The sequence below is a fragment of the Schistocerca nitens genome, chromosome 2, assembly GCF_023898315.1.
Source record: "Schistocerca nitens isolate TAMUIC-IGC-003100 chromosome 2, iqSchNite1.1, whole genome shotgun sequence".
In the NCBI taxonomy this organism is placed as follows: domain Eukaryota; kingdom Metazoa; phylum Arthropoda; class Insecta; order Orthoptera; family Acrididae; genus Schistocerca; species Schistocerca nitens.
The window spans coordinates 568674886-569251601 of NC_064615.1; the positions used below are offsets into that span (position 1 = coordinate 568674886).

A 576716-nucleotide genomic window follows, 5' to 3' on the forward strand; every position below is an offset into this window, starting at 1 on the left:
CACAAGAGCGGGAGTTTCAATTGCTTGTTTTTACCCTTGCCAACCCTTCCTTGGCAAGCAAAGTCGCCGGATGTCTACCTAATATTGGAGCATTACGGGTAGTACCTGCAACCAGATCATCATTTTGATTATCTATCTCGACAATCGGTCAGAGTCTGGCGCGATTTAAAAATTATATTTTTAAATGTAGTTGCTTGAGTAAGATTAAAATGGTAATGTGTTCATTAACGTTAACAATAATCATGTTTACATATCCTGTAATCTGACTCGTCCGACATCAGTTCGTTAAAAGAATTGCTCAAATGATCTATGGAACATGTAACTAACTAACTAACTAACTCAAGAGCACATCGATCAACTCTGTCAATCAACGCCTAGATAAATAACTGGTTTTACAAGGGCTAGAGATGGACCAATACGTTACTGATTGGCTCAATTTGTGAAGCTCTTTCTCTTAAATAAATAATCCAATTATTTAGAAAATGTAACAATTTATACCATATTCTATCACTTTATGTCCAGTTGAGGAATATTTTTCACGGTGAATCATTTTCTGTCTTAGAGTGTATTTCTGATGTTAATTTTACGGTAGGAAATTTAAAGTAATAACAGATCACACAGCAGTTTAACGGATATTAGGGTTGAAAGAACCATCAAGTAGATTAATATGTCAGGCATTGGACTGTAGCAAGTTGGATTATGAGGTAATGTGTTTATACGGCAAGAAACAGAGGAATGTAGATGGTCTCAGTAGATGTGTTATGAAGATGTTAGTACACTGCAGTGTGGCAGAAGTGCAAAAAACTGACAAAGACTGCATGTTGTTTGCAACAAATCCACATTTCATTTTACGTGCAGAGTGTTAGTGAAGAAAACAAGATTCATGTCATTTACAGCATACTTTTCAACGCTCCCCTGCCTAGAACCGCTCGGGCACAGCGCCCGGCCAAGATTTAGTGCTCGAATAACATTGCGCATGTTTTTTGGTGGGATGCCACAATTTAATAGATATATTCTACCGTGGTCAGCGAAATATAAGCCCGACATGCAAACGCTCACCTCCACCGTTCCTTCCCCCCTGCCGCTGTGTTCCCTTGCAACAGCGTAGGAAAGTGCTTCCTTGTATTTTTGGCCAATCTGAACACTCCGTTTTGTTGCCTATATATATGTTGCCATCTGAGGTCGACCAGTTGCTGTCCTCTTACGTGGGAGATCTAATGCGACGTCACCAGGAAGGCTACGCAGGGAGCTCTCTGTCCCGCAGTTTATTTACCCCTTTCTCTCACGATCCAGTGGTAACGTATTGCTGAAAATTGCTTAATCCCACGTATCACTCACTGAATACCATCTAACAGCATCCTCATTGTTACTTGTAGGATAAGGACAAGTGAAATACATCTGCAAGTGAATGCGAGAACATTGCGACTTGATCACACGAAATGGTTGATCATTATCTAAATAGTCATAATAAAGAAAGCGTTACAATGTTACAGTATACTGTTGCAGCATATATGATTCTAAGGCTCAGGAATGTATGGGTTTGACACCGTACGAGGTAGTATATAGCCAGTGGAGAAACGGTACGAAATTTTGCAGAACCATTTGGAAAATATAGAGTCAAGTAAAGGAGCAAATATAAAGGCACTGGAATGTCAGGAATGCACGGGGTGATGGAAATCTACGTTACCCGAATACTGGCTAGAATGATGGATGATGTTATCGAGCTTCTACACAACAAAGGAAAAGACAATGAAATTCATCCCTCGTTATTAAGGCCCATATCGAGTTATTTGAATGATCTCACTGGTAAACCTGAAGCCACTGCTCCCTACTCTTACAAGAGTCGTCCGATTGGATGTACGCCCCCCTTTCGGGACACGGCATACCTTTACCACTGTTACCAGCGTCTGTTTCAAAATAAGAGGGAGGAAGCAGGCAGAGGAAGGCAACACAGCAGGTGAAAGCAGACTACACCTGAAAAATCTATTTGAAGATTGCCTTATGTTTTAAGAGCTAAGGTTAATCTAATGTAGGAGTACGGCATAATTTATTAAGTATTTTAGGGTTTCTTTACTAGGAAAATTTTTTTATGAAGAGGCTTTGTTTCTATTTACACTTATATCTTGTTTTGATACGTAATTAGAAGTTATATAAGTCGGTGGATTTTATTCTCGTAACATGTTAACAGTTACTTCGGGATATTATGCGTGTTGTTTACCTGAATTGATTTGTTTTGTTAGTGTCCTATTTTTTATTGACCCCGAGATGGTGTTTATTTTGCTGCATGACTATAGTGTATGTATGGTTTGGACAATTTTTTGATTTGAGATTAATGGGAACATTGACCGAGGGAGTAAATTGCAGTTGACACATAGTATTGCATTAGAAATATCATTGTGGCTGAAACTGTCATGGAGAAATGGGAGATAGAGTTGTTAGTTGGAGGAAGGGGTGTGGAAGGGTGCCCATGGGATTTTTTCGTACAACAACCTTATTTTCAAAAGACAGAACCTCAGTCGATTTACTTAGCGTACGTCTCAGTTGTAGTGATCACCACTTGCAACGAGCGTTTAATGGAGAAAGAACATATAGAACTATGAGACAATGGGTACTTCTGAATGATATAAACTGTTGATATTTCGGGGACGATTTGTCAGCTTCTGCCGACAATAACAGGGGCTACAGCTCTGAGTCGAACGTATCCAGTGTTGTATTTTCCGATAAACCGTTAGAAATACTGCTAGCTAGGAACTTGACTTACCTGAAAGATATCGTGCACGGTTCACTTGATGAACCTATAGCCACATAGAAGGGGCACATTAGTGCGGAACAGATGTTACAACATATTTAGCAATACCACAGCAGGTACCACCACAAGTATTTCGTCTTCGGGTACCACCTTAATCCTGGTCCTCAGCTGTATGGACTACGTCTATCACTGACTTAGAACCATTCACCCAACTGAATTGATAGTCCATTACCTACTGACCGAGTGTGTCTCCCCTAAGATCAGAACAGTTATGAGTATACCAGTCTCCAAAGACAATGTGATAGATTAATAAAGAACGAAAGAGTGTGGAAACCGTAAAGAAGAATGTACGACAATATAAAAAGTACTATGTAATTTTAAGTGATTCATCGGTCTAGTATGAGCGTGGGATCCAGTCGACTGACTTTTCCTAAGAAGGTAGGAGTGTTGTGGTAACACTCTGTGTGCAAAACTGTGTGCCGGACCGAGACGCGAACTCTCGCAGGAGAGCTTCTGCAACGTTTGGAAGGTAGGAGACGAGTTACTGGCAGAAGTAAAGGTGTGAGGACGGGGCTTGAGTCGTGCTTGGGTAGCTCAGTTGTTACAGCACTTGCCCGTGAAAGGCAAAGGTCCCGAGTTGGAGTCTCGGTCCGGCGCACAGTTTTAATCTGCCAGGAAGTTTCATATCAGCGTCCACACCGCTGTAGAGTGAAAATTTCACTCTGTGTGCAGCTTGACAATCCATGCAAACTGCGTATTAAATTCTGTTCCCAGGTGCTGGACTATTGTCGCCAAAGTGTTGTACAAGAACCCAGCCCACCAAGGTGGTGCGCTGAAGTTCTACACACTGTGATCCAACGCTGCACAGCATTGGTCGCCTAGGCGACCTTAGATGGGACTCTGATACAACAGAACTGAGCTGACCAACTGTAAGTACTCGCCACTCAGACATTAGCAGCACGTTGTGTTCGAGTACTACCGACACTATGACACTCTCCTCGTCAGCCGTAGGTTCCACGTTGTCCAAGCGGCTTCAGATTTGATGATACTTGGCATCAAACCAGTGAGGACCTCTTATAGAGTGTCTTCAGCCAGCCTCAGGGCGTTTCCAAAGGGTCCTGGGATCCTGGGGTCGGCGCCAGCGCATCAGCATGACTGACAGGCTGCTGGGAGCGTATGCCACCGCCTCCCGAATGCCTGACTTTGGCCTTGGATCTGCTGGTTCAAAGCAGCTGCTGCTACTTCATTGAGGTAGCACTATTGCCTGGCAGATCCACGCTGCTCCAAGCCAAGCATGCTGCTGTGTGCTATGCTGACCTAACCACTGGTTGCTGGTAGACTGTGAAGGTCACGGAGACGCCATCACCAACTTTTGTACGAAACAAAAAAATACAAAAAAACAATGCTATTGCTAATTAACCTCTCCTGATTCCATATCCACTGTGGTGCTGGTATTATTCATCGTTCTGCACATACCATCCTGGGATTGAAACGACCTCCCTGCCATTTAATGAGTCCACTTCCCAGGAACCATTACACAGCCTATACAGGGTGTTACAAAAAGGTACGGCCAAATTTTCAGGAAACGTTCCTCACACACAAAGAAAGAAAATATGTTATGTGTACATGTATCCGGTTGGTTCAAATGGCTCTGAGCACTATGGGACTCAACTGCTGTGGTCATAAGTCCCCTAGAACTTAGAACTACTTAAACCTAACTAACCTAAGGACAGCACACACATCCATGCCCGAGGCAGGATTCGAACCTGCGACCGTAGCGATCGTGCGGTTCCAGACTGTAGCGCCTTTAACCGCTCGGCCACTCCGGCCGGCACATGTGTCCGGAAACGCTTACTTTCCATGTTAGAGCTCATTTTATTACTTCTCTTCAAATCACATTAATCATGGAATGGAAACACACAGCAACAGAACGTACCAGCGTGACTTCAAACACTTTGTTACAGGAAATGTTCAAAATGTCCTCCGTTAGCAAGGATACATGCATCCACCCTCCGTCGCATGGAATCCCTGATGCGCTGATGCAGCCCTGGAGAATGGCGTATTGTATCACAGCCGTCCACAATACGAGCACGAAGAGTCTCTACATTTGGTACCGGGGTTGCGTAGACAAGAGCTATCAAATGCCCCCATAAATGAAAGTCAAGAGGGTTGAGGTCAGGAGAGCTTGAAGGCCATGGAATTGGTCCGCCTCTACCAATCCATCGGTCACCGAATCTGTTGTTGAGAAGCGTACGAACACTTCGACTGAAATGTGCAGGAGCTTCATCGTGCATCAACTACATGTTGTGTCGTACTTGTAAAGGCACATGTTCTAGCAGCACAGGTAGAGTACCCCGTATGAAATCATGATAACGTGCTCCATTGAGCGTAGGTGGAGGAACATGGAGCCCAATCAAGACATCACCAACAATGCCTGCCCAAACGTTCACAGAAAATCTGTGTTGATGACGTGATTGCACAATTGCGTGCGGATTCTCGTCAGCCCACACATGTTGATTGTGAAAATTTACAATTTGATCATGTTGGAATGAAGCCTCATCCGTAAAGAGAACATTTGCAATGAAATGAGGATTGACACATTGTTGGATGAACCATTCGCAGAAGTGTACCTGTGGAGGCCAATCAGCTGCTGATAGTGCCTGCACACGCTGTACACGGCACGGAAACAACTGGTTCTCCCGTAGCACTCTCCATACAGTGACGTGGTCAACGTTACCTTGTACAGCAGCAACTTCTCTGACGCTGACATTAGGTTTATCGTCAACTGCACGAAGAATTGCCTCGTCCATTGCAGGTGTCCTCGTCGTTCTAGGTCATAGGCTGGAATGTTCCGTGCTCCCTAAGACGCCGATCAATTGCTTCGAACGTCTTCCTGTCGGGACACCTTCGTTCTGGAAATCTGTCTCGATACAAACGTACCGCGCCACGGCTATTGCCCCGTGCTAATCCATACATCAAATGGGCATCTGCCAACTCCGCATTTGTAAACATTGCACTGACTGCAAAACCACGTTCGTGATGAACACTAACCTGTTGATGCTACGCCGGCCGAAGTGGCCGTGCGGTTAAAGGCGCTGCAGTCTGGAACCGCAAGACCGCTACGGTCGCAGGTTCGAATCCTGCCTCGGGCATGGATGTTTGTGATGTCCTTAGGTTTAACTAGTTCTAAGTTCTAGGGGACTAATAACCTCAGCAGTTGAGTCCCATAGTGCTCAGAGCCATTTTTTTTGTTGATGCTACGTACTGATGTGCTTGATGCTAGTACTGTAGAGCAATGAGTCGCATGTCAACACAAGCAGCGAAGTCAACATTCCCTCCCTTCAATTGGGCCAACTGGCGGTGAATCGAGGAAGTGCAGTACATACTGACGAAACTGAAATGAGCTCTAACATGGAAATTTTCTTTATTTGTGTGTGAGGAATATTTCCTGCAAGTTTGACGTACCTTTTTGTAACACCCTGAATACAATAAATAACTGGAAAGGTGCATTATTACTTCCACGACGTGGGACGGGAGGCATAACTGAATTTAAAAACTATAAAGGGGTTTTCCTTCTTGCTGTCCCATACAAAATTCTATCTCATTGTCTCCTGAATCGAGAACAACAGTTCCCTGAATGGTAAACAGTCGAATATGAGACTGGTGTCAGACCAAACAGACATCGTCCAGAACAAATTTTACTTCTGGATCTAATTCTTAGACATCAAAATGTTTATAATTAGAAAGTAATTAGTAGCTTTGATATCTGAAAAAAAAGGCTTATGACCTTGTTGACCGCAAGGATATCTTCTGAATTCGGAAAGAACAGATCAGAACCTCAAAACTATTGCAGTTATTAGTGGAACAGTGAGTGGTAAAAATCTAAAGAAATAGTGAGCTGAGAAATTTTTGAATATTTTAAAATTATAATAGGAATGGCACAAAGTGATGGACTCTCTTCATTACTTCTCAACTGTGTCCTAGAAACAGTATTCCAAGAGCGTCGAAAATTAAAATCAGAGCTTAAAATAAAGAACCAGTGAAAATAGGACAACCAAATATTACGAGAGACTGCTCAGCTTTCATGAATAACTGAGGTGAAAGGCATGGACAGGAGACGCGACGAGAGAGAGAGAGTCAGAAACAAAATAATGACTTCCAGCGGCACAGAGCATTGTGGCAATGCATAAGTGAGAGTGGAAAATTTGTGCCAGATCACGACTTGAACACAGATGCTCCGCTTCTCTATAACAGTTGCCTTAACTGTCTCGGCCATCCGGACACACTTTCCATCCGACCATAATTCGCCACATTACAACGGCCCCCGCCCGTTAACCACCTACTTGCAGATTTCTGATTCCTGTAGGAGTATGGACGTTGGTTGTGCATCCGCACTGAAACTTTTCATCGAACAGCCGTCGCGTCCATAAAATAACAGACGTGGGTGGTAGCAGCGAAGAGAAAACGGCTGTTCGACGAAAGCGTTTCAGTGCGGATGCAAAACAAGCATCCGAACTCCTGTGGCAATCATAAATCTGCGATGTCCATTCCATTCACCCCAACTATTCATGTACGATGTCGCAGCTACTTTATCGCGAGGGGTGTCTTCGACAGAACGGACACCACTCATATATAGAATGCTCATGTTTCGTCCTGGCGATTTACGTCAGTATATTGAAAGAGCACTAAAACAAATAATTTCTAAAATAAAGAGCAGAAGGAGTAGATCCCAAATATTTGGGAAAAAGAATGAATACACGGATAATAACAACCAGGCACCCAAAATTCTAAAGACTGGATACGGAAGAATTGAAAGACTTTCTCAGTTCAATATATTACTACGCACCACGAAACTGGTCGCAAGCTGTTCAATATATTCTGAAAAAAAAAAAAAAACTATACACCACGAAACTGGTCGCAAGCTGTCATTCATGCAGGTATCGAGGGAGAATGTAGAAATTCAAAACTGAGGACGCTGGCGGCCGATGGATGAATATGTGACGCCGCAGCGCAATTTCACAGTGCAGATGGGAAGAATAGTAGACACGGGACATATCGATTACGGGGCATAGGGTCTTTGCGAATTTCATTCCGTGTGCTCAGATGGGCAGTAACTACGCCTCACAAACAGACGTGTGAGCAATATACGCTGATGTCAGCATTTGAGAGAGGGCATGCATTTGGGCGCAGAGAAGCTGGTTGGAGTAATTGTCGAAACGCTGGACATGTGATTAGGAGCGGTGTCACTATTCGATAATGTTGGTAGGAATGGGTGAAACATTTACCAAATTATATTGAAGAAGAAGAATACAAATGAAAAGCTAATAAAGAACCTGGGAATATACCAGCGTTCATTCAGATATGAAAAAAAAATTGGTGAGTGTATTAAAAGAATGGGTACATCCAGACTAACTAGACACAGTGTGGAATTCTACGAAAGTTCCAATAAAGCAACATCTGATACGTAAAATGGATTAGATCAGTAAAAGAAGACGTGATGGAAGCCAAAAAAAAACACAACGTGATGTATCAGACAGAAAAAATTGACACATTAAAGTAATGACTGGAGAGTTGGCCCGGGAGAGAAACCCAAGAAGACCAGAAGAACATGGTCTGACGAGCGGTAGAGGACTCATTGTGATGAACAGAACTACGATAATGTCCTTTGTTTATATTGCGTGGTCCAGTAAGGCCTAAAAGTGAATAACAGTGATAAAGTTGTTAATAAAGGGGTCAAAAGTGTACCAACAAGGTTGTAGCTGCAGCAACATAACGAGAGTGGAAAATATCAAAATAGCTCGGTATACAAATTTCAACCAAAATATTAAAAAAAAGTACATGACGAAAAGAAATAGTTCCTTAAAGGTAAAGCCATAGAAGTTTAGAAGGAAGGGAACTCGGACATTTAATACGATTATGAAAACTATTCACATCTACGAAGCAGTAGCAGCAGCTTTTATTTGTAATACTGATGTTATCAGTAATTTCAAATACCTACAGAACATCGATATCAATACAAATTTGTACAAACAAGAACGCAGCTGCCAGCGCTTCAAGTTGCTGGTATTCGCACAGGCTTGTGGCTTACTTGGAAATACTCAATACGTAAGTTTCAACTAAAATATTTAAAGCAGTACAAGGTACAATCAAAAATGGAGAGAGATCAAAAACAAAATTTTACTAATATGGACGTGATGGAGCAGGAACATCTATTACTATGAGTATGAACGATTGACATTTATGACCTAGTAGGAGGTTACACAGGTACAGGGTGTTTGTTTTAACTTGAGACACAAAATAACTTGAAAACGACGCATCATTTTGAAAAAAAAAGTGTTCTTGGTGAGTAGTTTATATTAGAAAAGGGCACATTGGTCTGTGCTACAATTGTCCACCTTCTCACTACCCCTCCTTCATGGGCGGAGTCAACTTTGTATTTTCAGACGGGCACCCTCATTTTTATTGCATAATCGGATTTAACGCAAAAACATAGTGCGCTCAAACCATTCTTCTCCATTCGTGGCAGATGGCGCTGTAATCGACAAATATCAAGTGTGCCTGTTTTTGCAATTAAGAACTGACGCATTTGATTTTACGATGTAAATTGAAGCCTTTGTGCTTTAACGGTTGATATGTATTTTCTAAGTTTACTTTAGTGCTGCGTGTTTGACTGTACCGTACAGGAAGTTAGCCATTTTAAAATCTGGTTAGAAACTACTTTTAGTGTGATTCAGGATCAACGACGTATATGTAATAATTTTCTGTTCCCGTCGCTATGCCTGATATGCCTGATATCGGTGAGTTCCCTTGCCTTTCACCACTGGAGTTCTTGATTTTGGTGAGTCCCCTTATCGCTCAGCATTGGGGTGCTTGATTTGGGTGAGTATCCACGGCAGGTGCGCCTTTCACTATATTGCCATGGTTGTGGTTCGTACTCGGCCGTTAGCCACGTAGCCGTCAGTTACAGCAGCTGGATGGAAACAACAACCGTAACACACCGAAATTAGTCACCCTGATGGCGAGCTTCGAGGGTGGCCGCGGAAATCAAGGATTGCTACGGTTTGGGGAGTCACCACAATCAACCCTGTAGGATACAGAAAATTACGTTACAGGTAGCTCGTTTGCCAGAAACGTCAATGTTTACCCACATTGCAACACTCAAGTAAAGCTTGAACATCAGAATGAACTTAAGAACACAAAGGTTTACATTTGCATTGTAAATGAAATGTAGAATTAAATGCGTCGGCTATTAATTGATATTTAGTGATTACTTGATATTTGTCGATTACTATGAGTGGGAAGTAATGCTTTGAGGAAACCGTAAGTATTTTTCGGTGTAGAATGCGAGTATGCAATAAAATAAAAGTCGACGCCGCCCACGCAGGGGGGATGGTTAGGAGGCGGCCACTTATGGCGCAGGCAGGTGTCTTCTTTACTAATACTGTCTTTACACCTAGAACATTTTTTTCGTAAGCTGACTTTTTCTCTGGATATTTAGTTATCGCAAGTTAAAAATAACACTGAGGCCATCAGTGATTGAAAACTCCACTAAAAAGATACGGGTCATCAATCATTGTAATTTCATTACTTGTGAAACATAGCAGAACCATAGGCGTGAGGAATGAACAAACATTTAAAAAAATCAAATAAAATTACTTTTCTATAATTTGAAGTGAGGTTAAAGAATAATATACAACCTGGATAACACGAAAGAAATTGTTCAAAATTTAGGCATGCTCCTGACATAAAACGAGTTAAATAAACAACACGTTTATCATTTGCAGTCATGGAATTATGACAAGCGAGTAATACAATACAGTACTGTTTAATTAAACTATAGGGGACTAAAGGTTGTCGAACATAAAGAGAAAAACTATTTATATTGAGGCGAAATTTTTCACATATAACCTAATCTGGTTCTTGTTTGTTCCGTGAAAAAATCTCTGTTTGGTCGAGGACATCAGTTGTAATGTCTGTCAGTGCTGAATCTAAAATATTCATACTTTCAGTATTAGATTGTGAGATGTGGCTATTATCTCTAGCCGGCCGTTGTGGCCGAGCGGTTCTAGGCGCTTCAGTTCGGAACCGCGTTGCTGCTACGGTCGTAGGTTCGAATCCTGCCTCGGACATGTGTGTGTGGAATTTCCTTAGGTAAGTTAGGTTTAAGTAGTTCTAAGTCTAGGGGACTGATGACTTCAGCTGTTAAGTCCCATAGTGCTCAGAGCCATTTGATTTTTGCTATCTCAAAGACGGCAGCCAAAAACAGTTGCTAGCATAAATCTGTTCTTTGAAACAGGTGTCGACATCACACCTCGGGCCCCAGTATAGTAGTCTGAGGAAGACCAACATTTCAACATGTAAGCGCCAACTGGATTACATTTATTAGTGTTTCTTTGCCAGACTGTGACAGAGACATGAACATTTTTTGTTAGTGCGGATACATGCCTTCACATTGGTTTCTTTAAAATCGTTTGTAATGTGCCTTAGTACGAAAGAGACACATATTTATCATTTTTTAACCACCTGTGGCTTTGTGTTGCTCTTGCCGGAAGAGCAGAATGAAACAACCCATACATATTTGTTGCCTTACAGCAAGTGGCCCGATCAACTTGCCTAATAGCACTATGATCGCAGGCATCGTGGCTAAGGTTTAAATTCGCTATACTATGTAGCACATCGCAAAAATACGATTATTTGTGGGTTAAGTGATGGCATGAATCTTGGCTAACGGTAAAATCACTCCGGCTGATTTGCGGTAAGCATTTTCAACTGCAAATTTATTATTATCTCCTTGATTGGAAGTTAAAGATCATAGTCGTCTATTTTTGTCAAAGTCATTGCTGGATTTTATACATGGATACTAGGTATTCAAGGTGTAAGCGAACTTATGGATTTGATCTTCATCACGTGTAAATAAAACCGTAATGTCGTTCACATATGTACAGCAAGAGACATGTTTTTGAAAAAACTTAGGATGAAAACAAAACGTTCGCTATTGTTTTAGGAGGGCTGATTGGGGAGGCCTTTGTTTGATGATATAAGTTCTCAGTAAAGGTAAAGTAATTAAAAGAAATGGAAAACTGGACTAATGTGATGAATTACACTACTGGTCCCGGTTCCATTTTCTGACTGAGAGGAAGCTGACAGTTGCACATTGCTACGATTTGGCTCTGCCCTCTAACGTGAAATGCGGTGCTCTCATTTTACCTTTTGTAGGACATACGAGAAATAGAAAGGAACCACGGAAGCTATGGAGCCGTTATCTTCCACTGTAGCTTATTCTTCGCCCATGTGCAGCCGTGTGTGTCTCACGCTGATAACTGTAAAAATTATGACAGTATGGAACAAGCCATATTCACAGGGACAATTAACTGTCTACGGAAGCGCTGTACATCACGACGAGGTAATAATCGACACGGAGTCCCGGACTTCTGATAACGATAGAGGCCATAAAGAAGGCTCTACTAGTGGGACTGAAATGAGTCCTTTTGCGCCCTAAGCTAAGCGTCTTTCTGAGCCATTTGTAACAAGAATTCCACTACTAGAGCGCCCTAAATGCTACATCGTAAAGGCTTTGGTGCAATAAATTCATCAGGCGTGTTTATCCACACAAAATTATAGGCCCACAAATGTGGCAGTTCCTTTTTGACGCATTAAGGAATTAAAAAAGAAAGGAATATCAATACTGTGGCTAACTCTCTCATCAGAGACTTGTCTTAATTAAATGTACTTCACCCACGTACTGCGGTTGTGTTTCCGACATGGTGTTGCAGATTCTTAATTAAACAGTTTTGTCCAAGCTCGCAATATGTTCCTCATGGTTAATTTTGCAGACATCGAGCTTGTAAATGAGTTCCGATTCCTTGGTTGCCCTGTGTGGTATTTATGAATTCGTAAAACACAAACACAAAAACCAAACCGGGAATGACAGACCAAGCCTCCCCTAGCAGCGTGCAGTTGCAGGGTGAGCCAGTTGCAGATTACCCAGTGCTTTCGTGGTCCGCAACATAAAGGGAAATAGAGTATAAAATTTTGTACTCTGATATCAGAAACACGTAAAACAAGTTCAGATCGGTTGGTGAAATGTCTAAGTATAATAGCATTTAATATAATGTACTGCGTATTATCTTTGGATCTATCTAACTTTGACGTCTCCTGGCAAGACATTTGCAAAACCGGTGTAATTTATGTGAAAAAGAAACATTTATCTGTATTGTTATTATTATGAACGGTTGTCTATTATGTAGAGTCTGTAAAAAAGGAAATAAGCATTTTTAATTTTTGTGTTTGTGCAATATTTATGTGTCTATATTTTGCAAATAATGTCTGTGGTCGGCGAGTGTGGAAATCGAAGCAGACAATGACAATAGAAAAAATTAACAAAGATATTTACTAGCGTACTGAATTGATTATAAGTAGTGGAGGCTTAAATATTACTCTCTCTGTCTTCTTGTAACCGTCAAAGTTGTAAGAGCCTCTGAAGCTTGCTTGAATGCTTGGTTTAGTTTCCTTTTGTTCTTTGTTCGAGAAAGACGCCATTGGAGGCTGATGTATAAAAAAGGTGTGTACTTTGAATTTATGTTGCTTTTTGAATATAGAAATTGTTGAAAATACTTGTAATAATTTATTGCTAGCTTGCCCAGTATTTCATTCCACATTTTTATCCGTTTTCAGCATATTTAGAATTTTTCATGAAGCAGAGCCGCGGCAAATTCAAATTATAATTGAATGAAAGCAGTTTTCCCGCAATTAAGCCAGCAGGTAATGGTAGATTAAAATTATTTCTTTCAGCCTCCCGGACACCTCAGAGGAGAATTGTGGATTTTATTATGTCATTTTCAGGTGGATATGGGCAACTGTTGTTACAATCTCAGTGACGTAAATCAAAGTGGTAAAACTTTGCTTTTGTGATATCAAAGACTGCTGTGTTGAAACCTGTTGTGGCTAATAATAACTTTAAATCAAATTTCATTTTTTGTTTCATGCTCTCGTGTTAGTCGTGGCAATCAATACTGTTCATATGTTAAAAAGCCACTGCAACTTTTACGTTTAGCGAACATAGCATACTGCAACTTCTGTACGTGTAAATAGGAGTAATTTTTAGTCAATTCCAATAGTTTGCAAATTAAATATCACACGTTCACAGCAGGAAATATTTTAGTGCTGTGCGTATCCCCAAATAATAGGTCGAGGTGCAGAAAGTTAAAGTTTTTCAACTACAGAAACTAATAGTGAGAATCGCATGTTATCTTTTGCCCTCGCAAAAATAAGCAATATACAGTTAATTAAAATGTTATACAACATAAACTGTATATAAAATGAAAAAATGCGCTGTGGGGAGACGCGACATGAGTTTGTTAAACTTTATCTTGGCAGTCGCCGCGCTGTAGTTTTTGCACGCACGTGCACCACACACACACACACACACATACACACACACACACACACACACACACACACACACACACACACACACGAGGTTGCCATAAACAGTCTGAAAGCTTGTAAGGATACAGCAGAGAAGGTTGTAAAAATGAAATGACAAGTTCAAGAGACTTAACTGGTCTCATACAAAACCACTGCGCCAAGGTGGCTTAGTGGCTAACAAACCTGCCTAGTCAGCAGGAAAACCCGGTTCGATTCCTGGCTTTGATACAAATTTTCGCTCGCCGCTTCACATCAAGTCCGTATGAGACTAGTAAAGTTTCTGAAATTGTGTTATTTCATTTGTGTAAGTACTTGCAGCTGGGTTTCAGGCTTGATCCCCCCTTGACGTTCGATGCTGAGGCACTATTCCAGAAAGTGGAGAGTCTGGGCACTTCTGTACGTGTGTAAAGGTGGGATTTAAAGTAAACTATGGCAGCAGTGAGAATTTGGATCAAGTAGGGAGGCGAGCCAGGATAATCTGCGAAATTCTGTGAACCACCGTGCAAATGTGGCACCTGTCTAGAAAGCAGGACACCTGGGTTCCATTCCCTGCCTCGGTACAAATTTTCACTCGCCGCTTCAGTCTATACACATAAGAGTAAGTTGTGTTGAGAAATATCTGATAATAAAACAATTCGATAAGTTCCGCCGTTTCCAAGTCAATTAGCATTGAAGTTAGCCAATCAGGCCGTTGCGCACGCAAATTCAAGCGGCCCACCAAAGACCGTGTCGCCCACGTGTTCTTCGTTTGGTTGCCTAAAACTGAAAAAGAAAGCGATACAAAAGTTTTGCATGGAACAGTAGTGAGAATTGGACCCGAGCCAAAAGCTGAGTAGTCTTGTGCGCTATCACCTATGCTATGAGAAAAACCAACACTAATCGTACATAGCGGGCCGCTTGAATGTGCGAATGCAGCGGCTTGATTGGCTAACTTCACTGCTAATTAACTGGTAAAAGGTGTAACTCACCGACTTTTTTTCGTAACACTTATTTCTCAGCACAACGTACCCTGCAACACTATTATAAGCTTTTCAGACCGTTTCTGATCACCCTGTATCCACATATAAATATATGCAATTCATTTGTTTATCAAACTTAAAATGACTAACTTCGTTCCCGGTTTTATAGCTTCTAACAGTTGGAAGCAGTAACATTTCTCCAGTCATTATTTGTTGACATCTTTCGTTGTTATGTTTGCCACAAAATCTATACCTTCACTGCTTTCTAACGATAAATTTACTACGTCTGTTTACGATATACAACTCATAAACTACTTACATCGAAAATAAGGACGGTTGTGCAGATTCCTGCCTCGATTTCTGGTTAGGAAAGCACTTTCATTCATTTAGGAAATGTGTAATTTCGCATATCCCGCTAAAGGATGAAAGATTCATACTGAAGACAGTTGCCTAGGTAATGCGTAATTTGTTTTATGCTCTATCATTTAATCCAAGAGTTCAAACCTATCCATATTACGCAAGATATCAGTAGAGTTAAGAAAATATGAAAGAGGAACTAGCATATTGAAGCGGAGAGCTGGGAAATGATTATTTTCACAGTTATTAAATATTCTTGTTTGGTCGTAATTTTCTCTTAATTAAAATCTGTACATGACAGGTTTCCGTAACTCCACCTTCAGAACTGTCATAAAACACACAGAAAAGTACATGAGGAGCAGTCACATTCGATTTGAGCCAGACAGTTTTTGTGCAGGCCTACTGAATATGAAAAACAAGACCTGCCCAGATAACTCAATAGCTAACATCATTTCTTGGGAAATGCAAAGATCTTGTGCGTGTCCCAAATCAAAAAATAGTTTGTGATCAGCCGTTACTTGTCATTCAAAACAAAACTTTCACTCCGTGACTCGAGTGTGCTGCTGGGAAACATTCTGACAAATTACATGTGTCATGTTTGCACTGGATAACAGAGCTTTCTCTTTTGTATCATATGTCGAATCACCTCTACAGCTTTCTTGAATAAGTTGCTAAGTTGTAGCTCCTTCAAAAAGAAATACAGCACAGGCTGGCTGTACCACAGGGATTATTCCAGAAAGAAGAGAGGACGTTTGATCTAATAAAATCATTCATCGCGAAAACTGAACATGAGGTTTCGAATGTCAGTGCAGAATACATAAGTAATTTAACTTTCATCTGTATTTCATTGCATGGGTTACAGAAAGAAAGATAGAAGTAAAACTATATTAAGCAGCTTCGTCATATGAGATGTTAAATGTGCGTCATATTAGGCACAGAAACACATTCGTCTCTTTGACAGACCGTCGCCGCCCTTAAAAGATGAACGTCCAGCACAGAAATCCAGCAAGCGCATCCGAAATTCACTCTCATCATTCCTCTTGTTCACATACGTCTGATCTCTTCAACACACAGGTGATCCCAAACCTCTGTTCCGATACCGACATGTGAAACGTACGTCAGCAGTATGACTATTGGCATTCTAGCCCAATATGACTTCATTTGGCCTACAAGGTAATCACATGTCATGGAAGTCATCCAGATGTAATTGATAATAGGTGGTGACACCACTTGAGCTCAGTGAACTTTAGTCTTGACCTTGACCTTGACACATACATACATGACATCATCAATGATCTATAACATGTATTGTCATCAAATGAAGGTAAATTTAAAATTTTAAAGACGGAGGGTAATTTCAAAAAGGGTGGGAAATGTAAAAAAAGGAATTTAAAAATTTGTATATTTTTTCAAGATGAAAGATAGTGAAGAATTTTTAGACAGTGCAGTACTTCTTTTTGCATTACATTCAGTTACACTGCAGTAGCTTCTTTGGCGCCATGTTCAAAAAAAATTATTGCCATTATATAATATTTCAAAACTTGCTCACCTTAAGTGTGTGTCGGACTGGTGCTCTTCAGCACATACGCACACACACACACACACACACACACACACACACACAGAGAGAGAGAGAGAGAGAGAGAGAGAGAGAGAGAGAGAGAGACACCTAGCGTTTTAGCAGCCATGAAAGTGAAAGAGCCAATATTGTCGTAACCAAAATAAATGAATTAGTTATTACAGAATTACATTTTTTTCAGTATTTCGATATCTAAAAAACGTAACCTTACCTGAATCGCGTAAAATAGCAGCAGATTAAAAAATATTATCAGCTATGTTTCCATTAATGACTACAAGAAATGGTTTATAAACTGACTCGCCAGTCACATCTGTCAATTTCATTGAAAGCTGTATGTCATTTGTATTGGAAAATTAGAACGAATGTGAAACATAGTCTCCATAAATATTTAAAGACCAATGTTTGCTTACAGATTGTAACTAATAAGTTATTAATATATATTTGTCGAAGATAAGTTTTACTATAAAAACTATTTTGCAGAACTTCAAAAACCTGTAACACAGTCAACTGCTGATTTGTGATCCTGCTACCCATCAACATATCGCTGCACCAGTTAGATGGCTGTACCATAGTGTAAGACATAACAGAGTCTCAAAGTAATTATTAACCACATTTATGATGCATCTCAAATGTCACAGTATTCTTTCCAAGCTTAGATTACCTGCAAAAATTAAGTAGGAAGAAAATGCAACAATTACATCAGGTATCATGATATTTACATTAAGTATCAGAAGCACACGTATACACACATACACACACACACTTCAAACTCATGTTTAAAACATGACTATGAACTCCGAAGTATGCTGTTTCCATGATTAAAAGCATGTGGTTAAAAGAAAGAGACAGCTGACATTTAAAGTTAGGCGTAAAATACCTAAACGGGGCTCAGCAGACTAAAATATTAGGCAAACGCTCAAACATATAGGCATTCTGAATGTAATTAACATTTCTCACCATCAGTTTAGGACGACGGTGAAGATAACGTATGGGTAAAAAAATGTAGTCGATGATATTGGTTGGCAAGCATTGCGAATGAGTGAGCGTAGTTGCAGTAAAGACAAAACATACTGCACAATCGGCAGTACGACTCTCTAAAACTTTTACCAATTGGAACTAAGTCTCTCAAAATATAACTTCAGCCTGTATTTCCTGTATTCAATCATACAATGACACCAATATGTAATTTAGATTCGGAAATCTATAGTCTGAAGTTTCATTTTAGTTGCAAATTGAGCGGAATTTTACGTATTTGCAGAAGTTATATAATTTTGTTTCACTGGACAGTGATCTTTTATTACACTTGCATTTTACGATAAGCATGCAAGCTATGTGAATTTTAAGATATTATGTATTGCAAAGTGAAAGAAATCGTACATATTTCGAGATATAATTTAATTTTATTTTGCTCAAATTTTCATACAGATCTGTAGTTTTACTTGCATATAACGCTAATAACCAGTTTGTGTGTGTGTGTGTGTGTGTGTGTGTGTGCGTGTTTGTGTGCGTGCGTGCGTGCGCGCGCGCGCGCGCGCGTGTGTGTGTGTGTGTGTGTTTGTATGTGTGTATGTGTGAGTGAGTGAGTGAGTGTGGTGTTCTACATCTCGTATATTTATTACTTGTTGGTCTTATTGAGTGATTAATTATAGGATATACAGCCTGTAAATGTTTTAGAAATCTTTAGTTCCACCTGGTAAATGTTTTAGTCATTTAGTGAGTAACAGATCTGAATGCAACAGTTTGTTTTTACTTTAGCTTGACTAGGCTCATCATTTGTAATACTTACTAGTCCGTATTACTGATTATATTTTTCGATCTTTTAGTCCTGACTTTAAATGACAATTGTTTGTTACTTTGTTAACCACTCATGCTCAGGCACTGAAATAGAGCAGTTTAGAGTTCACAATTACGTTTTAAACACCAGTTGGACAGATGTAAATGTGGGTGTGTGGGGTTGTGATTCTTGACATTGTGATACTCCTTGTAAGTATTGCCCTTTTTGTGTTGTTGATTCATTTTTGCAAATTAGATCAAATTATTTGCACTTTTAATCACAACTGATCCTTAGCGAGGAGATTCTACAGGATTTTGAACACCTCAGAAAGCAAGAATATACCATAAATGTTACAAAGAAAAACAAATATGCTAATTTGCTGGATGTACCATCATAAGTCAAAAAATTCTTAAAGGTAATTTTATTTAAATGGTGATAAATAACTTATCACAAAACACATAAATGTTCAATACACTGAGGTATATACGATAATAGGCATCTCCCTTCAAACAGACAAATTATTTTACAACACTTGTTTACATTGATCCCATTACTGCATTGAATTTGTACAGTAGTAAAATTGTACAAATATTCTACTTATTTGACGTTATTACTTACTTACATGTTTTCACATTAGTTGATCCTACTTACAAGTTACTCAGCTGAGTTGAAGGACTTGGCCACCAAGAAATCCTTTAGCTTCGTCTGAAACTAAATTTTATTAATGGCTAAACCTTTTACAGTTGCTAACAACTTATTGAAAATATGTGTTCCAGAATAATGGACACCTTTGTAGGCCACAGTAAGCTACTAAATCTTTGTGAAGATTATTCTTATTTTTAGTATTTATTTCGTTCATTGAGTTATTGATCTCAAGAAGAGGAATACTTTTAATGACTAATTTCTTTACGACACATATATATTGGGTAGTAAGAGTTAGTGTCCCTCATTCTCTAAACTGGACTCTGCAGGATGTTCTTGGGTTCACCCACAAACAATTATTTTTTCACTCTTTCTTATGCGGAAAACTAAGCTTGGCTTGGTGTTTTACCCAAAAAATAATCCCCTATGCCATTATGGAATGAAAGTATACATAGAATGTTAGCTTTTTTAAATTTTTATATCACTTATGTCTGACAACATTCACATTTTAAATGGAGATTTCCTTTGGCGCATCATTAGTTCTCCCCAGATGAATTTATTACTAAGCTGTAATTGCAAGAATTTAAGACAGTCAATCTGTTCTGTCTGTTTTTCGTAATATTTTAGTCATATACCAGATGGGAAACCTCTTACATGAAAGTTTCATATCAGCGCACACTCCGCTGCAGAGTGAAAATCTCATTCTGGGAACCTTTTACATGTTATAAAGTGCATGTGGATCCTTGATTTCTGATTTTTATTGTAGCCACTTCAACGTTTGGTGGACATTATTTCTGTTGGATTACTGAAAGTCATATTCATATTACTGAAGTTATTTCTAATGACTGGTCTCAGATATTCCTTGGCAGCATCTGCTGAACCTGGCCACACCAATTCAGTAACAGTTATGGAACGCTTGTTAAAAAGTACTTTAGACTTTTAAATAATATTGTGACATTTAACCTTGTGCTATTCTGCATTTTAGTGAGCAACACCGTCCTTAGTTTCAGCATGAGAAACAAAGATAGGCCAGAAAGGAATATGATTTAATTACTTATGTTTTGAATGTGATGTGTGTACTAAAATGTTTTGTTTTTCTGATAGTTTATGTTGCACGGGGAAGATCCTAGCAGATGATCCAGCGGTGTTCCACTATGGAGCAGTTGGCAGCGCGGGTCATTAATCACAAGAACGACGACGGTCTGCGACAGTGAGAACATCGTGTCGTCACTGCGAGCATTATCTCTGTGCAGTACTATAAAATTGATGTTTGAAATGAATCTGTATAAACGCATCAACCCACAAAAAGCCATGAGCTTGTAATAACTAATGTATTTTATTCCGATGTTTTTATACATAAAATGTGTGCTATTTTAAATGTGTGTTACTACATCTGTTGAGAAGTGTAATGTTTGTACCAACGAGCAAGGCAGAAACTATTTTAATGTTAGTTACTTCGGAATGACATAGAAAGACTTATGATTGGTGTCTATAACTGAAGGAAAAATACTTAAATTTTAACTTGTTGGTAATCATTCTACGCTGCTTTGAAAATATTAGTGAGCAAGTTATTTTTGGAATTGCGATGTATGTCGGAATATATACTGACGGAAAAAAATCACAACACCAAGAAGTTACGCGACGTAAAAGAAAGTTGATAGGCGTATTTCTACACTCCTGGAAATTGAAATAAGAACACCGTGAATTCATTGTCCCAGGAAGGGGAAACTTTATTGACACATTCCTGGGGTCATATACATCACATGATCACACTGACAGAACGACAGGCACATAGACACAGGCAACAGAGCATGCACAATGTCGGCACTAGTACAGTGTATATCCACCTTTCGCAGCAATGCAGGCTGCTATTCTCCCATGGAGACGATCGTAGAGATGCTGGATGTAGTCCTGTGGAACGGCTTGCCATGCCATTTCCACCTGGCGCCTCAGTTGGACCAGAGTGATGGAGAGTAGGTTGAAGTTTAAGGGATTAGTCAGAAAAGTCCAATACGCAAAGAAGTGAGATAAGGAAGTACTAAGGAATGATGAGATACGCTTGAAATTTTTTAAGGCTGCGCAGCTAGCGCCATTCGACGGCCAACACCGCGGTTCCTGGTGTGTCCGCTGTGCCGTGCGTGTGATCATTGCTTGTACAGCCCTCTCGCAGTGTCCGGAGCAAGTATGGTGGGTCTGACACACCGGTGTCAATGTGTTCTTTTTTCCATTTCCAGGAGTGTACATCTGAAAGATGGTGTCTATTGAAGTTTCAAGCCACTTGCATAGTAGTGGCACCAATGGCACCACTATGGGAACACAACTCATGTTTGCCATAAATTCATGCTGTAACGATTGTGAGCGTTAGTTACCTTTGAGATTGGACGTGGTGAGCTGGTGTTAGTCAAGAATGCCTGTAAGGCGACCATCACGCTATTGTTAACACCTCACTGAGTTTGAACGAGATTATGTAATAGCGCCACGGGAAGCTGCAATGTTCCTTCGGCGATATTGCAGAAAGACTTGGCAGCAATATAGCCACCGCACGTGCCTGCTGGCAGCGAGGGTCACGAGAATGTACGGTCGCAAGAAAACCGGGCTCTCGACGGCCTCGTGGCACTACCGAGAGGGGAGACCTTCGTGTTCGGCCTACGGCTGTGGCGCGTCGTACGGCATCTGCAGCATCTATTTGAGCATCAACTGTCACCACAGTGACGCAACGAACTCTTACAAATCGATTACTTCAAAGGCTGCTCTACTCGCCCACATATCACCGTTGTAGCCCAATGTACTCTACGTAGTGCCGACATGTTGCCGTGGCCTGCTCTGTCATCAGACCTCTCTCCAATTGAGCACATTTGGGACATTATTGGACGATAACTTCAGCGTTATCCAGAAACAGCAATAACCGTCCCTGTACTGTCTGGCCAAGTGTAACGGGCATGGAACTTCATCCTATAAACTGGCATCAGGCACCTGTACAACACAATACATGTTCGTTTGCATGCTTCGATTCGACATTCTGGCGGTTACACTAGTTATTAATGTACAGCATTTCACATTTGGAATAGATAATCTCGCCCTTACATTAACGTATGATGTTGAAATATTAATCATTTAAAGATATTACCTAGACAAATGTATTCCCGAAATTTCATTACTACATGTATTACGTTTTGGTGTTGCAATTTTTTTTCCGTCAGTGTGTACTGATAGTCATACCAATTTCTGAAAAAGTGTCAGAATTACAGTTCTGGACGGTGGAATAATTGCTGAAGGTAAAATTTGATTTCAGAGGTAATTGAAGAGTAATCTCCTTAGGCAAACTTTACACACATTCATAGAAGTTTACTTAATAACACTTTTAAGTTATAGATGTATTCGACATTAAAGTGGATATAGGAGTTCTAAAGAGTAACAAATTTTACCTTGTCATTGAAGTATTAAGTGACTTTTTAAGAGGAAACCAAATTAAAGTGACACATGTCAATGTAACACAGCAGAGCTGTCAATTAGTATCTGTGCCAAATCGTATTTCAAGTTGCGATTTGTCATTGCTTTTGGTGAAAAGAGGAAAGCAACACTATAACGTTGGTGACGATTTATATGAAATTTTAAGGGCAGTCCGTTCTCGGCTAGGCAGACTAAACAATCCCACTGTATATAAGGAGAAATTGGAATCCATTTTCCATTACGAAAGATGCACTGATCACTTAGGTCATTATGACCACCTACCTATTAGCCGCTACGTCCACCTTTGATACGGATAACATCGGCAACGTGTCGTAGCATGGAAACAACGGGGACTTTGTAGCTAGCTGGCGGGAGTTGGTACCATATCTGCATACACAGGTCACCTAATTCCCCTAAATTCCATGGAGGGGGCGATGAGCTCTGACGCCACGTTCAATCATATCCGACGTGTTTCCATCCGGTTCAGATCAGGTAGTTGAGGGCCCGACATGTCAATTGGAACTCGCCACTGTGTTCCTCGAACCACTCCATCACACTCCTGGCCTTGTGACATGGCGCATAATCTTGTTGAAAAATGACACTGCCGTCGGGAAACACGATCACCATGAAACGGTGTTCGTGGTCTGAAAGCAGTGTAAAATACTCCTTGGCCTCATAGTGCCTTTCAAGAGCTCCACTCGAGCCGCCTCCAGATGGCTCCGTCCGACAGTGTAGGAGTCAAGAAGCTGTTCCCCTGGTGGACAACGGATTCGCGCCCTGCTATCTGCACGATGAAGAAGATATCAGGATTCATCAGACTTTGCAACGTCCTACCACTACTTGAACGTCCAGTGCCAATGGTCACATGCCCATTTCAGCCGTAGTTGTCAATGTCATGGAGTTAACATTCTCCCGTGCATGGGTGATAAGCTTTGGGGGCCCATGGTGAGGAGTGTTCTTTGCATTTTGTGTTCAGACACACTAGTGCGCTGCCCAGCATTAAAGTGTGATGTTAGTCGCACGGCAGTTCGCCGTCTGGCCAGTTCTATCAGACTGCCCAGCCTACCATGTCTGACATCTCTAATGGAGGGGTCGCCGCCCAACCCCACGACGTCTGGACGTGGTTTCACCTTGGTTTCGCCATGTGTTGAAGACACTCGCCACAGCACTGCTCGAGCATCAGATAAGTCATGCAGTTTCCGAAATGCTCGTGCCGAGCCTCTGGCCTGTCACAGTCCTCCCTCGGTCAAACTCAGATAGATCGAGTGCCCTCCCCACTCTACCACAGACAGCACGCTCGCTGATAGTACGTGCATCGTGCGTGTGTCTGACTAGCAGTCATTCCCTGCCAGGTGACGCTGCTAGCGCCTGGACGGGTTTATGTCGACACTAAGTCGGTGATGACAATGTTCTGGCTGATCAGTGTATAAACTAATTTCGAAGAATTTTTCGTACGAAGCGTGGTCCCACGACTAGCACCGTCATTTATATCAAAGAAAGAAGCCATTTGAGGAATAATTAATTAATTTATGATACATCTGAATAAAGCAATACTACGTTTTACTGTATCCAGAATACATCGGCATGGGTACGTACATTATTAAAGACAGAAACGCACCGAATTGTCCATGCCATGTCAATCGGCAGAATACGAATTGTGTCTAGTACGGAATGGATCACCTCGAGAAACATCATGGAGCTGTTAAGTAATTAATTTGAGCCTTTGATGTGTCTTATGCTGTGGTATATCACTGAAACTTTGAAACATTTTCTCGGCAAAGTATACAACAGTTGCCTGAATCAGTGATTGATCTTATTACACGTCTATGAACTTTTTCAAAGTATCATTCACAGTAAACCTTAAATTTTGATACCTACGTATCACTGATTTGTTAATTACAATTTACAACCAAACACTGGTTTTTAACTATTTATGGACAGATTGTTTTATACTCGTTGTAGCATTTCAATACTAATGATATATGGCTTGTAATGAACTTTGCAAATGCGATTGGTGGACCAGTCCATAAACGATCTTTTGTAGCCAGTAATGAGAATATAGTTTTACAACAGTTTTTTCAGCCTGCAGACATTTTGCGCAATTCAGGAGGAGTTACCTGTTTTAGCTGTGGGAATACCGCATACATAAATTCTGACAAATAATTTGGAAACCCAGTTCTAAGCAAAGAAGGGAAGGCAGAAAGGTGGAAGGAGTATATAGAGGGTTTATACAAGGGCGATGTGCTTGAGGACAATATTATGGAAATGGAAGAGGATGTAGATGAAGACGAAATGGGAGATAAGATACTGCGTGAAGAGTTTGACAGAGCAATGAAAGACCTGAGTCGAAACAAGGCCCCGGGAGTAGACAACATTCCATTAGAACTACTGACGGCCTTGGGAGGGCCAGTCATGACAAAACTCTACCATCTGGTGAGCAAGATGTATGAGACAGGCGAAATACCCTCAGACTTCAAGATGAATATAATAATTCCAATCCCAAAGAAAGCAGTTGTTGACAGATGTGAAAATTACCGAACTATCAGTTTAATAAGTCACAGATGCAAAATACTAACGCGAATTCTTTACAGACGAATGGAAAAACTGGTATAAGCGGACCTCGGGGAAGATCAGTTTGGATTCCGTAGAAATGTTGGAACACGTGAGGCAATACTAACTTTACGACTTATCTTAGAAGAAAGATTAAGAAAAGGCAAACCTACGTTTCTAGCATTTGTAGACTTAGAGAAAGCTTTTGACAATGTTAACTGGAATACTCTCTTTCAAATTCTGAAGGTGGTAGGGGTAAAATACAGGGAGCGAAAGGCTATTTACAATTTGTACAGAAACCAGATGGCAGTTATAAGAGTCGAGGGGCATGCAAGGGAAGCAGTGGTTGGGAAAGGAGTGAGACAGGGTTGTAGCCTATCCCCAATGTTATTCAATCTGTATATTGAGCAAGCAGTGATGGAAACAAAAGAAAAATTCGGAGTAGGTATTAAAATCCGTGGAGAAGAAATAGAAACCTTCAGGTTTGCCGATGATATTGTAATTCTGTCAGAGACAGCAAAGGACTTGAAAGAGCAGTTGAACGGAATGGACAGTGTCTTGAAAGGAGGCTATAAGATGAACATCAACAAAAGCAAAACGAGGATAATGGAATGTAGTCAAATGAAATCGGGTGATGCTGAGGGAATTAGATTAGGAAATGAGACACTTAAAGTAGTAAAGGAGTTTTGCTATTTAGGGAGTAAAGTAACTGATGATGGTCGAAGCAGAGAGGATATAAAATGTAGACTGGCAATGGCAAGGAAAGCGTTTCTGAAGAAGAGAAATTTGTTAACGTCGAGTATAGACTTAAATGTCATGAAGTCGTTTCTGAAAGTATTTGTATGGAGTGTAGCCATGTATGGAAGTGAAACATGGACGATAACTAGTTTGGAAAAGAAGAGAATAGAAGCTTTCGAAATGTGGTGCTACAGAAGAATGCTGAAGATTAGATGGGTAGATCACATAACTAATGAGGAGGTGTTTAATAGGATTGGGGAGAAGAGAAGTTTGTGGCACAACTTGACTAGAAGATGGGATCGGTTGGTAGGACATGTTTTGAGGCATCAAGGGATCACAAATTTAGCATTGGAGGGCAGCGTGGAGGGTAAAAATCGTAGAGGGAGACCAAGAGATGAATACACTAAGCAGATTCAGAAGGATGTAGGTTACAGTAGGTACTAGGAGATGAAGAAGCTTGCACAGGATAGAGTAGCATGGAGAGCTGCATGAAACCAGTCTCAGGACTGAAGACCACAACAACAAGAACAACAATTTGGAACTTTGGTTACATCATATTTAGCTCATTCATTTTTATGGCTGCTAAAATACAGACTCTGACAGGAGGACAGGGGAGGGAGGCGATACATTATGCATGTGTGTGTGTGTGTGTGTGTGTGTGTGTGTGTGTGTGTGTGTGTATGTGTATGTGTGTGTGTGTGTGTGTGTGTGTGTGCTGAATAGCACCAGTTTACTCAATCAAATTTAAGAAGCATGGAAATCCTATAGTATTGTCAATACTTTTTTTACAATGGCGTCAGAGAATCTACTCTAGTATATTAAAATACATACTGCAGAAAAAAAGTAATACTGCGCAGTCCTCAATTTTTCGCCATCTTACCACGTCACTAGTTGAAAAGAAACATGTAATTTTTTTAATTTAGCACCCACCACAATTCTTAATTTTTGAAATTTCCTACACGTTTTCAAATTTACCGCCATGTTTAAAACTTTCAGACTACCTACATCTTGATGACCTCATATTGTCAATGCTACTGATGAGTTCATTCATGCATGTGCCAAGATCAAGGTCAAAGTTATCTGACCTCACGTGATGTCACCAGGATTAAGATTACTCATTATGTCATGCATGACCATAATCGCATGATGACCATGCGGGCCAAATGAAGTATACATTGGGCCAGAATTCTTATAGCCATACAAATTATGTCAGTTTCGAGCTGCCACCCATCAAGCACCAGCAGAGGAGCAAATTTCATATTTAGCTTTTTCTGTGTTTTTCGTAGTTTAATTCTTAAATTTCGTGCGTGTTCTTGGATTTAAGAGCTGTAATCTCGCGTTTTTGTATCTGTAAAGAGTAGAGTCGCACAGTAGAGCAGTTTTCATTCCTTTTTTACGGCCAGCTACACAACACACTAAGGCATCAGCCTCTACTGATGACACGTCAGGAAGGTAGCAACTTGGATATTTAGGTTTCTCTGTGTACTCTTATGGTTTACATCCTAAGTTAGTCGTACTAGGATGTGTGCATACTGTGGGCAGACACACACGAGAACAGCTGAAGACACTTTTAGCCATAATCAGGCTGCTGCCTCGAGCTGTAGTGCTGGCGGAGGATCTGGCACGCCGCATGAGACACCTCGTATGGCGCTTGTTTCGCTCACGTGTTTTGCTGCCGAAGCACTATGCAATGAACACGATGCTGTAGGTCTGCTCTCAATGCTGGGTAACTGGCAGGTGGTAACACGTTCATGTTGTAAAGGCGGAGGGTCAATTTCGAAGCTGGCTGTCTGGTCCCACCCATTCACCCTATCAGTGGACATGTGGCTCATCCTTCAGCAGGATCTGAACAGGCACATGAGGAAGGGGTTTGCTGGTTATTGGGAGGTCCAGTGTTAGGCGTGTCATGGAGACCCTTACGGAAATAGCGTTCAGGGCCGAAAATAAGTCCAATGGGAACTCCATTTGTCTGCCATGGGCCTCATCCGAGATGCAGAGTACGTTCTTATCGCGGCTGTAGAGTGTGCAGGGAGCAGTCTCCAGGTTGTGGCTCACGTCGGCACCAATGACGCCTGTCACTAGGTTTCTGAGGCCATCTTCACAAAGGCGGCTGGCAGAAGTGGTGAAGACTGCTGGCATCGCGCGTTGTTTCATGCAGAGCTTGCAGTTTGTACCATTGTTCCCAGTGTTGACTATGGTCATTTCGTCTGGATCCCATTGGAGTTTCTCAGTCAAAGGCTTCGTAGATTCTCTGACGATCTTGACTGCAGATTTCTGGAACTGTGTTATGAAGTGGAGAATTGTATGACTGCCTTTGGTAGGTCATAGATGCACAACATAAATGAAGCAGCTGCTGGCATAGCGGAGTACTTGTGGAGTGCACAAGGGGGGTTTTTAGGCTAGGCGGTAGTTTGAGGTCCTCTGATGAATTCTTGGTAATCGACGCAAAGACAGCGAAATGGGAACGTATTCAGAGTAAAGACACTTTTATTAGCAAATTGTCGAAGTATTCGTAACAAAATTCCTGAATTTACTGCACTCCAGGAAAGCTGTCAAGTTTTTGGTACCGAGAGCTGACGAAAACCAGAAGTATAACGCTGTAACATATTTAGCGAGTCATGGAACGTATATCGAAATGACAGGTTACACCCGATAGGAAGGGGGAGTGTTTATTGCAATCGACAAAAATATTGTCTCTATCGAGGTCGTAATTGGGTTTTATTGTGAAGTTATATGAACGATTATAATACGTTTAGGTGAAATTTAAGTTAATCGTTGGACGTCTTTACCGGCCGCCCGATTCTGACGTTACAGTTCCAGATCATTCAAAGAAAGTCTTCTCTCAGTAGAGCGATAATATCCAGATCACACAATATTAATTAGAGATGACGTTAAACTACCGAATTTGAACTGGGACGTCTGATTTCATCGCAGATAGTACAGACAGGCAGTGTTGTGAAGTACTTTTGAATGGGGTTTAATCAAACTATCTTAAGGAGCTAGTTCGACAGCCCATAAGGAATCTGGACCTTGGAGTCTCAGACAGGCTTGAGCTTATTGACGGTGTCAGTATAGTGAAAGGGATCATGATGTCATCATAGCGACAATGGATAAAAAAGTTAATAAATCTACCAAGAGGATAGAAGAGTGTTTTTCCGAGAAAGAGCAGATGAACAATTGGTACATGCCACTTAGTTCCATTATCCCATTTATTGTAGTACTATGAACGTAGAGGAATTATGGTTAAAGTTTAAATGGACTCTAAATCACGCTCTGAAGAAATATGTACAGAGTAAGCGGATTAAGGACGAAGAAGACCCATGGTGGTTTAACAAGAAAATTCGTCAAATGCTGAGGAAGCAGAGACTGTTGCACTCTCGATCAAAAAAGAAGATCACACAAACGACGACAGGCAAAATATATTAGAGATTCGTGAGTGTGCAAAACGCTCGATGCACAAAGCATAAAACTATCACCATCATACCTTAGTAAAAGAGAGCCCGAAAAAATTCTGTTCCAAAGTAAAATCGCTACGCTGGTCGAACGCTTCTATCCAGTCACTAGGTGACACGTCTGGTGTGGCAATAGAAGACATAAAAGGAAAGTTTAAGTTTTAAATTTATCTTTTAAGAAATCACTCATGCGGTAAAGTCGTACAAGCATACCGTCGTTTGACCGTCGCACAGACTCGCGTGTGCAGGGCGACCGTTATTGGCATTCCTGAAGTAGAGAAGTAACTGAGAGAGTTGAAAATAAATAAGTCGTCAGGTTCAGAAGGAATTTCAATTTTGTTTGGCAGAGAGTACTCTACGGTATTGGGCCCTTACTTAGCTTGCAGTTATCGCGAATCTCTAGCCTAGCGAAAAGTCCCAAGCGACTGGAAAAAATCGTCGGTGACTCTTGTATATAAGAAGGGTAAAAGAACGGAAGCGCAAAATTACATGCAATATCCTTAACAACGATTTGCTACTGAATTCTTGAACATGTTCTCAGTTCTAAAATACACTCCTGGAAATTGAAATAAGAACACCGTGAATTCATTGTCCCAGGAAGGGGAAACTTTATTGACACATTCCTGGGGTCAGATACATCACATGATCACACTGACAGAACCACAGGCACATAGACACAGGCAACAGAGCATGCACAATGTCGGCACTAGTACAGTGTATATCCACCTTTCGCAGCAATGCAGGCTGCTATTCTCCCATGGAGACGATCGTAGAGATGCTGGATGTAGTCCTGTGGAACGGCTTGCCATGCCATTTCCACCTGGCGCCTCAGTTGGACCAGCGTTCGTGCTGGACGTGCAGACCGCGTGAGACGACGCTTCATCCAGTCCCAAACATGCTCAATGGGGGACAGATCCGGAGATCTTGCTGGCCAGGGTAGTTGACTTACACCTTCTAGAACACGTTGGGTGGCACGGGTTACATGCGGACGTGCATTGTCCTGTTGGAACAGCAAGTTCCCTTGCCGGTCTAGGAATGGTAGAACGATGGGTTCGATGACGGTTTGGATGTACCGTGCACTATTCAGTGTCCCCTCGACGATCACCAGTGGTGTACGGCCAGTGTAGGAGATCGCTCCCCACACCATGATGCCGGGTGTTGGCCCTGTGTGCCTCGGTCGTATGCAGTCCTGATTGTGGCGCTCACCTGCACGGCGCCAAACACGCATACGACCATCATTGGCACCAAGGCAGAAGCGACTCTCATCGCTGAAGACGACACGTCTCCATTCGTCCCTCCATTCACGCCTGTAGCGACATCACTGGAGGCGGGCTGCACGATGTTGGGGCGTGAGCGGAAGACGGCCTAACGGTGTGCGGGACCGTAGCCCAGCTTCATGGAGACGGTTGCGAATGGTCCTCGCCGATACCCCAGGAGCAACAGTGTCCCTAATTTGCTGGGAAGTGGCGGTGCGGTCCCCTACGGCACTGCGTAGGATCCTACGGTCTTGGCGTGCATCCGTGCGTCGCTGCGGTCCGGTCCCAGGTCGACGGGCACGTGCACCTTCCGCCGACCACTGGCGACAACATCGATGTACTGTGGAGACCTCACGCCCCACGTGTTGAGCAATTCGGCGGTACGTCCACCCGGCCTCCCGCATGCCCACTATACGCCCTCGCTCAAAGTCCGTCAACTGCACATACGGTTCACGTCCACGCTGTCGCGGCATGCTACCAGTGTTAAAGACTGCGATGGAGCTCCGTATGCCACGGCAAAATGGCTGACACTGACGGCGGCGGTGCACAAATGCTGCGCAGCTAGCGCCATTCGACGGCCAACACCGCGGTTCCTGGTGTGTCCGCTGTGCCGTGCGTGTGATCATTGCTTGTACAGCCCTCTCGCAGTGTCCGGAGCAAGTATGGTGGGTCTGACACACCGGTGTCAATGTGTTCTTTTTTCCATTTCCAGGAGTGTATTAAATTTTCTTGAGATAGAAAAGCTCCTGTCCAAAAATCAAATCGGCTTAAGAAAGCATCGCTCGACCGAAGTCAGCTTGCCCTTTTCTGACATAATAGTCTGCGAACCATGGTTGAAGGACAACAGGCAGATTTATTATTGCTAGATCTCCGAAAATCTTCCGACACGGTGCCCCACGGTAGATTTAATGACAGTACTAGCATACGGGATGGTTTCCCAGTCATGTGACTGGCTCGAAGACTTCTTACGCAGTAGAACCCAGTGCTTTGTCCTCGACGGCGAGTGTTCATCAGAGACAGGTGTTGCGCCAGGAGTGTCCCAGGGAAGTGTGACAGGGCAGTTATTATTCTCTCAATACGGTATATTAAAAGATCTGATAGACAGGGTGCGCAACGGTCTGCGGCTGTTTGCTGATGATGTTGCTGTGTACGGGAATGTAGTATCGTTGAGTGACTTTGGGAGGATACAAGATGACTTGGACAGAATTTCTAGATGATGTAATGAATGACACAGACTCTCACATGGAGGACAACACTAGTGGGCCTCCCTAACGTATAGAACTAACTGGAAGAGTTGAAAATAAATAAGTCATCATATCAGGTTGTAATCGCAATGTTTTACAGAGAGGATTCTACGTCACTACCCCTTACTTGGCTTGGATTTGTCGTGAATCCCTCGCCCAGCGCAAAGCTCCAAGCGACTGTAAAAGAGGGCAAGAAAATGGCTAGTGTTACAACGTACCCCTCACGACTTAACATGCTGTGATTTGCGGAGTTTGTACGTTGATGCGCATTAAATGATACATAACGGTACTCATTATAGTGTTTCCCTCTGATGCACACGTGTGTCCATTTATATCTACCGGATGTAAATTACACGTGTTGGTGACAAGCAAAAGAAAGAAAAATTTTTGCATTCCTAACAAGATTTTCGTCACCATATCACCCTATTGTGTTACGAATGTGTTTTTCTATAGTCACAACTATATTTACAATTTAAAATTACGAAAATCAGCATATTTTGTCTTACACACTTTCCTCAAAATCGTATAATTTTTTTGATACGAATTCCTTGTAAGTCTATCGTTATTATGTGTTAAAGCGATGAGAAGTGGAGATAATACTGTTTTAGAAGTTCCTTATGGTGTCGTACACCCGAAAAAATACGGGCATGTGCAACACCACTAGACATTCCTCATCCTCATACCGTGCATCACTTTTCGTCTTTCTTGCTTTGTACACTACATAATTTCTGGAGTCTGTTTTCTTGATGAGATTGTAGCAGTTAACTTAACAAAACCTGAAAACGACTGCTTATAGCTCGCAAAATATGGAAATAAATAGATCGATTTCTCAGCTTTCCAGCTGTATATTACATTGTCATATCATCCGTTAACAGAGAAGAAGGAACACTAAGAATGAGCCATAGCTGCTCTGTCCATCTCACAGCCGGCTATGTAGTAACGGACTTGGAACATGCGGCCAGCTGTGAGTCGGTCGCGACATTAAAACCAATGTGAATAACCGAGGAACATTTGCACAGATGTCTTGGGCAACGCTCGTCCATAGCGTCACGTTGCACTTCGCAGTTCTGAGAGGACAGTGAACATTTAAAGTTGCCTAGGAAGTAGTGGCTCCCGTCAAGTATGGGTGTGTGCCGATAGATTTTGTTTCAATTCATCCATTTTCTTCTTCATGATATTCCCGGCCGCCCACTGCAAGGGAAGTGAAGACGCTCCTCAGTTGTTTTCGAAGGAAAGTCTTTGATCACCCACCATACAGCCCGGACGTGTCTCCCTCTACTTTTCGTTTCTGCACTCGTCAACCGCTGGCTAAGAAGACAACATTTTGCCACAGACAAAGAGCAGCAGACCAGCGAAGAGAACTGGCGGAAAGCACACTCGAAGGTACTGAAAAATTGACACAATGCTACAAGAAATGTCTAAGTCGGAGCGGCGACTGTGTAGAGAAGTAACTGAAGGTGTTGTAACTGTTCCAAATAAAAATTTCAAATTTTCACTGTAGTTTACATTTCGCGATCGATCAGAACGTACTTTCTGAACAGCCCTCGTATTTTAAGAATGCTTGGACATAGCTAGTCGAACATAATCATAGGTTCAGCGTGAAAAACCTTTCAAAAGAAGAGGTGCAAAGCTGGGCTCGTTGCTGAAAATAATCTTTCAGATCTCCTGTTATAAACAATGCGCTTCAAAACAACCTTGAATGTATGAAAGTATTAGTCACCTTTCTTTGTTTGTTTTGGTGCCACCTTTGTACAATCATGTCTTCATTATCACTGCAGTTCGACTATGTTCTTAGTTTTCCAACACTATAAAGCTGTCTCTTGCTTCTCAAGCGATAGTCTATTAAGCCGTTACTATCCAACACCGAATAGCCAAAGAACCTGGTACACCTGCCTAATATCGTGTAGGGTCCCCTTGAGCATGCAGAAGTGCCGCAACACGACGTGGCGTGGACTCGGCTAATGACCGAAGTAGTGCTGGAAGGAACTGACACCATGAATCCTGTAGGGCTGTCCATAAATCCGTAAGAGTAAGAGGGGTAGAGATCTCCAAACAACACATTGCGAGGCATCCTAAATATGCTCAATAATGTTCATGTTTGGAGGAGTTTCGCGGCCAGCGGAAGTATTTAAACTCAGATTAGTGTTCCTGGAGCCACTCTGTAGCAATTCTGGGCGTGTGGGATGTCGCATTGTACTGCTGGAATTTCCCAGTACCGTCGGAATGCACGATGGACATGAATGGATGCAGGTGATCAGACAGGATACTTCCATACGTGTCACCTGTCAGAGTCGTATCTAGACGTATCAGGGGTTCCATATCACTCCAACTACACAAGCTCCACACCATTACAGAGCCTCCACCAATTTGAGCAGTCCCATGCTGACATGCTGGGTCCATGTATTCCTAAGATTGTCTCCATAACCGTACAAGTCCATCCCCTCGATACAGTTCGAAACTAGACTTGTCCGACGAGGTTACATGTTTCCAGTCATCAACAGTCCTATGTCAGTGTTGACGGGTCCAGGCGAGGCGTCAAGCTTTGTGTCGTGCAGTCGTCAAAGATATACGAGTGGGCCTTCGGCTCCGAAAGCTCATATCGATGACGTTTCGTTAAATGGTTCGCACGCTGAAATTTGTTGATGGCCCAGCATTGAAATCTGTAGCAATTTGCGGAAGGGTTGAACTTCTGTCACGTTGAACGATTCTCTTCAGTCGTCGTTGGCCCCTTCTTGAAGGATCTTTTTGTGGCCGCACCGATATCGGAGATTTGATGTTTTACGGGGTTCTTGATATTCACGGTACCTTCGTGAAATGGTCGTACGGGAAAATCCCCACTTCATCGTTCCCTTGGAGATGCTGTGTCACCATCGCTCGTGCGCCGACTGTAACACCACATTCAAACTCACTTAAATGTTGATAACCTTGTCATTGTAGCAGCAGTAACCCGATGTAACAACTGCGCCAGACACTTGTTTTATATAGGCGTTGTCGACCGCAGCGCCATATTCTGCCTGTTAACATACCTCGGTATTTGAATACGCGTGCCTGTATCAGTTTCTATGGAGCTTTACTGCATAAACTGGTGTATTTCTGTCTCATTTCCAAAGATACTAAGTAAAAATTATCTATGGCATTGTATATAGAGTTTTTAGCTACGCGTGTATGACTGTCTTTGAAAGAATTGTTTTTATGAGCTGACTGATTCCAGTTATGACATTTCGATATTGTAGTCATAGGATACTATGTTTGTACACTTTGTTAGTACTTAATTCAACATGTATGATCATTCGGAATGAGTAGCACATCTTTGCACCACTTTGTAACCCTGTAAAGAACTGCGTGATAATTTGAGCAACTTTTATCAGATAGTACTTCTTCATAGATAATGGCATCATATGCAGAAATGCTGTGGGTGGTATAATATTGGTTAACAGGTCCATAATGTACAGTATAAACAAGAAGGGTCCCAACCAATTTTGCTGGAGCGCACCTGAAGTTATTTTGAAATAAAGGAAGGCAGAGTGGGGTTTATCATCCCTTCGACAAAGAGGTCATTAGTGACGGAGCACAAGATCGGATGGTGTCAGGGATGGAGAAGAGAATCAACAGTGCTCTTTCAAAGGGACCATCTAGGCATCTGCTTGGAGCGATTTAGGGTAAATCACGGTAAACCTAAATATGCATGGTCGTGTGCGGATTTGAACCGTCATCGTGTCGAATGCGAGTCCAGTGTGCCAACCACTGCGCCTTCTCACTCGGTAATTCTGGCGATGACTATCGATCCAAGGTAACATGCTGCGTACACCCTATGAAGAAATCCTCAGTCCAGTCACAAATTTTGTTTATTACCCTTCGTGATCGTAGTTTCGTTATTTAACGTTAGCGTGATACTGAGTCAAGATTATGGAGTGTCCAACCAAGTTCGTGAGGGGGTTGAGGATTTCTTGGTAGGCAGGAAGCTGCGTTTTAACTTGGTGATTCATCAAGAAAAATATAAGTAATTTCAGCCGTGATCCAGCGAAGCGTGTCGCGAGCCTTGTTGATCATACTGTACGTTAAGACCAGGCAGACGATACTGATAGTAAACTCAGAGTTTTTGCAGATGATTCAGTTATCTATAATGATGTACTATTTGAAAAAATCTGCAGAAGTAGACACTCAGGTCTTGATATGACTTCAGAACGGAGCAAAGGTTGGCAGTTTATTTTAAATATCCAGAAATTCCCACAGAGTAGTAAAGTACCATAGTACCCTATCACTGCATTGTCACTGCCTCCCAAATAGAATCTCTCGATTCGTACAAGTAGCTCAGTGTAATTATTTGTAGAGACATGAAGTGGAATGATCAGATAGACACAGTCATAAGTAAAGAAGGTGGCGGACTTCGGTTCATTGGCGAAAGAAAATGCAGTAAATAAAAGAGGGAGACTGTTTGCAAATATTTGTGTGTCTCATCTTAGAATATTGTTCAAGTGGCACCCATACCAAAGAGGTTTAACAGGGGATAGCGAACGTGTACAAAAAAGGACGGCACAAATGTCCACAGGTTAGTTTGACTCACCGGAGGGAGTCACGGAAATGTTGAAAAACCTGAACCGGTAGAACCTTGAAAGCAGACGACAGTTACACTCCTGGAAATGGAAAAAAGAACACATTGACACCGGTGTGTCAGACCCACCATACTTGCTCCGGACACTGCGAGAGGGCTGTACAAGCAATGATCACACGCACGGCACAGCGGACACACCAGGAACCGCGGTGTTGGCCGTCGAATGGCGCTAGCTGCGCAGCATTTGTGCACCGCCGCCGTCAGTGTCAGCCAGTTTGCCGTGGCATACGGAGCTCCATCGCAGTCTTTAACACTGGTAGCATGCCGCGACAGCGTGGACGTGAACCGTATGTGCAGTTGACGGAATTTGAGCGAGGGCGTATAGTGGGCATGCGGGAGGCCGGGTGGACGTACCGCCGAATTGCTCAACACGTGGGGCGTGAGGTCTCCACAGTACATCGATGTTGTCGCCAGTGGTCGGCGCAAGGTGCACGTGCCCGTCGACCTGGGACCGGACCGCAGCGACGCACGGATGCACGCCAAGACCGTAGGATCCTACGCAGTGCCGTAGGGGACCGCACCGCCACTTCCCAGCAAATTAGGGACACTGTTGCTCCTGGGGTATCGGCGAGGACCATTCGCAACCGTCTCCATGAAGCTGGGCTACGGTCCCGCACACCGTTAGGCCGTCTTCCGCTCACGCCCCAACATCGTGCAGCCCGCCTCCAGTGGTGTCGCGACAGGCGTGAATGGAGGGACGAATGGAGACGTATCGTCTTCAGCGGTGAGAGTCGCTTCTGCCTTGGTGCCAACGATGGCCGTATGCGTGTTTGGCGCCGTGCAGGTGAGCGCCACAATCAGGACTGCATACGACCGAGGCACACAGGGCCAACACCCGGCATCATGGTGTGGGGAGCGATCTCCTACACTGGCCGTACACCACTGGTGATCGTCGAGGGGACACTGAATAGTGCACGGTACATCCAAACCGTCATCGAACCCATCGTTCTACCATTCCTAGACCGGCAAGGGAACTTGCTGTTCCAACAGGACAATGCACGTCCGCATGTATCCCGTGCCACCCAACGTGCTCTAGAAGGTGTAAGTCAACCATCCTGGCCAGCAAGATCTCCGGATCTGTCCCCCATTGAGCATGTTTGGGACTGGATGAAGCGTCGTCTCACGCGGTCTGCACGTCCAGCACGAACGCTGGTCCAACTGAGGCGTCAGGTGGAAATGGCATGGCAAGCCGTTCCACAGGACTACATCCAGCATCTCTACGATCGTCTCCATGGGAGAATAGCAGCCTGCATTGCTGCGAAAGGTGGATATACACTGTACTAGTGCCGACATTGTGCATGCTCTGTTGCCTGTGTCTATGTGCCTGTGGTTCTGTCAGTGTGATCATGTGATGTATCTGACCCCAGGAATGTGTCAATAAAGTTTCCCCTTCCTGGGACAATGAATTCACGGTGTTCTTATTTCAATTTCCAGGAGTGTATGTTTTATAAGTAGGTTGTTTCGTTGTTGTGGTCTTCAGGCCGAGGACTGGTTTGATGCATCTCTCCATGTTACTCTATCCTGTGCAGGTTTCTCCATCTCCGAATGACTAATCCAACTTAATTCTTTCTTAATCTGCTTACTGTATTCATTTTTATGTCTCCCTCTGCGCTTTCCAACCCACTCCCTTCCCCCCTTCCCGACACTTCCCTTCAATACGAAACTGTTGAGCCCTTGACATTTGAGAATGTGTCCTATCAACCAATGCCTTCTTATAGTCAGGTTGTACCAACAATTTTTTTTGTCCCAACTTATGTTCAATACCTCCTCATTATTTACGTGATATACCTGTCTAATTTTCAGCATTCTTCTGTAGCACCTCATTTCAAAAGCTTCTATTCTCTTCGTGTCTAAATTGTTTATCGTCCATGTTTCTTTTCCAAACATGGTTACAATTTATACAAATACTTTCAGAAAAGACTTCCCAAAACTTAAATCTATATTCGATGTTAACAAATTTCTCTACCTTGAAAACGCTTTTCTTGCAATTGCGTTTACATTTTACATCCTCTCTACTTCGCCCATCATCAGTTATTTTGCTGCTCAAATAGCAAAACGTATATACCACTTAAGTATCTCGTTTCTTAATCTAATTTCCTCAGCATCGACAGGTTTAATTCGACTAGATTTCATTATTCTTATTTTGCTTCTGTTGATGCTCATCTTGGATCCTGCTTTCAAGACACCACACATCCATTCAACTGATCTTCCTAGTCCTCTCCTGTTTCTGACAGAATTAGAATGTCATCGGCAAAGCCCAAAGTTTTTATTTTTTCTCCCTGTACTTTAATTCCACTCCAGTTTTTTTTGTTTCCTTTACTACTCGCTCAGTATACAGATAGAATAACATGGGGGATAGGCTACAACCGTGTCTCACCCACTTTCAACCACTGCTCTTCTTTCATGCCCCTCGACTCTCGTAACTACCATCTGATGTCTGTACAGGTTGTTCGTATTTTTCCCTTGCTACCTTCAGAATTACAGAGAGAGCAATCCAGCCAGTAGATGCATTCCACATTCACGTAGTCGCTGGAGCAACGTAGAAAAATGTTGTCTTAATTTATTAACAAATTTGTTACGAAGTATTCACATGTAGGTTCCTTCTATGATGGTAGTTCTTGTAATTGGTTACGTACTTACTTTAAAAACACTGTATTCTGATATTACATAATAGTAATACATGTGCAGAATAAATTCTTGAATGTCTTGCATGTAAACCATGAACATAATATTGCACAAAAGAAAACCCCAATGTGTGACACGATCCAGTCTAGGTTTTGAAGCACCGTTCGGTACATGACTTTAATTAACAAGACGTTCAATGATAATACCGGCAAGTCTCAAGTCTTTGCAGTAGTGGAAGTTGTCATTAACATCACCATTGTAGCTATTCGTGTGTGATCAGTTAACACTGAAAATTTGAAGGGAATCTTTAACGCTGCAAGTCAGTCTGAATATTGCGGAACAAGAATACCTGCTCTGAAAACTACATTTCCATTGTATCTGAAGGAGGGTCACCCTTCAGCTCTCCTTTTGCTGACAGCGAAGTTGAGAAAGCCATAAGATGCCTAAAGTTAGGGATAGTAGCAGATCTAGATGGAGTGTGCCCAGAATTTATCATCCAGCTGCGCAAAAGTGGAAGGACATGGCTACAGAGATTGCTTACAGACTGCTTGTGCAAAGGTCAGGCACCGGCAGATTTTAAGACAGCAAAATCCCTTGCAATCCTCAAACCAGGAAAACCGAAAGACTATCCCTCAAGCTATCGTCGAATTGCCCTTCTCAGTGTCTGCTACAGACTACTGGACCGCATAATCTACGATAGGATCTACCAAACAGTTGACAGCAAAGTGCCTCCCTACCAAGCAGGCTTCAGGCAAAACCGCAGCTGCTGTGAGCAGATATTGGCGCTCACATTGTAATCCCTGACGCAGTACTCGCTAAAGCCTGTGCTATGGTAAGTGAGCGGGATTCACCTTATGAGAAAGGATTTTCGCATAGATATCGACCGCGTATACCTGAATGGTGGCAAATCAGACTTTCATCCACTCTGCAATAACAATGATCTGTCAAGCAAGTTCGAAATGCAGTCACACGTCAGGATTGACCAAAAGCAAACCAGAAGATGCTACCAATGTGACAATAATACGGTCGCCAGCCTAATTAGGCATTAACTGAGTTTCTTACCTGTATAAGTTGGTAAATATTCATTGAAACAACAAGTTGTAACACTGCATAATATAATAGAATTTTAGAACCAGAAAATTAAAATCGGGTATAGGTTAACTTAGAAATTGTACTTTCATGCCACACACAAAATGTCAATTTTGATAAAGATAAAACACTGATAAATTTTGATTTTATATTGACCTTAACTTTTGCTGGTCAGACCAATTTAGAACACTTCAAAATTCAAATGAATGAAGGGGGGACCCTGAAACTGTTATGATCGCTGTATTTAAAAATAATGATTACTGAATTTATTATTGATTCAAGATTTCCAGTATATAAATTACTAATCTATTCAACATATTTACTGCTCATTTAAATGCCTTTAAATCTGACTCGAAATAATAAACTTCATTACTATATCAATACTAAAGTTATCTTTCGATTTCGTCAGACCTTCGCTATTCATTTACTGGTTCATTAACAAAACATTTCTTTAAACTCTATTCTAATATAGATAGTTCTGCAAATAATTATTATTAACACAATTTTTAATTTTCATTTCGGAACACTCGGATTGCAAAACGTTTAGAAAGGACCCTGTCTAGGTTAGTTGTGAGGAAAATTAAATGATGGAAAAGTTCTGGTAAAATTTAGGTTATTATTGCACCACACAAACACAGTTCACTCTCTGATCAGTACGAATACAGTACTAAAATTTTCAACCTGCTAGTATCGATGCGGCGGTTGGTAAGATGGCGAGGCACAGAGCACATATACAACCACGTATCGGCACTTTAATTCTTCTTAGCGTCGCAATACTTTTCCATTTAGTGCCTATGGAATTTTGCCATGCTGTCTGGGCGTTGGAACGGCATACCCGAGGCTCAGTGAAGCTATGTCTTCCAGGAGAGCCTCCTCACTCCAGAAGGTGTTGCTCAAACAAGTGCCTAACTCTAACTACTGTGCCCGTAGTGCCGTGCAGTGTCCGTGCGCATTTTCCCGCGCTTGCCTGGCATCCGCCTTTCACCGCTCCCTGACAGACCGGGTATTCACCCGAGGTTTTGCATTCTACATATCCTAACACATTTCCTACGTACGGACCAGACGCACGGTTACAATTTTGAACATCTTACAACAGTTTCAACGTTTGTTACATTTCAAAAAATGGTTCAAATTGCTCTGAGCACTATGGGACTTAACATCTATGGTCATCAGTCCTCTAGAACTTAGAACTACTTAAACCTAACTAACCTAAGGACATCACACACATCCATGCCCGAGGCAGGATTCGAACCTGCGACCGTAGCGGTTAGAACCCCACGGCCACACCGGCTGGCTGTTACATTCAATTCTATTACAATATTACTTGACATTTGACATAAACATTAATATTCACATTGAAACTTATTTACAGTTTTCTTAACATAATGGCATGAAACAAAAATAAATGAAATCAGAACATCAATTACACAAGTTTATCGTAAAATCAGATGAAAAGAATTACTAATATGTACAATAGAACAGAGTCGTTGTTGTTACAAGCTGGTTTCCAGAAAGGGCTGAAAACTTCAGTAGCATTTGTAGATGTAACTGCTGCTTACGACACTGTATGGCTGGATGGACTAATGTTGAAGCTAAAGCGAACTGTTACATGCTTAAGACTAACAACACTGCTGTCCCAAACGCTGAAAAACAGATATTTCCAAGTCTGTCTTCATGACAAAACGAATAAGTCATACAAACTTAAGAACGGTCTACCACAAGGATCTGTCCAGGACCCACAATTTTTTAACCTGTACATACCTAACATACCAGAAACTATATCTAGAATGTTCTGCCACGCTGACGTTATCGCTATTGCATATCAAAGCAGGCACCTACAGGAGGGAGAAAATTTACTCACACAAGACCTTAGAGTACTTGGTGACTATTGCAGAAATTGCAGATTGTGCCCTAACCCCATAAAGACTGAATTGACAGCCTTCCACTTCAACAACCGATTAGCAAACCAGCCACTAAATGACACCTTCTGTAACAAATCAGTTAAAAACAACCATCATCCTAAGTACCTTGGAATCACACTGGATGGATCACTTACGTAAAGGACTCACCTCACATCACTAGCAGAAAAGTTAAAGACCAGGAACAACATTATCCGGAAACTAGCTGGAACTTCCTCTGGTGCGCGAACTGACACTCTCCGTACAGCAGCCTTATCTCTCGTATATCGTGTGGCTGATTATTGCGCACCTCTCTGGTACAGGAGTGTGCATGCCAGTAAGGTTGACGTATAACCCTGGGTTCGGTGTGGGGCACCGGTGGGGTCACTGGATTACTGTAGCCTATTGTGGGGTTGGGGTTGTGAACCACTGAGGGGTACGGCGGGGACGAAGTCTCTCCGTCGTTTCTAGGTCCCCAGTTCCATACAGTACAATACAATACAAAGGCTGACGTCAGCTGAATGACACCATGAGAATTGTAACGGGCACCCTGATATCAACCGCACTACCTTGACTTGCTGCTCTCAGTAGAATCGCCCCAACACATTTGAGACGACAAGAAGTAGCGACCCGCGAACAGGAAAAGATTAATAACGTAATGCTTTCCCAAAGGCTATCCGCCCAGGAAATACTGCTAAGTCCACCTTGCACGTGTCTCAAATCAAGAAAACCATTCTGGACAGTTTGAGAACCCGAAACATTCAAGATTGAAGATGTGTGAAAGGATACACGGAAAACCGACACCAGTATACTTCGCCGTGGCCTCGAATAACCTACATGCATACCAGGCTTCCAAGTACCTGGAAGAACCTGGTGTGTGCTCAACAGAATCCGATGTGGACATGGAAGAATTAAGTGCTTCACGTATAAATTGGGACTCTCAGACTCCCCAATGTGCGACTGTGGAGCAGCAGAACAGTCTGTTGAACACATTATAGAGGAATGTTCCAATATACGTTTTAATGGAGGCTGGAACGACATAATCAACGCCTCGTCAACAGCACTTGATTGGATAGACTCTTTGGATATGAGTTCGTGATATAACTAGAGACCATAAATCTTGTACATTCCTTCTGTTATGCATAAATATTTCTTTTGTATTGTGCAAATATCGCTGTAAATTGCATGTGTATTACCATACGATAAATAAAATAATAAATGAAATTGTTTTTATTCTCACAAAATCATCTCACGTGGCATGAAAGTGGTGTCGAAATAATCTTCTCTCATTTCACACATTATACAGCTTTAGACGATAACTTACTTTACTTTTTCGTGTCCGGAAACTACAATTTGTTTGCCCAGTATTGGGCAATGTCCAATGCTTCTTCTTTAGCCAGCCATAGATTGTCGAGGGTGCATCAGTGGGGGCAGGCAGGACATTGTAGAAGATGTTCCATGTCCTGTCGAGTGCCGCAGTCGCATTTGTCGTCATTTTCGTCCAACAAACCCCATTTGAGCAGGTTAGATTTCACACGAGCCACCCCAGTTTTGATGCGGTTAAGCATTCTCCAGGTTTTCCAATCACCAGAAACGCCGCTTGGTGGGTCCTCTCTTAGTGGATAGTAGATGGGGGGCTCATCTAAGGCGCAACTTAGGAAACGGCGTCTGGATTTGAGTCTGCTGGGACCACACTCTAGGCCAAATATTGAGTGACGGGCATCAAAGGTTTGTTTTAGCTTCTCGATATGTTCATGGGCTTTCCTACGTGAGTCAGGGTTTGTGAAACCTGCGGCCCTGTGAAGATTTTCTGTGGGGGTTGGTTTCATGCAGCCTGTCATTATCCTGCATGTTTCATTCAAGCTAATATCTACCTTTTTTGCGTGGGCGGATCTGCACCATACCGGGCAGGCATGTTCGGCAGTTGAGAAGCACAAAGCTTGGGGTGAAGTTCCGACCACGGTAGGTTTGGCACCCCATTAGCTATTGGACAGCTTTCTTATTAGGGAATTTCGTGCTTCTACTTTTTTGCGTGTTTTTTCGCAATGATATTTGTATGTCAATGTTCTGTCCTACACGACGCCAAGGTAAGTGGGAGTATCTGTGTGTTCTAGTAATGTCCCATCCCAGGTAACATTGAGCCTGTACTTTGCCTGCCTCGAGTTCAGATGGAATGTACTCACTTGAGTTTTAGAGAATTGTTTTTGTAGCAGGTTGATATTGTAGAAAGGGCGGTTTCTAGTTTCTCCTCGATGGCTTCAAACCTGTTGCCTTGAACTGTTATTGCCAGGTCGTCTGCATATACAAAAGTTTTGGTTTTGTCAAGAGTTGGTTGGTCATTTGTATATGTGTTGAATAGGATTGGCGCCAACGCGCTCCCTTGGGCGAGCCCATTTTTCTGATTCCGCCATAGACTCTTTTTCCCCTCAAGCATTACGAAGAACTTTCTATTTTGGAGCAGGGGTTCGATTATCTTGACTAGGTGGTGGTCTTTCAGAGTCTTCAAATGGTTCAAATGGCTCTGAGCACTATGGGACTTAACTTCTGAGGTCATCAGTCCCCTAGAACTTAGAACTACTTAAACCTAACTAACCTAATGACATCACACAACACCCAGCCATCACGAGGCAGAGAAAATCCCTGACCCCGCCGGGAATCGAACCCGGGAGCCCGGGCGTGGGAAGCGAGAACGCTACCGCACGACCACGAGATGCGGGCAATTTCAGAGTCTCGTAGGTTTTATGCAGTAGTAACTATAATTTTAAGACCTGGTAATGCGGAAAATATAATTCAATTACTCTTTTGAACGCGTGCGCAACCGTGTGTGTGTGTGTGTGTGTGTGTGTGTGTGTGTGTGTGTGTGTGTGTGTGTGTGTGTTTGTGTGTGGGTGTGGGTGTGTGTGTCACTTTTTTGTTCAGTTGCACATGTCATCTTTCCACGATTAATTACGAAAACTGCAGTCCTGCCATTGTATTGCCGGTGGTCTAGATTACTCACGTGGAACTGTATTGCATGACTCGCTCCCTGCCATCTATCCTCCAAGGGATCGCCCCCTCCCCCCTTCTCATCTTATCTGGCCATCAGCTTTCGTGGAAGCCTGAGCGTATAATGCGTAATCAACCTCCTATGTAATGAAACCCTGGTATATCAGTCGAAATTTACAGCAGCTCATTAAGGGCGTCATAAAGTGATGTCACTTGTCAATAACAGGTAGTAACAGGGTGAGGCTGTCGCAGTTACCCATCTTTGCAAGCTATTGGCTACCCGTGATAAATGTAGTTTTCTGTCTGTGCAGTCATATGCCCAGTTGTGGAAACCTTATGATGTTCCCGCCGTTTATTACCAGAAATTGTATTCACTTTCTCAATGTTTCCTTTACACCAATCACCCCGTATGGAAAACGTCAATGCAAATTGTTGCAGCCAGAACCCTATATAGTTAATGGCTGTCGGTGCTTTACAACAGATGTATGTGCATCGAGAAAGCTGAACATAGGGCACCATACTGTTCCTGGTGGGGCCAGGGATTTTCTCTGCCTCGTGATGACTGGGTGTTGTGTGCTGTCCTTAGGTTAGTTAGGTTTAAGTAGTTCTAAGTTCTAGGGGACTGATGACCATAGATGTTAAGTCCCATAGTGCTCAGAGCCATTTGAACCATTTTTGGACCGTATTGATACGTGACGACAGACTGCACATCACCGCCGGAGCCACCAGGTGACAGCTGCTGGTCCCATTAACTGAGGTACTACGTCTTTCTGACTTCCCAAAGTCCCTATATAGAACGGTCAATCCGACTTTGTCTATCTCAGAACTCGCTGTTTCATAAAATCTCGTTTTTGTACGCAAATAAGTTCTTGTCATTTTGTATCTTCTACTGTCACTATTGCTGCCATTATCATTAGCAGCAATAACAGTATCCCTCGTATTTTTGCTCTTAGGTCTAAGTCAGTACCGTTACTCCCGTTTTCATAAGATAAATTGATGTCATATATTTATAATTTTTAACTCTATTACTACCATTTCATTGCTATGTCGTCTGTTAAAATCATTGTCATTCTTTAACCATGATGTAAGAAGTATTGTATTTGTAAAACGCTGGCCCCATGTATGAGAGGACCTGAAGGCTCTAATCTGAACAATAAATAAATATCATAGTGAGGGATGGTGCCGAATGACTCGAAAGCCTACAGAAACAAAGTTATTCATGATCAAAGGAAGCTTTACATACTACAAGGCACAAGCGTTCAGTATATTGCTAAGTCCGTGTTGTTGAGGTAACAATAGAAGAAAACACGAGAAGGTGGGACAGAGTTGACTAATGATTCAGGTATTTACATTAGACAGCGATTTTTGCAGTGCTCATTGAGTGTGACTTCTATTACGTCGTACTCAAATGGCATATCTGATTTTCCTGTGAAACGGCAGCCACTGTTAATTTGCCACCTGAAAAGCACCCCCATACCAGTTGCGGCTATGTACACAGGGACATACAGTAGCGCTGGTGAGGCACCTGCAATTCACGTCAGAAATAATTGAGCTTAGCGATCATTCAGTTAACGTAGACCAATAACAAGACTACACGATTTCCTAGTGCAAAGGAGGACATTCAAACAGTTAGACTCGCTTTGGGACTGAATAGATGGGATTATGGTCTGTAATTATTAAGGGACAAGAGCAAATAGACGGTTCTTTATACGTGAGAGAGCCAAAGGAATTGACTTGTGAATCAAGCCAACAACACTGTTTTATAGGGATTGCACACTATTGGTCGTTCTGAGTACTCAATGAGCCCATAATTTATCTGCTGTCAATGAGAAGACCACAAAGTTCGTTACAGCTTCAGCTTTGCTCCCTTCAAATCCATCACCCCTTTGGTCTGCTAATTTTCTTCTTCCTTCCACCTGATAGTGCAGAGTTATTCTATATGACATTTGGCTGGGCACCGTCTCTACGTGGATTCACCACTTCTTTGAGAAACTTTACTTTTATCTAACCGCAGTATGCTTAGCTTCTCCCACATACACACGTCTCTCTTTCTCGCCCTTTCTCCGGTACATTACCTGTGAAACCACACTGCCGTAACATGGCTTTCAGTTTAACAATTTTCATTTTTACAATGTTTGCTGGTATATTCTCATTCGCAACGTCAGTATTAATAACTCTCTGCAAGTACTAAATTAAATATTGCATTCGATAAATATTTCAGGACTTCCCTCTTGTAATTAATATTTAGCTGCAGGTATTTTGTTATGATGGAAGATTCTGCCTCAACACTTTCCGTGTGTAGAATTTTCGTTTATTTCAAAGTACTTTATCATTCCCTCTGCTCCCATATTTACTAGAGGAACTGTTTCGTTTGCTTTCTCCTGTGGCGCAATCACAGCGAAATGCTTGGTTGTTCACTATTTTGGTTAACGCCTCTTTATGAAAAGCGCAGGAGTAAACAGCGCAGTGCGACGTTTTGCTGTGGTAATGTCGGCGCTACCTCCAGCGACTGACATCATGCTGGTACAGCCACTAGGTTGATTAACGGGATGGGGCAGCGTAGGGTGCATTAGTCACGTTTTTAGCGCTACCGTTCGAACAAGAAAACACACACGGCACCGATTCCCTCATGTCGACGGGTAATTCGTTGAGAACACACAGCTGCCAAGTATGTGGCAGCGCGCAGACACGGTTCGTTCTCTGGCTATCTTATGATGTACAAAGCTTCTTTGCGGCGAATCACGAAGTTCTATTTGTTCTCATATTCTACCAACTTACTCAGTATAGTCTCCAATTTCCGTTTCAGATTATACTGCGTGAGATGACTACGATTTATTGACAGTATTGGTAAAGAATAACTGTGCCAAACAACGCATTGAAACAGCGATGTAGGGGTACTTTGAAATAAATTTACTTTTTTTTATTTTGATAAAAACTTTTGACATTCGCAGAACGTTATTTCATGAAATGAAAATGTTTTACGGTAATACAATGTACAGATATACAACATACACTGTCCTTGTGCATTTAAGAATATCCTAAGGAAACTATGAGATGCAATTAAAGTTGCTGTGGATGCCGCGAGCGTTACGGAAGACACTGAAATGGAATAGTTTTATCCATACTGTTAGTGAGAGCTGTGGTCAAAACTGCTTTCAGGACTGTGACTCTAGCCGGGACGCGTACCTTCACCGTGTGTGCTTTTCTCGTTGCTCTAGTCGGACTCGCGTCATATCTGACATTCATTTTTCCATTGGTTCCTTTACAACTGTATCAAATCCCACAGCACTATGGGTGTAGAGTTTGGCAGTACTGGAGACTAACCAATGGCAAGATGAGTTGGACAAAAAGACGTGCTGTTATAGTTCAGTTCGCAAAGAATTAGCTGTAGAGTGCGGTTGACGATATTGTCATTGAATTTTTAATGCTTATTACGTCTTTAGAGTCACAACTTGAGTTACAACTTTGAGGCAATCTGATATTGTCTCTAAATAATAATTAACCGCTGAGCTAAATCGTCGTTATGTTTCCTGATGACCGCTTTTCTAGCATTTAATTTTGTATATCAGTCTCAGTTAAAATATGAAATTACTTCTTTCAGTCCTTCCCACACTATATCAGCCAAGTTATGTCTAAAAGTGTTCATTTTGATATTAGTCTCACTGTCGACCAGAAATTGCATCTGTGAATCTTTCTTTCATAGAGAAGATACATTACAAGCACAAAAGTTTCTAATACACGTTGTGAGGCAGGCAGTTTTCACTTTCCATACGTTTCGTACGTATACAGAAGAATGGAAAGAAAATTGAAGATCTATTAGATGACGATCAGTTTGCCTTTTGGAACCGTAAGGCACCAGAGAGGCAGTTGATTATGGAAGCAAGACTGAAGACAAATCAAGGCACATTGTTCGAAATTCTGAGAAAAATAGGGATAAGCTATAGGGAAAGATGGGTAATAGAAAACATGCACGAGAACCAAGAGTGAACAATAACAGCGAAAGTCCAAGAAAGAAGTGCTCGTATTAAAAACGATATAAGTTAGGGACGTAGTCTTGCCCCTACTGTTCAATTTACACATCAAAAAGCAATGAAGCAAATAAACAAAAGTTTCAAGAGTGGAATTAAAATTCATGGTGAAAGGGTATTAACACTGCGATTCGCTTACGACATTGCTATCCTGAGTGTAAGAAGAATAACAGGATCTATTAAGTGGAATGAACAGTGCAACGAGTATAGAATATGAATTGAAAGTAAATCAAGGAAAGACGAAAGTAATGAGAAGTAGGAGAAATGAGAACAGCGGGAAACTTAACATAGGAGGTGATGATTACGAAGTAGACGAAGTTAAGGAATTCTGCTACCTAGGCAGCAAAATAATCTATGATGGACGAAGAAAGGAAGACATAGAAAGCGGAAGAGCACTGCAAAATTGGCATTCCTGGCCAAGGAAAGTCTGTTAATATAACAAGTAGTCCTTAATTTTAGGAAACATTTTCTGAGAATGTACATTTAGAGAACAGCAGGGGGTGATTGTGAAACATGGACTGTGCCGAAACCGGAACAGAAGAGAATATAAATATTTGCGACGTGGTGCTACAGAAGAATGTTGAAAATTAGATGAACTGATAAGATAAGGAATGAGAATATTCTCCGCAGAATCGGTGAGGAAAGGAATATATGGAAAACACAAACAAAAAGAAGGAACACAACGATATAACATGTGCTAAGACATGGGGGAGTAACTTCCATCATACTAGAGCGGGCTGTACAGGGTAAAATCTGTGGAGGAAGACAGAGACTGCAATACATTCAGCAAATAATTGAAGACATAGGGTGAAGCTGCTACACTTAAATAAAAAGATTGGCACAGGAGAGGAATTCGAGGCGGGCCGCATATTTCAAGCTATAATAATGAAAACGATGTTTATGCTCAGTATAAATGGACATGTCTCCTCCTTAACACTCCGTCATACGGAAATGAGAGACAAATAAAACAATAATCGATAGAAATAATACATGATTAAGACATTTTAGGGAAACTTAAATGATTTACTGATGACACTGTGTGAAGTCAACAAGCAATAATGACAGTAAATGTGAGGGCGTTGTCCATACTTTAGACTAATAAACTCATGGTTTGCCTTTTTGTGAAACGAATACAAGTAACAGTACAAGTACTAAAAAGCGTCTCGCAATGCAGTATATAGAACATCCCAACACCAGAACTTAACCTGACCAGTCACGTAATGATGTTGTGCCGTTTGACATCATATGTGCACAAAGAGAGATGGTAAAAAACACTGGCAATAGCGTTTTTTTTGTTTTTTTTTTAAGGATTGATGGCACAGACTAGCCTGTAGCGTAGTCCGAGCTCTAGGTTAAGTTGGAAGGTAACGCTTTGATGGTGCAGTGGCGAAGGCAACTAATGTCATATCACAAGAGTAATTTTACTTCTTGTTATTAGACTATTTTAAGCATTTTCAATTTCGATCAGTAACGGATGGCTATAATTAAAAGTGCAGCTACTCACGGACGTCCATTGTCGGTAGTAATTATCGTATGATAGATATGTTAATGCGTTAACGTGGAACGGACTGATACTGGAAAAAAATTAGTTTCATTTTTCACCACCAGGTACGAATCTTGCGCTGTACAGCATCTAGTAAAAGTCTCTGGTGCTCATATTGAATAAATAGTACAAACGACAGATAATAGTAAAATCGATATTATGCCTTTCTCATTTGGTTGATCTTTTCTGCCTACGTCCCTTTCCTAATCCATTACATATGGAAACATTTCTATACGCCTTTTTGCGTTCGCAGAGCCACATTTGCACCTGGTGGAACAAATGCTTTTCCCAACGTAAATGGATTTCGAATTAATGCGTTAGGATATCTACCAGCTTTCGCTGGCATGCACTGGACCTTTGTGAGTAGCTGCACTTTAATTATAGCCACCCAGTGCTTTATGCCTGGCATTGTAATGACGTCATGAGTCAGCGCAGATGACATGTCGGTGGATTCAATATGTCCACTGTCGTTCGGCCTTACGCATGTAGTAGATACACGATATTTTTAATCTACGCTTTTTCATGGGAACGTAATGTAGTTTTGTATCAGTGTTGATATAATTAAATTTGCACGAGGCAGGATAAATTATATTACAAAATAACACGACACATGAATTTACGGCGTCATCAACGTCACAACTCTGATAGTGGGTAGGTATTTCACCCGGAACCCACGACCCAGTCAGAAAGACGGAAACTGGTCTACATAAAAGTTTCATGATAACGGCATAGTAGATGAAGACTATGTTTTCTTAAAAGTTTAACACAGTGCTAAAGCCTCTGTTGTTAAAAGCTTCTCAAACAACAACGATAGCAACAAAATTGGTTCCGACAGTATAGAGGTTCACTCAATGTGTCTGTTTTCTTGTTCGCAAAGCCACATGCACAGTTCTGTTCTGTGGATGAAATTAGTTGTGACATCCGTAAGTCTTTAGCTTAAACAACAAATAACACGCTCATGGAACGAAGACATAACGATAATAGGACTGCGGGACTGTTGAAGATTGGATATTGAGAAACACATAGCCTCAGAGGCATGTACTACACCACCTCTACCTTCACATTTATAAATACTACGATTGGGGAGGATTCGACGCTGCAGTTTATGGCTTGTTTGAAAGGAAGAGGAGAAGGCTATGCTAGCTGAAACTTCAAGGTAGGAATAATATTTTACCGTTGTGTCTCACTGAGATCGAAGCGAAGGGCAAGATAAAAGGTCATTCTAAACAAAACCACACAATATATCATCATGGTTCCCTATATTGAACGAACGGAAACGCCATCATCCATCACATACACGGCATCTCTATTGCATTCATTATATTCTCATCCTAGAGGACGTAATGTTATCTGTGTTGTTTACTAGCAACCAGCACAAGTATTCTGATTTACTGAGCAGGAATGAAGTTGAACCCTTCGACAGACCTACGAAGGCCTCATACAGAGTGCCCGGGTGAAATAAATGATCTCAATAAAGACAAGTGATCATTTCATATCTCAGTGCTAGGATACTCTGTGCTTGGGAGGCGTTACCTCTAAATTGTATATATACCAATATTCAAATGTACCGAAAGACTAAAATTCAAGGGACATGAATTTCTCAGTGAACTCTTAATGCTATTTGACTCACACAGGCGAGGAGCTCATTAACTACGGTGAATCACGCTCATGACTAAGGTGAGATCGAAGGCTGAGAACTTCATATATCCATGGACTTACGCCGCCTTTATTATTTTATAGTGGAAAGAAGATCAGGAGAATAACACGCAGCTGGTGGACAATAGGTACGGAAATCGCATGCCTTCAGTGATTTGAGAAAACCGCAGGAAACCTAATGCGCGACTTGTTAATGAGGACCTAACAGTTTCCTTCACGAAAGCTGATTCAGGGACCTCATCACCGTGACAGCTGGCTCAGTATTACAGGTTTTAAACTCTTAACAGAATTTCAGATATTAATTGTAATTCCTTGTGCGCGTAAAATATATATCTCCAGTATTATAGAAACAGAGTTTTGGTTGATAACTGTACACAAATAAAATTTACTTAATTCATGAAATACAATTGAAACCTTGATTAAAATACAACTCTGTGTTGAATACAAAGTAAAAATACTATATTTCTCAAAAGATACTGGCTAAAGAGTACCAGCAGAGAAAATCTCGTATCGGAGAGCCAAGAATGCGAATATGTGCCTGTTCATTTGAAAGACACTGACTGAAAAGTGGTGTACCACCTGCCTCATTCTACATTCATCAGCACCTTTAAAAATTTTCCCTTATTCGCGCTTTTATCAACATGCAACTCACCTCAAACTTCCACAAGCTCCCCTAATTGTAACACACTCACACCCACCAGTCCATTGCTGTAAGTCGCTCAGCTGCCCTTTCTCACTCACTCTTTCAGCCCAACTCATTGTCATGATCTCTTTTCGTTTCCCAGCCATTATCTGCTAAGTCACAGCCACAGTCCCCTTCATTTTGTCCTACTACTACTGTTTCCTCACACTGTCGCTGTCTCCCTCTTGCTCTCTCTTACTGCTGACATGTCATTCCTTCCTTCCTACTGCTGCTGTCTCGTCTCATTGTCACTGTCTCTCTCTTCCTCTTGTCATTGTCATATACTCTGTCTCTCATTCTTTCTATCCCTCTTTCTTCCCCATTGGCACTGTCTCCATAACACTTTTCCTGCCACTGTTCTGTCACTATCAACTACGTTCCACTGCCACTGTGTCCCTGTCTTTGTCTCACACTGCCATTGTCTCCTTCGCTCTTTGTATAACACAACTACTGTCTACTACCTTCCGTATTTATTACTTTTTCGTCTCTTTGCCACTGCCATTGTCCTCTCTCAGAATAAAAAAGCACAAATATGTTGGCGTACCAAAATTTTTGGGAACATTTTTAAAGGTGATGAGGAACATAGAATGAGGCTACTGGTGGCTCACTTTTCAGTTAGTGTCTTTTAAATAAACAAGAACGTATTAGCGTTTTTCTGCTCCATTAGGAACATTTTTCCGCTGGTTCCATTCATGCGAAAACAAATGTACTGGTCAGTAAAATTTATATAGTTCACTTACATGAAACTGACATAACGAAAAACTAATTTCACATATTAGACTGGATTTTACGCAAAAAGAAATATTTGCATGTTGTTCAGTACTACAACATGGGTTTCCGAGATAATAAGGAAGACACTTTACGGTATATTTCCCTGTGCTATGTCACTTCATAAACTACGGTACGCTTTCGTCTCACACCGAATTTTAGGTGTGTATTTGACCTCTATCTCGGAAACGGATAAAGATATGAAGAAAATTTTCAAGGTTGTTCGATATCAGGATCTTAGGAATACATTGTAACAATTACAGGCATTTGCTGTACATAACTGTCTTGGGATCCTCGGCTGGATTTTGGTTCGCCAGTGACGGAGAAAATATATTAAAGAATCTGTTTTTGTGGGGTTTTTCGAGGATCACGAAAGAACTAAAGGTGCCTCCTTAAGTCCCAACTAGCTCGCCGTACACCACATCAAATGCAAAAAGAACCAACCGATTTGCTCCATTTGACCCTGTACTGTTGTCTCTATACAACCTACTACATCCAAAAACTTCTGTAACCTCTCTGAATATTCTAATATAGCTACCAATATTTTTTCCCTATTGCTTCTGCCTGGTTCAGCTTAACCTTTACTAATAGCGAATTGCTCAGCAGATACTCCATTAGTCTGTCCCTTCTTCTGTTAAGGATTTTCCATGAACTTCTTCCTCCCTCTAATATTTAGAACTTGTCAATTTCATATTTCACCTGCACACTTAATATTTGAACGTTCTTCCACAGCACCACGTCTTAAATGCTTACAGTTTCCTATTCTCAGGATTTTCCGAAGATACACTTTTCACTTCTGTAAAATGTTGAGTTCGAGGCATTCACAAATTTCTTTTTGAGTTTCATATCAGAATACGGTACCAACAGTGTTTCTTATATTATTATACTTATTTATTGTTGAAGAAGGCTTTCTTCGCCTGTGAAGTTTGCTTCTGTTATGTTTCTTACTTTGGCCATCCCTTGTAATTTTGCTTCCTACATAGGAAAATTGTCGCATTTTTTCCGCTACGTATCGTTCCCAATTTTGATGTTGAGCAAGTAATTATTCGCCATTCTGCTACTCTACAGCCTGTAAAATGTTGACCTCGAGGCATTCATAAACTTCTTCTTGAGTTTCATATCAATATCCGGTACCAACAGTGTTGTTTATATTAGTTTATTTATTATTTATTTTTTTAATATTGAAGGCTTTTTTCACCTGTGAAATTTGCTTCTGTTATCTTTCTTACTTTCGCCATTCCTTTTAATTTTGGTTCCTAGATAAGGAGAATTGATGCATTTCTTCCGATAATGTATCGCTCCCAATTCTGATGTTAAACAAGCAGTTATTCTCCATTATGCAACGCTACATCACCCTCGTCTTTATCTCATCCCATTTACAGTGGATAGACACATTGTCCACTTCACTCAACTGGTTTTCTAAGTGTCCTTCACATCCAATCAGAAGGGCTGTATAATTTACAACCCATAACATCGCTGTATGTCCCCACTGAACTTTTTCCAGATTCCGAAATTTTCTTTTACTCCTTTTTGGGTTCCCCATTGTACAAGTTGAACAACAGTGCTCATAAACCCTGTCTTAAATCCTTCGTGGCATGGATTTGTATTTCTTGGCTGCTAGCTTCATTAAACCAACTTGTAAATTATTCCTCTCTGCACTTAAGCTCCAACCTTCTAAGGCTTGTGTACATTTTCTTCAGTTTGTTTTCCATTACGAATAACGACGTTAGATGTACTACTCTGGTATCTTGGTTGGTGAAATAAAAACTGATCATCGTCTACACAGTGATTCTACATTTCTCATTTGCTCTGTAATATTCTGGTTAGCAATATACGAGCACGAATTGTCAGACTAACAGCCCAACAATTTTCACGTTCATCCGGATTTCCTTCTTCGTTAAACAAATGACACTGCTTTTTGTGGTGTCACCGCCAGACACCACACTTGCTAGGTGGTAGCTTTTAAATCGGCCGCGGTCCTGTAGTATACGTCGGACCCGCGTGTCGCCACTGTCAGTAACTGCAGACCGAGCGCCACTACACGGCAGGTCTAGAGAGACGTCCTGGCACTCGCCCCAGTTGTACAGCCGACGTTCATAGCAATGGTTCACTTACAAATACGCTCTCATTTGCCGAGACGATAGTTAGCATAGCCTTCAGCTACATTTGCTACGACCTAGCAAGCCGCCGTATTCAATTGATATTGAGATTCTATTAATGTATCATCAAGAGCGATGTTCTACAAATGTGGATTAAAGTTAAGTATTCCAGAAGCTACGTACTTTTCTTTATAGCATTCATTACGTATCCTGTTTCAGACCTCACGCCAGCCTGTGTGAGTTTAAGCGCGTGCCTTTCGGCTTCCTCTCATTGTGTCTAGGCTGTCTTGTCTAGACACAACACTTTTCTTAAAATATAATGGTATCTTACGCGTTTCATAGATTTTTGACGCTGTCTCGAATAGCCGTCTCTTTCCTCACCTCCTAATTTAACCGACTCCTATGGTATGTAATCGACTCCAGCTGCTTTGTTTGACCTTTTGTTGTTCAGTATCCTGTAAAACTCTGACTGCTTTACTACGGTATGCAAACAATGTTGTTGTTGTTGTTGTGGTCTTCAGTCCTGAGACTGGTTTGATGCAGCTCTCCATGCTATTCTAACCTGTGCAAGCTTCTTCATCTCCCAGTACCTACTGCAAGCTACATCCTTCTGAATCTGCTTAGTGTATTCATCTCTTGGTCTCACTCTACGATTTTTACCCTCCACGCTGCCCACCAATACTAAACTGGTGATCCCTTGATGCCTCAACACATGTCCTACCAACTGATCCCTTCTTCTAGTCAAGTTGTGCCACAAACTCCTCTCCCCTATTCTATTCAATACCTCCTCATTAGTGATATGATCTACCCATCTAATCTTCAGCATTCTTCTGTAGCACCACATTTCGAAAGCTTCTATTCACTTCTTGTCCAAAATATTTATCGTCCACGTTTCACTTCCATACATGGCTACACTCCATACAAATACTTTCAGAAACGACTTCCTGACACTTAAATTTTTCTTCAGAAACGCTTTCCTTGCCATTGCCAGTCTACATTTTATATCCTCTCTACTTCGACCATCATCAGTTATTTTGCTCCCCAAATAGCAAAACTCCTTTACTACTTTAAGTGCCTCATTTCCTGATCTAATTCCCTCAGCATCACCCGACTTAATTCGACTACATTCCATTATCCTTGTTTTGCTTTTGTTGATGGTCATCTTATATCCTCCTTTCAAGACACTATCCATTCCGTTCAACTGCTCTTCCAAGTCCTTTACTGTCTCTGACAGAATTACAATATCATCGGCAAACCTCAAGGTTTCTATTTCTTCTCCACGGATTTTAATACCTACTCCGAATTTTTCTTTTGTTTCCTTCACTGCTTGCTCAATATACAGATTGAATAACATTGGGAATAGGCTACAACCCTGTCTCACTCCTTTGCCAACCACTCCTTCCCTTTCATGCCCCTCGACTCTTATAACTGCCATCTGGTTTCTGTACAAATTGTAAATGGCCTTTCGCTACCTGTATTTTACCCCTGCCACCTTTAGAATTTCAAAGAGAGTATTCCAGTCAACATTGTCAAAAGCTTTCTCTAAGTCTACAAATGCTAGAAACGTAGGTTTGCCTTTCCTTAATCTTTCTTCTAAGATAAGTCGTAAGGTCAGTACTGCCTCACGTGTTCCTATATTTCTACGGAATCCAAACTGATCTTCCCCAAGGTCGGCTTCTACTAGTTTTTACATTCGTCTGTAAAGAATTGCAAACCATACAGGGCTTATATTCAGCCATTCCGAGTCGACTGGAATGCTAACGGTTTCCCTACGTCGTATTAGGCATGGTAATGTGCGTTTTGTATTACCGTATTGTTGTTGAGTCACAAGAGTCACAGGGCGCGCTCTGTTAGTGCGCTGAAAGGTGAGAGTAGCTGGAAATGGGAGGGTGGTACGTTGAGCGAGCCTCCGTGTCCTTGGCAGAGGCCGTAAGGAGAGGCCGCAGTGTCGTGGCGCTTACGGCAGGGCAGAGGCTGCGCCCGCGTCGCGGCGGGCCCCTGCAGTCTGCTACCTGGCCGGGCACGTGATGGGTCGCCCACGAGCGCCGCTGCTGCTGGCGGCTGCCCTCTGCGTCTGCGCCGCGCTCTGCTCGCAAGGTCAGTCACCCTCGAGATAGGCCAACCTGTACGCATGTAACTCACAAGGCGGACACAACACTGAATCCATGTTCTGTCGCCAGCAACAGCAAGAGTCTATCGACTGGAACGATGTTGTCGACTTGTCTCCTTACACAGAGTGAATCACCTAAAACTTGCACCGTGAAAAGGAAAGTGCTATTGATGTGCGGTTCTCACAGAATCGATTGGTAGTCAGGAGCTCGTACTGTTAGCTAATAAACGAATTGTAATACCACATTTTTTTGTGCGAACATGCACTTCTTTAAATGGAACGTTGACTATTAACGTTAACAATCGAAAAGAAGGTTAAATTAGAGTGTCAGCGGTGATTCGAGCAGGATTCTAATGGGAGTCGTTTATCATGGGTCTCCAAACTACGGCCTGCGGGCCGAAACCGGCCCGCGAGGGACGGCAAACCGGCCCGCGTTAGCTGGCCGGACATCCCCTGTTACCGGCCCGCCAAATATTTGAGGTGCTACCTGTACTGCCATCAATTGAGTTTCGAGGCCTATCGCGACCAATACACCGCGATATTGGCTCTGCTACTCGCTACAAGACTACATACAGGGTGTTTCAAAAATGACCGGTATATTTGAAACGGCAATAAAAACTAAACGAGCAGCGATAGAAATACACCGTTTGTTGCAATATGCTTGGGACAACAGTACATTTTCAGGCGGACAAACTTTCGAAATTACAGTACTTACAATTTTCAACAACAGATGGCGCTGCTCGTGATGTGAAAGATATAGAAGACAACGCAGTCTGTGGGTGCGCCATTCTGTACGTCGTCTTTCTGCTGTAAGCGTGTGCTGTTCACAACGTGCAAGTGTGCTGTAGACAACATGGTTTATTCCTTAGAACAGAGGATTTTTCTGGTGTTGGAATTCCACCGCCTAGAACACAGTGTTGTTGCAACAAGACGAAGTTTTCAACGGAGGTTTAATGTAACCAAAGGACCGAAAAGCGATACAATAAAGGATCTGTTTGAAAAATTTCAACGGACTGGGAACGTGACGGATGAACGTGCTGGAAAGGTAGGGCGACCGCGTACGGCAACCACAGAGGGCAACGCGCAGCTAGTGCAGCAGGTGATCCAACAGCGGCCTCGGGTTTCCGTTCGCCGTGTTGCAGCTGCGGTCCAAATGACGCCAACGTCCACGTATTGTCTCATGCGCCAGAGTTTACACCTCTATCCATACAAAATTCAAACGCGGCAACCCCTCAGCGCCGCTACCATTGCTGCACGAGAGACATTCGCTAACGATATAGTGCACAGGATTGATGACGGCGATATGCATGTGGGCAGCATTTGGTTTACTGACGAAGCTTATTTTTACCTGGACGGCTTCGTCAATAAACAGAACTGGCGCATATGGGGAACCGAAAAGCCCCATGTTGCAGTCCCATCGTCCCTGCATCCTCAAAAAGTACTGGTCTGGGCCGCCATTTCTTCCAAAGGAATCATTGGCCCATTTTTCAGATCCGAAACGATTACTGCATCACGCTATCTGGACATTCTTCGTGAATTTGTGGCGGTACAAACTGCCTTAGAAGACACTGCGAACACCTCGTGGTTTATGCAAGATGGTGCCCGGCCACATCGCACGGCCGACGTCTTTAATTTCCTGAATGAATACTTCGATGATCGTGTGATTGCTTTGGGCTATCCGAAACATACAGGAGGCGGCGTGGATTGGCCTCCCTATTCGCCAGACATGAACCCCTGTGACTTCTTTCTGTGGGGACACTTGAAAGACCAGGTGTACCGCCAGAATCCAGAAACAATTGAACAGCTGAAGCAGTACATCTCATCTGCATGTGAAGCCATTCCGCCAGACACGTTGTCAAAGGTTTCGGGTAATTTCATTCAGAGACTACTCCATATTATTGCTACGCATGGTGGATATGTGGAAAATATCGTACTATAGATTTTCTGAGACCGCACCGCCATCTGTTGTTGAAAATTGTAACTACTGTAATTTCGAAAGTTTGTCTGCCTGAAAATGTACTGTTGTCCCAAGCATATTGCAACAAACGGTGCATTTCTATCGCTGCTCGTTTAGTTTTTATTGCCGTTTCAAATATACCGGTCATTTTTGAAACACCCTGTAACTAAACTTATTGTTGCACCGCTTGAAATAACAATGCGTTGGCATACTCTACCTCTGTTACGTCTTGCAGTAATAGTGTTGCTAACAATCATTTTGAGATTTGGTTAACTTTGCAGGACGCTTCCGTGAAGAATGTGCAGTAACATAGTTCTTTGTCGGTGAAATTCGCCAGAATAAAATACGCCAGAATTTCGGTCAGGTACGTCCACCAATCAAAATTATGTAATTAAATAAAAGTCGTAGTTCGTTTTCGATTTCATCTTTCCTTTAGCCTTACATTACGGTGATCGTGGAGTGGTAGGGTGCTTTAATCCCACTAGGTAGATCTTGGCCCTTATGACTTCGTGGAGGAGTCAATGTGGCCCGCGGGCTAAAAAGTTTGGAGACCCCTGGTTTACGAGATAGCGTATTTTAAAGAAATACCCACACCGCCACTTGTACGATATCTGTTGTAGCAAATATTAAAGTACAACAGTAGTGTATCCACAAGTTAGGTGAATTCTGGCCGGCAACGAGACAATTGACCAACACAGGTTGTGTTCAAAACGACAATCGGTAGCTGCTTCCAGTCTGGTAAGGAGCGACTGCTGCACATGTGCTAGCATTTCAGCTGAGATGTCCGAGCACGCTGCAGTAATGCGCCGTTGAATATCATTGGGTATAGTTGGTACGATCTTGTAGACAGCATCTTTCAGCTTTCCAAACAGAAAAAAATTTACAGGTGACAAATCCGGGTAAAGGACCAGTCCATGTGAATGTCCTCTGCGTCCAGTCCAACGATTTGAAAATAATTCTTGAAAACATGATGTAGTCTTTCTTTCTTCGTATCAGAGGTACACTAAAATGAACACATATACAATACATACAAAGAAAACTATTCACTCAGGATTTGGGCAACTTTGATAGCATTGGGTGCTGCAGACGTTAAGTCCTTCGTGCTACAGCTGACTGAGCACGAGTTACATTTGAAGAGATGCCGGGTCTCTGCAATTCACCGCAGTTGGAAGTTCCATTTGAGGAGATTGTCCCTCGATCTTGCGACTTCGGTCCGTAGTCTGTTCAAGGACTTCCTCCAGATGACCCACTTCTCCATGTGTCCTGGCGGCAGGGATTCTTTGTGTGTTGGCATCTTTCTTTCCACTTGGTGAGTCGGGTAGCCGCAGCTGATCCTTCTAAGGGCTGTGAAGTTGTTAGGAAACTCTTCCTGGACTTCAGTCTTGGCTTGGCAGTTAATGTCCAAAGAGTGAATGTGAGGTCACTGTACTTGATTACGCCTCTCGTTGTTAGCTGCGACCTCTCTTCTGATGTCCCGTGGAGCAATCCCAGCGAGACATTGAACTTTGTCCATGCAGGTTGGCCTTAGGCAGCCCGTGACAATCGTACAACTGTCATTTAAGGCTACATCAATCTTCTTTGCATGTACTGAATTGTACCACACTGAGCTAGCATACTCTCCTGCAGAATAGCATAAGGCAAGAGTTGTAGTTCTTAATGTTTGTGGATGTATACCCCAGTTCGAAAATGGTTCAAATGGCTCTGAGCACTATGGGACTTAACATCTGATCTGTGGTCATCAGTCCCCTAGAACTTAGAACTACTTAAACCTAACTAACCTAAGGACATCACACACATCCATGCCCGAGGCAGGATTCGAACCTGCGACCGTAGCGGTCAGGCGGTTCCAGACTGAAGCGCCTTTAACCGCACGGCCACACCGGCCGGCATACCCCAGCTCGATCCCACCAGTTTCCGAAGAAGGCAGTTCCTGGAGGATACTTTCTGCTTCAGCTTCAGACAGTATTCCTTGTAGGTCAGTACACGATGTAGTACTTTCTAGGGGGGGGGGGGGGGGGGCACAGCCATCATATTGATAACGCAGGCTCCTCGCAGTCTGCAGAGGAACGCCTTCTAGCATTCGTGGAAGATGGTCTGTTACAGGGCTGAGATACTTGTGCGCGTTCAGTGTTCTGTCTATAAAACACGGAACTATGAGCTGATGCTTCGCTATCCCACACAACACGCTTACACTCATGGACGCAGATTTTCTCCTGACGAAGCCAATGGAGAGAGAGATGTGATAGCGATGCAACCTGTGTCGATGGGGAATACGTGGGACACTTACCTGACTCATGTCACATTCTCGTGCGATTTTACTCGCACTAATGTGAGGATTAACTACAACAGCAGGAAGAACATTAATATCCTCTTTCTGTCGTCACTTGGCTGAAGAAGCTGATACATAATTACTAATCTGGTTAACGTCTATTGGGATATCTCAACGCATGCACCGTACAACAGCGAACTGCATTCTTCCTATACTCTCAATACACCATGAGCATGTCGGCTGTTTCGGCATTGCTAAATACCATCGTCCACTCACGACCTATGCTTGCACTGCCTATCAAGTCGCAGTGAGTTCAAGGAACAAGCAAACATACTGTAATCAAATGGCGCCACCGCTACGGTCGCAGGTTCGAATCCTGCCTCGGGCATGGAAGTGTGTGATGTCCTTAGGTTAGTTAGGTTTAAGTAGTTCTAAGTTCTAGGGGACTGATGACCTCAGACGTTAAGTCCCATAGTGCTCAGAGCAATTTTTTTTTTTTTGTAATCAAATGTAACAACATCGTAACTAACAACTACACAGGTGAATGGCACAACGACGTGTCGTGTGGGAGCTTTGCGCAATACGATATCTTGCAAACGGATCGTACTAGACTCCTGCAACAAACACCACTTACGTTCTATTGTAATTTACCCTACATTTAGTTTCCTAATGTCAATAGGCATTATTCCATTAAAAAGTGTATTTTTGCACAGAAAATACATTTTCTGAGTATTATTACAATTTTTGTACTGGGTAACAATACGAACCCAATCCATTATGCGAAAACTGCATATGAAGAGCACTTTCCATTTTCGCAATATTCGCGTTGCAAGTTTGAGGTGATTCACCCAGTACACCGGAAGTCTTTTTATCTCTACGTAACTACTACACAGACCTCGCCGAGACTCTGTTTTGCATACTCCAGTTTTTTTCCGCTCTACTGCTCCTTCAAGCGCCGAATTATCTACTCCAGCGTGGAGTAGCAGATCTCCGTCTCAGCTGCACGTTGGTCTCGTAAAGGCTTCCGACGAATGTCTTGCCCCGTCTGTTTCTTATAACACATATATCCGTTGCTCAGCAATTGTTATTATAGTGAGAAAGCACATTTTTGGGTCGATTGTCTGAGTTGCCAGTATGTGATAACGAAACCAGAACGTCTACTGGTAGCTGTTGACCGTTAGTGGCCACCTCCAGGACTTTGTATGTAATATTTGACGTTTTCCTCCTATTATGGCTCTTTAGTTATCGCTGCAGCTTATAAACAGCGTCTGCTCTGCTGTCGTTAATTTGTTTCTTGTTTGATGGCTGCAAAGTTCAAAGAACATCAGGGTTTATTTATTCAGGTGTTGATGCCTCTTACGAACTACGTTTTGTGCCGAAAGTAATTACTGCGCTTCAGCCGTCGTACTAAACAAGAGAATCAACAGTGTTTTCAGTCTATAAGGATTGGCGTATAAAAGTCCAGTTATCTCCTCTTATCAATTACGGAATCATGGTACCTGCTAGTCGTTGAACTTACCAGGGAAGTGCAATACAAGCCACTGGATGAATTATCAAGTGATCAAAAATGGTTCAAATGGCTCTGAGCACTATGGGACTCAACTACTGTGGTCATTAGTCCCCTAGAACTTAGAACTACTTAAACCTAACTAACCTAAGGACATCACACACATCCATGCCCGAGGCAGGATTCGAACCTGCGACCGTAGCATTCGCACGGTTCCGGACTGCGCGCCTAGAACCGCGAGACCACCGCGGCCGGCATCAAGTGATCAGAAGTCAGTAACGACCGGCAGTGATAATGGTTCAGATGGCTCTGAACACTATGGGACTTAACATCTGAGGTCATCAGTCCCCTAGACGTAGAACTACTTAAACCTAACTAACCTAAGGACATCACACACATCCATGCCCGAGGCAGGATTCAGACTGAAGCACCTAGAACCGCTCGGCCACAACGGCCGGCACAGTGATAATGAAATGAGTCTGTAATCAGTGAGTCTGTAATCAATGGCGGTAACTATTCAGTGAAATTACTGCAGGGAATTTAGAATTTCTGTCATTAAAGAACTTACTGGGACATCAATGAGTCAAGAGTTTCAGTTGCCATAATTCCTCCGTTGCACGAGTAAATGAAGTTTCAGGTACTAATTACCGTACCGAATGGATGAGCGAGACATGTAATGTTGAACTCTGCATGGTGGCTGATAGGATGTGTTTCCCAGGGTACCGGTACCGGTTCACCAGCCTTTTTATTCTGAAACCACATATAACAAAAATGCTATAAAACACATTTTATGAAAATACTTGTACATATGTTAATTTGACATGTATACGATGGTACCTACACTATCTGATCAAAACTATCGGAATACCTATCAGTGGACCTTCTTACGGGGTGTGTCAACCCTTCGCCTTCACGACAGTTTGAACTCTACTGGGGACACTTCCTGTGACGTGCCTGAATGCCTGTGAAGGAATGGCGGCCTACTCTTCGTCAAGAACCGAACCAGTGAAGGCGGTGGTTGCACGCTGGTGTCTGGAGCTAAGTCGACGTTCTGACCCATCCCATAGGTGTCCCATTGGGTTCGGGTCGCCACCCTGAACAAGGCAGCCCATTTCAGGAATATGATTGCCCATAAACCATAGCCTTGCAGATGCTACTTGATGAGAGGGTGCATTGTCGTTCTGAAACAACGTCAACGTCTCCAGAATGTTGCTCTACTGTAGGCAGTATGCAATGCTGTAAAACGATTTCATATGCTTCGGCCTTTAGCATTTACTTAAGCACAATAAGGGGACTACACCCTAACACGGGAAACATCACCGTACCACAACACACCTCCTCCACACATTATTGTGGGAATTACACGAGGTGGCAGGTAAGATTCTCTATGCATTCGTCAAACCTAAACACTTCCATCCGACTTCCATGGGGTATAGCGTGATTCATCACACCAAATCACTTTTTTCCAGTCATCCACTGTCCAGTGGCATTGCTCTTTACGCCACCCTTAGCGTTTACTACAGAAATGTGTGTCTTATGGGAAGCTGTTCGGTCACTGTAACCTATTCTTTTAACTCCCTATGCACAGTCTCTGGTAGTAATTTGAAACTCACAAGTGAATCCTTGTTCCCAGAATAAGATTTTCACTCTGCAGCGGAGTGTGCGCTGATATGAAACTTCCTGGCAGATTAAAAACGTGTGCCGGACCGAGACTCGAACTCGGGACCTTTGCCTTTCGCGGGCAAGTGCTCTACCATCATTGTTATTATCTACAACCAGCCTCCGCAAAGATCGACGATCACCATGAGATCTGTGTTTTTTTTGGTTTATATGTAGTTATTCCTTCGCGTTTCTATTTCACATTCACCCTCGATGGATCTGTCACTCAGGTGTCATCCAATGACAACTCCACGTTCAAATGGCTCTGAGCAGTATGGGACTTAACATCTGAGGTCATCAGTCCCCTACAACTTAGAACTACCTAAACCTAACTAACCTAAGGACATCACACACATCCATGCCCGAGGCAGGATTCGAACCTGCGACCTTAGCGGTTGCGCGGTTCTATACCGAAGCCCCTAGAACCGCTCTGACACCGCGGCCGGCCTACTCCACGTTCAAAGTTACTGACCTCTCCTGACCAACCCCTTCCGAAGTTATTGTTTGGAAATTTGTGGTAAGGTCTCGTGGGACCAAACTGTTTACGTCATCGGTCCCTAAGCTTACACGCTACTTAATCTAACTTCACCTAACTTACGCTAAGGGCAACACACACGCCCATGCCCGAGGGAGGACTGGAACCTCTGACGGGTGGAGCCGCGCTGACCGTGACAAGGCGCCTCAGGCCGCTGGGCTACCCCTGTTATTCTTTCTCTAAAAAAAATACTGCACGCCTGGTAGGTACTCCTCTTTTCAAATACAGTGGTCGACTCTAGAAACAGTTGAAAAGGTAGTGTATGCTAGTTAATTAATTTTTGTAACAGAGGTTTAATTGCTGGTAAATGGAGAACCATTGCTTAACACTATTCGATAGGACAACATTTTATTTATCAAACTACTGTAGCACCATCTGGTCTTGTGATATGGACAAGACTCCTACTGCAAGATGACATTGCTGTAGGGGAAGATGGCACGCAAGAAGGAATACAGGTGATTGGCAATAACTATCACACAGGGCTCACGGATGCAGAGGTGAATGTCACCTAGAACGTAATATTTCCTCCATCGACCTGCTTCCATGGTGCGGTGCGTGTGTCGAATAGCCGTTCTCTTGGATGACAGCGTATCCGAATACGAACGTCGAACTAATGTAACGTGAAATATCATTCATCCGACCAGGCGACACTTACCACTGGTACGCAGTTCAATCACGATAATTCCATGCTCACATATTGACGATGCCGTTGGGCCAATATCGGAATACGTGCAAGTCGTCAGCTGCGGATGTTCATCAATGTACACTGAAGGGTAAGCTTCGAAACACTTGTGCCTGAACCGGCACTGTACTCTGCCGTCGGCTCAACTTCAGATCGCCGCTGCTTTGTAGATCGGCCTACCTCAACATTATGTGTTGAGTCATTGACGTCCAGCACCTTGTCAGCTACGTGTTATTACCTCAGCTTTCTGTAGTTTGCTCACGACAGCAGCCATTGAACAGCCGACCAGCTTCGCCGGGTCTGAGGGGTTCGCTCCTAGGCGCTGGGCCACATAAATCTCCTTTTCATGAGAGTCGCTCTTGTCACTTGATGTCCCCATTTGCTGTCTGTATCGTCGCTAGAATAATTCCAGATTCGTCTCTGGCCCGCTCATATATTTATATATCACTACGTCACTTCTCCGCAACGTCATGAGACGTTATTCAATCCTACTGTGGGCGTTGATCACAATCCCTTGGCCCATCAGTGTACTGTGGATGCTGTATGCCATTGTGCGGAGTTTAGCGGAGGGTGCATTGTGCACTAGTATCATTTCATCCCTTTCTTATTTGCTCCACAAGTAGTGCACTACCAGATTTACTTTCGCGAAACCCTAAATTAAGCCCAAATATTTCAGTCCATCATCAATTTGATCAAAAATGAGTCGCCGGTTGATAGCACTGCCCTGAGGTCTCAAGGAATCGTTAATTTTCTGCGGGAAGGAAATGACAGAGGTAAACTTTCTAGTATGAGATCAATGTTTGACTACAGTAAGCCATTTCAGATGCATACAAGTTGTAGTAGGTACGCATATATGAGGAGGCTTGCACAGGATAGACTTGCATGGAGGGCTGCAACAAGCCAATCTTCAAACTGAAGACAAAACCACAACACATGATCATTACGTGTTTTGTCTCAGAGAAAATAACATATCTCTTAATTAGTTCTCTAATATATGTTCCCAGGAATTTGGTCAAGAGGCTTTGCGTTTCTTCTATCACATTATGTCCTCTATTGCAGATTGTTAAAAACTCCTGTAGCACTTGTCATCACCGAACAAACACTCACGAATCACATCGCTGAATTCTGTTTATTGTTACCGTTAGTCCATCTTGGTGGATGTCGTATGGTGATAAAAAAATCTGAGAGCGATCAGACGTGTGTTTCCTAGGCGACTTCATTCATTAATTATTCATACCTGGTCTCCTTGTAGTGGTTCTCAGTGCGGCAGGTGACAGTAGTTGCAAATAAAGTAAAGTATTTTCGCATATTAAAAGACACGAGTACGTAACATTACATGTAGTTGTCGGGCATCATGTTTTGCGTATCTTTACTTATTTCCTGAAATAGACCACGGCTGTTTCCTTCGCCAGGGTTTTTAAAAACCGTGCGCCGTCTCAAACGACTACGCTCTCGTCGAGACGTTAACGTCTAACTTTTCTTCCTTGTAAGTAGCCCATTTCTAGAGATCACATTTCGGTATATCTGCCACATTCTTAAATTACACCTACGTCTGTACTTTTTATAAACAAATTTGCATTCTCACGGGATCCTTCTGTGACAACGAGCATGTAAAATTTAGTTTGGAAAAAAATATAAATCTTTAATCAAGATAAGTGAGAATTCTCTATGTCTCTGTGAAATGTGGTTTTTCCTTCTGCACCCACTGTTCTCGCTGTTTCCGTGTTCTAGGGGATGGTATTTGGTTGTAAACTGCTTATTGGTCTATTACGTTATAGCTTCTTGTGCAAACTATATGTTACAGGGTTTCCTTATTTAGCTCTTCTTGAAACAGTTTTCACAACGTTCAGCACTGTCTATTTCACACATTTTTATTTACACACGTTTATTTCTCATATGTGACCTATTCTGCGGAGTCCAGAAAGGAAGCGCCGCGAAAAATTTACGAATGGCGAGAGATCACGAGAGGTGCTCTCAGTTATTAGTGTTTTATAACAAAATTTTTGATATAACGACTTTCGTTCGTAATTGTTAAATTGCTTTGATCTACACAAAGTATTGTTACTCTTTTCACAATCAGATAATTTTAATATAAATAACATTAAACTAATAACAAACAATTTATGTAAGGTGGCACTACAGCGAACATTCTCTCCAGTGAATTTTAATTACGTAGTATTAATAAAAGTGACTAGTTTTAGTTTCTTCTATTATCAATAAAAAGACAATAAAAATCTTATACGTCACAATTTTAGGAAGGATCTCTTATTCTAAAGTGCATATAATACTTAAACATAATGCCGAGCTCATTTTATAATAATACGAAACTCTAAATACAACTTATTGATAAAATCTGCTCACTAAAAACATCATTTGTTAGCTAATTGGGGTAAGCGTGCTATCTAACTTTGCAGGGAATGTTAGTTTTCCAATAAAGGACATATAAAGTATTTATGAGTAACACATTATGTATGCGTTGCAAATGAAGCTATTGATAGTTTTCGTGAGTCAGTTACCTTATCGGATTCAAGAAGAACATGTGAAAGCACTCAGAAATGGCACATACATATAAATATAGCTGCAGTAGCAATGATCTGCTATTACTTCTATCAAAAATCTCTCTCGAGACAGATCCTGTAAGACAAAATAAATGCAAGCAATCTCCATTTTCATTACAACTGACAGGCAACTTTAATGAATAGATTTCTTTTTCATTCCATCGTGAGACTACATCTACATACATACTTCGCAATCCACCATACGGTGCGTGGCGGAGGGTACCTCGTACCACAAATATCATCTTCTCTCCCTGTTCCACTCCCAAACAGAACGAGGGAAAAATGACTGCCCATATGCCTCTGTGCGAGCCCTAATCTCTCTTATCTTATCTTTGTGGTCTTTCCGCGAAATGTAAGTTGGCAGCAGTAAAATTGTACTGCAGTCAGTCTCAAATGCTGGTTCTCTGAATTTCCTCAGTTCACGAAAAGAACGCGTCCTTTCCTTTACAGACTCCCACCCGAGTTCCTGAAGCATTTCCGTAACACTAGCGTGATGATCAAACTTACCAGTAACAAATCTAACAGCCCGCCTCTGAATTGCTTCTATGACCTCCCTCAATGCGACCTGATATGGATCCCAAACGCTCGAGCAGTACTCAAGAATAGGTCGTATTAGTGTTTTATAAGCGGTCTCCTTTACAGATGAACCACATCTTCCCAAAATTCTACCAATGAACCGAAGACGTCTATTCGCCTTCCCCACAACAGCCATTACATGCTTGTCCCACTTCATATCGCTCTGCAATGTTACTCCCAAATATTTCATCGACGTGACTGTGTCAAGCGCTACACTACTGATGGAGTATTCAAACATTACAGGATTCTTTTTCCTATTCATCTGAATTAATTTACATTTATCTATATTTAGAGTTAGCTGCCATTATTTACACCAATCACAAATCCTGTCCAAATCATCTTGTATCCACCTACAGTCACTCAACGACGACACCTTCCCGTACACTACAGGATCATCAGCAAACAGCCGCACATTGCTATCCACCCTATCCAAAAGATCATTTATGTAGCCAGAAAACAACAGCGGACCTACCACACTTCCCTGGGGCACTCCAGATGATACCCTCACCTCTGATGAACACTCACCATCGAGGACAACGTACTGGGTTCTATTACTAGATGGCGGCTTTCCCATATGAGACATATTTTGGACGAGATGTCTGAATTTGTCAGACGTTAGATATAAAACGTTCACACAAATTGTGTTCTATGATATTGCCATGGAACAGTAATTTTGTGTTTAGTTCCTGGGCTGTAATTACATGACAGAAGAAGACCTCAGTGATGTGCGTGAAGCCAACACAAGAAACTGACATGCATATATATATATATATATATATATATATATATATATATATATATATACTCCTGGAAATTGAAATAAGAACACCGAGAATTCATTGTCCCAGGAAGGGGAAACTTTATTGACACATTCCTGGGGTCAGATACATCAGATGATCACACTGACAGAACCACAGACACATAGACACAGGCAACAGAGCATGCACAATGTCGGCACTAGTACAGTGTATATCCACCTTTCGCAGCAATGCAGGCTGCTATTCTCCCATGGAGACGATCGTAGAGATGCTGGATGTAGTCCTGTGGAACGGCTTGCCATGCCATTTCCACCTGGCGGCTCAGTTGGACCAGCGTTCGTGCTGGACGTGCAGACCGCGTGAGACGACGCTTCATCCAGTGCCAAACACGCTCAATGGGGGACAGATCCGGAGATCTTGCTGGCCAGGGTAGTTGACTTACACCTTCTAGAGCACGTTGGGTGGCACGGGATACATGCGGACGTGCATTGTCCTGTTGGAACAGCAAGTTCCCTTGCCGGTCTAGGAATGGTAGAACGATGGGTTCGATGACGGTTTGGATGTACCGTGCACTATTCAGTGTCCCCTCGACGATCACCAGTGGTGTACGGCCAGTGTAGGAGATCGCTCCCCACACCATGATGCCGGGTGTTGGCCCTGTGTGCCTCGGTCGTATGCAGTCCTGATTGTGGCGCTCACCTGCACGGCACCAAACACGCATACGACCATCATTGGCACCAAGGCAGAAGCGACTCTCATCGCTGAAGACGACACGTCTCCATTCGTCCCTCCATTCACGCCTGTCGCGACACCACTGGAGGCGGGCTGCACGATGTTGGGGCGTGAGCGGAAGACGGCCTAACGGTGTGCGGGACCGTAGCCCAGCTTCATGGAGACGGTTGCGAATGGTCCTCGCCGATACCCCAGGAGCAACAGTGTCCCTAATTTGCTGGGAAGTGGCGGTGCGGTCCCCTACGGCACTGCGTAGGATCCTACGGTCTTGGCGTGCATCCGTGCGTCGCTGCGGTCCGGTCCCAGGTCGACGGGCACGTGCACCTTGCGCCGACCACTGGCGACAACATCGATGTACTGTGGAGACCTCACGCCCCACGTGTTGAGCAATTCGGCGGTACGTCCACCCGGCCTCCCGCATGCCCACTATACGCCCTCGCTCATAGTCTGTCAACTGCACATACGGTTCACGTCCACGCTGTCGTGGCATGCTACCAGTGTTAAAGACTGCGATGGAGCTCCGTATGCCACGGCAAACTGGCTGACACTGACGGCGGCGGTGCACAAATGCTGCGCAGCTAGCGCCATTCGACGGCCAACACCGCGGTTCCTGGTGTGTCCGCTGTGCCGTGCGTGTGATCATTGCTTGTACAGCCCTCTCGCAGTGTCTGGAGCAAGTATGGTGGGTCTGACACACCGGTGTCAATGTGTTCTTTTTTCCATTTCCAGGAGTATATATATATATATATATATATATATATATATATATATATATATATATATATATATATATATATATATTAAGCAATTTTTTAGAGTTGATGGCATCGATTCTTGTTAAACACTCGAGTTTTTTATAACCGAATTTGCACATAGACCACGTAAATACGTTTGAGTAAAATAATTTTTTATATTTTATCTATGGGAAGAACATCACCACAGTCCAGCAGTTAGTCACCTTGAGGAGATACGCTGCAAAGATGGTCGAAGCTTCAGTACTTTTGTTGTTTTTAATGTTTCAAAATTAGACAGACTAATATGCAAAGCAATTTTATTCAAATTAACACTTACCATGGAAGCCTACAAACTTCTGTAAATACGTTATCCGCATTTTCAATAGATTCAATGCTAACGATCACGGCGGTAGTACTAGTTTATACGCAAACTAGCTAAGCAGGTGACTAAGAGATTGAAGGAATCTATGATGAGATGAATATCGAGAGCTCCGGTGGCAAGCAGACGAGACGTGGCTTAAGGTGGAAGGGAAACATAGAGAGTCTATAGACAGGAGTTATCCTTGAAGACAATGTTATTGAAAGGTTGGAGGAAAATGATGACGATGAGATGTGAGGTATAATATTGCGCTAAATATTTGATAGAGTGCTGAAAGACGTAATTTGAAACGAAGCGCTGCTCTAGACGACTGTCCCACAAAATTGAGATCCTTGGTGCAACTACTCATGACAAAAGATTTCCACCTGTTATATAAGATACATGAAACAGCCGAAATACCCTGTTTCCAAGAAGACTAATAATTCTAATTTCAAAGAAGGCAATTGCTGACCGGTGTTAATATTACCGGACCATATGTTTAATAACTCATGGTTGCAAAATATTGATTCGAATTTTTTACAGACGAGTGTGAAAACTGGAAGACGCTGATCTCGGGAAATATCAGTTTGGCTTTTTTAGGGAGATGTAGGAACACATAAGACAAGCCTGACACTTTGACGTATCTTAGAAGATAGGTTGAAGAAAGACAAACATATATTTATAGTACGTGCAAATTTAGAGAATGTCTTGGAAAGTGTTGACTATAACGCACTCTTTGAAATTCTGAAGGTAGTGGGGAGAGCGAACGCAAAGCTAATTACAATTTGTACAGAAACCACACTGCAGTTATTAGAACCGACGGTCATGAAAAGAGTTCAGAAGTGAGAGAGGTTGCAACCTATTTCTGATGTTATTCAGTCCGTACATTGAGCACGGTGCGAAGGAGGGGGAGTTAATGTCCAGAGAGAATAGACAAAAAGTTTTAGGTTATCCCATTACACTGTAATTCTGTAAGTGACAGCAAAGGGCTTCTTGAAGACGCATTATAGGATGAACATAAAAAAATGGTTCAAATGGCTCTGAGCACTATGGGGCTTTACTTCTGAGGTCATCAGTCCCCTAGAACTACTTAAACCTAATTAACCTAAGGACAGCACACACAACCATGCCCGAGGCAGGATTCGAACCTGCGACCGTAGCGGTCGAGCGGTTGCAGACTGTAGCGCCTAGAACCGAGGATGAACATCAACAAAAGTAAAACAAGGGTAGCGGGATTTGTCAAATGAAATCAGGAATAGCTAAGGGAGCTAGATTAGGAAATGAGACATTAGAAGATGAGTTTTGCTGTTTGGACAGGAAGATACCTGATGATGGCCGAAGTAGAGCGCACATAAGATGCATAATGAGCACGGGAAGAAAATCATTTCAAAAACAGAAAAATTTATTAGCATCAAATATAAATTTAAGTATTGGGGAATTCTTTTCTAAAAGCATTTTCTTGGACTGTAGCCTTGTACAGTAATCAAACGTGAACGAGAAGCAGTTCAGACAGGAAGATAGCTGAAGCGTTAGAAATGCAGTGCTATAGAAGACTGCAGAGAACTAGACGGATAGCTCGACTAACAGATGAGGAGTTACTGAATCGAACTTAGAGAGAAAGAAATAGAAAGAAACTGATTTCATAACTGTCTGTCGTGCAGAGATGAACGGGCTAACACAGGGTAGGCTAGCATGGAAAGCTGCATCAAACCAGCTTTCGGACAGGAGACGACAACAATAACAAAATTATTTTCCATTGACGTACGAAGTATGATTTTTCTGTTAGAGGACACAGCTCAGAATTTCAATACCTCTTACAAACCTAATGGTCCTTGTTTGGTTATTCAGGTAGTTAATGACTAGAGGGAAGTTGTCATTTGCTGCAGTTATTATCCGCTCTATCACGATGTCTAGAACGTAGTTACATCTTGATTAGCATGATGTTGGCACACTTATTATTAAATATACGTCACGGCGTCTCATTTCCTTGGTAATATCAGTCAGGTAACAATAAAAACGCTGTTAACAGAATCTTCCGTCGGTTCTTGGTAGAACAATATTGTACAACAAAAGCAAACTGGTACTTTTCATTTATTATAAAAACGCTGTGTAACCAGTGCCCAAATCAAGAGGATTCACTGACTTCAGCACCAAGCACCGAAAATATTACTAATTTTATAACTTGCACGTAGACTGTGGACTACGCATTCCGATGTGAACACGTACATGCTAAAATTTTTGTGTATCTGCTCGTAGAACTTACATAAACTGTGAATATACTTCACGTAAACTGCCGTCGGAGAAGCAGAAAAGGCAGTGGAAAGAAAAAGGTTCGGTGAAATGTACGTTGATTTACTTAACGTAATTTCGCTGTGCTAAACCTGGTTGTGTTGTTGCATTTCAATAAGCGATGCACTGCGTTTCTGACTTGCTAACTGTCGAAGTACATTTGCAGACTGCGGAGATATCGTTAATTAATATCTCATCTGTGTGCACTATAGCCAGATTTACTCAAGCCGTTAGCTTACGTGTTAACATCTGTTAGGATGTTTAGTGGACCAGGTGCACACTATGCGTAGGTCATGCGGAATGTCCGCCCTGTTCAAGGCTATTGCTAACGTATTCAGTGTGGAGACGTAACGCTCTTTTCACCTCTTGTATATGGTAGGTCTGGTGGGCTGCCAACGCAAGCAGATACGTTGCCTATCAGATATTTAATACGTTCTCTAACTAAGGAAATACCTTACAGTCATGGAACAAATTACTGTAATTGAGTAGAACAAACAGTCATCACTGTTGCCTCAGAATCTGTTTCAGTGTGTGACCAACCTTTAGCCATTTTTGCCGTTAGTTTTTTTTTCATCTCTGTTTATCTGTCGCAGCAAATGACCTCCAAACCTATTTTAAATGTTCCGATATTATCTGTTCTGTTCCTCCTTGAACTATCACGTTTTCACTTCTCGGGTGGCTTAGCGGATTCCCAACTTAAGCTGTCTCACCTTGTAGTGAGGGAGATCCGTAGACTTACGTTACCCTCTATTATGGTCAAAAACGCTAAGCCACAAACGTACGATGTTAGTAACGTCTTCCACAATCCCATACTACTATTTAATACCTTCAAGGCTCTTTTGAGCACAGAATATATCTATCGCCTTATAACAAATGGTTCAAATGGCTCTAAGCACTACGGGACTTAACATGTGAGATCATCAGTACCCCCGACTTAGAACTACTTAAAGCTAACTAACCTAAGGACATTACACCCACCTATGCCCGAAGCAGGATTCGAACCTCCGACCGTAGCAGCAGCGCGGTTCCGAACTGAAGCGCCTAGAACCGCTCGGTCACAGCGGCTGACGCCTGATTACATGTTTTCTGTTAGAAGTCGGAGAAATACATAAATCATAGATACTGTTGCAAGGGGCTGTCAAACATTTTCACACATTATCTCTTTATTTAAAATGCTTACTTAAGGAAATATTGCTGCCGCCGTCCTTGATGGGATACACATAAGTGGGATTATGCCGTTCTTTCTCTTTCATTCACCTTATAATTATGAAGGCGTGCTGAAAACTAATACCTCCGATTTTTCTAAATAAAACAGAAGTTATCAACATTTTAAATCTTTATTCTTCGCATCTACACATTTGTAGCCCTTTGCAGCTAGAGGTCTCCGATGTAGCGTATAACATGGCGGTATACAACGTAACTATGTCGGTGCGTGAGGAACAGCTTGCTGTAATAGAATTCAGAATTCGCAGAGTTCGTCCACACATGGAGGACCCTCTCTTTCAATTCCACGCCACATAAGAGAGCTGCAACATCTGCAACAGTCCGACGCCTTGGGTTCACTGTCATCGACCATCCTGCGTAGAGTCCCGACTTGGTCCCATCCGATTTCAACCTGTATCCAGATCTTAAAGAATAGCATTGAAGACTTCACTTTCATAGCCATGAAGTGTTGCAAGCAGAGATCTGATTGTGACTACGTCAACAAAATCAAACATTCTGCCGGCCGGTGTGGCCGAGCGGTTCTAGGCGCTTCAGTCTGGAACCGCGCGACCGCTACGGTCGCAGGTTCGAATCCTGCCTCGGGCATGGATGTGTGTGATGTCCTTAGGTTAGTTAGGTTTAATTAGTTCTAAGTTCTAGGGGACTGATGACCTCAGCAGTTAAGTCCCATAGTGCTCAGAGCCATTTTTCAAACATTCTACAGTGACGGTGGCAACAAACTGGACTCTCATTGGGAGAAATGTGTTCGTCGCGGGGGTGACTATGATGAGAAATAAATATATAGACATGAAGAATGAAGATTTAGAATATTACTGACGTTTGTGTTATTTAAAAAGTCTTTTTTCTTGAGGTCATCAGTCTTCTGAATGGTTTGATGCGGCCCGCCTTGAATTCCTCCCCTGTGCCAAACTCCTCATTTCAGAGTAACACCTGCAACCTACGCCCTCAACTATTTGCTTGACGTATTCCAATCTCCGTCTTCCTCTACAGTTTTTGCCCTCTACAGCTCCCTCTAATACCATGGAAGTCATTCCCTCGTTTCTTAACAGTTGTCCTATCATCCTGTCACTTCTCCTTACCAGTGTTTTCCACATGTTCCTTTCCTCTCCGATTATGCGCGGAACCTCCTCATTCCTTACCTTATCAGTCCACCTAATATTCAACATTCGTGTATCGCACCACATCTCAAATGCTTCAGTTCTCTTCTGTTCTGGTTTTCCCACAATCCGTATTTCACTACCACACAATGCTGTGCCCCAGACGTACATTCTCAGAAATTTTTTCCTCAAAGTAAGGCTTATGTTTGATACTAGTAGACTTCTCTTGGCCAGGAATGCCCTTTTTGCCATTTCTGCTTTTGATGTTATCCTTTCCCCGTCCGTCTTTGGTTATTTTACTGCATAGGTAGCAGGATTCGTTAACTTCTACTACTTCGTGACCATCAACCCTGATGTTAAGTTTCTCACTGTTCTCATTTCTGCTACTTCTCATTACTTTCGTCTTTCCTCGATTTACTCTCAATTCATATTCTGTACTCATTAGACTGTTACTTACATTCAGAAAACCATGTAATTCTTCTTCACTTTCACTCATGATAGCAGTCTCATCAGCGAATCGTATCACTGATATCCCTTCACCTTGGGTTTTAGCTCCGCTCTTAATGCTTTCTTTTACTTCTATCATTGCTTCTTCGATGTACAGATTGAACATTAGGGGTGAAAGACTACATCCCTATTTTACACCCTTTTTAATACGAGCACTTCGTTCTTGGCCGTCCACTCTTATTATTCCCTGTTGGCTCTTGTACATACTGTATCATACCCGTCTCTCCCTATAGCTTACCCCTATTTTCTCAGAATCTTGCAAGATTTTACATTGTCGAACGCTTTTTCCAGGTTGACAGATCCTATGAACATGTCTTGATTATTCTTTAGTCTTGCATCCATTATCAACCACAACGTCAGAATTGGCTCTCTGATGTCTTTACCTTTTCTAAAGCCTAACTGATCGTCATCTAGCACATCCTCAATTTTCTTTTGCGTTCTTCTCCGTATTATTCTTATCAGCAACTTGGATTCATGAGCTGTTAAGCTGATTGTGCGATAATACTCGCACTTGTCAGCTCTTGCAGTCTTCGGAATTGTGTGGATGATATTTTCCGAAAGTCGGATTCTTTGTCGCTGGACTGATAAATTCTGCACACCAATGGGGGTAGTCGTTATGCTGCCATTTCTCCCAATGATTTTAGAAATTCTAATGGAATGTTATCTATCCCTCCTGCCTTATTTGATCTTAAGTACTCCAAAGCTTTCTTAAATTCTGATACTGATACTGGATCCCTATCTCTTCTAAATCGACTCCAGTTTCTTCTTCTATCACATCAGACAAATATTCCCCCTTATAGAGGCTCTCAATGTATTCTTTCTACCTATCCGCTCTCTCGTCTGCATTTAACAGTGGAATTACCGTTGCACTCTTAATGTTAACACCTTTGCTTTTAATGTCACCAAAGGTTGTTTTGACTTTCCTGTATGTTGAGTCTGTGATAATCATTTATTTTTCGATTTCTTCATATTTTTCATGCAGCCATTTCGTCTTAGCTTCCCTGGACTTCCTATTTAATTCATTCCTCAGCGACTTGCATTTCTGAATTCCTGAGTTCTCGGAACACTTTTGTATTTCCTCCTTTCATCGATCAACAAAAGTATTTCTCCTACAACCCATGGTTTCTTCGTAGTTATCTTCCTTGTACGTATGTTCTTCTTTCCAACTTCAGTTATGGCTCTTTTTAGAGGTGTTAATTCCTCTTTAAGTGTACTGCCTACTGAGCTGTTCCTTATCCCTGTATCTATAGCCTTAAAAAATTTCCAGCGTATCTCATCATTCCTTAGTACTTAGTACTTAGTATTGGACTTTTCTGACTAATCTCTTAAACTTCAACCTACTCTCCATCACTACTGTATTGTGATCTGAGTCTAAATCTGCTCCTGGGTATGCCGTACACTTCAATATCTGAATTTGGGATCTCTGTCTGACCATGATATAATCTAGCTGAAATCTTCCCATATCACCCTGCCTTTTCCAAGTATACTTCCTCCTTTTGTGATTCTTGAACAGAGTGTTTGCTATTAGTAGCTGAATTTTTTTTGCAGAACTCTATTAGTCTTTCTCCTCTCTCATTACATGTCCCAAGCCCATATTCTCATGTAACATTTTGTTCTACTCCCTCACCTATAACTGAATTCCAGTCCCCCATGACTTCTCCCTTCACGTATTGTATTACCCTTTCAGTATACTCATATACTTTCTCTATTTCTTCATCTTCAGCTTGCGATGTCGACATCTATACCTGAACTATCGTTGTATGTGTTGGTTTGATGCTGAATCTGATAATAATAACCCTATCACTGAACTGTTCCCAGTAACACATTATTTGCCCTACCTTCCTATTCAAAAAGAAATCCTACTTACGTTAGAGCATTTTCTGCTGGTGTTTTGACTTTTTCATCCGACCAGAAATCCTTGTCTTCTTTCCATTTCACTTCACTGACCCTTACTGTATCTACAGGGTGTTTCAAAAATGACCGGTATATTTGAAACGGCAATAAAAACTAAACGAGCAGCGATAGAAATACACCGTTTGTTGCAATATGCTTGGGACAACAGTACATTTTCAGGCGGACAAACTTTCGAAATTACAGTAGTTACAATTTTCAACAACAGATGGCGCTGCAAGTGATGTGAAAGATATAGAAGACAACGCAGTCTGTGGGTGCGCCATTCTGTACGTCGTCGTCTTTCTGCTGTAAGTGTGTGCTGTTCACAACGTGCAAGTGTGCTGTAGACAACATGGTTTATTCCTTAGAACAGAGGATTTTTCTGGTGTTGGAATTCCACCGACTAGAACACAGTGTTGTTGCAACAAGACGAAGTTTTCTACGGAGGTTTAATGTAACCAAAGGACCGAAAAGCGATACAATAAAGGATCTGTTTGAAAAATTTCAACGGACTGGGAACGTGACGGATGAACGTGCTGGGGAGGTAGGGCGATCGCGTACGGCAACCACAGAGGGCAACGCGCAGCTAGTGCAGCAGGTGATCCAACAGCGGCCTCGGGTTTCCGTTCGCCGTGTTGCAGCTGCGGTCCAAATGACGCCAACGCCCACGTATCGTGTCATGCGCCAGAGTTTACACCTCTATCCATACAAAATTCAAACGCGGCAACCCCTCAGCGCCGCTACCATTGCTGCACGAGAGACATTCGCTAACGATATAGTGCACAGGATTGATGACGGCGATATGCATGTGGGCAGCATTTGATTTACTGACGAAGCTTATTTTTACCTGGACGGCTTCGTCAATAAACAGAACTAGCGCATATGGGGAACCGAAAAGCCCCATGTTGCAGTCCCATCGTCCCTGCATCCTCAAAAAGTACTGGTCTGGGCCGCCATTTCTTCCAAAGGAATCATTGGCCCATTTTTCAGATCCGAAACGATTACTGCATCACGCTATCTGGACATTCTTCGTGAATTTGTGGCGGTACAAACTGCCTTAGACGACACTGCGAACACCTCGTGGTTTATGCAAGATGGTGCCCGGCCACATCGCACAGCCGACGTCTTTAATTTCCTGAATGAATATTTCGATGATCGTGTGATTGCTTTGGGCTATCCGAAGCATACAGGAGGCGGCGTGGATTGGCCTCCCTATTCGCCAGACATGAACCCCTGTGACTTCTTTCTGTGGGGACACTTGAAAGACCAGGTGCACCGCTAGAATCCAGAAACAATTGAACAGCTGAAGCAGTACATCTCATCTGCATGTGAAGCCATTCCGCCAGACACGTTGTCAAAGGTTTCGGGTAATTTCATTCAGAGACTACGCCATATTATTGCTACGCATGGTGGATATGTGGAAAATATCGTACTATAGAGTTTCCAAGACCGCAGCGCCAACTGTTGTTGAAAATTGTAACTACTGTAATTTCGAAAGTTTGTCTGCCTGAAAATGTACTGTTGTCCCAAGCATATTGCAACAAACGGTGTATTTCTATCGCTGCTCGTTTAGTTTTTATTGCCGTTTCAAATATACCGGTCATTTTTGAAACACCCTGTAGATAGAGTCTATGCTTTTCCCTTTTCAAATTTTTTAATTTCCCTGCCACTTTAAAGCTTCTGACATTCCACGCCCCGACCTGCCGAACGTTATCCTTTCGCTGAATATTCAGACTTTTCCTCATGCTGACCTCCCCCTTGGCAGTCCCATCCCCGAGGTCCCAATTGCGGACTGTTCCGGAATCTTTTGCCAATGGAGAGATCAACATGACACTTTTTCAATTACAGGCCAAATGTTCTGTGGATCCACGTTACGTGTCTTTAATGCAGTGGTTTTCATTGCCTTCTGCATCCTCATTCCGTTGATCATTGCTGATTCGTCCGCCTTTAGGGGCGGTTTCCCAACCCTGGGACAAGAGAGTGCCCTGAACCTCTGTCCGCTCCTCCACCCTCCTGACAAGGCCGTTGGCAGAATGAGGCTGACTTCTTATGCCGGAAGTCTACAGCCGTCAACGCTGTTTATTAACCAAAATTTAAGCAGTGGCGAGATTCGAACCTAGGAGCGAGGACGTTTTGATTACTAATCAAAGACGCTGCCTCTTAAAAACCCATAAGAGTTAAAAAAAAAAAACAATTCTGAAGCATTACATTTCAGCACGCCCTTGCACAAATAAACAATGTATCGCTGATAGATCTCAATAACCAGATAGTGATTGAGCCAGAAGAAAATATTCCACATATGGTTGTGAAATTAGCAGATCTTTCTGTGTTTAATTATGATTTACTACAATTAAACTGAACTGAGATGTTTAAGCTTTTTTCCTACGGAGGCCGGTGATTACGTGCATTGTTTGCAAAGCCTGATAAGAGTGATAAAAGTATAAGAATGATGTAAGTTAGAATTTTACTTCATCGCCAATGTTGTTTGAATTGGAAGTTTGAAACTAATTAATAAGCTGGAAGAAGATTTTGAAAATCTTATAAAAGTATAATGGAGAACAAAATTAAAAAAAAACTGATAAAAGGAGGTGGAAAACTATAGAATATCGATCTGGTACACATCGTAACTGTTGAGTAGTTCTGCAAGAAGTGAAATAAAAATTAAGTGTGTAAATGAAATACGAGATGCAGAGGTGCTGGGAAGTACAGGGACCAAAAGAAAAAGTGATATGGATAAAGAGGTATCAGCTAAATCTCGCAGGATTAATTAGCTTAACTCTAGAAGGCGCAGTGGAGTGGCAAAACTAAAAAGATACGGACTGGATTATGTAAAACAAATATCGATAATGGCAGAATCAATGCTGAAATGATTAGTTCGAAATAGGAATAATAGGTGATGGTGTCAAGGGTACAGAAGTAAGGGTGGCTACGAAGAAAATAAGTTGTATGCTGTTGTTACAAAGGGGTTAGTCCACAAATGAATGGTTTGTTGAAAGGGGGGTGGAGGAGGGAGGGGGGATAAATCTATTCTAGCATTTTTGTTTCAGGAGAGACATTAAACTTATTAATGTATTTGATATGGCTTGAATAGTTCGGAGAGATATATTCTCGAAGTGCCTACTTTATGACGGTAATGGGTGGGTGCAATATGAAAGTTCAGACCGATTTGTATTATTTACATCAATATAAATTTAAAGTGGAGTTACGTCTGTCTTCAACCAAAATTTTAAAAATATGCTTAAATATTTGAGAATTTTTCTTTATTTAAGTCATTAACGTGGAAAATGACAAAGCGAATATATAATAAAGAGTTGTGCTCTTTGAATCGAAATACACAATGAAAATAAAAGAAAAATGTTCACTACAGCAAGTGGAATGGTCAATGTTTAAGCTTTGTCTTCGTCTTCTGTATGAGAGTCAGCACAGTTTTCACTTCCCTCATGTAGGGTACACTTCAGTGCTTCGTAGTGCCACATGTCATTACGTGGTACGTACTGCTCCGCGAATGCCGTCTTGTCGTTTACATTCGGGAGTTTTAATGGTAACTTTCCTTGGTATGCACATGGAGCAGTGAGGATAACATTCTGCGATTGCTGCAGCAGCCTGAACTTGCAGAAGATAGGCACGCTTGCAGATACACTACATTCAACCACATCATAATTGTGAATGTAATGAAATACTCAATAAATAGACTTTAGAAACCTATCTTTGGTATCAATTGTAAATTTTTAGGAAGTAAGGCTTTGGATGACTCACGAAGTCTCTTATAATAGCAGTGTTCACATTGATTACATGGAACTTCGATGGTGACGTCTTTTTCGCACATTTCTTTAGCAGTAAAATGCTCTCTTCGCTAGGCGTTTTCTTCTCGATTAGACCGAAACACCTATCGTGGGACATTAAACTATAGCACTGAGCCTGGTTTCATGTTTTCCTCTCTTCTCCTATGGAGGTGTAATGTTTGCTGCTATGTAACTTACAGCGTGTTCTACACGCTTACCGCTGATACCATACATTAGATTTAATCCTCTCTTGAACAGCTTAACGGATGGTCCCGGCGGAGGTTCGAGTCCTCCCTCGGGCATGGATGTGTGTGTGTTTGTCCTTACGATAATTTAGGTTAAGTAGTGTGTAAGATTATGTACTGATGACCTTAGCAGTTAAGTCCCATAAGATTTCACACACATTTGAACAATCTTTTGAATAGCTTAAATTCATTTGGTCTACACAGCAACATATAAACAGACATTTGATAATTAATTGAAACCATCAGCTGCCGACAGGTGTTGTTGATATACCTCGATGGGGACAGCTGAAAATGTGTGCCCCGACCGGGACTTGAAACCGGGATTTTCTGCTTACATGGCAGACGCTCTATCCATCGGAGCCAACGAGGACGCAGATGAATAGCGCGACTGCAGGGACTTATCCCTTGCACGCTTCCCGTGAGGCCCACATTCCCAACTGTCCACAATCTACATACGTAATGTACCTAATAGATATTTTCCCATCCACTCATTACTAGCGCACACTAAGGTGACGATTCCCGTAAGAGTTCAGGCAGCCTGTGCGCATTCGCACAGACGAAGATCAATGGCTGGGTAGCCTTTAACTATATATAAAAGGATAGTAGCTGTTCTCGAAAGAAGAGATACCAATATTCTAGAGAAGCTGCACGGCCATCAATGGCATCTGTTCTTTCGAGAACAGTTACTATCTTCATATAAACAGACATATATTTCTGAAAGTGTTGCATTTCACACGCACCTTATTCTAGAAACTTCAGGTTCGACAAGTCCTTGTTCATGCTGTTGCTTTGTGTATCACGACGCTACCTGCCGTTATTATACCACTTAAGTATGAACCTTGTTGTTCTCGATTTTCTATTTCAAAGAAATGTGTCAAGATATTACATTTCTCATCATCTGTAGGTGTCGACAAGCAGTTTCCCTTGCATTTGCCGTCTTTAGCAGGCTTTCTGCTTGGTACAATTGTTCCAGTAACAACTGTATCTCTTTGTCCCTAATTCGTTTCAACTTCCTCAGATTCCTTTTCCACTTCACTGGATTCCTAAATCGCTTTCGACCGCTTTGACGACTTACATTTATACCCATATTCTCGTGAAGATTCACTTCCTGTGTCATTACTGGTGTTACTGTCGTTTGCCATTTCTCCAACTAACAGCTGGAGAAAGCAGAGCAACATGCACAAGAGTGAGAATATGCTTCTCCCTACCGAGCTATTGATGAACCACTTTGGCGCAAGAGAAAGGTGTATCCTGGTCATGCCTCTCTCTTTCCCCAGATGCAGGAGGGAGTTAAGTCTTAACCATATGTATTACCGTCAGTTTCCAGCGGAGCTACCTCATTCTTGCATCAAAGATGAAACTAAGTTTACATGAAGCAAGAATGAGGTAGATCTGCTGGAAACTAACGGTAATACATATGGTTAAGACGTATCTCCCTCCTGCATCTGGAGAAAGAGAGAGACAGCACCAGGATATATCTTTCTCTTCCGCCAATATGGTTCATCAATAGCTCGGTATGGAGATGAACAGTTTCAGTTTTTCGTGAATTTTGGAGTTACCCCCCTGTTGCGCCAAACCCTCTAGTTGTAAGGTAATGTTCGTGGAAAAACACGTCACCCAGAAATAAATGCAACCTAGCTCTCCTTTCTTGTGAGAAAGATCAGTGTTAGGTAAACCTAATTCTGAAAATAACTGTCAATGTAAATATACGTTACTGTCATCAAGAGGTACAATATTAACACATGAGATCAAACAGGATAAAATTATTGCTCTCCATCCATTGCTTGTCTTCTGTGTTCCAATGAGATTTCATCTGTGCAACAGTTTTGTAACTAATACTTCCACGCTAAAGTCATACCACTGCATCTAACTGCATCAAGCGACATCCATGAGAACATTTTTAGTGTAATATCAAACACAGTGACTGAAGACCTTCGACCAGTATCACTATGGGCACAAGTCTGTGCGAATAAGAGAAATGCTTTTAGCATCTGTAAACCTCTTATGCACATCCACGTCCACGTCTCTTTTACCCGCATCTGTGGATATTAATCTTTTTGTAGAGGAAACCCACTTGAACATATTATATGCACCGGAGCTACGACAGGTTTGCGCTGGCTGTGAATTTTTATTGTCAACGCTTACAATGCTTTACTCATACCTGTCTGTTTATGTTTTCTTTGTTTCTCGTTTTTTGTTAACCTCCTATTATCTCTTGCTCTTCTCTGGACGTAAACGTTTTGTACAGTTTCGATTCCATCTATACTGCTACCATAAATTTCTGTTGGAAATTACATTCAACAAAAAGGCAGTGAAGAAAAAAGGGCCATGTACAGCGGCAAACGAGTGACTGATAGCGCAATGTGATTATAGCAGTGTGGCCGGCCACATTGTCTCCTCAGTCATATCGGACTGTACTGCGTCGTACGCAAGGTTGGTCCAGCAATGGAACTCTGCAATGAGTGTGATACTGTCTGCGGTGAAAGAATGCTGTCCATTGGTGCAGGTTGGCCTGGCAGCACAGATGCTGAGTTAGCTATTATTGTGGAGAAACCTAATAAGTTTCACACTGTAATCAACGTATGGATACTGCAGCTGGTATTCTTGAGTGGGAAAGATGTAACGTTTTCCGGTGCAAAGTGGGTCAGTGCTCGAAGTGGCATCAGATACAACATGCGATCTCATCTGTGACATATTGATCCCAATGCAAACAACAACCACCACATGTGAGAAGTTTCCAAAGCCGAGAAACTGTACGTTTCCCAGGTATCTCCACACTACATATTTCAGGATGACAATGCAAGGCCGCAAATAGCGAGTAATGTACAGTACCTCTTCACAGTATGACGTGTAGCTCTGAGTAGTGTAATTACAGCGGTGTCACCCCACTGACGTCATCCAAGTTGGCGGCCGTGACGTCAGCTGGTAACGCAAGTACCGTTATCCAAAATGATGGCAGTGACGTCGGCTGATGATGCAAGTACCGTTATCCAAGATGGCGGACGATGGCGGCCATGACGTCAGCTGATGACATGAGAACTGTTGTCCAAGATGACTTCTGTGACGTCAGCTGATGACACGAGTACAATTATCCAAGATGGCGGCTTCGGGAGGGAAAATTCCACGCCCCTCCCTGCCACTCCCCCTGGTTGGAAGTTTGAATTTTGGCGGGAAATTGAATTATGTACATCTACGAGTCACCCACTCCTCCTTCCCGACTTTTTTGCATGATGGTGCGTCATCCTGTTGGAAAATTGCCGGGAATTTCGAATTTTGGAGGAAATTTTGCTCTAAGAGCTTACTCCTGCAGCTGAGGGGAGGTAGTATGGCGGGAATTTCGAATTTTGGAGGGAATTTTGCACTAAAAGCTTACTGATGCAGCAGAGGGGAGGTAGTACTGCAGGAATTTGGAATTTTGGAGGGAATTTTGCTCTAAGAGCTTACTCCTGCAGCTGAGGGGAGGTAGTACGGCGGGAATTTGGAATTTTGGAGGGAATTTTGCTCTAAAAGTTTATTCCTGCAGCTGAGAGGAGTTAGTATGGGGGATTTCGAATTCTGGAGGAAATATTGCACTAAAAGCTTACTCCTGCAGCAGAGGGGAGGTGGTACGGCGGGAATTTCGAATTTTGGAGGGAATTTTGCTCTAAGAGCTTACTCCAGCAGCTAAGGGGACTTAGTATGGCAGGAATTTCAAATTTGCTTATATTTATTATCTACCTACAGCATTATTGGTTTAGTTTAGTGTTACCACCAAAAGAGGCTGAGATATCAGTGCTTGCTCAGCTGTTGCTGTGGAAGGAGCATGAGGAAATGCTGACGCCAGACAGGGCAAGTTTTAATAGCTGTATTACATGCACTCATTCATCTGAGGAGTGCATCCACAGCTCACTGCATGAATACGGTCCAGAAAATAAATACTTTGTATTAAAAATGCATCACACAATGCATGGAACCATTTACCTCTGCTGGAATTGTCTGTCATTTCTGAAACCTGCATATAAGCTCCCACCACACAAGAGACAACTGCCTCCGATGCACCAGACCAAAGAACTGACCTAGTTCGCGAGCTCATCGCTAGAGGGCGCCACGATAGGTCACGTGATCATGCAGTTCAGTCCATAGGAGCACAGCATCGTGGTGTCGTCACTTGTTTTTCTCAGCTGCACGTGTGCTCCTGCCTTTTCAGAGGGAAATTGACAGGAAAAGGAATCAACCTCTACTGGGCTGCTGAAGAGAGGGTGGAGTGTACTTTATTTATTTTTGGAACAATTCATTTAGGGACCGATTTCATGTAGTTTATTTATTACACTGAAACAAAACACTCACCCTACTCACCCTAACATGCTTATCACAATATACAGTTTACAGGTCCGGAAACTACTCGTAAATAATGCAGTACACTGATGTACAGAGACGGAGACAACTCGTAAATTACTGAAACAACCCAGTAATCAGCATACAGACGTGCACACTACTCTTATATCACCAAACTAATGCATGCAAACATGCTCACCACGCTTAAACACCCGAAAATAATGCAGTGACAAACCCTCGGGCGAGTGCACCTAAAAAAAAAAACGCAACCTATCAGCGACTCGAACCCTGATTCTACTGGATGGAAAAACCTAAGTGCACCTCCTAACACATGGAAATTGTCTAGATGCAGGAGAGGAAGGTTAACTTAGTGCACTTTATTTATTTTGCCATTGAAACTGACTCAAATATCTATCCTAATTACGTAAGATCGGTCCTAATTATACAACTATACATAGAGCTGCACAAGGATGGCTTAAAATCACAAAAACTAACTATACCATACAACTGGTCTTATCCTGCTTGGAAAAAGTTTCGCAATACCACCCGAAACCAGTGACAGAAACATTCAAACTCTACCCCACACCTATAAGCTACAGGAGAAAAAGGCTGGGGTGTAAAGTACAATTTTTTTTTCTATTTGGTGGGAAATATGTTCAACTGACTAGATGCTGGTGTTGGACATAGAGGAGTTTAAAAAGTATATTACCTGCAAGCATACAGCATCTATCCCTGATTTACATCAGAGTTCACTACACACGCCACTAAAAATCACCCTACAGCCCAACCAACCGAAGCCAATAGACGCTTACACAGCTGATCGAAAGAATACGTCACAGTTTTAATTACACCTTGAAATTGTCGTGAAAAAAAAACACTATCACTTGTATTGAATGGGTCATAATACAACACATGTAGTGGGGAAAATCGTCGTCCTAACAGACTTTATTTGAACTTGTGTTTTCCTCATTATACAATCACAAACTGCCGAAAATTCACCTACGGGATGGAAGGACCGAGGGAGCTACTACACCAGGAGCCTCGCGACGTGTGGAGATAGATCGTAAATTAATCACTATGCCCAAGCTGTTAGAAATATGTAGAGCGCTGTCTGGTATACTTTCATGATGAATGTGTTCGAGAATTAACAATGAATGGACGTACTGCACAGTCATCTATCAACATTTGTAATGACACTCGCTAAGTGGAGAAGGGTTTGTTTAGCCATGATAGTAAAATTGGGAAACATGCAGTGGCATCATTGGTCGGTGTTGAAATTTCTGTAAACTTGCTAAAATTGTTCTCATTATCAACTGTGACGCCTATTATTTCAGTACATCGGAGGTGTCTTTTCCCTTCCCATCTATCCAGACAGGGTCACAGGGAGTGTGACGTATGGTTTTCAGCGAGAGGCCACGGATCAGAACGTGTTAATGTCAGTTTAGAACCTGACACAGACATCGAAACCGTGGCAGAAAAACAAAATGTATGGCAGTGAACAAAGCCTGTTACAGCAGAATCAATGTTTCAAACAACGAGACAGGGTCACAGGGAGTGTCTGTTGCGATTGACAGTATAGTCTGTGGGGTACAATCATCCTCTTACAGTACAGGTGACAACACTTTAAACTGGTCTGTGCAGTTGATCAATACCTGTATTTTAACATGATCGTCACATGTGATCGATGCTGGCATGCATGTGGTATTGATTCGACATATGGGAGGAGAGAGATGCGGTAAAAATCTTATTGAGTTCTATATCGGATGACGTTAGTGGACCTTTTACAGTTCGTAATTTTTCTCTGTTGGATGGTACAGAATAACGAAGGTAGCAGGTTGGGCTGATAGATGTGAATGGGCCCTGATGGATGCGGATCTGTAGTACTTGTATGTAGTTTTGGGATGCACCACAGTGCAGTAACAAAAATCCTCGTCTTTCTCCCAATTCCCGTTTCCACTGAATGGTCAAAACACAGTCCTGTCACAGTATCGCAGCTTAGCCTGTATCTGCATGGGTTGCAGAAGGTGGTACATACAGTTTTCTCAAACTTCTACTCAGTTCTGACATAAATTGGAAGATCACATGCTTAAAGCTGCAGAAAATGCAGCAGTTGCGAGATGCATAGGGACTACCTAAAATGACGTTGGAATTTTACTGTAGCTGTTCGGTTCGAGAAAGGTGACTTGATTCGAGACATGACAGTGCCAGAAATATGATTCACTAATAGCTGCAATCATTAAAGGACTTCTCCATAGGATCCAATGCATTTATATGCCTGAATGGCGAGACTTGATTCCAAATCCCAGGCAGCATTTCTAGCAGATAGTGTAGCTCTAGAGATCTGAAAAGCTAGTGTACACTTATTACAACCTCAATCAGCGCATCATCTACTGTTTGTGTTCCTTCTCAATCAACCATCACCTATAAATCAGTCGGTATATCACCAAATCTCTGGCCTGGCATCGAGATAGAACGTGTTACAAATACTTGAAAAATATCTAGCGGCGGCGGTTTGAGGGAGTTGCAAATACCGGTTTCGTACCACGATCCTTGGCCGAATTACTTTCTATATTCGGTAATTTTATTACGAGTTTGCACCGTCAGCGACGTATAACAGCACTGTTGGTCTGATACTATAGTCTCTGGCCATCACCATCTATATTCAGTGTCATGGTACTGGTCTGGAAAAAAAACACTTCATTCAGAGGTAATGCCATACCTCGATTTATAAAGCCAGTATAGCTTTTAACATGGATACTTGAATGCACCTGTAGAACCAAGACCGCTTATGATGGTAATATGGTTGTGTTTTGTAACATCTGACGGTTTGTAAGACGATTATGTCTCTCTAAGACACAGTGGTACCACTCACCAGAAAACTTATGAGACATGTCCACCCATCGTTGATTTTCGGTCAGTATTATTTTGTATCGCCAGCAATCAGCTTTTGACGAAGTATTATCCTTACTGGTAGGTGATGCGTGATAGGTCCACCATGAGCATCCGGCTTGTAAAGTATGTGTATGCGTTCTGATATGTGCAAAGGAAATGACTGTGGAATACTGTGATATCAAAGGGAAGAGTATGTGAAGTCATAAGAATGGTACAGATATTTCTGTTTCCAGAGTCACAGCTGTCAGCAGGATGTATTTTTGATACTTGGCTCACTGTCGAATGTCGTTCAACTGAGACTGCAATCGTAATATTTCATTGTAAGTACAGCGATCAAATACATGTGAGACCGCTTTCATAGGATGATGATTCTACCTATGCATGCTTGGTGTGCAGAACCGGTGACCTGTGGCGGGAATGTAGATGGCTTAACCGTGTAGTCCTTTAGAGGGCTGAATTGCGAACTGATACTTAGTATGTGTTGGACAGCTTTCGTGATCAAGTGGAAATTTGAGAAGATTCAATATGGACATGTGTTTGTGCTGGGCCTTCATTCCCTCCAATGCAAATTGTTCCAGTGACTGCTTGTTCACATTTCACGTCTTGATTTAGTTGAGAGAACATCGACTGTGGTGTGTGCATCTAGCAGGTGGAAGAAACTTTTGATGGTTCTCTAGATATGAGAAACACCTTGTTTGACTTTGTAAATTATAGGGGTGATTTGAAATCTGTTGTGTCACCGACATGGGTATTCGCGAATGGAAATATGAGTTTGCTCTATATACTTTTTCGGGTTTCCACATAAAGGTCTTCGAAGAATAGATAAGCTTCTCAGTTGAATGTAAAAAACTATACCGATTCTGATCATAAAACTAAATGAAACTGTACTACGTCTATTTTCATGGAAAGAGGACAACTATTATCGTCACGAGTGTTTTTTTTTTCCTTTTTGTTAATAGTAGCTTTATGATAAGACCAATGCTGATGTTAAATAATAAATCGCCGAACGGCTTGTGAGTTCTCTACGAGTCTGTGGCTCTCATCAGGTCCCTGCTAGAGAGTCCTACGTGACGTTAAACAAGAGTGTTTTCCATCCCAGAACGAGAGGCATTGGAGACCTGTCTAGTCTGTGACAGCGGCGTCTCCTAGCCAGTAGGGACGGCTGCGCCACCATACTTTAGACGACCAAAATGCATTTGGGAAAGGCGTCTTTTATTTCTTAGTTGACTATACCTGATTTTGTGTTTGCGAAGGGCGATCGTATCACGGTGGGCGGCGGCCGGCACGTGTCGTGAGGCTGCTCGTGTAGTAGCTCCCTCGGTCCTTCCATCCTACGGGTGAATTTTCGGCAGTTTGTGATTGTACATTGAGGAGACATACGTTCAACTCCAGTCTTTTGGACGACGAATTTCCCCAATACATGTGTTGTATTATACCCGTTCAATACAAGTGATAAGCCGTCCGAAGTGGCCGTGCGGTTAAAGGCGCTGCAGTCTGGAACCGCAAGACCGCTACGGTCGCAGGTTCGAATCCTGCCTCGGGCATGGATGTTTGTGGTGTCCTTAGGTTAGTTAGGTTTAACTAGTTCTAAGTTCTAGGGGACTAATGACCTCAGCAGTTGAGTCCCATAGTGCTCAGAGCCATTTAATACAAGTGATAGTGTTTTTTTTTTCGCGACAATTTCAAGGTGTAATTAAAACTGTGACGTATTCTTTCGATCAGCTGTGATAGCGTCTATTGGCTTCGGTTAGCTGGGCTGTAGGGTAATTTTTAGTAGGCGTGTGTAGTGAACTCTGATGTCAGGGATAGATGCTGTGTGCTGGCAGGTAACATACTTTTTAAACTCCTCTATGTCCAACACCAGCATCTAGTCAGTTGAACATACACTCCTGGAAATTGAAATAAGAACACCGCGAATTCATTGTCCCAGGAAGGGGAAACTTTATTGACACATTCCTGGGGTCAGATACATCACATGATCACACTGACAGAACCACAGGCACATAGACACAGGCAACAGAGCATGCACAATGTCGGCACCAGTACAATGTATATCCACCTTTCGCAGCAATGCAGGCTGCTATTCTCCCATGGAGACGATCGTAGAGATGCTGGATGTAGTCCTGTGGAACGGCTTGCCATGCCATTTCCACCTGGCGCCTCAGTTGGACCAGCGTTCGTGCTGGACGTGCAGACCGCGTGAGACGACGCTTCATCCAGTCCCAAACATGCTCAATGGGGGACAGATCCGGAGATCTTGCTGGCCAGGGTAGTTGACTTACACCTTCTAGAGCACGTTGGGTGGCACGGGATACATGCGGACGTGCATTGTCCTGTTGGAACAGCAAGTTTCCTTGCCGGTCTAGGAATGGTAGAACGATGGGTTCGATGACGGTTTGGATGTACCGTGCACTATTCAGTGTCCCCTCGACGATCACCAGTGGTGTACGGCCAGTGTAGGAGACCGCTCCCCACACCATGATGCCGGGTGTTGGCCCTGTGTGCCTCGGTCGTATGCAGGCCTGATTGTGGCGCTCACCTGCACGGCGCCAAACACGCATACGACCATCATTGGCACCAAGGCAGAAGCGACTCTCATCGCTGAAGACGACACGTCTCCATTCGTCCCTCCATTCACGCCTGTCGCGACACCACTGGAGGCGGGCTGCACGATGTTGGGGCGTGAGCGGAAGACGGCCTCACGGTGTGCGGGACCGTAGCCCAGCTTCATGGAGACGGTTGCGAATGGTCCTCGTCGATACCCCAGGAGCAACAGTGTCCTTAATTTGCTGGGAAGTGGCGGTGCGGTCCCCTACGGCACTGCGTAGGATCCTACGGTCTTGGCGTGCATCCGTGCGTCGCTGCGGGCCGGTCCCAGGTCGACGGGCACGTGCACCTTCCGCCGACCACTGGCGACAATATCGATGTACTGTGGAGACCTCACGCCCTACGTGTTGAGCAATTCGGCGGTACGTCCACCCGGCCTCCCGCATGCCCACTATACGCCCTCGCTCAAAGTCCGTCAACTGCACATACGGTTCACGTCCACGCTGTCGCGGCATGCTACCAGTGTTAAAGACTGCGATGGAGCTCCGTATGCCACGGCAAACTGGCTGACACTGACGGCGGCGGTGCACAAATGCTGCGCAGCTAGCGCCATTCGACGGCCAACACCGCGGTTCCTGGTGTGTCCGCTGTGCCGTGCGTGTGATCATTGCTTGTACAGCCCTCTCGCAGTGTCCGGAGCAAGTATGGTGGGTCTGACACACCGGTGTCAATGTGTTCTTTTTTCCATTTCCAGGAGTGTATTTCCCACCAAAAAGAATAAAGATTGTACCTTACACCCCAGCCTTTTCCCCCCTAGCTTATAGGTGTAGGGTAGAGTTTGAGTGTTTCTGTCACTGGTTTCGAGCTGTATTGCGAAATGTTTTCCTAACAGGATAATACCAGTTGTACGGTATTGTCAGTTTTTGTGGAGTATTGCCATTCTTATGTAGCACTATGCGTATAGTTGTAAAATTAGGACCGATCTTTGTGATTAATTACGTAATTAGGATAGATATTTGCATATGTCTGGAGTGGTATTGCGAAATTTTTTCCCAGCCAGTTAAGACCAGTTGTATGGTATCATCAGTTTTTTCGCTATATTGCGGTTCTAACCCATCCTTGTGTAGCTGTGTGATTAGGACCGATCTTTGTGATTAATTAGGTAATTAGGAGCGATATTTTTGTCAGTTTCAGGTGGTATTGCGAAACTTCTTCCAAGCAGGATAAGACCAGTTGTATGGTATCGTTAGGTTTAGCGATTTTAAGCCATCCTTGTGCAGCGCTATGTATATTTTAGGTGCACTCGCCCAAGTGTATGTGCATTACATTATTTTCGGGTTTTTAAGCACGGTAAGCATGTTTGCATATATTATTTCGGCGATCTAAAAGTAGTTTGCACGTCTGTATGCTGCTTACTGGATTATTTCGGTAATTTACGCGTTGTCTCCGTCTCTCTACATCAGTGTATTTCATTATTTATGAGTAGTTTCCATGTTTGTAAACTGTATATTGTGTTCTCAGGCATGTCAGGGTGAGTGTTTTATATCAGCGTAGTAAATAAACTACTTGAAATCCGTCCCTAACTAAATTTTTTCAAAAATAAATAAAGTACACTCCTTCCTCTCTGCCGGCCTGCATGGTCGAGCCGTTCTAGGCGCTACAGTCTGGAACCGCGCGACTGCTACGGTCGCAGGTTCGAATCCTGCCTCGGTCCTGGATGTGTGTGATGTCCTTAGGTTAGTTAGGTTTAAGTAGTTCTAAGTTCTAGGGGACTGATGACCTCATAAGTTATGTCCCATAGTGCTCAGAGCCATTTGAACCTTCCTCTCTCCAGCAGCCCAGAAGAGGCTGATTCCTTTTTCCGCCAATTTCTCTCTCCAGTCCGCCGGGGCGGGGAGGGGGGTGGGGATTGGAGGGGAGGGGGGGGGGCGGGAAGATGAGGAAGCTGGGGTACACTTGCAGCTGAGAAAAATGCCTGATGTCATAATGATGCTGTGTTACTATGGACTGAACTGCTCGATCATGTGACCTATCGCAGCTCCCTCTAGCGTTGAACTCTCGAACTAGGTCAGTTGGGTTGGGTTGTTTGGGGGAAGAGACCAAACTGCGAGGTCATCGGTCTCATCGGATTAGGGAAGGAAGTCGGACGTGCCCTTTAAAAGGAACGATCCCGGCATTCGCCTGGAGCGATTTAGCGAAATCACGAACTAGGTCAGTTATTTGGTGTGGCGGATCAGAGGCAGTAGTCTCTTGTGTCGTGAGAGCTTATATGAAAAGTGGCTCTGAGCACTATGGGACTTAACTTCTGAGGTCATCAGTTCCCTAGAACTTAGAACTACTTAAACCTAACTAACCTAAGGAGATCACACACATCCATGCCCGAGGCAAGATTCGAACCTGCGACTATAGCGGTCGCGCGGTTCCAGACTGTAGCGCCTAAAACCACTTGACCACTCCGGCCGGCTGGGAGCTTATACCTAGGTTTCAAAAATGATAGGCAATTTCAGCAGAGGCTGATGTTTCCATGCACTGTGTAATGCATCTTCAATGCAAAGCAAAGAATTTATTTGCGGGACCGTATTCTTGCTCTTCATATGTTCAAGCACTAATGCTCTCTTCCAGGCGTCATGAAGTGAGCTGTGGATGTACTCCTCAAAAGGATGAGTGCATGTAGTACAGCTATTAAAACTCTCTCTGTCTGCCATCAGCATATCCTCATGCTCCTTCCACACCGACAACTCAACAAGCACTTATATCTCAACCTCTTGTGGTGGTAACACTGAAGTAAGCGAATAATGCTGTAGGTAGATAATAAATTTAAACAAATTATATTGGAATTGATAGACATCATGAGCAGTCTCTAGTGGGGGAAACACCATACTAACTCCCCTCTGCTGCAGCGAAATTCCCTCCAAAATTCGAGAGTCACACGATACTACCTCCCCTCAGCTGCAGGAGTAAGCTCTTGGATCAAAATTCCCTCCAAAATTCGAAATTCCCACCATAACACCTCACGTCAGCTGCAGGAGTAAGCTCTAAGAGAAAAATTGCCTCGAAAAATCGATATTACCGCCTATTTTCCAACATGATGACGTTCCATCATTCAAAAAAGTTGGAAATTTGGGTTGGTGATCCATAGAAACACATAATTTTATTTACTGAAAAATTCAAGCTTCCCTGTAGGGGGGCATGTCAGGTGACATGGCACCTTCCCGCCAAATGCCGCCATCTTGGGTAACGGTACTCGCATCATCAGCTGATGTCATGGCCGCCAGCTTGGATATCTGCTCTGCTATGAGATCTACATTTTGCACATATGTCGCCTGTCAGTCTCATTTGGGACATGACTGATCGGCAACATCTTTGTCACGGTCTACTGCCCACCACTGTTGATGTTTTGTGGATTTGTACATAGACCGTGGGGATGGGCGATCCCAAGCAACATACCTAGGTTTTCTTCGATCCATGCTATGCATTTAGGTTCTCCGAATGAGGCACGTGAGGTGGCATACCTTACTGAATCCTTAGAGTATGTGCAGCTGTACAGTTATATAACCCTAACTATTATCGGTCTTTCCCTAATCTGTGATGTAGAGCCAGTCGTTTAAGTTTCAGCACAGTGTTTGTTAGATCAGAGTGCTTGTAGTAATCTTTCACCTTGCACCTGTTCTTTCAGTTTTCCACCTATTGCACTGTAGGCCCTTATAACCTCATTTAACGTAATTGTGGCAGTAAAATGGTGCTCAATGAGTAGCAGCGCGGTTTTCTTGAAGCCCATCGACGCTTTTGTACTGACATAAATATTACGCATGACTCCCCCCCCTCCCCCTCCTTTCCTATTCCCCCCCCCCCCCCCATGGGGCCAATACCATGTCATGTGCGGAGATGGTCCTCGGCTTGCTGCCAATGTCTATGGGGCTATGGTAGCACAATATATGGCAGCGTCAGTGCTGTCATCCATTACAGAAATGATGCCTCACGACCCTCGTGTCCTTTGTCCCTTATCGCTGAGTACTTGTGGTGGAGCGACGAGCTCAGAGGCCCCAGTGCTTTATTTCCTAAACCTTTTCTCTCAAGAAGTGGAACACAGTATTTGTGTCGAGAAAAAGTCAGTTCATTTACAAAATAAAATACCTGCTGCTGCTCAATTATGCTTTTTCTTTGTGTAAATTAGGAAACAGGAATGAAGGTAAATACTGGTACTACTTTCGAGAAGCGCCAAGTAGCTAGAATTCCATAGTGCTACAAACTGAAGGGATGATAGCTAAGTCGTCCTTAACGGAATTCTATTACTGCATTATATTACGTTAAAATTTTTTGCCTGTAAACTAATATTGTCGTAATATCGAAGGTTGTTACTTATGCTTCACGCCGGTTCAGTCAGAGGAGTTTTTGGCTGTATGTGGACTTTATTACAGTACTGATCGTTAGAGACAAACTCAGGGGAATTTCTGTGGACTTTGGAGTATCGAAATGCATAACATTTCACGAATTGATTTGATTTTAGTATGTATGTGATTAAAGTCATAGAGAAAGCTTCAAATTAAAATGAAGATCTTGCGTTATACGAGTACAAAGCAATCCAATTCCGAGAATATTGTGTACAATATGTGACATAACTCGAGAAGGAATAAGGCAACACTCACCTGAAAAGCACGACAGCTTTCTCTGGTAGTTCTGTATCTTTCTGAAATGTTACACGACCCTATTTCCAGTTGAACACTACGAGTTGTTTCTAGGATGGTGGCTTCAAAAACCGTCCGTCACTAATGACCTCGATGTCGATGGGTCGTGAACCCCTAATCTACCTTCTTTCTTTCAAAAACAATCACCATATCCGTAGTATACCCTTAGAAGTTTTCTCATTCCTTCAGCTCATACTACTTGAATTTAGATTTCTATATAAGCAATTGTTTGGTTTCAGAACGTTGGTTCCACAATTATTGTACACACTGTAGTTATAATCCTAGCTACACCTCTGATGATAGGCGTAATAATTCTCTCTCCTTCACTTCTCCTGCACTGAAGTACACGAGCTGGCGCAGTAGTTGAGACCTTGGACTCGCATTCAGCAGGAGGGATGAAACCCCCGTCGGGACACAGTATTTCACGACTTCCGTTTTTTGCCAAAATCGTTAAAGGTAAATGTGCTGGTGAATCTTTTGAAGAGAAAGCATCATATTTAGTTTCAAATTCTTGTCCAGTCGTTGCCGTGTCTAACAATCTCGTCGTCGACAGTAACTTAGATCTTGACTTTTCTTCCTTCCTTCCAGCAGCATTAAAACAAAAGGCTCTTCCACGATACGTTCAACCTAAACGTCTGAATTTGTACGGAGTTTTGGCTGTCTTATCTGATGAAACAGAAACATTTGACATCAAGCAGTGAAGGGGAAAATAGTTTCTTTATTAAAGGCTACATATCAGCCCACAATCTTCCGCAATTTGAATGACATCAAATTTTAAAACATTCTTGTAGCTGAGCAATAATTCTGACATTGTACTGAAATTTTTATTTTTCCCCCACCAGAAGCAAACATAGTGAAAAGCAGTTTTAATGAAGAACTTATTCATCACTTTATTTTCTGTGTTGTGCACCTGATCCATGTTCTTAAGAAGCATTAGTATTTTGTCTGGCTTCTGGAAACTGTAACATTCACATTGTTTTTTAGAAGTACCTAACGAAAAATCTGCCTTCCCACTTACGACTTGTAACTCAGTTCAGACCTTTACAGACCAAGCTACTACAAAGATTGTTACGGTACACTGCCACTGCTGACAAAGGAACTTCACAAATGGTACGCAACACTTGTAACAGCTGTTGGTATGCCTCTGCCGGATGCAACCTATTCTGCCCTCGCACGCGTGACTGCTTACGTTTTTGCATGCCAGCCGGTGAGCAGCTGTTGATAACTTTCAGCCCGCGACTTAAATTTCTTCCCGTAGGACAATAGCGTCTCTCGACGGTCTGTTTCTTTTTTTCTCGAAGACGATTAGGTCTCTCGTGTAAAACGGGTGGAGAAGGCAAGGCAGGATCACTATTCGCTTTAAGGCTCCTAAAAATCCTAACGCTAACTACTGTCATCACAATCATGAACTTACTTATATCATTCACTTTTACATTTACTCTATCGTTTTCTTGGTCTGCCTACGTTTCTTATCGTATTGGTTGCATCGCTTTACGCAGTCTTCTTTTCTCCAAATGTCTGCGCAGATTACAGCCAACAAGGCTCGAATCGTCAAACGTAGTTCAGCACTGACTTAATTTACACCACTCCTTACATTGTTGTTTGAGATATAATGGGTCAAAACATTAAAGGTTTTTAGGTGCTAGGATTTTTGTTCTCCTTAACTTTCGGAATGATTTTTGGAAGCAACTTGTAATGTCCCCTCTCGCTCCGGTTAAATCACTTGAACGTGTGACCGTGTACCAGCGGATTTCGGAAGCATGGCTATCTGCTCCGAATACCGCCGAATCCAAATGTAAAACGCATACAACTCACTGCCGAGAGTTACTTAAGTACTATGTTTTCGATACGGAATTACTAACCAATAAAAGGATTAAAGTTGGTGCTGATCTTTTACGGAAATAAATGTTTACACTGGGTGAATAATCTAGTTGCCTAAACATCGACAATTTAGAAATAAAACGATGGCCACTCCAACTTGACAAAGCTCACAGCTAAATCAATTGGTTAAGCAGTAGGATATGTAATCATGTAATATACGATTACATGTACAACGCTATTACTTAATTTAGTATCATGCCTGCTGATGCAAATATTCCCTGCGGTTACTGAATTCAGCATGTTTGTTATCTTGAGAGAACATTTTTCATACGGTAAAACGTACTGAGATCACTGTAACTTTCAAATGACCGTCAAGACGACTATACAGAAACGTCTCACTGCACTAGCACTTACTTTCCCAAATTTGCTTTTAGATGAATTAACCACATCATAAAATTAAATCTTTCAAAATCCTGTAACTCATTATGAAATAGCGACAGTTGATATAACTCTGGAATACTGTACACACGCAATCAACACTGTAATAATAGGGAAATAGAAGCAAATTTCTTTCAATATTTCCTTATTGACATCATTCAAGTTAAATTAAGTAAAATAATTACTTTAAAATAAATGAATACTAGGCTGAAGGCCTGTTATTATGAAAAAATTAGGTCGATAATTTTTCGAAGCTACAGAATTTGACAAAACTCTATTAAAGTCTGTCATATGCTTATGATACTCGGGCATGCAAATAGGAATCTTGGAATGAGGAACATATCCCAAGTAATAATGACATAGGTCAATAATGCCACACATAATCTATACTGATACGAAATACTATAACAGTTCTTAAAAGGATCACTGAGATTTACAGTTTAAGTTACTGATGACTGTGTCACTCTTACAGTCTCGTGATGCTGACGTCGTCGAACGTCATCGTCTTGTGGAGCGGTTCGTTGACAGCGAAATTGGAGGAGAACGGATCCACATCCGAAGTTTGCGACAACTCATGAATATTGTGGAACAGCATAAACTATCGAGGCTCTCTTCGCTGCTCACTGTAACTCACAGACCAATGGGCAACGAATACCAGAATCCAAACCTAACTTGACAGGATGCAAGAGCAGAACAATAAGTTCCAGTCAGAACACAACATTCAACAAAACTGCAAATATATACTTAGAAGACTCTGTCCAACTATAAATTTCAATTAGAACTAGTCACTATTTAAGACAACAGTATTTTCACTTATTTGCAGCAAAATTTCAGCAATATAGAAAACATAACATCAAGAAAAAGGCTAACATATTTGGTATAAAATTTCCTACACATAATTCAGTCTCACTTGCACTACTCATCAATCCATTAAAACGCTCACTTACGGTCTAAAAGTTCCAGAACACACGAAAGCGAAAGTCATCATCCTGTATCATCCCACTACAATACACAATGTTCAAATAACTCAATAGTACTGCAGTAAAAATATTGGTCAAAATATCATGTGAGAAAACAACTCTTTGGAAAATCCTCAAAATATGAATCTCTGTATGAAAAAGCACTACCAATTCGTGATATCAGAACAATAGTAAGAAAGAAAAATTGCAAAGAACATACTTAGCTGAGCCGTTATGTATATATACAGAAGATAAATACATTAAAGAACGTATAGAGAAGCATATCATGACAAGATGGTAACAGGTGACGAATGGAAAACGGTTATTCACATTCCTCATCAAATATCATATCTAAGAACGCTGAACACTTCCTCGTCAATCATAGTATGTTAAAATGTAGCAGATACTCCAACCTCATATATCCAGCATCTACCTAGAGAAGACTCATACACAACAATGAATATTGTTTCTCCAAGGTAAAAGAAATATCACTGTACATAAAAGATGTATAAACATTTCATGTGAAATATGCAGTACACGTAGAAGAAAAATTACATAAAACCTATGACAAATGTCCCATCAAACAGAGAATCCTGACACAAGGACAATTATCCCGAAGACAATATAGGATAACTGCCTGCCTACACAAGACATGTCAACTAATCCACAGATAAAAACACTGAACACTACACACTGAATACAGCAAGAGGGCGGTAGCTCTACATTTTGGAACTGAAACATCCTTACAAGTTAATCGAAAAGTGCTGCCTGTAAAATCACCCACTTACAACCCGTCAACATCCAAATGGATTGCAACATCACTCTGAATCTGGGCCGGCTCTAGATAACCGGTATTTGACCCTTCAGCCAAGCTTTTTATTGAAAACTTTCATTCCTGGGGTAACGTCAGAAAATTATAATGCAGAAAACCAAACAGCGCCTTTTTTAAAGATTTTCTTTAATTCTCGCAGTTTACATGAACTGCATCTTATTATTATACTTTCATTCTTGCATTCTTTTGGATGCGACTACTTTTATAAACTTCGTATAAGTAATGAGCGGGCTATGTGTGACTTATTGCAGTCATAAGTAATCTAACAAGCCGCTCTTGTCACATTGTAGTTCTCAAACATTTCTTAACTTTTGGAAGAAGGCTGAATGACGGCTCTGCTTATGAGACCAAAGAACAGAAAAAGCCATAGAACTGCCATCATTTTTGGAAATATGTTATTAAAATTGCACTTATGAAGAGCATTGACAATATACGGAGGAAGGCAGTTGCTCAGACCATTAATTAGATGCAAGGATCTTTTTAATTCCAAAAGTTCTTCCATGTTTTCCACGCGCTCTGATAGTGTAGAATCGTATTCGCTCATATAGTTTCCTAAGAAATCACATGTGTCCATGTTATCTATGGCACCACAACTTATGTACTGCCGAAAAAAGCACAGTATCACCAAGAAAGTGATGTGTGACATAAGCGGAAGATGGTAGACGTCTTTCTACAACTGAAAGGTAATGTGTATTCAGGTTTCGAGCCAGTCGCATAAGAGAGACAGGCGCCAGGAACGTCGCTATGATGATGAGAATCAGGTTTTCTTTAGATACACTCTGTAACGGTCATGAACCATAGTTACCTTTGAGATTGGACATGGTGAGTTGATGTTAGTCAACAATGCCTTTAAGGCAACAATGACGACATTATCTACACCTCACTGGGTTTGAACGAGATTGTTTAATATGGCTACAAGAAGCTGGGTGTTCCTTCTGCGATACTGGAGCCACTGTAAATGTTTGCTGGCGGCAGTGGTCACGAGAATATGGAGTTGCAAAAGGACCGTACTCTGAACGGCCACGTGACACTACCGAGAGGGAAGAACACAGGATTATGGTCCTGGCGCAACTTACTGCATCTGCAGCAGCAATCTGAGCAGCAGTTTGGACGACAGTGGCTCAACGAACTGTTGCGAATCTGCTATTTCGAGGACAGTCTCGAGACAGATGTCCTGTAGCGAGCATTCCACTGACCACAAACACCACCATTTGTGACTTCAGTGGTGTCAAGTGAGAGCTCGTCGGAAGGGAGGATGGATGCTTGTTGTGTGATGAAAGCTGACTCTGCCTCGGTGCCAATGATGTCCGTGTGTTGGTTAGAAGGAGGCCAGTTGAGGTCTTGCAACTAACGTTTCTGCGTGGTAGACACACTAACCTACACCTGGAGTTATGGTCTGGGGTTCTTTTTGCACGGCGGCAGGGGCACTTTCATGATTATTCCACGCAACCCGAGAGCACATTTGTACCTCAATCTGGTGTTTCGACCTTTTGCGCTACCATTCACGAACAGCATTGAAGGGGGTGTTTTCCGACAGGATAACGCTCTCCCACATAACGCTGTAGGAATCAAACATGCTCTACAGAGTTTCCTTCCCCTGCTTGATCACCAATCTGTCTCCAGTTGAGCACATATGGGACATCATCGGACGACAGTTCCAGAGTCATCCACGAACAGCATTAACCGTCCCTGTATTGACCGACCAAATGCAACTGGCATGGAATTCCATCCTACAAATTGACATCCGACACCTGTACGACAAAAAGCATGTACGTTTTCATGCTTGCATGCAACATTCTGACAATTACATCAGGTATTAATGTACCAGCATTTCACGTTTGCAATGGCTCACGCCTCCATAAATCTGTGATCTTACAATTTAATAACTTAAATATGTTACCTACACAAAAGTATTCACGAAATTTCATTGCTCTACAACAATTGTTTTTTGGTGCTACAATTCCTTTCCGTCAGTGTGGTTGAAATGGTTCAAATTTCTCTGAGCACTATGGGACTTAACTGCTGAGGTCATCAGTCCCCTAGAACTTAGAATTACTTAAACCTAACTAAGCTAAGGACATCACACACATCCATGCCCGAGGGAGGATTCGAACCTGCTACCGTAGCGGTCGCGTGGTTCCAAACTGTAGGGCCTAGAACCGCTCGGCCACTCCGGCCGGCAGTGTAGTTGAGTTTTATGCAACTGTATCTAGACTCACATTGATAACAATTAGTTTCAAACCGTCCTTTGCGTGCAGGATCAATTCTTCTGTTGCAAAACGTTTTCTTTTGTTTTTCGGTTCGCCTGTGCCGCCAATCGTTACATTCAAGCGACGTGATATTCCAATATTTTCTTTTGGTTCGCAACTGTCTGCCTAAGTAGAATCCAAACCATTTTTCAATTTATTTAGTTCTTCCAGTGGAATCTTATTATTGGCACTTCTTCTACTTTCCTCGCTTGAAGCATAATGTAATGTGTGTTTATCGCAGCTAATGCTTACGGTAAATGGAAGACATAAAGACACAATGAAATGATTTCAAATACTTCTCAATGTCCATTAGTTGAATAGAAGCCTCCTCAGTCAAAGCCAAAAGCCTTCTGTAATCCTGGTAAATGCTTAGCAAATGGACACCAGCATCTGTCCACGCAGACTATCCCTTATTCCGATAGCCCTTGAAGGGACGATCCACTATTTTGTTTTAAAACATCTCTCTTTGGGGACTAGAATTAAAAAAAATTTAAAAATGGCAATATTTTTTAAAAAAGCGGGTCGTTCTTAAGGACCTACACCACAACAGCCATAATCAGTTATAAGTGGACCTATCTAATTAACGACGTATCTCGTCTCTGTGAATCCTCATCCTTCTATCAATTAGGGATCCTCAGCGTCATCTCCATGTCCATCTGAGACCCCCCACAGTACTGGTTTCGCGAGTGACGCAGAGGGAGCAATATATGTCCCTTTTTCGCAGTACTCAGTTTTTCGGTCGTATCTTATCGTTATTGATAGATAACCCGATGAAGCAGTGTAACGCTTTTTTTCCATAAGGGAATTTGTTTCCCTTATAAGAAACTCTTAAAACTGTGTGATGCAGCGATACAAAGACGTAACGTGCTACACAACCACAGAATAACGGAGAGCGTGCAGCAGGCTATTCAGCTCGACTCACCTCTGAGTACTACTTATGACTAATGAGTAATGATAAACCGCAATACAAAAGAAAACAGAAAAATAAGTTTTGCATGTAAACATTTCCACGAAGACGGCAAATTCGTTGCTGTAATCTCGGCTTCACAAAACTTGTGACTCGTAACAGACGTCGACCGAAGTAGCTCAACTGGCCGACAACCTTTTCAAGTAAATGAACGTGAGTGCATAAACCGTTTTAAAATGAACGAAACCTAAATATTTTTGTCTACGATGTGGTCCTAATTCTGTAAAAGGCGAGCACCATTTTGAAATGAAAAGAAGATATGAAATAGAAAAACTGTAGATGTCAATTATTTAAATTTTTATACGTGTAACACTTTTATCCGGAAGTAAATCGAAAGCTAAATTTAACCTAAATTCCGTCGGAACAGTCCCTGAAGGCCCAACGACACCGACCGACCGCTCAAACCACAGGCGTCACCGGATGCGTATGCGGTGGGGCATGTGGTCAAGAGACCTCTCTCCCGGCCGTTGTCAGTTTTCGTGACAGGAGACGTTACTTCCTCATCTAGTAACTCCACTGTCAGTTTTCGTGACAGGAGACGTTACTTCCTCATCTAGTAACTCCACAATTGGCCTCACAAAGGTTGAGTGTACACCATTTGCCAATAGCGTTCGGCTGCCCGGACGGACACTCATCCAAGTGCTAGCCAAGCCCGACAGCCCTTAACATCTGTGATTTGACGGGACCCGGTGTTACCATTGCGGAAAGTTACCCGACTCAAAATTCGTTTTAAGACACTTAAATCTCTCACTAATGAATCTGCTTTAATACTTACATTATTCTAATATGAGAGTAGTAAAAAAATTTTTAGACTTTTCAAAACAAGCGCCTTAGCTAAGTCACTATGCGAAACCTGAACTTGGCAAGGGGCGTGGTTTTTAAGATCAGTAAATAAATACTTGAACATATTATATAACACAGATGTTCGATATGGCTAGAAATAAACTTCTTTGATAATTATAACATTTTACTCTATTTGATTTTAAAAAACCCTTATACTTCGATTAAAATCTGATATCAGTTACGGAAATTAAAATTCGTTTATAATTTTACAACACTTGCGTGTATGTGAAAATAATATTTTTGTTCTACGGTGACTGATGGATTGGTCGTGACATATATGCACAGTCGTACTATTTTGCATTAATTTAACCGCTAGTTACATATCCCGCGGATGCAGTGAGGGCCTGCAGCGCTCACGTTTTGTTCAAAATCATACGTGCAGATTTTGAAACTTGCGTTAGATTTCTATTTACACGGAAGAGTCACGCCACAGAAACTGGTATGGGGGTGAAGATCTCTTCTAAACAGCACGTTGCAAGCCGTCCCAGATATGCTCATTAATATTCATGTCTGGGGAATTTCTGTAGCCAGTGGAAGTGTTTAAACTCATAAGACTGTACCTGGAGCCACACAGTGGCAATTCTACCGTATAGGGTGTCGTATTGTACTGCTGGAATTGCCCAAGTCCGTCGGAAAGCACAATGGACATGTAGGGATTCAGGTGATCAGACAGGACCCTTACGTACGTGTCACCTGTCAGAGTCGTATCTAGACGTATCAGGGGTTCACATATCACTCCAACTGCACACGCCCCACACATTTACAGAGCCTCCACCAGCTTCAACAGTCCCCTGCTGACATGGAGGGTCCATGCATTCATGAGGTTGTCTCCATACCCGTAAGCGTCCATCCGCTCGACTGAATTTGAAACGAGACTCCTCCGACCAGGCAACATATTTCCAGTCGTCAACAGTCCAATGGTGATGACGGGTCCAGGCAAGGCGTAAAGCTTTGTGTTGTGCAGCCGTCAAGGGTATACTAGTCGACCTTAGGCTCCGAAAGCCCATATCGATTATGTTTCGTTGAATCCTTCGCATCCTGACACTTGTTGATGGCTCAGCACTGAAATCTGCAGCAATTTGCGAAAGGGTTGCACTTCTGTCATGTTGTAAGATTGTTGTCAGTCGTCGTTGGTCCCGTTCTTGCAGGATCCTTTATCCGGCTGCTGCGATGTAGGAGATTTGATGTTTTACCGGATTCGGGATATTCATCGTACAGTCGTGAAACGATTGTACGCGAAAATCCCCACTTCTCCGTTCCTTCGGAGATTCTGTGTCCCACCGCCGATTGTAACACCACATTCAAACTCACTTAAATCTCGAAAACCTGCCATTATAGTAGCACTAACCGATGTAACAAGTGTGTCAGACACTTGTTGTCTTATATAGGTGTTATCGACCGCAGCGCCATATTCTGCCTGTTGACGTATCTCTGTGTTTGAATAAGCATACCTGTACCAGTTTCTTTGGCGCTTCAGTGTAGTAGGCACGCCCCAGCCCAGGGCACTTGCACCCGGCTTAGCCACCACTAACACCGACCCTGCACTAAAACTTAACATTCAGTAAATCACTGAGTAAGACACATGGGCAGCTGAACTGTTGCAAATCTTCCTCGAACACTGTCTGTCAAGATTTAGTCAATAATGTTTCGCAAGAAAAACGTCATCTGTTTTTCATTATAATGTCAAGATAGGGATCAAGTGGTTAGTTTCGGCTGTTGACATCAGCAGATCAATCTTTACGTACGTTTCTTCGAACACTTTGTATCGTTTAAATTTACGTATGGTATACGAGGGTTTTCCTATGAGTAAAATCCGACTGGTCGCGAAATGGAAACCAGAAATGCTTTGTTTGCAACAGTTAGGTACACTAAACACCGTTAGCTGCTTACAGGCGTTGACATACGTCAACGGGGACAGATGCAAATGTGTGCCCCGACCGGGACTCGAACCCGTGATCTCCTGCTTACATGGCAGACGCTCTATCCATCTGAGCCACCGACGACACAGAGGATAGCGCGACTGGAGGGATTTATCTCTGGGACGCCTCCCATGAAATCCACGTTCTCAACGTATTGTCCCGCACTACATTCGTAGTGCCCCCGCCCATTATACTCATTACTCGCGGCGCGTTGCCGATTCCCGTAAGAGTTCGGGCGCTGTTTGTGCATTCGCACAGAAGAAGAAGGTGGTCAAGTGGTCAGTGAGCCTTAACTATTATATACTAAGATGGTATCTGCTCTTTCGGACATGTCCGAAAGAGCAGATGCCATCTTAGTATATAATAGTTAGGTACACTTTCTAGAAACCTCTCGGCATAGTCGCCACTCCAGTTTACACATTCGTCATAGCGTTCTACCAGAGTTCCAATACCCTCGGCATACCAAGCGAGATGGCGCAATGGTTAGCACACTGGACTCGCATTCGGGAGGAGGACGGTTCAAAGCCGCTTCCGGCCATCCTGATGTAGGTTTTCTATGATTTCCGTAAATCACTTCAGGCAAATTCCGGGATGGTGCCTTTGAAATGGTACAGCCTACTTCCTTTCCCATCCTTCCCTAATGCAACGCGACCAATGATCTCGCTGTTTGGCCAACTCCCCCGAATCAACCAACCAATCCTCGGCCTAAAAGGCTGCGACTTGTGCTTTCTTCCAATTATCTACGCTGACTTGCATCTCGCTGACTGAGCAGTCTTCATAGCCAGCGGTTCATGTGATGAAAGAGGAAAATCAGAGGGAGCCACGTCCGGAATGTATGGTGGGCGATAAAACGGTTCCCATTGGAAACGCTGCAGGAGCAGTTTTATTCCGCTGCAGAGTGCGGCCAAGGATTGTCACGAGGCAGTAAATGCATGCCATTTACTCGTATGTTATGTGGGCTGCATGAAATAGGTGAAACGACTCAGCAGGAACTCGTAGTTGGTGGGAGACAATTCTTTCTAGGCATCCTTACGTCCTCGCAGTGGGCTCAGAACTGAAAAGAGCGAAGAGCGAGATGAAGCGGTCGATGGACGTGCTAGAGACACTGTGGAACACAACTGTGCAAAGCGCCATCGAATTTTCACCGTGGTTTCCAATTAGCGACCGATCGGACCTTAATAAACGAATAGCGTTCGTACTTCGATCGCAACGCACTACGGCCGCAAATAGAGCTTTAATAAGATGATGATTTAATTACAAAAATACACTAACTCACAGAACAAAATTCACGATTTACAGATGGCGCACTGAACTTCCCTCCCTTATATTCGCTGATGCCCGTGTCTGCCTCAAGGACATTAATCCCACAGTAGGTGGAAGAGCCTACATGGAATTGGAAGGGATAGAAAGGAAATAATGGCAAGCTGGAGGTAAAATAGGAAGTAATCTGATGAAAAAAATTGTTCAAATGGCTGTGAGCACTATGGAACGTAACATCTGAGGTTATCAGTCGCCTAGAACGTAGAACTACTTAAACCTAACTAATCTAATGACATCACACACATCCATGCCCGAGGCAGGATTCGAACCTGCGACGGTAGCGGTCGTGCGGTTCCAGACTGAAGCGCCTAGAACCGCATCTGATGAAAACGTGAAACTTTTAAAGACTTAATCAGATTAGAGAAGAACTATGCTTTAGTTTTCTTTATTTGAAAGTTTTTGCGCCTAGAGCATCGCAGAAATGAAACCAGTTTTTATTTTGTTCGTAAAAATACAAAATAAATTGCTATCCGTATAATAAGACCTGCAGAATAAATGATTGTTCTATTGTCTGCCGTAGCTTGCTTCTGTAGCTGCATGAGCAGCATAGATGGCTACTTCGCAAGGGACCTGAGCTAGATTCCAGAATCTGTCAAGGATTTTTACTTGTTTCGGGGGTGTTACGAAGACCAGTCTACGTCGTGAGGTCAAATGAGGGGCTGCTTCATAGAGCAGTAGCAGCTCCATGGTCTGGAAAGTCGGCATACGGCCGGAAGTACGGTGTTCTGACCACCGCATCCGCAAGGCGCTTGGTCGACATCCCTTGGCCTTAACAGCCTGGAAGAGGAACTCTTTTAAAAAATTGTCTGACGTGAAGATTGTGATCACCTCCGTCTGCCGGTCGTAAACGGTTCGCTACAGACTTCTCAGGCCGTAGCAAATGAATCAGCCTCTTGGGGCGAAAATTTGCAAATTGCCAGGAATTTAATAGAGATATAACTCACTCCCGACCGTGGAACGCAACCTACATCACAACAGGTTTCAGGGTATCCCAGTTAATAAGGAGACTAGGAAAATTGGACGGGGTATAATCCTATAGTCAAAACAGATTAATGTTTAATGTGATATATCATACGAGTTCTCTCCCGGAATTTGCAGTTATACAGGCAAGACCATGCTTCACTGGAATTATAAACTACAGACATAAAGACACAGTAACCAGTGAACGCAGAAGTCGACATATAAAATTAACCAAAGACCTTAAACAAACTATTGATTTTAATGTGCTACAGAATGCTGAATTCTTGTGAGGAGAAGTTTAACACATTACAGAGAGAGATGAACCCATGAGGCAGCGGCTGAGGCAACAAAATAGGGTGGTTCAGATGACGGCTTACCAAAGGGAGAACGCTGTCGTCTCAGTGCAAACAGCAGAATGTAGTTACACTCGCCGTTTTCAAACGGTGATGCCCATGATCGACCGACATTTCTGTCTCAAATTTCTATCTGTTACTCAAGATAATAAACAGACGAACTTTCATCTGACTCGAAGTGGTAAATGGGGAGAGAATATCGCGGGCTCGTCGGAGTCGTCTTGCTGCGACCGTTGGTCCCAAAAGCAGCTGACAAACTGAGGATGGAGCGGCTACACTCTGAATTCTTCTGAGTAGTACTCCACGCGCAAACCCAGTTGACACTCGGCGTAGTGGCTGATGGGAGCGACTGTGAATGGTAAATATCTTTACGGTCGCTCCCATCAGCAGCCGCGCCGAGTGGTAACTTAGTTTGCTTGTATAGTGCCATGTTGGTTGGGAGGGGGGAGGGGGGGGGGGGGCAGGCGCTAAGTGATGGCAATAGTCCAGGTTTGCAGGCCGGGATTTGCAGTACATACAAGATCTTTCGTCCACAGAGGTTTCTCATTCTTTCTTAACTGCAACAGTGTTTCTAGCTCTGTGCCTCCTCTACGAAGAGGAAGAGCGGTTTGAATTTCTTGCTGAATTTAACAGTCGTTGCCGTCTTAAGCAAATAGTCAAATCATTTAAGAATGATTGCATCAACATTTGGATTTACCCATACTGTTCCTCACTATTTCAGAAACCTGTTACGGTCTCAGCCATCTGAGTTTTCAATCAGTGGCAAATTTGCATTTGAAGTTTGGAGAACTTGAAATAAACTTGGTAACGCAGTAACGAGTTCTCCAATCATTAAAAATGTGTCCGGAATCTTTAATGATATTTTTAACTGTCTAGGGTTTTTTCTGTCTGTTTGTCACCTCTCGAGAACAAACATATCTGCGTTCCGATGCGTGACTGGCCTTGCTAAGATTGTGGCGTTACAAGACGCATTACAGCACTACCTTACAAATCCTACATTGCCAGGGTATTCTTTTTGCCAGTTTTCAGTTAGAAACGAGAACAAGAAATGAACTTCGTTTGTAGTGAAGACTTGAAAAAATTTCATTCCAATGTGTTTGTGGAAACACGTTTTAAGTTATGAAACATTTGCGGAAAGAAATATGCATAATGTACAAATGTGTAAGCACAGTGTCAACATTAAGATACGTGACGTTAGGCAGTGTCTGTACGCTGGGTGAAACGATTTTGTGAACGTCACTGGCAACGCCTCTCCAGAGTTCTATAGACGGCTACTGTTTTCGCCAATAGGTGTTCGCGCTTTGCGGTTCTAAGCTGTCAAAAGCACTACAAAGTGTCAGTGATTTTCTTAATTTGACTCAACTGTACGAGTTTCTTGGGAGTAAATAATAAATATATTAATAACACATGCAATTTTTCACCCATCATGGTGTTTATGACGTCATATCTCTTTAATTATGTGCCGTACAGTGATCTATTGGAGTAGGTACATTCAGCGGCATATGTGAATATTGCCTGCGAAATGTGTTGAAAACAGAATTAGTAGAAAAGAAGTAATAAATTTAAGCATCAAACATGATGCGACAGTTTTTACGTCATATCTCCTGATCCATGCGCCACACAGTGATATAATTTTGCAGGTAAGTTCAGCGGCATATGTGGATAGTGTCCGTGAAACGGGATGAAAACAGAATTAGTAGAAAAATAGTAATAAATTTATACGTCATGGACAATGTGGCAGTTTTATCACGCCTCTCAGCGTTTATGACGTAAGATCTCCTGAAGTATGTTAGGTGATTCTTACCTCAACAATGGCTGTTGCCTATGAATAAAGGATAAGTGTACCAAGTCTGGTTGAATCGCTCCAGTGGTTTAGGAGGAGATGTGGAAAACACACACACAAACATCTATATTAATAGCATGTATGGATTACTGGGGCTAGAGAGAAGGCAAATTTTCTTGGATTCACTGAAGTTAAGTGCCTATTGCTGTAGCCATTTTAATTGAAATTGTTGGTTGGGAGCTGCTTTAAAATGTATCAAACTGCGTGTCAGCTGGTTGTTGGGCACAAGCTGTCGTTGCGGTGTTGCAGGATGGGCGCTGCGCTGCTACTACTGCAACTCCAAGGGTAACGCCAGCTGCGGGGACCCGTTCTCTCCTGAGCTGGCCAATCTCGTCAACTGCTCGCGCCCTGAGCAGCTCTGCGGCAAGATCACACACGTCGGTGAGTCGACATGCCAGCTCTTCAGATTACACGTATCTTTACGCCAAAATGCAATGTTATAGTTAATTTGGGAGTGTCGCTCCACCTTCTCCATGTGCTCCTTCGATGATGTCACGGTTGTTGAAAGCTGATCCGTGGTACTACCCAATTCTTTAGAAAATCAAAAGTACAATCTCATCAGAGTTATTAAAAGGAAATAGGAAGCCCGGGATCATTGGTTATGGGAAAGTTTGCGATTGTTTCATAATTTTAATTTGACTCAAAAGAGACTTTTTTATAAACTTAAATCCGACATTTGTCCTCTTACGGATGCATTATACAAAACTTCACTTTGATTGAATTACATAAACACGAATAAGAATCATATTATTTTGCGTCCGCAGCCAAAATCATTGATAATAGGCACGGCGAATAATCAATCACAAACAATCGTTTTTGTTTAACCATGTCTGAAGAGACTAATAACAGTATACACATCCAACCAAAGTTACACAGTCACATAATACCACAACTTCATAAAGAACAAAGAGATCTTAAAGCTTAATAAAACTGAACTGCCCATATAAAACTGCCCATATAAAGGTCCACAGTGAAACATGCTTATACTGAAAATGAAAAGTGGGCCAACCAAGGTTGCAAAACTTGCACACAGGAATAATAACAAGTTGCACGTTCATTAAAGATACACAAATGATTAACATAAGTGTTAAATAAGAAGGGCTAGTAATAACTCAACAAATAAAACGGCTTATAGAAACCCCAGTATTAACAAGGTGGCCTCAATTAACGGACATAATGACTCAGAATGATTCTCAAATTGCACTTAACTTTAGAGAACAGCGTTAAGGCCCATAGCAGTGTTTGGAAGCAATAACGCTACGACCGGCAGGCAATACGAGCGGTCACTCCCCAAGGCTTGTGCACAGTGTTATATAGCAGGCGATATATATATTTATATATAACCCGACCGGCCCCACAATGAGCGGTCCTGACAATAATCCATAACCGTGCTGACGCCAGGGAACGAGCAGTCTTAACAAATGGCCTGCAGCACAAATAGATTGCAATGGAAACAAGATCAAATTACAGTCACACTGGAATATATAATAAGCACGCCCCCAAATTCTTAACGAACAATACTCTAACATTACCCGTCTCTCAGTAAATTAGCAGGAAACTTAGAGATCACTTGCAATTGCCTTAAAGCACATTAAATAAACATACCAAAAGCTGCCGTGACAAATGATTAAACCATTAACTCTACGGCTGCCGGGCACGTACACAACCGCAGCCAGTCCCAAAGCGGACAATGTGTCCTAAAACAAGCTAAAATTTGCATGAAAACTACTTAAAACACCCATTCCACGGATGACCAGAAACGGAATGAGGAACATCAGCCTCCTTAAAATAGTCACTGTGGAACCAATTTCAGAATCATCTCCGGCAGCTACCCATGCCACAATAAATTTCAACAATCTTCTTAGTTCAACACAGAAGAAGATTCATACGTAAGTTGGAGCTTGCAAATTACGAGTTTGGAAGCTGTTCAGCGTGAGACGACGAACCCACCACAATTATGCACGTCAACGCGCCCAATAATGGGCACCCTATATCTTGCGCACGCCAAACGACTAGGGCGGCGAGCACGGTGAGGCCCATGCACCACAGTTTGGGACGCGGGCTTGTTTTCAACCAAGTTGACTCGTTGAACGCCGACCGGCGACTCACTCGTCACACGTTCACCCGGAAAATCCGCTGGTGGAGCAATCAAAGCTAGCAGGACAGCCGAATATCGATATCAGCGATGCAAGTCGAACACGCTAGCGCCAGCCGCCACTGCTCAAAAGTTAATTTTAAGCAATTCCGTTAATGATAGACTCATATGAGCACATCAGCCAAAAGAATTAGTCACCCACAGGAGAAATCAAGCATTGATAGCGGCTGTAATTCGACGAGACAGTCCACACATTACTTCAGGTGTACCAAATTGCGGAGATGTTGACTGATACGCTTCGCCGATATTCCTAATAGTCCCAGCTTTTTCCTATGTGGTAAAGGTCGGATAATGTAGCGGTCCAGTAGGAGTGCGATACAGTCTTCGCCTCGGTACCAACGATTACGTGTAGCCTGGTCGACATGGCTGTTTCCATCTTAAAAGGCAGGACTGTCCAGATCGTATTCTCCGTGAATATGATGGAAACAGCGCCCCTTAGTCACCGAGAATGTTGAAATAAACATCCTGCCTGATGTTCGTAGTAATCTGAATAGCCGGACGCAAGCCATATTAATAAAAACACGTCAAAAACATCAGAAAACCACCTATCGCATGGACTACACCCTCTTCACGCTGCAGTTCAAACGTCTAATTAGGGTGCAGGTGCAGTCGAGGCCTTTGCAGCAACTGAAAAGATGCAAGATCTCGGTTTTTCGGACTCACTGCATGCCTCCAGTCTGCTACATTTTAGTTTGTGTGTTGGTTGCCGCTATGAAGATGTATAGCTTAATATGGTGCTGTTACCAGTGGCGTTTTGCTTGGTTTCTGACCCTGTTCCTTGCATGCGGTTCCTTTTTTCCGGAAACTGTTTGATTCTGGCTTGTATTCAAAGACAACAACAATTTCTGTCGCTTTTGAAACCGATTGTCATTGACAAGGAGCGTTACTCGTCTCCGGTCTCTATCAGTTAGGATTTTTGTACGATCACTGCTCTTACATGGCTGCGGATGGTGCACCATTCCTTGAAGACACGATGGACACAGCGAGCTGGCCAGCATATCGGGAAACTTTTTAACGCTGCTGTCATACGCCCGTCCATACACGATAGCGCCACCCTCTCACGCCTCCTTGTCGGCGCTGCTTCCACATAACCGAGCCGGCCGCGGTGGTCTAGCGGTTCTGGCGCTGCAGTCCGGAACCGCGGGACTGCTACGGTCGCAGGTTCGAATCCTGCCTCGGGCATGGGTGTGTGTGATGTCCTTAGGTTAGTTCGGTTTAAGTAGTTCTAAGTTCTAGGGGACTTATGACCTAAGATGTTGAGTCCCATAGTGCTCAGAGCCAACCATAACCGACTCGCACATAAACAACACGACCCATCCATGAAATACGTCAGCGGTGGAAGGCCACAGGACAGTCTGGTAGAAATACTACACGACCTACAGCGCTTAAAACCGACCAGTAAGTTCTTAAAGGTTCCAGTGGCCGTTCATCTACGGAAGACTCAAATTTTCAGGTGAAACAAATCTTATACGATCATTAATTGATGAATGATGGAAATGCTGCGTTCACTAGTAACTTTTCATGGCAGAGTACTCCTCGTTCTGCTCAGGAACACACTACTTGCCACAAGAATTCCAATTTACTTGCCAATGAACCCACTTTTTTCCTGCAATTGATAATGACGAAGACAACTGAAATGCACCCTGTAGGAAATACATGGGATAATACACAGCTTGATTGTCCAGTTTCACTTTTTCGGTCACAACTCATTTAATAACAGAAGCCTTAACGTTTACAAGTTTTAGGAGATTGGTTTGTTTACATAGATATATTTGCTATTCACGATAAGTCAGTAGCTGTTCTTCTAAATTCTCTCACTTCGAAGTGTGCAGTGAATAGAAGTAAGGGAAATGATCTGGCCAGCAGACCGCGAAAAATCGTACGATATCCAGAGTTACTGTCGGGGCGCGCTTTAGTGTCACAGCTTGGTAGTGGTGTGAAAGTTTTTTACTGTTCGTCACTGTGTTGTTTCCACGGTGAAGTCGCTGCTACCACTGTTGTGTGTTACTTAGGACTCCGATTCGGACTGTACTTTGGTTTACGATACTGGTTACCTATCATGTCACGGGTACGCATATGGATTCGGCTGCATACATTTCCAGAACTGTGTGCAGTGCTTAAACAGCACAACTTTGCTGCTATTGTGGACTGAACTCTGGGACGGAGAATTGGTGAGACCACTACGGATCTCCACTACGACGCCTTAGTCTTCACATTGAGAACTGTCGTCAGAGATACGAAAATCCGTGATTTTGTCCTTCAAGTAAAAGTGGTTTCTGGATACGTAAAACACATAAAAGGCTACTTTAGTTGAGGATACTGTAAAATTCCGTCTCTCGTTAACAAAGTCCAAATGAACGCCGACGATGTAGAATGTGTGCATGACACGTATGCCTAAAATACGTAAACTGTTGTGTCATGCTCTTTATTTGTGGCATCTTTCTAAAATGGCTGAGACTAATAGTTTTCATGGATGCATGAAATGGTGGGGCAGGATTTTAGTACCATAGTCAGACAGCGTCTCTTTATCACAAACTCGTTGTTGCAGTCCAGTACATTCGTCAGATTTCATTCTTTATTAATTTTCCTTACTTTTGTGTTTCGTCTGATATTTGTCCATATAAACCTATGACAATATTATTTAGATAGAAAATTCATACAAGATTTATATTCAGCAGGACGGGTACTGGCAGCAGTTTCGCGAAGAATAGACTGACAATCAGAATTTCAGAAGCTGACACTCTTTCATAATATTTTGTTTTAAGAGATCTTTTTCCACCCTCATTATTTTGGTGTTGAATTGAGTTTCTTACTATTATTATTATATTTGTGTAGTACAAGTCCCTGATACTTCTCATTTCAGTTGTAAACGATGATATTACTTATCTTTTGTTAATTTATTTTTGATACACAGCCGCGCGGTCTAGGGCACGTTGCCACGCTCCGCGCGGCTCCGCCCGTCGGAGGTTCGAGTCCTCCCTCGGGCATGGATATGTGTGTTGTCTTTAGCGTAAGTTAGTTTACGTTAGATTAAGTAGTGTGTAAGTCTATGGACCGATGACCTCAGTAGTTTGGTCCCATAGGAACTTACCACAAATTTCCGATTTTTTTATACTCATTCGCTTAATATGTATTTGTAGCTTTATTAGAAAATACTGTAATAGAACGTTTTCTCAATTGTCCATGAAGCTGTAAATTAGCGTGGCTTTCAATAAAGGACACCGGAAAGCAAATGGTTCATTAGTTGTAGGTTTCCGTCTTGGGACTTTTGACTGAGGTAAGTTCAAAGATTTTCATGATGTTTCATCAGCACTAGTTACTAGTATTGGTAAAGATATATCCTCCATTGCTGGTGACGGAAAATATGTGACTATTCCAGCAACTAGTGCTGAGTAAATGTCAGAAAAATCATTTAAAAACGTCCGCCGAGACCCGGAGGTGATATGAGGACAAGTGGTCACGAACGCCTAATTAATTTTGCGGTAGACTTTGTTTTTTCGTCTTCTCACCAAGAGCGCTCAAGTGACATTAAATACATGAACACTTCTTTACAGCTTTTGAAACACCGCAGTTATTCTAAGTTGCTGTGTAAAATTTTCAACTCTACCATCTGTGAATTTACATTGGTAACGTTAATTCACACCTTTCCGTGTGTTCGCCAATTACATCTCATCTCGAATTCCGAGCTATCTGATGTTTCCACATACATATTTTCTTCCAGCTTGGCAGTTCTTCCGTACTGTTCCACAGTGATCGATACTGTTCTGCCATTTAAAAGATATTTCACTGCAGCTAAATGTATTGTAGACTTCCTTTTCCTTAATTAAGGAGTCCTTACGAAATAAACACTTGTTTCACAGTTTTTTTGTATTTCACACAGTCAGGAGAAGCTTGGACGATATCAAGGACTGTGTTTTGAGACTGAGAACGTTGTAAATTTAAGTGGAGGATCAAGAAGAAGCCAGAAACTTCTGGGAAACGATTGCTTCATTACGTGTTCCTCTAATTTACTAGTATTACAGTTAGACGATGTCCCGACCTACCAACTAATATTTTGTGTGTGGTAGAGCGTTTGGTAAACAGTGACAAACTGGATGTATTGGATTGTTTTATACATAGAAGTGTGTCATGTTTGTTGGAAGTGAATGGAGAAAAATGGTGCTGCTTCATGAGGATAATTTCAGCACCAATGAGGTGGTTTCGGCAAAAGGGCTATTAGTTGCCAATTTTTACTTCCTCAACACAAAAATACTTGAGAAGGATGAAGTGTGCAACCCTACTATATACAAAATGGCAGTACATCTGCATTATGTGAGAAAGTACTGCATTTGAAGCGAAAAGACAGAATAGTTATGTAGAAGCTACTCACAAGGTTCAAATATTTGTTCAATCCTAGTGGACCATTGCCAGTGACAGCCAAAACACGATAAAGAATCATTATGTGGGACCAGTCTACTGTTTATAGGGAACTATATGGAATACTTCACCATTCAGAGTCAATAATGGACGAATTTATCAATCAGCAGTTGAATGATGGCATTATTGAAGAGAGTAATGAATAGTAGTTGTCATTTTAATCAAAATATTGTCAGATGGGACGAAAAAATACGTGCCCTGTTGCAGTTACCGTTATTTAAATGCTAGAACAGTTTTGGGTGCATATACTATACTTAATATGGCAGAAACAATAGTCAATGCAAGTGCATTTTCACAATGCATTTAAAATGTGGTTACTAGAAGTTGGAAGTAGTACTGGACGTCTGGTGGAAGACTGTATTTACCATTCTCTGAGGACACTAAAAATATCAACAGATTTCACTTGTGTTTAAGAATGTTCTGACAACATTCCAAAAATTGTTACATAGAGTATTGAAAGTATTGAAGGTATGCAAGTGTATGGTCAGCTTAGAAAACATGCTTTTTTTCCAAAGATCTGGGAGAGATTTTGTAATGGATATATCAAGTGTTTAACATGCATCATGAGATAGACGTTACGTTGATTATCAGGTAGTGCCTTTTTCCCAAAATGCATACGTGCACTGTGTGAACTTCAGCCATTGTAGACTATAAAACGATTACAGTCAGCCGGCCGCGGTGGTCGTGCGGTTCTAGGCGCTTTAGCCTGTAACCACGGGACTGCTACGGTCGCAGTTTCGAATCCTGCGTCGGGCATGGATGTGTGTGATGTCCTTAGGTTAGCTAGGTTTAAGTAGTTCTGAGTTCTAGGGGACTGATGACCTAAGATGTTAAGTCCCATATTGCTCAGAGCCATGTTTGAACGATTACAGTCAGCATTAGGATTACTGAATTATTATTTAAACTTTGTGAGCGATTTGTTGACATTCCCAGACCATGGACACATTAAGGAATTGTGTAAAATTCCAGTAGTCAGTTGATTGTCAACCCACATTCGAGAAGCAGAAGGCGACACTAACAACTAGTCCTTTAATATTTCCAAATTACAAAGAATAATTTATTCTGTCCTGTGGCACGAGAAACCAGACTATAAGATGCATTTAGATTCGTGCGTCTCTGAAAAGATCTGCTCACTAAGCATACAACAGCGAGCACCGTCATACCTTAGCAAAAGATAAGGCAGACAATACGAGAAAATTATGGTTCCAGTAAAATCGCTAAGCGGGTCTTAGGCTTCCATCCAGTCGCTTATTGACCAGTCTGATATGGCAGTGAAAGGTAGAAAAAAGAAAGCTGAAGTTGTTAATTTCACGGTTAACTAATCTTTCACAAAGAAGAATGGTAAAAACGTACCATCCTTTGAACATCGAATAGAGTCCCGTATGGACGACATAGTAATTGGCATCCCTAGCATAGAAAAACAACTGAATGAGCTGAAAAGAAACTAGTGATGAGCTTGGGATGGGTTCCCAAGTTGGTTTTACAGAGAGGCACTGGCCACTTACCTAGCTTGAATTTATCACGGATATCTCACCCAGGGCAAAGTTCCAAGCAAGAGAAGGAAATTGCAGGTGACTCCTGTACATTAAAAGGGCATAAGAAAGAACCTGCTAAACTACTGACCAATATCCCTAACATCAGTCTGCTGCAGTATCCTTGAACGTCTTCTCAGTTCAAATACAAGTTTCCTTGGGATCGTGGAGCTCAGAGCCACGGATCAGCATACTTTTAGAAGGCATCACTCTTGCGAAACTCGGCTTGCCCTTTTCTGACGTGATATACTGCGAACTATGGGTGAAGGGCAACAGGCAGATTCCATATTTCTAGATTTCCGATTAGCATTTGACACAGTGCCCCAACGCAGACTATTAATGATGGCACTATCATATGAAAGACTTTCCTAGGCTCGAAGATTTCTTAAGTAATAGAAAAGTGTAAGTCATCATCGAAGGCGAGTGTTCATCAGACAGGGTCATCATCTGGAGTGCCCCTTAGATGTGTGACAGGACTACTTTTATTTACTACATACATAAGTTATCTGGAGGACAGGGTGGGCAGCAACGTGCTGTGGATCCTACTCTAGGGTACTGCTCGAGTGTTTGGTATCCGTATCAGGTCGGATTAAAGAAAAACATCGAAGCAATTCGAAGGCTGCTATATTCGTTACTGGTAGATCTGAACAATACGCAAGTATTACGGGGATCCTTCGGAAACTTAAGTGGCAATTCCTGGAGAGGGAGCGAAGCTCTTTTCGGGGAACAATACTGAGAAAACTTAGAGGACCAGCGTTTGAAGCTCATTGCCATACGAGTCTACTGCTGCCAACAAACATTTCGCATAAGCACACGGAAATAAGATACCAGAAATCCGGGCTAATATGAAGGTATATAGACGGTCTTTTTTCCCTAACTCTGTTTGCGAGTGGAACAGGAAAGGAAATTATTAGTCGTGGTAGAGTGTACCCTCTGCCACGTACCGTATGTTGGCTTGAGAAATATACACTACTGGCCATTAAAATTGCTACACCAAGCAGAATTGCAGATGATAAACGGTTATTCATTGGACAAATATATTATACTAGAACTGACATGTGATTACATTTTCACGCAATTGGGCTGCATAGATCCTGAGAAATCAGTACCCAGAACAACCACCTCTGGCCGTAATAACGGCCATCGTAAACCTGGGCATTGAGTCAAACAGAGCTTGTATGGCGTGTACAGGTACAGCTGCCCATGTATCTTCAACACGATACCACAGTTCATCAAGAGTAGTGACTGGCGCCTTGTGACGAGCCAGTTGCTCGGCCACCATTGATCAGCGTTTTCAATTGGTGAGATATCTGGAGAATGTGCTAGCCAGGGTAGCAGTCGAACATTTTCTATATCCAGAAAGGCCCGTACAGGACCTACTACAAGCGGTCGTGCATTATCCTGCTGAAACGTAGGGTTTCGCAGGGATCGAATGAAGGATAGAGCCACGGGTCGTAACACATCTGAAATGTAACGTCCACTGTTCAGAGTGCCGTCAATTCGAACAAGAGGTGACCGAGACGTGTAACCAATGGCACCCCATACCATCACGCCAGGTGATACGCCAGTATGGCGATGACGAATACACGCTTCCAATGTGCATTCACCGCGATGACTCCAAACACGGGTGCGACCATCATGATGCTCTAAACAGAACCTGGATTCATCCGAAAAATGACGTTTTGCCAACCGTGCACCCAGGTTCGTCGTTGAGTACACCATCGCAGGGGCTCCTGTCTCTGATGCAGCGTCAAGGGTAACTGGAGTCATAGTCTCCGAGCTGATAGTCCATGCTGCTGCAAACGTCATCGAACTGTTCATGCAGATGGTTGTTGTCTTGCCAACGTTCCAACATGTTGACTCAGGGATCGAGACGTGGCTGCACGATCCGTTACAGCCATGCGGATAAGATGCCTCTCATCTCGACTGCTAGTGATACGAGGCCGTTGGGATCCAGTACGGCGTTCCGTATTACCCTCCTGAACCTGCCGATTCCATATTCTGCTAACAGTCATTGAATCTCGACCAACGCGAACAGCAATGTCGCGATACGATAAACCGCAATCGCGATAGGCTTCAATCCGACCTTTATCAAACGTGGTGGTACGCATTTCTCCTCCTTACATGAGGCATCACAACAACGTTTCACCAGGCAACGCCGGTCAACTGCTGTTTGTGTATGAGAAATCGGTTGGAAACTTTCCTCATGTCAACACGTTGTAGGTGTCGCCACCGGCGCCAACCTTGTGTGAATGCTCTGTAAAGCTAATCATTTGCATATCACAGCATCTTCTTCCTGTCGGTTAAATTTCGCGTCTGTAGCACGTCATCTTCGTGGTGTAGCAATTTTAATGGCCAGTAGTGTATATGCAGATGAAGATGTTCCAAGCGATTGGAAAAAAAAGAAAAAAAGAACCATGGTCATTCTTGCTTTAGAAAGGTCGTCGAACTGATGTACGTAATTATGCAAGGCGCGCTTGCAAAGTTCGTTGATTGGTCTAAGAAAATAAAGGAAACACCAGTTACAAACAAAATATCCTTACTAGATCTCCATTAGATACAACAAACTTCTGACATCGGTCGTTCAGCAGTTGGAAACTGTCAGAAAACGCTCATTGTGGAATTGCTGGAAGCACCGTTGTCACCAGCAATGTCTGCGAAGCGTAAACGCTTCAGGTGAGAAAGCAGGAAGTAGTCTGCTGGCGATAAATCGTGAGAATAAGGAGCCTGCTAAGCGTCAGTTAGCTTGTGCTGAACGAGGAAGCTGAGCACACAGACCTTGCGGGTACCCAACAATGCTTGCGTGACCACAGTTATTCGAGCAATTCAGCAATAAATTTTTCCAACAGTTTTACCAGTGTCAGATGTGTGTTCAAGCTAATGGGAATACTTTGAAGGCTAGTAATGGTATTGTAACTCTTGTTTCCTTTATTTTATGAGACTACTGACCAAGCCATTTAGACGCACCTTGAACGTCAATATCGCTATTGTAGAATTACGGAGCATGTTCCATGCTCACGCATTATGACGTTTTTGGAGAACGAAACCTTCTCCGTAAGGACCAACATAGATTCCCTAACGAGAAATATCGGTGTGGGACCATTACCAAGTAGGATTAGCAGGAGAGACAGAAAAGGAGCCCCGAAGAGCGGCACTTATTCTACAGGGGTCTGTACAGCAAACATTCCAGCTTTATGGGACACTCAAGATACTCCAATTGTAGTCGCTACAAAGGAGGCGATGCGTATCGCGGAATGGTTACTGTCGAAATTCCTGGAATATGTGTTCGAAAAAGAGTTGGGATGCATATTATTTCATCCCACGTATGTCTCCGAAAATACGACAGTGAGAAAGAATTAGAGAAATCGGAGCTCATAAGGAATTTTAGCGCCATTCGTTCTTCCTGCACATCACTGACAAGTGGGAGAGAGAATGGTGAAAATAATAAAGCTAATAGAAGTGTCCTCCGCCATACACCACACTGGGGCTTCCGCAGTTTAAATATACACTGGAGCGCCAAAGAAACTGGTATACGCATGCGTATTCAAATACAGAGTTATGTAAACCGGCAGAATACGGCGTTGCTGTTTGCAGCGCTTACGTTAGATAACAAGTGTCTGGCACAGTTGTTAGATCGGTTACTGCTGCTACAATGGCAGATTATCAAGATACAAGCACGTTTCAACGTGATGTTATAGTCGGCGCACGTGCGATGGGACACAGTATCTCCAAGGCAACAACGAAGTGGGGATTTTCCCGTACGACTCCTTCACGAGTGTACCGTGAACATCAGGAATCCGGTAAAACATCAGATCTTGCACATCGCTACGGCCGGACAAAGATCATGCAAGTATGGGATCAACGACGACTGAAGAGAATCGTTCAACGTTACAGAAGTCCAACCCTTCCTTAAATTGCTGCAGATTTCGATGCTCGGGCATCACTAAGAGTCAGCGTGGGAACCAATCAACGAAACATCATCGATATGGGCTTTCGGAGACGAAGGCCCAAACGTGTTCCATTGATCATTCACGACACAAAGTTTTACGCCTCGCATGGGCCGTCAGCACCGACATTTGACTGTTGGCCACTGGAAACATGTTGCCTGGTCGGACGAGTCTCGTTTGAAATTGTATCGAGCGGATGGACGAGTAAGGGTATGAAGACAACCTCATGAATCCATGGACCCTGCAAGCTAGCATGGGACTGTTCAAGGTGCTAGAGGCTATGTAGCGGTGTCGAGCTTGTGCAGTTCAATGGTATGAGATCCATGATACGTATAGATACGACTTTGACAGGTGACAAGTACGTAAGCATCCTGTCTGATCACATGCATCCATTCATGTCCATTGTGCATTCTGACGGACTTGTGCAATTCCAGCAGGACAATGCGACACCGCACACATGGTCCAGGAACACTCTTCTGGGATTAAACTCTTCCGCTGGCCACCAAACTCCCCAGACATGAACATTATTGAGAACATCTGCGATGCCTCGCAACGTGCTGTTCAGAAGAGGTCTCCACCCCGTCGTACTCTTACGGATTTATCGACAGCCCTGCAGGATTCATGGTGTCAGTTCCCTCCAGAACAACTTCAGTCATTAGTCTAGTATATGCCACGACGTGTTGCGGCACTCTGCGTGCTCGTGAGGACCATACACAATATTAGGCAGGTGTTATAGCATTTTTGGCTCTTCAGTTCAAAAAAATGGCTCTGAGCACTATGGGACTCAACTGCTGTGGTCATCAGTCCCCTAGAACTTAGAACTACTTAAACCTAACTAACCTAAGGACATCACACACAGCCATGCCCGAGGCAGGATTCGAACCTGCGACCGTAGCAGTCGCACGGTTCCGGACTGCGCGCCTAGAACCGCGAGACCACCGCGGTCGGCCTCTTCAGTTCAGAACTGCCCACTAATCTGTCTGACGTCTTCTGCTTATGTGTTACTGGCTAAATAAGATTTGGTACATAGGACATCCTCAACTGAGAGGCATGAGAATTAATTTAAGGAGAGCCTCTTCAACTGCACTAATATTTATTCAAACCTCGACAGGTTTCGAGATATTAAAATCCCGTTTTAGAAGGTGTATGAAATTATTGTATTTGGTAACACATAACAGACGGTCCTACAGTCACTGCAAGAGCTCCAGTCCGCCGCCGGGCAGCCGTACGGTGGGAACGCCAACCACTACCAAATACAATCATTTCATACACCTGAAGATGGGATTTTAATATCCCGAAACTTGCCTTGGTTTGAATAAATATTAGTACAAAGTGAAGCGGTTCTCTGTAAATTAATTAACTGGCTAGAACAATTTTTTAAAAAAAGTAAAATAAATTAGACTAGGAGAAACAGAATAACAATAATATTGATTTAGGTTGGATAAATGTACAGTAAGAACAACGCTGGCCTTAGTGCTGGAGCGAAAAACTTAGGAAAATTTGAATACCAATGTAGCATTTGTTGACCTAGATTAATCTTTCGACAGCGTAGCGCGAAACGTCTGGTAGGGATCAAGAACGAGGATGAACTACTAAATTAGCTAATGAAGTCCAGTGTCTAAAGGAGATATGGGAGAAATTTTAGGTTTTAATGTCCTGTCGACGACAACGTCATTAGACATGGAATAGAAACTCAAATAGGACAACTATGTGGAACATAACAGATTTCAGTGTTGCTCAACTGATAAGTAAAAGTCAAGGAAAACCTAAAGCACGGTACCTGGATGTGTATGTGAATCCCCTCATTCCAAGTATCAGATACAATGGAGATCATAAGAGAGATTGTTGCTCCAGATGTTTGTTACTTAATTGAACTATATCTTCGTTCGAGCTATTTTAAATACAATGGTGAATTCTATGAACAGGCTGACGGCTTTGCTATGGGCTCGCCATTTCGCCAGTTGCAGCTGACGTTTTTATGGAACATTTTGAGCAACAGGCGTTAAGTAGTGCTCCTTTGAAGCCTTCTTGCTGGATCCGCTATGTGGACGATACATTTGTTATATGGCCACACGGCGAAGAAGAACTTCATGCGTTCCACAATTTCTTAAATGGAATTCACCCCAAAATAAAATTCACCTTGGAGGTTGAGAGTGAGGTCGGTCTCCCGTTCCTAGATGTGTTGATATACAGAAGATCTGATAACACTGTAGATCACAGAGTGGACAGAAAGCCGACTAACACAAACAGGTATTTAGATGCCACTTCGCACCACCACCCAGCCCAGAAGCAAGCAGTAGTCAACACTCTGTCTTCACGTGCCTTCAAAATGGTTCAAATGGCTCTGAGCACTGTGGGACTCAACTGCTGAGGTCAGGAGTCCCCTAGAACTTAGAACTACTTAAACCTAACTAACCTAAGGACATCACACACATCAATGCCCGAGGCAGGATTCGAACCTGCGACCGTAGCGGTCGCGCGGTTCCAGACTGTAGCGCCTAGAACCGCTCCGCCACACTTGCCGGCTTTCTTTAGTCAAAGCAAAATAAAAGACTTTTTCCGACGGAAAACAGATGCACCTGATTACCTACACAATGCAGGCGTCTATCAAGTGTCATGTGGCTGCGGCAGAGTGTATACAGGCGAAACGGGAAGAACTGTTAAAGAACGCATTAAGGAACACGAACGGCACATGCAGCTAAAACAAAGTGCAAAACAGCGCGAGAACTGTGACTCTGACATCGATTTTAATAACGTGCGTACACTGGCTAAAGAAACAAACATCTATAGAAGAAAGGTCCTAGAAGCGGTTGAAATTTCTAGAAATGCATCTATTTTCAATAGAGAGGACGGCTATAGGCTTCCGGCATCGTGGCTCCCCGCCATCAAGGAAGTAAATACGCGGCCGGCGTGTAAACAACGCGCTGCAAGTCACCTCGGCGGACAATAATATTTTGGGTAAACATTCCCCCTCTCTTGCTCTGTCCGTTTCGAATCTAGCCACTGATGACGACCAACCAATAGCGGTAGCAGGAATTCCAACCAATAACCCTTGTCCAACATAAGTGTGGAATAGTGCCTTTCTGTCCAATGACGATGACCGCTAATGGTATCCACAGGAGATGGATCTGCATTAGCCTATGACTATGGCCCACCAATGGTAGCCATTGGTGGGCCATACTATCTCTACTCTAGCACGAACGGTTTTTTTTCTTTATTGTTATTTTAATCACATATACAGGCGGGCTGCCAGCAGCATTTTTTACGCTGCTCTTCAGCCTTAAGTGGAACAATAACATGACAAATAGGTGATACAGACAATACAAAAAAAAAACGGCGGGCAAAAAATAGACATACAAAAAACAATAAACACGAAGCCGTTCACGCTGGACGATAAAAACAATAACACTTGTTGACACGGCGCACAAAACACGGAGGACGGCGACGGCACATGTGAACAGTGGAGTTGTAACTGCGAAAGAACGCGAAACACAAAACGAAGCACACACACGAAACACTGATGGCGATGATCTCCGGCGCGCGAAAGTTCACTATGCGTGTGCGAGTCCGGGGACCTGCCAAGAGAGGAGGAGGAGGAAGGGGAGTGGGAGAGCCAGAGGGGAGATCAGAGATGCCACGGGCAGGGGAGATAGGGGGAGGGAGGAAGGGGGAGGGGAAGCCCGGGGGATGAGGGGTGGAGGGAGGGGACGGGGGAAAAGGAAAGAGAAGGGAAGGGAAGGGAAGGGAGGGAGGGTGCCAAAAGGAAAGGACACCGGAAGTGGGGGGTGGAGGGGAGGAGGACATCATCAGGGAGGGGGAGCTGGCGGAAGCCACCTTGGGAGAGGGTAAGGAGGGTGGAGAGATGGAGACCGGGTGGGACGTGGGAAAACAGGCGCGGCAGTGGGCGGGGGTGAGAGAGGATCGGGGAGATGAGCAGGTGTGGAGGATCGAGTTTACGGGAGGTGTACAGGATCCATATCCTTTCAAGGAAAAGAAGGAGGTGGGGGATGGGGATGAGATCGTACAGGAGCCGCGTAGGGGAGGGGAGACGGATGCGATAGGCGAGGCGGAGAGCATGGCGTTCAAGGATTTGGAGGGATTTATAAAAGGTAGGGGGGGCGGAGATCCAAGCCGGATGGGCATAACAAAGGATAGGGCGGATGAGGGATTTATAGGTGTGGAGGATGGTGGAGGGGTCAAGACCCCACGTACGGCCGGAGAGGAGCTTGAGGAGACTGAGTCGGGAGCGTGCCTTGGCTTGGATTGTCCGGAGGTGGGGAGTCCAGTAGAGGCGACGGTCGAGGGTGACGCCAAGGTACTTAAGGGTGGGAGTGAGGGCGATAGGACGGCCAGAGATGGTGATGTAGAAATCAAGGAGGCGGAAGGAAGGGGTGGTTTTGCCTACAATGATCGCCTGGGTTTTGGAGGGATTGACCTTGAGCAACCACTGGTTGCACCAAGCGGTGAACCGGTCAAGATGGGATTGGAGAAGGTGTTGGGAGCGCTGCAGGGTGGGGGCAAGGGCAAGGAAGGTGGTGGCATCGGCAAACTGGAGAAGGTGGACGGGGGGTGACGGCGGCGGCATGTCCGCCGTGTACAAAAGATACAGAAGGGGGGAGAGGACGGAGCCTTGGGGCACACCGGCGGAGGGGAAGAAGGTGTAGGAATCTGTGTCATGGATGGTGACATAGGAAGGACGGCGGGAGAGAAAGGAGCCGATCAGACGGACGTAGTTAATGGGAAAGGCGAAGGTTTGTAGCTTGAAGAGGAGACCGGAATGCCATACACAGTCATAGGCACGTTCGAGGTCCAGGGAGAGGAAGATTGCGGAGCGACGGGAATTAAGCTGTTCGGAGAGGAGATGAGTGAGCTGAAGGAGAAGGTCGTCGGAAGAGAAGGACGGCCGAAAGCCACACTGAGTAACAGGAAGGAGGCGGTGCTGGCGGAGATGCTGGTGGATGCGTCGGGTGAGGATAGATTCCAGGACCTTGCTGAAGACCGAGGTAAGGCTGATGGGACGGTAGGAGGAGACGGCGGACGGCGGTTTGCCGGGTTTAAGGAACATGAGGATACGGGAGGTTTTCCACAGGTCAGGGTAGTAACCGGTGGACAGGACTACATTGTAGAGCCTGGCCAGGGTGGAGAGGAAAAGGACAGGAGCTTCACGAAGGTGACGGTAGGTGACACGATCGTGACCAGGAGCGGTGTTGCGTTTTGTGCGGAGTGTATCAATGAGATCCTGTGTAGTGATAGGGGCATTGAGTTCCGTGGGTGCAATGTTGTCCAAGTACTGGAAACCAGGAGCGAGGGGAGGGACAGAGGTGTCAGTTCGATCGCGGATATCCGGGAAGAGGGAGTAATCGAACTGGGGATCATCGGGGATGGAAAATACATCGGAGAGGTAGGAGGCAAAGTGATTGGCCTTATTAAGGGAGTCAGGGAAAGGGTGATCATCATGGAGAAGAGGATAATAGGGGGAGGGTTTAGTTCCGGTAAGGCGACGGAAGGCCGACCAGAACTTGGACGAGTTGATTGGTAGGGTAGCATTTAAACGGGTGCATGTCTGTCGCCAGTCCCGGCGTTTCTTAGCCGCGAGCAAATTACGAATGTGTCGCTGGAGTTGCCGGTGGCGTCGTAGTGTGTCCGGGTCACGCATGCGGAGGAAGGCACGGTAGAGACGACGGGATTCACGGAGGAGGAGGACGGCCTGTGGGGGTAAGGTAGGACGGTGAGGGTGGACGGCGACAGTAGGGACGTGGGCCTCCACGGCCTCAGACAAGGTCTGCTGGAGAAAGGAGGCGGCATGGGTGACATCGTCAGGGTGGTGGTAGGTGAAGGGGTGGCCATCGAACCGGGCGGAGAGGGTATCCCGGTAGCCATTCCAGTTGGCACGGGAATAATCATGGACGTACTTAGGGGGAGGGTCATGACGGGGCTCGGGGCGGGGGCGACGACCGTCTGAAAGGGTGAGGAGGACAGGGAGATGGTCGCTGCCAACAGGCTCCAGGACATCCACCGTTATGCGGCCAGCACGAACGCCAGGAAACTCCCCCTTTATAAGTGGACGCGACACTCGTCTCTGACAGTGTTCTAGCAGTAGTGGACACCAAAAGATCCTGTGGAAGATCCCAGCAGAGGGGTGGAACCTCGAACTTTTTTGAAGAAACATGACGCGACCTAATAACCCAGAAGATTTTAACTTCAGTGACAACGGCCACGAAAGCCTGCAGACTTACATAACCAATACGGATAATCAACACAAGAAGGAGGATTGCGCAGGATAGTTTAGGAAAGAAACAAAGAAATGGTTCAAATGGCTCTGAGCACTATGGGCCTTAACTTCTGAGGTCATCAGTCCCCAAGAACTTAAAACTAGTTAAACCTAACTAACCTAACGACATCACACACATCCATGCTCGAGGCAGGATTCGAACCTGCGACCGTAGCTGTCGCGCGGTTCCAGACTGAAGCGACTAGAACCGCTCGGCCACTCCGGCCGGCCCAGAAAGAAACACATGGAAGCGTACTGTTGGGGCTGCGAATAGTTTTAGTGAATCATCCTACTTGTATTAGTATTGGCATGGAACGTAGGAGGAAGTTTCTGAAATTTCTCCTTTAAAGTATAGCATTCTGTCGAGATGAAAGATGAACTAGTGGAAAACTAGCGAAAAATGAACTTGAAACATTTGAAATGCGGTGGGAGACAATGATGTAGTTAATAACATTTATGTGGAGACATATCGTTTAGAAGTCTGGAGATACTGAGAATATTAGTTTAAGAGAGCGGAAAGAATGTTCTAGACAAAGGCATTGATTATCTCGGTGAAGAGCACAGCATCAGTGTTCAGTTAATGTGCTTACCGAAAGTGGGAGATGACGAACAGAATGTATAAAACAGGTTTCGAGGTCACTCAGTGTAGTACACGTAGTTGAGAAACATTAACACAAAAGAAAATAAGATCAAAGCAGGTGATCGCCTCATTAATACCTGCATAACAAAGATGGATTCATTAAAAAAAAAAAAAAAAGATCATGCCAGAAGAAAAGGGTCCAAGATACATATTGTGGATAAAGTCTGTCTTTGTTGCAACGACGCATTGTCACATCGCACAATCTGAATTCTGACTACGGAGATGGGCCTCTGTCTTTGCAGTGCTGTAGGTTTGCTCTGGTTTCCGTGCGATTGACGTCTGTTTGCCGAGCGGAATGGATACTGCGTAGGCGGCTGTCTATGGAGACATCTGCCGGTGCCCGAGAGAACAACATGCCGAATAGGAACACGCTGTCGCTGTGACGTCAGCATGGCCTTCTCGCACCACTTAGCGCCTCACGGCCGACGCTCCATGGCAGCGTCGTAAACACAGCAGACGTCCAGCTGAGGATCTGTTTTGCAGGACACGAGAACTTCGTTTGACGCTGGTATTTTTGCACCCACTGAATTCTGCGCTACTTGTAGTTCGATAGTAAAGTTCAACACCAAAGCCACTATTCGTTCACAGTATTCTCTTTGCTATATGGGTGCATACGGCATGATAGCATCAGGCCAGGCGGCGAAATTCGCGTATCGTAGACACAGAATGCATCGTGGACTATTAGCTATTCGATGAAGCAAGGACGTGGCTACCGTCACAGTTCTTAGAATTCGTTTTAATACCCTATTTTGAGTATCACTTGTGGCATAGAGATTGAGAAACTGCACTCGCTTTTCAACAGAGCGGAAAATACTCCATTTGGTGGTTCAGTTTTACTGCGCTTTTCCTAACTAGTAAAGGTGAATTGTGGGACAGTATGATTGAAATTTCTTTCCCACCGTCTCAAATTATTTTGACGACGTTAAGTCGTAATGTGTCTTCCGTCATAGCTTGATTTACCTGTCACCTGCATTTTCTTTTTCTTTTTTTTTTTGTACTACAGACTTACAGCAACATTTTTCGGTGTTCATATAATTCTTTCTCTATATGTTGATTTTTGTCTCATTGGAATGTATCTACTATACTGGCCCAACTTTTTGACCCAAGTTATGAATAATAACGATGATGGCGACGGCTACGACTATAGTATTGATGGTGTTGGTGTTGTTATTGGTGGTTGTGGTGGTGGTGGTGGTGGTGACATATTCTGCCTATTACGTAGGTCCATCACTGCAAGTTCCCCATCCTCCAACACACTCAGTTTTCGGCGATCCCTTTCCCAGCTGCAGATGATGCTTTCATGTTGATCTCGTCAATGCCGGTCGGAGTGGCCGTGCGGTTCTGGGCGCTACAGTCTGGAGCCGGGCGACCGCTGCGGTCGCAGGTTCGAATCCTGCCTCGGGCATGGATGTATGTGATGTCCTTAGGTTAGTTAGGTTTAATTAGTTCTAAGTTCCAGGCGACTGATGACCTCAGCAGTTAAGTCGCATAGTGCTCAGAGCCATTTGAACCATTTGATCTCGTCAATTAGTGGGTACCTTCTTTTCCTCTGAGCCTATTCCCAGTCGTCAGTCCTTCTAGCGGATCTTCTTCTCAGAGAGTGTTCTAGCGAATTCCCTTTCCCCATCTTGTCTCTAGTATTTATCCTTTCCAATTCACCTTGTGTAACGCAACCTAATTACTTATTTCGTATGGCCATTTCACGTCTTCCACTCTCTCTCTAAGTATACCTCCTCTTTCTATCACAGTTCCCATGTTACACCGCCATATAGGACAGCGCTCCATCCAAATTGATTTGCTCATAAATTGTTTATTTTATGGGCCAATGAAGACACTCCTCGTTTTGTAAAATATTTTTCAGTAGCTTTCCTTGTCCTGGCTTTGTATCGGAACCGAGCAACACAGCTGCTTGGGTCTTCTGCAGTCCTGATAGGTCATCTATGGGTCAAGATCAGGATACTTTCGTGCGCGAAACTCAGCTGTTCTGTTACAGCTACTTCAGCACTCTCCGTAAGTTAATGAAGTAACCTAATTTCTCTTGGATGTTTTCTTTCTTAGTAACTTATAATCGAAATACGTCAATGACATACAGAGAATTAAAGCTGCACTTCTACTTTTCCATTATTTGGACAACCACCATGGTTGCGCATCATATTCTTTCCTCCTCATCTATCGTGGAGTATTTCTTATTTGAATATGAAATCATAAATTTTATCAGAAGATGGCTACTGGTTTGGTGTTCAAAACAGATAAACCCTGAGTTTTAAATAATATAATTTTACTCGAATCTGCATTCCGTTTTTGGTGTGTGGAACCTATTTCAGTTCCTGACTTTCAGATGCACTGTTGATACCACTTACGGCGACATCGATTCTAACGACGTATTGCCTGTAACAGCGAAATCTTACGGTCCCGTCTAAAGCCCATATGACGCTGTATTTAAAAAAATCGCGTAGTACGGCATCACATATAGCGACTTACCATATAAAACGACATTTTTTAATATGTTATCGGAGAAATATGTGGGATATACTCCCAATGTTGATTACACATTTGGGTATAAGTAACAACAATCTTACGCTTATTTTCAAGCTCTTGTTTTCTGCGGATTGTTGGTTTCAAATCAGGCGTTAAAACGAATATGTCGTCAAATGCAAGATACGTACGCATATCTTAGATCCTAAAAACGGACAAATGTAACTGATTATCGTAAATGGGACAGAACTACTGTGTGTTACTGCATTGAATTTTAAAGTTAACCCTGCTGTTCTGTTCGGGTCTATATGACCCGAAACGAATATGAACGTTATTTTACATTATGTAAATACCAATATATATTTATGAAACTTTGTGACTTTGTCTGAAAATGGATGAGCAGCATGTGTTTTAAAAGGTTTTAAAAAAGTTTAAGAAGTTTGGGCTTCAACTGTAATAGTTGCATATGTAATGTTCGGGTCATAATGACCCGACACAAATATGTTTAGTGTAACTCGTATTTATTTCTAAAATCTGGAAATGGCGAAAATTATTTTTGTTGTGTTGTGTGGGAATAGTGACTGCATCATTCCAACTTACTCTCAACAATCACCTAAAGCTCCATGCGTTCACAACAATGGGCTTGTTTGTTGCTTTCCCCAGGAAATAATAATTGGCAGTTCTCAATAATTGGAATGCTTTGTTTCTGCCCAGTTTGACTTGTGACACCATGGCGATGAGACCATTGAATGATCGTGAGTTGGAAGAAATAGTAAATGCCTCACCAGATGAAGGATCACTTTCTGAGTTTGAAGATCACATCAGCAATGCATCTGAAAGCGAGTGTTCCGATGACAGTTACGACAGTCCACAGCCCATACAAAATAGTGTAGAGACTTTTCTTTCTAAAAATGGGAATATAGAATGGCAGTTGCATCCACCAGCACAACATGGTCGCCTACCAGCTTCGAACATCATCAAGAGTACCCCAGGAGTTACCAGGTATGCAGTCAGCAGAATATCTGATGTAAAATGTTCATTTGAAGCAGTATTTCACACAGCGCTTCAAAATGAAATAATAGAGATGACAAATATTGAAGGGCAGCGAGTTTATGGTGAACAGTGGACAGATATTGATGGTTCTGTTTTCCATGCATACTTAGGACTCTTACTCCTAGCGGGTGTATATCGATCTCATGGGGAGTCTACAAAAAGTTTGTGGGATAAAGATACTGGGCGAAACATATTTCGAGCAACCATGTCTCATGAAACATTCTGTAAGATATCACGTGTCCTGCGATTTGACAAGAAATCTACTAGAGAGGAAAGACGACGTACTGACAAACTTGCCGCAATTCGTAGTATTTGGGAGAAGTGGGTAGAGGTCCTTCCTAAACTGTATAATCCAGGAGAAAATGTTACTGTTGACGAGCAGTTAGTAGCATTTAGAGGTCGCTGTCCATTCAAGCAGTATATCCCAAGTAAACCGGCAAAATATGGGATCAAAATATGGACCATGTGTGACAGCAAAACTTCATACGTACTGAAAGCCCAAATTTATACAGGAAAGGTGAGTGGAGCGGCACCAGAAAGAAATCAGGGAATGAGGGTGGTATCTGATCTCACTTCTGAGTTACGTGGTCAGAATATCACGTGTGACAACTTTTTTACGTCGTACAATTTGGGGCAGCTGCTTCTGAAAAGGAAATTGACTATGTTGGGAACTATACGGAAAAATAAGCCGGAGCTTCCACACAAAATGACCAACAAGGAGGTACACAGCTCTTCATTTTACTTCACAAATGACACTACTGTGGTTAATTATATTCCTAAGAGACACAAGAATGTTGTACTTATGAGCACTCTCCACCATGATGCGGAAATCAGTGACAGGGCTGATAAGAAGCCAAAAATGATTTTGGACTATAATTCAACCAAAGGTGCTGTAGACACGCTTGATCAGTTATTAGGTACATATACATGCAAACGAAAAAGTAATAGGTGGCCAATGATAGTTTTCTACAATATTCTTGATGTTTCTGCTTATAATGCATACGTTTTGTGGATTTCGGTTGACCCTAATTGGAATGCAAGCAAATTGACTAGAAGGAGAATATTCTTGGAGGAACTTGGAAAGTCACTGATAAAAGAACATATTGCATCAAGAACGCATTTCCCAAGAACAGAAGATTCTTTGAGAATGGTCACAAGCATCCAAAACCCGAATGATGTGGGTGGTGTGTCAGAATCGGTAACAACAAGAAAATCTACAAAACGTGCACGCTGTAAGTTCTGTCCATCAAGTAATGACAATAAAACAAACATGGTGTGTGGAAAATGTAGTAAACATATTTGCAAGAAACATGTAACCTACTTGTGTCCACAGTGCAAGCAGTAAGAAAAGAACTGTAGTATTTTATAAGATGATTGTATTGAAAATTCTGTTGTTTCAAATTTATGTGAATACTTGTGCCTAAACTACAATCAGTAAGAAGAGAGGATTCTAAAGTTGTAGTGCTTTCTATGTTGGAATGTAATAAAAAAACTGTAGTGTGTTCTGTACTGTAGTGTGCTCTAAGATGAATATCTGTAATGACAACTGTCTGTTGTTAGAAAATGTCAATACTTACGTCTAAACTGTCAACAATAAGAATAGAAGTATGGAAAAACTGTAGTGCTTTCTAAGTTGAATGCCTGTAATGGAAACTGTCTGTTGTTTCAAATTTATGTGCATATTTAAATGAAAAATATCCCTCAATAAAGTTGTATGCATTGTTATTATTATTATTATTACCATTATTATTATTATTATTATTATTATTATTATTACTAACAAGGTACTGGAATAGAACAACAATGTCGATAGCTAAAACTGTACCAAAATTTATGTTTCTAAAGCATTTTGATATGTCGGGTCATATTGACCCGAACAGTATATATGTCAAGTAAAAGTGAACAGAACAGCAGGGTTAAACAACTGTTTAGAAGTAAACAACAGTGTCTTTGCTGAGACTGTAGAAAACTAGAAAATTAAATGATAATATGTTATTTTTTGAAAGTACGGAAGTGGAATGACAGAGCATTCATTACTGATGTTTTGTGGTTATGTGTGTTGGATATCTTCAATGTGTTAGGTACAGTACATCAAGTTTGTACAACATTTTAAAGAGAGGTATAGGAGAAAGTGTAAACTTTCCTATTATTTACGCATTGAAAATTGTGTTCTCATTTGCTGCTGTTGATTAATTTTTGTAATAAATAACTGGAACAAAGTTGTATCATTGATGACTATTATGATGCGCAGCACTTACAGTAAGTTTTAAACAGGCTCAACATTTCATCTGGTTCATTATCCAAAAGAGTGTTTTGACATTACTGAACAATTTACGTTGTTGCTACTTCTTTCTTAACTTATGAAAGGTTTACACATTCTGCTGGCATGTTATTGCTGAACGCACTACATAAACAAACAAAAATTTCCCTTCATTCCTTCTCCTCAAATATTATATTGCAGGAGTAGGAATACTGTGTTTCTACTACTTTTAAAGAGTTAACTTCATGGAAGCCTAAAATTTACAGATACAAAATTTTTATCAAAGGTGAAAGGAAAAATTAGCAAACTTTTTATCAAGAATCGAAGGAAAAATTCAGTTTGTGCGACTATCGGCAATAACGACCGTAAACCGTCGGTCCCTCTGACATCACTAACCCGATTTCGACTGTTTATTGATTCAACAGAAATCACTATACTTATATTTGAAAAAGCGAAATTGTTACCCGTATCACTGTAATTAATGTAGCTCTGAAAAGACACACTATGCCTATCAGTGAAGAGTTGTTTGCCGAAATTTACAATATTGTTGTCTGGCAATAACTGAACAGTTTATCTCAATCACCCTGTGAACCAGCCAGCGTTGTTCTCCACAGTTCGACAACTAGGTTGCAGGGCGAACCGCCCAAGCGGTGTTTGGCTAGATTAATTGCACTGTGGGGTGAGCCGCCTGATACCCCTGGCTTCGGGGTAATTGGAAGGTTAATTGCGCAACTAGTCCGCCTGTTAACGGGTATGCGTTTTCATTTTTTATTCGTGAACTTAAAACTTCATAAAGACGGGATTGAGCATGACATTTCTACATCACTGTTGTGAAAACTATAATAAAACATGAGCAACACGCGCCGCAGTACTACTGTTTACGCTCTGTCATAACATTGTCTCCCAGACATGTTGCCAACTGATGATGAATGAAAGATACATATGACATTTAAAGTTTTTGAGCACTTGTTCTTGCCCCGAATATGTAAGTGTGGACTGATCTGTTGTACTGCTCTGATCGGCCATCGAACACAGGCACAAAATTTAGCCTCTTGCAGTGAAGATATGGCGGACACAGTTAATGCCAGTTACCGAACTGGGCGAAACATTCCTTTACTTCACGTATGTGGGCAGTATTTAATGATTCACATAAAATGTAGGAGGCGTTGATACATTTAAAACTGAAAGGCTAGGTGATGACACACAACGAAGATGTATTTTGTTACAATAACGAATGAGCAGAACGGTGTAGAATTTCAACGTCTACCATGTACAGGCAAGCTACTGTATATCGCATAGTGCATGGTGCATGGTGCGGAAAAGAGTCTACAGGCGGGTTGGTTGGAGGGGGGATGAGGGGCGCAGATAGAATGGGCACAGTGTTCAGAGCAAGCGTTAACGAACAACTCAGACAATACGAGGTGTAATTGCTGACATTGACATTTATTTTATGATCATAAGGCCGTGATACAACGCACAATTCTCGGCCTAACGTTTCTTCTTCCGATGTTGAAGTCACCATCAGATGGTTAAACGATTCGGAAAGCAGTTCAGACTCGAAAAAGTTCACCAAGTCGAAGGTTTTCTATGTATTCACGCAGCGGTCGGTTTGTGACGTCATCAGACAGCTGCCTATGATCGCGGTGTTGCGCAGGCGTATGCTATGGACCTTAAGCAGCGGTCTGATGACGTCACGAACTGACTTGAGCGCTTACTTATAAACAGTTCGACTTGCTAAACTTGTTCGAGTCTGTTATTGCCTTCGCTGAAACCTCTGATTATGTCTCCAGCGTTGGAGGACGTAGCGTTACGCAGAGAATTTTTGCCTTGGACCACAGCCTTATACACATAAAATTATAGCATGAAAGAATTATTGGCTATTTTGCAAATACCGGCCGTGAAAGCCTGCATTCTGCGGTTATCACGAAGTATGTTAGGAAGCTAATCGGGCCGGCTACACGAGTGATGAAAGCGTTTGAAATGAGTTGTGTTAGGCAAATGAGATACGAACACTGAACGGACTACGCCACGCCATAAAATTTTGTGCGATGCTTGGCGCTTTTATTACTGTGCCTTACAAAATGTTACACAGGATTTATGGAGAACACTCCCTAAACAAGACATGTGTGGTCGGAAAGCACATGATATTTTTTAGCAGTTCGAGACGAAACGAAAAGCGAAGCTTCTGAGAAAAGATCTTCTACCACAAGGGAGGTGACAATGTGGAAAAAGTTAAATGTGTCATGGGGTTAAATGTACGACTAACGTTGAAGATTATCAGTTGTGTGCAAAATTTCAACATATTTAGAGTGCCCCACACTTTTACAAAGCATTTGCTCAAGCGACAAGAGTGCGCATAGGCGGATCGAAAGAACCTCAAGACTGAGCAGAACAACAATCGGAAGTATGTAGCTGCATTGTCTTCCGTCGCCACAATCAGTTGGTATAAACGTCTTCTACACTCATGCTCATGGCGCCACACAACGTAACACTACAAAAAACTGGCGCTGGTGGCATAGGCTCAAAGGGAACACATACGACACAGATCTGTAAGTCCACGGTATTGGTGATAAGTTGAGAAAACCGTCCCGAAGGACATGTGATACAAAACACCTCTGTTTTCTGCGCATGTACCCCGACATATGATTTCCATGCACACGTACAAAGACCGCACAAGGGTTGGCATACTCTGGAACAGGTGGTCTAACAGCTGCTGGGGTACAGCTCTCCATTCTTGCACCTGTGCCTGTCGAAGCTCCTGAAGTGTCGTAGGGCTTTGAAGACGTTCAGCGATACGTCGACCGAGAGCATCCCAGATGTGCTCGATGCGGTTTAGGTCTGGAGAACTGGTAGGCCACTCCATTCGCCTAATAACTTCTGTTTCAAGATAGTCCTTCACGAGGGTTGCTCGGTGGGGCCGCGCATTATCATCCATCAGGAGGAAGGTGGGACCCACTGCACCCCAAAAAAGCCAGACATACTGGAGCAAAATTACGTCCCGATACGCCTGACCTGTTACAGTTCCTCTGTCAAACACATGCAAGGGTGTACGTGCACCAATCATAATCCCACCCCACATCATCAAACCACGACCTCTGTACAGGTCCCTTTCAAGGACATTGAGGGGTTGGTATCTGGTTCCTGGTTCACGCCAGATAAAAAGCCGGAGAGAATCACTGTTCAGACTATACCAGGACTCGTCCGTGAACATAACCTAGGACCACTGTTCCAGTGACCATGTACTGTGTTCTTGACACCAGGCTTTACGGGCTCTCCTGTGACCAGACGTCAGTGGAATGCACCTTGCAGGTCTCCGGGCGAATAAACAATGTCTGTGCAGTCGTCTGTAGACTGTGTGTCTGGAGACAACTATTCCAGTGGCTGTGGTAACGTCCGGAGCAAGGCTACCTGCAGTAGTTCGTGGCCGTCTGCGGACACTGATGGTGAGATATCGGTCTTCTTGTGGTGCTGTACACTGTGGACTTCCCGTACTGTAGCGACTGGACACGTTTCCTGTCTGCAGAAATGGTTGCCATAATCTTGAGATCACACTTTGTGGCACACGGATGGCCCGTGCTACGACCTGCTGTGTTTGATCAGCCTCCAGTCGCCCTAGTATTCTACCCCTCATGACGTCATCAATATGTGTTCTTTGAGCCATCTTCAACACACTGTCACCATTAGCACGTCTGAAAACGTCTGCACACTTACTCGCTGCACCGTACTCTGACATGCACCAACACACCTCTGCATATGTGGACTGCTTCCAGCTCCACTGTGCGACGACGGCAGATCAAATGCACCGCATGGTCATACCCCGAGGTGATTTAAACCCGCAGACCGCCCACCAGAGCGTTGTTTCACCATTTATCAGCATTATCCTTAATTTATGAGCATGCATGTAGGTGTGGTATTACGTCACACTGTAAAGAAAAAAAACTATTACTGCTGAGACAAACGATTCGGCCACGGTTATACTGAACTTCATTTGGATCTGCTGGTATATTCTGACGTTCAGTATGTTTTGTCATAATTGCTCTGCTAAGCATGACGTTACGTCATAATCTAAACAGCTGCCGAAACGTTGGTTTTATCAGTAAGAGTTATTTACAATATGACCCAGTACCATATCCAAAAGTCTTTCATATTAATCGGAAGAACATTTGTCTGATCTCTAGACCACTTTCAGAGGGAGCCAGAATCAGAGGTGAAGAATCATGGACATTTGAAAATGACCCCGGAAAAAAAAAATGTCGTGAGTGGAATAATGCAAACTCTCTTCGCTCCAAGAAAGCGAGAATGAGCAAACCCAATATTAACTTTTTTCGATAATCAGCAGAATCATCCACATAGTATATGCGCTTCCAGAGCAAAAAAAAAAAAAAAAAAAAAAGAAAAAAAAAGTTCAAATGGCTCTGAGCACTATGGGACTCAACTTCTGAGGTCATTAGTCCCCTAGAACTTAGAATTAGTTACACCTAACTAACCTAAGGACATCACACACATCCATGCCCGAGGCAGGATTCGAACCTGCGACCGTAGCGGTCTCGCGGTTCCAGACGGCAGCGCCTAGAACCGCACGGCCACTTCGGCCGGCCTTCCAGAGCAAATTGACAGTAAAACGTCCCTTGACTCACAAGAATGGTTGGCTGCACGCACTGAAATGCTGCTCCATAAGAGAGCGTATTGCCACACGGCAATCCGCAGTAGTGAATTTTTGGCAAGAAATGGCATACCTGGGGCTTTGTAGCTCCCGTTTTCAGCGGATCGTAGTTCTTGTAGCCTCTGTATGTTCATCCAGCTCTAAAACCATTTGAAAGGCCGCAACTTCGGTGTTTTGTGTAAGGGTAAGTCAAATAACCCCCCATGAACCATGGACCTTGCCATTGGTGGGGAGGCTTGCGTGCCTCAGCGATACAGATGGCCGTACCATAGGTGCAACCACAACGGAGGGGTATCTGTTGAGAGGCCAGACAAACATGTGGTTCCTGAAGAGGGGCAGCAGCCTTTTCAGTAGTTGCAGGGCAACAGTCTGGATGTTTGACTGATCTGGCCTTGTAACATTAACCAAAACGGCCTTGCTATGCTGGTACTGCAAACGGCTGAAAGCAAGGGGAAACTACAGCCGTAATTTTTCCGGAGGACATGCAGCTTTACTGTATGATTAAATGATGATGGCGTCCTCTTGGGTAAAATATTCCGGAGGTAAAATAGTCCCCCATTCGGATCTCCGGGAGGGGACTACTCAAGAGGACGTCGTTATCAGGAGAAAGAAAACTGGCGTTCTATGGATCGGAGGGTGGAATGTCAGATCCCTTAATCGGTCAGGTAGGTTAGAAAATTTAAAAAGGGAAATGGATAGGTTAAAGTTAGAATAAGTGGGAATTAGTGAAGTTCGGTGGCAGGAGGAACAAGACTTTTGGTCAGGTGATTACAGGGTTATAAATACAAAATCAAATAGAGGTAATGCAGGTGTAGGTTTAATAATGAATAAAAAATAGGAGTGCGGGTTAGCTACTACAAACAGCATAGTGAACGCATTATTGTGGCCAAGATAGACACAAAGCCCATGCCTACTACAGTAGTACAAGTTTATATGCCAACTAGCTCTGCAGATGATGAAGAAATTGATGAAATGTATGACGAGATAAAAGAAATTATTCAGGTAGTGAAATGAGACGAAAATTTAATAGTCATGGGTGACTGGAATTCGTCAGTAGGAAAAGGAAGAGAAGGAAACATAGTAGGTTGTAGGGAAGCAGCCTACTCACGCTGTAGTAAATTCACATCAGTTTCCATTGTGTGCCAGCCAGTCTGCTGTAACTAGCTCTGACGTCATAAATGTTGCGCAATACTTTAATAATCAAGCAAATAACCTAAAACTTGTCTGGCATGTCAGAAGTAATATTAAATTAATATGTGTTAAATATCAGTTCGATAACTTCAGCCATTTCTGAAATTTGGACGTTTTTCTGTAAAAATCATTGGCGCAACAGAAAAGAGCTAGAGACTTCAAAATTTATATTTAGATTCATCTTTCATAATGATTTAATAAAAACTGTACTTTGGATTTCACAAATTAAGATTTTAGTGGAAATTCATGATATTGTGGTTTTCGTCTCAAAACTGAAGGAAGCAGGATAGATTAAGTTGACTAATAAATAAGGCTAGGATGTTTAGATTTAAATAGGTTGGAGGTTCGCTATGACTATGAAGATGTGAAAAGTTTCTTTTGAATACCTATAAAATTATAGCGATAGCGGATCTCAAAAGAGACAGTTCAGAGCTCATCTGCTGCGTGCAGTGCAATTAAATTAATTCTCTCGCCCAAACTGTTTAAGTTAGCCACGTCAAAATTTTATTATCAATACTTACCTACGTGCTGAATGCACCTTTAAATTAAGAGCTTATTCGGCCATCAGCAAAAGAAGCTATAATTTATTATGTAACTTGAAGTGGTGCGTTACTAGCCCAGCGGCTAGTCGGGAGAGCCGATTTGATCAGGCGTTCCCTTAGCCGTCCGCACCGCGGCTTTATATATAAGAACGCTGCGCAAGGAAGGAAGGCCCCAGTTCTCTCCAGACGCTGAATAACACGCCATCTGTGTTGGCAGTCGCGTCGCGTCGGTATCACTGCTACTAACAGCCTCGGATGCCGTATTCAGTTACTCGAGATGCGCGTAACCATGAAATCATTTCAAGTGATTTTCATTATCTAGCCTCAGTGTGCGTATTGTCGTATTTTCACGTGCCGTCGCGGGATAGACATTCTACCAATTATTTAGCGTGGCGTTTGATGAAATATTTTCATCAAATTATGGCGAGCATTCTTTTTAACATTTAATTCGGACATTTATAGTTGCATTAGCGCATTAGACTCTGAATTGCTCTGTTAGTTAGGTTGTAGGGATACTTGTGTTTTTTTATTTGTGACTGAGAATATACTCAACTACACTGCTGGAAATTGAAATAAGAACACCGTGAATTCATTGTCCTAGGAAGGGGAAACTTTATTGACACATTCCTGGGGTCAGATACATCACATGATCACACTGACAGAACCACAGGCACATAGACACAGGCAACAGAGCATGCACAATGTCGGCACTAGTACAGTGTATATCCACCTTTCGCAGCAATGCAGGCTGCTATTCTCCCATGGAGACGATCGTAGAGATGCTGGATGTAGTCCTGTGGAACGGCTTGCCATGCCATTTCCACGTGGTGCCTCAGTTGGACCAGCGTTCGTGCTGGACATGCAGACCGCGTGAGATGACGCTTCATCCAGTCCCAAACATGCTCAATGGGGGACAGATCCGGAGATCTTGCTGGCCAGGGTAGTTGACTTACACCTTCTAGAGCACGTTGGGTGGCACGGGATACATGCGGACGTGCATTGTCCTGTTGGAACAGCAAGTTCCCTTGCCGGTCTAGGAATGGTAGAACGATGGGTTCTATGACGGTTTGGACGTACCGTGCACTATTCAGTGTCCCCTCGACGATCACCAGTGGTGTACGGCCAGTGTAGGAGATCGCTCCCCACACCATGATGCTGGGTGTTGGCCCTGTGTGCCTCGGTCGTATGCAGTCCTGATTGTGGCGCTCACCTGCACGGCGCCAAACACGCATACGACCATCATTGGCACCAAGGCAGAAGCGACTCTCATCGCTGAAGACGACACGTCTCCATTCGTCCCTCCATTCACGCCTGTCGCGACACCACTGGAGGCGGGCTGCACGATGTTGGGGCGTGAGCGGAAGACGGCCTAACGGTGTGCGGGACCGTAGCCCAGCTTCATGGAGACGGTTGCGAATGGTCCTCGCCGATACCCCAGGAGCAACAGTGTCCCTAATTTGCTGGGAAGTGGCGGTGCGGTCCCCTACGGCACTGCGTAGGATCCTACGGTCTTGGCGTGCATCCGTGCGTCGCTGCGGTCCGGTCCCAGGTCGACGGGCACGTGCACTTTCCGCCGACCACTGGCGACAACATCGATGTACTGTGGAGACCTCACGCCCCACGTGTTGAGCAATTCGGCGGTACGTCCACCCGGCCTCCCGCATGCCCACTATACGCCCTCACTCAAAGTCCGTCAACTGCACATACGGTTCACGTCCACGCTGTCGCGGCATGCTACCAGTGTTAAAGACTGCGATGGAGCTCCGTATGCCACGGCAAACTCGCTGACACTGACGGCGGCGGTGCACAAATGCTGCGCAGCTAGCGCCATTCGACGGCCAACACCGCGGGTCCTGGTGTGTCCGCTGCGCCGTGCGTGTGATCATTGCTTGTACAGCCCTCTCGCAGTGTCCGGAGCAAGTATGGTGGGTCTGACACACCGGTGTCAATGTGTTCTTTTTTCCATTTCCAGGAGTGTATTTTGGAAAATCGTTTTTGATTAGAAATCCCGGACAATCTCCTAATTCCTCAGAGCTATAAGCTGCAGCTATAATATTATTCTCAAATGAAGTGGGCACTAGGAACTCTAATTACAGGCTTCACGTTTTGTTAAATCGCTTTCTGGGGGCTAAAAAGTAAATAGAGAGCCAGTGTTGAGAACGGCGAAAGACAACATTAACAACATTCTAATAGCCAGAAACTGACCCAACATACAAACATTTGTACTGCAATCATATTTTTCTACCAAACTCGCCGCCCCACATATGGTGCATCGGCCGGGAAATCAACTAAGTGAAAATGAATTTTAACTATTCGGATTCACGAGTGGAATGCGACACGCAGCTGAGTAATAGAACAGTGAAAGTGATACTTGTGCATGTGGACGACGCAATTGGATTAACAACGCATCTGGATTGACGGAGCTGGCACTGAGTCTAGCGGTGCTGCCGGCATCGCGAGAAGCCAGTTTTGCCGTACCGCAGTCGTCCGCCGCAGCTGCCGGAGCCGCGCCTGCAATTACGGCCACGCAAACACACAACAGCCATCGGAGTGCCGTCTGCAGTTCAACGTGCCACGTCGCATCAGTAATCCTGGTACACCGCGCCGACAACGTCGTGCAGAAGGAACTGAGTTAAGTGAATAGCTGTTAAAAATTTTACTAACCTGCACTAAAAGACTGTCGGCGATGGAACCGCCAAAAGAAACCGAGTTCAAACTTAAATTAGAACCTATGTCTGTTGAGGGAACTGTAAATTCATACAACGATTCAAGTGTAAATATTCATGAAAGTAGTAATGTTAAAGTGAAATATGAAGTATTGTCTCCTGACAGTAGTGTGGGAAGGGGCAATGATTCAATAATAGAGACACCTGTAGTAAAGCAGAAATTAGAAATTGTAAATTTAGTGGATGATAATTTCTCTGATGAATTAAAAATGAAACAGTCATCAGAAATGGTAGAATTTAAGAAGGAGAAGTTAGATATGACTAATCAATCAGAAGTTTCATTTAGTTTTGATGATTCTGGTATTGGAGCTAGTTTTTGTCACCTGAGCGTGAAAAAAGGCAGCTAGTGAGAAACCCAAAGATCCTGGGGCTGTTGATTTGAATGTTATATTACAAGCAATAGCTGCCAGTAATGCAAAAATGTCAGCCAGTAATGCTAGAATGACAGCTCAGTTAAAATCTGATATAATTGAGGTAAATAACAGGATTGTGGCCAGCCAAACAAATTTTAATAAACGATTGGAGGTAATGGACGATACCTTCAAGGCTGGTTGCAATAAGTTGAAAGAGGATCTAGACAGTGTGAATTATAAAATTGATTACAATCATGAGGATATTAAGAAAAAGGTTGCTCAACAGTTTTCTGAAATGTATAAAACAGTAAAATCCGAAGTTGCTGAGGTTCGCAAAGATTTCCAAAGGGAAGATGCGAAGCTGGAGCACAAGTTAACAGAAAAGATCGAGGCAGAATCTGAACTGTGCTCAGATAGATTTAAAGATGTTAATATAAAAGTAAACATATGTCAAGCAGACATAGATGCAGTCAAAACTGATACTACTCATATTGTACAAAGAGTAGATAATGTTGAAATGAAAGTAGAAAATATTAGTACTAACATTGCTAACATTGAGAGTAAAGTAGCTTCAGTAACTTCTGGTAATGGTAGTATACAGCAAGTTGTAGCTGGAAACGCCGCTTTTATCGGGTGTCGGCAGTTCTTGCGGTTCGATCCAGATAAAAATATCCACCCGCTAGATTTCTGGAACGATTTTGAAGATGTGATTCCACCATCTTGGTCTGAACGAGAGAAAATCTCATTTATTAGAAGCCATTTAGCAGGTGACGCCATGCGTTGGTCAGCTGATGTTATGTTAAAGTGTAAAACATTAGCGGAATTTAAAACAGCTTTTATTAATGAGTATTGGTCTAGCAATAAGCAAAATGAAGTGTTAAGAGAATTTTGGAGTGGAAAACGCTTCAATGCAGGCAAGGAATCAATTAAAGAGTTTGCTAGGTCATGGATCTCACGTTTGTCACATTTGGACGAAAAGCTAAAACCTGAAATGATTATACTAGGTCTTGAAGCCAAACTGCCCTGGTATTGGCAAACTAGAATTATATCAGCCCCTAGAGACAATCTGGATCGTTTCATTGAGTATCTGGAACGTGTAGAACGTGTTGCTGCCAATGAGGAGCAAGCACGTAATAACAGAAATGCTAATAACAATAGTAATAATTTTAGGAACGAGCAAAATGGCAATGTAAACATCAGAACAGTAGGTGTTCGCCATCCTAAGAGAGGTAGGAATTGGGGAACTAATTATCAGAACCAACAATGGCGTCCAAGGGATAATAATTTTGTTCCAAACAGAAATATGCATGTAAACAACAGTACGGAAAGCAATGCTATGCCAGTTAATTATAATGGAAATAAAGGAAACTGTAGTAGGCCGAGGCAGGAAAACTAGTTCCCGTCTATGAGGACACTGGCGCTCACCAGGCGGTTACTTTTCCTGAGCCAGTAGTTAAGGGAATTGGTAAGACAGATCGGAATACTCAAACTGAACATGTAGATGAAGAGTCGGTAGCACCTAAGGATACAACAGAAATATTAGATCACTCACAGTATTTGATAGATACCGTGTTAGAGACGCTTTCTAAGTGGGAAGAGCAAGAGAAGGCGCAGCAGTGTAACGATAGGGAAGAGCTACAAAATACTGAATTGTCAGGTGAAGAAGCAGAAGAAATTCATGCTTATATTTACGATGAGGATGATGTGCTCGTATCTAAAGTGCCGGTGCAGGATGTTGATAATGTACTAATAGATTTAGGACAGGAGATAAGTGAGAATGTGGAGGGTAGGTTGTTGGGGGTCGATGAACCCGGTTGCTGTGACCAGTTGTCACTTGAGAAGGAAACCGACGATAATGGTGAAAGTGGTTTAGCTGTAACTAGTGTTATGCCCGGTCTGGAGACGCAGAATCGCTCAGACTACAGTAATTTGGGTCATGTTCAGCAAACTAAATGTAATGAAGTCGTGCGGTGTTTCGATTTAAAAATAATAGATCGACTGGAAAAGGCAGCTGAAAATGTAATTCAGGAAACCCCTACACACTGTGACCTAAATGTAATGAAGACAGATGTCAATCACTTTAGTTGGAGACAAATCCAAAAGGAGCTATTAGATGAATTTGAGGAACCACCTGTACAACCTAGAACAAGCCACCCTATAATAATAGTGAATATGTTGGGTATCAATGTACGTTGTCTCTTAGACAGTGGAAGTGAGGTGAGTGCAATATCTCAGTCCTTCTTTGATGCATTATCTGGTAAAGACAAGCTTACAATAATGAGGGTATCAGGACTAAGAATAATTGGTGCTACTGGCAAGGTGTCAAAAACGGTAAAGCAAGAAGCTTTGCTGCCCTTTAACATTAATGGTAATTTAATTGATCATCCATGTTTAATTGTAAACAATCTCAGTATTGAGGTTTTAATTGGCATAGATTTCTTGTCAAAATTTCAGAGTGTTATTGACTTTGAAAGAAGCCAGTTAAAAATGGTCTTGCCAATAACTGGAGTAATTATAGTACCTTTTAGTGATAAACATGAAGTAACTGATGATGAAATTTGGGAGCTGCCTATACGAGTTCTGAATAATAGGAGGTATTGGGACGAAGGTGTTAATCTTAATACAAGTAAGCTAAACACAGAAGAAGAAGAAGAAGCAATTATTTTAGACAAAATAGAAGCTAAATTGCAGGAAATCGATAAGGTTTCAGCCAATCAGAAGGAAGAACTGAGACAGGTTCTAAAAAGGCATCATAAGGTATTTTCAGATCGACCTGGCATAGTCAAAGGTTATGAATGTCAGTTATAGGTGAAACCCGGCCAAGTGTTTTTCAGGAGGCCATACCAAATACATGTAGCTAGGAAGGAGGCGGTTCGAAAGCAGATACAGAGAATGCTGGAGTGGGGTGTGATTGAAAAAGCGGTCAGTGAGTACAATAATCCTCTTGTTGTGGTACCAAAAAGAGATGGGAGTGTCAGATTGGTCTTGGACGCTCGTTGGTTGAATGAAATAGTGGTTAGGGAAAGTGATAGACCGCAGAACATGGACGAGTTATTGCAAAAATTCCGGGGAGTAAAATTCTTAACTTCTATGGACATCACGTGTAGATATTGGAATTTGCCACTGGCGGAAAGTTCAAGGAAGTACACAGCTTTCTTGTACGAAGGAGTTTGTTACCAATACCGTGTGGTACCTTTCGGACTTAATATCTCTGTTTGTGCCTTCGTACGTGTGATGTGCCATGTTTTAGGACCAGCTTTAACTAATAAAATAACAGTTTACGTCGATGATCTGTTAATAGCAACTCCTACCTGGGAAGAACACATAGCTTTATTAAAGGAAGTGTTAGAGGCTATTGAGAGAGGTGGCATGAAACTAAAGATTGAAAAGACAGAGTGCGTTAAAGAGGAAATAGGTTTCTTGGGACATAGGATAAGTGGAAAAGGTATTCTGCCTGACCCAGGCAAGCTAGCAGTCATTGAAAAATTTGAGGCTCCCAGAAACAAGAAGCAGTTGAGATCGATGTTCGGTCTTTTCGGCTTCTATAGGCGTTTTGTTAGTGATCAGGCTTTTAATGCTCCCTGTCTTCACCTCCTGCTGAAAAAGAATACCCCTTGGGTTTGGACAGCAGAATGTCAACAGGCGTTCGAGGTGCTTAAACAATCTTTAATTAATAGTCCAATTTTACATCATCCTGATTTTGAAAAACCATTCTGCATGTCTGTTGATGCTAGTGGCTATGGTATAGCTGTGGAGATATTCCAAGTAGAAATAGAGAACGAACAAGAAGTGCACAAGACTATAGCTTTCGCAAGTCGATCTTTACAGGCAGCAGAGAGAAATTATAGCATCTCAGAACTGGAAGCATTAGCAATTGTATTTGGGGTACAAAAGTTTGAACAGTATCTATTAGGTCACAAGATAATTGTTTACAGTGACCATAAGGCATTGACCTTTTTAAAGACCTGTAAGTTGAGGAATTCTCGCTTGGTAAGATGGTCATTGTATCTCCAGCAGTTTGACCTTGAGGTTAGATATATTCAAGGGAAAGACAATCTGGTAGCTGATGTGTTATCTAGAAGTGCGGAGCTCTGTGATGACGCGGGAATTACAGCAACAGACCTAAATGAAGTTCGAATGTTTGCATTGCACGAAGTAAAGGAAGAAAGTGCCTTAAAGAGAGTGATTAAGAACTTGAGACGTGAACAGAATGCAGATGACCAACTGAAATTAGTGAAGAGCTATTTAGGAAATGCGAACTATCCTAAGGTTTCGCAATACTATTGTCTGCATAAAGGTATTCTGTTTAGAAGGAGAAAGGTAGGTGTTTCTGAGTGGAAGCTGTGCTTTTCCTCACAACATGTAGACTTACTAATCGACTATGTACACCTGAGGTATGGGCACTATGGTGCAAAGAAGTGCATTGCAAAATTAAAAGAGAAGGTTGTGTTTGACAACATGTACCGCCGGGTGGCCAAGCGTCTAGCTTCTTGTGTAGTGTGCCAGAAAGTCCGTGCTGCTAACACCAGAATACAAGGAGATATGCATTCAGTAGAGCCAACTGAAACCCTAGAATTGCTGGCTTGTGATTTGTTTGGCCCACTTCCTGTTTCGAGAGGTGGTTGCACCCATGTTTTTGTTGTTGTGGATGGATTCAGTAAATATGTTAAGCTATACCCAATTAAAAGAGCAAATGCAAAAACATTGGTTGAAAAGTTGGAAAAAGATTTCTTCGTGAACGTTGGCGTTCCGAAGAATTTGCTATCAGACAATGGGCCTTAATTTACTTCTGATAGATTTAAGGAATGTCTAGATAAGGCCGGCGTGAAACATCTGAAAATATCTGCGTATTTACCCCAAGGAAATATGAGTGAACGTATTATGAGATAGTTGAATAGGCTTTGCAGAACTTATTGTGCTCGGAAACACTCAAGTTGGGCAGAGCACATTAAGTATTTTGAGAATGTAATTAACAACTTAAGACATGATGCAACTGGTTTTGCACCTTGCGAATTGATGTTTGGCCAAAAACCGCACAATGTGATTGCAGATATGGTAGAATTCCCTATTCTAACGCAAATATCCACAGACGAGAAGAAACTAAAGGCTAGGGCAAATATGAGAAAAAGAGCGTTGGAAAGGAAGAAGCGGCATGACGCAAAAGCTGTACCTACTAGTTTTGAAATAGGTCAGTTAGTCCTTGTAAAAACCAAGGAAAAATCAAAGAAAGTAAATGCAGAAACAAAGAAATTCATGTTCGTATACCAAGGACCTTTCAGGATCATAGGAAAACCACATGCCAATGCATATAGGCTAGAGTACCCTAAAAGTAAGAAGCTATTAGGTCTCAGGAACGTGATCGACCTAAAGAAATTCATAGGTAGTGAATGAATGCTGTAGGGAGGAGGTTGTTCTGTAACCTCTACACAGTGTGGCAGCTGTGCAGTCCCAGCTGTGTGAGATCTTCTTTCCCTTTCAGGTCTCATTCACCCTTCATCTTTTCTATCTACCCAAAATTTCGACCCCTTCTTTCAAACAAATTAAATTTTCCGGTATGACTATTAAGCCAGCATTCAATTAATGAATGCTGTAGGGAGGAGGTTGTTCTGTAACCTCTACACAGTGTGGCAGCTGTGCAGTCCCAGCTGTGTGAGATCTTCTTTTCCATTTCAGGTCTCACTCATTCTTCATCTTTCCTGTCCACAAAAATTTCGACTTCTTCTTTCCAACAATTTAAATTTTCCGTTATGACTATTAAGCCAGCATTCAACTAATGAATGCTGTAGGGAGGAGGTTGTTCTGTAACCTCTACACAGTGTGGCAGCTGTGAAGTCCCAGCTGTGTGAGATCTTCTTTCCCTTTCAGGTCTCACTCAATCTTCATCTTTCCTGTCCCCAAAAATTTCGACCTCTTCTGTCTAACATATTAAATTATCCGTTATGGTTATCAAACCAATAATCAATCAATGAATGCTGTAGGGAGGAGGTTGTTCTGTAACCTCTACACAGTGTGGCAGCTGTGCAGTCCCAGCTGTGTGAGATCTTCTTTCCCGTTTCAGGTCTCACTCATTCTTTATCTTTTCTATCCACCTAAAATTTCGACCCCTTCTTTCCTATATAAAATTTTTCTGAAGCCAATGAATGCTGTAGGGAGGAGGTTGTTCTGTAACCTCTACACAGTGTGGCAGCTGTGCAGTCCCAGCTGTGTGAGATCTTCTTTCCCTTTCAGGTCTCATTCACCCTTCATCTTTTCTATCTACCCAAAATTTCGACCCCTTCTTTCAAACAAATTAAATTTTCCGGTATGACTATTAAGCCAGCATTCAATTAATGAATGCTGTAGGGAGGAGGTTGTTCTGTAACCTCTACACAGTGTGGCAGCTGTGAAGTCCCAGCTGTGTGAGATCTTCTTTCCATTTCAGGTCTCACTCAGTCTTCATCTTTCCTGTCCACAAAAATTTAGACCTCTTCTTTCCAACACAAAAATTTTCTGTCACGGCTATCCAGCCATGTGTTCTGTAATTATTCTATCCACCGATTACTGAAGAAAAATACCTAATGTGACAAACCTAATAGTGACAAACAATAGAGAAGTATGACGTAATTAAGATATAAAATGTATTTGAGTAACAATTATGTATAGAAGCCTGGTAATATTGTAAGTAAAAAGTGTTGTTTTATTGGAAATGGTCCCACAATAATATTTTAAAAAAGATGTACAAATTCATGTACAAGCAGGATCTGAAGTGGTAGTGAAACCTAGTGTATGCATTAGAGCTAACTAATTAATAGTAAGAGAGAGTGCTTAATGTTATGAAAAATATGCAGACAAATTGTAAGAATAAACTCACCTTGTGTAGCAAGGAATAGCAGTGTAATAGAATTGAGCAGTGTTTGTAGTTGAGACGTGAAGGACACGTCCCTGAAGTATTTATAAGGTTGGAGCTGGCCATTATTTTGGTGTAGTGTGTGACAGGATACGCCTACACGTATTGAGGTTATGAGTTGGAGGCGTGAATGCGACCATAGGTACCCTTATGTTAGATGAGACAGAGCAGCTCATGGTGTCCTATAGGTTTAAGGAAATTAGCATTGCGCTCGTCCATAATTACTTGATGCACTTTAGTGGTAGGTCTGAGAGAGACTACCTGTGGTTTCAGCGTCCGATCGAGTGGAAATGGATGGCCACGTGAGCAAACTAATTAGCTGCAATACACTATGAATATGAAATAAATGTGCTATCCTATGCTTTAAATATTAATAGAGTGAGTGTTAAATAAGTACATACACTAGCAAAGTAAATAAGTAACATAATGGCAGACGTGAAACATTATTTTAGCTCAGCATAAATACACTTCAAAGTAAGTACCTAATTGCAGATGTGGAACTGATAACAGCAGAGGACCAATAAGTGGATTTAATAGTCAACTAAACATAGTGTGTTTTGAACACTCACAACTGTACTATTACCAAAAGTTACTCACATGTACAAAGAAGCTGAGAAAACAACCACTAATCATACTCATACTATCTCTAAGAAAAGGTAATCAAAGATGAGTCAGTTAAGTACTTAGAATACAAATGTATCAGGAATGTACCGAGCATTGGTTCAGTGTTCCGGCCCAGAAATAATAAATTCAGATTAAATATGATTTATGATTGTATGCCTTAAGAGCATTAATTTCGCTAGTACGTGACTAGCGGCGTTTTGAGCCATTTGTTTAACGATTTTATGACAATTAAGTAACCGTAAGAGTAAAATTGAAAAAATTCTGTTAACTTTGTTCCAGCGAAATATTGAAGGATAAAATGTATATATTCCCATTTCATTGTGACCCACCCTTAGATATTAAGTGAACAGAGTCTGAGGCACTCTTTTTGTTTGTTCTACAGGACAAACCAGATAATGGCAGCCTGATAGCTGCGTGAAAGTGTGGAGTGACTTGGACACAACTCACAGTGACCCCTCCCCTTTCCCCATGTAATTTAGAGTGATCGAGAAGGACGCACACCATAGCAACTTCCCCTCCTCTACCCTTGTGAATGGAAGTGTAGGACGCCAGCCAAAGCGGCTACAACCAAGTGTGTAAAAATCATTTGTGAAAATTTTCTTTCAGGTCTAGAAAAGACTGCTAAGAGGTAATCATCTGTTTATGTATCATGTTATTTTCTTTGAATTTGTGTACGTAAAAATGTATTTAATGTATTTAATGGATCTAAGATTTTCATAATTTTTCAATTTGTATGTGTTTGTTTGTATAAGGCAATATGTATGCCAAAATATTTCATTGACTTCGTTTAAAATTTTGAGTAATGACATTGTTTAAAAGGCAGTGAACATGCCCACAATTTAAATAATTAATGTAAGTAATCAGTTTTCTTTTAATGTTTCTACATGTCTACATTTCAATTTTGATTTTTCATAGGGAGTTAAACTGTACTCTTGCTTCCCTTTTTGTAATTAAATTTGTTTAAATTCATTAACATTCATAAACAAAAAATTTAAGTAGAGGGTGATGTAGGGAAGCAGCCTACTCACGCTGTAGTAAATTCACATCAGTTTCCATTGTGTGCCAGCCAGTCTGCTGTAACTAGCTCTGACGTCATAAATGTGGCGCAATACTTTAATAATCAAGCAAATAACCTAAAACTTGTCTGGCATGTCAGAAGTAATACTAAATTAATATGTGTTAAATATCAGTTCGATAACTTCAGCCATTTCCGAAATTTGGACGTTTTTCTGTAAAAATCATTGGCGCAACAGAAAAGAGCTAGAGACTTCAAAATTTATATTTAGATTCATCTTTCATAATGATTTAATAAAAACTGTACTTTGGATTTCACAAATTAAGATTTTAGTGGAAATTCATGATTTTGTGGTTTTCGTCTCAAAACTGAAGGAAGCAAGATAGATTAAGTTGACTAATAAATAAGGCTAGGATGTTTTGATTTAAATAGGTTGGAGGTCCGCTATGACTATGAAGATGTGAAAAGTTTCTTTTGAATACCTATAAAATTATAGCGATAGCGGATCTCAAAAGAGACAGTTCAGAGCTCATCTGCTGCGTGCAGTGCAATTAAATTAATTCTCTCGCCCAAAATATTTAAGTTAGCCACGTCAAAATTTTATTATCAATACTTACCTGCGTGCTGAATGTACCTTTAAATTAAGAGCTTATTCGGCCATCAGCAAAAGAAGCTATAATTTATTATGTAACTTGAAGTGGTGCGTTACTAGCCCAGCGGCTAGTCGGGAGAGCCGATTTGATCAGGCGTTCCCTTAGCCGTCCGCACCGCGGCTTTATATATAAGAACGCTGCGCGAGGAAGGAAGGCCCCAGTTCTCTCCAGACGCTGAATAACACGCCATCTGTGTCGTCAGTCGCGTCGCGTCGGTATCACTGCTACTAACAGCCTCGGATGCCGTATTCAGTTACTCGAGATGCGCGTAACCATGAAATCATTTCAAGTGATTTTCATTATCTAGCCTCAGTGTGCGTATTGTCGTATTTTCACGTGCCATCGCGGGACAGACATTCTACCAATTATTTAGCGTGGCGTTTGATGAAATATTTTCATCAAATTATGGCGAGCATTCTTTTTAACATTTAATTCGGACATTTATAGTTGCATCAGCGCATTAGACTCTGAATTGCTCTGTTAGTTAGGTTGTAGGGATACTTGTGTTTTTTTATTTGTGACTTTGAGAATATACTCAACTATTTTGGAAAATCGTTTTTGATTAGAAATCCCGGACAATCTCGTAATTCCTCAGAGTTATAAGCTGCAGCTATAATATTATTCTCAAATGAAGTGGGCACTAGGAACTCTAATTACAGGCTTCACGTTTTGTTAAATCGCTTTTTGGGGGCTAAAAAGTAAATAGAGAGCCAGTGTTGAGAACGGCGAAAGACAGCATTAACAACATTCTAATAGCCAGAAACTGATCCAACATTCAAGCTTTTATACAGCAACAACATTTCCCTTCTTAAACGCCGCCCCACAAGGTGAATGTGGATTGGGGGGAAGAAATGAAAGAGGAAGCCGCCTTGTCGAATTCTGCACAGAGCATAACTTAATCATAGCTAACACTTGGTTCAAGAATCATAAAAGAAGGTTGTATACCTGGAAGAATCCTGGAGATACTAAAAGGTATCAGATAGATTATATAATGGTAAGACAGAGATTTAGGAACCAGGTTTTAAATTGTAAGACATTTCCAGGGGCAGATATGGATTCTGACCACAATCTCTTGGTTATGAACTGCAGATTGAAACTGAAGAAACTGCAAAAAGGTGGGAATTTAAGGAGATGGGACCTGGATAAACTGAAAGAACGAGAGGTTGTAGAGAGTTTCAGGGAGAGCATAAGGGAACAATTGACAGGAATAGGGGAAAGAAATACAGTAGAAGAAGAATGGGTAGCTCTGAGGGATGAAGCAGTGAAAGCAGCAGACGATCAAGTAGGTAAAAAGACGAGGGCTAATAGAAATCCTTGGGTAACAGAAGAAATATTTAATTTAGTTGATGAAAGGAGAAAATATAAAAATGCAGTAAATGAAGCAGGCAAAAAGGAATACAAACGTCTCAAAAATGAGATCGACAGGAAGTGCAAAATGGCTAAGCAGGGATGGCTAGAGGACAAATGTAAGGATGTAGAGGCTTGTCTCACTAGGGGTAAGATAGATACTGCCTACAGGAAAATTAAAGAGACCTTTGGAGACCAGAGAACCACTTGTATGAATATCAAGAGCTCAGATGGCAATCCAGTTCTAAGCAAAGAAGGGAAGGCAGAAAGGTGGAAGGAGTATATAGAGGGTTTATACAAGGGCGATGTACTTGAGGACAATATTATGGAAATGGAAGAGGATGTAGATGAAGATGAAATGGGAGATACGATACTGCGTGAAGAGTTTGTCAGAGCACTGAAAGACCTGAGTCGAAACAAGGCCCCGGGAGTAGACAACATTCCATTAGAACTACTGACGGCCTTGGGAGAGCCAGTCCTGACAAAACTCTACCATCTGGTGAGCAAGATGTATGAGACAGGTGAAATACCCTCAGACTTCAAGAAGAAAATAATAATTCCAATCCCAAAGAAAGCAGGTGTTGACAGATGTGAAAATTACCGAACTATCAGTTGAATAAGTCACGGCTGCAAAATACTACCGCGAATTCTTTACAGGCGAATGGAAAAACTGGTAGAAGCAGACCTCGGGCAAGATCAGTTTGGATTCCGTAGAAATGTTGGAACACGTGAGGCAATACTGACCTTACAACTTATCTTAGAAGAAAGATTAAGGAAAAGCAAACCTACATTTCTAGCATTTGTAGACTTAGAGAAAGCTTTTGACAATGTTGACTGGAATACTCTCTTTCACATTCTAAAGGTGGCAGGGGTAAAATACAGGGAGAGAAAGGCTATTTACAATTTGTACAGAAACCAGATGGCAGTTATAGGAGTCGAGGGACATGAAAGGGAAGCAGTGGTTGGGAAAGGAGTGAGACAGGGTTGTAGCCTCTCCCCAATGTTATTCAATCTGTATATTGAGCAAGCAGTAAAGGAAACAAAAGAAAAATTCGGAGTAGGTATTAAAATTCATGGAGAAGAAGAAAAAACTATGAGGTTCGCCGATGACATTGTAATTCTGTCAGAGACAGAAAAGGACTTGGAAGAGTAGTTGAACGGAGTGGACAGTTTCTTGAAAGGAGGATATAAGATGAACATCAACAAAAGCAAAACGAGGATAATGGAATGTAGTCAAATTAAATCGGGTGATGCTGATGGAATTAGATTAGGAAATGAGACACTTATAATAGTAAAGGAGTTTTTATATTTGGGGTCAAAATAACTGACGATGGTAAAAGTAGAGAGGATATAAAATGTATACTGGCAATAGCAAGGAAAGCGTTTCTGAAGAAGAGAAATTTGTTAACATCGAGTATAGATTTAAGTGTCAGGAAGTCGTTTCTGAAGGTATTTGTATGGAGTGCAGCCATGTATGGAAGTGAAACATGGACGATAACTAGTATGGGCAAGAAGAGAATAGAAGCTTTCGAAATGTGGTGCTATAGAAGAATGCTGAAGATAAGGTGGGTAGATCACGTAACTAATGAGGAGGTATTGAATAGGATTGGGGAGAAGAGAAGTTTGTGGCACAACTTGACTAGAAGAAGGGATCGGTTGGTAGGACATGTTTTGAGGCATCAAGGAATCACAAATTTAGCATTGGAGGGCAGCGTGGAGGGTAAAAATCGTAGAGGGAGACCAAGAGATTAATACACTAAGCAGATTCAGAAGGATGTAGGTTGCAGTAGGTACTGGGAGATGAAGAAGCTTGCACAGGATAGAGTAGCATGGAGAGCTGCATCAAACCAGTCTCAGGACTGAAGACCACAGCAGCAGTAGCAAGTCAAATAAAACCGAGACAGTTCTAAAAAAATAAGTAACCTGATTATTATTTTAAAGTAGACGTCATAGATATTAATACATTCATCTCATTGGGACGATCAATCCCTTCATGGAAAAATGTTTGCCTAAGGAACAATGAATGCACCCAGGCGTGCATCTCTTCGTCCTAAGCAAAGCGACGGCTACGAACGAGTTCAGGACTCCAAAAATGTGGAAATTACATGAGGAAGGGGATGTGTAAGAGTTTCCCAGTGTAAATTCTGTTCCAGTCGCGTATGGTTCGCGGGAAGAACGACTGTCTGAAAGCCTCCGTGCGCGCTCTAATCTCTCTAATTTTACATTCGTGATCTCCTCGGGAGGTATAAGTAGGGGGAAGCAATATATTCGATACCTCATCCAAAAACGCACCCTCTCGAAACCTGGCGAGCAAGCTACACCGCGATGCAGAGCGCCTCTCTTGCAGAGTCTGCCACTTGAGTTTATTAAACATCTCCGTAACGCTATCACGGTTACCAAATAACCCTGTGACGAAACGCGCCGCTCTTCTTTGCACCTTCTCTATCTCCTCCGTCAACCCGATCTGGTACGGATCCCACACTGATGAGCAATACTCAAGTATAGGTCGAACGAGTGTTTTGTAAGCCACCTCCTTTGCTGATGGACTACATTTTCTAAGCACTCTCCCAATGAATCTCAACCTGGTACCCGCCTTACCAACAATTAATTTTATATCATCATTCCACTTCAAATCGTTCCGCACGCATACTCCCAGATATTTTACAGAAGTAACTGCTACCGGTGTTTGTTCCGCTATCATATAATCATACAATAAAGGATCCTTCTTTCTATACATTACATTTGTCTATGTTAAGGGACAGTTGCCACTCCCTGCACCAAGTGCCTATCCGCTGCAGATCTTCCTGCATTTCGCTACAATTTTCTAATGCTGCAACTTCTCTGTATACTACAGCATCTTCCGCGAAAAGCCGCATGGAACTTCCGACACTATCTACTAGGTAATTTATGTATATTGTGAAAAGCAATGGTCCCATGACACTCCCCTGTGGCACGCCAGAGGCTACTTTAACGTCTGTAGACGCCTCTTCATTGATAACAACATGCTGTGTTCTGTTTGCTAAAAACTCTTGAATCCAGCTACACAGCTGGTCTGATATTCCGTAGGCTCTTACTTTGTTTATCAGGCGACAGTGCGAAACTGTATCGAACGCCTTCCGAAAGTCAAGGAAAATGGCATCTGCCTGGGAGCCTGTATCTAATATTTTCTGGGCCTCATGAACAAATAAAGCGAGTTGGGTCTCACGCGATCGCTGTTTCCGGAATCCATGTTGATTCCTACATAGTAGATTCTGGGTTTCCAAAAACGACATGATACTCGAGCAAAAACCATGTTCTAAAATTCTGCAACAGATCGACGTCAGAGATATAGGTCTATAGTTTTGCGCATCTGCTCGACGACCCTTCTTGAAGACTGGGACTACCTGTGCTCTTTTCCGATCATTTGGAACCTTCCGTTCCTCTAGAGACTTGCGGTACACGGCTGTTAGAAGGGGGGCAAGTTCTTTCGCGTACTCTGTGTAGAATCGAATTGGTATCCCGTCAGGTCCAGTGGAATTACCTCTGTTGAGTGACTCCAGTTGCTTTTCTATTCCTTGGACACTTATTTTGATGTCAGCCATTTTTTCGTTTGTGCGAGGACTTAGAGAAGGAACTGGAGTGCGGTCTTCCTCTGTGAAACAGCTTTGGAAAAAGGTGTTTAGTATTTCAGCTTTACGTGTGTCATCCTCTGTTTCAATGCCATCATCATCCCGGAGTGTCTGGATATGCTGTTTCGAGCCACTTACTGATTTAACGTAAGACCAGAACTTCCTAGGATTTTCTGTGAAATGTATTCCAAATTTTCTCTCAGTTGTTCTGCCACTAATGCTGCTGAGTCGGGGGGTCGGTAAAAGGAGCCAATTATGAACCTAGCTCGGTTGTTGAGTGTAACCTCCACCCATAATAATTCACAGGAGCTATCCACTGCTACTTCACTACAGGATAAACTACTACTAACAGCGACGAACACTCCACCACCGGTTGCATGCAATCTATCCTTTCTAAACACCGTCTGTACCTTTGTAAAAATTTCTGCAGAATTTATCTCGGGCTTCAGCCAGCTTTCTGTACCTATAACGATTTTAGCTTCGGTGCTTTCTATCAGCGCTTGAAGTTCCGGTACTTTACCAACGCAGCTTCGGCAGTTGACAATTACAATACCGATTGCTGCTTGGTCCCCGCATGACCTGACTTTGCCCCGCACCCGTTGAGGCTGTTGCCCTTTCTGTACTTGCCCAAGGCCATCTAACCTAAAAAACCGCCCAGCCCACGCCACACAACCTCTGATACCCGTGTAGCCGCTTGTTGCGTTTAGTGGACTCCTGAGTATCCAGCGGAACCCGAAACCCCACCACCCTATGGCGCAAGTCGAGGAATCTGCAGCCCAAACGGTCGCAGAACCGTCTCAGCCTCTGATTCAGACCCTCCACTCGGCTCTGTACCAAAGGTCCGCAGTCAGTCCTGTCGACGATGCTGCAGATGGTGAGCTCTGCTTTCATCCCGCTAGCGAGACTGGCAGTCTTCACCAAATCAGATAGCCGCCGGAAGCCAGAGAGGATTTCCTCCGATCCATAGCGACACACATCATTGGTGCCGACATGAGCGACCACCTGCAGATGGGTGCACACTGTACCCTTCATGGCATCCGGAAGGACCCTTTCCACATCTGGAATGACTCCCCACCTACTTACTGCAAGGTGCTCCATATCAGCGACCTCAGTAGTCAATAGACATCGTGAGAGCAGAATGGGGTGCTCCGCGGAACTCATTGACTTCGAACGTGCTCAGGTGATTGGGTATCACTTGCGTCATACGCCTGTAGGCGAGATTTCCACACTCCTAAAAATCCCTATGCCCACTTTTTCCGAGGTAATAGTGAAGTGGAAACTTCAAGGGACAGGTGCAGCACAAAAGCGAACAGGCCGACCTCGTATGTTGACTGACAGAGACCGCCGACAGTTGAAGAGGGTCGTAATGTGTAATAGGCAGACATGTATCCAGACCATCACACAGGAATTCCAAATTGCAACAGGATCCACTGCAAACACTGAGGTAGCTAGGCGGGAGGTGAGAAAACGTGGATTTTATGGTCGAGCGGCTGCTCATAAACCGCACATCACGCCAGTAAATGCCAAACGACGCCTCTCTTGGTGTAAGGAGCGTAAACACTGAACGACTGAAGAGTGGAAAAACGTTGTGTGGAGTGACGAATGACGGCACACAATGTGGTGTTCCGATGGCAGAGTGTGGGTATGGCGAATGCCTGGTGAACGTCATCTGCCAGCGTGGGGTAGCTCCAATAGTAAAATTCGAAGGCGGTGGTGTTATGGTGTGGTCGTGTTATTCATGGAGGGGGCTTGGACCCCTTGTTGTTTTACTTGGCACTATCGCAGCACAGGCCTACATTGATATGTTAAGCACCTTCTTGCTTTCCACTGTAGAAGAGCAATTCGGGAAAGGCGATTGCATCTTTCAACACGATCGAGCACCTGTTCATAATGCACGGCCTGTGACGGAGTTGTTACACGACAATAACATCTCGGTAATGGACTGGCCTGCACAGAGTCCTGACCTGAATCCTATAGAATGCCTTTGGGGTGTTTTGGAACGCCGACTTCATGCCAAGCCTCACCGACCGACATCGATACCTCTCCTCAGTGCAGCACTACGTGAAGAATGGGCCGCCATTGCTCAAGAAACCTTCCAGCTCCTGGTTGAACGTATGGCATACTGAATTCCAGCATACCGACGGTAGGTTGCAACGAACTTGTAAGTTATTTTCAGCCAGGTGTCCGAATACTTTTTATCACATAGTGTAGTCCCAAATGCCATTACGCGAATAGTTATACTGCATAAGGGAGTTGAATGGGAAAGATATCCGAAAATTAATGGTGGCAGAAGGAAGATCACCAGTGTAATATTGACGCTGAAAACAGGATGATGAACAAATTACTAAAATGAAACCACGTAATACTAATAAATAAAGAACGTAAAGAACTTCGTACTTTCCTGAAGAAAAATTATAAGAAATGGCCTGGCACAGTGATTACGTTGGTAAGACATTTTGGGAACAGTATAAATGTTTAATAAAAATATATACGTAGCCTTTTACTATATCGACAACGTGCGGCCAACGACCTTATGAGGCAAGGGTGTGAGGAAAGACCCAGAGCAAATTCGTGCTCCAGGTTTACTACCGCTGGTTTGGTATACCAGTCAGTTTATAATTTTAGACGACTTTCTATATGTACATCAGCTTATAGAACAGAGCACACAAAAATTTTAACTACAAGTACACAAGTTTTACAAAATTCATAAACAGATGTTGTGCACGAATCTCAGCCGTTATGACGAGGGACGTGTACGGCCACGTAAATGAAAAACTACGGGTGATAGTCTATCATTAGGTGATCCTAACACAAATGGAACTGATGCTGAACGAAAAAACTAAAAGTATCTATGCGTTTCAGAAAATAAATAAGAAAATATGAAGATAACTATAAATAGGTGTACTGGCATGAAACGTGCTGACAAAAGCTACTGTCAGTTCAACTTCCAACACACACGCCGTGAGTGTGCAGAGAGAGAGGCAGCATATTTGACGGGAAAAAGAGCACACTGTGTTGCTGTCAGTCTATCCCACGCGTTCAAAAAGTTTCGAGGGTGAATTAATAAAAAGCGGAAAAGAATTACAACGGTGGTTTTAATGGTTCAGGCGCTGTACATAGCTCCCACCCAATTGAGTACAACACACACAATGTTCAAACAATCAAGTGAAGCTGTCAGTATAGTCCTTTGGGATGTTATTTAGCTCGCGCATCATATGGCCTTAAATGTCGGTTGTATCATCAAATCGGTGAAACTTCCTGTGAAGATCTGTACTTTGTCGTTTTGTGGTAGGTTTGTATTGATAACACCAGTCTCGCCACCCGTGGTGCTTTTCTCGCATTTTACATTTCAGGCGAGGTGCGGGAGGCATCTGCTCGTCGTTGTTTTTGTACCAGAGTCGAATTTTGCAGACACTTTTCTCTTCTTCTAAACATTCTGGCGATGTCTTGAACCCTAGATTTACAGATGTTGCTCCATTGGTATTTGTGGCACAATAACGTTGACACACTACGACCACACGTCCACTATTTAACACTGCGTGCTCACAACTGACTAATATGAGCCACATGTGCTGCCTACAACTGCTACTCCAAGCTGTCACCATGACACTGACATTTCTCATACGCAAGAGATTTAATCAGACTCGAAACGTTTTGGACGTACAGTGTATTCTTTCCAGGATGGATAACAGAGACGAATGACACTAGATTATCTCTGGCGTACAGTTAACTGCAAACAGTGTTAAAGTAAGTTGTCCTCAGAAGTGTCATTCTGGAGTCAAATAAACCAGCAGGAAACGATGCAGTATTCAAGATACTTGATTCCGTTTGACTTAATAAATTCGTGGCGTTAATTCCGGTAATCTGCTCGTTTGTTTACTATTACTTTAAACCGAAACAGTGTGGCTCATTTGGCTAAGTGATTATGAAATACTTTCCTAATTTCCTATTTGGTAAAGTTTTGCTGGTATTTAACTTTCGTGTACCTTTTCCAAAGGAGTTCTCAGAAAGTGCAGCGTCCCAGCATAAATGATTTTGGAAACCGAGTGTGAGTTGTGGTACTATGTCTGAAGATTTTTTTGTGAGTGTTGACATTTTGTGTAGAAATTGGTGGCTTTTACTTCACATACAATCACTACATTCTACAATAAAGTTTCCAGTGTTCTAGAATGTTACTACCACTAGAGACCGTAAGTGCCAAAAAATTAAAAGAAAAAAATAGTGAATCTGCATATCATCACACTGACATCGTGCAGGCTATTAAACGTGCATGCAAATTAGTCAAGATCTTATATTTCAAGAAACAAGGAGTTTACTACAGTAAAGTAAGTTAGTCAAGAAGTTTCCAAGATATTTGGTAATAGCGTTAAACTACGACTTGACTTTAAACGAGTCAGGTTCCCCTGTCACATACGAGTTTTCTAACTCTCTCGCCTGCTATGTGGCAACTATTGTTCCAAATGAAAAAATAAATAGGAAATATAATGTAGGAAATATAATGTAGTTAAATTCTGTACTAGAATACGTTTTTGACGGAGACCTCAGTTTCCTGAGCTGTTCAAGAAAAATGGGTTTGAAGATCACTTTTGCACGTATATCTTCAATAATTCGAAAACTATGGCCTCTAGCGGAAACGTAGCCCTGTAAGAATGTAACTACAGTAAAAATCCTACAATTTTTTCTGTAGATCTAATAGTTTGCTTCTAGTAAGGGAGAGAATATTAAAATCTTACTCATTGTATTTTTAAATGCTTTGCTGGTTGCACAAAACTCAGACAGGGTAGCTGATTCCCCACTTGTAGTAGTACAGATTCACAACTAAATACCCAAATAAGAAAACACCGCAACAACACTGGTATAAATGGGCCATAGGGAAATCAGCTCTCATTCTATCTGTGCTGTTTGTATGTACTGAGTGCTGGTCAGTCTTAAAAAATCCATATCATTCACAAACAGAAAATAAATATGCTACTTCTTTCCGGAGAATGGAGGAGGAACGCGAAGAGAACAGTTAAGCTGTATCAACAGAGGTATCCCGACAGACGACGTCCAACAAGAATGTCAGTTCAACGACTGTGTATAAATTCGTTACTTGAGAGGCACTGAAATACTTTGCAGAGGATAAGGAACAAACCTGCAACTTGCGGAGCGAAACAGATTGAGCATCTGTTGCTCATAGTCCACATGTAGGCTCCAGAGGAACTGTGAGTGACTCTGGAATAAGTCAGTCCAACGTTGTCAGCATTTTTTCTCAAACAGCCCCCATCCCTATCATGTGCCAGTCCACAAAAAATGGTTCAAATGGCTCTGAACAGTATGGGACTTAACTGCTGAGGTCATCAGTCCCCTAGAACTTAGAACTACTTAAACCTAGCTAACCTAAGGATATCACACACATCCATGCCCGAGGCAGGATTCCAACCTGCGACCGTAGTGGTCGCGCGGTTCCAGACTGTAGCGCCTAGAACCGCTCGTCCACTCCGGCCGGCATCAGTCCACAAGTAGGTTAACCAGCAATACCGCAGAAGTTGTATGGAAGTCTGTAGTTCGGTTCTGATGCGACATCACGACAATAGGTTGTCTCATCAAAGAATTCTCTTTTCTGTAAAACTACCAACAAACAGTGAAAAGATAAGTGTCAGAAAGAAGTACTGACTGAGGCAAGTTGAACACCTGCGGCACCTGAAATTGAACGTTTCGTGTGTTATTGCTGCAGACTAAGTGAGTGGTCTTTATTTCATTGAAGAAACCATATCGAGCAAAAGATACGCACAATTTCTTACCGTTCTATCAATCCTCCTAGAAGAAGTGGCTCTCGAAATAAGTATGTATGTGTGGTCCCAGCAGGATAGGTGTCCAGCTCATTACTCGGTTGCTGGTAGTTAAGTGTCTTCTGTGTGTGCATTCCCCTATACATTAAACTACAATAACTACAGTTTAATATTTAAACTTTCCTTGTTTACACTTATAACTATTGTGTAAAATTTGGTACTAAGGGAGACTGCATTGCACTTGAAGTGTAGTGTGAACCAGATTCCGTTATTAGTTGTGGCCAGTAAGAATCGTAATGAAATATTCTTGTTCTGAATGATACCTTCTTGTAAAACACATAGATTGTGGCTATCTGTTGTAAGTGTTCTTACTCCGACATGCCCGTGCCCATTATCGACCGTGTTGGGTGCTTTGATTATGTGGAGACATAGTTGTGTCATCGAAAATGACAGGTTGCCTTGTTTACGGGTGTACTAATCGATTCTACCGTCATCTGACATTTAAAGGAATCACATTTCATTAGTAACTGGAGCCGTTCAAGCAATAATTTCTTTTGTCTACATTTATTATGTTTACACTGTTTACCCTTATTGTAATGGTTTTGTTTCTGTCGTTAACCTTTAGAAATTGCCTTACATTTATCAGTGTCCGTTCTCTCTCTTTCCTGTATTTTTCATTGTCTTCAAATCGCAACCGCTCCGACGGCTCTGGATGTTCCCTCTGCGGTCCGCGCCCACCAGTCCCACTTCTGGGTGTTCCATCTTCGGTCTGGTGCTCCTGGCAGTCCGTCAGCCCACAATGTGTCAGGGGCTGACGGACTGCCAGGAGCACCAGACCGAAGATGGAACACCCAGAAGTGGGACTGGTGGGCGCGAACCGCAGAGGGAACATCCAGAGCCGCAGTGGACGAAACACGGAGCGGCAACGCTCCAACAGGTCGTGGTGAGCGGGCGCGGACCGCAGGGGGAACGCTTGGTACCCCAGACCGTAGATGAAACCCCCAGGAGCGGGGTTGGTGGGCGCGGACCGCAGAGGGAACACCTAGAACCGCAGCGGACGGAAAACGGAGCAGCAACGCTCCAGCAGGTCGCAGGGAATTGGCGCGGACCACAGAGGAAGCGCCTGCAGTCGTTGGTGGAGGGGGAAGGCCATAGGCATAAATACTGGACCAGGTCCACTCGAGGAGCAGTCTCAGATCGCACCTGATGAAGGTTACTAGCTACGTGACCGAAATATCGTGCAAGTACGACGCTGATATCCGGCAGAACACCCGACAACCCAAGATGTCAAGGAATATGCTGTCAATATATGATGGACTGTTCCACATCTTTAGGAGGTGCAGTGCAAATTATACTTGGAACATGAAACTAACTAACTAACTACTGATATAACACAAATCATAGTATGGGCTTATATACTCGGCCTTTGAAAACCACAAAACGGAATCAAAAGTAAGATCAGATGATCAAAGTAGACTCACATTCCAATTGTGCTACGTTAGGTACTCCTGAAAAACTGACAGAACTGCTGGCGGGAAATACTCCGGGAACAGAAAGAAATAGGTTACTGTTGGAAAGGTAGGCCTACATCTACATCTACGTGATTGACTCTGCTATTCACAATAAAGTGCCTGCCAGAGGGTTCAATGAACCACCTTCAAGCTGTCTCTCTACCGTTCCACTCTCGAACGGCATGCGGGCAAAACGAGCACTTAAATTTTTCTGTGCGAGCCCTGATTTCTCTTATTTTATCGTGATGATCATTTCTCACTATGTAGGTGGGTGCCAACAGAATGTTTTCGCAATCGGAGAAGAAAACTGGTGATTGAAATTTCATGAGAAGGTCCCGCCGCAACGGAGAACGCCTTTGTTTTAATGATTTCCACTCCAATTCACATATCATGTCTGTGACACTATCTCCCCTATTTCGTCATAATACAAAACGAGCTGTACTTCTTTGTACTTTTTCGATGTCATCCGTCAGTTCCACCTGATGCGCATCCCACACCGCACAACAGTACTCCAGAATAGGGCGGACAACCGCGGTGGAAGCAGTCTCTTTAGTAGACCTGTTGCACCTTGTAAGTGTTCTGCCAATGAATCGCAGTCTTTGGTTTGCTCTACCCACAATATTGTCTATGTGATCGTTCCAATTTATGTCCGCAGCTCGTGGTCGTGCGGTAGCGTTCTCGCTTCCCGCGGCCGGGTTCGATTCCCGGCGGGGCCAGGGATTTTCTCTGCCTCGTGATGACTGGGTGTTGTGTGATGCCCTTAGGTTAGTTAGGTTTAAGTAGTTCTAAGTTCTATGGGACTGATGACCATAGATGTTAAGTCCCATAGTGCTCAGAGCCATTTGAACCATTCGTTCCAATTTAGGTTATTTGTAATCGTAATCCCTAAGTATTTAGTTGAATTTACAGCCTTCAGATTTGTGTGACTTACCACGTAATCGAAATTTAGCTGATTTCCTTTAGTACTCATGTGAATACCTTCACACTTTTCTTTATTCAGGGTCAATTGCCACTTTTCGCACCAAACAGATATCTTATCTAAATGATTTTGCAAGTCGTTTTGATCATGTGATGCGTTTACAAGACGGTAAATGTCAGCAACATCAGCAAACAATGTAAGACGGTTACTCAGATTGTCTCCTACGTCGTTAATATAGGTCACGAACAATAGGCCTACATCTTATACAATGTAGACTATCATTATTAAAAAAAAAAAAACACTTACGTACTAAAAGTATTGAAGCAAAATATCAGTTTCACGGACTCTTAGGTTTTGAGACCATTCCGTTAACCACTTTTGTAGCATTCGACAATGATGGAATATATTTAAAGTATTATATCTTTCTTTTACCATGTAAATTACTAATATTGGCTACAAACACTGAATGGCACGTCAAAGATAAGATTTCCAAGTGTAAAAAAATACAATGAGACTAGTGCACTGACAGTATAATAAAACAAGAACTGTATTTTGTATGGAGATATACTTTCCATACAATTCTGTTTCTTTGACATTTTAATAATTGTTCACCTTATTGACATTCACAAGATACGAAAGCACACCTTGTTTCTTCCCTCGCTGTACACGTTTATGAGCTAATAAAGAAAACGTAGGTAAGATTATTGCAAACGTGAGCATTAAAAACGTTGTGCATATGAGTTGAAAGCTGAAAATGTGACGAACAAGAAGCAGTGCCAGTAAGCAAAAACAAGCTTTGGTTATTTAGTTCCAGCTGCTTTTGGTATCGTTACGAATTGAGTAAAAGTCGAATAAAATGCATTTTGAAAGCATCCTTTTTATATCACATCCTTCTCTTCTTAGTTACTCGATATAACGTTTTTGTTGTTATATCGAGTTACATTAACGAGGCCAAGTGTGTCGTATTACTAGAGCAAATACGCATTCAGTAACAGAAAAACGTTCGAAATTGCCGTCCTTACAGGACGTTGTTCATGTAAGCACCGCAGTTTTTAGTATTTGAGACAGATGTCGCGTACACACAATAGAAATAATGAGCAAGAAACAAACGCAAACAGTAGTCTGCTAATGTTTTGAGCTATTTAAGATGGCGGCATGCCCCGCCCACTCTGGCTTCAAAGTAACCTACAGCGTAAGTCTATAGCGCCATCTACCTTCTTTTTTTACCTCTATGGGAATAGCTTTGCAAAGAACAATTGTACTGTTCCTTCTCAGAGCACCTAGCGCACGCAGGTGTATTATACTGCATTGATTATAATATTTGGCGCACGGCGTCCAGAAGAGCCGACACATTCTGTTCAATGTACATTGTCGGCGTCGCCGCTGCTTATGAAATAGTTAGGCTTAGTAATCTGGATAGCCAAACTTAAGGACGGAGATTTAGGGAACAATCTCTTAACAACCTCAACAATTTCAGTCCGACCCACAGCCAAACATTCGTTGTCAAACCAAAGCTTCTCCTTATGAAACGGAATTTCTTAAGATACACAACGACGAAAGTTTTCAAAAGGTAACTCGAAATGTAACTCCACTGAGTCCACAAAATCCGGTAAGAACCCAGTAAAACTTCATCTGAACACTCAACCTAGAATTATTATCATTGAAAATCTGGACCCCAAGGAAACCGCTAAGTCTTTTCGTACAGCACTAAAACAATGCAGCCTTGCTCAATTTGTGATTCACATAATCTTCAGAAGGAACAGTGTCAAATTCACCACTTACCAAACTGACTTTGAAGCCAAACTCAAAAAAACCTGTTGGCACCACTTACAGACCGGAAGCTATTACCAAGACAATAAACTCACTTATTAAACCACAACAACCTCATTGTTAACCACATAGACTCTTCCTAACTGTCGCCTTCACTAATGTCAATCATGACGAATGAGGAAGTCGAGGAGAACTAAAGGTGCAGGGATACCAATTAAAAAAAGCAACGCGCTTCCATACGCGACTCACAAAACGACCAATCAAAAAAATACGTATCATCTCTGGTCACAAGGAAATCATATCAAAATTCTTGCACACCACTTCAGGGTGCATTGCGTACTACATAAGGTTGAACCATCCAGCGCACTACCTCCGCAATCCACACAATGCAAAAAATGCAACAGTTTTCAGCACATCTCCAAAAACTGTCCCAGCGAACCCAAATGTGTAAAACGTAGTGGACATCACCTGATTTTCTAGATTCTGAAAAAGAAACACCTAAATGCAGCAACTGCAATGGTACTCACCTCGCTACCGATCGAAACTGCTCAGAAAGGCTGAAACAATCAATCTCTGGCGACAGAACAGGGAAGGTCGAGTGCATTGACGAACCCACTTACGCTGTGCAGGAATACTCACAAGCTGAAAATTTTTGCATGTGTTCACCACTGCGCTATTCAACATTTTTCCGGAACGTAGACACCTCACTACTGAAACGATAAAAATTGTTTCCAGAAAGTTTCTCCAACGGGCTATTAAAACTACAGCCCACACATCTATATCGGCAAACGGCCAGACTCAGCTCCCCAATTCTAACCTCTTGCTACGCTCTACGGATTTGGTGATCTGTTCACATTTACCTCTAGAAAAGACACTACAACTATATGCTTTTCCAACGCAAATAGGTTGTGTGCTGAAAAAGTGCTCCTAGAAAAATGAGCTCGAGGACAAAACATAACAATTATTGGAATTGCCGAAACGAAATGCTCCGGCAAAGACATAAGAGTTCTCCATTATGTATGCCACAGGTTAGACAAATCCAAAACTGGCAGAGCAAGATGTTCACATGGAGAAGACGCCATCTTTCATACAAAACAACTGGCTACTATAAGACCAGAAAAACTGAACATCTAACAAGCAATTGTCCTAAAAATAATAGGAAAATACATGAAACCGGTCTCCTTCGAAACTGTATATGCACCTCTCACTGACTATTTTGCAATAGATCTCTTGCGTGACATCTCTTTTCTTGGGTCAGCAATCATCACAGGGGACCTTAATGCCAGATCTACTGTTTTTGGTGACATAAACCAACAACAAAAACGGCGATATTCTCAGTGGAACTCTAAACGATATTCTGATCCACCTAGAAAATGTTCATCTATTTTCATCACTCACACTGGAACCACTAGAGTTTATCACATTATTTGCACACCACAGATTGCCAGTCACTGCAGTGGATTGGAAATACGTGATAGCATTTCCAGTGACTATCTCCACATCATCATGCAAACAACGACTATTTCGCACGTAAAAACGACAAGCGAAACATGAAAACCTTCAGCGACACCAAAAGCTTAATATAGAAAACATCAGAACAGAAGTTTCACACAAAAAGCCGAACACGACAGCCATTAACACTACAGAAAACCTTGACAACTATAACCAGCTAGTCGTCCAAACGATACAATCTGTTGTCACTAACAATTTACCAAAGAAAACGATCGCGGATCATAAGGACAGGCTTCCTATACATATTCTTAACCTAATCAAAGAAAAAGAATATATAGATGAATAAAACAACCTAATGAAAGGACTAAAACGAAATGGGACCTTCTTAACGATCAAGCTAGATCAGAGATTCGCCAACTCAGAGCAAACAGATGGGAACCTGAATCACAAGAAAGTTACCCACGTAGTTCTTTTGGAATAAATTCGAGGAATCAAGGGTAAAATCGACACCGAAGGACAGGCTTTACAAACCGATGACCACATGACGAACGAAAGGGAGGAGGCTGAAATGTTCCGCGATGTACTCAAAAAAATATACATCATTCAAAAGATGACAACTGCTTGGAAATTATTACTAGCTTGAAAGAAATAATAGTGTGTGAGATAGCCTGTGCCATACTAATCGGCAAAAAAATTACCAAAAGTGATACCATCAAAAGATTTCATCTCGTAGTACTTATAGCAAAGGGAGGTCCTCAAACACTGAAATCTTTATTGAATGTAGCCTTAACTCCAAAAACTATACCACCCAAATGGAAACATGTGCGTATTTGAATGATTCCGAAACATGGGAAACACAAAAACAACCATAATTCATGCAGAACAATTATATTTCTTCCAGTATTTGGCAAAGTCTTTGAAGTAATAATTAATAACAGACTACAACAGTTTGCAGAAGAGAACAGCATTATTCCACATGAACAAGATGGTTTCAGAAACAGTCACAGCACTGATAAACCGCTATTAAGACTAGCAATGTAGAGGAAGCCTGCAACTTAAGACGCGTCTGCTGCCCTCTTTCTGGACATAGAACGCGCGTTTGATACTGTAAGGCATGCAGGTCTTCTTCACAGAATGATAACATATAACTACCAATCCGAAGTACTACAATTAATAGAAAACCTCACTGGAAATAGAAAAGTACGAGTTGGGGATCAAAAACCGTCCTACCTCACACCCAAAGCGGGAGTCCCCTAAGTTTCCACCATTTCCTAATTGTTACATACGATATATACAGCTGACATTCCAAGACCCAGGTGCTGGACTGAAGACATAGCTCTGTACGCGGGTGACACCAGTTAATGCAATCATTGAACAAGTCAGCGGTTACTTCAGCAAACTTGAAACCTGTCTCAGTAAATGGAGAATTCGACCTAATCCAACCGAAATGCAACTTATCCTATTCAAACCCAGAAATATTATTTTCGACAATAACAAGGTCATCAGAAACTCAACATTCGACTTTGGAGACAAGAAATCCACTCCACAACCAAACGTTAAATATCTTAGAATGTATCCAGATTAACTCCTAAAATGGCAGAAAAACACGACATAAATGATTAAACAACCTGAAATTCGACTTAACGTAGTACGTCTCATGAAATACCGAACACGTGGAGTGGAGCAACTAGTTGCCCGTCTCACGTACAAAATATTTGTCCGATCTATTCTGGACTATGGGTCTCAAGAATGGATTATGTCATTAAACCAAAACAAAACAAAAAAAACTATCTGCTTACGGAACGATGCTTCGAATAGCCAGAGACCTACGCTATGACTTCCCAAAACACTCCCTTCAGGAAACACTTAAAACCAACAACATGCTAGACAGAATAAAAGAGCAAATCACTAGATTTCGGCTCAACGTACTACGTAACAAGGGACTTACAAAATCACTCTGGCAACATGATCTTACAATATTTAATTTTCATAAATTCAAATATGCATTCCTCCCCACATCATTTTCGAAGCAGTACGGAATTCACTTTAGTAGAATCTGCTGGGAATCGAAGAAATCAATGAAACTGTCATGAGACCAAGAACACCTACAGGGATTTGGTGTAATGTAGCAGCACGATAGAAAGAATAATTTATTGAGGAAAATTACTTAAAGCAACTCCTACAGTGAAGAGAATATTTCCTACATCGACTAGTTTTTCACGTTTTTTTCACCTTTTAAGGAATTAGATTGAAATTTTGTTCATCAAAAAAGTTCCAAGATCACAATAGGAAATTATTAAGACCACTGAAGCAATATAAGATATATAAGCCGAATAACAGTTACCAATCCCAGCTGGGGCTTTTTCGGTCGAGAGGTTCTTCTCTCAGCTGTAAGGCAATTGCCGGGATATGGAACGAAGGGAATTTAATGAACAAGATCTTCCACTGAACTCTCCAGCCATATGCAATGAAAAATCATAGAAAATCAAATAGCACCCAACTGTCTAATGGCACTCTCCTACAGCTACCATCTCCTTCAGAGGTGAAAAAGCAAAGGACACAAAACCAAACCTTCCGTGGTTTTCTTTTTATTGTAGTTGCCAATGTAACTTCACAATATGAGTGTGTTTCTTGACATTAATTCATGACGTGAAGTTAATATTGCTAACCCTTATAATTAATTTCTTTGTTCTACCAAATCATTCAATTTTCGTAATGCGCCTTTCTTTCAAGACTAGCAGAAGGAAGAGGTGACGTGAAAGAAGATCAGAGTTCAACGTCACGTCGACAACACTGTCATCTAAATCTACATCTACATGATTAATATGCTGTTCATAATGAAGTGTGTGGCACAGGGTTCATCGAACCCCCGAATCACCTCCAAGCCATTTCTCTACGGTTCCACTCTGCAACATAACAAGCTCTGATTTGTATTATTTTATCATGATGATCATTTTTCGCTATATAAATGAGAGCCAACAGAATATTCCCTCAATCGGACGAGAAAGTTGGTGACTGCAATTTCATGTGAAGATTCTGCAGCAACAAAAAACGCTTTTGTGTTCATGACTGCCACCCAAGCTGATGCATAATGTCCGTTACACTCCCTCCCCTATTTCACTAAAGTACAAAACAAGCTGCCCTTCTTTGACCTTTTTGTATGTCCTCTGTTGGTCTCATCTGATGCGGATCCCACAGGACACAGCAACACTCCAGAAGAGGGCGGATAAGCGTGGCGCACGCAGTCACTTTAGTCGAGCTGTTGTATTTTCTAAGTGTTCTATCAGTAAATTGCAGTCTTAGGTTTGCTTTAGCAACAGCATTGTCTATGTGATTGTTCCAATTGAAGTTGTTTGTAATTGTAATCCGTTAAGTATGTAGCTAAATTTACAACCTTCAGACTTGTGTGATTTATCGTGTAACCGAAATTTTTCGGATTTCCTTTCATGCTTATGTGGATAACATCACACTTTTCATTATTTAGAGTCGATTTCCACTTTTTGCACCATACAGATACCTCGTCTAAATCATTTTGCATTTGGTTTTGATAATCTGATGACTTTACAAATCGGTAAATTACAGCATAATCTGCAAACAGTCTAAGAGCGCTGCTCAGATTGTCTCCCATATCATTTATGTAGATCAGGAACAGCAAACGGCCTATAACATTTCCTTGGGGAACGCCATAAATTACTTCTGTTTTACTCGATGACTTTCTGCCAGTTACTACGAATTGTGACCTACCTGACAGGAACTCACGAATCCATTCACACAACTGTGACGATAATCCATAGGCATGCAACTTGATTACAAGACGGTTGTGAGGATCGGTATCGAAAGCCTTCTGGAAATATAAAAATACGGATTCAGTTTGACGATCCCTGTCGATAACACTCATTACGTCGTGAGAATAGGGAGCTAGCTGTATTTTACAAGAACGACTTTTTCTGAATCCGTGCTGACTATAAGTCAATAAATCGTTTTCTTCGAGATAATTCATTATGTTCTAACACAGAATATGTTCCAAAACCCTACTACAATTCGTCGTTAATGGTACGGGTCTGTAACTCAGCCGATTGCTCCTATTTCGTTTCTTGGGCATTGGCGTGATTTGTGCAACTTTCCAGTCCTTAGGTACAGATCTTTCTGTGAGCGAGTGGTTGTATACTATTGTTAGACATAAAGCTCTGTATCAGCATACTCTGAGAGGAACCTGACTGGTATGCAATCTGAACCAGAGGCCTTGCCTTTATTAGGCGATTTAAGCTGCTTCACTACGCCGAGGATATTTACTTCTAAGTTACTCATGTTGACAGTTGTTCTAGATTCGAATTCTGGAGTACTTAGTTAGTTCGCTTCGGTGAATGAGTTTCGGAAAACCGTGTTTAGTAATTCTGCTTTAGTGACACTGTCATCAGTAGCATAACCATTGTTAGCACCCAGTGAAGGCACTGATTGTGTCTTGCGGCTGGTGTACTTATGACCAGAATCTATTTGGATTTTCTGCCAGATTTCGAGACAGTTTCGTTGTGGAAACTATTAAAAGCATCTCGTAATTAAAGTACGCGCTACATTTAGAACTTCTGCAAAACTTTGCCAGTCTTGTGGATTTTGCGTTCTTTTAAATTTGGGATCCTTTTTTGCGAGAGTGATCTGACCCATTTAGTGTACCAGGGGGGACCAGTACCATCGCTTATTAATTGATGTGGCACTTACATCTCTTAACTGCCATCGATACAATTTCTTTGAATTGAAATCACATCTGGTCTACCTGTACATAGTCAGATCGGAAGGAGTGGAGACTGTCTCTCAGAGAGGCGTCTAGCTAATTTCTATCTGTTTGTTTTTTTAATTTTTGGTGGGTTTGGATATTACGGTATTCAGTCTCACTACAACTGCCTTGTGGTCACTAATCCTTGTATCCGTCATGATGCTCTCAGTTTGTTCAGGATTATGTGTTGCTAATGGGTTAAGTATGTTTTAGCAATCATTTACACTTCGAGAAAGCGTTCAGTACAATTTCGGAAGACGTTTTACTCCTACCGCCGGCTTTAAACATATACATTTCCCAACATATCGAGGACAGATTAAAGCCATCATCAACTAAATTGTATGAGTACGGTACCAATTTGAAATAAGACTCAAGTTTTCTTTGAACTGTTCTGAAACTTCAGATTCTGAGTCAGGTCGCTGTTATTAATTTAATCCGGTTGTCAAGTATAACCTCTACCCAATTAACTCCCAGAAACCATCTACTTCTATTTCACTACAAGGTAAACTACTTCTAATAGCAATAAGTACTCTACCATCGACTATATTTAATCTGTCCTTTCGGAACTCGATTAGGTCCTTTGAAAGAATTTCGGCTGAACGTATATCCGGCTATAACCCGCTTTCTGTACCTATAAAGATTTGAGCTTCAGTGCTTTCTTTTAGTTCTTGGAGCACTGATTCTTTCCCAACATAGCTACGTTAATTTACAATAACAATGTAAGTTTTTGCTGTGGCGGAAGCCAACACACCTTGTAGCTGTGAACAAAGGGTCACCAACTCAGCTCGCATTTCTACAGAGCAGTAACAACCCTGTCCATACTAAAGACGGCGAAAGATATACACTAAACAGTTAACAAACGTGGAACTGTGCCTGATGAAAACACGCACGAAATTAACGATTCCAAAACGCAAAAACTTTCAAAAATAAACTGGTGACTACCTAGATACAGGAAGTAACTCGCTCCTGTTTGAAGCTAGTAGAAATATAGAACAAAGGAACGCTGTACTGGCCTTATTAGCAACAGGAACACGGGGTACTGTCTCACTGATGGTCTAACCGACGCTGACAGGAGAAGAGCTGTTAATGTCGCGTCGTTTCTTTCTTCCAGTTGGTGTGTCGGTCCAACCATATGCAGTCAAGTGTGATTAGTATTGGTTTCAAATTAGTATTTTCTCCAGTATTCATTTTCTAAACACTCTTATTACCTACATCAAGTTGGAGAAGCAAGAACCTGATTCTTTCCCAACATAGCTACGTCAATTTACAATAACAATGTCAGTTTTTGCTGTGGCGGAAGCCAACACAGCTTGTAGCTGTGAACAAAGGGTCACCAACTCAGCTCGCATTTCTACAGAGCAGTCACAGTCCCTGTCCATACTAAAGACGGCGAAAGATATACACTAAACAGTTAACAAACGTGGAACTGTGCCTGATGAAAACACGCACGAAATTAACGATTCCAAAACGCAAAAACTTTTAAAAATAAACTGGTGACTACCTAGATACAGGAAGTAAGTCGCTCCTCTTAAAAGCTAGTAGAAATATAGAACAAAGGAACGCTGTACTGGCCTTATTAGCAACAGGAACACGGGGTACTGTCTCACTGATGGTCTAACCGACGCTGACAGGAGAAGAGCTGTTAATGTCGCGTCGTTTCTTTCTTCCAGTTGGTGTGTCGGTCCAACCATATGCAGTCAAGTGTGATTAGTATTGGTTTCAAATTAGTATTTTCTCCAGTATTCATTTTCTAAACACTCTTATTACCTACATCAAGTTGGAGAAGCAAGAACCTGATTCTTTCCCAACATAGCTACGTCAATTTACAATAACAATGTCAGTTTTTGCTGTGGCGGAAGCCAACACAGCTTGTAGCTGTGAACAAAGGGTCACCAACTCAGCTCGCATTTCTACAGAGCAGTCACAGTCCCTGTCCATACTAAAGACGGCGAAAGATATACACTAAACAGTTAACAAACGTGGAACTGTGCCTGATGAAAACACGCACGAAATTAACGATTCCAAAACGCAAAAACTTTCAAAAATAAACTGGTGACTACCTAGATACAGGAAGTAAGTCGCTCCTGTTTGAATCTAGTAGAAATATAGAACAAAGGAACGCTGTACTGGCCTTATTAGCAACAGGAACACGGGGTACTGTCTCACTGATGGTCTAACCGACGCTGACCGGAGAAGAGCTGTTAATGTCGCGTCGTTTCTTTCTTCCAGTTGGTGTGTCGGTCCAACCATATGCAGTCAAGTGTGATTAGTATTGGTTTCAAATTAGTATTTTCTCCAGTATTCATTTTCTAAACACTCTTATTACCTACATCAAGTTGGAGAAGCAAGAACCTGATTCTTTCCCAACATAGCTACGTCAATTTACAATAACAATGTCAGTTTTTGCTGTGGCGGAAGCCAACACAGCTTGTAGCTGTGAACAAAGGGTCACCAACTCAGCTCGCATTTCTACAGAGCAGTCACAGTCCCTGTCCATACTAAAGACGGCGAAAGATATACACTAAACAGTTAACAAACGTGGAACTGTGCCTGATGAAAACACGCACGAAATTAACGATTCCAAAACGCAAAAACTTTCAAAAATAAACTGGTGACTACCTAGATACAGGAAGTAAGTCGCTCCTCTTAAAAGCTAGTAGAAATATAGAACAAAGGAACGCTGTACTGGCCTTATTAGCAACAGGAACACGGGGTACTGTCTCACTGATGGTCTTACCGACGCTGACAGGAGAAGAGCTGTTAATGTCGCGTCGTTTCTTTCTTCCAGTTGGTGTGTCGGTCCAACCATATGCAGTCAAGTGTGATTAGTATTGGTTTCAAATTAGTATTTTCTCCAGTATTCATTTTCTAAACACTCTTATTACCTACATCAAGTTGGAGAAGCAAGAACCTGATTCTTTCCCAACATAGCTACGTCAATTTACAATAACAATGTCAGTTTTTGCTGTGGCGGAAGCCAACACAGCTTGTAGCTGTGAACAAAGGGTCACCAACTCAGCTCGCATTTCTACAGAGCAGTCACAGTCCCTGTCCATACTAAAGACGGCGAAAGATATACACTAAACAGTTAACAAAAGTGGAACTGTGCCTGATGAAAACACGCACGAAATTAACGATTCCAAAACGCAAAAACTTTCAAAAATAAACTGGTGACTACCTAGATACAGGAAGTAAGTCGCTCCTGTTTGAAGCTAGTAGGAATATAGAACAAAGGAACGCTGTACTGGCCTTATTAGCAACAGGAACACGGGGTACTGTCTCACTGATGGTCTAACCGACGCTGACAGGAGAAGAGCTGTTAATGTCGCGTCGTTTCTTTCTTCCAGTTGGTGTGTCGGTCCAACCATATGCAGTCAAGTGTGATTAGTATTGGTTTCAAATTAGTATTTTCTCCAGTATTCATTTTCTAAACACTCTTATTACCTACATCAAGTTGGAGAAGCAAGAACCTGATTCTTTCCCAACATAGCTATGTTATTTACAATAACAATGTCAGTTTTTGCTGTGGCGGAAGCCAACACAGCTTGTAGCTGTGAACAAAGGGTCACCAACTCAGCTCGCATTTCTACAGAGCAGTTACAGTCCCTGTCCATACTAAAGACGGCGAAAGATATACACTAAACAGTTAACAAACGTGGAACTGTGCCTGATGAAAACACGCACGAAATTAACGATTCCAAAACGCAAAAACTTTCAAAAATAAACTGGTGACTACCTAGATACAGGAAGTAAGTCGCTCCTGTTTGAAGCTAGTAGAAATATAGAACAAAGGAACGCTGTACTGGCCTTATTAGCAGCAGGAACACGGGGTACTGTCTCACTGATGGTCTAACCGACGCTGACAGGAGAAGAGCTGTTAATGTCGCGTCGTTTCTTTCTTCCAGTTGGTGTGTCGGTCCAACCATATGCAGTCAAGTGTGATTAGTATTGGTTTCAAATTAGTATTTTCTCCAGTATTCATTTTCTAAACACTCTTATTACCTACATCAAGTTGGAGAAGCAAGAACCTGATTCTTTCCCAACATAGCTACGTCAATTTACAATAACAATGTCAGTTTTTGCTGTGGCGGAAGCCAACACAGCTTGTAGCTGTGAACAAAGGGTCACCAACTCAGCTCGCATTTCTACAGAGCAGTCACAGTCCCTGTCCATACTAAAGACGGCGAAAGATATACACTAAACAGTTAACAAACGTGGAACTGTGCCTGATGAAAACACGCACGAAATTAACGATTCCAAAACGCAAAAACTTTCAAAAATAAACTGGTGACTACCTAGATACAGGAAGTAAGTCGCTCCTCTTAAAAGCTAGTAGAAATATGGAACAAAGGAACGCTGTACTGGCCTTATTAGCAACAGGAACACGGGGTACTGTCTCACTGATGGTCTAACTGACGCTGACAGGAGAAGAGCTGTTAATGTCGCGTCGTTTCTTTCTTCCAGTTGGTGTGTCAATCCAACCATATGCAGTCAAGTGTGATTAGTATTGGTTTCAAATTAGTATTTTCTCCAGTATTCATTTTCTAAACACTCTTATTACCTACATCAAGTTGGAGAAGCAAGAACCTGATTCTTTCCCAACATAGCTACGTCAATTTACAATAACAATGTCAGTTTTTGCTGTGGCGGAAGCCAACACAGCTTGTAGCTGTGAACAAAGGGTCACCAACTCAGCTCGCATTTCTACAGAGCAGTCACAGTCCCTGTCCATACTAAAGACGGCGAAAGATATACACTAAACAGTTAACAAACGTGGAACTGTGCCTGATGAAAACACGCACGAAATTAACGATTCCAAAACGCAAAAACTTTCAAAAATAAACTGGTGACTACCTAGATACAGGAAGTAAGTCGCTCCTCTTAAAAGCTAGTAGAAATATAGAACAAAGGAACGCTGTACTGGCCTTATTAGCAACAGGAACACGGGGTACTGTCTCACTGATGGTCTAACCGACGCTGACAGGAGAAGAGCTGTTAATGTCGCGTCGTTTCTTTCTTCCAGTTGGTGTGTCGGTCCAACCATATGCAGTCAAGTGTGATTAGTATTGGTTTCAAATTAGTATTTTCTCCAGTATTCATTTTCTAAACACTCTTATTACCTACATCAAGTTGGAGAAGCAAGAACCTGATTCTTTCCCAACATAGCTACGTCAATTTACAATAACAATGTCAGTTTTTGCTGTGGCGGAAGCCAACACAGCTTGTAGCTGTGAACAAAGGGTCACCAACTCAGCTCGCATTTCTACAGAGCAGTCACAGTCCCTGTCCATACTAAAGACGGTGAAAGATATACACTAAACAGTTCACAAACGTGGAACTGTGCCTGATGAAAACACGCACGAAATTAACGATTCCAAAACGCAAAAACTTTCAAAAATAAACTGGTGACTACCTAGATACAGGAAGTAAGTCGCTCCTGTTTGAAGCTAGTAGGAATATAGAACAAAGGAACGCTGTACTGGCCTTATTAGCAACAGGAACACGGGGTACTGTCTCACTGATGGTCTAACCGACGCTGACAGGAGAAGAGCTGTTAATGTCGCGTCGTTTCTTTCTTCCAGTTGGTGTGTCGGTCCAACCATATGCAGTCAAGTGTGATTAGTATTTGTTTCAAATTAGTATTTTCTCCAGTATTCATTTTCTAAACACTCTTATTACCTACATCAAGTTGGAGAAGCAAGAACCTGATTCTTTCCCAACATAGCTATGTTATTTACAATAACAATGTCAGTTTTTGCTGTGGCGGAAGCCAACACAGCTTGTAGCTGTGAACAAAGGGTCACCAACTCAGCTCGCATTTCTACAGAGCAGTCACAGTCCCTGTCCATACTAAAGACGGCGAAAGATATACACTAAACAGTTAACAAACGTGGAACTGTGCCTGATGAAAACACGCACGAAATTAACGATTCCAAAACGCAAAAACTTTTAAAAATAAACTGGTGACTACCTAGATACAGGAAGTAAGTCGCTCCTCTTAAAAGCTAGTAGAAATATAGAACAAAGGAACGCTGTACTGGCCTTATTAGCAACAGGAACACGGGGTACTGTCTCACTGATGGTCTAACCGACGCTGACAGGAGAAGAGCTGTTAATGTCGCGTCGTTTCTTTCTTCCAGTTGGTGTGTCGGTCCAACCATATGCAGTCAAGTGTGATTAGTATTGGTTTCAAATTAGTATTTTCTCCAGTATTCATTTTCTAAACACTCTTATTACCTACATCAAGTTGGAGAAGCAAGAACCTGATTCTTTCCCAACATAGCTACGTCAATTTACAATAACAATGTCAGTTTTTGCTGTGGCGGAAGCCAACACAGCTTGTAGCTGTGAACAAAGGGTCACCAACTCAGCTCGCATTTCTACAGAGCAGTCACAGTCCCTGTCCATACTAAAGACGGCGAAAGATATACACTAAACAGTTAACAAACGTGGAACTGTGCCTGATGAAAACACGCACGAAATTAACGATTCCAAAACGCAAAAACTTTCAAAAATAAACTGGTGACTACCTAGATACAGGAAGTAAGTCGCTCCTCTTAAAAGCTAGTAGAAATATAGAACAAAGGAACGCTGTACTGGCCTTATTAGCAACAGGAACACGGGGTACTGTCTCACTGATGGTCTAACCGACGCTGACAGGAGAAGAGCTGTTAATGTCGCGTCGTTTCTTTCTTCCAGTTGGTGTGTCGGTCCAACCATATGCAGTCAAGTGTGATTAGTATTGGTTTCAAATTAGTATTTTCTCCAGTATTCATTTTCTAAACACTCTTATTACCTACATCAAGTTGGAGAAGCAAGAACCTGATTCTTTCCCAACATAGCTACGTCAATTTACAATAACAATGTCAGTTTTTGCTGTGGCGGAAGCCAACACAGCTTGTAGCTGTGAACAAAGGGTCACCAACTCAGCTCGCATTTCTACAGAGCAGTCACAGTCCCTGTCCATACTAAAGACGGCGAAAGATATACACTAAACAGTTCACAAACGTGGAACTGTGCCTGATGAAAACACGCACGAAATTAACGATTCCAAAACGCAAAAACTTTCAAAAATAAACTGGTGACTACCTAGATACAGGAAGTAAGTCGCTCCTCTTAAAAGCTAGTAGAAATATAGAACAAAGGAACGCTGTACTGGCCTTATTAGCAACAGGAACACGGGGTACTGTCTCACTGATGGTCTAACCGACGCTGACAGGAGAAGAGCTGTTAATGTCGCGTCGTTTCTTTCTTCCAGTTGGTGTGTCGGTCCAACCATATGCAGTCAAGTGTGATTAGTATTGGTTTCAAATTAGTATTTTCTCCAGTATTCCTTTTCTAAACACTCTTATTACCTACATCAAGTTGGAGAAGCAAGAACCTGATTCTTTCCCAACATAGCTATGTTATTTACAATAACAATGTCAGTTTTTGCTGTGGCGGAAGCCAACACAGCTTGTAGCTGTGAACAAAGGGTCACCAACTCAGCTCGCATTTCTACAGAGCAGTCACAGTCCCTGTCCATACTAAAGACGGCGAAAGATATACACTAAACAGTTAACAAACGTGGAACTGTGCCTGATGAAAACACGCACGAAATTAACGATTCCAAAACGCAAAAACTTTTAAAAATAAACTGGTGACTACCTAGATACAGGAAGTAAGTCGCTCCTCTTAAAAGCTAGTAGAAATATAGAACAAAGGAACGCTGTACTGGCCTTATTAGCAACAGGAACACGGGGTACTGTCTCACTGATGGTCTAACCGACGCTGACAGGAGAAGAGCTGTTAATGTCGCGTCGTTTCTTTCTTCCAGTTGGTGTGTCGGTCCAACCATATGCAGTCAAGTGTGATTAGTATTGGTTTCAAATTAGTATTTTCTCCAGTATTCATTTTCTAAACACTCTTATTACCTACATCAAGTTGGAGAAGCAAGAACCTGATTCTTTCCCAACATAGCTACGTCAATTTACAATAACAATGTCAGTTTTTGCTGTGGCGGAAGCCAACACAGCTTGTAGCTGTGAACAAAGGGTCACCAACTCAGCTCGCATTTCTACAGAGCAGTCACAGTCCCTGTCCATACTAAAGACGGCGAAAGATATACACTAAACAGTTAACAAACGTGGAACTGTGCCTGATGAAAACACGCACGAAATTAACGATTCCAAAACGCAAAAACTTTCAAAAATAAACTGGTGACTACCTAGATACAGGAAGTAAGTCGCTCCTCTTAAAAGCTAGTAGAAATATGGAACAAAGGAACGCTGTACTGGCCTTATTAGCAACAGGAACACGGGGTACTGTCTCACTGATGGTCTAACCGACGCTGACAGGAGAAGAGCTGTTAATGTCGCGTCGTTTCTTTCTTCCAGTTGGTGTGTCGGTCCAACCATATGCAGTCAAGTGTGATTAGTATTGGTTTCAAATTAGTATTTTCTCCAGTATTCATTTTCTAAACACTCTTATTACCTACATCAAGTTGGAGAAGCAAGAACCTGATTCTTTCCCAACATAGCTACGTCAATTTACAATAACAATGTCAGTTTTTGCTGTGGCGGAAGCCAACACAGCTTGTATCTGTGAACAAAGGGTCACCAACTCAGCTCGCATTTCTACAGAGCAGTCACAGTCCCTGTCCATACTAAAGACGGCGAAAGATATACACTAAACAGTTAACAAACGTGGAACTGTGCCTGATGATAACACGCACGAAATTAACGATTCCAAAACGCAAAAACTTTCAAAAATAAACTGGTGACTACCTAGATACAGGAAGTAAGTCGCTCCTCTTAAAAGCTAGTAGAAATATAGAACAAAGGAACGCTGTACTGGCCTTATTAGCAACAGGAACACGGGGTACTGTCTCACTGATGGTCTAACCGACGCTGACAGGAGAAGAGCTGTTAATGTCGCGTCGTTTCTTTCTTCCAGTTGGTGTGTCGGTCCAACCATATGCAGTCAAGTGTGATTAGTATTGGTTTCAAATTAGTATTTTCTCCAGTATTCATTTTCTAAACACTCTTATTACCTACATCAAGTTGGAGAAGCAAGAACCTGATTCTTTCCCAACATAGCTACGTCAATTTACAATAACAATGTCAGTTTTTGCTGTGGCGGAAGCCAACACAGCTTGTAGCTGTGAACAAAGGGTCACCAACTCAGCTCGCATTTCTACAGAGCAGTCACAGTCCCTGTCCATACTAAAGACGGCGAAAGATATACACTAAACAGTTAACAAACGTGGAACTGTGCCTGATGAAAACACGCACGAAATTAACGATTCCAAAACGCAAAAACTTTTAAAAATAAACTGGTGACTACCTAGATACAGGAAGTAAGTCGCTCCTCTTAAAAGCTAGTAGAAATATAGAACAAAGGAACGCTGTACTGGCCTTATTAGCAACAGGAACACGGGGTACTGTCTCACTGATGGTCTAACCGACGCTGACAGGAGAAGAGCTGTTAATGTCGCGTCGTTTCTTTCTTCCAGTTGGTGTGTCGGTCCAACCATATGCAGTCAAGTGTGATTAGTATTGGTTTCAAATTAGTATTTTCTCCAGTATTCATTTTCTAAACACTCTTATTACCTACATCAAGTTGGAGAAGCAAGAACCTGATTCTTTCCCAACATAGCTACGTCAATTTACAATAACAATGTCAGTTTTTGCTGTGGCGGAAGCCAACACAGCTTGTAGCTGTGAACAAAGGGTCACCAACTCAGCTCGCATTTCTACAGAGCAGTCACAGTCCCTGTCCATACTAAAGACGGCGAAAGATATACACTAAACAGTTAACAAACGTGGAACTGTGCCTGATGAAAACACGCACGAAATTAACGATTCCAAAACGCAAAAACTTTCAAAAATAAACTGGTGACTACCTAGATACAGGAAGTAAGTCGCTCCTCTTAAAAGCTAGTAGAAATATAGAACAAAGGAACGCTGTACTGGCCTTATTAGCAACAGGAACACGGGGTACTGTCTCACTGATGGTCTAACCGACGCTGACAGGAGAAGAGCTGTTAATGTCGCGTCGTTTCTTTCTTCCAGTTGGTGTGTCGGTCCAACCATATGCAGTCAAGTGTGATTAGTATTGGTTTCAAATTAGTATTTTCTCCAGTATTCATTTTCTAAACACTCTTATTACCTACATCAAGTTGGAGAAGCAAGAACCTGATTCTTTCCCAACATAGCTACGTCAATTTACAATAACAATGTCAGTTTTTGCTGTGGCGGAAGCCAACACAGCTTGTAGCTGTGAACAAAGGGTCACCAACTCAGCTCGCATTTCTACAGAGCAGTCACAGTCCCTGTCCATACTAAAGACGGCGAAAGATATACACTAAACAGTTAACAAAAGTGGAACTGTGCCTGATGAAAACACGCACGAAATTAACGATTCCAAAACGCAAAAACTTTCAAAAATAAACTGGTGACTACCTAGATACAGGAAGTAAGTCGCTCCTGTTTGAAGCTAGTAGGAATATAGAACAAAGGAACGCTGTACTGGCCTTATTAGCAACAGGAACACGGGGTACTGTCTCACTGATGGTCTAACCGACGCTGACAGGAGAAGAGCTGTTAATGTCGCGTCGTTTCTTTCTTCCAGTTGGTGTGTCGGTCCAACCATATGCAGTCAAGTGTGATTAGTATTGGTTTCAAATTAGTATTTTCTCCAGTATTCATTTTCTAAACACTCTTATTACCTACATCAAGTTGGAGAAGCAAGAACCTGATTCTTTCCCAACATAGCTATGTTATTTACAATAACAATGTCAGTTTTTGCTGTGGCGGAAGCCAACACAGCTTGTAGCTGTGAACAAAGGGTCACCAACTCAGCTCGCATTTCTACAGAGCAGTTACAGTCCCTGTCCATACTAAAGACGGCGAAAGATATACACTAAACAGTTAACAAACGTGGAACTGTGCCTGATGAAAACACGCACGAAATTAACGATTCCAAAACGCAAAAACTTTCAAAAATAAACTGGTGACTACCTAGATACAGGAAGTAAGTCGCTCCTGTTTGAAGCTAGTAGAAATATAGAACAAAGGAACGCTGTACTGGCCTTATTAGCAGCAGGAACACGGGGTACTGTCTCACTGATGGTCTAACCGACGCTGACAGGAGAAGAGCTGTTAATGTCGTGTCGTTTCTTTCTTCCAGTTGGTGTGTCGGTCCAACCATATGCAGTCAAGTGTGATTAGTATTGGTTTCAAATTAGTATTTTCTCCAGTATTCATTTTCTAAACACTCTTATTACCTACATCAAGTTGGAGAAGCAAGAACCTGATTCTTTCCCAACATAGCTACGTCAATTTACAATAACAATGTCAGTTTTTGCTGTGGCGGAAGCCAACACAGCTTGTAGCTGTGAACAAAGGGTCACCAACTCAGCTCGCATTTCTACAGAGCAGTCACAGTCCCTGTCCATACTAAAGACGGCGAAAGATATACACTAAACAGTTAACAAACGTGGAACTGTGCCTGATGAAAACACGCACGAAATTAACGATTCCAAAACGCAAAAACTTTCAAAAATAAACTGGTGACTACCTAGATACAGGAAGTAAGTCGCTCCTCTTAAAAGCTAGTAGAAATATGGAACAAAGGAACGCTGTACTGGCCTTATTAGCAACAGGAACACGGGGTACTGTCTCACTGATGGTCTAACTGACGCTGACAGGAGAAGAGCTGTTAATGTCGCGTCGTTTCTTTCTTCCAGTTGGTGTGTCGGTCCAACCATATGCAGTCAAGTGTGATTAGTATTGGTTTCAAATTAGTATTTTCTCCAGTATTCATTTTCTAAACACTCTTATTACCTACATCAAGTTGGAGAAGCAAGAACCTGATTCTTTCCCAACATAGCTACGTCAATTTACAATAACAATGTCAGTTTTTGCTGTGGCGGAAGCCAACACAGCTTGTAGCTGTGAACAAAGGGTCACCAACTCAGCTCGCATTTCTACAGAGCAGTCACAGTCCCTGTCCATACTAAAGACGGCGAAAGATATACACTAAACAGTTAACAAACGTGGAACTGTGCCTGATGAAAACACGCACGAAATTAACGATTCCAAAACGCAAAAACTTTTAAAAATAAACTGGTGACTACCTAGATACAGGAAGTAAGTCGCTCCTCTTAAAAGCTAGTAGAAATATAGAACAAAGGAACGCTGTACTGGCCTTATTAGCAACAGGAACACGGGGTACTGTCTCACTGATGGTCTAACCGACGCTGACAGGAGAAGAGCTGTTAATGTCGCGTCGTTTCTTTCTTCCAGTTGGTGTGTCGGTCCAACCATATGCAGTCAAGTGTGATTAGTATTGGTTTCAAATTAGTATTTTCTCCAGTATTCATTTTCTAAACACTCTTATTACCTACATCAAGTTGGAGAAGCAAGAACCTGATTCTTTCCCAACATAGCTACGTCAATTTACAATAACAATGTCAGTTTTTGCTGTGGCGGAAGCCAACACAGCTTGTAGCTGTGAACAAAGGGTCACCAACTCAGCTCGCATTTCTACAGAGCAGTCACAGTCCCTGTCCATACTAAAGACGGCGAAAGATATACACTAAACAGTTAACAAACGTGGAACTGTGCCTGATGAAAACACGCACGAAATTAACGATTCCAAAACGCAAAAACTTTCAAAAATAAACTGGTGACTACCTAGATACAGGAAGTAAGTCGCTCCTCTTAAAAGCTAGTAGAAATATAGAACAAAGGAACGCTGTACTGGCCTTATTAGCAACAGGAACACGGGGTACTGTCTCACTGATGGTCTAACCGACGCTGACAGGAGAAGAGCTGTTAATGTCGCGTCGTTTCTTTCTTCCAGTTGGTGTGTCGGTCCAACCATATGCAGTCAAGTGTGATTAGTATTGGTTTCAAATTAGTATTTTCTCCAGTATTCATTTCCTAAACACTCTTATTACCTACATCAAGTTGGAGAAGCAAGAACCTGATTCTTTCCCAACATAGCTACGTCAATTTACAATAACAATGTCAGTTTTTGCTGTGGCGGAAGCCAACACAGCTTGTAGCTGTGAACAAAGGGTCACCAACTCAGCTCGCATTTGTACAGAGCAGTCACAGTCCCTGTCCATACTAAAGACGGCGAAAGATATACACTAAACAGTTCACAAACGTGGAACTGTGCCTGATGAAAACACGCACGAAATTAACGATTCCAAAACGCAAAAACTTTCAAAAATAAACTGGTGACTACCTAGATACAGGAAGTAAGTCGCTCCTGTTTGAAGCTAGTAGGAATATAGAACAAAGGAACGCTGTACTGGCCTTATTAGCAACAGGAACACGGGGTACTGTCTCACTGATGGTCTAACCGACGCTGACAGGAGAAGAGCTGTTAATGTCGCGTCGTTTCTTTCTTCCAGTTGGTGTGTCGGTCCAACCATATGCAGTCAAGTGTGATTAGTATTGGTTTCAAATTAGTATTTTCTCCAGTATTCATTTTCTAAACACTCTTATTACCTACATCAAGTTGGAGAAGCAAGAACCTGATTCTTTCCCAACATAGCTATGTTATTTACAATAACAATGTCAGTTTTTGCTGTGGCGGAAGCCAACACAGCTTGTAGCTGTGAACAAAGGGTCACCAACTCAGCTCGCATTTCTACAGAGCAGTCACAGTCCCTGTCCATACTAAAGACGGCGAAAGATATACACTAAACAGTTAACAAACGTGGAACTGTGCCTGATGAAAACACGCACGAAATTAACGATTCCAAAACGCAAAAACTTTTAAAAATAAACTGGTGACTACCTAGATACAGGAAGTAAGTCGCTCCTCTTAAAAGCTAGTAGAAATATAGAACAAAGGAACGCTGTACTGGCCTTATTAGCAACAGGAACACGGGGTACTGTCTCACTGATGGTCTAACTGACGCTGACAGGAGAAGAGCTGTTAATGTCGCGTCGTTTCTTTCTTCCAGTTGGTGTGTCGGTCCAACCATATGCAGTCAAGTGTGATTAGTATTGGTTTCAAATTAGTATTTTCTCCAGTATTCATTTTCTAAACACTCTTATTACCTACATCAAGTTGGAGAAGCAAGAACCTGATTCTTTCCCAACATAGCTATGTTATTTACAATAACAATGTCAGTTTTTGCTGTGGCGGAAGCCAACACAGCTTGTAGCTGTGAACAAAGGGTCACCAACTCAGCTCGCATTTCTACAGAGCAGTCACAGTCCCTGTCCATACTAAAGACGGCGAAAGATATACACTAAACAGTTAACAAACGTGGAACTGTGCCTGATGAAAACACGCACGAAATTAACGATTCCAAAACGCAAAAACTTTTAAAAATAAACTGGTGACTACCTAGATACAGGAAGTAAGTCGCTCCTCTTAAAAGCTAGTAGAAATATAGAACAAAGGAACGCTGTACTGGCCTTATTAGCAACAGGAACACGGGGTACTGTCTCACTGATGGTCTAACCGACGCTGACAGGAGAAGAGCTGTTAATGTCGCGTCGTTTCTTTCTTCCAGTTGGTGTGTCGGTCCAACCATATGCAGTCAAGTGTGATTAGTATTGGTTTCAAATTAGTATTTTCTCCAGTATTCATTTTCTAAACACTCTTATTACCTACATCAAGTTGGAGAAGCAAGAACCTGATTCTTTCCCAACATAGCTACGTCAATTTACAATAACAATGTCAGTTTTTGCTGTGGCGGAAGCCAACACAGCTTGTAGCTGTGAACAAAGGGTCACCAACTCAGCTCGCATTTCTACAGAGCAGTCACAGTCCCTGTCCATACTAAAGACGGCGAAAGATATACACTAAACAGTTAACAAACGTGGAACTGTGCCTGATGAAAACACGCACGAAATTAACGATTCCAAAACGCAAAAACTTTCAAAAATAAACTGGTGACTACCTAGATACAGGAAGTAAGTCGCTCCTCTTAAAAGCTAGTAGAAATATGGAACAAAGGAACGCTGTACTGGCCTTATTAGCAACAGGAACACGGGGTACTGTCTCACTGATGGTCTAACCGACGCTGACAGGAGAAGAGCTGTTAATGTCGCGTCGTTTCTTTCTTCCAGTTGGTGTGTCGGTCCAACCATATGCAGTCAAGTGTGATTAGTATTGGTTTCAAATTAGTATTTTCTCCAGTATTCATTTTCTAAACACTCTTATTACCTACATCAAGTTGGAGAAGCAAGAACCTGATTCTTTCCCAACATAGCTACGTCAATTTACAATAACAATGTCAGTTTTTGCTGTGGCGGAAGCCAACACAGCTTGTAGCTGTGAACAAAGGGTCACCAACTCAGCTCGCATTTCTACAGAGCAGTCACAGTCCCTGTCCATACTAAAGACGGCGAAAGATATACACTAAACAGTTAACAAACGTGGAACTGTGCCTGATGATAACACGCACGAAATTAACGATTCCAAAACGCAAAAACTTTCAAAAATAAACTGGTGACTACCTAGATACAGGAAGTAAGTCGCTCCTGTTTGAAGCTAGTAGAAATATAGAACAAAGGAACGCTGTACTGGCCTTATTAGCAACAGGAACACGGGGTACTGTCTCACTGATGGTCTAACCGACGCTGACAGGAGAAGAGCTGTTAATGTCGCGTCGTTTCTTTCTTCCAGTTGGTGTGTCGGTCCAACCATATGCAGTCAAGTGTGATTAGTATTGGTTTCAAATTAGTATTTTCTCCAGTATTCATTTTCTAAACACTCTTATTACCTACATCAAGTTGGAGAAGCAAGAACCTGATTCTTTCCCAACATAGCTACGTCAATTTACAATAACAATGTCAGTTTTTGCTGTGGCGGAAGCCAACACAGCTTGTAGCTGTGAACAAAGGGTCACCAACTCAGCTCGCATTTCTACAGAGCAGTCACAGTCCCTGTCCATACTAAAGACGGCGAAAGATATACACTAAACAGTTAACAAACGTGGAACTGTGCCTGATGAAAACACGCACGAAATTAACGATTCCAAAACGCAAAAACTTTCAAAAATAAACTGGTGACTACCTAGATACAGGAAGTAAGTCGCTCCTGTTTGAAGCTAGTAGAAATATAGAACAAAGGAACGCTGTACTGGCCTTATTAGCAACAGGAACACGGGGTACTGTCTCACTGATGGTCTAACCGACGCTGACAGGAGAAGAGCTGTTAATGTCGCGTCGTTTCTTTCTTCCAGTTGGTGTGTCGGTCCAACCATATGCAGTCAAGTGTGATTAGTATTGGTTTCAAATTAGTATTTTCTCCAGTATTCATTTTCTAAACACTCTTATTACCTACATCAAGTTGGAGAAGCAAGAACCTGATTCTTTCCCAACATAGCTACGTCAATTTACAATAACAATGTCAGTTTTTGCTGTGGCGGAAGCCAACACAGCTTGTAGCTGTGAACAAAGGGTCACCAACTCAGCTCGCATTTCTACAGAGCAGTCACAGTCCCTGTCCATACTAAAGACGGCGAAAGATATACACTAAACAGTTAACAAACGTGGAACTGTGCCTGATGAAAACACGCACGAAATTAACGATTCCAAAACGCAAAAACTTTCAAAAATAAACTGGTGACTACCTAGATACAGGAAGTAAGTCGCTCCTCTTAAAAGCTAGTAGAAATATAGAACAAAGGAACGCTGTACTGGCCTTATTAGCAACAGGAACACGGGGTACTGTCTCACTGATGGTCTAACTGACGCTGACAGGAGAAGAGCTGTTAATGTCGCGTCGTTTCTTTCTTCCAGTTGGTGTGTCGGTCCAACCATATGCAGTCAAGTGTCATTAGTATTGGTTTCAAATTAGCATTTTCTCCAGTATTCATTTTCTAAACACTCTTATTACCTACATCAAGTTGGAGAAGCAAGAACCTGATTCTTTCCCAACATAGCTACGTCAATTTACAATAACAATGTCAGTTTTTGCTGTGGCGGAAGCCAACACAGCTTGTAGCTGTGAACAAAGGGTCACCAACTCAGCTCGCATTTCTACAGAGCAGTCACAGTCCCTGTCCATACTAAAGACGGCGAAAGATATACACTAACAGTTAACCAACGTGGAACTGTGCCTGATGAAAACACGCACGAAATTAACGATTCCAAAACGCAAAAACTTTCAAAAATAAACTGGTGACTACCTAGATACAGGAAGTAAGTCGCTCCTGTTTGAAGCTAGTAGAAATATAGAACAAAGGAACGCTGTACTGGCCTTATTAGCAACAGGAACACGGGGTACTGTCTCACTGATGGTCTAACCGACGCTGACAGGAGAAGAGCTGTTAATGTCGCGTCGTTTCTTTCTTCCAGTTGGTGTGTCGGTCCAACCATATGCAGTCAAGTGTGATTAGTATTGGTTTCAAATTAGTATTTTCTCCAGTATTCATTTCCAAACACTCTTATTACCTACATCAAGTTGGAGAAGCAAGAACCTGATTCTTTCCCAACATAGCTACGTCAATTTACAATAACAATGTCAGTTTTTGCTGTGGCGGAAGCCAACACAGCTTGTAGCTGTGAACAAAGGGTCACCAACTCAGCTCGCATTTCTACAGAGCAGTCACAGTCCCTGTCCATACTAAAGACGGCGAAAGATATACACTAAACAGTTAACAAACGTGGAACTGTGCCTGATGAAAACACGCACGAAATTAACGATTCCAAAACGCAAAAACTTTCAAAAATAAACTGGTGACTACCTAGATACAGGAAGTAAGTCGCTCCTCTTAAAAGCTAGTAGAAATATAGAACAAAGGAACGCTGTACTGGCCTTATTAGCAACAGGAACACGGGGTACTGTCTCACTGATGGTCTAACCGACGCTGACAGGAGAACAGCTGTTAATGTCGCGTCGTTTCTTTCTTCCAGTTGGTGTGTCGGTCCAACCATATGCAGTCAAGTGTGATTAGTATTGGTTTCAAATTAGTATTTTCTCCAGTATTCATTTCCTAAACACTCTTATTACCTACATCAAGTTGGAGAAGCAAGAACCTGATTCTTTCCCAACATAGCTACGTCAATTTACAATAACAATGTCAGTTTTTGCTGTGGCGGAAGCCAACACAGCTTGTAGCTGTGAACAAAGGGTCACAAACTCAGCTCGCATTTCTACAGAGCAGTCACAGTCCCTGTCCATACTAAAGACGGCGAAAGATATACACTAAACAGTTAACAAACGTGGAACTGTGCCTGATGAAAACACGCACGAAATTAACGATTCCAAAACGCAAAAACTTTCAAAAATAAACTGGTGACTATCTAGATACAGGAAGTAAGCCGCTCCTCTTAAAAGCTAGTAGAAATATAGAACAAAGGAGCGCTGTACTGGCATTATTAGCAACAGGAACACGGGGTACTGTCTCACTGATGGTCTAACTGACGCTGACAGGAGAAGAGCTGTTAATGTCGCGTCGTTTCTTTCTTCCAGTTGGTGTGTCGGTCCAACCATATGCAGTCAAGTGTGATTAGTATTGGTTTCAAATTAGTATTTTCTCCAGTATTCATTTTCTAAACACTCTTATTACCTACATCAAGTTGGAGAAGCAAGAACCTGATTCTTTCCCAACATAGCTACGTCAATTTACAATAACAATGTCAGTTTTTGCTGTGGCGGAAGCCAACACAGCTTGTAGCTGTGAACAAAGGGTCACCAACTCAGCTCGCATTTCTACAGAGCAGTCACAGTCCCTGTCCATACTAAAGACGGCGAAAGATATACACTAAACAGTTAACAAACGTGGAACTGTGCCTGATGAAAACACGCACGAAATTAACGATTCCAAAACGCAAAAACTTTCAAAAATAAACTGGTGACTACCTAGATACAGGAAGTAAGTCGCTCCTCTTAAAAGCTAGTAGAAATATAGAACAAAGGAACGCTGTACTGGCCTTATTAGCAACAGGAACACGGGGTACTGTCTCACTGATGGTCTAACCGACGCTGACAGGAGAAGAGCTGTTAATGTCGCGTCGTTTCTTTCTTCCAGTTGGTGTGTCGGTCCAACCATATGCAGTCAAGTGTGATTAGTATTGGTTTCAAATTAGTATTTTCTCCAGTATTCATTTCCTAAACACTCTTATTACCTACATCAAGTTGGAGAAGCAAGAACCTGATTCTTTCCCAACATAGCTACGTCAATTTACAATAACAATGTCAGTTTTTGCTGTGGCGGAAGCCAACACAGCTTGTAGCTGTGAACAAAGGGTCACCAACTCAGCTCGCATTTCTACAGAGCAGTCACAGTCCCTGTCCATACTAAAGACGGCGAAAGATATACACTAAACAGTTAACAAACGTGGAACTGTGCCTAATGAAAACACGCACGAAATTAACGATTCCAAAACGCAAAAACTTTCAAAAATAAACTGGTGACTACCTAGATACAGGAAGTAAGTCGCTCCTGTTTGAAGCTAGTAGAAATATAGAACAAAGGAACGCTGTACTGGCCTTATTAGCAACAGGAACACGGGGTACTGTCTCACTGATGGTCTAACCGACGCTGACAGGAGAAGAGCTGTTAATGTCGCGTCGTTTCTTTCTTCCAGTTGGTGTGTCGGTCCAACCATATGCAGTCAAGTGTGATTAGTATTGGTTTCAAATTAGTATTTTCTCCAGTATTCATTTTCTAAACACTCTTATTACCTACATCAAGTTGGAGAAGCAAGAACCTGATTCTTTCCCAACATAGCTACGTCAATTTACAATAACAATGTCAGTTTTTGCTGTGGCGGAAGCCAACACAGCTTGTAGCTGTGAACAAAGGGTCACCAACTCAGCTCGCATTTCTACAGAGCAGTCACAGTCCCTGTCGATACTAAAGACGGCGAAAGATATACACTAAACAGTTAACAAACGTGGAACTGTGCCTGATGAAAACACGCAAGAAATTAACGATTCCAAAACGCAAAAACTTTCAAAAATAAACTGGTGACTACCTAGATACAGGAAGTAAGTCGCTCCTCTTAAAAGCTAGTAGAAATATAGAACAAAGGAACGCTGTACTGGCCTTATTAGCAACAGGAACACGGGGTACTGTCTCACTGATGGTCTAACCGACGCTGACAGGAGAAGAGCTGTTAATGTCGCGTCGTTTCTTTCTTCCAGTTGGTGTGTCGGTCCAACCATATGCAGTCAAGTGTGATTAGTATTGGTTTCAAATTAGTATTTTCTCCAGTATTCATTTCCTAAACACTCTTATTACCTACATCAAGTTGGAGAAGCAAGAACCTGATTCTTTCCCAACATAGCTACGTCAATTTACAATAACAATGTCAGTTTTTGCTGTGGCGGAAGCCAACACAGCTTGTAGCTGTGAACAAAGGGTCACAAACTCAGCTCGCATTTCTACAGAGCAGTCACAGTCCCTGTCCATACTAAAGACGGCGAAAGATATACACTAAACAGTTAACAAACGTGGAACTGTGCCTGATGAAAACACGCACGAAATTAACGATTCCAAAACGCAAAAACTTTCAAAAATAAACTGGTGACTATCTAGATACAGGAAGTAAGTCGCTCCTCTTAAAAGCTAGTAGAAATATAGAACAAAGGAACGCTGTACTGGCATTATTAGCAACAGGAACACGGGGTACTGTCTCACTGATGGTCTAACTGACGCTGACAGGAGAAGAGCTGTTAATGTTGCGTCGTTTCTTTCTTCCAGTTGGTGTGTCGGTCCAACCATATGCAGTCAAGTGTGATTAGTATTGGTTTCAAATTAGTATTTTCTCCAGTATTCATTTTCTAAACACTCTTATTACCTACATCAAGTTGGAGAAGCAAGAACCTGATTCTTTCCCAACATAGCTACGTCAATTTACAATAACAATGTCAGTTTTTGCTGTGGCGGAAGCCAACACAGCTTGTAGCTGTGAACAAAGGGTCACCAACTCAGCTCGCATTTCTACAGAGCAGTCACAGTCCCTGTCCATACTAAAGACGGCGAAAGATATACACTAAACAGTTAACAAACGTGGAACTGTGCCTGATGAAAACACGCACGAAATTAACGATTCCAAAACGCAAAAACTTTCAAAAATAAACTGGTGACTACCTAGATACAGGAAGTAAGTCGCTCCTCTTAAAAGCTAGTAGAAATATAGAACAAAGGAACGCTGTACTGGCCTTATTAGCAACAGGAACACGGGGTACTGTCTCACTGATGGTCTAACCGACGCTGACAGGAGAAGAGCTGTTAATGTCGCGTCGTTTCTTTCTTCCAGTTGGTGTGTCGGTCCAACCATATGCAGTCAAGTGTGATTAGTATTGGTTTCAAATTAGTATTTTCTCCAGTATTCATTTCCTAAACACTCTTATTACCTACATCAAGTTGGAGAAGCAAGAACCTGATTCTTTCCCAACATAGCTACGTCAATTTACAATAACAATGTCAGTTTTTGCTGTGGCGGAAGCAAACACAGCTTGTAGCTGTGAACAAAGGGTCACCAACTCAGCTCGCATTTCTACAGAGCAGTCACAGTCCCTGTCCATACTAAAGACGGCGAAAGATATACACTAAACAGTTAACAAACGTGGAACTGTGCCTGATGAAAACACGCACGAAATTAACGATTCCAAAACGCAAAAACTTTCAAAAATAAACTGGTGACTACCTAGATACAGGAAGTAAGTCGCTCCTGTTTGAAGCTAGTAGAAATATAGAACAAAGGAACGCTGTACTGGCCTTATTAGCAACAGGAACACGGGGTACTGTCTCACTGATGGTCTAACCGACGCTGACAGGAGAAGAGCTGTTAATGTCGCGTCGTTTCTTTCTTCCAGTTGGTGTGTCGGTCCAACCATATGCAGTCAAGTGTGATTAGTATTGGTTTCAAATTAGTATTTTCTCCAGTATTCATTTTCTAAACACTCTTATTACCTACATCAAGTTGGAGAAGCAAGAACCTGATTCTTTCCCAACATAGCTACGTCAATTTACAATAACAATGTCAGTTTTTGCTGTGGCGGAAGCCAACACAGCTTGTAGCTGTGAACAAAGGGTCACCAACTCAGCTCGCATTTCTACAGAGCAGTCACAGTCCCTGTCCATACTAAAGACGGCGAAAGATATACACTAAACAGTTAACAAACGTGGAACTGTGCCTGATGAAAACACGCACGAAATTAACGATTCCAAAACGCAAAAACTTTCAAAAATAAACTGGTGACTACCTAGATACAGGAAGTAAGTCGCTCCTCTTAAAAGCTAGTAGAAATATAGAACAAAGGAACGCTGTACTGGCCTTATTAGCAACAGGAACACGGGGTACTGTCTCACTGATGGTCTAACTGACGCTGACAGGAGAAGAGCTGTTAATGTCGCGTCGTTTCTTTCTTCCAGTTGGTGTGTCGGTCCAACCATATGCAGTCAAGTGTGATTAGTATTGGTTTCAAATTAGTATTTTCTCCAGTATTCATTTTCTAAACACTCTTATTACCTACATCAAGTTGGAGAAGCAAGAACCTGATTCTTTCCCAACATAGCTACGTCAATTTACAATAACAATGTCAGTTTTTGCTGTGGCGGAAGCCAACACAGCTTGTAGCTGTGAACAAAGGGTCACCAACTCAGCTCGCATTTCTACAGAGCAGTCACAGTCCCTGTCCATACTAAAGACGGCGAAAGATATACACTAAACAGTTAACAAACGTGGAACTGTGCCTGATGAAAACACGCACGAAATTAACGATTCCAAAACGCAAAAACTTTCAAAAATAAACTGGTGACTACCTAGATACAGGAAGTAAGTCGCTCCTCTTAAAAGCTAGTAGAAATATAGAACAAAGGAACGCTGTACTGGCCTTATTAGCAACAGGAACACGGGGTACTGTCTCACTGATGGTCTAACTGACGCTGACAGGAGAAGAGCTGTTAATGTCGCGTCGTTTCTTTCTTCCAGTTGGTGTGTCGGTCCAACCATATGCAGTCAAGTGTGATTAGTATTGGTTTCAAATTAGTATTTTCTCCAGTATTCATTTTCTAAACACTCTTATTACCTACATCAAGTTGGAGAAGCAAGAACCTGATTCTTTCCCAACATAGCTACGTCAATTTACAATAACAATGTCAGTTTTTGCTGTGGCGGAAGCCAACACAGCTTGTAGCTGTGAACAAAGGGTCACCAACTCAGCTCGCATTTCTACAGAGCAGTCACAGTCCCTGTCCATACTAAAGACGGCGAAAGATATACACTAAACAGTTAACAAACGTGGAACTGTGCCTGATGAAAACACGCACGAAATTAACGATTCCAAAACGCAAAAACTTTCAAAAATAAACTGGTGACTACCTAGATACAGGAAGTAAGTCGCTCCTCTTAAAAGCTAGTAGAAATATAGAACAAAGGAACGCTGTACTGGCCTTATTAGCAACAGGAACACGGGGTACTGTCTCACTGATGGTCTAACTGACGCTGACAGGAGAAGAGCTGTTAATGTCGCGTCGTTTCTTTCTTCCAGTTGGTGTGTCGGTCCAACCATATGCAGTCAAGTGTGATTAGTATTGGTTTCAAATTAGTATTTTCTCCAGTATTCATTTTCTAAACACTCTTATTACCTACATCAAGTTGGAGAAGCAAGAACCTGATTCTTTCCCAACATAGCTACGTCAATTTACAATAACAATGTCAGTTTTTGCTGTGGCGGAAGCCAACACAGCTTGTAGCTGTGAACAAAGGGTCACCAACTCAGCTCGCATTTCTACAGAGCAGTCACAGTCCCTGTCCATACTAAAGACGGCGAAAGATATACACTAAACAGTTAACAAACGTGGAACTGTGCCTGATGAAAACACGCACGAAATTAACGATTCCAAAACGCAAAAACTTTCAAAAATAAACTGGTGACTACCTAGATACAGGAAGTAAGTCGCTCCTCTTAAAAGCTAGTAGAAATATAGAACAAAGGAACGCTGTACTGGCCTTATTAGCAACAGGAACACGGGGTACTGTCTCACTGATGGTCTAACTGACGCTGACAGGAGAAGAGCTGTTAATGTCGCGTCGTTTCTTTCTTCCAGTTGGTGTGTCGGTCCAACCATATGCAGTCAAGTGTGATTAGTATTGGTTTCAAATTAGTATTTTCTCCAGTATTCAATTTCTAAACACTCTTATTACCTACATCAAGTTGGAGAAGCAAGAACCTGATTCTTTCCCAACATAGCTACGTCAATTTACAATAACAATGTCAGTTTTTGCTGTGGCGGAAGCCAACACAGCTTGTAACTGTGAACAAAGGGTCACCAACTCAGCTCGCATTTCTACAGAGCAGTCACAGTCCCTGTCCATACTAAAGACGGCGAAAGATATACACTAAACAGTTAACAAATGTGGAACTGTGCCTGATGAAAACACGCACGAAATTAACGATTCCAAAACGCAAAAACTTTCAAAAATAAACTGGTGACTACCTAGATACAGGAAGTAAGTCGCTCCTCTTAAAAGCTAGTAGAAATATAGAACAAAGGAACGCTGTACTGGCCTTATTAGCAACAGGAACACGGGGTACTGTCTCACTGATGGTCTAACTGACGCTGACAGGAGAAGAGCTGTTAATGTCGCGTCGTTTCTTTCTTCCAGTTGGTGTGTCGGTCCAACCATATGCAGTCAAGTGTGATTAGTATTGGTTTCAAATTAGTATTTTCTCCAGTATTCATTTTCTAAACACTCTTATTACCTACATCAAGTTGGAGAAGCAAGAACCTGATTCTTTCCCAACATAGCTACGTCAATTTACAATAACAATGTCAGTTTTTGCTGTGGCGGAAGCCAACACAGCTTGTAGCTGTGAACAAAGGGTCACCAACTCAGCTCGCATTTCTACAGAGCAGTCACAGTCCCTGTCCATACTAAAGACGGCGAAAGATATACACTAAACAGTTAACAAACGTGGAACTGTGCCTGATGAAAACACGCACGAAATTAACGATTCCAAAACGCAAAAACTTTCAAAAATAAACTGGTGACTACCTAGATACAGGAAGTAAGTCGCTCCTCTTAAAAGCTAGTAGAAATATAGAACAAAGGAACGCTGTACTGGCCTTATTAGCAACAGGAACACGGGGTACTGTCTCACTGATGGTCTAACCGACGCTGACAGGAGAAGAGCTGTTAATGTCGCGTCGTTTCTTTCTTCCAGTTGGTGTGTCGGTCCAACGATATGCAGTCAAGTGTAATTAGTATTGGTTTCAAATTAGTATTTTCTCCAGTATTCATTTTCTAAACACTCTTATTACCTACATCAAGTTGGAGAAGCAAGAACCTGATTCTTTCCCAACATAGCTACGTCAATTTACAATAACAATGTCAGTTTTTGCTGTGGCGGAAGCCAACACAGCTTGTAGCTGTGAACAAAGGGTCACCAACTCAGCTCGCATTTCTACAGAGCAGTCACAGTCCCTGTCCATACTAAAGACGGCGAAAGATATACACTAAACAGTTAACAAACGTGGAACTGTGCCTGATGAAAACACGCACGAAATTAACGATTCCAAAACGCAAAAACTTTCAAAAATAAACTGGTGACTACCTAGATACAGGAAGTAAGTCGCTCCTCTTAAAAGCTAGTAGAAATATAGAACAAAGGAACGCTGTACTGGCCTTATTAGCAACAGGAACACGGGGTACTGTCTCACTGATGGTCTAACTGACGCTGACAGGAGAAGTGCTCTTAATGTCGCGTCGTTTCTTTCTTCCAGTTGGTGTGTCGGTCCAACCATATGCAGTCAAGTGTGATTAGTATTGGTTTCAAATTAGTATTTTCTCCAGTATTCATTTTCTAAACACTCTTATTACCTACATCAAGTTGGAGAAGCAAGAACCTGATTCTTTCCCAACATAGCTACGTCAATTTACAATAACAATGTCACTTTTTGCTGTGGCGGAAGCCAACACAGCTTGTAGCTGTGAACAAAGGGTCACCATCTCAGCTCGCATTTCTACAGAGCAGTCACAGTCCCTGTCCATACTAAAGACGGCGAAAGATATACACTAAACAGTTAACAAACGTGGAACTGTGCCTGATGAAAACACGCACGAAATTAACGATTCCAAAACGCAAAAACTTTCAAAAATAAACTGGTGACTACCTAGATACAGGAAGTAAGTCGCTCCTCTTAAAAGCTAGTAGAAATATAGAACAAAGGAACGCTGTACTGGCCTTATTAGCAACAGGAACACGGGGTACTGTCTCACTGATGGTCTAACCGACGCTGACAGGAGAAGAGCTGTTAATGTCGCGTCGTTTCTTTCTTCCAGTTGGTGTGTCGGTCCAACCATATGCAGTCAAGTGTGATTAGTATTGGTTTCAAATTAGTATTTTCTCCAGTATTCATTTTCTAAACACTCTTATTACCTACATCAAGTTGGAGAAGCAAGAACCTGATTCTTTCCCAACATAGCTACGTCAATTTACAATAACAATGTCAGTTTTTGCTGTGGCGGAAGCCAACACAGCTTGTAGCTGTGAACAAAGGGTCACCAACTCAGCTCGCATTTCTACAGAGCAGTCACAGTCCCTGTCCATACTAAAGACGGCGAAAGATATACACTAAACAGTTAACAAACGTGGAACTGTGCCTGATGAAAACACGCACGCAATTAACGATTCCAAAACGCAAAAACTTTCAAAAATAAACTGGTGACTACCTAGATACAGGAAGTAAGTCGCTCCTCTTAAAAGCTAGTAGAAATATAGAACAAAGGAACGCTGTACTGGCCTTATTAGCAACAGGAACACGGGGTACTGTCTCACTGATGGTCTAACCGACGCTGACAGGAGAAGAGCTGTTAATGTCGCGTCGTTTCTTTCTTCCAGTTGGTGTGTCGGTCCAACCATATGCAGTCAAGTGTGATTAGTATTGGTTTCAAATTAGTATTTTCTCCAGTATTCAATTTCTAAACACTCTGATTACCTACATCAAGTTGGAGAAGCAAGAACCTGATTCTTTCCCAACATAGCTACGTCAATTTACAATAACAATGTCAGTTTTTGCTGTGGCGGAAGCCAACACAGCTTGTAGCTGTGAACAAAGGGTCACCAACTCAGCTCGCATTTCTACAGAGCAGTCACAGTCCCTGTCCATACTAAAGACGGCGAAAGATATACACTAAACAGTTAACAAACGTGGAACTGTGCCTGATGAAAACACGCACGAAATTAACGATTCCAAAACGCAAAAACTTTCAAAAATAAACTGGTGACTACCTAGATACAGGAAGTAAGTCGCTCCTCTTAAAAGCTAGTAGAAATATAGAACAAAGGAACGCTGTACTGGCCTTATTAGCAACAGGAACACGGGGTACTGTCTCACTGATGGTCTAACCGACGCTGACAGGAGAAGAGCTGTTAATGTCGCGTCGTTTCTTTCTTCCAGTTGGTGTGTCGGTCCAACCATATGCAGTCAAGTGTGATTAGTATTGGTTTCAAATTAGTATTTTCTCCAGTATTCATTTTCTAAACACTCTTATTACCTACATCAAGTTGGAGAAGCAAGAACCTGATTCTTTCCCAACATAGCTACGTCAATTTACAATAACAATGTCAGTTTTTGCTGTGGCGGAAGCCAACACAGCTTGTAGCTGTGAACAAAGGGTCACCAACTCAGCTCGCATTTCTACAGAGCAGTCACAGTCCCTGTCCATACTAAAGACGGCGAAAGATATACACTAAACAGTTAACAAACGTGGAACTGTGCCTGATGAAAACACGCACGAAATTAACGATTCCAAAACGCAAAAACTTTCAAAAATAAACTGGTGACTACCTAGATACAGGAAGTAAGTCGCTCCTCTTAAAAGCTAGTAGAAATATAGAACAAAGGAACGCTGTACTGGCCTTATTAGCAACAGGAACACGGGGTACTGTCTCACTGATGGTCTAACTGACGCTGACAGGAGAAGTGCTCTTAATGTCGCGTCGTTTCTTTCTTCCAGTTGGTGTGTCGGTCCAACCATATGCAGTCAAGTGTGATTAGTATTGGTTTCAAATTAGTATTTTCTCCAGTATTCATTTTCTAAACACTCTTATTACCTACATCAAGTTGGAGAAGCAAGAACCTGATTCTTTCCCAACATAGCTACGTCAATTTACAATAACAATGTCACTTTTTGCTGTGGCGGAAGCCAACACAGCTTGTAGCTGTGAACAAAGGGTCACCATCTCAGCTCGCATTTCTACAGAGCAGTCACAGTCCCTGTCCATACTAAAGACGGCGAAAGATATACACTAAACAGTTAACAAACGTGGAACTGTGCCTGATGAAAACACGCACGAAATTAACGATTCCAAAACGCAAAAACTTTCAAAAATAAACTGGTGACTACCTAGATACAGGAAGTAAGTCGCTCCTCTTAAAAGCTAGTAGAAATATAGAACAAAGGAACGCTGTACTGGCCTTATTAGCAACAGGAACACGGGGTACTGTCTCACTGATGGTCTAACCGACGCTGACAGGAGAAGAGCTGTTAATGTCGCGTCGTTTCTTTCTTCCAGTTGGTGTGTCGGTCCAACCATATGCAGTCAAGTGTGATTAGTATTGGTTTCAAATTAGTATTTTCTCCAGTATTCATTTTCTAAACACTCTTATTACCTACATCAAGTTGGAGAAGCAAGAACCTGATTCTTTCCCAACATAGCTACGTCAATTTACAATAACAATGTCAGTTTTTGCTGTGGCGGAAGCCAACACAGCTTGTAGCTGTGAACAAAGGGTCACCAACTCAGCTCGCATTTCTACAGAGCAGTCACAGTCCCTGTCCATACTAAAGACGGCGAAAGATATACACTAAACAGTTAACAAACGTGGAACTGTGCCTGATGAAAACACGCACGCAATTAACGATTCCAAAACGCAAAAACTTTCAAAAATAAACTGGTGACTACCTAGATACAGGAAGTAAGTCGCTCCTCTTAAAAGCTAGTAGAAATATAGAACAAAGGAACGCTGTACTGGCCTTATTAGCAACAGGAACACGGGGTACTGTCTCACTGATGGTCTAACCGACGCTGACAGGAGAAGAGCTGTTAATGTCGCGTCGTTTCTTTCTTCCAGTTGGTGTGTCGGTCCAACCATATGCAGTCAAGTGTGATTAGTATTGGTTTCAAATTAGTATTTTCTCCAGTATTCAATTTCTAAACACTCTGATTACCTACATCAAGTTGGAGAAGCAAGAACCTGATTCTTTCCCAACATAGCTACGTCAATTTACAATAACAATGTCAGTTTTTGCTGTGGCGGAAGCCAACACAGCTTGTAGCTGTGAACAAAGGGTCACCAACTCAGCTCGCATTTCTACAGAGCAGTCACAGTCCCTGTCCATACTAAAGACGGCGAAAGATATACACTAAACAGTTAACAAACGTGGAACTGTGCCTGATGAAAACACGCACGAAATTAACGATTCCAAAACGCAAAAACTTTCAAAAATAAACTGGTGACTACCTAGATACAGGAAGTAAGTCGCTCCTCTTAAAAGCTAGTAGAAATATAGAACAAAGGAACGCTGTACTGGCCTTATTAGCAACAGGAACACGGGGTACTGTCTCACTGATGGTCTAACCGACGCTGACAGGAGAAGAGCTGTTAATGTCGCGTCGTTTCTTTCTTCCAGTTGGTGTGTCGGTCCAACCATATGCAGTCAAGTGTGATTAGTATTGGTTTCAAATTAGTATTTTCTCCAGTATTCATTTTCTAAACACTCTTATTACCTACATCAAGTTGGAGAAGCAAGAACCTGATTCTTTCCCAACATAGCTACGTCAATTTACAATAACAATGTCAGTTTTTGCTGTGGCGGAAGCCAACACAGCTTGTAGCTGTGAACAAAGGGTCACCAACTCAGCTCGCATTTCTACAGAGCAGTCACAGTCCCTGTCCATACTAAAGACGGCGAAAGATATACACTAAACAGTTAACAAACGTGGAACTGTGCCTGATGAAAACACGCACGAAATTAACGATTCCAAAACGCAAAAACTTTCAAAAATAAACTGGTGACTACCTAGATACAGGAAGTAAGTCGCTCCTCTTAAAAGCTAGTAGAAATATAGAACAAAGGAACGCTGTACTGGCCTTATTAGCAACAGGAACACGGGGTACTGTCTCACTGATGGTCTAACTGACGCTGACAGGAGAAGAGCTGTTAATGTCGCGTCGTTTCTTTCTTCCAGTTGGTGTGTCGGTCCAACCATATGCAGTCAAGTGTGATTAGTATTGGTTTCAAATTAGTATTTTCTCCAGTATTCATTTTCTAAACACTCTTATTACCTACATCAAGTTGGAGAAGCAAGAACCTGATTCTTTCCCAACATAGCTACGTCAATTTACAATAACAATGTCAGTTTTTGGTGTGGCGGAAGCCAACACAGCTTGTAGCTGTGAACAAAGGGTCACCAACTCAGCTCGCATTTCTACAGAGCAGTCACAGTCCCTGTCCATACTAAAGTTGGCGAAAGATATACACTAAACAGTTAACAAACGTGGAACTGTGCCTGATGAAAATACGCACGCAATTAACGATTCCAAAACGCAAAAACTTGCAAAAATAAACTGGTGACTACCTAGATACAGGAAGTAAGTCGCTCCTGTTTGAAGCTAGTAGAAATATAGAACAAAGGAACGCTGTACTGGCCTTATTAGCAACAGGAACACGGGGTACTGTCTCACTGATGGTCTAACTGACGCTGACAGGAGAAGAGCTGTTAATGTTGCGTCGTTTCTTTCTTCCAGTTGGTGTGTCGGTCCAACCATATGCAGTCAAGTGTGATTAGTATTGGTTTCAAATTAGTATTTTCTCCAGTATTCATTTTCTAAACACTCTTATTACCTACATCAAGTTGGAGAAGCAAGAACCTGATTCTTTCCCAACATAGCTACGTCAATTTACAATAACAATGTCAGTTTTTGCTGTGGCGGAAGCCAACACAGCTTGTAGCTGTGAACAAAGGGTCACCAACTCAGCTCGCATTTCTACAGAGCAGTCACAGTCCCTGTCCATACTAAAGACGGCGAAAGATATACACTAAACAGTTAACAAACGTGGAACTGTGCCTGATGAAAACACGCACGAAATTAACGATTCCAAAACGCAAAAACTTTCAAAAATAAACTGGTGACTACCTAGATACAGGAAGTAAGTCGCTCCTCTTAAAAGCTAGTAGAAATATAGAACAAAGGAACGCTGTACTGGCCTTATTAGCAACAGGAACACGGGGTACTGTCTCACTGATGGTCTAACCGACGCTGACAGGAGAAGAGCTGTTAATGTCGCGTCGTTTCTTTCTTCCAGTTGGTGTGTCGGTCCAACCATATGCAGTCAAGTGTGATCAGTATTGGTTTCAAATTAGTATTTTCTCCAGTATTCATTTTCTAAACACTCTTATTACCTACATCAAGTTGGAGAAGCAAGAACCTGATTCTTTCCCAACATAGCTACGTCAATTTACAATAACAATGTCAGTTTTTGCTGTGGCGGAAGCCAACACAGCTTGTAGCTGTGAACAAAGGGTCACCAACTCAGCTCGCATTTCTACAGAGCAGTCACAGTCCCTGTCCATACTAAAGACGGCGAAAGATATACACTAAACAGTTAACAAACGTGGAACTGTGCCTGATGAAAACACGCACGAAATTAACGATTCCAAAACGCAAAAACTTTCAAAAATAAACTGGTGACTACCTAGATACAGGAAGTAAGTCGCTCCTCTTAAAAGCTAGTAGAAATATAGAACAAAGGAACGCTGTACTGGCCTTATTAGCAACAGGAACACGGGGTACTGTCTCACTGATGGTCTAACTGACGCTGACAGGAGAAGAGCTGTTAATGTCGCGTCGTTTCTTTCTTCCAGTTGGTGTGTCGGTCCAACCATATGCAGTCAAGTGTGATTAGTATTGGTTTCAAATTAGTATTTTCTCCAGTATTCATTTTCTAAACACTCTTATTACCTACATCAAGTTGGAGAAGCAAGAACCTGATTCTTTCCCAACATAGCTATGTCAATTTACAATAACAATGTCAGTTTTTGCTGTGGCGGAAGCCAACACAGCTTGTAGCTGTGAACAAAGGGTCACCAACTCAGCTCGCATTTCTACAGAGCAGTCACAGTCCCTGTCCATACTAAAGACGGCGAAAGATATACACTAAACAGTTAACAAACGTGGAACTGTGCCTGATGAAAACACGCACGAATTTAACGATTCCAAAACGCAAAAACTTTCAAAAATAAACTGGTGACTACCTAGATACAGGAAGTAAGTCGCTCCTGTTTGAAGCTAGTAGAAATATAGAACAAAGGAACGCTGTACTGGCCTTATTAGCAACAGGAACACGGGGTACTGTCTCACTGATGGTCTAACCGACGCTGACAGGAGAAGAGCTGTTAATGTCGCGTCGTTTCTTTCTTCCAGTTGGTGTGTCGGTCCAACCATATGCAGTCAAGTGTGATTAGTATTGGTTTCAAATTAGTATTTTCTCCAGTATTCATTTCCTAAACACTCTTATTACCTACATCAAGTTGGAGAAGCAAGAACCTGATTCTTTCCCAACATAGCTACGTCAATTTACAATAACAATGTCAGTTTTTGCTGTGGCGGAAGCCAACACAGCTTGTAGCTGTGAACAAAGGGTCACCAACTCAGCTCGCATTTCTACAGAGCAGTCACAGTCCCTGTCCATACTAAAGACGGCGAAAGATATACACTAAACAGTTAACAAACGTGGAACTGTGCCTGATGAAAACACGCACGAAATTAACGATTCCAAAACGCAAAAACTTTCAAAAGTAAACTGGTGACTACCTAGATACAGGAAGTAAGTCGCTCCTGTTTGAAGCTAGTAGAAATATAGAACAAAGGAACGCTGTACTGGCCTAATTAGCAACAGGAACACGGGGTACTGTCTCACTGATGGTCTAACTGACGCTGACAGGAGAAGAGCTGTTAATGTCGCGTCGTTTCTTTCTTCCAGTTGGTGTGTCGGTCCAACCATATGCAGTCAAGTGTGATTAGTATTGGTTTCAAATTAGTATTTTCTCCAGTATTCATTTTCTAAACACTCTTATTACCTACATCAAGTTGGAGAAGCAAGAACCTGATTCTTTCCCAACATAGCTACGTCAATTTACAATAACAATGTCAGTTTTTGCTGTGGCGGAAGCCAACACAGCTTGTAGCTGTGAACAAAGGGTCACCAACTCAGCTCGCATTTCTACAGAGCAGTCACGGTCCCTGTCCATACTAAAGACGGCGAAAGATATACACTAAACAGTTAACAAACGTGGAACTGTGCCTGATGAAAACACGCACGAAATTAACGATTCCAAAACGCAAAAACTTTCAAAAATAAACTGGTGACTACCTAGATACAGGAAGTAAGTCGCTCCTCTTAAAAGCTAGTAGAAATATAGAACAAAGGAACGCTGTACTGGCCTTATTAGCAACAGGAACACGGGGTACTGTCTCACTGATGGTCTAACTGACGCTGACAGGAGAAGTGCTCTTAATGTCGCGTCGTTTCTTTCTTCCAGTTGGTGTGTCGGTCCAACCATATGCAGTCAAGTGTGATTAGTATTGGTTTCAAATTAGTATTTTCTCCAGTATTCATTTTCTAAACACTCTTATTACCTACATCAAGTTGGAGAAGCAAGAACCTGATTCTTTCCCAACATAGCTACGTCAATTTACAATAACAATGTCACTTTTTGCTGTGGCGGAAGCCAACACAGCTTGTAGCTGTGAACAAAGGGTCACCATCTCAGCTCGCATTTCTACAGAGCAGTCACAGTCCCTGTCCATACTAAAGACGGCGAAAGATATACACTAAACAGTTAACAAACGTGGAACTGTGCCTGATGAAAACACGCACGAAATTAACGATTCCAAAACGCAAAAACTTTCAAAAATAAACTGGTGACTACCTAGATACAGGAAGTAAGTCGCTCCTCTTAAAAGCTAGTAGAAATATAGAACAAAGGAACGCTGTACTGGCCTTATTAGCAACAGGAACACGGGGTACTGTCTCACTGATGGTCTAACTGACGCTGACAGGAGAAGAGCTGTTAATGTCGCGTCGTTTCTTTCTTCCAGTTGGTGTGTCGGTCCAACCATATGCAGTCAAGTGTGATTAGTATTGGTTTCAAATTAGTATTTTCTCCAGTATTCATTTTCTAAACACTCTTATTACCTACATCAAGTTGGAGAAGCAAGAACCTGATTCTTTCCCAACATAGCTACGTCAATTTACAATAACAATGTCAGTTTTTGCTGTGGCGGAAGCCAACACAGCTTGTAGCTGTGAACAAAGGGTCACCAACTCAGCTCGCATTTCTACAGAGCAGTCACAGTCCCTGTCCATACTAAAGACGGCGAAAGATATACACTAAACAGTTAACAAACGTGGAACTGTGCCTGATGAAAACACGCACGCAATTAACGATTCCAAAACGCAAAAACTTTCAAAAATAAACTGGTGACTACCTAGATACAGGAAGTAAGTCGCTCCTCTTGAAAGCTAGTAGAAATATAGAACAAAGGAACGCTGTACTGGCCTTATTAGCAACAGGAACACGGGGTACTGTCTCACTGATGGTCTAACCGACGCTGACAGGAGAAGAGCTGTTAATGTCGCGTCGTTTCTTTCTTCCAGTTGGTGTGTCGGTCCAACCATATGCAGTCAAGTGTGATTAGTATTGGTTTCAAATTAGTATTTTCTCCAGTATTCAATTTCTAAACACTCTGATTACCTACATCAAGTTGGAGAAGCAAGAACCTGATTCTTTCCCAACATAGCTACGTCAATTTACAATAACAATGTCAGTTTTTGCTGTGGCGGAAGCCAACACAGCTTGTAGCTGTGAACAAAGGGTCACCAACTCAGCTCGCATTTCTACAGAGCAGTCACAGTCCCTGTCCATACTAAAGACGGCGAAAGATATACACTAAACAGTTAACAAACGTGGAACTGTGCCTGATGAAAACACGCACGAAATTAACGATTCCAAAACGCAAAAACTTTCAAAAATAAACTGGTGACTACCTAGATACAGGAAGTAAGTCGCTCCTGTTTGAAGCTAGTAGAAATATAGAACAAAGGAACGCTGTACTGGCATTATTAGCAACAGGAACACGGGGTACTGTCTCACTGATGGTCTAACCGACGCTGACAGGAGAAGAGCTGTTAATGTCGCGTCGTTTCTTTCTTCCAGTTGGTGTGTCGGTCCAACCATATGCAGTCAAGTGTGATTAGTATTGGTTTCAAATTAGTATTTTCTCCAGTATTCAATTTCTAAACACTCTTATTACCTACATCAAGTTGGAGAAGCAAGAACCTGATTCTTTCCCAACATAGCTACGTCAATTTACAATAACAATGTCAGTTTTTGGTGTGGCGGAAGCCAACACAGCTTGTAGCTGTGAACAAAGGGTCACCAACTCAGCTCGCATTTCTACAGAGCAGTCACAGTCCCTGTCCATACTAAAGACGGCGAAAGATATACACTAAACAGTTAACAAACGTGGAACTGTGCCTGATGAAAACACGCACGAAATTAACGATTCCAAAACGCAAAAACTTTCAAAAATAAACTGGTGACTACCTAGATACAGGAAGTAAGTCGCTCCTCTTAAAAGCCAGTAGAAATATAGAACAAAGGAACGCTGTACTGGCCTTATTAGCAACAGGAACACGGGGTACTGTCTCACTGATGGTCTAACCGACGCTGACAGGAGAACAGCTGTTAATGTCGCGTCGTTTCTTTCTTCCAGTTGGTGTGTCGGTCCAACCATATGCAGTCAAGTGTGATTAGTATTGGTTTCAAATTAGTATTTTCTCCAGTATTCATTTTCTAAACACTCTTATTACCTACATCAAGTTGGAGAAGCAAGAACCTGATTCTTTCCCAACATAGCTACGTCAATTTACAATAACAATGTCAGTTTTTGCTGTGGCGGAAGCCAACACAGCTTGTAGCTGTGAACAAAGGGTCACCAACTCAGCTCGCATTTCTACAGAGCAGTCACAGTCCCTGTCCATACTAAAGACGGCGAAAGATATACAATAAACAGTTAACAAACGTGGAACTGTGCCTGATGAAAACACGCACGAAATTAACGATTCCAAAACGCAAAAACTTTCAAAAATAAACTGGTGACTACCTAGATACAGGAAGTAAGTCGCTCCTCTTAAAAGCTAGTAGAAATATAGAACAAAGGAACGCTGTACTGGCCTTATTAGCAACAGGAACACGGGGTACTGTCTCACTGATGGTCTAACTGACGCTGACAGGAGAAGAGCTGTTAATGTCGCGTCGTTTCTTTCTTCCAGTTGGTGTGTCGGTCCAACCATATGCTGTCAAGTGTGATTAGTATTGGTTTCAAATTAGTATTTTCTCCAGTATTCATTTTCTAAACACTCTTATTACCTACATCAAGTTGGAGAAGCAAGAACCTGATTCTTTCCCAACATAGCTACGTCAATTTACAATAACAATGTCAGTTTTTGGTGTGGCGGAAGCCAACACAGCTTGTAGCTGTGAACAAAGGGTCACCAACTCAGCTCGCATTTCTACAGAGCAGTCACAGTCCCTGTCCATACTAAAGACGGCGAAAGATATACACTAAACAGTTAAGAAACGTGGAACTGTGCCTGATGAAAATACGCACGCAATTAACGATTCCAAAACGCAAAAACTTGCAAAAATAAACTGGTGACTACCTAGATACAGGAAGTAAGTCGCTCCTCTTAAAAGCTAGTAGAAATATAGAACAAAGGAACGCTGTACTGGCCTTATTAGCAACAGGAACACGGGGTACTGTCTCACTGATGGTCTAACTGACGCTGACAGGAGAAGAGCTGTTAATGTCGCGTCGTTTCTTTCTTCCAGTTGGTGTGTCGGTCCAACCATATGCAGTCAAGTGTGATTAGTATTGGTTTCAAATTAGTATTTTCTCCAGTATTCATTTTCTAAACACTCTTATTACCTACATCAAGTTGGAGAAGCAAGAACCTGATTCTTTCCCAACATAGCTACGTCAATTTACAATAACAATGTCACTTTTTGCTGTGGCGGAAGCCAACACAGCTTGTAGCTGTGAACAAAGGGTCACCAACTCAGCTCGCATTTCTACAGAGCAGTCACAGTCCCTGTCCATACTAAAGACGGCGAAAGATGTACACTAAACAGTTAAAAAAAGTGGAACTGTGCCTGATGAAAACACGCACGAAATTAACGATTCCAAAACGCAAAAACTTTCAAAAATAAACTGGTGACTACCTAGATACAGGAAGTAAGTCGCTCCTGTTTGAAGCTAGTAGAAATATAGAACAAAGGAACGCTGTACTGGCCTTATTAGCAACAGGAACACGGGGTACTGTCTCACTGATGGTCTAACCGACGCTGACAGGAGAAGAGCTGTTAATGTCGCGTCGTTTCTTTCTTCCAGTTGGTGTGTCGGTCCAACCATATGCAGTCAAGTGTGATTAGTATTGGTTTCAAATTAGTATTTTCTCCAGTATTCATTTCCTAAACACTCTTATTACCCACATCAAGTTGGAGAAGCAAGAACCTGATTCTTTCCCAACATAGCTACGTCAATTTACAATAACAATGTCAGTTTTTGCTGTGGCGGAAGCCAACACAGCTTGTAGCTGTGAACAAAGGGTCACCAACTCAGCTCGCATTTCTACAGAGCAGTCACAGTCCCTGTCCATACTAAAGACGGCGAAAGATATACACTAAACAGTTAACAAACGTGGAACTGTGCCTGATGAAAACACGCACGAAATTAACGATTCCAAAACGCAAAAACTTTCAAAAGTAAACTGGTGACTACCTAGATACAGGAAGTAAGTCGCTCCTGTTTGAAGCTAGTAGAAATATAGAACAAAGGAACGCTGTACTGGCCTTATTAGCAACAGGAACACGGGGTACTGTCTCACTGATGGTCTAACTGACGCTGACAGGAGAAGAGCTGTTAATGTCGCGTCGTTTCTTTCTTCCAGTTGGTGTGTCGGTCCAACCATATGCAGTCAAGTGTGATTAGTATTGGTTTCAAATTAGTATTTTCACCAGTATTCATTTTCTAAACACTCTTATTACCTACATCAAGTTGGAGAAGCAAGAACCTGATTCTTTCCCAACATAGCTACGTCAATTTACAATAACAATGTCAGTTTTTGCTGTGGCGGAAGCCAACACAGCTTGTAGCTGTGAACAAAGGGTCACCAACTCAGCTCGCATTTCTACAGAGCAGTCACAGTCCCTGTCCATACTAAAGACGGCGAAAGATATACACTAAACAGTTAACAAACGTGGAACTGTGCCTGATGAAAACACGCACGAAATTAACGATTCCAAAACGCAAAAACTTTCAAAAATAAACTGGTGACTACCTAGATACAGGAAGTAAGTCGCTCCTCTTAAAAGCTAGTAGAAATATAGAACAAAGGAACGCTGTACTGGCCTTATTAGCAGCAGGAACACGGGGTACTGTCTCACTGATGGTCAAACTGACGCTGACAGGAGAAGAGCTGTTAATGTCGCGTCGTTTCTTTCTTCCAGTTGGTGTGTCGGTCCAACCATATGCAGTCAAGTGTGATTAGTATTGGTTTCAAATTAGTATTTTCTCCAGTATTCATTTTCTAAACACTCTTATTACCTACATCAAGTTGGAGAAGCAAGAACCTGATTCTTTCCCAACATAGCTACGTCAATTTACAATAACAATGTCAGTTTTTGCTGTGGCGGAAGCCAACACAGCTTGTAGCTGTGAACAAAGGGTCACCAACTCAGCTCGCATTTCTACAGAACAGTCACAGTCCCTGTCCATACTAAAGACGGCGAAAGATATACACTAAACAGTTAACAAACGTGGAACTGTGCCTGATGAAAACACGCACGAAATTAACGATTCCAAAACGCAAAAACTTTCAAAAATAAACTGGTGACTACCTAGATACAGGAAGTAAGTCGCTCCTCTTAAAAGCTAGTAGAAATATAGAACAAAGGAACGCTGTACTGGCCTTATTAGCAACAGGAACACGGGGTACTGTCTCACTGATGGTCTAACTGACGCTGACAGGAGAAGAGCTGTTAATGTCGCGTCGTTTCTTTCTTCCAGTTGGTGTGTCGGTCCAACCATATGCAGTCAAGTGTGATTAGTATTGGTTTCAAATTAGTATTTTCTCCAGTATTCATTTTCTAAACACTCTTATTACCTACATCAAGTTGGAGAAGCAAGAACCTGATTCTTTCCCAACATAGCTACGTCAATTTACAATAACAATGTCACTTTTTGCTGTGGCGGAAGCCAACACAGCTTGTAGCTGTGAACAAAGGGTCACCAACTCAGCTCGCATTTCTACAGAGCAGTCACAGTCCCTGTCCATACTAAAGACGGCGAAAGATATACACTAAACAGTTAACAAACGTGGAACTGTGCCTGATGAAAACACGCACGAAATTAACGATTCCAAAACGCAAAAACTTTCAAAAATAAACTGGTGACTACCTAGATACAGGAAGTAAGTCGCTCCTCTTAAAAGCTAGTAGAAATATAGAACAAAGGAACGCTGTACTGGCCTTATTAGCAACAGGAACACGGGGTACTGTCTCACTGATGGTCTAACTGACGCTGACAGGAGAAGAGCTGTTAATGTCGCGTCGTTTCTTTCTTCCAGTTGGTGTGTCGGTCCAACCATATGCAGTCAAGTGTGATTAGTATTGGTTTCAAATTAGTATTTTCTCCAGTATTCATTTTCTAAACACTCTTATTACCTACATCAAGTTGGAGAAGCAAGAACCTGATTCTTTCCCAACATAGCTACGTCAATTTACAATAACAATGTCAGTTTTTGCTGTGGCGGAAGCCAACACAGCTTGTAGCTGTGAACAAAGGGTCACCAACTCAGCTCGCATTTCTACAGAGCAGTCACAGTCCCTGTCCATACTAAAGACGGCGAAAGATATACACTAAACAGTTAACAAACGTGGAACTGTGCCTGATGAAAACACGCACGCAATTAACGATTCCAAAACGCAAAAACTTTCAAAAATAAACTGGTGACTACCTAGATACAGGAAGTAAGTCGCTCCTCTTAAAAGCTAGTAGAAATATAGAACAAAGGAACGCTGTACTGGCCTTATTAGCAACAGGAACACGGGGTACTGTCTCACTGATGGTCTAACCGACGCTGACAGGAGAAGAGCTGTTAATGTCGCGTCGTTTCTTTCTTCCAGTTGGTGTGTCGGTCCAACCATATGCAGTCAAGTGTGATTAGTATTGGTTTCAAATTAGTATTTTCTCCAGTATTCAATTTCTAAACACTCTGATTACCTACATCAAGTTGGAGAAGCAAGAACCTGATTCTTTCCCAACATAGCTACGTCAATTTACAATAACAATGTCAGTTTTTGCTGTGGCGGAAGCCAACACAGCTTGTAGCTGTGAACAAAGGGTCACCAACTCAGCTCGCATTTCTACAGAGCAGTCACAGTCCCTGTCCATACTAAAGACGGCGAAAGATATACACTAAACAGTTAACAAACGTGGAACTGTGCCTGATGAAAACACGCACGAAATTAACGATTCCAAAACGCAAAAACTTTCAAAAATAAACTGGTGACTACCTAGATACAGGAAGTAAGTCGCTCCTGTTTGAAGCTAGTAGAAATATAGAACAAAGGAACGCTGTACTGGCCTTATTAGCAACAGGAACACGGGGTACTGTCTCACTGATGGTCTAACCGACGCTGACAGGAGAAGAGCTGTTAATGTCGCGTCGTTTCTTTGTTCCAGTTGGTGTGTCGGTCCAACCATATGCAGTCAAGTGTGATTAGTATTGGTTTCAAATTAGTATTTTCTCCAGTATTCATTTTCTAAACACTCTTATTACCTACATCAAGTTGGAGAAGCAAGAACCTGATTCTTTCCCAACATAGCTACGTCAATTTACAATAACAATGTCAGTTTTTGCTGTGGCGGAAGCCAACACAGCTTGTAGCTGTGAACAAAGGGTCACCAACTCAGCTCGCATTTCTACAGAGCAGTCACAGTCCCTGTCCATACTAAAGACGGCGAAAGATATACACTAAACAGTTAACAAACGTGGAACTGTGCCTGATGAAAACACGCACGAAATTAACGATTCCAAAACGCAAAAACTTTCAAAAATAAACTGGTGACTACCTAGATACAGGAAGTAAGTCGCTCCTCTTAAAAGCTAGTAGAAATATAGAACAAAGGAACGCTGTACTGGCCTTATTAGCAACAGGAACACGGGGTACTGTCTCACTGATGGTCTAACTGACGCTGACAGGAGAAGAGCTGTTAATGTCGCGTCGTTTCTTTCTTCCAGTTGGTGTGTCGGTCCAACCATATGCAGTCAAGTGTGATTAGTATTGGTTTCAAATTAGTATTTTCTCCAGTATTCATTTTCTAAACACTCTTATTACCTACATCAAGTTGGAGAAGCAAGAACCTGATTCTTTCCCAACATAGCTACGTCAATTTACAATAACAATGTCAGTTTTTGCTGTGGCGGAAGCCAACACAGCTTGTAGCTGTGAACAAAGGGTCACCAACTCAGCTCGCATTTCTACAGAGCAGTCACAGTCCCTGTCCATACTAAAGACGGCGAAAGATATACACTAAACAGTTAACAAACGTGGAACTGTGCCTGATGAAAACACGCACGCAATTAACGATTCCAAAACGCAAAAACTTTCAAAAATAAACTGGTGACTACCTAGATACAGGAAGTAAGTCGCTCCTCTTAAAAGCTAGTAGAAATATAGAACAAAGGAACGCTGTACTGGCCTTATTAGCAACAGGAACACGGGGTACTGTCTCACTGATGGTCTAACCGACGCTGACAGGAGAAGAGCTGTTAATGTCGCGTCGTTTCTTTCTTCCAGTTGGTGTGTCGGTCCAACCATATGCAGTCAAGTGTGATTAGTATTGGTTTCAAATTAGTATTTTCTCCAGTATTCAATTTCTAAACACTCTGATTACCTACATCAAGTTGGAGAAGCAAGAACCTGATTCTTTCCCAACATAGCTACGTCAATTTACAATAACAATGTCAGTTTTTGCTGTGGCGGAAGCCAACACAGCTTGTAGCTGTGAACAAAGGGTCACCAACTCAGCTCGCATTTCTACAGAGCAGTCACAGTCCCTGTCCATACTAAAGACGGCGAAAGATATACACTAAACAGTTAACAAACGTGGAACTGTGCCTGATGAAAACACGCACGAAATTAACGATTCCAAAACGCAAAAACTTTCAAAAATAAACTGGTGACTACCTAGATACAGGAAGTAAGTCGCTCCTGTTTGAAGCTAGTAGAAATATAGAACAAAGGAACGCTGTACTGGCCTTATTAGCAACAGGAACACGGGGTACTGTCTCACTGATGGTCTAACCGACGCTGACAGGAGAAGAGCTGTTAATGTCGCGTCGTTTCTTTGTTCCAGTTGGTGTGTCGGTCCAACCATATGCAGTCAAGTGTGATTAGTATTGGTTTCAAATTAGTATTTTCTCCAGTATTCATTTTCTAAACACTCTTATTACCTACATCAAGTTGGAGAAGCAAGAACCTGATTCTTTCCCAACATAGCTACGTCAATTTACAATAACAATGTCAGTTTTTGCTGTGGCGGAAGCCAACACAGCTTGTAGCTGTGAACAAAGGGTCACCAACTCAGCTCGCATTTCTACAGAGCAGTCACAGTCCCTGTCCATACTAAAGACGGCGAAAGATATACAATAAACAGTTAACAAACGTGGAACTGTGCCTGATGAAAACACGCACGAAATTAACGATTCCAAAACGCAAAAACTTTCAAAAATAAACTGGTGACTACCTAGATACAGGAAGTAAGTCGCTCCTCTTAAAAGCTAGTAGAAATATAGAACAAAGGAACGCTGTACTGGCCTTATTAGCAACAGGAACACGGGGTACTGTCTCACTGATGGTCTAACTGACGCTGACAGGAGAAGTGCTCTTAATGTCGCGTCGTTTCTTTCTTCCAGTTGGTGTGTCGGTCCAACCATATGCAGTCAAGTGTGATTAGTATTGGTTTCAAATTAGTATTTTCTCCAGTATTCATTTTCTAAACACTCTTATTACCTACATCAAGTTGGAGAAGCAAGAACCTGATTCTTTCCCAACATAGCTACGTCAATTTACAATAACAATGTCAGTTTTTGGTGTGGCGGAAGCCAACACAGCTTGTAGCTGTGAACAAAGGGTCACCAACTCAGCTCGCATTTCTACAGAGCAGTCACAGTCCCTGTCCATACTAAAGACGGCGAAAGATATACACTAAACAGTTAAGAAACGTGGAACTGTGCCTGATGAAAATACGCACGCAATTAACGACTCCAAAACGCAAAAACTTGCAAAAATAAACTGGTGACTACCTAGATACAGGAAGTAAGTCGCACCTCTTAAAAGCTAGTAGAAATATAGAACAAAGGAACGCTGTACTGGCCTTATTAGCAACAGGAACACGGGGTACTGTCTCACTGATGGTCTAACTGACGCTGACAGGAGAAGAGCTGTTAATGTCGCGTCGTTTCTTTCTTCCAGTTGGTGTGTCGGTCCAACCATATGCAGTCAAGTGTGATTAGTATTGGTTTCAAATTAGTATTTTCTCCAGTATTCATTTTCTAAACACTCTTATTACCTACATCAAGTTGGAGAAGCAAGAACCTGATTCTTTCCCAACATAGCTACGTCAATTTACAATAACAATGTCAGTTTTTGGTGTGGCGGAAGCCAACACAGCTTGTAGCTGTGAACAAAGGGTCACCAACTCAGCTCGCATTTCTACAGAGCAGTCACAGTCCCTGTCCATACTAAAGACGGCGAAAGATGTACACTAAACAGTTAAAAAAAGTGGAACTGTGCCTGATGAAAACACGCACGAAATTAACGATTCCAAAACGCAAAAACTTTCAAAAATAAACTGGTGACTACCTAGATACAGGAAGTAAGTCGCTCCTGTTTGAAGCTAGTAGAAATATAGAACAAAGGAACGCTGTACTGGCCTTATTAGCAACAGGAACACGGGGTACTGTCTCACTGATGGTCTAACCGACGCTGACAGGAGAAGAGCTGTTAATGTCGCGTCGTTTCTTTCTTCCAGTTGGTGTGTCGGTCCAACCATATGCAGTCAAGTGTGATTAGTATTGGTTTCAAATTAGTATTTTCTCCAGTATTCATTTCCTAAACACTCTTATTACCCACATCAAGTTGGAGAAGCAAGAACCTGATTCTTTCCCAACATAGCTACGTCAATTTACAATAACAATGTCAGTTTTTGCTGTGGCGGAAGCCAACACAGCTTGTAGCTGTGAACAAAGGGTCACCAACTCAGCTCGCATTTCTACAGAGCAGTCACAGTCCCTGTCCATACTAAAGACGGCGAAAGATATACACTAAACAGTTAACAAACGTGGAACTGTGCCTGATGAAAACACGCACGAAATTAACGATTCCAAAACGCAAAAACTTTCAAAAGTAAACTGGTGACTACCTAGATACAGGAAGTAAGTCGCTCCTGTTTGAAGCTAGTAGAAATATAGAACAAAGGAACGCTGTACTGGCCTTATTAGCAACAGGAACACGGGGTACTGTCTCACTGATGGTCTAACTGACGCTGACAGGAGAAGAGCTGTTAATGTCGCGTCGTTTCTTTCTTCCAGTTGGTGTGTCGGTCCAACCATATGCAGTCAAGTGTGATTAGTATTGGTTTCAAATTAGTATTTTCTCCAGTATTCATTTTCTAAACACTCTTATTACCTACATCAAGTTGGAGAAGCAAGAACCTGATTCTTTCCCAACATAGCTACGTCAATTTACAATAACAATGTCAGTTTTTGCTGTGGCGGAAGCCAACACAGCTTGTAGCTGTGAACAAAGGGTCACCAACTCAGCTCGCATTTCTACAGAGCAGTCACAGTCCCTGTCCATACTAAAGACGGCGAAAGATATACACTAAACAGTTAACAAACGTGGAACTGTGCCTGATGAAAACACGCACGAAATTAACGATTCCAAAACGCAAAAACTTTCAAAAATAAACTGGTGACTACCTAGATACAGGAAGTAAGTCGCTCCTCTTAAAAGCTAGTAGAAATATAGAACAAAGGAACGCTGTACTGGCCTTATTAGCAGCAGGAACACGGGGTACTGTCTCACTGATGGTCTAACTGACGCTGACAGGAGAAGAGCTGTTAATGTCGCGTCGTTTCTTTCTTCCAGTTGGTGTGTCGGTCCAACCATATGCAGTCAAGTGTGATTAGTATTGGTTTCAAATTAGTATTTTCTCCAGTATTCATTTTCTAAACACTCTTATTACCTACATCAAGTTGGAGAAGCAAGAACCTGATTCTTTCCCAACATAGCTACGTCAATTTACAATAACAATGTCAGTTTTTGCTGTGGCGGAAGCCAACACAGCTTGTAGCTGTGAACAAAGGGTCACCAACTCAGCTCGCATTTCTACAGAGCAGTCACAGTCCCTGTCCATACTAAAGACGGCGAAAGATATACACTAAACAGTTAACAAACGTGGAACTGTGCCTGATGAAAACACGCACGAAATTAACGATTCCAAAACGCAAAAACTTTCAAAAATAAACTGGTGACTACCTAGATACAGGAAGTAAGTCGCTCCTCTTAAAAGCTAGTAGAAATATGGAACAAAGGAACGCTGTACTGGCCTTATTAGCAACAGGAACACGGGGTACTGTCTCACTGATGGTCTAACTGACGCTGACAGGAGAAGAGCTGTTAATGTCGCGTCGTTTCTTTCTTCCAGTTGGTGTGTCGGTCCAACCATATGCAGTCAAGTGTGATTAGTATTGGTTTCAAATTAGTATTTTCTCCAGTATTCATTTTCTAAACACTCTTATTACCTACATCAAGTTGGAGAAGCAAGAACCTGATTCTTTCCCAACATAGCTACGTCAATTTACAATAACAATGTCAGTTTTTGCTGTGGCGGAAGCCAACACAGCTTGTAGCTGTGAACAAAGGGTCACCAACTCAGCTCGCATTTCTACAGAGCAGTCACAGTCCCTGTCCATACTAAAGACGGCGAAAGATATACACTAAACAGTTAACAAACGTGGAACTGTGCCTGATGAAAACACGCACGAAATTAACGATTCCAAAACGCAAAAACTTTCAAAAATAAACTGGTGACTACCTAGATACAGGAAGTAAGTCGCTCCTCTTAAAAGCTAGTAGAAATATAGAACAAAGGAACGCTGTACTGGCCTTATTAGCAACAGGAACACGGGGTACTGTCTCACTGATGGTCTAACCGACGCTGACAGGAGAAGAGCTGTTAATGTCGCGTCGTTTCTTTCTTCCAGTTGGTGTGTCGGTCCAACCATATGCAGTCAAGTGTGATTAGTATTGGTTTCAAATTAGTATTTTCTCCAGTATTCAATTTCTAAACACTCTGATTACCTACATCAAGTTGGAGAAGCAAGAACCTGATTCTTTCCCAACATAGCTACGTCAATTTACAATAACAATGTCAGTTTTTGCTGTGGCGGAAGCCAACACAGCTTGTAGCTGTGAACAAAGGGTCACCAACTCAGCTCGCATTTCTACAGAGCAGTCACAGTCCCTGTCCATACTAAAGACGGCGAAAGATATACACTAAACAGTTAACAAACGTGGAACTGTGCCTGATGAAAACACGCACGAAATTAACGATTCCAAAACGCAAAAACTTTCAAAAATAAACTGGTGACTACCTAGATACAGGAAGTAAGTCGCTCCTGTTTGAAGCTAGTAGAAATATAGAACAAAGGAACGCTGTACTGGCCTTATTAGCAACAGGAACACGGGGTACTGTCTCACTGATGGTCTAACCGACGCTGACAGGAGAAGAGCTGTTAATGTCGCGTCGTTTCTTTCTTCCAGTTGGTGTGTCGGTCCAACCATATGCAGTCAAGTGTGATTAGTATTGGTTTCAAATTAGTATTTTCTCCAGTATTCAATTTCTAAACACTCTTATTACCTACATCAAGTTGGAGAAGCAAGAACCTGATTCTTTCCCAACATAGCTACGTCAATTTACAATAACAATGTCAGTTTTTGCTGTGGCGGAAGCCAACACAGCTTGTAGCTGTGAACAAAGGGTCACCAACTCAGCTCGCATTTCTACAGAGCAGTCACAGTCCCTGTCCATACTAAAGACGGCGAAAGATATACACTAAACAGTTAACAAACGTGGAACTGTGCCTGATGAAAACACGCACGAAATTAACGATTCCAAAACGCAAAAACTTTCAAAAATAAACTGGTGACTACCTAGATACAGGAAGTAAGTCGCTCCTCTTAAAAGCTGGTAGAAATATAGAACAAAGGAACGCTGTACTGGCCTTATTAGCAACAGGAACACGGGGTACTGTCTCACTGATGGTCTAACCGACGCTGACAGGAGAACAGCTGTTAATGTCGCGTCGTTTCTTTCTTCCAGTTGGTGTGTCGGTCCAACCATATGCAGTCAAGTGTGATTAGTATTGGTTTCAAATTAGTATTTTCTCCAGTATTCATTTTCTAAACACTCTTATTACCTACATCAAGTTGGAGAAGCAAGAACCTGATTCTTTCCCAACATAGCTACGTCAATTTACAATAACAATGTCAGTTTTTGCTGTGGCGGAAGCCAACACAGCTTGTAGCTGTGAACAAAGGGTCACCAACTCAGCTCGCATTTCTACAGAGCAGTCACAGTCCCTGTCCATACTAAAGACGGCGAAAGATATACAATAAACAGTTAACAAACGTGGAACTGTGCCTGATGAAAACACGCACGAAATTAACGATTCCAAAACGCAAAAACTTTCAAAAATAAACTGGTGACTACCTAGATACAGGAAGTAAGTCGCTCCTCTTAAAAGCTAGTAGAAATATAGAACAAAGGAACGCTGTACTGGCCTTATTAGCAACAGGAACACGGGGTACTGTCTCACTGATGGTCTAACTGACGCTGACAGGAGAAGTGCTCTTAATGTCGCGTCGTTTCTTTCTTCCAGTTGGTGTGTCGGTCCAACCATATGCAGTCAAGTGTGATTAGTATTGGTTTCAAATTAGTATTTTCTCCAGTATTCATTTTCTAAACACTCTTATTACCTACATCAAGTTGGAGAAGCAAGAACCTGATTCTTTCCCAACATAGCTACGTCAATTTACAATAACAATGTCAGTTTTTGCTGTGGCGGAAGCCAACACAGCTTGTAGCTGTGAACAAAGGGTCACCAACTCAGCTCGCATTTCTACAGAGCAGTCACAGTCCCTGTCCATACTAAAGACGGCGAAAGATATACACTAAACAGTTAACAAACGTGGAACTGTGCCTGATGAAAATACGCACGCAATTAACGATTCCAAAACGCAAAAACTTGCAAAAATAAACTGGTGACTACCTAGATACAGGAAGTAAGTCGCTCCTCTTAAAAGCTAGTAGAAATATAGAACAAAGGAACGCTGTACTGGCCTTATTAGCAACAGGAACACGGGGTACTGTCTCACTGATGGTCTAACTGACGCTGACAGGAGAAGAGCTGTTAATGTCGCGTCGTTTCTTTGTTCCAGTTGGTGTGTCGGTCCAACCATATGCAGTCAAGTGTGATTAGTATTGGTTTCAAATTAGTATTTTCTCCAGTATTCATTTTCTAAACACTCTTATTACCTACATCAAGTTGGAGAAGCAAGAACCTGATTCTTTCCCAACATAGCTACGTCAATTTACAATAACAATGTCAGTTTTTGCTGTGGCGGAAGCCAACACAGCTTGTAGCTGTGAACAAAGGGTCACCAACTCAGCTCGCATTTCTACAGAGCAGTCACAGTCCCTGTCCATACTAAAGACGGCGAAAGATGTACACTAAACAGTTAAAAAAAGTGGAACTGTGCCTGATGAAAACACGCACGAAATTAACGATTCCAAAACGCAAAAACTTTCAAAAATAAACTGGTGACTACCTAGATACAGGAAGTAAGTCGCTCCTGTTTGAAGCTAGTAGAAATATAGAACAAAGGAACGCTGTACTGGCCTTATTAGCAACAGGAACACGGGGTACTGTCTCACTGATGGTCTAACCGACGCTGACAGGAGAAGAGCTGTTAATGTCGCGTCGTTTCTTTCTTCCAGTTGGTGTGTCGGTCCAACCATATGCAGTCAAGTGTGATTAGTATTGGTTTCAAATTAGTATTTTCTCCAGTATTCATTTCCTAAACACTCTTATTACCCACATTAAGTTGGAGAAGCAAGAACCTGATTCTTTCCCAACATAGCTACGTCAATTTACAATAACAATGTCAGTTTTTGCTGTGGCGGAAGCCAACACAGCTTGTAGCTGTGAACAAAGGGTCACCAACTCAGCTCGCATTTCTACAGAGCAGTCACAGTCCCTGTCCATACTAAAGACGGCGAAAGATATACACTAAACAGTTAACAAACGTGGAACTGTGCCTGATGAAAACACGCACGAAATTAACGATTCCAAAACGCAAAAACTTTCAAAAGTAAACTGGTGACTACCTAGATACAGGAAGTAAGTCGCTCCTGTTTGAAGCTAGTAGAAATATAGAACAAAGGAACGCTGTACTGGCCTTATTAGCAACAGGAACACGGGGTACTGTCTCACTGATGGTCTAACTGACGCTGACAGGAGAAGAGCTGTTAATGTCGCGTCGTTTCTTTCTTCCAGTTGGTGTGTCGGTCCAACCATATGCAGTCAAGTGTGATTAGTATTGGTTTCAAATTAGTATTTTCTCCAGTATTCATTTTCTAAACACTCTTATTACCTACATCAAGTTGGAGAAGCAAGAACCTGATTCTTTCCCAAAATAGCTACGTCAATTTACAATAACAATGTCAGTTTTTGCTGTGGCGGAAGCCAACACAGCTTGTAGCTGTGAACAAAGGGTCACCAACTCAGCTCGCATTTCTACAGAGCAGTCACAGTCCCTGTCCATACTAAAGACGGCGAAAGATATACACTAAACAGTTAACAAACGTGGAACTGTGCCTGATGAAAACACGCACGAAATTAACGATTCCAAAACGCAAAAACTTTCAAAAATAAACTGGTGACTACCTAGATACAGGAAGTAAGTCGCTCCTCTTAAAAGCTAGTAGAAATATAGAACAAAGGAACGCTGTACTGGCCTTATTAGCAGCAGGAACACGGGGTACTGTCTCACTGATGGTCTAACTGACGCTGACAGGAGAAGAGCTGTTAATGTCGCGTCGTTTCTTTCTTCCAGTTGGTGTGTCGGTCCAACCATATGCAGTCAAGTGTGATTAGTATTGGTTTCAAATTAGTATTTTCTCCAGTATTCATTTTCTAAACACTCTTATTACCTACATCAAGTTGGAGAAGCAAGAACCTGATTCTTTCCCAACATAGCTACGTCAATTTACAATAACAATGTCAGTTTTTGCTGTGGCGGAAGCCAACACAGCTTGTAGCTGTGAACAAAGGGTCACCAACTCAGCTCGCATTTCTACAGAGCAGTCACAGTCCCTGTCCATACTAAAGACGGCGAAAGATATACACTAAACAGTTAACAAACGTGGAACTGTGCCTGATGAAAACACGCACGAAATTAACGATTCCAAAACGCAAAAACTTTCAAAAATAAACTGGTGACTACCTAGATACAGGAAGTAAGTCGCTCCTCTTAAAAGCTAGTAGAAATATAGAACAAAGGAACGCTGTACTGGCCTTATTAGCAACAGGAACACGGGGTACTGTCTCACTGATGGTCTAACTGACGCTGACAGGAGAAGAGCTGTTAATGTCGCGTCGTTTCTTTGTTCCAGTTGGTGTGTCGGTCCAACCATATGCAGTCAAGTGTGATTAGTATTGGTTTCAAATTAGTATTTTCTCCAGTATTCATTTTCTAAACACTCTTATTACCTACATCAAGTTGGAGAAGCAAGAACCTGATTCTTTCCCAACATAGCTACGTCAATTTACAATAACAATGTCAGTTTTTGCTGTGGCGGAAGCCAACACAGCTTGTAGCTGTGAACAAAGGGTCACCAACTCAGCTCGCATTTCTACAGAGCAGTTACAGTCCCTGTCCATACTAAAGACGGCGAAAGATATACACTAAACAGTTAACAAACGTGGAACTGTGCCTGATGAAAACACGCACGAAATTAACGATTCCGAAACGCAAAAACTTTCAAAAATAAACTGGAGACTACCTAGATACAGGAAGTAAGTCGCTCCTGTTTGAAGCTAGTAGAAATATAGAACAAAGGAACGCTGTACTGGCCTTATTAGCAACAGGAACACGGGGTACTGTCTCACTGATGGTCTAACCGACGCTGACAGGAGAAGAGCTGTTAATGTCGCGTCGTTTCTTTCTTCCAGTTGGTGTGTCGGTCCAACCATATGCAGTCAAGTGTGATTAGTATTGGTTTCAAATTAGTGTTTTCTCCAGTATTCATTTTCTAAACACTCTTATTACCTACATCAAGTTGGAGAAGCAAGAACCTGATTCTTTCCCAACATAGCTACGTCAATTTACAATAACAATGTCAGTTTTTGCTGTGGCGGAAGCCAACACAGCTTGTAGCTGTGAACAAAGGGTCACCAACTCAGCTCGCATTTCTACAGAGCAGTCACAGTCCCTGTCCATACTAAAGACGGCGAAAGATATACACTAAACAGTTAACAAACGTGGAACTGTGCCTGATGAAAACACGCACGAAATTAACGATTCCAAAACGCAAAAACTTTCAAAAATAAACTGGTGACTACCTAGATACAGGAAGTAAGTCGCTCCTCTTAAAAGCTAGTAGAAATATAGAACAAAGGAACGCTGTACTGGCCTTATTAGCAACAGGAACACGGGGTACTGTCTCACTGATGGTCTAACTGACGCTGACAGGAGAAGAGCTGTTAATGTCGCGTCGTTTCTTTCTTCCAGTTGGTGTGTCGGTCCAACCATATGCAGTCAAGTGTGATTAGTATTGGTTTCAAATTAGTATTTTCTCCAGTATTCATTTTCTAAACACTCTTATTACCTACATCAAGTTGGAGAAGCAAAATCCTGATTCTTTCCCAACATAGCTACGTCAATTTACAATAACAATGTCAGTTTTTGCTGTGGCGGAAGCCAACACAGCTTGTAGCTGTGAACAAAGGGTCACCAACTCAGCTCGCATTTCTACAGAGCAGTCACAGTCCCTGTCCATACTAAAGACGGCGAAAGATATACACTAAACAGTTAACAAACGTGGAACTGTGCCTGATGAAAACACGCACGAAATTAACGATTCCGAAACGCAAAAACTTTCAAAAATAATCAGGTGACTACCTAGATACAGGAAGTAAGTCGCTCCTGTTTGAAGCTAGTAGAAATATAGAACAAAGGAACGCTGTACTGGCCTTATTAGCAACAGGAACACGGGGTACTGTCTCACTGATGGTCTAACCGACGCTGACAGGAGAAGAGCTGTTAATGTCGCGTCGTTTCTTTCTTCTAGTTGGTGTGTCGGTCCAACCATATGCAGTCAAGTGTGATTAGTATTGGTTTCAAATTAGTATTTTCTCCAGTATTCATTTTCTAAACACTCTTATTACCTACATCAAGTTGGAGAAGCAAGAACCTGATTCTTTCCCAACATAGCTACGTCAATTTACAATAATAATGTCAGTTTTTGCTGTGGCGGAAGCCAACACAGCTTGTAGCTGTGAACAAAGGGTCACCAACTCAGCTCGCATTTCTACAGAGCAGTCACAGTCCCTGTCCATACTAAAGACGGCGAAAGATATACACTAAACAGTTAACAAACGTGGAACTGTGCCTGTTGAAAACACGCACGAAATTAACGATTCCAAAACGCAAAAACTTTCAAAAATAAACTGGTGACTACCTAGATACAGGAAGTAAGTCGCTCCTCTTAAAAGCTAGTAGAAATATAGAACAAAGGAACGCTGTACTGGCCTTATTAGCAACAGGAACACGGGGTACTGTCTCACTGATGGTCTAACTGACGCTGACAGGAGAAGAGCTGTTAATGTCGCGTCGTTTCTTTCTTCCAGTTGGTGTGTCGGTCCAACCATATGCAGTCAAGTGTGATTAGTATTGGTTTCAAATTAGTATTTTCTCCAGTATTCATTTTCTAAACACTCTTATTACCTACATCAAGTTGGAGAAGCAAGAACCTGATTCTTTCCCAACATAGCTACGTCAATTTACAATAACAATGTCAGTTTTTGCTGTGGCGGAAGCCAACACAGCTTGTAGCTGTGAACAAAGGGTCACCAACTCAGCTCGCATTTCTACAGAGCAGTCACAGTCCCTGTCCATACTAAAGACGGCGAAAGATATACACTAAACAGTTAACAAACGTGGAACTGTGCCTGATGAAAACACGCACGAAATTAACGATTCCAAAACGCAAAAACTTTCAAAAATAAACTGGTGACTACCTAGATACAGGAAGTAAGTCGCTCCTCTTAAAAGCTAGTAGAAATATAGAACAAAGGAACGCTGTACGGGCCTTATTAGCAACAGGAACACGGGGTACTGTCTCACTGATGGTCTAACCGACGCTGACAGGAGAAGAGCTGTTAATGTCGCGTCGTTTCTTTCTTCCAGTTGGTGTGTCGGTCCAACCATATGCAGTCAAGTGTGATTAGTATTGGTTTCAAATTAGTATTTTCTCCAGTATTCATTTCCTAAACACTCTTATTACCTACATCAAGTTGGAGAAGCAAGAACCTGATTCTTTCCCAACATAGCTACGTCAATTTACAATAACAATGTCAGTTTTTGCTGTGGCGGAAGCCAACACAGCTTGTAGCTGTGAACAAAGGGTCACCAACTCAGCTCGCATTTCTACAGAGCAGTCACAGTCCCTGTCCATACTAAAGACGGCGAAAGATATACACTAAACAGTTAACAAACGTGGAACTGTGCCTGATGAAAACACGCAAGAAATTAACGATTCCAAAACGCAAAAACTTTCAAAAATAAACTGGTGACTACCTAGATACAGGAAGTAAGTCGCTCCTCTTAAAAGCTAGTAGAAATATAGAACAAAGGAACGCTGTACTGGCCTTATTAGCAACAGGAACACGGGGTACTGTCTCACTGATGGTCTAACTGACGCTGACAGGAGAAGAGCTGTTAATGTCGCGTCGTTTCTTTCTTCCAGTTGGTGTGTCGGTCCAACCATATGCAGTCAAGTGTGATTAGTATTGGTTTCAAATTAGTATTTTCTCCAGTATTCATTTTCTAAACACTCTTATTACCTACATCAAGTTGGAGAAGCAAGAACCTGATTCTTTCCCAACATAGCTACGTCAATTTACAATAACAATGTCAGTTTTTGCTGTGGCGGAAGCCAACACAGCTTGTAGCTGTGAACAAAGGGTCACCAACTCAGCTCGCATTTCTACAGAGCAGTCACAGTCCCTGTCCATACTAAAGACGGCGAAAGATATACACTAAACAGTTAACAAACGTGGAACTGTGCCTGATGAAAACACGCACGAAATTAACGATTCCAAAACGCAAAAACTTTCAAAAATAAACTGGTGACTACCTAGATACAGGAAGTAAGTCGCTCCTCTTAAAAGCTAGTAGAAATATAGAACAAAGGAACGCTGTACTGGCCTTATTAGCAACAGGAACACGGGGTACTGTCTCACTGATGGTCTAACTGACGCTGACAGGAGAAGAGCTGTTAATGTCGCGTCGTTTCTTTCTTCCAGTTGGTGTGTCGGTCCAACCATATGCAGTCAAGTGTGATTAGTATTGGTTTCAAATTAGTATTTTCTCCAGTATTCATTTTCTAAACACTCTTATTACCTACATCAAGTTGGAGAAGCAAGAACCTGATTCTTTCCCAACATAGCTACGTCAATTTACAATAACAATGTCAGTTTTTGCTGTGGCGGAAGCCAACACAGCTTGTAGCTGTGAACAAAGGGTCACCAACTCAGCTCGCATTTCTACAGAGCAGTCACAGTCCCTGTCCATACTAAAGACGGCGAAAGATATACACTAAACAGTTAACAAACGTGGAACTGTGCCTGATGAAAACACGCACGAAATTAACGATTCCAAAACGCAAAAACTTTCAAAAATAAACTGGTGACTACCTAGATACAGGAAGTAAGTCGCTCCTCTTAAAAGCTAGTAGAAATATAGAACAAAGGAACGCTGTACTGGCCTTATTAGCAACAGGAACACGGGGTACTGTCTCACTGATGGTCTAACCGACGCTGACAGGAGAAGAGCTGTTAATGTCGCGTCGTTTCTTTCTTCCAGTTGGTGTGTCGGTCCAACCATATGCAGTCAAGTGTGATTAGTATTGGTTTCAAATTAGTATTTTCTCCAGTATTCATTTCCTAAACACTCTTATTACCTACATCAAGTTGGAGAAGCAAGAACCTGATTCTTTCCCAACATAGCTACGTCAATTTACAATAACAATGTCAGTTTTTGCTGTGGCGGAAGCCAACACAGCTTGTAGCTGTGAACAAAGGGTCACCAACTCAGCTCGCATTTCTACAGAGCAGTCACAGTCCCTGTCCATACTAAAGACGGCGAAAGATATACACTAAACAGTTAACAAACGTGGAACTGTGCCAGATGAAAACACGCACGAAATTAACGATTCCAAAACGTAAAACCTTCAAAAATAAACTGGTGACTACCTAGATACAGGAAGTAAGTCGCTCCTCTTAAAAGCTAGTAGAAATATAGAACAAAGGAACGCTGTACTGGCCTTATTAGCAACAGGAACACGGGGTACTGTCTCACTGATGGTCTAACCGACGCTGACAGGAGAAGAGCTGTTAATGTCGCGTCGTTTCTTTCTTCCAGTTGGTGTGTCGGTCCAACCATATGCAGTCAAGTGTGATTAGTATTGGTTTCAAATTAGTATTTTCTCCAGTATTCATTTTCTAAACACTCTTATTACCTACATCAAGTTGGAGAAGCAAGAACCTGATTCTTTCCCAACATAGCTACGTCAATTTACAATAACAATGTCAGTTTTTGCTGTGGCGGAAGCCAACACAGCTTGTAGCTGTGAACAAAGGGTCACCAACTCAGCTCGCATTTCTACAGAGCAGTCACAGTCCCTGTCCATACTAAAGACGGCGAAAGATATACACTAAACAGTTAACAAACGTGGAACTGTGCCTGATGAAAACACGCACGAAATTAACGATTCCAAAACGCAAAAACTTTCAAAAATAAACTGGTGACTACCTAGATACAGGAAGTAAGTCGCTCCTCTTAAAAGCTAGTAGAAATATAGAACAAAGGAACGCTGTACTGGCCTTATTAGCAACAGGAACACGGGGTACTGTCTCACTGATGGTCTAACTGACGCTGACAGGAGAAGAGCTGTTAATGTCGCGTCGTTTCTTTCTTCCAGTTGGTGTGTCGGTCCAACCATATGCAGTCAAGTGTGATTAGTATTGGTTTCAAATTAGTATTTTCTTCAGTATTCATTTTCTAAACACTCTTATTACCTACATCAAGTTGGAGAAGCAAGAACCTGATTCTTTCCCAACATAGCTACGTCAATTTACAATAACAATGTCAGTTTTTGCTGTGGCGGAAGCCAACACAGCTTGTAGCTGTGAACAAAGGGTCACCAACTCAGCTCGCATTTCTACAGAGCAGTCACAGTCCCTGTCCATACTAAAGACGGCGAAAGATATACACTAAACAGTTAAAAAAAGTGGAACTGTGCCTGATGAAAACACGCACGAAATTAACGATTCCAAAACACAAAAACTTTCAAAAATAAACTGGTGACTACCTAGATACAGGAAGTAAGTCGCTCCTGTTTGAAGCTAGTAGAAATATAGAACAAAGGAACGCTGTACTGGCATTATTAGCAACAGGAACACGGGGTACTGTCTCACTGATGGTCTAACCGACGCTGACAGGAGAAGAGCTGTTAATGTCGCGTCGTTTCTTTCTTCCAGTTGGTGTGTCGGTCCAACCATATGCAGTCAAGTGTGATTAGTATTGGTTTCAAATTAGTATTTTCTCCAGTATTCATTTCCTAAACACTCTTATTACCTACATCAAGTTGGAGAAGCAAGAACCTGATTCTTTCCCAACATAGCTACGTCAATTTACAATAACAATGTCAGTTTTTGCTGTGGCGGAAGCCAACACAGCTTGTAGCTGTGAACAAAGGGTCACCAACTCAGCTCGCATTTCTACAGAGCAGTCACAGTCCCTGTCCATACTAAAGACGGCGAAAGATATACACTAAACAGTTAACAAACGTGGAACTGTGCCTGATGAAAACACGCACGAAATTAACGATTCTAAAACGCAAAAACTTTCAAAAATAAACTGGTGACTACCTAGATACAGGAAGTAAGTCGCTCCTGTTTGAAGCTAGTAGAAATATAGAACAAAGGAACGCTGTACTGGCCTAATTAGCAACAGGAACACGGGGTACTGTCTCACTGATGGTCTAACCGACGCTGACAGGAGAAGAGCTGTTAATGTCGCGTCGTTTCTTTCTTCCAGTTGGTGTGTCGGTCCAACCATATGCAGTCAAGTGTGATTAGTATTGGTTTCAAATTAGTGTTTTCTCCAGTATTCATTTTCTAAACACTCTTATTACCTACATCAAGTTGGAGAAGCAAGAACCTGATTCTTTCCCAACATAGCTACGTCAATTTACAATAACAATGTCAGTTTTTGCTGTGGCGGAAGCCAACACAGCTTGTAGCTGTGAACAAAGGGTCACCAACTCAGCTCGCATTTCTACAGAGCAGTCACAGTCCCTGTCCATACTAAAGACGGCGAAAGATATACACTAAACAGTTAAAAAAAGTGGAACTGTGCCTGATGAAAACACGCACGAAATTAACGATTCCAAAACGCAAAAACTTTCAAAAATAAACTGGTGACTACCTAGATACAGGAAGTAAGTCGCTCCTGTTTGAAGCTAGTAGAAATATAGAACAAAGGAACGCTGTACTGGCATTATTAGCAACAGGAACACGGGGTACTGTCTCACTGATGGTCTAACCGACGCTGACAGGAGAAGAGCTGTTAATGTCGCGTCGTTTCTTTCTTCCAGTTGGTGTGTCGGTCCAACCATATGCAGTCAAGTGTGATTAGTATTGGTTTCAAATTAGTATTTTCTCCAGTATTCATTTCCTAAACACTCTTATTACCTACATCAAGTTGGAGAAGCAAGAACCTGATTCATCCCAACATAGCTACGTCAATTTACAATAACAATGTCAGTTTTTGCTGTGGCGGAAGCCAACACAGCTTGTAGCTGTGAACAAAGGGTCACCAACTCAGCTCGCATTTCTACAGAGCAGTCACAGTCCCTGTCCATACTAAAGACGGCGAAAGATATACACTAAACAGTTAACAAACGTGGAACTGTGCCTGATGAAAACACGCACGAAATTAACGATTCTAAAACGCAAAAACTTTCAAAAATAAACTGGTGACTACCTAGATACAGGAAGTAAGTCGCTCCTGTTTGAAGCTAGTAGAAATATAGAACAAAGGAACGCTGTACTGGCCTAATTAGCAACAGGAACACGGGGTACTGTCTCACTGATGGTCTAACCGACGCTGACAGGAGAAGAGCTGTTAATGTCGCGTCGTTTCTTTCTTCCAGTTGGTGTGTCGGTCCAACCATATGCAGTCAAGTGTGATTAGTATTGGTTTCAAATTAGTATTTTCTCCAGTATTCATTTTCGAAACACTCTTATTACCTACATCAAGTTGGAGAAGCAAGAACCTGATTCTTTCCCAACATAGCTACGTCAATTTACAATAACAATGTCAGTTTTTGCTGTGGCGGAAGCCTACACAGCTTGTAGCTGTGAACAAAGGGTCACCAACTCAGCTCGCATTTCTACAGAGCAGTCACAGTGCCTGTCCATACTAAAGACGGCGAAAGATATACACTAAACAGTTAACAAACGTGGAACTGTGCCTGATGAAAACACGCACGAAATTAACGATTCCAAAACGCAAAAACGTTCAAAAGTAAACTGGTGACTACCTAGATACAGGAAGTAAGTCGCTCCTGTTTGAAGCTAGTAGAAATATAGAACAAAGGAACGCTGTACTGGCCTTATTAGCAACAGGAACACGGGGTACTGTCTCACTGATGGTCTAACCGACGCTGACAGGAGAAGAGCTGTTAATGTCGCGTCGTTTCTTTCTTCCAGTTGGTGTGTCGGTCCAACCATATGCAGTCAAGTGTGATTAGTATTGGTTTCAAATTAGTATTTTCTCCAGTATTCATTTTCTAAATACTCTTATTACCTACATCAAGTTGGAGAAGCAAGAACCTGATTCTTTCCCAACATACCTACGTCAATTTACAATAACAATGTCAGTTTTTGCTGTGGCGGAAGCCAACACAGCTTGTAGCTGTGAACAAAGGGTCACCAACTCAGCTCGCATTTCTACAGAGCAGTTACAGTCCCTGTCCATACTAAAGACGGCGAAAGATATACACTAAACAGTTAACAAACGTGGAACTGTGCCTGATGAAAACACGCACGAAATTAACGATTCCGAAACGCAAAAACTTTCAAAAATAAACTGGTGACTACCTAGATACAGGAAGTAAGTCGCTCCTGTTTGAAGCTAGTAGAAATATAGAACAAAGGAACGCTGTCCTGGCCTTATTAGCAACAGGAACACGGGGTACTGTCTCACTGATGGTCTAACCGACGCTGACAGGAGAAGAGCTGTTAATGTCGCGTCGTTTCTTTCTTCCAGTTGGTGTGTCGGTCCAACCATATGCAGTCAAGTGTGATTAGTATTGGTTTCAAATTAGTATTTTCTCCAGTATTCATTTTCTAAACACTCTTATTACCTACATCAAGTTGGAGAAGCAAGAACCTGATTCTTTCCCAACATAGCTACGTCAATTTACAATAACAATGTCAGTTTTTGCTGTGGCGGAAACCAACACAGCTTGTAGCTGTGAACAAAGGGTCACCAACTCAGCTCGCATTTCTACAGAGCAGTCACAGTCCCTGTCCATACTAAAGACGGCGAAAGATATACACTAAACAGTTAACAAACGTGGAACTGTGCCTGATGAAAACACGCACGAAATTAACGATTCCAAAACGCAAAAACTTTCAAAAATAAACTGGTTACTACCTAGATACAGGAAGTAAGTCGCTCCTGTTTGAAGCTAGTAGAAATATAGAACAAAGGAACGCTGTACTGGCCTTATTAGCAACAGGAACACGGGGTACTGTCTCACTGATGGTCTAACTGACGCTGACAGGAGAAGAGCTGTTAATGTCGCGTCGTTTCTTTCTTCCAGTTGGTGTGTCGGTCCAACCATATGCAGTCAAGTGTGATTAGTATTGGTTTCAAATTAGTATTTTCTCCAGTATTCATTTTCTAAACACTCTTATTACCTACATCAAGTTGGAGAAGCAAGAACCTGATTCTTTCCCAACATAGCTACGTCAATTTACAATAACAATGTCAGTTTTTGCTGTGGCGGAAGCCAACACAGCTTGTAGCTGTGAACAAAGGGTCACCAACTCAGCTCGCATTTCTACAGAGCAGTCACAGTCCCTGTCCATACTAAAGACGGCGAAAGATATACACTAAACAGTTAACAAACGTGGAACTGTGCCTGATGAAAACACGCACGAAATTAACGATTCCAAAACGCAAAAACTTTCAAAAATAAACTGGTGACTACCTAGATACAGGAAGTAAGTCGCTCCTCTTAAAAGCTAGTAGAAATATAGAACAAAGGAACGCTGTACTGGCCTTATTAGCAACAGGAACACGGGGTACTGTCTCACTGATGGTCTAACCGACGCTGACAGGAGAAGAGCTGTTAATGTCGCGTCGTTTCTTTCTTCCAGTTGGTGTGTCGGTCCAACCATATGCAGTCAAGTGTGATTAGTATTGGTTTCAAATTAGTATTTTCTCCAGTATTCATTTTCTAAACACTCTTATTACCTACATCAAGTTGGAGAAGCAAGAACCTGATTCTTTCCCAACATAGCTACGTCAATTTACAATAACAATGTCAGTTTTTGCTGTGGCGGAAGCCAACACAGCTTGTAGCTGTGAACAAAGGGTCACCAACTCAGCTCGCATTTCTACAGAGCAGTCACAGTCCCTGTCCATACTAAAGACGGCGAAAGATATACACTAAACAGTTAACAAACGTGGAACTGTGCCTGATGAAAACACGCACGAAGTTAACGATTCCAAAACGCAAAAACTTTCAAAAATAAACTGGTGACTACCTAGATACAGGAAGTAAGTCGCTCCTGTTTGAAGCTAGTAGAAATATAGAACAAAGGAACGCTGTACTGGCATTATTAGCAACAGGAACACGGGGTACTGTCTCACTGATGGTCTAACCGACGCTGACAGGAGAAGAGCTGTTAATGTCGCGTCGTTTCTTTCTTCCAGTTGGTGTGTCGGTCCAACCATATGCAGTCAAGTGTGATTAGTATTGGTTTCAAATTAGTATTTTCTCCAGTATTCATTTCCTAAACACTCTTATTACCTACATCAAGTTGGAGAAGCAAGAACCTGATTCTTTCCCAACATAGCTACGTCAATTTACAATAACAATGTCAGTTTTTGCTGTGGCGGAAGCCAACACAGCTTGTAGCTGTGAACAAAGGGTCACCAACTCAGCTCGCATTTCTACAGAGCAGTCACAGTCCCTGTCCATACTAAAGACGGCGAAAGATATACACTAAACAGTTTCAAACGTGGAACTGTGCCTGATGAAAACACGCACGAAATTAACGATTCTAAAACGCAAAAACTTTCAAAAATAAACTGGTGACTACCTAGATACAGGAAGTAAGTCGCTCCTGTTTGAAGCTAGTAGAAATATAGAACAAAGGAACGCTGTACTGGCCTTATTAGCAACAGGAACACGGGGTACTGTCTCACTGATGGTCTAACCGACGCTGACAGGAGAAGAGCTGTTAATGTCGCGTCGTTTCTTTCTTCCAGTTGGTATGTCGGTCCAACCATATGCAGTCAAGTGTGATTAGTATTGGTTTCAAATTAGTATTTTCTCCAGTATTCATTTTCTAAACACTCTTATTACCTACATCAAGTTGGAGAAGCAAGAACCTGATTCTTTCCCAACATAGCTACGTCAATTTACAATAACAATGTCAGTTTTTGCTGTGGCGGAAGCCTACACAGCTTGTAGCTGTGAACAAAGGGTCACCAACTCAGCTCGCATTTCTACAGAGCAGTCACAGTGCCTGTCCATACTAAAGACGGCGAAAGATATACACTAAACAGTTAACAAACGTGGAACTGTGCCTGATGAAAACACGCACGAAATTAACGATTCCAAAACGCAAAAACATTCAAAAGTAAACTGGTGACTACCTAGATACAGGAAGTAAGTCGCTCCTGTTTGAAGCTAGTAGAAATATAGAACAAAGGAACGCTGTACTGGCCTTATTAGCAACAGGAACACGGGGTACTGTCTCACTGATGGTCTAACCGACGCTGACAGGAGAAGAGCTGTTAATGTCGCGTCGTTTCTTTCTTCCAGTTGGTGTGTCGGTCCAACCATATGCAGTCAAGTGTGATTAGTATTGGTTTCAAATTAGTATTTTCTCCAGTATTCATTTTCTAAATACTCTTATTACCTACATCAAGTTGGAGAAGCAAGAACCTGATTCTTTCCCAACATAGCTACGTCAATTTACAATAACAATGTCAGTTTTTGCTGTGGCGGAAGCCAACACAGCTTGTAGCTGTGAACAAAGGGTCACCAACTCAGCTCGCATTTCTACAGAGCAGTTACAGTCCCTGTCCATACTAAAGACGGCGAAAGATATACACTAAACAGTTAACAAACGTGGAACTGTGCCTGATGAAAACACGCACGAAATTAACCATTCCGAAACGCAAAAACTTTCAAAAATAAACTGGTGACTACCTAGATACAGGAAGTAAGTCGCTCCTGTTTGAAGCTAGTAGAAATATAGAACAAAGGAACGCTGTCCTGGCCTTATTAGCAACAGGAACACGGGGTACTGTCTCACTGATGGTCTAACCGACGCTGACAGGAGAAGAGCTGTTAATGTCGCGTCGTTTCTTTCTTCCAGTTGGTGTGTCGGTCCAACCATATGCAGTCAAGTGTGATTAGTATTGGTTTCAAATTAGTATTTTCTCCAGTATTCATTTTCTAAACACTCTTATTACCTACATCAAGTTGGAGAAGCAAGAACCTGATTCTTTCCCAACATAGCTACGTCAATTTACAATAACAATGTCAGTTTTTGCTGTGGCGGAAACCAACACAGCTTGTAGCTGTGAACAAAGGGTCACCAACTCAGCTCGCATTTCTACAGAGCAGTCACAGTCCCTGTCCATACTAAAGACGGCGAAAGATATACACTAAACAGTTAACAAACGTGGAACTGTGCCTGATGAAAACACGCACGAAATTAACGATTCCAAAACGCAAAAACTTTCAAAAATAAACTGGTGACTACCTAGATACAGGAAGTAAGTCGCTCCTCTTAAAAGCTAGTAGAAATATAGAACAAAGGAACGCTGTACTGGCCTTATTAACAACAGGAACACGGGGTACTGTCTCACTGATGGTCTAACCGACGCTGACAGGAGAAGAGCTGTTAATGTCGCGTCGTTTCTTTCTTCCAGTTGGTGTGTCGGTCCAACCATATGCAGTCAAGTGTGATTAGTATTGGTTTCAAATTAGTATTTTCTCCAGTATTCATTTTCGAAACACTCTTATTACCTACATCAAGTTGGAGAAGCAAGAACCTGATTCTTTCCCAACATAGCTACGTCAATTTACAATAACAATGTCAGTTTTTGCTGTGGCGGAAGCCTACACAGCTTGTAGCTGTGAACAAAGGGTCACCAACTCAGCTCGCATTTCTACAGAGCAGTCACAGTGCCTGTCCATACTAAAGACGGCGAAAGATATACACTAAACAGTTAACAAAAGTGGAACTGTGCCTGATGAAAACACGCACGAAATTAACGATTCCAAAACGCAAAAACTTTTAAAAATAAACTGGTGACTACCTAGATACAGGAAGTAAGTCGCTCCTCTTAAAAGCTAGTAGAAATATAGAACAAAGGAACGCTGTACTGGCATTATTAGCAACAGGAACACGGGGTACTGTCTCACTGATGGTCTAACCGACGCTGACAGGAGAAGAGCTGTTAATGTCGCGTCGTTTCTTTCTTCCAGTTGTTGTGTCGGTCCAACCATATGCAGTCAAGTGTGATTAGTATTGGTTTCAAATTAGTATTTTCTCCAGTATTCATTTTCTAAACACTCTTATTACCTACATCAAGTTGGAGAAGCAAGAACCTGATTCTTTCCCAACATAGCTACGTCAATTTACAATAACAATGTCAGTTTTTGCTGTGGCGGAAGCCAACACAGCTTGTAGCTGTGAACAAAGGGTCACCAACTCAGCTCGTATTTCTACAGAGCAGTCACAGTCCCTGTCCATACTAAAGACGGCGAAAGATATACACTAAACAGTTAACAAACGTGGAACTGTGCCTGATGAAAACACGCACGAAATTAACGATTCCAAAACGCAAAAACTTTCAAAAATAAACTGGTGACTACCTAGATACAGGAAGTAAGTCGCTCCTCTTAAAAGCTAGTAGAAATATAGAACAAAGGAACGCTGTACTGGCCTTATTAGCAACAGGAACACGGGGTACTGTCTCACTGATGGTCTAACTGACGCTGACAGGAGAAGAGCTGTTAATGTCGCGTCGTTTCTTTCTTCCAGTTGGTGTGTCGGTCCAACCATATACAGTCAAGTGTGATTAGTATTGGTTTCAAATTAGTAGTTTCTCCAGTATTCATTTTCTAAACACTCTTATTACCTACATCAAGTTGGAGAAGCAAGAACCTGATTCTTTCCCAACATAGCTACGTCAATTTACAATAACAATGTCAGTTTTTGCTGTGGCGGAAGCCAACACAGCTTGTAGCTGTGAACAAAGGGTCACCAACTCAGCTCGCATTTCTACAGAGCAGTCACAGTCCCTGTCCATACTAAAGACGGCGAAATATATACACTAAACAGTTAACAAACGTGGAACTGTGCCTGATGAAAACACGCACGAAATTAACGATTCCAAAACGCAAAAACTTTCAAAAATAAACTGGTGACTACCTAGATACAGGAAGTAAGTCGCTCCTCTTAAAAGCTAGTAGAAATATAGAACAAAGGAACGCTGTACTGGCCTTATTAGCAACAGGAACACGGGGTACTGTCTCAGTGATGGTCTAACCGACGCTGACAGGAGAAGAGCTGTTAATGTCGCGTCGTTTCTTTCTTCCAGTTGGTGTGTCGGTCCAACCATATGCAGTCAAGTGTGATTAGTATTGGTTTCAAATTAGTATTTTCTCCAGTATTCATTTTCTAAACACTCTTATTACCTACATCAAGTTGGAGAAGCAAGAACCTGATTCTTTCCCGACATAGCTACGTCAATTTACAATAACAATGTCAGTTTTTGCTGTGGCGGAAGCCAACACAGCTTGTAGCTGTAAACAAAGGGTCACCAACTCAGCTCGCATTTCTACAGAGCAGTCACAGTCCCTGTCCATACTAAAGACGGCGAAAGATATACACTAAACAGTTAACAAACGTGGAACTGTGCCTGATGAAAACACGCACGAAATTAACGATTCCAAAACGCAAAAACTTTCAAAAATAAACTGGTGACTACCTAGATACAGGAAGTAAGTCGCTCCTCTTAAAAGCTAGTAGAAATATAGAACAAAGGAACGCTGTACTGGCCTTATTAGCAACAGGAACACGGGGTACTGTCTCAGTGATGGTCTAACCGACGCTGACAGGAGAAGAGCTGTTAATGTCGCGTCGTTTCTTTCTTCCAGTTGGTGTGTCGGTCCAACCATATGCAGTCAAGTGTGATTAGTATTGGTTTCAAATTAGTATTTTCTCCAGTATTCATTTTCTAAACACTCTTATTACCTACATCAAGTTGGAGAAGCAAGAACCTGATTCTTTCCCGACATAGCTACGTCAATTTACAATAACAATGTCAGTTTTTGCTGTGGCGGAAGCCAACACAGCTTGTAGCTGTAAACAAAGGGTCACCAACTCAGCTCGCATTTCTACAGAGCAGTCACAGTCCCTGTCCATACTAAAGACGGCGAAAGATATACACTAAACAGTTAACAAACGTGGAACTGTGCCTGATGAAAACACGCACGAAATTAACGATTCCAAAACGCAAAAACTTTCAAAAATAAACTGGTGACTACCTAGATACAGGAAGTAAGTCGCTCCTGTTTGAAGCTAGTAGAAATATAGAACAAAGGAACGCTGTACTGGCCTTATTAGCAACAGGAACACGGGGTACTGTCTCACTGATGGTCTAACCGACGCTGACAGGAGAAGAGCTGTTAATGTCGCGTCGTTTCTTTCTTCCAGTTGGTGTGTCGGTCCAACCATATGCAGTCAAGTGTGATTAGTATTGGTTTCAAATTAGTATTTTCTCCAGTATTCATTTTCTAAACACTCTTATTACCTACATCAAGTTGGAGAAGCAAGAACCTGATTCTTTCCCAACATAGCTACGTCAATTTACAATAACAATATCAGTTTTTACTGTGGCGGAAGCCAACACAGCTTGTAGCTGTGAACAAAGGGTCACCAACTCAGCTCGCATTTCTACAGAGCAGTCACAGTCCCTGTCCATACTAAAGACGGCGAAAGATATACACTAAACAGTTAACAAAAGTGGAACTGTGCCTGATGAAAACACGCACGAAATTAACGATTCCAAAACGCAAAAACTTTCAAAAATAAACTGGTGACTACCTAGATACAGGAAGTAAGTCGCTCCTGTTTGAAGCTAGTAGAAATATAGAACAAAGGAACGCTGTACTGGCCTTATTAGCAACAGGAACACGGGGTACTGTCTCACTGATGGTCTAACCGACGCTGACAGGAGAAGAGCTGTTAATGTCGCGTCGTTTCTTTCTTCCAGTTGGTGTGTCGGTCCAACCATATGCAGTCAAGTGTGATTAGTATTGTTTTCAAATTAGTATTTTCTCCAGTATTCATTTTCTAAACACTCTTATTACCTACATCAAGTTGGAGAAGCAAGAACCTGATTCTTTCCCAACATAGCTACGTCAATTTACAATAACAATGTCAGTTTTTGCTGTGTCGGAAGCCAACACAGCTTGTAGCTGTGAACAAAGGGTCACCAACTCAGCTCGCATTTCTACAGAGCAGTCACAGTCCCTGTCCATACTAAAGACGGCGAAAGATATACACTAAACAGTTAACAAACGTGTAACTGTGCCTGTTGAAAACACGCACGAAATTAACGATTCCAAAACGCAAAAACTTTCAAAAATAAACTGGTGACTACCTAGATACAGGAAGTAAGTCGCTCCTCTTAAAAGCTAGTAGAAATATAGAATAAAGGAACGCTGTACTGGCCTTATTAGCAACAGGAACACGGGGTACTGTCTCACTGATGGTCTAACCGACGCTGACAGGAGAAGAGCTGTTAATGTCGCGTCGTTTCTTTCTTCCAGTTGGTGTGTCGGTCCAACCATATGCAGTCAAGTGTGATTAGTATTGGTTTCAAATTAGTATTTTCTACAGTATTCATTTTCTAAACACTCTTATTACCTACATCAAGTTGGAGAAGCAAGAACCTGATTCTTTCCCAACATAGCTACGTCAATTTACAATAACAATGTCAGTTTTTGCTGTGGCGGAAGCCAACACAGCTTGTAGCTGTGAACAAAGGGTCACCAACTCAGCTCGCATTTCTACAGAGCAGTCACAGTCCCTGTCCATACTAAAGACGGCGAAAGATATACACTAAACAGTTAACAAACGTGGAACTGTGCCTGATGAAAACACGCACGAAATTAACGATTCCAAAACGCAAAAACTTTCAAAAATAAACTGGTGACTACCTAGATACAGGAAGTAAGTCGCTCCTCTTAAAAGCTAGTAGAAATATAGAACAAAGGAACGCTGTACTGGCCTTATTAGCAACAGGAACACGGGGTACTGTCTCACTGATGGTCTAACTGACGCTGACAGGAGAAGAGCTGTTAATGTCACGTCGTTTCTTTCTTCCAGTTGGTGTGTCGGTCCAACCATATGCAGTCAAGTGTGATTAGTATTGGTTTCAAATTAGTATTTTCTCCAGTATTAATTTTCTAAACACTCTTATTACCTACATCAAGTTGGAGAAGCAAGAACCTGATTCTTTCCCAACATAGCTACGTCAATTTACAATAACAATGTCAGTTTTTGCTGTGGCGGAAGCCAACACAGCTTGTAGCTGTGAACAAAGGGTCACCAACTCAGCTCGCATTTCTACAGAGCAGTCACAGTCCCTGTCCATACTAAAGACGGCGAAAGATATACACTAAACAGTTAACAAACGTGGAACTGTGCCTGATGAAAACACGCACGAAATTAACGATTCCAAAACGCAAAAACTTTCAAAAATAAACTGGTGACTACCTAGATACAGGAAGTAAGTCGCTCCTCTTAAAAGCTAGTAGAAATATAGAACAAAGGAACGCTGTACTGGCCTTATTAACAACAGGAACACGGGGTACTGTCTCACTGATGGTCTAACCGACGCTGACAGGAGAAGAGCTGTTAATGTCGCGTCGTTTCTTTCTTCCAGTTGGTGTGTCGGTCCAACCATATGCAGTCAAGTGTGATTAGTATTGGTTTCAAATTAGTATTTTCTCCAGTATTCATTTTCTAAACACTCTTATTACCTACATCAAGTTGGAGAAGCAAGAACCTGATTCTTTCCCAACATAGCTACGTCAATTTACAATAACAATGTCAGTTTTTGCTGTGGCGGAAGCCAACACAGCTTGTAGCTGTGAACAAAGGGTCACCAACTCAGCTCGCATTTCTACAGAGCAGTCACAGTCCCTGTCCATACTAAAGACGGCGAAAGATATACACTAAACAGTTAACAAACGTGGAACTGTGCCTGATGAAAACATGCACGAAATTAACGATTCCAAAACGCAAAAACTTTCAAAAATAAACTGGTGACTACCTAGATACAGGAAGTAAGTCGCTCCTGTTTGAAGCTAGTAGAAATATAGAACAAAGGAACGCTGTACTGGCCTTATTAACAACAGGAACACGGGGTACTGTCTCACTGATGGTCTAACCGACGCTGACAGGAGAAGAGCTGTTAATGTCGCGTCGTTTCTTTCTTCCAGTTGGTGTGTCGGTCCAACCATATGCAGTCAAGTGTGATTAGTATTGGTTTCAAATTAGTATTTTCTCCAGTATTCATTTTCTAAACACTCTTATTACCTACATCAAGTTGGAGAAGCAAGAACCTGATTCTTTCCCGACATAGCTACGTCAATTTACAATAACAATGTCAGTTTTTGCTGTGGCGGAAGCCAACACAGCTTGTAGCTGTGAACAAAGGGTCACCAACTCAGCTCGCATTTCTACAGAGTAGTCACAGTCCCTGTCCATACTAAAGACGGCGAAAGATATACACTAAACAGTTAACAAACGTGGAACTGTGCCTGATGAAAACATGCACGAAATTAACGATTCCAAAACGCAAAAACTTTCAAAAATAAACTGGTGACTACCTAGATACAGGAAGTAAGTCGCTCCTGTTTGAAGCTAGTAGAAATATAGAACAAAGGAACGCTGTACTGGCCTTATTAGCAACAGGAACACGGGGTACTGTCTCACTGATGGTCTAACCGACGCTGACAGGAGAAGAGCTGTTAATGTCGCGTCGTTTCTTTCTTCCAGTTGGTGTGTCGGTCCAACCATATGCAGTCAAGTGTGATTAGTATTGGTTTCAAATTAGTATTTTCTCCAGTATTCATTTTCTAAACACTCTTATTACCTACATCAAGTTGGAGAAGCAAGAACCTGATTCTTTCCCAACATAGCTACGTCAATTTACAATAACAATGTCAGTTTTTGCTGTGGCGGAAGCCAACACAGCTTGTAGCTGTGAACAAAGGGTCACCAACTCAGCTCGCATTTCTACAGAGCAGTCACAGTCCCTGTCCATACTAAAGACGGCGAAAGATATACACTAAACAGTTAACAAACGTGGAACTGTGCCTGATGAAAACACGCACGAAATTAACGATTCCAAAATGCAAAAACTTTCAAAAATAAACTGGTGACTACCTAGATACAGGAAGTAAGTCGCTCCTCTTAAAAGCTAGTAGAAATATAGAACAAAGGAACGCTGTACTGGCCTTATTAGCAACAGGAACACGGGGTACTGTCTCACTGATGGTCTAACTGACGCTGACAGGAGAAGAGCTGTTAATGTCACGTCGTTTCTTTCTTCCAGTTGGTGTGTCGGTCCAACCATATGCAGTCAAGTGTGATTAGTATTGGTTTCAAATTAGTATTTTCTCCAGTATTAATTTTCTAAACACTCTTATTACCTACATCAAGTTGGAGAAGCAAGAACCTGATTCTTTCCCAACATAGCTACGTCAATTTACAATAACAATGTCAGTTTTTGCTGTGGCGGAAGCCAACACAGCTTGTAGCTGTGAACAAAGGGTCACCAACTCAGCTCGCATTTCTACAGAGCAGTCACAGTCCCTGTCCATACTAAAGACGGCGAAAGATATACACTAAACAGTTAACAAACGTGGAACTGTGCCTGATGAAAACACGCACGAAATTAACGATTCCAAAACGCAAAAACTTTCAAAAATAAACTGGTGACTACCTAGATACAGGAAGTAAGTCGCTCCTCTTAAAAGCTAGTAGAAATATAGAACAAAGGAACGCTGTACTGGCCTTATTAACAACAGGAACACGGGGTACTGTCTCACTGATGGTCTAACCGACGCTGACAGGAGAAGAGCTGTTAATGTCGCGTCGTTTCTTTCTTCCAGTTGGTGTGTCGGTCCAACCATATGCAGTCAAGTGTGATTAGTATTGGTTTCAAATTAGTATTTTCTCCAGTATTCATTTTCTAAACACTCTTATTACCTACATCAAGTTGGAGAAGCAAGAACCTGATTCTTTCCCAACATAGCTACGTCAATTTACAATAACAATGTCAGTTTTTGCTGTGGCGGAAGCCAACACAGCTTGTAGCTGTGAACAAAGGGTCACCAACTCAGCTCGCATTTCTACAGAGCAGTCACAGTCCCTGTCCATACTAAAGACGGCGAAAGATATACACTAAACAGTTAACAAACGTGGAACTGTGCCTGATGAAAACATGCACGAAATTAACGATTCCAAAACGCAAAAACTTTCAAAAATAAACTGGTGACTACCTAGATACAGGAAGTAAGTCGCTCCTGTTTGAAGCTAGTAGAAATATAGAACAAAGGAACGCTGTACTGGCCTTATTAACAACAGGAACACGGGGTACTGTCTCACTGATGGTCTAACCGACGCTGACAGGAGAAGAGCTGTTAATGTCGCGTCGTTTCTTTCTTCCAGTTGGTGTGTCGGTCCAACCATATGCAGTCAAGTGTGATTAGTATTGGTTTCAAATTAGTATTTTCTCCAGTATTCATTTTCTAAACACTCTTATTACCTACATCAAGTTGGAGAAGCAAGAACCTGATTCTTTCCCGACATAGCTACGTCAATTTACAATAACAATGTCAGTTTTTGCTGTGGCGGAAGCCAACACAGCTTGTAGCTGTGAACAAAGGGTCACCAACTCAGCTCGCATTTCTACAGAGTAGTCACAGTCCCTGTCCATACTAAAGACGGCGAAAGATATACACTAAACAGTTAACAAACGTGGAACTGTGCCTGATGAAAACATGCACGAAATTAACGATTCCAAAACGCAAAAACTTTCAAAAATAAACTGGTGACTACCTAGATACAGGAAGTAAGTCGCTCCTGTTTGAAGCTAGTAGAAATATAGAACAAAGGAACGCTGTACTGGCCTTATTAACAACAGGAACACGGGGTACTGTCTCACTGATGGTCTAACCGACGCTGACAGGAGAAGAGCTGTTAATGTCGCGTCGTTTCTTTCTTCCAGTTGGTGTGTCGGTCCAACCATATGCAGTCAAGTGTGATTAGTATTGGTTTCAAATTAGTATTTTCTCCAGTATTCATTTTCTAAACACTCTTATTACCTACATCAAGTTGGAGAAGCAAGAACCTGATTCTTTCCCGACATAGCTACGTCAATTTACAATAACAATGTCAGTTTTTGCTGTGGCGGAAGCCAACACAGCTTGTAGCTGTGAACAAAGGGTCACCAACTCAGCTCGCATTTCTACAGAGTAGTCACAGTCCCTGTCCATACTAAAGACGGCGAAAGATATACACTAAACAGTTAACAAACGTGGAACTGTGCCTGATGAAAACATGCACGAAATTAACGATTCCAAAACGCAAAAACTTTCAAAAATAAACTGGTGACTACCTAGATACAGGAAGTAAGTCGCTCCTCTTAAAAGCTAGTAGAAATATAGAACAAAGGAACGCTGTACTGGCCTTATTAGCAACAGGAACACGGGGTACTGTCTCACTGATGGTCTAACTGACGCTGACAGGAGAAGAGCTGTTAATGTCGCGTCGTTTCTTTCTTCCAGTTGGTGTGTCGGTCCAACCATATGCAGTCAAGTGTGATTAGTATTGGTTTCAAATTAGTATTTTCTCCAGTATTCATTTCCTAAACACTCTTATTACCTACATCAAGTTGGAGAAGCAAGAACCTGATTCTTTCCCAACATAGCTACGTCAATTTACAATAACAATGTCAGTTTTTGCTGTGGCGGAAGCCAACACAGCTTGTAGCTGTGAACAAAGGGTCACCAACTCAGCTCGCATTTCTACAGAGCAGTCACAGTCCCTGTCCATACTAAAGACGGCGAAAGATATACACTAAACAGTTAACAAATGTGGAACTGTGCCTGATGAAAACACGCACGAAATTAACGATTCCAAAACGCAAAAACTTTCAAAAATAAACTGGTGACTACCTAGATACAGGAATTAAGTCGCTCCTCTTAAAAGCTAGTAGAAATATAGAACAAAGGAACGCTGTACTGGCCTTATTAGCAACAGGAACACGGGGTACTGTCTCACTGATGGTCTAACTGACGCTGACAGGAGAAGAGCTGTTAATGTCGCGTCGTTTCTTTCTTCCAGTTGGTGTGTCGGTCCAACCATATGCAGTCAAGTGTGATTAGTATTGGTTTCAAATTAGTATTTTCTCCAGTATTCATTTTCTAAACACTCTTATTACCTACATCAAGTTGGAGAAGCAAGAACCTGATTCTTTCCCAACATAGCTACGTCAATTTACAATAACAATGTCAGTTTTTGCCGTGGCATAAGCCAACACAGCTTGTAGCTGTGAACAAAGGGTCACCAACTCAGCTCGCATTTCTACAGAGCAGTCACAGTCCCTGTCCATACTAAAGACGGCGAAAGATATACACTAAACAGTTAACAAACGTGGAACTGTGCCTGATGAAAACACGCAAGAAATTAACGATTCCAAAACGCAAAAACTTTCAAAAATAAACTGGTGACTACCTAGATACAGGAAGTAAGTCGCTCCTCTTAAAAGCTAGTAGAAATATAGAACAAAGGAACGCTGTACTGGCCTTATTAGCAACAGGAACACGGGGTACTGTCTCACTGATGGTCTAACTGACGCTGACAGGAGAAGAGCTGTTAATGTCGCGTCGTTTCTTTCTTCCAGTTGGTGTGTCGGTCCAACCATATGCAGTCAAGTGTGATTAGTATTGGTTTCAAATTAGTATTTTCTCCAGTATTCATTTTCTAAACACTCTTATTACCTACATCAAGTTGGAGAAGCAAGAACCTGATTCTTTCCCAACATAGCTACGTCAATTTACAATAACAATGTCAGTTTTTGCTGTGGCGGAAGCCAACACAGCTTGTAGCTGTGAACAAAGGGTCACCAACTCAGCTCGCATTTCTACAGAGCAGTCACAGTCCCTGTCCATACTAAAGACGGCGAAAGATATACACTAAACAGTTAACAAACGTGGAACTGTGCCTGATGAAAACACGCACGAAATTAACGATTCCAAAACGCAAAAACTTTCAAAAATAAACTGGTGACTACCTAGATACAGGAAGTAAGTCGCTCCTGTTTGAAGCTAGTAGAAATATAGAACAAAGGAACGCTGTACTGGCCTTATTAACAACAGGAACACGGGGTACTGTCTCACTGATGGTCTAACCGACGCTGACAGGAGAAGAGCTGTTAATGTCGCGTCGTTTCTTTCTTCCAGTTGGTGTGTCGGTCCAACCATATGCAGTCAAGTGTGATTAGTATTAGTTTCAAATTAGTATTTTCTCCAGTATTCATTTTCTAAACACTCTTATTACCTACATCAAGTTGGAGAAGCAAGAACCTGATTCTTTCCCAACATAGCTACGTCAATTTACAATAACAATGTCAGTTTTTGCTGTGGCGGAAGCCAACACAGCTTGTAGCTGTGAACAAAGGGTCACCAACTCAGCTCGCATTTCTACAGAGCAGTCACAGTCCCTGTCCATACTAAAGACGGCGAAAGATATACACTAAACAGTTAACAAACGTGGAACTGTGCCTGATGAAAACATGCACGAAATTAACGATTCCAAAACGCAAAAACTTTCAAAAATAAACTGGTGACTACCTAGATACAGGAAGTAAGTCGCTCCTGTTTGAAGCTAGTAGAAATATAGAACAAAGGAACGCTGTACTGGCCTTATTAGCAACAGGAACACGGGGTACTGTCTCACTGATGGTCTAACCGACGCTGACAGGAGAAGAGCTGTTAATGTCGCGTCGTTTCTTTCTTCCAGTTGGTGTGTCGGTCCAACCATATGCAGTCAAGTGTGATTAGTATTGGTTTCAAATTAGTATTTTCTCCAGTATACATTTCCTAAACACTCTTATTACCTACATCAAGTTGGAGAAGCAAGAACCTGATTCTTTCCCAACATAGCTACATCAATTTACAATAACAATGTCAGTTTTTGCTGTGGCGGAAGCCAACACAGCTTGTAGCTGTGAACAAAGGGTCACCAACTCAGCTCGCATTTCTACAGAGCAGTCACAGTCCCTGTCCATACTAAAGACGGCGAAAGATATACACTAAACAGTTAACAAATGTGGAACTGTGCCTGATGAAAACACGCACGAAATTAACGATTCCAAAACGCAAAAACTTTCAAAAATAAACTGGTGACTACCTAGATACAGGAAGTAAGTCGCTCCTGTTTGAAGCTAGTAGAAATATAGAACAAAGGAACGCTGTACTGGCCTTATTAGCAACAGGAACACGGGGTACTGTCTCACTGATGGTCTAACTGACGCTGACAGGAGAAGAGCTGTTAATGTCGCGTCGTTTCTTTCTTCCAGTTGGTGTGTCGGTCCAACCATATGCAGTCAAGTGTGATTAGTATTGGTTTCAAATTAGTATTTTCTCCAGTATTCATTTTCTAAACACTCTTATTACCAACATCAAGTTGGAGAAGCAAGAACCTGATTCTTTCCCAACATAGCTACGTCAATTTACAATAACAATGTCAGTTTTTGCTGTGGCGGAAGCCAACACAGCTTGTAGCTGTGAACAAAGGGTCACCAACTCAGCTCGCATTTCTACAGAGCAGTAACAGTCCCTGTCCATACTAAAGACGGCGAAAGATATACACTAAACAGTTAACAAATGTGGAACTGTGCCTGATGAAAACACGCACGAAATTAACGAATCCAAAACGCAGAAACTTTCAAAAATAAACTGGTGACTACCTAGATACAGGAAGTAAGTCGCTCCTCTTAAAAGCTAGTAGAAATATAGAACAAAGGAACGCTGTACTGGCCTTATTAGCAACAGGAACACGGGGTACTGTCTCACTGATGGTCTAACTGACGCTGACAGGAGAAGAGCTGTTAATGTCGCGTCGTTTCTTTCTTCCAGTTGGTGTGTCGGTCCAACCATATGCAGTCAAGTGTGATTAGTATTGGTTTCAAATTAGTATTTTCTCCAGTATTCATTTTCTAAACACTCTTATTACCTACATCAAGTTGGAGAAGCACGAACCTGATTCTTTCCCAACATAGCTACGTCAATTTACAATAACAATGTCAGTTTTTGCTGTGGCGGAAGCCAACACAGCTTGTAGCTGTGAACAAAGGGTCACCAACTCAGCTCGCATTTCTACAGAGCAGTCACAGTCCCTGTCCATACTAAAGACGGCGAAAGATATACACTAAACAGTTAACAAACGTGGAACTGTGCCTGATGAAAACACGCACGAAATTAACGATTCCAAAACGCAAAAACGTTCAAAAGTAAACTGGTGACAACCGAGATAGAGGAAGTAAGTCGCTCCTGTTTGAAGCTAGTAGAAATATAGAACAAAGGAACGCTGTACTGGCCTTATTAGCAACAGGAACACGGGGTACTGTCTCACTGATGGTCTAACCGACGCTGACAGGAGAAGAGCTGTTAATGTCGCGTCGTTTCTTTCTTCCAGTTGGTGTGTCGGTCCAACCATATGCAGTCAAGTGTGATTAGTATTGGCTTCAAATTAGTATTTTCTCCAGTATTCATTTTCTAAATACTCTTACTACCTACATCAAGTTGGAGAAGCAAGAACCTGATTCTATCCCAACATAGCTACGTCAATTTACAATAACAATGTCAGTTTTTGCTGTGGCGGAAGCCAACACAGCTTGTAGCTGTGAACAAAGGGTCACCAACTCAGCTCGCATTTCTACAGAGCAGTTACAGTCCCTGTCCATACTAAAGACGGCGAAAGATATACACTAAACAGTTAACAAACGTGGAACTGTGCCTGATGAAAACACGCACGAAATTAACGATTCCAAAACGCAAAAACTTTCAAAAATAAACTGGTGACTACCTAGATACAGGAAGTAAGTCGCTCCTGTTTGAAGCTAGTAGAAATATAGAACAAAGGAACGCTGTACTGGCCTTATTAGCAACAGGAACACGGGGTACTGTCTCACTGATGGTCTAACCGACGCTGACAGGAGAAGAGCTGTTAATGTCGCGTCGTTTCTTTCTTCCAGTTGGTGTGTCGGTCCAACCATATGCAGTCAAGTGTGATTAGTATTGGTTTCAAATTAGTATTTTCTCCAGTATTCATTTTCTAAACACTCTTATTACCTACATCAAGTTGGAGAAGCAAGAACCTGATTCTTTCCCAACATAGCTACGTCAATTTACAATAACAATGTCAGTTTTTGCTGTGGCGGAAACCAACACAGCTTGTAGCTGTGAACAAAGGGTCACCAACTCAGCTCGCATTTCTACAGAGCAGTCACAGTCCCTGTCCATACTAAAGACGGCGAAAGATATACACTAAACAGTTAACAAACGTGGAACTGTGCCTGATGAAAACACGCACGAAATTAACGATTCCAAAACGCAAAAACTTTCAAAAATAAACTGGTGACTACCTAGATACAGGAAGTAAGTCGCTCCTGTTTGAAGCTAGTAGAAATATAGAACAAAGGAACGCTGTACTGGCCTTATTAGCAACAGGAACACGGGGTACTGTCTCACTGATGGTCTAACCGACGCTGACAGGAGAAGAGCTGTTAATGTCGCGTCGTTTCTTTCTTCCAGTTGGTGTGTCGGTCCAACCATATGCAGTCAAGTGTGATTAGTATTGGTTTCAAATTAGTATTTTCTCCAGTATTCATTTCCTAAACACTCTTATTACCTACATCAAGTTGGAGAAGCAAGAACCTGATTCTTTCCCAACATAGCTACGTCAATTTACAATAACAATGTCAGTTTTTGCTGTGGCGGAAGCCAACACAGCTTGTAGCTGTGAACAAAGGGTCACCAGCTCAGCTCGCATTTCTACAGAGCAGTCATAGTCCCTGTCCATACTAAAGACGGCGAAAGATATACACTAAACAGTTAACAAACGTGTAACTGTGCCTGTTGAAAACACGCACGAAATTAACGATTCCAAAACGCAAAAACTTTCAAAAATAAACTGGTGACTACCTAGATACAGGAAGTAAGTCGCTCCTCTTAAAAGCTAGTAGAAATATAGAACAAAGGAACGCTGTACTGGCCTTATTAGCAACAGGAACACGGGGTACTGTCTCACTGATGGTCTAACCGACGCTGACAGGAGAAGAGCTGTTAATGTCGCGTCGTTTCTTTCTCCAGTTGGTGTGTCGATCCAACCATATGCAGTCAAGTGTGATTAGTATTGGTTTCAAATTAGTATTTTCTCCAGTATTTATTTTCTAAACACTCTTATTACCTACATCAAGTTGGAGAAGCAAGAACCTGATTCTTTCCCAACATAGCTACGTCAATTTACAATAACAATGTCAGTTTTTGCTGTGGCGGAAGCCAACACAGCTTGTAGCTGTGAACAAAGGGTCACCAACTCAGCTCGCATTTCTACAGAGCAGTCACAGTCCCTGTCCATACTAAAGACATCGAAAGATATACACTAAACAGTTAACAAACGTGGAACTGTGCCTGATGAAAACACGCAAGAAATTAACGATTCCAAAACGCAACAACTTTCAAAAATAAACTGGAGACTACCTAGATACAGCAAGTAAGTCGCTCCTGTTTGAAGCTAGTAGAAATATAGAACAAAGGAACGCTGTACTGGCCTTATTAGCAACAGGAACACGGGGTACTGTCTCACTGATGGTCTAACTGACGCTGACAGGAGAAGAGCTGTTAATGTCGCGTCGTTTCTTTCTTCCAGTTGGTGTGTCGGTCCAACCATATGCAGTCAAGTGTGATTAGTATTGGTTTCAAATTAGTATTTTCTCCAGTATTCATTTTCTAAACACTCTTATTACCTACATCAAGTTGGAGAAGCAAGAACCTGATTCTTTCCCAACATAGCTACGTCAATTTACAATAACAATGTCAGTTTTTGCTGTGGCGGAAGCCAACACAGCTTGTAGCTGTGAACAAAGGGTCACCAACTCAGCTCGCATTTCTACAGAGCAGTCACAGTCCCTGTCCATACTAAAGACGGCGAAAGATATACACTAAACAGTTAACAAACGTGGAACTGTGCCTGATGAAAACACGCACGAAATTAACGATTCCAAAACGCAAAAACGTTCAAAAGTAAACTGGTGACTACCTAGATACAGGAAGTAAGTCGCTCCTGTTTGAAGCTAGTAGAAATATAGAACAAAGGAACGCTGTACTGGCCTTATTAGCAACAGGAACACGGGGTACTGTCTCACTGATGGTTTAACCGACGCTGACAGGAGAAGAGCTGTTAATGTCGCGTCGTTTCTTTCTTCCAGTTGGTGTGTCGGTCCAACCATATGCAGTCAAGTGTGATTAGTATTGGTTTCAAATTAGTATTTTCTCCAGTATTCATTTTCTAAACACTCTTATTACCTACATCAAGTTGGAGAAGCAAGAACCTGATTCTTTCCCAACATAGCTACGTCAATTTACAATAACAATGTCAGTTTTTGCTGTGGCGGAAGCCAACACAGCTTGTAGCTGTGAACAAAGGGTCACCAACTCAGCTCGCATTTCTACAGAGCAGTCACAGTCCCTGTCCATACTAAAGACGGCGAAAGATATACACTAAACAGTTAACAAATGTGGAACTGTGCCTGATGAAAACACGCACGAAATTAACGATTCCAAAACGCAAAAACTTTCAAAAATAAACTGGTGACTACCTAGATACAGGAAGTAAGTCGCTCCTCTTAAAAGCTAGTAGAAATATAGAACAAAGGAACGCTGTACTGGCCTTATTAGCAACAGGAACACGGGGTACTGTCTCACTGATGGTCTAACTGACGCTGACAGGAGAAGAGCTGTTAATGTCGCGTCGTTTCTTTCTTCCAGTTGGTGTGTCGGTCCAACCATATGCAGTCAAGTGTGATTAGTATTGGTTTCAAATTAGTATTTTCTCCAGTATTCATTTTCTAAACACTCTTATTACCTACATCAAGTTGGAGAAGCAAGAACCTGATTCTTTCCCAACATAGCTACGTCAATTTACAATAACAATGTCAGTTGTTGCTGTGGCGGAAGCCAACACACCTTGTAGCTGTGAACAAAGGGTCACCAACTCAGCTCGCATTTCTACAGAGCAGTCACAGTCCCTGTCCATACTAAAGACGGCGAAAGATATACACTAAACAGTTAACAAACGTGGAACTGTGCCTGATGAAAACACGCACGAAATTAACGATTCCAAAACGCAAAAACGTTCAAAAGTAAACTGGTGACAACCGAGATAGAGGAAGTAAGTCGCTCCTGTTTGAAGCTAGTAGAAATATAGAACAAAGGAACGCTGTACTGGCCTTATTAGCAACAGGAACACGGGGTACTGTCTCACTGATGGTCTAACCGACGCTGACAGGAGAAGAGCTGTTAATGTCGCGTCGTTTCTTTCTTCCAGTTGGTGTGTCGGTCCAACCATATGCAGTCAAGTGTGATTAGTATTGGCTTCAAATTAGTATTTTCTCCAGTATTCATTTTCTAAATACTCTTATTACCTACATCAAGTTGGAGAAGCAAGAACCTGATTCTTTCCCAACATAGCTACGTCAATTTACAATAACAATGTCAGTTTTTGCTGTGGCGGAAGCCAACACAGCTTGTAGCTGTGAACAAAGGGTCACCAACTCAGCTCGCATTTCTACAGAGCAGTTATAGTCCCTGTCCATACTAAAGACGGCGAAAGATATACACTAAACAGTTAACAAACGTGGAACTGTGCCTGATGAAAACACGCACGAAATTAACGATTCCAAAACGCAAAAACGTTCAAAAGTAAACTGGTGACAACCGAGATAGAGGAAGTAAGTCGCTCCTGTTTGAAGCTAGTAGAAATATAGAACAAAGGAACGCTGTACTGGCCTTATTAGCAACAGGAACACGGGGTACTGTCTCACTGATGGTCTAACCGACGCTGACAGGAGAAGAGCTGTTAATGTCGCGTCGTTTCTTTCTTCCAGTTGGTGTGTCGGTCCAACCATATGCAGTCAAGTGTGATTAGTATTGGTTTCAAACTAGTATTTTCTCCAGTATTCATTTCCTAAACACTCTTATTACCTACATCAAGTTGGAGAAGCAAGAACCTGATTCTTTCCCAACATAGCTACGTCAATTTACAATAACAATGTCAGTTTTTGCTGTGGCGGAAGCCAACACAGCTTGTAGCTGTGAACAAAGGGTCACCAGCTCAGCTCGCATTTCTACAGAGCAGTCATAGTCCCTGTCCATACTAAAGACGGCGAAAGATATACACTAAACAGTTAACAAATGTGGAACTGTGCCTGATGAAAACACGCACGAAATTAACGATTCCAAAACGCAAAAACTTTCAAAAATAAACTGGTGACTACCTAGATACAGGAAGTAAGTCGCTCCTCTTAAAAGCTAGTAGAAATATAGAACAAAGGAACGCTGTACTGGCCTTATTAGCAACAGGAACACGGGGTACTGTCTCACTGATGGTCTAACTGACGCTGACAGGAGAAGAGCTGTTAATGTCGCGTCGTTTCTTTCTTCCAGTTGGTGTGTCGGTCCAACCATATGCAGTCAAGTGTGATTAGTATTGGTTTCAAATTAGTATTTTCTCCAGTATTCATTTTCTAAACACTCTTATTACCTACATCAAGTTGGAGAAGCAAGAACCTGATTCTTTCCCAACATAGCTACGTCAATTTACAATAACAATGTCAGTTTTTGCTGTGGCGGAAGCCAACACACCTTGTAGCTGTGAACAAAGGGTCACCAACTCAGCTCGCATTTCTACAGAGCAGTCACAGTCCCTGTCCATACTAAAGACGGCGAAAGATATACACTAAACAGTTAACAAACGTGGAACTGTGCCTGATGAAAACACGCACGAAATTAACGATTCCAAAACGCAAAAACGTTCAAAAGTAAACTGGTGACAACCGAGATAGAGGAAGTAAGTCGCTCCTGTTTGAAGCTAGTAGAAATATAGAACAAAGGAACGCTGTACTGGCCTTATTAGCAACAGGAACACGGGGTACTGTCTCACTGATGGTCTAACCGACGCTGACAGGAGAAGAGCTGTTAATGTCGCGTCGTTTCTTTCTTCCAGTTGGTGTGTCGGTCCAACCATATGCAGTCAAGTGTGATTAGTATTGGTTTCAAATTAGTATTTTCTCCAGTATTCATTTCCTAAACACTCTTATTACCTACATCAAGTTGGAGAAGCAAGAACCTGATTCTTTCCCAACACAGCTACGTCAATTTACAATAACAATGTCAGTTTTTGCTGTGGCGGAAGCCAACACAGCTTGTAGCTGTGAACAAAGGGTCAGCAGCTCAGCTCGCATTTCTACAGAGCAGTCATAGTCCCTGTCCATACTAAAGACGGCGAAAGATATACACTAAACAGTTAACAAACGTGTAACTGTGCCTGTTGAAAACACGCACGAAATTAACGATTCCAAAACGCAAAAACTTTCAAAAATAAACTGGTGACTACCTAGATACAGGAAGTAAGTCGCTCCTCTTAAAAGCTAGTAGAAATATAGAACAAAGGAACGCTGTACTGGCCTTATTAGCAACAGGAACACGGGGTACTGTCTCACTGATGGTCTAACCGACGCTGACAGGAGAAGAGCTGTTAATGTCGCGTCGTTTCTTTCTCCAGTTGGTGTGTCGATCCAACCATATGCAGTCAAGTGTGATTAGTATTGGTTTCAAATTAGTATTTTCTCCAGTATTTATTTTCTAAACACTCTTATTACCTACATCAAGTTGGAGAAGCAAGAACCTGATTCTTTCCCAACATAGCTACGTCAATTTACAATAACAATGTCAGTTTTTGCTGTGGCGGAAGCCAACACAGCTTGTAGCTGTGAACAAAGGGTCACCAACTCAGCTCGCATTTCTACAGAGCAGTCACAGTCCCTGTCCATACTAAAGACATCGAAAGATATACACTAAACAGTTAACAAACGTGGAACTGTGCCTGATGAAAACACGCAAGAAATTAACGATTCCAAAACGCAACAACTTTCAAAAATAAACTGGAGACTACCTAGATACAGCAAGTAAGTCGCTCCTGTTTGAAGCTAGTAGAAATATAGAACAAAGGAACGCTGTACTGGCCTTATTAGCAACAGGAACACGGGGTACTGTCTCACTGATGGTCTAACTGACGCTGACAGGAGAAGAGCTGTTAATGTCGCGTCGTTTCTTTCTTCCAGTTGGTGTGTCGGTCCAACCATACGCAGTCAAGTGTGATTAGTATTGGTTTCAAATTAGTATTTTCTCCAGTATTCATTTTCTAAACACTCTTATTACCTACATCAAGTTGGAGAAGCAAGAACCTGATTCTTTCCCAACATAGCTACGTCAATTTACAATAACAATGTCAGTTTTTGCTGTGGCGGAAGCCAACACAGCTTGTAGCTGTGAACAAAGGGTCACCAACTCAGCTCGCATTTCTACAGAGCAGTCACAGTCCCTGTCCATACTAAAGACGGCGAAAGATATACACTAAACAGTTAACAAACGTGGAACTGTGCCTGATGAAAACACGCACGAAATTAACGATTCCAAAACGCAAAAACGTTCAAAAGTAAACTGGTGACTACCTAGATAGAGGAAGTAAGTCGCTCCTGTTTGAAGCTAGTAGAAATATAGAACAAAGGAACGCTGTACTGGCCTTATTAGCAACAGGAACACGGGGTACTGTCTCACTGATGGTTTAACCGACGCTGACAGGAGAAGAGCTGTTAATGTCGCGTCGTTTCTTTCTTCCAGTTGGTGTGTCGGTCCAACCATATGCAGTCAAGTGTGATTAGTATTGGTTTCAAATTAGTATTTTCTCCAGTATTCATTTTCTAAACACTCTTATTACCTACATCAAGTTGGAGAAGCAAGAACCTGATTCTTTCCCAACATAGCTACGTCAATTTACAATAACAATGTCAGTTTTTGCTGTGGCGGAAGCCAACACAGCTTGTAGCTGTGAACAAAGGGTCACCAACTCAGCTCGCATTTCTACAGAGCAGTCACAGTCCCTGTCCATACTAAAGACGGCGAAAGATATACACTAAACAGTTAACAAATGTGGAACTGTGCCTGATGAAAACACGCACGAAATTAACGATTCCAAAACGCAAAAACTTTCAAAAATAAACTGGTGACTACCTAGATACAGGAAGTAAGTCGCTCCTCTTAAAAGCTAGTAGAAATATAGAACAAAGGAACGCTGTACTGGCCTTATTAGCAACAGGAACACGGGGTACTGTCTCACTGATGGTCTAACTGACGCTGACAGGAGAAGAGCTGTTAATGTCGCGTCGTTTCTTTCTTCCAGTTGGTGTGTCGGTCCAACCATATGCAGTCAAGTGTGATTAGTATTGGTTTCAAATTAGTATTTTCTCCAGTATTCATTTTCTAAACACTCTTATTACCTACATCAAGTTGGAGAAGCAAGAACCTGATTCTTTCCCAACATAGCTACGTCAATTTACAATAACAATGTCAGTTGTTCCTGTGGCGGAAGCCAACACACCTTGTAGCTGTGAACAAAGGGTCACCAACTCAGCTCGCATTTCTACAGAGCAGTCACAGTCCCTGTCCATACTAAAGACGGCGAAAGATATACACTAAACAGTTAACAAACGTGGAACTGTGCCTGATGAAAACACGCACGAAATTAACGATTCCAAAACGCAAAAACGTTCAAAAGTAAACTGGTGACAACCGAGATAGAGGAAGTAAGTCGCTCCTGTTTGAAGCTAGTAGAAATATAGAACAAAGGAACGCTGTACTGGCCTTATTAGCAACAGGAACACGGGGTACTGTCTCACTGATGGTCTAACCGACGCTGACAGGAGAAGAGCTGTTAATGTCGCGTCGTTTCTTTCTTCCAGTTGGTGTGTCGGTCCAACCATATGCAGTCAAGTGTGATTAGTATTGGCTTCAAATTAGTATTTTCTCCAGTATTCATTTTCTAAATACTCTTATTACCTACATCAAGTTGGAGAAGCAAGAACCTGATTCTTTCCCAACATAGCTACGTCAATTTACAATAACAATGTCAGTTTTTGCTGTGGCGGAAGCCAACACAGCTTGTAGCTGTGAACAAAGGGTCACCAACTCAGCTCGCATTTCTACAGAGCAGTTACAGTCCCTGTCCATACTAAAGACGGCGAAAGATATACACTAAACAGTTAACAAACGTGGAACTGTGCCTGATGAAAACACGCACGAAATTAACGATTCCAAAACGCAAAAACGTTCAAAAGTAAACTGGTGACAACCGAGATAGAGGAAGTAAGTCGCTCCTGTTTGAAGCTAGTAGAAATATAGAACAAAGGAACGCTGTACTGGCCTTATTAGCAACAGGAACACGGGGTACTGTCTCACTGATGGTCTAACCGACGCTGACAGGAGAAGAGCTGTTAATGTCGCGTCGTTTCTTTCTTCCAGTTGGTGTGTCGGTCCAACCATATGCAGTCAAGTGTGATTAGTATTGGTTTCAAATTAGTATTTTCTCCAGTATTCATTTTCTAAACACTCTTATTACCTACATCAAGTTGGAGAAGCAAGAACCTGATTCTTTCCCAACATAGCTACGTCAATTTACAATAACAATGTCAGTTTTTGCTGTGGCGGAAGCCAACACAGCTTGTAGCTGTGAACAAAGGGTCACCAACTCAGCTCGCATTTCTACAGAGCAGTCACAGTCCCTGTCCATACTAAAGACGGCGAAAGATATACACTAAACAGTTAACAAATGTGGAACTGTGCCTGATGAAAACACGCACGAAATTAACGATTCCAAAACGCAAAAACTTTCAAAAATAAACTGGTGACTACCTAGATACAGGAAGTAAGTCGCTCCTCTTAAAAGCTAGTAGAAATATAGAACAAAGGAACGCTCTACTGGCCTTATTAGCAACAGGAACACGGGGTACTGTCTCACTGATGGTCTAACTGACGCTGACAGGAGAAGAGCTGTTAATGTCGCGTCGTTTCTTTCTTCCAGTTGGTGTGTCGGTCCAACCATATGCAGTCAAGTGTGATTAGTATTGGTTTCAAATTAGTATTTTCTCCAGTATTCATTTTCTAAACACTCTTATTACCTACATCAAGTTGGAGAAGCAAGAACCTGATTCTTTCCCAACATAGCTACGTCAATTTACAATAACAATGTCAGTTGTTGCTGTGGCGGAAGCCAACACAGCTTGTAGCTGTGAACAAAGGGTCACCAACTCAGCTCGCATTTCTACAGAGCAGTCACAGTCCCTGTCCATACTAAAGACGGCGAAAGATATACACTAAACAGTTAACAAATGTGGAACTGTGCCTGATGAAAACACGCACGAAATTAACGATTCCAAAACGCAAAAACTTTCAAAAATAAACTGGTGACTACCTAGATACAGGAAGTAAGTCGCTCCTCTTAAAAGCTAGTAGAAATATAGAACAAAGGAACGCTGTACTGGCCTTATTAGCAACAGGAACACGGGGTACTGTCTCACTGATGGTCTAACTGACGCTGACAGGAGAAGAGCTGTTAATGTCGCGTCGTTTCTTTCTTCCAGTTGGTGTGTCGGTCCAACCATATGCAGTCAAGTGTGATTAGTATTGGTTTCAAATTAGTATTTTCTCCAGTATTCATTTTCTAAACACTCTTATTACCTACATCAAGTTGGAGAAGCAAGAACCTGATTCTTTCCCAACATAGCTACGTCAATTTACAATAACAATGTCAGTTGTTGCTGTGGCGGAAGCCAACACACCTTGTAGCTGTGAACAAAGGGTCACCAACTCAGCTCGCATTTCTACAGAGCAGTCACAGTCCCTGTCCATACTAAAGACGGCGAAAGATATACACTAAACAGTTAACAAACGTGGAACTGTGCCTGATGAAAACACGCACGAAATTAACGATTCCAAAACGCAAAAACTTTCAAAAATAAACTGGTGACTACCTAGATACCGGAAGTAAGTCGCTCCTCTTAAAAGCTAGTAGAAATATAGAACAAAGGAACGCTGTACTGGCCTTATTAGCAACAGGAACACGGGGTACTGTCTCACTGATGGTCTAACCGACGCTGACAGGAGAAGAGCTGTTAATGTCGCGTCGTTTCTTTCTTCCAGTTGGTGTGTCGGTCCAACCATATGCAGTCAAGTGTGATTAGTATTGGCTTCAAATTAGTATTTTCTCCAGTATTCATTTTCTAAATACTCTTATTACCTACATCAAGTTGGAGAAGCAAGAACCTGATTCTTTCCCAACATAGCTACGTCAATTTACAATAACAATGTCAGTTTTTGCTGTGGCGGAAGCCAACACAGCTTGTAGCTGTGAACAAAGGGTCACCAACTCAGCTCGCATTTCTACAGAGCAGTTACAGTCCCTGTCCATACTAAAGACGGCGAAAGATATACACTAAACAGTTAACAAACGTGGAACTGTGCCTGATGAAAACACGCACGAAATTAACGATTCCAAAACGCAAAAACGTTCAAAAGTAAACTGGTGACTACCTAGATAGAGGAAGTAAGTCGCTCCTGTTTGAAGCTAGTAGAAATATAGAACAAAGGAACGCTGTACTGGCCTTATTAGCAACAGGAACACGGGGTACTGTCTCACTGATGGTTTAACCGACGCTGACAGGAGAAGAGCTGTTAATGTCGCGTCGTTTCTTTCTTCCAGTTGGTGTGTCGGTCCAACCATATGCAGTCAAGTGTGATTAGTATTGGTTTCAAATTAGTATTTTCTCCAGTATTCATTTTCTAAACACTCTTATTACCTACATCAAGTTGGAGAAGCAAGAACCTGATTCTTTCCCAACATAGCTACGTCAATTTACAATAACAATGTCAGTTGTTGCTGTGGCGGAAGCCAACACACCTTGTAGCTGTGAACAAAGGGTCACCAACTCAGCTCGCATTTCTACAGAGCAGTCACAGTCCCTGTCCATACTAAAGACGGCGAAAGATATACACTAAACAGTTAACAAACGTGGAACTGTGCCTGATGAAAACACGCACGAAATTAACGATTCCAAAACGCAAAAACGTTCAAAAGTAAACTGGTGACAACCGAGATAGAGGAAGTAAGTCGCTCCTGTTTGAAGCTAGTAGAAATATAGAACAAAGGAACGCTGTACTGGCCTTATTAGCAACAGGAACACGGGGTACTGTCTCACTGATGGTCTAACCGACGCTGACAGGAGAAGAGCTGTTAATGTCGCGTCGTTTCTTTCTTCCAGTTGGTGTGTCGGTCCAACCATATGCAGTCAAGTGTGATTAGTATTGGCTTCAAATTAGTATTTTCTCCAGTATTCATTTTCTAAATACTCTTATTACCTACATCAAGTTGGAGAAGCAAGAACCTGATTCTTTCCCAACATAGCTACGTCAATTTACAATAACAATGTCAGTTTTTGCTGTGGCGGAAGCCAACACAGCTTGTAGCTGTGAACAAAGGGTCACCAACTCAGCTCGCATTTCTACAGAGCAGTTACAGTCCCTGTCCATACTAAAGACGGCGAAAGATATACACTAAACAGTTAACAAACGTGGAACTGTGCCTGATGAAAACACGCACGAAATTAACGATTCCAAAACGCAAAAACGTTCAAAAGTAAACTGGTGACAACCGAGATAGAGGAAGTAAGTCGCTCCTGTTTGAAGCTAGTAGAAATATAGAACAAAGGAACGCTGTACTGGCCTTATTAGCAACAGGAACACGGGGTACTGTCTCACTGATGGTCTAACCGACGCTGACAGGAGAAGAGCTGTTAATGTCGCGTCGTTTCTTTCTTCCAGTTGGTGTGTCGGTCCAACCATATGCAGTCAAGTGTGATTAGTATTGGTTTCAAATTAGTATTTTCTCCAGTATTCAATTTCTAAACACTCTTATTACCTACATCAAGTTGGAGAAGCAAGAACCTGATTCTTTCCCAACATAGCTACGTCAATTTACAATAACAATGTCAGTTTTTGCTGTGGCGGAAGCCAACACAGCTTGTAGCTGTGAACAAAGGGTCACCAACTCAGCTCGCATTTCTACAGAGCAGTTACAGTCCCTGTCCATACTAAAGACGGCGAAAGATATACACTAAACAGTTAACAAACGTGGAACTGTGCCTGATGAAAACACGCACGAAATTAACGATTCCAAAACGCAAAAACTTTCAAAAATAAACTGGTGACTACCTAGATACAGGAAGTAAGTCGCTCCTGTTTGAAGCTAGTAGAAATATAGAACAAAGGAACGCTGTACTGGCCTTATTAGCAACAGGAACACGGGGTACTGTCTCACTGATGGTCTAACCGACGCTGACAGGAGAAGAGCTGTTAATGTCGCGTCGTTTCTTTCTTCCAGTTGGTGTGTCGGTCCAACCATATGCAGTCAAGTGTGATTAGTATTGGTTTCAAATTAGTATTTTCTCCAGTATTCATTTCCTAAACACTCTTATTACCTACATCAAGTTGGAGAAGCAAGAACCTGATTCTTTCCCAACATAGCTACGTCAATTTACAATAACAATGTCAGTTTTTGCTGTGGCGGAAGCCAACACAGCTTGTAGCTGTGAACAAAGGGTCACCAGCTCAGCTCGCATTTCTACAGAGCAGTCATAGTCCCTGTCCATACTAAAGACGGCGAAAGATATACACTAAACAGTTAACAAACGTGTAACTGTGCCTGTTGAAAACACGCACGAAATTAACGATTCCAAAACGCAAAAACTTTCAAAAATAAACTGGTGACTACCTAGATACAGGAAGTAAGTCACTCCTGTTTGAAGCTAGTAGAAATATAGAACAAAGGAACGCTGTACTGGCCTTATTAGCAACAGGAACACGGGGTACTGTCTCACTGATGGTCTAACCGACGCTGACAGGAGAAGAGCTGTTAATGTCGCGTCGTTTCTTTCTCCAGTTGGTGTGTCGATCCAACCATATGCAGTCAAGTATGATTAGTATTGGTTTCAAATTAGTATTTTCTCCAGTATTTATTTTCTAAACACTCTTATTACCTACATCAAGTTGGAGAAGCAAGAACCTGATTCTTTCCCAACATAGCTACGTCAATTTACAATAACAATGTCAGTTTTTGCTGTGGCGGAAGCCAACACAGCTTGTAGCTGTGAACAAAGGGTCACCAACTCAGCTCGCATTTCTACAGAGCAGTTACAGTCCCTGTCCATACTAAAGACGGCGAAAGATATACACTAAACAGTTAACAAACGTGGAACTGTGCCTGATGAAAACACGCACGAAATTAACGATTCCGAAACGCAAAAACTTTCAAAAATAAACTGGTGACTACCTAGATACAGGAAGTAAGTCGCTCCTGTTTGAAGCTAGTAGAAATATAGAACAAAGGAACGCTGTACTGGCCTTATTAGCAACAGGAACACGGGGTACTGTCTCACTGATGGTCTAACCGACGCTGACAGGAGAAGAGCTGTTAATGTCGCGTCGTTTCTTTCTTCCAGTTGGTGTGTCGGTCCAACCATATGCAGTCAAGTGTGATTAGTATTGGTTTCAAATTAGTATTTTCTCCAGTATTCATTTTCTAAACACTCTTATTACCTACATCAAGTTGGAGAAGCAAGAACCTGATTCTTTCCCAACATAGCTACGTCAATTTACAATAACAATGTCAGTTTTTGCTGTGGCGGAAACCAACACAGCTTGTAGCTGTGAACAAAGGGTCACCAACTCAGCTCGCATTTCTACAGAGCAGTCACAGTCCCTGTCCATACTAAAGACGGCGAAAGATATACACTAAACAGTTAACAAACGTGGAACTGTGCATGATGAAAATACGCACGAAATTAACGATTCCAAAACGCAAAAACTTTCAAAAATAAACTGGTGACTACCTAGATACAGGAAGTAAGTCGCTCCTCTTAAAAGCTAGTAGAAATATAGAACAAAGGAACGCTGTACTGGCCTTATAATAACAGGAACACGGGGTACTGTCTCACTGATGGTCTAACCGACGCTGACAGGAGAAGAGCTGTTAATGTCGCGTCGTATCTTTCTTCCAGTTGGTGTGTCGGACCAACCATATGCAGTCAAGTGTGATTAGTATTGGTTTCAAATTAGTATTTTCTCCAGTATTCATTTTCTAAACACTCTTATTACCTACATCAAGTTGGAGAAGCAAGAACCTGATTCTTTCCCAACATAGCTACGTCAATTTACAATAACAATGTCAGTTTTTGCTGTGGCGGAAGCCAACACAGCTTGTAGCTGTGAACAAAGGGTCACCAACTCAGCTCGCATTTCTACAGAGCAGTCACAGTCCCTGTCCATACTAAAGACGGCGAAAGATATACACTAAACAGTTAACAAACGTGGAACTGTGCCTGATGAAAACACGCACGAAATTAACGATTCCAAAACGCAAAAACTTTCAAAAATAAACTGGTGACTACCTAGATACAGGAAGTAAGTCGCTCCTGTTTGAAGCTAGTAGAAATATAGAACAAAGGAACGCTGTACTGGCCTTATTAGCAACAGGAACACGGGGTACTGTCTCACTGATGGTCTAACCGACGCTGACAGGAGAAGAGCTGTTAATGTCGCGTCGTTTCTTTCTTCCAGTTGGTGTGTCGGTCCAACCATATGCAGTCAAGTGTGATTAGTATTGGTTTCAAATTAGTATTTTCTCCAGTATTCATTTTCTAAACACTCTTATTACCTACATCAAGTTGGAGAAGCAAGAACCTGATTCTTTCCCAACATAGCTACGTCAATTTACAATAACAATGTCAGTTTTTGCTGTGGCGGAAGCCAACACAGCTTGTAGCTGTGAACAAAGGGTCACCAACTCAGCTCGCATTTCTACAGAGCAGTCACAGTCCCTGTCCATACTAAAGACGGCGAAAGATATACACTAAACAGTTAACAAACGTGGAACTGTGCCTGATGAAAACACGCACGAAATTAACGATTCCACAACGCAAAAACTTTCAAAAATAAACTGGTGACTACCTAGATACAGGAAGTAAGTCGCTCCTGTTTGAAGCTAGTAGAAATATAGAACAAAGGAACGCTGTACTGGCCTTATTAGCAACAGGAACACGGGGTACTGTCTCACTGATGGTCTAACCGACGCTGACAGGAGAAGAGCTGTTAATGTCGCGTCGTTTCTTTCTTCCAGTTGGTGTGTCGGTCCAACCATATGCAGTCAAGTGTGATTAGTATTGGTTTCAAATTAGTATTTTCTCCGGTATTCATTTTCTAAACACTCTTATTACCTACATCAAGTTGGAGAAGCAAGAACCTGATTCTTTCCCAACATAGCTACGTCAATTTACAATAACAATGTCAGTTTTTGCTGTGGCGGAAGCCAACACAGCTTGTAGCTGTGAACAAAGGGTCACCAACTCAGCTCGCATTTCTACAGAGCAGTTACAGTCCCTGTCCATACTAAAGACGGCGAAAGATATACACTAAACAGTTAACAAACGTGGAACTGTGCCTGATGAAAACACGCACGAAATTAACGATTCCAAAACGCAAAAACGTTCAAAAGTAAACTGGTGACTACCTAGATAGAGGAAGTAAGTCGCTCCTGTTTGAAGCTAGTAGAAATATAGAACAAAGGAACGCTGTACTGGCCTTATTAGCAACAGGAACACGGGGTACTGTCTCACTGATGGTTTAACCGACGCTGACAGGAGAAGAGCTGTTAATGTCGCGTCGTTTCTTTCTTCCAGTTGGTGTGTCGGTCCAACCATATGCAGTCAAGTGTGATTAGTATTGGTTTCAAATTAGTATTTTCTCCAGTATTCATTTCCTAAACACTCTTATTACCTACATCAAGTTGGAGAAGCAAGAACCTGATTCTTTCCCAACATAGCTACGTCAATTTACAATAACAATGTCAGTTTTTGCTGTGGCGGAAGCCAACACAGCTTGTAGCTGTGAACAAAGGGTCACCAGCTCAGCTCGCATTTCTACAGAGCAGTCATAGTCCCTGTCCATACTAAAGACGGCGAAAGATATACACTAAACAGTTAACAAACGTGTAACTGTGCCTGTTGAAAACACGCACGAAATTAACGATTCCAAAACGCAAAAACTTTCAAAAATAAACTGGTGACTACCTAGATACAGGAAGTAAGTCACTCCTGTTTGAAGCTAGTAGAAATATAGAACAAAGGAACGCTGTACTGGCCTTATTAGCAACAGGAACACGGGGTACTGTCTCACTGATGGTCTAACCGACGCTGACAGGAGAAGAGCTGTTAATGTCGCGTCGTTTCTTTCTCCAGTTGGTGTGTCGATCCAACCATATGCAGTCAAGTATGATTAGTATTGGTTTCAAATTAGTATTTTCTCCAGTATTTATTTTCTAAACACTCTTATTACCTACATCAAGTTGGAGAAGCAAGAACCTGATTCTTTCCCAACATAGCTACGTCAATTTACAATAACAATGTCAGTTTTTGCTGTGGCGGAAGCCAACACAGCTTGTAGCTGTGAACAAAGGGTCACCAACTCAGCTCGCATTTCTACAGAGCAGTTACAGTCCCTGTCCATACTAAAGACGGCGAAAGATATACACTAAACAGTTAACAAACGTGGAACTGTGCCTGATGAAAACACGCACGAAATTAACGATTCCGAAACGCAAAAACTTTCAAAAATAAACTGGTGACTACCTAGATACAGGAAGTAAGTCGCTCCTGTTTGAAGCTAGTAGAAATATAGAACAAAGGAACGCTGTACTGGCCTTATTAGCAACAGGAACACGGGGTACTGTCTCACTGATGGTCTAACCGACGCTGACAGGAGAAGAGCTGTTAATGTCGCGTCGTTTCTTTCTCCAGTTGGTGTGTCGATCCAACCATATGCAGTCAAGTATGATTAGTATTGGTTTCAAATTAGTATTTTCTCCAGTATTTATTTTCTAAACACTCTTATTACCTACATCAAGTTGGAGAAGCAAGAACCTGATTCTTTCCCAACATAGCTACGTCAATTTACAATAACAATGTCAGTTTTTGCTGTGGCGGAAGCCAACACAGCTTGTAGCTGTGAACAAAGGGTCACCAACTCAGCTCGCATTTCTACAGAGCAGTTACAGTCCCTGTCCATACTAAAGACGGCGAAAGATATACACTAAACAGTTAACAAACGTGGAACTGTGCCTGATGAAAACACGCACGAAATTAACGATTCCGAAACGCAAAAACTTTCAAAAATAAACTGGTGACTACCTAGATACAGGAAGTAAGTCGCTCCTGTTTGAAGCTAGTAGAAATATAGAACAAAGGAACGCTGTACTGGCCTTATTAGCAACAGGAACACGGGGTACTGTCTCACTGATGGTCTAACCGACGCTGACAGGAGAAGAGCTGTTAATGTCGCGTCGTTTCTTTCTTCCAGTTGGTGTGTCGGTCCAACCATATGCAGTCAAGTGTGATTAGTATTGGTTTCAAATTAGTATTTTCTCCAGTATTCATTTTCTAAACACTCTTATTACCTACATCAAGTTGGAGAAGCAAGAACCTGATTCTTTCCCAACATAGCTACGTCAATTTACAATAACAATGTCAGTTTTTGCTGTGGCGGAAACCAACACAGCTTGTAGCTGTGAACAAAGGGTCACCAACTCAGCTCGCATTTCTACAGAGCAGTCACAGTCCCTGTCCATACTAAAGACGGCGAAAGATATACACTAAACAGTTAACAAACGTGGAACTGTGCATGATGAAAATACGCACGAAATTAACGATTCCAAAACGCAAAAACTTTCAAAAATAAACTGGTGACTACCTAGATACAGGAAGTAAGTCGCTCCTGTTTGAAGCTAGTAGAAATATAGAACAAAGGAACGCTGTACTGGCCTTATAATAACAGGAACACGGGGTACTGTCTCACTGATGGTCTAACCGACGCTGACAGGAGAAGAGCTGTTAATGTCGCGTCGTATCTTTCTTCCAGTTGGTGTGTCGGTCCAACCATATGCAGTCAAGTGTGATTAGTATTGGTTTCAAATTAGTATTTTCTCCAGTATTCATTTTCTAAACACTCTTATTACCTACATCAAGTTGGAGAAGCAAGAACCTGATTCTTTCCCAACATAGCTACGTCAATTTACAATAACAATGTCAGTTTTTGCTGTGGCGGAAACCAACACAGCTTGTAGCTGTGAACAAAGGGTCACCAACTCAGCTCGCATTTCTACAGAGCAGTCACAGTCCCTGTCCATACTAAAGACGGCGAAAGATATACACTAAACAGTTAACAAACGTGGAACTGTGCATGATGAAAATACGCACGAAATTAACGATTCCAAAACGCAAAAACTTTCAAAAATAAACTGGTGACTACCTAGATACAGGAAGTAAGTCGCTCCTGTTTGAAGCTAGTAGAAATATAGAACAAAGGAACGCTGTACTGGCCTTATAATAACAGGAACACGGGGTACTGTCTCACTGATGGTCTAACCGACGCTGACAGGAGAAGAGCTGTTAATGTCGCGTCGTATCTTTCTTCCAGTTGGTGTGTCGGACCAACCATATGCAGTCAAGTGTGATTAGTATTGGTTTCAAATTAGTATTTTCTCCAGTATTCATTTTCTAAACACTCTTATTACCTACATCAAGTTGGAGAAGCAAGAACCTGATTCTTTCCCAACATAGCTACGTCAATTTACAATAACAATGTCAGTTTTTGCTGTGGCGGAAGCCAACACAGCTTGTAGCTGTGAACAAAGGGTCACCAACTCAGCTCGCATTTCTACAGAGCAGTCACAGTCCCTGTCCATACTAAAGACGGCGAAAGATATACACTAAACAGTTAACAAACGTGGAACTGTGCCTGATGAAAACACGCACGAAATTAACGATTCCAAAACGCAAAAACTTTCAAAAATAAACTGGTGACTACCTAGATACAGGAAGTAAGTCGCTCCTGTTTGAAGCTAGTAGAAATATAGAACAAAGGAACGCTGTACTGGCCTTATTAGCAACAGGAACACGGGGTACTGTCTCACTGATGGTCTAACCGACGCTGACAGGAGAAGAGCTGTTAATGTCGCGTCGTTTCTTTCTTCCAGTTGGTGTGTCGGTCCAACCATATGCAGTCAAGTGTGATTAGTATTGGTTTCAAATTAGTATTTTCTCCAGTATTCATTTTCTAAACACTCTTATTACCTACATCAAGTTGGAGAAGCAAGAACCTGATTCTTTCCCAACATAGCTACGTCAATTTACAATAACAATGTCAGTTTTTGCTGTGGCGGAAGCCAACACAGCTTGTAGCTGTGAACAAAGGGTCACCAACTCAGCTCGCATTTCTACAGAGCAGTCACAGTCCCTGTCCATACTAAAGACGGCGAAAGATATACACTAAACAGTTAACAAACGTGGAACTGTGCCTGATGAAAACACGCACGAAATTAACGATTCCACAACGCAAAAACTTTCAAAAATAAACTGGTGACTACCTAGATACAGGAAGTAAGTCGCTCCTGTTTGAAGCTAGTAGAAATATAGAACAAAGGAACGCTGTACTGGCCTTATTAGCAACAGGAACACGGGGTACTGTCTCACTGATGGTCTAACCGACGCTGACAGGAGAAGAGCTGTTAATGTCGCGTCGTTTCTTTCTTCCAGTTGGTGTGTCGGTCCAACCATATGCAGTCAAGTGTGATTAGTATTGGTTTCAAATTAGTATTTTCTCCGGTATTCATTTTCTAAACACTCTTATTACCTACATCAAGTTGGAGAAGCAAGAACCTGATTCTTTCCCAACATAGCTACGTCAATTTACAATAACAATGTCAGTTTTTGCTGTGGCGGAAGCCAACACAGCTTGTAGCTGTGAACAAAGGGTCACCAACTCAGCTCGCATTTCTACAGAGCAGTTACAGTCCCTGTCCATACTAAAGACGGCGAAAGATATACACTAAACAGTTAACAAACGTGGAACTGTGCCTGATGAAAACACGCACGAAATTAACGATTCCAAAACGCAAAAACGTTCAAAAGTAAACTGGTGACTACCTAGATAGAGGAAGTAAGTCGCTCCTGTTTGAAGCTAGTAGAAATATAGAACAAAGGAACGCTGTACTGGCCTTATTAGCAACAGGAACACGGGGTACTGTCTCACTGATGGTTTAACCGACGCTGACAGGAGAAGAGCTGTTAATGTCGCGTCGTTTCTTTCTTCCAGTTGGTGTGTCGGTCCAACCATATGCAGTCAAGTGTGATTAGTATTGGTTTCAAATTAGTATTTTCTCCAGTATTCATTTTCTAAACACTCTTATTACCTACATCAAGTTGGAGAAGCAAGAATCTGATTCTTTCCCAACATAGCTACGTCAATTTACAATAACAATGTCAGTTTTTGCTGTGGCGGAAGCCAACACAGCTTGTAGCTGTGAACAAAGGGTCACCAACTCAGCTCGCATTTCTACAGAGCAGTCACAGTCCCTGTCCATACTACAGACGGCGAAAGATATACACTAAACAGTTAACAAATGTGGAACTGTGCCTGATGAAAACACGCACGAAATTAACGATTCCAAAACGCAAAAACTTTCAAAAATAAACTGGTGACTACCTAGATACAGGAAGTAAGTCGCTCCTCTTAAAAGCTAGTAGAAATATAGAACAAAGGAACGCTGTACTGGCCTTATTAGCAACAGGAACACGGGGTACTGTCTCACTGATGGTCTAACTGACGCTGACAGGAGAAGAGCTGTTAATGTCGCGTCGTTTCTTTCTTCCAGTTGGTGTGTCGGTCCAACCATATGCAGTCAAGTGTGATTAGTATTGGTTTCAAATTAGTATTTTCTCCAGTATTCATTTTCTAAACACTCTTATTACCTACATCAAGTTGGAGAAGCAAGAACCTGATTCTTTCCCAACATAGCTACGTCAATTTAGAATAACAATGTCAGTTGTTGCTGTGGCGGAAGCCAACACACCTTGTAGCTGTGAACAAAGGGTCACCAACTCAGCTCGCATTTCTACAGAGCAGTCACAGTCCCTGTCCATACTAAAGACGGCGAAAGATATACACTAAACAGTTAACAAACGTGGAACTGTGCCTGATGAAAACACGCACGAAATTAACGATTCCAAAACGCAAAAACGTTCAAAAGTAAACTGGTGACAACCGAGATAGAGGAAGTAAGTCGCTCCTGTTTGAAGCTAGTAGAAATATAGAACAAAGGAACGCTGTACTGGCCTTATTAGCAACAGGAACACGGGGTACTGTCTCACTGATGGTCTAACCGACGCTGACAGGAGAAGAGCTGTTAATGTCGCGTCGTTTCTTTCTTCCAGTTGGTGTGTCGGTCCAACCATATGCAGTCAAGTGTGATTAGTATTGGCTTCAAATTAGTATTTTCTCCAGTATTCATTTTCTAAATACTCTTATTACCTACATCAAGTTGGAGAAGCAAGAACCTGATTCATTCCCAACATAGCTACGTCAATTTACAATAACAATGTCAGTTTTTGCTGTGGCGGAAGCCAACACAGCTTGTAGCTGTGAACAAAGGGTCACCAACTCAGCTCGCATTTCTACAGAGCAGTTACAGTCCCTGTCCATACTAAAGACGGCGAAAGATATACACTAAACAGTTAACAAACGTGGAACTGTGCCTGATGAAAACACGCACGAAATTAACGATTCCAAAACGCAAAAACGTTCAAAAGTAAACTGGTGACAACCGAGATAGAGGAAGTAAGTCGCTCCTGTTTGAAGCTAGTAGAAATATAGAACAAAGGAACGCTGTACTGGCCTTATTAGCAACAGGAACACGGGGTACTGTCTCACTGATGGTCTAACCGACGCTGACAGGAGAAGAGCTGTTAATGTCGCGTCGTTTCTTTCTTCCAGTTGGTGTGTCGGTCCAACCATATGCAGTCAAGTGTGATTAGTATTGGCTTCAAATTAGTATTTTCTCCAGTATTCATTTTCTAAATACTCTTATTACCTACATCAAGTTGGAGAAGCAAGAACCTGATTCTTTCCCAACATAGCTACGTCAATTTACAATAACAATGTCAGTTTTTGCTGTGGCGGAAGCCAACACAGCTTGTAGCTGTGAACAAAGGGTCACCAACTCAGCTCGCATTTCTACAGAGCAGTTACAGTCCCTGTCCATACTAAAGACGGCGAAAGATATACACTAAACAGTTAACAAACGTGGAACTGTGCCTGATGAAAACACGCACGAAATTAACGATTCCAAAACGCAAAAACTTTCAAAAATAAACTGGTGACTACCTAGATACAGGAAGTAAGTCGCTCCTGTTTGAAGCTAGTAGAAATATAGAACAAAGGAACGCTGTACTGGCCTTATTAGCAACAGGAACACGGGGTACTGTCTCACTGATGGTCTAACCGACGCTGACAGGAGAAGAGCTGTTAATGTCGCGTCGTTTCTTTCTTCCAGTTGGTGTGTCGGTCCAACCATATGCAGTCAAGTGTGATTAGTATTGGTTTCAAATTAGTATTTTCTCCAGTATTCATTTCCTAAACACTCTTATTACCTACATCAAGTTGGAGAAGCAAGAACCTGATTCTTTCCCAACATAGCTACGTCAATTTACAATAACAATGTCAGTTTTTGCTGTGGCGGAAGCCAACACAGCTTGTAGCTGTGAACAAAGGGTCACCAGCTCAGCTCGCATTTCTACAGAGCAGTCATAGTCCCTGTCCATACTAAAGACGGCGAAAGATATACACTAAACAGTTAACAAACGTGTAACTGTGCCTGTTGAAAACACGCACGAAATTAACGATTCCAAAACGCAAAAACTTTCAAAAATAAACTGGTGACTACCTAGATACAGGAAGTAAGTCACTCCTGTTTGAAGCTAGTAGAAATATAGAACAAAGGAACGCTGTACTGGCCTTATTAGCAACAGGAACACGGGGTACTGTCTCACTGATGGTCTAACCGACGCTGACAGGAGAAGAGCTGTTAATGTCGCGTCGTTTCTTTCTCCAGTTGGTGTGTCGATCCAACCATATGCAGTCAAGTGTGATTAGTATTGGTTTCAAATTAGTATTTTCTCCAGTATTTATTTTCTAAACACTCTTATTACCTACATCAAGTTGGAGAAGCAAGAACCTGATTCTTTCCCAACATAGCTACGTCAATTTACAATAACAATGTCAGTTTTTGCTGTGGCGGAAGCCAACACAGCTTGTAGCTGTGAACAAAGGGTCACCAACTCAGCTCGCATTTCTACAGAGCAGTTACAGTCCTTGTCCATACTAAAGACGGCGAAAGATATACACTAAACAGTTAACAAACGTGGAACTGTGCCTGATGAAAACACGCACGAAATTAACGATTCCGAAACGCAAAAACTTTCAAAAATAAACTGGTGACTACCTAGATACAGGAAGTAAGTCGCTCCTGTTTGAAGCTAGTAGAAATATAGAACAAAGGAACGCTGTACTGGCCTTATTAGCAACAGGAACACGGGGTACTGTCTCACTGATGGTCTAACCGACGCTGACAGGAGAAGAGCTGTTAATGTCGCGTCGTTTCTTTCTTCCAGTTGGTGTGTCGGTCCAACCATATGCAGTCAAGTGTGATTAGTATTGGTTTCAAATTAGTATTTTCTCCAGTATTCATTTTCTAAACACTCTTATTACCTACATCAAGTTGGAGAAGCAAGAACCTGATTCTTTCCCAACATAGCTACGTCAATTTACAATAACAATGTCAGTTTTTGCTGTGGCGGAAACCAACACAGCTTGTAGCTGTGAACAAAGGGTCACCAACTCAGCTCGCATTTCTACAGAGCAGTCACAGTCCCTGTCCATACTAAAGACGGCGAAAGATATACACTAAACAGTTAACAAACGTGGAACTGTGCATGATGAAAATACGCACGAAATTAACGATTCCAAAACGCAAAAACTTTCAAAAATAAACTGGTGACTACCTAGATACAGGAAGTAAGTCGCTCCTGTTTGAAGCTAGTAGAAATATAGAACAAAGGAACGCTGTACTGGCCTTATAATAACAGGAACACGGGGTACTGTCTCACTGATGGTCTAACCGACGCTGACAGGAGAAGAGCTGTTAATGTCGCGTCGTATCTTTCTTCCAGTTGGTGTGTCGGACCAACCATATGCAGTCAAGTGTGATTAGTATTGGTTTCAAATTAGTATTTTCTCCAGTATTCATTTTCTAAACACTCTTATTACCTACATCAAGTTGGAGAAGCAAGAACCTGATTCTTTCCCAACATAGCTACGTCAATTTACAATAACAATGTCAGTTTTTGCTGTGGCGGAAGCCAACACAGCTTGTAGCTGTGAACAAAGGGTCACCAACTCAGCTCGCATTTCTACAGAGCAGTCACAGTCCCTGTCCATACTAAAGACGGCGAAAGATATACACTAAACAGTTAACAAACGTGGAACTGTGCCTGATGAAAACACGCACGAAATTAACGATTCCAAAACGCAAAAACTTTCAAAAATAAACTGGTGACTACCTAGATACAGGAAGTAAGTCGCTCCTGTTTGAAGCTAGTAGAAATATAGAACAAAGGAACGCTGTACTGGCCTTATTAGCAACAGGAACACGGGGTACTGTCTCACTGATGGTCTAACCGACGCTGACAGGAGAAGAGCTGTTAATGTCGCGTCGTTTCTTTCTTCCAGTTGGTGTGTCGGTCCAACCATATGCAGTCAAGTGTGATTAGTATTGGTTTCAAATTAGTATTTTCTCCAGTATTCATTTTCTAAACACTCTTATTACCTACATCAAGTTGGAGAAGCAAGAACCTGATTCTTTCCCAACATAGCTACGTCAATTTACAATAACAATGTCAGTTTTTGCTGTGGCGGAAGCCAACACAGCTTGTAGCTGTGAACAAAGGGTCACCAACTCAGCTCGCATTTCTACAGAGCAGTCACAGTCCCTGTCCATACTAAAGACGGCGAAAGATATACACTAAAGAGTTAACAAACGTGGAACTGTGCCTGATGAAAACACGCACGAAATTAACGATTCCACAACGCAAAAACTTTCAAAAATAAACTGGTGACTACCTAGATACAGGAAGTAAGTCGCTCCTGTTTGAAGCTAGTAGAAATATAGAACAAAGGAACGCTGTACTGGCCTTATTAGCAACAGGAACACGGGGTACTGTCTCACTGATGGTCTAACCGACGCTGACAGGAGAAGAGCTGTTAATGTCGCGTCGTTTCTTTCTTCCAGTTGGTGTGTCGGTCCAACCATATGCAGTCAAGTGTGATTAGTATTGGTTTCAAATTAGTATTTTCTCCGGTATTCATTTTCTAAACACTCTTATTACCTACATCAAGTTGGAGAAGCAAGAACCTGATTCTTTCCCAACATAGCTACGTCAATTTACAATAACAATGTCAGTTTTTGCTGTGGCGGAAGCCAACACAGCTTGTAGCTGTGAACAAAGGGTCACCAACTCAGCTCGCATTTCTACAGAGCAGTCACAGTCCCTGTCCATACTAAAGACGGCGAAAGATATACACTAAACAGTTAACAAACGTGGAACTGTGCCTGATGAAAACACGCACGAAATTAACGATTCCAAAACGGAAAAACTTTCAAAAATAAACTGGTGACTACCTAGATACAGGAAGTAAGTCGCTCCTGTTTGAATCTAGTAGAAATATAGAACAAAGGAACGCTGTACTGGCCTTATTAGCAACAGGAACACGGGGTACTGTCTCACTGATGGTCTAACCGACGCTGACCGGAGAAGAGCTGTTAATGTCGCGTCGTTTCTTTCTTCCAGTTGGTGTGTCGGTCCAACCATATGCAGTCAAGTGTGATTAGTATTGGTTTCAAATTAGTATTTTCTCCAGTATTCATTTTCTAAACACTCTTATTACCTACATCAAGTTGGAGAAGCAAGAACCTGATTCTTTCCCAACATAGCTACGTCAATTTACAATAACAATGTCAGTTTTTGCTGTGGCGGAAGCCAACACAGCTTGTAGCTGTGAACAAAGGGTCACCAACTCAGCTCGCACTTCTACAGAGCAGTCACAGTCCCTGTCCATACTAAAGACGGCGAAAGATATACACTAAACAGTTAACAAACGTGGAACTGTGCCTGATGAAAACACGCACGAAATTAACGATTCCAAAACGCAAAAACTTTCAAAAATAAACTGGTGACTACCTAGATACAGGAAGTAAGTCGCTCCTGTTTGAAGCTAGTAGAAATATAGAACAAAGGAACGCTGTACTGGCCTTATTAGCAACAGGAACACGGGGTACTGTCTCACTGATGGTCTAACCGACGCTGACAGGAGAAGAGCTGTTAATGTCGCGTCGTTTCTTTCTTCCAGTTGGTGTGTCGGTCCAACCATATGCAGTCAAGTGTGATTAGTATTGGTTTCAAATTAGTATTTTCTCCAGTATTCATTTTCTAAACACTCTTATTACCTACATCAATTTGGAGAAGCAAGAACCTGATTCTTTCCCGACATAGCTACGTCAATTTACAATAACAATGTCAGTTTTTGCTGTGGCGGAAGCCAACACAGCTTGTAGCTGTGAACAAAGGGTCACCAACTCAGCTCGCATTTCTACAGAGCAGTCACAGTCCCTGTCCATACTAAAGACGGCGAAAGATATACACTAAACAGTTAACAAACGTGGAACTGTGCCTGATGAAAACACGCACGAAATTAACGATTCCAAAACGCAAAAACTTTCAAAAATAAACTGGTGACTACCTAGATACAGGAAGTAAGTCGCTCCTGTTTGAAGCTAGTAGAAATATAGAACAAAGGAACGCTGTACTGGCCTTATTAGCAACAGGATCACGGGGTACTGTCTCACTGATGGTCTAACCGACGCTGACAGGAGAATAGCTGTTAATGTCGCGTCGTTTCTTTCTTCCAGTTGGTGTGTCGGTCCAACCATATGCAGTCAAGTGTGATTAGTATTGGTTTCAAATTAGTATTTTCTCCAGTATTCATTTTCTAAACACTCTTATTACCTACATCAAGTTGGAGAAGCAAGAACCTGATTCTTTCCCAACATAGCTACGTCAATTTACAATAACAATGTCAGTTTTTGCTGTGGCGGAAGCCAACACAGCTTGTAGCTGTGAACAAAGGGTCACCAACTCAGCTCGCATTTCTACAGAGCAGTCACAGTCCCTGTCCATACTAAAGACGGCGAAAGATATACACTAAACAGTTAACAAACGTGGAACTGTGCCTGATGAAAACACGCACGAAATTAACGATTCCAAAACGCAAAAACTTTCAAAAATAAACTGGTGACTACCTAGATACAGGAAGTAAGTCGCTCCTGTTTGAAGCTAGTAGAAATATAGAACAAAGGAACGCTGTACTGGCCTTATTAGCAACAGGAACACGGGGTACTGTCTCACTGATGGTCTAACCGACGCTGACAGGAGAAGAGCTGTTAATGTCGCGTCGTTTCTTTCTTCCAGTTGGTGTGTCGGTCCAACCATATGCAGTCAAGTGTGATTAGTATTGGTTTCAAATTAGTATTTTCTCCAGTATTCATTTTCTAAACACTCTTATTACCTACATCAAGTTGGAGAAGCAAGAACCTGATTCTTTCCCAACATAGCTACGTCAATTTACAATAACAATGTCAGTTTTTGCTGTGGCGGAAGCCAACACAGCTTGTAGCTGTGAACAAAGGGTCACCAACTCAGCTTGCACTTCTACAGAGCAGTCACAGTCCCTGTCCATACTAAAGACGGCGAAAGATATACACTAAACAGTTAACAAACGTGGAACTGTGCCTGATGAAAACACGCACGAAGTTAACGATTCCAAAACGCAAAAACTTTCAAAAATAAACTGGTGACTACCTAGATACAGGAAGTAAGTCGCTCCTGTTTGAAGCTAGTAGAAATATAGAACAAAGGAACGCTGTACTGGCCTTATTAGCAACAGGAACACGGGGTACTGTCTCACTGATGGTCTAACCGACGCTGACAGGAGAAGAGCTGTTAATGTCGCGTCGTTTCTTTCTTCCAGTTGGTGTGTCGGTCCAACCATATGCAGTCAAGTGTGATTAGTATTGGTTTCAAATTAGTATTTTCTCCAGTATTCATTTTCTAAACACTCTTATTACCTACATCAAGTTGGAGAAGCAAGAACCTGATTCTTTCCTAACATAGCTACGTCAATTTACAATAACAATGTCAGTTTTTGCTGTGGCGGAAGCCAACACAGCTTGTAGCTGTGAACAAAGGGTCACCAACTCAGCTCGCATTTCTACAGAGCAGTCACAGTCCCTGTCCATACTAAAGACGGCGAAAGATATACACTAAACAGTTAACAAACGTGGAACTGTGCCTGATGAAAACACGCACGAAATTAACGATTCCAAAACGCAAAAACTTTCAAAAATAAACTGGTGACTACCTAGATACAGGAAGTAAGTCGCTCCTGTTTGAAGCTAGTAGAAATATAGAACAAAGGAACGCTGTACTGGCCTTATTAGCAACAGGAACACGGGGTACTGTCTCACTGATGGTCTAACCGACGCTGACAGGAGAAGAGCTGTTAATGTCGCGTCGTTTCTTTCTTCCAGTTGGTGTGTCGGTCCAACCATATGCAGTCAAGTGTGATTAGTATTGGTTTCAAATTAGTATTTTCTCCAGTATTCATTTTCTAAACACTCTTATTACCTACATCAAGTTGGAGAAGCAAGAACCTGATTCTTTCCCAACATAGCTACGTCAATTTACAATAACAATGTCAGTTTTTGCTGTGGCGGAAGCCAACACAGCTTGTAGCTGTGAACAAAGGGTCACCAACTCAGCTCGCACTTCTACAGAGCAGTCACAGTCCCTGTCCATACTAAAGACGGCGAAAGATATACACTAAACAGTTAACAAACGTGGAACTGTGCCTGATGAAAACACGCACGAAATTAACGATTCCAAAACGCAAAAACTTTCAAAAATAAACTGGTGACTACCTAGATACAGGAAGTAAGTCGCTCCTGTTTGAAGCTAGTAGAAATATAGAACAAAGGAACGCTGTACTGGCATTAGCAACAGGAACACGGGGTACTGTCTCACTGATGGTCTAACCGACGCTGACAGGAGAAGAGCTGTTAATATCGCGTCGTTTCTTTCTTCCAGTTGGTGTGTCGGTCCAACCATATGCAGTCAAGTGTGATTAGTATTGGTTTCAAATTAGTATTTCCTCCAGTATTCATTTTCTAAACACTCTTATTACCTACATCAAGTTGGAGAAGCAAGAACCTGATTCTTTCCCAACATAGCTACGTCAATTTACAATAACAATGTCAGTTTTTGCTGTGGCGGAAGCCAACACAGCTTGTAGCTGTGAACAAAGGGTCACCAACTCAGCTCGCATTTCTACAGAGCAGTCACAGTCCCTGTCCATACTAAAGACGGCGAAAGATATACACTAAACAGTTAACAAACGTGGAACTGTGCCTGATGAAAACACGCACGAAATTAACGATTCCAAAACGCAAAAACTTTCAAAAATAAACTGGTGACTACCTAGATACAGGAAGTAAGTCACTCCTGTTTGAAGCTAGTAGAAATATAGAACAAAGGAACGCTTCTAGTGGCTATATTAGCAACAGGAACACAGGGTACTGTCTCACTGATGGTCTAACCGACGTTGAAAGGAGAAGAGCTGTTAATGTCGCGTCGTTTCTTTCTTCCAGTTGGTGTGTCGGTCCAACCATATGCAGTCAAGTGTGATTAGTATTGGTTTCAAATTAGTATTTTCTCCAGTATTCATTTTCTAAACACTCTTATTACCTTCATCAAGTTGGAGAAGCAAGAACCTGATTCTTTCCCAACATAGCTACGTCAATTTACAATAACAATGTCAGTTTTTGCTGTGGCGGAAGTCAACACAGCTTGTAGCTGTGAACAAAGGGTCACCAACACAGCTCGCATTTCTACAGAGCAGTCACAGTCCCTGTCCATACTAAAGACGGCGAAAGATATACACTAAACAGTTAACAAACGTGGAACTGTGCCTGATGAAAACACGCACGAAATTAACGATTCCAAAACGCAACAACTTTCAAAAATAAACTGGTGACTACCTAGATACCGGAAGTAGGTCGCTCCTGTTTGAAGCTAGTAGAAATATAGAACAAAGGAACGCTGTACTGGCCTTATTAGCAACAGGAACACGGGGTACTGTCTCACTGATGGTCTAACCGACGCTGACAGGAGAAGAGCTGTTAATGTCGCGTCGTTTCTTTCTTCCAGTTGGTGTGTCGGTCCAACCATATGCAGTCAAGTGTGATTAGTATTGGTTTCAAATTAGTATTTTCTCCAGTATTCATTTTCTAAACACTCTTATTACCTACATCAAGTTGGAGAAGCAAGAACCTGATTCTTTCCCAACATAGCTACGTCAATTTACAATAACAATGTCAGTTTTTGCTGTGGCGGAAGCCAACACAGCTTGTAGCTGTGAACAAAGGGTCACCAACTCAGCTCGCATTTCTACAGAGCAGTCACAGTCCCTGTCCATACTAAAGACGGCGAAAGATATACACTAAACAGTTAACAAACGTGGAACTGTGCCTGATGAAAACACGCACGAAATTAACGATTCCAAAACGCAAAAACTTTCAAAAATAAACTGGTGACTACCTAGATACAGGAAGTAAGTCGCTCCTGTTTGAAGCTAGTAGAAATATAGAACAAAGGAACGCTGTACTGGCCTTATTAGCAACAGGAACACGGGGTACTGTCTCACTGATGGTCTAACCGACGCTGACAGGAGAAGAGCTGTTAACGTCGCGTCGTTTCTTTCTTCCAGTTGGTGTGTCGGTCCAACCATATGCAGTCAAGTGTGATTAGTATTGGTTTCAAATTAGTATTTTCTCCAGTATTCATTTTCTAAACACTCTTATTACCTTCATCAAGTTGGAGAAGCAAGAACCTGATTCTTTCCCAACATAGCTACGTCAATTTACAATAACAATGTCAGTTTTTGCTGTGGCGGAAGTCAACACAGCTTGTAGCTGTGAACAAAGGGTCACCAACACAGCTCGCATTTCTACAGAGCAGTCACAGTCCCTGTCCATACTAAAGACGGCGAAAGATATACACTAAACAGTTAACAAACGTGGAACTGTGCCTGATGAAAACACGCACGAAATTAACGATTCCAAAACGCAACAACTTTCAAAAATAAACTGGTGACTACCTAGATACCGGAAGTAAGTCGCTCCTGTTTGAAGCTAGTAGAAATATAGAACAAAGGAACGCTGTACTGGCCTTATTAGCAACAGGAACACGGGGTACTGTCTCACTGATGGTCTAACCGACGCTGACAGGAGAAGAGCTGTTAATGTCGCGTCGTTTCTTTCTTCCAGTTGGTGTGTCGGTCCAACCATATGCAGTCAAGTGTGATTAGTATTGGTTTCAAATTAGTATTTTCTCCAGTATTCATTTTCTAAACACTCTTATTACCTACATCAAGTTGGAGAAGCAAGAACCTGATTCTTTCCCAACATAGCTACGTCAATTTACAATAACAATGTCAGTTTTTGCTGTGGCGGAAGCCAACACAGCTTGTAGCTGTGAACAAAGGGTCACCAACTCAGCTCGCATTTCTACAGAGCAGTCACAGTCCCTGTCCATACTAAAGACGGCGAAAGATATACACTAAACAGTTAACAAACGTGGAACTGTGCCTGATGAAAACACGCACGAAATTAACGATTCCAAAACGCAAAAACTTTCAAAAATAAACTGGTGACTACCTAGATACAGGAAGTAAGTCGCTCCTGTTTGAAGCTAGTAGAAATATAGAACAAAGGAACGCTGTACTGGCCTTATTAGCAACAGGAACACGAGGTACTGTCTCACTGATGGTCTAACCGACGCTGACAGGAGAAGAGCTGTTAACGTCGCGTCGTTTCTTTCTTCCAGTTGGTGTGTCGGTCCAACCATATGCAGTCAAGTGTGATTAGTATTGGTTTCAAATTAGTATTTCCTCCAGTATTCATTTTCTAAACACTCTTATTACCTACATCAAGTTGGAGAAGCAAGAACCTGATTCTTTCCCAACATAGCTACGTCAATTTACAATAACAATGTCAGTTTTTGCTGTGGCGGAAGCCAACACAGCTTGTAGCTGTGAACAAAGGGTCACCAACTCAGCTCGCATTTCTACAGAGCAGTCACAGTCCCTGTCCATACTAAAGACGGCGAAAGATATACACTAAACAGTTAACAAACGTGGAACTGTGCCTGATGAAAACACGCACGAAATTAACGATTCCAAAACGCAAAAACTTTCAAAAATAAACTTGTGACTACCTAGATACAGGAAGTAAGTCGCTCCTGTTTGAAGCTAGTAGAAATATAGAACAAAGGAACGCTGTACTGGCCTTATTAGCAACAGGAACACGGGGTACTGTCTCACTGATGGTCTAACCGACGCTGACAGGAGAAGAGCTGTTAATGTCGCGTCGTTTCTTTCTTCCAGTTGGTGTGTCGGTCCAACCATATGCAGTCAAGTGTGATTAGTATTGGTTTCAAATTAGTATTTTCTCCAGTATTCATTTTCTAAACACTCTTATTACCTACATCAAGTTGGAGAAGCAAGAACCTGATTCTTTCCCAACATAGCTACGTCAATTTACAATAACAATGTCAGTTTTTGCTGTGGCGGAAGCCAACACAGCTTGTAGCTGTGAACAAAGGGTCACCAACTCAGCTCGCACTTCTACAGAGCAGTCACAGTCCCTGTCCATACTAAAGACGGCGAAAGATATACACTAAACAGTTAACAAACGTGGAACTGTGCCTGATGAAAACACGCACGAAATTAACGATTCCAAAACGCAAAAACTTTCAAAAATAAACTGGTGACTACCTAGATACAGGAAGTAAGTCGCTCCTGTTTGAAGCTAGTAGAAATATAGAACAAAGGAACGCTGTACTGGCATTAGCAACAGGAACACGGGGTACTGTCTCACTGATGGTCTAACCGACGCTGACAGGAGAAGAGCTGTTAATATCGCGTCGTTTCTTTCTTCCAGTTGGTGTGTCGGTCCAACCATATGCAGTCAAGTGTGATTAGTATTGGTTTCAAATTAGTATTTCCTCCAGTATTCATTTTCTAAACACTCTTATTACCTACATCAAGTTGGAGAAGCAAGAACCTGATTCTTTCCCAACATAGCTACGTCAATTTACAATAACAATGTCAGTTTTTGCTGTGGCGGAAGCCAACACAGCTTGTAGCTGTGAACAAAGGGTCACCAACTCAGCTCGCATTTCTACAGAGCAGTCACAGTCCCTGTCCATACTAAAGACGGCGAAAGATATACACTAAACAGTTAACAAACGTGGAACTGTGCCTGATGAAAACACGCACGAAATTAACGATTCCAAAACGCAAAAACTTTCAAAAATAAACTGGTGACTACCTAGATACAGGAAGTAAGTCACTCCTGTTTGAAGCTAGTAGAAATATAGAACAAAGGAACGCTTCTAGTGGCTATATTAGCAACAGGAACACAGGGTACTGTCTCACTGATGGTCTAACCGACGTTGAAAGGAGAAGAGCTGTTAATGTCGCGTCGTTTCTTTCTTCCAGTTGGTGTGTCGGTCCAACCATATGCAGTCAAGTGTGATTAGTATTGGTTTCAAATTAGTATTTTCTCCAGTATTCATTTTCTAAACACTCTTATTACCTTCATCAAGTTGGAGAAGCAAGAACCTGATTCTTTCCCAACATAGCTACGTCAATTTACAATAACAATGTCAGTTTTTGCTGTGGCGGAAGTCAACACAGCTTGTAGCTGTGAACAAAGGGTCACCAACACAGCTCGCATTTCTACAGAGCAGTCACAGTCCCTGTCCATACTAAAGACGGCGAAAGATATACACTAAACAGTTAACAAACGTGGAACTGTGCCTGATGAAAACACGCACGAAATTAACGATTCCAAAACGCAACAACTTTCAAAAATAAACTGGTGACTACCTAGATACCGGAAGTAAGTCGCTCCTGTTTGAAGCTAGTAGAAATATAGAACAAAGGAACGCTGTACTGGCCTTATTAGCAACAGGAACACGGGGTACTGTCTCACTGATGGTCTAACCGACGCTGACAGGAGAAGAGCTGTTAATGTCGCGTCGTTTCTTTCTTCCAGTTGGTGTGTCGGTCCAACCATATGCAGTCAAGTGTGATTAGTATTGGTTTCAAATTAGTATTTTCTCCAGTATTCATTTTCTAAACACTCTTATTACCTACATCAAGTTGGAGAAGCAAGAACCTGATTCTTTCCCAACATAGCTACGTCAATTTACAATAACAATGTCAGTTTTTGCTGTGGCGGAAGCCAACACAGCTTGTAGCTGTGAACAAAGGGTCACCAACTCAGCTCGCATTTCTACAGAGCAGTCACAGTCCCTGTCCATACTAAAGACGGCGAAAGATATACACTAAACAGTTAACAAACGTGGAACTGTGCCTCATGAAAACACGCACGAAATTAACGATTCCAAAACGCAAAAACTTTCAAAAATAAACTGGTGACTACCTAGATACAGGAAGTAAGTCGCTCCTCTTAAAAGCTAGTAGAAATATAGAACAAAGGAACGCTGTACTGGCCTTATTAGCAACAGGAACACGGGGTACTGTCTCACTGATGGTCTAACCGACGCTGACAGGAGAAGAGCTGTTAACGTCGCGTCGTTTCTTTCTTCCAGTTGGTGTGTCGGTCCAACCATATGCAGTCAAGTGTGATTAGTATTGGTTTCAAATTAGTATTTTCTCCAGTATTCATTTTCTAAACACTCTTATTACCTACATCAAGTTGGAGAAGCAAGAACCTGATTCTTTCCCAACATAGCTACGTCAATTTACAATAACAATGTCAGTTTTTGCTGTGGCGGAAGCCAACACAGCTTGTAGCTGTGAACAAAGGGTCACCAACTCAGCTCGCATTTCTACAGAGCAGTCACAGTCCCTGTCCATACTAAAGACGGCGAAAGATATACACTAAACAGTTAACAAACGTGGAACTGTGCCTGATGAAAACACGCACGAAATTAACGATTCCAAAACGCAAAAACTTTCAAAAATAAACTGGTGACTACCTAGATACAGGAAGTAAGTCGCTCCTGTTTGAAGCTAGTAGAAATATAGAACAAAGGAACGCTGTACTGGCCTTATTAGCAACAGGAACACGGGGTACTGTCTCACTGATGGTCTAACCGACGCTGACAGGAGAAGAGCTGTTAATGTCGCGTCGTTTCTTTCTTCCAGTTGGTGTGTCGGTCCAACCATATGCAGTCAAGTGTGATTAGTATTGGTTTCAAATTAGTATATTCTCCAGTATTCATTTTCTAAACACTCTTATTACCTACATCAAGTTGGAGAAGCAAGAACCTGATTCTTTCCCAACATAGCTACGTCAATTTACAATAACAATGTCAGTTTTTGCTGTGGCGGAAGCCAACACAGCTTGTAGCTGTGAACAAAGGGTCACCAACTCAGCTCGCATTTCTACAGAGCAGTCACAGTCCCTGTCCATACTAAAGACGGCGAAAGATATACACTAAACAGTTAACAAACGTGGAACTGTGCCTGATGAAAACACGCACGAAATTAACGATTCCAAAACGCAAAAACTCTCAAAAATAAACTGGTGACTACCTAGATACAGGAAGTAAGTCGCTCCTGTTTGAAGCTAGTAGAAATATAGAACAAAGGAACGCTGTACTGGCCGTATTAGCAACAGGAACACGGGATACTGTCTCACTGATGGTCTAACCGACGCTGACAGGAGAAGAGCTGTTAATGTCGCGTCGTTTCTTTCTTCCAGTTGGTGTGTCGGTCCAACCATATGCAGTCAAGTGTGATTAGTATTGGTTTCAAATTAGTATTTTCTCCAGTATTCATTTTCTAAACACTCTTATTACCTACATCAAGTTGGAGAAGCAAGAACCTGATTCTTTCCCAACATAGCTACGTCAATTTACAATAACAATGTCAGTTTTTGCTGTGGCGGAAGCCAACACAGCTTGTAGCTGTGAACAAAGGGTCACCAACTCAGCTCGCATTTCTACAGAGCAGTCACAGTCCCTGTCCATACTAAAGACGGTGAAAGATATACACTAAACAGTTAACAAACGTGGAACTGTGCCTGATGAAAACACGCAAGAAATTAACGATTCCAAAACGCAAAAACGTTCAAAAATAAACTGGAGACTACCTAGATACAGCAAGTAAGTCGCTCCTGTTTGAAGATAGTAGAAATATAGAACAAAGGAACGCTGTACTGGCCTTATTAGCAACAGGAACACGGGGTACTGTCTCACTGATGGTCTAACTGACGCTGACAGGAGAAGAGCTGTTAATGTCGCGTCGTTTCTTTCTTCCAGTTGGTGTGTCGGTCCAACCATATGCAGTCAAGTGTGATTAGTATTGGTTTCAAATTAGTATTTTCTCCAGTATTCATTTTCTAAACACTCTTATTACCTACATCAAGTTGGAGAAGCAAGAACCTGATTCTTTCCCAACATAGCTACGTCAATTTACAATAACAATGTCAGTTTTTGCTGTGGCGGAAGCCAACACAGCTTGTAGCTGTGAACAAAGGGTCACCAACTCAGCTCGCATTTCTACAGAGCAGTCACAGTCCCTGTCCATACTAAAGACGGCGAAAGATATACACTAAACAGTTAACAAACGTGGAACTGTGCCTGATGAAAACACGCACGAAATTAACGATTCCAAAACGCAAAAACTTTCAAAAATAAACTGGTGACTACCTAGATACAGGAAGTAAGTCGCTCCTGTTTGAAGTTAGTAGAAATATAGAACATAGGAACGCTGTACTGGCCTTATTAGCAACAGGAACACGGGGTACTGTCTCACTGATGGTCTAACCGACGCTGACAGGAGAAGAGCTGTTAATGTCGCGTCGTTTCTTTCTTCCAGTTGGTGTGTCGGTCCAACCATATGCAGTCAAGTGTGATTAGTATTGGTTTCAAATTAGTATTTTCTCCAGTATTCATTTCCAAACACTCTTATTACCTACATCAAGTTGGAGAAGCAAGAACCTGATTCTTTCCCAACATAGCTACGTCAATTTACAATAACAATGTCAGTTTTTGCTGTGGCGGAAGCCAACACAGCTTGTAGCTGTGAACAAAGGGTCACCAACTCAGCTCGCATTTCTACAGAGCAGTCACAGTCCCTGTCCATACTAAAGACGGCGAAAGATATACACTAAACAGTTAACAAACGTGGAACTGTGCCTGATGAAAACACGCACGAAATTAACGATTCCAAAACGCAAAAACTTTCAAAAATAAACTGGTGACTACCTAGATACAGGAAGTAAGTCGCTCCTGTTTGAAGCTAGTAGAAATATAGAACAAAGGAACGCTGTACTGGCCTTATTAGCAACAGGAACACGGGGTACTGTCTCACTGATGGTCTAACCGACGCTGACAGGAGAAGAGCTGTTAATGTGTCGTCGTTTCTTTCTTCCAGTTGGTGTGTCGGTCCAACCATATGCAGTCAAGTGTGATTAGTATTGGTTTCAAATTAGTATTTTCTCCAGTATTCATTTTCTAAACACTCTTATTACCTTCATCAAGTTGGAGAAGCAAGAACCTGATTCTTTCCCAACATAGCTACGTCAATTTACAATAACAATGTCAGTTTTTGCTGTGGCGGAAGCCAACACAGCTTGTAGCTGTGAACAAAGGGTCACCAACTCAGCTCGCATTTCTACAGAGCAGTCACAGTCCCTGTCCATACTAAAGACGGCGAAAGATATACACTAAACAGTTCACAAACGTGGAACTCTGCCTGATGAAAACACGCACGAAATTAACGATTCCAAAACGCAAAAACTTTCAAAAATAAACTGGTGACTACCTAGATACAGGAAGTAAGTCGCTCCTGTTTGAAGCTAGTAGAAATATAGAACAAAGGAACGCTGTACTGGCCTTATTAGCAACAGGAACACGGGGTACTGTCTCACTGATGGTCTAACCGACGCTGACAGGAGAAGAGCTGTTAATGTCGCGTCGTTTCTTTCTTCCAGTTGGTGTGTCGGTCCAACCATATGCAGTCAAGTGTGATTAGTATTGGTTTCAAATTAGTATTTTCTCCAGTATTCATTTTCTAAACACTCTTATTACCTACATCAAGTTGGAGAAGCAAGAACCTGATTCTTCCCCAACATAGCTACGTCAATTTATAATAACAATGTCAGTTTTTGCTGTGGCGGAAGCCAACACAGCTTGTAGCTGTGAACAAAGGGTCACCAACTCAGCTCGCATTTCTACAGAGCAGTCACAGTCCCTGTCCATACTAAAGACGGCGAAAGATATACACTAAACAGTTAACAAACGTGGAACTGTGCCTGATGAAAACACGCACGAAATTAACGATTCCAAAACGCAAAAACTTTCAAAAATAAACTGGTGACTACCTAGATACAGGAAGTAAGTCGCTCCTGTTTGAAGCTAGTAGAAATATAGAACAAAGGAACGCTGTACTGGCCTTATTAGCAACAGGAACACGGGGTACTGTCTCACTGATGGTCTAACCGACGCTGACAGGAGAAGAGCTGTTAATGTCGCGTCGTTTCTTTCTTCCAGTTGGTGTGTCGGTCCAACCATATGCAGTCAAGTGTGATTAGTATTGGTTTCAAATTAGTATTTTCTCCAGTATTCATTTTCTAAACACTCTTATTACCTACATCAAGTTGGAGAAGCAGAACCTGATTCTTTCCCAACATAGCTACGTCAATTTACAATAACAATGTCAGTTTTTGCTGTGGCGGAAGCCAACACAGCTTGTAGCTGTGAACAAAGGGTCACCAACTCAGCTCGCATTTCTACAGAGCAGTCACAGTCCCTGTCCATACTAAAGACGGCGAAAGATATACACTAAACAGTTAACAAACGTGGAACTGTGCCTGATGAAAACACGCACGAAATTAACGATTCCAAAACGCAAAAACTTTCAAAAATAAACTGGTGACTACCTAGATACAGGAAGTAAGTCGCTCCTGTTTGAAGCTAGTAGAAATATAGAACAAAGGAACGCTGTACTGGCCTTATTAGCAACAGGAACACGGGGTACTGTCTCACTGATGGTCTAACCGACGCTGACAGGAGAAGAGCTGTTAATGTCGCGTCGTTTCTTTCTTCCAGTTGGTGTGTCGGTCCAACCATATGCAGTCAAGTGTGATTAGTATTGGTTTCAAATTAGTATTTTCTCCAGTATTCATTTTCTAAACACTCTTATTACCTACATCAAGTTGGAGAAGCAAGAACCTGATTCTTTCCCAACATAGCTACGTCAATTTACAATAACAATGTCAGTTTTTGCTGTGGCGGAAGCCAACACAGCTTGTAGCTGTGAACAAAGGGTCACCAACTCAGCTCGCATTTCTACAGAGCAGTCACAGTCCCTGTCCATACTAAAGACGGCGAAAGATATACACTAAACAGTTAACAAACGTGGAACTGTGCCTGATGAAAACACGCACGAAATTAACGATTCCAAAACGCAAAAACTTTCAAAAATAAACTGGTGACTACCTAGATACAGGAAGTAAGTCGCTCCTCTTAAAAGCTAGTAGAAATATAGAACAAAGGAACGCTGTACTGGCCTTATTAGCAACAGGAACACGGGGTACTGTCTCACTGATGGTCTAACTGACGCTGACAGGAGAAGAGCTGTTAATGTCGCGTCGTTTCTTTCTTCCAGTTGGTGTGTCGGTCCAACCATATGCAGTCAAGTGTGATTAGTATTGGTTTCAAATTAGTATTTTCTCCAGTATTCATTTTCTAAACACTCTTATTACCTACATCAAGTTCGAGAAGCAAGAACCTGATTCTTTCCCAACATAGCTACGTCAATTTACAATAACAATGTCAGTTTTAGCTGTGGCGGAAGCCAACACAGCTTGTAGCTGTGAACAAAGGGTCACCAACTCAGCTCGCATTTCTACAGAGCAGTCACAGTCCCTGTCCATACTAAAGACGGCGAAAGATATACACTAAACAGTTAACAAACGTGGAACTGTGCCTGATGAAAACACGCACGAAATTAACGATTCCAAAACGCAAAAACTTTCAAAAATAAACTGGTGACTACCTAGATACAGGAAGTAAGTCGTTCCTGTTTGAAGCTAGTAGAAATATAGAACAAAGGAACGCTGTACTGGCCTTATTAGCAACAGGAACACGGGGTACTGTCTCACTGATGGTCTAACCGACGCTGACAGGAGAAGAGCTGTTAATGTCGCGTCGTTTCTTTCTTCCAGTTGGTGTGTCGGTCCAACCATATGCAGTCAAGTGTGATTAGTATTGGTTTCAAATTAGTATTTTCTCCAGTATTCATTTCCTAAACACTCTTATTACCTACATCAAGTTGGAGAAGCAAGAACCTGATTCTTTCCCAACATAGCTACGTCAATTTACAATAACAATGTCAGTTTTTGCTGTGGCGGAAGCCAACACAGCTTGTAGCTGTGAACAAAGGGTCACCAACTCAGCTCGCATTTCTACAGAGCAGTCACAGTCCCTGTCCATACTAAAGACGGCGAAAGATATACACTAAACAGTTCACAAACGTGGAACTGTGCCTGATGAAAACACGCACGAAATTAACGATTCCAAAACGCAAAAACTTTCAAAAATAAACTGGTGACTACCTAGATACAGGAAGTAAGTCGCTCCTGTTTGAAGCTAGTAGAAATATAGAACAAAGGAACGCTGTACTGGCCTTATTAGCAACAGGAACACGGGGTACTGTCTCACTGATGGTCTAACCGACGCTGACAGGAGAATAGCTGTTAATGTCGCGTCGTTTCTTTCTTCCAGTTGGTGTGTCGGTCCAACCATATGCAGTCAAGTGTGATTAGTATTGGTTTCAAATTAGTATTTTCTCCAGTATTCATTTTCTAAACACTCTTATTACCTACATCAAGTTGGAGAAGCAAGAACCTGATTCTTTCCCAACATAGCTACGTCAATTTACAATAACAATGTCAGTTTTTGCTGTGGCGGAAGCCAACACAGCTTGTAGCTGTGAACAAAGGGTCACCAACTCAGCTCGCATTTCTACAGAGCAGTCACAGTCCCTGTCCATACTAAAGACGGCGAAAGATATACACTAAACAGTTAACAAACGTGGAACTGTGCCTGATGAAAACACGCAAGAAATTAAAGATTCCAAAACGCAACAACTTTCAAAAATTAACTGGAGACTACCTAGATACAGCAAGTAAGTCGCTCCTGTTTGAAGCTAGTAGAAATATAGAACAAAGGAACGCTGTACTGGCCTTATTAGCAACAGGAACACGGGGTACTGTCTCACTGATGGTCTAACTGACGCTGACAGGAGAAGAGCTGTTAATGTCGCGTCGTTTCTTTCTTCCAGTTGGTGTGTCGGTCCAACCATATACAGTCAAGTGTGATTAGTATTGGTTTGAAATTAGTATTTTCTCCAGTATTCATTTTCTAAACACTCTTATTACCTACATCAAGTTGGAGAAGCAAGAACCTGATTCTTTCCCAACATAGCTACGTCAATTTACAATAACAATGTCAGTTTTTGCTGTGGCGGAAGCCAACACAGCTTGTAGCTGTGAACAAAGGGTCACCAACTCAGCTCGCATTTCTACAGAGCAGTCACAGTCCCTGTCCATACTAAAGACGGCGAAAGATATACACTAAACAGTTAACAAACGTGGATCTGTGCCTGATGAAAACACGCACGAAATTAACGATTCCAAAACGCAAAAACTTTCAAAAATAAACTGGTGACTACCTAGATACAGGAAGTAAGTCGCTCCTGTTTGAAGCTAGTAGAAATATAGAACAAAGGAACGCTGTACTGGCCTTATTAGCAACAGGAACACGGGGTACTGTCTCACTGATGGTCTAACCGACGCTGACAGGAGAAGAGCTGTTAATGTCGCGTCGTTTCTTTCTTCCAGTTGGTGTGTCGGTCCAACCATATGCAGTCAAGTGTGATTAGTATTGGTTTCAAATTAGTATTTTCTCCAGTATTCATTTCCAAACACTCTTATTACCTACATCAAGTTGGAGAAGCAAGAACCTGATTCTTTCCCAACATAGCTACGTCAATTTACAATAACAATGTCAGTTTTTGCTGTGGCGGAAGCCAACACAGCTTGTAGCTGTGAACAAAGGGTCACCAACTCAGCTCGCATTTCTACAGAGCAGTCACAGTCCCTGTCCATACTAAAGACGGCGAAAGATATACACTAAACAGTTAACAAACGTGGAACTGTGCCTGATGAAAACACGCACGAAATTAACGATTCCAAAACGCAAAAACTTTCAAAAATAAACTGGTGACTACCTAGATACAGGAAGTAAGTCGCTCCTGTTTGAAGCTAGTAGAAATATAGAACAAAGGAACGCTGTACTGGCCTTATTAGCAACAGGAACACGGGGTACTGTCTCACTGATGGTCTAACCGACGCTGACAGCAGAAGAGCTGTTAATGTCGCGTCGTTTCTTTCTTCCAGTTGGTGTGTCGGTCCAACCATATGCAGTCAAGTGTGATTAGTATTGGTTTCAAATTAGTATTTTCTCCAGTATTCATTTTCTAAACACTCTTATTACCTACATCAAGTTGGAGAAGCAAGAACCTGATTCTTTCCCAACATAGCTACGTCAATTTACAATAACAATGTCAGTTTTTGCTGTGGCGGAAGCCAACACAGCTTGTAGCTGTGAAAAAAGGGTCACCAACTCAGCTCGCATTTCTACAGAGCAGTCACAGTCCCTGTCCATACTAAAGACGGCGAAAGATATACACTAAACAGTTAACAAACGTGGAACTGTGCCTGATGAAAACACGCACGAAATTAACGATTCCAAAACGCAAAAACTTTCAAAAATAAACTGGTGACTACCTAGATACAGGAAGTAAGTCGCTCCTGTTTGAAGCTAGTAGAAATATAGAACAAAGGAACGCTGTACTGGCCTTATTAGCAACAGGAACACGGGGTACTGTCTCACTGATGGTCTAACCGACGCTGACAGGAGAAGAGCTGTTAATGTCGCGTCGTTTCTTTCTTCCAGTTGGTGTGTCGGTCCAACCATATGCAGTCAAGTGTGATTAGTATTGGTTTCAAATTAGTATTTTCTCCAGTATTCATTTTCTAAACACTCTTATTACCTTCATCAAGTTGGAGAAGCAAGAACCTGATTCTTTCCCAACATAGCTACGTCAATTTACAATAACAATGTCAGTTTTTGCTGTGGCGGAAGCCAACACAGCTTGTAGCTGTGAACAAAGGGTCACCAACTCAGCTCGCATTTCTACAGAGCAGTCACAGTCCCTGTCCATACTAAAGACGGCGAAAGATATACACTAAACAGTTAACAAACGTGGAACTGTGCCTGATGAAAACACGCACGAAATTAACGATTCCAAAACGCAAAAACTTTCAAAAATAAACTGGTGACTACCTAGATACAGGAAGTAAGTCGCTCCTGTTTGAAGCTAGTAGAAATATAGAACAAAGGAACGCTGTACTGGCCTTATTAGCAACAGGAACACGGGGTACTGTATCACTGATGGTCTAACCGACGCTGACAGGAGAAGAGCTGTTAATGTCGCGTCGTTTCTTTCTTCCAGTTGGTATGTCGGTCCAACCATATGCAGTCAAGTGTGATTAGTATTGGTTTCAAATTAGTATTTTCTCCAGTATTTATTTTCTAAACACTCTTATTACCTACATCAAGTTGGAGAAGCAAGAACCTGATTCTTTCCCAACATAGCTACGTCAATTTAAAATAACAATGTCAGTTTTTGCTGTGGCGGAAGCCAACACAGCTTGTAGCTGTGAACAAAGGGTCACCAACTCAGCTCGCATTTCTACAGAGCAGTCACAGTCCCTGTCCATACTAAAGACGGCGAAAGATATACACTAAACAGTTAACAAACGTGGAACTCTGCCTGATGAAAACACGCACGAAATTAACGATTCCAAACCGCAAAAACTTTCAAAAATAAACTGGTGACTACCTAGATACAGGAAGTAAGTCGCTCCTGTTTGAAGCTAGTAGAAATATAGAACAAAGGAACGCTGTACTGGCCTTATTAGCAACAGGAACACGGGGTACTGTCTCACTGATGGTCTAACCGACGCTGACAGGAGAATAGCTGTTAATGTCGCGTCGTTTCTTTCTTCCAGTTGGTGTGTCGGTCCAACCATATGCAGTCAAGTGTGATTAGTATTGGTTTCAAATTAGTATTTTCTCCAGTATTCATTTTCTAAACACTCTTATTACCTACATCAAGTTGGAGAAGCAAGAACCTGATTCTTTCCCAACATATCTACGTCAATTTACAATTACAATGTCAGTTTTTGCTGTGGCGGAAGCCAACACAGCTTGTAGCTGTGAACAAAGGGTCACCAACTCAGCTCGCATTTCTACAGAGCAGTCACAGTCCCTGTCTATACTAAAGACGGCGAAAGATATACACTAAACAGTTAACAAACGTGGAACTGTGCCTGATGAAAACACGCAAGAAATTAACGATTCCAAAACGCAAAAACTTTCAAAAATAAACTGGTGACTACCTAGATACAGGAAGTAAGTCGCTCCTGTTTGAAGCTAGTAGAAATATAGAACAAAGGAACGCTGTACTGGCCTTATTAGCAACAGGAACACGGGGTACTGTCTCACTGATGGTCTAACTGACGCTGACAGGAGAAGAGCTGTTAATGTCGCGTCGTTTCTTTCTTCCAGTTGGTGTGTCGGTCCAACCATATGCAGTCAAGTGTGATTAGTATTGGTTTCAAATTAGTATTTTCTCCAGTATTCATTTTCTAAACACTCTTATTACCTACATCAAGTTGGAGAAGCAAGAACCTGATTCTTTCCCAACATAGCTACGTCAATTTACAATAACAATGTCAGTTTTTGCTGTGGCGGAAGCCAACACAGCTTGTAGCTGTGAACAAAGGGTCACCAACTCAGCTCGCATTTCTACAGAGCAGTCACAGTCCCTGTCCATACTAAAGACGGCGAAAGATATACACTAAACAGTTAACAAACGTGGAACTGTGCCTGATGAAAACACGCACGAAATTAACGATTCCAAAACGCAAAAACTTTCAAAAATAAACTGGTGACTACCTAGATACAGGAAGTAAGTCGCTCCTCTTAAAAGCTAGTAGAAATATAGAACAAAGGAACGCTGTACTGGCCTTATTAGCAACAGGAACACGGGGTACTGTCTCACTGATGGTCTAACTGACGCTGACAGGAGAAGAGCTGTTAATGTCGCGTCGTTTCTTTCTTCCAGTTGGTGTGTCGGTCCAACCATATACAGTCAAGTGTGATTAGTATTGGTTTCAAATTAGTATTTTCTCCAGTATTCATTTTCAAAACACTCTTATTACCTACATCAAGTTGGAGAAGCAAGAACCTGATTCTTTCCCAACATAGCTACGTCAATTTACAATAACAATGTCAGTTTTTGCTGTGGCGGAAGCCAACACAGCTTGTAGCTGTGAACAAAGGGTCACCAACTCAGCTCGCATTTATACAGAGCAGTCACAGTCCCTGTCCATACTAAAGACGGCGAAAGATATACACTAAACGGTTAACAAACGTGGAAATGTGCCTGATGAAAACACGCACGAAATTAACGATTCCAAAACGCAAAAACTTTCAAAAATAAACTGGTGACTACCTAGATACAGGAAGTAAGTCGCTCCTGTTTGAAGCTAGTAGAAATATAGAACAAAGGAACGCTGTACTGGCCTTATTAGCAACAGGAACACGGGGTACTGTCTCACTGATGGTCTAACCGACGCTGACAGGAGAAGAGCTGTTAATGTCGCGTCGTTTCTTTCTTCCAGTTGGTGTGTCGGTCCAACCATATGCAGTCAAGTGTGATTAGTAGTGGTTTCAAATTAGTATTTTCTCCAGTATTCATTTCCAAACACTCTTATTACCTACATCAAGTTGGAGAAGCAAGAACCTGATTCTTTCCCAACATGGCTACGTCAATTTACAATAACAATGTCAGTTTTTGCTGTGGCGGAAGCCAACACAGCTTGTAGCTGTGAACAAAGGGTCACCAACTCAGCTCGCATTTCTACAGAGCAGTCACAGTCCCTGTCCATACTAAAGACGGCGAAAGATATACACTAAACAGTTAACAAACGTGGAACTGTGCCTGATGAAAACTCGCACGAAATTAACGATTCCAAAACGCAAAAACTTTCAAAAATAAACTGGTGACTACCTAGATACAGGAAGTAAGTCGCTCCTGTTTGAAGCTAGTAGAAATATAGAACAAAGGAACGCTGTACTGGCCTTATTAGCAACAGGAACACGGGGTACTGTCTCACTGATGGTCTAACCGACGCTGACAGGAGAAGAGCTGTTAATGTCGCATCGTTTCTTTCTTCCAGTTGGTGTGTCGGTCCAACCATATGCAGTCAAGTGTGATTAGTATTGGTTTCAAATTAGTATTTTCTCCAGTATTCATTTCCAAACACTCTTATTACCTACATCAAGTTGGAGAAGCAAGAACCTGATTCTTTCCCAACATAGCTACGTCAATTTACAATAACAATGTCAGTTTTTGCTGTGGCGGAAGCCAACACAGCTTGTAGCTGTGAACAAAGGGTCACCAACTCAGCTCGCATTTCTACAGAGCAGTCACAGTCCCTGTCCATACTAAAGACGGCGAAAGATATACACTAAACAGTTAACAAACGTGGAACTGTGCCTGATGAAAACACGCACGAAATTAACGATTCCAAACGCAAAAACGTTCAAAAATAAACTGGTGACTACCTAGATACAGGAAGTAAGTCGCTCCTGTTTGAAGCTAGTAGAAATATAGAACAAAGGAACGCTGTACTGGCCTTATTAGCAACAGGAACACGGGGTACTGTCTCACTGATGGTCTAACCGACGCTGACAGGAGAAGAGCTGTTAATGTCGCGTCGTTTCTTTCTTCCAGTTGGTGTGTCGGTCCAACCATATGCAGTCAAGTGTGATTAGTATTGGTTTCAAATTAGTATTTTCTCCAGTATTCATTTTCTAAACACTCTTATTACCTACATCAAGTTGGAGAAGCAAGAACCTGATTCTTTCCCAACATAGCTACGTCAATTTACAATAACAATGTCAGTTTTTGCTGTGGCGGAAGCCAACACAGCTTGTAGCTGTGAACAAAGGGTCACCAACTCAGCTCGCTTTTCTACAGAGCAGTCACAGTCCCTGTACATACTAAAGACGGCGAAAGATATACACTACACAGTTAACAAACGTGGAACTGTGCCTGATGAAAACACGCACGAAATTAACGATTCCAAAACGCAAAAACTTTCAAAAATAAACTGGTGACTACCTAGATACAGGAAGTAAGTCGCTCCTCTTAAAAGCTAGTAGAAATATAGAACAAAGGAACTCTGTACTGGCCTTATTAGCAACAGGAACACGGGGTACTGTCTCACTGATGGTCTAACCGACGCTGACAGGAGAAGAGCTGTTAATGTCGCGTCGTTTCTTTCTTCCAGTTGGTGTGTCGGTCCAACCATATGCAGTCAAGTGTGATTAGTATTGGTTTCAAATTAGTATTTTCTCCAGTATTCATTTCCAAACACTCTTATTACCTACATCAAGTTGGAGAAGCAAGAACCTGATTCTTTCCCAACATGGCTACGTCAATTTACAATAACAATGTCAGTTTTTGCTGTGGCGGAAGCCAACACAGCTTGTAGCTGTGAACAAAGGGTCACCAACTCAGCTCGCATTTCTACAGAGCAGTCACAGTCCCTGTCCATACTAAAGACGGCGAAAGATATACACTAAACAGTTAACAAACGTGGAACTGTGCCTGATGAAAACACGCACGAAATTAACGATTCCAAAACGCAAAAACTTTCAAAAATAAACTGGTGACTACCTAGATACAGGAAGTAAGTCGCTCCTGTTTGAAGCTAGTAGAAATATAGAACAAAGGAACGCTGTACTGGCCTTATTAGCAACAGGAACACGGGGTACTGTCTCACTGATGGTCTAACCGACGCTGACAGGAGAAGAGCTGTTAATGTCGCGTCGTTTCTTTCTTCCAGTTGGTATGTCGGTCCAACCATATGCAGTCAAGTGTGATTAGTATTGGTTTCAAATTAGTATTTTCTCCAGTATTTATTTTCTAAACACTCTTATTACCTACATCAAGTTGGAGAAGCAAGAACCTGATTCTTTCCCAACATAGCTACGTCAATTTACAATAACAATGTCAGTTTTTGCTGTGGCGGAAGCCAACACAGCTTGTAGCTGTGAACAAAGGGTCACCAACTCAGCTCGCATTTCTACAGAGCAGTCACAGTCCCTGTCCATACTAAAGACGGCGAAAGATATACACTAAACAGTTAACAAACGTGGAACTGTGCCTGATGAAAACACGCACGAAATTAACGATTCCAAACCGCAAAAACTTTCAAAAATAAACTGGTGACTACCTAGATACAGGAAGTAAGTCGCTCCTGTTTGAAGCTAGTAGAAATATAGAACAAAGGAACGCTGTACTGGCGTTATTAGCAACAGGAACACGGGGTACTGTCTCACTGATGGTCTAACCGACGCTGACAGGAGAATAGCTGTTAATGTCGCGACGTTTCTTTCTTCCAGTTGGTGTGTCGGTCCAACCATATGCAGTCAAGTGTGATTAGTATTGGTTTCAAATTAGTATTTTCTCCAGTATTCATTTTCTAAACACTCTTATTACCTACATCAAGTTGGAGAAGCAAGAACCTGATTCTTTCCCAACATATCTACGTCAATTTACAATTACAATGTCAGTTTTTGCTGTGGCGGAAGCCAACACAGCTTGTAGCTGTGAACAAAGGGTCACCAACTCAGCTCGCATTTCTACAGAGCAGTCACAGTCCCTGTCTATACTAAAGACGGCGAAAGATATACACTAAACAGTTAACAAACGTGGAACTGTGCCTGATGAAAACACGCAAGAAATTAACGATTCCAAAACGCAAAAACTTTCAAAAATAAACTGGTGACTACCTAGATACAGGAAGTAAGTCGCTCCTGTTTGAAGCTAGTAGAAATATAGAACAAAGGAACGCTGTACTGGCCTTATTAGCAACAGGAACACGGGGTACTGTCTCACTGATGGTCTAACCGACGCTGACAGGAGAAGAGCTGTTAATGTCGCGTCGTTTCTTTCTTCCAGTTGGTGTGTCGGTCCAACCATATACAGTCAAGTGTGATTAGTATTGGTTTCAAATTAGTATTTTCTCCAGTATTCATTTTCTAAACACTCTTATTACCTACATCAAGTTGGAGAAGCAAGAACCTGATTCTTTCCCAACATGGCTACGTCAATTTACAATAACAATGTCAGTTTTTGCTGTGGCGGAAGCCAACACAGCTTGTAGCTGTGAACAAAGGGTCACCAACTCAGCTCGCATTTCTACAGAGCAGTCACAGTCCCTGTCCATACTAAAGACGGCGAAAGATATACACTAAACAGTTAACAAACGTGGAACTGTGCCTGATGAAAACTCGCACGAAATTAACGATTCCAAAACGCAAAAACTTTCAAAAATAAACTGGTGACTACCTAGATACAGGAAGTAAGTCGCTCCTGTTTGAAGCTAGTAGAAATATAGAACAAAGGAACGCTGTACTGGCCTTATTAGCAACAGGAACACGGGGTACTGTCTCACTGATGGTCTAACCGACGCTGACAGGAGAAGAGCTGTTAATGTCGCGTCGTTTCTTTCTTCCAGTTGGTGTGTCGGTCCAACCATATGCAGTCAAGTGTGATTAGTATTGGTTTCAAATTAGTATTTTCTCCAGTATTCATTTCCAAACACTCTTATTACCTACATCAAGTTGGAGAAGCAAGAACCTGATTCTTTCCCAACATAGCTACGTCAATTTACAATAACAATGTCAGTTTTTGCTGTGGCGGAAGCCAACACAGCTTGTAGCTGTGAACAAAGGGTCACCAACTCAGCTCGCATTTCTACAGAGCAGTCACAGTCCCTGTCCATACTAAAGACGGCGAAAGATAACACTAAACAGTTAACAAACGTGGAACTGTGCCTGATGAAAACACGCAAGAAATTAACGATTCCAAAACGCAAAAACTTTCAAAAATAAACTGGTGACTACCTAGATACAGGAAGTAAGTCGCTCCTGTTTGAAGCTAGTAGAAATATAGAACAAAGGAACGCTGTACTGGCCTTATTAGCAACAGGAACACGGGGTACTGTCTCACTGATGGTCTAACCGACGCTGACAGGAGAAGAGCTGTTAATGTCGCGTCGTTTCTTTCTTCCAGTTGGTGTGTCGGTCCAACCATATGCAGTCAAGTGTGATTAGTATTGGTTTCAAATTAGTATTTTCTCCAGTATTCATTTCCAAACACTCTCATTACCTACATCAAGTTGGAGAAGCAAGAACCTGATTCTTTCCCAACATAGCTACGTCAATTTACAATAACAATGTCAGTTTTTGCTGTGGCGGAAGCCAACACAGCTTGTAGCTGTGAACAAAGGATCACCAACTCAGCTCGCATTTCTACAGAGCAGTCACAGTCCCTGTCCATACTGAAGACGGCGAAAGATATACACTAAACAGTTAACAATCGTGGAACTGTGCCTGATAAAAACACGCACGAAATTAACGATTCCAAACGCAAAAACGTTCAAAAATAAACTGGTGACTACCTAGATACAGGAAGTAAGTCGCTCCTGTTTGAAGCTAGTAGAAATATAGAACAAAGGAACGCTGTACTGGCCTTATTAGCAACAGGAACACGGGGTACTGTCTCGCTGATGGTCTAACCGACGCTGACAGGAGAAGAGCTGTTAATGTCGCGTCGTTTCTTTCTTCCAGTTGGTGTGTCGGTCCAACCATATGCAGTCAAGTGTGATTAGTATTGGTTTCAAATTAGTATTTTCTCCAGTATTCATTTCCAAACACTCTTATTACCTACATCAAGTTGGAGAAGCAAGAACCTGATTCTTTCCCAACATAGCTACGTCAATTTACAATAACAATGTCAGTTTTTGCTGTGGCGGAAGCCAACACAGCTTGTAGCTGTGAACAAAGGGTCACCAACTCAGCTCGCATTTCTACAGAGCAGTCACAGTCCCTGTCCATACTAAAGACGGCGAAAGATATACACTAAACAGTTAACAAACGTGGAACTGTGCCTGATGAAAACACGCAAGAAATTAACGATTCCAAAACGCAAAAACTTTCAAAAATAAACTGGTGACTACCTAGATACAGGAAGTAAGTCGCTCCTGTTTGAAGCTAGTAGAAATATAGAACAAAGGAACGCTGTACTGGCCTTATTAGCAACAGGAACACGGGGTACTGTCTCACTGATGGTCTAACCGACGCTGACAGGAGAAGAGCTGTTAATGTCGCGTCGTTTCTTTCTTCCAGTTGGTGTGTCGGTCCAACCATATGCAGTCAAGTGTGATTAGTATTGGTTTCAAATTAGTATTTTCTCCAGTATTCATTTTCTAAACACTCTTATTACCTACATCAAGTTGGAGAAGCAAGAACCTGATTCTTTCCCAACATAGCTACGTCAATTTACAATAACAATGTCAGTTTTTGCTGTGGCGGAAGCCAACACAGCTTGTAGCTGTGAACAAAGGGTCACCAACTCAGCTCGCATTTCTACAGAGCAGTCACAGTCCCTGTCCATACTAAAGACGGCGAAAGATATACACTAAACAGTTAACAAACGTGGAACTGTGCCTGATGAAAACACGCACGAAATTAACGATTCCAAAACGCAAAAACTTTCAAAAATAAACTGGTGACTACCTAGATACAGGATGTAAGTCGCTCCTCTTAAAAGCTAGTAGAAATATAGAACAAAGGAACGCTGTACTGGCCTTATTAGCAACAGGAACACGGGGTACTGTCTCACTGATGGTCTAACTGACGCTGACAGGAGAAGAGCTGTTAATGTCGCGTCGTTTCTTTCTTCCAGTTGGTGTGTCGGTCCAACCATATACAGTCAAGTGTGATTAGTATTGGTTTCAAATTAGTATTTTCTCCAGTATTCATTTTCTAAACACTCTTATTACCTACATCAAGTTGGAGAAGCAAGAACCTGATTCTTTCCCAACATAGCTACGTCAATTTACAATAACAATGTCAGTTTTTGCTGTGGCGGAAGCCAACACAGCTTGTAGCTGTGAACAAAGGGTCACCAACTCAGCTCGCATTTATACAGAGCAGTCACAGTCCCTGTCCATACTAAAGACGGCGAAAGATATACACTAAACGGTTAACAAACGTGGAAATGTGCCTGATGAAAACACGCACGAAATTAACGATTCCAAAACGCAAAAACTTTCAAAAATAAACTGGTGACTACCTAGATACAGGAAGTAAGTCGCTCCTGTTTGAAGCTAGTAGAAATATAGAACAAAGGAACGCTGTACTGGCCTTATTAGCAACAGGAACACGGGGTACTGTCTCACTGATGGTCTAACCGACGCTGACAGGAGAAGAGCTGTTAATGTCGCGTCGTTTCTTTCTTCCAGTTGGTGTGTCGGTCCAACCATATGCAGTCAAGTGTGATTAGTAGTGGTTTCAAATTAGTATTTTCTCCAGTATTCATTTCCAAACACTCTTATTACCTACATCAAGTTGGAGAAGCAAGAACCTGATTCTTTCCCAACATGGCTACGTCAATTTACAATAACAATGTCAGTTTTTGCTGTGGCGGAAGCCAACACAGCTTGTAGCTGTGAACAAAGGGTCACCAACTCAGCTCGCATTTCTACAGAGCAGTCACAGTCCCTGTCCATACTAAAGACGGCGAAAGATATACACTAAACAGTTAACAAACGTGGAACTGTGCCTGATGAAAACTCGCACGAAATTAACGATTCCAAAACGCAAAAACTTTCAAAAATAAACTGGTGACTACCTAGATACAGGAAGTAAGTCGCTCCTGTTTGAAGCTAGTAGAAATATAGAACAAAGGAACGCTGTACTGGCCTTATTAGCAACAGGAACACGGGGTACTGTCTCACTGATGGTCTAACCGACGCTGACAGGAGAAGAGCTGTTAATGTCGCGTCGTTTCTTTCTTCCAGTTGGTGTGTCGGTCCAACCATATGCAGTCAAGTGTGATTAGTATTGGTTTCAAATTAGTATTTTCTCCAGTATTCATTTCCAAACACTCTTATTACCTACATCAAGTTGGAGAAGCAAGAACCTGATTCTTTCCCAACATAGCTACGTCAATTTACAATAACAATGTCAGTTTTTGCTGTGGCGGAAGCCAACACAGCTTGTAGCTGTGAACAAAGGGTCACCAACTCAGCTCGCATTTCTACAGAGCAGTCACAGTCCCTGTCCATACTAAAGACGGCGAAAGATATACACTAAACAGTTAACAAACGTGGAACTGTGCCTGATGAAAACACGCACGAAATTAACGATTCCAAACGCAAAAACGTTCAAAAATAAACTGGTGACTACCTAGATACAGGAAGTAAGTCGCTCCTGTTTGAAGCTAGTAGAAATATAGAACAAAGGAACGCTGTACTGGCCTTATTAGCAACAGGAACACGGGGTACTGTCTCACTGATGGTCTAACCGACGCTGACAGGAGAAGAGCTGTTAATGTCGCGTCGTTTCTTTCTTCCAGTTGGTGTGTCGGTCCAACCATATGCAGTCAAGTGTGATTAGTATTGGTTTCAAATTAGTATTTTCTCCAGTATTCATTTTCTAAACACTCTTATTACCTACATCAAGTTGGAGAAGCAAGAACCTGATTCTTTCCCAACATAGCTACGTCAATTTACAATAACAATGTCAGTTTTTGCTGTGGCGGAAGCCAACACAGCTTGTAGCTGTGAACAAAGGGTCACCAACTCAGCTCGCATTTCTACAGAGCAGTCACAGTCCCTGTCCATACTAAAGACGGCGAAAGATATACACTAAACAGTTAACAAACGTGGAACTGTGCCTCATGAAAACACGCACGAAATTAACGATTCCAAAACGCAAAAACTTTCAAAAATAAACTGGTGACTACCTAGATACAGGAAGTAAGTCGCTCCTCTTAAAAGCTAGTAGAAATATAGAACAAAGGAACTCTGTACTGGCCTTATTAGCAACAGGAACACGGGGTACTGTCTCACTGATGGTCTAACCGACGCTGACAGGAGAAGAGCTGTTAATGTCGCGTCGTTTCTTTCTTCCAGTTGGTGTGTCGGTCCAACCATATGCAGTCAAGTGTGATTAGTATTGGTTTCAAATTAGTATTTTCTCCAGTATTCATTTCCAAACACTCTTATTACCTACATCAAGTTGGAGAAGCAAGAACCTGATTCTTTCCCAACATAGCTACGTCAATTTACAATAACAATGTCAGTTTTTGCTGTGGCGGAAGCCAACACAGCTTGTAGCTGTGAACAAAGGGTCACCAACTCAGCTCGCATTTCTACAGAGCAGTCACAGTCCCTGTCCATACTAAAGACGGCGAAAGATATACACTAAACAGTTAACAAACGTGGAACTGTGCCTGATGAAAACACGGACGAAATTAACGATTTCAAAACGCAAAAACTTTCAAAAATAAACTGGTGACTACCTAGATACAGGAAGTAAGTCGCTCCTGTTTGAAGCTAGTAGAAATATAGAACAAAGGAACGCTGTACTGGCCTTATTAGCAACAGGAACACGGGGTACTGTCTCACTGATGGTCTAACCGACGCTGACAGGAGAAGAGCTGTTAATGTCGCGTCGTTTCTTTCTTCCAGTTGGTGTGTCGGTCCAACCATATGCAGTCAAGTGTGATTAGTATTGGTTTCAAATTAGTATTTTCTCCAGTATTCATTTCCAAACACTCTTATTACCTACATCAAGTTGGAGAAGCAAGAACCTGATTCTTTCCCAACATAGCTACGTCAATTTACAATAACAATGTCAGTTTTTGCTGTGGCGGAAGCCAACACAGCTTGTAGCTGTGAACAAAGGGTCACCAACTCAGCTCGCATTTCTACAGAGCAGTTACAGTCCCTGTCCATACTAAAGACGGCGAAAGATATACACTAAACAGTTAACAAACGTGGAACTGTGCCTGATGAAAACACGCACGAAATTAACGATTCCAAACGCAAAAACGTTCAAAAATAAACTGGTGACTACCTAGATACAGGAAGTAAGTCGCTCCTATTTGAAGCTAGTAGAAATATAGAACAAAGGAACGCTGTACTGGCCTTATTAGCAACAGGAACACGGGTACTGTCTCACTGATGGTGTAACTGACGCTGACAGGAGAAGAGCTGTTAATGTCGCGTCGTTTCTTTCTTCCAGTTGGTGTGTCGGTCCAACCATATGCAGTCAAGTGTGATTAGTATTGGTTTCAAATTAGTATTTTCTCCAGTATTCATTTTCTAAACACTCTTATTACCTACATCAAGTTGGAGAAGCAAGAACCTGATTCTTTCCCAACATAGCTACGTCAATTTACAATAACAATGTCAGTTTTTGCTGTGGCGGAAGCCAACACAGCTTGTAGCTGTGAACAAAGGGTCACCAACTCAGCTCGCATTTCTACAGAGCAGTCACAGTCCCTGTCCATACTAAAGACGGCGAAAGATATACACTAAACAGTTAACAAACGTGGAACTGTGCCTGATGAAAACACGCACGAAATTAACGATTCCAAAACGCAAAAACGTTCAAAAATAAACTGGTGACTACCTAGTTACAGGAAGTAAGTCGCTCCTGTTTGAAGCTAGTAGAAATATAGAACAAAGGAACGCTGTACTGGCCTTATTAGCAACAGGAACACGGGGTACTGTCTCACTGATGGTCTAACTGACGCTGACAGGAGAAGAGCTGTTAATGTCGCGTCGTTTCTTTCTTCCAGTTGGTGTGTCGGTCCAACCATATGCAGTCAAGTGTGATTAGTATTGGTTTCAAATTAGTATTTTCTCCAGTATTCATTTTCTAAACACTCTTATTAACTACATCAAGTTGGAGAAGCAAGAACCTGATTCATTCCCAACATAGCTACGTCAATTTACAATAACAATGTCAGTTTTTGCTGTGGCGGAAGCCAACACAGCTTGTAGCTGTGAACAAAGGGTCACCAACTCAGCTCGCATTTCTACAGAGCAGTCACAGTCCCTGTCCATACTAAAGACGGCGAAAGATATACACTAAACAGTTAACAAACGTGGAACTGTGCGTGATGAAAACACGCACGAAATTAACGATTCCAAAACGCAAAAACGTTCAAAAATAAACTGGTGACTACCTAGTTACAGGAAGTAAGTCGCTCCTGTTTGAAGCTAGTAGAAATATAGAACAAAGGAACGCTGTACTGGCCTTATTAGCAACAGGAACACGGGGTACTGTCTCACTGATGGTCTAACCGACGCTGACAGGAGAAGAGCTGTTAATGTCGCGTCGTTTCTTTCTTCCAGTTGGTGTGTCGGTCCAACCATATGCAGTCAAGTGTGATTAGTATTGGTTTCAAATTAGTATTTTCTCCAGTATTCATTTTCTAAACACTCTTATTACCTACATCAAGTTGGAGAAGCAAGAACCTGATTCTTTCCCAACATAGCTACGTCAATTTACAATAATAATGTCAGTTTTTGCTGTGGCGGAAGCCAACACAGCTTGTAGCTGTGAACAAAGTGTCACCAACTCAGCTCGCATTTCTACAGAGCAGTCACAGTCCCTGTCCATACTAAAGACGGCGAAAGATATACACTAAACAGTTAACAAACGTGGAACTGTGCCTGATGAAAACACGCACGAAATTAACGATTCCAAAACGCAAAAACTTTCAAAAATAAACTGGTGACTACCTAGATACCGGAAGTAAGTCGCTCCTCTTAAAAGCTAGTAGAAATATAGAACAAAGGAACGCTGTACTGGCCTTATTAGCAACAGGAACACGGGGTACTGTCTCACTGATGGTCTAACCGACGCTGACAGGAGAAGAGCTGTTAATGTCGCGTCGTTTCTTTCTTCCAGTTGGTGTGTCGGTCCAACCATATGCAGTCAAGTGTGATTAGTATTGGTTTCAAATTAGTATTTTCTCCAGTATTCATTTTCTAAACACTCTTATTACCTACATCAAGTTGGAGAAGCAAGAACCTGATTCTTTCCCAACATAGCTACGTCAATTTACAATAACAATGTCAGTTTTTGCTGTGGCGGAAGCCAACACAGCTTGTAGCTGTGAACAAAGGGTCACCAACTCAGCTCGCATTTCTACAGAGCAGTCACAGTCCCTGTCCATACTAAAGACGGCGAAAGATATACACTAAACAGTTAACAAACGTGGAACTGTGCCTGATGAAAACACGCAAGAAATTAACGATTCCAAAACGCAAAAACTTTCAAAAATAAACTGGTGACTACCTAGATACAGGAAGTAAGTCGCTCCTGTTAAAAGCTAGTAGAAATATGGAACAAAGGAACGCTGTACTGGCCTTATTAGCAACAGGAACACGGGGTACTGTCTCACTGATGGTCTAACCGACACTGACAGGAGAAGAGCTGTTAATGTCGCGTCGTTTCTTTCTTCCAGTTGGTGTGTCGGTCCAACCATATGCAGTCAAGTGTGATTAGTATTGGTTTCAAATTAGTATTTTCTCCAGTATTCATTTTCTAAACACTCTTATTACCTACATCAAGTTGGAGAAGCAAGAACCTGATTCTTTCCCAACATAGCTACGTCAATTTACAATAACAATGTCAGTTTTTGCTGTGGCGGAAGCCAACACAGCTTGTAGCTGTGAACAAAGGGTCACCAACTCAGCTCGCATTTCTACAGAGCAGTCACAGTCCCTGTCCATACTAAAGACGACGAAAGATATACACTAAACAGTTTCAATCGTGGAACTGTGCCTGATGAAAACACGCACGAAATTAACGATTCTAAAACCCAAAAACCTTCAAAAATAAACTGGTGACTACCTAGTTACAGGAAGTAAGTCGCTCCTGTTTGAAGCTAGTAGAAATATAGAACAAAGGAACGCTGTACTGGCCTTATTAGCAACAGGAACACGGGGTACTGTCTCACTGATGGTCTAACTGACGCTGACAGGAGAGGAGCTGTTAATGTCGCGTCGTTTCTTTCTTCCAGTTGGTGTGTCGGTCCAACCATATGCAGTCAAGTGTGATTAGTATTGGTTTCAAATTAGTATTTTCTCCAGTATTCATTTTCTAAACACTCTTATTACCTACATCAAGTTGGAGAAGCAAGAACCTGATTCTTTCCCAACTTAGCTACGTCAATTTACAATAACAATGTCAGTTTTTGCTGTGGCGGAAGCCAACACAGCTTGTAGCTGTGAACAAAGGATCACCAACTCAGCTCGCATTTCTACAGAGCAGTCACAGTCCCTGTCCATACTGAAGACGGCGAAAGATATACACTAAACAGTTAACAATCGTGGAACTGTGCCTGATAAAAACACGCACGAAATTAACGATTCCAAACGCAAAAACGTTCAAAAATAAACTGGTGACTACCTAGATACAGGAAGTAAGTCGCTCCTGTTTGAAGCTAGTAGAAATATAGAACAAAGGAACGCTGTACTGGCCTTATTAGCAACAGGAACACGGGGTACTGTCTCGCTGATGGTCTAACCGACGCTGACAGGAGAAGAGCTGTTAATGTCGCGTCGTTTCTTTCTTCCAGTTGGTGTGTCGGTCCAACCATATGCAGTCAAGTGTGATTAGTATTGGTTTCAAATTAGTATTTTCTCCAGTATTCATTTCCAAACACTCTTATTACCTACATCAAGTTGGAGAAGCAAGAACCTGATTCTTTCCCAACATAGCTACGTCAATTTACAATAACAATGTCAGTTTTTGCTGTGGCGGAAGCCAACACAGCTTGTAGCTGTGAACAAAGGGTCACCAACTCAGCTCGCATTTCTACAGAGCAGTCACAGTCCCTGTCCATACTAAAGACGGCGAAAGATATACACTAAACAGTTAACAAACGTGGAACTGTGCCTGATGAAAACACGCACGAAATTAACGATTCCAAACGCAAAAACGTTCAAAAATAAACTGGTGACTACCTAGATACAGGAAGTAAGTCGCTCCTGTTTGAAGCTAGTAGAAATATAGAACAAAGGAACGCTGTACTGGCCTTATTAGCAACAGGAACACGGGTACTGTCTCACTGATGGTGTAACTGACGCTGACAGGAGAAGAGCTGTTAATGTCGCGTTGTTTCTTTCTTCCAGTTGGTGTGTCGGTCCAACCATATGCAGTCAAGTGTGATTAGTATTGGTTTCAAATTAGTATTTTCTCCAGTATTCATTTTCTAAACACTCTTATTACCTACATCAAGTTGGAGAAGCAAGAACCTGATTCTTTCCCAACATAGCTACGTCAATTTACAATAACAATGTCAGTTTTTGCTGTGGCGGAAGCCAACACAGCTTGTAGCTGTGAACAAAGGGTCACCAACTCAGCTCGCATTTCTACAGAGCAGTCACAGTCCCTGTCCATACTAAAGACGGCGAAAGATATACACTAAACAGTTAACAAACGTGGAACCGTGCGTGATGAAAACACGCACGAAATTAACGATTCCAAAACGCAAAAACGTTCAAAAATAAACTGGTGACTACCTAGTTACAGGAAGTAAGTCGCTCCTGTTTGAAGCTAGTAGAAATATAGAACAAAGGAACGCTGTACTGGCCTTATTAGCAACAGGAACACGGGGTACTGTCTCACTGATGGTCTAACCGACGCTGACAGGAGAAGAGCTGTTAATGTCGCGTCGTTTCTTTCTTCCAGTTGGTGTGTCGGTCCAACCATATGCAGTCAAGTGTGATTAGTATTGGTTTCAAATTAGTATTTTCTCCAGTATTCATTTTCTAAACACTCTTATTACCTACATCAAGTTGGAGAAGCAAGAACCTGATTCTTTCCCAACATAACTACGTCAATTTACAATAATAATGTCAGTTTTTGCTGTGGCGGAAGCCAACACAGCTTGTAGCTGTGAACAAAGTGTCACCAACTCAGCTCGCATTTCTACAGAGCAGTCACAGTCCCTGTCCATACTAAAGACGGCGAAAGATATACACTAAACAGTTCACAAACGTGGAACTGTGCCTGATGAAAACACGCACGAAATTAACGATTCCAAAACGCAAAAACTTTCAAAAATAAACTGGTGACTACCTAGATACCGGAAGTAAGTCGCTCCTCTTAAAAGCTAGTAGAAATATAGAACAAAGGAACGCTGTACTGGCCTTATTAGCAACAGGAACACGGGGTACTGTCTCACTGATGGTCTAACCGACGCTGACAGGAGAAGAGCTGTTAATGTCGCGTCGTTTCTTTCTTCCAGTTGGTGTGTCGGTCCAACCATATGCAGTCAAGTGTGATTAGTATTGGTTTCAAATTAGTATTTTCTCCAGTATTCATTTTCTAAACACTCTTATTACCTACATCAAGTTGGAGAAGCAAGAACCTGATTCTTTCCCAACATAGCTACGTCAATTTACAATAACAATGTCAGTTTTTGCTGTGGCGGAAGCCAACACAGCTTGTAGCTGTGAACAAAGGGTCACCAACTCAGCTCGCATTTCTACAGAGCAGTCACAGTCCCTGTCCATACTAAAGACGGCGAAAGATATACACTAAACAGTTCACAAACGTGGAACTGTGCCTGATGAAAACACGCACGAAATTAACGATTCCAAAACGCAAAAACTTTCAAAAATAAACTAGTGACTACCTAGATACAGGAAGTAAGTCGCTCCTCTTAAAAGCTAGTAGAAATATGGAACAAAGGAACGCTGTACTGGCCTTATTAGCAACAGGAACACGGGGTACTGTCTCACTGATGGTCTAACCGACGCTGACAGGAGAAGAGCTGTTAATGTCGCGTCGTTTCTTTCTTCCAGTTGGTGTGTCGGTCCAACCATATGCAGTCAAGTGTGATTAGTATTGGTTTCAAATTAGTATTTTCTCCAGTATTCATTTCCAAACACTCTTATTACCTACATCAAGTTGGAGAAGCAAGAACCTGATTCTTTCCCAACATAGCTACGTCAATTTACAATAACAATGTCAGTTTTTGGTGTGGCGGAAGCCAACACAGCTTGTAGCTGTGAACAAAGGGTCACCAACTCAGCTCGCATTTCTACAGAGCAGTCACAGTCCCTGTCCATACTAAAGACGGCGAAAGATATACACTAAACAGTTAACAAACGTGGAACTGTGCCTGATGAAAACACGGACGAAATTAACGATTCCAAAACGCAAAAACTTTCAAAAATAAACTGGTGACTACCTAGATACAGGAAGTAAGTCGCTCCTGTTTGAAGCTAGTAGAAATATAGAACAAAGGAACGCTGTACTGGCCTTATTAGCAACAGGAACACGGGGTACTGTCTCACTGATGGTCTAACCGACGCTGACAGGAGAAGACCTGTTAATGTCGCGTCGTTTCTTTCTTCCAGTTGGTGTGTCGGTCCAACCATATGCAGTCAAGTGTGATTAGTATTGGTTTCAAATTAGTATTTTCTCCAGTATTCATTTCCAAACACTCTTATTACCTACATCAAGTTGGAGAAGCAAGAACCTGATTCTTTCCCAACATAGCTACGTCAATTTACAATAACAATGTCAGTTTTTGCTGTGGCGGAAGCCAACACAGCTTGTAGCTGTGAACAAAGGGTCACCAACTCAGCTCGCATTTCTACAGAGCAGTTACAGTCCCTGTCCATACTAAAGACGGCGAAAGATATACACTAAACAGTTAACAAACGTGGAACTGTGCCTGATGAAAACACGCACGAAATTAACGATTCCAAACGCAAAAACGTTCAAAAATAAACTGGTGACTACCTAGATACAGGAAGTAAGTCGCTCCTATTTGAAGCTAGTAGAAATATAGAACAAAGGAACGCTGTACTGGCCTTATTAGCAACAGGAACACGGGTACTGTCTCACTGATGGTGTAACTGACGCTGACAGGAGAAGAGCTGTTAATGTCGCGTCGTTTCTTTCTTCCAGTTGGTGTGTCGGTCCAACCATATGCAGTCAAGTGTGATTAGTATTGGTTTCAAATTAGTATTTTCTCCAGTATTCATTTTCTAAACACTCTTATTACCTACATCAAGTTGGAGAAGCAAGAACCTGATTCTTTCCCAACATAGCTACGTCAATTTACAATAACAATGTCAGTTTTTGCTGTGGCGGAAGCCAACACAGCTTGTAGCTGTGAACAAAGGGTCACCAACTCAGCTCGCATTTCTACAGAGCAGTCACAGTCCCTGTCCATACTAAAGACGGCGAAAGATATACACTAAACAGTTAACAAACGTGGAACTGTGCCTGATGAAAACACGCACGAAATTAACGATTCCAAAACGCAAAAACGTTCAAAAATAAACTGGTGACTACCTAGTTACAGGAAGTAAGTCGCTCCTGTTTGAAGCTAGTAGAAATATAGAACAAAGGAACGCTGTACTGGCCTTATTAGCAACAGGAACACGGGGTACTGTCTCACTGATGGTCTAACTGACGCTGACAGGAGAAGAGCTGTTAATGTCGCGTCGTTTCTTTCTTCCAGTTGGTGTGTCGGTCCAACCATATGCAGTCAAGTGTGATTAGTATTGGTTTCAAATTAGTATTTTCTCCAGTATTCATTTTCTAAACACTCTTATTAACTACATCAAGTTGGAGAAGCAAGAACCTGATTCATTCCCAACATAGCTACGTCAATTTACAATAACAATGTCAGTTTTTGCTGTGGCGGAAGCCAACACAGCTTGTAGCTGTGAACAAAGGGTCACCAACTCAGCTCGCATTTCTACAGAGCAGTCACAGTCCCTGTCCATACTAAAGACGGCGAAAGATATACACTAAACAGTTAACAAACGTGGAACTGTGCGTGATGAAAACACGCACGAAATTAACGATTCCAAAACGCAAAAACGTTCAAAAATAAACTGGTGACTACCTAGTTACAGGAAGTAAGTCGCTCCTGTTTGAAGCTAGTAGAAATATAGAACAAAGGAACGCTGTACTGGCCTTATTAGCAACAGGAACACGGGGTACTGTCTCACTGATGGTCTAACCGACGCTGACAGGAGAAGAGCTGTTAATGTCGCGTCGTTTCTTTCTTCCAGTTGGTGTGTCGGTCCAACCATATGCAGTCAAGTGTGATTAGTATTGGTTTCAAATTAGTATTTTCTCCAGTATCATTTTCTAAACACTCTTATTACCTACATCAAGTTGGAGAAGCAAGAACCTGATTCTTTCCCAACATAGCTACGTCAATTTACAATAATAATGTCAGTTTTTGCTGTGGCGGAAGCCAACACAGCTTGTAGCTGTGAACAAAGTGTCACCAACTCAGCTCGCATTTCTACAGAGCAGTCACAGTCCCTGTCCATACTAAAGACGGCGAAAGATATACACTAAACAGTTAACAAACGTGGAACTGTGCCTGATGAAAACACGCACGAAATTAACGATTCCAAAACGCAAAAACTTTCAAAAATAAACTGGTGACTACCTAGATACCGGAAGTAAGTCGCTCCTCTTAAAAGCTAGTAGAAATATAGAACAAAGGAACGCTGTACTGGCCTTATTAGCAACAGGAACACGGGGTACTGTCTCACTGATGGTCTAACCGACGCTGACAGGAGAAGAGCTGTTAATGTCGCGTCGTTTCTTTCTTCCAGTTGGTGTGTCGGTCCAACCATATGCAGTCAAGTGTGATTAGTATTGGTTTCAAATTAGTATTTTCTCCAGTATTCATTTTCTAAACACTCTTATTACCTACATCAAGTTGGAGAAGCAAGAACCTGATTCTTTCCCAACATAGCTACGTCAATTTACAATAACAATGTCAGTTTTTGCTGTGGCGGAAGCCAACACAGCTTGTAGCTGTGAACAAAGGGTCACCAACTCAGCTCGCATTTCTACAGAGCAGTCACAGTCCCTGTCCATACTAAAGACGACGAAAGATATACACTAAACAGTTTCAATCGTGGAACTGTGCCTGATGAAAACACGCACGAAATTAACGATTCTAAAACCCAAAAACCTTCAAAAATAAACTGGTGACTACCTAGTTACAGGAAGTAAGTCGCTCCTGTTTGAAGCTAGTAGAAATATAGAACAAAGGAACGCTGTACTGGCCTTATTAGCAACAGGAACACGGGGTACTGTCTCACTGATGGTCTAACTGACGCTGACAGGAGAGGAGCTGTTAATGTCGCGTCGTTTCTTTTTTCCAGTTGGTGTGTCGGTCCAACCATATGCAGTCAAGTGTGATTAGTATTGGTTTCAAATTAGTATTTTCTCCAGTATTCATTTTCTAAACACTCTTATTACCTACATCAAGTTGGAGAAGCAAGAACCTGATTCTTTCCCAACTTAGCTACGTCAATTTACAATAACAATGTCAGTTTTTGCTGTGGCGGAAGCCAACACAGCTTGTAGCTGTGAACAAAGGGTCACCAACTCAGTTCGCATTTCTACAGAGCAGTCACAGTCCCTGTCCATACTAAAGACGGCGAAAGATATACACTAAACAGTTTCAATCGTGGTACTGTGCCTGATGAAAACACGCACGAAATTAACGATTCCAAAACGCAAAAACTTTCAAAAATAAACTGGTGACTACCTAGATACAGGAAGTAAGTCGCTCCTGTTTGAAGCTAGTAGAAATATAGAACAAAGGAACGCTGTACTGGCCTTATTAGCAACAGGAACACGGGGTACTGTCTCACTGATGGTGTAACTGACGCTGACAGGAGAAGAGCTGTTAATGTCGCGTCGTTTCTTTCTTCCAGTTGGTGTGTCGGTCCAACCATATGCAGTCAAGTGTGATTAGTATTGGTTTCAAATTAGTATTTTCTCCAGTATTCATTTCCAAACACTCTCATTACCTACATCAAGTTGGAGAAGCAAGAACCTGATTCTTTCCCAACATAGCTACGTCAATTTACAATAACAATGTCAGTTTTTGCTGTGGCGGAAGCCAACACAGCTTGTAGCTGTGAACAAAGGATCACCAACTCAGCTCGCATTTCTACAGAGCAGTCACAGTCCCTGTCCATACTGAAGACGGCGAAAGATATACACTAAACAGTTAACAATCGTGGAACTGTGCCTGATAAAAACACGCACGAAATTAACGATTCCAAACGCAAAAACGTTCAAAAATAAACTGGTGACTACCTAGATACAGGAAGTAAGTCGCTCCTGTTTGAAGCTAGTAGAAATATAGAACAAAGGAACGCTGTACTGGCCTTATTAGCAACAGGAACACGGGGTACTGTCTCGCTGATGGTCTAACCGACGCTGACAGGAGAAGAGCTGTTAATGTCGCGTCGTTTCTTTCTTCCAGTTGGTGTGTCGGTCCAACCATATGCAGTCAAGTGTGATTAGTATTGGTTTCAAATTAGTATTTTCTCCAGTATTCATTTCCAAACACTCTTATTACCTACATCAAGTTGGAGAAGCAAGAACCTGATTCTTTCCCAACATAGCTACGTCAATTTACAATAATAATGTCAGTTTTTGCTGTGGCGGAAGCCAACACAGCTTGTAGCTGTGAACAAAGGGTCACCAACTCAGCTCGCATTTCTACAGAGCAGTCACAGTCCCTGTCCATACTAAAGACGGCGAAAGATATACACTAAACAGTTAACAAACGTGGAACTGTGCCTGATGAAAACACGCACGAAATTAACGATTCCAAAACGCAAAAACTTTCAAAAATAAACTGGTGACTACCTAGATACCGGAAGTAAGTCGCTCCTCTTAAAAGCTAGTAGAAATATAGAACAAAGGAACGCTGTACTGGCCTTATTAGCAACAGGAACACGGGGTACTGTCTCACTGATGGTCTAACCGACGCTGACAGGAGAAGAGCTGTTAATGTCGCGTCGTTTCTTTCTTCCAGTTGGTGTGTCGGTCCAACCATATGCAGTCAAGTGTGATTAGTATTGGTTTCAAATTAGTATTTTCTCCAGTATTCATTTTCTAAACACTCTTATTACCTACATCAAGTTGGAGAAGCAAGAACCTGATTCTTTCCCAACATAGCTACGTCAATTTACAATAACAATGTCAGTTTTTGCTGTGGCGGAAGCCAACACAGCTTGTAGCTGTGAACAAAGGGTCACCAACTCAGCTCGCATTTCTACAGAGCAGTCACAGTCCCTGTCCATACTAAAGACGACGAAAGATATACACTAAACAGTTTCAATCGTGGAACTGTGCCTGATGAAAACACGCACGAAATTAACGATTCTAAAACCCAAAAACCTTCAAAAATAAACTGGTGACTACCTAGTTACAGGAAGTAAGTCGCTCCTGTTTGAAGCTAGTAGAAATATAGAACAAAGGAACGCTGTACTGGCCTTATTAGCAACAGGAACACGGGGTACTGTCTCACTGATGGTCTAACTGACGCTGACAGGAGAGGAGCTGTTAATGTCGCGTCGTTTCTTTTTTCCAGTTGGTGTGTCGGTCCAACCATATGCAGTCAAGTGTGATTAGTATTGGTTTCAAATTAGTATTTTCTCCAGTATTCATTTTCTAAACACTCTTATTACCTACATCAAGTTGGAGAAGCAAGAACCTGATTCTTTCCCAACTTAGCTACGTCAATTTACAATAACAATGTCAGTTTTTGCTGTGGCGGAAGCCAACACAGCTTGTAGCTGTGAACAAAGGGTCACCAACTCAGTTCGCATTTCTACAGAGCAGTCACAGTCCCTGTCCATACTAAAGACGGCGAAAGATATACACTAAACAGTTTCAATCGTGGTACTGTGCCTGATGAAAACACGCACGAAATTAACGATTCCAAAACGCAAAAACTTTCAAAAATAAACTGGTGACTACCTAGATACAGGAAGTAAGTCGCTCCTGTTTGAAGCTAGTAGAAATATAGAACAAAGGAACGCTGTACTGGCCTTATTAGCAACAGGAACACGGGGTACTGTCTCACTGATGGTCTAACTGACGCTGACAGGAGAAGAGCTGTTAATGTCGCGTCGTTTCTTTCTTCCAGTTGGTGTGTCGGTCCAACCATATGCAGTCAAGTGTGATTAGTATTGGTTTCAAATTAGTATTTTCTCCAGTATTCATTTCCAATCACTCTCATTACCTACATCAAGTTGGAGAAGCAAGAACCTGATTCTTTCCCAACATAGCTACGTCAATTTACAATAACAATGTCAGTTTTTGCTGTGGCGGAAGCCAACACAGCTTGTAGCTGTGAACAAAGGATCACCAACTCAGCTCGCATTTCTACAGAGCAGTCACAGTCCCTGTCCATACTGAAGACGGCGAAAGATATACACTAAACAGTTAACAATCGTGGAACTGTGCCTGATAAAAACACGCACGAAATTAACGATTCCAAACGCAAAAACGTTCAAAAATAAACTGGTGACTACCTAGATACAGGAAGTAAGTCGCTCCTGTTTGAAGCTAGTAGAAATATAGAACAAAGGAACGCTGTACTGGCCTTATTAGCAACAGGAACACGGGGTACTGTCTCGCTGATGGTCTAACCGACGCTGACAGGAGAAGAGCTGTTAATGTCGCGTCGTTTCTTTCTTCCAGTTGGTGTGTCGGTCCAACCATATGCAGTCAAGTGTGATTAGTATTGGTTTCAAATTAGTATTTTCTCCAGTATTCATTTCCAAACACTCTTATTACCTACATCAAGTTGGAGAAGCAAGAACCTGATTCTTTCCCAACATAGCTACGTCAATTTACAATAACAATGTCAGTTTTTGCTGTGGCGGAAGACAACACAGCTTGTAGCTGTGAACAAAGGGTCACCAACTCAGCTCGCATTTCTACAGAGCAGTCACAGTCCCTGTCCATACTAAAGACGGCGAAAGATATACACTAAACAGTTAACAAACGTGGAACTGTGCCTGATGAAAACACGCACGAAATTAACGATTCCAAACGCAAAAACGTTCAAAAATAAACTGGTGACTACCTAGATACAGGAAGTAAGTCGCTCCTGTTTGAAGCTAGTAGAAATATAGAACAAAGGAACGCTGTACTGGCCTTATTAGCAACAGGAACACGGGTACTGTCTCACTGATGGTGTAACTGACGCTGACAGGAGAAGAGCTGTTAATGTCGCGTTGTTTCTTTCTTCCAGTTGGTGTGTCGGTCCAACCATATGCAGTCAAGTGTGATTAGTATTGGTTTCAAATTAGTATTTTCTCCAGTATTCATTTTCTAAACACTCTTATTACCTACATCAAGTTGGAGAAGCAAGAACCTGATTCTTTCCCAACATAGCTACGTCAATTTACAATAACAATGTCAGTTTTTGCTGTGGCGGAAGCCAACACAGCTTGTAGCTGTGAACAAAGGGTCACCAACTCAGCTCGCATTTCTACAGAGCAGTCACAGTCCCTGTCCATACTAAAGACGGCGAAAGATATACACTAAACAGTTAACAAACGTGGAACTGTGCCTGATGAAAACACGCACGAAATTAACGATTCCAAAACGCAAAAACGTTCAAAAATAAACTGGTGACTACCTAGTTACAGGAAGTAAGTCGCTCCTGTTTGAAGCTAGTAGAAATATAGAACAAAGGAACGCTGTACTGGCCTTATTAGCAACAGGAACACGGGGTACTGTCTCACTGATGGTCTAACCGACGCTGACAGGAGAAGAGCTGTTAATGTCGCGTCGTTTCTTTCTTCCAGTTGGTGTGTCGGTCCAACCATATGCAGTCAAGTGTGATTAGTATTGGTTTCAAATTAGTATTTTCTCCAGTATTCATTTTCTAAACACTCTTATTACCTACATCAAGTTGGAGAAGCAAGAACCTGATTCATTCCCAACATAGCTACGTCAATTTACAATAATAATGTCAGTTTTTGCTGTGGCGGAAGCCAACACAGCTTGTAGCTGTGAACAAAGTGTCACCAACTCAGCTCGCATTTCTACAGAGCAGTCACAGTCCCTGTCCATACTAAAGACGGCGAAAGATATACACTAAACAGTTAACAAACGTGGAACTGTGCCTGATGAAAACACGCACGAAATTAACGATTCCAAAACGCAAAAACTTTCAAAAATAAACTGGTGACTACCTAGATACCGGAAGTAAGTCGCTCCTCTTAAAAGCTAGTAGAAATATAGAACAAAGGAACGCTGTACTGGCCTTATTAGCAACAGGAACACGGGGTACTGTCTCACTGATGGTCTAACCGACGCTGACAGGAGAAGAGCTGTTAATGTCGCGTCGTTTCTTTCTTCCAGTTGGTGTGTCGGTCCAACCATATGCAGTCAAGTGTGATTAGTATTGGTTTCAAATTAGTATTTTCTCCAGTATTCATTTTCTAAACACTCTTATTACCTACATCAAGTTGGAGAAGCAAGAACCTGATTCTTTCCCAACATAGCTACGTCAATTTACAATAACAATGTCAGTTTTTGCTGTGGCGGAAGCCAACACAGCTTGTAGCTGTGAACAAAGGGTCACCAACTCAGCTCGCATTTCTACAGAGCAGTCACAGTCCCTGTCCATACTAAAGACGGCGAAAGATATACACTAAACAGTTAACAAACGTGGAACTGTGCCTGATGAAAACACGCACGAAATTAACGATTCCAAAACGCAAAAACTTTCAAAAATAAACTGGTGACTACCTAGATACAGGAAGTAAGTCGCTCCTCTTAAAAGCTAGTAGAAATATGGAACAAAGGAACGCTGTACTGGCCTTATTAGCAACAGGAACACGGGGTACTGTCTCACTGATGGTCTAACCGACGCTGACAGGAGAAGAGCTGTTAATGTCGCGTCGTTTCTTTCTTCCAGTTGGTGTGTCGGTCCAACCATATGCAGTCAAGTGTGATTAGTATTGGTTTCAAATTAGTATTTTCTCCAGTATTCATTTTCTAAACACTCTTATTACCTACATCAAGTTGGAGAAGCAAGAACCTGATTCTTTCCCAACATAGCTACGTCAATTTACAATAACAATGTCAGTTTTTGCTGTGGCGGAAGCCAACACAGCTTGTAGCTGTGAACAAAGGGTCACCAACTCAGCTCGCATTTCTACAGAGCAGTCACAGTCCCAGTCCATACTAAAGACGACGAAAGATATACACTAAACAGTTTCAATCGTGGAACTGTGCCTGATGAAAACACGCACGAAATTAACGATTCTAAAACCCAAAAACCTTCAAAAATAAACTGGTGACTACCTAGTTACAGGTAGTAAGTCGCTCCTGTTTGAAGCTAGTAGAAATATAGAACAAAGGAACGCTGTACTGGCCTTATTAGCAACAGGAACACGGGGTACTGTCTCACTGATGGTCTAACTGACGCTGACAGGAGAAGAGCTGTTAATGTCGCGTCGTTTCTTTCTTCCAGTTGGTGTGTCGGTCCAACCATATGCAGTCAAGTGTGATTAGTATTGGTTTCAAATTAGTATTTTCTCCAGTATTCATTTTCTAAACACTCTTATTACCTACATCAAGTTGGAGAAGCAAGAACCTGATTCTTTCCCAACATAGCTACGTCAATTTACAATAACAATGTCAGTTTTTGCTGTGGCGGAAGCCAACACAGCTTGTAGCTGTGAACAAAGGGTCACCAACTCAGCTCGCATTTCTACAGAGCAGTCACAGTCCCTGTCCATACTAAAGACGACGAAAGATATACACTAAACAGTTTCAATCGTGGAACTGTGCCTGATGAAAACACGCACGAAATTAACGATTCTAAAACCCAAAAACCTTCAAAAATAAACTGGTGACTACCTAGTTACAGGAAGTAAGTCGCTCCTGTTTGAAGCTAGTAGAAATATAGAACAAAGGAACGCTGTACTGGCCTTATTAGCAACAGGAACACGGGGTACTGTCTCACTGATGGTCTAACTGACGCTGACAGGAGAGGAGCTGTTAATGTCGCGTCGTTTCTTTTTTCCAGTTGGTGTGTCGGTCCAACCATATGCAGTCAAGTGTGATTAGTATTGGTTTCAAATTAGTATTTTCTCCAGTATTCATTTTCTAAACACTCTTATTACCTACATCAAGTTGGAGAAGCAAGAACCTGATTCTTTCCCAACTTAGCTACGTCAATTTACAATAACAATGTCAGTTTTTGCTGTGGCGGAAGCCAACACAGCTTGTAGCTGTGAACAAAGGGTCACCAACTCAGTTCGCATTTCTACAGAGCAGTCACAGTCCCTGTCCATACTAAAGACGGCGAAAGATATACACTAAACAGTTTCAATCGTGGTACTGTGCCTGATGAAAACACGCACGAAATTAACGATTCCAAAACGCAAAAACTTTCAAAAATAAACTGGTGACTACCTAGATACAGGAAGTAAGTCGCTCCTGTTTGAAGCTAGTAGAAATATAGAACAAAGGAACGCTGTACTGGCCTTATTAGCAACAGGAACACGGGGTACTGTCTCGCTGATGGTCTAACCGACGCTGACAGGAGAAGAGCTGTTAATGTCGCGTCGTTTCTTTCTTCCAGTTGGTGTGTCGGTCCAACCATATGCAGTCAAGTGTGATTAGTATTGGTTTCAAATTAGTATTTTCTCCAGTATTCATTTCCAAACACTCTTATTACCTACATCAAGTTGGAGAAGCAAGAACCTGATTCTTTCCCAACATAGCTACGTCAATTTACAATAACAATGTCAGTTTTTGCTGTGGCGGAAGCCAACACAGCTTGTAGCTGTGAACAAAGGGTCACCAACTCAGCTCGCATTTCTACAGAGCAGTCACAGTCCCTGTCCATACTAAAGACGGCGAAAGATATACACTAAACAGTTAACAAACGTGGAACTGTGCCTGATGAAAACACGCACGAAATTAACGATTCCAAACGCAAAAACGTTCAAAAATAAACTGGTGACTACCTAGATACAGGAAGTAAGTCGCTCCTGTTTGAAGCTAGTAGAAATATAGAACAAAGGAACGCTGTACTGGCCTTATTAGCAACAGGAACACGGGTACTGTCTCACTGATGGTGTAACTGACGCTGACAGGAGAAGAGCTGTTAATGTCGCGTTGTTTCTTTCTTCCAGTTGGTGTGTCGGTCCAACCATATGCAGTCAAGTGTGATTAGTATTGGTTTCAAATTAGTATTTTCTCCAGTATTCATTTTCTAAACACTCTTATTACCTACATCAAGTTGGAGAAGCAAGAACCTGATTCTTTCCCAACATAGCTACGTCAATTTACAATAACAATGTCAGTTTTTGCTGTGGCGGAAGCCAACACAGCTTGTAGCTGTGAACAAAGGGTCACCAACTCAGCTCGCATTTCTACAGAGCAGTCACAGTCCCTGTCCATACTAAAGACGGCGAAAGATATACACTAAACAGTTAACAAACGTGGAACTGTGCCTGATGAAAACACGCACGAAATTAACGATTCCAAAACGCAAAAACGTTCAAAAATAAACTGGTGACTACCTAGTTACAGGAAGTAAGTCGCTCCTGTTTGAAGCTAGTAGAAATATAGAACAAAGGAACGCTGTACTGGCCTTATTAGCAACAGGAACACGGGGTACTGTCTCACTGATGGTCTAACCGACGCTGACAGGAGAAGAGCTGTTAATGTCGCGTCGTTTCTTTCTTCCAGTTGGTGTGTCGGTCCAACCATATGCAGTCAAGTGTGATTAGTATTGGTTTCAAATTAGTATTTTCTCCAGTATTCATTTTCTAAACACTCTTATTACCTACATCAAGTTGGAGAAGCAAGAACCTGATTCATTCCCAACATAGCTACGTCAATTTACAATAATAATGTCAGTTTTTGCTGTGGCGGAAGCCAACACAGCTTGTAGCTGTGAACAAAGTGTCACCAACTCAGCTCGCATTTCTACAGAGCAGTCACAGTCCCTGTCCATACTAAAGACGGCGAAAGATATACACTAAACAGTTAACAAACGTGGAACTGTGCCTGATGAAAACACGCACGAAATTAACGATTCCAAAACGCAAAAACTTTCAAAAATAAACTGGTGACTACCTAGATACCGGAAGTAAGTCGCTCCTCTTAAAAGCTAGTAGAAATATAGAACAAAGGAACGCTGTACTGGCCTTATTAGCAACAGGAACACGGGGTACTGTCTCACTGATGGTCTAACCGACGCTGACAGGAGAAGAGCTGTTAATGTCGCGTCGTTTCTTTCTTCCAGTTGGTGTGTCGGTCCAACCATATGCAGTCAAGTGTGATTAGTATTGGTTTCAAATTAGTATTTTCTCCAGTATTCATTTTCTAAACACTCTTATTACCTACATCAAGTTGGAGAAGCAAGAACCTGATTCTTTCCCAACATAGCTACGTCAATTTACAATAACAATGTCAGTTTTTGCTGTGGCGGAAGCCAACACAGCTTGTAGCTGTGAACAAAGGGTCACCAACTCAGCTCGCATTTCTACAGAGCAGTCACAGTCCCTGTCCATACTAAAGACGGCGAAAGATATACACTAAACAGTTAACAAACGTGGAACTGTGCCTGATGAAAACACGCACGAAATTAACGATTCCAAAACGCAAAAACTTTCAAAAATAAACTGGTGACTACCTAGATACAGGAAGTAAGTCGCTCCTCTTAAAAGCTAGTAGAAATATGGAACAAAGGAACGCTGTACTGGCCTTATTAGCAACAGGAACACGGGGTACTGTCTCACTGATGGTCTAACCGACGCTGACAGGAGAAGAGCTGTTAATGTCGCGTCGTTTCTTTCTTCCAGTTGGTGTGTCGGTCCAACCATATGCAGTCAAGTGTGATTAGTATTGGTTTCAAATTAGTATTTTCTCCAGTATTCATTTTCTAAACACTCTTATTACCTACATCAAGTTGGAGAAGCAAGAACCTGATTCTTTCCCAACATAGCTACGTCAATTTACAATAACAATGTCAGTTTTTGCTGTGGCGGAAGCCAACACAGCTTGTAGCTGTGAACAAAGGGTCACCAACTCAGCTCGCATTTCTACAGAGCAGTCACAGTCCCTGTCCATACTAAAGACGACGAAAGATATACACTAAACAGTTTCAATCGTGGAACTGTGCCTGATGAAAACACGCACGAAATTAACGATTCTAAAACCCAAAAACCTTCAAAAATAAACTGGTGACTACCTAGTTACAGGTAGTAAGTCGCTCCTGTTTGAAGCTAGTAGAAATATAGAACAAAGGAACGCTGTACTGGCCTTATTAGCAACAGGAACACGGGGTACTGTCTCACTGATGGTCTAACTGACGCTGACAGGAGAAGAGCTGTTAATGTCGCGTCGTTTCTTTCTTCCAGTTGGTGTGTCGGTCCAACCATATGCAGTCAAGTGTGATTAGTATTGGTTTCAAATTAGTATTTTCTCCAGTATTCATTTTCTAAACACTCTTATTACCTACATCAAGTTGGAGAAGCAAGAACCTGATTCTTTCCCAACATAGCTACGTCAATTTACAATAACAATGTCAGTTTTTGCTGTGGCGGAAGCCAACACAGCTTGTAGCTGTGAACAAAGGGTCACCAACTCAGCTCGCATTTCTACAGAGCAGTCACAGTCCCTGTCCATACTAAAGACGGCGAAAGATATACACTAAACAGTTTAAAACGTGGAACTGTGCCTGATGAAAACACGCACGAAATTAACGATTCCAAGACGCAAAAACTTTCAAAAATAAACTGGTGACTACCTAGATACAGGAAGTAAGTCGCTCCTGTTTGAAGCTAGTAGAAATATAGAACAAAGGAACGCTGTACTGGCCTTATTAGCAACAGGAACACGGGGTACTGTCTCACTGATGGTGTAACTGACGCTGACAGGAGAAGAGCTGTTAATGTCGCGTCGTTTCTTTTTTCCAGTTGGTGTGTCGGTCCAACCATATGCAGTCAAGTGTGATTAGTATTGGTTTCAAATTAGTATTTTCTCCAGTATTCATTTTCTAAACACTCTTATTACCTACATCAAGTTGGAGAAGCAAGAACCTGATTCTTTCCCAACTTAGCTACGTCAATTTACAATAACAATGTCAGTTTTTGCTGTGGCGGAAGCCAACACAGCTTGTAGCTGTGAACAAAGGGTCACCAACTCAGCTCGCATTTCTACAGAGCAGTCACAGTCCCTGTCCATACTAAAGACGGCGAAAGATATACACTAAACAGTTTCAATCGTGGAACTGTGCCTGATGAAAACACGCACGAAATTAACGATTCCAAAACGCAAAAACTTTCAAAAATAAACTGGTGACTACCTAGATACAGGAAGTAAGTCGCTCCTGTTTGAAGCTAGTAGAAATATAGAACAAAGGAACGCTGTACTGGCCTTATTAGCAACAGGAACACGGGGTACTGTCTCACTGATGGTCTAACCGACGCTGACAGGAGAAGAGCTGTTAATGTCGCGTCGTTTCTTTCTTCCAGTTGGTGTGTCGGTCCAACCATATGCAGTCAAGTGTGATTAGTATTGGTTTCAAATTAGTATTTTCTCCAGTATTCATTTTCTAAACACTCTGATTACCTACATCAAGTTGGAGAACCAAGAACCTGATTCTTTCCCAACATAGCTACGTCAATTTACAATAACAATGTCAGTTTTTGCTGTGGCGGAAGCCAACACAGCTTGTAGCTGTGAACAAAGGGTCACCAACTCAGCTCGCATTTCTGCAGAGCAGTCACAGTCCCTGTCCATACTAAAGACGGCGAAAGATATACACTAAACAGTTTCAAACGTTGAACTGTGCCTGATGAAAACACGCACGAAATTAACGATTCTAAAACGCAAAAACTTTCAAAAATAAACTGGTGACTACCTAGATACAGGAAGTAAGTCGCTCCTGTTTGAAGCTAGTAGAAATATAGAACAAAGGAACGCTGTACTGGCCTTATTAGCAACAGGAACACGGGGTACTGTCTCACTGATGGTCTAACCGACGCTGACAGGAGAAGAGCTGTTAATGTCGCGTCGTTTCTTTCTTCCAGTTGGTGTGTCGGTCCAACCATATGCAGTCAAGTGTGATTAGTATTGGTTTCAAATTAGTATTTTCTCCAGTATTCATTTTCTAAACACTCTTATTACCTACATCAAGTTGGAGAAGCAAGAACCTGATTCTTTCCCAACTTAGCTACGTCAATTTACAATAACAATGTCAGCTTTTGCTGTGGCGGAAGCCAACACAGCTTGTAGCTGTGAACAAAGGGTCACCAACTCAGCTTGCATTTCTACAGAGCAGTCACGGTCCCTGTCCATACTAAAGACGGCGAAAGATATACACTAAACAGTTAACAAACGTGGAACTGTGCCTGATGAAAACACGCACGAAATTAACGATTCCAAAACGCAAAAACTTTCAAAAATAAACTGGTGACTACCTAGATACAGGAAGTAAGTCGCTCCTGTTTGAAGCTAGTAGAAATATAGAACAAAGGAACGCTGTACTGGCCTTATTAGCAACAGGAACACGGGGTACTGTCTCACTGATGGTCTAACCGACGCTGACAGGAGAAGAGCTGTTAATGTCGCGTCGTTTCTTTCTTCCAGTTGGTGTGTCGGTCCAACCATATGCAGTCAAGTGTGATTAGTATTGGTTTCAAATTAGTATTTTCTCCAGTATTCATTTTCTAAACACTCTTATTACCTACATCAAGTTGGAGAAGCAAGAACCTGATTCTTTCCCAACATAGCTACGTCAATTTACAATAACAATGTCAGTTTTTGCTGTGGCGGAAGCCAACACAGCTTGTAGCTGTGAACATAGGGTCACCAACTCAGCTCGCATTTCTGCAGAGCAGTCACAGTCCCTGTCCATACTAAAGACGGCGAAATATATACACTAAACAGTTAACAAACGTGGAACTGTGCCTGATGAAAACACGCACGAAATTAACGATTCCAAAACGCAAAAACTTTCAAAAATAAACTGGTGACTACCTAGATACAGGAAGTAAGTCGCTCCTGTTTGAAGCTAGTAGAAATATAGAACAAAGGAACGCTGTACTGGCCTTATTAGCAACAGGAACACGGGGTACTGTCTCACTGATGGTCTAACCGACGCTGACAGGAGAAGAGCTGTTAATGTCGCGTCGTTTCTTTCTTCCAGTTGGTGTGTCGGTCCAACCATATGCAGTCAAGTGTGATTAGTATTGGTTTCAAATTAGTATTTTCTCCAGTATTCATTTTCTAAACACTCTTATTACCTACTTCAAGTTGGAGAACCAAGAACCTGATTCTTTCCCAACATAGCTACGTCAATTTACAATAACAATGTCAGTTTTTGCTGTGGCGGAAGCCAACACAGCTTGTAGCTGTGAACAAAGGGTCACCAACTCAGCTCGCATTTCTACAGAGCAGTCACAGTCCCTGTCCATACTAAAGACGGCGAAAGATATACACCAAACAGTTAACAAACGTGGAACTGTGCCTGATGAAAACACGCACGAAATTAACGATTCCAAAACGCAAAAACGTTCAAAAATAAACTGGTGACTACCTAGTTACAGGAAGTAAGTCGCTCCTGTTTGAAGCTAGTAGAAATATAGAACAAAGGAACGCTGTACTGGCCTTATTAGCAACAGGAACACGGGGTACTGTCTCACTGATGGTCTAACTGACGCTGACAGGAGAAGAGCTGTTAATGTCGCGTCGTTTCTTTCTTCCAGTTGGTGTGTCGGTCCAACCATATGCAGTCAAGTGTGATTAGTATTGGTTTCAAATTAGTATTTTCTCCAGTATTCATTTTCTAAACACTCTGATTACCTACATCAAGTTGGAGAACCAAGAACCTGATTCTTTCCCAACATAGCTACGTCAATTTACAATAACAATGTCAGTTTTTGCTGTGGCGGAAGCCAACACAGCTTGTAGCTGTGAACAAAGGGTCACCAACTCAGCTCGCATTTCTGCAGAGCAGTCACAGTCCCTGTCCATACTAAAGACGGCGAAAGATATACACTAAACAGTTTCAAACGTGGAACTGTGCCTGATGAAAACACGCACGAAATTAACGATTCCAAAACGCAAAAACTTTCAAAAATAAACTGGTGACTACCTAGATACAGGAAGTAAGTCGCTCCTGTTTGAAGCTAGTAGAAATATAGAACAAAGGAACGCTGTACTGGCCTTATTAGCAACAGGAACACGGGGTACTGTCTCACTGATGGTCTAACCGACGCTGACAGGAGAAGAGCTGTTAATGTCGCGTCGTTTCTTTCTTCCAGTTGGTGTGTCGGTCCAACCATATGCAGTCAAGTGTGATTAGTATTGGTTTCAAATTAGTATTTTCTCCAGTATTCATTTTCTAAACACTCTTATTACCTACATCAAGTTGGAGAAGCAAGAACCTGATTCTTTCCCAACATAGCTACGTCAATTTACAATAACAATGTCAGTTTTTGGTGTGGCGGAAGCCAACACAGCTTGTAGCTGTGAACATAGGGTCACCAACTCAGCTCGCATTTCTGCAGAGCAGTCACAGTCCCTGTCCATACTAAAGACGGCGAAAGATATACACTAAACAGTTTCATACGTGGAACTGTGCCTGATGAAACACGCACGAAATTAACGATTCTAAAACCCAAAAACTTTCAAAAATAAACTGGTGACTACCTAGATACAGGAAGTAAGTCGCTCCTGTTTGAAGCTAGTAGAAATATAGAACAAAGGAACGCTGTACTGGCCTTATTAGCAACAGGAACACGGGGTACTGTCTCACTGATGGTCTAACCGACGCTGACAGGAGAAGAGCTGTTAATGTCGCGTCGTTTCTTTCTTCCAGTTGGTGTGTCGGTCCAACCATATGCAGTCAAGTGTGATTAGTATTGGTTTCAAATTAGTATTTTCTCCAGTATTCATTTTCTAAACACTCTTATTACCTACATCAAGTTGGAGAAGCAAGAACCTGATTCTTTCCCAACATAGCTACGTCAATTTACAATAACAATGTCAGTTTTTGCTGTGGCGGAAGCCAACACAGCTTGTAGCTGTGAACAAAGGGTCACCAACTCAGCTCGCATTTCTACAGAGCAGTCACAGTCCCTGTCCATACTAAAGACGGCGAAAGATATACACTAAACAGTTAACAAACGTGGAACTGTGCCTGATGAAAACACGCACGAAATTAACGATTCCAAAACGCAAAAACGTTCAAAAATAAACTGGTGACTACCTAGTTACAGGAAGTAAGTCGCTCCTGTTTGAAGCTAGTAGAAATATAGAACAAAGGAACGCTGTACTGGCCTTATTAGCAACAGGAACACGGGGTACTGACTCACTGATGGTCTAACTGACGCTGACAGGAGAAGAGCTGTTAATGTCGCGTCGTTTCTTTCTTCCAGTTGGTGTGTCGGTCCAACCATATGCAGTCAAGTGTGATTAGTATTGGTTTCAAATTAGTATTTTCTCCAGTATTCATTTTCTAAACACTCTTATTAACTACATCAAGTTGGAGAAGCAAGAACCTGATTCATTCCCAACATAGCTACGTCAATTTACAATTACAATGTCAGTTTTTGCTGTGGCGGAAGCCAACACAGCTTGTAGCTGTGAACAAAGGGTCACCAACTCAGCTCGCATTTCTACAGAGCAGTCACAGTCCCTGTCCATACTAAAGACGGCGAAAGATATACACTAAACAGTTAACAAACGTGGAACTGTGCCTGATGAAAACACGCACGAAATTAACGATTCCAAAACGCAAAAACGTTCAAAAATAAACTGGTGACTACCTAGTTACAGGAAGTAAGTCGCTCCTGTTTGAAGCTAGTAGAAATATAGAACAAAGGAACGCTGTACTGGCCTTATTAGCAACAGGAACACGGGGTACTGTCTCACTGATGGTCTAACCGACGCTGACAGGAGAAGAGCTGTTAATGTCGCGTCGTTTCTTTCTTCCAGTTGGTGTGTCGGTCCAACCATATGCAGTCAAGTGTGATTAGTATTGGTTTCAAATTAGTATTTTCTCCAGTATTCATTTTCTAAACACTCTTATTACCTACATCAAGTTGGAGAAGCAAGAACCTGATTCTTTCCCAACATAGCTACGTCAATTTACAATAACAATGTCAGTTTTTGGTGTGGCGGAAGCCAACACAGCTTGTAGCTGTGAACATAGGGTCACCAACTCAGCTCGCATTTCTGCAGAGCAGTCACAGTCCCTGTCCATACTAAAGACGGCGAAAGATATACACTAAACAGTTTCATACGTGGAACTGTGCCTGATGAAACACGCACGAAATTAACGATTCTAAAACCCAAAAACTTTCAAAAATAAACTGGTGACTACCTAGATACAGGAAGTAAGTCGCTCCTGTTTGAAGCTAGTAGAAATATAGAACAAAGGAACGCTGTACTGGCCTTATTAGCAACAGGAACACGGGGTACTGTCTCACTGATGGTCTAACCGACGCTGACAGGAGAAGAGCTGTTAATGTCGCGTCGTTTCTTTCTTCCAGTTGGTGTGTCGGTCCAACCATATGCAGTCAAGTGTGATTAGTATTGGTTTCAAATTAGTATTTTCTCCAGTATTCATTTTCTAAACACTCTTATTACCTACATCAAGTTGGAGAAGCAAGAACCTGATTCTTTCCCAACATAGCTACGTCAATTTACAATAACAATGTCAGTTTTTGCTGTGGCGGAAGCCAACACAGCTTGTAGCTGTGAACAAAGGGTCACCAACTCAGCTCGCATTTCTACAGAGCAGTCACAGTCCCTGTCCATACTAAAGACGGCGAAAGATATACACTTAACAGTTAACAAACGTGGAACTGTGCCTGATGAAAACACGCACGAAATTAACGATTCCAAAACGCAAAAACGTTCAAAAATAAACTGGTGACTACCTAGTTACAGGAAGTAAGTCGCTCCTGTTTGAAGCTAGTAGAAATATAGAACAAAGGAACGCTGTACTGGCCTTATTAGCAACAGGAACACGGGGTACTGACTCACTGATGGTCTAACTGACGCTGACAGGAGAAGAGCTGTTAATGTCGCGTCGTTTCTTTCTTCCAGTTGGTGTGTCGGTCCAACCATATGCAGTCAAGTGTGATTAGTATTGGTTTCAAATTAGTATTTTCTCCAGTATTCATTTTCTAAACACTCTTATTAACTACATCAAGTTGGAGAAGCAAGAACCTGATTCATTCCCAACATAGCTACGTCAATTTACAATTACAATGTCAGTTTTTGCTGTGGCGGAAGCCAACACAGCTTGTAGCTGTGAACAAAGGGTCACCAACTCAGCTCGCATTTCTACAGAGCAGTCACAGTCCCTGTCCATACTAAAGACGGCGAAAGATATACACTAAACAGTTAACAAACGTGGAACTGTGCCTGATGAAAACACGCACGAAATTAACGATTCCAAAACGCAAAAACGTTCAAAAATAAACTGGTGACTACCTAGTTACAGGAAGTAAGTCGCTCCTGTTTGAAGCTAGTAGAAATATAGAACAAAGGAACGCTGTACTGGCCTTATTAGCAACAGGAACACGGGGTACTGTCTCACTGATGGTCTAACCGACGCTGACAGGAGAAGAGCTGTTAATGTCGCGTCGTTTCTTTCTTCCAGTTGGTGTGTCGGTCCAACCATATGCAGTCAAGTGTGATTAGTATTGGTTTCAAATTAGTATTTTCTCCAGTATTCATTTTCTAAACACTCTTATTACCTACATCAAGTTGGAGAAGCAAGAACCTGATTCTTTCCCAACATAGCTACGTCAATTTACAATAACAATGTCAGTTTTTGCTGTGGCGGAAGCCAACACAGCTTGTAGCTGTGAACAAAGTGTCACCAACTCAGCTCGCATTTCTACAGAGCAGTCACAGTCCCTGTCCATACTAAAGACGGCGAAAGATATACACTAAACAGTTAACAAACGTGGAACTGTGCCTGATGAAAACACGCACGAAATTAACGATTCCAAAACGCAAAAACTTTCAAAAATAAACTGGTGACTACCTAGATACCGGAAGTAAGTCGCTCCTCTTAAAAGCTAGTAGAAATATAGAACAAAGGAACGCTGTACTGGCCTTATTAGCAACAGGAACACGGGGTACTGTCTCACTGATGGTCTAACCGACGCTGACAGGAGAAGAGCTGTTAATGTCGCGTCGTTTCTTTCTTCCAGTTGGTGTGTCGGTCCAACCATATGCAGTCAAGTGTGATTAGTATTGGTTTCAAATTAGTATTTTCTCCAGTATTCATTTTCTAAACACTCTTATTACCTACATCAAGTTGGAGAAGCAAGAACCTGATTCTTTCCCAACATAGCTACGTCAATTTACAATAACAATGTCAGTTTTTGCTGTGGCGGAAGCCAACACAGCTTGTAGCTGTGAACAAAGGGTCACCAACTCAGCTCGCATTTCTACAGAGCAGTCACAGTCCCTGTCCATACTAAAGACGGCGAAAGATATACACTAAACAGTTAACAAACGTGGAACTGTGCCTGATGAAAACACGCAAGAAATTAACGATTCCAAAACGCAAAAACTTTCAAAAATAAACTGGTGACTACCTAGATACAGGAAGTAAGTCGCTCCTCTTAAAAGCTAGTAGAAATATGGAACAAAGGAACGCTGTACTGGCCTTATTAGCAACAGGAACACGGGGTACTGTCTCACTGATGGTCTAACCGACGCTGACAGGAGAAGAGCTGTTAATGTCGCGTCGTTTCTTTCTTCCAGTTGGTGTGTCGGTCCAACCATATGCAGTCAAGTGTGATTAGTATTGGTTTCAAATTAGTATTTTCTCCAGTATTCATTTTCTAAACACTCTTATTACCTACATCAAGTTGGAGAAGCAAGAACCTGATTCTTTCCCAACATAGCTACGTCAATTTACAATAACAATGTCAGTTTTTGCTGTGGCGGAAGCCAACACAGCTTGTAGCTGTGAACAAAGGGTCACCAGCTCAGCTCGCATTTCTACAGAGCAGTCACAGTCCCTGTCCATACTAAAGACGACGAAAGATATACACTAAACAGTTTCAATCGTGGAACTGTGCCTGATGAAAACACGCACGAAATTAACGATTCTAAAACCCAAAAACCTTCAAAAATAAACTGGTGACTACCTAGTTACAGGAAGTAAGTCGCTCCTGTTTGAAGCTAGTAGAAATATAGAACAAAGGAACGCTGTACTGGCCTTATTAGCAACAGGAACACGGGATACTGTCTCACTGATGGTCTAACTGACGCTGACAGGAGAAGAGCTGTTAATGTCGCGTCGTTTCTTTGTTCCAGTTGGTGTGTCGGTCCAACCATATGCAGTCAAGTGTGATTAGTATTGGTTTCAAATTAGTATTTTCTCCAGTATTCATTTTCTAAACACTCTTATTACCTACATCAAGTTGGAGAAGCAAGAACCTGATTCTTTCCCAACATAGCTACGTCAATTTACAATAACAATGTCAGTTTTTGCTGTGGCGGAAGCCAACACAGCTTGTAGCTGTGAACAAAGGGTCACCAACTCAGCTCGCATTTCTACAGAGCAGTCACAGTCCCTGTCCATACTAAAGACGGCGAAAGATATACACTAAACAGTTTAAAACGTGGAACTGTGCCTGATGAAAACACGCACGAAATTAACGATTCCAAGACGCTAAAACTTTCAAAAATAAACTGGTGACTACCTAGATACAGGAAGTAAGTCGCTCCTGTTTGAAGCTAGTAGAAATATAGAACAAAGGAACGCTGTACTGGCCTTATTAGCAACAGGAACACGGGGTACTGTCTCACTGATGGTCTAACTGACGCTGACAGGAGAAGAGCTGTTAATGTCGCGTCGTTTCTTTCTTCCAGTTGGTGTGTCGGTCCAACCATATGCAGTCAAGTGTGATTAGTATTGGTTTCAAATTAGTATTTTCTCCAGTATTCATTTTCTAAACACTCTTATTACCTACATCAAGTTGGAGAAGCAAGAACCTGATTCTTTCCCAACATAGCTACGTCAATTTACAATAACAATGTCAGTTTTTGCTGTGGCGGAAGCCAACACAGCTTGTAGCTGTGAACAAAGGGTCACCAACTCAGCTCGCATTTCTACAGAGCAGTCACAGTCCCTGTCCATACTAAAGACGGCGAAAGATGTACACTAAACAGTTTAAAACGTGGAACTGTGCCTGATGAAAACACGCACGAAATTAACGATTCCAAAACGCAAAAACTTTCAAAAATAAACTGGTGACTACCTAGATAAAGGAAGTAACTCGCTCCTGTTTGAAGCTAGTAGAAATATAGAACAAAGGAACGCTGTACTGGCCTTATTAGCAACAGGAACACGGGGTACTGTCTCACTGATGGTCTAACTGACGCTGACAGGAGAAGAGCTGTTAATGTCGCGTCGTTTCTTTCTTCCAGTTGGTGTGTCGGTCCAACCATATGCAGTCAAGTGTGATTAGTATTGGTTTCAAATTAGTATTTTCTCCAGTATTCATTTTCTAAACACTCTTATTACCTACATCAAGTTGGAGAAGCAAGAACCTGATTCTTTCCCAACATAGCTACGTCAATTTACAATAACAATGTCAGTTTTTGCTGTGGCGGAAGCCAACACAGCTTGTAGCTGTGAACAAAGGGTCACCAACTCAGCTCGCATTTCTACAGAGCAGTCACAGTCCCTGTCCATACTAAAGACGGCGAAAGATGTACACTAAACAGTTTAAAACGTGGAACTGTGCCTGATGAAAACACGCACGAAATTAACGATTCCAAAACGCAAAAACTTTCAAAAATAAACTGGTGACTACCTAGATACAGGAAGTAACTCGCTCCTGTTTGAAGCTAGTAGAAATATAGAACGAAGGAACGCTGTACTGGCCTTATTAGCAACAGGAACACGGGGTACTGTCTCACTGATGGTCTAACTGACGCTGACAGGAGAGGAGCTGTTAATGTCGCGTCGTTTCTTTTTTCCAGTTGGTGTGTCGGTCCAACCATATGCAGTCAAGTGTGATTAGTATTGGTTTCAAATTAGTATTTTCTCCAGTATTCATTTTCTAAACACTCTTATTACCTACATCAAGTTGGAGAAGCAAGAACCTGATTCTTTCCCAACATAGCTACGTCAATTTACAATAACAATGTCAGTTTTTGCTGTGGCGGAAGCCAACACAGCTTGTAGCTGTGAACAAAGGGTCACCAACTCAGCTCGCATTTCTACAGAGCAGTCACAGTCCCTGTCCATACTAAAGACGGCGAAAGATATACACTAAACAGTTAACAAACGTGGAACTGTGCCTGATGAAAACACGCACGAAATTAACGATTCCAAAACGCAAAAACTTTCAAAAATAAACTGGTGACTACCTAGTTACAGGAAGTAAGTCGCTCCTGTTTGAAGCTAGTAGAAATATAGAACAAAGGAACGCTGTACTGGCCTTATTAGCAACAGGAACACGGGGTACTGTCTCACTGATGGTCTAACCGACGCTGACAGGAGAAGAGCTGTTAATGTCGCGTCGTTTCTTTCTTCCAGTTGGTGTGTCGGTCCAACCATATGCAGTCAAGTGTGATTAGTATTGGTTTCAAATTAGTATTTTCTCCAGTATTCATTTTCTAAACACTCTTATTACCTACATCAAGTTGGAGAAGCAAGAACCTGATTCTTTCCCAACATAGCTACGTCAATTTACAATAATAATGTCAGTTTTTGCTGTGGCGGAAGCCAACACAGCTTGTAGCTGTGAACAAAGTGTCACCAACTCAGCTCGCATTTCTACAGAGCAGTCACAGTCCCTGTCCATACTAAAGACGGCGAAAGATATACACTAAACAGTTCACAAACGTGGAACTGTGCCTGATGAAAACACGCACGAAATTAACGATTCCAAAACGCAAAAACTTTCAAAAATAAACTGGTGACTACCTAGATACCGGAAGTAAGTCGCTCCTCTTAAAAGCTAGTAGAAATATAGAACAAAGGAACGCTGTACTGGCCTTATTAGCAACAGGAACACGGGGTACTGTCTCACTGATGGTCTAACCGACGCTGACAGGAGAAGAGCTGTTAATGTCGCGTCGTTTCTTTCTTCCAGTTGGTGTGTCGGTCCAACCATATGCAGTCAAGTGTGATTAGTATTGGTTTCAAATTAGTATTTTCTCCAGTATTCATTTTCTAAACACTCTTATTACCTACATCAAGTTGGAGAAGCAAGAACCTGATTCTTTCCCAACATAGCTACGTCAATTTACAATAACAATGTCAGTTTTTGCTGTGGCGGAAGCCAACACAGCTTGTAGCTGTGAACAAAGGGTCACCAACTCAGCTCGCATTTCTGCAGAGCAGTCACAGTCCCTGTCCATACTAAAGACGGCGAAAGATATACTCTAAACAGTTTCAAACGTGGAACTGTGCCTGATGAAAACACGCACGAAATTAACGATTCTAAAACGCAAAAACTTTCAAAAATAAACTGGTGACTACCTAGATACAGGAAGTAAGTCGCTCCTGTTTGAAGCTAGTAGAAATATAGAACAAAGGAACGCTGTACTGGCCTTATTAGCAACAGGAACACGGGGTACTGTCTCACTGATGGTCTAACCGACGCTGACAGGAGAAGAGCTGTTAATGTCGCGTCGTTTCTTTCTTCCAGTTGGTGTGTCGGTCCAACCATATGCAGTCAAGTGTGATTAGTATTGGTTTCAAATTAGTATTTTCTCCAGTATTCATTTTCTAAACACTCTTATTACCTACATCAAGTTGGAGAAGCAAGAACCTGATTCTTTCCCAACATAGCTACGTCAATTTACATTAACAATGTCAGTTTTTGCTGTGGCGGAAGCCAACACAGCTTGTAGCTGTGAACAAAGGGTCACCAACTCAGCTCGCATTTCTACAGAGCAGTCACAGTCCCTGTCCATACTAAAGACGGCGAAAGATATGCACTAAAAATTTCAAACGTGGAACTGTGCCTGATGAAAACACGCACGAAATTAACGATTCTAAAACCCAAAAACTTTCAAATATAAACTGGTGACTACCTAGATACAGGAAGTAAGTCGCTCCTGTTTGAAGCTAGTAGAAATATAGAACAAAGGAACGCTGTACTGGCCTTATTAGCAACAGGAACACGGGGTACTGTCTCACTGATGGTCTAACCGACGCTGACAGGAGAAGAGCTGTTAATGTCGCATCGTTTCTTTCTTCCAGTTGGTGTGTCGGTCCAACCATATGCAGTCAAGTGTGATTAGTATTGGTTTCAAATTAGTATTTTCTCCAGTATTCATTTTCTAAACACTCTTATTACCTACATCAAGTTGGAGAAGCAAGAACCTGATTCTTTCCCAACTTAGCTACGTCAATTTACAATAACAATGTCAGTTTTTGCTGTGGCGGAAGCCAACACAGCTTGTAGCTGTGAACAAAGGGTCACCAACTCAGCTCGCATTTCTACAGAGCAGTCACAGTCCCTGTCCATACTAAAGACGGCGAAAGATATACACTAAACAGTTAACAAACGTGGAACTGTGGCCTGATGAAAACACGCAAGAAATTAACGATTCCAAAACGCAAAAACTTTCAAAAATAAACTGGTGACTACCTAGATACAGGAAGTAAGTCGCTCCTCTTAAAAGCTAGTAGAAATATGGAACAAAGGAACGCTGTACTGGCCTTATTAGCAACAGGAACACGGGGTACTGTCTCACTGATGGTCTAACCGACGCTGACAGGAGAAGAGCTGTTAATGTCGCGTCGTTTCTTTCTTCCAGTTGGTGTGTCGGTCCAACCATATGCAGTCAAGTGTGATTAGTATTGGTTTCAAATTAGTATTTTCTCCAGTATTCATTTTCTAAACACTCTTATTAACTACATCAAGTTGGAGAAGCAAGAACCTGATTCATTCCCAACATAGCTACGTCAATTTACAATTACAATGTCAGTTTTTGCTGTGGCGGAAGCCAACACAGCTTGTAGCTGTGAACAAAGGGTCACCAACTCAGCTCGCATTTCTACAGAGCAGTCACAGTCCCTGTCCATACTAAAGACGGCGAAAGATATACACTAAACAGTTAACAAACGTGGAACTGTGCCTGATGAAAACACGCACGAAATTAACGATTCCAAAACGCAAAAACGTTCAAAAATAAACTGGTGACTACCTAGTTACAGGAAGTAAGTCGCTCCTGTTTGAAGCTAGTAGAAATATAGAACAAAGGAACGCTGTACTGGCCTTATTAGCAACAGGAACACGGGGTACTGTCTCACTGATGGTCTAACCGACGCTGACAGGAGAAGAGCTGTTAATGTCGCGTCGTTTCTTTCTTCCAGTTGGTGTGTCGGTCCAACCATATGCAGTCAAGTGTGATTAGTATTGGTTTCAAATTAGTATTTTCTCCAGTATTCATTTTCTAAACACTCTTATTACCTACATCAAGTTGGAGAAGCAAGAACCTGATTCTTTCCCAACATAGCTACGTCAATTTACAATAATAATGTCAGTTTTTGCTGTGGCGGAAGCCAACACAGCTTGTAGCTGTGAACAAAGTGTCACCAACTCAGCTCGCATTTCTACAGAGCAGTCACAGTCCCTGTCCATACTAAAGACGGCGAAAGATATACACTAAACAGTTAACAAACGTGGAACTGTGCCTGATGAAAACACGCACGAAATTAACGATTCCAAAACGCAAAAACTTTCAAAAATAAACTGGTGACTACCTAGATACCGGAAGTAAGTCGCTCCTCTTAAAAGCTAGTAGAAATATAGAACAAAGGAACGCTGTACTGGCCTTATTAGCAACAGGAACACGGGGTACTGTCTCACTGATGGTCTAACCGACGCTGACAGGAGAAGAGCTGTTAATGTCGCGTCGTTTCTTTCTTCCAGTTGGTGTGTCGGTCCAACCATATGCAGTCAAGTGTGATTAGTATTGGTTTCAAATTAGTATTTTCTCCAGTATTCATTTTCTAAACACTCTTATTACCTACATCAAGTTGGAGAAGCAAGAACCTGATTCTTTCCCAACATAGCTACGTCAATTTACAATAACAATGTCAGTTTTTGCTGTGGCGGAAGCCAACACAGCTTGTAGCTGTGAACAAAGGGTCACCAACTCAGCTCGCATTTCTACAGAGCAGTCACAGTCCCTGTCCATACTAAAGACGGCGAAAGATATACACTAAACAGTTAACAAACGTGGAACTGTGCCTGATGAAAACACGCAAGAAATTAACGATTCCAAAACGCAAAAACTTTCAAAAATAAACTGGTGACTACCTAGATACAGGAAGTAAGTCGCTCCTCTTAAAAGCTAGTAGAAATATGGAACAAAGGAACGCTGTACTGGCCTTATTAGCAACAGGAACACGGGGTACTGTCTCACTGATGGTCTAACCGACGCTGACAGGAGAAGAGCTGTTAATGTCGCGTCGTTTCTTTCTTCCAGTTGGTGTGTCGGTCCAACCATATGCAGTCAAGTGTGATTAGTATTGGTTTCAAATTAGTATTTTCTCCAGTATTCATTTTCTAAACACTCTTATTACCTACATCAAGTTGGAGAAGCAAGAACCTGATTCTTTCCCAACATAGCTACGTCAATTTACAATAACAATGTCAGTTTTTGCTGTGGCGGAAGCCAACACAGCTTGTAGCTGTGAACAAAGGGTCACCAGCTCAGCTCGCATTTCTACAGAGCAGTCACAGTCCCTGTCCATACTAAAGACGACGAAAGATATACACTAAACAGTTTCAATCGTGGAACTGTGCCTGATGAAAACACGCACGAAATTAACGATTCTAAAACCCAAAAACCTTCAAAAATAAACTGGTGACTACCTAGTTACAGGAAGTAAGTCGCTCCTGTTTGAAGCTAGTAGAAATATAGAACAAAGGAACGCTGTACTGGCCTTATTAGCAACAGGAACACGGGATACTGTCTCACTGATGGTCTAACTGACGCTGACAGGAGAAGAGCTGTTAATGTCGCGTCGTTTCTTTGTTCCAGTTGGTGTGTCGGTCCAACCATATGCAGTCAAGTGTGATTAGTATTGGTTTCAAATTAGTATTTTCTCCAGTATTCATTTTCTAAACACTCTTATTACCTACATCAAGTTGGAGAAGCAAGAACCTGATTCTTTCCCAACATAGCTACGTCAATTTACAATAACAATGTCAGTTTTTGCTGTGGCGGAAGCCAACACAGCTTGTAGCTGTGAACAAAGGGTCACCAACTCAGCTCGCATTTCTACAGAGCAGTCACAGTCCCTGTCCATACTAAAGACGGCGAAAGATATACACTAAACAGTTTAAAACGTGGAACTGTGCCTGATGAAAACACGCACGAAATTAACGATTCCAAGACGCTAAAACTTTCAAAAATAAACTGGTGACTACCTAGATACAGGAAGTAAGTCGCTCCTGTTTGAAGCTAGTAGAAATATAGAACAAAGGAACGCTGTACTGGCCTTATTAGCAACAGGAACACGGGGTACTGTCTCACTGATGGTCTAACTGACGCTGACAGGAGAAGAGCTGTTAATGTCGCGTCGTTTCTTTCTTCCAGTTGGTGTGTCGGTCCAACCATATGCAGTCAAGTGTGATTAGTATTGGTTTCAAATTAGTATTTTCTCCAGTATTCATTTTCTAAACACTCTTATTACCTACATCAAGTTGGAGAAGCAAGAACCTGATTCTTTCCCAACATAGCTACGTCAATTTACAATAACAATGTCAGTTTTTGCTGTGGCGGAAGCCAACACAGCTTGTAGCTGTGAACAAAGGGTCACCAACTCAGCTCGCATTTCTACAGAGCAGTCACAGTCCCTGTCCATACTAAAGACGGCGAAAGATGTACACTAAACAGTTTAAAACGTGGAACTGTGCCTGATGAAAACACGCACGAAATTAACGATTCCAAAACGCAAAAACTTTCAAAAATAAACTGGTGACTACCTAGATACAGGAAGTAACTCGCTCCTGTTTGAAGCTAGTAGAAATATAGAACAAAGGAACGCTGTACTGGCCTTATTAGCAACAGGAACACGGGGTACTGTCTCACTGATGGTCTAACTGACGCTGACAGGAGAAGAGCTGTTAATGTCGCGTCGTTTCTTTCTTCCAGTTGGTGTGTCGGTCCAACCATATGCAGTCAAGTGTGATTAGTATTGGTTTCAAATTAGTATTTTCTCCAGTATTCATTTTCTAAACACTCTTATTACCTACATCAAGTTGGAGAAGCAAGAACCTGATTCTTTCCCAACATAGCTACGTCAATTTACAATAACAATGTCAGTTTTTGCTGTGGCGGAAGCCAACACAGCTTGTAGCTGTGAACAAAGGGTCACCAACTCAGCTCGCATTTCTACAGAGCAGTCACAGTCCCTGTCCATACTAAAGACGGCGAAAGATGTACACTAAACAGTTTAAAACGTGGAACTGTGCCTGATGAAAACACGCACGAAATTAACGATTCCAAAACGCAAAAACTTTCAAAAATAAACTGGTGACTACCTAGATACAGGAAGTAACTCGCTCCTGTTTGAAGCTAGTAGAAATATAGAACAAAGGAACGCTGTACTGGCCTTATTAGCAACAGGAACACGGGGTACTGTCTCACTGATGGTCTAACTGACGCTGACAGGAGAGGAGCTGTTAATGTCGCGTCGTTTCTTTTTTCCAGTTGGTGTGTCGGTCCAACCATATGCAGTCAAGTGTGATTAGTATTGGTTTCAAATTAGTATTTTCTCCAGTATTCATTTTCTAAACACTCTTATTACCTACATCAAGTTGGAGAAGCAAGAACCTGATTCTTTCCCAACATAGCTACGTCAATTTACAATAACAATGTCAGTTTTTGCTGTGGCGGAAGCCAGCACAGCTTGTAGCTGTGAACAAAGGGTCACCAACTCAGCTCGCATTTCTACAGAGCAGTCACAGTCCCTGTCCATACTAAAGACGGCGAAAGATATACACTAAACAGTTAACAAACGTGGAACTGTGCCTGATGAAAACACGCACGAAATTAACGATTCCAAAACGCAAAAACTTTCAAAAATAAACTGGTGACTACCTAGTTACAGGAAGTAAGTCGCTCCTGTTTGAAGCTAGTAGAAATATAGAACAAAGGAACGCTGTACTGGCCTTATTAGCAACAGGAACACGGGGTACTGTCTCACTGATGGTCTAACTGACGCTGACAGGAGAAGAGCTGTTAATGTCGCGTCGTTTCTTTGTTCCAGTTGGTGTGTCGGTCCAACCATATGCAGTCAAGTGTGATTAGTATTGGTTTCAAATTAGTATTTTCTCCAGTATTCATTTTCTAAACACTCTTATTACCTACATCAAGTTGGAGAAGCAAGAACCTGATTCTTTCCCAACATAGCTACGTCAATTTACAATAACAATGTCAGTTTTTGCTGTGGCGGAAGCCAACACAGCTTGTAGCTGTGAACAAAGGGTCACCAACTCAGCTCGCATTTCTACAGAGCAGTCACAGTCCCTGTCCATACTAAAGACGGCGAAAGATATACACTAAACAGTTTAAAACGTGGAACTGTGCCTGATGAAAACACGCACGAAATTAACGATTCCAAGACGCTAAAACTTTCAAAAATAAACTGGTGACTACCTAGATACAGGAAGTAAGTCGCTCCTGTTTGAAGCTAGTAGAAATATAGAACAAAGGAACGCTGTACTGGCCTTATTAGCAACAGGAACACGGGGTACTGTCTCACTGATGGTCTAACTGACGCTGACAGGAGAAGAGCTGTTAATGTCGCGTCGTTTCTTTCTTCCAGTTGGTGTGTCGGTCCAACCATATGCAGTCAAGTGTGATTAGTATTGGTTTCAAATTAGTATTTTCTCCAGTATTCATTTTCTAAACACTCTTATTACCTACATCAAGTTGGAGAAGCAAGAACCTGATTCTTTCCCAACATAGCTACGTCAATTTACAATAACAATGTCAGTTTTTGCTGTGGCGGAAGCCAACACAGCTTGTAGCTGTGAACAAAGGGTCACCAACTCAGCTCGCATTTCTACAGAGCAGTCACAGTCCCTGTCCATACTAAAGACGGCGAAAGATGTACACTAAACAGTTTAAAACGTGGAACTGTGCCTGATGAAAACACGCACGAAATTAACGATTCCAAAACGCAAAAACTTTCAAAAATAAACTGGTGACTACCTAGATACAGGAAGTAACTCGCTCCTGTTTGAAGCTAGTAGAAATATAGAACAAAGGAACGCTGTACTGGCCTTATTAGCAACAGGAACACGGGGTACTGTCTCACTGATGGTCTAACTGACGCTGACAGGAGAAGAGCTGTTAATGTCGCGTCGTTTCTTTCTTCCAGTTGGTGTGTCGGTCCAACCATATGCAGTCAAGTGTGATTAGTATTGGTTTCAAATTAGTATTTTCTCCAGTATTCATTTTCTAAACACTCTTATTACCTACATCAAGTTGGAGAAGCAAGAACCTGATTCTTTCCCAACATAGCTACGTCAATTTACAATAACAATGTCAGTTTTTGCTGTGGCGGAAGCCAACACAGCTTGTAGCTGTGAACAAAGGGTCACCAACTCAGCTCGCATTTCTACAGAGCAGTCACAGTCCCTGTCCATACTAAAGACGGCGAAAGATGTACACTAAACAGTTTAAAACGTGGAACTGTGCCTGATGAAAACACGCACGAAATTAACGATTCCAAAACGCAAAAACTTTCAAAAATAAACTGGTGACTACCTAGATACAGGAAGTAACTCGCTCCTGTTTGAAGCTAGTAGAAATATAGAACAAAGGAACGCTGTACTGGCCTTATTAGCAACAGGAACACGGGGTACTGTCTCACTGATGGTCTAACTGACGCTGACAGGAGAGGAGCTGTTAATGTCGCGTCGTTTCTTTTTTCCAGTTGGTGTGTCGGTCCAACCATATGCAGTCAAGTGTGATTAGTATTGGTTTCAAATTAGTATTTTCTCCAGTATTCATTTTCTAAACACTCTTATTACCTACATCAAGTTGGAGAAGCAAGAACCTGATTCTTTCCCAACATAGCTACGTCAATTTACAATAACAATGTCAGTTTTTGCTGTGGCGGAAGCCAGCACAGCTTGTAGCTGTGAACAAAGGGTCACCAACTCAGCTCGCATTTCTACAGAGCAGTCACAGTCCCTGTCCATACTAAAGACGGCGAAAGATATACACTAAACAGTTAACAAACGTGGAACTGTGCCTGATGAAAACACGCACGAAATTAACGATTCCAAAACGCAAAAACTTTCAAAAATAAACTGGTGACTACCTAGTTACAGGAAGTAAGTCGCTCCTGTTTGAAGCTAGTAGAAATATAGAACAAAGGAACGCTGTACTGGCCTTATTAGCAACAGGAACACGGGGTACTGTCTCACTGATGGTCTAACCGACGCTGACAGGAGAAGAGCTGTTAATGTCGCGTCGTTTCTTTCTTCCAGTTGGTGTGTCGGTCCAACCATATGCAGTCAAGTGTGATTAGTATTGGTTTCAAATTAGTATTTTCTCCAGTATTCATTTTCTAAACACTCTTATTACCTACATCAAGTTGGAGAAGCAAGAACCTGATTCTTTCCCAACATAGCTACGTCAATTTACAATAATAATGTCAGTTTTTGCTGTGGCGGAAGCCAACACAGCTTGTAGCTGTGAACAAAGTGTCACCAACTCAGCTCGCATTTCTACAGAGCAGTCACAGTCCCTGTCCATACTAAAGACGGCGAAAGATATACACTAAACAGTTCACAAACGTGGAACTGTGCCTGATGAAAACACGCACGAAATTAACGATTCCAAAACGCAAAAACTTTCAAAAATAAACTGGTGACTACCTAGATACCGGAAGTAAGTCGCTCCTCTTAAAAGCTAGTAGAAATATAGAACAAAGGAACGCTGTACTGGCCTTATTAGCAACAGGAACACGGGGTACTGTCTCACTGATGGTCTAACCGACGCTGACAGGAGAAGAGCTGTTAATGTCGCGTCGTTTCTTTCTTCCAGTTGGTGTGTCGGTCCAACCATATGCAGTCAAGTGTGATTAGTATTGGTTTCAAATTAGTATTTTCTCCAGTATTCATTTTCTAAACACTCTTATTACCTACATCAAGTTGGAGAAGCAAGAACCTGATTCTTTCCCAACATAGCTACGTCAATTTACAATAACAATGTCAGTTTTTGCTGTGGCGGAAGCCAACACAGCTTGTAGCTGTGAACAAAGGGTCACCAACTCAGCTCGCATTTCTGCAGAGCAGTCACAGTCCCTGTCCATACTAAAGACGGCGAAAGATATACTCTAAACAGTTTCAAACGTGGAACTGTGCCTGATGAAAACACGCACGAAATTAACGATTCTAAAACGCAAAAACTTTCAAAAATAAACTGGTGACTACCTAGATACAGGAAGTAAGTCGCTCCTGTTTGAAGCTAGTAGAAATATAGAACAAAGGAACGCTGTACTGGCCTTATTAGCAACAGGAACACGGGGTACTGTCTCACTGATGGTCTAACCGACGCTGACAGGAGAAGAGCTGTTAATGTCGCGTCGTTTCTTTCTTCCAGTTGGTGTGTCGGTCCAACCATATGCAGTCAAGTGTGATTAGTATTGGTTTCAAATTAGTATTTTCTCCAGTATTCATTTTCTAAACACTCTTATTACCTACATCAAGTTGGAGAAGCAAGAACCTGATTCTTTCCCAACATAGCTACGTCAATTTACATTAACAATGTCAGTTTTTGCTGTGGCGGAAGCCAACACAGCTTGTAGCTGTGAACAAAGGGTCACCAACTCAGCTCGCATTTCTGCAGAGCAGTCACAGTCCCTGTCCATACTAAAGACGGCGAAAGATATGCACTAAAAATTTCAAACGTGGAACTGTGCCTGATGAAAACACGCACGAAATTAACGATTCTAAAACCCAAAAACTTTCAAATATAAACTGGTGACTACCTAGATACAGGAAGTAAGTCGCTCCTGTTTGAAGCTAGTAGAAATATAGAACAAAGGAACGCTGTACTGGCCTTATTAGCAACAGGAACACGGGGTACTGTCTCACTGATGGTCTAACCGACGCTGACAGGAGAAGAGCTGTTAATGTCGCATCGTTTCTTTCTTCCAGTTGGTGTGTCGGTCCAACCATATGCAGTCAAGTGTGATTAGTATTGGTTTCAAATTAGTATTTTCTCCAGTATTCATTTTCTAAACACTCTTATTACCTACATCAAGTTGGAGAAGCAAGAACCTGATTCTTTCCCAACTTAGCTACGTCAATTTACAATAACAATGTCAGTTTTTGCTGTGGCGGAAGCCAACACAGCTTGTAGCTGTGAACAAAGGGTCACCAACTCAGCTCGCATTTCTACAGAGCAGTCACAGTCCCTGTCCATACTAAAGACGGCGAAAGATATACACTAAACAGTTAACAAACGTGGAACTGTGGCCTGATGAAAACACGCAAGAAATTAACGATTCCAAAACGCAAAAACTTTCAAAAATAAACTGGTGACTACCTAGATACAGGAAGTAAGTCGCTCCTCTTAAAAGCTAGTAGAAATATGGAACAAAGGAACGCTGTACTGGCCTTATTTGCAACAGGAACACGGGGTACTGTCTCACTGATGGTCTAACCGACGCTGACAGGAGAAGAGCTGTTAATGTCGCGTCGTTTCTTTCTTCCAGTTGGTGTGTCGGTTCAACCATATGCAGTCAAGTGTGATTAGTATTGGTTTCAAATTAGTATTTTCTCCAGTATTCATTTTCTAAACACTCTTATTACCTACATCAAGTTGGAGAAGCAAGAACCTGATTCTTTCCCAACATAGCTAAGTCAATTTACAATAACAATGTCAGTTTTTGCTGTGGCGGAAGCCAACACAGCTTGTAGCTGTGAACAAAGGGTCACCAACTCAGCTCGCATTTCTACAGAGCAGTCACAGTCCCTGTCCATACTAAAGACGACGAAAGATATACACTAAACAGTTTCAATCGTGGAACTGTGCCTGATGAAAACACGCACGAAATTAACGATTCTAAAACCCAAAAACCTTCAAAAATAAACTGGTGACTACCTAGTTACAGGAAGTAAGTCGCTCCTGTTTGAAGCTAGTAGAAATATAGAACAAAGGAACGCTGTACTGGCCTTATTAGCAACAGGAACACGGGGTACTGTCTCACTGATGGTCTAACTGACGCTGACAGGAGAAGAGCTGTTAATGTCGCGTCGTTTCTTTCTTCCAGTTGGTGTGTCGGTCCAACCATATGCAGTCAAGTGTGATTAGTATTGGTTTCAAATTAGTATTTTCTCCAGAATTCATTTTCTAAACACTCTTATTACCTACATCAAGTTGGAGAAGCAAGAACCTGATTCTTTCCCAACATAGCTCCGTCAATTTACAATAACAATGTCAGTTTTTGCTGTGGCGGAAGCCAACACAGCTTGTAGCTGTGAACAAAGGGTCACCAACTCAGCTCGCATTTCTACAGAGCAGTCACAGTCCCTGTCCATACTAAAGACGGCGAAAGATATACACTAAACAGTTTAAAACGTGGAACTGTGCCTGATGAAAACACGCACGAAATTAACGATTCCAAAACGCAAAAACTTTCAAATATAAACTGGTGACTACCTAGATACAGGAAGTAAGTCGCTCCTGTTTGAAGCTAGTAGAAATATAGAACAAAGGAACGCTGTACTGGCCTTATTAGCAACAGGAACACGGGGTACTGTCTCACTGATGGTCTAACTGACGCTGACAGGAGAGGAGCTGTTAATGACGCGTCGTTTCTTTTTTCCAGTTGGTGTGTCGGTCCAACCATATGCAGTCAAGTGTGATTAGTATTGGTTTCAAATTAGTATTTTCTCCAGTATTCATTTTCTAAACACTCTTATTACCTACATCAAGTTGGAGAAGCAAGAACCTGATTCTTTCCCAACTTAGCTACGTCAATTTACAATAACAATGTCAGTTTTTGCTGTGGCGGAAGCCAACACAGCTTGTAGCTGTGAACAAAGGGTCACCAACTCAGCTCGCATTTCTACAGAGCAGTCACAGTCCCTGTCCATACTAAAGACGGCAAAAGATATACACTAAACAGTTAACAAACGTGGAACTGTGCCTGATGAAAACACGCACGAAATTAACGATTCCAAAACGCAAAAACTTTCAAAAATAAACTGGTGACTACCTAGATACAGGAAGTAAGTCGCTCCTGTTTGAAGCTAGTAGAAATATAGAACAAAGGAACGCTGTACTGGCCTTATTAGCAACAGGAACACGGGGTACTGTCTCACTGATGGTCTAACCGACGCTGACAGGAGAAGAGCTGTTAATGTCGCGTCGTTTCTTTCTTCCAGTTGGTGTGTCGGTCCAACCATATGCAGTCAAGTGTGATTAGTATTGGTTTCAAATTAGTATTTTCTCCAGTATTCATTTTCTAAACACTCTTATTACCTACATCAAGTTGGAGAAGCAAGAACCTGATTCTTTCCCAACATAGCTACGTCAATTTACAATAACAATGTCAGTTTTTGCTGTGGCGGAAGCCAACACAGCTTGTAGCTGTGAACAAAGGGTCACCAACTCAGCTCGCATTTCTGCAGAGCAGTCACAGTCCCTGTCCATACTAAAGACGGCGAAAGATATACACTAAACAGTTAACAAACGTGGAACTGTGCCTGATGAAAACACGCACGAAATTAACGATTCTAAAACCCAAAAACCTTCAAAAATAAACTGGTGACTACCTAGTTACAGGAAGTAAGTCGCTCCTGTTTGAAGCTAGTAGAAATATAGAACAAAGGAACGCTGTACTGGCCTTATTAGCAACAGGAACACGGGGTACTGTCTCACTGATGGTCTAACTGACGCTGACAGGAGAAGAGCTGTTAATGTCGCGTCGTTTCTTTGTTCCAGTTGGTGTGTCGGTCCAACCATATGCAGTCAAGTGTGATTAGTATTGGTTTCAAATTAGTATTTTCTCCAGTATTCATTTTCTAAACACTCTTATTACCTACATCAAGTTGGAGAAGCAAGAACCTGATTCTTTCCCAACATAGCTACGTCAATTTACAATAACAATGTCAGTTTTTGCTGTGGCGGAAGCCAACACAGCTTGTAGCTGTGAACAAAGGGTCACCAACTCAGCTCGCATTTCTACAGAGCAGTCACAGTCCCTGTCCATACTAAAGACGGCGAAAGATATACACTAAACAGTTTAAAACGTGGAACCGTGCCTGATGAAAACACGCACGAAATTAACGATTCCAAGACGCTAAAACTTTCAAAAATAAACTGGTGACTACCTAGATACAGGAAGTAAGTCGCTCCTGTTTGAAGCTAGTAGAAATATATAACAAAGGAACGCTGTACTGGCCTTATTAGCAACAGGAACACGGGGTACTGTCTCACTGATGGTCTAACTGACGCTGACAGGAGAAGAGCTGTTAATGTCGCGTCGTTTCTTTCTTCCAGTTGGTGTGTCGGTCCAACCATATGCAGTCAAGTGTGATTAGTATTGGTTTCAAATTAGTATTTTCTCCAGTATTCATTTTCTAAACACTCTTATTACCTACATCAAGTTGGAGAAGCAAGAACCTGATTCTTTCCCAACATAGCTACGTCAATTTACAATAACAATGTCAGTTTTTGCTGTGGCGGAAGCCAACACAGCTTGTAGCTGTGAACAAAGGGTCACCAACTCAGCTCGCATTTCTACAGAGCAGTCACAGTCCCTGTCCATACTAAAGACGGCGAAAGATGTACACTAAACAGTTTAAAACGTGGAACTGTGCCTGATGAAAACACGCACGAAATTAACGATTCCAAATCGCAAAAACTTTCAAAAATAAACTGGTGACTACCTAGATACAGGAAGTAACTCGCTCCTGTTTGAAGCTAGTAGAAATATAGAACAAAGGAACGCTGTACTGGCCTTATTAGCAACAGGAACACGGGGTACTGTCTCACTGATGGTCTAACTGACGCTGACAGGAGAGGAGCTGTTAATGTCGCGTCGTTTCTTTTTTCCAGTTGGTGTGTCGGTCCAACCATATGCAGTCAAGTGTGATTAGTATTGGTTTCAAATTAGTATTTTCTCCAGTATTCATTTTCTAAACACTCTTATTACCTACATCAAGTTGGAGAAGCAAGAACCTGATTCTTTCCCAACATAGCTACGTCAATTTACAATAACAATGTCAGTTTTTGCTGTGGCGGAAGCCAACACAGCTTGTAGCTGTGAACAAAGGGTCACCAACTCAGCTCGCATTTCTACAGAGCAGTCACAGTCCCTGTCCATACTAAAGACGGCGAAAGATATACACTAAACAGTTAACAAACGTGGAACTGTGCCTGATGAAAACACGCACGAAATTAACGATTCCAAAACGCAAAAACTTTCAAAAATAAACTGGTGACTACCTAGTTACAGGAAGTAAGTCGCTCCTGTTTGAAGCTAGTAGAAATATAGAACAAAGGAACGCTGTACTGGCCTTATTAGCAACAGGAACACGGGGTACTGTCTCACTGATGGTCTAACCGACGCTGACAGGAGAAGAGCTGTTAATGTCGCGTCGTTTCTTTCTTCCAGTTGGTGTGTCGGTCCAACCATATGCAGTCAAGTGTGATTAGTATTGGTTTCAAATTAGTATTTTCTCCAGTATTCATTTTCTAAACACTCTTATTACCTACATCAAGTTGGAGAAGCAAGAACCTGATTCTTTCCCAACATAGCTACGTCAATTTACAATAATAATGTCAGTTTTTGCTGTGGCGGAAGCCAACACAGCTTGTAACTGTGAACAAAGTGTCACCAAGTCAGCTCGCATTTCTACAGAGCAGTCACAGTCCCTGTCCATACTAAAGACGGCGAAAGATATACACTAAACAGTTCACAAACGTGGAACTGTGCCTGATGAAAACACGCACGAAATTAACGATTCCAAAACGCAAAAACTTTCAAAAATAAACTGGTGACTACCTAGATACCGGAAGTAAGTCGCTCCTCTTAAAAGCTAGTAGAAATATAGAACAAAGGAACGCTGTACTGGCCTTATTAGCAACAGGAACACGGGGTACTGTCTCACTGATGGTCTAACCGACGCTGACAGGAGAAGAGCTGTTAATGTCGCGTCGTTTCTTTCTTCCAGTTGGTGTGTCGGTCCAACCATATGCAGTCAAGTGTGATTAGTATTGGTTTCAAATTAGTATTTTCTCCAGTATTCATTTTCTAAACACTCTTATTACCTACATCAAGTTGGAGAAGCAAGAACCTGACTCTTTCCCAACATAGCTACGTCAATTTACAATAACAATGTCAGTTTTTGCTGTGGCGGAAGCCAACACAGCTTGTAGCTGTGAACAAAGGGTCACCAACTCAGCTCGCATTTCTGCAGAGCAGTCACAGTCCCTGTCCATACTAAAGACGGCGAAAGATATACACTAAACAGTTTCAAACGTGGAACTGTGCCTGATGAAAACACGCACGAAATTAACGATTCTAAAACGCAAAAACTTTCAAAAATAAACTGGTGACTACCTAGATACAGGAAGTAAGTCGCTCCTGTTTGAAGCTAGTAGAAATATAGAACAAAGGAACGCTGTACTGGCCTTATTAGCAACAGGAACACGGGGTACTGTCTCACTGATGGTCTAACCGACGCTGACAGGAGAAGAGCTGTTAATGTCGCGTCGTTTCTTTCTTCCAGTTGGTGTGTCGGTCCAACCATATGCAGTCAAGTGTGATTAGTATTGGTTTCAAATTAGTATTTTCTCCAGTATTCATTTTCTAAACACTCTTATTACCTACATCAAGTTGGAGAAGCAAGAACCTGATTCTTTCCCAACATAGCTACGTCAATTTACAATAACAATGTCAGTTTTTGCTGTGGCGGAAGCCAACACAGCTTGTAGCTGTGAACAAAGGGTCACCAACTCAGCTCGCATTTCTACAGAGCAGTCACAGTCCCTGTCCATACTAAAGACGGCGAAAGATATGCACTAAAAATTTCAAACGTGGAACTGTGCCTGATGAAAACACGCACGAAATTAACGATTCTAAAACCCAAAAACTTTCAAATATAAACTGGTGACTACCTAGATACAGGAAATAAGTCGCTCCTGTTTGAAGCTAGTAGAAATATAGAACAAAGGAACGCTGTACTGGCCTTATTAGCAACAGGAACACGGGGTACTGTCTCACTGATGGTCTAACCGACGCTGACAGGAGAAGAGCTGTTAATGTCGCATCGTTTCTTTCTTCCAGTTGGTGTGTCGGTCCAACCATATGCAGTCAAGTGTGATTAGTATTGGTTTCAAATTAGTATTTTCTCCAGTATTCATTTTCTAAACACTCTTATTACCTACATCAAGTTGGAGAAGCAAGAACCTGATTCTTTCCCAACTTAGCTACGTCAATTTACAATAACAATGTCAGTTTTTGCTGTGGCGGAAGCCAACACAGCTTGTAGCTGTGAACAAAGGGTCACCAACTCAGCTCGCATTTCTACAGAGCAGTCACAGTCCCTGTCCATACTAAAGACGGCGAAAGATATACACTAAACAGTTTAAAACGTGGAACTGTGCCTGATGAAAACACGCACGAAATTAACGATTCCAAGACGCTAAAACTTTCAAAAATAAACTGGTGACTACCTAGATACAGGAAGTAAGTCGCTCCTGTTTGAAGCTAGTAGAAATATAGAACAAAGGAACGCTGTACTGGCCTTATTAGCAACAGGAACACGGGGTACTGTCTCACTGATGGTCTAACTGACGCTGACAGGAGAAGAGCTGTTAATGTCGCGTCGTTTCTTTCTTCCAGTTGGTGTGTCGGTCCAACCATATGCAGTCAAGTGTGATTAGTATTGGTTTCAAATTAGTATTTTCTCCAGTATTCATTTTCTAAACACTCTTATTACCTACATCAAGTTGGAGAAGCAAGAACCTGATTCTTTCCCAACATAGCTACGTCAATTTACAATAACAATGTCAGTTTTTGCTGTGGCGGAAGCCAACACAGCTTGTAGCTGTGAACAAAGGGTCACCAACTCAGCTCGCATTTCTACAGAGCAGTCACAGTCCCTGTCCATACTAAAGACGGCGAAAGATGTACACTAAACAGTTTAAAACGTGGAACTGTGCCTGATGAAAACACGCACGAAATTAACGATTCCAAATCGCAAAAACTTTCAAAAATAAACTGGTGACTACCTAGATACAGGAAGTAACTCGCTCCTGTTTGAAGCTAGTAGAAATATAGAACAAAGGAACGCTGTACTGGCCTTATTAGCAACAGGAACACGGGGTACTGTCTCACTGATGGTCTAACTGACGCTGACAGGAGAGGAGCTGTTAATGTCGCGTCGTTTCTTTTTTCCAGTTGGTGTGTCGGTCCAACCATATGCAGTCAAGTGTGATTAGTATTGGTTTCAAATTAGTATTTTCTCCAGTATTCATTTTCTAAACACTCTTATTACCTACATCAAGTTGGAGAAGCAAGAACCTGATTCTTTCCCAACATAGCTACGTCAATTTACAATAACAATGTCAGTTTTTGCTGTGGCGGAAGCCAACACAGCTTGTAGCTGTGAACAAAGGGTCACCAACTCAGCTCGCATTTCTACAGAGCAGTCACAGTCCCTGTCCATACTAAAGACGGCGAAAGATATACACTAAACAGTTAACAAACGTGGAACTGTGCCTGATGAAAACACGCACGAAATTAACGATTCCAAAACGCAAAAACTTTCAAAAATAAACTGGTGACTACCTAGTTACAGGAAGTAAGTCGCTCCTGTTTGAAGCTAGTAGAAATATAGAACAAAGGAACGCTGTACTGGCCTTATTAGCAACAGGAACACGGGGTACTGTCTCACTGATGGTCTAACCGACGCTGACAGGAGAAGAGCTGTTAATGTCGCGTCGTTTCTTTCTTCCAGTTGGTGTGTCGGTCCAACCATATGCAGTCAAGTGTGATTAGTATTGGTTTCAAATTAGTATTTTCTCCAGTATTCATTTTCTAAACACTCTTATTACCTACATCAAGTTGGAGAAGCAAGAACCTGATTCTTTCCCAACATAGCTACGTCAATTTACAATAATAATGTCAGTTTTTGCTGTGGCGGAAGCCAACACAGCTTGTAACTGTGAACAAAGTGTCACCAAGTCAGCTCGCATTTCTACAGAGCAGTCACAGTCCCTGTCCATACTAAAGACGGCGAAAGATATACACTAAACAGTTCACAAACGTGGAACTGTGCCTGATGAAAACACGCACGAAATTAACGATTCCAAAACGCAAAAACTTTCAAAAATAAACTGGTGACTACCTAGATACCGGAAGTAAGTCGCTCCTCTTAAAAGCTAGTAGAAATATAGAACAAAGGAACGCTGTACTGGCCTTATTAGCAACAGGAACACGGGGTACTGTCTCACTGATGGTCTAACCGACGCTGACAGGAGAAGAGCTGTTAATGTCGCATCGTTTCTTTCTTCCAGTTGGTGTGTCGGTCCAACCATATGCAGTCAAGTGTGATTAGTATTGGTTTCAAATTAGTATTTTCTCCAGTATTCATTTTCTAAACACTCTTATTACCTACATCAAGTTGGAGAAGCAAGAACCTGATTCTTTCCCAACTTAGCTACGTCAATTTACAATAACAATGTCAGTTTTTGCTGTGGCGGAAGCCAACACAGCTTGTAGCTGTGAACAAAGGGTCACCAACTCAGCTCGCATTTCTACAGAGCAGTCACAGTCCCTGTCCATACTAAAGACGGCGAAAGATATACACTAAACAGTTAACAAACGTGGAACTGTGGCCTGATGAAAACACGCAAGAAATTAACGATTCCAAAACGCAAAAACTTTCAAAAATAAACTGGTGACTACCTAGATACAGGAAGTAAGTCGCTCCTCTTAAAAGCTAGTAGAAATATGGAACAAAGGAACGCTGTACTGGCCTTATTTGCAACAGGAACACGGGGTACTGTCTCACTGATGGTCTAACCGACGCTGACAGGAGAAGAGCTGTTAATGTCGCGTCGTTTCTTTCTTCCAGTTGGTGTGTCGGTCCAACCATATGCAGTCAAGTGTGATTAGTATTGGTTTCAAATTAGTATTTTCTCCAGTATTCATTTTCTAAACACTCTTATTACCTACATCAAGTTGGAGAAGCAAGAACCTGATTCTTTCCCAACATAGCTAAGTCAATTTACAATAACAATGTCAGTTTTTGCTGTGGCGGAAGCCAACACAGCTTGTAGCTGTGAACAAAGGGTCACCAACTCAGCTCGCATTTCTACAGAGCAGTCACAGTCCCTGTCCATACTAAAGACGACGAAAGATATACACTAAACAGTTTCAATCGTGGAACTGTGCCTGATGAAAACACGCGCGAAATTAACGATTCTAAAACCCAAAAACCTTCAAAAATAAACTGGTGACTACCTAGTTACAGGAAGTAAGTCGCTCCTGTTTGAAGCTAGTAGAAATATAGAACAAAGGAACGCTGTACTGGCCTTATTAGCAACAGGAACACGGGGTACTGTCTCACTGATGGTCTAACTGACGCTGACAGGAGAAGAGCTGTTAATGTCGCGTCGTTTCTTTCTTCCAGTTGGTGTGTCGGTCCAACCATATGCAGTCAAGTGTGATTAGTATTGGTTTCAAATTAGTATTTTCTCCAGAATTCATTTTCTAAACACTCTTATTACCTACATCAAGTTGGAGAAGCAAGAACCTGATTCTTTCCCAACATAGCTCCGTCAATTTACAATAACAATGTCAGTTTTTGCTGTGGCGGAAGCCAACACAGCTTGTAGCTGTGAACAAAGGGTCACCAACTCAGCTCGCATTTCTACAGAGCAGTCACAGTCCCTGTCCATACTAAAGACGGCGAAAGATATACACTAAACAGTTTCAAACGTGGAACTGTGCCTGATGAAAACACGCACGAAATTAACGATTCCAAGACGCAAAAACTTTCAAAAATAAACTGGTGACTACCTAGATACAGGAAGTAAGTCGCTCCTGTTTGAAGATAGTAGAAATATAGAACAAAGGACGCTGTACTGGCCTTATTAGCAACAGGAACACGGGGTACTGTCTCACTGATGGTGTAACTGACGCTGACAGGAGAAGAGCTGTTAATGTCGCGTCGTTTCTTTCTTCCAGTTGGTGTGTCGGTCCAACCATATGCAGTCAAGTGTGATTAGTATTGGTTTCAAATTAGTATTTTCTCCAGAATTCATTTTCTAAACACTCTTATTACCTACATCAAGTTGGAGAAGCAAGAACCTGATTCTTTCCCAACATAGCTCCGTCAATTTACAATAACAATGTCAGTTTTTGCTGTGGCGGAAGCCAACACAGCTTGTAGCTGTGAACAAAGGGTCACCAACTCAGCTCGCATTTCTACAGAGCAGTCACAGTCCCTGTCCATACTAAAGACGGCGAAAGATATACACTAAACAGTTTAAAACGTGGAACTGTGCCTGATGAAAACACGCACGAAATTAACGATTCCAAAACGCAAAAACTTTCAAATATAAACTGGTGACTACCTAGATACAGGAAGTAAGTCGCTCCTGTTTGAAGCTAGTAGAAATATAGAACAAAGGAACGCTGTACTGGCCTTATTAGCAACAGGAACACGGGGTACTGTCTCACTGATGGTCTAACTGACGCTGACAGGAGAGGAGCTGTTAATGACGCGTCGTTTCTTTTTTCCAGTTGGTGTGTCGGTCCAACCATATGCAGTCAAGTGTGATTAGTATTGGTTTCAAATTAGTATTTTCTCCAGTATTCATTTTCTAAACACTCTTATTACCTACATCAAGTTGGAGAAGCAAGAACCTGATTCTTTCCCAACTTAGCTACGTCAATTTACAATAACAATGTCAGTTTTTGCTGTGGCGGAAGCCAACACAGCTTGTAGCTGTGAACAAAGGGTCACCAACTCAGCTCGCATTTCTACAGAGCAGTCACAGTCCCTGTCCATACTAAAGACGGCAAAAGATATACACTAAACAGTTAACAAACGTGGAACTGTGCCTGATGAAAACACGCACGAAATTAACGATTCCAAAACGCAAAAACTTTCAAAAATAAACTGGTGACTACCTAGATACAGGAAGTAAGTCGCTCCTGTTTGAAGCTAGTAGAAATATAGAACAAAGGAACGCTGTACTGGCCTTATTAGCAACAGGAACACGGGGTACTGTCTCACTGATGGTCTAACCGACGCTGACAGGAGAAGAGCTGTTAATGTCGCGTCGTTTCTTTCTTCCAGTTGGTGTGTCGGTCCAACCATATGCAGTCAAGTGTGATTAGTATTGGTTTCAAATTAGTATTTTCTCCAGTATTCATTTTCTAAACACTCTTATTACCTACATCAAGTTGGAGAAGCAAGAACCTGATTCTTTCCCAACATAGCTACGTCAATTTACAATAACAATGTCAGTTTTTGCTGTGGCGGAAGCCAACACAGCTTGTAGCTGTGAACAAAGGGTCACCAACTCAGCTCGCATTTCTGCAGAGCAGTCACAGTCCCTGTCCATACTAAAGACGGCGAAAGATATACACTAAACAGTTTCAAACGTGGAACTGTGCCTGATGAAAACACGCACGAAATTAACGATTCTAAAACGCAAAAACTTTCAAAAATAAACTGGTGACTACCTAGATACAGGAAGTAAGTCGCTCCTGTTTGAAGCTAGTAGAAATATAGAACAAAGGAACGCTGTACTGGCCTTATTAGCAACAGCAACACGGGGTACTGTCTCACTGATGGTCTAACCGACGCTGACAGGAGAAGAGCTGTTAATGTCGCGTCGTTTCTTTCTTCCAGTTGGTGTGTCGGTCCAACCATATGCAGTCAAGTGTGATTAGTATTGGTTTCAAATTAGTATTTTCTCCAGTATTCATTTTCTAAACACTCTTATTACCTACATCAAGTTGGAGAAGCAAGAACCTGATTCTTTCCCAACATAGCTACGTCTATTTACAATAACAATGTCAGCTTTTGCTGTGGCGGAAGCCAACACAGCTTGTAGCTGTGAACATAGGGTCACCAACTCCGCTCGCATTTCTGCAGAGCAGTCACAGTCCCTGTCCATACTAAAGACGGCGAAAGATATGCACTAAAAATTTCAAACGTTGGACTGTGCCTGATGAAAACACGCACGAAATTAACGATTCTAAAACGCAAAAACTTTCAAAAATAAACTGGTGACTACCTAGATACAGGAAGTAAGTCGCTCCTGTTTGAAGCTAGTAGAAATATAGAACAAAGGAACGCTGTACTGGCCTTATTAGCAACAGGAACACGGGGTACTGTCTCACTGATGGTCTAACCGACGCTGACAGGAGAAGAGCTGTTAATGTCGCGTCGTTTCTTTCTTCCAGTTGGTGTGTCGGTCCAACCATATGCAGTCAAGTGTGATTAGTATTGGTTTCAAATTAGTATTTTCTCCAGTATTCATTTTCTAAACACTCTTATTACCTACATCAAGTTGGAGAAGCAAGAACCTGATTCTTTCCCAACATAGCTACGTCAATTTACAATAACAATGTCAGCTTTTGCTGTGGCGGAAGCCAACACAGCTTGTAGCTGTGAACAAAGGGTCACCAACTCAGCTCGCATTTCTGCAGAACAGTCACAGTCCCTGTCCATACTAAAGACGGCGAAAGATATACACTAAACAGTTTAAAACGTAGAACAGTGCCTGATGAAAACACGCACGAAATTAACGATTCTAAAACGCAAAAACTTTCAAAAATAAACTGGTGACTACCTAGATACAGGAAGTAAGTCGCTCCTGTTTGAAGCTAGTAGAAATATAGAACAAAGGAACGCTGTACTGGCCTTATTAGCAACAGCAACACGGGGTACTGTCTCACTGATGGTCTAACCGACGCTGACAGGAGAAGAGCTGTTAATGTCGCGTCGTTTCTTTCTTCCAGTTGGTGTGTCGGTCCAACCATATGCAGTCAAGTGTGATTAGTATTGGTTTCAAATTAGTATTTTCTCCAGTATTCATTTTCTAAACACTCTTATTACCTACATCAAGTTGGAGAAGCAAGAACCTGATTCTTTCCCAACATAGCTACGTCAATTTACAATAACAATGTCAGTTTTTGCTGTGGCGGAAGCCAACACAGCTTGTAGCTGTGAACAAAGGGTCACCAACTCAGCTCGCATTTCTGCAGAGCAGTCACAGTCCCTGTCCATACTAAAGACGGCGAAAGATATACACTAAACAGTTCAAACGTGGAACTGTGCCTGATGAAAACACGCACGAAATTAACGATTCTAAAACGCAAAAACTTTCAAAAATAAACTGGTGACTACCTAGATACAGGAAGTAAGTCGCTCCTGTTTGAAGCTAGTAGAAATATAGAACAAAGGAACGCTGTACTGGCCTTATTAGCAACAGGAACACGGGGTACTGTCTCACTGATGGTCTAACCGACGCTGACAGGAGAAGAGCTGTTAATGTCGCGTCGTTTCTTTTTTCCAGTTGGTGTGTCGGTCCAACCATATGCAGTCAAGTGTGATTAGTATTGGTTTCAAATTAGTATTTTCTCCAGTATTCATTTCCTAAACACTCTTATTACCTACATCAAGTTGGAGAAGCAAGAACCTGATTCTTTCCCAACATAGCTACGTCAATTTACAATAACAATGTCAGTTTTTGCTGTGGCGGAAGCCAACACAGCTTGTAGCTGTGAACAAAGGGTCACCAACTCAGCTCGCATTTCTGCAGAGCAGTCACAGACCCTGTCCATACTAAAGACGGCGAAAGATATACACTAAACAGTTTCAAACGTGGAACTGTGCCTGATGAAAACACGCACGAAATTAACGATTCTAAAACGCAAAAACTTTCAAAAATAAACTGGTGACTACCTAGATACAGGAAGTAAGTCGCTCCTGTTTGAAGCTAGTAGAAATATAGAACAAAGGAACGCTGTACTGGCCTTATTAGCAACAGGAACACGGGGTACTGTCTCACTGATGGTCTAACCGACGCTGACAGGAGAAGAGCTGTTAATGTCGCGTCGTTTCTTTCTTGCAGTTGGTGTGTCGGTCCAACCATATGCAGTCAAGTGTGATTAGTATTGGTTTCAAATTAGTATTTTCTCCAGTATTCATTTCCTAAACACTCTTATTACCTACATCAAGTTGGAGAAGCAAGAACCTGATTCTTTCCCAACATAGCTACGTCAATTTACAATAACAATGTCAGTTTTTGCTGTGGCGGAAGCCAACACAGCTTGTAGCTGTGAACATAGGGTCACCAACTCAGCTCGCATTTCTGCAGAGCAGTCACAGTCCCTGTCCATACTAAAGACGGCGAAAGATATACACTAAACAGTTTCATACGTGGAACTGTGCCTGATGAAAACACGCACGAAATTAACGATTCTAAAACCCAAAAACTTTCAAAAATAAACTGGTGACTACCTAGATACAGGAAGTAAGTCGCTCCTGTTTGAAGCTAGTAGAAATATAGAACAAAGGAACGCTGTACTGGCCTTATTAGCAACAGGAACACGGGGTACTGTCTCACTGATGGTCTAACCGACGCTGACAGGAGAAGAGCTGTTAATGTCGCGTCGTTTCTTTCTTCCAGTTGGTGTGTCGGTCCAACCATATGCAGTCAAGTGTGATTAGTATTGGTTTCAAATTAGTATTTTCTCCAGTATTCATTTTCTAAACACTCTTATTACCTACATCAAGTTGGAGAAGCAAGAACCTGATTCTTTCCCAACATAGCTACGTCAATTTACAATAACAATGTCAGCTTTTGCTGTGGCGGAAGCCAACACAGCTTGTAGCTGTGAACAAAGGGTCACCAACTCAGCTCGCATTTCTGCAGAACAGTCACAGTCCCTGTCCATACTAAAGACGGCGAAAGATATACACTAAACAGTTTCAAACGTGGAACTGTGCCTGATGAAAACACGCACGAAATTAACGATTCTAAAACGCAAAAACTTTCAAAAATAAACTGGTGACTACCTAGATACAGGAAGTAAGTCGCTCCTGTTTGAAGCTAGTAGAAATATAGAACAAAGGAACGCTGTACTGGCCTTATTAGCAACAGGAACACGGGGTACTGTCTCACTGATGGTCTAACCGACGCTGACAGGAGAAGAGCTGTTAATGTCGCGTCGTTTCTTTCTTCCAGTTGGTGTGTCGGTCCAACCATATGCAGTCAAGTGTGATTAGTATTGGTTTCAAATTAGTATTTTCTCCAGTATTCATTTTCTAAACACTCTTATTACCTACATCAAGTTGTAGAAGCAAGAACCTGATTCTTTCCCAACATAGCTACGTCAATTTACAATAACAATGTCAGCTTTTGCTGTGGCGGAAGCCAACACAGCTTGTAGCTGTGAACAAAGGGTCACCAACTCAGCTCGCATTTCTGCAGAGCAGTCACAGTCCCTGTCCATACTAAAGACGGCGAAAGATATACACTAAACAGTTTCAAACGTGGAACTGTGCCTGATGAAAACACGCACGAAATTAACGATTCTAAAACCCAAAAACTTTCAAAAATAAACTGGTGACTACGTAGATACAGGATGTAAGTCGCTCCTGTTTGAAGCTAGTAGAAATATAGAACAAAGGAACGCTGTACTGGCCTTATTAGCAACAGGAACACGGGGTACTGTCTCACTGATGGTCTAACTGACGCTGACAGGAGAAGAGCTGTTAATGTCGCGTCGTTTCTTTCTTCCAGTTGGTGTGTCGGTCCAACCATATGCAGTCAAGTGTGATTAGTATTGGTTTCAAATTAGTATTTTCTCCAGTATTCATTTTCTAAACACTCTTGTTACCTACATCAAGTTGGAGAAGCAAGAACCTGATTCTTTCCCAACATAGCTACGTCAATTTACAATAACAATGTCAGTTTTTGCTGTGGCGGAAGCCAACACAGCTTGTAGCTGTGAACAAAGGGTCACCAACTCAGCTCGCATTTCTACAGAGCAGTCACAGTCCCTGTCCATACTAAAGACGGCGAAAGATATACACTAAACAGTTCACAAACGTGGAACTGTGCCTGATGAAAACACGCACGAAATTAACGATTCCAAAACGCAAAAACTTTCAAAAATAAACTGGTGACTACCTAGATACCGGAAGTAAGTCGCTCCTCTTAAAAGCTAGTAGAAATATAGAACAAAGGAACGCTGTACTGGCCTTATTAGCAACAGGAACACGGGGTACTGTCTCACTGATGGTCTAACCGACGCTGACAGGAGAAGAGCTGTTAATGTCGCGTCGTTTCTTTCTTCCAGTTGGTGTGTCGGTCCAACCATATGCAGTCAAGTGTGATTAGTATTGGTTTCAAATTAGTATTTTCTCCAGTATTCATTTTCTAAACACTCTTATTACCTACATCAAGTTGGAGAAGCAAGAACCTGATTCTTTCCCAACATAGCTACGTCAATTTACAATAACAATGTCAGTTTTTGCTGTGGTGGAAGCCAACACAGCTTGTAGCTGTGAACAAAGGGTCACCAACTCAGCTCGCATTTCTGCAGAGCAGTCACAGTCCCTGTCCATACTAAAGACGGCGAAAGATATACACTAAACAGTTTCAAACGTGGAACTGTGCCTGATGAAAACACGCACGAAATTAACGATTCTAAAACCCAAAAACTTTCAAAAATAAACTGGTGACTACCTAGATACAGGAAGTAAGTCGCTCCTGTTTGAAGCTAGTAGAAATATAGAACAAAGGAACGCTGTACTGGCCTTATTAGCAACAGCAACACGGGGTACTGTCTCACTGATGGTCTAACCGACGCTGACAGGAGAAGAGCTGTTAATGTCGCGTCGTTTCTTTCTTCCAGTTGGTGTGTCGGTCCAACCATATGCAGTCAAGTGTGATTAGTATTGGTTTCAAATTAGTATTTTCTCCAGTATTCATTTTCTAAACACTCTTATTACCTACATCAAGTTGGAGAAGCAAGAACCTGATTCTTTCCCAACATAGCTACGTCAATTTACAATAACAATGTCAGCTTTTGCTGTGGCGGAAGACAACACAGCTTGTAGCTGTGAACAAAGGGTCACCAACTCAGCTCGCATTTCTGCAGAGCAGTCACAGTCCCTGTCCATACTAAAGACGGCGAAAGATATACACTAAACAGTTTCAAACGTGGAACTGTGCCTGATGAAAACACGCACGAAATTAACGATTCTAAAACCCAAAAACTTTCAAAAATAAACTGGTGACTACCTAGATACAGGATGTAAGTCGCTCCTGTTTGAAGCTAGTAGAAATATAGAACAAAGGAACGCTGTACTGGCCTTATTAGCAACAGGAACACGGGGTACTGTCTCACTGATGGTCTAACCGACGCTGACAGGAGAAGAGCTGTTAATGTCGCGTCGTTTCTTTCTTCCAGTTGGTGTGTCGGTCAAACCATATGCAGTCAAGTGTGATTAGTATTGGTTTCAAATTAGTATTTTCTCCAGTATTCATTTTCTAAACACTCTTGTTACCTACATCAAGTTGGAGAAGCAAGAACCTGATTCTTTCCCAACATAGCTACGTCAATTTACAATAACAATGTCAGTTTTTGCTGTGGCGGAAGCCAACACAGCTTGTAGCTGTGAACAAAGGGTCACCAACTCAGCTCGCATTTCTACAGAGCAGTCACAGTCCCTGACCATACTAAAGACGGCGAAAGATATACACTAAACAGTTAACAAACGTGGAACTGTGCCTGATGAAAACACGCACGAAATTAACGATTCCAAAACGCAAAAACTTTCAAAAATAAACTGGTGACTACCTAGATACAGGAAGTAAGTCGCTCCTGTTTGAAGCTAGTAGAAATATAGAACAAAGGAACGCTGTACTGGCCTTATTAGCAACAGGAACACGGGGTACTGTCTCACTGATGGTCTAACCGACGCTGACAGGAGAAGAGCTGTTAATGTCGCGTCGTTTCTTTCTTCCAGTTGGTGTGTCGGTCCAACCATATGCAGTCAAGTGTGATTAGTATTGGTTTCATATTAGTATTTTCTCCATTATTCATTTTCTAAACACTCTTATTACCTACATCAAGTTGGAGAAGCAAGAACCTGATTCTTTCCCAACATAGCTACGTCAATTTACAATAACAATGTCAGTTTTTGCTGTGGCGGAAGCCAACACAGCTTGTAGCTGTGAACAAAGGGTCACCAACTCAGCTCGCATTTCTGCAGAGCAGTCACAGTCCCTGTCCATACTAAAGACGGCGAAAGATATACACTAAACAGTTTCAAACGTGGAACTGTGCCTGATGAAAACACGCACGAAATTAACGATTCTAAAACGCAAAAACTTTCAAAAATAAACTGGTGACTACCTAGATACAGGAAGTAAGTCGCTCCTGTTTGAAGCTAGTAGAAATATAGAACAAAGGAACGCTGTACTGGCCTTATTAGCAACAGGAACACGGGGTACTGTCTCACTGATGGTCTAACCGACGCTGACAGGAGAAGAGCTGTTAATGTCGCGTCGTTTCTTTCTTCCAGTTGGTGTGTCGGTCCAACCATATGCAGTCAAGTGTGATTAGTATTGGTTTCAAATTAGTATTTTCTCCAGTATTCATTTTCTAAACACTCTTATTACCTACATCAAGTTGGAGAAGCAAGAACCTGATTCTTTCCCAACATAGCTACGTCAATTTACAATAACAATGTCAGTTTTTGCTGTGGCGGAAGCCAACACAGCTTGTAGCTGTGAACAAAGGGTCACCAACTCAGCTCGCATTTCTGCAGAGCAGTCACAGTCCCTGTCCATACTAAAGACGGCGAAAGATATACACTAAACAGTTTCAAACGTGGAACTGTGCCTGATGAAAACACGCACGAAATTAACGATTCTAAAACCCAAAAACTTTCAAAAATAAACTGGTGACTACCTAGATACAGGAAGTAAGTCGCTCCTGTTTGAAGCTAGTAGAAATATAGAACAAAGGAACGCTGTACTGGCCTTATTAGCAACAGGAACACGGGGTACTGTCTCACTGATGGTCTAACCGACGCTGACAGGAGAAGAGCTGTTAATGTCGCGTCGTTTCTTTCTTCCAGTTGGTGTGTCGGTCCAACCATATGCAGTCAAGTGTGATTAGTATTGGTTTCAAATTAGTATTTTCTCCAGTATTCATTTTCTAAACACTCTTATTACCTACATCAAGTTGGAGAAGCAAGAACCTGATTCTTTCCCAACATAGCTACGTCAATTTACAATAACAATGTCAGTTTTTGCTGTGGCGGAAGCCAACACAGCTTGTAGCTGTGAACAAAGGGTCACCAACTCAGCTCGCATTTCTGCAGAGCAGTCACAGTCCCTGTCCATACTAAAGACGGCGAAAGATATACACTAAACAGTTTCAAACGTGGAACTGTGCCTGATGAAAACACGCACGAAATTAACGATTCTAAAACCCAAAAACTTTCAAAAATAAACTGGTGACTACCTAGATACAGGAAGTAAGTCGCTCCTGTTTGAAGCTAGTAGAAATATAGAACAAAGGAACGCTGTACTGGCCTTATTAGCAACAGGAACACGGGGTACTGTCTCACTGATTGTCTAACTGACGCTGACAGGAGAAGAGCTGTTAATGTCGCGTCGTTTCTTTCTTCCAGTTGGTGTGTCGGTCCAACCATATGCAGTCAAGTGTGATTAGTATTGGTTTCAAATTAGTATTTTCTCCAGTATTCATTTTCTAAACACTCTTATTACCTACATCAAGTTGGAGAAGCAAGAACCTGATTCTTTCCCAACATAGCTACGTCAATTTACAATAACAATGTCAGTTTTTGCTGTGGCGGAAGCCAACACAGCTTGTAGCTGTGAACAAAGGGTCACCAACTCAGCTCGCATTTCTACAGAGCAGTCACAGTCCCTGTCCATACTAAAGACGGCGAAAGATATACACTAAACAGTTAACAAACGTGGAACTGTGCCTGATGAAAACACGCACGAAATTAACGATTCCAAAACGCAAAAACTTTCAAAAATAAACTGGTGACTACCTAGATACAGGAAGTAAGTCGCTCCTGTTTGAAGCTAGTAGAAATATAGAACAAAGGAACGCTGTATTGGCCTTATTAGCAACAGGAACACGGGGTACTGTCTCACTGATGGTCTAACCGACGCTGACAGGAGAAGAGCTGTTAATGTCGCGTCGTTTCTTTCTTCCAGTTGGTGTGTCGGTCCAACCATATGCAGTCAAGTGTGATTAGTATTGGTTTCAAATTAGTATTTTCTCCAGTATTCATTTTCTAAACACTCTTATTACCTACATCAAGTTGGAGAAGCAAGAACCTGATGCAACTGTTCGTTTTAATTACACGAAGTTCCACGTACGATAACAATCTGTTTCATATTTAAAACAGACAAATCATAAGTTCCAAATATTGTAGTTTCTCCGTAACTACTAATCGGATTTTGACGAGTGAAACGCCATTGCATTTAACTGTTTTAGAACTAAAATAGAAGTAGCAGAAACCAGTATAGCTCTATTTATAAAAGGCAAGTTGATTCCAATATCTCTGTAATTCGTTTAGCTATGAAAACAGACTTCAGGTATTTTAGTGATGACTTTTGCAGAATTCACTCAGGTGACAACAGAATTATGAAATCTTAAAGAGTTCAGAAAATATCTCTGGTGAACTGCTTAGCTGAATCGAGTTGTATATTTCAGTTCTTTAGAATCAGTTTCCCTCAGAAATAATAATAATTTAGCATCTTGGAAAACGTAATCACACAAATGTCTGCATGCTAATGGAAACATTGTTTACGTTTGAGGAGGAAAGTAATCTCGTAGTGGTCATTAACTGCAAATCTGTCTCGGAACATCAGTTTCTTGGTAACTTGCTAAACATAAAATATTGACTATCTTCTTCCCCATTCTCTCAAAATAGGAAAAATAAATATGTAAATGTTTTCATTTCGTAAACACTTCCTGTAGGACTGTTTGTTTTTGAGGGCGAAGTTAATGTAGTGGTTATTTTTGGCAAACCATTTCAACAATCTATTAAGTGCTAAATGTTCCCTCAGGCGAGTTTTGATATTTATATTCGATCATTATACTCCCCAGTCTGCAAATTCAATCAGTACAACAGAAACTATAATTAATTTAAAAATGTTACTCACAAGTGAGAAATACATTTATTACGGAGTATATTTCTGAAGATCTTCCAGTATATTAATTATGTTTGTGAATGTTGTCTCTAAGTATATGCAACCGGGGTAGTATGTGGGTGATTACAACAATGTACATATAGGTTTTGTGACACAAAGTCCTCGACGTTGTCAAAAAGTGAGTTTATACGTTAGAAGATTTAAATATTATTCTTATAACACTAAGTTTAGTTTCATTGTACTCACGTCTTATTATAATCAAAGACAAGACATCATCAGATATCGAAACTACTTGAAAAAAAAGACGATACAATACATGCTTAACATCACACAGACCGACACACACACACACACACACACACACACACACTCACACAAAGAGAGAGAGACAGAGAGAGAGACAGAGAGTGAAACAGAGAGACAGAGGGAGAGAGAAAGAGAGAGAGAGAGAGAGAGAGAGAGAGAGAAAGAGAGAGAGTGAGAGAGAGAGAGAGGAGTACAAGAAGAAGAAAAGCGATGAAATGAACTCGGGAAACCAGACGACGTGGCCATTTCAAAGCCAAGAAGACAAAAGGGAGAAGAGATAAATACCGCTGCACACAAAAGATAAAAGGAAAAGAAACATAATTAGGGGTCGCCAATTACAGCTTTGATTAGTATCAACAAATCTTCACACAAAAGTTCATCCAAAAGAAAAGCAGTGGTTACAGCATTGTGTGATGTCATTACTCCAAAACAAAATTCGCCTACTCGTGGTGAGAGCTCTTCTAGCAGATTTACAGTTTGCTGTGAAGATATAGCACCAAAACTGTATTATTTTAAAGATAGTACGAAAAAGTAAATGATAGAGAGGATGGTTACTCACAAGATAAAATATTCAGTCACCCTAAGGAAGACTACTGAGCAGATAAGCAGTACGATAATTAATGAAACGGATTTATTAAAAAACGAAACAACTCGTGGCAAGAGTCTGTGGGTATTATAAACTTTGCCATCTATATCGCTTAATGACCTTTTATACTTTACTTCATGTAGCATGTTTCGGCTACTGCCATCGTCGGATCTTGCCTTACAACTTCGAAAATAAAATTCAGACTCAGTATAACCTAAATCTAGTGTCTAACCGAGGTGTCACCTGGCATTTCGGGTTGTGAAAATTTGGAAATTTGGGGTAAGGGCTTATGGGACCATACTGCTGAGGTCATCGGTCCCCAAGGGAGGAGCCGCGAGGACCGTGAAAAGACGCCCGAGACCGCGTACCTAGACCGCGTAGCTACCCCGAGCGGCATTTCGTATTGAAAGAGTATACAGGTTTTGCTGCATATTGATACTGAAATTTATATGGGAGTTGCTATGATGGCTGTAGCCGAAACATATTAAATGAAGTACTACATTTCCTTAAAAAAATCTTCAAGCAATCAAAATGGCGTTGTTTGCAAGAATATGATGGTGATAGACTCCTGTTCAGTGGCACGGTACGGGCAAAATGGAATCATTCTACAAAGCAGATTGCTCACAAAAGAATGGTGCAATGTGTCCCAGAAAATTGCTCACGTGTGTGAGACCAGTATCAAATACGACTAATAGCTGATGTGTATAGAGAATGGCTGCAGAAATGATCCTCAGCTTGTTTGACCGGTGGAGGAATGTCATGGAGGTACTAAAAAACTGCTGGCACACAGTTGAAGGTAGACACAAACTATGGTCTGAAACCCTGCAACGTCCTTGCTTTTTACTTGCTTCTTGGTTTCCGACAGATAATTACATAATTTAAATAATTTACGTTAAATGCATTTTTTAAATTAAAATTTCATATGCTTCTGCTTCAGCCAGTGTGTCCTGGACGAATGCACTGTTCGAGACAGCGCTACCAAATCCACATTGCACGCGCACTCGACCTCACTTGTTTGCAGACAGAATCTGCTTTCATCGCTGAAGACTACGGTGCGCCATTCCATCTTCCAAGTTTTCCTCTGATGGTACTAGTGGAGCCGTCAGGTCGATGCTGTGGTGTGGGTGGAAGACGGGCTATAGTTGGGTGTGATCGTAGTTCCGTTGCAAATAACCGGTTCGTAGCAGTTCGTACTGGGGGCAACAAACCCTGCTCCGGTAGCTGTACGACCTGCCGCAACTGCCCTTACAGTACGATGGTGCCAGCTGGCGTCTGTGCTTCGCGGGCGTCCAGAACCGCGTCTACAGGTGTGAGAATGTTCACGAGACAACTGGTACCATCATCGTAGCGCAACTGACACAGTACGCTCAACTTGTGTGGCAGTTCTCCGAAAGGACAGTCCTGCCACTGCCTGATTCCTTTCAAACCACCTCAGTTGGCTGTAGAAAGCACGAGTGCATCTCCTTGGCATAGTTGCCTGCATGTTACACACGTCTGCACAACAGCGAGCCTCCTAGCAAAGAGCACTCCTTGTTAAAGGGTAGACTCATATGGCGATCCCGTAGCTACACCTCTGCGCTATATATTGGGAGATGATGTTGAAACCATTATCAGTATACTTACTATCCCCCAGGTGGTACATGCCGTCATCGGATCTATATCTACATCATCTTTCCAGGTGTACTGTTTTTTTTCCAGTAGGGTATATTGAGACGAACGGAACAAATGCAGTGGCGGTCCGATCACAAGTACACAAACACATGATCGAATACTACGCATTGAAAGACAGAGAGAGTTGGTATACGAGGACATAACGAACGAGTAGTGGAAGCCATAGAGATTGTCGAAATATTGATTGGCCGTTACACACGCTAAGCTTCCAGAAAAACCAGTTAATCTAAATTCTGGGACAAGAATACATATAGAATATGTTTTCAATTTTAGCCGATTTTCTTTGAAAGGGCACGGCCGACTTCCTTCCCCATCCTTCCGTATCCGATAAGACCGATGACCTCGCACTTTGGTCTCCTCCTCCCCCACCCCCCCCGCCCCCCCCCCTCCCACATATCAACCCAACCCAACCCCCAATGATTGAACCCTTAGTTCTGCCACGGGAAAAGCTGCTTATAATACTAACGTGCCGTCAAATACGCTAATGTTATACACTGAGAACATTTCAAAGTTCGACTGTGCGTGTGTCTAATGGAAAAGGGTATCGGACTATAATTTAAAATTTTGTGAAGTCGACAGTAAAACAAAACGGGCCTTAACCTTGGGAGTTAACAGAAGTGGTGAAATTGTAAGTGAGTGAATAAATTAACGGTCGCCCGCCTCATTAGGCACATTAATATGGAAATATATATTTGAGAAAATTGGATATTCGTTACTGAAGTTCCTTTTGTTGAGACTTCCCTTTGAACAGCGAACAATATACAAACTGGCACGGTGCATTCTGTACTGTGTGTAGCAGTAGTTACCAATAACGCAAACACCAGTAAATTACGGGGAGAAAACTGCACCGAGCTCATACTAATGACGGCCACAATCATTAGCATTACTTAATCAAAATGCTTCTATCTTGACTGACTTGAATAACGCAAATAAAGATGAATAACACCTTAAATACACTGGCTAAGCTCCTCTACATGTAACAGTTTTCCTTAGTACATTAATAGTTCATTTTTTCTTAATAGGAGGACAATATGATGTGGACCCATAAACTGGTATAGTTTCAGTAGCCAAGGTTATTTGATTATTGAAAAAGTAAAATCTCAAAAACCTAATCATTCACTTAAATTACTTTGCAAGGTAATAAAATGCAACATTGGGCTTAATAAACTTCAAAAGAACCATTCATTATAGGTACCAAAACTACACTATATTTGAATATGTGCATAACTTCACTTCTAATAGTACTACCGCAGATCAGTACATTAAAGATTTATATGTACTTGTACTTTAATCACCTGTGAAGCAGGTATTGTTGGCAATATTTTATAATAAACTAAGGATACTTTAGCAAGAGCCTATTGAACTTCACTTTTATGGTTTTTAGCCACTAAATAATTAAGGTTTTCAGTTTCTTATTGGTTGATCTTTAAATTTTTGTACTTCAACTTCCTACCTTAACAATTTCACATGGAGTAGTCCATATACAAAGCTTCCAAATTTTACTCTTACTTTAACTTTTGCTACTCCTTTTACTTTATACAAAAAATCACTTTTAAATACATGAATGCCGGAATTGTTCATTTAAATCAGGATACTCGGTTTTAGTAGCACTTAACTGAGGACTCTGCGTATGTTCGTGATCAAGTTTGAAGCTATGGTTTCTAACACGAATTGAGATTTCATGTGATTATTATCAAAACAACTCACAAATTAACTGGTTCATGCCAATATACATTACATAACTGAATGAATGAAGTCTGTAAAGCAGTGGCGAAGATTAGTGGCAGGTGAAATGGCAGCTAACTGTACTCACGGCTCTTGATGTGTGAATTCTCTATAAAATCTCTTCTTGGTGTCGGATTTTCAACATATTAGAGCCATTCAATGATTCCTTGAATATCAAATAATAGCCAGATCCACATCCGAGGCAAATCGCTTCTAATGTAGCTTCCAGTTGCCTCTCTTAGCACCGTCGAGGTGTAGCGTGCTAAGGCTAGCCACATACTGCGTGCAGTTCACACAAAGGAGCCGCTCAGTTCGACCGCCAAACCCACCTTTTACATCGCACAATGCCACTTTCTTTGCGGAGGGACTTCCCTACAGCGTTTATATGTTACAAATAGAAGTGCCCTAAGCTTAAAATAACTTTTAACAAACATAATTCTTACGTAAACATATTCATATTATAATAATTTAGAATTTCAACATATTCTTTTGCTGTTTTCATATGTACATTAAAAAACTCTAAGTTTCTTGCCATACATCAAGGAGTTCAAAGAACAAAGAATGCACACTTCATAAATTGCAAATACACAGTTACTTAAAATAAATCTACTCCTGTTGAACATAAGTGTAACAAAATGATAAAAACATTTTACGAAACAAGTACAAGAATCATGCTGTTTACGATACCAACAATTTACAGTCATCTGATGAAAGGTAGGTCCTCCCTGGCCCGATTTCATTCAGAAAGTGTCTCGTGGCACCAAAGTTATACCTGCGTTTCTGCGCATCCGTAAGTCGTCCTTACATTCTCTGCACAACCTAGAGCCGTATTAAACTGTATACAGAACAGTTTACTGTCTTATTTTCTTCGTCTCAGTCAATATTATCAGAGAGTAGGGATGTTGTATTCTGGATTATGGGCCTACGATTAAAGCGCTACTACCGAATCTGAATCGTCCGAAACTTTGTAAAGCTTCACGTTCGCAGATAAAAATTGTGCGAAATACAGTCGCTGAAGTTTCTGTTCTCACAGATCCAGCAGCTGGAGAGGTCTCTCTCAAAACCTGTATACTAATGATCGTAGACGATCTATCCATTGATTTTAAGTGATTTCAAATCAATCTTTCTTTTGCAATACCAATAAATAATGTTCAAGGTTAGAGAGAGGAGGGAAGAGGGATGGGCAAACGGAAGAGGGAGGGGATGGAAATAGGGGAAATGACGATGTGAACACACAGAGGGGTACGAGGAGATCTACATTATTCCGTGATTTATTCAGTTTTCAAATTTATGCTGACTTTTTGCTCACCCGGTGTTTGGGTCTGTATGAAAAAACAGTATTCTGCGCAAAAGGTGGCCCTTATGTCTACTAACTGCAGGCCTATATCTTTTGTTTGGGCGTAAGGAACAGGAGTGCATAGACCACGTGTTGGGTTTCAGCTGACCGCGGGGCCGACGTGGAGCGGCGCTGTGTCTCCGGAGGCGGCTCCGCATCTTGGGCCAGCGGCCACGTGTACACGTGCGGGCACGACGCCTGTAACGGGGCGGGCCGCCTCCGCCCACCTGCAGCTGCCCACGCCGTGCTGTCGCTCGCTGTCTTCGCCGCCGTGGGCCGCACCTTGTGACTGCTTCGCGCCCGCCAGCCGGCTGCTGATAAGCAGTGGAAACCGCCGTAGTGGATAGCGACCAGCCAAAGTGGTGGCGGTTCAGTTTCAGATTGCAGTGCTACACATCTGGCGGGAGCGCCACTGTAGTCTCAGCCTAGACAGTTATCTCGGATATAGGACTAAAAAGCGCCATCCAAATGATTTCCCCAATATGCCCACTTACTTTAGAAACGATGATTTGTATGGTTGAGTGATGAATCAGTCATATAAGCTAAATACCCTACACGAGGTGCATCACAAAATGAGATAATGCAGACGCACAATCTCGATTCAGTAAGTACGCTAACCCGCAGTTTAAATAGAAGAGAGCACTGACAAAACTATCCGATGTACGAGGATGAACTTGACTAGAGAGACTGCGGAATTGCATAAACGTAAAAAGGGACAGTTTTGGCTTAAACCGTAAAGAAAATGACGAAACAATTCAATTTACGTCCTACTCTCCGGCCTAGTTGTGTTCACAGCTTTGTTTCCGCTCTCCATCTCTCCAGTTATACTCTTACTAATGCTAACGTGGCAGCACATATTGTTTTACTCGCATCTGAAAAATATGGGGAGAAACAGCATCCCCATACGACCTCGTGCTGTTCACTCCTTCCTTGTGTCTTGCATGAAAGTTGGAACTTCTCTGTGGGGCTGCTCTCTAATGGAAGTTCATTAACAGGAAGGAAAAACTACTTTTTACAATATTCTTCATGTAGATAAATTGGATATACTCTGAAAATGTTTCTCATTCGCGACTGCCAAGTCCTTTATAAACATTTTACCTCTCTTAGAAACGAAATACACTCCTGGAAATTGAAATAAGAACACCGTGAATTCATTGTCCCAGGAAGGGGAAACTTTATTGACACATTCCTGGCGTCAGATGCATCACATGATCACACTGACAGAACCACAGGCACATAGACACAGGCAACAGAGCATGCACAATGTCGGCACTAGTACAGTGTATATCCACCTTTCGCAGCAATGCAGGCTGCTATTCTCCCATCGAGACGATCGTAGAGATGCTGGATGTAGTCCTGTGGAACGGCTTGCCATGCCATTTCCACCTGGCGCCTCAGTTGGACCAGCGTTCGTGCTGGACGTGCAGACCTCGTGAGACGACGCATCATCCAGTCCCAAACATGCTCAATGGGGGACAGATCCGGAGATCTTGCTGGCCAGGGTAGTTGACTTACACCTTCTAGAGCACGTTGGGTGGCACGGGATACATGCGGACGTGCATTGTCCTGTTGGAACAGCAAGTTCCCTTGCCGGTCTAGGAATGGTAGAACGATGGGTTCGATGACGGTTTGGATGTACCGTGCACGATTCAGTGTCCCCTCGACGATCACCAGTGGTGTACGGCCAGTGTAGGAGATCGCTCCCCACACCATGATGCCGGTTGTTGGCCCTGTGTGCCTCGGTCGTATGCAGTCCTGATTGTGGCGCTCACCTGCACGGCGCCAAACACGCATAAGACCATCATTGGCACCAAGGCAGAAGCGACTCTCATCGCTGAAGACGACACGTCTCCATTCGTCCCTCCATTCACGCCTGTCGCGACACCACTGGAGGCGGGCTGCACGATGTTGGGGCGTGAGCGGAAGACGGCCTAACGGCGTGCGGGACCGTAGCCCAGCTTCATGGAGACGGTTGCGAATGGTCGTCGCCGATACCCCAGGAGCAACAGTGTCCCTAATTTGCTGGGAAGTGGCGGTGCGGTCCCCTACGGCACTGCGTAGGATCCTACGGTCTTGGCGTGCATCCGTGCGTCACTGCGGTCCGGTCCCAGGTCGACGGGCACGTGCACCTTCCGCCGACCACTGGCGACAACATCGATGTACTGTGGAGACCTCACGCCCCACGTGTTGAGCAATTCGGCGGTACGTCCACCCGGCCTCCCGCATGCCCACTATACGCCCTCGCTCAAAGTCCGTCAACTGCACATACGGTTCACGTCCACGCTGTCGCGGCATGCTACCAGTGTTAAAGACTGCGATGGAGCTCCATATGCCACGGAAAACTGGCTGACACTGACGGCGGCGGTGCACAAATGCTGCGCAGCTAGCGCCATTCGACGGCCAACACCGCGGTTCCTGGTGTGTCCGCTGTGCCGTGCGTGTGATCATTGCTTGTACAGCCCTCTCGCAGTGTCCGGAGCAAGTATGGTGGGTCTGACACACCGGTGTCAATGTGTTCTTTTTTCCATTTCCAGGAGTGTAGTATACAGGGTATGTCCAAACAATCGTCTTTCAGAATTCGCTTCTTTCACCGTTTACATAACTCGGTAAGTTGCCTTCTAAACTGCCATCGGTCGAGTTCAATCATTATTGCTCGTCCTAAAGTGGATTTTCGTCGTATGTCACAATAATCTAACCCAGTTATTCACACCTAAATAGCTCCACTTTTCATGCAGCTTCAAAGAGGGACGGTATTACGAAAAACTGTTGATGTCCACGACTGTTACTAAATCATTCTGAAACTGCAATCCAGTACTGATCAGAATGAAAATTTAAGAAACGCTTATCCACCAAAGGCCGCGGAGAGATGTCGAGACTCTCTCTTGCCATACACCCGTCTTCCTCACTAGTGGTTCACAGGAGTATATTTCATACAGGAACGAGCATGGCATAGGGAAGCTGTGAACGTACAATGCATGCATCTGCATGTAATAAACATACTCATAAAAACCGATAACTGCTTTCCTATCGCGTAATTTGCAGTGACCCAACAATTTTCAAATAGAACGGGAACTTACTGCGAGTAAAACACAGTAAAAAGTATCACCCTATCTTGCAATGTAAGTTGAACAAAAAATTTTTAAAGACGTAACGCCACCGCCTGAGAGTCGTGAAAGGATTCTTCAACTGTTTATTGCGCCTGAAATATTTGAGATAGAATAATTAAAAGTATACCACATCTTCTATGCCCTAGAATACATTAAAATTTTAAAATAATATGGCAAAACATGGAGTAGAAAACGTACACACATTCTACATAATTTTCAGTAGCATTAGTTTTTACCGAAAGTGTTCATAAGTATTGTAAATATAGAATAATGAATCTAATGAAGACATATCGTATGTACGATTACGGGTCATGTCAAACTGAAACTTCCTATCTCTGCTTCTTGCCATTCATAAAAAATATCGAAAAAAGTGCAGTAGCTCGAAAAATATTTTTCTTCACCATTAAGAAAATTTATCAAATGTTATAATTCTTCGTATAATATAAAGTACTGATATTGAAGTCAATATATAAGCAATTATTCCTTTCGAATGACTGAGCAATGACTGTGACGTCATGTGGCTGTGCTGGGTATTGTCAGTATGAGAGAGTGCTGGCTCTCACAATCGTCGGTGCAGACGGATTACAGGAAACCCTACTACATTAGCTAGAGACGAAGGGAAGCACATACTGGCTTCTCCACAAAATGTATTTCATATTTAGACACATCACCTAATGATTTATTCCAAACTATTTGTAATATATTCTAGGAAGACAGCTTCCGGAAGGAATTAGGAAGAATGTATTTTAAACATACCTGTGTCTTTTCCAATTCAAATAAAAGTTGAATTAAGCGTATAAGTCTATCACTTAGGTTTGACTTAAAGTATACATCAAAATTATACCCTGATAATGATACAACACAGATTAGAACAGACACTTTCTTAATTCGGTAGAACTATTTTGAGCATGTTCTCGTGGATGAGGAATATGTCAGACATATTTTATACTATATTTGGTACACTTGAATTGAATGTTAACTGCCTAAACTGCAAGTAAGGTAACCCTCAACAATATGAAACAATTTCAAACTTAATTAATAGTCAGTCATAGATACGTAAATGTGTATGTAATATAGATGATACCAGCGAAGTGTAACGAAAAGGAGAGTTTACAATTGTTAATTATGTTGATAATGTTACTCTAAGTCCATTAGAATACGAATATTACTTACAACTCATTTTGTCTGATGTTTTGAATATTACATTCTATAAATACTTAAGGTTCGTCTTAACCTCAATTTTACTAATGCTTAAACTTTTCACACTTCTAGCAAATGAATACCCCTTTGCGTCATTGTGTGTTACGTGAATTATTCTTACTCTCAGTATTCATTCTGTCAGCTCAGCATAAAATGGGTAGAAAAACTGTTATATGATTTATAATAAATTCCGTTTTAGAATAGATGTACTGTCAAACACACAGTACCCCATTATTTGCAACAAGCACATGCAAATACTCTTGTATTCACACATGAAATCAGTCGCGCGCACGCTTTTGGTCTCTAAAACATTACGGTGACGTCCAGTGCTACCCCAAAATAAAAGGTGTTATCGTATGACGTACTGGAATCCAAGCGTTCCACAGTTTTTTGGCATGTAGTAGTTCCATGGAAAAATTTATTTATGACGCGTTTCGAGTAGTCGTCATCAGATAACAGTGGAAAAATTTACACAAAAGACAAATTAGGAAAGCTGATGTACATAAATATTACATACTGAAGGCAGCAGATTCGAGGACCAGACTTGGCACCAGATGCTCCCAGATCGAAACAAATTTTAATATACAAAACGACGTAAGCATTCCTTACTAAATTACATCTTTTTATTTTTTTTTTACTTTATCACATCGTCAATAAAAAATAACACATAGAAAACGTTATGAGTCAAAACCTGTCATGGGACATGTACAAAGATCGTACAGCATGTTAGGTACAATGTCCAAGTACTCCATCAAAAGAGAGAGAGAGATAGGAGAGAGAGAGAGGGAGAGAGAGAGAGAGAGAGAGAGAGAGAGAGAGAGAGAGAGAGAGCAATGTAATCCATCACTATAAAGGAAGATACTACAATTTTTAATTACTATTTTCCACACACAGCAAGCAAACTTCAACCTATTGAAAGCACAGATGTGTCATCTCAAAAAACAAAACTTTATCAGAAAACAGTAAACTGTCCAACCGTGCCAGGGTGGACTGGGGATAGACGGGAATATTGGGGGGGGGGAGGGGGGGAGTTCCTAGGGGAGACACCAAGACCAGTGAAAGGGTCGGATGAGACAGATGATGCATTAGTTGCGGTTGGGGGGGGGGGGGGGAGACAGTGTAAGGAGAGTCGGAAAATAGGCAAGGGATGGCAGGAGGACGTGGGAGTTTGAAGAACTGAGGAACTGGAAGAAAGGTTAGCATGATGGGATTGGGGGAACAAAGAAGGAAGATGGGGGGGGGGGGGATGTTACTCCTATGGTTCATTTTCACAAAATTTTATGTAACAAGCACAATGATATTAAAAATTACATTGTGATAGAAATAACCGTGTTTTTTTTCAGCACATTTTTCTTTTTAAATGTAGACCATTTAGCTGACAACTCAGAAATATGTTTACAAGTATAACAGTGCCATTAGAGCATGTTACTGAAAGCTGAATGTGGGCGGGAGGGAAGAGGGGAAGATGAGGAAGGGGGAATGAAATATGCAGTATGCAAATGCATAACATTATTTAAATACAATATGCAACTACCTCGATATTATTCAAATACATGTTATTTGAAGAAGAAACATTGTGTGCATAACCCACATATAATTGAAAAGATACATATACCTCTTTTAGTTGGAAATAAAATTTAAAATCGATTACTAAGCTGAAAGCTACTGAGACCACAGATGGGTCATGTCTAAAACACAAAACATAAATTACAAATTTTCCATTTGAGTTAGTGTGGACTGGGGATAGACAGATAGATGTAGGGGGACAGGGGGCAGATGAGACTGATGTTGAATTATTTGCGTTAAGGGGGGGAGGACCGACAGAATTAAAATAAGCAAAGGGAGGGGGGTGGAGGCCTAAGGAACTAGAGAGAAGGGTGGTATAGTGGGATGGTAAGGAACAAAGAGGGAAGGGCTGGGATGTTACTACAATAGTAAATATAATAAAACTAATGATATTCAAAATTATATTAACACATGGTGACCATTTTTTTCAGTACAATATACTCTTTTAAAGTGCACCATTAAGCTGATACGACATGAATATATCTACAAGTATAGCGGTGCAAGAGCATATTACTGGGGTGTGGAAGGGGGGAGGGATGGGGGAAGAGGAGGAAGGGGAAATGAAAGTTAAATGAGGAATACGCAAATACATGACATTATTCAAATACAATGTGGTTATTATTGTTGTTGTGGTCTTCAGTCCAGAGACTGGTTTGATGCAGCTCTCTATGCTACTCTATCCTGTGCATGCTTCATCATCTCCAAGTATCTACTGGCAACCTACATCCTTCTGAATCTGCTTTGTATATTCATCTCTTGGCCTCCCTCAACGATTTTTACCCTCCAAGCTGCCCTCCAATACTAAATTGGTAATCCCTTGATGCCTCAGAACATGTCCTACCAATCGATCCCTTCTTCTACTCAAGTTGTGCCACCAATTCCTCATCTCCCCAATTCTATTCAGTACCTCATCATTAGTTACGCGACCTATCCATCTAATCTTCACCAATCTTATGTAGCACTACATTTCGAAAGCTAATCTCTTCTTGTCTATTTATTGTTCGTGTTTCACTTTCTTACATGGCTACACTCCATACAAATACTTTCAGAAAAGACTTCCTGACACTTAAATCTATGCTCGATGTTAACAAATTTCTCTTTTTCAGAAACGCTTTCCTTGCCATAGCCAGTCTACATTTTATATTCTCTCTACTTCGACCGTCATCAATTATTTTTATTCCCAAATACCAAAACTCATCTACTACTTTGGCTTATTTCCTAATCTAAACCCCTCAGCATCACCCGACTTAATTCGACTACATTCGATTATCGTCCTTTTGCTTTTGTTGATGGTCAATCTTATATCCTGCTTTCAAGAAACTGTCCATTCCATTCAGCTGCTCTTCCAGGTCCTTTGCTGTCACTGACAGAATTACAATGTCATCGGCACACCTCAAAGTTTTTATTTCTTCTCCATGGATTTTAATTCCTAATCTAAATTTTCCATTTGTTTCCTTTACTGCTTGCTCAATATACAGATTGAATAATGTCTCACTCCCTTCCAAACCACTACTTCCATTTCAGTGCCCCTCGACTCTTCTAACTGCAATCTGGTTTCTGTACAAATTGTAAATAGCCTTCCGTTCTTTGTATTTGACCCTTGCCACCATCAGAATTTTAAAGAGAGTATTCCAGTCAACATTTTCAAAGGTTTCTCTAAGTCTACAAATGCTAGAAACGTAGGTTTGTCTTTCGTTAATCTATATTCCAAGATAAGTCGTAGGGTGCCTCACGTGTTCCATTTCTACAGAACCCAAACTGATCTTCCCCAAGGTCTGCTTCTACCAGTTTTTCCATTCGTGTGTCAAAAATTTGTGTTTGTATTTTGCAGCTGTGACTTGTTAAACTGATAGTTCGGTAATTTTCACACCTGTAAACACCTGCTGTCTTTGAGATTGGAATTGTTATATTCTTCTTGAAGTCTGAGGGTATTTTGCCTGTCTCATACATCTTGCTCAGCAGATGGTAGAGTTTGTCATGACTGGGTCTCCCAAGGTTATCAGTAGTTCTAATTGAATGTTGTCTACTCCTGGGGCCCTGTTTCGGCTCATATCTTCCAGTCTCTGTCAAACTTTTCACTCAGTATCATATCTCCCATTTCATCTTCGTCTAGTTCCTCTTCCATTTCCATAATATTGCCCTCCAGTACATCGCCATTGTATAGACCCCCTAAAATACTCCTTCCACCTTTCTGCCTTTCCTTCTTTACTTAGAACTAGTTTGACAGCTGAGCTCTTGAGATTCATGCAAGTTGTTCTGTTTCCTCCAAAGGTCTCTTTAATTTTATTTTCCTATGGACAGTATCTATGTTACCCCTAGTGATATATGCCTCTACATCCTCACATTTTTCCTCTAGCTATCTCTGCTTAGCGATTTTGCACTTCCTGTCGATCTCATTTTTGAGAAGTTTGTATTCCTTTTCGCCTGCTTAATTTACTGCATTTTTAATTTCTTTTATCAGTTATCTTAAAAATCTCTTCTGTTACCTGAGGATTTCTACTAGCCCTCGTCCTTTTTACATACTTGATCCTCTGCTTCCTTCACTGTTTCATCTCTGAAAGCTACCAGTTATTCTTCTACTGTATTTCTTTTCCCCATTCTTGTCAATCATTCCTAATGCTCGCTCTGAAACTCTCTATAACCTGTGTTTCTTTCAGTTATTCCAGGTCCCATCTCCTTAAATTCCTACCTTTTTGAAGTTCCTTCAGTTTTAGCCTACGGTCCATAACCAATAAATTGTAGTCAGAGACCACATCTGCTCCTGAAAATGTCTTACAATTTAAAGCTTGGTTTCTAAATCTCTGTCTTATCATTATATAATGTAACTGAAACCTTCTAGCGTCTCCAGGCTTCTTTCATGTATAAAGCCTTCTTTCATGATTCTGAAACCAAGTGTTAGCTGTAAGTAAGTTATGTTCTGCGCAAAATTCTATCAGGCGGCTTCCTCTTTCATTCCTTACCCCCATTCCATATTCACCTACAACTTTCCCCCACGACTAATAGATTTTCGTCTTCCCTCATTATCTGAATGACTTTTTTTTATCTCATCATACATTTCTTCAATCTCTTCATCATCTGCGGAACTAGTTGGCATATAAACTTGTAATACTGTGGTAGGCATGGGCTTAGTGTCTATCGTGACTACAATAATGCGTTTACTATGCTGTTTGTAGTAGCCTACCCGCACTACTATATTTTATTCATTATTTACTCCAGCATTACCATTATTTTATTTTGTATTTATAACACTGTAAGCGCCTGACGAGAAGTCTTGTTCCTCCTGCCACCGAACTCCACTAATTCCCACGACATCTAACTTCAACCTACCCGTTTCACTTTTTAAATTTTCTAATCTACCTCTCCGATAATGGTTTCTGACATTCAACGCTCTGATCCGTAGACTGGCAGTTTTGTTTCTGCGGATAACGACGTCCTCCTGAAGAGTCCCCGCCCGGAGATCCGACTGGCGGAGAATACCTCCAGAGTACTTTACACAAAGCACGCCATCATCATTTAACCATACAGTAAAGCTACATGTCCTCGGGAAAAATTACGGCTGTAGTTTCCCCTTGCTTTCAGTCGTTCGCAATAGCAGCACAGCAAGGCCGTTTTGGTTAATGCCACAACGCCAGATCAGTCAATCATCCAGACTGTTGCCCCTGCAACTACTGTAAAGACTGCTGCCCCTCTTTAGGAACCACACGTTTGTCTGGCCTCTCAACAGATACCGCTCCGTTGTGGTTGCACCTACGGTACGGCTATCTCTGTCGTTGAGACACGCCAGCCTCCCCACCAACGGCAAGGTCCATGGTTCATGGTGGGGGGGGGGGGGGGTTGTCACTTATTATTACAAGATTAGTTTTAATATTTTGCTTGTACGGGGGAGGGCGGGTGGCAACTAAAATAGCTTTGATCCTAGAAAATACAACATGAAATAAACATCGTCAAACAGACTGCGGTTGCCAATGATTATACTGTGACATGGTTGACACAGTCCTGGACAAAGTGAAGAAAGATCGAAACACGTAGTGCACCACAGAAGAAATTAATAAAAAAAGACATGTCATATATCGGCAATAAATCACAGAAGATAGAAAATACTTTAAAAAATAAGAAAGTGAAAGTTATTTTTTCTACATGTAACAAACTGCAACAAAAACTAATTCATTATTTGAAGTTTGATCTTCACCTATACTCACACAGAAAGTAACATGCTAGCAATGCTATATGTTCTACCTACGAAAACCACACAGACAAAAAGGACACACATCACCAATAGCCAAACACCTACGTCATACAGGACATCTATTGGGAAAAATAGAGCAAAATGAAGTGTTCTGCCGACTAAATAGTGAACACGAAATGAATTTGGTAGAAGACCTGGAGATATATTCACACTACAGAAAATACAAGGACACTATGTTAAACACAGAACTTCAAAATGAATCGGTGAATTTCTTCAGATGCTTCGACAATATACTTCAATAAAAGTAGCAACACATACAAATAAGTACCACTGTAAAATAGATGAAAGCAAATTACAATCCATATTGTTAAGATAAATATCTTCCATAGAAAAGAATATCTGTGGATGACCTGCGACATTACCTCCGTTAACTACATCTAAAAAAATCTTTGTAACTGTTTGTTTATGTAAGTTATTCACGAGGTATACTATGCTCTGAAAATTGTGTGTATTGTTTAATATGTGTGAGACGGTGCACAGATGGACCATAAGAAAACTAAGTACAAGTTCTTATAAATTTCGGCAATAGCTGTATATGAAAATGGATAACTAAACAAAAATTGAGCGTTTTTGATAAATCGCAGTAAAGCCAACAATACAAAGCAGAATCTGACACATCGAAAACGTTATGAAAAAGTGTCGTAGTAGAAAGAGAAAACACACCTGAAAATGGGAATCACTTTCCAAAAGGTGTCGTGTGAAACATGAACAAAAGAAAATCTTTAGTGGTTGCAAATTTTTTTTTCTAAACTAACCCTTTGTTTCCACAGTCGCATCGACAGAAAGAACCATCTACCAGCAAACACACCCTCTGTGAATGCCCACACCTTGCTGGCTGAGAAGCTTCCTCTGGAGCTGGGTGGATGGCTGCATCCAGCTCAGAGATATTGTCAGTCACAGATAACACCTGAAACCTGTTCGTCAAACGAACCATGTTGTGCGCCCTAAAACACTAATAATCATCATCATCATCAAACGAACCAGGGAGGCCCTACGATCGGCCCGTCAGAAAGTTTTTTGGTGCCTGCAAGACTTTTGAATCCAATCGACCATGGGTGAGGGGTCAACCTCAGTGCAGGGAGTACCCGCGCCAGTCACAGCAGTGGACCGATCGGAGGACACATGGAAAGTGCTAAATATCATCCCCACGTTCGATGCCCGACAGTGACGCCTCTAGCTGTGTAATGGAAGCCAACGCAGCCTGGAGCTGTGAGCATGGGGTCACGAACTCAGCTCGCATCTATACACAACAATCACAGTTCCTATCCATTACTGCAGTCACTCCTGTTTGAAGCTCATAAAAATATGCAACAAACGAATGGTATACTCACCTTATTAGCAATGGGAAATCAAAGTTGCATACCAGAGGTAGCCCATGCCCAGAACAAATGGACATATCTGGCTCAAGCCGCGAGCCACCACTAGGCCCCTAAACCAGACTTGTGGGGAATGAGTGTGCAGTTATCCTAACCATGTCACCCTCTGGACAGGTGAATAACGAACTACTACTCAGTATGTATTGGACAGCCTTCACGGTCGCGTGTGTTCGACTATGTTCCGTTTTTTATGCAGAAATTTGAGTAGAATGAATACGGCAAGTGTCTGCACTGTATGACTATCCACTCCAGTCTGCCATTGTAAACTAACCTGTTGACAGCTTGGTTGTTACAGTGGCAGTATCTCCAGCCTCTGAGCATCAGGTATGATCAGTGTTGCCATTGTAAACTAACCTGTTGACAGCTTGGTTGTTACAGTGGCAGTACCTCCAGCCTCTGAGCACCAGGTATGATCAGTGTGTGGTTGCCAGGAGATGTGTGTGCAAAGACAATCGGCGGCAATGACCTACAGAAGTTTCCATGTAATCACGGCAACTACTGTGGACTGGATTGAGGTTTAAGTGTGTGTGTGGACAAAGCGTCCTGTCCACACGCCGACTGAACCTGTGTGTGGACTTTAGTGATTCTCTGCACTTCTTGCAGCGGAAAGGTGGAGTGGTATTTGTTTAAATAAAAGTGAATTTGTTGGTTTTACTATACTGTCATGTGGTAAACCATTGCACCTCCTTCTACTTCCTGATGTATCAGAGAAAACATGTGTGCATGCTGAGGAGGTTAGCACTCCTTGTTGCTGTAAAGTAGATACAAGCGTGCTGCACCTGAGAGTGTTGTAGTGATATAGCAGACGACTAAGAAGAAGAAAAAGCATACCATTTATGCACCATGGAGCTCCAGATGGAAGGAGTTGGAAACATTTTACGTAAAGCTGTAGAATACATAATTCTGTAAATTTGTTGGATATGTTGTGGTATTTATATTTCATACCAAGAAAGTACTGGGAAGAGAGAATTGATCGTTAAACATAAATACACACTCCTAAGGCTACACAGTTCTGCGCTTAAGCATGCAGCTATGATCATGTCAGTGAAGGTGCACCTACTTCGTTAACCTGCGAGTATTGAGTGCACAGTAGGAATTACAATGCAGAGGAAGCTGCAGTTCTAACGATGGCCTGTTCCATAATTATCCATGGCTCTGGAGATCACTCATTATTCTCAAACAGCAGCAGCAGCTCAGCATTGTCATAGGTTACATTCTTCATTGTCCACCACAGCTACAACGACGTAAGGCTGTTAACTGACAGGGTACAAATAATGTTGTACAGGGATAACCCAGTGGCGTTTCTTTCACAAACTTTGACTAACTGTCTTGAATATTAACCTACAATAGTTAAACTTGAAGGGCACCTGTGTTGTCATTACTGAGAAGAAGAGTGCCTTTCATTTCCATGTTATCACATAATGCCATAAAATATGAAAACTGATTAACTATCTACTACCAGTTTTATTTGTTTGCTAATGACCAGTTTTAGTCTAAATTTTGCTGCCTCAGTAACAGTTCATTCTTGTGTTGCATAGCAGAGACTTAGCGAACGGCCGGCCGCGGTGGTCTAGCGGTTCTAGGTGCTCAGTCAGGAACCGCGCGACTGCTACGGTCGCAGGTTCGAATCCTTCCTCGGGTATGGATGTGTGTGATGTCCTTAGGTTAGTTAGGTTTAAGTAGTTCTAAGTTCTAGGGGACTTATGACCACAGCTGTTGAGTCCCATAGTGCTCAGAGCCATTTGAACCAACTTAGCGAACGTGCAATTTTGAGGATTAACTTCACTAACTAATGGTAACGTAAAATTTACTAGAAAAACTAATAACTAAAGATACAGCACAAATTAAGGATGCACAATTTCATTTATTCTGTATTTAGCTTAACGAGGACCTCTGCTGGCTTGGTATGTACTTTTTAGTTAATATGTTAAAAGTAAATCAGTTGATAATTTGTTCAATCTTACAATAATTAAAAGTAAATTGCTTCCTTCTTCCAAATTTGACATTACGTTATGCTGAGGTTACTGAAAGTCATTTATACGTAACAAAGTTTCAGTAGCAGTCAGTCATTTATTTAACCAGCGACTTCATCTAACTTTACTTTCAGAATGTAGTATTCCAGATTAAGTAACCATAAACTAAGTGCTTTCTGATTCATTTATTTTCTCGTGAATTGTTTGTTTTGGAGAAGCGTGACAATCTTCTGTTGCCATACCATTGATTATTTGCTTAATTTTGTTAGCCATTACCACCCTTAGGATTCCGGACACTCATTGCCCTAAGGGCCTGGCGACTGTTTGCTTTTTTGCTAATTACTAGTTTTTGTATTAAATAGTAAGTGGCACCCTTTCCCCCTGTATGTTTTGTGAGCGATTGCACTAAATTCCACCAATTTCAAAATTATTATCAGTATTTAGATTATAATTAGAATAGTTTCTTTCTTCAGACGGCTCTGTTGTACGTTTTCAGGTATCTTTCTCCCCCTGTATGGTTCATGAGCGACTACACTAAATTCCATCCATTTCAAAATTACTATCAGTATTTTGGTTAAATTTAGAATAGATTGTTACTTCAGAGGGGTCTGTTGTGTACTTTTCTCCTATTAACTGGCAATATTTCCCTTCCGTAACGATAGCTTTACTCAATGTAAAATTTCATTATGTATATGTGATCAAGGTCAATTATATTGCAATCCAGTTGACGATTAGGAAAGGGGGGGGGCTACATGGAGACTGTGGTATGAGGGGGTTTACTGTTACCTATTGTTCGCAGATAGTTCTCTAAGTCACACAGAATACGCAATTGTATACGAGGCATATGCTGATTATACCACGCAACACATATAGTTTACGAGAACAACGGAAAAAATGGTTAAATATGTGATAAATGACCTGCCACAAGATCACTCTGCTCTAGAATGCATCATCAGTCTGCTTTATTATTAATTGTCCCAACCGATTATTCCATCTGCTTTCTATAATCCTTTAACATAGATCAATGTCGATTTAGAGACAGGTAGTTCTCTTTTGCAGGAAAGCATACAAGACAGCAGTCACCTTGTGTGCATCCCTATTTCCTCAATAGACATACAGCACAGTGTTGTTAACAAACCATGCAGCAACTGTTCTGCAAGGTATTTGTTAGCTAACACCACTTGATTGTGAATTGTAAAGGGAGTACAGAGAAACATAATATCATAAATTCTGTTTGTTAGAGTTCAAAACACATGAACAGTCTTTCGAAGATTCGAGCATGTGACCCATTCTGTAGTTGTATTTTGAGGCCACCAATCTGATAATACAGTGCTCAGTAGCTAAAGACACTTGCTGATAACTCTGGAGTCTCACCTGGGCTTGTGATCTGCTCACACACACACACACACACACACACACACACACACACACACACACACACACACAGACATCCCGAAAAATGGCGCAACTGCACTAGGTGTTGACAACTGTACTAAATTTACAAGCAAAATCCCTGACTTAAAATCAGTAAAACTATTAAACTTGATGGAAAATACGTATAAACTGGCGCAAAATACGCCGAGTTGCGGGGAAATTCAGGGAGCAGGAGGGAATACTTACAGGGGTGCTTGGCGCAAAGAAATTCTTGTACATGGGAACTAGTATGTGGCAGCAAGAGTTGACATGGAAGCAATGAAAAACAGGGAGACAGTAATTTTTCGTGGACAACGATAAGATAGTTGGAATAGGTTGTTTAATGAGGATTACCATCAAATGTAGAGTAATAAATTTATATATATCGGCTCACAAGGCCAGGTGGGACCTCAAAGGTATGGGCAAACACTTTATAGATTTCTGTGAAGTGTTCTTGGGTAAAGAGCATAGTATCACCAGCTTGGGGGCAGCAATATACAACTACAGAATGGACTGCATGACTGAAAACTTGCAAGACAGTTTACATGTTTTAAACTCTAAGAAATAGTTTTCACACAGTGTTCCCGTGAACTCTCTACCATTCACAATCATATGGTGTCATCTAACAAATACCTTAGAGAAGAGTTTCTACATGGTTTTTAACAACATGATGCTGTATGTCTGTTGACGTAACAAGGATTAATACAAGTAGACTGTTATCTTGAATGCTTTCCAAGAAAAGAGAACCATATGCCTCTAAATTGACATGCATCTGCGTTAAAGGATGATAGAAAATAGGTGGAGGAAGCGGTTGAGAGAGGCTGTAACATGATTTAATGGTAGACTGATGCTACATTCCAGAGAGAGGAGGATGTTGTAACAAGTCATTTATCTCACATTTAACCATTTTTTTCATTGTTCTCTCGGGCTGTATCAGTCGTGTGGTGTAACCTACACTCACCTCGTATACAACTGTGTCTTCTGTGTGTGACTTTCAGTGCTGTCTACCTGCAATCGTTAACAGCGAACTTCTCCATACCAGAGTCAGCAGTGAACTTCGAACATATGTGTGATGCATCATGTCCATCAAACAAATGGAAAATCTACTTTGGCACCCTTCTCTAGACGAATGAAGTTGTATACCAAGTATTCCATTTCCCTGCCACATCTTGAACATATATCGAGTCTTCAGAGTGATAACTAAGGTGATACTAAGCTAGTGACATGCTTTCGAGGTATTGCAATCTCTGTGTATAGATTTGCTTGACAGATATGGTCTGTGGAAGAGACTGTGTTCTGTTCATCCAGTTGGTGCAACATGGCGTGTAATTGCACATATGAAACACCCCTGCTAAGAGTTTGTCTGTTTGCTCATGGCATGAATGAAAAATATAACACTTTTGCTAATAAAGTGCTTACCTTATTCGAACACTGCTTCCCCCCAAAACTCACAAAGGTTAGAGCAAAGTCTACAAAGAAGCCATGGTTTACTCGAGGAATAGGGGTATCTTGTAAAACAAAAAGAAAACTGTATCTGTCAATCCGAAACATTCCCAATGTTGATGCTATAGCACATTATAAGAAATACTGCAAAATATTAAAGTCTGTAATACGGATGTCAAAGCAAATATATTACAAGGAAAAGATAGTCATATCAGATAACAAAATAAAGACAATATGGGATCTAGTGAAGGAGGAGACCAGTAGAACCAGACATGAAGAGGAACAAATAGCATTAAGAGTAAATGATACATTGGTGACTGATGTGTATAGTGTTGCAGAACTTTTTAACAAACGTTTTATAACTGTTACTGAAAAGATGGGGTCGTCAGGTTCGGTAGATGCTGCTATGGAATACCTCAGACCAGACATTTCAAGTAACTTCCATAATATGAATTAGACCCTCACTACCCCAACAGAAATAATGTCCATAATAAAATCTTTAAAATCAAAAACATCTAGTGGTTATAATGAAATATCAACAAAGTTAATTAACGAATGTGATTCTGAGCTAAGTATTAAGCTATCTGTGTAACCAGTCGTTCATCAGTGGAATATTTCCTGAATGGCTGAAATATGTTGAAGTTAAGCCACTGTTTAAGAAGGGAGATAAAGAAATAGCATCAAATATCCGCTGTTTCCAGCATTCTCAAAAATTTTCGAAAAAGTAATGTACAGGCGGCTTTATAACCATCTTATCTGAAATAACATACTGTCAAAGTCACCGTTTGGATTTCTGAAAGGTTCTGATATTGAGAAGGCTATTTACACTTACAGTGGAAATGTGCTTAATTCATTAGACAAAAAATTGCAGGCAACTGGTATATTTTGTGATCTGTCAAAGGCATTTGACTGTGTAAATCACAATATCCTTTTAAGTAAATTAGAATATTATAGTGTAACAGGAAATGCTGCAAAATAGTTCATTTCTTATATCTCTGGGAGGAAACAAAGGGTGCTATTAGGAAAGAGACATGTATCACGCTATCAGGCATCATCCAACTGGGAACTAATTACATGTGGGGTCCCACAAGGTTCCATTTTGGGGCCCTTACTTTTTCGTGTGTATATCAATGACCTTTCATCAGTAACATTATCAGATGCCAAGTTTGTTTTGTTTGCTGATGATACAAACATTGCAATAAATATCAAATCAAGAGTAGTCTTAGAAAGATCAGCCAATAAAATATTTGTGTACATTAATCACTGGTTCCTAGCCAATTCTTTGTCACCTAACTTTGAAAAAACACACTACATGCAGTTCAGAACTTGTAAGGGGTGTCCCACGAGTATATGTCTAACACACGATGACAAGAAGATAGAAGAAGTGGACAGTGTTAAATTCTTGGGATTACAGCTTGATAATAAATTCAACTGGAAGGAGCACACCACAGAACTGCTGAAGTTTCTTAACAAATCTCAGTTTGCAATGCGAATTTTGTCAGACATAGGGGGTATAAAAATGAAAAACCTGGCATACTATGCTTACTTTCATTCCATAATGTCATATGGGATTATTTTTTGGGGTAATTCATCAAGCCAAGCTAAAGTTTTCCGGGCACAAAAACGTGCAGTAAGAGTTATATGTGGAATGAACTCAAGAACATCCTGCAGAAGCCTGTTGAGGGAACCAGGGATACTAACTGTTGCCTCCCAATATATTTATTCCTTAAAGAAATTTGTCATTAAAAATATATAACTTTTTCAAACCAACAGCTCAATTCATGGAATCAATACTAGAAATAAGAATAATCTTCACAAGGATTTAAAGTCAGTTAGTCTTGTACAAAAAGGTGTGCATTATTCAGGAACACACATTTTCAATAACTTGCCAGCAGCCATAAAAAGCTTAACAACCAATGAAATTCAGTTTAAGAGAAGCCTAAAGGATTTATTGGTGGCCAACTCCTCCTACTCCATTGATGAATTTCTCAGTAAAACCAACTGATTTGTATATAAGTACACTAACTTCTGCACCATTTCAGTGCAGTAATGTGTTCATCGTAAATAAGTATTATAGTAGTTGTATTACATGTTTATTATCTTATAAATAAATAAAAAACTTTTTATTTTTAATTCAGTGCATTAGTATTTGTAAAATGACTCTTTCATATAGTGTTCATTAAAAAATGACGATCATTCCACTTGGGACCTGTGGAATGGTACATTAGCTTATTTGTTCTAGTTGTAAATATTTGTCATGTATTGTTGTTTTTTTGTCATGTTCCACATCCTGGAGGACCTCCTCACTACAGATCAATTGGAATGAAAGTAAATCTAATCTAATCTCTAATCTAAATGTTGTTTCATGCATTTTCCGACTCTAACGATCATTCTGTAGGATTGATGCGAGCTTAGTATAATTTCTGAACTGTAATCACATGTGAACCATGGAAGGAATCTATATTACATTTTTCCTTTGGCATGGAAGGTAGTAGTATTATCTTCTTAAGGTTTGTCATGGGTTGAAAATAAATTTCCAGCATTGGAGTATTAACAGCATTTCATTCCTCATAAATTAAATATTGGAGACCACATTGCTGTAACATTATAGCATGCATAAATGTAGAACTGAGAAGCCTTAGGAGCGTGTGTTTATTTTTAATGGTCAATTCGCTTTTCCCAGTACTTTCTTTATGGAATCCAAACAAAATAACAATTCTACAGAAATATGTATTCTCCATCTGGAGCTCCATCATGCATAACTCATACGTTTTTCCTTCTTCTTCTAAATCGTCTGTTATATTACCACAACACTCTCAAATGCATCGGCTTCTATCTAACATATACCAGTATTGAGTGCTAACTTCCCCACCATGCATTCATCTAGAGAGATCATATATGATGCAGCACTCATGTGAAATCTGGAGACCGAAGGTATAGCTCTTTTCGAAATAGAGGGCAGAGTGCCACATCTTAGAATTTCTGTCTTTATCCTACGAATGCATGAATATTTTGCTTCTCCCATCTACATACGGGGAGATGGCAAGCTGTAATAAAATCTTACCGGCTTTGTAAAGTGTTTCAGCTGAGGAACGTGGTTTTTGCACCTCCTCTCTGCTGATGGCTATTTCCTACACTAAGAAGTATTTGTGCAGAATAATGTAGATATTGTAAAGGTGTTGGTGATATGTTCAAATGCATGTGACCCTCACAGAGTAGTGGAGGGATGGTTTAGTAATGATACAGAAACTGAGAGCCACACAGCAATGTCATCCATTGGCAGAATCACCAAATCGACGTGATGTGTCATTTTTTTGAAGTGACAGCTTGTCGACATTGGTGGTTTGGACCATGAATAATTTGGCAATATGCGTTGAAATCGAAGAAAATCTGGTAAATTTACGAAAATTGAGGTAAACGAGTAAACTTGTGGAAATACGACAAAATTGTGGCGGAGTGAGAGTACTATCATGCTCGCTCCGGTGTATGAAAATTATTATTTGCCTCTACTGTGGGGCTAACAACTCATAGTGCATACTATCTTTGCTCTATGGGTTCCACTACTGCAGAATAGCCTCTTGTTTCACTTCCAGTTATGCACTGTAAGATATGAAAATGAAAGATACAGTGTCCAAGGATTTGGAGTTGAGGATAACTATCACTTAGGACACTGAAACAGCAATCACATACCTGGGTGCATTATGTTCACCAATAACAGAAATCAATTCTCTGGGTCTCTTACAAAACACAGCACTGAGGCATTTGGTAACCTGTCACCGTGGACCTTCGGATAGCTGTTTGGATACGCTTCACAGCCCCGCCAACTCTTCCAGTTACCATATCTTGAGATGTCTTTCACAGTTTTGTCAATTAGAAGCACCACCTCTGTTTTTGTATCAGCCATTCTGTGTGTTGTGGGAGCAGCTTAATTTACACCATGTGATGTTTAGCTTTCTGTAAGAATCAATTGATCAGAATGTATTAATGTTGGTTTAGCATCTGACACAGACCTCATCGTTATGGAAGAAAAACAAAATGTATTTCTGTCTACACAACTGTAGTCATATACTGCTTAGATTTGTTACGGCAAAGAAACTCTCTATTGTGACTGGAAGTCTCTGAGATATGATCTTCCTCCAGTACAGGTGTCAAAACTTTATTGTACAGAGAGCCATGGAATGGACTTCGATCGCTGGCTACCTGCTCCATCATACAGACGGTATTAATTTAAAATGTATGGGAAGAGATAGATGCGATTAAATCTTATTGAGATCTCTACCAGGTGACGTTAGCGAAGTTTTTGTAGTTCATGGTTTTACTCTGTTGGATATTACAAAAATAACGAGAGAGAGACAGAGCGACAGAGAGAGAGGGAGAGAGAGAGTGAGGGGGGGGGGAGGAGAGAGAGAGAGAGAGAGAGAGAGAGAGAGAGAGAGAGAGAGAGGTGTCAACGAAGGCTCTGACATAATTACATTGTAATATTTCCTGTAAGTTGGTGCGCTATTTTTCTGTTTGTCATAGCTCTCTACTTAGACAGTGATGGATGGAGGACTGGAAAGTCTTCCAACTATGGAACAGCGTTGATGAAACGCGATGGGAGTTTGCGAGAGTTAGCATGGGTCTGTGAATTGGGTGAGGATATAAGTTCTTCCAGCTCTGGCAAACGTCGATTATCGTGCTAGAACATACATAACATAGATAAAAGAAGCGAGGTTTTGTTAATTGTAATTACGATCTTTATTCCTCGACGACTACACTATAAAGAAGCTGTGGCAGGAACGTTTTGCTACTGGTAAGCTGTGGTAGGCCGTGCAATAAGACACGAAGCTCGTCTGAGTGTGGACATACCTTAATTTTTCATACGCTACCTGTATTCACCTATTAATAATAAACACACTACTTTTCGGAAATGGTATGCTGTTGGAACATAAGGTTACTGTGCTTAGTGTTCCAACATACCACAAGATGTAAGTGTAAGTGATCATACTACTATTCTGTCTAGCCGTAAATGGTTCATAGGGGAATTTCAATGGACTGACATGTAAATCAGACCATAGGGGTGATAGATTCACTTTGTAAAGAGCTGCACAATATAGTGATGTGGATGTAACAGAATTTTTTTGAATGCTATGCACATATAAACGATAATTGCACTGCTTGTCTGTAATAAATATGTGGTGTAGTGTAAAGTTAAATGTGGTCAATGTTCCATCATGTGTAAAGAAAATGATGTGGTTGAAGCTATGTCCATTCATAAGGGGGGAAACTGAAAATTCAATGGATCAATAATCGTAAGGGGTGTGAAAGTGTTTACTGGAAAATTATGTCCAGTCATAAGGAAGATGTAGATTTATGTGGGAAATCGCTATTTCCAGAGTAACTGTCATCAGGAGAAAGTATTCCGATACCTTGCTGATTGTGAAATGCCACCAAACTGCTGCTATGATTATAATATTTAATTTTAATTACGCTGACAAAGAAGTAACTGGTTTTGTGGCACGACTCTGTTTGGCATCCAGGTGTATAGTGGAAGTAGTCTATGGTGTCCATGGGCATTGCAGAGGTAGCTGGTGGCGGGACCGAATGGACATTTCTGGCTTAAGACCTGAACCACCGCTGAGCCTCTCAAACCGGAACAGTGGGCTATGAGTGTGCAATTGACCTAATCGCGTCATGCTATGGATAGTTAAACAGTGAACAAATACTCAGCATGTGTTGGGCAGCCTCCGCAACCGCTCGTGTTGCTAGAATTCTCCGATTTTTATTTGGAAATTTGAGGAGATTCAATACAGCGAGCATTTTTGCTGGATTATCATACCTTCCCTCCCCTCCCATGTAGAATCACCATCTGATGGCTTGGTGGTCATTGCGGCAGTCTGTCCGGCCTCTGAGCATCTGGTACAACTGGTGTGTGGATGACAAGGACATAGCACAATAGAGCTGATATTAGAATTTCTCACTACCATTTTCAGCTACCTCCAATGTAGCAGATTTCTCGCCAAACGATCAGCCAGTGTCCGCTAATATTTGACAAGGAAAATCCAGAAGGGGGAGGAGCAGGGTTTGCCAACCAGGCAATTGTGGCGTCTAATCCAGGACTGCTGCAGAATATTTCACCAAATACGCCAGGCCTAGTGTCCACCAATAGGAAGCAAGGGATAACTGTTTCATACAGTGGGTATTGATTTAATTAATTTGTCAGTCAGTTTGACAGTGAGGGCTAGTGCAAATGGACTGTTTCCAAGCCACCCACAGCCCAGCACTTGGGGAAGGGCTGGGGATTTACCAGGTATCCAATATATTACTCAGGACAAAACAGGGTTACTCTAGTTTCCTGTGACACATCGTAGATGCTCACTGTCTGTGAAGTAGCCACCAGGAAGTAATCACAGTAGTGAAAGGGGGATGAGAGGAGGGGACTGGATGGGGGAATAGTGGCAAAGTTGGTTCTCCCAGTGTCCTCTGGTGGTAGTTCTGTGAACTACCTCAATCAGTATCTTCACAGCAGGGAGAGAACACAGAGCAGCAGCTTACACTGACCTGATATGGAAGGTGTGTATTTGCAAGCAGAACAGGAAGTGAGTCTGGTGTCAAATTTTAAGGGAAGCTGACATCCGGTACCATCCATTTCTCCAGACGCAATTGATGCTTCCAAGTCCAGCACTCTGCACTCAAGAGTTGCCGGCAGTGTGCATCATGAGGTGTGGTGTGGCATATGTAAAGACTTGATCACTCAGCCAGTGTGGTTCCTGAAACACCTGAGGTTGGTGGGTAATGTAATTGGAAGTTCTTTTCTGTCGCCAGGTAGGGGTTGCAGTGAGTGTTTTAAGCGAGCATTTTCCCTCAAATTGTAACATTCCACACAGTCAATTTGATGAGATATTTCGCACCAAATAGGCAAGTAATCAATCTAATGTATTTCAGTATTTCCGAGGAACTGACAGGCTGTGGAATTGATGCAGTATGGATTTTACCCTAACCAGTATCCATGGATATAATCTGAGTTGATGATGTAATAGTGAAGGCACCGCAATTGCGCTATTTACCACCAATTGTTTTACATCGTAAGTGGCACAGTGAGTTGGAGGGGCAGCAAAGGAGAAGTGCTGGGGGCTATTATGTCAGCTGACATTGATTTCTATTTCGTGTCATGAGATCTTTCACCTGCAGCACAGACTGAGGGGAGGGTAGGGTTGGGGTATTTCTTCGGATGACAGGAAAAGAGATTCAGAAGTGAAGAAGTGCACCTTCTTTCAGAGGGGTGGTGGAGGATAGGGAGGGTAAATGGTGAGGGATTTCTCAGAATGAGTGATTAACAACAGGGGGTCACAATCCAATTCTCAGGGGTGATAAACAACTTAGCAGGGCAGTATTTTCAGTTAAATGGAATGGGGTTGTTAATTAATTAATCAGTGTAATTAATTACTTGATTAATTTTATATCAAAAGTGTGCTTACATCAGCAATGAGGAGAGGGTTTGCAGATTTTCTAGAGATGTGGAGGTGGAGGAGGAGTGGGAGAGGAAGTGGTGGAGGGGTTTCACAGAATGACAGATTGCTTGTACTGGTGGGGGGGGGGGGTGGTTGGGGCTTTTTCAGAAGGAAGGGAGAAGAGGAGATGGAGGGGGAGATGTGAGGGTTTTCTCAGATGAATGGCTTACACACCGGGCTTCATAAATCAACCCTCAAGGATTAGAAAACACTTCACAGGATAATAGGTTATGAGGCAGAGGAGGGGATAGCAGTTAGTTGATCAATTTAATTAGTCAATAAATTTTGTATCAAAAGTGTTCTGGGGTTGGTGAGGGGGAGGGTGATGGGCGATTTCCAAAATTGGTAGGGGTGGAAGATGGTGTGGGGGAGGTGTTCAGATGTTGAGAGTTTCTAGAAGGACAAGACATCCCCAAGGGGTCATAAATGAACCCCCTGGGTTTTTAAAATCATTTAATGGAACAATAGGTTTCTCACTGATTGTATACTTGCCCCTGACTGTATGCAGACCACATAAACAAAATGCAACACAATAGACATTGCCCTACTACTCACATGTGAATTCACACAGTCTATGTCTTCTGAGTTAGCTTGTGCTTATCTGTTGTGATCAACATTATGCTGGAATTGATACAACATCTTGAAGTTTCTACAGTTTATTTCCAGTTCGGTTACTTTAAATCAGAGAAGTGGCTGTGTCCCTTCGCTCTTGTTAGTATAAATCGGATGCGTGCAGTCTGAATTTCCCACACTACAGTGCCAAATCTTCTAATCTGTCAGTGATCTAAGAGAGCTCCACGTCAGACTTCTCTGATACATCCTCATGTCGTGCAGTGCACTGACTTATTTTGTGGCAGTTCCGCCTGTTTTTTATTTAATTTTTGGAAAGTCTCACATGCTCATGTCAGATTTTTAATGTGCTGTCCATTCACACTGCTACATCGTTCTACAGGGTGTTCACTCGATCTTCGAGTTGCCTGGCAAGTGCTGCTTGAATATCGCTAGTTTATTAATGATGCATGGATGCAATAGCCTAAGAATTATCATATGCACGTAAGTGTATTGAACATTGAATATTTGGTGGAAGTTTTGTATCCTTTTAAATGTAAATATCTGTAAGATTTCTTTTGACCGTTTCCAAATCCACAAAGCACTCCGTCTGCAGGCCACGAGTGGCCTTCCGGGACCATCCGATCGCCGTGTCATTCACCGAGGAGGATGCGGATAGCAGGGGCGTGGGGTCAGCACACCGCTCTCCCGGTCGTTATGATGGTATTCTTGACCGAAGCCGCTACTATTCGGTCGAGTAGCTCTTCAATTGGCATCACGAGGCTGAGTGCACCCCAAAAAATGACAACAGCGCATGGCGGCTGGTTGGTCACCCATCCAAGTGCCGGCCACGCCCAACAGTGCTTAACTTCGGTGATCTCACGGGAACCGGTGTATCCACTGCGGCAACGTCGTTGCCACCAAATCCACAAGTGCAGTTTCATTTGGGATCTGTAGGAGGTACATCAGCATATCAGTCCTTATTTTTTAAATATTTATGGTTCATTCTTGTTTTCTGACATGTTCCACATCCTGGAGAATCTCCTAACTATGGATCATCTGGAACAAAGGTATAAGGGTATGTCAATTATTATAATTATCATCCGCAAACTAGTTATAAAACTTTATTGTAATCAAATAGGAAACTTACAAGGACATAATTTTTCGACATATTCTCCTTTCGTTTCAACGCACTTGGTCCATCGTTGTACAGGCTTCCTGATGCCTTCATAAAAGAAGTTTCTCGGTTGAGCTGCGAGCCAGGAATGCACTGCTTCTTTCACTGCTTCGTCCGAGGCAAATTGACGGCCCCTTAATACCTGTTTGAGTGGACCAAACAAGTGATGGTCAAAAGGGGCAAGATCCGGACTATATAGAAGATGATCCAGTACTTCAAATTTGAGTTTCTGGAGCGTTTAAGCAGTGTGGACAGCAGTATGCGGACGGGAATTGTCGTGCAAAAACGCAACACCTTTTGACAGCCATCCTCGTCGTTTGCTTCGAATTGCAGGCCTGGCAGTAAGCCTCTCACTGTAACGTACACTGTTTATTGTTGTGCCCATAATGTTCCAGTACCGGACCTTGAGCGCCTAAAAAAACCGTAATCATCAGTTTTCCTGCGGACGGTTGGGTGTTGAACTTCTTCTTGCACGCCGAATTTGGATGTTTCCATTCCATACTCTGCCGTTTATTCTCTGGCTCCTAATGATGGATCCGTGTTTCGTCACCAGTAATGGTCCTGTCTAAGAAGGTGTCCCCTTTGCTACTAAAGCGACCCAAATGTTTTTTGCACATGTCCAAGCGCGTTTGGTTATGCAACTGTGTGAGTTGCTTTGGGATCCATTTTGCACAAACTTTATAAAACCCAAGTCTGTTGTGGATGATGCGTGGATGCATTAGCCTAAGAATTATCATATGCAAGTAAGTGTATTGAACATTGAATATTTGGTGGAAGTTTTGTATCCTTTTAAATGTAAATATCTGTAACATTCCTTTTGACCGTTTCGAAATCCACAAAGCACTCCGTCGCAGTTTGAAGGCTATTGATATTGACTTGGCTGGGCAGTTTAATAAGCAGCAATTGATTGGAGGTCCAAATGTTTTTCGTGGACTCCATCTGAACTTCACCTGTGATGTACAAGCAGTGTTTGGAGGTAGTACCTGGTTGACACTTGCTGTTCTATGGGGCAATCATGCAGATTATGGTGACCTTGAAGCATTTCCAGATGCTAACATTTTGGCTTGGAAGACATGTGGTATAAGCTGAGACAACAGGACTGTTGGCTAAACAGCCTTATGGTACTCTTGTTCCAAGTATACCATTTGTTTTTACTACGAGAAGGAAGGATGTAAGAGCATATGGACTATCAGACCAATTGTGTGATTAGATTGAGGAGTTCCTAGATAACAGAACGCAGCATGTCATTCTCAATGGAGAAAAGTCTTCCGAAGTAAGAGTGATTTCAGGTGTGCCACAGGGGAGTGTCATAGGACCGTTGCTGTTCACAATATACATAAATGACCTGGTGGATGACATCGGAAGTTCACTGAGGCATTTTGCAGATGATGCTGTGGTGTATCGAGAGGTTGCAACAATGGAAAATTGTACTGAAATGCAGGAGGATCTGCAGCGAATTGACGCATGGTGCAGGGAATGGCAATTGAATCTCAATGTAGACAAGTGTAATGTGCTGCGAATACATAGAAAGATAGATCCCTTATCATTTAGCTACAATGTAGAAGGTCAGCAACTGGAAGCAGTTAATTCCATAAATTATCTGGGAGTACGCATTAGGAGTGATTTAAAATGGAATGATCATATAAAGTTGATCGTCGGTAAAGCAGATGCCAGACTGAGATTCATTGGAAGAATCCTAAGGAAATGCAATCCGAAAACAAAGGAAGTAGGTTACAGTACGCTTGTTCGCCCACTGCTTGAATACTGCTCAGCAGTGTGGGATCCGTACCAGATAGGGTTGATAGAAGAGATAGAGAAGATCCAACGGAGAGCAACGCGCATCGTTACAGGATCATTTAGTAATCGCGAAAGGGTTACGGAGATGATAGATAAACTCCAGTGGAAGACTCTGCAGGAGAGACGCTCAGTAGCTCGATACGGGCTTTTGTTAAAGTTTTGAGAACATACCTTCACCGAAGAGTCAAGCAGTATATTGCTCCCTCCTACGTATATCTCGTGAAGAGGCCATGAGGATAAAATCAGAGAGATTAGAGCCCACACAGAAGCATACAGACAATCCTTCTTTCCACGAACAATACGAGACTGGAATAGAAGGGAGAACCGATAGAGGTACTCAGGGTACCCTCCGCCACACACCGTCAGGTGGCTTCCGGAGTATGGATGTAGATGGAGATGTAGGTAAGCCGTGACTAATTTGCAGACAATGTGCCACTTTGTCTATAGTTAATCGTCTAAGAGAATCATTACTCGTGAACCCTCAATGGTTTCTTCATTTGTGGCGGTAAATGGTCGTCCGGCTCCTTCATCGTGCGTAACACATGTGCGACTATTTCGGAATTTTTCAATCCATTCGTAGACACTCCGTTGCGGCAAAATACTGTTCCCGTACTGTACCGAAAGTCTTCGATGAATTCCGGCTTCTGATACGCCTTCCGACCACAAAAAACGGATCACTGAACGTTGCTCTTCTTTGTTGCAAATATACAGTGGAGCAGCCATTATTAACAGCACGGCAGTGATAACGAAACTAACGTAGCAGCTTGAAAATCGCGAAGATACAACAGCAAATAAACAATGCATGCGTCATCAACGTAAAACGACAGTACTACCAAAATAAACAAAAATATAACGGAATTGCGAATAATAATTGACTTAACCTCTTACATACAATATAATCTAAACTGTATATCCTATGCGGGACTCCAGGTTTCTGCCCAGATCCGTGTTCTCTTCAGTTTTCTAACCTTGATTTGCTTCCTGTCCTTCATCTGTCATTGCAAATTTTGGCGATATACATCTGAGTAAATTAGCTTACCACGCCTATTTTCATTCTCTGCTTTCGTATGGCATCATATTCTGGGGTAACTCATCATTGAGTAAATGAGTGTTCATTGCACAAAAGCGTGTAATCAGAATAATTACTGGAGCTGATCCAAGATCATCCCGCAGGCACTTATTTAAAGAGCTAGAAATCTTCACTGTAGCCTCACAATATATATATTCACTTGTTATTAACAATCCGAACGAATTCAAAAGTAATAGCAGTGTACATGGCTACAACACTAGGAGAAAGGATGATCTTCACTACTCAAGGTTAAATCTAACTTTGGCTCAGAAGGGGGTAAATGATGCTACCACCAAAGTCTTCGGTCACTTACCTAATAGCATCAAAAGTCTGACAGATAGCCATATAGCATTTAAAAGGAAATTAAAAGAATTTCTTAATGGCAACTCGTTCTACTCATTACATGAATTTTTGGATATAGTAAGTGGGTAAGTTCCCAACCTACACACACACACACACACACACACACACACACACACAAAATTATTGAGTGTCATGTAATATTTTGTCTAATGTAATATCTTGTATATACACCTTTTATTAACCTGACACGTTCCACATCATTACGAAGTGTCGTATTCATGATCTATGGAACAAGTACTAATCTAATATAATCTAATCTAATCTTACTCTGCGACCGAAGCTGTTGTAGGTTAAGCGCTGGGAAACCGTTTATTTCGAAAGCACCTTTGGCTGGAGATCTCGCTTCGGATGGTACTGTCCTGAGTCCCTCAGGGGCAGTGTCCCCTCCGTGTGACATTCATGGGGCTGCCGTCGCTTTGACGCTGCAGTCTTCCTGTTCTGGCGTCGGGTGGACTTCGCGTGTCCCTTGTTACATCATTGTGTGTCTCCTATAGAAACTCATTCCCTGAGTCCCTTGTGCTATCCAACTAATTAAAGCCGCTTTGACTTGTCGTTGTGACTAGCACATATTTTTCCGAGGTATCCCCTTGTGAATCACTCATGTTTGCTGAAATCAATTGTCACAAAGTGAGCCATCTTATGCATCGCCTAATTACTCCAAACGTTTAAGAGTGATGTGTGAAAAAAACTACATCTAATGCGTAATAAAACTGTATCGTACATGTAATGAACTACAACAGCACACTTCGCCAACACGCAAAAGAAATGAACCTTAGAATTATACGAATAAATTATTTACCTCCAAAATACATATCATTATAAACACCAAGGAACAGAAAGGCATTGTGCAACGCTGTAATTGTGGCACACATGCAAAACAGGGTGGTTACAGAAAGGAAATGTCGTTTGGATGTAGAACACTTCTAAATCTAACTGCTTCTCCACAAGTACTACTTGGATTCTAATCATGGCATGGGTTACCAAGTGCAAGATTACTACTTACCTTTTAAAGATGTCAGCAGGTACAAAGATAGTGCTCAGGACTGCCTACAACTGCGCAAAAATAGTAACACAAACTGCCATACATCGTGAAGTTTGATACTTGCCCTGGGGTATAGAAACGAGGAAGTAAGCAATTAACGTAATTATCGTCTAACTCTTAGCCAGCATGCGTGGATTGTCGACTGCCTGGGATGCTTTTCAAACTTGATCGAACTCCTAATACCAAACTATGGAAATGTTAGATCCTGTTATTGCGGTTCGACTGCACGCAAAAAGGGCGAATAATCCAGCATTAATATTAAGATATATATGCGTAACATAGTAGCAGGAAAGAATAAAACTTCCCCCATCACTATTAAATCACACAGGAGCAAGAGGTTGTGCTGCAGAGGGGGTTAGTCCAAATTCCGTAATATCCCTGATACTGGAAAATCTTTATGTGAACTGGGGTTCATCCTGCATGAAATTATTTATCCTACTCATTCTTAAGTACTATGAATGGAGCATATTCGCTTTTTGCACACGTGGAATTCGAGCCGTGCGAAAATACATAGAACAGCAATAAAGGAGCAAAATTTAAATCTCACCATCGAAACACGCAATTCAATTAAAGACTACGAGCTAATCACTGAGTGCTGTAGCTCTGACACGTCAGATGAAAATTTTAGGTTGGTTCTGCATGAGGCTTATTACTGGAAATAATCAACCTCGTTATACCGAGGAATAAAACTGATATCAGCATCGTCATGCTCACAAATTTAGAAAATCACAATATTCAAACAAATCCAAAGCATTTCTCAAGTGGAGTAACACCACGGCTGTCGAAACGTGGTCAATGCTGGCTTGAGCAAAGAAATAAATCTAACTCGGACATAACCCAAAGAGTTTAATAATAAGAACTGCCGAACGCTTAATAAAATAAATGAAACACTTTTCTAATGAAAATGAGTACCTGTCCTCACTAAACAAAACAAAATGTGTACCAAAACATGCTCTGAAGAGCATCAAGCTCATAGCGCCAGTGTCTGAACAACGAATGAGGAAATTAAGGCGCCAGCCAATGGCTGTTGCCGTGGGAATTCCGCCCCCCCCTTTTTTTAAAAAAAGAAAAAAGTAACATAGTTTTTTGAATAGCAAATGGCTCCTTTAGAGGGTGGAGCGAGAAACGCTCTGATTCGCAGAGAATCCAACTCTGTGAACTGTTGAAAAATGTCAGTCAATGACAGTTGCCACGCAGACCAGTTTGCGATGGTTCTGCTTGCCATTGTTTCGGCGAGAAACTAACGGGAACGCTTTGCCGCGAAAATAAGCACTTTCATAAATTTCCCTGGAGAAGTTTAACAAGTTTGGGACTACGCTACCTTACAACACAACAGAGTTGAAGTTTCCCTCACCGACAGGTTCGAACACGTACACACTCATACTTACGCTGATAGAGGTTCTTCTGGAATACGAAGTGGATGAGTAAAGGATGCGGGTGTTTACACAAAATAAGTGTTGTTGCACCATATGTATTCTCCTACCGGTAGACTACAACTCTGTCCGAACAAGCCTCGAAAGGATTAACTATACTCACCGACCGCCATGTCATTGTCAGCCTATAGACGTCACAGGATGTGGATACAGAGGGGCGTGAGGTGAGCACTCCGCTCTTCCAGCCGTTATGAGTTTTCGTGACCAGAGCCGCCACTTCTCGATCAAGTAGCTCTTCAATTAGCTACACTAGGGCCGAGTGCACCCTTCCTGCATACATCCCCCGGGAGACCGGGACAGTCACCCATCTAAGGGATAGTCAAGCCCGATAGCGCTTAACTTCGGTGAAATGACGGTGTTACCACAGCGGCGAGGTCGTTGGCCAATGGACTACGGCACACAGAAAAACCATACGTACAGCGCCACATACACAAGTCTACCAGTTTAGACAAAACTTAAATTCCAGTGAAGAATTCGAAATTATTAAGCATTTACTTTAATGTTGTATACTAAATCTTTTCGGATATAAAAGATTTTTTCTGTTACTGGTACTCCATTGAAACATACTACAACAGCAAGTTACAGTGGTGGACCCCAGGAAGTGTTGTACTCACGATGCTGCAGGGAAGAAGGGAAGAAATGACTTTTCCAATACAAGAAATATTTTCCATTTAAAATACTATAAAGATTTAAATATGATATGCATTTGTTAATACATAAGCTATTGTGAAAATTAGATACGATTCTTCTGAAGACTCTCTTGAATAAACTATTTACTAATTTTTACCTATGAAATACAAGAGTGACTTTGGCCTGCAGCAAAATAATTAGGCTGAATGCTGAATATCCAACAGTGACAAGTTTTTTTTATCAGTGACACAGGTAAGATACTAACCATGTTGTTGAGAACGGGACGAAATTGGAGCATATACTGAATGCCTATGTTGACATGGCGGGCGCTGCACTGTTTTTCAGCATCATACAAAGAAAAACTGTTTGTGCCACGCTTATAAATGCAGAAAATAGTAGCAACTGCAAGCAGAGTAGGAAGACAGTTGCAACTACCAAACTGCAGTTGATGTTTTTAACGATTGGTAATCGAAAATTTAAATATGTTTTACTCCAATTGAAGAAGGGCGAAAGTCAGCAACGTGATTTTGGTAGAAATAAAAATACATAAAAATTGGCTAGTGACATTATTTATTAAAGCAAAGCTTCATGTACGGTGATTTCCAACTTAAGATAGAGGGAAGATACGCAAAGCAGACACCACCCTGTGGTGGATTCGGTAGGCAGTGGTGATTTATAGCAGTTTTCGTTTGCTTTGCCTGGTGATTTCTCTCAGAAATTCAGATTGCAGTTTTCTTATTGAGTAGTTTCACGAATTCACTGCAAGAGCAGAGCTTGATGTTCCCTCTTTTCAGTTTGACTACATTAGACAACTTCTAATCAGGCGGTGGATTTTATAGTGTAGGCGGCAAATCTGTTTGCTGAATGCATTCCAGTTCAACGTAGAGTAAGGTGAGAGCTGACGTGCGTCAATGAACTCAACTAGAAATGGAGGAAGACTAGAACGAGATGGAGCGGCACTTTTTCTTATTATTTAACAAAGTAGCATTTTCCGGTCAACTTTGGCATTTGGTACAGTTTTCTGTAATATTAGCTCAAATTGGTGTCCTTTTCATGTTTCAGCAGTGTCTCCTATTTTCACTCATGATTGCCAGAAAACGGCATAAAATACACGTTAAATGCTTCCACAACACATGACAATATGATCAAAGACTTTCGAAATCGTGAATAACAAGACACTATAAATATGATAGATGTGTCATAATGTTAACCACGATCAGAAATACCTTCATGGCCTTCAGATGCGCTCAGCTGAAACTTATAAGATTTCTCTTTGATGTATTGCGTGAAAGATTTATTTCTTTTATCACTCAGACCAGATCTCCCAGAAGTAAAATAGAATGCCATCTCATGCTGCTAGAGGAGTGTATGATGTGTCTGTTGAGGAGGTGGTTTGAACCAGGAAAGAAAGCGTCACGCTAGCCAATCACTCCCACGCATCTCCGGAAATGTCAGCTTAGTGGAAGGGAGGATTTGTGGGAGGGGTCACCACTTGTTGTTTGCCTGCGGGGCTATACTAATGCAGAATGAGAGTACCAAAGGATAAAAAATGGAAAATTAAAGTGTTGCAATGGAATTATTTCTGAGGGAACATTCTTTTTGGAAAACGTGTGCTTTCTGGCGTGGGAAATGGAGGTGTAACTGTAAAGGAAAAAAACGTTTTTAACAAACAATTTTATTGATGAGACTTATCCAATAAAACTAAGGACACACTCAGCGTTTTTTTCTGAATGCCAGAAAGCTAAATAAAATTTTAAACAATTACGTAGATTCACCTTCACGATTAGCTCGTCATATACAGGATGCAAGCTAAAATAATTTTAAGGAAAGCACCACAACAGTAGAAATACTATCTTTAACAAAACCGAATGCCTAAAACTCTTAAGCCACGAGTCTCCTTGTGGCCATGCATGGAAAGTATTGCCGGAGAAATGAGTAGGATTAAACTCTACAAAAATTTTACATACACCAGAAAACTTAGCGGCGCAGTTATCCCTCAGCAAAAGCTCTGCGCATATAAAACTTACAGAATACTATTCATGAACTATCATGTAACTGAACACTAAGTAAACACTGTAAATCAAGAACACTGGAGATAACGTGCTCATACACTCTTAAGACAATCAACCTGTCTTAAGCTAACGGCACTAACTAATTTCTGAAAAATAACTGCGGCCTTTCTGAATAATAACCAAGGCCACCCATCACTTTTACGCAGCTAGCAAGACACATCTGTGTCCACAACCCCGGAGAGACAACCAGTGCTGACCTTAAGGGAGAACGTTCATGAAACTGACCATTAGTCAGTTTTCAATTCATTTTTTATTTAACAGCAGAACTAATGGAAATAATTTCCCAAAGTTTCAATAATGAAATCGCACCCGAGCGCCTGAAAAACAATTAAAGGGGTGACGCGACCTTCCTGTCGTGTCCACTTTTTGAAGCAAGACTTCATTACTAGCTCCGCAACAACAATTCTGTGGATTACTTTCAAGCAAACTTGCTCTTTATACATCTAGAAGGCTGTGATATATATTCTTTTGTTTTATGGGTCATCCGTGACAACATTCCGTGTACTGGAAACAACAAATCGGAATATGGGAAGGTTACTGGTGGACACAACAGACTCACAAAGAGGATGACAGACACTCTACAAATGTATTACGGCAAGACTATCGGACAGAACCTATGCAGTGTAAATGATGTGGAAAGTGAAGTATAGGCTACATATTATCACATTATATCACAGATGAACGCCCCATTCATCATCTGTGCCATCTTAGCTGGCGTAAATATCTATAGGCTTAGAGGGATAACAACCACTTCATTCATAAGGAGAGGATTGCAAATTGTGCCCTGGATCTTGTCAAGCCCACTTACAGGTTTCTGGCTGACCCTTAACTTCTAAAAAAGTGTGTTCATGGCAAGACCCAGAATCAAAATTAGTCTCTAAATTCACTCATTTAGAAATGTATTCCTGAAACCACATTGTCATCTGATACAGTTGACAGAATTGTAACATATGATCCAGTTCTGGTCTTTAATTACGGGAACGTACAGAGGACAGAAGTATTAGAGACAATGGGCTTGAAGACATGAAATTACACTCAAGAGATCTTGGGAAAAATGGATTTACAGTTTACTGCAGCTGAAAAGTCGGTTAAAGACCTCGCAAAAGAAAGAAAGAAGAAAGAAAGGAACAAGGTGAGAAACGTTGAAGGGAAAGAGGACCCTAAGTACAAATATTTGGTCTTCTGAAGTGATGAAATTAAAAAAAAAATTAAGTTAAATTTTAAATTGCATTTCCTGTAAATTATGTGTTTAAAGTTTATGTACCTTTTTCTCAGAATCTATGAAGGCTAGAATTATGAAATTTTGTGCGCTTGTTTCTATAAACCCAATACATCTTGTCTCAAGAGTACATATTGAAATTGTGAGAGTAAGATAAGATATGGGGCAAAGTGCTTAGAATTTTTCGTGAACTTTGTATTATATATACAGAATTATAATTAAGAAATTATTAAAATTGTCATATACGATGCATAAAAAAACCTCATTAAAGAAGCTTACTATATGAAAAGTCATCAAACAGAGAAAATTTTGTAGAAATGTCTTGAAATGTTTCCGAGAAAAAGGTACATATATTATTTTTTGAACATAAAAATTTTAAACCCCATGAAAAGTTATATATGTACAGTCCAAGGAACTTAACAGTAAATGTGTTAATTTCATCTAAAGCAAGGAACAAAATTTCATTGCCATATCTTAAAAATTTTGGATTTGTCGCATCTTTTAAATGAACGTTTCCCATGAACGTCACCCATTTAAGGAACTAGGCGACACACATCGAACAAATAATCTTAACACATCAGATCACTCGATGGAAATAATGGCTATTGACGATACGGACCAAGGAGACAGGAAATACAGGGTGTTCTGCGGCGAGCAGGCCCAGTCGATGGTCCTTGTAGGTCAAAGGCTGTGTGTGCAGTGCCGCTGCTGTTGCCACCACTCGACACCCGGAATCTTCGTTTGCGAGGCGCCACGGTCACACTTCCCATAGCGCCGCCCTGCACCGCGCGCGGCTCAGGTAGTGATGATGGACGCTCGTGTCTGGGGCTGAGTCAACGTTCTGACTCATCCCAGAAATGTTCGATTTGGTTCAGGCCGGGCTTCTGGGCAGGAATGTTACTGTCCACAAAACATTTCTTCACAGGTGCTTCTTTATCAGAGAGTACATTGTCACGCTGCTACAATCATCGTCCCCAAACTGTTCTTCTACTCTACTGAATACACAGAGTGTTCTTATTGTTCAGCAAATAGCGTTTTCTTAGGATCAATAAATGGTACCATACTATAACTGCCTAAACATCTCCATACCATAACACAAAATCCTCCGTGCTTCAAAGTTGGCACTACGTATAATAACAGGTAATGTTCTGGCATTCCTCAAATTCAAGCTCTTCCATCGGACTGCCACAGGGTATAATGTGATTGTTCACTTCAAAACAGTCATTGCAAGTCTAGAATGAAACCTTCACTGTACAGCGGAGTGTGCGCTGATATGAAACTTCCTGGCAGATTAAAACTGTGTGCCGGACCGAGACTCGAACTCGGGACCTTTGCCTTTCGCGGGCAAGTGCTCTAGTAAGTGAACTACCCAAGCACTACTCACGCCCCGTCCTCACAGCTTTAATTCCGCCAGTACCTCGTCTCCTACCTTCCAAACTTCACAGAAGCTCTCCTTTGGCACAGTGGTTCATACAACTGCACGGATTATCTTGGCACGCCTCCCTCCTTAACATAAATCCTCAGTGCCGCCCCAGTCTACCATAAATTCCCCCTATCATATGAGGAGAAATGTCAAGGTTCCCCATGTTCTAGAAAAGCACCCCAGCATCGAACGTAAGTGGAAGATCCAGTCTGAAACCCAAGTGCACGTACTCGTACAAACGAATGGCACAATTTCAAAAATTTTACTGGTCTCGTGGGAAACGATTTTATGCATATCGAATGACGCGGTGAGTGAAAATTTGAATTAAGCCCTGGCATCGAACCCAGATTTCCTGTTTATTAGGCAGGTGCGTTAGCCACTAAGCCATCTGAGTACAGAGGCTCACAACTACATGGATTACCCTGCCACACCTCCCTCCTCGATCCAAATTCTCACTGCCACCCCAGTCTGCTTTAAATTCCTCCTTTCACTCGAACAGAATTGCCCAGGCTCTCCACGTTATGGAATAGCACCTCAGGATCGAACGTAAATAGTGGATGCAGCCTGAAACCCACATGCAGATACTTATGCAAATGAAATGACACAATTTCAGAGACTTCACTGGTCTCATACAGATATGATTTTATGCATATAGACTGAAGCAGTAAGTGAAAGTTAGTACCAAGGTGGGGAATCGGACTGGTGTGTCCTGCTTACTAGGCAGGTGTCAACCACTAAGCCACCATTTCACAGCGGTTCACACAACTGCACGAACTGCCCTGCCAGGCCTCCCTCCTCAATGCAAATTCTCATTGCCACCCAGGCCTACATTTCATTCGATGCTGATGTGCTAGTCCAGAACATGGAGAGCCTCGGCTATTCTGTTCATTTTGAAGTGGAAATTTGAAGTAGACTAGAGTGGCATGAGAATCTGGATCAGGGAGGGACGCATTCCTCAACAATCCGTGCAGTTCTGTGAACGCACCCGTGTGGTTAGCAGATCTGCCATCAGCACATTGGCAGTGTCATGCGTGGTCAGACCAGTGTTCTGTGTGCTTGGGAGAGCACTATATCAGAGCTAAATGAATTGAACGTGGGAAAATTGTTGGTCCTTACATGGCGGGTGCTTCCGTACCAAGATAGTTGAAGTGTCTGTTATTTCAAGAGGCACCATGTCCAACACTTATACAATATACAAGGAAAGCAGAAAAATACCATCCTCTAAGCTACAACGTGGACGAAAGTCTCTATTGAGTGATTGTGAGAGATGGTCATTGAAGAGGATTATGACGAAAAATAATGGCATAGCAGCTGCTAAAGTCGCTGCAGAATTGAGTGTCGCACTTGCGATCCCTGTCAGCACCAAAACAACACGAAGGTAGCACCATAAGGTGGGAGCTGTAGGGCGAACTGGAATTACAAAACATCAGTGCCGAAATGCCCATAGCAGGGAAAGGAGGTGCCGAAACCGTAGAACATGGACTATGCAGCAACGACAGCAAGTCATTTGGTCGGATGACACTCGTTGCTCATTGCTTCCAACTTTTGTCCGAGTTTACGCATGAGTGAAACATGACAGGCGTTCGGTGATGATATCGGGTAGTCCATGCGCTACGTGCTTACTCTGCAGAGCCACGTTACTACCAATTATTATGTGACCATCTCCGCTGATCAGTTCCACCCTAAGGTACAGTGTTTGCTCATCATTGCCGAAGCTGGGTTCCAACACCACAGGGTCCTTGTTCACACAGCTTGCACCGCCCAGGGCTCGTTTTGTGAGCACGAGGGTGAACTGTGGCGTCTCCTCTGGCCAACAGTCACCAGATCCCAAAATTAACGAGGCTTTTCCGCCTGCTTTGGAGAGAAAAGTGTGTGACCGCTATCCATCTCCATCATCGTTCCTCAACATGCCATTACTTTGTAGGAAGAATGGTGCATGATCCCCTTAAAAACCATACAGGACCTGTATTTATCCATTCCGTGACGACTGGAAGCTGTTCCGAATGCCAACGGTTTTCTCACACCGTACTGGGCATAGTAATGTGTTGTGTTTCCGTATTTTTGTCCATCGCCTGTTCGTCGCTAGAATCAGCTTCTTCTCAAAAACGTTTCTTAAGCCCATCTTTTCGTTTTCTAAGATACATTCACCAAGAGTGATGATGCGAGCACCTAACAAACCACGATACCATATACCCATTAATGCACTGATGCATCAGCTACGTTCCTCGCTACTAATCACACATACTTACATTCCGTGCCAAAATCTGATTGCAACACGTCGCTCACTGCACAAAATATAAAATGTAGTGTTGTAAGAAAACAACATAGCCTCTGATCATGACTCCATCATGTAATGTTTCCTTGACAGATCTCTATAAGTCTTTTAGCAAATCGTAGCAAAGCCATTTCCGACAGGCTGCGAAAAAATCTGAAAAATTCTTCTATCCCTAAAAGGTAACGACTTCCTACTGCTCCGATGGCCTTACCGCTGTCTGGGAGACGACCTCTAGTCCATCCTTTCCAAGCCAATACACGAACATTTGGAACGATATCTCCCTCTAGCGACGACCTTGCGTTTCTTGTCTTAAATTCTCGTAGTCACTAAAACCGCAACATGTGTTTACACTCTCTTTCCAGTTCTGGAAATTTAAAGGACTAGCTATTTCATTTTCATCTCCTGTTCAAATTCGACATCAGTACCTAACTACTTCGTTTCAGACTAAGCGTTTATTTTACCAAACAACAAACAATTTCCAATTCCGCATTTCCCATGCGCGGATGCCTCAGTGACCAGCCAAAGCACCGGTTCTTTATTTCAAATCGCGTCTGACGTCCTCCTCCCGAGAGGAAAAAAACTCTCGACGGTGATTACTGGCTCTGAGCACTATGGGACTCAACTGCTGTGGTCATAAGTCCCCTAGAACTTAGAACTACTTAAACCTAACTAACCTAAGGACAGCACACAACACCCAGCCATCACGAGGCAGAGAAAATCCCTGACCCCGCCGGGAATCGAACCCGGGAACCCGGGCGTGGGAAGCGAGAACGCTACCGCACGACCACGAGAAGCGGGCGACTGTGATTACTCTAATGTGCTCATAACATCGATTATCTCGCTGTGGGTCCCATTTTTCATTCGACCCAACGATCTAATTCCATCTCGGTAATTAGAGACCATTGTGTAATCAATGGTGTCCCTTTATCAACGTTTTCCAAAACACCAGCGAGAATTACTGGAAAAATACTCATGCATTCCAACTCATTCAACGCTATCTAACAATCCACAAAATACCAATCCATCCAACTAAAACCTATATCTCGAACTGACATTCAGTCCAAATTTACGAACTGTCGAACAGGAAATCCATTACAAAATTGCTAACAGGTCAAACGCAGAGACAACCTCCCGGAACACCATTCGTAGATGATATGACGATTAGTTGCGCAAATGTTGCATGAACGTTCGCTCTTCTCATGTTTGCCAGTCCCTCAAAATTCTTTGCTTATTCCAGCTATATCCAGTTACCGGCTTAATAACTTTGCTTGCCATTTCAAGTACTTTCATGCGGCCTAGATTTTTTTAATAATTTGAATCTCAACAGTGCAGTGTATCACTCATTCTTGGAAATAACTGACCTTTCAGCACCTACAGGAGGACATCGCGCCTTCATATCATCTCCAGACGGCTCACATTCTTTTCCAGACCAATTTTAACTACCTTCCTTTGCCAGCTTATGAGATAATCTCAGAGACTATCCAGTCCTGACAGCAGTACATCATCCTACTAAAGCATCGTTAAGAAACCACCAACCAGTGCCCTTACTGCCTAAATATAATCCCGTCACCGTTCCTACAACCTGCATATACATCATCTGTCTTTTATTCATCGTCCTGTCCAAAACCTTTATCGTGCAAATTACTTACAGTAACTATCACTAATTTATCATAACATTTATGTTTTGTAACCAAAACGCTGAATAATGATAACTGATCTGCTATCAGCCTGCCTCCCAATAAGTGGAAAGTAATAAATAAATAAACTACACGACTATGACGCTCGAAATCTCCTTTTAATTAATCTCTTAACATTAATGCTTCTCTGGCCCTACTATCCACAAAATTTGAGAGAAACAATGCCTATTGTAATTCCACTGGCGTTCAAAACTCGAGGCAAAAAGTGTCATTGACTAGTAAAATACTCGATGAAACTTGGTCCTTCCATAGAAAGAACTGCTACAGTGTGGTACAGCAGGTAAGTGAAATGAACACGCTGTGAGACGAATAGAAATGACAGTTTCACTCATAGACAATAATTACACTGAAGTCCTCCGATTTATGATGGTTGCGAAAGCGGAACATGCCTCTTAATAGGATGTGTGATCACCAATACAAGCTCTACAGCTCGCCTGTCCATCGATTTGTTCGTTCGAGCCGGCTCGCGCTCACGCCTCACTTGTGGGTAACCGGCCAATTCACGCGAGTAATTGAGGGGGAAAAGGACGGGAGGGGGAAAAGGACGGGAGGGGGAAAAGGACGGGAGGGGGAAAGGGGCGGGAGGGGGAAAAGGACGGGAGGGGGAAAAGGAGGGGGGGGGGGAATCGGAAAACGGCAGCTCGTGAAGAAAAACTGTTGTCAAAGAGTCTACTCTATGTTCGCTGATAGTTCTACTGAGATGTATTACTCCTCGGTGGCTAACTAACGGTTTTCGTGGCAAATTTATTTCCTAAAACCCTTTTAATAATGATAAATGACAATGAAATGAAACTTACATGTATATTAATTGATGGGGCAGCAGAGTACGTAACGTGATATTTGTAGGACTGGTACAGCCTTAAGATAATGTCGTTTTCGGACGAAGTTTAAACTGACATCAACCTGTATTTCGTGAATACTTATTCACACTTTGAAATGGAAACATTGCATGTCAATGAATACTACTTATTTTGGTTTGTACTGAAACATAAATTTCTCCTATCGCTTTACGAGCATTGCTAATTCGAAGATGATATTTGAAACTTGAGTCTGTCAATGCTCTTCTGTGTGTATATTTCGTTCCATTCATTGCGGAAAAAGTTGCTCGCACAAATATGCAGATCCAAACATCGATATACGTGTAGCTGCAGATTCGTAAATTTGTGAAAAATTATGTTGAAGAAATTGTTTCTACAAGTCTAGAACACGTGTTTTATTATGAAACTTGTCACTCAGTGCTTAACGCACTGCAGATCTACAGCATGACTTTTTCCACGGTATGCAAACACTAGGGATTGATCGATGAGTAGAAACGGTACAGAAAAGGTCTAATGAACTTATGTTCAGAAATGGGTGGTATCCATGCCAGAGAAATTTATTCAATGATACATAGTTACAAAGACCGCGGTCTGATACATGCTGAACCATGCAGCCATAGTTACAGTAAGTGTTGAATGTGGTTTCCATGAGCCTCAACGCATCCATGTAAGTGCCGTAGCATGTTCTGTCTCACACGTTCACATCGCCCAGGCTGCATCCGAACAGCGTCAAAGGCACCATGAATACGCTGCTCCAGTTTCTCCACATCTGGAATGGGCTCTGCATACACGATACTTTTGAGATGGCCCCATAACCAGAAATCGCACGGGTTGAGATCCGGTGAACGAGCAGGCCATGCAACTGGACCCCCTCGTCCGAACCATCGATCAGGGACGACAAGACTGAGATGTGTCCGGACGTTGACGGCGAAGTAGGCTGGAGCACCAACATGTAGCAGCCACATAACCCTTCGAAACATCAATGGCACTTCCTCCAGTAGGGGAGGTAAAGTCACCCGCAAGAAACACCGATAGTTTCGGCCTGTTAGGTGACGTGGAAGGAACACTGGTCCAAAAATACGATCGCCAATTATCCCGGCCAACACATTCTGGCTGCACCGATGCTGATTGTCACCATACCATGTGGTTCTGCATACTATCCACATATGACTGTCGTGGAAGTTGAAGCTACCTCTCCACGTAAATGTGGCTTCATCTGTGAATAGTATGGATGATACAAGTCCAGGAATCGTGGCTGCCAAATGAAGAAACCCGAGACAAAACTGCTCCGGATGTGGAAAGTCCGTCGCAAGTAAGCCCTCTACACGCTGTAAGTGATAAGGGCAGTAACAATTGTCATGGAGGATGTTCCACACGGTCCTCTGGCTTTACTGTACTGGGGGGCCAACTGGCTGGTACTGACACTGCGGTCGCCTTCCACAGTGTTAATCACATTTTCCTCCAAGTCTGGTGCCACGTCGGGTACGTCCTCCATGATTTCCTGCTCCCTGAAACCACCCTGTCTCGGACAAGCGGCGAAACACTGTTGCAAACATTGAAAAAAATGTGTGTGAAACCTTATGGGACTTAACTGCTAAGGTCATCAGTCACTAAGCTTACACACTACTTGACCTAAATTATCCTAAGGACAAACACACACACCCATGCCCTAGGAAGGACTGGAACCTCCACCGGGATCAGCCGCACAGCCCATAACTGCAGCGCCTGAGACCGCTCGGCTAATCACGCGTGGCGCAAACATTGAATGCTGTGGTTGTTGTCGGGGGGGATAGGTCTTCTGATACAACCTTGCTGTCCGCCGCTCACTGCCATTTGCCTTTCCGTAAGTAAACACCATATCGGCAAGCTCTCGATTCGAATACGGAACCATTGTGTACAACGCTGTATCATATCCACTACAAGGTGAGTCAGCAAGAGAAGTGAATCTGACACAACTTTGGCAATTATTATGGCATGAGAGGGTGTTAGGGTATGACGTATGAGGAACAGAACCAACCTCTAGGAGGAAACCATGCATAATGTAACTGACTGCATGGTACTGCGCGTATTAGATCGCAGTCTCCGTAACAAATTATGATTGAATAAATGGTCTCTAGCATTGAAACCATGCTTTTTCCGTACTTAAATTCATTAGACCTTTTCTACTCTGTATGCTCTCACCGATCAATCCCTAGAGTTTGTACACGGTGGAAAACATCACCCTGTATAAGTTATACCTGTAACTAGGCATCCTGCGCTGATGCAGTACAATGATAAATTGATAGTTGTGGGCCTGATATTCACTTTGTAGTGCCATATTGCTGCTTTTCATCGATTTTGAAACAGCTACTCTCCACTTTAAGAGCTACGCCATTACGTATAAATTCTTGCATTTAAAATTACAGTGAACATAACGTATTGTCATTCCTCTGAATACGGTGCACTGTTTGCACCCTCTCTGTGCTACATAATGACGTCTGACAGCCGCATTTTACTGCGAGAGCTCACTGTTCAGGCGGCGAGCGAGTGTGAGCTCTTGTGCTTCGCCTGTCCGCCTGCTCTACAGTTTGCAGCGTACTCCTATGCTAACACCAAAGTCGATAACCTACAGGACGGCCGACAACTGCTGCATTGTTGCTGGTGCATGTTGACATGCAGCATCCCACATATACTCGATAGGATTTAAGTCGGGGGAATGGGCCGACCAGTCCTTCCACCGTATATCCTCTCGTTCCAGGAGCTCTTCCAAGTGCGCTGTTTGCTGCAGTCACTAATTGTAATCCATTAAACTAAAGTCAGGAGTATGAACCCCTGAAAGGTCGCATAAGGGGAAGGAGTACAGTTTCACAATAACTTATAATTCAAAGATTTGGAGATCAATGCGCCCATGCAGCATTATGCCTCCCCACAGCATAACCACTGTACCTCCAAAACAACCACTGCCTTATAATGATATATCCAGCATTGTCGGACATGACAGTAGCGATCACAGATACAGTTTTCACTCCTACGAGATGTCAAGCTTCCTTTTTTCCTCTGCTGCTAGCGCCACCCGTCCCTGTACCATTCGTGAAAAGATTCTCAAAAGATTGTCTGTCGGTAAACATACATAATTTCTCGTTGTAATTATGTGGGATGCTGCAATCAGTTTAAAAATGTGTTAAGTAACCCGCTATGTTGTTGATGAAATCGCTTTTTCCCATTTTATCGCCTTTTAACAAATTCTCCATTAAAATTAGTCTTCAGTAAACACCATTTACATCTGCGAATCCTGTCTTCCTTGTTTCAGTCTTAAATTATAAACGGTGCGCGAATATGCAATGTGCGATTGAAATCCTACATACTTTATATGATCTAAGGTATCGGGCCACCTAATAATAGAAATAAAAATAACGCTGATGTAGCATCGGAGGTACAGCCTTCTCCACCTGAGAGTGAAGTGTTACATCCGCAGCAAGACCACTGGCTTGGAGATCATATACGGTCCGTCGCAGACACTAGCGACCACAGCATGGCAGACCACACATGGGAGCAGATAATTTACCTCCCCTCTTCATCTCTCAGCCCACCGCACTCAAAAATAGATGTGTAGCTATCTCGAAGTTTGTACCTACTCTTACCCAGCACCACAACGGAGCAACTGCATGCAATCCAATTACGACACGTGCCATGTACATTGCTAGATGCCACCATTCTCATATTATAATATAGTAAAATGCCTCCTTAATCGCGAGGAATGATATACTATTAGCCCTTACATACTATTACAACCTGTGTAGAGGTATACACACATTTTGGCTGCAAACTTAAAGAGTACAATGACATATTTCTTCCTCATTCCGACAGAACTATCGTCGAAGAATGCATCACTCATGAACTAACGCTCCGATTACGGCGCACACCTCTCCATTCGTTTACGTTTCGCTACTGCAGCGATCAGAGATACACACTGTGTGGCTACTAGGGGCCGTCAGGCGCATTTTTTCCTCTGTAGTTACTGCCATTCCTCCCAGCTCCATTTGCAAATGGTGTTTGGAAAGAATTTTTCTCAGTAAACCTTCACATTAGCACTAATTTTCTCGTTGCAGTAATTTAGCGAGACGTATGTGAGAAGAAGTGGAAAAGTAATCGCTTCTCAGCCCTCTTTTCAGAGTATCCATTTCCTCCCTTATGCTTGCCACTAACAAATCTGTTTCTAAAAGTACAGTCTTCGATGTATAACATTAGCATCTTCTGATTGTAAAACGTAATTCGGTTATAGTCATCAGCAGTTCTCTCTTCTGTAACTTTTCATTACAGTTTGGTGGTCGCCCTACCGTGTACTCATGTCTCGTTATTTTACTTTAGCGGTAAAATCGTTCCACAGAAACAAAACTGGTAGGTTCCTACGACTTCTGCATGACAGCAAAGAACCAATATTTATTATAAAATGTCATATGCACTTGATCCAAGCTCTCAAGGTCAAGGACCTCCTATAGCAGGGTGATGCATACCTTCTATCATAAAGACAGCGCATACGTGCCTAGTGAAGGTTTTTTAGAAACAAAAATCGTTCTTTCCAATGATTGAACCGAAATGAAATTTAGAACCTTTAGATATCAAGAGAATGGGACTTACCTAGTATACACGTAGACCGAACATCCACATACAGAATTCCTGGTCAAAGTTTTAGTTTACTGAAGTTTCTTTAAATTTCCCCGTTGGGGTTTTGTGGGAAAGACATTTTTCTCCTAGGAAAATAACACATTCCTTGCATATTGTAGAGCTACCGTAGGACATTTACATTGGTGCGGCTGTTTCACAGACCAGCCACAATATGTCACACACAATGCAAAGCTACTGTAAGGGTACAGAGTGAGTTATAGTTTGATCTCAGCGATGTTCATTCCCCCTCCCCCCCCCCCCCCAGTGAACTGACAGTGAAAGTGAATTGCTCCTATAGTGACATATATCTGCTCCCACATAGGATGTGCTTATACTTGTAGTAATAGTTACTTTTAGAAAACAAACACACCACTTACAATTCAGTTCGAAAAAGAGCGTTACAGCACCAAAGTGAGACGTAGACCGGATTTGCCGCCGTCTGCTACACATACGCCGACCTGTCAGTTCTAAGTGTGTGGATGAAATTCCTGCAAATAAATCTGAGCCAGGCATATTATTTTGTTTATGCATCCTCCTTGACATCACTCCAGATGCTTACTCCTAGTTACCATAGTGCAGCTACTGCTTCCGGTTATACGCCTATATATATATGCTACAATTTATTTACGTCCATGTCAACTACGACTCCCTGAAGTACCACCAATTAACGATTCCCCACAGGTCTTCCTGCAGTTCACTACGCCCTGTGATAGACAACTCCACCACCTGCAAACATCCTACAAGTAACCAAATACCCCCTGCCAGCCGAGTACAGTGCATGGTGGAGGGTACATTGTTCCAGCAATATCAACTTCCATCCCATCCCACACTTACACACTGGTCGAGTAACAATTGAAAACGATTATGGTCTGTTCCCTAATGTCTCTTATGCTTTGCTAGAAATACGTAATCACTTCTATCATGTTGTTGTTGTTGTGGTCTTCAGTCCGGAGACTGGTTTGATGCAGCTCTCCATGCTGCTCTATCCTGTGCAAGCTTCTTCATCTCCCAGGACCTACTGCAACCTACATCCTTCTGAATCTGCTTAGTGTATTCATCTCTTGGTCTCCCTCTACGATTTTTACCCTCCACGCTGCCCTCCAATGCTAAATTTGTGATCCCTTGATGCCTCAAAACATGTCCTACCAACCGATCCCTTCTTCTAGTCAAGTTGTGCCACGAACTTCTCTTCTCCCCAATCCTATTCAATACCTCCTCATTAGTTACGTGATCTACCCACCTTATCTTCAGCATTCTTCTGTAGCACCACATTTCGAAAGCTTCTATTCGATTCTTGTCCAAACTGGTTATCGTCCATGTTTCACTTCCATACATGGCTACACTCCATACAAATACTTTCAGAAACGACTTCCTGACACTTAAATCTATACTCGACATTAACAAATTTCTCTTCTTCAGAAACGATTTCCTTGCCATTGCCAGTCTACATTTTATATCCTCTCTACTTCGACCATCATCAGTTATTTTACTCCCTAAATAGCAAAACTCCTTTACTACTTTAAGTGTCTCATTTCCTAATCTAATCCCCTCAGCATCACCCGATTTAATTTGACTACATTCCATTATCCTCGTTTTGCTTTTGTTGATGTTCATCTTATATCCTCCTTAAAGGCACTGTCCATTCCGTTCAACTGCTCTTCCAAGTCCTTTGCTGTCTCTGACAGAATTACAATGTCATCGGCGAACCTCAAAGTTTTTACTTCTTCTCCATGAATTTTAATACCTACTCCGAATTGTTCTTTTGTTTCCTTTACTGCTTGCTCAATATACAGATTGAATAACATTGGGGAGAGGCTACAACCCTGTCTCACTCCTTTCCCAACCACTGCTTCCCTTTCATGCCCCTCGACTCTTATAACTGCCATCTGGTTTCTGTACAAATTGTAAATAGCCTTTCGCTCCCTGTATTTTACCCCTGCCACCTTCAGAATTTGAAAGAGAGTATTCCAGTTAACGTTGTCAAAAGCTTTCTCTAAGTCTACAAATGCTAGAAATGTAGGTTTGCCTTTCCTTAATCTTTCTTCTAAGATAAGTCGTAAGGTTAGTATTGCCTCACGTGTTCCAACATTTCTACGGAATCCAAACTGATCTTCCCCGAAGTCCGCTTCAACCAGTTTTTCCATTCGTCTGTAAAGAATTCGCGTTAGTATTTTGCAGCTGTGACTTATTATACTGATAGTTCGGTAATTTTCACATCTGTCAACACCTGCTTTCTTTGGGATTGGAATTATTATATTCTTCTTGAAGTCTGTGGGTATTTCGCCTGTCTCACACATCTTGCTCACCAGATGGTAGAGTTTTGTCATGACTGGCTCTCCCAAGGCCGTCAGTAGTTCTAATGGAATGTTGTCTACTCCCGGGGCCTTGTTTCGACTCAGGTCTTTCAGTGCTCTGTCAAACTCTTCACGCAGTATCTTATCTCCCATTTCACCTTCATCTACATCCTCTTCCATTTCCATAATATTGTCCTCAAGTACATCGCCCTTGTATAAACCCTCTATATACTCTTTCCACCTTTCTGCCTTCCCTTCTTTGCTTAGAACTGGGTTGCCGTCTGAGCTCTTGATATTCATACAAGTGGTTCTCTTCTCTCCAAAGGTCTCTTTAATTTTCCTGTAGGCAGTATCTATCTTACCCCTAGTGAGACAAGCCTCTACATCCTTAAATTTGTCCTCTAGCCATCCCTGCTTAGCCATTTTGCACTTCCTGTCGATCTCATTTTTGAGACGTTTGTATTCCTTTTTGCCTGCTTCATTTACTGCATTTTTATATTTTCTCCTTTCATCAATTAAATTCAATAATTCTTCTGTTACCCAAGGATTTCCATTAGCCCTCGTCTTTTTACCTACTTGATCCTCTGCTGCCTTCACTACTTCGTACCTCAGAGCTACCCATTCTTCTTCTACTGTATTTCTTTCCCCCATTCCTGTCAATTGTTCCCTTACGCTCTCCCTGAAACTCTCTACAGCCTCTGGTTCTTTCAGTTTATCCAGGTCCCATCGCCTTAAAATCCCACCTTTTTGTTGTTTCTTCAGTTTCAATCTGCAGGTCATAACCAATAGATTGTGGTCAGAATCCACATCTGCCCCTGGAAACGTATTACAATTTAAAACCCGGTTCCTAAATCTCTGTCTTACCATTATATAATCTATCTGATACCTTTTAGTATCTCCAGGATTCTTCCAGGTATACAACCTTCTTTTATGATTCTTGAACCAAGTGTTAGCTATGATTAAGTTATGCTCTGCGCAAAATTCTACAAGGCGGCTTGCCGGCCGAAGTGGCCGTGCGGTTAACGGCGCTGCAGTCTGGAACCGCAAGACCGCTACGGTCGCAGGTTCGAATCCTGCCTCGGGCATGGATGTTTGTGATGTCCTTAGGTTAGTTAGGTTTAACTAGTTCTATGTTCTAGGGGACTAATGACCTCAGCAGTTGAGTCCCATAGTGCTCAGAGCCATTTTTGAACAAGGCGGCTTCCTCTTTCATTTCTTCCCCCCAATCCATATCCACCTACTATGTTTCCTTCTCTCCCCTTTCCTACTGACGAATTCCAGTCACCCATGACTATTAAATTTTCGTCTCCCTTCACTACCTGAATAATTTCTTTTATCTCGTCATACATTTCATCAATTTCTTCATCATCTGCAGAGCTAGTTGGCATATAAACTTGTACTACTGTAGTAGGCATGGTCTTTGTGTCTATCTTGGCCACAATAATGTGTTCACTATGCTGTTTGTAGTAGCTAACCCGCACTCCTATTTTTTTATTCATTATTAAAGCTACTCCTGCATTACCCCTATTTGATTTTGTATTTATAACCCTGTAATCACCTGACCAAAAGTCTTGTTCCTCCTGCCATCGAACTTAACTAATTCCCATCATATCTAACTTTAACCTATCCATTTCCCTTTTTAAATTTTCTAACCTACCTGCCCGATTAAGGGATCTGACATTCCACGCTCCCATCCGTAGAACGCCAGTTTTCTTTCTCCTGATAACGGCGTCCTCTTGAGTAGTCCCCGCCCGGAGATCCGAATGGGGGACTATTTTACCTCCGGAATATTTTATCCAAGAGGACGCCATCATCATTTAATCATACAGTAAAGCTGCATGTCCTCGGGAAAAATTACGGCTGTAGTTTCCCCTTGCTTTCAGCCGTTCGCAGTACCAGCACAGCAAGGCCGTTTTGGTTAATGTTACAAGGCCAGATCAGTCAATCATCCAGACTGTTGCCCCTGCAACTACCGAAAAGGCAGCTGCCCCTCTTCAGGAACCACATGTTTGTCTAACCTCTCAACGGATACCCCTCCGTTGTGGTTGCACCTACGGTACGGCCATCTGTATCGCTGAGGCACGCAAGCCTCCCCACCAACGGCAAGGTCCATGGTTCATGCATGTTGTTGTTGTTGTGGTCTTCAGTCCTGAGACTGGTTTGATGCAGCTCTCCATGCTGCTCTATCCTGTGCAAGCTTCTTCATCTCCCAGGACCTACTGCAACCTACATCCTTCTGAATCTGCTTAGTGTATTGATCTCTTGGTCTCCCTCTACGATTTTTACCCTCCACGCTGCCCTCCAATGCTAAATTTGTGATCCCTTGATGCCGCAAAACATGTCCTACCAACCGATCCCTTCTTCTAGTCAAGTTGTGCCACAAACTTCTCTTCTCCCCAATCCTATTCAATACCTCCTCATTAGTAACGTGATCTACCCACCTTATCTTCAGCATTCTTCTGTAGCACCACATTTCGAAAGCTTCTATTCGATTCTTGTCCAAACTGGTTATCGTCCATGTTTCACTTCCATACATGGCTACAGTCCATACAAATACTTTCAGAAACGACTTGCTGACACCTAAATCTATACTCGATGTTAACAAATTTCTCTTCTTCAGAAACGCTTTCCTTGCCATTGCCAGTCTACATTTTATATCCTCTCTACTTCGACCATCATCGGTTATTTTACTCCCTAAATAGCAAAACTCCTTTACTACTTTAAGTGTCTCATTTCCTAATCTAATTCCCTCAGCATCACCCGACTTAATTTGACTAAATTCCATTATCCTCGTTTTGCTTTTGTTGATGTTCATCTTATATCCTCCTTTCAAGACACTGTCCATTCCGTTCAACTGCTCTTCCAAGTCCTTTGCTGTCTCTGACAGAATTACAATGTCATCGGCGAACCTCAAAGTTTTTACTTCTTCTCCATGAATTTTAATACCTACTCCGAATTGTTCTTTTGTTTCCTTTACTGCTTGCTCAATATACAGATTGAATAACATCGGGGAGAGGCTACAACCCTGTCTCACTCCCTTGCCAACCACTGCTTCCCTTTCATGCCCCTCGACTCTTATAACTGCCATCTGGTTTCTGTACAAATTGTAAATAGCCTTTCGCTCCCTGTATTTTACCCCTGCCACCTTCAGAATTTGAAAGAGAGTATTCCAGTCAACATTGTCAAAAGCTTTCTCTAAGTCTACAAATGCTAGAAACGTAGGTTTGCCTTTTCTTAATCTTTCTTCCAAGATAAGTCGTAAGGTCAGTATTGCCTCGCGTGTTCCAACATTTCTACGGAATCCAAACTGATCATCCCCGAGGTCGGCTTCTACCAGTTTTTCCATTCGTCTGTAAAGAATTCGCGTTAGTATTTTGCAGCTGTGACTTATTAAACTGATAGTTCGGTAATTTTCACATCTGTCAACACCTGCTTTCTTTGGGATTGGAATTATTATATTCTTCTTGAAGTCTGAGGGTATTTCGCCTGTCTCATACATCTTGCTCACCAGATGGTAGAGTTTTGTCAGGACTGGCTCTCCCAAGGCTGTCAGTAGTTCTAATGGAATGTTGTCTACTCCCGGGGCCTTGTTTCGACTCAGGTCTTTCAGTGCTCTGTCAAACTCTTCACGCAGTATCCTATCTCCCATTTCATCTTCATCTACATCCTCTTCCATTTCCATAATATTTTCCTCAAGTACATCTCCCTTGTATAAACCCTCTATATACTCCTTCCACCTTTCTGCCTTCCCTTCTTTGCTTAGAACTGGGTTTCCATCTGAGCTCTTGATATTCATACAAGTGGTTCTCTTCTCTCCAAAGGTCTCTTTAATTTTCCTGTAGGCAGTATCTATCTTACCCCTAGTGAGACAAGCCTCTACATCCTTACATTTGTCCTCTAGCCATCCCTGCTTAGCCATTTTGCACTTCCGGTCGATTTCATTTTTGAGACGTTTGTATTCCTTTTTGCCTGCTTCATTTACTGCATTTTTATATTTTCTCCTTTCATCAATTAAATTCAATATTACTTTTGTTACCCAAGGATTTCTATTAGCCCTCGTCTTTTTACCTACTTGATCGTCTGCTGCCTTCACCACTTCATCCCTCAGAGCTACCCATTCTTCTTCTACTGTATTTCTTTCCCCCATTCCTATCAATTGTTCCCTTATGCTCTCCCTGAAACTCTCTACAACCTCTGGTTCTTTCAGTTTATCCAGATCCCATCTCCTTAAATTCCCACCTTTTTGCAGTTTCTTCAGTTTCAATCTGCAGTTCATAACCAATAGATTGTGGTCAGAATCCACATCTGCCCCTGGAAATGTCTTACAATTTAAAACCTGGTTCCTAAATCTCTGTCTTACCATTATATAATCTATCTGAAACCTGTCAGTATCTCCAGGCTTCTTCCATGTATACAGCCTCCTTTCATGATTCTTGAACCAAGTGTTAGCTATGATTAAGTTATGCTCTGTGCAAAATTCTACAATTCGGCTTCCTCTTTCATTCCTTCCCCCCAATCCATATTCACCTACTATGTTTCCTTCTCTCCCTTTTCCTACTGACGAATTCCAGTCACCCATGACTATTAAATTTTCGTCTCCCTTCACTACCTGAATAATTTCTTTTATCTCGTCATACATTTCATCAATTTCTTCATCATCTGCAGAGCTAGTTGGCATATAAACTTGTACTACTGTAGTAGGCATGGGCTTTGTGTCTATCTTGGCCACAGTAATGCGTTCACTATGCTGTTTGTAGTAGCTAACCCGCACTCCTATTCTTTTATTCATTATTAAACCTACTCCTGCATTACCCCTATTTGATTTTGTATTTATAACCCTGTAATCACCTGACCAAAAGTCTTGTTCCTCCTGCCACCGAACTTCACTAATTCCCACTATATCTAAATTTAACCTATCCATTTCCCTTTTTAAATTTTCTAACCTACCTGCCCGATTAAGTGATCTGACATTCCACGCTCCGATCCGTAGAACGCCAGTTTTCTTTCTCCTGATAACGTTGTCCTCTTGAGTAGTCCCCTCCCGGAGATCCGAATGGGGGACTATTTTACCTCCGGAATATTTTACCCAAGAGGACGCCATCATCATTTAATCATACAGTAGAGCTGCATGTCCTCGGGAAAAATTTCGGCTGTAGTTTCCCCTTGCTTTCAGCCGTTCGCAGTACCAGCACAGCAAGGCCGTTTTGGTTAATGTTACAAGGCCAGATCAGTCAATCATCCAGACTGTTGCCCCTGCAACTACCGAAAAGGCTGCTGCCCCTCTTCAGGAACCACATGTTTGTCTGGCCTCTCAACAGATGCCCCTCCGTTGTGGTTGCACCTACGGTATGGCCATCTGTATCGCTGAGGCACGCAAGCCTCCACACCAACGGCAAGGTCCATGGTTCATGGGGGGGGGGGGGGGGGGTTCATGCAAATATATTCTAAAGTGATATACTGACCTAATACGATATTAACTTCCAGGTGATGCAATTGCTTCACAAGTCAGCCACAACCAACCATGCAACATGAATTTATGTGTGGTAGTGTTTTAGGGAACCATATTTTTTGTGGATTATTTACGCTTCTCCTATCCTGACATCTGCGTCCACTTTAGGTCGGTTAATCCCAAGGGTTTTACCAGAAAGTGAGATTTTATTCTGTGCAGTTTCGTGAGCTGAAGTCATTGGTCATTGTTTCTCTGAAGGGAACGACCATGGAGTAACTTCAGTTCTGTACTGGGGTGCACTGTATGAAGAAAAAAAAATGTCGTTCTGTTAGAGTATAAGTCATCAGTAGTACATCAATTGTGAAGCGCTACCTGCAGCCATAAGTCGTCCTACTTTAGTAAAATAGCATTGTACATAGGAAGTAATGGGAATTCTCAGTAGAGTGTTAGTATATGTAATGTAAACACTAGACATAGAAGGAGAATGACGTTACGTATTTTAACTTCAAAGAGGAGACGACTAGACGTTCTAGAGACATTATGCCACGACAAAACTGCCAGTTCTCATACGTCGAAGCAATACCGCAGCGTCAAGAGTCATATGAGGAGAAAATGGTGTGGGGGGCAGCGGCATCAATTTAGAGAAAATATAGTAAATTCATATGAAGCGGAAACAGGTGACGTCAGAATGGACCACTAACCTGGGCCATTGAAATGCCTTTGTGTAGATGACCCTTAGCTAGTGGATTGGTATACAACACGAATTTTTGTGGTTACTTAACATCTAACCGCTCGCGGTGTGTATGCACTAAGAAGAAGACCAACAAGGGTACTGTAATGAAACTCATATGACGCCACTGGGGTAGCGAGTGACAGCACGCATTCAATGATGGGAGTGATGTGACTAGTCTCTCTTTAGCAGATTTCCTATTTCTTCTTTTACGTGTTCTTTTGGTACTGTGACATATGGTCATGCACACCAGGTTACATGATACTTAGGATATGGGTGACATATCCATGCATATTTAAGATAAAAAATCTTACCAAAAAAGGATGTATCCGGAGACACATCGTCCTGACTAAACAGAATGGTATTAAGATCCCACATATTCCCAGGGAAACGTAATAATATGCATAATGTAATTAAACACTTACTGTAGCTTGTCAAGTTCTCGTTTAATTGCATTGCACCATAGGGTAACGTGTGTCAGTATACTTACAATGGCAAGCCTACTGTCTTTTATTAGTAGACTTCTCACATCATCTTACTATTCTGGTTATAAAACACAGTACTACTAACAGGAAATATTGCAATACACCAAACACACACACACACACACACACACACACACACACATACACGGAGTGCTTCACTGAAGAGAGGTATCGATATCGGTCGGTGAGGCCTGGCACGAAATCGGCGTTCCAAAACATTCCAAGGTGTTCTATAGGATTCATGTCAGGACTCTGTGCAGGCCAGTCCATTACAGGGATGTTATTGTCGTGTAACGACTCCGCCACACGCCGTGCATTGTGAACGGGTGCTCGATCGTGTTGAAAGATGCAATCGCCATCCCCTAATTGCTCTTCAACAGTGGGAAGCAAGAAGGTGCTTAAGACATCAATGTAGGCCTGTGCTGTGATAGTGCCACCCAAAAAAACAAGGAGTGCGAGCCCTCTCCATGAAAAACACGACCACACCATAACACCACCACCTACGAATTTTACTATTATCACTGCACACGCTGGCAGATGACGTTCACCGTGATTCGTCACTCCACACAACGGTTTTCCATAGTTCAATCGTCCAATGTTTACGCTCCTTATACTAAGCGAGGCGTCGTTTGGCATTTACCAGCGTGATATGTGGCTTATGAGCAACCGATCGAGCATGAAATCCAAGTAATCTCACCTCCCGCCTAACTGCCATAGTAGGTGCAGTGGATCCTGATGCAGTATGGAATTCCTGTGTGATGGTCTGAATGGATGTTTGCCTATTACACATTACGACCTTCTTCAACTAGAGTGGCCGTGCGGTTCTAGGCGCTACAGTCTGGAGCCGAGCGACCGCTACGGTCGAAGGTTCGAATGCTGCCTCGGGCATGGATGTGTGTGATGTCCTTAGGTTGGTTAGGTTTAATTAGTTCTAAGTTCTAGGCGACTGATGACCTCAGTTGTTAAGTCGTGTAGTGCTCAGAGCCATTTGAACCTCTTCAACTGTCGGCGATCCCTGTCAGGCAAAATACGTGGTCAGCCTGTAAGCCTTTGTGCTGTACGTGTCCCTTCATGTCTCCACTTCACTAAATCATCGGAAACAGTGGGCCTAGGGATGTTTAGGAGTGTGGAAATCTCGCGCACAGACTTATGGCACAACTGACAACCAATCACTTGACCACTTACGAAGTCCGTGAGTTCCGCGGAGCGCCCCATTCTGGTCTCTCACGATGTTTAACGACTACTGAGGTCGCTGATATGGAGTACCTCGCAGTAGGTGGCAGCATAGTACACATAATATGAAGAACTTATGTTTTTGGAGGTGTCCGGATACTGCCTATATGCACATTGTGTACATAGGCAGACATTTTTTATTCAATCGGTGTGGAAGAGGGGGCATGGAAGGGAAATTGATAATGCTAGTATGACAGACCCTCCATCACGCACAGTGCAGCGGCTTGCAGGGTACTTATTTAGATGTAAGGTTTTTGTAGATGATGGAGTTGTCTCCCCCCCCCATGAACCATGGACCTTGCCGTTGGTGGGGAGGCTTGCGTGCCTCAGCGATACAGATGGCCGTACCGTAGGTGCAACCACAACGGAGGGGTATCTGTTGAGAGGCCAGACAAACATGTGGTTCCTGAAGAGGGGCAGCAGCCTTTTCGGTAGTTGCAGGGGCAACAGTCTGGATGATTGACTGATCTGGCCTTGTAACATTAACCAAAACGGCCTTGCTGTGCTGGTACTGCGAACGGCTGAAAGCAAGGGGAAACTACAGCCGTAATTTTTCCCGAGGACATGCAGCTTTCCTGTATTTGCATGGAGAGCTGCATCAAACCAGTCTCAGGACTGAAGACCACAACAACAATGGAGTTGTCTATCAGAATGTAGTGGGGCAGTATTTGTTCTGGACAGAAAAGTGTTGACATCATCAGCATACTCTTATAGCACTCTCAGCTAGAATATTTTCAAGAAGGAACGAAATTAATAGTGAAAGCCGTAAAACAGATGTTTTATAGGAAAAAAACACATTAGAATTCGGGAACGTACCTTCTTTGTACCTGTAAAATTACTGGATGTAGGAAAAATTACAAGATTCGAATGTAGATTTAAATGAGAAGTTCTGACACTCCGCTCCTTTTCACATTCGTCAAACAGCAAAAACACCCTGTTGGTGTGTTACCATTACCAGAATAAATAACTGGGGTTAGGAGTGGACCCTTATTCTACGACAGATTACATCGGTGTTTGGCTGTACATTTTTTTTTAATTTCCGTATTTTTTCTATGAAGCACAGTGGTTTCCATGGATTGTGACTCGGAAATTTCAGGATAGTTGTCAAGATAATGTATTACGTCCCGATTAGCAGAAATAACCCTGAACACATCAATATCATATTTAAATAGAATGTTCTTGATAAGGTTTTTCTTCTATCTAGACAGGGAAGCACTGTCTGTGATGGCCAGTGTTACGTCAAATCATCCGACACCAGTTCTAAGTTTGGTACTTTTTAGGATGACAATCAAGTCTACAGAGGATGGTTAGTTTTTGTGATAAGATGTGCAAAAGATTACTCAAGGTTGCTTATGTTCACAGTGGACGCAAGCTGGTGATCCAATAATTTAACGCTTCTGCCAGCGGCATTTACCTTTAGCTGCGACGTGTTGTCAGCTGCGTAGCTGCTCTCGCCCTCTGAAAACCCTATAAAAAGCTGATCAAAGTCTTTACTCATTTTATCAGCTGAAACTGCCCTGTGTTTCTCATTGGGTGAGAAAACATGCAGCCGGCCGGGGTGGCCGTGCGGTTCTAGGCGCTTTAGTCCGGAACCGCGTGACCGCTACGGTCGCAGGTTCGAATCCTGCCTCGGGCATGGATATGTGTGATGTCCTTAGGTTAGTTAGGTTTAAGTAGTTCTAAGTTCTAGGGGACTGATGACCACAGATGTTAAGTCCCATAGTGCTCAGAGCCATTTGAACCATTTTTTTTTTTGAAAACATGCACTCAGCCCTAGTCTGGAAAATATGGCGATATACGCGTGCACAGATGGAGCAGTGTGCATACTTCAACGCCGTCTCAGCTCTCGCAAGGACTACATGGCTGTTTCGTTTCTCTGCTAGCGGAGCTCAACGACTCTTCAGCTAATTTCTAGCTGAATATCAGCTAAAGCGAAAGCGAAGTTCATACAAAATTCCTCTTTTGGTGTCTTACAGAGCGTGATGAACCCTGTTCTAAACTTGACGCTGGTTCAGAGGTGAGTCCCAAAACTGTAGTAGGCCTGTGTCCTTTGATGCTTCGCGTCACGGATTTTTCAGACCAATGGGAGTGGTTCTTTCATCTCGTGGAGACTACCCGCACCAATCTCAAAGGGCCTACCTTTAAACTGCGCCGAAATATCGCCACTTCTACTCTTTCCGAGTTTATTTCAACCAATCAGACATTTTACGCCCACTCCTGATGCCTAAATGTTACACACCTACATCATGAGAGCACCACAGAACCTTTCACGTGGCTAGTAACTGTGTTTCTCTTTTAACTGCGTCTCTGGCCTGTTTGTATCCATCTGGAAATTCCCCAACGCAATTTTCTAAATAATTTATCCGTCGCAGGCAGCGCTGGGCCGCTACCTGCTCCCCTTGATGTTTATCCCAGCGCGTTTGTTGTTTCTCTCCCCATGGGTCACCGACCCTTGTTAGAAGCCCACTATCGTATGTGGGTCATAACGGCGCAACGTCAGTCGGTTCCCAAACTAAAGCGTTTGTTCCACCAGCTTTTATCACCTTTGGACATGCATGATTTGGGTTCGGTGTGTTAGTACCGCCGAATCGAGTGTCATTCCTTTGCATTACATACTGTACATTTTGATAGGCAAATCTGCTCAGTATCATCGAAGTATATCCATCTACTTGTTACAACGCACCAAATCTCATTTGAAGTGTAAAATTAACATTCATTCTACCTGCCACCCTACAAAGTAGAAAATTAGTCTAGATGGCATTAAGCATAAACATGAGGAAAGGATTATTTTCTGTACTTATGAAGTAGGTGAGAAAAGTAATGATACTGATTTTTATCTATCAAAGTTTCTATTTTTTTAAACAACAATATTGTCCCCATCAAAGTAGTTCCCTTATTCCCTTTGGCCGCTGTACACCAGTAGAGTCGTTGTTTCTAGTCTTAGTAGCAGCGCTGAAGAGCTCCAGTTTAAGGGGTCTTTAACGTGACAGTCATATTCTTTTGAATGTTCTCCACAGTGCAAAAATGACATTTTAAGGGAGCTTTAAATTTCAGTGATAGAAGAAAGTCACAAGGACTCAGATGGATGAATAGGTGGCCTGAAACAACAAGAATGAGTTTTGAAGTAAAAATTCCTTGACGGAATTGGCGATATGATATGGGGCGTTATGATGTGCACCATTCATTTGTCTGCATTGTCCGGTCAGTCTCGATTCACGATTTTCCTGAGTCTTTAGAGGACTTCTTTGTAAACACTTGGTTGACAGTTTGTCCTGGAGGAACAAAATCTTTATGCACAATACCCCTGCTGTTAATCTTTGATTTGCTCATTTGACCTTTCTTCGGTCGAGGAGATGTCTATTTGCCACTCCTCATTTTGCCACCTTGTCTCAGGATCATACTCAAAAACGCAGAATTAATCACCTCTAATCACACGACTTAACCATTCGTAGTCATTGGAAGTCCTCTCAAGCAGATCAATGAACATGTTTCTTCATCTGTTTCTCTGCTCAGTTGTGAAGTTTTCCTGCACAATTTTGGCACAAACTTTTCAGATATGCAAAACTTCGTTCAATATTTGATGTACAGTGGCAATACTTTAACAGGTCAACCATCATCCTTATTGTTGAACGTCTGTCTGACATCACCAGAGAATGCACAATTTCGACGTTTTCGTCGGTTTTTGAGGTTTAAGGTCGTCCTGAGCGAGGTTCAAGTTGTCCTCGTCCTTCCAAAAATGATTTGTGGCAGCGAAAAACTTGTGTCCCCGATAAGAAATGTTCCCTGTAGGCCTGCTCCAACTTTTCGGAGGTCACAGTCGTGGATATCCGAAGTTTAACACAAAACATGATGGCACAGCTTTGCTCTAAATCCCGCTGTTCCGTTTTCGTAATATACAAAAAAAAAAAAAAAACATAACTTCACGGATGGCTTTCTCAAAAATCACTCAATGTCTGTTCGGAGCTGAAAATCTGATTGAGCAAATGGAAGGGAAGAACACACCGATCTACACAAGTAAAACAACACAGCGTTGCCAGATCGCTCGCAATGTTGTCAGTCTCGTTACTGTTCTCGCGCATTTCGTAAATGTATATGTAGGAATTGTAGTAATAAAGGTTTTTAAGCTAATATTTGCCTGTGTTATTCGCTAACCTACCAAAAATCCAAAGAATTTCACTATTTGCTATGGTTTATAAGCATGTATTTTAGGTGGGGGGAGTGGGTAGCTCAGTGACATTAAAAAGTAGCTGAAAGTATAGTAATCCTGGTTTAGAATCTACATGAGAACAATTTAAAAGCAAAAATGTTTAATTTAATGTGTATTAGGCCTGCCTTATAAAATTTCATCTGTTATTAGGCTTAGAAAGCACTACCATTCAGATGCATACTATAGAATTTTGAGAACTTATGTAGTGAATGTGTATATATGTGGAAATTAATTTGCACTTTCTTTTAGAATGCAACATTGTGACATCAAATTACTTGATGTGAGACTTGTAGCATATCTTCATGTTGTTTACGTCACCTGAGTCCAGCATAACCTGTGTAAACGTTGCACACATTTTAGAATATTTTAACTACTAGATGTAGGTAATAATTTATTTACAACTGTGTTGCGTTTTTAAGAGTGGAGCCATCTGACAGTGACAGGTAGAACTATTTTGATAAAAAGAATGGCCTGTGCATCGTTCTACAGTGCAAACATCTATTGATGGCAGAGATAACCTCAAAGATAATCGTTGTACAAAGGACGGACTTTGGTCGTTTTCTACAGTGCAGCCATCTGCTGGTGACAGGAGTACTCGTTTCTACAGTGTAGTCGTCTGCTGGTGACAGTGGAAACTGCAATGTGAAACTTTATTTTACTTCGCATTTTCAGAGTTTGTGGGATAGTATTTAAGGTAAAAAATAATTTCAACAAATACAAATTCTTAATTCGTTGGTTTAGAAGCAAATGTTGGTTTTTAATTATTTGTACGAAATATGCTGCGTACCAGTTCCAATATTCAAAGGAGAATGATATATAGCTTCAAACAAAATTTGCCAATTTGACATCTCCGGCGGTAACTCGGAAGAGTACCGCCTTTCAATGAGTGCGTAGGTATTTATCGAGGTGTTAGGTGTTCCAGGACCAGCCAGCCTAGCCGTCCAGCCAGCCTAGCCGTCCAGCCAGCCAGCCTAGCCGTCCAGCCAGCCAGCTGTCCAGCCAGCCAGCTGTCCAGCCAGCCAGCCTAGCTGTCCAGCCAGCCACCCTAGCTTTCCAGCCAGCCTAGCCATCCAGCCCGCCCGCTGGCCAGCGATCCAGCCATCCAGCCAGCAGCAGCAGCAGCAGCAGCAGTGGCAGCCCAGCTGTCCCAGCCGTCCTAGCTGTCCCAGCCATCCCAGCAGCCCAGCAGCCCCTTAAGTCGCCTTCCCGCTGGCGGCAGCGGAGTGGGGCTTCAGCCGCAGCCAGCGTCTTCGTCCACTTTCATCTGTCTTAATGAGCTCCTTTTCTTCTTTCGTTTTGTCCAGTCCTGTCTTTCTCTTATTCCCTTCTAATCATGATTAAGCCCGCCACCACTACCACCACCACCACTATCACCTATACCTCCCTGTCCGCCGCCGCCACCATGATTACATAGTGTGCCCAGTCGCCCCCCCCCCCCCCCACCATCACCCCACTTCTCACCCTCCCCTCTCCTGCACTCTTTGTCACCCCATCCCCGGCTCCTTCCCCCCTTGCCGCCTCGTCTGATCCCTTCCCTCCCCTCCCTCACCCTGTTGCCACTGTTTCTGAGGCGGGCCATGCACAACTGTCTCTGTCGCCATCGCCATTGCCATCTCCATCACCTTCCACGTTATCATCATGAACACCAGCTCCGGCGCCCAAACTGGGACCTGCACATCTCGCCATCTCTCAGGTACTCCTGTCCCCCACACCCCTTCTTACTCTTCTGTCATGGTTAAGCATCCCAGCGGCATCACCACCTCCTTCACTCCCAAAAATCCCAGCCCCTTCCTCCTCCCCCTCCCTTGTGGATGCCATGGATGTCACCCCGCCTGCCCCTTCTACCACCTCCTCCTCCTCCTCCCGCTTCTCCTACAAATACCTCCTGTCCCGTCCGGATCCCACACTCCTCGAAGCCCGGAACCTCACCCTGCTCTTCCGCCAGCACTTTCCCGGAGCCCCCATCTCCCTTCTCACTCCCCGCCAAGACTCCATTCTCATCACCTCCCCTAGCCCCACCCTTCACTCCAACATCCTCTCCAGAATCCTCAGTCCCCACTTTGGCCCCAACGCCTCCCTTACCACTACTCCTTCCCCATCCCCCCCCACCAACCACCGCATCACCCACTGACCCTCACTGCCGTGATCACTCGGCTTAGTCTGACGATCAAGGCAGAGGAGGTGTTGGTGGAGGTTAAGGCACACCCGTACCTAGAAATTCGGGCAGTACTCCCGATTTTTAACCCTGCCAGCTCCACCCACTATACTGTGGCTGTTCTTTGAACACGCCCCAACCATTGACCTTCTCTTGAAGGAGGGTGCCCTCCTTTTCCATCGCTGGTACAAAATCGACACCTCCCACTCCCCTCCTCAATCCCTCCACTGTCAGAGATGCCTGCATTATAACGCTCACCAGACATCTGAGTGACACAAGGCCCCCATCTGCCCACACTGCCAACAGGCGCACTTCCTCCGGCAGCGTCCCAGTCCCCTCCTTCCTGCAACACCTGCAACTTCCTGCACCCTACCTACTCCCAGAAGTGCAAAGCCCGCCCCCCACCACTCCTTAACTCACCATCCCCGTCCGCCCTCCAGACGCCCCCACCCCTCCTGGCAATTCCCTTCGTCACCCCCTCACTGCTGAGGACATCATCAGGTTTGTCACCAGAATATCCACTCATTCCAGCACCCCCACACCTTCCAGCAGATAACCCTCGCCACCCGATATGTCTTCCACCTCGACACCTATGCCACCTATTCCCATAACCAAGCCCACTTCACCTTCTCCCATCTTGACACCCTTGTCTAAATCCCTGTCACGGTGCGACAGCACTGTCCTGTGCAATAACATCTGTTCCCTTCCAGCCAATAAGAACCTCCTCCTGCACCCCCTCACGACCCACTGCATGGATGTCTTCCTCCTCAACGAAACCTTTCTTCAGCCCCAGCATACTGTGCACACCTACCTCTTCCACCACCCCAATAATCCCCTCCTGATAGCCCGTGGTGGGGTAGCCATCGGCCACCACTGCCAGATCCCCGTTCGGCTTCAACCCCTTCTTCCCGACCCCACAGAACACCTGATTCTCAGTCTCTTTTTCCCCAGCCTTACCATTTCATGCGCCACCATCTATGTCTGCCCTGCTGCCGCTATTCCTTTTGACTTTCTTTCCCACATCGACCGTACTTTCTCCTCCTATGTGACTGCAGCCGACCTCAACATCTATAGTCGTTCCGCCACCCAGTTACAGTGGTGGCATCGGTTTCTCTCAACCCTCCAAGGTGACCTCATTCCTATTTCCCAGCACACCCACCCCAAATCCAATACGACCCCTGACGTTGGGGTCACATAGCGGTGGACGTCCTTGGCTCTTTTGGCAGTGACCATCTCCCTGTCCTCCTCACCGTTTCAGACAGTCGTCGCCCCCATCCCGATCCTTGCATTGACCCTCCCCCAAAATATGTCCATGATTATTCCTGTGTCGACTGGAATGCCTACCGGGGTACCCTTTCTACCCAGGTCGATAGCCACCTCCTCGCCTATCACCACCCTGATGATGTTACCCATGATGCCTCCTTTCTCCAACAGACCCTGTCTGACGCCGTGGAGGCCCACGTCCCTACCATCCCCATCCACCTGCCCCATCCCACTTTACCCCCACGGGCTGTCCTCCTCCTCCGTGAATCCCGCCATCTCTACCATGCCTTACTTCACATGCGTGACCCATACACACTACGACGCCGCCGGCAACTACAACGACACATCAGGCACTTGCTCGCGACTAAGAAATGCTGGGACTGGCGACAGACATGCACCCATCTTAATGCTACACTTCCTATCAACTCGTCCAAGTACTGGTCTGCCTTCCACCACCTTACCGGATCTAACCCCCCCCCCCTACTATCCTCATCTTCATGATGACCAACAGTTCTCTGACGACCTTAGTAAGGCAAATAACTTTACCTCCTACCTTTTCGATATATTTACCCTCCTTGACGATCCCCAGTTCGATTACTCCCTCTTCCCGGATGTCCACAATCGAACTGACACCTCTGTCCCTCCACTCGCTCCTGGCTTCCAGTATTTGGACAACATTACACACAATGAACTAAATGCCCCCATCACCACTCTGGATATCACTACTACACTCTGCACAAGATGCAACACCGCTCCTGATCATGATTGTGCTACCTATTGCCATCTCCATGAAGCACCCATCTCCTTCCTCTCCACCCTGGCCATGCTGTATAATGTGGTCTTGTCCACCAGCTACTACCCCAACCTGTGGAAAACCTCCTATATCCTAATGTTCCTCAAACCCGACAAACCGCCATCCACTGTCTCCTTCTACTGTCCCATCAGTCTTACCTCGGTCTTCAGCAAGGTCCGGGAGTCCATCTTTACCCGACGCATCCACCAGCATCTCCGCCAGCACTGCCTCCTTCCTGCTACCCAGTGTGGCTTTCGGCAGTCCTTCTCTGCCGATGACCTTCTCTTTCACCTCACTTATCTCCTCTCCAAACAGCTCAACTCCCATTGGTCCGCCATCTTCCTCTCCTCCGACCTTGAGCGTGCTTACAACCGTGTATAGCATTCTGGTCTCCTCTTCAAGCTCCAAACTTTCACCTTTCCTATCAACTACATCCATCTGATCGGGTCGTTTCTTTCGCAATGTCCTTCCTACATCACCATCCATAACACGGATTCCTACACCGTCCACCCCTGCGCCGGTGTGCCCCAAAGTTCCATCCTCTCCCCTCTTCTCTACCTTCTGTATACGGCGGACATGTCGCTGCCTCCACGCCCTGCCCACCTTCTCCAGTATGCCGATGACACCGCCTTCCTTGCCCTCGCCCCCACCCTGAAAACGCTTGCAACACCCTCTCCAATCCCACATTTACCGGTTCACCACTCGGTGAAACCAGTGGTTGCTCAAGATCAATCCTTCCAAGACCCAGGCGATCATTGTACGCAAAACCACCCCTCCCTTCCGTTTCCTCGACTTCTGTATCACCATTTATGGCCATCCTCTCACCCTAACGCGCACCCTCAAGTACCTTGGCGTCACCCTTGACCGTCGCCTCTCCTGGACCCCCCATCTCCAGACAATCCAAGCCCAGACACGCTCCCACCTCTGACTCTTCAAGCTCTTTTCTGGCCGCACATGGGGTCTGGACCCCTCCACCATCCTCCACATCTATAAATCCCTCATCCGCCCTATCCTCTGCTATACCCACCCTGCGTGTATCTCCACCCGTCCAACCTTTTACAAATCCCTTCAAGTCTAGAGCGCCATGCGCTCTGCCTCGCCTATCACATCCGTCTCCACTCCCCCATACAGATCCTGTATGACCTCCTTCTGTTCCCACACCTCCTCCTTTTCCTCGAATGGATATGGATCCTCTACACCTTGCGTAAACTTGATCCCTCTCACCAGTTTGTGTCTCCCATCCTTTCCCACCCCCGTCTGCTGCCGAACCTGTATTCCCATGTCCCACCTGCTCTCCATCTCTCCACTCTCCATACCCTTGTCCAAGGTGGCTTCCACCAACTCCCCCTCCCTGATGATACCCTCATCCCCTCCATCTACCCCTCCTACCAACTTTGATCCTCCCACACCCTACGTTTTTTGCTTAGGGCACCCTCTCTCCCTTCTCTCCCTCCTCCCTTCCTCCCCCCTCCTACCCCTGGGCTTCCCCTACCCCCTACCATCTTTCCTTCCTCTCCCATCTCCTCTGCCACTGGCATCTACACCCTCCCCTCTCCCTCCTCCCCCACCTTTTCCCCTTTTGGCAGGTCCTTGGACTCGTACACGTAAAGTGAAGAAACATTCGCGTGCCGGAGATCGTCGCCAGTTTTTTGTATGTGCCATCGTGTTAGTGATTCAGTGTTTCGTCATTTGTGCTCCTTCGTTCACGTGTGCCGTTTCTGTTAGCGCCCGAGTGCTGAACGTTTTTCTTTGGACGCTGCACTTGTGAACGACTTCATGTATTTTTAAATTTGTGTGCCTATTGTTGTCTATCCACCGTGTTGTTTCATTTTTCGATATCTCCACTTGTAATAAATATATTATCTGTGGCCGAAGGGCGGCGTAGTATTGTCGCTACTGGCCTACCTTTGTATAAGGTGTCAAAATAACAATAAAGGAAGAAAATTGCTAATTTAACTGATGTGCCAGTCCTTAAATGAGTTTTTGGAAGTCAATAAAGCAAGCATAATCCAGAAATGTTTCGGTATTTTAAGCAGTTCAGACACTTTATCATACCTGGCTGTTAGGAAATAAGGCGGTACTGATGCCGATATGACATGACTCCCAGTCCTCTCTCTTCATTCTACACTTGGGCCTGTCACGTGGTTTCTGGAATGGCCTTTCGTATGAGGAAGTGCTGGTGCTGTAGTTAGCGAGATATAACACGCACGTTGGTCTCAGCTGTAGTATGACACCACAGATAAGAAAGCGGTGACACTGATATCAGCGTTTCTTAAGCTCAAACCAGCTGCGCCCTACAACTTCAGAAGGTGGTAGCGAATTGCAGGAAGACTGTGGAGAATTGGTGACTGGTGGTGGTGCAGGGTCTGGTAGTTGAGCTGAGAGTCAAATAAATGTAACTGTTGCACATACATAGGACTATAAATCCTCAGCACTATCGCCTGAAAAGTTAACTGCACTAAAATAATAGGAGTAAGCATCTGCAGTGAGCTGAAGTGGGATGCATAAAGCAAAACAATATGTCGGGCTCAGATTTATTTGTCGGCACCCTTTAAGAGAATGTAGCCCACCCACTAAGAACTGACAGCTTGGGTTATGTGTAGTAGACAAATGGCAGCAAATCCCGTCCACATGTCACGTAGAAACTGTAACACTACTAGTAGAATCGAAGTGTAAATACTGTGTTTGTTACCTAAAGGTTACTATCACTACAAGTATGCGCACTTCCCATGTGGGAGAAGATATATGCTACTATTGTTGAAATACAATTTCATGGGCTGTCCACTCTCTAACAGCATGGGGGGGGGGGGCAATTAACAATTCTGTGAATAAACCATTAACCTCTAGGTACTTTTACAGTAGCCCTGCATTGCTGATCTGCGAAGCAGCTGCACCGTTTTCCTTTGTAAATGGGCAGCTCTATAACACTGCAAGAAATTTATTATGTTGCTGGAAAAAAAGTATTTTTCACAAAACTCCAATGAATAATTCAAACAAACTTCAGTCAATTAAAACTTTGATCCGGAATTCTGTATGAGGACGCTTGATCTGTGTGTGTACCAGATAAATCCCATCCTCATGCCGCCTAAAGTTTCAAAATTTCAATTCGTTTCAATCTTTGGAAATAAGAATTTTTGTTTGAAAAAAGTCTCCACTGGGCACATATGCGCTGATTACATGATAGAAAATATACATCACCCTGCTGTCGAAGGTCCTTGACCCTCAGAGTGCAAATGAATTTTTTTTTTACTAATAGGGGTTCTTTGCTGTCATGCAGAAGTCATAGGAACCGGCCAATTTTGTAGATGTAGAAAAGGAGTTTTCCACTATAGTACAATCATGAGGCGTGAGTATATAGTTGGAAGATCGCCAAATTGTAATGAAATGTTCAAATGCTTCAAATGGCTCTGAGCACTATGGGACTTAACATCTGAGGTCATCAGTCGCCTAGAACTTAGAAATACTTAAACCTAACTAACCTAAGGACATCACACACATCCATACCCGACGCAGGAATCGAACCTGCGATCGTAGCGGTTGCGCGGTTCCAGACTGAAGCGCCTAGAACCATTCGGCCATAACATCCGGCAATGAAATGTTACTATGAGAAAGAAGTGCTGATGATTATGAGCAAACTGCATTTCAAAACCAGAAATATACAGATGTTACATCTCCAAGAGTGTACTTTTAGTGGCAGATCTCTTGGTGGAAGGAATTAGCGAAGAAGGGGCTATTGTAAAAAGTGGGCTAAGAGGCGATCGCTTTTCCACTTCTTCTGGATGTTGTCAACAAAATATTACTTCTACTCATATACGTCTCGCCAAATTACCGCAATGAGAAAATTGGGGCTAACGAGAAAGTTTATAGAGACACACTTTTCCACACACCACTCACAGATTGAGCTGGGAGGAATGGTAGTAGCTGCAGAGGGGAAAAAACTTCTTTGATCGGATGTAGGATTTTCCTCAAAATGTTCCTTTCTCTTGTTTCTGATTGATTGATCTGAGCCGGCCGGAGGGGCCGAGCGGTTCTAGGCGCTACAGTCTGGAACCGCGCGACCGCTGCGCTCGCAGGTTCGAATCCTTCCTCGGGCATGGATGTGTGTGATGTCCTTCGGTTAGTTAGGTTTAAGTAGTTCTAGGTTCTAGGGGACTGATGACCTCATACGTTAAGTCCCATAGTGCTCAGAGCCATTTTTGAATGATCTGACCTTTTCCATTGTCAGCAAGGCATTGTGTATCACATAGGGCCTCCTGTTGTATTACTGTGCAGTAATGTCATGGCATTAACTAATTCTGATTTCTTCTTACAGACACTTTTGTTTACTCGACATTCTGTTTCTATTTATTGTGATCCGTGATGGAAAGGTTTCTTTCTCAAAAAACTTTGGCCCTGCCCACTCTCCTATACATTAAAATTTTTCCGACTGGTCGATTCTTCTTCTTATGACTCAGTTACAGTGGGTAGTTAATTGATCCTTGCAAGAAATTCATTTTCCTCATAGGAGATCTGGGGTGGTACCTTTGCTGCCTGTGTCATCTGTTCTTTGAATAGTTCTGCTTCTGCCTCTAGCGAACGAGAAAAAATTGCGAGGTCATCGACGAAAGCCAGGCAATCAACATTGGTTTTTATGTTTCTACCGCCAAACCTGATTCCATTTTCAACACGTGTGTGACCTACTCGTTTTCACCACTCGCGTATGACTTTTCAAGTATATAATTGAAAAGTCTGAAGGAAGTCCCTTGCCTGACTCCCAACCTGATTACAAAATCAGCTGAAATTTCTGCAATGAAATTCACTTTGGAGGTGGTGACAGCAACAGTCTGTGGGGTAGTAGCTCTTTTTTTTTTTTTTTTTTTTTTTGTAAGCCCATTTCTTTGAGGATTCTGACGGGAGTTATTCTGTCAATTTAATCGCAAGCCGGTTTGAAATCTGCCACTGTTTCCACAAATTCTTTACGTCTACATTTCAGATAAGAGAGAACACATTGGAGATCCTTTCCTGAACCCTCTTTGTTGTTTTCCAGCTTTGAGTTCTGCTGTTTTTCTGTCCTAGTCTAAAGCGCATTCGAAATGAATTTGTGCCTTATTAAGACGAGAGAGGTGCAATATTCACTGTCTAGTGCCATTCTGCAAGCTTTCATATGAAGAGGGTGAATCAACGCGGAGCTACAGTAGCGTGGAAATTCATCACCTTCCCAAACGTTGCGAATTACATCAGTTTATCAGTAGTGTTATTTCTTTCATTGTTCCACACTTCGGCTACAATCAAATCTTCGCTTAGCGCCTTGTTTTCCTATAGTGAAGGGGAACAAAGATTAGTGTTTAATGTCCCACCAACATCGAGATCATTATAGACGGAACACAAGCTCAGATTACGGAAGGAAATCGGCCGTGCCCAAATTAGGGAAAACACGGGAAACCTAAATCTGGATGGCAGGGCGCGAATGTGAACCGTCGTCCTCCCCAAAGAGAGCCCAGTGTGCTAACAGCCGCGCCACCACACTGGGTTTCTTCTTTAGTGAATGTATGATGTGTTTAACTTCCTCTCTCGTAACTATGGTTTCCGTTTCAAACTTGTAAGTGATATACCGTGTGTGTTTTTGTGTACAGTTAGCGGCTCGTAGTAAATACTTGATGTTGCAAGAATTTTTTGTACATTTGTTTCACCTAGTTCAAAATTTTGCAGATTCAGGCTGAGCTGTAGGAAGCGGGCAGACTCGCATGACGGTGGCCACTTTGACAGAGGGTGATTCTTGATTATTAATGGCTGAATAAGACACTATTTGTTTAGGTAGACTAATTTGTTGTTAATTTCGGTTACTCTCTAGCGAGTTGCTTCAATTGCAATTATGTAATTCTGATCATTAACTACTGTCTGTTTGCTGCAAGCTTAGCTCTTGATATTATCTTTAAGCATTAAGATTAGGCCTAAAGCACCAGACGTTTTTTACAGGCTGTCTAAGTTACTGTGAACTACTCTCCGAATATGTTGCTGAGTTTTAAGCCAAGTGTGGAAATGTAAATATGGTACAATTGTACAACGTTCTTGTGTTATTACTTGTGCTGGCTTTTATCAAAAACTGGAAAATGTAGAAATTTTACGTAACTACTGTTATAGTTAACTAAGACCAGCTTAATCTAAAAATAATTCAGTTTTAAGTTTTGATGAGTCATTTATTTACCATTCTGTGGCCTTAGATTCCATTCTGTGGTTGGCCAATTAATTCTATTTTTTAAATGTACTTTCTTAAGACTTAACTTATTTCAGAACAGTGTCAAAGTTTTTCTTTGCAATGAAAATACAAATAACCTGAATGTTCAGGTCAGTGGTTTTGAATGGAGTGTTTGATCATTTCATACAAATGTTTAAAGCTATCATCTTTTCAGTTTTCGTAATTTATTTATTGCTTTTTGAAACTGAGTGTAATAATTTTTTGGTCAAAAAGAATCATTTAATTTCGGCACATTACCACTGGACGTCTCTTGCAATCTTTCGTATCACCGTATGGGTGTGTTCTTTTCGAACTCCAAACTAGGTTTTGGACCTTTACATTTGAGGAGAAACATATAATTCACCGGTATGTAACAGTTACACTTGTTAATGTAGGGAAGTGTACCATTTCGTTCTTTGAAATGAAGACTTATGGGATTGTGCTTGTATAGTCCTTAGAGGTATCTGATATTGCTCTCCTTTCACAGATGTAGCGTAATACCTCGGTAGCCACAAAACTGCATGTATCATATTTGTGAATAATAATTCTGAAGAAGCAACTGTAAGAATTCTTCTTCATAAAACCAACTTCAATGAACATATTCATTTTCGTGACATTTAACACATGCTCCGTGATTACATATAATTTCAGCTAACTTTCAGGTGTCGTTAACATTGTACTTTTTAATAATGGAAATAAATTTCCTGAATGTGTATACAATCACTGTGGGTATTTGGTGAGTAAAACCGTCTAGATCTAGCCAGTTTTATTCTCAAGAAAGACTGTACTGTCGGCATTTCATGAATATTTTCAATAAGTGGTATACATCAAAATATAAATGAGGCCGTAATTTAAAACTGTATAGAGCTGGAGTTCCTAAATGAAAGAAAGTAATTGTTCTTGCTTGGAACTCACAATTGTTACTGAAGCTTTAACAATTTCTTCATTTGTTCCTGCCAAACCACAATTTATTGCTGTAGTAATCAAGATAGGAAGGAGAGAAATGATTAATTGAGAGAAAGGATTTAAAGAATTAAGATATACAATAAATTTAGGGTAGATGTTGTACAGGAAAACACAAACAAATTTAATTGTGAAGTCCAGAAGAAGGGGCACATTAGCTGGACATTAGTGAGTACCAATGTAGCCTCGAATAATGAAAGTGACGGAGGAACGATCGACAGATGGTAATATATTAACTGCTCATGTAGGATTTCGCATGTAGACATTACTCAGAAATAAATAGATCGAAGAGTAATTTAAAACAATCAAGCATTCAGTCTAATCTTTCACATTTGCTGCACGTCGATACTCCTTCAATTCTACGGTCCACAAGAACGCCTTAGATCGTTTGCTGTTTTCCGTTACCGATTTTATGATTTCTGCGTCTGGGTCACTGCTCACAGTCTCTGTGGTAGAGCGCAGACGAGTCAATTGGGATCTTCTCGAGTTCTCCGTCTCTCGCAGGAGTGTACCGCCGTTGTCTCTAGACAGGGACTGAGTTAGAGCGCATTAAACTGTACGTTGATTACTACTGTAATCACAGCTGCACCTGAGAACTATTTCGCTGCAAGTCGCCACTGGAACCGCAGGGGTCCGCTTCGTTGCAGCAGTGAAGCTGCAAGGTTTACGCTTGTGGCCGTGGACTGAAATACCGCACAATGGAAGGATACTCGCCTCTTAACTGCCTCTTAATGCGAGCAGCACACGGAAAATTGGACGTTAGCACTTACACTAGAAGTTTCCTTCTGCTTCGATGAGGGTACATTTTTCTGAAGAGACGCGGCAGCGTGAAACAGTATGTAAACCATCGTGTTTTCATTGTGGAAGTAAGTGCTGTGTAAGATTGCTTCTAGAGTTCTGGAACCACTTACTGGAAAAGTGTACACGATAAATATGTAAGCAGAATAAATATCTATTTCTGCGCAATGTGATACTCGTAGAAGTCGAAGTCCATATAGTCATATTTCCACTTCTGTCCACAGCCGCTATAATTCTCTTGAAAGAAGAGACTGCTTTTTATTTGAAGAAAAAAAGAAAGAAAATTATTTCATTTAATTTGCGATCACCTCATTTAGTACCACCAGACATTATCAATTTGATGCAACCAGCAACGCGAATAAAACAAAATGTCGTAGCGGTCCCCACTATTCCACTCTAATGCGTGTTACAGAAAGACCAAAATTTTGGAAATGATCCCAGTGGTTAGGGAAGCAACCTGAAATGAATGAATTATGATCCATGTAGAAATACGATCAGTCAACCTGAAAGAAAGACAAAATGGCTCTGAGCACTATGGGACTTAACTTCTGAGGTCATCAGTCCCCTAAAACTTAGAACTACTTAAACCTAACTAACCTAAGGACATCACACACATCCATGCCCGAGGCAGGATTCGAACCTGCGACGGCAGCGGTCGCGCGGTTCCAGACTGTAGCGCCTAGAATCTCTCGGCCACCCCGGCCGGCAAAGAAAGACAGATACAGGCTTTATACAAGCGTAAAAGTCAAGAAAACTCTAGAAAAGAAGGCAAATATCCCAAACAGCATGTTCGAAAATCGTTATCATAAGACATGTGACACAGAACAGTCCTGTTATAAGTACTATAAAACCTATTATAAGACAATACAAAATATTTAAGTTGAAAAATGTCTTCTGTGACAGTGAAACATTAAATAACCCAGTGCATACAGAGCATACTTTCAACAGCGTAAAATTCTTGAACCAGGGCGTCTTTTGCGAGCGGTATTATCGCTCTCGTAGGGAAAGTCTAGATGGGCGTGTAGTTTTTGTCATCTTCACGAAGAGAGCGTCCACTGTTCACAACTGAAGTGCAAACACTTATCATGCTTGGTTACCCAGGACCAATGGAGTGTTATCAGGTCAAAGGAGTGAAAGAAGTACCTTTGACCATTTGGCTACTGGAAAAACTGAGTATTTTTCTACACCACAATTGAAGTTACAGTGATTTGTGAACCATTCACTTTCGTTTTCCCCCTTTTCCCTACAAGATAATCTTTCATGCGGTCGTATGTGAATGAGTTACAATCTGTCTCGCGATGACCTTCAACTTGAGTGTGATTGACAGAACACGAAACTGCAGCCGTGGGAACGTAAGGAGGTGAACGTTGACGTTTACGTGGTTGTCCTGTGACTACTCCTGCAGCAACGTCAATTAGAGCTACGAGTTATTAGTTAGGCTTGGAGGGGATCTGTATGTACGAGTCTTCACTTCAGGCCGAGCTCGGGTAATAGATGCTGAATAATCAGTCCATTGAGCCAGGCCAGAATTCAAGGCATCTAGCGCTTCAGAATTCAGAGTCTCTATGTGACTGCAGAGGGCACCTCACCATTCATGTCCAAGCTTCCACCTTCTCGTTTGGCACAATTCGGCGCTGACTCTGGCAACCAGTTGGTCGTACAAAGGGGAAGTACTGTCCTGAGATACGCTTTGCCTCGCCTGCTCAATCTTTTCACATAGTTCTGTAAGAGTTGTGGTTGACGGGTTACACGAGTCACATCTAGCTCCATCATATCTCGCACGTGCTCGATCGGAGACAAGTCCAGAGATCATGCTGGACAGGGGAGATGCTGCACGTTACACAGAGCACCTTGAGTTTCACGGACCGTATATAGGCGAGCGTATTCTTTTGAACGTGAACATGAACGTCCAGAAACTCTTCTAAGCGTGACCACTACATCTACATCTACATCTACATGATTACTCTGCAATTCACATTTAAGTGCTTTGCAGAGGGTTCGTCGAACCACAATCATACTATCTATCTACCATTCCACTCCCGAACAGCACGCGGGAAAAACGAACACCTAAACCTTTCTGTTCGAGCTCTGATTTTTCTTATTTTATTTTGATGATCATTCCTACCTATGTAGGTTGGGCTCAACAAAATAGTTTCGCATTCAGAAGAGAAAGTTGGTGACTGAAATTTCGTAAATAGATCTCGCCGCGACGAAAAACGTCTTTGCTGTAATGACTTCCATCCCTATTCGCGTATCATATCTGCCACACTCTCTCCCCTACTACGTGATAATACAAAACGAGCTGCCCTTTTTTGCACCCTTTCGATGTCCTCCGTCAATCCCACCTGGTAAGGATCCCACACCGCGCAGCAATATTCTAACAGAGGACGAACGAGTGTAGTGTAAGCTGTCTCTTTAGTGGACTTGTTGCATCTTCTAAGTGTCCTGCCAATGAAACGCAACCTTTGGCTCGCCTTCACCACTATATTATCTATGTGGTCTTTCCAACTGAAGTTGTTCGTAATTTTAACACCCAGGTACTTAGTTGAATTGACAGCTTTGAGAATTCTACTATTTATCGAGTAATCGAATTTCAACGGATTTCTTTTCGAACTCATGTGGATCACATCACACTTTTCGTTATTTAGCGTCAACTGCCACCTGCCATACCATACAGCAATCTTTTCTAAATCGCTTTGCAACTGATACTGGTCTTCGGATGACCTTACTAGACGGTAAATTACAGCATCATCTGCGAACAACCTAAGAGAACTGCTCAGATTGTCACCCAGGTCATTTGTATAGATCTGGAACAGCAGAGGTCCCAGGACGCTTCCCTGGGGAACACCTGATATCACTTCAGTTTTACTCGATGATTTGCCGTCAGTTACTACGAACTGCGACCTTCCTGACAGGAAATCACGAATCCAGTCGCACAACTGAGACGATACCCCATAGGCCTGCAGCTTGATTAGAAGTCGCTTGTGAGCAACGGTGTAAAAAGCTTTCCGGAAATCTAGAAATACGGAATCAACTTGCGATCCCCTGTCGATAGCGGCCATTACTTCGTGCGAATAAAGAGCAAGCTGCGTTGCACAAGAACGATGTTTTCTGAAACCATGCTGATTACGTATCAATAGATCGTTCCCTTCGAGGTGATTCATAATGTTTGAATACAGTATATGCTCCAAAACCCTACTGCAAACCGACGTCAATGATATAGGTCTGTAGTTAGATGGATTACTCCTACTACCCTTCTTAAACACTGGTGCGACCTGCGCAATTTTCCAATCTGTAGATACAGATCTATCGGTGAGCGAGCGGTTGTATATGAGTGCTAAGTAGGGAGCTATTGTATCAGCGTAATCTGAAAGGAACCTAATCGGTATACAATCTGGACCTGAAGACTTGCCCGTATCATGCGATTTGACTTGCTTCGCATCCCCTAAGGTATCTACTTCTAAGAAACTCATGCTAGCAACTGTTCGTGTTTCAAATTCTGGGATATTCCATTCGTCTCCCCTGGTGAAGAAATTTCGGAAAACTGCGTTCAGTAACTCCGCTTTAGCGGCACAGTCGTCGGTAGCAGTACCATCGGCACTGCGCAGCGAAGGTATTGACTGCGTCTTGCCGCTTGTGTACTTTACATACGACCAGAATTTCTTCGGATTTTCTACCAAATTTCGAGGCAATGTTTCGTTGTGGAACCTATTAAAGGCATTTCGCATTGAAATCCGTGTAAATTTTAGCCAATCTTCGGGATTTCGCGTTCTTCTGAACTTCGCGTGCTTTTTCCGTTGCCTCTGCAACAGAGTTCGGACCTGTTTTGTGTACCACGGGGGATCAGTTCCATCTCTTACCAATTTATGAGGTATGAATCTCTCAATTGCTGTTGCTACTATATCTTTGAATTTGAGCCGCATCTCGTCTACATTTGCATAGTCAGTTCGGAAGGAATGGAGATTGTCTCTTAGGTAGGCTTCTAGTGACACTTTATCCGCTTTTTTAAATAAAATTATTTTGCGTTTGTTTCTGGTGGATTTGGAAGAAACGGTATTGAGCCTAGCTATAACGACCTTGTGATCACTAATCCCTGTATCAGTCATAATGCTCTCTATCAGCTCTGGATTGTTTGTGGCTAAGAGGTCAAGTGTGTTTTCGCAACCATTTACAATTCGCGTGGGTTCGTGGACTAACTGCTCGAAATAATTTTCGGAGAAAGCATTTAGGACAATATCGGAAGATGTTTTCTGCCTACCACCGGTTCTGAACAAGTATTTTTGCCAACATATCGAGGAAGGTTGAAGTCCCCACCAACTATAACCGTATGAGTGGGGTATTTATTTGTTACGAGACTCAAATTTTCTCTGAACTGTTCCGCAACTATATCATCGGAGTCTGGGGGTCGGTAGAAGGAGTCAATTATTAACTTAGTTCCGCTGTTAAGTATAACCTCCACCCATACCAATTCGCACGGAGTATCTACTTCGACTTCACTACAAGATAAACCACTACTGACAGACACAAACACTCCACCACCAATTCTGCCTAATCTATCTTTCCTGAACACCGTCTGAGACTTCGTAAAAATTTCTGCAGAACTTATTTCAGGCTTTAGCCAGCTTTCTGTATCTATAACGATTTCAGCTTCTGTGCTTTCTATTAGCGCTTGAAGCTCAGGGACTGATAACAGCTTCGTTGAACAACTGACGCAGTACGTCCTACTCGTATAGCAGTTCTCCGAAAGGACCATCCCACTACTCGGAAGGCCACAGTCTGACCTCCTTCAAACTAGCGTTTCCGTGACATGGTTGCCTGCTTGCTTCACACGTTTGCACCAAACAGAGCCTTCTGGCGATGCGCATTCCCTATTAAAGGGTAGATACAGATGGCCCTCTGGTAGGTGTGCCACTACTCTGTCTGTTGGCGGACGACGTGAAACAATTATCAGTACAACTACTATCCCCCAGGTGGCGTATGCTATCATCAGATCAAAACCGATGTCATCTTTCCAGATGTACTATTTTTTTCCCGGAAGTGTACTAGCATGTTCTGAACTGCTAACGTATTGCCGGTGCAGGATTTTGCGCACGATCTTACTTCTCGATTATGTTCGGTAAATGTTCGAAGGGATCCATGTTGGGAGATCAGGGTGGCGAAGAATTGTGGCTCCGTGACATGGCGCACTGTCATCCATAGCAATTCTGTTGTTGTTTCGGAGCATGAAGTCCATCAATGGCTGAAAATGGTCTCCAACATAACCATTTCCAGTCCATGATCGGTTCAGTTGGACTAGAGGATCTGGTCCATTCCCTGTAAGCACAGCCCACACCATTATGAAGCGACCACCAGCTTGCACAGTGCCTTGTCAACAATTTGGATCCATGGCTTCGCGGGGGTCTGCGCCACACTCGAACCCTACCATCATCTACTGCCAACTAAAATCGGAACTCATCTGACTAGGTCACGGTTTTCCAATCGTCTAGGGTGCCACCGATGTGGTCACGAGCCCAGGAGAGGAGCGCATGCGATGTCGTGCTATTAGCAAAGACACTCGCGTCGGTCGTCTGCTGCCATAGGCCGTTAACTCCAAATTTCGTCGCACTATCCTAACGGAAACGTTTCTCATACGTTCCACATTGATTTCGCGTTCATGTCACGTAGCGTTGCTTGTCTATTGGGAGCGACAAATCTACGAAAATGCCGATGCTCTTGGCGGTCAAGTAAAGGCTGTCACCCACTGCTCTGTGCGTGGTGAGAGGTAGTGCCTGAAATGTGGTATTCTCGGAACACTCTTGAGACTTTGTACATCGGAATATTGAATTCCCTAACGATTTGCAAAATGGAATGTCCCATGCGTCTAGGTCGAAATACCATTCCGCGTTCAAGGTCTGTTGATTCCTGTCGTGCGCTCGTAATCACGTCGGAAACCCTTGCAGATGAATCACTTCTGAGTAAATATGAGAGTTCTGCCCATACAGTGCCCTTTTATACCTTTTGTTCGTGGGGCTACCGCCATCTGTATGTGTGCTATCGCTATCGCAAGATTTTCATCACCTCAGTGTATAAGGTAGCTCCTTAGGCATCTAAAGAAAGTAGCACAGTGGTTATTAACAAAGCAGAATATAATGCGAAGACGGAATAACTGCTGGATGACCCTGTTTACTACGTGAAAATGTGATCTGACGAACAGAATAATAAGTGAACTTCCAATCTTATATCAGACTCCAGAGTTGGTAGTTCTACTGTCAAGACTCTGGCGGCCCCGACTCCTGTATATTCCGTGTACCGACGATATACAAACAACTGTAGGTTTGGAAGCTGCTAGTCTTACACATCATATGATGTCGACCACGACTGGACACCGTTTTAGGCTACGTAAAACCTAATAATTGAAAAGATTTTCACTTGTTTCCTTGTGGAGTTTATATGAAGCAGAGGAATTGCTTTTATTAAACGTATATCATTCGTGCGGGATCGTCTCACTATCCCGCCTAATCTGGGCACTACATTGCAGAGACTCCTCACGGTGTTCACATGACATTCTATCCCAACTCGTCCATATCTAGGTGGAAGTGTTAGCTGTAGAAAGTGACAGTGATGAGAGACGGCTTCTCTGTGCTGTACAAAATGTGTCTTTCTGCAAAATAAAATGCGTTCTTTAAAACGAATAGAGTATCCGATATCACTAGAAAAACCTCCATGAAAAGTGGAAATTCCTTACATAGGTGAGAAGAAGTATAGGGAAGCAACTTTCATCAAGACTTCTGAGGGTTTAAATACATGTGTTGCAGTTCTGTGAATCACGTATTCCAGGTGATATGTTTCGCAAATAATCGCCGGTTTTTATATCAAAACAAAACATAAAAAGGTTTCTTTTTTGTTGATATTGTAAAACACCATGACTGTGTATTAAATTACAATGAAATGAACACCCTTAGCTGCTTACAGGCGTTGACATACGTCAATGGGGACAGATGAAAATGAGTGCCCCGACGGGGACTCGAAACCGGGATCTCCTGCTTACATGGCAGACGCTCTATCCATCTGAGCCACCGAGGACACAGACTATAGCGCGACTGCAGGGATTTATCACTGGCACGCTTCCCGCGAAACCCTGGAGTCGCGCTATCCTCTGTGTCCTCGGTGGCTCAGATGTATAGAGCGTCTGCCATGTAAGCAGGAGATCCCGTGTCCGAGTCCCGGTCGGGGCACACATTTTCATCTGTTCCCGTTGACGTATGTCAACGCTTGTAAGCAGCTAAGGGTGTTCATTTCATTGTAATTTCATTCTAACGAGGCCGGACGAAGTGGCCGTGCGGTTCTAGGCGCTGCAGTCTGGAACCGCGAGACCGCTACGTTCGCAAGTTCGAATCCTGCCTCTGGCATGGATGTGTGTGATGTCCTTAGGTTAGTTAGGTTCTAAGTTCTAGGGGACCAATGACCTCAGAAGTTGAGTCCCATAGTGCTCAGAGCCATTTGAACCATTCTAACGAGCTGCTTGGAAAGACATGTCCACAAGAACAGATACCATCTTAGTAAATATACTGTGTATTAATTCAGTATAATAACAGATAACTGCGACCAGACACTTACGAAATACTTTTTTATGATTATATCCATTAACTACTCTCTGAGACTTTCTCGTGCTCACCTTTAGTGACAAGATAGGAAACGCTTTACAGTAACACCCTGTGTGCTATTTACACAGCAATTGTGTCAAAACATAAATAAATCCTTTTGGCGACACAACCATCTATAGAACTAACATACGAGGTAATATATTTGTTTCCTATCTTCCTGTTACAGAATAGTAACATTCCATAACCAACATTGCACTGCGGACAGTGTTTTGCGTCTTGTGCATGCTTCAACTCAAGATGGGCCTGAACAGCCCCGAAAATTAGTTAATTGATATAAAGAATATTCGTAAGTGACTGGGCCCTGCTACCTGTATTTATATTCATAATAAAGCATCTTCTGCTTTTTCGAGAGTAAAAACGTCTTGCAAACTTCCATAATTGAGGTGGTTCTGGGGAATTCTGTTTCTTAGTATGGCAGATGAAGCTACACTGAAGTTTGGAAACCTCTTGTTGTGGCGAGGCCGGTGCAACGCCCACGCTAGCTGCTTGATGCGGTGGCGGCGGAGGGGAACGAATTTTCCAGCAAATTTCGTCGCAGGTCTACTAACTCAATTAGAGGCACCAGCTGGCTGCGTCAGGTGGGGGTGGAGGGTCTTGAAGGGGGTAGGGGTGGGGTGGGGGTCGGGGCTGAAACTGGGACGACCGCGACGTCGCTTCTCGCCACGTCGCGTGCCCACCGCCAGCGCGCAATGCCAGCGGAACACAGGCCACTCGCCTCATTATTTAGGGCCACTATTTGCTCTGCTCGTTGCGGTTCGGTGCACAGCACATTTACCTCGACCCATGAACTTGTACTGGGCTACAATTAGAACAACTTTAGCTTAAATTATAGCAGCAAGCGTGAAACTTTGTTTGGCTAGCACCTGCAGATTACAAGCCACAATGAGTCTGTCATTTCGCCATCGTTCTTGGCGTCGAGGCTACCAAACCGACTGAACTGGTGCAGTGATTGAGATACCGTATTACGTCAGCATCTAGCTTACTACAGCAGCTTGATTATAACTAGTGGACCAGTTTCAAAATGCTCTGAGAAAAGGAATCGTTGCTGAGAACTGGGATTGAACTGAATATTCTATCAAAGAAGGAGGAAACGTTATGGAAAAAAATGCAAATTTTCCCACTGCACGACACTGTAAGCGTCATAATGTAAATGATTTCGCCTACAAATCACAGAGGAATCGCAATACGATAGCTATGATGAGTTAAACATTATGCCATCCGTATTGTGCAATGTGCATGACGGCACATATTTAGCGTTAGTACTTGTGGTATGGTCGGGCCACATCGGACAGAAAACATTGGTTTTCAACGTTCCTGAGGGTAAAAACCGCATAAAAAGCAACAACTAAATCGGTTTTTAATTGTTCTGAAGCATAAAATGTAACGATGTAGTCGGTTTTTAACTGTTGTGAGTCTGGCGAAGGAAATGATCAGTATGATGTCCACCGTCCACAACTCTTCCAAATTTCGCCAATAACTATGTATAAAAATCGACAACTAAACAAAAATTGCGCGTTTTTCATAAATTGCAGAAAAGTCAACGAAACAAAGGAGAATCTCACACATCGAAAACGTAATGTAAAAATGTCGTAGTAGAACGAGAAAACACAATTGAAAATGGGAATCACTTCCCGAAAGGTGTCGTGTGAAACATGAACAAAAGAAAATCGTGAGTGGTTGCAGAAAAATTATTTATAAAGAAACCCTCTATTTCCACAGTCGCAGACTTTCACAAAACCCATTTATAATGGACATAATCGGAGTTGGATGGAAAGGTATAATGTGAAGGCTACCGCTCCACCCTCCTATCAAGCGGTGATATCGGCGTACAAATATAAAGCACGTCAACACGAAGGCAGCAACAGACTGACAGCAGCACAGCGCGCCTCCCCAGCTCGGCGCATGCGACCTCGCGCCTCGGCTGTCACTCCACAAAGGACCTCCCTTCACAGAGCGGAGCTCCCTCTATCTGCCTGCGGCCTCGCTTGCCTCAACATTTCTCGCACCTTTCCACTCTCTTCGAGTTGCTGATCATTCCTTCCCATCCGATATCCACCGAAGATCTCTAACGAACCTGTGAGCGATACCTTCAATCAAGCACCACGGCTCAATCAGGGCAACGTATTAAAAATATGTATTAATTCCCATGTAATGGAATAAACAACACTCAAACCTTGCGACCATGGGCCAGTCGATGGAAAAAGGAAAAATGTAATCATGAAATAAAACAGTCATACAAATTAATCATAATTAAGTAACACATTTGGTCCATAGGTCCACCTCAATAAATATGTGGTCAGCGTCTCTGGCTGCTATTGAGGGGACAAGAAATCGATTCGAAATATTGCCACGAAGTTTTGCTTGTGCGATCACTGAAACTGTGTACTCTCAGCCCTGTGATACTAATTGAATAGCAACGAGGTGTATTGGGAAAATAAGGTCCGTCAGGCGCGAAATGGAAACCACTTTGAAAATCCGATGGAACTTTGCGCAGATGTGTTGGGCAGTGTCTTTAGTGTGCCTGCCGATAGCTTCACGTCGGTCTTTTCAGTTCAGAAAGCGCAAAGTGATCACGTAGAAATGCCTGAAACAACTGTGTCTTCCGCCAAGTATGTGGATCCGGTGAGATTTCGCCTGAAGCTATGCAGGCCACATAACAAATGTCATGCGTTTCTTTCTTCAAGATAATTTTCAGCGAAATTACAATGAAACGAACAACCATAGACGTTGATATAAGTCAACGGGGACAGTTGAAAATTTTTATCCCAACTAGGACTCGAGCCCCGGATCTCCTGCTTACATGACAGATGCTCTATCCATGTGAGCCACCGAGGACACAGAGGATAGTGCGACTGCAGAGACTTTTCTCTGTAACGCCTCCCGTGAGACCCACATTCGCAACTTATTGTCCCGCACTATATTCATTGTGCACCTGCCCATTACACTCATAACTCGCGGCTTTACTACCGATTCCCGTAAGAGTTCGGGCACTGTTTGTGCATCTATACAGAAGAGGATGGTGAATGGTCGGTGAGCCTTATATAATTTTCAGCCGCATTCTGCAGGGGTAATGAAGATGCTCCTGTAGCGTTTTCGATGAGAAGTGTTCGATCACCCACCAAACAGCCCTTCATTGGCTCCTTCCGTTGTTCATCTCGGCTCTCATGAACCGCTGGCTACGAAGACAACATTTTGGCGCAAACAGCGAAAGGTAGACCAGCGTAGAGAACTGGTGTGACGCACAGGCTGTTGCTTTCTACGACGAGGGTACTGGGAAGTTTGTACAGCGCCACGACAGTTGCCGAGGTCGGAACGGCGACTATTTAGAGAGGTAGCTGGAAGGCGTGGCTAAGTGTTGCGAAAAATAATTTCTTAATTGCACTGTGTTTTTGATTTCCTGAACGATCTGACCTTACTTTCCGAACAGCCCTCGCACTTGACACAGAAATAAATCTGCGAAGCCAGCAATGGTCGGGAGAGCGATGTGCTGACCTTTCGCCAATTCATACCGCATCCAACGAGTCATTTGTCAGACGATGACACGGCGTTGAGTCGTTCCCAATTGGTTCATCAGGGCTAGAATGCTTTACTCCCTTTTTTATGGTCCATAGGAAAGGAAACACTTTTCTACAACCAAAAAATATGGATAAACAGAAATTTAAGGTCAAGTAGAATCAGCTAGCTACGAGGTTATGTTACCAAGATGGCACAAATTTTGAAATCGCCATCTTTGATGAAACACATATTTTTCAAATCGTAACTGGGTGATGTGACACCAAATAGATCGTTAATCACACAACAAAAAAAGGAGTCTCTCGTTTCACCATACGTTTCTCTGATCTCAAGTTATGACTGATGTTCCTTCGTTGGTGGTAAGGTGAAAGCTGATGGCGTAGAGATAAGCCGAATTGAGAATGCCGTGATACTAGGAGAGAGGTACATGCGCCTTATTGCAAAAGAACTATCTCACAACCTGCTGAACAACACCCCCACTCACATCCAGTAGTGATTTCCAAAATGGCCACAACGTTGTTAACATAGCCTCACAGGTTTTCCGATTCTCCAATATAATACTACTTCGCTTCAAATTTCTGTTTACCCACCTGTTTTTGTTTACGAAGGATGGTTCCACACTTATGGATCCCCGTAGACCTTCCGCACACAGTCGTTCTTGCCAGAGTGGCTCTGCCTTCTTCTTCTTCTACCTTAGCCACCAATCGGCACGTGGTTTTGAACGTATTTGACATGGTTAACTGATGGGATGCCAGGATGCACTTTTAGAAGTTCCACTTTCAGAATCATTGACGCTGTAACTAGACTTGCTTTCACTGCTCTGTAGAAGATATTTGAGATTTCCCGATGATGCGACCACTGGCAGTCAATTACATACCATTAATTTGTTTTCATAGTTTCCAAATTGTTTAATTCATATCTTGAGATTGTTACAACAGTACAAAGAAAAGTTATCACGCCAGTGTGCGACCGTTATACCACGTGCTGCAAACAAAGGATCAAATTCTTCCATTGCCACCTCCAAAGATTTCTGTCCAAAAGAGAGCGTCTTCTTATTTGTACTAACCTCAATGGCGTGCTGGCCACTTCGAAATCTCTCGAAAAACTGGCATAAGTTAGTGACCTAGCAGTTCTATATGTACATGTTTTGGAACAACATCATTCATTTTTTATTTTTAAAAGAACAAATTAACGAAATAAATTTGATTTAGACAGTGTCAATAGCAAAATATAGTGCCGCCAGGTAGCAGGTCAACTTAAACTTGAAATAGCCTTTTCACAGTAAATTCATGAAATATACATGTATAATATTTCACAGATACAATACTTCACATGTCCTGGTCATGATTATACTCATCAGTTTGGGATTATGATAATAAGACACGATGTATACTTTTAATGTAAAGACAGTGAGAATCTGCTAGCTGTTATATTTCAGCTTCCTACCGTCAAGCCGTTATCCCCATGACCTCATACATGTACGCAAAATGTCAGCGTGTAGTGTACTTTTGAGAAAGTGAACAAAAGTTTTTTTTTCCTAAATGTTTGCAATTCGTGTAACTGAGGTGTGACTTGGGTACCAGTGTGGTATCCACCTAGCAGGTGTTGGAAACCGCCTAAGAGCCACATCCAAGCTGGCCGGCAAAGCGATCTTTGTCGTTAATCCCGCGGACTGATTCTGTCCGTGCCAGTAGTAGGGAGATGGCGGCCTCAGTGCAATTTTGATATCAAATTGACATGCAAATTAATTAAATTGGTCAATTATCACCCCCAACCCTGACCTCCCCTGCCCAGCCCCGCCCTCTACCACGTCGCCCACGCCCCTGGATGACATCACATGTTTCTCTCAGCCTGCACGTGTGCCCCAGCCACCACCACCCATCCCATCCCTGACCCCCCCCCCCACCACCAAACCCACCCTACTGGCGGGAATTTCAAATTTTGATAGCAATTTCGAATTTTCGTTGGAATTTATTTGTCCCAGGGCTTTGCTGAAATCCTACTCCACCCCCACCCCCATCCGGGAATTGGTGGGAAATTAAAATTGGCAGTACGCTTTCTGGGACTGAAACCGTGGTCCTCCTGGGCAGAGAATCCAAGTGTAAACCCCCCCCCCCCCAACACAATTAAACCACCAGAGATGCTTGGTATTGACAGGAAATTAAAAATGGCTGTGCCCTTTCTGGGACTCGAACCCTGATTCTACCAGATAGAAAGCCCAAATGCACCCCCGAACACATTGAAACTGTCCAGATTCGGGAGAAGAAGGTTGGGTTAGTGTAATTTTTTATTTTTGATCGCGAAACTGACCCAAAGATCGATCCTAATTACATAATTTATCACAAAGATCAGGCCTAGTTAAACAACAGTATGCATAGTGCTACACAAGGACGACATAAAATCGTAATACAACTCAAAAACTGACGATACCATACAATTTATGTTATCATTCTGGAAAAAAATGTCGCAATACCACTCGAAACTAGCGACAGACACACTAAAACTTTACACTACACCTACAAGGTGGAGGGAAAAAGGCAGGTGTGTAAGATGCTATCTTTATCCTTTTGGTGGGAAATACATTCAACTGACAAGAGGCTGGTGCTGGACAGAGAGGAGCGCAAAAAGTGTATTACCTCTAAGAATACAGTATCTATCGCGATTTGATGGCAGAGTTTACTACAGATGCCTGCTCAAAAACCATCCTGCAGACCAGGTAATCGAAGCCAATACATGTTACCACAACGGGAGGAAAAAAAATGTTTCACAGTTCCAATTACACATGGAAATTGTCGTGAAAAAACCAGCACTTGTAATGAATGGGTCATAATGCAGCACATGTACTGGGGGGAAAATTGACATCCTAAAAGATTGCAGTGTGCAGACGGTTGGTAGTTGGATGTGCATTCTTCTCTAAGTACAATCACAAACTGCCGAAAACCTAGGCCTTCTAACTTCCCCTCACATTCACATTCCCCCTCCCCTCCTCTACGATGCTTCGCCGAGCGTCTCATGAACCTGCTACCACCCTCTAAGAACACTTCCCGTACTCGGCTTTCTACCATCTGGCCTCAATAGCATGAACAGTCAACTAAACAGTGGGAGATACAAAAAGATGGCCACATCAAGTGCAACTTGTTCGTTTAAAATATAGCAACAGAGCCCCCTCACGCCGCCCCTGGGACAGAGAGAAGCTGTGTCGGCGACCACCGCAGTTGACACGAACCCCTCATCCTCGCTCACAGCAGCCCACCATTCGGCGATAGAGAACAATTGTATCTGATATCAACGCATCTATAATTAAGCATCTGTTAAAAAAAAAGCAATACACATTTGGGCAATAATAAATTTCCTCATTCCACCAAAATAGGTAAAGTCCATTTTCTTTTAGTTTTTTGAGCAAAATAGTTATAGTTTTTATGTGCGACTGCAGTCGCATCTCATTATTTTGTGACATCTACATCTACATCCATACTCCGCAAGCCACCTGACGGTGTGTGGCGGAGGGTACCCTGAGTACCTCTATCGGTCCTCCCTTCTATTCCAGTCTCGTATTGTTCGTGGAAAGAAGGATTGTCGGTATGCTTCTGTGTGGGCTCTAATATCTCTGATTTTATCCTCATGGTCTCTTCGCGAGATATACGTAGGAGGGACCAATATACTGCTTGACCCTTCGGTGAAGGTATGTTCTCGAAACTTTAACAAAAGCCCGTACCGAGCTACGGAGCGTCTCTCCTGCAGAGTCTTCCACTGGAGTTTATCTATCATCTCCGTAACGATTTCGCGATTACTAAATGATCCTGTAACGAAGCGCGCTGCTCTCCGTTGGATCTTCTCTATCTCTTCTATCAACCCTATCTGGTACGGATCCCACACTGCTGAGCAGTATTCAAGCAGTGGGCGAACAATAGTACTGTAACCTACTTCCTTTGTTTTCGGATTGCATTTCCTTAGGATTCTTCCAATGAATCTCAGTCTGGCATCTGCTTTGCCGACGATCAACTTTATATGATCATTCCATTTTAAATCACTCCTAATGCGTACTACCAGATAATTTATGGAATTAACTGCTTCCAGTTGCTGACCTGCTATTTTGTAGCTAAATGGGATCTATCTTTCTATGTATTCGCAGCACATTACACTTGTCTACATTGAGATTCAATTGCCATTCCCTGCACCATGCGTCAATTCGCTGCAGATCCTCCTGCATTTCAGTACAATTTTCCATTGTTACAACCTCTCGATACACCACAGCATCATCTGCAAAAAGCCTCAGTGAACTTCCGATGTCATCCACCAGGTCATTTATGTATATTGTGAATAGCAACGGTCCTATGATACTCCACTGTAGCACACCTGAAATCACTCTTACTTCGGAAGACTTCTCTCCATTGAGAATGACATGCTGCGTTCTGTTATCTAGGAACTCCTCAATCCAATCACACAATTGGTCTGATAGTCCATATGCTCTTACTTTGTTCATTAAACGACTGTGGGGAACTGTATCGAACGCCTTGCGAAAGTCAAGAAACACGGCATCTACCTGTGAACCCGTGTTTATGGCCCCCTGAGTCTCGTGGACGAATAGCGCGAGCTGGGTTTCACACGACCGTCTTTTTCGAAACCCATGCTGATTCCTACAGAGTAGATTTCTAGTCTCCAGAAAAGTCATTATACTCGAACATAATACGTGTTCCAAAATTCTACAACTGATCGAAGTTAGAGATATAGGTCTATAGTTCTACACATCTGTTCAACGTCCCTTCTTGAAAACTGGGATGACCTGTGCCCTTTTCCAATCCTTTGGAACGCTACGCTCTTCTAGAGACCTACGGTACACCGCTTCAAGAAGGGGGGCAAGTTCCTTCGCGTACTCTGTGTAAAATCGAACTGGTATCCCATCAGGTCCAGCGGCCTTTCCTCTTTTGAGCGATTTTAATTGTTTCTCTATCCCTCTGTCGTCTATTTCGATATCTACCATTTTGTCATCTGTGCGACAATCTAGAGAAGGAACTACAGTGCAGCGACGTGCACCACCATCAATAACTGATGATTAGCAGTGACACGTCCGCTTCGCATGAAATCAGGAAACTTAGACTGTTTTGATGCGAAAACTACCGATCACCGCAGAATGTCTTCGTTATTTTGAAACCGCCATCAGATTAAAGAAAAAGCGAGAATTTAAACCCCAAGCAAATTCATCCAGTTTGTTGAACAAATTACACGACATGAGAGTATCTCTCGCCTTCAGTGTCTTTATTACAAAACCTTCAGACAATTTTTTACACCATTGGTACACATGTCGGAAAAAAAACACATTCATATAACGTTTGACAACAAGAAGTTGTAATTCAAGAGAACTTACCTGTTTTGCACACTATGACGGGTCCCCTTTTACCAGTGCTATGCTATATCATACTAGCGTTTACGAAACAAATCGTGAGAGCCTATCTCCCCCTGTGTAGGTGGGGGATTGAAATTTAATTAAGAGATATCGCCGCAAAGAAAAAAAAAAGAAAAGAAAAACGAAAGAAACGCTTGTCAAGGATCAATCCGTGGTGCCATAGTCATGTCTTCCACCAGCCAGGCGGCACATCATTGATATCAGTTTGAAAGGCTAATTAATTAAATTGATCAAAAGAGTCACTTTGTATGGCGGGTAATTTTTTTTTAGCAGTCGGATTACACTCGCCAGAAAAGGACAACATGGAGTCCATGGACAGAACATGACATTCTTTTCGAGGAACACGATTGACAAATGACCTCTGAAGCTGACCACAGAGCGATTCTACAACTCACAACGTACATTTCGCATAAGGACCGCGCTATTACGAATCACGGTCATAACACCTATGTTACTGTCACCCTACATAAAAAATGGTCTTGAGCCTACAGGCACACACAGTCACAGATAGTGTTACCCTTCCAGGCAGAAATGCTGCCCGAATAGTAGTCTGCAATATGGAATCAAGTCTATCTATTCAACCACGTATTTGCGTTGGATCCTGCGGAGACGTCTTTTAATGATTACAAGCAGTGATGAATCATATTCGTTCCACTCTCGTATTTCGAAAAGAGTCACGTTTTTACTTCAAACCTATGTGCTACCAGTCTCATACACCAAGAAATCCATTGCTGTTTTTAGACAGTCCCACTGCGTCTTGTAACTACTCCTCAATCTCTACCCCGCCCTCCATGTAGCTTAGTCCACGTGTTTTTCCCAGTTTGAGGACCTGTAAAGACCTCGGAGAGCTCCATATCTAAGACCTTGTGCAACCTGTGGGGAATCAAGGCGAGCTGAGTTAATGTTACAGGAACGCGTTTTGACCACTCAGTGGAAATGGGAACACGGTGTCATCATTCCGCCAACCATGTACAGCCCAGCCCAAACGAAGCTCTCCCTTGCAACTCGAGGTAGTAGAAGAGAGAGTATGAGCAGTTACAGTGGTGTTTCTTGTTAGGAAAATTAGGAAGACTACACATCATACATGGCAATGGAGGAAGAACGAAGATTTTGCGACACATCTTCAACTTACGTATAGGTAGTCCGAAGGAGATCTGTGTCTCTCAGTGTGCATTCATGTCTATCACTCAAACATGTCAATCCTGTTTAATATATGGGTATTGGTTCAATGGAGCAGGTGGTTCATGATCAAAGTCGCTTCCACAGACCTGTGTAAAGTTTCATCACCTGTACTGTAGGATCACCATATCCAATCACACGAGTGGGTTCCTGTATTTCTCCTTCATACGCAGTTTAATGCATCGCTTTTTCGGCTGTAACACACCCAATCAGTGTACACCGCCATACACTTTGCTTTTTCTACCAACACGTAGAGATCTGTAGAGATCTGTGTTAGCTGATGCGCAACCAACATTAAGACGTTTTGATTCTCTTGCTCTCACAGAAAAGTGAACATCGCATGGGATAAACTATACAGCTACCAAGCCACAGGCGGGTAGAAATAAAACACAGACATGGAGTTTCTCATTGAAAATAATGTGGAAGACATAGCAACATATGGTAACTGCAAGAGTTTGCGGGATTGTAGACAGCTTCTAATAACTATTCGAAGGTGATTACCTGTCTAGTTAAACTCATCCTCCCATCGAAATTGTAGCGGATGTCTCGGTGCTCCATTTCGAAAAAGTATTGTTCCTTCATTTGGTAGTCATGACATGACTACTATTCCAGTGTTGACATCGTCGGAAGATGCTGTTCACAACGTGCATGAGGTAGCGCATACAAAAAGAGGTACTGTTATCTTATTGGAGAAAAAAAATAGAAAATAAATAAAAAACATGTGTAGGGTATCGGAGTATATGGAAATAGGACGAGTCTGTAGCAATGAGGAGCGCTTCCAAACAACTTTTTCAAGGTAATGACCTCTGCATTTAAACCTATGTGCCACAGCAACAAGTAGTAGATATCCAGTTTTCTGTCAAGGTTCCCTCCATCTCAACGGAGTGGTGTCAGTCAATCATTATGCGGTAATGAACAGCGTACCCAGTGGCTGGTCAGGATTGGAAAGCCGCCATTGATGTGGAGCGATGTACTGTAAGGCACACTGCAGTTGATAGTGAGAAAAATTTTAGAAATTTTACTCAGTCGTCGGAGAGAGCAACATCTACCACATCTGCAACATGTGTAGAAGCAGAGTGAGCTGAGTCAAAGCTATAGGATCGTTGTTTGACCACTCGGTGGACTTTGTTGTCGTAGCTCCGCCACCAGTGTACGATGTGTAAAGGTCAGTGTCAAATGAAGCCTGCTCCTGCAACATGACAGTACGAACAGTTTTGGTGTTGTTTCCTGCTGAGAAATTTGCCAAGGCTGAACATCGAAGCATATCGATGTCCATCAGAATCTATTCACGTCAATCGCCAAAAATTTTATCATCGTTATTCTGTACCATCCAGCAGAGGAAATTTACTACCTATAAGACCTCTGTTAATTTCATCAGATAGATTTTCATCGCATGTCTCTCTTCCGTTATATCGAAAACGAATACCATCCACGTGCCGGCATCGAGCATCTGCGGCGATCCTATTGAATATACAGGTATTTATCCATTGGAGCAGGTGGAAAGTGATCGACGTCGCTCACACAGACCGGTGTAAAGTTTCATCGCCTATACTGTACAAGAACCTTCTCCCACATATTATCACTCGCAGAAGAGGCACATTGTTTTGTTGTTTGATACATTGTCTTTGCTACTGTAACACACTTTGTACACTGCCATACATTGTTGTCCTCCACGATTTCAATGTCTGTGTCAGATTCTAAACTGACATTAACACGTTTGGTTCATTGACTCCCCCAGGAAACTAGACATCACATGGTGTAAATCACATTATGTGGTAATAAACAGCGTAGCTGTACTGTTGGGGCCAGCGGTTCTAGGCGCTACAGTCTGGAACCGCGCGACCACTACGGTCGCAGGTTCGAATCCTGTCTCGGGCATGGTTGTGTGATGTCCTTAGGTTAGTTAGGTTTAAGTAGTTCTAAGTTCTAGGGGACTGATTACCACAGCAGTTAAGTCCCATAGTGCTCAGGGCCATTTGAACCATTTTTTGTACTGTTGCGATGGAAAAGATATCATCGATGTACTGTAATAATAAGCATCATAGTTGACAGTGTGGTCAATTTTTAGCAATTTTATTGTAAATTCATCACTGACAAATGATGGGGCAGTATGCTTGTCATTATCTGTATCACCACTAAACAGCCCCTCCACTACTTTTCGAGTACCATCCTGAATGAAAGTGGATGACAGTGCAGTATGTTCATTCGTTGTTAACTCTCGAACACATACAACAAGGTGTACCAACAGTGACCAGCATATCTCTAGAACTTCGATCATAGTGTGTAACTTATGATCTTTCTCTATGTGGATGGGAGCTACAGGGCATTCTCACATTCTTAGGATAAAGATAGACACTGAAAGAGCTCCTCGCACTGTCTTTGACCAAGGCGCTTTGCAGCTGACCAGAAGTAGACTGATACATTCCACCTTTCCTGTAGGAGCAGTACAAACCAAGGCTGTAACTGCTGTCCCCCACCCGTACAAGAGCACAAGATTTCTCCATATGCGGGAATGTCTGGGAGGTTAGCACCCCTTATCGGTGTACAGTAGATATGAAACTGTTGTGATGATGTAACAGACTGTTAGGAACAAGAAACTGATTGTTTTCATGCATTATAGAGTTCCAGACAGACGGCGTTTGCTACGTTTTACTTAAATCAACTGCGCTAGCAATTCTGAAATATTGTTCTAGTGTCTGGGGTCATTACCAACAAGGTATTGGTAAGAGAGAACAAAAACACATGCACTCCTAAGGCTATAATGTTCTTCACTTAAAACACTCTATAATGTTAGATCATTGCGGTTTCCGTCCTGTTAGTCACACGAAATGCAACGCTGTTACTACCTGAATTTAAGATATATATTTCAATCGCAGGGCATACATTCTCCTTGCAGGTTTATCTACGATAAAATATGGTGATAAACTGTAACTGGAAACTGCTTATGCAGATCGGCATCTCTTCAACTGACCTGCATTCAGTACTACGCGCTAAGGTTTTGCAGCTTTGGGAGACAAAATGTCATAACCGCAGCACTCACAACAAACCGCATGCCATTAAGGAGACTATGAATGTGTGGCAGTCCTCCATGCCGACCTCTCGCTGGGACTTTGTGGTTCTCTGCTGGCTCTGCACACGGCTACCTCCTGCACCGTGATGTCCCACCTCGGTGCTGCACCCGGTTGACTGTGGCCCATATCTTGGTGAGCTCTCTTTCTTTGACTCTGGAGTTCCCGGACTTGTTGTCATTAATTTTAGCTGACAACGCCTCATCGGCTAATTTAGTTTTGTTTCATACATGACGGTGGGTTTCATCATTCTATATAAGTTTTAGAGCATGTCCTTTGTCCCTTTGTGTTCTGCACTCTAATGCTCTTAGGGTGGACGTTTTAATATGACGCAGAGTAGCTGGATTATCCTTTTTATTCTCGTGGTCGGCCAGCCACAGTGATCTGCTCTCTTGTGTTTCCCCTTTCTCCCTGTTTCTTCCTTCTCTATGTGGTTTTCTTTTCCTGTTTTGTCCATACTAGTATTGGTTATCCTTCTGTCGTTCTTCTGGTTCTTCCTTTCTCCTGTTACCGTACTGTACGTCTCCTTCCTTTTCTTCTTCCCCTTGTGTAATTATTTTACTGGAAAAAAAGGACCGATTACCTCGCAGTTTGGTCCCTTCCCCTCCCCCCCCCCCCCTACCCCCCTCTTTAAACTAACCAACCAAACTCGGGACTTTGCATTTCGCGGGCAGTTGCTGTAACATCTGAGCTACCCAAGCACGACTCACGCCCTGTCTTCACGGCTTTACTTCTGTCAGTACCCCGTCTCCTACCTTCCAAACTTCACAGAAGCTCTTCTGCAAACCTCGCAGAATTAGCACTGCTGGAAGAAAGGATATTCCGGAGACATGGCTTAGCCACAGTCTGGGGGATGTTTCCAGAAAGAGAATTTCACCCTGCAGCGGAGTGTGCGCTGATATAAAACTTCCTGGGAGATTAAACTGTGTGCCAGACCAGGACTCAGACTCGTAGAAGAGCTTCTGTGAAGGTTGGAGGGTAGGAGACGAGGTACTGGCAGAACTAAAGGTGTGAGGACGCGGCGTGAGTCAGATGGTAGTCTACTTGTGACCTTTAACTTCCATCCTGTTTTGACACTTTCCTCTAGACGAGCAAAGATTTATGCGATGTACAACATTCCCCTGCCGAATCTTTAACATAAAATCGAGTCTTCAGTTTCATAACTACGGTGATTCTAAGTTAGCAACAGGTGTTTGTGAGGTACTACAATCTCCAGATACAAATCTGCTTGAAAGATGGACTATTTACGAAATTAGTGGTGGAGTGATGTTTAATTTCACATACCAAACACCGCTACTATGCGTTTGTTCCTTTCTTTGCAAGAGGAATTCCCCGTTCCTAAAGATAAGTTTATATAGGGCTGATGCCAGCATAGTATAATTTCTGAACCGTGATCGGATGTGAATAGTGGGGGCTGTACACCTCTGGAAAGCTGTATCGTACGTGTATCACGGGGAAACTATGTTTCAACGAAGTAGTTTTCCATTTTACAGTTTATCACGATAGTTTATCGTAGAGGAACATGCAGGGAGAATGTATGTCAAGCCATGGAAATATATTTCTTACATTTAAGTAGTAACGGCGTTGCATTTCATATGACTAATAGGTTGGAAACCACAATGAACTAACATTATAGCGTGTTTCAAGTGCAGAACACTGTAGCCTTTAGAGAGCATGTGTTTCTGTTCTCTCTTACCAATACCTTATTGGTAATGACCCCAGACATTAGAACAATACTTCAGAATTGGTAGCGCAGTTGATTTACGTAAATCGTAGCAAACTCCGTCCATCTGGAGCTCCATCATGTTTAAAAACCACTCGATTCTTGTTCCTAACCGTCTGTTATATCATCACAACAGGGTGCTAACCTCCCTGACATTTTTGCATGTGGAGAAATCGTGTGCTCTAGGATGGGTGGGCAACAGCAGTTACAGCCTCAGTTTTACTACTACACAAAAGGTGGAATGTAGCGGTCTACTTCTGGTCAGCTGCAAGGAGCGTTGGTCAAAGACAATGCGAGGACATATTTCGGTCTCTATCTTTATCCTAAGAATGCGAGAATGCCCTGTGACTCCCATCCACATAGAGAAAGATCGTAAGTTACGCACTATGATCGAAGTGCTAGAGATATGTAAGTCACTGTTGGTGTACTTTGGTGTATATGTTCGAGAGTTAACAATGAATGAACATAATGCACTGTCATCTACTTTCGTTTGTGATGGTACTCACAAAGTAGTGGAGGAGCTGTTTAGCGATGATACAGAAACTGACAAACATACTGCAGCGACATTGGTCAGTGCTGAATTTACAATAAAATTGCTAAAATTGATCACACTATCCACTATGATGCTTAAATTACAGTACATCGATGATGTCTTTTACATCGTAACGGTACAGGTACGCTGTTTATTGCCACATAATGTGATTCACACCTATGTCTAGTTTCCTGGGAGAGTCAATGGACCAAACGTGTTAATGTCAGTTTATAACCTGACACAGACGTTGAAATCGTGTAGGGAAAAAATGTATGGCAATGTACAAAGTATGTTACAGTATAAAAGGAGATGTATCAAGCTACAGAGCAGGGTCCCCCTCCTTTGACTGATAACATGTAGGTGAAGGTTCTTGTACAGTAGAGGCGATGAAACATTACACCGGTGTGTGTGAGCGACGACGATCACTTTCCACCTGCTCCAATGGATAAATACCTGTATATTTACTAGGATCGCCGCATATGCTCGATGCCAGCACGTGGACAGTATTCGTTTTTGATGTATCGGAAGAGAGAGATGCGGTAAAAATCTATCGGATGAAAATAAGAGAGGTTTTACAGTTCGTAATTTTCCTCTGCTGGATGGTACAGAATACCGAAGCTAAAATTTTTGGCGATACACGTGATTGGATCCTGAGGGACATAGATCTGCTTGGATGTTGAGTCTTCCTAATTTTCTGAGCAGGGAACACCAGCAAAACCGTTCGTAGTGTCATGCTGCAGGAGCAGGCTTCATTTGACTGCTGACCGTTACACATCGTACACTGATGTCGGAGCTACGACAACATGTTCCAAAGTCCACCGAGTGGTCAAAACACGCTCATGTAGCATTAACTCAGCTCACTCTGCTTGTACACAGGTTGCAGATGTGGTGGCTGTTGCTCACTCCGACTTCTGAGTAAAATTTCTAAAACTGATCTCGCTATCAACCGCAGTGTACCTTACTTTACATCGCTCCATATCAGTGGTGGATTTCCAATCCTGACCATCCACTCAGTATGCTGTTGATTAGCGCATAATGACCGATACCACTCCTTTGAGATGGAGGGAACCCTGATGGAACACTGGACATCCGCTACTTGTTGCTGTGGAACATGTGATTAAATTTAAAGGTCATCCAGTTAAAACAGTTGTTTGGAAGCGTTCCTCATTGCTACAGTCTCGTCCTATTTCCATAGCCGGCCGGAGTGGCCGTGCGGTTCTCGGCGCTACAGTCTGGAACCGCGTGACCGCTACGGTCGCAGGTTCGAATCCTGCCTCGGGCATGGATGTGTGCGATGTCCTTAGGTTAGTTAGGTTTAACTAGTTCTAAGTTCTAGGGGACTGATTACCACAGCAGTTAACTCCCATAGTGCTCAGAGCCATTTGAACCATTTCAAACTATTTCCGTATGCTGCGGTACCCTATACATGTTTTTATTTTTATTTTTCTTATATTTTATCAACAATAAGATAACAGTATCTCTTTTCATATGTACTACCTCATGCGTGTTGTGAACAGCATCTTCCGGCGATGGCAACACTGGAATAGTAATCACGTTCAATACTGCAAAATGAAGGAACAATGCTTCTCGAAATGGAGCACCGAGACATCTGCTACAATTCCGATGCAAAGATGAGATTAAGTGCACAGGTAAATCACTATCGAATAGTTATAGTTTCCGTAAGTTGCGATGTCTTCCTCATTTTTGATGAGAAATATCGCGTCTGTGTTTTATTTGTATCAGCCTGTAGTGTGGTAGCTGTATAGCTTATGCCATGCAGTGTTCAGTTTTTTATGAGTGCCAGAGTATCAAAATGTGTTAATGTCGGTTGTGAGTCATCTAGCACGGATCTCTAAGTCATGGTAGAAAAAACAAAGCGAATGGCGTTGTACACTGATTGGGTGTGGTACAATCGAAAAATACAATGTATGAAACTGCTTATGAAGGAGAAATACAGGAACCCTCTCGTGTGATTGACAGTCTGCTGGATATTGTCATCCTACAGTACAGGTGATGAAACTTAAGACCAGTCTGTGGAAGCGACTTTGATCACAAACCACCTGCTCCAATGATCCGGCACCCGTATATTTAACAGGATTGCCACATATGTTTGGGTGATACACATGAATGCACACTGAGAGACACAGATCTCCTTCGGACTACCTATACGTAAGTTGGAGATGTGTCGCAAATTCTTCGTTCTTCCTCCATGCCATGTATGATGTGTAGTCTTCCTAATTTTCCCAACATGCAACACCACTGTAACTGCTCATACTCTTTCTTCTACTACCTCGTGTTGCAAGGGAGAACTTCGTTTGGTGCTGGCCTATCACACTGTACACGGTTGTCGGAGCTGTGTCACCATGTTCCCATTTCCACTGAGTGGTCAAAACGCGCTCCTGTCTCACTAACTCAGCTCGTCCTGTTGTTTTTTCACAGGATGCACAAAGTCTTAGATACGTCACTCTCCGACTTTCGTACAGGTCAGACTTTATGTGGGACGATCGCATGGACTAAGCTACAAGAATGGCGGGGCAGAGATTGAGGAGCAGTTATAACACGCAGAGAGACTGTCTAAAAACAGCGCTGGAGTTCGTGGTGTATAAGATCCATAGCAAATAGGTTCGAAAAGAAAAAAGGTGACTCGTTTAGAGATACGAGAGTGCCATGAATGTGAGTCACCAATAGCTATAAGCATTAAAAGCTGTCTCTACAGGATCCAACCCAAATATGTGGTTGAATTCATAGACTTTATTCCAAATTTGCCTACAGCAAAAAATGGTTCAAATGGCTTTTAGCACGATTGGACTTAACATCAATCCACTAGACTTAGAACTACTTAAACCCAACTAACCTAAGGACACAGCACATCCATGCCCAAGGCAGGGTTCGAACTTGCGACCGTAGCAGCAGCGCGGTTCCGAACTGAAGCGCCTAGAACCGCTCGGCCACAACGGCCGGCTGGCCTACTTTATTTCAGACAGCATTTCTGCCTGAGAGCGTAACAGTCAGCGACTGTGTGTGCCTGTAGAATCAAGATCGATTTTTATGTTGGTTGATGGTAACAGGCGTTATGTTCGTATTTTTTAATAGCGCGGTCCTTACGCGAAATGTATGTTGACAGTTGCAGAAACACTCTGTGGTCCGCTTCAGATGTCATTTCTGAATAGTGTTCGTCAAACAGAACGTATTGTTCCCTCCTTGAATTCCCTGTCGTCATACTTGACGAGTGTAATGGAACCGAAAAAAAAAATGGAGGGGGGGGGGAATACTCCCCATACAAAGTGACTTTCATGATCAAATTAATTCATTAGCCTATCAAATTGATGTCAATGATGTGCCGCCTGTCTCTTAAAAGTGATTCCTAGGTCTCCAAGGAATGATTCTTGACAAGCATTTCTTTTTTTTCGTTGTGGCGGTATCTTTTAACGATATTTCAATATCCCACCTACACAGGGCGAGATAGGCTTTCACGATTGGCTTCGTAAACACTACTATGATATAGCATCGCATTGGTAAAAGAGGACCTGTCATAGTGTAAAAAACAGCTTGTTGACGTCAAACGTTATGTGAATTTTTTTTCCAACGTGCCAATGGCTTGAACAATTGTCTGAAATGTTTGTAATACACATGTGCATGAGAGTTTATTTGCAGACACTGAATGCGAGAGACGCATCAGGTCATGTAATTTGTTCTACAAGCTGGAAGAAATTGCTTAATATAGATTTTTTTCTTTGAAGTTTAAATTGTCATTTTTTTCTTTATTCTGATGACGGTGCCGAAATAACGAGTACATTCTGCGGTCATCGGTAGTTCTAGCATCAAAATAGTCGAAGTTCTTTTCCCTGATTTTAAGCATGGTGTGCATGTCTCTGCTGATCATTTGTGATCGGTGGCGACACGCTTCGCTGGATGGCACAAAATAATGAGATGTGAGGGCAGTCGAATATGAAAACTATATCGATTTTGCTCATAAAACTAAAAGAAAATGGGCTCGACCCATTTTCGTGGAAAGAGGACATTTATTACTGTCACAAATGTGTTTAGCTTGTTTTATTATATGCTTAATTATAGATGCATTGATGTTAAATACGGCTACTGCGCACAAGGAAGAGGGGGCGTGTCTGCTGTGGTGGTCGTTGGACACAGCTGCTCTGTCTGGGGGTTTTGTTCGCTATATTTTAAACAAACAAGTTTCACTTGAGATGACTGTCCTTTTATCTCCTTTTGTTTAGTTGACTATACACGCTATTGTGCATGCATAGGAACATTGTGCTGTGGCCTTCTCCACCAGACATCACGGCGCCTAGAGTATCAGCAACCAAACTGACAGCCTGCAGCCGCTGTTGCCCGACTCGCAGGCACACCGAAGCACTACACAATCGACGGGCAATATTGATGAACGGCCAGAACAACAACCACAAGAAGAACACCACAGGAAAGACACCAGCGGCCACCAGGAGCCAGTACCGGCCCACATAAACATAAGGAAGAGGTCGCAGCAGATACCGGAACTATTTTCACACGTCAAACCACGTGATGGAAAATAGTTCCGAGGTACTCATCTGCCGAAGCGCTATAAAGGCCGGCGCTCGGCCGCACATCGGCTCCACTTCAAACTCCAGACCTATGCTCTCCCCATCAACTTCGTCCGTCTCGTTGCTTCCTTCCTCTCCCATCGTCCCTCCTATGTGACTATCCACAGTTCCAACTCCCGTACTTTCTATCCCTCTGACAGCGTGCCCCAGGGTTCTGTCCTTTCCCCTCTCCTCTATCTCCTGTACACTGCTGATATGCCCAAACCTCCCCCTCCTGTTCATCTTCTCCAGTTTGCTGATGACACCGCCTTCCTAGCCCTTTATCCTACCCTTCAACGGTCCCAACGTACCCTCCAAATCCACCTTGACCAATTCACCGCTTGGTATAACCAGTGGTACCTCCGTGTTAATCCCTCCAAGACCCAGGCGATCATCATAGGCCGCACCAACCGCTCATTCCGCCTCCATGATTTCTACCTCACCATTTATGGCCATTCTATCCACCTCACTCCTACCCTCAAATACCTTGGCCTCACACTCGACCGCCACCTCACCTGGACTCCCCATCTCCTTACCATCCAAAACAAAGCTCATAACCTCCTGAAACTCCTGTCCGGCCAGACGTGGGGTCTGCATCCTTCCACCATCCTTCACACCTACAAATCCTTGACCCGCCCCATCCTCTGTTACGCCGGCGTCGCTTGGATTTCCGCCCCTCCCCAGTTCTATAAAGCCCTCCAAATCCTCGAACGTCATGCGCTCTGCCTCGCCTTCCGCATCCGCCTTCAGTCCCCCACGCGCATCCTCTACGACCTCGTCCTCTTCCCCCACCTTCTCCTTTTCCTTGAACACATCTGCACACTATATATTGTCCGCCGCCTTGATCCCCCTCACCCCCTGCTGTCTCCCTTCCTCTCCACCCCCAACCAGCTGCCGCGCCTTTACCGTTGTGTCCCACCCTCTCTCCATCTCCACGCCCTCCATCTCCTTTCCCAACACAACTTCCACTGTCTACCCCTCCCAGATGATGAGCTTCGCCCTGACATCTACCCTTCCTACCAACTCTAACCCCATCTTCCTGCCTCCTCCTCAGGGCTCCCTCTCCTCCCCCTCCCTACTCCTGAGCGGCTTCCCCTTCCTAGTCCCCCTCCATCTCTTGTGCCTCCTTTCAGTGTCTCTGCGCTCCCTCCTGCCCTGTCTTCCCTCTTCCTCTTCCGCCCCACGTGTCTCCTGCCTCTTCATGAACCCACTGATGCCCCTCCTCTCTTCATCCCGCCGCTTCCCCTGCTGCCCCATGCTCTCCCCTCCTTTTCCATCCTCTCTGCCCTTTCCCTCGGCAGGTCCCGCCCGGCAGTTTTATTCTTCGTCGTGTGTGCTCCAAGTGGGTTTTAAGTGTGTTGTTCCGGAGTGTTTTTACTACTGTGGCCGACTTTTAACGTGTGCATGTTCATTCAGTGTCTTCTCTGAGTTTTGAAGACTCGCCAACTGTGTTTTTTAACTTTCTGGTGACTTTTAACTGTCCTCCATGAACGTCTCCGTGTTAGTTTATTTTTTACCTCCATTTTCTCCCATTATTCTGTTTTAAGCTCCTCTTTCTCGCCTTATGTATTTAACATTTTATTCTTATTTTCAGTTGTTATGTCACTCGGCTGAAGAGCGGCGGATTGTGCCACTGACAGCCCTCCCCTGCCCATATGGGGCAGGGGAATGAAATCACAATAAAGGATAGAAAAAAAAACCGCACATCGGCAGTTCATCGACCGCCAGCAGACATGGATAGCTGCCGCCCCGGCAGCCCGGCTTAGATCTTCTCGCTGATCTCTGGATTAGGCTTGGTATATCGGAGAAGTCTCTGGCGGAGGCTAGTAGGAAATTATTTCAGTTGTTTTCTATATTATTCTTGTATGTAGTTGTGATTCGAAGACGGATTCCTATTTTGTGTTGGTGTTACACTTGGAGAATTTGGTTTGGTTAATTGAACAGTCCAACAAATTGTTTTTGGACTTTGATCTTTAGTTTCTTCTGCTTACGCAGACATATCACATTGCCTTAAGGCAGCAGCCAGATGTTGGAAAGCCGAGTGCATGGCTCTCGGTGGGGCATCACACAGGGGGAGGGGGAGGCATGAGTGGGAGTGAGAAGGCCATGGTTTCTGGCAGGTTGTGATTGTAAATCGAGAAGAATGTACATTCGACTACCACCCCCTCTGCACTCTGCAGTCTTTTAGGACGATGATTTTCCCCCAGTACATGTGCTGCATTATGACCCGTTCATTAAGAGTACTGGTTATTTCACAACAATTTCGAAGTGTAATTGAAACTGTGATGCATTTTTTTGCATCAGTTGTGGTAGCGTGTATTGGCTTTTTATTACCTGGGCTGAAGGATGGTTTTTGAACAGGGATCTGTAGTGAACTTTGTCGTCAAACATTTGATACACTTTTTAAACTCCTCTCTGTCCAACAGCAGCCTCTCGTCAGTTGAATGTATTTCCCACCATAAAAACAAATATAGTACTGTATACTCCTGCCTTCTTCCCACCAGCTTGTAAGTGTAGGTAAAGTTTGAGTGCGTCTGTCACTAATTTTTAGTGTTACTGCGAAATTTTTTCCCGCCATGATAACACCAGCTGTATGGTATCGTCCGTTTTTTAGTTCTATTGCGATTTTTTGTCGTCCTTGTGTAGCACTCTGCATGTAGTTGTGTAATAAGGCCTGATCTTTGTGATAAATTATGTAATTAGGATCTATCTTTGCATCAGTTTCCCAACCAAAAATAAAAAGTACACTAACCTAACCTTCCTCTCACGCATCTGGACAGTTTCCGTGTGTTATGTGTTGCATTTGGGCTTTCCGTCCAGCAGAATCCGGGTCTGAGTCCCAGAAAGGTCACAGCCATCTTTAATTTCCCTTCAATTCCAAGTGCCTCTGGTGGTTTAATTGTGTTAGGTGGGGGGGGGGGGTACACTTGTGATTTCCGCCCAGGAGGACCAGGGTTTGAGTCCCAGGAAGGGTACTGGCAATTTTAATTTTACGTCAGTTCCTGCGTGCTTGTGGGGTGGAATGACAGCACAGCCCTGATAGAAATTCCCACGAAAATTCGAAATTCCTGCCAAAATTTGAAATTTCTGCCAAAATTCGAAATTCCCGACAATGGGTCGGGTGGGTGACGGGGGTGGTGGAGGGGAGTGAGAGGGGGGGCTGGGACACACATGCAGGCTGAGAAAAATATCGGACGTTATCCGGGGGGGGGGGGAGTGAGCATGGTTTGGGTCGAGAGTGGGTGGGGATGGTCGGGGGCGGGGTGATTAATCAATCAATTTAATTAATTTGCATATCAATTTGATATCAAAATTGCACTGAGGCCGCCATTCCCTTACTACTCTCGTTTTACCCACCTCTCGGCTCTTTACCAAATTTATTTATCGTATATTTTTACCATTTTTCCGACTGGGTCCTGATGCACTCGCATTTGACACGATAGCACCCATTATAGACTCAGACGGTACTATACCTTCCGCTGGGGTTCGCACCAGATGTTACACGACGTACTACAGTGTATTTTAGCAGGAGAAACATCAACCGGCTGATTGATGTAATAGTGACTATAACTCTAATTCAGCGAATAAACAGGCCAGGATAAGCCAGAAGTGGTGCTATTGTGTGGGATCCTAATCCCTGACGGGCCTCTGTGATTCAGCGGTTCTGTGCCTCACGAAAACCACTGCAGCCTAATGACAATATGGATCATTTGACAATGACGCCGACAAGACGTGAAAACCTGATACACAATGGATGGGCAAAAATTATGAAAACACCGAAAATACAACACATTACAGTGCCGAATACGGCGTAGGAAAACCGTTGGCATCATAAACAGCTTCCACTCGACTCTGAATGAATAAATACATGTGTGTATCATTTTCAAGGGAATCCTTGCACAATTCTTCCTGAAATATAATCACAAGTTCAGGTAATGGTAATGAAGACCAATGTAGACCACCAAAGCTCAAAAATATTGGGATCTGGTGACTGTAGCGGGCAGGAGAAACGTGACAGTTCATCATCATGCTCACAAAACCAACCAGCCCTGGGTGATGCGAGCCGTATGAACAGGGGCACTGTCGTCTTACAAGCAGTGGGGAACAAACATTGTACATGCCATGAGCGACAACAGCTTGTAACAAATGGATTAAAAATTCACTAACTAACTCGCTACGATCACGTTTAATGCTCGCATTGGCTATGGCATGCAGAGATTAGCCCTCAGAATACAACCGAACACCCAGAATGAGTGACGTTTGTGCGCAAAACAAGCCTATACTCGACTGCCATCGTTCTTCACTCCACCTATAGCACGGCATACTTTAAATGCGTTAGTCTATTCATTACTGGCTACGTGTCATTTTTATATTTTTATATCAAGATTTTAAACATGGCTGCAACAGCAACTGTTGAAATTCTTCACGATAAAGGATGACAGCCATAAACAGTTGCAGGATAAAAATTTATTAAAATTTCTTGACCAAGGTTTCGGTACATATAAATATACCTTCATCAGAAGTAAAAAATCTGAAATTACATCATGTAATGGAGATTAATAAAACAATTGTGCCAAAGGCATCGTCAATAATTGAGACATCTTCTCCATTAGTACAACATGACTATGGGCACAGGGTCTAAGCGAACAGTTTAGCACCATTTCTTGGTCAAGAAATTTTAATAATGTCATCCTTTATCGTGAAGTATATTTTTATAGTTACATTTTGACCTCGGATCACAGTCATGTCAAATGTTTGATGACACCTCACTATGAGGCTACATTTTAAATCTTCCAAACTTTTGACAGTTTTAGTTAGAACATTGCAAATGTTTAGCAGATGTATTATATGTCGTGAAATCTATACATTGATTAGTACTTCGTAATGAACAATGGATGATTAACACTGTAGAATCAAGAAGCATGCAAAGCTTTGTAACGTGTAAGAATGTCACAGGTAGCCGTTACGACCTCTTTCGAGGTCACTTCGACATGGTTATAAAATGGACCTTTAGTATAACACGTAACTTACACTACTTGTGTTAGTGGAGTTCCTGCATCCTGAATAAGGAGTACTATTCTGAACATATATGAAAATTACCGTTATGGCTATTGTATGTGCGCACTGGTGTAAATGTACGTTGTCATTTATAACGAAGGTATGTATTGCTAAATACACTAATTGGAGTTGGTAAATAATCATGCAATATAAAAATTTTCAAAGGTTACATTAATAGCTATGTATAATTTGTAGGCAATGGCTTGAGAATGGGCAATGCAGTCTGATACTAGTCACCGCAAATAAAATTTTATGAATCTAAATGTGACAGAAACTGAAGAAACAATGAAATTTGTACCCAGTGGTTAGCGTCCATTATCAGAAAATATATTAGGTGACTTATTTCGAGTAAGGCAGGAACTAAATGCTGGACAGACGAAAGCAATAAAAGGATGTTAAAAATCAAACGTTCACTGTAACTGTAATGAAGAAGAAATTAATCACTACTCATAATTGTTTGAAGTGATGAATGGGGACTTAATAAGGGAATTGATTTAATATAGGTGTAGCCTGTCAAATTCTAACGTGTCAAACCACAGGACCATATTTCTGATCACCTATCCAGTGGCGATACTAACGTTTTTTGACATGTGTGATGATTACCTTCTCAAGGAAACTTTAAGTGTGGAAGTAAATTGTTTCGTGTTTTTGATTCGAAGTTGACTTACATATTTACTTTGACGTTATTGACTACAGTGAATCTCTAGTCGCTGGCACTCAAGAGTGTACTGATACCTCTAGTACCATATCTAATAAAGCTCCATAGTGTTCAAACCAAACGTTACCGCCAGTGGCAGAATTGATGAGTTGTTTGGGTAAGAGCCAGAACACAGACTTTGGAGAGAAACATAAACACAAAGAAGAATAGCTCAGCCAATATCATCAATGATTGCGTCGAACAGTCGATAGTAGACAAAGAATTTGAATTTTCTTTTACTTTCTCGAATGGTTTCACAAGTACGCAAAAGTATCTATAATCGAACGGAGAGCCGGTCGGTGTGGCCGAGCGGTTCTAGGCGCTACAGTCTGGAACCGCGCGCCCGCTACGGTCGCAGGTTCGAATCCTACCTCGCGCATGGATGTGTGTGTGATGTTCTTAGGTTAGTTAGGTTTACGTAGTTCTAAGTTCCAAGGGACTGATGACCTCAGATAAGTCCCATAGTACTCAGAGCCATTTGAACCAAGAAACGGAATATTCAAATGTGACAACCAGTCCAGAGCACTCTGAGTAAGTTGACTTACAGTCCCCAAATCATTGTCAAATGGTCGATGTGGGTACTGCTTAGCGAAGTGTTGTATTGTTTGCTTCTCCATTTCGCAGGCGCATCATCAGACGAACAGGTACCCCTCCTTTTCAAGCTGTAGCCATACCTCCCTTGCAACATCCTAATTTCGTTCTGTTTCTACTAGGCTGGAGCCGCTCAACCTCCTTTGTTGGATCTTGAACCAGGTGAGCGCAGCTGCAGTGAGTAATCTAGGGTGGTTTGCGACGTTTTAGACGAGTTGTTGGTGCAACTTGTAGGGTCCGTAAAGGGAAGAAAATGAAATTGAGCAAATTTATCTTTGGTGCTTTTCTCCTTACATCCTGTGGACCAATATTAGCTAGCACAGGTGACCATTGAATGGGAGTAGTTCTGAAAGTCCCAGTGATAGCTACCATGGCTTCATTGAACTGTACATTTGTTGTTGTTGCGAGGGCGCTATTTTCCTACACAGGAGCGTAATATACACCAGTAGCCTTCATAAGAGCGATGAAGGTTTAGACCTCAGTAAATATTATGTTTACGGCAATCGGGCGATCCCTAGCCAACACAGTGATATCGGCTAATTCTTCCACAAAGGTGCTGGTTATATTTCAGCTGTAATAACGTTCGCTAACCAGGAAATCAAGTTAATTAGATTAACTGTCGTCCGTTTCCAAAAACTTTAGTGAGATCCTTAAAGCTAATTATGTCTTTTAAACAAAGTAATTCCTCTGTTTGGGCGTACCTAACCTGCAGTCGCTCTTACAAACCCGTGTGAATTAAATAGACCGGGAGAGAAGATTCCTGTGGTGCCAGGGGTCCATTTTCCCCTTTTCGCGGCTCGCTAATCTCGCGTTAATCCGCTCTTAATTAAGCGGACGGCATGAAAACTGGCTTAAAGCATATAGAGGCCGGTGTTCTCCACTGCCTCTTTCTGAAGAGGGATCTGCGTGTGAGTCCTGGCGTCCGGCAACGCACTTACGCACTCACAGTCGTCAGCATTGCTGAATCCTCGTACCACAAATTCTCTCTGATGCTAGGAGGCTTCATAACTAAAAAAACGGTTGTAAATAAAAATACACACATCAAATCACTCAGGAATGTAAGGACGGAATATGGATGTAAAATAAGATGAATTCCTAATTCGCATCTACGTGTGCATTTAGCCATCAGTCATATTTCACTGAACTGGGGAAGTTATCTTACTGGTAATAACTTTTAATTGAGTAGTATTTCATAATTAACAGGTTATTAGTCCTATACATTTAATTACATCTATTACGACATACCATGTGAGGAAAATTATCAGTACGAACGCACACGGACATGTAAAATAGAAAGAAAGGTTATTTATCAGAGTTCCCTCATTAGGTGAATGCATAAGCAGGCTGTTCTTAGTCTAGTTCCCAACACGTTCTTCCCGGTTTCTCTAGTTTTACCGGTGATTCACCAAATTCTGAATACAGGTTTTATTTGTAGTACATTCATAAAACTATAGTGACTTTTATTCGGCAGGTGTTCCATTACGTGGGATTTTTGGGGGGGAATGCTAAATTCAGTTTTTAGTATACGTGGAAAAACGGTTGCGTGCAGTAGCCTCGCATATTTACAGCGGAATAACAAATCAGTCTGTAACAGTGGACTGGCCACAAGGGAATTTCATACGTGAATTTAACGAGATTGTAATTCCAAACTCTGTGCTGTAATATAAAATATGTAAAACAATTCCACGCATTTTCATATACGCCGCCACGATGTGTGATGAAAGGCTCTGTGGCAGGATCTCTCCATAACTCTACAGGTGCTTTCTCGCTAGCAGAGGACCAGATACGTATGAGTGTATTTGTGCTTTTAACAAACGTCAATTTTTCTGCACACACACTCGTATTTTAGAACGCGACATTACGAACTGAGAAGTATGTGACGAAGTAAGCCCGTGTAAGTATCCTATGCCGTACGGTGTAAAAAATATTAACTCAAAGCGCCCTGCATCCTTTCACTGTCACTGGTTATAACATTGAAAGCAACACTTTCACGCAGGTGTTAAGTTATTTTTGTCCAGATGGAAGAGCTAATCGTAGATTTATTCGAAGAGTGAAGCGATTTTCAGGCTAGGAGCACCAATAAAAAGACCCTTGTACCTTACTGGAGATATATTTTCGTGGTCGTAAAGAGCATGTACGGTGACATCGAAATTCGGCTTTTCATTGTCAGTAACACCAGTCATTTGACAGCGGTTGCTCGATAATGATCTTTCTGGGATTTTATATGAACACAGTGTTCAGTTATTGGCACCCTTGGTGCACTCTCATGTTTTCTTATGAGAGAGCTGACCAACAGTCAGGTCTCTGTCTCAGTGGTTTCTTCTCTCTTTGAATCCATCGAAGAACTGCAGTGGTCTGCGATCCATTAACGTGGGTGCGTGCCCCACCCAGCTAAATTTCATGCTCCCTGTAGTCATACTTCTGTATCGTGACCATATGTTGACTTTCCTGTCCCTCCCAAAAATCCACAACAAGCGTTCGCATTGCTTACTGAGGAAACCTCAGTTTTAGAGCGGTTTTCGTATCAGAATTATATGGGGCGTTCAGAGTACAAGGGAATGAAGTCCCCTTTTGGTCATTTTAGACTTATTTCACCTTCCAGTTCTATTTATCAAGTTGCTTTCAAAGCATAAAAGATTCATATCTAGACGTAGTAAAAAACTGCTCTAGGACTGGCAAAACTGTTGAGCATGGAAGGAGGCAATCTTTTGTCCAGAGCTTAATGGGAACAAATCCGTTGTCACAGTTTTCATTTATTTGTTGGTGTGTGAACTCTAATTGAAGCGGACGGATCGCCATGAGTGACGTATCTGAAACATATATTGCATCGAAATATCAGCGTCCAAGTTCAGGTAAGTTAATAATTACCTTGTAAATTTGGTAAGTGAGAATTAAAAAAGAGTTAATAACCAGATTGGAATGTTGAGATTCAATGTAAGGCAACTTCACAGTCATTGCACGTTATACTAGCACATTTTCCTTTTACTGCAGGAGAGGACACAGCTGCCGAGGAAGGTGGTACTTCTGCACCACTTGACGATAAGGTCTGGAATCGAGGTGGAGCAGAGAACAGAGGAAGAACACGTTCTCGACAATCTGAGAAGTGGAAGAGGAGTATTAGGCAACGCCAGCGGAATTATGGGCAGCAATAATCTAAAAGGAAGGGCGCAAGAGTACCAGCTAAAAGCCTTCCTGTTAACGTCCCCTCCAACAAGTAGCACTGTCACTATCAGCTTAAAGAAAAAGAGAGACAAAACATATTTTCACTCCTTCTGGAAACTTAGTGACTACTGCGGCACTGCAATGTGTTAGGTTAGGTCCGATTATGAAGTCTCCGCAAAGCGATGGCTTGGGAAATCCTGAAGAGCTAGCTTCAAATATTTCTCAACGATTGGGCTCAGAGCAGTAAGGGTGTGTAACCTCTACACATGATAAAACAGTCATACACTGAAGCGCCAAGGAAACTGGTACAGATATGTAAACAGGCAGAATACGGCGCTGCGATCGGTAACGCCTATATGACAACAAGTGTATGGCGCAGCTGATAGATCGATTACTGCTGCTACAATGACAGGTTATCAATATGTGAGTTTGAATGTGGTGTTATAGTCGGCGCACGAGCGATGTGACACAGCATCTTCGAGGTAACGATGGAATGGGAATTTTCCCGTACTACCAAATCACTAGTGTACTGTGAATATCAGGAATTCGGTAAAACATCAAATCTCCGACATCGCAGCGGCCGGAAAATGATCCTGAGAGGAAGGGGCCAACGAAGGATAGAATGAAGAGGAAGATAAAGGTACTACGTATTCAGAGCACGAAAGAATTAAGTTCCGAATTTTTATTGTATATACTAGGTAGCATGTAATAGCAATTAAATTTACCCTTCTTCATTATGAGAATACGTCATACGAAATATCTTCTATTACTAAAACTTTTTAAAACGTAAATATTTCCTCTGATTAACTATTCACCATAAACTATGTATCTGCTATTCTCAAAACTTTTTTACTCTGAGTTGACTCCCTCGTGCACTGACCGCCCTGTATGATTGTTAGGTGAGAACTTGTACTCTGACGGAAATCTAAAATGTTGCATCATTAACACCTCTACCGAGTGCTACTACACTGACACTCCAGAATGTACATATCTGTTGAATGTGGCGATAAAAATTTTGTCATTACACGAACATAATTTCAGTACAGAAAAAGAGACACTCTTACAGGTCAAGAATGGCCTGAGTAGATGATGACTGCTTGGCACGTCTAACGCTGTTGAAAGTTTGCAGGCAGAGGTTGCCCAGAAGACATCTACATGCAGGTTTTCGCCATATTTTGTACTTCGCAAAAGGTGATGTTAACAGTGTGGCAAGATCAGCAGGCACAGGCCCCTCCACGAGGACTGCACCACTACAATGTAATAGGATTATTGGACTGAATGACGAAAGGACGGGTGGCAACACTCAAAGTCCGGACGGAAGTAACTGGCCGAACAGTCGGAAAGCTAGGTGGAGATCTGAAGTTTGCATGCGTTGTTTACTGCTGACAGATACGACAGACAACAAGCACTTGAATGGTGTCAACCGTGACACTGAGTTGCACTCTATGGTGTTCAACGATCAGTCTCGCTTCCGTTTATGCAGGTTGGACAGCGGCTAGCAAGTCCGCAAACTACCCGGCCCACGGTCACAGCAAGCAACGATTTTCGAGACCCATACCGGTATAACTTCTAGAATCGTGATGTGGGGAACTACTGAACATGACACCAGGACTGATTCGCTGACTGTTGAAGGGTGCATAAATAGTCGCAGGTATGCGGTAATAATAGCAAACCCTGTAGTCATGCCATTCGTGGCCAGAGAATCTAATGGCATATTCCAGCAGGATACTGCAAGACCCCACACTGCATTACACGCTCCAAACTCATTGAACAATGTTTGGATCGTTGATTACCCTGCTCAGTCCCCACAGAACATGTCTGTGATGTGTAGGAAATCACACGGTCCAGTCACATTAACGTGGCCATCACCTTTGTTCGAAGACGACGTGCAATAACCACTCACATACGGCAGATGACAGCACTAGCAGCGGTGGGTATCTAAAGCGTGTCGGAGATACAGAAAACAGTGTAGTAGTTGTTGTAATGTGGGAAAAAAAGATTTGTCTGACGCCCAAAAGGGCGCAGTTATTGCTTTTCGGGCCAAGTGGGGAAGAGTTTTCGGATGCCTAACTGTTCACGTGCCGGGCGAGGTTAAACTATACAGTGCATGGCAAAATGTTGCTATCCAAAACCGGCGCCGAGGCAACTGGTGCACCACGGCCAGGGGACAGGGGTGAACGACGGTTGGTGAGATGTGTACGGGCGAATAGAGGCGCAACTGTTGAGCAGCCGACCGCCTAGATGAACAAAGGGGCTGCCAACAGTTTCTCCCCAAAATCGTTCAGCGGTTTTTGCTGCCTCTGGGCCTCCACAGTGGGCCTCCGATTCATTCATCCACGCTGATTGCTCATCAGGAACGCAGGCTAGACTTTGCACAATAATATTGCAACTGGACGTCCAGTGAGTGGCGGCAGGTGGCCTATTCAGATTAATCGCTTTTTATGACAGATGGCCGCTGGCATGTACAGTGTGAACCATCTGAAAGCAGCCACCCTGCAACCAAAATGCGATGGCTTGCGGAATGTCTTCATGGCATTCCGTGGGTGATCTCGTCATTCTGGAAGTCACAATGGATTAACCCAAGTATTCCTCTATCCTTGGAGATCATGTCTACTTATAGATGCCATTTGTGTTTCCATGGCACAATGGCATCTACCAACAGGGCAGTGCAACGTGTCACATAGTTCGCAGTATACGCGCGTGGATCGCAGAACACCAGGATGAGTTACAGCGAACTGCGCTGGCCACCAAACTACCCGGATTTAAACTCAATCGAGAATCTGTGGGGCCACCTCAGTGGTGCTGATCGCGCCATGAATCCCCAACCGAGAAACCTAGCGCAGCTAGCACTCCTCTACATCCATGTCGGTACCTTTCAGAACCTCATTGACACTCTTTGTGCACATCTCGTGCACTAGAGGTAGCTATTTGTTTTTAACAGGTGGCCACATTAATAGAACTGGACCGTTTATACTTCCATACCTGCATCCAGCCCGCAACCTTCGTTCACTGATTATAGTGTTTCCTTCTCAGACACATCAAAAGCCTAATGGGGGAAAATTATATTTAGTTTACCAAAAGCAACGAATCTACGACTCTACAGCTTTACCAAAAATTTTACAGGATTCACGTGAGAAAAAGTAATTAAAAAGGAATTATCAACATTGGAAATGGTTTCTGTGATGAAAAAACTGGCAACATTCCTTAACGTGACGATTTTATAGAACATTCAAAACATCATAATTCCCTGAGCGATGGATCACCCGCATCTACGGCATTCATTAGCCGCCAAGATGGACGCACTTTATTTGTGTGTGGATGATGGGAAGAGTAAACATATAGGGCAGAAGATAATAACAGGACACGAATCAAGTGCCCCGTCTGTCAACAGTGTAACGCTTGGACGAAAAAAGGAAAAAGTTCTCAGAAGCAAAGAAACTTGAGTTGGCGACAAATTCTTTCAAAATTTAGTTGTGCATTACTCGGTTTTCCATCAAATAAACTCTTTCAATAGATTGTTTACATGCGTTTGAGAATTTCTACAGTGCCTCTGTAACTCTACCTATCGGAAAAGTACACACGCATTTGTAAGCTGAAATACAGCTAATGAATGCCGTAGATGCGGGTGATCCATCGCTCAGGGAATTATGATGTTTTGTCTTCATTGTTCAAGATATCAACAATGTCATGTTGATAGGAGCTGCCAGTCCTCTGAGGCTACTTGTTCATATATTGGAGCACTACATGCTCTGGAGTACCTTTTTGGGACCCACAGTCACACCTCGGCAACGGTTTCTATCCGGTGTAAGTAAATCGGGTAGGGTCGGTGGCCAGTCAGAAAGTGTATGATGCCCTGAGAGGGCACCATAATCTTATTCTTTCAACGTGGAACATCTGGAAAGAAAGTATGTTCTCTCCAACCCATCTCAGACCAATCCCATTCCTCTTGTCATATATTTAATATCTGTTCCTTTATTGCCTTGATGCTAGTGTGAGGCGCACCCATTATATCACGATCACGTCCAGTGTCCTATTTCTGTAACCAATAAAAGGCAGCTGAATTATTTGCCATTCCAACAGAAGGACCCATATGTAAGTCTCATTTTTGCACACTTGCAAACGATCTGAACACAATTTCTGTCAGCCATGAGAGAGACTGGTGTGTCTCCTTAGTCAGGCGGGCACTTTTCTTCCAGTGTTCCTGGAGATGTTTTTGTGACATGTCGTCGTTAACAATGTAAAACGTTTTTTTTGTTTTCATAACAGATAACAATATATTTAAAATGTAATTTGATGTAACAAAAATACATAAATCAGAACACTTTGGTCCGATATTCAGTCCAACAATATTTACTGACGAAACACGCTGACTAACCCAGTATTTGCAGCAGCGTTTGAGTATGGCTACTGTGTGGTAGAACTGTGAAGACCAACCATTGTAATCAACATTTTATTTGAAATTCAATCAAAACTATGTCTATCGTTGTTATTGGAAATATTAACCGTACGATTGTAACTACGCTTACTACCTACACAGAAAATAAAAAATTCAAAATATGTTCAAAAAGTTCGGAGAAATAGTAACTCGCAATTCTCAGAGTTTCTATGTACCTTTTTCAAACTTGTTTTTAATTGTGGTTGAGTAGCTAACATAGCAACTACTTGATGTATGTTCCTGTTACGGTAGTTGAGCTCCGATCAATAAATATTCTGACGTTTACAACTGCTCATAATATGATGGGTAACACGATGAACGGAAGTATAGGGCAGTAGAGTATTCGGAAAACGCTTATGCTTAATTTTATCGGGACCTTTTGAAGTATCACTTTCTGGGCTTTACATCTGCTTGATTTTCGATGCACAAATGCGTACTGTTTCCATTGGTGGATAGAATACCGAATTTGTGCGAAATAAGGATATATCTGGGAATGCACGCGATATTCAGTTTAAAAACTAAAAAGTGGCCAAGTCTAAGTAGAAAACGTGTTCCAAGGGCTCCGTAAATCTTACATAGATAGTCATCTACCCTGCAAACGGGAATATTGACGATTCTTTCCCGTTGTCGATTTCGATACTGACAAGAGTTCCAACACTTCCAAGAATGTTTCCACTGCAAGTTTAAATTTCTGTGTAAATTTGCATTTACTTTATTAATTCTTGTTTTTTGTTAATGTAGTATGCTAATTATTAACACTAATTGTTTAAACTTCTTTAAAATTCGTAACCGAATTACTGACTTAGCCGAAAGAGTGAGAGTAAGTATTTGCGATCCTATGCCCACAGCCATCATTTATGTTCTCAAATTGGAGTAAGTAATGTTATTATGATAGAAAAGATACTGAAGTCTCATACTTCAAACCACACGGAATTTCAAAAATTAGTCCAGAGATTTACAGTCACGTTGAAACTAGAAGGAGATGTTTTACTACATCATATTTCGCAAAGAAACAGCCGTCGAAACCTATAAGCACAATACTAACATCTTTAAAGTGAGAGTGTTAGGTATTTACAAGACGCATCTTATCTGACTCATAATCAGGTGAGGTTGCGATCAAACGCCGGTCTAGGAGCTTGTATTGAAATCGAAAATTAAATTGAAATGATTACTTAAGTATTAAATTAGGACCAAATTTGTAAGTAATCAGTGCAAAAAAATAGTACCGCACTATATATCAAAGTTAGGAAAAACGTTGGAGATAATCGCGTTGGCTTTTGTAGTGCCATTGTTTATTAATGGTAACATTCATTTAGAGGAGAAATACGGCAAAAATGCATTTTGGGGTTTGGTTTTGAACCCTATGTTGAAATCTTCTACAAGAATCAGACAAGAAATATAATCGTTGCCGTAGTTATCGCATCCTGCGGTGTCTGTGTATTCTATAGCAATATTGGTCAAACATATTGGTGACTTCTATACACATATCAACCGGATCTCGAACATTCCAAAATGTGCACACTTCACAATGGCCGTTTCCAGCCCAGGCTTCAAGGAACAGTGTGGCATGGGAAGAAAGAATTATAGGATCTCTGGTGATATCTGGCAAAGGGACCAGAACAAACTTAAGCTTTATGTGTCTACCCGTTCGTGAGAAATAGAGATCTTAATAGACAGACAGATAGACAGACTGATAAAAAAAATATATTTCTTCGTTTGATATAATTAAAAATCAACTATTTTCAGATTTTTCCTTTACTTTTACTGTGAAGCCTTCGATCTTGCCGAATTTCGTCATTCTAGGTGAACGAGAAGTACCGTATACGTTTCGATGAGTGAGTTTGCAAGAATAGAAATATGTGACATAAATGACTTTGGTTTTTTCTACCGACTTAGATTCGTATGAGTACATTTATTACATCGCTTGGGGCCTATTGCTCTTAGTACATGGCATATATTCCAACCTGATACGTCTCCCTGTTCCTGAGAAAAGAGGGTCTCAAGAGACGGACTGAAAGATAATCGGACAACAAAGTGATCCTATAAGTGTTCCATTTTTACAGACTGAGGTACGGAATCATTAGAATAATTCCTACGTTTGTATCTTTTATCTAACATCGTGAAAGCCTTGACTCATTTTTCCGTGTGCTGTCCCTGATGATACGAATTGCTAAAAGAAATTCTCAGTGAAATGAAGAAACGTTGTCGAAGCTGCAGCAGCAACATTACAGCGTAAAAAAGAACATTAAAAAACTTACTGTGATCACCCCTATGGTGACGGCGCGGCGGCACGGCGTCTACGTCCATGGGCTGCCTCACCGATGGTGCGGACTCGACGGTGGCGTTCACAACAATTAAGCGACGGGGTGTCCCAAGATGGACCAGCAAAATGAATGTGTAGTCTCTGACAAAGGGCGATGGGCTTGGGCAAATTGAGGAGCCTTTGAATCAGAGCAGGCTGGAGCTCCGCAGCTGCCTGAAAATTGAGAGGTCAACTGTTCCGTCTGCAAGTCGATCCCGACGCACGTACAGTGGCGCCGGACCAGCTGCTTTGTGCGCGACGTGCCCCAATGGCCTTGATACGAAAGGCGAACATTTTCGTTCTGTAGAGACTTTGGACCCATCACACGCGAGTAATCGTCATCCGATGAAGCAGAATGACACCCTTTTGCACAGAAAGGACATCGAAGCGCAAAGTATCGGCAAACCACTGCATTGTGAACAGCTTCAACAGTATGTGGCCAACAGTTGAGGATGTACAGCAGAAGAAATTTTGTAGCGGAGTCCACAGCCATCACCTGAGCAACCGACGGTGATCGATGAGGAATCCATCGAAAGTGTCACAGCCCCACATCAGTATGGAAACAAGTATCTTCAGATAAGTTGGATACCCTACGATCACCAGCTGGTAATCCAGAGAAGATGTCTGCATTGGAATGTTTGGCTGTCACCCGGTACATGATTTCATCTGGTAATTTGGCAGTATGAAAGGCCAGAGTTGTAGCTTCCGCCCTGTGCGTGGCAGGAATGACTAGCAAGAGCTCAAAAAACGATATCAGTGGCTTTTGATCTGTCACCACGTTAAACTTCCTTTACATGAAGATACCTTTGGAATTTTGTCACATCGTATATAATGGCAATAGCTCCATTACCCAGCTGGAAATAATTGTACTGACCCTTAATCAAGAGTTTGGATACAAAAGCAAACCATCTGCCCATAGATCCAACTCTCTGTGAAACCACTCCACCAACCCTGTACGAGAAGTGTCGACTGCTTGGACCGCTTAGCGAAATCAAACTGTATTAACACTCGTCACACAACAGAACGTCCTTCAATCGCTGAAAAACAGTTTGACACTACAGAGACTATATAAAAGGATATACAAAAGGAACATTTTACCTACGTAATCAGTGCAATGGAAGCGCAAAAGCGCAATTTCCGCTGCATTCGGAATGAAACGAGCGTAGTAAGTGAGGTTTCCTAGTACCGCCTGAAGTTCACTTATGTTTTGAGGTGCTGGAAGGTCATGCATCTCTATTAAATGAGACGCCAAGTGATGGATGCTCCGAGCGTCGATTAAATGACCGAAGTACTCGATCTCAATTAGAGAGAGAGAGAGAGAGAGAGAAAACAAAGGTGGCCCCTCCAATGGAATCTGCAAATAGGCAGCCCGTAAATCTATTTTAGAGAAGAGGCGACCCGCTCCTAGCTTATCCATCAGTTCATCAGGGCGTGGTAGTGGAAATGAGCCAGTGGATTCACCGTTGACTTGATATCACCCCAGAATCTTCATTTGCCAGATAGTTTCGTGAGGACTGCGAAGAGGAGATCCCCATTGTCCAGCTATTGCTGGAGTAGTTACGGATTTGTCCTGTCAGGTTAATAGTGGTCTGTAATTGCGTGAGGGACGGACCGTGCCCGATAAAACAGAGGTTCTGCATTTTCCTTCATTCTAATGTAAACATGAAAACTGGTTGCTTTGTCTTGTCGATTCTGAAAAAGATAACTGCACTCTGTACAAAGATTAAAAAAAAGGAACTGTCCTGATTCACAGAAAGATTCACAGAAAGCACATTGTCCTAAATTTTCAATCCAAAAAGATCGAATGAATCAATGCAAAAAATTTTTTGATCGTCATTGGAACACAACACTGTGAATGAAACTGTCTTTGTGATTCTGTGACAAGTGGCAGGCAGGCCACAAACAAGAATAAGCTGAGAGTTTTTTCAGTGATTTGGATAACTTGAGCCTTCGTAACTGTTCATACGTGCGTCTGTTCAAAATTTTCACGAAATCTGCCGTATCAAACTGCATGTACACGTTGCTATTAGAAATCTGTAAAGTAATAAAAAGTTTGTTTGCTTACTGCTGAAGAGAACAAGGGTTCTGAGACTTATTCGGCATTGATTTTGGGCCTGAATTGGCACGACGATTAGCACTACATTACTCTGAAAGGATGGCACTGACGTGCATAGACTAACAGTTTGAATAAGGAGAAAGCTGCGGATGTGGCTTTAGCATTTTCTTAATTCTTTGTTTTGGCTTTTGGCAGCAATGAACATACAGCCAGCAGTAAATATTACAGTGCCATGTTAACATAGTCCTGAATTTCCCAGTAGAACAATAATATACAAACGTAAGTCCTTAATGTGAAATAAAAACACAAAATGACCAGTTAAAATATGCCAAGTTTCATTTCACAATAGAAAATGATGAGACTTTGAACTATAAAGATAAGTTGTTCATGTATAACAAAAACACAAAATTACGACCCACTTTACTATCCAGGCTTCTTTCATGGGAAAACGATATCCATAGCAACTTTTAGTTTCAAACTGGAAGTTTGCAAATAGAAGGTCGTAATGGAAAATAAAAACACAAAATTATAACCTAGTTTTCGAGCCGGTCTGGTACCATGAGACTACAACATCCACAATAAATTATAATTTAAACTAGGATATAGGCGCTTTTTAAATAGTTCTCGATCAAATTGTACTTACACGCACTAAGGCGACGGAATACATGGGATAGGGATATGCCCGTATGCAGACGATATTGTAATTGGCTCAAAGGACATTGCAAAGCTACAGGAAACAATAAACGATGTGGAAGATTGGTGTGTCGAACACGGCTTCTAAATAAAGTGGCAGAAACAGAAATGATGGCGCTCGGAAATGGAGGAAGAGCATCTGCATGAGCTGCGCTCTTCATACGGGAGAGAAAGCTGTAAATCGCACCTGACTTAAAGCAGCTAAGGTTGTCAATACAAACAAGTGCAAAATGTTTCACGGAACATGAAACAGAGAAAGCAATGCAAGCAATAATGGTTATTCATGACTGAGCACATTAGATCCCTCAGTCTAGAGACAGCAAAGGCACAATCCACAGCCAAAACCCACGCAGGACAGACGTACGGCATGAAAATCATAGAACCGCATCTCACGATGAAAAATCTTGTGAGACTAGAAAGAGTGAAGGCGACCTATAGAAAGAAAGCAATTGGATTGTCCAAAACAACACGATCCAGACTTGTACACCAGATGCTGACCCAACACCAACACTAAAAACACTTAAGGAAAAAAACGAAGATGTACCTTCAGAATTTTACAGCACAGGCGCCATGATTGACCGAAAGAAAAAGAACGTGGTCACCAGAATGACAGTCCATGGTTTTCTCCACCAAGTTTGCAACAACGCGTCATATCATGAACTAACGTAATGTGTGAGTGTAAACTGTGTCACCGAATAAGCAAACGTTGCCACATAGAAATCTATACTAAAACGACACGGTCGATAAAGTATGCGAAGCACATTATGTAAAATTTCTAATTCCGTGTATTATTATAATCGTACTTTGAACTTGTATGGCTATTTGGCTCCAATAAAATTATTATTACTTCGGAAATCGTGAGGAAATTCAATATTTCGCGATCCACAGTGTCAAGAGTGTGCCGAAAACACCAGTTTTCAGGCATTCTCCCACACCACGGACAACGCAGTGGCCGACGACCTTCGCTTAACGACCGACAGCAGCGGCGTGTGCTAACAGTCAAGCAATAACACGTGAAGTAACCGCGAAATCCATCTGAGACGAACGAAGAACTTAATTTGGCGTTAAGACGACTGACGTGAGTGTCTCTGCTAACTGTAAGGCATCACCTGGGATCTCACGATGCATGTCAGTTGGATGCTCGACTACAAGAAAACCGTGGACTGGCCAAATGAATCCCTATTTCAGTTGGTAAGAGCTGATGGTAGAGTTCGAGTGCGGCTCAGATCACTCGATGCCATGGATCCAAGTTGTCAACATGACACTGTGAAAGCTTGTGGTAGTTCCATAATGGTTATGGCAGTGTTTACAAGGAATGGACTGGATCCTATGGTCCAATTGAACCCATCATTCACTGGAAATGGTTATGTTTTGCTGCTTGGATACAATTTTCAGCTCTTCATGCACTTCATATTCCCAAGCAACGATGTCAAATCGCTGAGCTACAGTTGTTCGAAATTGGTTTGAAGAACATTCTGGACAACTCCAACGAATTGGTTCGCGACTCTGATTGCCTGACATGAAACCCATCGACGATTTAGGATAAAATCGTGAATCGTCAACAGTTTTGCAATTATATACTGCAATAGAGGCAGCGTGGCTCAATATTTCTGTAGAGTAGTTCCAACGACTTGTTGAGCCCGTACCATGTCGAGCTGCTGCATTGTGCAGAGCAAAATGAGGTCTACACAATATTAGGAGCTATGTCATGGCTTTTGTTACCGAAGCGTGTATCAGATCGGTAAAGTAATGCAATTAAACGTGTCGGGAGCGGGTAAAACCTCGCATCAGTTTCCTGTACAGGGTCTCTTGTACTGCCGTTTGATTGGTACAAGCCAATACGATGTAGTTCAAATCCTGCAATGGCGTTGGGCCGTTATCGCATTGGGAAGAAGCGATAATTTTTAACCAGTGTAGCTGGGCGTGGTAACACGTGTGTCTCACCCTCATTCGGGTGACAGGAGTCACATGGTGCCTACTATGCTTCACCGAGAAGAACAATGGTTGAGAAGAGACGTGTGGTTGTATGGGTGCCACGTGGCCAGCGTTCTGGTGTTGGTATATGTGCCATTTACAGCTCCAGTGGTGATAAGTAGCTTTCTTAAACGTCGATTTGAGATCGGTATCCGTATAGGGATTCGGTGTTCTTAATGCTCCTCAGCCAGATGGTTAAGAGTGTGATCATGGAGAATGCCATGATGGCCATTTATCCAGAGAAAGCGGACGTCTGTGCCTAATGTCATTGCGTCTATCACGGCATCCACCGCATATCTGTTAGTCTACTTGTCAAATGCGGGATGTTGTAGTTTCTGCAACACTCTTTGGGATTGTAAGAGGATCAGTACGAGCTCGAACGTCTGTATGGCATAACGAATGGTCTCCGTAATGGCCAGTAACAAAAACGCGTAGATAGACGTTTCAGGCGTAAGTGAAAACAGTCTGGAAGGTGCCACTAGGGGAGCTGAATAAGGTATATCCCGTAGCGACCTTAGTTTTAGAGCAGTGACCAATGTCGGGTAAGGAAGTGCTCTCGGTCGAGATTGGTGTTCGTCCCCCTACATAAATGGGATGGCAAGTATGCTACAGGGGAACGGACTGAAGAAAATATTAAGCGAAAAGGGAAAGCAAGGGAGTTTCGTGTCTTGTAGGATAGTGTTAAAATTAGGGCTTTCTCTTGTGCATTTCGGTGCTTACCGCTATGGAAACACTGTGTTACGCCAAGCACTGCGGGCAAGATTTAACACCACGTGCCATCTGCGTAGCACGGTGGTCGTGTTGTCCACAGCGCTACCCTGGCTGTGATTTGGAATGACGTGGCGCGTAGACAGGCGTGCAGCTTGTTAGCTGTGAGCCCTACTTTGCACCGTAGTAGTGTGAGCAAAGTCAGAGTCAACTGCAGGGCCATCATACGAATTACGTGACTCAACTAACACTTACTTCAAACTTGAGTCCGGATACTGTTTCTAGAGTCTGGCACTTTCTGGTTGATAGCTTCTGCAATAACGGTGTCACTGTAATATCTGCTATATTCACACTTAAAATTGTAATACCTGGTCTTGCCTTCTAAATAAGCTAGACACTGTTCGTACAGTGAGATTGTCTATAACCTGAAAAACGTGTAACGAGCAGCAGCCATGTTCACTTGTTCATCAAAGTATCTGTTTAATGCAGCAATCACGTCCTCAATAGTTTACACTGTGTGTGTAACCGGTGGGAAAAAGTTTACTTGTCATCTTGTATATCTGCGGACCCTAAAGTTGCCAAAAAAAATGTGGTTTTCTGCCCGCACATTGAATATCATGTGCAGTGAAGTGGGTGTCGAGCTGAATGCGGTATTCAAAAGACCATTCTAGTTGTGCGACGAATGCCCGAAGCTGTGGTGTACAGACAGGCGGTGCTTGCGACGCAGCTCGGGGTGCTGCCAGAAATGCCGACAGAGTTGTTTGCAGTTGCATCATTCCTGCCAGCAGTTGTTGAATTTGTTGAGCCGGCAACTGAACAGCTCGGCTTAGAGTCGATTTCTGCGGTACACTGACTGTGATTCAATACACAATAGAATGGAAGCAGGGTGCTCGTCATAGGCTCTTCAACAAACACATACTATCTTCGTTGCCAGCGTTGCTGTCCCAGAAAAGCAAAAATCCACCAACAAGGAACAGCCTCGCCGTCATTGTTGTTGTATCTTGTTGTGAAGCGTTGGTTCTAAAGGCAGAAAGAAAAGAATTAAAGACACGACAACAGTTAGATAGAAATCGTTTACTTAATGGGAAAGGATGAATGAACACGAATGCAGGTAGAGCCGGACAGAGTACGCAGAGCGTTTCAGGTGCGTAGCCAAGTGCAAAAGAGACAGAATACTTGCAGGCGTTATTCACAGTACAGAATGGACCTGATGGTAGCTTGCGGTGACCTTACGCACCACGAAAGCAGCGCTGTCTGCGTCGCCCAAGAGGGCGTCCTCGTCGTTTGGTGGCTGTGAATGGTTTGAGCTACCTCTGTCAGCGGTACAAGGAATGTGTAGTGCTGTCCTGTGAATTATGAAGTGACATATCTGGCGTCGTGTCTCAGGTGACTGGCACTATGGGCACCCGGTCACAATCTTGGTGAGTAAATCGAAGTAGTGAAAACTGTTGTGTTGGCAGAAGAGCCAATACCGTGTTACTAGTGGGGGACGAAATGCACGCGTTTTAGCTCACGCAGGCTGCCGTGAGAGGGGAAGGACTCTACTGACGTCAAGTCTCGAACATGACAAGGAATTAGAATTCAGAAAGCGGACGTAATTAGTTTGATACTTAACTTTAATCCATTAATGATGAACGTCGCTTTTGACGGTACATGATTCACAATATTATTTGTTCAGAATACATTCTTGAAGAATATGGCGCCTTGCTAGGTCGTAGCAAATGACGTAGCTGAAGGCTATGCTAAACTGTCGTCTCTGCAAATGAGAGCGTATGTAGACAGTGAACCATCGCTAGCAAAGTCGGCTGTCCAACTGGGGCGAGTGCGAGGGAGTCTCTCTAGACCAGACCTGCCGTGTGGCGGTACTCGGTCTGCAATCACTGATAGTGGCGACACACGGGTCCGACGTATACGAACGGACTACGGCCGATTTAAAGGCTACCACTAGCAAGTGTGGTGTCTGGCGGTGACACCACAAAAACAAAACTAGGGACCCAGAGATCCCGTGTCTGAGAAACATAAGAGTGAGATCTTGTATGCAGTGAAATATGAAACGGGAAGGAGGGCACACAATGGGGAAAAGTTGCAAAAGAAGTGTTCACTCCGGTTCTTAGGCAGTAATCTAGTGGTGTGGATTGATCTAAGGAGGGAGGAAATGTTACGGCTCAGAACGTCAGCGTCATGGAGAGCAGGTCAGAACCGTAATCAGGTTGTAGCCACAGCCTGCCAGCCAGTCAACATTCCTGCCTACGCACCAAAGTCGGCAGAAGATGTCGTCCACTTCCACGCGATTCGGACAGTGACTACTGTTTGACATTAGCTGTATCCTGGTCACTGAACTATTCCTGAAGTTTCTAAGTGACACAGATTCATGGGTCTTCCACAGAGTCAGTACTATGTCCACGTAAGGTTGCTAATACAGTCGTGGCAAAAGATTACCTACCTATGTCGTCTGCACCTGCATCCCCCTGCAGCAGAGCGGAAATCGCCTTCACCTTCCCAAAGTAATACACCATTACACTTGCATAATAATCTCGTGAGCACACTGTGAAACGTCCTTAACAGCGCAGAAGGGATTTGAGGCAGCTCGGACCAGCGGGATGTTGTAAACTTCCAAATGCAGATAGCGCCTTAGTTCAAAAAGATTTGACACCCATAGCCCAGCACCTGAAACCGCAACTGAACGAGCTACCGGTTTTAATGGAGCTGTAGAGGAAGACAGAGACTGGATTACACATAGCAAATAATTGAGGACATGGGTTGCAAGTGCTATTCTGAGATGACTAGAGGAATTCGTGGCGGGCTGCATCAGACCAGCCAAAAGACTGATGACAAAAAAAAAGAGTAACAACGACAGACTTACTGTCAGTGTGTGATTGAATTGTTGCAAGACCTTTCCCGATAAAGTAGATTCTAAGGTGACTCTGGCAAATATTACAGTGATACAATCGTTAGCGAGGACATCACGCTCAATTTAACTGACTCGAATTCGGGAACAGGTTCTTAAATACCCGGTACCCTCGTTGCCATAGGTTCTGCAGATTCTAGACTATCAAGATTTCTGCAAAGGCACAGTAGACAGTTTTGACGTGGCGCCTGTTTGTTCAATAGATAGCCGTGACGAACAGGCTTCGCATCCGGCTCGCAAATAGCGGCTCAGCCGGCCACAGCCACAGCGCTCACGTACGTAAACACGTGTCGCGGTCGGCGCAAGGTGTGAAGTCATGCCCTCGCTGTAATGGGGCACGCGATCGCCTATCTCGCCCCTCGCATGCAGCGAATTGGTGTTTTCTCTTTTTACGGAAAGCGAGGACGTATAGTGAGGCACCCCATTCTGCTACTCCTTCACGCGAATCTTAAAGTCACAAACAGAGTGTAATGTGTTTTCAAAGCCCCGCAGTTACTTCAGCACAAAACAACAGTGTAATAGCTGTTCAGGAACGGCTCCCAATTCCGCTGCAGTGCTACATGAAGACAACAATCTCTTTGTCTTTTACTACCGCTGTATAATCAGTCCGCTTGTAACTAGACACTGCAGCTTCAGTGACTTTCCGCAATGGTAGCACTTACGAATTGCTTAGTGAACCTAAGTTGTACACAGCTCGCCATACGCTGATAGCGTATAATGGCCAGGACATCCATGTCTGAGGGAATTGTAGCCTTCCTGCAACTAATGAAATTTGCAGGGCTTTCCTCCCGTTGCTCTATATTCGTTTCATTTGTTAGGGTTAAGCGTTCAAGGCAACGTACTTTCTTCCTTTAATCCTCTGGACAGTGTTGCTATGTCATGTGCGTAATTTCTGGCTTTATTTTCTGTGGGTTTAGGCAAACCCAATAATTTCTTTGCCCATGTCACAAGGATGGACAATGCGCTGCCATGCTTTGTTAGAGTTCGTTCTGTTCCTTATGCTCTTCGAGACATGGTAGCTCAGGAACATACTGCTTTGCAAGAGAACGGGGTCCTAGCACTCATTACTGCCAGTCAATGGGCGTCCCCTCTGTTATTCTGAAGCAACAGTCCGGCAGACTCAGGCTGTTTGCCGATTTTAAGAGAACTCTAAATCCTCAGCCAGTAATTGAAATTTTTCCCTTGTCACGTCCAGAAGAATTGGTGAACAAATTTTGTGCCAGTCTTTACGTTTCCAGACTGATTTGTGCGACACTTGCCTGTATATTCGTCTGGATCAGCAGTCGCAAGAAGTCTTTGTCATTAACACTCATCTTCATCTCTTTTTTGGCAGTGCTTCCCCCCCCCCCTTTTTTTTTTTTTTTTTTTTTTTTTTTTTTTTTTTTTTTTTTTTTTTTGTCATCAGTCTACTGACTGGTTTGATGCGGCCCGCCTCGAATTCCTTTCCTGTGCTAACCTCTCCATCTCAGAGTAGCACTTCCAACCTACGTCCTCAATTATTTGCTTGACATATTCCAATCTCTGTCTTCCTCTACAGTTTTTGCCCTCTACAGCTCCCTCTAGTACCATGGAAGTCATTCCCTCATGTCTTAGCAGATGTCCTATCATCCTGTCCCTTCTCCTTATCAGTGTTTTCCACATATTCCTTTCCTCTCCGATTCTGCATAGAACCTCCACATTCCTTACCTTATCAGTCCACCTAATTTTCAACATTCGTCTATAGCACCACAACTCAAATGCTTCGATTCTCTTCTGTTCCGGTTTTCCCGCAGTCCATGTTTCACTACCATACAATGCTGTACTCCAGACGTACATCCTCAGAAATTTCTTCCTCAGATTAAGGCCGGTATTTGATATTAGTAGACTTCTCTTGGCCAGAAATGCCTTTTTTGCCATAGCGAGTCTGCTTTTGATGTCCTCCTTGCTCCGTCCGTCATTGGTTATTTTACTGCCTAGGTAGCAGTATTCCTTAACTTCATTGACTTCGTGACCATCAATCCTGATGTTAAGTTTCTCACTGTTCTCATTTCTACTACTTCTCATTACCTTCGTCTCTCTCCGATTTACTCACAAACTGTGTGCTCATTAGACTGTTCATTCCGTTCAGCAGATCATTTAATTCTTCTTCACTTTCACTCAGGATAGCAATGTCATCAGCGAATCGTATCATTGATATCCTTTCACCTTGTATTTTAGTTCCACTCCTGGACCTTTCTTTTATTTCCATCATTGCTTCCTCGATGTACAGATTGAAGAGTAGGGGCGAAAGGCTACAGCCTTGTCTTACACCCTTCTTAATACGAGCACTTCGTCCTTGATCGTCCACTGTTATTATTCCCTCTTGGTTGTTGTACATATTGTATATGACCCGTCTCTCCCTATAGCTTACCCCTACTTTTTTCAGAATCTCGAACAGCTTGCACCATTTTATATTGTCGAACGCTTTTTCCAGGTCGACAAATCCTACGAAAGTGTCTTGATTTTTCTTTAGCCTTGCTTCCGTTATTAGCCGTAACGTCAGAATAGCCTGTCTCGTCCCTTTACTTTTCCTAAAGCCAAACTGATCGTCATCTAATACACCCTCAGTTTTCTTTTCCATTCTTCTGTATATTATTCTTGTAAGCAGCTTCGATGCATGAGCTGTTAAGCTGATTGTGCGATAATTCTCGCACTTGTCAGCTCTTGCCGTCTTCGGAATTGTGTGGATGATGCTTTTCCGAAAGTCAGATGGTATGTCGCCAGACTCATATATTCTACACACCAACGTGAATAGTCGTTTTGTTGCCACTTCCCCCAATGATTTTAGAAATTCTGATGGAATGTTATCTATCCCTTTTGCCTTATTTGACCGCAAGTCCTCCAAAGCTCTTTTAAATTCCGATTCTAATACTGGACCCCCTATCTCTTCTAAATCGACTCCTGCTTCTTCTTCTATCACATCAGACAAATCTTCACCCTCATTGAGGCTTTCAATGTATTCTTTCCACCTATCTGCTCTCTCCTCTGCATTTAACAGTGGAATTCCCGTTGCACTCTTAATGTTACCACCGTTGCTTTTAATGTCACCAAAGGTTGTTTTGACTTTCCTGTATGCTGAGTCTGTCCTTCTGACAATCATATCTTTTTCGATGTCTTCACATTTTACCTGCAGCCATTTCGTCTTAGCTTCCCTGCACTTCCTATTTATTTCATTCCTCAGCGACTTGTATTTCTGTATTCCTGATTTTCCCGGAACATGTTTGTACTTCCTCCTTTCATCAATCAACTGAAGTATTTCTTCTGTTACCCATGGTTTCTTCGTAGCTACCTTCTTTGTAGCTATGTTTTCCTTCCCAACTTCTGTGATGGCCCTTTTTAGAGATGTCCATTCCTTTTCAACTGTACTGCCTACTGCGCTATTCCTTATCGCTGTATCTATAGCGTTAGAGAACTTCAAACGTATCTCGTCATTCCTTAGTACTTCCGTACCCCACTTCTTTGCGTATTGATTCTTCCTGACTAATGTCTTGAACTTCAGCCCACTTTTCATCACTACTATATTGTGATCTGAGTCTATATCTGCTCCTGGGTACGCCTTACAATCCAGTATCTGATTTCGAAATCTCTGTCTGACCATGATGTAATCTAATTGAAATCTTCCCGTATCTCCCGGCCTTTTCCAAGTATACCACCTCCTCTTGTGATTCTTGAACAGGGTATTCGCTATTACTAGCTGAAACTTGTTACAGAACTCAATTAGTCTTTCTCCTCTTTAATTCCTCGTCCCAAGCCCATATTCTCCTGTAACCTTTTCTTCTACTCCTTCCCCTACAACAGCATTCCAGTCGCCCATGACTATTAGATTTTCGTCCCCCTTTACATACTGCATTACCCTTTCAATATCCTGATACACTTTCTCTATCTGTTCATCTTCAGCTTGCGACGTCGGCATGTATACTTGAACTATCGTTGTCGGTGTTGGTCTGCTGTCGATTCTGATTAGAACAACCCGGTCACTGAACTGTTCACAGTAAGACACCCTCTGCCCTACCTTCCTATTCATAACGAATCCTACACCTGTTATACCATTTTTGCTGCTGTTGATATTACCCGATACTCATCTGACCAGAAATCCTTCTCTTCCTTCCACTTCACTTCACTGACCGCTACTATATCTAGATTGAGCCTCTGCATTTCCCTTTTCTGATTTTCTAGTTTCCCTACCACGTTCAAGCTTCTGACATTCCACGCCCCGACTCGTAGAACGTTATCCTTTCGTTGATTATTCAATCTTTTTCTCATGGTAACCTCCCCCTTGGCACTCCCCTCCCGGAGATCCGAATGGGGGACTATTCCTGAATATTTTGCCAATGGAGAGATCATCATGACACTTCTTCAATTACAGGCCACATGTCCTGTGGATACACGTTACGTGTCTTTAATGCTGTGGTTTCCATTGCCTTCTGCATCCTCATGTCGTTGATCATTGCTGATTCTTCCGCCTTTAGGGACAATTTCCCACCCCTAGGACAAGAGAGTGCCCTGAACCCCTATCCGCTCCTCCGCCCTCTTTGACAAGGCCGTTGGCAGAATGAGGCTGACTTCTTATGCCGGAAGTCTTCGGCCGCCAATGCTGATTACTTATCAAAATTTAGGCAGGGGCGGAGATCGAACCCGGGACCGAAGACGTTTTGATTATGAATCAAAGACGCTACCCCTAGACCACGGGACTCCCCATCCGCCTTATTTCAGCATTTTCTGGAGCCGCTGACAGCAAAAGTTCTTCTTTATTCTAGTTACTTAGATGGCATTGTCTCAGATCGGTCTCCTGAAGAACACATTATCAATCTTCGCGCTCCGTTTCAAGTACTTTCTGAAGTTGGCCTCAAATGTAACAGAGAAATGTGTGCGTTTTTCACACAGAACTTGAATATTTAGGATATATCGTTAATAGCGAAGGTGTTCACCCATTGCAATCACATTTGCTTGCTATCCGTGACCTTCCACAAGCACGCAATGTGCGGGCATTGCACTCCGTTTCAGGGAAGCTCATGTATTACATCCGCTTTATTCCTAACGCCATTCAAATCGCAGCTCTCTTGCATTACTTGCCCAGGAAAAATGTCCCTTTTGTTTCATCGCAAGAGAGTCAGTCTTCTGTCAGGAAGCTGAAAGATGCTTTACTTAGACATCGATGCCATTTTCACTTTGATCTAACCAAACCTGTGATCTTGGCTGTGGATTCTTCCTCTTACGGCATTGGTGCAGTTTTGTCGCATAAATTTGGTTCTATTGACAGGCCGATTGCCTTTGCTTCGAAGTTGTTGAACAAAACTCAATGTAATTACTCGCAAATTGTAAAGGAGGTTCATGTCAGTGTTTATGATTTCACGAAGCTTTACCAGTATCTCTTTGGAAGAAAAGTTTACTTGGTGACCATAAACCGCTACAGTCTTTGTTTAGCCGTTCTCAGTCGAATGAACTAACACAGCACAAATGCACGCCGGACACTTATTTCGTCAAATTGTAAATGTGAGATTGTGTATCGGCCAACTTCTAAGCATGCCACAGCAGATGCTGTTTCTTGCCTCCCTGTTGGGACAGATCAATATTCGACTACTCATCTGCTTTTTGTTGCTACATTGAAGCACTAGACGCAGATGCTTTGCTTGATCACCGAAAAATTGCCCAGGCTACTGCCACGGATCCTGATTTGCAGATTCTGTTGTACTACATCCACACTGGTTGGCCGTCTTCAGCCAGACATGTGACACTGTATCTCGTCAATATTTTGCACATTGTGACTCCCTTGCAGCACTGATATTGTTCCACAGGCTCTAAAACCTGATGTGCTTCGTTAGCTACACCAAGGTCACTGGGGGCATTGTACTTAGCATGGTCTATATGCGAAAACTGAACAGTTGACTTTTCCTAGCGAGACCTGTGCTGTAATCAGTCATTCCTGTCTCAGCAGTTCTTCGCATGACTCAAACCTCAAGCACCTTGGCAACATTTGCAGCTTGATTTCATGGCCCATTACTGGAATACATATAGGGTCATTATTGACATCATTGGCAAATATTCCTTTGGTGTTCCTATGCATTCTGCCATGGCTCGTTCCAAAATCAAGGCCTTGTCGGTCTTTTGCCTCGAGGGGTTGCCTGAATGATTGTGACTGACAACAGACCTCAAGTTGTTGCCATCAGGTTTGAACAATTTTCCACTGCCTTCAGGTTAAACCACATCGGGAGTGCACTATTCCACCTGTAATCTAATGGCGAAGCTGAACGCTTTGTAAGAACATTTAAGCAGTAGATGGACAAAGTTCGTGCCTCCCACACATGGTATCAATTTCTGTTACTATTCTTGTCTTCCTACGTTCCCAGCCATTTGACATTTCACCAAAGGAGTTGTTACACGGATGGTGCCAGTGCACCTTGCTCCTGTTGCTAAACCCCCATGGCAGGCAATGGCCACTCCGCCTGGACACGAGAAGTATCGGGACCGATGACCGTCGCAGTCTGGTCCCTTTAATCCCCCAAACCTACCAACCAACCAACGAGAAGTATCACATTAACATTTAAAGGTTAACAATTATTTAAAGATTGGCAGACAGAGGCGCTAAGAGCGAGGCACCATTGTAAATTTTCTTGGACGTTCTATTTTTCTCCCGCAGGAACCAAGATCATTGCTGAGATGTCACCTGAACCAAATTCGTCCACATGTGATCCTGCCGCAAACTTTCTGCATTTAGATTCTTTGCCTACCTGGAAGGAGTGGCCCTCGCTGCCTCCAGATCCTGCAGGCCCCACGCTGTCGTCTCTGGTCATAGAGCTGAAGGAATTCTACGTCTCTTGACAGTCGTCACCATCTCAACAGCTATCATCGCTTGGAGACGGGCCCCCTCTTCCCAGTGAGTGTTCCAAGCGCCTCCTTGGGCCCCTCTGCAGTCATTGAGGCACCTTCGTCTTTGATGCTCTGCCTCAGGATGTGGATGATTGCACTCTGCTTGGGGCTGGTGTTTCTGGGTGGGCTCAGGGCATACGCTGGGGCGCAGGTGGGAGCTCAGCACAAGCCTCAGTTTCGGCTCCCATCTCTTCACTGCCACCTGCATCCAGCCCTCTACTCCGTACTACACGACGGTGGTGCAGGGGTTTGTGGGGTGGGCGGGGATGGATGTGGAGTCAGATATTAATTTTAATATCGTTGAAACAAATGAAGTGTATATTAGTAACAATAGTTAATAAAGAACGGAAGGGCTTCTGGCGCGACGAGGTCATTAGAGTGGAAAAGTACTTGTATTCTTTAGCGAGGCACGACGATACTACAGGAACCTATCGTTGCATAGTTACGCTTCACGGTGGTGCAATAGCGCTACGCCTGACTGTGTTCCTTGCAGTAGACGATGTCGTCAACATCAGTGGAATGTTTGAACAAGACCGTTGATGGTGCAGTGTCACAAATATTTTAGTGCATTCGTTTAACAGTTCACATGAACTGAGTGAGGAGAGGCTTTTGGTGGAGACCATCGAGTGGTGGTGGCAAAGATGACAATCGACGAATTGAAAGACATAAAGGAAGAAAGGAAAAGGTAAATAAAATTGACATGGTACAAGAAAAGTTTAAGGAGTTACTTAAGCGTAAAATCCCTAACACCGAGTATGGCAATGTGGAAGAGGAATGGGCAAAGTTCAAAGAAGCGTTTGTAAGCTCTGCTGAGAAGACCTGTGGCAGAGTGTCCGGAAGGGTGAAGAGGGAGAAGAAGACACCATGGTGGAATGAGAGGGTGAAGGAGGCAGTAAAAGAAAAGAAGAAATCCTGGAATGAATGGAACAGAGACAGAACAGCTGAAAGTAAAAGGCTATACCAGGATAGTAAAAATAAGTGTAAGAAAATGGTAGCAGAAGAAAAGAGGAAAAGCTGGGAGAAATTCACCGGAGAGCTGGAAAAAGATGTTACTAGTGGTAAGAGGATGATACATGGAATTACAAAGAGTATGAGGATGGAAAAAATATACACAAAGCTAGTGGAAGGGGAAAGCGGAGAGCTATTAATGCAACCAGAGGAGATAAGGAAAAGATGGAAAGAGTACTTTGATAAATTATTAAATGCGAAGAATGGCAATGGAAAGGGAATAGAAGTACGGCAGGGAGGCAGCGGTCTGGAAGAAGAGGAGGATATAACGATGTTAGAAGTGCAATTAGCTATGAGAAAAATGATAACAGGAAAGGCACCTATGGTAGATGAAATTACTGTGGAGATGATAAAGACAGCTGGACCAGTTGAGCTACAGTGGCTATTTAGACTAATAAGATGCATTTGGACCCACAAATGTGTACCTGAAGAATGGGGAAAGGGAATAATAATCCCAGTTTTCAAGAAGGGTGACAGGAAAGTATGTGACAACTATCGAGCGATCGCACTCGTATCCCAAGTAGCATAAATAATGGAGAGGACACTGGAAAGATGAATGAGAGAAAACGTGGAAGGGCAGTTAGAAGAGGAGCAGTATGGCTTTCGTCATGGTAGATCAACAGTGGACCAAATCTTTAGCATGAGACAGTTAATGGAAAGACATTGCGAGTATGGGAAACATCTGGTGATGACATTTCTCGACCTAGTGAAAGCATATGAAAGTGTTCCCTCGGAAAAGGTATGGACAAACTTGAAGAGAAAGGGAGTTGGAAATCAAACGCTTGAAGACATCCAGGCAACGTATGAAAAAATCTCTAGTTGTATGCAGACACCAGTTGGAAGAACTGAATGGTTCAAGAATGTTACGGGACTAAGACAAGGAAGTGTGATATCACCACCACTATTTATAATGGTGATGGAAGAAAAAGTCAAAGAGACGAAAGAAGCCCATAGAGGAAGGGAGATGAAGCAGTAACAATTTGCTGATGATATTATGGTGTGCCTACCCCCATGAACCATGGACCTTGCCGTTGGTGGGGAGGCTTGCGTGATTCAGCGATACAGATGGCCGTACCGTAGGTGCCACCACAACGGAGGGGCAGCAGCCTTTTCAGTAGTTGCAGGGGCAACAGTCTGGATGATTGACTGATCTGGCCTTGCAACACTAACCAAAACGGCCTTGCTGTGCTCGTACTACGAACGGCTGAAAGCAATGGGAAACTACAGCCGTAATTTTTCCCGAGGGCATGCAGCTTTACTGTATGGTTAAATGATGATGGCGTCCTCTTGGGTAAAATATTCCGGAGGTAAAATAGTCCCCCATTCGGATCTCCGGGCGGAGACTACTCAGGAGGACGTCGTTATCAGGAGAAAGAAAACTGGCGTTCTACAGATCGGAGTGTGGACTGTCAGATCCCTTAATCGGGCAGGTAGGTTAGAAAATTTAAAAAGGGAAATGGATAGGTTAAAGTTAGATATAGTGGGAATTAGTGAAGTTCGGTGGCAGGAGGAACCAGACTTTTGGTCAGGTGAATACAGGGTTATAAATACAAAATCAAATAGGGGTAATGCAGGAGTAGGTTTAATAATGAATAAAAAAATAGGAGTGCCGTTAAGCTACTACGAACAGCATAGTGAACGCATTATTGTGGCCAAGATAGACACGAAGCCCACGCCTACTACAGTAGTACAAGTTTATATGTCAACTTCCTCTGCAGATGATGAAGAAATTGATGAAACGTATGAAGAGATAAAAGAAATTATTCAGGTAGTGAAGGGAGACGAAAACTTAATAGTCATGGGTGACTGGAATTCGAGAGTAGGAAAAGGGAGAGAAGGAAACATAGTGGGTGAATATGGATTGGGGAAGAGAAACGAAAGAGGAAGCCGTCTGGTAGAATTTTGCACAGAGACTAACTTAATCATAGCTAACACTTGGTTCAAGAATCATAAAAGAAGGTTGTATACATGGAAGAATCCTGGTGATACTAGAAGGTACCAGATAGATTATATAATGGTAAGACAGGGATTTAGGAACCAGGTTTTAAATTGTAAGACATTTCCGGGGGCAGATGTGGACTCTGACCACAATCTATTGGTTATAAACTGTAGATTAAAACTGAAGAAACCACAAAAAGGTGGGAATTTAAGGAGATGGGACCTGGATAAACTGAAAGAACTAGAGGTTGTACAGAGTTTCAGGGAGAGCATAAGGGAGCAATTGACAGGAATGGGGGAAAGAAATATAGTAGAAGAAGAATGGGTAGCTCTGAGGGATGAAGTAGTGAAGGCAGCAGAGGATCAAGTACGTAAAACGACGAGGGCCAGTAGAAATCCTTGGGTAACAGAAGAAATATTGAATTTAACTGATGAAAGGAGAAAATATAAAAACGCAGTAAATGAAGCAGGTAAAAAGGAATACAAACGTCTCAAAAGTGAGATCGACAGGAAGTGTAAAATGGCTAAGCAGGGATGGCTAAAGGACAAATCTAAGGATGTAGAGGCTTATCTCACTAGGGGTAAGATAGATACTGCCAACAGGAAAATTAAAGAGACCTTTGCAGAAAAGAGAGCCACTTGTATGAATATCAAGAGCTCAGATGGAAACCCAGTTCTAAGCAAAGAAGGGAAAGCAGAAAGGTGGAAGGAGTATATAGAGGGTCTATACAAGGGCGATGTACTTGAGGACAATATTATGGAAATGGAAGAGGATGTAGATGAAGATGAAATGGGAGATACGATACTGCGTGTAGAGTTTGACAGAGCACTGAAAGTCCTGAGTCGAAACAAGACCCCGGGAGTAGACAACATTCCATTGGAACTACTGACGGCCTTGGGAGAGCCAGTCACGACAAAACTCTACCATCTGGTGAGCAAGATGTATGAGACAGGTGAAATACCCCCAGACTTCAAGAAGAATATAATAATTCCAATCCCAAAGAAAGCAGGTGTTGACAGATGTGAAAATTACCGGACAATCAGTTTAATAAGCCACAGCTGCAAAATACTAACACGAATTTTTTACAGACGAATGGAAAAACTGGTAGAAACCGATCTCGGCGAAGATCAGTTTGGATTCCACAGAAATGTTGGAACACGTGAGGCAATACTGACCCGACGACTTATCTTAGAAAATAGATTAAGGAAAGGCAAACCTACAATTCTAGCATTTGTAGACTTAGAGAAAGCTTTTGACAATGCTGACTGGAATACACTCTTTCAAATTTCAAAGGTGGCAGGGGTAAAATACAGGGAGCGAAAAGCTATTTACAATTTGTACAGAAACCAGATGGCAGTTATAAGAGTCGAGGGGCATGAAAGGGAAGCAGCGGTTGGGAAGGGAGTGAGACAGGGTTGTAGCCTCTCCCCGATGTTATTCAATCTGTATATTGAGCAAGCGGTAAAGGAAAAAATGGTTCAAATAGCTTTGAGCACTATGCGACTTAACTTCTGAGGTCATCAGTCGCCTAGAACTTAGAACTAATTAAACCTAACTAACCTAAGGACATTGCACACATCCATGCCCGAGGCAGGATTCGAACCTGCGACCGCAGCGGTCGCTCGGTTTCAGGCTATAGCGCCTAGAACCGCACGGCCACTCCGGCCTGCTAGGTAAAGGAAACAAAAGAAAAATTCGGAGTTGGTATTAAAGTCCATGGAGAAGAAATAAAAACTTTGCGGTTCGCCGATGACATTGTAATTCTGTCAGAGACAGCAAAGGGTCTTGGAAGAGCAGTTGAACGGAATGGACAGTGTCTTGAAAGGAGGATATAAGAACAACATCAACAAAAGCAAAACGAGGATAATGGAATGTAGTCGAATTAAGTCGGGTGATGCTGAGGGAATTCGATTAGGAAATGAGACACTTAAAGTAGTAAAGGAGATTTGCTATTTGGGGAACAAAATAACTGATCATGGTCGAAGTAGAGAGGATATAAAATGTAGACTGGCAATGGCAAGGAAATCGTTTCTGAAGAAGAGAAATTTGTTAACATCGAGTATAGATTTAAGTGTCAGGAAGTCGTTTCTGAAAGTATTTGTATGGAGTGTAGCCACGTATGGAAGTGAAACATGGACAATAAATAGTTTGGACAAGAAGAGAATAGAAGCTTTCGAAATGTGGTGCTACAGAAGAATTCTGAAGATTAGATGGGTAGATCACATAACTAATGAAAAGGTATTGAATAGAATTGGGGAGAAGAGGAGTATGTGGCACAACTTGACTGACAGAAGGGATCGGTTGGTAGGACACGTTCTGAGGCATCAGGGGATCACAAATTTAGCATTGGAGGGCAGTGTGGAGGGTAAAAATCGTAGAGGGAGACCAAGAGATGAATACACTAAGCAGATTCAGAAAGAAGTAGGTTGCAGTAAGTACTGGGAGATGAAGAAGCTTGCACAGGATAGAGTAGCATGGAGAGCTGCATCAAACCAGTCTCAGGACTGAAGACAACAACAATATTATGGTGTGGGGGAACAAGCAATAAGGAGATGAAAAAAACAAATTGACATCCTAAATGATGAGGTCGAGGAATATGGAATGAATTTTAGTGTATAGAAAAGCAAGACCATGGTGGCAACCAGAGGGGATAGAGAGGGCAAGGGACATATTCATATTAAGGGACGGGATATTGAAATAGTGGACAACTTTGATTATTTGGGAAGTGTGTTAATGGGGAATGCTCATTTGGAGACAGAAATTAGCAAAATAATACAACAGAGTAGTACATTTTACCAGTGTGTGAGGGGCTTGGTGTGGGGAAAGGAAGTGCCAATGAGGTGCAATCTGGTGCTATACAAGACTTACTTCACACCCATACTAATTTACGGCTCAGAGATTTTGACTATGACTAGAAGAGAGGAGAGTAGGATACAATCCAGTGAAATGAAGTTTCTGATAAGTATGCTAGGAAAGACGAGGAGAGACAGAGTGAAAAATGAAGGTGTTAGGAAGGAAACTGGAGTGGAGAAGCTGACTGAGAAAATTGAAAAGAATAGATTGAAATTGTCTGGGCATGTGAAGAGCATGGGAGAGTGAAGTATACCAAGAAGAATGGTGGTGTTCAAGATTGAGGGCTAGAGGTCAAGAGGAAGACCGAGAAGAAGATGGATTGATACAATAAAGATGAGTTTAAGGAAGAGAAAACTGCTATGGAACCAAATTGTGGAAGAAGAATGGTGGAAAGACCGAGTAAAGTGGCGAACTACCATTGATACCCAAACCCGAACCTGACCGGATGTTGGATAGAGGGGAACGAAGATGAACTCTGCGTATTCACAGAAAGCTTGAAATTACCTTAATAATAATTAAATGTTTACCTATGTATAGATATGGAAATGTGCCTTGAAGATATATATATATATATATATATATATATATATATATATATATATATTCCCAATTCATTCATGTTTCCTCGCCTTTGACATGGGTTAGTGGATAACTAACATAATCTTTGTCATCCAAGCAACATCATGAGAGAAACAATTATATTATGTCTTGTAACAGTGCTTTCCATTTCCTTCTTTTTCTAAGTTCAAATTTTATTACTAAAATATTGGAGACGGCTAAGTGCAGGAAGTTGGACATCCACTACAAAAATATATGCAAGGTTTGTAGTTACATGAAATGATTGTCACTTGAGATGCACCTCACGTCTCCACACCACATACCGGCATGAATAAATCAGGGAAGGTTGTGGTTTAAACAGAAACCTAACATGTTCCACACAACATTTCAGAAGCTACCCGGCTGAGTCTGCAAAAGGACTTGTTCTCTGTGCCACTGCATTTAAAGCCTGTGGCACACACGGAAGTCATTAGATGCCTCGCGGGATTAGCCGAGCGGTCTGAGGCGCTGCAGTCATGGACTGTGCGGCTGGTCCCAGCGGAGGTTCGAGTCGTCCCTCGGGCATGAGAGTGTGTGTTTGTCCTTAGGATAATTTAGGATAAGTACTGTGTAAGCTTAGGGACTGATGACCTTAGTAGTCAAGTCCCACAGGATTTCACACACATTTGAACATTTTGACCAACTCATTAGATGCTGTCAGATCACCGAAGTTAAGCGCTGTCGGGCATGGCCGGCACTTTGATGGGTGACCATCTGGGCCGCCATGCGCTGTTGCCATTTTTGGGGGTGCACTCAGCCTCGTGATGCTAATTGAGGAGCTACTCGACCGAATAGTAGTGGCTCCGGTCAAAGAAAACCATCGTAACGATCTGTAGAGCGGTGTGCTGACCACACGTCCCTCCCATCCGCATCCTCAGTTGAGGATGACAAGGCGGTCGGATGGTCCCGGTGGGCCACTTGTGGCTTGATGACGGAGTGCATTAGATGCTGTAATGAAAAATAAAAGCGTCTGATACATGACAGCAAAACTTGAGCATAGCTAGATAATCAATGGGACTATGTTACTTATGGGAGACCAAGTGTTCTAGATCATAAATACCTCGTATATCAAATTAAAAAAATTGTAAAAGAGGTGCGAGTGTTTAGGACACCTAATGAAGTAGCGACGACAGAGTCGAACCCAGCAAGGAGAAGGCAGCATCGTTAACTCGAAAAAGGTTCGTCTATCGCTGGTATCGATCTCTACAAGGAAAACCATCATCACTGAATGTATTGTGAAACCAAACACTTGTGGTGTTCTCAGTGCTTCGGCTTGGGATCGATTAAAAAATCTGAGCTCTCTGCCAATGTAGCGACAGTACTCCACAAACTCTATTTTGGTGTTTCATCAGTGGAGTACGACGACCGTGGCGGCTGATATTGATTCCAGGTCTGTGGTTCCGAAGTTAGCTCTGAGCGAGGTAAATATAGAGAAAAATATAGATTCATAGCTCAGTTTTTATGTACTAAATAACATCGTAATCGCACGTTACTGTCATTCGGTATATTTACACACTGTAGCCAATTTACACTGGTTTGGAATTCACAAAAATAAAAGCTTCACTGCACGGTGGCAGTGATAGTATCACCGACGACAGCGCCACAACAGCAAAGTTATTGAACACGGTTTTCCTAAATGTAGAGAATATGTAGTAAAAAATCCATAATTAGAATCAAGAACAGCGCTGCCAACGGTAGGAATTTACGAGTAGATATTCTCTGTGTAGTGAAGCAACGTAAATCCCTCAATCCTGAAATTATATGGTGGCTTGAGGCAAAATAGACTGTACAGTTGGGTCGCACCCGTCCCGCTCCCTTTTCAATCAAGTTCGTATATACGTAAGTGCAAATAAGTATTATTATTATTATGTAGTCAAATTTTTTACTAATATTTTACATGACAGAATGCATTTTACAGAAATTGTATAACAATTAGCCCATAGTGGTCTTCAAAACCAAATAAATGTATCTACACAAAATGAAATATGAATAGGTCTTTTTTGACAAAAAGTAAAATAATATTAGGAATAAAATGAAATTATTGCCTAAATGGAAAGTAGCATCACAGAGGGTGGTCCACTGATCGTGACCGGGCCAAATATCTCAAGAAATAAACGTTAAACGGAATAACTACAAAGGAGGAAACTTGTCTAGCTTGAAGGGGGAAACCAGATGGCGCCATGGTTGGCCAGCTAAATGACGCTGCCATAGGTAAGACGGATATCAACTGCGTTTTTAAAAATAGGAAACCCCATTTTTATTACATATTCGTGTAGTACGTGATATATGACTCTGTAATAGTCACAAACATATGGTTCACAGCTTTAGACGAACAGTTGGTAACAGTTAGGTTTCTTAAATTAAAATACAGAACGTAGGAACGTTTGAACACTTTATTTCAGTTGTTCCAATTAGATACATGTACCTTTGTGAACTTATCATTTCTGAGAACGCATGCTGTTACAGCGTGATTACCTGTAAATACCACATTAATGCAATAAATGCTCAAAATGATGTCAGTCAATCTCAACGCATTTGGCAATACGTTTTACGACATTCCTCTCAATAGCGAGTAGTTTGCATTCCGTAATGTTCGCACGTGCATTGACAATGCGCTGACGCCTTTTGTCATGCGTTGTCGGTGAATCACGATAGCAAATATCCTTCAACTTTCCCCACAGATAGAAATCCGGGGACGTCAGATCCGGTGAACGTGCGGGCCATGGTATGGTGATTGACGACCAATCCACCTGTCATGAAATATGCTATTCAATACCGCTTCAATCGCACGCGAGCTATGTGCCGGACATCCATCATGTTGGAAGTACATCGTCATTCTGTCATGCAGTGAAACATCTTGTAGTAACATCAGTAGTACATTACGTAGGAAATCAGCATACATTGCACCGTTTAGATTGCCATCGATGAAATGGAGGCCAATTATCCTTCCTCCAATAATGCCGCACCATACATTAACCCGCCAAGGTTGCTGATGTTCCACTTGTCGCAGCCATCGTGGATTTTCCGTTGCCAAATAGTGCATATTATGCCGGTTTACGTTACCGCTGTTGGTGAAGGACGCTTCGTCGCTAAATAGAACGCGAGCGAAAAATCTGTCATCGTCCCGTAACTTCTCTTGTGCCCAGTGGCAGAACTGTACACGACTTTCAAAGTCGTCGCCATGCAATTCGTGGTGCATAGAAATATGGTACGGGTGCAATCGATGTTGATGTAGCATTCTCAACACCGACGTTTTTGAGATTCCCGATTCTCGCGCAATTTGTCTGCTACTGATGTACGGATTAGCCGCGACAGCAGATAAAACACCTGCTTGGGAATCATCATTTGTGGCAGGTCGTGGTTGATGTTTCACATGTGGCTGAACACTTCCTGTAACGTAACTATCCGGCGAACGATCCGGACACTTGGATGATGTCGTCCAGGATATCGAGCAGCATACATAGCACACGCCCGTTGGGCACTTTGATCACAATAGCCATACATTAACACGATATCGACCTATTCCGCAATTGGTAAACGGTCCATTTTAAAACGGGTAATGTATCACGAAGCAAAGACCGTCCGCACTGGCAGAATGTTACGTGATACCACGTACTTATACGTTTCTGACTGTGGTGTCACCGCCAGACACCACACTTGCTAGGTGGTAGCTTAAATCGGCCGCGGTCCATTAGTACATGTCGGACCCGCGTGTCGCCACTGGCAGTGATCGCAGACCGAGCGCCACCACACGGCAGGTCTCGAGAGACTTACTAGCACTCGCCCCAGTTGTACGACGACTTTGCTAGCGACTACACTGACGAAGCCTTTCTCTCATTTGCCGAGAGACAGTTAGAATAGCCTTCAGCTAAGTCCATGTCTACGACCTAGCAAGACGCCATTAACCATTTCAAGATAGAATCTCACTTGTATCATCAAGAATGCTGTATACAAATGATGGATTAAAGTTAAGTATTATAGCAGCTACGTACTTTTCTTTATAGCATTCATTACGTCTCCTGTTTCAATCTCTAGCCTGCGTCAGTAACGCGTGCCTTTCGGCTACTTCCGTGTGGCGTAGCTGTCTTGTTACGCCACAACAGTGACTATTGCAGCGCCATCTATCACAAAGCTAAAAAAGTGGTCCAACAGAAACATTCGTATTTCTTTACGTACTACACGAATATGTAATAAAAAATGGGGGTTCGTATTTTAAAAAACGCAGTTGATATCCGTTTGACCTATGGCAGCGCCATTTAGCGGGCCAACCATGGCGCCACCTGGTTTCCCCCTTCAAGTTTCGTTCTTTGTAGTTTTTTCGGTTTATGCATATTTCGTGAGATATTTGGCCCGGTCACTATCATAGGACAACGCTGTATATCTGTTACTTCAGTAGAATCGTCTGTCACGTATCTGATGCCCTTTTTTTCTTATGCTCACCACATGCGCATTAACTTCTTTTGGCACATTATTCATTTCTGTTTATGTCTTTGCAAGGACCGAACGTGGCGCATATTCTTCATCTCTTTTACAAATTCTTACTTGCTGTGACAGCGAATCGTTTCCAAAGCTCCTCTTTCGTTTCGTAAGACCTTGGAAATTGTCAAACGAAGAGTCCCACCAGTATGTCGCCAGCGCATTCTTTGTTTCATCAATGATTTTGTCAAAGCCAGAGCGAGATCATTTTACGGAAGTGGTACGTCTACAAGTGGGGATGGAACATTGAGTAGAGTTTTATTTGAACAGAGTGGGTTTGCAGCTGCGATGTGTAAGATTCCGAAGAAGTATCTGAGTGGTCACCTTAGTGCTTTCCGTTTTTTAGTCTTGTCTTTGCAAAGTTTGTCCAATACATTCACTCCACCTTCCGTTAGGTTATGGAATTCAGCAATTTCTAGCTTTCTTTAATCATCACATATTATTCCTTTGTGGTACAATAATGACAATAGGATAACCTTTTTATTCCTTTTTAGCGCTGAATGAATGCAAAATTTTGCAGTAACGATTGACGGACTTTGCGATTAAAGCTACGGCTGCTCACAACGTGGGTAATGGTATCTCACGCTTATTTTCACGTAGTGTGCCGACTGACTTCTCAATTTTTCTCTCAGACAGTGTCTTTGCCGACTCATATGGAGTGAACCAGTTATCAGTTGTCACGTTTAGATTTCTTCCTGGCCCTGATTCAGTCATATCGAGTCGGTATGGATAAATAATCTTTCGTTTCTTTGTTTGCTATTCTCCAGTATATGGAATACCTGAAATAAGGTACAACGTTCTGTTGTCACACATTGAAATTAGTTCAAGACCCGACTTACCGAGATTGGATGATATAAACAGTTTGAAGGGACACCGATCACGGAAAATGAATAATGTTTTATGCAAACAAGCCATCTGATGGCTATGGTACTGTAAATACCAGCTTACAAAAGTATCCCACATCTCCCGAAAAGTAGAAAATATAGCTACCCTTTTTGACTCCCTAGTGTTTTTATCATCAAATCTGAAATTTTATAGAAGGAATGCAAATCTTTTATGAGACATAGTAGAAAGAAAGGTCCATAAAGCTCGGGAAACGTGTCATCCTCGCAGAAACCGGAATCTTTCAAGACACCACTAATGAACAAGAGACCAATAAAAGTTTTACCTCAATCGCGTCTGTCGGATGTAAAAACGAGTAGCTGGGTCACTATTCTTGGAGTGCTCTACATCTTCTCATTAGTATGACGAACGATGCTTCCTAGCATTTCATCGGTTACAAAAAGTGAAAATTGTTCTCTTCTGTGATTCCTCGTGCTTTCCTTTTGTATCCAGGCAGGTGAGTAATCATATTTGAAGAAGTTTGCGACTATATTGCTCGTCTTTCCTAATTCAAGGCCTGTATCTTCTGTTTTTTCTGCATTAATTATCAACATGGTCAAAAACACCTATATCACTATTCATGTGACTTCCAAATTCAGATTTGAGGACAGGCTCTTCTAGGTCAAGGTCGCTGTCTTCTTGGTCCGAAGCATCCTCCTGACGACGAAACTCGGCTAGAACCGCTTCACGCGTGCGTAAAGTACTGTTTCCAACTCATTTCCGATCATCATTGCGAAAAAGATCCATTGGTACAGTAATATTATCAGTACTGTCGGATCGGAATACAAGAGCTCACGAGAAAAATGAAGGCAGGAGACCATGGAAAGTTACGCGATAACTACAATCGCTGCAACAGCCATCGCAAGACTGGCTGATGGGGTTCCTGGCCGGCTCGACTTCCCACAGTCAAAGAGTGGAATAGGATAAACTAAACCGTTGGTCCCCATCCAATTCCCACCGCACTGTTTGGAGTGTTAGAAAAAGATAATTTTCCGATTCTCACTGTGTGCCAGTTAGGTTCCTTTCAGAATATAGTGACGTGACAGCTTGAAATTTAGGTAACATATACAACAGCTCGCTCGATGAAAGGTACGTACCTATGGACCAGAAAACTGCACACGTTACGCCAATACAGTAGAAAGAAAATAGATTTTCGATGATTTGTAGATCTATATACTATATCTGCAACAGAATTTTGGAACATATACTGTGTTCGAACATTAAGAAAGACCTCGAAGGAAACGTTCTATTGATATAAAGTTAGCAAAGATTCAGAAAGCAAAATTCTTGGTAAATGGAACTCTCTTTATTCACACAAAGTAATGAGCGCTGTCCTCCAAACGTAAAAACACTTTATTGACTCCCACCTACATAAGGAAACTGACCATCGTAATTAAAGAAGAGAAACCAGAGTTCACACTGAAAGATTTAGATTCTACATTTTCCCACGCGATATTTGAGAGTGGAACAGTTCAAAAAAAGTTTGCAGATTGAAAGTGGTTCGATACTATCTGTGAAGCACGAAGTGTGATTTACACAGTAGTCATGCAGATACAGATGGACACGTAGACTGTAAGTATCCGAGACCTATCAGGACATTAACACACTTTCAAGAGACGCTTGGGATCTACACCAACACATTACTCTCTTGTGTGATATCACACAGGGAAATATAAAAACCTCTGTTTTTATTAAATTAAACCGCCTGTAGGTTAATTCTTTCTTCGAATAAAATTGACATTTCAGTCTTTGATCGCTACTTTTTTTATTTTAGCTGAAATTTTTATGAATGACTTTGAGAACAAAGTTTTCAGCTCTTTTCCAGAAATTAAGGAGAAGTTAATTTATTACAGACGGTATGTTGACGACACTATTTTATTATTCAAAGGAAAAAAAGAAGTAGAGGAAATGACTAAAGTTTTAAATGAGCATCATCCAAAAGTTCAATTCAAGCGAGAAATGGAGAACAATTGGGCCATTAACTATTTAAATTTGACCGTCAGAAAGGAGGGAGGTACGTTTTCGGCGTCTATAGAAAATACACTTGTTCCGACAACATTATAAAAAAAAGAAATGTTCAAAAAAATCTGACTACAGTACCTCAAAATGACCGATCAACTATTTAAATTTGACCGTCAGAAAGGAGGGAGGTACGTTTTCAGCGTCTATAGAAAATACACTTGTTCCGACAACATTATAAAAAAAAGAAATGTTCAACGAAAATCTGACTACAGTACTTCAAAATTTTTTCTGATACAATGATAATAGGCCAACACGGCTACTGTTCTTACTGAGCGTAGGACATGGAATGTTGTTCGGAATGGAATGCACATTGGGGAACATCTAGTGAGTTAAACTTGTTATAAAAATTTACGTTTATTAATGAAAGAGGATTGAATTCGTTGACTTCAACATACATTTAATATATAAGCCATCTTAACTCTAAGGTTACAGACAACGGTACAAACAAAATCTCCGTTCATTATTTAGTCACAAGGATCAAGTCATCAGGGGAATGGACACTGATGCTCATGTGCTAAACCAAAAAGAGTCAAACATTCAGTACATAAGTCTGCTCATGAAAACACAACGATTGAGGGGAATCGTCCATAGATAAAGAAAACAAAGTCGGTCCTACCAGCAACTTAGCAAACGATGGCAAAAAGGGTACACGTGAAGCCACATATTTCGGTTGGTAAGTCAATTTAATAACCACTGAGATTTCCTTCATCTTAAAGCGGAAAACTAAACGAAGTGCCGTCCAAAATACTCGCCTCAAATGCTGGCAGAGGCTACACGTCATACTCACCAGACTTCGAGACCGTGACTGTGTAACACAGCAAATGTCTCAATCTACCCCGAATCCGGGGACCGATGTAGCAAAAAAACCTCTGCGGGCGCGATCACAACCAATCGACAGAACACACATCATTGTTGTCAGGGGTTTGCTCCAATCACATGGAAGCTGAAGCAACTAATTCCCTCGGCAGTCTGTCTAATATTTTCCATCAGTTTAATTGCCCACATTTTAACATGCGATCGCCTTGAATGTTGTTCGAGAGATCAATAGCAAGGCGCACTGTTCAAAAAGAGAGAGCAGGACGATGCCACAGCCACACTGACGTCACAGGCCCGCTTCTAAAACTTAAATTCAACGGAATTTCTCGCGCGTTATTACAACGATATACTAAAAACGCTACACTCACTAACGTACATGCGTTTTCTACTACTTATACATTCATACATTATAGAGATAAATCATGGTTAGGAATAAGGGATGCTGACGTGCACGGTATGCTGGAATACTCTTATGTGACGAGAGGTGGGGAACAGGTAATACACCCAGAAACATTGTCGAACATAATCGTTTTGGTGGTCTAGGTTTTATGGTATGAGGAAGAGTAAGTTACACTTACCGATCAATGTTAACGCGACAGTGTACTGCCTCCATACATGCCCCTTTTCACGGGTAAATTCGGACCTGACTTCATTTTATGGGTGGCAATGCGCGACGACATCGAACTGCACCGCTGGGCGAACTATGGGAACGACACGACACTCGGCGAAAGGACTACCCTCTCCCCCTCCCCCCCCCCCCCCTCCCGACTTAAAGTCCTCAGTTACATTCCGTAGCAGTTCTTTCTATATATGGTCTGAGTTTGATATTCCTCATTACTTTCGTTTTTCTTCAGTTTACTCTCTAGACTGTTTATTTAATTCAAAAGATCCTGTAAATCTCTTTCACTTTGACTCAGGATAGCAAGGTCATCAGCGAATCCTATCATTGATAACCTTTCACCTTGAATTATAATCCTGCTCTTGATCCTCTCTTTTATTTCCGTCACTGCTTCAACGATATTTGGATTGAACAGTAATGGCGAAAGACTACATCCCGGCCTTATATCCTGCTTAGCCAAGTACTTCGTTCTCGGTCTTCCATTCCTACTGTCCCCTGTGGGCTCTTATGCAACATTTTGAACGTATTGCAGTACTTTACACTGTCGAACGCTTTTTCTATGCTGACAAATCCTGCGGTAGTATCTTGATGTTTCTTTAGTCTTGCTTCCATTATCAACTGCAACATCAGAACTGTCACTCTGGTGCCTTCACCTTTCTGACAGCGTAACTGAACGTCTCCGGGCAGACCCACAGTTTCCCTTTACGTTCTTCTTTATGTTATTCTTGTCAACAACTTTGATGCATGATCCGTTAAGCTGATTCTGCGATAGTTCTTTTACTTATCTGCTTTTGCTGTCTCCGGAACTGACTGGATATTTGCAGAAAGCCTAATATCTAGTGACTCATATTCTACATTCCAACTTGAATAGTCATTTGGTCGCTTGTTCTCCAATTACTTCACGAATATTAAAATAATTTTATTTTTCTCCCCTATCTTATCTGATCAAGTCATCCGACGCTTTGTTAAATTGTGTGTTGTACTGTGTCTCTTTTATGTTACATATCGACTCCTATATATACACTTCTATCACATCATCAGAAAGGTCCTTTTCGCACAGGCGTTCATTGTAATCAAAATAAACAAAGTTGTTACGATGTTTAAAATAACAGATTTATGTGTAAAGTGTATTATCTTAAAGAATCTTTCATGCTGATTTATAGCTCTTGGGTATTGCATGTATGTAATACACTCCTGGAAATGGAAAAAAGAACACATTGACACCGGTGTGTCAGACCCACCATACTTGCTCCGGACACTGCGAGAGGGCTGTACAAGCAATGATCACACGCACGGCACAGCGGACACACCAGGAACCGCGGTGTTGGCCGTCGAATGGCGCTAGCTGCGCAGCATTTGTGCACCGCCGCCGTCAGTGTCAGCCAGTTTGCCGTGGCATACGGAGCTCCATCGCAGTCTTTAACACTGGTAGCATGCCGCGACAGCGTGGACGTGAACCGTATGTGCAGCTGACGGACTTTGAGCGAGGGCGTATAGTGGGCATGCGGGAGGCCAGGTGGACGTACCGCCGAATTGCTCAACACGTGGGGCGTGAGGTCTCCACAGTACATCGATGTTGTCGCCAGTGGTCGGCGGAAGGTGCACGTGCCCGTCGACCTGGGACCGGACCGCAGCGACGCACGGATGCACGCCAAGACCGTAGGATCCTACGCAGTGCCGTAGGGGACCGCACCGCCACTTCCCAGCAAATTAGGGACACTGTTGCTCCTGGGGTATCGGCGAGGACCATTCGCAACCGTCTCCATGTGGCTGGGCTACGGTCCCGCACACCGTTAGGCCGTCTCCCGCTCACGCCCCAACATCGTGCAGGCCGCCTCCAGTGGTGCCGCGACAGGCGTGAATGGAGGGACGAATGGAGACGTGTCGTCTTCAGCGATGAGAGTCGCTTCTGCCTTGGTGCCAATGATGGTCGTATGCGTGTTTGGCGCCGTGCAGGTGAGCGCCACAATCAGGACTGCATACGACCGAGGCACACAGGGCCAACACCCGGCATCATGGTGTGGGGAGCTATCTCCTACACTGGTCGTACACCACTGGTGATCGTCGAGGGGACACTGAATAGTGCACGGTACATCCAAACCGTCATCGAACCCATCGTTCTACCATTCCTAGACCGGCAAGGGAACTTGCTGTTCCAACAGGACAATGCACGTCCGCATGTATCCCGTGCCACCCAACGTGCTCTAGAAGGTGTAAGTCAACTACCCTGGCCAGCAAGATCTCCGGATCTGTCCCCCATTGAGCATGTTTGGGACTGGATGAAGCGTCGTCTCACGCGGTCTGCACGTCCAGCACGAACGCTGGTCCAACTGAGGCGCCAGGTGGAAATGGCATGGCAAGCCGTTCCACAGGACTACATCCAGCATCTCTACGATCGTCTCCATGGGAGAATAGCAGCCTGCATTGCTGCGAAAGGTGGATATACACTGTACTAGTGCCGACATTGTGCATGCTCTGTTGCCTGTGTCTATGTGCCTGTGGTTCTGTCAGTGTGATCATGTGGTGTATCTGACCCCAGGAATGTGTCAATAAAGTTTCCCCTTCCTGGGACAATGAATTCACGGTGTTCTTATTTCAATTTCCAGGAGTGTATATTCATAATGATAGTGGATTTAACATTATGACTTATATTTTGGAACATTAATTCAGTTGATGCGTTTGAATTACTGCAATACATATAAATCTTGAGTCCTTATCCTCCAGCATCTGTTGAAAAATTTTACTTTTCACAAAAGTCATTTAATTGAATATTACATAACAGATACCTTTGTTCATATGGGATACAAATTAGGAATTAGCCGAATCAGTTGTTCCCCTATGAAACCTATTATCTTACTATGGTCTTTAGTTCCAACAGATCCTCAGTTAATGGTAGCAAAATATTGGGTGACAGTTTAAAGCGCTTTTGACATACGAAACAGGGATTCATCACAGTAATCCGATAATGAGATGTCGGAAGGACTGGATTGTATCAGTGCCATCAGCAGTCTCCATCTGTATGGATATTGCGCAAATTACAATTGTATGGAAGAGAGTTCTCCGGGCCACCTTCACAATAATGCTCCGTTATTCCAGTCTCCAACAGTGCGCGGAAAAAACGAACAGCTATATCTTTCCATGCGACCCCGGTTTTCCCTTAATATGATGATCGTTTCTTCCTATGCAGGTCGGCCGCGACACAATATTTACACATTCGGAGGAGAAAAGTGGCGACAGAAATTTTGGGAGAAGATTCCGCCGCATCGAAAAACGCCTTTGTTTTAATGATGTCCACCTTAAATCCTGCATCATGTCAGTGACACACTTCTCCCTATCTCGGTAATACAAAACGTGCTGCCTTTCTTCGAACTTTCTCGATATACTCCGTTGTTCCTATCTGGTAAACATCCCACAACGTACAGCAGTGCTGCAGAAGAGGACAGACAAGCGTAGGGTAGGCAGTCTCTTTAGCAGATCTGTTGCGTCTTCTAAGTTTCTGCCAAAAAACACAATCTTTTGTTCGCCTTCCTCTCAACGTTTTCTGTGTGTTCTTTCCAATTTAAGTTGTTCGTAATTGTATTCCTAGGCATATAGTTGAATTTACGGTCTTTAGATTTGACTGATTTATCGTGTAACCGAAGTTTAACGGAGTCTTTTTCAGCACTCATAATGTTGTCATATGTATCATACAAAGAAACGAAATTCACGCAATAAAAAATCTTTAGATAGATTCTAAGTGTTTTTTATGTGTCACGGTCGCGTTTGTTTCAATAATCGATTATGAAATATATACGCATTCGCTCTCACAACCACTGAAAATTAGGAGGTGAGGGCTCTAAGATGAAAATCCTCTATGGACGATAGTTGTCAAAATGTTGGAAAATCGTACCATTATCATTATCGACGAACAAAGTCTCCAGGAACTAGTCGATTCTGGGGCATCATTTTATGTGATGTGTACTTATCGTCGCCAGCTTTGGAAGATTATAATCCGAGCTGCAAGGGCCATTGTGCTGAAGTTTTCAAAAGGAAAATACGTCCAGCAGCTAGACACCTGTATTGTATGATTAGTTTTCAATGGTAGAACACAGTCCTCTGAATTCTTTCCATTTTGCCAGAATAACAGTCATCAATATTATTCTTGGATAGTACTTCTTGCAGGCATGAAGAACAGTAATAGACTGTAGGAGCTCCTAGTAGAAATTATTCCAACTAGTTTACGCTTCAATGACCGCTGTGGGCGACTTTCATTGGCCACACTTGTCCTATCGTCAACGAGGCGAGTGGAGCAGTTTGCGGAGTAAAGTTCACACAGAGCTAAAGTTTCTTTGTTTTTGGTTTTGGAGGTTAGTCATTGACGAAAACGGGAACCTCCCCAGGAGATAGCCCAGCGTGAGGAATACGCAGGTTCAGTGGAACTTCCGGCCACATTACAGAAGTACACCATCAGATAGTCATACATTATGTTCAAGTAATTCGGAAATGGCGTGGATAACATGAGCGTCCGAGCACAAGTAACGCAAATGTGGAACGGTTGTGACAGGCATTTATCACAGTCCAACTAACTCTGTTGAACAGCTACCTAAACTTTAGGTTTGTGGAACCATTATGCAGTAAAGCGCACATTTATATCTGTCCACATTCCTGAAATACCGAGCGAGGTGGCGCAGTGGTTAGCACACTTGACTAGTATTCGGGAGGACGACGGTTCAATCCCGCATCCGGCCATCCTGATTTAGGTTTTCCGTGATTTCTCTAAATCGCTCTAGGCAAATGCCGGGATGGTTCCTTTGAAAGGGCACGGCCGACTTCCTTCCCTTATCCTATGAGACCGATGACCTCGCTGTCTGGCCTCCAGCCGGCCGAAGTGGCCGTGCGGTTAAAGGCGCTGCAGTCTGAAACCGCAAGACCGCTACGGGCGCAGGTTCGAATCCTGCCTCGGGCATGGATGTTTGTGATGTCCTTAGGTTAGTTAGGTTTAACTAGTTCTAAGTTCTAGGGGACTAATGACCTCAGCAGTTGAGTCCCATAGTGCTCAGAGCCATTTGAACCGTTTGTCTGGTCTCCTTCCGCAAAACAAACCAAAACCATTCCTGAAATATACGTGATCAAAGTTGTAAAGACCCTTTTTGAACACACTGTATGTTTAAATGATGTTTACACAATAAATTAATTTCGGTACAATTTAGGACAGCAATTTATAGGCATTAACCTAGATACACCTATCATCTGGTCACTTTCAGCTGTTTAAATTCGTAACACGAGCTTAGCAAAGTGAGTCAGATCAAATAATATTTTCACTTGGCAGCAGGCATTGGATTCACAGAACACTTAGTCTCATTCGAATGGGGGCATGGGATCATCGTACCGACAAATTTCACAGACAGCTGGCCGCCGTACTGTGACTCCAGAGTGAGTGCTGGGGAAACGGACTCAAGGGGACGGTGGGCAAGAAAAGCAGACACGAGTCCTTGTAGACTGGCTGGAAGGACTGTTCATCTGGCTCTGATGGTAGAAACAGCTGAAATACAGGCAGGCCTCACAAACAGAGTGGCGCCGCGTATCGTCTGAAGTGGATTTGTGGAAGTAGCGTCATTTCTCGCCGGCACCATACTACAGACAGCCCATACTTGAATGGTGTAAAGCCATATTCGACTGAAAAAATGAGTTTCACAGTGGTATTCAGCGATAAGTCTCTTCTGTGTGTGGGCAATGCTTTCGTAGACGACTTGAAGCGGCGAATCTCAAGAGGTATCTCTACAACTGCCGGAATCCTATGCGGTGGAGCTATAGTATAAGACTACAGGATTGATTTGGTATTTGGTAGACGTTGAAGGGAGGCACAATGCTCGCTAGTACGTGTCAAGAATTGTAAAGCGTGCTGTCATGTCCTTCGTGAGCTGGATACCAAATGACGTATTGGATGAAAGTAATAAACTGCAGTTTACACCAAAAATCCTTGATTCAGGAATGCAACGATTTCCTGTGTATGACCTTTGGAATCTCTGTCTCCATAGCACCACGATTATGTGCATGGCAGATGGGATTACTCATGTTGATGCTGATTACTGACATCAGTTCCGTACGGAAGAAAACTTGAGAGTCATTTAATGCTCATTATTCGATGTTAATCTTCACGAAGTTTCATAAAAATTTAACTGGTACTTCATTATTTAAAACTTGCTATTGCCATCAGTTGTATTTTAGCGCAAGCCCTAAGAACGTTACTACTGTCATGTCAAATAGGAATGGTGACCTCTGAAAATGAGTACCAAACTAAGCCTTAAAAGGCCACAAGTCATCCACATATCACAATTAAAGTCGAACAGCGAAAATTTTCGTTAAATATGCTACTTAATGATATTAATTTCGTCTCCATATATACAACCGAAGATATTAGTCCAATCTGGGAAGAACAAACTGTTACAGCACGCAGAAAATCACTGTTACCCATACGCTGCCGAAAAAATTTAGAAAATTATTTTCACGAAAACAAAAACGAAAAGTAGTGTAGTCTTAATTCCTCGCAAATCATTACTAACGTGGCGTAGTCCAACACGTACAAATAGTGCAAACTGAAGACGACTAGAGCTAGCTATGGAAACTTGTGTATGGTCTGTGTGTAACATTCTGTAATTTAATCACGTCAGTCGTCCCTATGCACAGTTAGAATGCATGCGACCGTATAGAGGAGATTATTCTGTTCTCTTCATTGACCTCTTAGTCACTGCTGTCCTCGCTATCTCTCATCGCATTTCAAATTCCTGTCAATATTTTGTAACCGTAATTCAAGATATAATACGTTCAGCATCTTGGCCGTAATAATCATTGTAACTTAATTCTTCTATTCATCCGAGTCTGCGTGAAAGGATAAGAGATTGTGGTTCCACCTTCATGTAAAACGCATTGTTTGATAAAGAAATAAATAAAAGGTGAACCCACCACCTCATTTTCATCTAGGCTGTATTCATACATTGCAATAAATTTTTATTCATCTCAGCTATACGACCCTGGAATAACTGCCTAGTAACCTCTGCCGTATCCTAAACCGTTCTGTAATCCAGAGGAGATTAAAGTTCCGTCGGCCACTGTGGCCGAGCGGTTCTAGGAGCTTCAGTCCGGAACCGCGCGCCTACTACGGTCGCAGGTTCGAATCATGCCTCGGGCATGGATGTGTGTGATGCCCTCAGGTTAGTTAGCTCTAAGTAGTTTCTACGTTGGGCGACTGATGACTTCAGATGTTAAGTCCCATAGTGCTTAGAGCCATTTTTTGTCCTGAAAGAACAACGAGTGCGTATGAGGCACGTCAGAAGGCTTTCGGCCTTAATTTTCAGACTGCACATCGACATATATATCATTTTGCTGACGCTGTCTTTCAAACTCAATCACCTACATTAAAATGTATGATACAGAAGAGCATCAACGATCTAACAACAGACATGAAAAATGTGCAGTATGCAAGATGTCGCTCCTACGAGTCGTCAAGCGTATTTACACCGGCATTACAGCAGATATCTGCAATTTCGTTTTTGATTTGTGTAGCAGGAGTCAGTCCAAACCAACAGATGATGATGTTTGGTTTGTGGGGCGCTCAAATGCGCGGTTATCATTGCCAGTAAAAATGCCGAACTTTTGCTCAGTCCAATATCACCAATGATGAAATAATGACAACAGAAACACCCAGTCATCTCGAGGATACCCCACTCATACGGTTATAGTTGGTGGGGACTTCAACCTTCCCTCGATATGTTGGCAAAAATACTTGTTCAAAACCGGTGGTAGGCAGAAAATATCTTTCGAGATTGTCCAAATGCTTTCTCCGAAAAATAATTTCGAGCAGTTAGTGCACGAACCCACGCAAATTTTAAATGGTTGCGAAAACACACTTGACCTCTTAGCCACTAACAATCCAGAGCTAATAGAGAGCATCATGACTGATACAGGGATTAGTGATCACAAGGTCGTTGTAGCTAGGCTCAATACCGTTTCTTCCAAATCCACAAGAAACAAACGCAAAATAATTTTATTTAAAAAAGCGGATAAAGTGTCACTAGAAGCCTTCCTAAGAGAGAATCTCCATTCCTTCCGAACTGACTATGCAAATGTAGACAAGATGTGGCTCAAATTCAAAGATATAGTAGCAACAGCAATTGAGAGATTCATACCTCATAAATTGGTAAGAGATGGAACTGATCCCCCGTGGTACACAAAACAGGTCCGAACTGTGTTGCAGAGGCAACGGAAAAAGCATGCAAAGTTCAGAAGAACGCGAAATCCCGAAAATTGGCTAAAATTTACAGACGCGCGAAATTTGGCACGGACTTCAATGAGAGATGCCTTTAATAGGTTCCACAACGAAACATTGTCTCGAAATTTGGTAGAAAATCCGAAGAAATTCTGGTCGTATGTAAAGTACACAAGTGGCAAGACGCAGTCAATACCTTCGCTGCACAGTGCCGATGGTACTGTTACCGACGACTGTGCCGCTAAAGCGGAGTTACTGAACGCAGTTTTCCGAAATTCCTTCACCAGGGACGACGAATGGAATATTCCAGAATTTGAAACACGAACAGCTGCTAGCATGAGTTTCTTACAATTAGAAGTAGATACCTTAGGGGTTGCGAAGCAACTCAAATCGCTTGATACGGGCAAGTCTTCAGGTCCAGATTGTATACCGATTACGTTCCTTTCAGATTACGCTGATACAATAGCTCCCTACTTAGCAATCATATGCAACCGCTCGCTCACCGATAGATCTGTACCTTGTAACCTTCCCACAAAAAATATAATACAATTTAATTGGTTAATGATTCTAATTTTAATTTTTGTGTAACCTCAGAACAAAATTGGCTCCCATTTATAACCTCCCTACAGAAATTCATTCACATTTAACCTCAACACAAAATTTGTTTCCCATTTAATGTACCCACAAAATTCTTTTCTCATCTAATGGAAGCTCAATAAAAAATAAATTCAGTAACCTCGTAAATTTTGGACGACAGCAGTGCTGCGTCATGGGCCTGTAAGATCATTCTGAAAAAAAAAAAGCAAAAATTCTTACCTCAATAAAGTCGCCAACTATCTGCTCTTACAATAACTTTTCCCCGCACAGCTCTGTGCAATGCTGGCTGATAGATTTGTCATTTATGAAAGGAAACAACTGATTTTTCTTTTACAACAATCGGAATGATCATGGATTGGAGAAATTAGTAAATTATTTAAATTGAAATGAATGCTTGTAAACAAAATAACTTTATATAACAAAGATTATTATTAGGACATTTTTAAAAGATTTACATGGGAGTTCACATAACATTACTACATACGCGCGAGGCTGATTTTTACCTTATACAATAATACTCAGGCTCTGGCATCTCTGCACCGCGACCGGCCAGCCAACACCATACACCAGACCAGACACAGACTAGCGCAGACTAGCAACAACTTACTGCTACAGCTGCACAGTTCGTGCTAAGTCAACACTGCTCTCTGGTCTGCGATTCTCTTATACCTTGCATATCGCAGGCAGCGCATGAGCAATACATCGAAATTACATCTGCTCGGACCTCTTACATAAAATTACATCTGCTCGGACCTCTTACATAACCCTCCACTGGGGGCGGGTAAAAATTTGGCAGCGATGGTGAGTCAATTGGACTTGCCATGAGCAACAAATTTTTCTTAATTAACCAATTTTACATTCACAGAGCAGAACATGAAATGAAATAGAGTGCACATGCACTGAGTACAGAACATATCAAGAAATTACAAAATGTATACGCAATGAGTACAAAACATATTAACAAATGACATAAAGTGCACACGCACTGTAGTATATTTTTTACCATTTTACAAGAACTAGGATAGGAAAGGGAAGGATTGCATCATGGTTGTAGCACAGTAGGTTGCACGTAACTGCACTGAAAGTCCATATCTTTCTACAGAAGCACAACACCAAGTGAGACAATCTGAAGTTTTCTTCCCTGAAGTATTAATCAGTGTAGCCAAGACACTGAAATGTCGTATTAATATTCAATGTTATCATTTTGGTAGTACATTAAGTACACCAAACAGTGGGACCACAATAACATCTCCATCGTTCAAGGTGGTGGACAGCATGATGTGTCAACACCACACTCCCCTCCAGAATTGATACTTTTTCACCAACGTAGAATTAGTGCAAAATCCAAATATAGTGCTCCATGATCATGAGGATGGACGAGACAAACGGATATTGCTTTTAGGTCAGAAGGTGAAGGACATTATGTCTTATACTAGTCATCATAGAGAATTACACTAGTCTATTAACTGATTTGAGTAATTGTTGGCACTCATTGCCTAGTTACTAAACATTTCTGTACTATCTATGGAGTATCATAGAACAGTATTCATAAGTCATCTGATTACACTAAATATTGGCACTCATTGGCCAGTTACAAATCATATTTATGCATTGCTCAGAAGTCATCATTCAAAGCAAGAGTTAATTAATGGCATAGTATTTACATAATTCGTCTAATTATAGTAATCATTGGCACTCATTGGCCTGTTACAAACCATCAGAAGTCATCATTCAAAATGAGAGTTAATTATTAGCATAGCATTTATAGAGTATAACAAAAATATTATTTACAGAAATTATTGGCATAGCATATATGCATTATTACAAAATATCATTCACTATTACTCAGAACTCATCATTCAAGTGACATAGGACATACTTAAAATATAACACACTGTAACTATTACTCAAGGTCTACATCTACATCTACATTTATACTCCGCAAGCCACCCAACGGTGTGTGGCGGAGGGCACTTTACGTGCCACTGTCATTACCTCCCTTTCCTGTTCCAGTCGCGTATGGTTCGCGGGAAGAACGACTGTCTGAAAGCCTCCGTGCGCGCTCTAATCTCTCTAATTTTACATTCGTGATCTCCTCGGGAGGTATAAGTAGGGGGAAGCAATATATTCGATACCTCATCCAGAAACGCACCCTCTCGAAATCTGGCGAGCAAGCTACACCGCGATGCAGAGCGCCTCTCTTGCAGAGTCTGCCACTTGAGTGTATTAAACATCTCCGTAACGCTATCACGGTTACCAAATAACCCTGTGACGAAACGCGCCGCTCTTCTTTGGATCTTCTCTATCTCCTCCGTCAACCCGATCTGGTACGGATCCCACACTGATGAGCAATACTCAAGTATAGGTCGAACGAGTGTTTTGTAAGCCACCTCCTTTGTTGATGGACTACATTTTCTAAGCACTCTCCCAATGAATCTCAACCTGGTACCCGCCTTACCAACAATTAATTTTATATCATCATTCCACTTCAAATCGTTCTGCACGCATACTCCCAGATATTTTACAGAAGTAACTGCTACCAGTGTTTGTTCCGCTATCATATAATCATACAATAAAGGATCCTTCTTTCTATGTATTCGCAATACATTACATTTGTCTATGTTAAGGGACAGTTGCCACACTCTGCACCAAGTGCCTATCCGCTGCAGATCTTCCTGCATTTCGCTACAATTTTCTAACGCTGCATCTTCTCTGTATACTACAGCATCATCCGCGAAAAGCCGCATGGAACTTCCGACACTATCTACTAGGTCATATATATATATTGTGAAAAGCAATGGTCCCATAACACTCCCCTGTGGCACGCCAGAGGTTACTTTATCGTCTGTAGACGTCTCTCCATTGATAACAACATGCTGTGTTCTGTTTGCTAAAAACTCTTCAATCCAGCCACACAGCTGATATGATATTCCGTAGGCTCTTACTTTGTTTATCAGGCGACAGTGCGGAACTGTATCGAACGCCTTCCGGAAGTCAAGAAAAATAGCATCTACCTGGGAGCCGGTATCTAATATTTTCTGGGTCTCGTGAACAAATAAAGCGAGTTGGGTCTCACACGATCGCTGTTTACGGAATCCATGTTGATTCCTACAGAGTAGATTCTGGGTTTCCAAAAACGACATGATACTCGAGCAAAAAAATGTTCTAAAATTCTACAACAGATCGACGTCAGAGATATAGGTCTATAGTTTTGCGCATCTGCTCCACGACCCTTCTTGAAGACTGGGACTACCTGTGCTCTTTTCCAATCATTTGGAACCCTCCGTTCCTCTAGAGACTTGCGGTACACGGCTGTTAGAAGGGGGGCAAGTTTTTTCGCGTACTCTGTGTAGAGTCGAATTGGTATCCCGTCAGGTCTAGTGGACTTTCCTCTGTTGAGTGATTCCAGTTGCTTTTGTATTCCTTGGACACTTATTTCGATGTCAGCCATTTTTTCGTTTGTGCGAGGATTTAGAGAAGGAACTGCAGTGCGGTCTTCCTCTGTAAACAGCTTTGGAAAAAGGTGTTTAGTATTTCAGCTTTACGCGTGTCATCCTCTGTTTCAATGCCATCATCATCCCGGAGTGTCTGGATATGCTGTTTCGAGCCACTTACTGATTTAACGTAAGACCAGAACTTCCTAGGATTTTCTGTCAAGTCGGTACATAGAATTTTACTTTCGAATTCACTGAACGCTTCACGCATAGCCCTCCTTACGCTAACTTTGACATCGTTAAGCTTCTGTTTGTCTGAGAGGTTTTGGCTGCGTTTGAACTTGGAGTGAAGGTCTCTTTGCTTTCGCAGTAGTTTCCTAACTTTGTTGTTGTACCACGGTGGGTTTTTCCCGTCCCTCACAGTTTTACTCGGCACGTACCTGTCTAAAACGCATTTTACGATTGCCTTGAACTTTTTCCATAAACACTCAACATTGTCAGTGTCGGAACAGGTTTGTGGTTAGAAAACATTACTCAGTACTCATCATTCAAGTGACAAAGGACATATTGAAAATGTAACACACTGTAACTATTACTCAAGGCCTGTGATTAGAAAACATCATTCAGTATTACTCAGAACTCTCTTAAACTGGTAGCATTATTTGGGACTGGTAATAATTTTTTTTGTGCTAGCAATGCATTGCGTTGGGATCGATAATTAATTGCTGGGGCATAACAATATTTGCTTTTGACTTATTGCTGCAAATGAGGATAGGTAACGTCATTCGTCATGAGTCAGCTGTAGCAAGGTTATGAAACAAGTAGAGTATATGTGATCACATTCATGAATGACACACACAAATGGGTATAAAAAATGCAAGTACTAGAACAGGTTTAATGACTAACTGCTTATAGCACATTAATTTCAGGAATAGCTTCTCCTAGAAAAAATACAAAATGGACTATTAAACTGAAAGAAGAAACGTATATTATGCTGAAAAGTAGTGAACTTCGAATTAACAGGTAATGAAACATGTACTCAATATGTATGTACTGTAGCTGTCCTTTCCAAAACATTCAGTCATTATACCATGCGACATAACACATACTGTCAAAACGAACTGCAACAAATACTTAAATAACTACATAGCATTTCTTAACAAACAGTAAATATATAAACTTCATCATTATTCTCATCTGCAAAGAAAAACTTCATTATTCATATTACCATAACTTCATTACTATCATCACCTGCAAAGAAATACTTCATTATTCATATTAGCATTTTCTTCATATAACTATTCATCATCATTCATTATCATCTGCAAAAAGACACTTCATTATTCATTATTCATATTACCATTTACTTCATATAACTATTCATAGTATAGAGTATCTTATTTCTAGCATATTTCATCACTAAAACTAAGATGTGTAGTTCTTCTCTGACAGCATGCATCAATCGCCTCGTATTCTGAAAGAAAAAAATTAGTTAAGACTGCTATCATATGATGTGTATAGTATATTCTTGTTAATTCTTGTTAATTCTGATCCATTTACTCTTCACCACTAGGTATTCGATTTTCTTTCGTTCATTCCGGATGTCAAATTCCAATTTCATAGTAATCCACTGTGGTTTGTTTAATTCATTTCTTTTACACGTTATTGCTTTTTGAAAATGATGAATAGGGATTAATATCTTGCATTTAAATCATATACCCATTAAATAAAAACTTGTTTCTAGTGATATAATTAATCATACAGCATAGCATGACAGAAAACGTATTATGTGAAAAACATAGACAGTGTTCAGGTGCAAATATGTACAAAGAGGATCATAATGTACTAGAAAAAAAAATGTAAAATAGTCACGATGTTGAGATATCGTAAGGCAAAATGTCATAGTCAACTGGTGTTTGTTATATCTTAAAGATTTCGTAGTGCATGCAAACAAAACAGGAAAACAATCATACATACACGAAAAATAGAAAATGTGCACGCACGGTCTGATGTATAACGACAAGAAAAGCGACCTGCTAACCTTACCTTGCCGGGCACTTGCCAAGAAAAACTACGATAATTATCAGTAAGTATTCATATAAATATAATTGCATAAATGGTCACATAAAAATCAGGAGACCGAGCGAGGTGGCGCAGTGGTTAGACACTGGACTCGCATTCGGGAGGACGACGGTTCAATCGCGCGTCCGGCCATCCTGATTTAGGTTTTCCGTGATTTCCCTAAATCGCTCCAGGCAAATGCCGGGATGGTTCCTTTCAAAAGGGCACGGCCGACTTCCTTCCCCGTCCTTCCCTAATGCGATGAGACCGATGACCTCGCTGTCTGGTCTTCTTCCCCACAACAACCCCCCCCCCCCAAAAAAAAAATCAGGAAATGGCATTACAGTGTGATAAATCATAAAGTATGTTCATTCAATAAAGGGTTTAATATTGGAGACATGGTGATTGCCTTTACTTTTTCTGGTTCTCAGAGTTTCGACGTGTACTACATTGGGGTGAGGAATGCTGCGAATTCGATATGGACCTGCGTATAGAAGCTCAAATTTACTACATCTACTGTTTCCTCTGTTGGATAAATAATGTGTGCGTACTAATATCTTCTGTCCAATGTGAAAGTCACGGCGTGTACAAACCTGTTTTTGCTGTCTTCTCCGGCGCTCTGCGCCAAATTTGATGTTGTTCAGCGCAATGTCAATTATTTCATGGTGTCGTAGTCGACGAGATGTAGGAAATGATACTAATTCTTTAATTTCGTTAGGTGGTTCAACATTTTTCAGTATAATAGTCGGAAATAGCATAGTAGATTCATTTGCTATGGAATTAATTACATCCTGGAATGAGCGTACGTGTGTGTCCCAATCAACATGTCTGTTATGACAGTATATTCTACACAGTTTACCAATTTTTTTCATAGTCGTTCACAAGGGTTCGAAGAAGTGTGATACTTGGATATATAAATCGGAGAAATGTTTCTTGTTTGTAACATACGTGTGCATATATCAGATCGAAACTGTGATCCATTGTCGGAAATTACTTTCAATGCATGCCCTACATGGAATAAAAAACGTTTTACAAATGCATTCGAAACAGATTTAGCAGTAGCTTTGCGTAACGGAGTGAAGGTAACAAATTTCTAAGTGAGTTCAACAGCGACAAAGATGTAGCAAAAACCTCTATTAGTTCTGGGAATCGGACCAAAAATATCTACAGCGGCCGTGTGTCTCAATTTAACAGGTACAATGGAATGTAATGGAGGAATATGTGAAGTCGTATCTAACTTAGCTTTCTGGCAGATTTTACGTGAAGCTAAAACTCGTCGAATACGTTTCTCCATGTTGGGAAAATAACAGTTCTGTCTCAGTATAAGAAAACATTTTCTGGCTCCATAATGTGCATAACTTAAATGAGTATACCAAATTAATTTGTTAACAAGCTCGTCAGGAATACATAATAACCAATTGTTGCTGTCAGGGTGAGAGTGGCGAAACAGAATATTATTGCGTACAGTGTAATGGTTTCTAATGGTAACATTATTCCTATCTTGCCAAAGGTGTTTAATTTCGTTCCGTACGTTGTCTTTACTCTGTTCTTGTGCTATGTCTCGTAATGACGACGAAATGAAATTTTCAAATGCAACTTGTTGAATATACATGACGCTGAAATTTGCTTTGCAGAATTTGGTTGCGATGTCTTGCTGATTGTTGCTGAGAGAACGGGATAGTGCGTCTGCTACAATATTTTGTGTACCGGGAATGTGAACAATTGTAAAATTAAATTCCTGTAAATAAAGTTTCCATCTGCTTAATCTGTCGTGTGTAAATTTTGCGGAAAGTAAAAACTGTATAGCTCTATGATCTGTGTAAACGGTCGTATGTCTTCCATAAAGAAAATGCCGAAATCTCGTAAATGCCCATACAACACAAAATGTTTCAAGTTCTGCGACAGAATAATTGCGTTCAGCAGGTGACAGAATGCGACTCGCAAAAGCGATGTTTTTAACTACTGTAGTACAATCTTCTTCAGTTTCCTGAAAAATGTGTGCGCCTAAAGCGGTGTTAGAACTGTCGGTGGCAGTGGAAAAATATCTAGTAAGATCTGGATGTGATAAAAGTGGTGCATTCAGCAAAGCTTCTTTCAGATTCACAAATTCAGAATGTGCTTGGCTATCTCAGGACCAAATAGTGTTTTTACCCGTCAATTGACATAATCTAGGGGTGTCTAAAGCAGAGTAATGAATAAATTTATGAAAAAAGTTAATTAAACCCAAAAAGCTGCGTAGTTGTTTCTTCGTCGTAGGAACAGTAACGTCACGTAAAGCTTGAAGTTTTTCCGGGTCAGGCGCAATGCCTTCTGCTGAAATTACATGTCCAAGAAATTTTATAGAAGTTTTGTCAAAGTGCGATTTGCTGAGATTAACTGTGAGTCCTTGTGCACGAAAAGTTCGTAACAGTTGTTCAAGAATCAGATTGTGTTCAGAACAGTTATCTTCTGCAATAAGAATGTCGTTTACATACGTTGTGATTCTGTCTTTTAATTCTGTCGGAAGTATAGTATTCAAACCGCGAATAAATGCTGCTGAAGAAATAATTAAACCGAACGGTAATTTATAAAATTGATAACAGTCACAAAAACAGAGAAAAGCTGTGTACTTTCTGCAGTTCGCATGGAGCTGAATTTGCCAAAATCCCGATTTCAGATCTAACGTGGAATAAATAGCAGTGCCATGAAATTTCTGTAGATGTTCTTCTAGTGTCTGTGGGCGATCTGTTTCATTAATAATAATGTCATTGATGTGACGCGAATCAAGTACGAGGCGAAGTGAACCATCCTTTTTCTTAACAATATGGTGTGGGTTTATGTACGGACTAATTCAATAATTCCTTGGTCAAGCATAGCTTGCAATACTTTCTTAACTTGTTCTCTGTGAATATACGGAAAGGGATAATGTTTGGTTTTAATGTGTCGTGCTGTTTAACTTGAAATTCATTCATAAAACCGGACATAGTGCCTTGCTGCAAAAGTACACTCCTGGAAATGGAAAAAAGAACACATTGACACCGGTGTGTCAGACCCACCATACTTGCTGCGGACACTGCGAGAGGGCTTTACAAGCAATGATCACACGCACGGCACAGCGGACACACCAGGACCCGCGTAGTTGGCCGTCGAATGGCGCTAGCTGCGCAGCATTTGTGCACCGCCGCCGTCAGTGTCAGCCAGTTTGCCGTGGCATACGGAGCTCCATCGCAGTCTTTAACACTGGTAGCATGCCGCGACAGCGTGGACGTGAACCGTATGTGCAGTTGACGGACTTTGAGCGAGGGCGTATAGTGGGCATGCGGGAGGCCAGGTGGACGTACCGCCGAATTGCTCAACACGTGGGGCGTGAGGTCTCCACAGTACATCGATGTTGTCGCCAGTGGTCGGCGGAAGGTGCACGTGCCCGTCGACCTGGGACCGGACCGCAGCGACGCACGGATGCACGCCAAGACCGTAGGATCCTACGCAGTGCCGTAGGGGACCGCACCGCCACTTCCCAGCAAATTAGGGACACTGTTGCTCCTGGGGTATCGGCGAGGACCATTCGCAACCGTCTCCATGAAGCTGGGCTACGGTCCCGCACACCGTTAGGCCGTCTCCCGCTCACGCCCCAACATCGTGCAGCCCGCCTCCAGTGGTGTCGCGACAGGCGTGAATGGAGGGACGAATGGAGACTTGTCGTCTTCAGCGATGAGAGTCGCTTCTGCCTTGGTGCCAATGATGGTCGTATGCGTGTTTGGCGCCGTGCAGGTGAGCGCCACAATCAGGACTGCATACGACCGAGGCACACAGGGCCAACACCCGGCATCATGGTGTGGGGAGCGATCTCCTACACTGGCCGTACACCACTGGTGATCGTCGAGGGGACACTGAATAGTGCACGGTACATCCAAACCGTCATCGAACCCATCGTTCTACCATTCCTGGACCGGCAAGGGAACTTGCTGTTCCAACAGGACAATGCACGTCCGCATGTATCCCGTGCCACCCAACGTGCTCTAGAAGGTGTAAGTCAACTACCCTGGCCAGCAAGATCTCCGGATCTGTCCCCCATTGAGCATGTTTGGGACTGGATGAAGCGTCGTCTCACGCGGTCTGCACGTCCAGCACGAACGCTGGTGCAACTGAGGCGCCAGATGGAAATGGCATGGCAAGCCGTTCCACAGGACTACATCCAGCATCTCTACGATCGTCTCCATGGGAGAATAGCAGCCTGCATTGCTGCGAAAGGTGGATATACACTGTACTAGTGCCGACGTTGTGCATGCTCTGTTGCCTGTGTCTATGTGCCTGTGGTTCTGTCAGTGTGATCATGTGATGTATCTGACCCCAGGAATGTGTCAATAAAGTTTCCCCTTCCTGGGACAATGAATTCACGGTGTTCTTATTTCAATTTCCAGGAGTGTATTTTGCGTAGTTGCGTGCGTTCGTCGTCTGTATTTGCACTGCTGTGTTAAGCTTTATCAGAAATCATTTGTATAACGTCATAGTCGGCCTCGTCTGGAGTATTATAGTTGTGTACGTACGTATCTGTGAACAATGTGGAATGACAGTCTATGTTACGTGATGCGGAAATGACCTCTGTACGATTAATTGTTTGTTCTTCTGCAGATAAAGAGTGCTGAGATTCTAAAGCCAGTTGTACATTTTCATCCTTTAACATTAAATAGAAATTTTGAAAGTCAATAATTGCGTCGTGTTGTACCAGAAAATTCGTACCTAAAATAACGTCTGTTGTCAATAAGGGAACAATCCAAAAATTTGAGTGAAACGTATGACCTGCAATACAAAATGATAAATGTGTCTGTAATTTTCATCTACTCCTTTACCAGATACTGCTCCTTTTACTTTAATTTTGCCTAATGGTAGCGTAGGATAGGTATTCTCTTTGCTACATTCGTTGAAAGTTTCCTCATTTATAACTGACATAGGTGATCCAGAATCGATTACTGCTGAAAATTTGGATGATCCAATCTTTACTTCAATGACAGGGTGTGAAATGGTTTTTTGAATAACTGGTCTTTCCTGCAAAAGAGTGTCTCGGATTTCGTCAAAAGTAATAACATTTTCGTGAACAAAATTCTCTGTGTCAAAAGTATTGCTTGCGTTGCTGGAAGATGCAACCTGTACTGAATCTAGTCAAATTCTATCCGACGTGCTATTATTTGCGGGAGGATGCTGTGGCATTTCGACTATTTGTACTGTTCTGTTATTTCGTCCTGATGCATTAGGTTCGGGATGATACCGATTGTCTGGTTCATTCATGATAATCTGTTGTTGCGGATGATTTTGCTACTGGTAAGACCGACTGTTATTAAACGTACGCTGAAAACTGTGCTCATTACTTTTACGTCTATCATGATAGTCATTGCTATACGGCGCGTTGCGATAGGAGTTGAAATGATGTTTTCTGTACGTAGTTATTTCCTTGTTGCTGTGCGTTACTATTTGGTGGAGCCGACGTTATACGTGTAGGCGGCGAAACATTAAAGCTTGGCTGACCTTGCACATTACATTGTTGGTTAGGTATGCTAACCGGCTGGCTTCGATGCTGTTGTTGGGAAAAACCTCTATTGTTACCAAAATGTGGTTCCTGTTGCTGATAATTTTGACGATACTGAAACTTAAAATTTTGTCAATTATTAAAATTATACTGGTATTTCTTCTCATTTCGGGAGCGTCTAATGAAAACTGTCACTTTCGGTAAAACTTGTCATATCTGGTTTTCTTTACTCATTCTTAATTCTAGATATATCGATAGTTGAAGAGCTGTTTTGATAGATATAAAGGATAGTAAAAGAGAAGGCAGCAGTGCAGAAAACTAAAGATGAAACGGCACTACTACGGGTCGGGGCCCTGTTAACGCTACGGCACATATTCATCGAAGTGTAATGAATCCCCTGAGGTCTATTACGTGCTGCAAATAAATTTTAGTTTCTGCGTTACAGGCAATGCCGGTGAAAATTCTAAAGCAAGTTGTTGTATCCAAATCAATTCTAGTTTCTGCATTACAGGAAATGCCGGTGAAAATTCAAAAGCAAATTGTCGTATCCAGTCGAAAGAGTGAATCTGTGTTCTGTCATTCTCAAATACCTTAAATTTTCTCATCAATAGAAAGTGCTTATTATCAAAATTATCGTCTCTACATGACTGAGCAGGTTCAGGTTTGTGTAACAATCTGTTTGTCTGTGACTGTTCTGAATCTAAGACACGTACGCTCTCTAAATTACGTAAGTTACACTGGCTGTGTGAGTGTGACAAATGTTCGGAATGTGGCGTATGCTTTGACGTGTTAGTGACTGAAACATTTTTCATTTCTCTCACTTTTTACTGTAAAGTTGACAATTTTCTACGTAATGTATTATTGGGCGAACCTATCTCATTGATTGTCTGCTGTAAATTTTGGAATTCGGGTGTTTGATTAAACAAAATTGGTGAAGTATCGTCTGATTTGGTGTCATTATTACTTTCGATAACATCAATACGACTGGCCAATTCATCATATTTTTCAGTCAGTACTTTTACCTGATCATCGTTTTTATTATCACAAGCGTTAATTTGTTTTTGTATTTTACGTGTGGTTTCGTTCAATTTTTTAACGTCTGCTTTGATGGCATCGGGATCCTGTATTAGTTCTAATTGTTCAGGTCTGTCGGTCACTGTCTGAAGGTCTACTGTGTGTGTGTCTGTTTTTGTTTTAAGATCAGAGATTTTTATCATGTAATTCGGTGTTCAACTGTAGTATTAATTTCGTCTGATACTGTAGCAATATTGTTGTCTACGTATGTTTTTGCTTTCGTGAACAATTTACGCTTATCTTCCTGTCTCTGTGCAGTAATTGTTTCCATGACTTGTCGCTTTACTTTATTCTGTTCCTGTATAAATTTACGGTAACGTGTTTCACTGTTTTGTAGGTGGTGATTAAAACGTTCGTCAATTTGGCTGTTCTGTTGGCCAAATTTCGCGTCTACTTTTGCATCCAGTGTGCGTGAAAGTTCTGCTGACATTAATTTAAACTCGTAGCGTAACTGTGTTGCGTTTTCAGAGCATTGTTTAGCGACTGCACTAATTTCATCTCTACGTAATTTCGTTGTAGCTGCTTGCGTATTCCGTAATTCTTGAGCCACAGATTTTATTCCTTCACTACTGCTCCTAGCACAAGCCTTAATTTCCTCACGTAATTGTTCTTTAGTATCATGACATTGGACGGCAACGGCTGTAATCTGTTCACTAAGTTGTTTGTTCGATTCATTAAGGTTATCGTATTTTTCATTCAATTGTTTAGGATTATCATTAAGTTGTTTGAAGTTGTTATCTTGCTTATCATTCGACTGTTTGGAATTATTGTCTAGTTTTTCATTAAGTTGTTGTTTGAGATTTTCACTAAGTTGTTTGTTTGATTCATTAATTTGTTGCTTGAAATTGTCGTCTTGTTCTTTCTTCAACTGTTTGAAATTTTCATCAAGTTGTAGCAATAATGCCATAGCTTGATCCATGCCAATATTACCTACTCTATTCTCTGTGCTGTTTAATAGCGTGCCTGCAATTGTCACATTTTGTGTAACCATTTGGTCATTCTGTAATTCTTGAAAAGGTTTGCCAATCGGATGTGCACTGTGGGTCACTACCTCGGAATCAAATAAATCTGACATAGTTTGACTACATTGTTCATCTTCGTGAGAAAAATTTATCTGTTCACTATGCAAATTTTGCAAACCGGGTGTGTCAAACTGAGCAGCATTCATTGTATCGGAACGTGCCGCGTCATCAGTTGTTAAATTTACTGTGGGTATAATTGAATTTGTTTATTCATCATTAGGATCAAAATCATTACTAGTGATCGGCATGCACTGATCATCTGTAATTAGGGGATTATCACTATTACACTGAGTGTCGCAAATATTATCGGTCAAATTATTCGTGTCGGCTATTTCACTCACTGCACATCGCGATGTACTGTTAACAGTTTTTCGCAGCATTTTTCACAAATCAAAATTAAACACAAAAATGAAACAAAGACAAAGCAAAAATGGAACAAACAAGTACAACAAAGAGCAATAAATTGCCGATGATCTGTGAAAGAAAGAGTGACAAATTAGTAAATGCGTTGCGCCAGATGCAAACTACATTTAAGTAAATAAGAGCAGATATGTGACTACTTCTCAGAGATTCACAAAGAAATACGATCCTGGGCGGTTGTCGCCAAGTGTAACCTCCCCACAAAATTTAATAAATAATAATAATAAGATTCTAATTTTGGTGTAACCTCCTCACAAATTATAATAAAAATAAATATTATGAATAATGTGATTCTAATTTTGAGTGTAATCTCCCCACAAAATATATAATAAAATTTAATTGGCTAATGATTCTAATTTTAATTTTTGTGTAACCTCAGAACAAAATTGGCTCCCATTTATAACCTCCCTACAGAAATTCATTCACATTTAACCTCCACATAAAATTTGTTTCCCATTTAATGTACCCACAAAATTCTTTTCTCATCTAATGGAAGCTCAATAAAAAATAAATTCAGTAACCTCGTAAATTTTGGACGACAGCAGTGCAGCGTCATGGCCCTGTAAGATCATTCTGAAAAAAAAAGCAAAAATTCTTACCTCAATAAAGTCGCCAACTATTTGCTCTTACAATAACTTTTTCCCGCACAGCTCTGTGCAATGCTGGCCGATAGATTTGTCATTTATGAAAGGAAACAACTGATTTTTCTTTTACAATAATCGGAATGATCATGGATTGGAGAAATTAGTAAATTCTTTAAATTGAAATGAATGCTTGTAAACAAAATTACTTTATATCACAAAGATTATTATTAGGACATTTTTAAGAGATTTACATGGGAGTTCACATAACATTACTAGATATGCGCGAGGCTGCTCTTTACCTTATACAATAATACTCAGGCTCTGACATCGCTGCACCGCGACCGGCCAGCCAACACCATACACCAGACCAGACACAGACTAGCGCAGACTAGCAACAACTTACTGCTACAGCTACAGAGTTCGTACTAAGTCAACACTGCTCTCTGGTCTGCGATTCTCTTATACCTTGCATATCGCAGGCAGCTCGGACCTCTTACATAAAATTACATCTGCTCGGACCTCTTACAACCTAGAGATTGGAAAATTGCGCAGGTCGCACCAGTGTTTAAGAAGGGTAGTAGGAGTAATCCATCGAACTACAGACCTATATAATTAACGTCGGTTCGCAGTAGGGTTTTGGAACATATACTGTATTCAAACATTATGAATCACCTCGAAGGGAAAGATCTATCGATACGTAATCAGCATGGTTTCAGAAAACATCGTTCCTGTGCAACGCAGCTAGCTCTTTATTCGCACGAAGTAATGGCCGCTATCGACAGGGGATCTCAAGTTGATTCCGTATTTCTATATTTCCGGAAATCTTTTGACACCGTTCCTCACAAGCGACTTCAAATGAAGCTGCGGGCCTATGGGTCATCGTCTCAGTTGTGCGACTGGATTCGTGATTTCCTGTCAGGAAGGTCGCAGTTCGTAGTAATTGACGGCAAATCATCGAGTAAAACTGATCAGGTGTTCCCCAGGGAAGCGTCCTGGGACGTCTACTGTTCCTGATCTATATAAATGACCTGGGTGACAATCTGAGCAGTTCTCTTAGGTTGTTCGCAGATGATGCTGTAATTTACCGTCTAGTAAGGTCATCCGAAGACCAGTATCAGTTGCAAAGCGATTTAGAAAAGATTGCTGTATGGTGTGGCAGGTGGCAGTTGACGCTAAATAACGAAAAGTGTGAGGTGATCCACATGAGTTCCAAAAGAAATCCGTTGGAATTCGATTACTCGATAAATAGTACAATTCTCAAGGTTGTCAATTCAACCAAGTATCTGGGTGTTAAAATTACGAACAACTTCAGTTGGAAAGACCACATAGATAATATTGTGGGGAAGGCGAGCCAAAGGTTGCGTTTCATTGGCAGGACACTTAGAAGATGCAACAAGTCCACTAAAGAGACAGCTTACACTACACTCGTTCGTCCTCTGTTAGAATATTGCTGCGCGATGTGGGATCCTTACCAGATGGGATTGACGGAGGACATCGAAAGGGTGTAAAAAAGGGCAGCTCGTTTTGTATTATCACGTAGTAGGGGAGAGAGTGTGGCAGATATGATACGCGAATTGGGATGGAAGTCATTACAGCAAAGACGTTTTTCGTCGCGGCGAGATCTATTTACGAAATTTCAGTCACCAACTTTCTCTTCCAAATGCGAAAATATTTTGTTGAACCAAACCTACATAGGTAGGAATGATCATCAAAATAAAATAAGAGAAATCAGAGCTCGAACAGAAAGGTTTAGGTGTTCGTTTTTCCCGCGCGCTGTTCGGGAGTGGAATGGTAGACAGATAGTACGATTGTGGTTCGATGAACCCTCTGCCAAGCACTTAAATTTGAATTGCAGAGTATTCATGTAGATGTAGGACGGTGAAAATCCCTGAACCTGCCGGGAATCGAACCCAGGACCCCGTGCTAGGGAAGCGAGAACGCGACCGCGAGACCACGAGCTCCAAACAAATAGAGCTCAACACATCTTTTATATGACGCGCAGTGTCGACTGAAAGTATCAGTCTGTCTCCTGTTACAAACAAAATGATTTTAAAATCACAATTTTGCGCGCACATTCGATTGAGCGGTCTCAGATTACTTTAGTGCGATACTTGTTTTATCGATACGTATTAACAGAGACAATAACACACTAAGAATAGCCAGTTCTTCTGCAGCGACAGCACTGCCCTGGTCCACGCTGACAGCTACCGCCAAGTATGCAGCGCTGCTGAGTCGCTTCTGGATTGCTGTTTATTCTTCGTGTTTTTCTATCGGTCTTAACACATATGAACAATACAGATATCTAACTATACTAATCTGGGATTGGTTTGTCGAATGGGAACGTAAAATTCCGCTTTAAAAATCATTTTGATGGGATCTAGAAACAAATCGACTTTCCGTCGACAGTGGTTCAAATGGTTCTGAGCACTATGTGACTTAACATCTGAGGTATCAGTCTCCTAGAACTTAGAACTACTTGAACCTAACTAACTTAAGGACATCACACACATCCATGCCCGAGGCAGGATTCGAACCTGCGACCGTAGCGGTCGCGTGGTTGCAGACTGTAGCGGCTAGAACCGCTCGGCCATTCCGGCCGACTGTCGACAATGGTCGTCGCATCAAAGATGTGTTCAGGTCTGTTGGTTTGGGTTGACTCCAGCTACACAATGCAAAAACGAAACTGCAAATATCTGCTGAAACACCAGAGGGAATGTGCCTTAAGTCTTAGGAGCCGGCCTTTGTGGCCGAGTGGTTCTAGACGCTTCAGTCTGGAACCGCGCGACCACTACGGTCGCAGGTTCGAATCCTGCCTCGGGCATGGATGTGTATGATGTCCTTAGGTTAGTTAGGTTTAAGTAGTTCTAAGTTCTAGGGGACTGATGACCTCAGATGTTAAGTCCCATAGTGCTCAAAACCATTTGATTTGAACTCTTAGGTGAGGCACCCTGTGTAAATGAACTGTCTATAAGGAACATATATAGAACTGTGACACGATGTAATTTTTTACACAGCGTTTCTTACTATTTTCGTAAGGAATGAAACTAGCAACTGTGTCCTCTTAAATACCTTGACGTGTAGCCCAGTATGGGCATAAGTATTTTATCAAGTATTTTCAACCACGCCAAATAATGGACTAATTTAGCGGTCATAAATAGTCTAAAGTTTCTGAAAATGGGAACGAAAATGCTTAAGTGTGAACTAAACTTGTGTTTTCCTCCTTCCGTAATTTACGTAACTCAAAAATTGACCGCTACGAGGAGCTGACCTATTTCTAAAAGTGAACTCACGAGCTGTTGACCAATTCAAGTGCAGGTAATATTTTGCCTCTGGCAGCGGCCGGGATTAAGCACTTATCAGCATAACAGCCCCGGCGTATCACAGGTGATTTACTTCTGTCCAATAGCGAAGTAGTTATTTGTTGCTATTCTCTACAACAGTCGAGATTGTATCTGTCTTTGATTCCTTTTGTTCTGTCATACTTTTCTTGAACTCATTAAGCGCATTCGCAAAGAAAATAGAAAAATCGGGTCCAGGAAATTATTTACTACTGCACTCGTTAGATACATTTCTGAAATACTGAATTCTCATTACTGTATATATTATTACTTTTGCTATTGTTGCTAATATTTACTGCTCATGTATCACATAACGAATTTTAACGTACGAGGTGCATTCAAGTTCTAAGGCCTCCGATTTTTTTTCTAATTAACTACTCACCCGAAATCGATGAAACTGGCGTTACTTCTCGACGTAATCGCCCTGCAGGCGTACACATTTTTCACAACGCTGACACCATGATTCCATGGCAGCGGCGAAGGCTTCTTTAGGAGTCTGTTTTGACCACTGGAAAATCGCTGAGGCAATAGCAGCACGGCTGGTGAATGTGCGGCCACGGAGACTGTCTTTCATTGTTGGAAAAAGCCAAAAGTCACTAGCAGCCAGGTCAGGTGAGTAGGGAGCATGAGGAATCACTTCAAAGTTGTTATCACGAAGAAACTGTTGCGTAACGTTAGCTCGATGTGCGGGTGCGTTGTCTTGGTGAAACAGCACACGCGCAGCCCTTCCCGGACGTTTTTGCTGCAGTGCAGGAAGGAATTTGTTCTTCAAAACATTTTCGTAGGATGCACCTGTTACCGTAGTGCCCTTTGGAACGCAATGGGTAAGGATTACGCCCTCGCTGTCCCAGAACATGGACACCATCATTTTTTCAGCACTGGCGGTCACCCGAAATTTTTTTGGTGGCGGTGAATCTGTGTGCTTCCATTGAGCTGACTGGCGCTTTGTTTCTGGATTGAAAAATGGCATCCATGTCTCATCCATTGTCACAACCGACGAAAAGAAAGTCCAATTCATGCTGTCGTTGGCGTCAACATTGCCTGGCAACATGCCACACGGGCAGCCATGTGGTCGTCCGTCAGCATCCGTGGCACCCACCTGGATGACACTTTTCTCATTTTCAGGTCGTCATGCAGGATTGTGTGCACAGAACCCACAGAAATGCCAACTTTGGAGGCGATCTGTTCAACAGTCATTCGGCGATCCCCCAAAACAATTCTCCCCACTTTCTCGATCATGTTGTCAGACCGGCTTGTGCGAGCCCGAGGTTGTTTAGATTTGTTGTCATATGATGTTCTGCCTTCATTAAACTGTCGCACCCACGAACGCACTTTCGACACATCCATAACTCCATCACTACATGTCTCCTTCAACTGTCGATGAATTTCAATTGGTTTCACACCATGCAAATTCAGAAAACGAATGATTGCACGCTGTTGAAGTAAGGAAAACGTCGCCATTTTAAGTATTTAAAACAGTTCTCATTCTCGCCGCTGGCGGTAAAATTCCATCTGCCGCACGGTGCTGCCATTTCTAGGACGTATTGACAATGAACGCGGCCTCATTTTAAAACAATGCGCATGTTTCTATCTCTTTCCAGTCCGGAGAAAAAAAATCGGAGGCCTTAGAACTTGAATGCACCTTGTACTATGCACACCTGCTCAGGTGTAAGAGAGCTGGAAGGGTCTAATTTTGCAAGGTGAAATAATTTAATAAATAGAAATAAATCAGTAGGTAAACAATGTTGGACCTCTCAATGACCAACATGCGTACGCTCTTAGCTTGTCTCAACTTTTAGGTAAATCGGCCGCTATGCCAACAAACTAATCATCTCGTGCTAGCTGGCAGCATATCGTACGTAACAAGTGAGGGGGCAGACGTGTGCCCCATACTCTCACTCGAATTCCTGCTACAAATACGGGATCCCATTGTCGGTCGCTAGTCACGCTCGGGCGAGGACAAACCGGTTAGGTTTAGCATGTAGAAAGATGCAGTGATAACGTGATTTCGAAAGGATTCAAGATCCGCCTGAATTGCCAAAGCTTTCGCCACAGATGCCCCACCTTCGTCACACCTTAGGGTGGTACCCTGAAGCATGTTGCCCGAGGCCATCGCATTTTCTACCTGTTTTCTTTTGCTGCAATTTTCCCTTGCGAACTACGTAATGTTACAAATGAAACATGCAAAGCAAAGCACTCGGAAAGAAATCTAGAAAATACTGCAGACCGCAAAACTACGTATCTACTACGCAGCCGTAGGCAGTGAAAACGTGTGCACGTAAAATTACTACGCATGAGTGATACGAACAAGAAAAATAAAACTGCTTCTCCTGTATTTTACAAAGTGCTGAAGGCGATATTAATAAACACTGCCCCAAAAGTTAAATGTGTAAGATGCTATGCGACTGCCACTTCACGCAACATAATTGCAACAGCGCACAGGTAGACAACCAAGAGTGCTACAATCTATGAAAAGTTCCTCAGTGATATCACATCGGTTAGGAACAAGAGCTGGCGGTACAATTCCACCATCATTAGATTTCAGTTCTGTTTAGATTAATTCCCCCGGGGGGTTTCGAAGTACGAGAGGACTACTTTGAAGGGCAGTTGCGACTGCTATGTCTTAACATTAGTTAGAAAAACTAATTGATATTGCAGAAAACTCAGAGCGCGATAGTAGTGATCTTAGAAAATTCTGTGAATGCCACAGTAACAAGAACCCTAGAAGTCTGAGAATATTTGCCCTTTGAGGATATTACCACCAGTGCTTCAGAGCTTCCTGAAAGTCACCCTCTCAAAGGAAGGCGGCTGCAATCAAGTTCAAGTGTAGTGTGTGATATTTAGTCACCGTAACGCCTCCTTACGCATAACGACTACTAACTCCAAGAAATACTTGACTTAACGCTGACAATCTGAATTCACAGTCCTCCAGTCCCCACCTCTCTGCATTTCTATGCTTTGTTCCTCTGTAAAAGGGCTTTTACGCAGGAATGGTTAAAATGCTCCATCCAGGGACATGATGCTTCACAGCATTTTCGGGAAATCGATTTCCAAGATTCTGAGACTCTGAAGCGACCTTCGGCGAAACAAATCTGCCTCCACCCACATTGCATTTAACAAGAGGGAAAAACCATCAAAGATATCAAACTCCTGATGGAGTTTTTTACTGCCTGCGTTTCCAGGTTTAGGTTTCGAAATTCTCACATTTCTTTGTCGGAAGATGAATTTATTCCAAGTATTCCTGATTGTGATTTGCTTGTCTATCTATGACAATACTTAGGCTATCAGATTCAGTCTAAATAAGTTAATTAAAAACACAGGATTCATTTCCGGTTTAATACATCCAGATTCAGAAGTACGATTTCGGGCAGCTGTTACTCCATGACAATGTTCGCCTGAACACCGACCGGGAAAAGTATATACAGGGTGTAAGGGGTAACTGTTTTCAACGTACCACACTGGTGTAGGGAAAGTCGTGTCGGACAGTTTGGTATAAAACACTGGTCTACCAAGCCGGGAACAACCTCTTAAGAGTTTTGGCCACCTATGCCACAGCCCATGTATGCCGAGTGAGATTTTTAATATCCTCTCACCTTGCTGCGCTGTCAACTTTAGTCGGTCTTAACTGATGGAATCTCATTTATTTTTCTCGCTAAAATCATCGTTTAATATTAGAAACACCTTGTTCCTGCACTTACATAACTTCTGTTTGCGTAAATTTACCTCAAAAATTGTGAATAGCGACAGCAGAAAATTAAAAATTAAATCGTTTTATTTCACTGGCGTTCTTACTAAGATACTCTGCGACTAAGTATAAAGCTCAGTCAGAATTTTAAACTTAGTTTTCCCTTAACGTCTGCAAAAATCGTTTTTCTTTGCAAATGTTAACATAATATCTTTTATGGAAAAACCCGGAATCACTGGTTTTCAAGTAGATTTATTATCTATCTTGACAGATTAATTTTTTTTTAATAACCGGTTTCGGTTCAACACGAATCATCCTCAAATCTGTAGATAACAGTAAAGTAACTAATTAGCAAACACCCTACAATATTCAAAATGTTATCCTTCCATGCCGACATCAAACATCAATTGCACCTGAACATACCTGAATGCATTCATCAAAAGTGCAGCCCTCGGACTTCCAGCAAATTTACGTGCTGCTTGACGTAACAAAACTGGTTTGATAGGAACCACGTCATTAATGTAGTCCGTAATGTTACTACGAGACACATTAGTCCTATTTGAATAAAATGTATACATATACAATGAATTAATAATAATGTAATGACAGTTGTACCTCCTATCCTTCCCACCGGGGTATTCTGCTGCTCACCAAACTTACCCAAACTCTGCTCCCAACCCTTGTCTCATGGTTCATATACCGTGTAATAGATTAGGTGCATGACCTGTCTATTACATCCACTCCACCACCACCTACTCCAGTCACAAGCATCACCTATCGCATCAAAGGCAAGGACACCTGTCAAACCAGTCATGTGATCTACAAGCTGCATTCTACACACTCATGGCAACCAACAAGCTGTCTGTGCACATGAATGGCCACAGACAAACTGTGGTCAAGAAACAACTGGACCATTCAGCTGCAGAGCACAATTCCCAACCTAAGATTAATTTTAATAACTGCTTCACAGCCTGTGACATCTGGATCCTTCCTACTAACATCAATTTTTCTGAATTGAGCAGGTGGGAACTCTTCCTACAATATATCGTGTGTTCCTGTAAGCCTCCTGGCCTCAACCTTCGTTATTCATTGTCTTTCACCCACATAATCCGTTCCTTGTTCCCACTACAGCACTACACAACCCTCTATTCAGTCAATGCACTCACAATCTTCTCTCGCTATCTGGTCCCCCTCCCCTGACCACCCAGCTGTCCTACCCTCTCTCTACCTTGTCCTGTATGCTCGCACAAGGCAGCACTTTACCGTCCCCAACCCCTAGCCTGCTATCTCTCCCGCTCCCTGCCCCAGCCTCCTCCTTACATCCAACACCCAGACTGCTTCTCCCATCATCTCTGTTGCAGTCTGACCTTAGCAGCCAGAGACAGTGGTCATGCGTGTGAGAGTTTCGTTTGCGTGAATGTATGCATGTATGTTGTCTAATTCGGAGTAAAGTCTTTTGGCCAAAATATTACTTGATTAACACTGTCGTAGTCGCGCCATGTTTCGTACCACTAGTAGTCACTGTGGAGTGTCAAAAATGGCTCTGAGCACTATGGGACTCAACATCTTAGGTCATAAGTCCCCTAGAAGTTAGAACTACTTAAACCTAACTAACCTAAGGACATCACACACACCCATGCCCGAGGCAGGATTCGAACCTGCGACCGTAGCAGTCCCGCGGTTCCGGACTGCAGCGCCAGAACCGCTAGACCACCGCGGCCGGCTGTGGAGTGTCATTCCACATGGACATTGATATACATTTATAACTAAAAATAAAAACATGGTTGCGAATATCTAATTTACTATGTTTTCATTTTAGGACTCCTCAGGCTCACGCTCTGTAACAAGCTGATTAGACAACAAGTGCAGAATATCTCTTCATCAAGTGCAGATGTCTGGGTTCTTATGAGCATGAATCACTGAAGAATTCATACCTCAAATGCAAGTCATCGTTCAAGTGTGTCTTGGGCTGTTGTAGATAGCACACAACATCTCACACATGTCTACATCCCCTTTCGTCTTGTTGTGCACGACTATCATTTCTGCTTTGCTCGTCTCTTCAATACTGTCATCATGGTGGGGACTGGGTGCAAGTACAGCGTTTCTGCCATTCTTAGGAGTGTTTGATATAACTGTACAGGGTTTTTAAGGCAGGCATATCTAAACACTCTGGACGCTTTCTTGGCTTCATTACCTCAAGTGGCAAAGTTGAAAGTTAACTCTAGTGGGACTACACAATTGATTGAGAACGTAGGCAAAATGTAGTGTACTAATAACATTTATTCTCTTTAAACCAGACACAGATTATACTTAACAACTTTTAGATTGAATACCTTGAACAACTAACAGGTGATTTAATTCTTCACTTGGTGGAGCCTGGATGGCAAAGAGCCCGCATCTCGTGGTCGTGCGGTAGCGTTCTCGCTTCCCACGCCCGGGTTCCCGGGTTCGATTCCCGGCGGGGTCAGGGATTTTCTCTGCCTCGTGATGGCTGGGTGTTGTGTGATGTCCTTAGGTTAGTTAGGTTTAAGTAGTTCTAAGTTCTAGGGGACTGATGACCATAGATGTTAAGTCCCATAGTGCTCAGAGCCATTTTTTTTTTGGATGGCAAAGACAGTTTGTAAGTAGGCTGTTTATGTTTTCTTATTGGCAACGTTACGTAGCGCTCTGCATGAAAATCACTGGCTGTGCTGTGTGCAGTCTGTGGCTAGTTTGCATTGTTGTCTGCCATTGTAGTGTTGGGCAGCTGGATGTGAACAGCGCGTAGCGTTGCGCAGTTGGAGGAGGCGCCAGCAGTGGTGGATGTGGGGAGTGAGATGGCGGAGTTTTGGACAGAGACAGTAAATTTGTAAGACTGGATGCCATGAACTGATATATATATATATTATGACTTTTGAACACTATTGAGGTAAATACATTGTTTGTTCTTTATCAAAATCTTTCATTTGCTAACTATACCTATCAGTAGTTAGTGCCTTCCGTAGTTAGAATCCTTTATTTAGCTGGCAGTATTGGCGCTCGCTGTATTGCAGTAGTTTGAGTAACGAAGATTTTTGTGAGGTAAGTGATTTGTGAAACGTATAGGTTAATTTAGTCAGGGCCATTCTTTTGTAGGGATTTATGAAAGTCACATTGCGTTGCGCTAAAAATATTGTGTGTCAGTTTAAGCACAGTCGTGTATAATTTTTCTAAGGGGACGTTTCAAGTTTAGCTGGGTGATCAGTGAGTCAATCACTCTGGCCCTAAAACTGTGGATAATGCAAGCTGAATTGATTTGACACTGAGAAGACTTTAATTGATCAACGCTACTGAAATTTCTCTACATAGGTGGAACTGAGAGCAAGTGGCGATACAGATATGTACGCCCTGACAACGCCGGAGCGGCAGTATGTTACCCTGTTTACTTCGTGTGGCGATCTAACTTGCAGCTGGCGAGATGCGTGCGGCGGAGGTGAGGCGTGGGGGCGGCACCTGTGAACCGATCCCGGCCACGAAAGAAATGCAAAAATCTCACGGTCTAGCGATCAGGCAGACGGATCGCAATTTACTCTCTACCAGAGCCCTGAAATCACGGTATATTTCAGTGTGCGACACACTCATTTGCCGGTCGTACGAAGGACCAGTTTGGCTCACTTATACGACAGAGCGCTCAATGATACCAAATGTCAAGACTGGTAAACCAAAAACGAATACGTGTGCCCTCGGCAAACGAGTAGTCAGAGACGTTTGAAGTCACACTGCCGGTACAGTAAGAACTTCACCACAGCCTCCCCAGTCTAAACTACTTGCAAGTGCAGTCAGTCTCAGGACAGTTCCCAAGTACCAACCACACATGCCAGAGCTTCGACCAGAAGTGCTCACCAGACCAAAGTCTGGCACCTGATTGCTTCGATCCTCTCCAGAAAAAATTCCGTTCTCCGGCAAAGTGCACGAACGACACTGCCTTCACCGCATCTTGAGCCAATCACAGGGCTCTAGAGCCGCTAAATCTCCCGTCCAACACGACAGAACAAACATATCGAACCAGGGAAAGAGTTAAACCCGCGCCTCTGAGAAAAGAGAAACCGCCAGTTCAAATGGTTCAAATGGCTCTGAGCACTATGGGACTTAACATCTGTGGTCATCACACCCCTAGAACTTGGAACTACTTAAACCTAACTAACCTAAGGACATCACACACATCCATGCCCGAGGCAGGATTCGAACCTGGGACCGTAGCAGTCGCGCGGTTCCGGACTGAGCGCCTAGAACCGCTAGACCACCGCGGCCGGCAAACCGCCAGTTACTGGCTTTTTTAAGTTTTCGCAGAGGGGGGCAGAGGATTTTTCTGACGTGTCTCTTCCCACAGCCACCAGGAAACAAATACAATCAAAAGATATTTACTTAAGTCGCCTGTATCTTTGAGCTTGTTAGTCCTAGTTATGTGGTGTAATAAAGATTCTATCTCTAAACGTTTCTAAGACCCAGGGTTTCCTTATACAACCAAGGCAACCAAGGGAAGTGGTTCACTGGCCTTTTTGCACTATCGGCGAACATGAAAGCATGTGAATTTTTATTTCACATGGCTCTGCATACAATTTCCGGTTTACGACTCCACTGCGTAGACGCGTTTCTTTAGACCATCACCCCAGCCCAGGCTTCTGCAGGCGCTGTGGCATGTAGTGTCGCATTGTTCTCCTGGAGTCCTGTCTCGATGAAGGGCTGCCCTGTCTGTCCTGTACGGCTGTGGGCCTGTCTGGCAAGATTTACTAAGGGACGGGTTCGCCGCCAATTACTTTCAACTTCCAACAAGCTATTTCTATGAGCCAATAATGGTGAAAATACCTCATGCTTTTAGCGCCCTACCAGGCTCCATCAACGTTTGTTCAGGCCGTTAACTTTCTAGAGTCTCACTCAAGAAATCTTTAATAGTTTTCCGTATGTGAAAAATAGGTGAGAGTAACTTGTCCTCTATCAAAGTCATACTGCAAAAATGTATAAACAGAGCAGTTAACTAATCTTTACCTAACAAAATAATGTAACTAATAGAAAGTGAAACTGAACTAAGGAATACCTTGAGAATAAACAATAATATGGATGTAACGGCTTCCCTTTTACTATATCTCCTAACAATGCAAATTATATCGAACGCCGTTGATCATGCGGGACTGTCACTCAGCTACTGTACGCCATTGCACGACAGCTGCTCTCGTCCAATTGAAACAAAGGAGTAAGGTAGATTGCACGAAGACTCTCAGGTCATGTGGTTCTTAGGGCTAACGAGGTAAAAAAATACGTTCCTGCTTATGTGCAAGATTTTTTGCATTTGGGAGTGGAGGGCTGGGGTAATTAACTGACGAGACTGAACTGAATACGCTTTATTAACAAAAACATCCCTCAGGTGAAGCACTCTTAGACTACAGGGCGTCGGCCTCGTAGTTGCAGGACCATCAGCTCATGGGGACAGGTTGGGCACCACGCAGTTTCTCCAAGTAGTCAACTAAGACAAGTAAATGGCCACGGACTGCTTACAATAAACCGAGAGCCTTTAACCATAATGATCAGTACGTAATCCAACAGCAAAACATAGTGACTATGAAAGTACCGCGGGTAGTTAAAGCTGAATTCAAATAACAAAAGCTATTTCATTTCCTTTAAGCTCTCAACAACTTAGAAAAGTTTTTTCAAACATCTATTGTGGCGTTCGCTGTGTTATTCAGTGGTTTGGTATTTAACTAATTTGTAAATGGAAATGCGTAATTAATTTCGGCTCCATACATCAGCTAGAAAAGTTTGTTATAACGATCGTGCTATGAGCACTGTTTTTAAAGAACCAATCTGATTCCAATCATTTTCATTAAAATGAGTTCGGAACCACCGGTGCACATTTATTTTTACACATTTGTATTACGTTCGGCATTTATGTCTGCAGAGTTGCGTAATTTGAATTTGCCGCTGAGATAATTGTTAAGATGACGGCAGACAATTGATAGAGACTTTCTATTCTTAGAGCAAATAAGTAAATATTTAAAATGGTTATTAAACGCTATAAAATCTACTTTCGTATTGTGCACTATTTAGACTTCATCAAGCAAACATTTGATTTGTTTCTAAGGAATACACAGACAAAAACGCGATATAAATCGCTATCATCAATGGCTGCGCTCCTTGCAGCGGAAAGAAATAATTTACACAGATAATGCTTACTGAGAGAGGAATTAAAGTTACAAATAATTATTCACTCATTTATAATAATAATGAACTCTATTTTCAAGTAATAATTGACAAATAATTACAATTTCTTAACAGACTTCAGCTTGATATGCGTCCGAAACCTACAAAAGCCAAACAACAAAAGGTAAAAACAAAGGAAGACAACCGCAGATCATAAAAGCAATTTACAATTATCATTGTCTTTGTATGATACACATCGATATGTCCAATTATATCATAGAATATTATATAAATAATTAATATTTAAAAGTTTTCACTGTTTTTTCATACGTCAAATAGATATTGTTTATAACTGTTAGAGGCATAATTTCCTCTCGTCGCACTGTAGCCAAAAATTTATCACGTGGATGTTACACTATCCTGACAGACTGAAACTACTGTCTTTAAAGCATATCTATTCATGAATGAAAGTTTTATCCGATAATCGTCTTTTAATAAAACTGGTAAGAAATAAAATCAAATACACGTAACCCAAATACATAGGACATACACACATTAGACATCAACCACTACAAACACACACGTACAACCAAATTACTAATACCCACCGTACCGGTTTATCATGCAGCATTGCTATTTAACTCGCTACTGCCCAAACACCACAACCCAAAGAAATTGCGCCGCAGTACATGATGGTTGAGCGCAGCTTAACGGAAACTTATGCTAAAGAATTCTTGCTAACAGCCTTACTTCTGATTTAAATTATCTTAAAGAGAAAAGTAAAGAAAAAAGTAAATACATTGACCAACAGTGAAACTGCAAGCTGACATGCCCGCGCCTTAACGCCTCTGTTTTACTAAGTGTCACGCGGGAAATCACTATCATGCGCTTAATTTTTGATCCCTGTAATCCTTATGGGATAAAAACACCTTAACCATGACTAATATTACAGGGAAAACCTTCACTGCATCGTTCATATAGGGGAAGAAGCAAACGTTTCAATAATTTAGCAAAGTTAGATACCCCTTTCACAGACAATACACACTGGGAAGATGTAACCATATTCCAATGTACTGGTGTAAAGCAACGCTGTCGGCCCTGGCCGCAGTGAGAAAAATAGAAACAAATGAATAAACCACAAGTTTCCGGAATTTCGGCAAAAGCAGTCCACTAGCAGCAAGTGACAAGACAATGACGCAACAGTTAAAAGGCCCACAATTCGTGACACCAATTAGCATCAGACTAAAATAACACTAACGTTGTTCCGCGCTGATCGGTGCTGCACAAAACCCGTTGCACCCAGCCGTATTTGTTCTGTAGCGATGACCGTCCAGCAGTTAACGCAATTCTCAAAGTTGTCTGTCGGTAATACCGTCAAAATGCCTTGCACTACCGATCCCAAGTCCACATCAAAAGTGAACGCTCGGTGACGCAGTAAAACCGAAGGCTTCAGTAACGGATCAAAATATAGTAAATTCATGTGTATTCATCACCCAGTATCACCTTAGAAGGCTCGCCAGGAAAAAATGCGACCTACTGCTTCGACGACGTTGACAACTCTCACCGACAAACAGTATAAATCACCAGCCAACATAAAAAACACCTTCCTTCAACGCGTAATGCCCGCTTCGGCATTCTCAGTTCCACAGGCACAATAAAACAATTCCTACAGACGGTTAGTTCAAAGAACTAGTTGGAATTGGCAGTTCACTACTGCCCACAAATGCTGTGTTCTCAAAACAGAAACGTTTAACACTCCATGCTACAGCGCCGTGCTACCGTACACCACAACGTCGGCTCACAAACAGGAGACGTTCACTAAAACTAATTCCAAGATACAGCAGCGGCTATATGCTTGCCTCAAGCATTCCACGCTTCTCATTGAGGGCGCTCCACCGTCAACGTAGAGGCGATTTGCAGGATAGCGCCACTCAAGTTGCCGTCGGGTGGACGGCCGCGCGAATTCAAAGCGCCGGAACTATGAACATCCGGCCAAGCACGAAGTGACAAAAGACAAACTTTCGAGCGGGACAGCACTACACACGAGAGTACTACACACCGCACAATTTATTCGGATTAGTGGGAGTGCGTGAAGATGGGGAGTGTTTCGTGTGGGCTTACCCGACGGACATTCCGACAAGAAAAGTTGGTCGGTCGGTTGGCAACAGCACCTACACACGTCCTATTGGTCAGTCAATCCGTCGGTCAGCTGGTGCGTGTACGAGGGCCTCAATGTAAGACCACTGAGCGGAACAGCACTCCAAGTCGTTCGGCAGCCACCAAGCAAAGTGGACGGAAGTGATATGGATGTGATATGGATGTGATAAATTCTTTGATATTTGAGGAAGAAGACTATAAATTTATTTGTATGAACATTGGTGACTGCACCATGCGATCAGAAGTATCCGGACACCGCAAAAACTACCGTTTTTCATATTGGGTGCATTGTACTGCCACTTACTACCAGGTACTCCATATCATCGACCTCAGTAGTCATTAGACATCGTGAGAGATCAGAATGGGGCGCTACGCGGAACTCACGGACTTCGAACGTGGTCAGGTGACTGGATGTCACTTGTGTCTTACGTCTGTACGCGATGTCTCCACACCCCAAAACATCCCTAGGTCCACTGTTTCCGACGTGATAGTAAAGTGAAAATGTGAAGGGCCACGTACAGCACAAAAGCACACAGGCCGACCTCGTCTGTTGACCGACAGGGACCGCCGAGAGTTGAAGAGCACCATAATGTGTAATGGGCAGGCATCTATCCAGACCATCACAGAGGAATTCCAAACTGCATCAGGATCCATTGATTCTTGAGTTTCTCCCAGTGTATTTGCTAATCAAAATATCCACGGGTGTACTGCCGGTCTACAGTGTCCAACGGGCACAGTATTTTGGCGATCATACATGTCGCCATCATCAGGTGAACTGACGCACTGAGCTCCTGTAAACGTGCCGGCAAGGAAATCCGTACGCTATGGCTGCTCAGAGGGAACTGAGTTCGGTCGCGACGGCGGCCGATTTAAATACCCTCCGCCCGCGGCGCGCTCCCTCCGCCGTCCGCGCCCCGCGCCATGGTCGCGCGGTGGAACAGATTGCGACGGCGCCTGAGATGACGTCGGTGTGATGGCTCTGTCCGCAGTGGTCGTCACAACTATATGTTTGCTCGATTTACTCTTGATTAACCCAATCGCTGGTTCCCAAGCCTTGCTAAGATATTAGCCACAGTCACGGCTTATGAGATCGTCATTGGTGCGAATTTCGATGGCCTAACAACGCTGTCCCAGTATCTCGACGTCTGTACCAGAATCCTCGTGCGTTCGTACTACATAGCGTGATTTTCCGACAAACGATGTTCAGCAACCGCCGACTTGCTCGGATACATCTGTCGAGTGTGCCTCTGGTGTTCACGGCATCGATCCTCGACGGTACCCATCGTCTGACCAATATACACCGAGGTCATCTTTGGCGCTCCCCACCAGTGCACGAGTTTTAGTCGGAGGACAAAACACAGTTCCGACCCGGTGTCGGGAGTCGCCATGGGTAGCCCACTCTCACCGGTGGTAGCGAATTTGTACATGGTTAACTTCGAGGAGGAAGCCCTGTCGTCATTCGAATGGAAACCTACTTGCTTTTTCCGTTACGTGGACGACACGTTCGTCACCTGGCCACATGGTATGGATAAACTCCTTGACTTCCTTACACATCTAAACTCCATACACCCCAACATCAAATTCACTATGGGTACTGAACCGGAGGGTAAATTACCTTTCCTTGACGTCTTGGTCAAGAGAAGGGCGCACTATCTCTCACGCAGAGTCTGCCCCAGGAATTGGAACATCTGAGAACTGTATTTCGAAAAAATGGGTACTCAGAGTGGCAGATTCAACGTGCTCTCCGCCCAACCACTACAGCACAACCTGTGGAGATGGATGAAGTCACGAGGGAGGAGGTAGGCACTGCGTTTATTCTATATACAGGCGCACTCTCGGGGAAAATCGCCCGCATTTTGAAGAGACACCAGGGTCGGAACTGTGTTTTGTCCTCCGAATAAAACTCGTGCACTGGTGGGGAGCGCCAAAGATGACCTCGGTTTGAGGAATTCCGGCTTTGTACCAGATTCCGTGTCAATGTGGCAAGTCATATAGTGGTCAGACGATGCGTACCGTCGAGGATCGATGCCGTGAACACCAGAGGCACACTCGACTGATGTATCCGAGCAAGTCGGCGGTCGCTGAACATCGTTTGTCGGAAAATCACGCTATGGAGTACGAAGGCACGAGGATTCTGGTACAGACGTCGAGATACTGGGACAGCGTTGTTAGGCCATCGAAATTCGCACCAATGACGATCTCATAAACCGTGACTGTGGCTATTATCTTAGCAAGGCTTGGGAACCAACGATTGGGTTAATCAAGAGTGAATCGAGCAAACGTATAGTTGTGACGACCACAGCGGACAGAGCCATCACACCGACGTCATCTCAGGCGCCGTCGCAATCTGTTCCACCGCGCGACCGTGGCGCGGGGCGCGGACGGCGGAGGGAGCGCGCCGCGGGCGGAGGGTATTTAAATCGGCCGCCGCCGTGACCGAACTCAGTTCCCTCTGAGCAGCCATTGTGTACGGATTTCCTTGCCGGCACGTTCATAGGAGCTCAGTGCGTCAGTTCACCTGATGATGGCGACATGTATGATCGCCGAAATACTGTGCCCGTTGGACACTGTAGGCCGACAGTACACCCGTGGATATTTTGATTATTCATACATTGTTCGTTTAGGTCATATAAATCTGGATATCCACTTATACTACAATTAACTTTTCCTGTTCTAACGTCATTTTGAGGAATAAACTTTCGCTTCGCATGTCAAAAGATCTACAATTTGAGTGGCGTGCAGTGTCGCGTCATAGTTGGCCAGTTAGTCTAATTTACCTCTCCGTACTGTGCGAAGCAGATCCACTGCCGCGTAATGCGTTTTGACTCACACTTCATATAAACAATATTTGGCCGTGTCGCGACGCGCCACTCTGTTTTACTGCATTTCCGCTAGTGCGGTCTTTGGAAAACAGATAGTAACGACATCCATGGCTTCGCTTGCTTCCTCATGTGATCATTCCTTGGTGTCGTGCCTTTTTCTCTCCTAGTGCCCCCTCCCTTTCCTCACTCCCAGTAGTTTGTTCCCTCCCCCCCCCTCTCCTTATTTCTACTTCTGACCCTTGTTCTGCTCTCCTACGTCACGTGTTCTCCGACAGCCAATGAGAGCTCAGTAGTGGTCTGAGCGCTCTGCTGTGAATCCCGTGGCCAATGCGAGCACTAAAGGTGATCGTAGCGACTTGTTCAGTGAATTTCAATTCCATTTATTGCGAGATGACATCGCTTATTGTAGTGGTAAGTGATAAATTCCGCATAAGCACGTGAGAGACTTAATTCGCAGGATGTACTCTTTCTTCAAGCGAAAAGCACGCGCAAGCGCGTACCGCAGCTGTCGCTTGGAATCGTCAACAATGCAATCCCCGTCCGTGTCTCGACATGCACGAAACGCCATCGTTCGTGGATCGGACTATGGCATTCTCTAGCGCCGGAGGCTTTTCTCGTCCCAAGCGTTTCGTACATTACACTTGTGCATTAGCTGTACGTTGGTGAAATACTACGGCGACCTTAATGTGCACGAGTTTAATATTATGGATGAGAAATCTTAGATCTTATTGAACCCTTTCGGTCATAACTGCAGTTATTCCAGCGTCGAGGGTCGTCGCAACATGCCCACGGAGTCCACCCACCGTTCTGGAGTCTGAAGATGGTTCTTAAATAGAATTGAAACCGGTCACTCCAATAAATATAAATAAGTAGCGATCAAGACTATTTTTAATCTTCAAACTGAATAGTTGTTTTCTAGCTAAAGAAACTAGAAGTGATTATTTAAAAGTGTATATATAAAATGTATGTGTACAGTGTTATCTTACTGCATTTGTGATGCGTATATATGTGTTAGTCAAATTTGAATTCTTACCAGATGCCACTTACTCTTGTGTATGTCATAGGGAACAATTCCCGTGCCAAATTAGTGAAAGACAGAAGTGAAGATTGTGGTTAACAGGGATAAAGCCTCTTTTCCATTTCGGTGATTGCTTAACTGTGCTGTTGACAACTACTGCTACCCACTGTGTAGTTCGTCTGGTTATTGTAGGTGTTGATTGCACTTGATTAAGAAACGATTTATGAAAGTTGCTTTTTCAAGAGTAAAAATAGATTCATTAAAATAATGTTTCCACATTATTAACGCTAATTAGGCTGGCGACCGTTTGATATTTCATTTACAGGAGCTCTGTTACTGTAATTTCTTACAAAATTTTAGTCTTTCTTTTGTCTACCAACTTCTACTGTTACGAACTTCATGTTCGATTCCCTCTGTCTCTTAAGTAACACACGGTCAAACTTTTAAAAATCCTCCCAGAGGGTAACATATACTGTGCGTTTAAGTCATATTTAGGCAAACTGCCGCGGTAGTGTTATCCTTGGCTTCATTGTGAGAAGTTTGAATGTTCCGTTGTTTGGAAACAGTGTAGCACACGCACGCGAACGCTTCGAATGAGAGTGTCCGTAGTTACCAACTTTGCAGGGATAACAGCTGTGTGCAGTCGCCCGGCACGTGGGGGATCGGACAGGTTGGCGCCACCCTGTTGCGATGACGACAGACGTCTCACCCATCGACTCACCGTGCTTTTGTTCACTATTGGATCTCCGTAGACATGCTGCAAGCGCCTCTGAATATCTGAGATTCAGGGTTTTGGTCAAAAGAAACTCTCTGCTTTGAACACATCTTTGTTACAAATGCCATTTTGAAGGCTTCGTACAGCGGTGCCACTTATCGGAACTTCATAAAACTTTACAAGCTGAAGCGAGAATATTCCACGATGTCCCCCAACAAATTCCGCGTTTTCTGAACCGAAACTGCCCGAGAAAAAATGTGTTTCATTACTTATTGAACGTCCATTATGGAAGTGCTCATCGTAGTTCGCAAGCTACTATTGTGGTGGTAAACCTCATTTACCCCAAATCCGTCTAGTAAGTGGAACTAAAAGGAGGTGATGGTGCAATGTGCGGCCCTGAAAGTATGTCGATCCTGCCTACGGCTGTCAATAAATCGATCTGAACATCGATTAATCAGTTCTTCTCGTGGGATGTAAATGAGCAAGAATGGGGGTAGCACAGGCGTAACAAAGGGACGAACCCAAACTTGTCCAACTAATTGAAATATATTCCGCATTAATCAGGAATACTTAAAATAAAACGAACAAGATAACTACGAAACCCAGGTCGAGACGAAAGAGAGATACTAGCAATGAGGAGCAGTAGTGGAGTCTGAATGCGTGTTACCTAGCCTTAACCTCTCACCGTGTTATGCAGACAGCGGCCGGTGGTTTCTTTCCGCTCGCGTAAATCGTGTAGATCATTAACTTCTCGTGAATAGCAAACGCCATACTCGATTTTCAAAGGCTCACGCTATGCCTATACGTGTGTGTGTACTTGCAGCCAGACTTCAGCCAGAATGGCGCTTGTCACAAGGAGGTTTGTGAGAGAAACTGACTACGCTGTCGCAGTGTATTGACAGCCAACAAATCAGGTCGAGTGACCTTGCTGGGTCCTATTTAAAAACTCGGTCCCAGTACGAAAAGACTAGTCCGAAAGTATAGACTCCGTTTTCTATCTCCATCCTAATCGGTCGTTCCTACAAGATATGTCGATCTCGCAAGCTAGTTCTGAGTGAATTCTACAGAACTGTTAGCTCTGCGGAAGGTATCCCTACGCTTGGTGGATCCTCTCTAACAGTGGCCAGCATTGAAACTACTGTCTCTCCAAATTACTCCTGTACGAAGGAGAAAACGACATCTACTTTTCATCTCTGTCCCTCGGGTACACATAAAATCAGAGGGCAGCTTTTCTATTTTAATTTATAATTTCATAACAAAGTAAAACCAGTTCCCCAGTCTGGAAGTAAGACCGATAAGAATTTTTCAAATTCCCCATTCATTTTTGTGGCAGATATGAAAATGGTTTGTGCTTCTTCTTGCCTAATCGGGGGATCCTACTTTCACAAGATAGCTGACATGGGAATCTATCGTATTCATTCCTACATACGACACTTGAGATCTACAAAACAGTCCTAACAGAGAAATATAAAAGGTCTGTAACACTACAGCATACTGACAACATATTCAACTACAGCTACGCTCACCCATCAGACTATGGAAGCTGTCACGCAATTCTCCAGTCACTTCGCCAACTTTCTCTGCGCTACATCAAGTTAAGAGACAAATGTCGTGGACAACTCACGAAATTTACAGGGCACATAATGCTGTTTTGTAAAATATCTGAATCTGAAAATGCACTACGTGGCTCATTTTCGAACACACTACATCTTTTTAGTAAACAGTTGTACCGCCTGCAGGAATTGCAATTTCGGTGAGTACACAAGACAGGTCCCTGTCGTGGTGGCTGAGAGGCGACCCGCAGCAGCTGAGAGGGTCTTGGCTACCCAGTTTAATCAACAGTCCCTCCCACGGGGAAATGTTGGGCGCTAATTAGACGCCAGCGCCGCTCTTCAGATGTTTGCACGGCGGCGGCACTTGCACAAGGCCGCGGGCTGTTGATACGTGCTGCGCTTAGCGGCGGGGCGGCGAGCGAGCGGGGCGGTCCGTTCCACCGCGGACCAGTACGAACGTGTTCTGTCTACAACATCGTAAGTGCAGTTGTAAATTCATAGTTAAACATTTTGCATACCATCAACAAATGTTTTACATTTTTTGTCCCAAACGTTAAATTCCACGCTCCTGGTGAATGTGTGGCCCACGTCATTGTTTAGAGTAAGCAGTATATGGTCCACGAATGTGACGCAAATTACATTCCTAATTTTGGGGTGCCGTAGATCTGACATTGTAGTCAAATTAGTAAACAACATTGTATGGTTGTCTGCATCTACATCTACATTTATAATCCGCAAGCCACGCAACGGTGTGTGGCGGAGGACACTTTACGTGCCACTGTCATTACCTCCATTTCCTGCTCCAGTCGCGTATGGTTCGCGGGAAGAACGACTACCGGAAAGCCTCCGTGCGCGCTCGAATCTCTCTGATTTTACATTCGTGAACTCCTCGGGAGGTATAAGTAGGCGGAAGCAATATATTCGATACCTCATCCAGAAATGCACCCTCTCGAAACCTGGACAGCAAGCTACACCGCATTGCAGAGCGCCTCTCTTGCAGAGTCTGCCACTTGAGTTTGCTAAACATCTCCCTAAAGCTATCACGCTTACCAAATTACTCTGTGACGAAAAGGGCCGCTCTTCTTTGGATCTTCTCTATCTCTTCTGTCAACCCGACCTGGTACGGATGACACACTGATGAGCAATACTCAAGTATAGGTCGAACGAGTGTTTTGTAAGCCACCTCCTTTGTTGATGGACTACATTTTCTAAGGACTCTCCCAATGAATCTCAACCTGGTACCCGCCTTACCAACAATTAATTTTATATGATCTTTCCACTTCAAATCGTTCCGTACGCGTACTCCCAAATATTTTACAGAAGTAACTGCTATCAGTGTTTGATCCGCTATCATATAGTCATAGAATAAAGGATTCTTCTTTCTATGTATTCGCAATACATTACGTTTGTCTATGTCAAGGGTCAGTTGCCACTCCCTTCACCAAGTGCCTATCCGCTGCAGATCTTCCCGCATTTTGCTGTACCTTCTCTGTGTACTACAGCATCATCCGCGAAAAGCCGCATGGAACTTCCGACACTATCTAGTAGGTCATTTATATATATTGTGAAAAGCAATGTTCCCATAACACTCCCCTGTGGCACACCAGAGGTTACTCTAACGTCTGTAGACGTCTCTGCATTGATAACAACATGCTGTGTTTTGTTTGCTATAAACACTTCAATTCAGCCACATAGCTGGTCTGGTATTCCGCAGGCTCTTACTTTGTTTATCAGGCGACAGTGCGGAACTGTATCGAACGCCTTCCGGAAGTCAAGGAAAATGGCATCTACCTGAGAGCCTGTATCTAATATTTTCTGGGTCTAATAAACAAATAAAGCGAGTTGGGTACTCAATTGCCGATATATATGTAGCGATTTATTATCAGTTTTTAAAGTGTTACAGTGTAACTTTTCTGTGTAGAAATACACTGAAGCCCCAAAGAAACTGGTATAGGCATGTGTATTCAAAAATAGGGATATGTAAACAGGCAGAACGCGGTGTTGTGGTTGGCAACGCCTATATATCACAAGTGTCTGGAGCAGTTGTTAGATTGGTTACTGCTGCTACAATGGTAGGTTATCAAGATATAAGTGAGATTGAACATGGTGCTACAATCGCCGCAGGAGCGATGGGATACAACACCTCGAAGGTAGCGATGAAGTGTGAGTGTACTGTGAATCTCAGGAATCTGGTAAAACATCAAATCTCCGACATCGCTGCGGCCGGGAAAAGATCCTTCAAGAACAGGACTAATGACGACTGAAGAGAATCGTTCAAAGTGACAGAAGTGCAAGCTTTCCGCAAATTACCGTATATTTTAATGCTGGGCTATCAACAAGTGTCAGAGTGCGAACCATTCAACGAAACATCATCGATCTACATCTACATCCATACTCCACAAGCCACCCACGGTATGTGGTGGAGGGCACTTTGAGTACCTCTATCTGTTCTCCCTTTTGTTCCAGTCTCGTATTGTTCGTGGAAAGAAAGATTGTCTGTATGCCTCTGTGTGGGCTCTAATCTCTCTGATTTTCTCCTAATGGTCCCTTCGTGAGATATACGTGGGAGAGAGCAATATACTGCTTGACTCCTCGGTGAAGGTATGTTCTCGAAACTTCAACAAAATCCCGTACCGAGCTACTGAGCGTCTCTCCTGCAGAGTCTTCCACTGGAGTTTATCTATCATCTCCGTAATGCTTTCGCGATTACTAAATGATCCTGTAACGAAGCGCTGTGCTCTCCGTTGAATCTTCTCTACCTCTTCTATCAACCCTATCTGGTACGGATCCCACACTGGTGAGCAGCATTCAAGCAGTGGGCGAACAAGTGTACTGTAACCTACTTCCTTTGTTTTCGGATTGCATTTCCTTAGGATTCTTCCAATGAATCTCAGTCTGGCATCTGCTTTACCGACGATCAACTTTATATGATCATTCCATTGTAAATCACTCCTAATGCCTATTCCCAGATAATTTATGGAATTAACTGCTTCCAGTTGCTGACCTGCTATATTGTAGCTAAACGATAAGGGATCTTTCTTTCTTATTCGTAGCACATTCCACTTGTCAACATTGAGATTCAATTGCCATTCCCTGTACCATGCGTCAATTCGCTGCATTTCAGTACAATTTTCCATTGTTACAAGCTCTCGATATACCACAGCATCATCCGCAAGAAGCCTCAGTGAACTTCCAATGTCATCCACAAGGTAATTTATGTATATTGTGAATAGCAATGGTCCTACGACACTCCCCAGCGGCATACCTGAAATCACTCTTACTTCGGAAGACTTCTCTCCATTGAGAATGACATGCTGCGTTCTGTTATCTAGGAACTCTTCAATCCAATCACACAATTGATCTGATAGTCCATATGCTCTTACTTTGTTCATTAAACATCTGTGGGGAACTGTATCGAACGCCTTGTGGAAGTCAAGAAACGCAGCACCTACTGAAACGTCCCCTTTGAAAAATTATACATGACTGTGCTTAAACTGACACACAATGTTTTTAGCGCAACGCAATCTGACTTTCAAAAATCTCTACAAAAGAATGGCCCTGACTAACATTAACCTATACCTTTCACAAATCACTTACCTGACAAAAATCTTCGTTACTCGAACTACTGAAATACAGCGAGCGCCACTACTGACAGACCGAGCGAGGTGGCGCAGTGGTTAGACACTGGACTCGCATTCGGGAGGACGACGGTTCAATCCCGCGTCCGGCCATCCTGATTTAGGTTTTCCGTGATTTCCCTAAATCACTCCAGGCAAATGCTGGGATGGTTCCTCTGAAAGGGCACGGCCGACTTCCTTCCCCATCCTTCCCTAATCCGATGAGACCGATGACCTCGCTGTCTGGTCTCCTTCCCCAAAACAACCCCCCCAACTACTGACAGCTAAATAAAAGATTCAAATTACGGAAGGCACTAACTACTGATAGGCATAGTTAGCAAATGAAAGATTTTAATAGAGAACAAACAATGTATTTACCTTAATAGTGTTGAAAAATCATAATATACATAGCAGTTCATGACATCCAGTCTTACAAATTTCCAAACTGCGCCACTTCTCTCCCCACATCCACCACTGCTGGCGGCTCACCTCCAACTGCGCAACGCTACGCGCTGTTAACAGCCAACTGCTCAACGCTACAATGGCAGACAACAATGCAAACTAGCCACAGACTGCACACAGCACACCCAGTGATTTTCATACAGAGCGCTACGTGGCGTTACCAATAAAAAAACCTAAACAGCCTACTTACACTACTTAGGATCCCGTGTCTATGGGCCTCTGAGTGTCGTGGACGAATAGCGCGAGTTGGATTTCACACGATCGTCTTTTTGGAAACTCATGCTGATACCAACAGAGTAGATTTCTATTCTCGAGAAAAGTCATTACACTCGGACATAATACGTGTTCCAAAATTCTACAACTGACCGACGTTAGAGATATAGGTCTATAGTTGTGCACATCTGTTCGACGTCCCTTCTTGAAAACGGGGATGACCTGTGCCCTTTTCCAATCCTACGCTCTTGTAGAGAACTACGATACACCGCTGCAAGAAGGGCATCAAGTTCCTTCGCGTACTCTGTGTAAAATCACACTGGTATCCCATCAGGTCCAGCTGCCTTCCCTCTTTTGAGTGATTTTAATTGTTTCTCTATCCCTCTGTCGTCTATTTCGATATCTACCATTTTGTCATCTGTGCGGCAATCTAGAGAAGGAACTACAGTGCAGTCTTCCTCTGTGAAACAGCTTTGGAAAAAGACATTTAGTATTTCGGCCTTTAGTCTGTAATTCTCTCTTTCACTACAATTTTGGTCACAGAGCGTCTGGACATTTTGTTTTGCTCCACCTACCGCTTTGACATAAGACCAAAATTTCTTGACCGCACGACACACAGTTTTATGCCTTGCCTGTGCTCGTCAACACCGACATTGTACTGTTTGTGGTGTCACCGCTAGACACCACACTTGCTAGGTGGTAACTTAAATCGGCCGCGGTCCTGTAGTACATGTCGGACCCGCGTGTCGCCACTGTGTACTCGCGATCCTAGCGCCACCACATGGCAGGTCACAAGACACGGACATGACCTCGCCCCAGTTGTACGGACGACATAGCTTGCGACTAGACCTATCAAGTATTCCTCTCATTTGCCGAGAGACAGATTAAATAGCCTTCAGCTAGTCCATCGCTACTACCTAGCAAGGCACCATGTGTATCATTGCTAATTGCTTACTACTATGCAAGAGATGTATTTCAACAAGAAGAACATCATTAAAAGTTAAGTAGATGACAATCTCTCTTCTTTTCTTTATAGTTTTTCATCCAGTCTCCTGTTTCAGAATTTACGCCCGTCTGCGTTAGTTTCGCGTGCACCTAGCCACTCATTGTGTCGAGACCTTAGGGAATCGACACAACAATATTTTGGCGACGAGGATGGGATGCCGCGCCCACGTTGCAGTCTTTGTGTTATACTTTCTCTAATTTGCTTGTGTCATGGCTTCGCCGCATTCTCCAGATGTACTGTCCGAATTTTTTCGCTTGCAGAATCAGCAGACGCAGGCGTTATTGGAAGCCCTTGGACAGCTCGTCCAGGGTCAACGTGCGCTGCAAACCGATGCGGCGGCAGCCGCTTCATCGCTACCGCAGCCACACAACGCTGTCGCACCGCCATTTAGGCCTTTTGAGGCCCATAACGAGAGCTGGACTGAGTGGGCCGATCAGTTCAACTTCCACCTCACTGCTTATGGAATTCAAGGTAAAGAGCGGCAGCCGTTTTTGCTTTCTTGTGTCGGTGTGTCTACCTACCGGGTGATAGTGAAATTGTTTCCCCGACGCGACGTAGCAACTCTGTCCTACGAGGAAATTTTGTCTGCTTTAGATGCCTATTTCAAAGAAACAGTAAATGTAGTTGCCAAACGGTATACGTTTTTTCGTACAAAACGTACGGCCGGTCAGACTAACAGGGAGTGGGTAGCAACTTTGCAAGGACTTACTAGAGACTGCGCGTTTGCCTGTGAATGTGGCCTCCCATATTCAGATACTATGGTGCGTGATGCAATTGCACAGAACGTTTCTGATGTTCGCATAAGGGAACAGATTTTGAAGCTAGTTAATCCCTCCCTGCAACAAGTGATAGACATATTGGACAGGCAAGACACACTTGACTTTGCTCAGGAATCATTTGAAACTTCGCCAGCAGTGTGTCACATTAATCGGCCCGCCGGGCCCGCTGCACGGGACGCTAAGCGGCCCTCGCGCCCGACTTCGCAGCGGCCGCCTCGCTTGCAACCACGTGCGCCGCGTAAGCAAGCAAATGCAGTGAAATCTTGCCCGCGGTGTGCCACTAGACATTCGCGTGGAAATTGCCCGTCACGCCAAGCTATTTGCTTTTACTGTCAAAAGAAAGGACATGTACAAAGTGTTTGCCAGAAAAAGTTAAGATCCGACAATCACACAAATTCCAGGCCCTTTGCTTCGCGCCGGAATCGAACCCAGGACAATCAGGCTCGTGAACCTTCGCCCATGGACATTCATGTAGTTCATGCCCACCCGTCCAGTGACACTTTAGCTAACAGTGACTGTGTTCGTCCCACCCAAAGTGTGCGTCGACGTCGCCGGAAATCCCGTAAAGTCGCAAGTGCTTCTGTACCTGTCTCAGTTCACATTGCACGAGACAGTCCCTCTTGTCGTCAACAAGACAATAAACTTTTTGTGGACTTAGACTTTGCAGGAAAAGTGATACCATTCCAGCTCGATACCGGAGCTGCAGTTTCATTGCTCAATCACGACACGTACAAACAACTGGGCGCCCCGCCATTGCGTGCCGCAAATGTTACGTTAACTAGTTACTCAGGACAGCATATCCCTGTGTTAGGACAGTGCAGCCTTCTTGCAACATACAAGGGACAGACAAAACTTGTGTCATTTTATGTTCTTCGTTCCTCTAGTGCAGTGAACTTGTTTGGTTTAGATTTGTTTCACTTGTTTAATTTGTCTATAGTGAATCAGGTCCTATCAGTGAATCAGACTGTGCCTTCCGCCAGTGTTTCTAGTCTTTGTGAAGAATTTGCAGACATTTTTGCACCGGGCCTTGGTTGCGCTAAGAACTATGAAGCGCATTTGGAACTGAAAGACAACGCGCAACCGAAATTTTTCAGAGCGCGCAATGTTCCCCACGCATTGCGTGATGAGGTCGCACGAACATTGGCCGAGTTAGAATCTCAAGGTGTAATTGAACGTGTGCAGGCTTCTCTCTGGGCCTCACCCTTAGTCATTTTGCCAAAACCTTCCGGAAAACTGAGACTTTGCGTGGACTTCAAGGCCACTGTGAATCCACAACTTGTGACTGCTACTTTTCCTTTGCCCCGCCCGGAAGATCTTTTTGACAAACTGTGCCCGGGAAAATATTTTTCAAAATTGGACCTAGCAGATGCGTACTTGCAACTACCTGTGGACGAAGAATCCCAGCGCGTCTTAGTGGTTAACACGCATCTTGGCTTGTATCGCTTCAAAAGACTGCCATTCGGGTGTGCATCCGCCCCTGCTTTATTTCAGCAATATTTACAACCTATTTGTGCGTCGGTCCCTACTGCTGCGCACTATCTGGACGATATTGTGATCTCAGGAAAGACGGAAGCCGAACATTTGCAGAATCTCCGGACATTATTTCAGGTATTGCGTCAGAATGGTCTTCGCTTGAGGAAGGACAAATGTGTGTTTTTTGCTCGTGACTTACCGTACCTGGGCCATGTCCTTAACGCCCAAGGTATACATCCGAGTCCAGAGCACCTTCGTGCCATTCAGGACTTGCCGTCACCGCAGAACTTAAAACAGCTACAGAGTGTGCTGGGTAAGGTAAATTATTATTCAAAGTTTGTGCGCAATGCTTCTTCCATTTCAGCTCCGCTTCATCGCTTACGCCGTAAAGGTGTTCCGTTCGTCTGGACGACGGAATGCGAACGCGCCTTTCGCCAGTTGAAATCGGCGTTACTTTCAAATACTTGCCTTACGCCATTCGATCCCCGACAACCCCTTTTGTTGATGGTAGATGCATCGGATTTCGGGATCGGTGCTGTGCTTGCGCACAAAGATGGCTCGCATGATCGCCCTATTGCCTTTGCGTCCAAATTGCTCTCATCTGCGCAAAGAAATTATTCCCAAATAGAGAAGGAAGCTTTGGCTCTTGTGTTTGGTGTAACAAAGTTTCACGATTTCTTGTATGGTCGTCACTTTACAATCATCACGGACCACAAACCTTTGACATCACTTTTTCATCCAAACAAGCCTGTACCTCCACGTACGGCGCAGAAATTCATTCGCTGGTCTCTTTTTCTCTCGCAGTACCGCTACGATATCTTGTATCGGTCCACTGCTAAGCACGGAAACGCTGATGCGTTGTCCCGTTTGCCTGTTGCTGAG

The 576716-nt window shown here is 42.3% G+C and overlaps 1 protein-coding gene across 1 annotated transcript; it reads left to right on the plus strand.

The window, feature by feature from the left end:
• The first annotated feature begins 58135 nt into the window (after nucleotides 1–58135).
• LOC126234496 (uncharacterized) lies at nucleotides 58136–378110 on the plus strand. Its single transcript, XM_049943189.1, has 3 exons — nucleotides 58136–58259; nucleotides 112826–112957; nucleotides 377082–378110. The coding sequence occupies exons 1-3, from the start codon at nucleotides 58190–58192 to the stop codon at nucleotides 377264–377266; spliced, it is 387 nt and encodes a 128-aa protein (XP_049799146.1). The 5' UTR covers nucleotides 58136–58189; the 3' UTR covers nucleotides 377267–378110.
• The last annotated feature ends 198606 nt before the right edge of the window (nucleotides 378111–576716 follow it).

What these genes read in the sequence shown, in the direction of transcription:
- LOC126234496 (XM_049943189.1), top strand. Translation starts at nt 58,190, where the DNA reads ATGGGTCGCCCACGAGCGCCGCTGCTGCTGGCGGCTGCCCTCTGCGTC. An exon ending in CGCCGCGCTCTGCTCGCAAG is followed by an intron (nt 58,260 to 112,825) that starts GTCAGTCACCCT and finishes GCGGTGTTGCAG; the next exon opens with GATGGGCGCTGCGCTGCTAC. An exon ending in CGGCAAGATCACACACGTCG is followed by an intron (nt 112,958 to 377,081) that starts GTGAGTCGACAT and finishes GTTGGGTTTCAG; the next exon opens with CTGACCGCGGGGCCGACGTG.